The sequence below is a fragment of the Zalophus californianus genome, chromosome 11 (assembly GCF_009762305.2).
Source record: "Zalophus californianus isolate mZalCal1 chromosome 11, mZalCal1.pri.v2, whole genome shotgun sequence".
Classification (NCBI taxonomy): Eukaryota; Metazoa; Chordata; class Mammalia; order Carnivora; family Otariidae; genus Zalophus; species Zalophus californianus.
The window spans coordinates 36422090-36916331 of NC_045605.1; the positions used below are offsets into that span (position 1 = coordinate 36422090).

At 41.0% G+C, this 494242-nt stretch overlaps 4 protein-coding genes, 1 long non-coding RNA gene, 1 other non-coding gene and 3 pseudogenes across 11 annotated transcripts; 4 read left to right on the plus strand and 5 right to left on the minus strand.

The window, feature by feature from the left end:
- Nucleotides 1-76235: 76235 nt before the first annotated feature.
- Nucleotides 76236-77684, minus strand: LOC113913709 (annotated as a pseudogene).
- Nucleotides 77685-85895: 8211 nt separating this feature from the next.
- Nucleotides 85896-91165, minus strand: JRKL (JRK like). Its single transcript, XM_027578502.2, has one exon. It carries the CDS (start codon nt 90521-90523, stop codon nt 88949-88951), a length of 1575 nt encoding a protein of 524 aa, XP_027434303.1. The 5' UTR covers nt 90524-91165; the 3' UTR covers nt 85896-88948.
- A 61-nt stretch (nt 91166-91226) lies between these two features.
- Nucleotides 91227-123986, plus strand: CCDC82 (coiled-coil domain containing 82). 6 transcript variants are annotated; one of them, XM_027578504.1, is made up of 9 exons: nt 91227-91315; nt 93530-93624; nt 96139-96890; nt 97374-97563; nt 108182-108274; nt 110339-110463; nt 113693-113863; nt 117668-117853; nt 123036-123986. In XM_027578504.1, exons 3-9 carry the CDS (start codon nt 96153-96155, stop codon nt 123099-123101), a joined length of 1569 nt encoding a protein of 522 aa, XP_027434305.1. In that variant the 5' UTR covers nt 91227-91315; nt 93530-93624; nt 96139-96152; the 3' UTR covers nt 123102-123986. The 6 variants fall into 6 exon arrangements, with proteins under 6 accessions (XP_027434305.1, XP_027434308.1, XP_027434309.1 ...); XM_027578507.2 differs by lacking the exon at nt 123036-123986 and adding an exon at nt 118229-123028; XM_027578505.2 differs by lacking the exon at nt 91227-91315 and adding an exon at nt 91333-91793.
- A 3526-nt stretch (nt 123987-127512) lies between these two features.
- Nucleotides 127513-470307, plus strand: MAML2 (mastermind like transcriptional coactivator 2). Its single transcript, XM_027578501.2, has 5 exons — nt 127513-129287; nt 359551-361044; nt 457015-457218; nt 462353-462467; nt 465967-470307. Exons 1-5 carry the CDS (start codon nt 128775-128777, stop codon nt 466983-466985), a joined length of 3345 nt encoding a protein of 1114 aa, XP_027434302.1. The 5' UTR covers nt 127513-128774; the 3' UTR covers nt 466986-470307.
- Nucleotides 164346-164855, minus strand: LOC113913956 (protein BEX1). The gene has a single exon (XM_027578510.2). The coding sequence runs from the start codon at nt 164743-164745 to the stop codon at nt 164359-164361; it is 387 nt and encodes a 128-aa protein (XP_027434311.1). The 5' UTR covers nt 164746-164855; the 3' UTR covers nt 164346-164358.
- Nucleotides 374945-375807, minus strand: LOC113913955 (annotated as a pseudogene).
- Nucleotides 448563-472396, minus strand: LOC113913958. Its single transcript, XR_003517319.1, has 4 exons — nt 472306-472396; nt 452724-453463; nt 450419-450591; nt 448563-449226 (listed from the first exon to the last, which is right to left on the minus strand). It is a non-coding gene; the product is annotated as an uncharacterized LOC113913958 (long non-coding RNA).
- Nucleotides 452335-452464, plus strand: LOC113915629. The gene has a single exon (XR_003517773.1). It is a non-coding gene; the product is annotated as a small nucleolar RNA SNORA11 (small nucleolar RNA).
- Nucleotides 471573-471850, plus strand: LOC113913957 (annotated as a pseudogene).
- Nucleotides 472397-494242: the final 21846 nt, after the last annotated feature.

Genomic DNA, 494242 nt, shown 5'->3' on the forward strand with positions numbered 1-494242 from the left:
AACCCATAACAGCGATTATTGTTTTATTGTACGTCACAAGACAATATTATTGAATGATAGTTCTACTACTAAGAATAAAAGATTTCAAAATTGGTTAATTTCCCTTTCTAGGTGGAAAAATAAAATATAATAATGATGTTGAAATATTTAAATTTTATATATGAGAATTCTAGGACTTCTGCTCAATACTGCCATTTACACATAGGAATGAAGATTTCTATGAACTCTGATAATTTTTTTACTTTTCTTTCCACTTATAAATTTGATTTTGTGGCTATTGCCATCTCAGAATGAAGACTATTTCTAGATCTCAGGTTCAAAAATTAAATGAAAAGAGGGAACATAATTATGTCAAAACATGCCTCTTTTCTTCCCTTTTTGATAAAGCTTACTGAAATTAATTTTAAGTAGATCAACTATATAATACCATGAAGAATTTTCCAAAAGCTTACAAAATCAAAATGAAAAAGGAGATATAAAATTAATGAGCCCCACAAAAGCAGTGAACTTGCATGTACAAGACATAGACCATGTACAAGACACTTCAAATACATTTTCTCATTTAATTTTTGACACAATGCTACAAAACAAGTGAGATTATCCCGGATTAATGAATGAGAAATTTTTAAGTAATCTCATGTTATATAACTAATAAATAGTTATATTTATTAGAGCAAGGGTTTGGTAGAGTTTTGCTTAATTCAAAACACAAGCTTTTTCTACCACACTATGCAGTCTTCAAGAAAATTAACCTCTGAGAGGTAATCAAAAGGTTTTCAAGGTTAACTTTTGTTATGTTTTGATTTATTTTACAGGTTACAAAACCCAATAGTGGGTAAAAGCATTTTTAGACCCCACAATGCTGAGGTTAATAGATAGTTGCTTCTCTATTGGTTTCAGTTGCATTAATGTGTTGACTTCAGCATGTTTACTAAATATCCTCAAGTTCTCGTGTTAGCATTTGCTAAATAATGTGTTCAACTCAAAATTCCCAGTGAGGATCCTCTGGTACAATGTTCTCATTGATCATTTTTTCTAAAAATAAAATAATGAGATCTCATGGCATTGATATGCATTAGTAAAGCAAAGAAAGTGAAATTTGCTTTTGGATTTTCAAGAGACCAACTGAGGAAATTAACAGAAGTCCTCTGAATCTATTTCATTCATCCATTTTTCCATTCACTCATTCATTTATTTATTCATTTGTTCACTAATATATATATATATATATATATTGGCACCTTCTTGACGCCTGGCCCTATTTCTACTATGCATGCATACAAGTAAATGAGACAAAGTTTCTCCCCTCATTGAACATATTTTAGGAGATCAGAGGGTAGAGCAGAATGAAGTCAGGTATGGGGAAATGATAGTCCCTTCAATAAATGATGTTAGGAAATAAGGATAGCCACATACAAAAAAATGAAACTGAATCCCTATCTTACACCACACAAAAAAAATCAACTCAAAATGGGTTAAAAACTTAAGTGTAAAACCTAAAACCATAAAAGTCCTGGAAGAAAACATAGGTGGAAAGCTCCTAGACATTGGTCTTGGCAATTATTTTTTTTGGATTTGACACCAGAAGTGAATAAAAAATGTAAAACTACATCAAACTAAAAAGCATCTGCCCAACAAAGAAAACCATCAACAAAATTAGAAGGCAACCTATAGGATGTGGGAAAATATGTGCAAACTGCATATCCAATGAGGAATTAATATCCAAAATATACAAGGAACTGACACAAGTCAATAGTAAAAAAATTATAATAGCAAAATAATAATAATAATAACTCAATTAAAAAGTGGGTAAAGACCTGAATAGACATTTTACCAAGGAAGATATACAGATGACCAACAGGCACATAAAAGCTGTTCAACATCACTCATCATCAGGGAAATGTAAATCAGAACCACAGTGAGATTTTGCCTCATACCTGTTAAGATGGTTACTACCAGAAAGACTAGAGATAACAAGTGCTGGTGAAGATGTGAGAAAAGAGAACCCTTATGTACTGTTGGTGAGAATACAAACTGGTTCAACCACTATGGAAAACAATATGGAAATATCTGAAAAAATTAAAAGTAAAACGACCACATGAACTGGCCATTCCATTTCTGAGTACATATCCAAGTGAAATGAAATTATAACTCAAACAGGCATCTGTGTTCCCATGCTCATTACAGCATTAGTCCCAATATCCACAATATGAAAGCAACTTAAGTATTTATTGATGGATAAATGGATACACACACACACACTCACACACACATGCACACATGCAATGGAATATTATTTAGCCCTAAAAAAGAAGTCAATCCTATCATTTGTGACAACATGAATGAAACTTGAGGGCATTACACTAAGTGAAATAAGCTAGACAGAGAAAGACAAATACCACAGGGTACCACATGTGGCATCTAAAAAACAAAGGCAAACAAATAAACACATAAACGAGTTGAACTAAAAAAAAGAGAGTAGAAAAGTGATTGCCAGGCACTGGGGGGGTAGGGGACAATAGGGAGAGGTTGGTTAAAGTGTACAGACTTTCAGTTATAAGATGAAAAAGCTCTAAGGATCTAATGTATAACATGGTGACTATACTTGATAACACTGTATTGTGTAATTAAAATCTGCTGAGAGTAGAACTTAAATATTCTCACACACAATAAAAGGTAAATATGTGGGGTGATAGAAGTGTTAATTAACTCAATGGGGGGATCCTTTCACAATGTATACATATATCAAATCAACAAGTAATATATCTTACAACTGTACTTTTCATAGACCTCAATGAAGCTGAAAAAAAACAATGTCAGGAGAAATTATGGGAAGACTAGATTAAAGGAGAGCAAAAAAAGATCCAACAAAAAAAGTGAAATAGGTGCATTTTGGTTGGATCCTGAATTTTGTAAAACAGCTATACAGTCATTCAATAATATTTAGAGAAATTTTAAATATTGGCTATTTATTATTATAAAATCATAGAATTTGTAGCAGATTGTCATTATTCTTAGAGGATATATGATGAAGTAGTTTGGGTTGAAATATTACAAAGTCTGCAATTTACTTTCAAAACAGGCACATAAAAAACTATTCAAATGTTTTTTGGAATAAATATAAACAGAGAGAAAAAGAGAGAGAGCAAAAGTAAAAAAACGTTACAAATTGAAATTTAGGTGAATAGCATGTGGATATTTTACTGTTCTTTCTACTTAATTGTAGGTTTGAAATTTTTGTAATAAAAAGTTGGAGATAATTGAAGAGAGAAAAGATACTCACCAGTCAGTAACAATGTGTTAAGCACCACTGATCATAGGACATGGTCTAAGGACATTTCCTTGAGTGTATTTTCAAGAACACTAGTCACATGATATGTCAGGAAAACAAAGAATCCACAGTCAGTCACGTTTATGGAACCTGTATAAAGTTTCTTTGTAGAAATTCACAATCACACATTCATGGTAATTGCACCACATTAATTCATTAATGTTTCATAAAAATTGTATAAAGCTACCTACTTTATAATCTAGAAACAAAAGTACATAAAGGTTAAGCCATTTATCCAAAGTCAAAGGTCACACAGTTCATAACAAAGTTGGGATCTGAACTGAAGCAGCCTGATTCCAGAGGCACAACCACTAACCACTGCACCAGAGGCCCAGAGAGTTCTGCACTAAAGAAGCTTGTGTTCTCTGTCTGAATTATTTCACTGAGCATGGACCCTCTAGGTCCAACCATGTTGTCACATATGGCAATATCTCATTCTTTTTTATGGCTGAGTAATATTCCATTGTGTGTGTGTGTGTGTGTGTGTGTGTGTGTGTGTGTGTGTGTGTGTGTGTGGAGAGAGAGAGAGAGACCACATCTTCTTTATTCATTTATGTATCAGTGGACAACTTGGGTTGCTTCTACTGTCTTGGCTATTATCAATAATGCTGCAATAAACATAAAGGTGCAGGTAACATTTTCAAACTCATGTTTTGGTTTTTGTTGGGTAAATACTAGCAATGGAATTGCTAGATTGTATATTTCTATTTTTATTTTTTGAAGACCTCTATGCTGTTTTCCAAAGTGGTTGCACTAATTTACATTCCCACCAACAGTGAACAAGGATTCCATAGTCAATGATATTGTAATACTATTATGTGGTGACTACACTTATCATGATGAGCACTGAATAATATATAGGCTTGTCTAACTAGTATATTGTACATCTGAAACAAATATAACATTGTATGTTATATTTCAATAAAAATTAAAAACAAAATAAATAAACATTTTTTAAAAGAAGCTACTTAATTCAAATAACACCCCATATTTGTCACACCTAATATTTCCTGCATTTTTTTCTGTGCACTACTAATTAGCCTCCTTAAATCTCTGACAAACTGTTTTACCTTGCTTTCAAAGATCATACCATTGTGTTTGGCAGATAAGACAACATACATGTAGCAACAAAACAAAATAGGGCAGATTCAAGTTAATTGATTGTGGAGAACAATCTACAGAGATTTATTTTATAGAAGGAAGATTAATCAAGATATCTTGAACTAGAAAGAAATTTTAGAAATGCTTAATAGCCAAGAAAAAAGAAGAAATGATCCAAGGAGCATGATTTAAAAATTGATTTTTGAGTTATAATATAAGAAAAGGTTTTACAAAGATACAAATGTAGGGATCCAAAGGGGTATGTGCACCCCAATGTTTATAGCAGCAATGTCCACAATAGCCAAACTGTGGAAAGAGCCAAGATGTCCATCGACAGATGAATGGATAAAGAAGAGGTGGTATATATCCACAATGGAATATTATGCAGCCATCAAAAGGAATGAGATCTTGCCATTTGCAACGACGTGGATGGAACTGGAGGGTGTTATGCTGAGTGAAATAAGTCAATCAGAGAAAGACAGGCATCATGTGACCTCACTGATATGAGGAATTCTTAATCTCAGGAAACAAACTGAGGGTTGCTGGAGTGGTAGGGGGTGGGAGGGATGGGGTGGCTGGGTGACAGACATTGGGGAGGGTATGTGCTATGGTGAGCGCTGTGAATTGTGCAAGACTGTTGAATCACAGATCTGTACTTCTGAAACAAATAATGCAATATATGTTAAGAAAAAAAAAGAAGAAGAAGATAGCAGGAGGGGAAGAATGAAGGGAAGTAAGTCGGAGGGGGAGACGAACCATGAGAGACGGACTCTGAAAGACAAACTGAGGGTTCTAGAGGGGAGGGGGGTGAGGGGATGGGTTAGCCTGGTGATGGGTATTAAGGAGGGCACATTCTGCATGGAGCACTGGGTGTTATGCACAAACAATGAATCATGGAACACTACATCAAAAACTAATGATGTAATGTATGATGATTAATGTAACAATAAAAAAAATTTAAAAAAAAAGAAAAGGTTTTATTTTAAACCTTGACCCAGAATTTGAGTCTATTCTCTTGTTAGTCACTGGTTGAATTTTAGCTAAACCAAGTACGGTTAATTTATTATTTTAGAAAAGGTGAATAAGTATATCAAGATGATGACAGAAAAGACAATTAGATAGATACCTTTCATTAACCAAAAGCAGAAACTTTCGTATCCACTTACTATCTATTCTGTAAGTATGCCCGTCAAAATTGAAGAGCAAATATTCTTTTCAGGCTTAAAATTGTGTTGGAAGAAAATGACACAGAGCATTCTTTTCATATGTATAAATATATACTAAAGCAAAACTGAAAACAAAAAAGCCATACCTTAAATTTATCTAGAACTCCTTGCCTGGTCAAACACTCACACATGTGTTAGATCATTCTGCTGCAACATCCTCAGGTCCACAATCACCTTGAGCAGCAACATTCAAAATTATCCTCAGCAGCAGAAAAACATTTGGTAGGATGAACACTTGCCTCACCGTGGTGTGTTAAAGCATCATATTCTAGAAAACTCATAGAAGGAACTCTATTATAATTTAATACCATCGTGTCTTTAATGAAGACTTTTTCTAGATCGTGAAGCATTTCAAAATTGCAAACTTATCTTTTAATGGGCAAAACTAGTGGGGTTGTAAGCTGTTGACACCATGTTTTCCATTATATAGAGTTTTCAAAAATTAGTTCGAAATTCTGTATCAAGTCTCTTTCCTTATTTTGACACCATTCTCTTTCCAGGCCACAGTGTGAATCCCTACCTTCATATGATGCTTTCTACTTTCTCTACAAATAAGTTTCCAGCATCAGGGATATCTAGGCAAGATTCATATGACTTTCCAACTTAATATAAATCTTTTGATTTGCTGCTGAATGGACTGCTCTTCAGCATTGCTCTCCAACTTCAAGGGACAATGCTGTTTATCATCTGTTCCTGAAAGCAGTCGACCACATCTGGATATTATAGTACTTTGAATTCAGAAACCATGAAATATAAATGTACTACTATCAGCAGTGAGCAGAAATCAAATGAATCATGTTGGTTAGACATCCAAAATGGTTTACATTTCCTTTACATTTCTGATATGTTGGTTAAAAATAAAAAGACCATTAATGTTAGAGGTAGGGATATTTTTGGCAACCAGACTTCAAGCAGAGTAAACTCAGGAGACATAATTAAGGTTTTCTAATATTTCACGTTTTTACTCTTCCCCCAGTGTTTTCAAAGACTGGAATTTCAACTAGTCTGTGCTACACACCACAGCAAAATATAAGGCAGCTTGCCAAATGCGCATTCCCCCAAATACGTCCCTAGATACTAAATTGAAGTCAAATTTTATGAGTGTCACCCAACAGGATTTAGGTCTGTTTGTTTACCTTTCCCATCTTCTATTGTCTGTAATAGGGTATACAAAAGACTGTCCGTAAGCAAAGTTATGATGCGGACATGACTTTCCCCTAGTAACAACACACTAAGTGTAGCAGCTTGCAGTCAGAAGCAACATGTGGCTAAGAAATCATCAGGCAGATTTGCTTATCCAGGCTACAGACTGATTCTGAAAGCAGCACTGAAAGAGGAGTCCCAAAAATGATTTCATATATTCATTCACTTGTTCATTCATTTCAAAAAGTGCCCTCTGCTGTTTTATGTTCTAAAAAATTTTCAAAGAGCTTGTCATCAGAGGCCTTACATTATGAACTTTAAGGGAAGCAGGCAATCACCAGTAGACAAGTTTTCAAGAATAGCAGCATCCTTTTAACAAGCTTATAGAATCTAATGAGGCTGCTTTGGAGGCCTTTAAATATATCAATGTATAAATTAATTTGTTCATTCAAAAAATACTAAACGTGTGTCTGCCAAGTGACAGTTTCCTAGACACTGGGGGATAAAGCTGTGAATTAAACAAACATGAATATCTACCCTTCTGGAAATTACACTCTGGTGGAAAGAGAGACAAACAATTAATTATTTTATTTCATTAATTTTTTTAGATAGTGGTGAGTGTAAAGAAGAAGCATGAAGCAAGAGAAAATGATATGGAGTGTCAGGAGGGAGCAATTTTAGATGGAGTGGCCAGGGAGGTCTCACTGAGAACATGACAGGGGAGGACATGTAAATATATTCTAGTGTAAATAGGGGCACCGGATGGCTTGGTCTGACTTGATTTCAGTTCAGGTCCTGATCTCAGGGTCCTGGGATCCAGCCCCGCATCAGGCTCCACGTTCAGTTGGGATTCTCTCTCCCTCTCCCTCTGCCCCTCCCCCTGCTCACTCTCTCTCCCTTTAAAATAAATAAGTAAATCTTTAAAAAAAATAATTTCTAATGTAAACAGTTTTACTTGCCTTTTTGTCCTCAAAGAAAATGGGTTTCTCCCAAGAGAACATGTGAGATGTTAACTGAGAACACCAAAGGCAAACCTGGCCACTTGTCAGCTCAGTTAAAGGATGCTATAGCAAGCCCCTCTCCAAACAGCCGTGGTGATCTGAAAATCTGGGCCTTACACAACAGTTTTTACCTGAGGATAAAATACTCTAAAGCCCCACCAACTGGAACTTTGAGAAAACTTGGAGGATTGTGCTGTTTAAACTAAGCCTGAAGTGACATTCGGTACACAACTTTTGTATCAAGAACTCTTTCTTCCACTGACATATTTGATTAGTGTTCTCTCTTTAAGCCACCCTCCCATGACTCTCAAGTTGTTTTTCTTAAAGAGCGCATCCATTATCCAAGATGCTGTTATGTTGTTCACTGAAGCCCCAGGGCATTTTTATTTCTGAAGCACAGGGAGCAAGTGTTGTTCTAACTGACATCGTAATTGCTTAAACAGAACAGTAGCACCCTCTGGGACCTTCAAAAAGCCCCCTACATACATACTGTGATCCTGTAAGGTAGCAAAACAGGCGTTAGAGAATCTACATAATATCCAGAGATGCAACCTTATCATAGAGACTGCAGTAGCAGAGATAAAGGAGACAGCAGGATTTTTGTGCTGAATGCACATTGAACTCCAGCCTGAACAAACGACTTCCTAAAGTTAGTGAGAGCATAGTCCACTCTCTTATTATTCAATTTTAGAAATCATGTCCTGAGTAACTCCTGCCCTTGGGAAACATGGGACATCTTATTCTACCTTCTCCTTTCAGGCCTTTGCTAGTATTTCAGATTTGATGTCTGATGTGGTTTCTCTGAACATTAAGTCCTGGGAAGAATTCACTCTTGCCTATAAATGCAGTTGCTCTTTCTACTCCTGTGGATGATCCCTCTTCCTGATCGAAATAGACCAACTGTCTATTATTCAATCAGTCAGCAGGTAATATGTGAGTGCTTACTATGTGCCAGGCGCTGATCTAAATTGCTGAGGAGATAGTGGAAAACAAGACAGACAAGGACCCTACCCTTGTGGAGCTGACTTTCTAATGGGGGGAGAAATTCAATAAGTAATGAATGTAGAAAGACAAATGATTTTAAGTAGTTATAAGTTCCATAATGAAAATCAAAGGAAATGTGAAAAGAAATGACTGACAGGTGTTTCTAAGGAAATTTTTTTGGATAGGGTACATTTGACTAAGTCTTTTTTTTCTTGTGTCACCTACCAAAATTCCCATTTGTTATCCCTCATACCTTTCCTTGCCCCTAATGCCTGGGACTAGCTAATACTTCTCTATCAATGTAGTTTTGGGGTTTTGCAAATGTTACATAATGGAATCATAGAGTATGTAATCTTTTGAGATTGGCTTCTTTTACTTAGCTTGCATGAGATTCACCCAGGATGCTGTGTGTATCACTAGTTCATTCCTTTCTATTGCTGAGTAGTATTCCATTGTATGAATGGCTTGTTTATAAATTTACAGACTGAAAGAAATTTGGGTTGCTTCCAATTCTGGAGATTATAAATAGATTTGCAGTAAATAAACATAAATCTTCATTTCTCTAGGGTTTAAATGCCTGGGAGTAGAATTACTGGGTCCTATGACACATGCAATGTTTACATTGTAAGAAACTGCCAAACTGTTTTCCAGAGTGGCTGTGTCATTTTACACTCTAAACAGCAGTATGTGAGAGTTTCAGATGCTCTATGTCCTCGTCAGCCCTTGGTATTGTTAGTGACTTTAATTTTAGCCTATATTACATACTTAGCCTATACTACACACTCTAATAGGCATGTAGTAGTATCTCATGATGGCCTTAATGTGAATTTTCCTATTGGCTAATGATGCTAACATCTGTATTTACTTGCTGTCCAGATATCCTCTTTGGTAAAGTATCTGTTCAAGTCTCTCACCATTTTTTAATTGGGTTATTTGCTTTCTTACTTAAGTCTTGATGTGCAGTCGCCAGCCCATCCTTCTGGTTTGGTCTAAGATTTTCAAAAGGAACATAAATAGAAGAATAGATAGAGACAAAGACACAGAGAGATATAATTCTTATTTTATGTATATGCATGAGATATATATTTTATGTATATGCATTTATATATGCATGAGAAGCACTAAATATAGAGATATTATAGCAGTGGAAATATTGAAGAAAGAAATTTTTCAATAAGATATAGTTTGTTCATAGTTATAATAATAAAATTACAATGGGGGCACCTGGGTGGCTCAGTCAGTTAAGCGTCTGCCTTCGGCTCAGGTCATGATCCCAGGGTCCCGGGATCGAGCCCCGCATTGGGCTCCCTGCTCCGCGGAGAGCCTGCTTCTCCCTCTGCCTGCCCTCTGTCTATTTGTGCTCTCTCTCTATCTCTCTGTCAAATAAATAAATAAAATCTTTAAAAATAAATAAATAAAATTACAATGAATTACAAGGATAAAGAGTAATGAGGGAAAGGGTGTCCCATTTCTCATTTTTAAAATACAATAATAATAATATGGAATCATAGGAAATCTGAAAGGAGAAAAGAAAAAATACTTTTTAAAGTCATATTCAGAAACAAACAGAATATTTTGATGACTTCTATCTAGGTTTTTCAACTCTTTATTTTTGCATAGTTGTATTAAGTAGATTTTGCAAAGTTATATAAACTTTTTAACATCTGAGTTTATCTCATTATAAAGGAAGTACATGCTCATAGCTGTGAAACATAAAATTTGAAAAAGCAAAATTTTAAAAACTCAGAAAACCACCATTCAAAGATTTCAGTGATAGCAATTGTATTTCCTTATGATATTTCAGTTTTCTTAACCTATTTGATATCATACAATATACACTGATTTTAGGCAGAGATACCACATGAATACTCAAGTATTTTTGTTGGATCATGATATGAAGACAAGCTTGGTAAAAGATAATTACTGCTATTGTGTATTTTCTTAGTTTTTTACTCATTAAAAAGATTCTATGTAAGATAGAAAAGAATATGCAAGTTGCTTGGAAAGGGGCATAAATTGTGTGGCTCTCAGCACTTCTACTGGTATAGAGTTGTGATAGCTATCAGGGTGACCCCCAAATATTTTCTGTTCTCTGCTTCCAGGTACGTTCTCACTTCTTTTTCTCCTCCTGGGAACCAGAATCAAGACTAATGCAAAGAATAGTCCACATCCCCAGGATAATAAGCCCTTGCAAATTCTGCCTAGTAGAATTTCAGAATTGCTATAAATCGATGACTTCTGTGACTCTTCCTTTCTTTCCACTTCCAAACAAGAATGTTTAACTGTTCTGCTTCAAGAAACTAACCTTTCTTGTTTGAAGTCACTGAGATTTTGGCCTTGTCTGCCATTGCAGCATAACCTTGCCTGTTCTAACTGGCACAGAAATTGGTACCTAGAAGTCCAAGAGTTGCCATAAAAATAATCTAAAATATATGACATTGGCTTTGGGCTAGGCAGCATGTTGTGAGAAAGACTTGAATGATGATGCTTTATGTAAAGCATGGCAAAACATTGGGTAGAACTATCACCTGCAATCTGTGGGGTGCTGGAGCTGGCTTGTGTCCACGAGTCTCTTCCCAACTCTGGGTTTTATGATGCTATGTTGGCAACTTGAACCTGCCATGGTGGGAGAATTATACCAATGAAACTGGAAAACACCACAGATCACAGCTTTTTGCTTTTCTGGAGAGCTCGCTATTAAACATTTACCACCACATCAAATGTAATGATTTGTAAGACAGATCATTCACCTAATGAAACTGTATTTCTCTGGAGAGATGGGAATACTAGCAATGTGTCCCAATTGATGTTTGTTTCACTTTGCAAAGTTAAAAGGTAAAAGAAAAGAACTGGTCTAGCTTTAAGCAAGAATAACAGAGAGTAGAGAGAGTCTATACATTCAGGGACTCAGAGTTGGAAGAGGCAAGTATTTCTCAATTCCAAATAGGAAAAAATTAAAACTTAGTCCAATAGCAAGTATTGATTCAAGGATGTGTTTTTAAACTTATTGTTAAAATCTCTGGGTAGGTTGAGATGAAACCTGGAAAATCCATTCAATTTATCAAAATTGTTCAAGGAGAAAAAAGCCTCAAGTGTGGCTATATAGATGATATAGATATAGATGATATAGATAGATAGATGATAGATAGATAAATAGATAAATAGATGATAAATAGATGATAGATAGATAGATAGATAGATAGATAGATAGATAGATAGATAGATGATAGATAGATGATAGATGATAGATAGATAGATAGATAGATATGGAGAGACAGAAAGAATGTCAAATAGAATGAGTGGAACCAAATAAATAAGAAGGCTAAGTTTTTAAAAACACCTGTAATGTAAAATAAGTCAGGAGTCTGTGAGGGAGGAGGGGGGCAGAGAATGGGGACGAAATTATTGAACTTTCAAGACTTAAAATGACTCTCAGACCCCTAACCTTCTTTGTGAAGAAAATAGACTGATAAGCAGCTCAACTAAATGGAAAGCACCTTCTTTAATCCTTACTTTTAGATGGAGTCAAAGAGGATAATGGGAAAGGAAGAAGCTCGGACAGAGTGGAACTAAGGGCCTAGAGACCAAAGGACCATGGAGCCCCTCCTGGGAACCAGAATCAAGACTAATGCAAATAGTCCACATCCCCAGGATAATAAGCCCTTGCAAATTCTGCCTAGTAGAATTTCAGAATTGCTATAAATCGATGACTTCTGTGACTCTTCCTTTCTTTCCACTTCCAAACAAGAATGTTTAACTGTTCTGCTCAACCATAGTATATTAGGTTGGGAGAAGAGATAACTAATCTTCTCAGGTCTATGGATCTATGGATCAAGAGGAACCACAACTAGACTGAATGAAGAAATCACTGTGTCTCTCCCTCTACAGAAACCACAATGAATCATCCAAAGAACTTGGAAAATAACTTGATATTATAACTGGATAGAACATTTTAATTTTCTCCCACGTAAAAAGAGAGAATATATGTTCCTTATAGGAAAGAATGAGCCAAAGTTCTGTGACCAAATAGGTAGAATGTGATTGTCTTGAGTGATGTCCACTACATACTTCTAGTCTCTCACCTTACAATCACAAGTAGGGTTATACTCCTAGCCTCCTCCCGGTTGACTAGGGTTATTAAACTTCATCTGGCAAACGATTTGTGAATGGAAGTAACAAATCACTTATGAGCCAGAACGTTTCACTCCCAAGGCATGACCTTCCAAAAGTCTTTTTTTTTTTCTTTTCCATGATGACTGGCAATGTCCCAAATGATGACTGTGCTGACAGCCTACATCCTGGAATGAAGTCAAGCAGAGATAGCTCTCCTTGCCCACCTAAGATGGGTATGTGGCATGAGTGAGACATTTTATAACTTCAAAATCCTAAAAGATAGGGATTATTTATGACTTCAAGGATAAGTTAACATTCCCTTACTGATGCCTTTTGATTTAAATTCTCCCAAGTTTGTGAAACTTTAGCTATTTTAACAAGCATTGTTTTATTAGATTATCATCAAGCAAGTGAAGAAATTTCATCTAAACTTTATGGCAACAGATAGGTACAAGAAATACATTTCCTAGTGTTAGGAAATGTAAGGAGGTGGAAAAGGCTCAGCTGAGTAAAACCCAAGAGACCAAGAATTTTGCCCATAGAGATAACATTAAGATGCTTTCTTGCAATACTTCCTTAGATCACCCATCTCTATTTTTATCTCATTTTATTATCTTAACCATTCTCTTCTTGTGACTACTCTGTGTCAAGTACTACACACTGGAGAACAAACATTTTTTTATTCTTTTATTACCTATAGTAGATCACTTAAAATGTATGCTCTTTCTAAATTTCAGTGTGATGTTCCTTTATATTTACATATAAGCCCCACATTTTATTTCTTTTCCTCTTGTATTACTCAGGTAAAAGGAAATCATTGACTAGAGAAAATATCTGTAGATGTCACTGGTTTGACTCACTGTCAATCTGTGTGTTCTTTGGTCAAATCGCCTTCTCAGATTTTAATATAAACTTATTAATATGCCTAAAATGTATTCAATTTCCAAGATGTAGCATGTCTTCACCCATAGTGCTCTTTTAATAAACAGAAGATAGAATTTCAGATAATTACCCAGCTTGATGCTCTAATACTCTGAAGCAGTGCAGTTCATGAAAAGCTATAATGTCCAGAATGCACCATTTCCAACCAATTCCTATTCCCAAACACAGTCTTTTACTTGTAGACACTACACTTCCAAGAATATAAGATACCATAATTAGTTTCTCCTACATTTTGCCTGTTGTCTTCTTGAAGTTGTAGTCTTTTTAAAAAATATAGGACATGGTGCATTTGAATTCAGAAATGTGAATAAATCAGAACACTGGCAGTCTCAAATAGCAAACCTTGAGAATAGAGGGGATTTGCTTACTTTTCTGGTGGGGACTGGTCCAGGATCTCTGCCCAGACGCCAAGGTGAGGAAGAAGTATCTTCTAACGTTCTTCCCGATAGATGCTGCCATGTTTTATTGAGGCAAAGCATGCAACAGACAAAATTCTTTTCTCAGTCCAGTTTTATGAGAGGTACTGTTGGTTGTTTATACAACAGCCATTTTCCCATTCTTCATTGAGAAAAGAACCATGATTGTGCACGCACACATGTATACATGTGTGCAAAAGTGTGCTTATCCTTAGACTAATTATTGGTTACAATGATTCTATTTGCCTTTGAAAATAAATGGGCCAGGGAGTGCTCACGTGACCCAGTTCCAGGTAATGATGTAAAGGGAAGCCTACCGGAAGGCTGGTTCCGTGGGGGTAAGGGTGATGTTTCCTCCCTAATAAAAGAGAAACATGTGAGGAAAGGGTTTATGTTTGTCCTCCCCTCTTCCCTCCTGCCTGAGATACTGTTGCATTGGAATGCATTATCTGGAGCTGTGGCAACTACCTGGGACAATGAGATGAAAAACTGAGGACAAAAGGCCAACACACTGAGAATAGCAGTAAAGATAAATGAAAGCGCCTGGTTTCTTGGTGTTCATTTTAGGCAACTGAAGTATACAGGGAACACCTAACTTCAGGCTATTTGTCAAGTAGATAATAAGTGTCCTTATGTTTTAGTCACTGTTATTCTTTTACTTGTAACTAAGTCTAGCTAACTGAGAAAAGCACAATTATCCTCTTACAGTAACTTTCCCTTGGATTTTGGCATTTTTTTTCCTGTGAGTCCTCATCTTCAATGTTGCTATAAGATTTCATTTTTTTCCCTTTACCTTCTGAAAGATTTTCAGTGGAAATTTAGAGAAGTCTGCACTAGGGGTGACTAGCAAATTTCCATTTTAAATTAAAATTCTACTATTCATCTTTTGATGACTATTTCACTTTCAGAAAGATTTGAAAGTCTCTGGAATATGTTCCCCCACCCAACCCCCCCCCCCGCACACACACACACACACACTTTCTTCCTTCTCTATGCTTCATGACTCAAATAATCATATTGCCTTTCATGTGGCTAGTGCCTTACAAACAGATTTAACATGCATTAATGCATTTGATCCTCAATTCACATCAATTCAACAAATATTTATTGTATACTTAATAAGCTCAAGGCCCTGGGCTAAGAACTGTGATGAATACAAAGATGAGAAACAGTTTCTGCTCCCATATAGCCCACAAGCTAATTGAATTGATGATCTATGTACACCTATCTCTTATACAATTATGACTGTGATATGTGTAATTTGAAATATAAGCAATGTGCTTTCAAAACAAAAAGAAAGAATTAATGAATTCTCCACAGGCGGAAATCATTGAGTTCATAGCACAAAATGACCTGACATCCAGACATTAGCTTGTCCTCTTTAAGCTAGCACTAAAAAAGCATATTTATATTCAAGCTGTAGTGAACAAGGTAAGAGAAATAGATGTTTTACACAGCACACACCTGAATCCAGCTTCTATTAGTTATTGGCAATGTGATTTGGCACAAGTTCTGTGACCTCCATAAATGTCTGTTTGTTCATCTGTCACAAGTTGCTAACAAAAGCTACATTTTAGGGTTTGTTGCAGGGTTCAAAATAAGAAACATAGAGCACTCAGTACAGAGTTTGTTTTATGTTGGCTTTTTAAAAATTATTTTTTTGTGTTGCTATTATTATCCTTCATAATATCAAAAGGGGAATGAAGATTCTGGACAGCCAAGGACAGCACACGATGGGTTCAAATGGGTCTGAAATGTGAAGTTATAGGCAACAGATGAGGGATGAAAGTGAAAAAAATAAAATAAAATAAAAAGATTTTGAAAAGCAGGGAGAACATTTTCCTTTTGTCAATTCAGTCAAAGTTTGGCTCTGTGTACATTCTCTATATCATTTGGCCAGAGGCCCTTTATTCAGCCAAGAAGAAGTGGCATCCCATAATACCACCACCATCAGTAGCTCTAGAACCTCCCTTCAATTCTAGGTTGCTCCCACACCTATTATGATTAGGAAATTAGAAGCCCAAACTTTTTTAGAAGTATGTTTTGTGGTAGGTTTTATTATTATTTAAGTATGGTAAGGCTAACAGATCAGGGACAATTGTCACTCAAGAGACAGTTTATTGCTCTCAGTTTCCAAGAGGAAAGGGCATGCGCACCACTCAGGGACACATGGAGAAGCACTAGGGTCAGTCAAGAGACAGAGGGAAAAGGGAGCCACTGTGGGCAAGTAACTTTATTGTGCTTTCCATGGGAAAGAACAGGCAAGGCAGGGGAAAGAGGCTTCAGCTTGGCTGATTTGAATAATTCCAGGAGTGTGTGGAGCCCAGGGGATGTCCCTACCAACATAGTGGCTGATATCTGGCCCTCTCAGGTGACTAGGGTAGGCAGATGGTGGCTCAGAGTGTGAGAGCTAGATAAAGAGGTGGTTAGGGAATGGGTTCTAGATTGCTTGGTTGGCATTTGAAAAGCATGCTCACAGGCAAGTGGTTTACTACTTCTAAAAATTAGCTAACCTTAGAAGGAGCCGTAATAAGGCCCTAGATGTCAAAACATCAAAATATAGATAACAAAAGATACAGCTAATACAGGATGTGAAAAGTAAAAAAGAAATACAGCATGGGTGTGAGTCATCACAGATCTTCGCAATTTCAAGAATAAAATGCATGCAATCTGACCCATAGTACTCTGCTCAGCACTATCTGAGGCTTATTTCCTAGTTCTTTGCTGTGTTTCACATGGTAGAAGCTGCTGGTTAAGTGAGATATTTTAACTGATGTAGTATGTCACCAAAAATAGCCTTATAATATCCCCATTTGAAATATCTCCCCTTGAAATGCTCAGTGCTCAGTTGGTATGAATAAACTGCCTAATTCTAAATACTTAGGTTATCCCCTAAAGAAGATGTGGTGTATATATATACAATGGATTATTATGCAGCCATCAAAAGGAATGAAATCTTGCCATTTGCAATGACGTGGATGGACCTGGAGGGTGTTATGCTGAGTGAAATAAGTCAATCAGAGAAAGACAGGTATCCTATGACCTCACTGATATGAGGAATTCTTAATCTCAGGAAACAAACTGAGGGTTGCTGGAGTGGTGGGAGGTGGGAGGGATGGGGTGGCTGGGTGATAGACATTGGGGAGGGTATGTGCTATGGTGAGTGCTGTGAAGTGTGTAAGACTGTTGAATCACAGACCTGTACCTCTGAAACAAATAATGCATTATATGTTTAAAAAAGAAGAAAATAGCAGGAGGGGAAGAATGAAGGGGGTGGAAATCGGAGGGGGAGATGAACCATGAGAGACTATGGACTCTGAAAAACAAACTGAGGCTTCTAGAGGGGAGGGGCGTGGGGGGATGGGTTAGCCCGGTGTTGGGTATTAAAGAGGGCATGTACTGCATGGAGCACTGGGTGTTACATGCAAACAATGAGTCATGGAACAACACTACATCACAAACTAATGATGTAATGTATGGTGATTAACATAACATAATATAAATAAATAAATAAATACTTAGGTTATGCCCAGAAGTCAAAATAAAAAAGAATATTTTTGTTTGTTTTAATTGATTTTGAACTCATAAGACTATTTTCCTTTTGTTTTAATTGATTTAAACAAAAGATTGCTTGTATTGCTAAAATCGGTTTAACGAAAATTCTTACAGAAGACCATCCTGGGTGTAAAGTCATTTCACACCCTCTTCCATCACTCATCTCAAGAAGAAAGAGGTCCTTATTTTCTTTTTTCTTTAAGAGGTCCTCATTATATCTATAGATGACATGACCACCAGGGGTGGAAGAGGAGGGTCAGTCACTCACCCTGAGAAGATAAAATTAGATTTCCAAATGACCCTGGCAAGAGAAGTCAGAAATAAAAATAATGACTTTCAACTAGCACAAAGGTGCATTTTGAAGTGAGAGACAAAGTGTAAAAATTTAAGAAACAGGTGCATGATGGGGCGCCTGGGTGGTTCAGCCGGTTAAGCATCTGCCTTCGGCTCAGGTCATCGTCCCAGGGTCCTGGGGTTGAGCCCTGCATCGGGCTCCCTGCTCAGCGGGGAGTCTGCTTCTCCCTCTCCCACTGCCTGCCGCTCCCCCTGTTTGTGCTCTCTCTCTCTCACTCACTCTCTCTCCCTCAAATAAATAAATAAAATCTTTTTAAAAAAAAGAAAGAGAGAGAGAGAAAAAGAAGAAGCTGACATGATGGAGCTACAAAGGGAAAGTCACAGACATAGAGGACTTCAAGCTAAACAGGTGTCAGGAATGGTACTGTTATTAGTTGGGGGCTGGTGTATTCTTGGGAAGCATAAACAAGAGAAGCAGTAACATGAGGAATTCGTGCCACTTTTCTGGGCTATGCATTACTTCAGGGAAGACGTATAAAATTTGGAGGTGATTCAAAAAGGAGCAACTATAATTTTGAAAAAATTTTAAGAAAAGCAGAATAGTTTAACCTTGGGACCAGAAAGTTAACTGGGATTCTCAGGTGTCAGCTTCATGTATCCCCGGAAGAAGCAATTGCCCACATGGTGGGAAGGTGCTCTTGCCTAAAACTATCTTCTGCCGAGGTGCCACAATTCTGAAACTCTACCATTAGAAAATTAGTCATAGAATCACAAAAGGTCATTTAAATCAAACCAATACCATCTGAATGTATAGACACTAACCTAAAAGTAACCAGTTTGTGATTAAAATATGTCTAGTGATGGAGTATATACTATCTAATGATGATGATAGTGATGATGGCCCCTTTCAGTCCCTGACCACCTTCTGTGGGCTACAAATTATGCACGAGTTTTTATTTTTATTTTTAAAGATTTTATTTATTTATTTATTTGAGAGAAAGAGTGCACAAGCAGAGAGGGGGAAGGGGGGTGATGGAGGGGGAAAGAATCTCAAGCAGATTCCCCACTGAGCAAAGGGCCCAATGCGGGTCTCCATCTCACAACCCTGAGACCATGACCTGAGCCAATACCAAGAGTCAGTCGCTTAATGGACTAGGCCACTCAGGCACCCCTATGCTAAGAGTGTTAAAAACATAATAACATTCAATTCTATTTTTCTTTTTTTATTATGTTATGTTAATCACCATACATTACATCATTAGTTTTTTTATTATGTTATGTTAATCACCATACATTACATCATTAGTTTTTTTTATTATGTTATGTTAATCACCATACATTACATCATTAGTTTTTTTATTATGTTACGTTAATCACCATACATTACATCATTACTTTTTTTTATTATGTTATGTTAATCACCATACATTACATTATTTGTTTCTGATGTAGTGTTCCATGTTCCATGATTCATCGTTTGCATATAACACCCAGTGCTCCATGCAGTACATGCCCTCTTTAATACCCATCACCGGGCTAACCCATCCCCCCACACCCCTCCCCTCTAGAACCCTCAGTTTGTTTCTCAGAGTCCATGGAGAAAGTAGAGCCTGGCATGGTTAAGGCACTTGCCTAATATTTCACAAGTAGCAGGACAGGTATTTGAAAGTGTACAGTCTGATTTAGAGTCTCTGCTCTAGTTGACCACTACACTAAGTAGCTTCCCATCCAGTAAATAAGGAAACCTGGGCTCAGAGAAGTCAAGCAACCTTCCAAGATCACATATTGGTTAAGCCCAGAGCTTGGCTCTGAACATGGGTCTGACTCCAAAACCTCCATATTGTCACCACCATGCCACAGTGCTTTCTCCCTGACAGTCTTACTCACCACGCTATCCTTCAAGCTTCTACTGTACAAAATTGTTATAAATTGAAGAGCATGGTGGCCTTCTAATAAATATTCATTGGACAAAATTGAATTTATGCAATAGCAAGTTGCATTATAAAAGAATTACAATGTGAAAGCTATAGAAATCAAGTTCCACAAAGAGAAACAAATCCATCTAAAGAAATAAATGCTCCCTTTGCCACAATTTGGTTCCCAGAAAAGGTAATAGAATCCAATGGCTTTATAGCTATCTGAGTAACCTTGCAAGGATTTCCTCTAAACCTGGCCACTGCATCATGGCCGACCCATTTATTATTTGGTCTTTGTTATGACAAGGAGATAGGAGAGACTCAAAGCCCTGTCCACTCAGAAACGGATGGAGATAGCCAAGTCTTTGCACCTTCACCAGAAAATTGCTCTCAACAGTAAATTTCACTCACTGTTAAACTGGAATCTGACCGCGGTCTGAATAATGCAGACCTTGAAAACTTATCAACCATTTGATTCACCTTTGAGCCTGACTTTAAATATTCTGAACCAAGATAGCCATGTTTAAACATTTGGTGAAATACTCCCTTCAAGAAGAAATGTGAGTCAGAGAGCACTCGAGGAGTCCTAAAGGAAGATGAAGTAGGCTGTGAAATTCTCAAATATAATTATAAACTTAATAGTGTGTGTATTCAGTTCTGATTGGTGTATAATCATTTAACTAATAGAAAGAAACTAATTTGCTATTACAGCTGTTTTGAAATTACATTTAAAGGCAGAATCACAGTGCACTGGGAATTCCTGCCAGGACAGCCACTGACTAAACTTCAGCTTTAAAAAAAAATTTTTCTCTCTCATTTCTCCACCTTAATAATTGCTACAAACAGTAACTAAACATAGAATTAGCACTGAGGTCCGGCAGCAGCAATGACTGAATGAATGAACGTGTCAGCGCATTATTGCGAGCCTGCTTCAGAGATCAGAGGTGAGGAGACCATTTCCTAAGCTTTGATGACAACTAGTTTGTGGGATTACTTTTTACTAGAACCTAAATGCTGACAACCATCATCAGAAATGGTCCAAAGAATTGGAAATGCTGAAAAAATTCCTTCATATTCATTTTTCTTCTGACAAGAACACATCTGTTCAGGAGGCCATGTATTCTTTTGAGAACAAAACATCAATTCATAACCTTGACAAATTAAGGGATTGTGACAAGCAGGATTAACATAGTACCAGACACTCATTATGCGATATAGATTAGTAGGTGTAGACTTATATTAACAGTAATGATTTCTATCTATATGAATAACATAATATCTTTATGTGAATCTTTATTATAAAGCAAGGTTACTCAATCTCAGCACTATCAACCTTTTGGACAAATTCTTTTTTTTTTTAAAGATTTTATTTATTTATTTGACAGAGAGAGACACAGCAAAAGAGGGAACACAAGCAGGGGGAGTGGGAGAGGGAGAAGCAGCCTTCCTGTGGAGCAGGGAGCCCGATGCAGGGCTCGTTCCCAGGACCCTGGGACCATGACCTGAGCCGAAGGCAGACACTTAATGACTGCACCACCCAGGTGCCCCTGGACAAATTCTTTTTTGTGAGGGTCTGTCCAGTGCATCACAGGATTTATAGCAACATCTCTGATCTCTTTAGTACACACACCCCTACCACCGCTTCTGAAAACCAAAACTGTCTCCAGATATTTCCAAATGTCTCTTTGGAGGGAAATGAGTCCCTAGTTGAGAACCAAGGACATAAAGTAACTGTAGCAGAATATATGAATTAAACAGTCAATGCTAGCACCTTATAGCATATGAGGACAAATTTCAGGAATAACTTTAAGTAATTTGAATAGCAGCCATAAAATGGTTTAATTTCTCAGGAGAAAAAAAAAGACCAGTTATTATTATTAGAACTTGAGATTCTCAGGAATCTATTTATAGACCAAAGCTAACAATTAAAAAAAAAAATACAAGGTTAAAATAATCTGAGAGTATACTAGTCCAGCAGTTAAGGGATAGCCCAGAACATAGGGGGCAGAGAATGGTGCTTACCTAGTGATATTTGGTTGAAAACAAGCTGAGCTGGCCTGCCGAATCCATGTCGCCTTACCTCCGGACCCAACAACCAACTGATGACTGAAGTCAACACTTTCTATTTTTAGCTTTAAGCAAGGAAAATGTTAATCACATCATTTCTTCATTTTAAAAAAGACATAATCTATTCCCTTAGACCAGGCAAAGTGTGTGCTGCTGAATGCAGAAGATAAAGCTGTTTTTTCTACCCTGATTTACAATAGGCTATTATGACTGTGAAGTACTTTGCCTTTTCTAAATTCTTTCCCTGTCCTTTAAAAATAGAGTAATACTACCAGCATGTACCTTTCTCCTCAATAATGATTCCATATGTTGGTTTTAAGACCATCTTGGTAACATCTTCAAGGTATTTTGAGGTATTTACTGATAAAAGCAAAAATAAACTGTAATATAAAAATGATCGAATTATCCCGCTATGTAGACGGTTTGGAGAAATTCATAATGAATCACTAAGATGTGGCCAGTTTTGCTGGAGTTAATGGTATTAATCCAGTGCCTTCTAATCAACCAACCTAAGATGTATGGCAGGGAAAATACATTTACCCTGGAAATAAACAAACCTGGTTATAGCCCTCATTCCACCACTGGCTGCCCGGGTGAGCAGTGGTCAGCTCTTGGCCTGCACTTCCTCAGGAGTATAATTAAATGGGCAAAACCAGTGATTTTTAAAGTGGTTTCCAACTCTAAAAGTCTGTGATACTTTGTATTTATTTTCTTCTTACATGTGTTCAATACTAGTTTGATTGGGGGTAGGAAGATGAATAAAACAGCACTGCCTCTCAAATATCTTGGAATCTTTTATTTTTTTAAAGATTGATTGACTGATTTCAGAGAGAGAGAGAGAGACTGAGCAGGAGGGGCAGAAGCAGAGGGAGAGAGAGAATCTCAAGCAGACTCTGTGCTGAGCGCAGAGCCCGACTCAAGGCTCGATCTCACGACGCTGAGATCAGGACCTGAGCCAAAACCAAGAGTCGGTCACTTAACCGACTGCACCACCCAGATGCCCCTATCTTGGAATCTTTTAAAAGACAAATTCAGCAACACAGAAAATAATATGAGAGAACATAGCTATTCTTTTTAAATGGAAACTATTGCGTGTGGCAAGAATTCAGAGAAAGGAAGTAACAATGGTTGGAGTCATTTTCATGGCCCTCAGAAACCATGTTCCAGGGGGCAATAAGGAGATTGGAAGGAACTGTGAGAGTTTGAGGCCCTAGAATTGCAAGGGTTCTCAGAGTCCATTGGTCAAACTACACGAGAGGAAATGGAGTCTCAGAGCCATAGGCTGATTCCCTCAAAGCTCATAGCTTCTAGCAGCAGAGCTAAAATCAAGATCTCTGTTCTTCTGCTTCTCTTATTTTTCTGAAATTTATTCCAAGTTAAAAAGCTATATCATTTATTAAATCCTTGATCCAATTTTCCAGGAACATCTATGTTCTCATAATTAGTACCAAGAAAGAGGCACAGGAAGAGGTGAAATATCTCTTTGAAAGAAAATATATTTAAAAAATTAACACTGCATGCTATTCCAATAAAAAGCCTGAAGACTTAGTCATTCATAATTCAATACCCTAGTCACAGATTTCCTCTATGGAACTAAGCAGAAAATAATCTTCATGTTCTGCTTTCTGAATATTTCCCAGGGATGCAAAGATGAAGAAATAGAAATCATTTCAAGCAAGAAAGTATTGATATATCATGAGAAGTAAATTAAATCCATGGTTCCCCACCTGGCTACCTTTCAGAATCACTTGTTGAACGGGGCCACCACCTAAGACCTGCAAAACAAGGATCCCACCATCCTGGGCCTGGGAGTCTGTCACTCTACAGCTTGAAAAATGATTCTGATGCATGCTCCAGATTAAGAATCACTGGATTGGCGGAGCAAGATGGCGGAGTTGTAGGAGACCTGGATTTCGTCTGGTCTCAGGAATTCAGCTGGATAGAGATCAAACCATTCTGAACACCTACGAACTCTACAGGAGATCGAAGAAGAGAGTAGCAACAACTCTCTGAACAGAGAAGCGACCACTTACTGGAAGGTAGGACGTGCGGAGAAGTGAATCTGAGGCGATATTCGGAGGATAGACGGCGGGGGAGGGGGCCTCCCTCCGCCGCTTCTGGCAAGTGATAGAGCCGCGGAGCACAAAATCGGAACTTTTAGAAGTCAGCTCCGCGGAGGGACGTTACTCCAGTGGCTAAGCGGGAGGTGGAAACCTCATGGGACAGTGTGGTGTCAGGACCCTTGGGGTCGCAGAAGGACCAGGGGTGCCTGAGTGCAGCAGATCTCCCAGGTATCGGAGCAGGGAAGCTGGCTGCACAGACGGAGCCGAGGCGCGGGCTCTCAGCTCGGGGTTGCCATAAACTGTTATCTGCGGCCCAATTGGGCCACTGCTCCTCTAGCAGGGACCCAACAAGTGGCAGAGCCTGGGAGACTCCCCTTCCTCCCCCGGGAGGAGCAGCGTGGGAGCGCACCACAGGGATCTGCTGGGTTTGGAGACTCCACACGGGGTCGGGTGCCAGAGATAGAAACGCTCGGTCACAGGCCGGGTGAGCACGGAGTGTGGCCGGAGACCGGGGACACGGGAGTGATTCACTGCTTTTCTCTGGGGGCGCACTGAGGAGCGGGGTCCCGAGTTCTCAGCTCCTCTGCGGCGGAGATTGGGAGGCCACCATTTTCACTGCCATCCTCCAAAGCCCTACGGAAAGCTTGCAGGGAACAAAAGCTCCTGAGAGCAAACCCAAGCAGCTTGCTTAGCTGGGACCGACAAGGGCGGGGCAATTCCGCCTCCGGCAAAGACATTTGGGAACGACGGCAACAGGCCCCTCCCCCAGAAGATCAGCACGAACAGCCAGCAAGCCAAGACCAAGTTTACCGATCAAGGAGAATGGGAGAACTCCAGCACTAGGGGAATACTGCACATAGAATTCATGGCTTCTTTTACCATGATTCATTAATTTTTCAAAGTTAATTTTTTAACTGTTTTTTTAATTTCTCTTTTTCCCTTTTTCAACCAACATCATATCAATCCCTTTTTTTAAAAAAACATTTTTTATTTTTCATTTTTAGAGTCATATTTTATCCCTTCATAGTAGTTACCCTTATTTTTGGCATATATATATAAGTTATTCTCTCTTTAAAATTTTGAGATACAGTTTCTTCTAATGGATCAAAATATACCCTAAATCACTAGTGTATGGCTTTGTTCTAGTCTCCTGCCTGATCACATTCTCTCCCTTTTTTTTTTAAATCTTCTTCTTTCTTTTTTCAAACAACTTCTTATCGTGTCAATTCCTTTTATAAAATCTTTTCTACTTTTCATCTTTACACTCATCTTCCATCCCTTCATTGTATCAACCCTTATTTTGTACATATATAAGTCTTTCTTCCTTTAAAATTTTAGGAGGCACTTTTTTCTAACAGACCAAAATACGTGCAAAATCTAGTGTGTGGCACTGATCTATGCACCAGCCTAATCATATTTGATCATATTCGGTTTCTTTGTATTGTTCTGTTTTTGTTTTTAATCCTTTTCTTTTTTCTTTCTTTCTTTCTTTTCTCTTTCTTTTTTCTTTCTTTCCCTTTCTTTTCCCCTGGTTTCAGGTCTTTTCTGATTTGTATACAGTATATTTGCTGGGGACGTTGTTAACCTGTTAGCATTTTGTTCTCTCATTCATCTATTCTCCTCTGGACAAAATGACAAGATGAAATAAAATCACCACAGCAAAAAGAACAAGAGATAGTACCATAAGCCAGGCACCTACTCAATACGGACATTAGTACGATGTCGGACCTACAGTTCAGAATCATGACTTTAAAGATACTAGCTGGGCTTGAAAAAAGCGTGGAAGTTATTAGAGAAACCCTTTCTGGAGAAATAAAAGAACTAAAATCTAACCAAGCCGAAATCAAAAAGGCTATTGATGAGGTGCAATAAAAAATGGGGGCACTAACTGCTAGGATAAATGAGGCAGAAGAGAGAATCAGCGATATAGAAGACCAAATGATGCAAAATAAAGAGGCTGAGAAAAAGAGAGAGAAACAACTACAGGATCACGAGGGCAGAATTCGAGAGATAAGCGATACGATAAGATGAAACAACATTAGAATAATTGGGATCCCAGAGGAAGAAGAAAGAGAGGGAGGGGCAGAAGGTATATTGGAGCAAATTATAGCAGAAAACTTCCCTAATCTGGGGAAGGAAACAGGCATCAAAATCCAGGAGGCACAGAGAACCTCCCTCAAAATCAGTAAAAATAGGTCAACACCCCGACATCTAATAGTAAAACTTACGAGTCTCAGAGACAAAGAGAAAATCCTGAAAGCAGCTCAGGAGAAGACATATGTAACCTACCATGGTAGAAATATTAGATTGACAACAGACCTATCCACAGAGACCTGGCAGGCCAGAAAGGACTGGCATGAGATCTTCAGAGCACTAAACGAGAAAAATATGCAGCCAAGAATACTATATCCAGCTAGGCTCTCATTGAAAATTGAAGGAGAGATAAAAAGCTTCCAGGACAAACAAAAACTAAAGGAATTTGCAAACACGAAACCAGCCCTCCAAGAAATATTGAAAGGGGTTCCCTAAGCAAAGAGAGAGAAAAAAGCAGCACAGATCAGAAAGGAACAGAGACAATATACAGTAACAGTCACCTTACAGGCAATACAACGGCACTAAATTCATTCCTTTCAATAGTTACCCTGAATGTAAATGGGCTAAATGCCCCAATCAAAAGACACAGGCTATCAGACTGGATTAAAAAAAAAAGACCCATCCATATGCTGTCTGCAAGAGACTCATTTTAGACCCAAAGACACCCCCAGATTGAAAGTGAGGGGGTGGAAAACGACTTACCATGCTAATAGACACCAAAAGAAAGCTGGGGTGGCAATCCTTATATCAGACAAATTAGATTTTAAACCAAAGACTGTAATAAGAGATGAGGAAGGACACTATATCCTACTGAAAGGGTCTATCCAACAAGAAGATCTAAAAATTGTAAATATCTATGCCCCGAACATGGGAGCAGCCAATTCTATAAGGCAATTAATAACAAAAGCAAAGAAACACATTGATGCAATACAATAATAGTGGGGGCCTTAACACCCCCCTCACTGAAATGGACAGATCATCTAAGCAAAAGATCAACAAAGAAATAAAGACTTTAAATGACACACTGGACCAAATGGACTTCACAGACATATTCAGAACATGCCATCCCAAAGCAACGGAATACACATTCTTCTCTAGTGCCCATGGAACATTCTCCAGAATTGATCACATCCTAGGTCACAAATCAGGTCTCAACTGCTACCAAAAGATTGGGATTATTCCCTGCATATTTTCAGACCACAATGCTTTGAAACTAGAACTCAACCACAAGAGGAAAGTCGGAAAGAACTCAAATACATGGAGGCTAAAGAGCATCCTACTAAGGAATGAATAGGTCAACCAGGAAATTAAAGAAGAATTAAAAAAATTCATGGAAACCAATGAAAATGAAAACACAACTGTCCAAAATCTTTGGGATACAGCAAAGGCAGTCCTGAGAGGAAAGTATATAGCAATACAAGCCTTTCTCAAGAAACAAGAAAGGTCTCAAATACACAACCTAACCCTACACCTAAAGGAGCTGGAGAAAGAACAGCAAATAAAGCCTACACCCAGCAGGAGAAGAGAAATAATAAAGATCAGAGGAGAAATCAATGAAACAGAAACCAAAAGAACAGTAGAACAGATCAACGAAACTAGGAGCTGGTTCTTTGAAAGAATTAACAAGATTGATAAACCCCTGGTCAGACTTATCCAAAAGAAAAGAGAAATGACCCAAATCAACAAAATCATGAATGAAAGAGGAGAGATCACAACCAACACCAAAGAAATACAAACAATTATAAGAACATATAATGAGCAACTCTATGCCAGCAAATTAGATAACCTGGAAGAAATGGATGCATTCCTAGAGATGTATCAACTACCAAAATTGAACCAGGAAGAAATAAAAAACCTGAACAGACCTATAACCACTAAGGAAATTGAAGCAGTCATCAAAAATCTCCCAACAAACAAAAGCCCAGGGCCAGAGGGCTTCCCAGGGGAATTCTATCACACATTTAAAGAAGAATTAATACCTATTCTCCTGAAACTGTTCCAAAAAATAGAAATGGAAGGAAAACTTCCAAACTCGTTTTATGAGGCCACCATTACCTTGATCCCAAAACCAGACAAAGACCCCATCAAAAAGGAGCACTACAGACCAATATCCTTGATGAACATGGATGCAAAAATTCTCACCAAAATACTAGCCAATAGGGTCCAACAGTAATTAAAAGGATTATTCACCATGACCAAGTGGGATTTATCCCTGGGCTGCAAGGCTGGTTCAACATCCGCAAATCAATCAACGTGATACAATACATTAACAAAAGAAAGAACAAGAATCATATGATCCTCTCAATAGATGCAGAAGAAGCATTTGACAAAGTACAGCATTCTTTCTTGATCATAACTCTTCAGAGTATAGGGATAGAGGGTACACACCTCAATATCATAAAACCCATCTACGAAAAACCTACAGCGAATATCATTCTCAATGGGGAAAAGCTGAGAGCTTTTCCCCTAAGGTCAGGAACATGGCAGGGATGTCCACTCTCACCACTGCTATTCAACATAGTATTAGAAGTCCTACCACAGCAATCAGACAACAAAAAGAAATCACAGGCATCCAAATCGGCAAAGAGGAAGTCAAACTCTCACTCTCTGCAGATGATATGATACTGTATGTGGAAAACCCAAAAGACTCCACCCCAAAACTGCTAGAATTCATGCAGGAATTCAGTCAAGTAGCAGGATATAAAATCAATGCACAGAAATCAGTGGCATTTCTATACACCAACAACAAGACAGAAGAGAGAGAAATTAAGGAGTCGATCCCATTTACAATGGCACCCAAAACCATAAGATACCTAGGAATAAATTTAACCAAAGAGGCAAAGAATCTGTACTCAGAAAACTATAAAATACTCATGAAAGAAATTGAGGAAGACACAAAGAAATGGAAAAACTTTCCATGCTCATGGATTGGAAGAACAAACATTGTGAAGATGTCAATGCTACCTAGAGCAATCTACACATTCAATGCAATCCCCATCAAAATACCATCCACCTTTTTCAAAGAAATGGAACCAATAATCCTAAAATTTGTATGGAACCAGAAGAGACCCTGAATAGCCAGAGGAATATTGAAAAAGAAAAGCAAAGCTGGCGGCATCACAATTCTGGACTTCCAGCTCTATTACAAAGCTGTCATCATCAACAGTATGGTACTGGCACAAAAACAGACACATAGATCAATGGAACAGAATCGAGAGCCCAGAAATGAACCCTCAACTCTATGGTCAACTCATCTTTGACAAAGCAGGAAAGAATGTCCAATGGAGAAAAGACAGTCTCTTCAACAAATGGTGTTGGGAAAACGGACAGCCACATGCAGAAGAATGAAACTGGACCATTTCCTTACACCACACACAAAAATAGACTCCAGATGGTTGAAAGACCTAAACGTGAGACAGGAGTCCATCAAAATCCTAAAGGAGAACACAGGTAGCAACCTCTTCGACCTCAGCCGCAGCAACTTCTTCCTAGAAACATCGCCAAAGGCAAGGGAAGCAAGGGCAAAAATGAACTCTTGGGACTTCATCAAGATAAAAAGCTTTTGCACAGCAAAAGAAACAGTCCACAAAACCAAAACCAAAAGACCACCGACAGAATGGGAGAAGATATTTGCAAATGACATATCAGATAAAGGGCTAGTATCCAAAATCTATAAAGAACTTATCAAACTCAACACCCAAAGAACAAATAATCCAATCAAGAAATGGGCAGAAGACATGAACAGACATTTTTCCAAAGAAGACATCCAAATGGCCAACAGACACATGAAAAAGTGCTCAACATCGCTCGGCATCAGGCAAATCCAAATCAAAAAACCTCAATGAGATACCACCTCACACCAGTCAGAATGGCTAAAATTAACAAGTCAGGAAACGAAAGATGTTGGCGGGGATGTGGAGAAAGGGGAACCCTCCTACACTGTTGGGTGGGAATGCAAGCTGGTGCAGCCACTCTGGAAAACAGTATGGAGGTTCCTCAAACAGTTGGAAATAGAGCTACCATACGATCCAGCAGTTGCACTACCGGGTTTTACCACAAAGATACAAATGTAGGGATCCGAAGGGGTACGTGCAGCCCAATGTTTATAGCAGCAATGTCCACAATAGCCAAACTGTGGAAAGAGCCAAGATGTCCATCGACAGATGAATGGATAAAGAAGAGGTGGTATATATACACAATGGAATATTATGCAGCCATCAAAAGGAATGAGTTCTTGCCATTTGCAACGACGTGGATGGAACTGGAGGGTGTTATGCTGAGTGAAATAAGTCAATCAGAGAAAGACAGGCATCATGTGACCTCACTGATATGAGGAGTTCTTAATCTCAGGAACCAAACTGAGTGTTGCTGAGTGGTGGGGGATGGGAGGGATGGGGTGGCTGGGTGATAGACATTGGGTAGGGTATGTGCTATGGTGAGCGCTGTGAATTGTGCAAGACTGTTGAATCACAGATCTGTACTTCTGAAACAAATAATGCAAGATATGTTAAGAAAAAAGAAAAAGAAGAAGCTAGCAGGAGGGGAAGAATGAAGGGGAGTAAGTCGGAGGGGGAGAGGAATCATGAGAGACGATGGACTCTGAAAAACAAACTGAGGGTTCTAGAAGGGAGGGTGGTGGGGGGATGGGTTAGACTGGTGATGTGTATTAAGGAGGGCACGTTCTGCGTGGAGCACTGGGTGTTATGCAGAAACAATGAATCATGGAACACTACATCAAGAACTAATGATGTAATGTATGGTGATTAACATAACAATAAAAATTTTTTTTAAAAAAGAATCATTGGATTGGACTTTTTAAAAAATTCCTTCAAGTCCAAGATTCCTTGATTCTTTGTGCCTAAAAGTAGACTTGAGTGAGATTTCACTGTGGTGTCAAGTCTATGCAGAAGCAAATAGTGGTCGAGAACCTCACCTGGGACAGAATCCCAGCTGGCTTCTGGGTACCATTACGAAGAATTCAGGGTGGTGGAGATTTAGAGTGAAAAGACCCTGTGAACAGAACACTGTCCATAAAGTACCTGTGCCTACTGAATGAATTCCCAAAAAACGTCCCTCTTTCAGAACCTTTGGGCGGCAGGGAGTGGGGAGATCATCTGAATGGGTGAAGGTGTTATGTCATCTGAAAGGGTTAGTACATATCTTAAGTACCATAGGCTCTGAGATTACAGCTTCTGATTTACCCATTACTTTCCAGCCTGTGGAAGAAGGAAGCAGGGCAGGGAGTGAGGGTGCTCCCTGGGAGATGGAGAGAAACAGAAAAAAAGAGGCATAACATAGAGGAAAGATACAGGTCTTGGAATGAGATGGCCCGAGCTGGAATCTCAAATCTACGTTCTGCTTTTTCCTAGATAGGTAGCTAAGCAAATCACATTAACCTTATGACTCTCAGCTTTCTCACCTAGAGAGTGTTGAAAATAGTTTTGGTCCTTATTGTGATACTTTCACAATAATTAGACATAAGACATCTGCAGTATTTGCCTAAGTAGGTGTTCAGTAAGTGGCAGCAATCATGAAGAGTGCTGACACTACCCAGTGAGGTAAGACATTGTGGAAAGCCAACGAGCAGCATGCACAATAGGTATGTGGTAGTACCAGCTAGAAGCAGAAAATTCCTGATAAGGCAGGGAAGCTCTTTATCATTTGACTTCACAGTTTAATGGTCTCATTAAATAAAATACTATTCTTAACACTGCTCAGCAGAGAATACCTGCCTCGTTCTGCCTCCCCTTCTCCTTCTTCTCCCTCTGTCTGACTTGCTCTCTCTTTCTCCCTCTCCACATACACACAGTCTCCAATAAATAAGCAAATAGCCCAATGACAAAACTAGTGTGGCTGGCAAAAAAGCAAGGCCTTCTGCCACCAGCATCACCACACAGGATGTGCTCCAAGGAGGCATGACAGCAGGGTCCCCAAACAAGGTTGCTTTACAAGCCAAAGTGGGGGTGACCACAAGCAGATCAAAGCAAAGGAAATGTAGCATAAAAAAAGAAAGCACAGATTTGAGCAGAAAGAGCTCTGAGAAATGTCCATAATGCTTCTGCAGGCAACCTGGCATGCAAAAGTCAGGAAAAGGGAGTTTTTTTGATCCAAAGTAATCAACATCCTTTGTGGGTGAAAAGGCAGGACTCCAAGCAGCCACAAGCCCTCTACACAACTGTGTGTGCGTAAGTCAGACACAAGGTGGGCAGCATGAAAGGACAGCTGCCCACCTAGCCACTTCCATTAGCCCCTAATATGAGGGAGAATGCTTTGCAGGACTAATATCCATCTAGCACTCTTGTCAGGGACCAAAATCTGTAAGCAAAGTGATCCCCAGGGGCACTTGGACCAGCTGTCACCCTAGGGAAAACTTCACAATGGATGAAGTATGTTTTTGAAAGCTATCCACTGCCATTTTGCATCTATATAACTTTTCTGATTTCCTCTCTCTTCTCTCCACCCCGAGGGTAAGCTTTTATTTGAACGTTCGTTTTGTGTAAGATGCTCAGGTAAGGGGATTAGGGCTACAAAGATAAATAAACCTTGAACATTGTGTTCAATATATATGTAGTACCCAAATGCATAATGACAGGACAGTGTAAGAAGTACCAGGAGAGTGAGAACCAAGTGGGAAAGAGGGAGCTTCATCTGTCAAGGGAATCAATCGGATGTCATGGAGGCAGAGACGCTTGAGACAGACATTAAAGGATCAGTAAGTATTTATGGCTGACAGTACAAAAAAACCAATCCAAGCAGAAGTCCCATCATGGGGGATGTGCTTGGGGGACTGACCATGTTCTATGTGAGATTTAGTACAGGAGAATGACAGGCTGTGAGGCAAGAAAATTAGATTGGCAGAAGATTTCCAAAGCCCTAACTGTCCTTAAGCACCATTGGCATTGTGTGTCCTTTCAGTCATTCCTGTGTGCTGAATGCCCAGTGTAGGTCAGACATGGCACATGACCTGTGACCGTGGTTGTGCACTGCTCTTTTGGTTGCCTCACCCAAGTCTCCTGTATACCTTAACCTTAACACTTCCAGCTCCAGCTCCAGAAAGATCCCCCCTACTAGACCTTGAATTCTCAGAGAATTATTCCCTACCACATTAGAAAAGTTAAATGTCTACTCCCTTCCTGGTGGGTTTTTGCATTTTAGGGGGCAGCTTGTATTAACGGAAATAGAAAACCTGGGGTAGGAGAAATGTTTGAGCAGAAGGGTCTTTCTGCCATTTTCCCTGTACTCTGTAGTATCACCTCTCATTTCATCCACTTGTCCTATTTCCAAACTAGAAGAGCACTTGTCCTATTTCCAAATTAGAATAGGTCCCACTGCTTATTGGCATTGTACCTCTGATCTTTGCTTTGTCTCCATTTGAAGCCACATCAAGTCTTACAGGAGTTTTAAGAGATTTCAACGTTGCCCCTGCTACACATTCGCACAGCAGATGAGGCTCCTCTGTGGATCACATTCCCAAGTGCTGCTTATATTGTGGCCTGAAACACAAACAAATCAACCTGAGATTTTGTGCAGTAACTAGGATGCTGTGATCTAACTCCATCCATGACTCTCTCAAATAGGAGAGTATATTTTGATGAAAGCAAGCCCATGGTTATTACAGGGATAATCTTGAATGCACTCTGATTCATAAAAGAAAATTGTTAGCAAATGTTACTTCACAACTAGTAAATCACATGGGATGTACTCCTAAGTGATTCTACATTCTAGTGTGACACACTACCAAGTTGGAGAATCACTGGCTAAGTGTTGAACTGAGAAATATAAACAGACATTTCTCAGTAGTACACTTTATGTCAATAATTCATATGTAGCTTTCCACACTGTCCGGTTCACATTTAGGGAATACATTACAAATGGTTTGATCTAACTCATTATTTCACTACAGATGTATCACAGAGTCTTCCTAAAGTAACTCAGTGACCTTTTATTCTTTTATGAAATGCTTTTCAATTGAAAATATACTGTGTTGGAGGTTGCAACATCAGCAGGTGTTTGCTCCATTATGATAAGAAAAAACACACTTCATTGCATTTGGCATATAAGCTGAGATTTTTTGGAGTGCTGTAGTTAAAATTATTTTTAAAAAAAAAATAATATATGTACGTGTACTATCTCCTTTGAACAAAACTGCAAAGAGAATCTCAGACAAGATCTCATGTTCTACATCAGTCAGCTTGCTGTGAAGCCAACGATCCAAAATCCCAGTGGCTTGCAACAGCAAACATTTATTCTCACTCACATGTCTACATTTTTGGAGTAGACAGGGCTGCTTAGCTCTGTTCTACATGTCCTTTCATTCAAGGGCCTCAGGTAAAGGCTAAGCCCCTCCATGGGGGGTGCTCATTCTCATGGCAGGGACTAAGAATAAGAGGCAATCACATTTGAAGCTCCTGTTCAAATAGAGCATGTGTCTCATTGGCTCATATCCCATTGGTCAAAAACAATCACACAGACCACCCCAACATGAGGGGGGGGCAGGAATATACACCCTGTGCCTAACAGGAGAGGGAAATCTATAAATCTGTATTGGAAAACAATAATACAATCTATCACAGACCACCTCCTGTGGGTATTCACTTTCCTTCCTTTCTCATTCAGAATCACTCACCCAAGAGTGTACCAAGAAATGTACCCAAATGTTTCATCCCATCATGGTGTCAGGTGCCAACTTGAAGATCTCATGACAGTCTCTAAATCGGGTATAAAATAATTCAAACACACCGTGTGAAATAGTGGAACAGGGATAGAATAACTACAATAAATGCCCCCATTCATAAAAAGGAAGGAAGAGAAGCACTTAGCAATTACTGGTACACAGCAATTTTGAAATTCTGCTGGACAAACATTAGGGGGCCTCCTATCCTAGGGTAGGGAAAGTTCCTGAGTAGGCCCCAGTTCTGCTGTCTGCACGTAGCTTCCCAGTCCCTCATTCTCGGTGGCTCTCGACTCCACCCACCAGGACATCTTTTGCTTTTTTTCATCATTCTTGCTGGTTGCATCTTGGGAGGGCAATGGAGTTTGTGCCCTCCTAGGGGAATGAGCAGCTTTGTCAGCTGCTTGCCCAAATTGTCTCAAAACATCATGTCTCTTTTAATTGAGGATGACAGTGCTTTGAACAGTATAAACTCTTTCAAAGATTTTGTTAGGTCTTTATTTATTTCAGCCCATTCTTGTGATGCAGCCTGCATCACAATTCTTTGGTGGACGTATGTTTTCCTCTAGACTTTAGGACACTGTGGGGTTGTCAGATAATTCTGCTAGTGCAGAACTATGCCTTTAGGAATTGTGGCCACAATAATTTCTTCTCAGCCTACATCTTAATCAGTGGTTTGGGCTCGATGTATTTCTCAATTTTATCTTTTGTCAGGTGAAGATTAAAAACGGTCCCATTTTTCAACCCTGAAATCCCAGAATTTAAGGCTCTCTGTTTTCTCTTTCATCTCATCCTCCAAACAGGCCAGTTATTTTCTGGATCTGTTTCATTTTTAAAATACCGAATGCAGCTAATAAAAATAACACATGCAAGTAATATTCCATTTAAGTACCTTTCCAGCCAAAGCCATAAGTTCATTGGGAAGACTATCTGCCTCCCAAGTTACTGCCACTTTTCCAACCCCCTAAAGCTTTATCCCAAAGGAACTGCCACCAATTTTTATTTTCATACAACAGCCCCCACTCCTCATATCAGATTTTGTATCAGTCCACTGACTGCACCGAAAGCAAACCCAAAACTCCAGAACTAACAACAACACCCGTTCCTTGCCCATGATACATGTTAACAAGTGCCACTGGGCTATGAATACCTGGGCTCTGTTTCACAGATCTTCACCTTTCTTCACCGTCAGGGACCCTGGCTGAAGAGGTGACCATTGTGTGTAACATAACATACGCATTCTCAGGACAGAAAGGAAGGACAAGAGGTATTAAATCACAGTTAAGGTCTTTGCTTGAAAGAAGCACAGTTGCTTCTCACATTCCATTGACCAAGTTTAGCATAAGGGAGTGGGGAAGTATTTTCTTCCCATTCTGAGGAAGGTGGAGTAAATATTTTCAAATAATACAATCTACAGCATACTCCACTGAGAAACCGAATTTATAAAACCTCAGAGTCGGGGATATGCTAAACCAGCTCCATAAAATCAGTGCAATGTTGAGGATTTTTATAGGGTTGATTATTTATTTATCATTCTGAAAAATAAAATAAAAAGAAACCAATGAACTCTTTGGCTTTGTGCTTTGAAATCTCACACAAAACTATGGTATCAGAGTGATCAATATGCAAAATTGCTTCTATAAAAGTAAAAACATGAGAGAAGCATAAAGTTTATTAATTGTGTGCTTTGCCTATTTTATGAGAATAGAGACATTGATAGTGAAATACATTTTATGGACAGTTGCACAGGCAATCGGGATTTGCTGAATCCTTCCAGTTTACATTTGATTCAGTCAATGACTTTACATCACAATCAACAGAAGCGTTCGGGGGGAAAAATCCGCCCAACATTGTGGGGTGCTCTGATTATTCTTAAAACAATTCACAAACGTTAAGAAGTGCGATGTGCCCCTTTGAATGGCAGCCCCTGCGGGGGCAAGGCTTTGAAAGATAAAGCGAAGAGCGCCCTCTAGTGGTAAGTGGTCGGTTGTAACTTGCAAACAGAACAGTCTGAGAATTTCATTTTTCTCATTTTGCTTCTTGATCTGGACTCTGAAATTTAAAAAGCAGAATTTTAGAAATATCAACAATATTCTAAAATTCCTTTCCCCTGTGTCTGAAATCTGTTTATTTGATACTGAGAAGTATCAAGCAATTCAATACTCTTCATAAAATAAAAAATGTCACTTAGTCTGTTACTTTCTTATCCTTAAACCGTCACAAACATATTCAACTTTATTTTTAAGACGAAATAAAATTCTTCACCCCGGAGATGGAAATCGAATAATCTGCAATTTAGATTTTGTTTTTATTGATTGCAGACCAGTTTAATCACGAGGAAGAAATATCTAACAACTTTCTCTCGATATTTCCAGAATGATTACACATTTTATTAACCAAGGTCACAGTCACCTCATTTTACGGTGTCAATGAAAACCTGATGCGACATGTTAATTAAGAATCACCATGGCAATGAAAATGGGTATCTGAAACGTGGCTGGCGCGGCTGATACTGATGTGTGAGCTTCATGCGCCCCCTGTTGGACATAATGCAGCCGCTGAGAAAGTTGTGTGTGTTGGGTTCTAGGTCAGCGCTCACCCCTGGAGTTCCTATTCAAGCTAAAGTTCCATTAAAAAGACATAGGCGCTCAACCCGTGCAGACATAGAGGATCAGGCTTTATATTAAAATCCTGGAAGAAGAAAATTCATTGAAGCTTTATTGTATCTGAATGAATAGTTTTCAAATACCATGCCTTTTTTTATGACTCAAGTCTCATTTTAAATATGATTACCTCTTTGAGAAATTAGAAACTATTAGAAAACAAGTTATGGACAATATTTTACACCCTGGATTTTCTTTTCAGCACTTAGAGATATATTTCTTTTTTTACCTAACAGACCCAGAATAGCCTTTGCAGAAATTTTTCACCCCCTGAGGTGATGAGGCCGATCTGCTCAGGTGCTCTCTAAGTTACCAAAAAGGCAATGCGTTCACTGTGTACTTGAAAACCGCTATCTTTGCAGTAACCAAATCAGAGACTAGGATTGAGCAGAATGGTATAGTCTTGGGCGGGGGGTGCGATTATTTGGCATCCAGGAGCTAGAAAGTGCCCTGGTATTGGCAGAAGCTATCATTAATTCTCTTGGTCAGACTTCCAGCTATAAGACAGGGATCTTGCCCTTATGAAGCCTAGTCTACATTGCTTTTTAAAAAAATTTTCTCCTGGGCGCAACCACTCTGGAAAACAGCATGGAGGTTCCTCAAACAGTTGAAAATAGAGCTACTATACGATCAAGCAATTGCACTACTGGGTATTTACCCCAAAGATACAAATGTAGGGATCCGAAGGGGTATGTGCACCCCATGTTTATAGCAGCAATGTCCACAATAGCCAAACTGTGGAAAGAGCCAAGATGTCCATCGACAGATGAATGGATAAAGAAGATGTGGTATATATACACAATGGAATATTATGCAGCCATCAAAAGGAATGAGATCTTGCCATTTACAACGACATGGATGGAACTGGAGGGTGTTATGCTGAGTGAAATAAGTCAATCAGAGTAAGACAGGCATCATGTGACCTCACTGATATGAGGAATTCTTAATCTCAGGAAACAAACTGAGGGTTGCTGAGTGGTGGGGGGTGGGAGGGATGGGGTGGCTGGGTGATAGACATTGGGGAGGGTATGTGCTATGGTGAGCGCTGTGAATTGTGCCAGACTGTTGAATCACAGATCTGTACTTCTGAAACAAATAATGCAATATATGTTAAGAAAAAAAGAAAGAAGAAGAAGATAGCAGGAGGGGAAGAATGAAGGGGAGTAAGTCGGAGGGGGAGACGAACCATGAGAGACGATGGACTCTAAAAAACAAACTGAGGTTTCTAGAGGGAAGGGGGGTGGGGGATGGGTTAGCCTGGTGATGGGTATTAAAGAGGGCACGTTCTGCGTGGAGCAATGGGTGTTAAGCACAAACAATGAATCATGGAACACTACATCAAAAACTAATGATGTAATGTATGGTGATTAACATAACAATAAAAATTTCAAAAATAAAATAAAATAAATAAAAAATTTTCTCCTGGGGTGCCTGAGTGGCTCAGTCAGTTAAGCATCCAACTCAGTTTCAGCTCAGGTCATGATCTCAGGGTCGTGAGATTTAGTCCCATATTGGCCTCACTCTCAGCTCTGAGTCTGCTTAAGATTCTCTCCTTCTTCCTCTGCCCCACCTACCTCCCTCTCTTTCTCAAATACATAAATAAAATTTAAAAAAAGTAAAAGATTTTCTACTTCTCCTGTGGTCTCTCTAAACCACTAAAGCCCTAAATTTAGACCTGGAGTTCTGGAAAACACTCTTTCAAAAAAAAAAAAGTGAAGGAGAAACATAATCTGCATTCCTGAATTCAGGAGCAAAACATCTTTTTGTAAATGCCTTTCTCTCAAGAGTGTGAGTTTTATCAAACCAAGAGGCGATAGCCTACCTCTTAGTAAGCCAAAAGAAATATATTTTCAGAAACAGAAACTAGAATGAGCTTCTTCCATCCATGTTTAGCCGTTTCATTTAGCTGCTAAAATATTAATAAAATAACCCCAAATATGATGACAATTGTGGATGTTGCTTATCTGCAATAAAAGTGTTATGGACTGAAGTGTTTTTTCCTAAAAATGTATATGCTGAAGTCATAATGCCCCAGTACCTTAGAATGTGACTGTATTTGGAGGTAAGTTCTTTAACTAAGTTGAAATGAGGCCATTAAGGTGGGACCCAATCCAACATGACCAATATATTTAACAAGAAGAGGAGCTTAACACACACAAAGAAGATGACCGTCTACAAGCCAAGGGAAGAGACCTCAGAAGCAATGAACCCTGCCAACACCTTGATCTCGGCGTTCTAGCCTCCAGGATTGTGAGCAAATAAATTTATTTTATTTAAGACATCCAGTCCATGCTACTTTGTATGGCAGCCCTAGCAAACTAATACAAAAAGTGAGGTTGACATTATTTCCATGACTCCATAATATCAGAAAAGAGATGCCAGCGTTTCTTTTAGCTTTCCCCTCGGTTTTTGCCTCATGGCTGGGCAGCCAGCTAATTCAGCCCCAGGTATCCTATCTACATCCAAGACAGGAAAAGAGGGGAGAGAATACTCTTTTTTATTAAAAATTAAAAGATGTGACTTCATTTTTTTTTATATAGACTCGTGTGCAAAATCAGAAAACTCAAAGGGGCTGAAACAAAATTTAGAAGCTCAAGAATTAGAAAATCCAAGGGTAGTGCCAACTTTAGGTATGGCTGGACTCACAGACTGAATGATATTATCTGGAGTGAGATTCTATCTCTTGATTTCTCTTTCACCATATCTTCTACTCCTCAGGGCTATCCCTAGAAATTCTAGAATTTTTCCTGATGGCAGCAAGTCAGCTGCCTCACAGTCTTTCAAGATCTAGTCTAGCAAGAAAGAGTTCCTGTCTCCCAGAATCCCTGGGTAAGAACACATGCATGCTTCTTCTTTGGCTCACCCTCCTGGCATAATTAGGTAAAGTACTTCTTCCCACCCCTGTCTTTAGCCCAAGCACTAGGAAGTCTGTGTTCACTTAGCAACGTTGATGACGGTCAACTTTGTAAAGAGTAAAGGGCTATTCTTCATTAAGCACTGTGTGCCAGGTGTGACTCATTACCTCTTTAATCATCACACAGCCTAATGCAACAAGAATGACTATCCTACCTCAAGAAATGTTATTGAATATTGACATATTTGTATATAACCAATCTTAAATAAGTAAAGTAATCTGGCACACATAACTTAGATAAAAAAATAGAGCCAGAAATTTAATACATTTCTGTCTGGCTCTAGAATCTTCCTCCTCTTAGCCAGTTTGCTCCACTTGGTTCATATTGTTTCTCACAAAGCGTGAACAGCTCTAGCTCATCTCCATTTCAAGAACCTCCCCTGCCATCACTCCTGCCCACATAGTTCTACTAAGTCCTGGTTACTAGAACAATTCGTCTCAACTACTCCATTCATGAAAGGCTAATTCTTAACAAGCAAATGCTTCCCTCTTCCCAACCACTTTAATTTTAGGAAGGAAAGACTTCCCTATCCTGGTAAACAGAATCATTTGTATTCATCTAGTCACTCAACTCCTACCCCTTTACAAAATAATCCATCTTTTTAAAATTTCTCTGATTTTTTTAAAGTATGAAGTTTTACTTTCCTTGAAACATATTTATGAGTCAGTCCTTAAAATAGGATGGTCATGCAAAACACTTGAAAATAGACATCAGTGTTATACCAACAGATAAGGATCAAATAAGGGCCCCATTTCACATTACCTTCTTTTGACCAAAGATCTATTTCCAGGGCAGAGGTCAGGTGAAGTCAATAGTAGCTCTCTGCTTAAATCAGAAGCATGCTAGCGTTATCAGCAGCAAGCAGGGTGTGGAACAGAGTGCAATGACAAAGAAAGTTGAAAGATAGGGACCCTGTCTCTATAGCCATCACCAATCAAGGGGATATATGATCATATTTGACGGGCATTTTTCTCAAGGTCACATCAGCTAGGAGGCACAATTTGGAAATAAGATGATGTTAAAATATAATTTAGCCCCATCCAAAGATTTCAGGAGTACTGTTCTCCATCTGCACCCCAACTTCCCTCTTAAGAAGAGATGCCCTTCCTCTGACATCTTTTTTTTAAAAATATATTTATTTTATTTGAGAGAGAAAGGGAGAGAGAGCCGCATGCACAAGTGAGGGGAGGGGAAGAGAGAGAGAGGGAGAGAGAATCTTCAGGCAGACTGCCCACTGAGCCCAGAGCCTGAGGCAGGACTCAATCTCATGACCCATGAGATTATGACCTGAGCTGAAACCAAGAGTCAGATAAGTAATCAACTGAGCCACCCAGGTGCCCCTCTTCCGACATCTTTAATAATCTTGTCACTCCAATATTATATGCAACCCAAATGTATCATATTTTTCATTTATAGAAGTGTATCCCCCACAAGATCGGTGCTGTATAAAAACAGTGTCTACATTTTATTCATTGTTCTATGTGCTGTGTCTAGCACGGTGCCTGGCAGATAGGGCTTAGTAAATATTTGTGATTTGAAGGGGGAAATGCTTCACAAAGACAGTGGTCTGCAGTGTCTTCTATGAGTTCCTGTCCTTCAGCCACTGAGAGGGCACCAAATAAACTCCAAGAGAATCTCCACTTCAGGTGACAATGCTGATGTTCATGGATTCTCTAGGATGGTTTGTAAAAGTGTCCCTGCCAGTCTCTGGCTGAAATTTGATGCCAGGCTCTGAGACTCAATGGCTGAGATGACTGACCCAGAAGAAGCCTTCTCAGGATTAAAAGCTCATGTGTTGCTGTACCTCTGAAACAAATAGTGCAATATATGTTAAGAAAAAAAAAAGAAGAAGAAGATAGCAGGAGGGGAAGAATGAAGGGAGATAAATCGGAGGGGGAGACGAATCATGAGAGACTATGGACTCTGAGAAACAAACTGAGGGTTCTAGAGGGGAGGGGGGTAGGGGGATGGGTTAGCCTGGTGATGGGTATTAAAGAGGGCATGTTCTGCATGGAGCACTGGGTGTTATGCACAAACAATGAATCATGGAACACTACATCAAAAACTAATGATGTTGGGGCACCTGGGTGGCTCAGATGGTTAAGCGTCTGCCTTCGGCTCAGGTCATGATCCCAGGGTCCTGGGATCGAGTCCCATATCGTGGTCCCTGCTCAGTGGGGAGCCTGCTTCTCCCTCTGCTTCTCTCTCTCTCTCTCTCTCTGTCTCTCATGAATAAATAAATAAAATCTTTAAAAAAAAACTAATGATGTCATGTATGATGATTAACATAACAATAAAAATTTAAAGGAAAAAAAGCTCATGTGTTGCTTTGGGGTTTGTGTTGATTATTTGTTAGTTACTCTCTTACCCTGGCACCCTGCCAAATAAGAGAGGAGGCTCTGCCCTCCTCCCCTCACCTTGTATTGTGTGGTTGGTACATACCACAAGAAATCCTTTCCACAAACCCGCTCCAGCCTACAAATCCCTCTTCCCCTCCATTCACCACTCCTCATCAGTTCCATCAGAATTTGACTTGAGGCTCAGACTGCATGCTGAATGACTGACTACAAACAAAAAGGCACGGACAGAATGCTGATAGTGTACGAAGATTCTCAATTGTGGCAGGGTGTCCTGAAACCTGGATGGTAGGAGTTGTAAAAACATATTAGGATGCTGTAAAGTGTTCCTGAGAGTCTAAGCTCCTTCAGGACAGAGACTATCTGTTCACTGCCCTTGTGCCTGGCACAATGCTTGGCACATAGTAGACACTCAATAAATACCTCCTGCATAAATCAATGAAGACTTGGACACTACCTGGTGCCAAAAGTTCATTATTCACCCAATACACTTGAGGAAATGTGTGTGTGTGTTCATTCTTGAGCATTCTGAAGTCTGATCCTGAGATCCAGAAGACTACAGGATGATGGCACAGGCCTCATCTCTGATCTTCAACTCTTTCTAGAAACACAACTATTTAAAAAAAAAAAAAAGCAAGTGAGGCAAGTGCCTCAAGTTAGCATGTTATCAGAATAAGCAGAGACAGAGTAAAGTAGTTAGGAGCCTAGACTCTGAAACCAGACTGCCCACATTGAAATTATGGGTCAAACACTGAGCAGCTCCATGACTTTGGACAAAGTAATTAGCTTCTCTGTACCTCAGTTCCTCATAATAGGTATAGCATGAACTAGAGCGCCTGTGGGATCAGGTTGCATAAGGATGACGGGGGAGTTAATATACGTAAAGCACGTAGAAGTTTGCCTGCCTGGGAAATGGTAAGCATTTGACCAATGTTTGTAGTTGTTATTATAAAGAGTTGTGAAGCTCAATTTGGACCCCACAACTGATGAATCAGATTTCAATATGTGAGATGTTCTGCACATTAAATTATTGTGGTCCTCTTTGGATCAGAGGGGGAGCTTATTCTTTTGAGAATAAAAGATGGAATTTTCTCACTAGTAGGAGTAAAATTTTCCAACATCTATCATTGTAGAAAAATTGGTTATAGAACTAGAGAAGAGAACACAAAGGGCAGGTCTTGATCTAGTCAGATGAAAGAATCCTCAACTACAGTTGGGGACTGACCTATATGAAATATGTACCTTTGAAAAATATCTCACTACAAAGTTAGTCTCTAACACAAGAACAAATGCCAATAGTTATAACTGCAAATGATAGCTCACATTTACCTTTCTAAATGCTATACGTGTATTTACTCATGTAATTTTCAATTCAACCTTATAATGCCAGAACTATTAAGTGGGGAGACTGGCCTGTGACTGAAGAGCAAGAAAGCACCTGTGTATAGGATCTGCATTCGTCAGGGTAGACTAGGTTTTCCTGTGGTGACAAAAAACCTTATAGACTTTACACAAAAATAGCTTATTTCTCACTCACATTACGTGCCCCTTATGGATCAGCAAGCAACCTGCTTCCACCCTGTCACTCAAGATTAGCCTACTTGCTCCTGCCAGCAACATGATACTTCTTTTATGGAATCACATAGAATTGAGCCACCAGAATGGTACTGACATGTTCATTTGGGGTGATTCTCACTCACCCTGGATACAAAAGAAGTCCTGTGCTCTGAACTACTATCTGTCCCCATCAACCCTTGGGCTTAAACCATGTTTGGGCCCCTATGTCATCTCTCACCTGTCTGTGTGTAATTTGCAGCATTACCTCCAATCTACAGCACCCAAGGGTGGCAGCAGGAATCCTTTATTCTGTGGAATCCCCAATGCTGACACGCAGAGCAGATGACACCCCTCTTGAAGACTCAGCATTACATGACAGAGAGACTTGGGAAGATGTGGGAATTGCCTTTCTCCTTCAAAGGCAAGCATTTAAATCATCACTCTCCAACACCAATGGCCTCTTCTAGTTGATTTCTTCTCTTGCCTCCAATTGTTGTGGTGCTAGCCCGTTCTTTCGGCTCTAAAACATGCCAGGTGAGGGACCAGACATTCCTTGTGTAAATGAGACTGCTCTTCTCACTCTGCCCATGGGCCCCTCGCCTATCCTGCCTGCTGTGGTCAGTGCGTGAAATTCAGGAATGTGGTCAACATTGAAAGAGATCACATTTTAGGAATGCAGAGATTACAGCCTAAGGAGTTTAAGAGAAGACATGGCTGGAAGATGTGTTGTAATCCCTTCACACTCTAACATTCTAAACAGTACACTTGACATGACCAAAAATGATTATTCACATTTTCCTTCATGCACGGGGAAGATTGCATGTGTGTTCATCATCATTAAAGAAAAAGAAAACTTGGAATCATTGGAATCATCGGAAGCCATTCCTTCAGGAATGGCAGGATGGGTAATGCAGCATCAGGAGTGAGGATAGAAACACCCGGACCCGGAGAACCACAGAGGCAAGAAAGTCTATATTGTTTCAATACAAACAATTTCCAAAGAGTCATGGCATTGTAAGTAATAACAGTGTTGCCACCCTTTTCCCCCAGTGGGAGACAGGAAATTAGCCAGAAATGGTGCATTTAATAATAACAAAAGAAGATAGTTCTTGGACAGAAAAATAAAAGAGATGGTGCCTGGACACTACAAAAAATCTTCACTTGCACTGAGTGGACAATAATCAAATATCTATGTACTTCTTCTATAACCATGATTCTAAATCTTCATTGATAAATACCTTACATGACCCCATGAATTTTATAATATATTTTTAGATCAGGTTGTTTATATAGGCAAAGGCTTACAAAATAAATTTTGCCTGGGACTTCCTATACCCTGCCTTCATTCATAGGGCATTGACCAGAACTAGTCTCACGGTTTTATCTGACTGCAAGGGGGTTAAAACTGTTATCTATTCTGAGTGCCCAAAAGGAGAGAAACCAAATATGATAGATACCAGTAAGTTTAACACAGTAACCAACAAGGATGAAATGGAGTCTGGAAGTTGTACGAGTGGCCACATTTTAACAATTTTAAGTTGCTTTCTGGGTGGCCAATTCCCTTGTTTATCCCACAATGGTTTCTAAAGCCTTATCAGATATTAGAGGCTTGTCTTAGCTGTGTGGTCCCACAATCTATCATAATGCTAACAGCATAAATAGTATACAAGTCAGAATCCCAAGGATGCAGGAAGCAATCAGCAGGAACATCAGCTGTAGCCTTGGACACAGTGGAGATCAGGATGCCTAAGCCAGGCAACCAAGGAGACAAAGAAATGATAAAACTGATAGAAAAGAAACTGACGAGAAATTTCTTTTTTTTTTAACTGACAGAGAAATTTCTAGAGAATCTCCTATAGACACTAGAAAGAAGAGTCTAGGGTCCTGAATGGGGATTGGGACTGGGAGCCATTATCTGTCAACCTCTGAGAGTCAGGGACCGGGGGCAGCGAAGGAACTGAGAAAAAGAGACAACAGTATAGCGAGGCACAGGCGACCCCGAGCTAAGAGCCCGAGGTGCCGAGGTTTATTTTCCATACTCTTATATACCTTCTACAGCGATATAGATCTATAATGGTTTACAGCAGAGACACAGTAAGGCACATTCTTCCACGTACACAAGGTTAGTTAAGTGAAGCAGTGGAAGTGGAGAAGGAGTAAAGAAACCTGTAACTGGCTGTGATCAATTAATGGTAAACACCATTGTACTCGGACCTTAACCTCAACACAGGACAAGGAACAAAGAGGGGAGTGCACAGTGTGCTGTTTACAGCTGGTTTCCTATCTACAAAACATCTTCTGCTGCGTACTTTAGAACAGACCACACATATCCCAAGGGCATTTCACTCTGATCCTTTCGGATTATTTTTAACCCTGCAAACTCGAGTTTTCTCAGAGCTCTCGGAGTCTGAGCGAACATGCACCAGTGGTTGTTGTGGCGTTCTGTTTCCCACAATTATCAATTGGAGTATACCTACATCAAAGCACCTGAAATCTGTCTTTGGACATCTGTCTCCTCTCCAGAGGTCTGCTCTATGGTTCAAATCCTCAGAGCTGGATCCGACATCTAGACTCCCCTTCATCTTTCTAAAGTCAAGTCCACTGAAGTTCTAGTAGGGCACCATTAATATGAAGTTGTGTCATCTTTGTGAAATTTACGTTTTTGGAGGACTTTTTATAAAATAAAAGATGGTCGTGATCTGATGAGTACTGGGTGTTATACGCAACTAATGAATCATTGAACACTACATCAAAAATTAATTATGTGCTAAATGTTGGCTAATTGAACTTAATAAAAAATAAAAATAAAATAAAATAAAATAAAAGATGGTCTTCAAACACTGGTCATTAGAAATTGTGACAGCTGGTGAACAAGGTATTTTGGAGTGGGTGGACTTCTTGGTATTCCTCAAACCCCAACACTTGGACTTGTTCATCAGGATTGTACTGCTATGTGCAGTCATCCCAAGATGATTGGCACCTTGGGTATTGATCTGCTCCATAACACCTAGGTCTGCTCAGCTTCCCTCACCACCTTGTGTTCGGTTCTTACACACACTCGCTGATGCTTTAGAAACATAGGGGAATATGCCTCGAAGCATTGATGTCTTGGAGAAATTCAGGCAGCCCCAATAATTCAATGGTAAGTAACCCCTTGGGTGGAAGTGAGGTAGGGCTGAGGGCTCAGTGGGCAGAAGGCACAATGTGGAAGACCAAAGGGACTTATGTGTTGATGTCATGAGCAAGATTGTTAGGATAATTTTGTATCCCAAGAACTAGGATTTAAAAAAACCAACAAACAAACAAAAAGAAGTTTGCATATTCAGGAGGAAGTGATTCCGATGTGTAATCTTATTGATTATACATGGCTAGAGTACAAGAATTAAGTGAGGGAGAGCACATGAAATAAATAGTTTGCCATGCTTGCAGCTTTAAAATTTGCTATTTAATTCCTAGTTCAAGTCCTATAACCAACTAGAATGCAAGTATCCCTGCGACACATAAAATCGATGAAAGAAAAAAAAACGTGCTTCACGGAAACAAATTCAACATGTGACATAAATTTTCAACACTAACAGGCCAGGCATAGTGTCCAACAAGAGGAAATGGTCTGAAGACCAGCACAGAGCCTGGAGGATGAAAGGAGAGGGAATTTCATGTCACTGGGGGCAGCAATGCAAGTGTTTATTCATTTAATAAACAAATATTTATTATATATCTATTATGCAGGCAGTATGCTAAATGGGAAGTACATAGAAAAAAATAATATATAATCTCTCTCCCCAGGAGCTTACTGTCTGGACTGGGTAAGGGACAGCCAGGTAAAGTCTAACTATAATACCATGTAATGAGTACTCTAACAGGGCACTCGTATAGTGTTAGAGGTTTTTAAAATGATCCCCAGAGGAAGTAATAACTGACCTCAAACAGGAAAGAAGTGTGGGGATATCATCCAGTTAAATGTGGAGAAAATTGATCCAAACAAATGAAACAGCATGTGTAGAGGCCCAGAGATAACCAAGTACCTAGTATGTTTGCAAAATGAATCTGTGTGGACAGAAGATTACTCGGGGCGGGGGGGGGGGGGGGGGGGGAGAGGGGGGAGGGCTGCATAAGATAAATGGAGGAGTAAGCAGAGGTCAGATTATAAAGGGTATCAAAAGCAAATATTGAACGTTATCGTGATAGTAATGAGGAGCCATAGAGAAGTATTGAGCAGCCTTAGGTAAACATTTCTTCTGCTCGTTTCCAGAAATGTACTGGCATTTACAACAGTTCAGGGAGGAGGGGGTGGAGCAAGATGGCCGAGGAGTAGGAGACCTGGATTTCATCTGGTCCCAGGAATTCAGCTGGATAGGGATCAAACCATTCTGAACACCTATGAACTCAACAGGAGATCGAAGAAAAGAATAGCAACAACTCTCTGAACAGAAAAGCGACCACTTACTGGAAGGTAGGATGTGCGGAGAAGTGAATCTGAGGCGATATTCGGGAGGATAGACGGCAGAGGAGGGGGCCTCCGTCGGCCACTTCTGGCAAGTGATAGAGCCGCGGAGCACAAAATCAGAACTTTTAGAAGTCGGCTCCGCTGAGGGACCTCGCTCCAGTGGCTAAGCTGGGGGTGGAAGCCTCGTGGGACAGTGTGGTCTCAGGACCCTCGGGGTCACAAAAAGACCAGGGGTGCCTGAGTGTGGCAGGGCTCCCAGGTATCGGAGCAGGGAAGTAGCTGCAGAGACAGAGAATAGGAGCAAGCTCTCAGCTCCTGGTTGCCATAAACCATGATCCCTCCTCCAGCAGGGACCCAACAAGCGGCAGATCCGGGGAGACTCCCCTTCCTCCCCCGGGAGGAGCGGCACGGGAGCGCACTGCAGGGATCTGCTGGGTTTAGAGACACCACACCAAGTCGGGTGCCAGAGATAGAAACACTCGGTCACAGGCAGGGTGAGCAAGGAGTGCGGCCAGAGACCGGGGACACGGGAGTGACTGACTGCTTTTCTCTGGGGGCGCACTGAGGAGTGGGGCCCCGAGTTCTCAGATCCTCCGGGCGGAGATTGGGAAGCCGCCATTTCACTGTCGTCCTCCAAAGCTGTACGGAAAGCTTGCAGGGAACAAAAGCTCCCGAGAGCAAACCCGAGCAGATTACTTAGCCCGGACCAACAAGGGCGGGGCAATTCCGCCTCCGGCAAAGACATTTGGGAACCATGGCAACAGGCCCCTGCCACAGAAGATCCCCAAGAACAGCCAGCCAAGACCAAGTTTACCGATCAATGAGAACAGCAGAATTCCAGCGCTAGGGAAATACTGCACATAGAATTCATGGCTTTTTTACCATGATTCTTTAGTCTTTCAAAGTTAATTTTTTTAACAGTCTTTTTTTTAACTTTTCTTTTTCCCTTTCTCAACCAACATCTTCTCAATCCCTTTTTAAAAAAAAAATTTTATTTTTCATTTTTAGAGTCATATTCTATCCCTTCATAGTAGTTACCCTTATTTTTGGCATATATATATATATATATGTTCTCTCTTTAAAATTTTGAGATACAGTTTCTTCTAACAGATTAAAATATACCCTAAATCTCTAGTGTATGCCTGTTCTAGTCCCCTCCCTGATCACATTCTCTCTTTTATCTTTTTTCTTTTTTTAAACCTCTTCTATCTTTTTTCAAACACCTTCTTATCAATTCCTTTTATAAAATTTTTTATAATTTTCATCTTTACAGTCATATTCCATCCCTTCATCGTATCAACCCTTATTTTTGTAATATAAGTTTTTCTTTCTTTAAAATTTTGGGAGACACTTTCTTCTAACACACCAAAATACACCCAAAATCTAGTGTGTGGCACTGATCTATGCACCAGCCTGATCATATTTGAGCATATTCTGTTTTTTTTTGTTTTGTTCTGTTTTTGTTTGTTTTTATCTTTTTCTTTTCCTTCTTTTTTCTTTTTCTTTTTTTTTCTTTCCCTTTCTTTTCCCCCAGTTTCAGGTTTTTTCTGATTTGTTTAGAGTATATTTTCTGGGGACGTTGTTACCCTATTAGCATTTTGTTCTCATTCATCTATTCTCCTCTGGACAAAATGACAAGATGGAAAAAAATCACCTCAACAAAAAGAACAAGAGGTAGTCCCGACTGCCAGGGTCCTACTTAATACGGACATTAGCATGATGTCAGACCTAGAGTTCAGAATCATGATTTTAAAGATACTTAGCTGGGCTTGAAAAAAGCATGGAAGTTATTAGAGAAACCCTTTCTGGAGAAATAAAAGAACTAAAATCTAACCAAGTCGAAATAAAAAAGGTTATTAATGAGGTGCAATCAAAAATGGGGTCACTAACTGCTAGGAGAAATGAGGCAGAAGAGAGAATTAGTGATATAGAAGACCAAATGATGGAAAATAAAGAGGCTGAGAAAAAGAGAGATAAACAACTACTGGATCACAGGGCAGAATTCGAGAGATAAGCAATACGATAAGACAAAACAACATTAGAATAATTGGGATCCCAGAAGAAGAAGAAAGAGAGAGAGTGGCAGGAGGTATATTGGAGCAAATTATAGCAGAGAACTTCCCTAATGTGGGGAAGGAAACAGGCATCAAAATCCAGGAGGCACCGAGAACCCCTCTCAAAATCAATAAAAATAGGTCAACACCTCGACATCTAATAGTAAAATTTATGAGTCTCAGAGACAAAGAGAAAATCCTGAAGGCAGCTTGGGAGAAGAGATATGTAACATAGGGGCATAGATAGTTAAAATTGTTAGATCTTCTTGTTGGATAGACCCTTTAAGTAGGATGTAGTGTACTTCCTTATCTCTTATTACATTCTTTGTTTTAAAATCTAATTTGTGTGATATAAGGGTTGCCACCCCAGATTTCTTTTGGTGTCCATTAGCATGGCAAATGCTTTTCCACCCCCTCACTTTCAATCTGGGGGTGTCATGGGAGCAGCCAAATATATAAGCCAATTAATAAAATGGTAGAAACATTAGATTATCAACAGACCTATCTACAGAGACCTGGCAGGCCAGAAAGGACCGGCATGATATATTCAGACCACTAAACAAGAAAAATATACAGCCAAGAATACTATATCCCGCTAGGCTGTCATTGAAAATAGAAGGAGAGATACAAAGCTTCCAGGACAAACAAAAACTAAAGGAATTGGCAAACACGAAAGCAGCCCTACAAGAAATATTGAAAGGGGTCCTCTAAGCAAAGAGAGAGCCTAAAAGCAACATAGAACAGAAAGGAACACAGACAATATACAGTAACAGTCACCTTACAGGCAATACAAAGGCACTAAATTCATACCTTTCAATAGTACCCTGAATGTGAATGGGCTAAATGCCCCAATCAAAAGACACAGGCTATCAGACTAGATTAAAAAACAAGACTCATTGATATGCTGTCTACAAGAGATTCATTTTAGACCCAAAGACACCCCCAGATTGAAAGTGAGGGGGTGGAAAACCATTTACCATGCTAATGGACACCAAAAGAAAACTGGGGTGGCAATCCTTATATCAGAAAAATTAGATTTTAAACCAAAGACTGTAATAAGAGATGAGGAAGGACACTATATCCTACTTAAAGGGACTATCCAAAAAGAAGATGTAACAATTGTAACTATCTATGCCCCTAACATGGGAGCAACCAAATATATAAGCCAATTAATAACAAAAGCAAAGAAACACATCGACAACAATACAATAATAGTGGGGGACTTTAACACCCCCCTCACTGAAATGGACAGATCATCTAAGCAAAAGATCAACAAGGAAATAAAGACTTTAAATGACACACTGGACCAAATACACTTCACAGACATATTCAGAACCTTCCATCCCAAAGCAACAGAATACACATTCTTCTCTAGTGCCCATGGAACATTCTCCAGAATAGATCACATCCTAGGTCACAAATCAGGTCAACCACTACCAAAAGACTGGGGTCATTCCCTGCATATTTTCAGACCACAATGCTTTGAAACTAGAACTCAATCACAAGAGGAAAGTCGGAAAGAACTCAAATACATGGAGGCTAAAGAGCATCCACTAAAGAATGAATGGGTCAACCAGGAAATTAAAGAAGAATTTAAAAAAATTCATGGGAACCAATTAAAATGAAAACACAACTGTTCAAAATCTTTGGGATGCAGCAAAGGCAGTCCTAAGAGGAAAGTATATAGCAATACAAGCCTTTCTCAAGAAACAAGAAAGGTCTCAAATACAAAACCTAACCCTACACCTAAAGGAGCTGGAGAAAAAACAGCAAATAAAGCCTACATCCAGCAGGAGAAGAGAAATAATAAAGAGCAGAGCAGAAATCAATGAAACAGAAACCAAAAGAACAGTAGAACAGATCAACAAAACTAGGAGCTGGTTCTTTGACAGAATTAACAAGATTGATAAACCCCTGGCCAGACTTAACAAAAAGAAAAGAGAAATGACCCAAATCAACAAAATCATGAATGAAAGAGGAGAGATCACAACCAACACCAAAGAAATGCAAAGAATTATAAGAACATATATATGAGCAACTCTATGCCAGCAAATTATACAATCTGGAAGAAATGGGTGCATTCCTAGAGATGTTTCAACTACCAAAACTGAACCAGGAAGAAATAGAACTCCTGAACAGACCTATAACCACTAAGGAAATTGAAGCAGTCATCAAAATTCTCCCAACAAACAAAAGCCCAGGGCCAGATGGCTTCAAAGGGGAATTCTACCAAACATTTAAAGAAGAATTAATACCTATTCTTCTGAAACTGTTCCAAAAAATAGAAATGGAAGGAAAACTTCCAAACTCGTTTTATGAGGCCACCATTACCTTCATTCCCACACCAGACAAAGACCCCATCAGAAAGGAGAATTACAGACCAATATCCTTGATGAACATGGATGCAAAAATTCTCACCAAAAACATAGCCAATAGGATCCAACAGTACATTAAAAGAATTATTCATCACGACGAAGTGGGATTTATCCCTGGGCTGCAAGGTTGGTTCAACATCCACAAATCAATCAACGTGACACAATACATTAACAAAAGAAAGAATAAGAAATCATGACCCTCTCAATAGATGCAGGAAAAGCATTTGACAAAGTACAGCATCCTTTCTTGATCATAACTCTTCAGAGTATAGGGATAGAGGGTACATACTTCAATATCATAAAAGCCATCTACGAAAAACCTACAGCGAATATCATTCTCAATGGGGAAAAGCTGAGAGCTTTTCCCCTAAGGTCAGGAACGCGGCAGGGATGTCCACTCTCACCACTGCTATTCAACATAGTATTAGAAGTCCTAGCCACAGCAATCAGACAACAAAAAGAAATCAAAGGCATCCAAATCGGCAAAGAGGAAGTCAAACTCTCACTCTTTGCAGATGATATGATACTTTATGTGGAAAACCCAAAAGACTCCACCCCAAAACTGCTAGAACTCATACAGGAATTCAGTCAAGTAGCAGGATATAAAATCAACGCACAGAAATCAGTGGCATTCCTATACACCAACAACAAGACAGAAGAGAGACAAATCAAGGAGTCAATCCCATTCACAATTGCACCCAAAACCATAAGATACCTAGGAATAAATTTAACCAAAGAAGCAAAGGATCTGTACTCAGAAAACTATAAAATACTCAGGAAAGAAATTGAAGAAGACACAAAGAAATGGAAAAACGTTCCATGCTCATGGATTGGGAGAACCAACATTGTGAAGATGTCAATGCTACCTGGAGCAATCTACACATTCAATGCCATCCCCATCAAAATACCATCCACTTTTTTCAAAGAAATGGAACAAATAATCCAAAAATTTGTATGGAACCAGAAGAGACCCCGAATAGCCAGAGGAATATTGAAAAAGAAAAGCAAAGCTGGCGGCATCACAATTCCGGACTTCCAGCTCTATTACAAAGCTGTCATCATCAAGACAGTCTGGTACTGGTACAAAAACAGACACATAGATCAATGGAACAGAATCGAGAGCCCAGAAATGGACCCTCAACTCTATGGTCAACTTATCTTTGACAAAGCAGGAAAGAATCTCCAATGGAAAAAAGACAGTCTCTTCAACAAATGGTGTTGGGAAAATTGGACAGCCACATGCAGAAGTATGAAACTGGACCATTTCCTTACACCACACACAAAAATAGACTCCAGATGGTTGAAAGACCTAAACGTGAGACAGGAGTCCATCAACATCCTAAAGGAGAACACAGGTAGCAACCTCTTCGACCTCAGCCACAGCAACTTCTTCCTAGAAACATCACCAAAGGCAAGGGAAGCCAGGGCAAAAATGAACTATTGGGATTTCATCAAGATAAAAAGCTTTTGCACAGCAAAAGAAACAGTCCACAAAACCAAAAGACAACCGACAGAATGGGAGAAAATATTTGCAAATGACATATCAGATAAAGGGCTAGTATCCAAAATCTATAAAGAACTTATCAAACTCAACACCCAAAGAACAAATAATCCAATCAAGAAATGGGCAGAAGACATGAACAGACATTTTTCCAAAGAAGACATCCAAATGGCCAACAGGCACATGAAAAAGTCCTCAACATCGCTCGGCATCAGGGAAATCCAAATCAAAACCTCAATGAGATACCACCTCACACCCGTCAGAATGGCTAAAATTAACAAGTCAGGGAACGACAGATGTTGGCGGGGATGTGGAGAAAGGGGAACCCTCCTACACTGTTGGTGGGAATGCAAGCTGGTGCAACCCCTTTGGAAAACAGTATGGAGGTTCCTCAAACAGTTGAAATTAGAGCTACCGTTCGATCCAGCAATTGCACTACTGGGTATTTACCCCAAAGATACAAATGTAGGGACCCAAAGGGGTACGTGCACCCCAATGTTTATAGCAGCAATGTCCACCATAGCCAAACTGTGGAAAGAGCCAAGATGTCCATCGACAGATGAATGGATAAAGAAGAAGTGGTATATATACACAATGGAATATTATGCAGCCATCAAAAGGAATGAGATCTTGCCATTTGCAACGACGTGGATGGAACTGGAGGGTGTTATGCTGAGTGAAATAAGTCAATCAGAGAAAGACATGTATCATATGACCTCACTGATATGAGGAATTCTTAATCTCAGGAACAAACTGAGGGTTGCTGGAGTGGTCGGGGGTGGGAGGGATGGGGTGGCTGGGTGATAGACATTGGGGAGCGTATGTGCTACGGTGAGCACTGTGAATTGTGTAAGACTGTTGAATCACAGATCTGTACTTCTGAAACAAATAACACAACATATTTTAAGAAAAAAGAAAAAGAAGAAGATAGCAGGAGAGGAAGAATGAAGGGGAGTAAGTCAGAGGGGGAGACGAACCAGGAGAGATGATGGACTCTGAAAAACAAACTGAGGTTTCTAGAGGGGAGGAGGGTAGGGGGATGGGTGAGCCTGGTGATGGGTATTAAAGAGGGCACATTCTGCATGGAGCACTGGGTGATATGAACAAACAATGAATCATGGAACACTACACCAAAACAAATAATGTAATATATGGTGATTAACATAACAATAAAAAATTAAAACAAAAAAGAGGGTACTATCTGCATGGAGCACTGGGTGTTATGCACAAACAATGAATCATGGAACACTACATCAAAAACTAATGATGTAATGTATGGTGATTAACATAACAATAAAAAAATTTTTAATAAAAAAATAGTACAGTTCAGGGAAAGAAGTGTCCACTTTAGGAGCAAAGAGGAAACTCCCCCACTCCCACTGCCACTCAACATCTCCACATTGCTACCAGCTCTCATCTCATTTGATAAAATTGTGTCTGCAAAAAGTAAATGACTCATAATTTTATGTTCTTATCTACCTAGCAGCTCTCACAAAGTCTTTAGGACACTGTCTTATGGGCAATATTGCTGCAGTACCTCCATCAGAATACCATGGAGAAAATTATATTCCAACAGTAGAATGTCAAAGCTAATTTACAGGAGAAGAGTATTAACTGTCAATCCTCCCAATAAAAAACCCTAGAAAAATCTGTGGACCAGTAGGGCAGAACACTACCTTGATACAATCTTAAGAATGTCTCAAAATGAGAAATTAGGACAGAGTATTTATAGAGGTTTAGGGTGGTGACTGGGTAGTTTTAAGGTGAGTCTCGCAACTTGGAAACTGGTTGAGATTGAGCAGAATTTTTTTTGTTATTATTAAAATCATTTTGGATTGGTAGAGATGGAGAGGCAGAGGTCTTGAAGCAAATCTTAATGAGCAAGCTGTTTCATTGATTCTCTTTTCTTTTCCTGTGACAGATTTTCTTTTCTTACATGAGCAGGCATTTCTTGAAGCAAACAGCTAAGTTATTTTTGCTGGTCCCAGCACTGATTAACATAATGATAAGAAACAACCTCTACTCCAGTGTTGTTCAACATGGACAAAAAGAGTGCTGGTTTCTGTTCTCAGCAAGCCACATAATTTCTTTGAACATGTTCCCACTTAACTGGTAAAATCCAGGCTAATAAATGGATAGAGTTATACAAGTTAGCACAACATCTATCCTGTCATTATTAGCTACCGTGAATAACTGAAAATTAAATGTAGATAAAATTTAAGAAGGGTAAATAAGGGGATAGCATAAAACCACTATCTTTTTGTTTGTTCGTTTGTTTGTTTCAGAGATAGAATTTAGTGATTCATCAGTTGCATATAACACTCAGTGCTCATTACATCACGTGCCCTGCTTAATGCCCATCATCCAATTACCCCATCCCCCCACCCACCTCCCCTCCAGCAACCCTCAGTTTGTAGAATTCAAAATCTCTTATGGTTTGCCTTCCTCTCAATTTCCATCTTATTTTATTTTTCCTTCCCTTCCCCTATGTTTGTTTCTTAAATTCCACATATGAGTGAAATCATATGGTATTTTTCTTTCTCTGAATGACTCACTGCATTTACCATAATACACTCTAGCTCCATCCATGTCATTGCAAATGGCAAGATTTCATTCTTTTTGATCGTCTTTTTCATTCTGTGTGTGTGTGTGTGTGTGTGTGTGTGTGTGTGTGTGTGTGTGCGTGCGCGCGCACGTATCACATCTTCTTTATCTATTCATCTGTCAGTGGACGTCTGGGCTATTGTGGACATTGCTGCTATAAACATTGAGTTGCATGTGCACCTTCAGATCACCATGTTTTTATCCTCTGGACAAATACCAAGTAGTGCAATTGCTGGGTTGTAGGGCAGCTCTATCAAAACCACTATTTTTTTAGTAGAGTCCAATATATTACAAATACCAGGCTGGACACAGCTTATGATGAGGATTAAATGAGAAAAGATAGGTAGATCTTATCATTATTCTTTGGGAGAATAAGTGACATTTTAAAATACAAAAATAATCACAACACTCCACTTTTTAAAACACATTGTGTCTCTTCACCCAAACATCCTAAGATGTGAGATTCTTCATGGTCTGGCATTAGCCTCATCACCTGTAATACTTGACTCTCATAAATATAAAGTTTCCCCAAATACACCCTAATTTTTCTGACCTTTGATTCATGCTGCTTTTTCTGCCTGTAGGGTCTCACTCTTCTTCCAGTCTTTCCCCACCCATCTGGAAAATTTTCATTTATCTTTCAACAGTCACCTTAGGTATAATGTATTTAAGAAAACTTCTGTGACACTTTTGATTATGTTGAGTTAAATGCCTCTCCTCTCCCTTTCTGTAGTACCCCATGAATCTCTCCCTCTCCCTTAGCAGATTTCACACTGCATTATAATTGCTATCAAACTTGTCTCTCTCCCCTCATTAATCCATGGGCTCCCAACCAAGGACTTCGCTTTGTTCATCAGTGCTTTGCAATATGACCAATAATTACTCTCACTAAACTATTTCTATTGAATATAGTTGGAGAGTTTAAACCTCCTACATCGAACGTTATTGACTAGAATGGTTTTAAGTGTAGTAAATATGTTTTACATGTGTGTGTTTATGCTTTGAAAACTTTTCAGGATTATTTCTGGAAAAGGTTTTGTGGAACTTTCTAAATTGTCATAAACCAAATGGAAAAGTATTGACTTTTGAGGAAACTAAGTTTACTCCTTATGCATATCATGACTTAGCTTGTAGGGCTCTTTGTCAACCCAAAGAAGTCAATGCTAATTATGGCAAATTCAGATATTCTGGCCACCCAAGCAAGGGAAATAACAATATCCAATTAGGAGGATAAATCTCTCGAGCTGCAGGAAATATTATCAATGCTAAACAATCAATACACTGATGGTAAAAATAAAGACTACACATTGAGAACCACAACCTAGACCTAGACCTTGGGTAAAGGATAATCGCTTGATAGGACTGCCCAGAGAGTAATCATAAAAGAGCTTTATAAAGCAGTGCTATCTTAGAGAATTTAGTCCATTAGTTATAGCTAAACAATCACTGTCATTTCTATCAACTATATGTGAAGTAAGAATATCAATATCTTTAAACAATAACATGCACCTATAATTATAAAACAATCCACATTTTAATGTGGTGGTACCACGTTTTGCCTTTAAAAGCTCTGTAAATTCTAGTGGGGATGAACACTTAGTAGACAAAGATGATTCATCAGCCCTCACCCTCACTGGCCCCACTCAGCTCTGGACACTAGTGTCCTACATCTGTAGGCTCAGTTTTGTCTATTTCATCAACAAGACATGAACTAAGAAAGAAGTATTTCAAACACTTCTGCCCTCCCCTAACATCTGTAATCTGGAGCAAGTCTGAATATGGAGAGTTGGGTCTCTTCTCATTGCTGGGTCTTCCACCTCAGATCCCAAGCAGCAGTCCAGTTTTCTGTAGGAGCAAGAGCTGGAATTCCTGCCCACTTGCAAGAGTCCATATGATACACAGGCCTTGAGAATACCCTATCTCCAGGATTTGGAACTGCCCAGTGTGATCCCAGATGCTGACTACAAGCTGGAGATTCACCTAAATTTCAATCTGTGAATATTGTTTTCGTCGGCCTGGTCTGCTATTACAGAATGCCACAGAGTGGGTGCCTTAAATAACAGAAATTTATTTCTCACAGTTCTGGAGGCTGGAAAGTTCAAGATCAATGTACCACCCTATTTGGTTTCAGGTGGGGACATTTCCTCCTAACTTGCTGCAGCTACCTTTTTACTGGATCCTCACATGACAGAGAGTAAGTGAGAGCAGACTCTGGTGTTTCCTCTCACGGGGACACTAATCCCATCTGGTCAGAGCCCCACCCTTATGACTTCATTTAACCTTATTTCCCCCCTTTTAGGCCCTGTCTCCAAATACAGTCACACTGAGGATTAAGAATTCAATATATGAATTTCAGGGGACATAATTCAGCCCATAGTGGAAATAAATACTAATATAAATCTAAATCAAGCTAAGTTTTCCATGTAAACTCAACAAAAATAACAAATCAATGATGTCTAATATTTATTAAACACATACTTCCACCAAATTATTTCTTATTTTTAGGATCATATTCCTAAGTCAGGTATTACTTCTCCCTGCTTTGCAGCAGAGGAAATTGAAGGTTTGAGGTCTAAACACCCTAACCAAGGCCCCACAGCCACAAAATGACAGAGTTGGAATCAGGTCCATGTCTGTAGGAATTCAAAGCCCAAGCGAGATCTGTCTGCTATGCCCTCTTCGGTGAAAACTATAATTCAGACCGACCCTCAGTCCCAGCCTCTTCCCTCTCCTCAGACATTGCTAAAGTTTGCCTCACACCCACACCTGAGTTTTGACAATTACAGAGCTGACAGTGAGTCACTCAAAATGCATTTATTCAGGGTGCCTGGGTGGCTCAGATGGTTAAGCATCTGCCTTCGGCTCAGGTCATGATCCCAGGGTCCTGGGATCGAGGCCCGCATCGGGCTCTCTGCTCCTTGGGAGCCTGCTTCTCCCTCTGCCTCTCTCTCTCTCTCTCTCTCAGTCTCTCATGAATAAATAAATAAAATCTTTAAAAAAATGCATTTATTCAGCACCTGTGATCAGACATGGGCGGGGGGGCAGGGTGGGGGGACACGAGATGACGGCATATATATCTACATACACCTGAAAAGATGAACGTAAAACCAGTGGGTTCAGATGGTGCTCTGCTGGCACATCTTGCAGCATTCTGTCTCTCTGTCTCATGCTGTCCTTATTTACGATTCCACATTGCTTTTCGTGTTATAGCAGCTTTCAAACTGCCCTCACAGCCATCTTTCTGTCACTTTGTCTTCCCCAGCACAACATCCATTCATTCTTGAATTCAGCAAACGCTACCGAGCCCCTACTATGCCTTGGGTGCTGCTATTCCACGTGCTTGGGATACGACCGAGAACAGGCAAGCACCCACCTGCTCTCGTGGAGCTTTGACCCTAGCACCAGGAAACAGAAACGATGGCCATCCTAAATATATGATGTGCAGCAAAATACATAATGTGTAGAAATTACGGAAAAAGGAAAAGCAGCACTAAGTAAGGGAGACGAGGAGTAAGAGAGGAGAATCTCTTTGAGGAGGAAATATCTGAATGAAGATATAAGGAGATGACACATGGGCGCCTGGGTGGCTCAGTTGGTTAAGCGACTGCCTTCGGCTCAGGTCATGATCCTGGAGCCCCGGGATCGAGTCCCGCATGGGGCTCCCTGCTCAGCAGGGAGTCTGCTTCTCCCTCTGACCCTCCCCCCTCTCATGTGCGCGCGCTCTCTCTCTCTCTCTCTTTCTCTCAAATAAATAAATAAAATCTTTAAAAAAAAAAGAGAGAGATGACACACATCTGCGGGAAGAGCATTCCAGGCAGGAAAAAACAAGTGCAAAGAGCATGAGGTGAAAGCAGGCCTTGGCCTGTTCAAGGAACAGCCCAAGGAAGCCAGCACGGCAGGAGCCAAGTGAGAGTTAAGGGGACACCAGATAATGATGGGCCTGTGGGCCATTGTAAGGGCTTTTGTTTTTACACTGGGTAAAATGGAAAATCATCGCAGGATTCTGAGCATAGGAGTGATAATGACCAGACTCACATTTTGAAAGTATCATCATAGCTTCCAAATAAAGGACGGACTGTAGAGAAGCAAGGGTAAAAGCAGGGAGGTCAGTCAGGGGGCTATTGTAATCATCCAGGTAAGATGTGTCTGAAGGCTTGGACCAAAGAGGATGGGGGTGGGGATGGGGAAAAGCAGTTAGATTCTGGATATAGTTTGAAACTAAAAGAAGCCTCATCTACTGACCCAGCTCTGCCACTTCTTGAGCCAAAGGACAAGAAGTGTATCAACTGGCTTATCCCTCAATGCAGGAGGTGGAGGTGCTTGAAATAATACCTAACATATTAAGCACTTATTACCTGCCAGTCCCACTAACAGTACATCTTAAAGCGCAGAAACATTAAATGACTTGCGTTAGTAAGCAGAAGAGTTGGTATTAGAACCCAGAACATCTAGGACTAGAACCCTCCTGCATAACCACTCCTCATTGCTGGTTAAGGCACACTTCATAGACTTGAGATCTGGTGACTCAGGGGAAAAAAATAGCAGGGACCGATGCACCCAGGGGGAATCAGGGGAACCCCTGAAGTATACAGCAGTCCCTAACTCAGCACGGATGCAGAAGACCCATAAAAGAAAGCAGTAACAACTAATAAACTTGATTCTGAAATGAATGAATCTCTGGGCCCGAGGTGATTCCACACTGGGATGACAGCTAACTAGAAATACGGCGATTTTACACACTCCCCTGTGTTCTTAAATAGGGCATGGCACGTGATGGAACACTTTCTTAATGACTGGAGACAACATTATGAACATTCATGAGAGCACTGGACTCCAAGAAGCAGAGGTGCTTCTGCCATTTGGCTTTGGGGAGGTTTGGGTGTGATTCTTTTTCAAAAGAGTATATTGTAGCTTGAAATGAGGAAAAGAGATTAAGTAGCTGGCAGAACACAAGGAGTGTTTCTGCAGCTTAGCCTCAGGAGGGGTGAATGGAACTGATTCGGAACACAACGGGGCCTTCGGGACTGCATTTCTGCCTTTGAACAGGAGGGCAGGGAGATGACAGAAAGGGGCCAACGGGGGTGCCGCGACCTTGTGACTGGCATTTTCCTTGGAGGACAAAGTCATCTGTGAGGCTAGAAAAACAACGAGTGAGGACCCTCCCCTGCTCCAAGCTAGGGGTGTGCTTACAGGTCCCCAAGCTTCCCTTTCACAAACACCCCAGGGGCACCATGCGTGCACCTTGCATGCAGCGCTGACAGCTGCCAGGGGAACAGCACAAGCAGGTGATGCTATAGGGGGTGTCTCGCTGGAGAGAGGAAAGCACGTTGATGGGAAAGACACTGGAGTGAAATCCACACACATAGTGGCATGACTTTGTTGAAATTTGAACTACAGGGGTTTAACTCCCTCTTAAAATAGCTATTAAGACTGCCAACTAACCTCTCATTTTGGATTGGGAGTCATATTTTTTATTTTTTTAAAGATTTTATTTATTTATTTGACAGAGACAGTGAGAGATGGAACACAAGCAGGGGGAGTGGGAGAGGGAGAAGCAGGCCTCCCACGGAGCAGGGAGCCTGATGCAGGGCTGGATCCCAGGACCCTGGGATCATGACCTGAGCCAAAGGCAGATGCCTGACTGAGCCACCCAGGCACCCCTGGAGTCATATTTCTTAAATGAATTTTTAAGAAATCGAATCATGGTACATTCCACTGCTGTAAATCCAGGCAGAATTCAAGACCCAGCCCCACCCTTGCCCCAGTGCCTACAAACTTTCTCCCAGTTATTCAAACAAAAACTAATCTAGGTGCTGCTGTGAAGGATTATGTAGATAAAATAAAGGCCCCAAATCTTGACAGGGGAGATTGTCTTCATTGGGCCTGACCTAGCAGGTGAGCCCCTAAAAGGGGGGTGCCTAGGTGGCTCAGTCAATTAAGGGTCTGCCTCCAGCTCAGGTCATGATCTTGGGGTCCTGGGATCGAGCCCCATATCGGGCTCCCTGCTCAGTGGGGAGCCTGCTTTTCTCTCCCTCTGCCTCTCCCCCACCCCCACTTCTGCTCTCTCTCTCTCTCTCTCTCTTGCTCTTTCTCTCTCGCACGTGCACTCACTCTTTCTCTCGAATAAATAGATAAAATCTTTTAAAAAAGAGAGAGAGAGAGAGAGAGATGGGTCTTCTCCTGGTAAAAGAGATTCAAATGTACAGGGGGATGGAGGAATATCAGAATTTTCTATTTGAGGATTTCTTAAGGCAAGCTCCTTCTTGCTCCTGAAGTATGTTTTGCTACTAAGTGGAAATCGTAAGAGCTACATTTCACTATGAAGTTGAGTCAAAACCAGCTAGCAAAGAAAACAATTCTAAAAATGATTTTAGTAAATATGTTACAATTTACTTAATATGAAACCATCTGTGAATAAATTCATTTGCCTCTCAATAGTTTATCTATAACTGATCCCTCTTATTTAAACTATTGACCCTTTTTTTTCCTTTCTAATGAAGTTCATACTGTTTAAACTTTAAAAAATAAGTATTAAATCTGGGGTGTCTGGGCGGCTCAGTCAGTTAAGTGTCTGACTCTTGATTTCAGCTCAGGGTCAGGGGATTGAGTCCCGCCTTGGGCTCCGCACTCAGTGGGGAGTCTGCTTGAGATTCTCTCTCTCCCGTCCCTCTGCCCCTCTCCCGTAATGCATATGTGTGTGTGAGCTCTCTCTCTCTCTCTCTCTAAAATAAATAAAATCTTAAAAAAAATTTTAAAAATAAGTATTAAATCATATTGAGTAAGGAAAGGATTAAGGTATAGGCAGGAAAAAGTAGGGGGCCCCTGGCTGGGCTCTGAGACTATTCCTGGCAGGCAGAAATGCTAAACCAGAGTGAACAAGAGATAAGGAAATAGATCACCTGGCCTCAGATGATTGGGAGTATTTTTCTTTAGCGGCAACAATATTTCACAGAAAATGGCCAAACCTCAAAGAATTAAGTCATTAAGGGTGTTATCAATAGTCCATGCTCAAACCAAGACAGCACAAGAAACTCAAGGCCATAAGCTTCTCAGTCAATTCTCAATAAAACACCAGCCTATAAACCCTCAGTGGCAACCCTGTCGGGACCCCTCTCACTCCTAAGAGCTTTCCTTGCTTAAGAAAACTCTATCGCTTTCCTCACTCTTCTTTGTCTGAGAGACTCCTTCTTCAACTCCGTTAGACAAGAACCTCGCTCTCCCGCTTCAATATTATCAACAATCTTTTTATTTCTACATACAATCCATTCATACATTTACCCAGAAATGAAATATTTTTAAAAGGCTCTTCAGAACTCAAAGGAAAAATGCTATATAATAATATAACATCATGGTTCATAAAGGTAAAAGAAGTATAATACCTAATTAGAGAATTTTAGTCAGAATCAAGGAATGTTTTTTTAAAACACAGACATTTCAAATATAAAATTTTGGCTTTTAGAACAAACAGCACGAACAATGTGGATATACTGAAAACATTTAATATACTCCAACTTTTAATTAATTTTTTCTGATAGGGATTTTTAAATGGTACAAGGAAAAAGATCCTCTCCTTTAATTTTTAATAAAAATATAAATGCATTTGCTGAATGCAATCTACCTCCCCTCAGCCCCGCCCTTCATTGTTTTGAAGGCAGGGACAAAAATAAAAGTATTCAACTGAGGCCTTCCAGCTCTGGGGAGTGCCTGTTTCCTGTTGCTAAGAGATAGAAACTTCAAAGGTGGAGTCCAGATCCTAGGATCATGACTCAGCAAGATTTCTGGCATTTGTTACAAACTAATGAGGCTCCTCAGAATCTTACCCACTAGCAAACTGCTTGGAGGTTAAAGGACTTTAACTGCCAGGGAAAATCCAAACCTGGCCAAGAAGGTCCTGTAATTGTTCAACTTCTAAAGCAATTCCCAGTCTCCTCGAAACTTGCCAACAAAGTGTTCAGCCTAAGCAGTGATGCCCTGGTGTAATTAGGCAGGACACTTGCCTGCAAATAGTAGAATATTGCTTAAGCAATGAAAAGGGTTTTGTTTTGTTTGGATTGGTTTTTAGATCACTCAGCTGAAAAATCTAGAGGTAATACTGGCTTGAGGCACAGCTAGATGAAGTGCACAAATACTGCCCCTCAGCCTTTCTCCATGTAGCAGGCATGGGGGTCCCCAAAACCCCAGGCCTCACAGCCTACTACCCTAACAGCTCCAGCTGTTGAAGATCCTCTCTAAGATCTCTGAAAAGGAGTTCTGAGGAGTCTGACAGCCCTGGTTTTTAGGGTCACATGCCCAACTCTGTAGCAGGGAGAAGAAAGGGAGGGATGGGCTATGGCAGGCTAAGATGTGCAATCATACCCAAAATACATGGGATTTGTTTCCTTTAGAGAGCTCAGGTTCTGTGATCAGAATGTCACCAGCTAGATCCCAAGACCTGGCCTTATTGCCCACCTGCTTATACTCACTAACCTTTGTCTTACCTTTTCCCTTTCTCTCTTTCTGGCTCTTCTTTCTGGCTTTCCCCTTAACTCAGACAAAGGAAACCCGAAACCACCCCCCCAAACCCTGCTCTGATAAAATCTCCCAGGTGCCCAGGCCACCCAGACCCTTTGAGCTAAACCTGATGCACACCTGCACAGATGGACCGTGGAGTGACCTCTGGAATGACCTACAATTACCTTTACCTCATTATAATACTAAAATCTCCACCCAGGGAGGGGCCTCCACCTCATTTACATAATATACAATGTATGTTCAGGCATGTTTCCTTAAGATGCATGCACGAACTTATGCCCACCTCTACATAGGATAAGGCTGCCCATCTAAATATTCATCCTAACCCTAAACAAAAGGAACCCATTCTCTCTCTCTCTCTCTCTCTCTCTCTCTCTCTCTCTCTCGTCACAGCTTTGGAAGCCATTTCCCTTGATCTTCTTATTTGCTTCAAATAAAAGTTTTCTTTGTGACACAACCCCGCCTGGTGCAGTTTCTGACTCACCAAGGAGTGAACTCACATTGGTTGCGATACAGGAGGGAGACCATATGCTGGGTGACAAAACAGAGAGAGGTCTGTATACCTCCAGACAGGAGTCCTCTCATCTGTCCCACTCTCAGGAGCAGCCTTCGATGCAGACAAACCAGGGACATACTCCCGGCAATCAGAACCTGAAAGAATCCGTGTGACCGGGGACGAAATCAGCCCACTAATGGAGCCGGGAGATCCTTGCGATACCGGTCCCGCGGATGTAGCGTCTGTGTCATCAAAGGGCAACTTCACTGCACCTTCAGTTCTATGAAAGAGGAATTTTTTTTTATTGTAGTTAAAGGTGGATAAGGACAAATTCCAGTGGTATGTGTAAGGATATAAAAAACCGGATTTACCGGAAAAAACATACAAATCAAGGATTAGAACTAAGAGCCCTGTAGTCTGCATTCTCTGATCATCACAAAGAGAGGTCGGCATAGCGGGGACATACCACAGGTCCCTGTCCCCCAGGGGAGGGATCCTGACTCTCTACAATCTTAAGAGGCAATCATGATAAGCTTAGGATTCAGAGTCTAAATAGAAAGGATTTAAGCACCGAACAACCTGAGTATAAATGCCAACATAGCTGAAGGCTGTCGGGACAGTGGCACTGATATCACCCAGTCGCTGGTGAGGAGTGGGCTGCCAGGGCTGCTGGAAGGGGGTCCCTGTTCCTGGGGGTGCAGGCACAGCTGATCCTTCTGGGGGATGGGAACCTCTATATCTAAGTCCCTGAACAACTTTCCATTTCCCGTCCAGTATATACTTTGTCATTCAGCTTTCAATTGCAAGGTCAAGAAGCACCATATTCAAACCTGACTTGGTGAAATAACTATAACCCAAAGATGCTGGACATGGAACAGAATAGACAAACCAGAGAGGTTGTGCCCCTTTAGAGAGTGTGTAAGCTCTTGCTGTTACTCTTGGTGTTGGATGGGGGGGGGGTTGTTTACCGTGTGACTGGAACATTTCTAGAACTGGGAGAGTGAAATGAAGGCAGGCAGTGGGGGTCAGGATCCAAGGTGTGCTGGGCAGTCAAGGCATGACAAGATGTGGCCAGTGACAGCTCTTGTTCTGGCTGTCCCCTAGGGTCCCCATGGGGGTTTTACCTCCATCCTCCCCCTCCTGCCAACAGGCTCATGAGCCTTCGCTAGTCCTTTTCCTCCTTCCTGTAGATACAGTCAGTGAGTTATTCAGAGGCTGACGTGCAGCCTAAGCAGCTCCAATCAGAATCATTGTAAACTGGAATTAACTATAAAATGTATCTTGTTATATCCCTACTCAGAACTTTAGAGTGACTTCCGGCTAGATTAAATGCAAACTCCTGACCAATGGCTGGTGACAGCTGCAGGATCTGACCCCCACTTCCATTTCCTCCTCTGTCCCTCAGTGTGTGCTGCCCTTCAGCCCTGCCAGCACACACCAGCCCTACCAGGTTTCTCTTATATGTCAAACTATTTCAATTCTCTTCCTTGGGGCTTGTTGTTTGATTTTTGTTGATTTTTTCCCTTTGGTAACTTTTTAAAACTTACAGAAAAGTTATAAGAATAGTAAAACGAATCCTTGTACACCAATTATCTAAATGCATTGATTGCCACATTTTGCCCCATTTGTTTTTTATTCTCTCTCTACACTTTATACGTATGTGCCTTTTACTTAAACCACTTGAGCGAGACATTATCTGTCTTTACTCCTGAGTACTTGCATGTTTCTGCCTTAAAAATAAGGACATTCTCTTTGAGAACCAGAATGCAATTAATCAAAATCAAGACATTTAACATTAATACAACACTATTATGTATTCCACTTTCCATATTCAAATTTTATCAGTCGTCTCAGTGATAGTCTTTAGGGCAACGTGTTTTCCATTCCATTATCTCAATGCTTCATTGTCTCTCATTATCCTTTTAGCTGGGGAAGTTCTCAGACTTTATCTTTCTTACTCAGGTATACATCCCAAATATGGGCCGTATCTTTAATCGCTATCAAATATAGTCATGAATATTTCTGACATCATGTGACTTCAGACTCCCAGAACTTATATTAAGTCTTTCTGAAGCCTGATCGTCACAGGAATTGTTATGCAACCTGAAAGACTGGATCATAATAGAAAGGTCTCAGGTCCCCGTTCCCTGGAATGCCCTCCAGGAAGCATATCATTTGCACGCGTCAGTGCCTGGCTCATGCTCTTTCTTAAGTCTGGACTGGAATTATACTTCATTCCAAGGACCCCTGGACACAGCTGGCTCTGCTGTCAGTAATTAGGTGCCTATGGAATCACGTCAGGGCTGCTGAGCCACCTCTCGCGCTAGCCTTGAACTGCGGCGGTTCTCCATTTGACTGTACATTAGAATCACCTGAGCTGCTTTTAAAACTGCTGGTGCCCCATGCCAATTACATAAGACTTTCTGGAGAGGTTCAGGTAGAGTTACTGCTTTCTCCTCTCCTTATATGCATGGATATAGATTTTGATTAATAAGTTGGCCTCCGATATATTTTGTAATTTTTCACCATTCATTTCTCTTTCCAAAAAGTTCACAGATTTTTTTTACATTTATTCATTCAACTAATATTAATAACTAGTGAATAAAATCAACCAAATTTTGCTTGCCGGTTTCTATCTTTGAGGTCACATTTAGAGAAGTCTACCATTCTCAGGTTATATAATTATTCATTTATTTTTTCCAGTAATTTTATTAAATTTCAATTTTTAATAGCTAAAACGTTGATCTACCTGGAAATTAGATGATGCATGGAATGGGGTAAGAATCTAAATTTATTTCTTTTAAATGTTGGGTCAATTGTTACCCAAAAAAGTGTTTGTCAAATTCATTTTTTCCTCACTGATGTGGAATATTACTCTCATCATATACAAAATTCTTATACTACATAACTTGTCTGTTTCTGGACTTTCTCATCTCATTGATCTTTCTCTTCCTCTGCCAACATCAGGCAATTTTAATTTTAATTGTATAGTTGACTTTGCCCATTTCCTTTCTTTCTTTTTTTTAAAAGATTTTTATTTTATTTGAGAGAGAGTGAGAGAGCACGAGCTAGGGGGAGAATCAGACTCCCCGCTGAGCAGGGAGCCTGACATGGGACTCGATCCCAGGACCCTGGGATCATGACCTGAGCTGAAGGCAGATGCTTAACTGACTGAGCCACCCAGATGCCCTCCTTTCTTTCTTTTTCTTAGCTCTTCTTTAATATTTAATTATTGAAATTCACTTTCGAGCCACTTTGGAAAGCTGGAGTTTCAATGGAAATTGTATTCTATTTGTAGATTAATTTGAGAATTTACTTCTTTACAATATTATGACTTTGCACCCCAGAACATCCGCTTAATCAAGGCTTCTTTTATGTTCCTCTCCTCATTTTGTAGTTTTCTATAAGAAAGACTTGAGGCTTTTTGTCAGATTCATTTCTAAGTATTTTCTAATTTGATTTCTGGAAAAAGGAAAAGAAAAAAAAAAGACCTCAGTTGCCCTGTCTTAATTTCTACATATGATCTTATGCTCTTCAGCCACAGATTCTCCTACACAATGGTTTTTAAGGATTCTAAACCCCGAGGTGGAAAAAAAGACTACTGTATACCAAAATACAAAATACTTGGGTTAGTGAAGTGGTGTTATGATTTTTTTCCTTCAGTAGTTACTGAATCTTTTTTATCTTATCTTCATATTGTAAAATGTATTTAAAATGTAAATGAGGAACCTGATAAAAACCAAAAACTCCCATTCTTTCCATCCATAACTTCAGTATATTATGTTTAGCTGTGGGCATTTACATTCTCTAAGACATTTTTTGTTAGTCATTCCAACTAGATTATAAAAGCCTTGAATTTTTTTTCCAATACCTTTTACTTTTATCTTTCATGTCACCAAGAATTATGGAAGTAGTAAGTGCCTAGCAAATCCTTCCTCAGTGAGTTTATCAGATCAGGCAAAAGATGGCAGTGAGGGAAAGAACTACAAAATCTGATGTGGCATTTCAACATTATTTATGTGTTACCTTGTTCTATTTATTTTTAATTTTTTTTAAAAGATTTTATTTATTTGAGAGAGAAAGATAGCAAGAGAGAGCCGAGCAGGCTCGGAGGGAGGGCCAAAGAGAGAAGCAGGCTCCCCACTGATCCAGGGACCCTGGGATCATGACCTTGTTTTTTTAAATGTGGTTCTTGTGTGTATGTCCAGATCTCCAACCAGACTGTAAGCATCTGATGAATAATAACTGTCTCTCATATTCCCTACTTTTATGTTCTAGTTACACAGTTTGGGCACATTAGAGCCAGTTTAGTGAATGTTACTAAATCCTAGCTTGACTCAAAATAAAATCTCATATGCTAAAGAACCAAATCAGCTACAAAAAAAAGTCAAATACAGAACAGATAATATATTTACATTCCTAAGCACGCATTTTTACAGCCTTTATCCCATTTTATAGATGGCTGAAAAGGTCCCAATCCTCTTCAGGAAGGGATTTTAGCAAAGTAAGCATTGGGGTGGGGCGGGTGGAGGGGTGGCTGATTGTGGTCCTCATGTTTATTACATTGTAGAGTACCAGAAAGTAGTAAGAGTACTTATAATATATATGTAAAAGAATGAATAGTGTTGGCAATACATTTAAGAAAATTTAGATACAAATTTATGTAGATGGATCATTTCTTGGTTCTTGTTCTGAGGCTGGTAAAGTGAAGGTGACCACTGAGCAACAACCGTGAAATAATCAGCACCTACCACTTACTGACGTAACTCTTCCACTAAAGTAGTTTTGCTTTAATGAAAAAATTTTATGTGTTGAGATATAGATTCAGGTTTCTGTGTAATTACTTTCCCCCATTCTCATGAATAATCAAGTTAGCTATATTTAACCTAGAACTATTGGGACACGTGGGTGGCTCAGCCGGTTAAGTGTCTGCCTTCGGCTCAGGTCATGATCCCAGCGTTCTGGGATTAAGCTTATGCATCTGGCTCTGCTCAACAGGGAGAGGGCTTCTCCCTCTGCCTGCCACTCCCCCTGCTTGTGTTAAAAAAAAAAAAAAAAAAGGCAGAGTCATTCTTCTGAAACACCACAAGATGGTGATGTTGCTCCATTTAAAATGTCTACACATATATATATACACACACTCTCTCTCTCTCTCTCTCTCTCTCTCTCTCAACTTTCTCCAGAGGGCTTGTGTTTTCTTTGTCAAAAACCTAAGATTTCAAGATATCAGTGTTTCCAAATGAAAGAATCATGTAGAATCAAAACCATCTATGTAATAAAAAAATATGAGTGATTTCTACCTTAAAATGTGACTCAGTGGAGTGTGAATCATATCTTTGTCTTTCTGTTGGCTGATGCATTTGTCTTTTGTATGGAGCTTCAAGGTGTGTGATTGTGTGTGAGTGTGTGTGTGTGTGTGTGTGTGTGTGTGTGTGTGTCTTCCAGATGTCTATTATCTTCCCTCTGTTCCTCTGTTGCGCTATATCCATGCCTCCCCTGTGGTGATTCTGTGTGTCACTGTAATTATCTCTCCCATTAACTTGGGCCTAATACATGACTGAAACCTCAGTGTCAAATAAATGTGTGTGTGCATTCGTTTTGTGAACAGGTTGGTATGCCATCTTTTCTATTTCTATTCTTCATCTCTTCTGTTTTTTAATTACAAAATATTAATACAGCAGTGGAATCTGGGTAGTCCATAACTATGATCAAAAAATATTTTTTTTCTTTTCCCTTTTCTTCGGCTATCCTTTCTCCTTTTTTTCCCATAATATTCACTAAATAATTTGTTTTTTTAAAATTAGTTATTATCAAACTGAATTAGGAAATAGGAAATTATTTTACATGTTTTATATGTTCCCGTGTGTGTGTGGGGGGGGATGTTCATGGATTTTTCTTTTTTTGTATTCCTCTGGAGGCCCTGTACTTGATATAAGAAGGGTCTCCCTATTCAATTGATTTATGTGGTTTATGGACATTGACTTAAATAGAGAAGAAAAAAATCACATTTTGATCCACTATATCAGTTATTTTGCATTTTAAATCAGTTTTCTCTAAAATGTTTCTACAAGAGGCTTGGCTGCCTACTGATTGAATGTTTATATTTTAATCTAACATGGAGCTACATTGCCTAATTCCACTATCACATTCATGAAATAATGAAATGTTTTCTCTTTAAAAAGTGACTGTGTCCTCACCACTCCTTTTCAACATCATACTGTAAGTCTCACGAACACAATAAAACAAGAAGGAAGTAAAGCATACGATTTGGGTAGGAAGAAATAAAACTGGCTTTGCTCACAAGTGACATGATTACTTATGCACAAAATCTGAAATAATTGACCAAAAAATACTGGGACTAACTAATAAATGATTCTAGAAGGTTGCAGGATACAAGGTTAATATACAAAAACCAATTTCTTTCCTATATACCAGCAATGAATAACTCAAATTTGAAATTAGAAACACAACACCATTTACATTAGAACCAACCCCCAAAATTAAATATTTAGGTATAAGCCTAGCAAAACAGGTGCAAAATCTGTATGAGGAAAACTGTAAAATTCGGATGACAAAAATCAAAAAAGTTTTAAATAAATGGAAGGATATTCAATATTCAAGGATAGGAAGGTTTAGTATCATCAAGATGTCAGTTGTCCCCAACTTGATCTATAGATTCAATGAAATCTCAATCAATATCCCAGCAAGTTATTTTGTGGATATTGACAAACTGATTCTACAGTTATATGAGAGGCTAAAGAATCAGAATAGCCGCACAATACTGAAGTTGAAGAACAATAAGAGAATTAACACCACATGCCTTACTATAAAGGTATAGTCATCAAAACAGTGTGGTATTTTTTTTTAAAGATTTCACTTATTTATTTGACAGAGAGAGAGGGAGACACAGCAAGAGAGGGAACACAAGCAGAGAGAGTGGGAGAGGGAGAAGCAGGCTTCCCGCTGAGCAGGGAACCCGATGCGGGGCTCGATCCCAGGACCCTGGGATCATGACCTGAGCTGAAGGCAGACACTTAATGACTGAGCCACCCAGGAGCCCCAACAGTGTGGTATTAGTAAAAGAATAGACAAATAGATAAATGAAATAAAATAGTGAACCCAGAAGTAGACCTGCAAAAATGGAGTCAACTGATCTTAGACAAAGGAGCAAAGACAATTAAATACACGCAGGACACTCTTCAACAAATAGTGCTGGATCTACTCGACATACACATGCAAAAAATAAATCTAGACATGGGCTTCACACCCTATGCGAAAATTAACTCAAAATCTCTTATAGACCTAAATGTAAAATACAAAACTATAAAACTTCTAGAAGATAATATAGTAGGAAATCTAGGTGCCGTTGGGTTTGGTGAAGTCTTTTTTAGATACAACCCCAAAAGTATGATCCATGAAAGCAAGCATTGGTCATTTAGAGTTCATTAAAATTACAAAGTTCTGCTCTGAAAAAGAAATAAATGAAAAACCATAGAAAATGTTTACAAAACACAAATCTGATAAAAGATAAATATTTTGTATACAAAATATACCAAGAACTCTTAAAACCCAACAATAAGAAAACAAATAGCCCAAATAAAAAGTAAGGAAATATCTAAACATACATCTCACCAAGTAAAATATATAGATGACAAATAAGCATATGAAAAGAAGCTCAACATCAAATATCATTAGGGAATTACAAATTTAAAAAATGAGACTACTGCATACCTATTAGAATGGCTAAATCCCAAACATTGAGGGTGTAGAACAACAGGAACTCTCATTCATGACTGGTGGAATGCAAAATGGTATAGCCACTTTGGAAAACAGTGTGACAGTTTCTTACAAAGCTAACCACAGTCTTACCATATGATTCAGCAGTTGTACTCCTAGATATTTACCTAAATGAATTGAAATGTTATGTCCACACAAAAACCTGTCTACAAATGTTAATAGCAGCTTTATTCATAATTGCCCAATATTGGAAGGAATCAAGATGTCCTTTAATAGGGGAATGTATAAACTGTGGTATATCCTTACAATGTAATACTATTCAGTCATAAGAAGAATGGAATATTGTGCAGCCATCAAAAGGAATGAGATCTTGCCATTTGCAACGATGTGGATGGAACTGGAGGGTATTATGCTGAGCAAAATAAGTCAATCAGAGAAAGACATGTATCATATGACTTCACTGATATGGGGAATTCTTAATCTCAGGAAACAAACTGAGGGTTGCTGGAGTGGTGGGGGTGGGAGGGATGGGGTGGCTGGGTGATAGACACTGGAAAGGGTATGTGCTATGGTGAGCGCTGTGAATTGTGTAAGACTGTTGAATCATAGACCTGTACCTCTGAAACAAATAATACATTATATGTTAAAAAAAAAAAAAATAGCAGGAGGGAAAGAATGAGGGGGGAAATCAGAGGGGGGAGATGAACCATGAGGGACTATGGACTCTGAAAAACAAACTGAGAGTTCTGGAGGGAAGGGGGTGAGGGGATGGATTAGCCTGGTGATGGGTATTAAGGAGGTCACGTTCTTCATGGAGCACTGGGTGTTATACACAAACAATGAATCATGGAACACTACATCAAAAACTAATGATATAATGTATGGTGATTAAAACATAACATAATAAAAAATATATATAATCAGAAGAAGAAGGAGGAGGAGGAGGAGAAGGAGAAGAAGGAGAAGGAGAAGGAGAAGAAGAAAAGGAAGGAGAAGGAGGAGGAGGAGGAGGAGGAGAAGAAGGAGAAGGAGAAGAAGAAAAGGAAGGAGAAGGAGAAGGAGGAGGAGGAGGAGGAGAAGGAGGAGGAGGAGGAGGAGGAGGAGGAGGAGGAGGAGAAGGAGAAGGAGAAGGAGAAGGAGAAGGAGAAATAATGAGCTATCAAGCTATGGAAAGACATGGAGTAATGTTAGATACATATTGCTAAGTAAATAAGCCATTCTGTAAATGCTACAGTGTATGATTTCAACCATATGACATTCTTGAAAAGGCTAAATGATAGAGAGTAAAAAGATCAGTGGTTGCCAAGGGTTCACAGACAGCAAGGAAAAGAGGGAGTGATTAAGAAATGGAACAACAGGGGTGCCTGGGTGGCTCAGTCGGCTGTGTGTCAGACTCTTGATTTTGGTTCAGGTCGTGATCTCAGGGTCATGAGATCGAGCCCATGGGCAAGCCCCACTCTGAACCCCCAGCTAGGCTCCATGCTCAGTGGGGAGTCTGCTTGAGATTCTTTCCCGCCGCCCCTCCCCCCCAAAATAAATAAATCTTTAGAAAAAGAGGGAGAGAGAGAGATGGAACACCAAATTTTGGGGGCAGTGAAACAATTCCGTATGACACCGTAATGGTGGATACATGGTGTTATGAATTTGTCAAAACACTTAGAACTGTGCAACACAAAGAGTGAACCCTAATAAACTATGGACCTTGGTTGATAATAATGTATCATTATCGGTTCACTGTTTATAACAAATGTGCCACACTAAGGGGAGATGTTAATAATTGCATAAACTGCAAGGAGGGGGTGCAGTAGAGAAAAAGGGTTTTTGAGAACTCTCTGTACATTCTGCATACTTTTTCTATAAACCTAAACCTGCTCTGAAAATAAGATTAATTAAAAAAACAGGTAACCATGTTACATTTTATACTTTTTTTTTTACCATTATCTGTTTTATTCTCTTTCATCATTCAGGTTTATTCAGAACATTAAAATAAGCATGAAGGGGAAAAGAATCACATTTTTTAAGTTCAATCTGTCCAAAGTATATGATAATATATGAAACCATGCCATACCTCTTAGGGGAAAAAAAAAACCATTCAAAAAATTATTTTGGTATTAAGATTAACGATTAAGACCAACTTCCAGGTAAGCCACATGTAAGGTTTAAGGGCAAGTGTTTTCGTTCCAGTGATTTCACAGAAATGAGAGAATGATGTGTACGATTTGAAATACTCAAATCCTTGAAGGCTTCTGCACTAGCATTTAAATAAGCACTAACATGTTGGCGTAGTTTCAGTGGCTTTCAAGTTCCCGTTGGATATCAGAAATGTTGGGATGATCTTTGCCTGAGCTCCTTGCATTATTACAATGGCCTTCGGGGCTTTGTCTCCTACAGCTTTAGTTCCCAGGCCCCTGTACAGCCTTCCCAGCTTGACCACAGGGAGGCCACACTGAGGGGGTACAGAGGATAATGCTTGCGGTAGGGTTTAATGATTTTCTGTCCATATTGCAGGGCTCCTCCCCAGTCCTGCATGCACAAGCAGACACCCGTGGCCTGGTACATCACGTGCAACATGTACACATTGCTGTCCTCAAACACAGAGCTCTTCTTCTCCTGGCTGAGCTCACAGATCTTCAGCAGCTCACTAAGGGATTTGTGGTGCTTGGCCCTCCGGAACACCTCGATGACATTGTGTATACATCTGACCATGTCATGGATAGTTTCTGCCTTCTGGGGAATTGCTGGGCTTCTGGATTTCCACCTTGGCCTTATCCTTGTCTTTGGTGGTACACTCCTGGCAGCAGCAGGTAAAGAAGAATCTCTTAACCGGTCATTCCTGTCTTCTGTTGGGTACAGCAGGTCAATGTTGCTGGTACAAAGCTCCTCTCCCGGCCTGATATCCTGTACACTCTTACTTCAGCTAAGGTCCCCTTGTAAGACACAATAACACTGGGGCAACAACTATGATTCATTAGCGCAACCTCAGGAAATATTGCTGACCCCAAAAGAGAAAGCTCGTCATCTTCTGTTGTGAAGGCATTACAGCTACCCTGTGCAAAGAGGACCGACAAGCTGTCACTGTCAGGGATTGGAGGGGCTTGGAGCAAAAGTGAGGAAGAGCAGTAATGTCACTCGGAATCAAGTCCTCTTCTCATTGTCTAATTTACCCAGATTGATGCCAACTCCTTTGCAGCTAACAATGTCTCTGAAGGAGTTTTCTCTGGGTGGATTTTCTGGTTGGCCAGAATCCTTGCAGTTAGACTTACAGTGTCTGAGAGATGCCAGTTTTCCCCAAAAGCAACATTCCAGCTTGTGCCTGAGCCAGTCTTCTGATGCTCCACATTGCAATAAAATGCCTGCTTGCATGTTCTACATCTGGACAATTCTTTTTCCTCGTGAAGCAGTACTCTCAGAGGTTGCCCTTCTCCTTGACCATGAGCACATAGGCATATATCTGACAGGAGAAAAGCAGTCCGCCACGTGGAAGCTCGCCCTCCCTGTGGGTTGCATGGGCAGCAGAAGTCTCCAGGCCGCCATCATCCGCAGCCTTCATGTGGGCAGTGGGGTGGGATGGCGGGGTGGGCACTGAGTGGCACCTGGCACCTCCCTGCAGGCAGGGAGCTGCAGCTCCCCACCGGAGCTGTTATTGGAGACGTGTCACCCAGAGCTGCGGGGGGGGGGGGGGGGGGGGAGGCGGTGCACGGAGGGCCAGCTGTAGTACTTTTTAATGGCTATTCAGAGTAGTTGTGTGAAATCAACTGGAGCACTATTATCACATTGTTAGTTTCAAAGGAAACTGCATAAAGTGCATACGTCTAGATGGTCTAGTCATCTAATAATATACTTACCAAGTTTTAAGAGATTTTAACAAGACCTTTTCATTAACTGTGGGGTCCAAGATTCTATTGTGAGATGTGGAAAACACTAGTGAACATGATCTTAATATTGAAAATATAGTTATGACACTGAATTCCTTGACAAGGACTATCCCAATTAGCCTTATGCATATCCTTTTTAAATCTTTGTCAAATAAATGATGGAATGAATGAATGAATTTATATGTGGGTTGTAAAACAAGTCATGGCTTAGTCCTTTCTATTGATTTCTGGTTTTCATACTACATAAATGAAGTATGTGATACTCCTTATTCCTCCCCTTGTTTCCAATGAGCAAAAGAGAATCATAAGCCTCAACTACAAATTCTGTAATGCACCTTGACTAAAAATTTTAATAGGAGTCAGAAGATGTATATCTCAGCATTTGAATTAGAAATTCCAATGGAAATCTATTATCATAGACGTTTTAAGAATATGAGTCTCACTGGGCACCTGGGTGGCTCAGTCGTTAAGCGTCTGCCTTCGGCTCAGGTCATGATCCCAGAGTCCTGGGATCAAGTCCCACATCGCACTCCCTGCTCAGCAGGAAGCCTGCTTCTCCCTCTCCCACTCCCCCTGCTTGTGTTCCCTCTCTCACTATCTCTCTCTCTGTCAAATAAATAAATAAAATCTCAAAAAAAAAAAAAGAATATGAGTCTCACAAAAAACCATTACATGTTGTTAATTAGATAAAAGAGAGGTTTGGTAACTATTTACATGAATTATCATAAAATACTAATCAATGCTTATTTGGCCTCTAGATCTGTTTCTTAAAAATGGCAAAAAAAAATGCTGAATGTTTGATTATAAATCCAAACATTGCTTTGTAAAACTGAGCTTAAAAATATATTTTAGGGAATTACATTTGTTAGAAAACTTATTGTAGAAAACTGTTATACACATTAATTGCAATCTATGTTGACATGGGGGTTAATTTTATCTTAGTAATAATTAGTTTATTATGATCTCATTGAGATAGCTCAAATTAAAGATTATGTAGATTTTCTTAAAATTAGAGAAATAGCTAAATGTCATCCCTAGTTGTAAAAATTAACTTTAAAGATAAAAAGAAAATGTTTACAGTTTAAAATACAATTCAAAACCTCGATTTGCCTAAATTGTTGGATATACTGATCTAGATGGAACAAAGGAAAATGGCCTTACTTGGAAATGTAGAGTTGAGATTTGTAAAACTTCAGACTAGTGATAGAAACCATATCTGGGACAAGACTATTCAGGGATTATGTGGTACAGGAGAAGAGCAGGGTAGAGGAGCTACACAGAATGCTAAGATATACCTTCAATTTCAGTAAGAAGAGGAAGAGGAGTCTATGAAGGAAAGTCAGAAAGAGCAGCCAGGTTAGTGTTGTTGAAACATTTATGAACTTCCACTATAACTTCCTCTATGTTACTATAACCACTTTCCTTTTCTCATATATTAAAATTGCCAAACAATAACAAATGAGAATTAAGTGGGCCAGGCATACAGATGCTCTTATCTACAAAGGTTATATGGTACATAGTTTATAACTCCAAATAGAAAATAAGCACAATACACAGCTTTTTTATATCATCTCTTACTACCTGCTTAACCTTAGGTAAGTTAGTAAGCCTCTCTATGCCTGTTTCCTCTTCAGTAAAAGAGATACTATGACATATACTACCTGCATGATATCACAATATTGTTGTGAAGAATAAGTTGTATCCATGTAAATCATCTGGAAGGGTGGTTTGCACATGGTAAATGCAAGGTGAATGATACCATTATTGTTACTGTAGCATAGTTAGTAATTTTAAATAGCCAAGAGAGGAAAAGGTCAATCTGTTGTCCTAAGTGCCAGAAACAACCACAAATCCCCGTGAAGTTCAATAAAAAATGTTATTGAAAGAGAAGCATATTATCTGTCTCGTTATGTTTGTTGTCTAATTCTTTCTGGATTCCCCTTAATTTTTTTTTAGATTCTATAATTGGGTATATTTTGATGGAAAAATGTGGTTCTTTGAAACTAGAGAAGCCAAAGAAAAGACATATTCCAAAACTCATTATATTTATTGCAAAAGCTAGATACCTAAGGGTTAAAGACGGTGTCTGGTATGTAGTAAGCACTGAGTAAAATATTCACTGAATGTGTAAACAAAAGCTTCTGAAAGTATTTTTATTCCTGTTTGGTAATTTGATCAGTGCTCTCCCTACAACCCTTCAATGTGAGTGAATCATGGAACCTCAGGATTGAAAAAGGCATCTCATCCCACAACCAGTATAGTGACCGAATCATTTCGCTAACAGCTTAGTGATCTGGCAGTCAATCAAAATTTTAGCTCTACTAATGATAGAAAACTCTATACTTCTGGGGGACTTCATTATATCTGGAGACAATTCTAACACCAAGTTAAGCCTTTTATTGAGCTACAAACTACTTCCTTGCTGTTAGTTGATCTATAGGGAAATAAAATAATTTGTTGTAACCATGGGTTAAGAGCAATACATAGCTGTCTCTTGCTAAATTCCTAGAACTTAGAGCAATTCCTGGCATATGTAAGTTTTCTGTAAATATTCACTATTATGTTGCTAATGTACACTTCATTAATTACTGGTTGATATTAAACTATTCATAGCCTTTTCTACATTGGCTCCCACAAACCACATTCTTCTCCATCCTACACATTTTGTGTTGAACAGATGTGGACAAAAGTCCACAGTCATCTTTAATAAATTTATTTCATTAGATGATAGAATTTATCAGTCATTCACGCTTGGATTTTTTTCCATTAGTTCATTTTTTTAAATGCCATTAAATGCTATTAATAATCTGATAAACAGAAAATAAATGTCATGAATGTCTACTTTTATTTTGAAGCTTTTGTGTATCATGCTTTTAAAAATGCTATGTAACTTTGTATATTGTTATGACCTAACAAGAAATATGTTGAATCCTTGAAAATTAATTTTGTTTTTAGAATACCTGCAGGGCATTCTGTCAACCCAAGTCAGGTTTAACTTAGTTATAACCTAATTAGGCTAAATTCACATATTCTAGCTTTTTAAGCAAGAATGATGACAATAGCTTGATTAGAAGGCAACTCTGTCAAGGTAGAGAGTATATGATTGATGTTAATGTATCTATCTGTAAAAATTTTAAAAGAACTTATTAAAGACCAGGCATCTTTGCAATTCAAGAAAACATCCATTACATTGAGAGAGATTTTATGAAAACTCAGTTAAAATAAAACTCCTATATTGGATATTTTAATACTTTTAGAATATAATCATTATGAACATTTTTCTTTAACTACTTTTATTTGCATTTGATTTCTGTTTTAAAGCCATCAAATCAGGGAACCTGGGTGGCTCAGTTGTTAAGCGTCTGCCTTCGGCTCGGGTCATGATCCCAGGGTCCTGGGATCGAGCCTCTCATCAGGCTCCCTGCTCCGCGGGAAGCCTGCTTCTCCCTCTCCCACTCCCCCTGCTTGTGTTCCCTCTCTTGCTGTGTCTCTCTCTGTCAAATAAATAAATAAAATCATTTTTTAAAAAGCCATCAAATCATCCCTGGGTAATATAAAATATGTATTATACATAAATATCTTAACTGTGTGTCAACAAGAGTATTTGTACCATGTATTTATATAAATCAATGAATAAATGTTATATACTACATGCATTTCTAAAAGATAACCTCAAAATAATTCTGGTTTTTAAAACCAATTTGAATGCTACTCATCAAAAATCATCAATCTTGCTGAGCCTCTCTCTTCATCATCTCTCATTGATCAACGAAGCAGTATAGCAACCTAAAATACAAGTCTTTTTCTAACATACAAAATACATAAGAATTTAATTCCAAGTTCAGGATTACAGAAATCTGCAAGAAGAAATTAGGGGATGATTATTTATTTTTTTTGGTTATGAAGGAGGTAAATATTCATAGGTAGATAAATATTTGAGAATTAATAAATGAACAAATGAATAAATGATAAAGGGTTAGTCCCCATATCATACAATAAAAGAAAGCAGTGTAGTACATTGAAAAAGAAATGCCAGAGCGTGACTGTATACATTGCCTCAACACACTGTGAATACCTAAAGTTGCAAATCTTTACCTCTATTATCCCTCTCTTCAACCACAAACTCCTACTGTTCCAATTATCATACTCTCCCACTCTTCTCTTCATCTTTGATGACTCCGGTTCTTTAATCCTTCCTATTAATAATATAAAAACTAGCATTCATTCACAAAGTATTGTACATTATTTTATTTATTCCTCTTAACAATCTGTATTATTATCCCCATTTTAGAGATGAGACTCAGAGAAACTTAGAGATTCACCCAAGATCACACTGCTAGGATTTCTGATATCAGGATAAATGGAGACATTAGATGCTTTATTCTCATCTTATATCAATCACATACATTATAAGAAAAAAAACATAAAACTTTAAAAGAAGCAAGTATAGCCATCCTAAAAACAAGAAGACAAACTTTTGGAGAGCCATAAATCATGTAGAAGAAAATTGTATTCCACATAATAAAGTGGTGAAAGCGGGAAGCATAAGTCCAGATAAAACCAACAAGAGGCCTAATGTAAGGATCCAGGCACATAACTGCCACTTTCCAGGCTAGGCACAACAGAAAATTATGACTGTGTTCAAGAAGGAGCTTGGGGTAATTAATAGAACAATGCCCCTGGTAGCTGGTAAAGTCAGAAGGAATGGGGAGAATCCAAACTCAGAAAACAAACTCCCAAGTTCCCCATCTGGCAGGTTATAATGTCCACTTCCTATTCTCACTATCAATGGCTCTGACCAAACTTTAGCATGTTTCTATACCTCCCACAATATGTGCTGTATAAGCAGAAACCATAGCCTTTCAGGTAATCTCAACTCCATGAGGAAGGCACAATTAACAATGTCCAAGTATTGGCATAGTACCAACTCCATGAAAGACTACAAACTCAGTAAATGTTAGAGAAAGGTCAGAGATTGAGGAGAATTCAAACTGTAACTTTCAAATAAGTAAAATTAATACACTTAAATAATAAGATTTTTTTACACATGAAAGGATAGGCACTTATGAAAAAGAACCAATTAGGAATTCTGGAACTGAAAAATGGTAAAACTAGGACTTAAATACTGGTCTTCTGCTTCCAAGTTCCATGGTGTCTCCTCTGATATCATAGTTACCCCTACAAAGATACACAGATGCATAGACATGCTAATTTGCTTTCTTATTTAGCTTCTTTACTACTCTGCCGCTATACATAGTCTTGACCTCATGGTCCGTCAGAGAAGCCTGTTAGTCTCTTGTCTCCACATCTTCTACTCTGCTCACCTTGCAAATTCATAATCTTGTGGTTCCCAACCTTGGTTGCATATTGAGAGATATGTGGAAACTTGAAAACAAAACACAAAACACAAAAAACAAGAACCCACTATAACTACCGTAGACTAAATCAGATCCTAGAGTAGGACTCATGCACTGATATTCTTTGTTAAACCTCCTTAGATGATTTTATAAGAATAATTGCCACTGTTTTTGTTTCAGAAAGGGCTAATTTTCCACTAACATGTGCCTTCCCCTTCCAGAGTATAAAGTTGTCACTAGGAAGCAGCTGCCTGGCTAGGGAGTCACTCCCAAGCGTTGCCTGTATGAAGGTAGGGCCAGGTGATTAGTTCTTATCATTAGGATGTGAACTGAAAAATTGTATATCACTTCTGAGAAAAGCAAGTTTCTAAGAAGCAGGGTATATTCTTCATTCTCTCTCTTTTTCCATCTGCTAACTAGATGCAGAAGATTTTAAGAGTCTAGCAAACGCAAAGTCACAGGACGGAAGGAGCCTAGGTCCATGAATCTCTACTTAAAGAGTCATGCTCCAACTAAGTCCTTTATCATCACAAAACTGCTGAGAGAAAAACATTTATTGTAAATCTCTAAAATTCTGAGGTGTGTTTCATTAGCTAGAGTCACCCAGATCAATAGAGAAATGGGTACCTTGAAGTGCGGTGCCACTGTGGCAAAAATCTCAAGTGTGTGGCATTAAATCAGTGATCAGGAAGCGGGCATCAGGGAAATAAATATCAGAAGCTGTGTAATTTGGGATAGTGGTAGAAACATTTTATAAATATTACCTTCAGTAACTTGGAAAGCAAACCAAGTACCTGTAATCCTGTAGCTCTACAGCAGTGGTTCCCAAGTAGGGATGACTTGGCCCCCTGGAGGACATTTGGCAATGACTGAAGACAAATAAAACTGAAACGAAAAATTCAGTTGCTTTTCAAGACCAACTCAATTGTTATGACTCTACTCCTATCAGATTACACTGCTTTGTCACTCATATCAGATTTAATGAGTGTTTTCTTTGTATTCCATCAGCACTGTAACACTTAATTCTCTTTTTCTACATGTCTCTAATATAAATCTCTTGAAGCGGGTAGTCTTATCCATGTATCCCATACATTGCCTAACACGTCTTACACAGAGAAAGTATACAATTAGTGTTTGCTGAGTACACATTTGTTGAATGTCTACTACTCTGCATTGAGCGTTGATCTCCTAATCCAGTATTAAGAGACACAGATCGCAAAAATCACTTCACAATATATTACAAGTCTTACAGGCTCCAAGGTCTTACAGACACTAGTTTTCACATTATTAGTTGTCCCCAGTGACCAGTACCCTTTGGGCATTCTTTCGTACCCCGCTTCTAATTGCATAAGCCTAGTTACTATGGGAAGCTGCCACTGCCCAAACTGCAGAAAACAGAGTACATTTTAAGGCATATGGTTGAAGAGTATAAATGATGGTCATTTAAGATTAGGGGTTGGAACATGACAAACTAAATTTTAATACTTGAGTAGCAACAAGGATACCAAAACCAGAAAGCACTATGGCTGCCTGTGTGAAGGAATGGTCAGAGGCAAAGGCATGTGTGTACATCAGAAAAGGCTAACTAAGAAAGAGGACAGAGATAAGAAAATAGATAATTATCTGTTTTGTTATCTTAGACCAAGGAAGATAAGCTTAATTTGGCATTCAGTTAAAAAATTATTTCAAGTCCTTAGCCCATCTAGGTAGCTCTGACATCAGAATGCTTAATGGAGAGTCTACTACAGACGGGAAGAAAAGCAACAATTTTAATTTCCCTTCCAAACTTAAATCCTGCTTCTCAATTGAAGATACAAATTTGGACTTCTGAAGACAGCAACTGGAGGTAGATTCGGGGTCCTAAGCATGCAAGTAATGGAAATGGATGAAGTCACTCAGGATCAGTGAAAAACAAGAACGAAGAAAAGCTTAAAATGTAAACAGTATACAAAGTACAAGCCCGCGAAGGAATGAATAAGCAAAATAAATCATGATGGTTTCTTCACATAGTCCTTATCACATCATGTTGGCTGTATTACTTGAGTTTACAATTGAACAGATGGGTTTTTTTTTTTTCAAATGTCATTTTTCCACCTTAATTTCAAGATCCTTAAGGACAAGAACCACTCTTTTTATTTTCCTAAACACACCACCCCCAGTAGTCTTATGCATATAGTAAGTACCAACCAATTTTTGATTCACTAAATTTATACCTGGCAAAAAGTTCCACTTCCCTCACCATCCACCCCCAAAAAGTCCAAATCTCTCATAAAAAGTAAGTTCCTAATTTCCGCCCATAAACCTACTCTCACAGAATTCTTGGCTACTGGGAGTATGGGTTTAAAGAAACATCGTAATGTACAGATGGGTTTTCTGAGAGCTGTTGTTTTATTGAGGCTCATCAATGGGAAAACCTGGCAAGACTGGTGAGAAAACTAAGTCTATGGCTAATTTCTATTTTTTTTATAAGATTTTATTGAGAGAGAGAATGAGAGAAACAAAGAGCATGAGCAGGGGAGAGGGGCAGAGAGAGAAGCAAGCTCTCCACTGAGCAGGGAGCCCGATGAAGGGCTCCTTCCCAGGACCCTGGGATCACAACCCCAGGAGAAGGCAGACGCTCAATCGACTGAGCCACCCAGGTACCCCTGTGGCTAATTTCTTAATAGAGAAATTGAAAGCCAAACAGCCTCTGGTGGGACGTTAGGGACTAGAAATCAGGAACTAAGGATTTATGACTTTGGGGCAGATATAGTACCCAAATAGTTTCTGTCATCATCCACTAACCATTCCCAACTACTGATCAAATGCATTTAACTTGGCACTGACTTTTAAACATTCTGTAAGAAAGAAGAAAAGCAGAAATTTCTGGGACCATCTATGAATGAGCAGCACATATTAGTAAGCCTGGGACTATGATGGTGAAACACACATTACAAAATTAACCTCACTGCAGCCCACATGTTCCTTTTTTCTTTCCTAACCAACTCTTCTTGTATTTGAACCTATCCTTCCTTCTCTTCCCATTATCATCTCATTTTTCCCCCTTTGATCTATATGGATCTGAGTGTATACATACTCATGTGGTTTTGATAGTAGCAGTTTTCAGTATCTTTGGTCTAGCAAGACTTTCATGTTGGTACAATACTGCGCCAATTCCTCGCATCTCTTTGAGACTGTCTCATAAACTAAAGAGGAATGTTTGCGGGAACTGTTTATTTTCCCAATGGTGGGTTTTAAATTGTTTAAGTGAGAAAGGATCCTCACTGAGCATGGCTAACCAGAAATCAAAAGACAGATGATTCGAGTTTCAAATGCTATTAGGTTGGGGATAAACGGAAATGAACTACAGGGTAAAGAAAGAGGAAGACTAACTTCATAAGAGTAGAGGAAAGGGCAGTTGCCGCCACAAGTGTACAGAGAAGTAAAGTCAGACATCCGTGAAGGGTGGGTGGAGTGGGGCTGGGGGCAGGAAATATATTTTGAAGACTGGAAAAGGTTAAGAGGTTAGCCTAGGTTGGATAATACAAGCATAGGCTTTTGGCATCAAATATCTGGGCTTAAATTCTTACCTGTACCCGAGGGATCTTCAGCAATTGAGCCTCAGTATTTCCACCATAATTTGAGGATTATAAAAGTAAATTGTTTAGAACATAACATGGTATTCAGTAATTGGCAGCTTTTATACTTACGCTTAAGGATAAAAAGGTCCAAAACAGAACTATAGCCTACCAGTGTTGGCAGCTTTTAGAAAAGAGAAAATAGCTATAAATCTAAAAAACAAGAGCAGTCTCTCACAGGCTAGAGAAAGAGTCATAAGATTCACACTCAAGGCCACAAAATAGTGAACCTTTTACTTGATACCAATATTTGAAACCACACAGCTTAACAGCAATGTTAATTTTACCACTAGGTGGCAACGATACAGCTGAATTTCACTGACAAGATTTTTAAAAATTGAGCAAATCCAGACAGAAATTCCAAGAAGCTTTTATACATTTTCATATTAGAAAAATGAAAAATTCTTTTATATACAATTGAATTTATAGCGGGATGTATAATTATCTGATTCAATATGTATGTTAATTTCTGATGCTTTTTCCTCTGTGCACTGAGGCAATTCATGCAATAATTTTTAAACAGTTCTCATCACAGAAGTCTTTTTTAAAAACTCCGGACATACATCATTAAGATAACAGAAATTAGGGAAGCTAAAAGTCTCCTTGAAGTCTTAGAATTCTAAGAAAGGCACTATAAATATAAAATGCAAAATATTTCAATGAAACAGTTAAAACTTTTAAAAAATGACTGATAGAGAACATTTTTTAAAGGGCCAAAACATGAAATATGGAGACCCACATTGCTTTTAAATTATAAATTAAATCAATATTCACAGTCTTTTCAATGTCCTGAATAAACATATTAAATTTACTAAGCAAATTTATCAAAAATCTGACTTAAATGGATTCTAGAAGAAAGAATACCTTTTTACAAGTGTTAAAAGAGTAAATGAAAGTCCTTAGAATCTGACACTTTCCATAATTATTTCTGCTTTCTTCATAAAACAGGTCACAACCTATGGCTTGTTAAAAATAATAATAACTTTATTCTTCTCATTTCTTTTTCTTTTCGTATCAAATAAAAGGGGAAAGTATGATAAACTTTTTCAAACTATAGACATTTCCAAGTACACAGTAAAAAAACCATAACTTTAAATTCCCAAGATTCTTCCCCACATATAAGGTAGGAGTTCGTATTACCACGTGTAACATTACAAAACCTGTACTATAATTACGAATAAATAATTACCCAATTCATAAGACCCAATTAAAACAAGCTTATTTATTCCCCTTGTATAAATAACCTAAAGTTCCCCAAATTTTCAACTCGCAGTTTTCTACAAATTAATACATCAGAATAGCCCATTTATATATCAGCTTTCAAATAGTTTTGTTACTAATTTAGTAATCACTTCCTATATATTTACTTCCAGAAAAATCTCCCCCTCTTGCCACATAAACAAATGTAAGAGAACAAAAGTATGATTTCTAAGTTATTTTTATAATTCATTGATCAGTTTCCTCATTATTGGACTTCACTTTTAATTACTGCATATCACCCTGAAATCTAAAATATAGATATTTCTCATTCTGTCAGTGTATACAGACACACAAAACATAACATTTAAGATGTTAACACAAGAAAAGATTACTGTGGCAGCCCTCATAAACCAAACAACAGATTTCAGGAAAATGCTCCATCTGTTCACTGTTATCTGTAATTTTTTTTTAGACAGTTTAGGGAATGCCACTGTAATAGAAGGGGTAATTGCAGATCTACAAAAGTGAATACCTGTGTATATGTAATTTATATCTATACAGAACCAGCTTCCAATTATCTGCACAAATAAAGACACAGAGATGATGCAAAACATACAATCCTCGAATCACTTCAGATACATTTTTGTATCTGCATTTCATAGGGCTGTGACTGAGAATTAAGAACGCAAAGAAAATTAAATCACACTGCAGAGGTTAAGAGTTACAAACACAATTACCAAAACAATGGTTAACAATGACATGCCATTATTGACTTGAGGTTGTCATCTTCTGTTTATTTCTGATGGTGGCTCGAAGTTTACGTATCACGAGTTTATCAGGCAGAATCATATCACCTTGTTGTTCTAGATAATCCAATAAATTTTCAGTCCATTGGAGAGCAGCTGCATGATTAATATGTTTCTCTGGAATCAGTTCTATTTCCTCCTCCTCGTTTTCACTAGATTCGTCTGTCTGGCCTTGTGCTCTTCTGATGATTTCGCTGTCAGTTAACACTTCATAGCCTGGTTCAGTACTGTCCACTTCAAGCCATTTTTCGATGTTCTCAGTAGTCACATTTTCCAGTCCTTTGGTATGTTGTAAAATGGTGGCCACAGTAGCCACAGAAACATCTTCTTCATCAAAGTCCAAGCCTTCTTTCTCCTCTATGGTAGGAAGAATCTTCTTCCATGCTCTGCTAATGGTAACCGGCTTTACTAAATTCCATGCCATTGCTATTTCATAAAGTGCATCTAGCAGAGTTAGCTTCTTCCAGAATGATTTCAGGTCATTACCTTCTTCCAAGTTGTTCTGAAGAAGACCCGCACGATAATTTCTCTTCATTGTCGCTATGACTCCCTGATCGGAGGGCTGGATCAATGAAGCCACATTAGGTGGTAAATATTTAGCAAATATTTGGCCATCATCTGACCTGAGGACATTTTCATTTGGATGTGTTGGTGAATTATCCAACAAGAGCACAGCCTTTTCCTGCAGGCCTTTAGATCTTAAGTATTCTCGAACCTGTGGCACAAAGATCTTATCAAACCACTGTCGGAAAATGGAAAGATCCATCCATGCACCTTTTTGGCTGAAATAAGAGACTGGCAGGTTTGAGGTGTCAGTTGACTTGAAGGAGCGAGGTTTCTTTGCTTTCCCCACAACACAAAGTTTCAGTTTGTGTAAACCTGTTGCATTGGCACAACACATGATAGTGACTCTTTCTTCAATTGACTTGTGCCCTGAGACAGTGCATTTACCTTTGATCACAGAAGTCCTGGATGGTAGGCATTTCCAAAAGAGTCCAGTTTCATCTGCATTGTATATCTGCTCAGGCTGTAAATTCTCTCGTTCAATAAAGTCTCGAAAGTTGTTACAAAAATCTTCCACAGCAGTCTCATCTCCATTTAATCTTTCATTTCTAATGTTAATCTCTCTAATGCTGTGCCGCTGCTTAAAACGAGTTAACCAACCAGCGGAGGGGTTAAAATCACCATCCATTCCCAAAGCATAAAAGAAGAACTCTGCCCTTTTTGCACAAATCGGTCCAGATATGGGATTCCCTTTTGCCCTTTGCTGGTTGAACCATTCTAGCATTGCTTTGTCCAGTTCCTCATACATGGATGGTTTCATAGATTTCCTCTTGGCCAGAAGACTTGTGGAATCAGAACTGCTTGCATAAGTTATAATCTTTTCCTTATTTTTTCTTATATCCCGAACTGTTGTTTCACCAATTCCATAAATCACTGCCAATTGTTTGGAAGAACCTCCATCTTCAAGTTTTTTTATTATATCAAGCTTATCTTTAATAGTTAACACCACCCGCTTCCGTTTCCCTGACATGCTGAGGCTCTGGGACTCAGGGCCTCACCCCACACTCCCTCTGAAGCAATCTACAAAATCCTTCCTTCTTTCACAGACTCACTTTAACAGCCCTACACGCTCAGTCTTTCAACCTTACCAGGAACCTGGTGGCCCTGACCCCGTCCCCGGATGTGCTTGGCCGGCAAAGAGATGGCAGAGGAAGATGATAGGGGAGGAAGTTTGAGGGAACAGGCCTTTAACTTAGATGGGCAGTAGAGGAGGCCCCAAGCCACCGCGGATAATCCGGATTACAAACATTTGTTTTATTCCCCCAGTGGCCGCGTTAAAGACTATAACCCCATCGTGATCACAAACCTCCTTCACTCCCTGATCCGGAGTAAACGCCGGTCACTAGCCCCTGCCACACCCCAAAGTTACTGCAGAGAGCGGAAGAACCAGGGAGTCGGGGACTAGCCCCCTTCCCCAAGGGAACGGTTAGGTTTGATTTCTTCCCCAGAAGCCAACCCCTTCCACCGCAAGCCACACTTCCCCACGCGGGGCTTAGCCTGGACAGTCCTCCCGGCCCCTCACAGCCCACCGGGCCCCTCTCCCCACCTCAATTGGAACCAGGACCCGCACCGCTCCCTGACTAACGCGCGGCGACCGCTCCTCCCCCGGCACACGCTCCCGGAAGATGCCCCCTCCCGCTGCCGACCCCGCCCCTTGCTCCTCCCAGAGGCGGGACTTCCCCTGGTCCCCGGAAGGAGGAGGAGCGTCGCCAGTCTGGAGGGGGTACCTGGGGCGGAGGCAAAGGCGGTGGAGCTTTGAAAGGTGAGTGCGTGGGGAGGTGCGGGGGCAGCTCGGGGCGGGGACTCGCTCTCGCTCAGGCTGCTAATGGTTTATTAACCGAGCAGGGGAAGCCGCGCCTCCCGGCAGGCGGGGAAAAAAAATTCCCGCGGGCACTCTCGGGATGGACGGGACGACACCCCTCAACGTCGTTCTCCACTCGCCGGCTGCCTGGGCCGAGCTGCAGTGGGCGGGGTGCCAGTTTCCTGCGCGGCGGGGAAGTGGGCAGGACTTTTGGGGGAAGCTCGAGTGGTGATTTCGCGGGTTTCTGGCCTTTCCAGACCCTTGTTGGTTGTCTGGGTGGGGAGCTCTTCTGGGGCCTGGGGGTTTGTGTCGTCCCTCGCACGTCATCGTGAAGCTCTAAGGGTCCGGTTTCCTAGCTACGGTGCCCCTCTCTCCCGGAGGCAGAGTAGCGGACTGCGGGCGTGCTGCCCTTGGTGCCTGCGTTCCGCCAAAGAGCCAGGTTTGTAATCAGGAAAATGACTCTGGTGTTAATTCCCGAGAGGATCTTGCCTCTGCCACTCAACCCTGCTGGATTTAGAGAACCACCTTCAGTGTTAAAAGATTTTAATGAATACTGTAGTTGTCCCGGATGCTAAGCTGGCAGGATGCACTCTGCGAAATTGTGGAGCGTTGGTTCGTGATTCTAAGTGGGGCAAATTGGCTTTTCTCTCTTTATATGTTACCTTCCCATTTCCTATTCCTGTCATGTTGTGCTGCCCTGTTTTCCAGCAGTGGAAGAACTGTGATAAATTTATTCACAGCTATGTGAAAAGAGCTTAAATCTGAATCATACACTGTAGCCCTTAAATCATGTATTATGCCGGCTTGTTTTGGTGTCCCTAGTAATTTCATCAGATTGTGAGCTCCTTGGGAGCAGAGACCGCGTTGTTGATTTCTTCTAGTAACGCCACAGCTCTGAGCATGTGCTGGCATAGTGTGTACATTCAGTAACCATTTCTTTGATCAGTTAAGGTGTCTTCTCCAAACTGTCCGATAAAAGGAAACATCAGGGAGGGGTGTTGTTTTACAAATAGGAATGCACCCCTTCTGGTGGAATTTCAAGTAATGGCTGCCCTTCAAACCTTAAAAATGTAAACTGTCACCTGACAGGGCAAGTGATTCCTAGAATGAATCTTTTCTTTAGGATGAGTTAATCTCAAAGTCTAGACTAAAGGATATTTCTTCTGATGAGAAATTCAGGTAACATCATCAAAGTACCTTTTAGTTGTAGAGTTAGTGTGGGTGAGAGAGCAATACGGATTCTTACCTTTAACTTACTTTCTTTGGCAGAGAGCGTAGCTATGTATGTGCCTTTTATGTGATATTAACTATGAAGCACAAAGATGTGATAATATTGATCTTCATTTATTTAATGCTTTCTGTTTGGAGTCTTTCTGTTTTTCTCTTTGCCTAAAGGTAAGGCTTCATTAAAGAAGCTTGATTAAATTCTCATTTCAAGAAATTGAGTATATACTCAGCATATAAAGAAATTATATCCATTGCATGGATTCTTTTTTTGAGTGAATTCGAAAGACCAAGAGATGGCTTATTCATCAACCTAGCTTCACCTTCTCATTTCTCTCCTCAGGTTCAGTTCACTCACCTTTTCCCTCTGTCATCATTCTTCCCTCCCCAGCTAACATAGGAAAAATATTCACAATTTTAAAAGAGGAGCCTACCATATTTAAATTATCTTCTTTTCCAATGACAGAATTTTTGACGTCATTGATAAAATAGCAGTTTTGAAATATGAAGAGAGAACTGGAAATTTGGCAGTTGGACAAATGAAACTTGATTTGTTTAAATAAAATTTGCTTCTTCAAATATCCAGTACTGCTGTTTTCCCAAATAAAATTTTTTTCTCTCATCAGAGACTGCCTTTTTTGAAATTTTTACTTTTGGACTCAGTGGGGAATCCTTAAATTTTATAATCAGTGTCATCAATAAGATGGTAGAGGGAAGTTTCAAATTTTCATTTCTTTTGCACATTGTTTTCTTGCCTATTGGATGGACGATTTCCAGAAGTGTCTGGCCTAACTCATGTGCACTAAAATTCTGTTACATAATTTTTTAAAAAGCATGTTTGTAAACTCTAAACTATTTTGATGATTATTTTATGAAACTAAAATTTAGCATGAATGAGAGATAAAATAATGACTTTTTAAAGGCATGATTTTTACTACCTTGTATAAATAGAATATTGGCAGCAGTCATTGTGTAGGACTGGACGGGGAATCAGGAGACCTGGTTTTTCATCCCTGCTCTGTCACTAACAAGCTGTGTGATCATCGGTAAGTCACTTAAACTCTATGTCCTTGGCTTTGATATTTGTAAATGAAGGGAGACAGTATCTTCCTTCTAGGATAATTGTCAGAATTTAAAAACAGATATGAAAATGCACTAAAAAATTCCTATACATATAGGATTTTTTAATAGCCTAACCGTGTGTAGTGATAGGTATTTTTATAGTGTCACGTTCTTACCTGTTCTACCATTGTCATAGGAGTCACCTATTGATATGATAAATAACTGTCTTTTGTGAGATAGTCATCCAGTGTACATGAAACTGCTTTTGAGTACTAATAAAATCATCTTTCATTTAATGTTCCTAATGTTCACACTTGCTTTAGTGAATCTACTGAAGCCATATTTGTCATTTGTTTTCATAAATGTTTTTTCATTATTTCTCCTAATTCAGACAGACTTATTAAAAGACATTAGTAGTGTAATGCACATGCACAGTTTGTGCAAATTTAACTGTATGTGCTCAAAAAATACTTATTTGTAATATATGGCTTCACAATATAAGCTGCCTAATTTATCTGTGCTTAATTTAAAAAAAAAAACAGTAATCTGTTCAAAACCTAGGGAAGAAACTGGGTGGACCTACTGTGAAGCAGTATGATATATAAAAAAACATACTTTAAAGAGTAATATAGAGATTTTTTTAAAGGAATTTTGACCACAATTCTCATTTTTGCTGATTTTATTATAAGCCTTCTGTAATATGCAACCAAAGTGTAATTTCAAGTAACAGAATATTTTGTCTGTTGACTAGGATTTGTTATATTGCTGTTATAATGCTCAGTGTATCTCCTAGCAGTTACTGTCATAAGGTCACTCTTCAGCCTACACTATAAAGAAAATTTCTGGTATATAATCTTAGCAGCCATTATTCTGATTTTATGTGAGGTGTTACCATTGTAGAAACTGTCACATTGCTTTTAAACATAACAGAATTTGTACAATCAAATGAGTGGTATTTCCCCCACTCCCACCCACCCAAAAAAGGAATCATCTTGGAAAGCTATAAACTTGATTCATTGATACTACCATTGCTCAAAAAATTTTGGCATTCTATTTTTTTATTACCTTCAAAGTTACAGCACATTTAAAAAATATCTAATGGTAATTAATATTCATCTTTTGAAATTGGATTTAATTTCTGGAAGCTGCTAACAGTCCCTAAACTAAGACAAGTCAATAAAATAGGTATTTAAGCCACTTTTTGGGATTAAAAAAAATGGAGTGGGGTTATTTTCATATTTTTATGTAATGTTTGATACTATGTTTTATAGAAAACCTCCAAGAATATTCTGTGCCATGGTGCAAATATTGGAATAATTAGCCTCATAAGGTGATTTCTTTTGAAGGAGATAGCACTCAATAGAATATATAAGTTCTTATACATATATTATGAGGTCAGTCTCATTACATTGTGATCATATGTCTAATTCCTTAGCAACTACAGAAGTATATACATGTTACTGTTCTTCTAGTTATCTTACTTGTCTCTAATTGTTCCTTTATTATGTACTTGTGATAATTTTAATGGTGGTCAGCCTTTTCTGAATCAGAAACTTACAGTATTTGTTTTCCTTCCCAATATCATGCTCTGCTTCACCATGAAACTATTTTTTCACCCACCTTTGGATTGTTAGTAAGTTTTCTGTTGGATTATATCTTTAACTTTGAGTGGTTTAAAGCCACTGCCATTTTACTAAAGTATATAGAAGCTACAATCTTAGTGGATAGGTGATCTCTTAATTTTGCAATGCTATCTTTTGTCAGCTACTACTTTATAACTTTCTTCATATAAATTGATTGATCCTTTATGTTATAATTCATATCATTTCTCTGTTCAGAATCCTTGGCCTAAGGATGAATGATTCTGGTAATCCCACCCTATGTTTCTATACTTGTCTCTTTTTTTCCAGCATAAAGCCTTTCTTCACACCTTTTTTGGTCACACTTATTTAACATACCATGTTCTCTCTCAGTGCCAAAGTTTTGACCTTACCATTTTTACCTGCCTGAAATCCTTTTTTCTGTCATTCTTTTTGTTGAAATATAGCCAGTCCTTTAGAAGTCTATCAGATCATATCTGTTCAATAAAATCTTCAGTGGAGCACTTGCTATACTGTTCTTCCTGCATCTTTATAATTTTATTGCAGTTATTTTTATCTCTCATTTTGTACTAAATGAATACCTTGCATTTTTCTTAATATATGTTTGTATGTTCTACCCGTGGATAATAATCTTCTGGAAAACAGGACCATTATTTTTCTATGTATCCCTTTCAGCACAAAATATAGCATAATTCAGAATAAATGTTCATACAATTATTTCATAGATATTCAATAAATTATAAATAAATATTCTACTATCTTCACTCAGATATTTTACGTGATTTTTACCTTTGTGAACCATTTTATAACACCAAATAAATATAGTTTGTACCATAAATGCATTCATTGTTGTAATCTGGTTATCATTATTATATTCCTAATAACTTTATTTTGTAGAAGCTTAAGTGAAAATGGTACATGTTAGAAGACACGAAACAAGGAAAAATTCTAAAACTCAAGAGCATGAGCAGAAATCTCGAGTTGATTGGAGGCGGACTAAAAGAAGTAGTATCTCACAGTTATTTGATAGTGACGAAGAGCTTGACAGTGGTGAAGAGTTTGATAGCGGCAAAGAGTTTGATAGTGACGAAGAGCTTGACAGTGATGAAGAGCTTGACAGTGATGAAGAGCTTGATGATAACAAGGGGTTTGATAGTAATAAAAAGCCAGAAAATGAAAGAGAACTTAGATTAATTAAAGTTGAAAGTGAAAGTAGTAACTGTGAGCATCTCATGAACACTGGCAACAGTTCAACGTATGAAGAAGAAAAGAACAAAAACAAATATAGAAGTGTTGACTTACCAGATCATGGAAAACATTCAAGTCAAGAGGATGATGATCTCAACAAACACACTGAACAAATAATAGAAGAGGACCTAGAAGAAGAACACATCAAGCGAGGGAAGAGAAAAAGGATCTCTTCTGTTATGTATGACAGTGATGAGAGTGATGATAGTGATATCCTAGTTAGAAAAGTAGGTGTTAAACGTCCACGTAGAGTGGTTGAAGATGAATGTTCTTCAGTTGAGCTGGAGCAAAAAAAACCTGAAAAAACTGTAGCTGCAAGAAAGCGAGAACAACTCCAGAAACTGAAAGAACTCTCAAAACAAAGATCTCGTCAGAGACGAAATAGTAGTAGAGATTTTGAGGTGTGTTATATTTTATTGGTTTTGTTACTGTTTTAAAATTTTTCCTTAAAGTATTTATTTTTTATAAAAATCAAAGTGTTGAGTCTGTTCTACTTCTCAATTCTTGAATTTATTTTTCAACCAAGTATCCTTGAACATGTTTGATTGCACTGTTGTGTCTAATATATAGTTTTATCATGAGCCTCAGTTTATCACTCTTTTAAAATTGAAAGACTGTTTCATATGGTCTTTCCTCTTTTTAACTTCTATTTATAATCTTAATGTCCACTTTAAACATTTTATATCATTTACCAAGGTATATTATCTTCTTCCTAATTCCAAAAGTTCAGCATTTAACATGACAAGACTTTTTTTTAACCTTACAATATGATGTTAATTTCCATGGATCATTGTTTTGGTTTCAGATTTAATCTTTTAATTTCATATCCATACTGACAATTTAAGGGTAAAAATTTACTGAAGGATATGTTTTAATTTAATTAGGACTCTGAAAAGGAATCCTGCTCAAGCAGTGATGAGAATGATGATGAGGAGGAGGAGGATTATGAATATGATGAAGATGGAGATGATTATATTATTGATGACTTTGTAGTTCAAGATGAAGAGAATAAAAGCCAGCGAGGAGAAAAATTGACTACATCACAACTGAAATTAGTAAAACAGAATTCTCTTTGTAAGTTAATATCAAGAAAATGTTTTATGACTTGCTCTGATCATGATATTATATCAAGTATCAAATCAGCCTTTTACTGTATGTTCTAAGTCATTGATTAGGAACTATGGTTTTATTTTTAGGTAATTTTTTCACTCTGATAATAGTCTTTTCTAGTAGTTTCAGGAACCCTTTATACTCAAAAGTTATTGAGGACCCCAAAGAGCTTTTGTTTTTGTGGGGTTTATCTATCAACATTTACCACTGTAGAAATACAAAACAGAGAAATTTAAAAATAGTTATTAATTAAGACTTAAACTAACATTAATAAGCTTGTTACATGTTAACATAAATAACATTTTTATTAAAAATAACTTTAAAAAATAAAAATGGCATTGTTTTACATTTTAATAATTGTATTTAATATATAGCTTAATAGAAGGCAGCTAGGTTCTGATACCTGCTTTTGCATTCAGTGTATTTTGATGTTTTGGTTGAAGTAGATGAGAACAATTTTGCTTCACACAGATAGGTAGCTGGAAAAGGGAGAAAGATTTTAAAAGTATCTTCAAAATAATGTGGATATTCTTATTTGTCACTACACCACAATTCAACAAGTGATTGTTTCTTAAAGTTGTAATATGGAATCAGAAACCATATAAACTCATTTATATGGGTTATATATGCAACTAATTTTAATCCTTCCTTACACTGCATTCCATTAATCTGTCTTGCAGTTTGAATGGATCTTTTATGCATACATGACTTTGTAACATCATGCATTAGTCATTTGGAAAATACTGGTTCACTGGGTTATGTAGATCTTCCAAATGTTGACACATTTCTTTATATAATATTTTCAAAATCACATTTGTTAATATCACCACCAATCTCATCAAAAATTTTTTTAGGTATGGGGAAGCTGTCAAGCTCACAGTAGTAGCAGATACAAGTTTTCTAAAATTCTAATTTCTACTAAAAAATCTTTTTTTTTTAATCTCTGGCAACAAATACTGTGAGTTCTTGAAATCACAGGTTCCTTTTGTTCTTTTTTGAGAAAATTGACAAATGCCTGAATATCCATTGTCAGTTGTTCGTTCTTTCTCTTCCTTTCTTTCTCTTCCTTTCTTTCAGTAAGTAAGTAAGTAAACTTTGCACCCAACGTGGGGTTTGAACTTACAACCCTGAGATCATGAGTCATATGCGTGTGGTGCCTGGGTTGCACATTCTGTTAAGCATCTGAGTCTTGGTATCTCTGTTCAGGTAGTGATCTCAGGGTGCTGAGATCGAGCCCTACACTGGACTCCGCCCTCAGCACAGAGTCTGCTTCAGATTCTCTCTCCTTCCTGTTCCTGCTCTCTCCTTCTCTCTCTCTAAAATAAGTAAATTTAAAAAAAAAGAGTTGCATGCTCTACTGACTGAGCCAGACTGGTGACCCGTCAGTTCTTTCAAGTAAACATGGTGTTTCGTGATAAATGAAGCTTTTTCAGCTCCCAACTCAGTTTTTCCTCAAAGTATGATTGATCATGCTATGATATAGCATAGGTCCTTAATGCATGCTACCCATTTCATCCCATTGAATACTAAAAAGATGTATGTTCAAGATTTAATAAAATTAATAGTTTTTACTACTTCATCAAAGACATTCTTTAGTAAAAGTCGTTTTTTACTGAATGTATAGCAATGATGACTACAGTGATTACTAATGGTTTGGTGCTACTGCCGTACTTCCTGTTAGGGAGCCAGATGCCTTACCCACAGTGACTTTTTGTACCATCATTGAAAATGTCAACATGGTAAAAACAGCATGATTATCTTAGTGTTATTATTTTGACTTCATCGATCCCCTGTTAGTCTGTAGACTTATAGGTGTCTACAGAACACACTTTGAGACCCTGACAATTTAGGGTATCTTAATATATGTATTTATTATTTTTCTAATCCCTATAATTGTGCATAAATCCAAAGACTGTTTTTATGGTGTTTTACAACTCTGGCAGAAACAGACTGTTGAGTGAATACATTTTTTACTTTTTTCTTCAAGAATGGATTTTTTTCCAGTTTTTTTAAATGGTCATATTTACTAAAACTATGTGTAACATGGTTCAATATGAATCTCGTGATTTATAATAAAATAGTAGATTGAGGTATGGATTAAATTTCAAGAAATTTATCAGTTATAGAGATGCCAGTGATAAGTATCTATATTTTAAAAGTCAGTGACTACTTTCCTTACATCAGTAGTCACTTGTTCGCCTGCCACCTGGACAGGGAAGAAACTCAGTTAGGACGTATCCCATCATTCTGGATGTAATATCTAGAATGTGATAGAACATTTTCTCAGTGATACCTACTCATGCCTACTCCTCCTAATTAGTGAAAATTAAAGTTCATCGCTTCTCTATTCTACATTTCTATGCTTACTCTTGTTTTTTTAAGGGATAATTTGAGATTTACTGAAGAGTAGAAACTACAGAGAGTTCCTACATAACCCCTCTCACACACAGTTTCCCTATAATTAACATTTTGCGTTAGTTAGGTACATATGGTAAAACTGATGAGCCAATATTGATACAGTATTATTAACTATAGTTCATATCTTATCTCAAGGCTCACTCTTTGTGTTGTACATTCTATGGGTTTTGACAAATATATAATGATACAACAGGTATCCATCATTACAGTATCATATAGAATAGTTTCACTGTCCTCAAAATCTCCTGTGCTCTACCTATTCATTTCTTCCACCCTCCACTGAACTCCTGGCAACCACTGATCTTTTTAACATCTCCACAGTTTGCCTTTGCTGGAATGTTTTATAGTTGGAATTACACAGCATGTACCCCTTTCAGACTGAATTTTTTCACTTAATAATATGCATTTAAGTTTCCTCCATGTCTAATGTGGCATGATAGATTATTTCTTTTTATCACTGAATAATATTTCATTGTATGGATGTGCCACAATTTGTTTATTCATTCACCTGCTGAAGGACATGTTGGTTGCTTCCAAGTTTTGACAATTATGAATAAAGCTTCTATAAATATTTGTGGAATCTTCTATGGATACAACTTTTCAACTCATTTGGGTAGATACCAAGGAGCTCTGTGCTTGCTTCTACTGTTGAGCATCTTCACCTCAGAGAGAGATGAATCTCTTTTAATGCAATACATTTTACCTTGTCTGTACCTAATTGCAACTTCTTTCTGCTTTATCCTTACAAGTTGTCTTTTCTCAACTTGTAACCATGTTCATGCCTTTCCTCCCTTGAGTTGGTATGTTTCATTAACCACTATTCAAAATTGTATCCTTTGTTCTAGTTTTCCATTAACTCTAAGCATTGATAGGCTCTTGCACCCATCAATCCAGTGAAATTGCTCTCATTAAAGTTAGTGATTACTTCCTAGTTGCCAAAATGCTTGTCAGTTCTTATGTTAACGTGGTATTGTTAGTGTTTTGCCACTAACAATTGATCATTCTCCCTTTTATTTATTTATTTATTTTTTAAAAGATTTTATTTATTTATTTGAGAGAGAGAGAATGAGAGAGAGCACGAGAGGGAAGAGGGTCAGAGGGAGAAGCAGACTCCCCGCTGAGCAGGGAGCCCGATGCGGGACTCGATCCTAGGACCCCAGGATCATGACCTGAGCCGAAGGCAGTCGCTTAACCAACTGAGCCACCCAGGCGCCCTCATTCTCCCTTTTAAAAGAAAGTTCTCTTTTTAGCTTCTGTGGTACTTTTCTATCTTGTCTTCCCCTTTATAATACTGCTTTCCTCTTTTTCCACTTGCCATGTAAATATTGATGTTTCTGAAGGTCATCCTCAAACTCCCTTGCTTGTGCTTCAGGCAGTCTCTTCCCCGTAACTTTAGCGCAGTCTATGGGCAAAAATTGCCAAACTTTTATTTCCAGCACAGATTTCTCCAAAGCCTAAATCACAGTTTTTCATCTTATTGAACATTTTCATCAGGGTATCTTTCAGACACCTCAGACTCAATATGTGTAAAACTAAATAATTGAGCAGTAACATAAAGGAGTTTTGGGGTGGTGTAGAAATACTGTTTTTTTGGTTGTCATGGTGGTTACACAACTTTATGCATTTGTCATAGAACTGTACACCAAAAAGAGTGAAATTTATGGTATGTAAAAAAAGTAAAACTCAATATAAGAGAGCCAAATAAATGGGCATCCCCGCTTCCAAAAAATAACCTCAATGGTTAATCCACTTCACTTCTCTTTGCATTTCTCATACCATTTAAAGTTGATGATACATTATGGGAACTCATTGTTAGTTGGGTGGATGGATGATTAAGATAAGTGTATTGGCTAAAGGTTCTTGGGTCTATACTTGAAGACAGAAATGTTAGATGTGATCAGATTTCTTAAAAAACATCAGAGGAAAACAACCCCACACATTTTAGAGTGATAATGTATGACCTGTTTTTAATACTTATCAATGTTTATGCCATTTATGAATATAATAAATAAAATTAAATGTAGGCAGTTTCCAATTTGTCAAGGGATTATGATCTAAAAGTCGCTGTAGGCTAATTCTTACACTTTAAAAATATATTTTTCATTAAAGTAATAACCTATGTGATGAATAATAAACATTATGCTGTGGCCTTGGTTAGGCTATAAATTAGGCGAATAGTCCCAGATTCATTCTCTTCCCAACCTCTCTAAGAACACTGACAACTACTCATAGCCAAACTATGATCACAATTTGTGAGAAACATTTTCTCATTCCAAATTCACTACTCAGGTGAGAATCACAATGAGTGGCCAATTTTACCTTTTGGATGAGAACATGTCTATATGAAGACATTTTGTCACTTCCTCATTATCTGCTACTTGGCTCTGAGAGATGTGTCTGTAACACCTCAGAATAGTTCCCTTTTCCACACTACACCTTTGATGCAGTTGAAGACAATCATGGTCTTTTTTCCTTCTCATAAATACCCCTCTATTTCTCTGAATTTATTTTGAGACTGCAGCTCCCAGAAAAGATATGATAAAAAGTAGAGGGATAGACTAGCTGTGGTCCACTGTATTCCAGACCTATAATGTTCACATGCTAATAATATTATACATAGATAGATAGGAATAACCTTCAGATTTGTGGATACTGAAAATTAAATTGTTTTTCCAGTCCTCTGATATGTTCAAAGTGACAGAGAAGGAGGTATAGACAGAAGAGTACATCTCAGTCTGCTAGTGCCTCGTTAGATAAATACTTGCTAGAATACGGGAAATTAGACTAAACGCAAATACTAATTAGTCTCCACCTAGCAATTGAAGAGAATAATTCTATCAACATAAGACAGAGTGTGCCTAAGAACAGTCTTGCAGCCATTTACATTAAATATTAAATTCTAGAATTTTCCCTTTTTTTGTAGGATAAGTAAAAAGTGCCAGTGAAATCTTATTGTAGCACAAAGGAAAGGTAACATTGCCTTGAAGACTCAGAGGAAGAAAATGCCCGTAAATGGGGCGCCTGGGTGGCTCAGTCAGTTAAGCGGCTACCTTCAGCTCAGGTCAAAATCCCAGAGCCCTACGTCGGGCTCCTTGCTCAGTGGGGAGCCTGCTTCTCCCTCTCTCTCTCTACCTCTCTCTCTCTCTCTGCCTCTCTCTCTCTGTGTCAAATAAATAAATAATATCTTTAAAAAAAAAATGCCCGTGAAAAGTGTTTCATTAAAGGAAGCAAGAAAATTGTATAAAGCATTTGCTTTACAATCTGTGAAAAGGAAATAGGAAGTTGTAAGGAAGGAACAACTTGAGGGGAAATAGAGCTACCTGAGATAAGGATTAGTTGCTAGAAAATTAAAAATATAAAGTCGGAAATAAAATCTGTACTGAAAGATTTAAACAGAATTAACAGTATAGAAAATCATCAGTGATATATAGGTTAAACTTAAGTTCTTTTGCATAGAGAAAATGAAAACAGTTCTAAAGGAGAAGATAATACATAAAGGAGTAGAAATGATCCTATTTCACAAATTTCTGCAGGGAAATACAGAACAAATGGAAATCTAAAGGAAGAAAATTCTATAGCGTTAGTGGGAAATGTAAAAGATTTGAATGTGCTAAGAGACAGCATGTTTTTGGATGGAAAAACATGGAGATGTGAATTCAGAGGTGTGATAGAAGAAAATATTGTTGAGTTGCTGAACACGTGCATTTATGCAAATTAAGGAGGCTCACAACCTAATAAGTTGATGAAAATAGATTTGCAAATAGACCTACGAAGGAAATATTTTTCTAATTACAAGAATGAAGAAAAAGTTATCTAGCCATCCTTTTTAGAATTATAAAATGGTTTAATACAGGGGTGCCTGGCTGGCTGGCTCAGTCAGGCAGCTGACTCTTGATTTCGGCTCAGGTCATGTTCTCATGGGTCGTGGGATCAAGCCCCGTGTGGAGCCCTGTGTTGGGCTCCACGCTCAACAAGGAGTCGGCTTGAAGATGCTCTCCCTCTGCCCCTTCCCCGACTCATGCACACGCTCTCCATCACTCTTTTTCTCTCTATAAAATAAATAAAATCTTTTTTAAAAAGAACAAGACAAAAATTTTCTACTCTGTTCTAGATGTTTTGAACAATAAAGAAGTAAAACAAGAAATACAACTATTGAAAGGGAAAAGACATTATTTGAACATTACACACACACACACACACACACACACACACACACACACACACAAGCTATAAGTTTCTGACTCATTTAACCAGGGATACAAAGAGAAAGCATATGAATAGTTTGAGAGCAGGAGTAAATGCAGCATATATTTCCATAGTTTTCTTACGTTCCTTTTTTTCCTATTGGGGGGTACCTGTTAAGAGTAGAAAAAACCCAATTTCTTGCTCTGTCTCTGCTTTCTTACACTAGGCTCATACTTCCATTTCAAAAGAAAGTACACCAACACTCTTGTGTGCTTCTATCTAAGAGAATATGTATAAACATTCTCTTGGTTCTTGAAATAAACTTAGCACTAGCAAGACCACATCCTTCTCAGGGTTGGGGGAGAAAGCAGAGTCACTGCACAGGAATTCCTAAACAGTATCTCCCTCTATCCAGCTCTGTGATGTGCTAGGAAGTTCATTTTCTGCAAATAAGTAAGAGATCTGACTCTTGGGGATTTGCAAAAGATCTCAGAAAGATGACCAGATTCACAATGAATATATAAAATTCAACAGTTTTCTTGTATGCTATCAGTAATTATTTAGAAGATATAATGAAGGACAATTCCATTTATAGTAGCAAACAAAGTTCCTAGGTCTAATCTTAGGAAGAAAAACATGACTTTATAGGTACAAGAATAAACTTTACTGTGAAATAGCAAAGAAAACATGAATAAAAGAAACACAGCATGTTTCTGGAAAGCAATAAATAGTACAAGAAATTATTTCTTCTGAAATTAACTTTTTTGGGATGGAGGGGCAAAGGGAGAGAGAGAGAGAATCTTAAGCAGGCTCCATGCCCAGCTCAGAGCCCGTTGCTTGGCTCAGTCTCACAGCCCTGAGATCATGACCTGAGCCGAAATCAAGAGTCTAACACTTAACCAACTGAGTCACCCCGGAGCCCGTGAAATTAACTTTTTGATTCAACTTTGCAAAAACAATGCTAAAGTTCACTTGGGAAAAATATATGAGAATAAATAAAATTAGACAACAAACAGTAAATCAGAAGGACTTGCCCCACCAGATATAAAAAGTTATCATAACATTTCAGCAAGTAAAGCAGTGTAGTACTGGCATGAAGATGATGGCCAGATCATTAAGAAAGGTACAGGGTGCTGAAACAAAATCTTAGCATATATGTGAAATTAATATATGATAAAAAATGCATGGAAAATCAACAGAATGACTAAACTAACCTATGATAGGGTATGGGGAAATTGACTACCTTGAAAAAATCAAGTTATGCATAAACACAAAAATTGTTGATTTTCTCCTGTATTCTTTTGCAATTTTTTTTATAATCATAGAAGAAAATTTTAAATGATATTCCTAGGATGTTCCACAGAAGCTCATCCAGTATAGGGATTCGAGCACTGGAAAAAAAGCTGTGGAGGAGGTCTGAGCTCTAATCCTGATTCTTCCTCTATCTAGTTGTGTGACCTTGGGTAAGTTCTTTCATCATTGGGTCATTTTTAAAAATTTTAAAATGAGAGATTTGAGGGACGCCTGAGTGGCTTGGTCGGTTAAGCATCCGACTCTTGATTTTGTTTCAGGTCATGATCTCAGGGTTGTGAGATCAAGCCCCACATCGGGCTCCCTGCTGGGCGTGGAGCCTGCTTAAGATTCTTGCTTTCCCTCCCACCACCCCTCTCTAAAAAAATAAAATACAAAATAAAATGAAATGAGAGATTTGAATTATTTTCTTCAATTTCCCATCCAAGTCTAAAATTCCATGCTCTGAACTATATTATCAAACCTAACTAGCATGCAGAACAACATCTCCTTAGGGGATAGTAGCATGAAATCTAGAGTCACACTGTTTGGGTTCCAGCACCGGTTTCAACACTTACTAGTTGTGTGATCTTGGGGAAATTTATCATCCTCTTTGTATTTATTTCCTTAACTAAAAATAAATTGAGGGTAATGATAGTACCTCACAGGCTTGTATTGAGAAATAAAGCAATGCATGTAAGTACATGAAACAATCCCTGGCATATACTTGCTCAATACAATATTTTTTTCAATCTGAGATGCCAGGAGCTTAATTCCTCCACCACCCATCTATCTACTCAAGCACAGCAAAACTGAGGCCTTCCTGACTCTTTTGAAGGAGATTTTGATATTGGTAGGAGAGAGATTCTGTGGTTAGGCAAAAATTCTCCAGATGATTCTGATCCTCTGCCCTTTCCTTTTACTCCCAATTCTAAAGAAACACTGTCAAGGTCTTTAAAATAGAACAACAGGGGCGCCTGGGTGGCTCAGTTGTTAAGCGTCTGCCTTCGGCTCAGGTCATGATTCCAGGGTCCTGGGATTGAGCCCCGCATCAGACTCCCGGCTCAGCGGGAAGCCTGCTTCTCCCTCTCCCACTCCCCCTGCTTGTGTTCCCTCTCTTGCTGTGTCTCTCTTGTCAAATAAATAAATAAAATCTTTAAAAAAATTTTTAAAAAAATAGAACAACAGTTCCCAAACTCTACAGCACGTGAGTAAGGTTGAGCATCAGCACATTCAAAGACTGATAAAATCAGTGGGATAAAAAATTCTATTTCAATTTATTTGATAGTTAAACTTAGGAGCACAGGGAATGAATTTCATGTTTTTTTTCCCCTCAACATGTCTGTTTATATTCCCAGAACATTTTTCCCTTAATACAGTTTGGAAAGTGCTAGATAGAGTTTAAATGCAGCTTAACACTCACAAATTAAACGATGGTCCAATACTATATTATATCCAGAGGTTGATGAAAATCTAGTCAAAATTGAATGGTACTGAAGTATTATTTCATTTTCCAATTACATTCTACTGATTTTTTAAAAAATACTCATAAATGGCTGTGATCAGTTCTTTTGCAATTTACTCTAAAGTCTAATGGCCCCGGTGCAAATTATCTGCTATTGTCATTTAATTTTATTACTGCTTTATTTTGGCCACTTTAGTACTATAATAAATGTTTGCTTAAAAAAGATTGCTTACTAAATATTTCTCCTGAAATCTAAAGAGTTATACAGCCCTTTCAGTAGCTAAAATATAAGTAAAAACATTTCTCCATGTTAAATCTCATCTTTGTTTTATTTCAATGAAAGCAAGGTCAAAATTCACTCAATAATGCTAACATAGGTCTTATTTTGCTTAAATTTCTCACCAAGCATCATCCACTTTTCCTGAAATGCTCAGGCTGCCCCTAATATTCTTATAGGTGCCCAGGCCAGGGCAAATGTTCTGTGATGACCATTTGGATCAAGGAAGAGGTTGTGTTTAGTAGAGAATATTTCTACAGCCATAGTAAACCTTGACCCAAGAGCAATGGGAAATAGTAGGGACCTTCTCTCTTACCATTGCAGGGCCCATCACAACAGATGATTCCATGGACTATGTTGGGTTAGTGGGAAGGTAGGCTTATATGTTCAGTATGAGAAAGAGAAGACAGACCTTTTCTAAACTGATATGGAAAATCCTAAATCTGTTGCAGCAGAAAGGGAAATGGAGTTTTTATAGCCATTGGGATTTTGGCTAGGGTAGTAATTTCTTGGGTAATTTCATACGTACCATGTTTCGAAGAGAAGGAAAGACAGGAGTTTCAGGTACATGTTGAACAATCTACCTATAAAAGTTTTCTCTCTTGCTCTCTCTAATTGTTAAGTTGATAATTAAACTTGGGTCCACAGGGGATGATCTGGGTTTTTTTTTTCACAGCGTATCTCTTAATATTTTCTGAATAGTTTTCCCTTAATAAGTTTGGAAAGTGAAGATTATTTGAAATAACAACTTGAAATTTGGATTAGAAGCCAGTAAATCTGGAAAATGGAGATTTGCTCAGTGACAAGTCACTGAGGCAGCTATAAAATTAGGATAATTAAGTGACTTCTCCTACTTACAGTATTAATTTCTTAGAGAAAGGAACCTATTTTATTCAGGGAATTGTTTTATCTACTATATTCTAATACATATTTAAAATTAATTTCAGATTCTTTTAGTGACCACTATACTCACTTTGAAAGAGTTGTGAAGGCTCTTCTGATCAATGCTTTAGATGACTCTTTTCTGGGAACATTGTATGGTAAGTTAATACAAATGGAACAATTAGAGTTGTTTTTCTTTTTCCAATTTTTAAACACCCTACTAATATAATAATACAATACTATGTAATACAATATATACTTAAGCAAAACCAAGAGATCCATTCTTAAGGCCCTCCAACTGTTCCCTCTAGGATCAACTACACCAGAAGCCCATCCACATCAAAAACTTGTTACTCTTTATTATTTGTGATATGTGGAAAGTGCAAAAGAAATATGTCATGTTCCCCTGACCTTAGAGAGTTGACAGTGAATGTGAGGATGTAGGACAGACTCAAAACAGCAGAGTAGTAGTTCAATAGCCATGTATTGTCCCAGCCTCTCTAAGCTCATTGAATTTCACCAAAAGTTATGTGCTATTTTATACTTTTGTGCCTTTGCTCATACTGTTTCCTTTTAAAATATAATCCCTTTCTACCCTAGATTTTCCAGGTGAGTATAAAATTGTTTTCACTGTCAAAGCTACTATGTCCCACTCAGTATTTTTACTCCTTCATTTGTGCTCTCAGTTCCCTGGTGGTACTGATGTGTATACACTTTTCATTACTGTATTGAAAATGTATTTTTGCCTTCCTCTCTTCTAAGAGTAAAAGAAGAACCATACTTTAGATATACACTTATCCCTTGCATCTAGCACAGAATCTGGAAGTTAATAAAGATTATAAATATGTTGTATTGAATATCTACCTAATTGCCTAAGTGATATTTCATTCAGGTTATTGAACAAATATTTATTGAGTGCCTAAGGGGCCAGCATTTATCTGAGGGCTGGGAATATGGCAATGACTATGACATACAAGATTCCTGCCCTCATGTTGCTTAAAGTCTAACAGGAGAGACAGACCATGAAACAAATATATAACATAATACAATTTCAACTAGTGATTAGTTCTTGAAAAAAAATATAGGTTAAGGAGACCCAAGAGTGATAAAGGAAAAGAAAGTATCTGTTAGATTGGTCAAAGACGGTCTCTCAAGAGGTGACTTTTAAATGGACAAAGTTGGGGGGAAAATAATGCATTGATCTATCTGAGAACACAGTAAGTGCAAAAGACTATTAGGTAAAAGTACATTTGATGTGATAGATGAATGGATAATGAAGAAGTGGTATACATATCCAACGGAATATTACCCAGCCATAAAAAAAGAATGAAATCTTGCCATTTGCAACACATGGATGGATCAAGAGGGTATAATGCTAAGTAAAGTAAGTCAGTCAGAGAAGGACAAATACTGTATGATCTCACTTACATGTGGAATTTAAGAAACAAAACAAATGAGGGCGCCTGGGTGGCTCAGTTGGTTAAGTGACTGCCTTTGGCTCAGGTCATGATCCTGGAGTCCAGGGATCGAGTCCCACATCGGGCTCCCTGCTCAGCAGGGAGTCTGCTTTTCCCTCTGACCCTCTTCCCTCTCGTGCTCTCTATCTCTCATTCTCTCTCTCTCAAATAAATAAATAAAATCTTTAAAAAAAAAGAAACAAAACAAATGAACAAAGGGAAAAAAAAAAAGACTCTTAACTATAGAGAACAAACGGGCGGTTACCAGAGAGGAAGTTGGTGGTGGGGGGAATGAGTGAAAAGGTGAAGGGGATTAAAAGTACACTTACTCTGATGTGCCCTGAGCAATGCATAGAACTGTTGAATTACTATATTGTACATCTGAAACTAATATAACACTACATGTTAATTTTACTGGGATTAAAAGAACAGAAAAGAATAAGTTTGATGTATTCAGGGAACAATTAGAAGGCCTCTGTGGTTTGTTCCTTTCCCTAATGCTCTGATGGAATCTTTTTTTCTTTACTTAACTAATTTTTTAAAAATTTCAAATGCTTCTAACCAATTAACCAAGTATCTTTCTAAAACTATGGGAAGAAATCCTTAAGTATTCAACTATTTAAATATTGCCTAATAATGTTTCTCAACCTTGGCACTGTTGGTATTTGAGGGTGGATAATTCATTGGTGTGGGGGCTTAGATAGATAGATAGATAGATAATTTCCTAAGGGCTAAGTGATTATTTGCTGTTGTTCCCCTGAACAGATGGCACCAGACAAAAATCATATGCACAAGATATGTTGACATCTCTCCATTATTTGGATAACCGCTTTGTTCAGCCTCGTCTAGAGAGTTTAGTTTCTAGAAGTCGTTGGAAAGAGCAATATAAGGTATACAGTTTAATTTGTTTTGAGTCTCTGGTTGGGGGTATGGGAGTGGCAGACCGATCAGGATTTCAGTATCCAGTTATCAAACTGAATATTGACTGAATACTAACTGGATAATCTTCTAAATTATTGGCATTTTTCTTTGTTAATAATCAGCTTGTTGTTTCTCACCTTTTCTAAAGGCTGCTATTGTTTTAATTATTGTAACACTTATTATATGTATCCAGCAGTTAAGTAGTTCTAAATGATGAATAACTTTAGAACATCCCCAGAGCTTAGCCCATCTATTAAAATGAGTTTATCTCACAGAATATTAATCATTGTTTCAGAAAAGAGTTCCATTGCTAAAGAAGTTTGAGAAATGGTGGGTTTAACTTAAACTTAACTGGAGGACCTTTCAAGGAACATTAATGTGTGAATTTATACTGTTAATCTTCAAGAGGGTGATGTAGAATGCAATACTTTTCAAATTTGTGTTTTCCTGTGAGGCTCCTTTTCATGAGCTACATTTTATCACCTCCTAGAATAATTGATTTCCATAACATAATCTGGGAAACACTGGCCTAGGTTGTCTTTGACATCCTTCTCGACCTTAAGGTTTTGTAATTATTTTAATTAAGATTTTGTAATTCTACCAATTTCAGGGAAGCATCTTTTTACTTTATAATTCTTATTCCATGTTATCTCATAGATTTCTATTTTATGAATCTCTAATAGTAGAGGCTGTCTTATATGTTTTTTAAGGGTTTTTTTCTTAATCTCCCTACTTTTAATATTCTATCTTCTAATGATTAGCGAGAAGAAAAAAAAATGGCAAGGTAACAGAAGTTCAAGTTCCTAACAGTCCTTCTGGCACTTAAATCATTAGCTATTCTACCTCATTTATGTCAGGAGATTTGGTTTCATTGAAGGCCTGTTCAGTCTTGAATTACCTGATAAATTAGCCACAAATGATTTAGATTTAAGGGACAGTTATGGGATTACAGAAATAGAAGACTTCAGTTTGGAGGATGGCTGAGTTTAGGGCCACCATATATATCTTTTTGACATTGGGTGGGTTTTTTTTTTTTTAAAGATTTTATTTATTTATTTGAGACAGAATGAGAGAGAGAGCGCGCATGAGAGGGGGGAGGGTCAGAGGGAGAAGCAGACTCCCCGCCGAGCAGGGAGCCCGGTGCAGGACTCGATCCCAGGACTCCAGGATCATGACCTGAGCCGAAGGCAGTCACTTAACCAACTGAGCCACCCAGGTGCCCCGACATTGGGTGGGTTTTTAACCTCTCTAAACTCCACTCTCTTCCTCAGATACAGAAAATATTTACCTAATTTAAAGGGAAATATTTACTTACTTACTTACACAATACATAGCACAGTTCTTAGAACATGGTATAAATATTATTTTCTTTAATAGAAAAATAGCATGGGGCGCCTGGGTGGCTCAGTCGTTAAGCGTCTGCCTTCGGCTCAGGTCATGATCCCAGGGTTCTGGGATTGAGCCCCACATCGGGCTCCCTGCTCTGCGGGAAGCCTGCTTCTCCCTCACCCTCTGCTTGCCTCTCTGCCTACTTGTGCTCTCCCTCTCTCTCTCTCTCTTTGTCAAATAAATAAAGAAAATCTTTAAAAAAATAGAAAAATACCATATATTTATTGATCACTTAACTTTGCCAAGTAATTTTCATGCAATGCAAAGTATCTTATTTGATCTTCAGAGTAACCCTATGAGGAAGGCACTATTCTTTCCTCTGTTTTAGAGTTGAGAAAACTGTGACTCCAAACACAAGGTTACACAGCTAGTAATTAGGCCAATGTTTAAACCTAGAAATCATAAATTCCTAGTATTTATCTGACTCCAAAGCCCATGCCACTATGCCATATTATGCTTAACTATACCATGGCATGTTATGCTGAATTTGGATTACCCGATGTTGAAATAATAACTGAGAGATACAAGAAAATATTAGCTTAAAAATTCAGAGACATAGATAATTCAATATGATCTTGGTCAGAATTAGCTAAGTTATACTGCAAAAAATAAATATGACAGATCAACAATGAAAATCTTAACAGCTTAAACCAACAAAGCTTACTTTCAGTTCTATTATACATCCCATGTAAATCTACAATAGCGTTCTGCATATTGTAGTCACTCACAGAGCCAAGGTGATAGAGCTTTCATCTCGAATGTGCTTCCATACGTACCACAGAAACAAGAAGGGAAAGTGGTTTAGTCACCTATTTACTCTGAATATCATCCTGTAAGTGATGTGTGTCACAAACTGCCATGAAATATGAGAAGTATTAAAAGTAGACAAAATACAATGTAGTTATGAATCATAGAGTGTTAAAAAGGAAACTATCGGTATACTGAATATTTAATTACTATCAGGCTGATAGAGAATACAAATCTGGATCAGTAACCCTGCTAATATGCTCACTGTATGTAGTTCAAATATTATGGTAAAACCTAATCTACACTACTAATTATGACAGTAGTATCTAGCACAGGCCTAGAGTGTGAGCAAAAATATGCAACCAGAAGTAATTGCATAGCTTAATAAAGCTTATTTATGAATGCCAAATATTTTCTCAGTTCACTTATTCATTGCTAATTCAGCTATTAGACTGTCCATATCAGAGCTGGCCCCCTAGCATTCCTAGTTCCAACTTGCTTATTTTCATGGTCCTTTAGTAAGTGCCCATAGGACGATCAGATCATTTCTGGAATATTTTGTGGGAAATAGGATATAATTTACACCAAAGAGACTGAATGTGATCTGGTTTTTCTCAGTTTTTGACTAACCTAAATGAACTCATCTTTTTGTTATAGTATCCTGAATTTTTGCTGCTCTTTTTTTCTATTTTTAACTATTAAACCTCATTTATACTAACTAGAGATGAGAGGAGGGGAAAAAAAAGTAAATTAAAATCTGTGAAGAATATTATCTAATAGTAACTCAAAAGTAGGAAACTAATTTTTTTCCTAGTCTGGTTTCTTTTCATTTAACAACCTAAATTATAAATTCTTTTTTTTTAATTTAAAAATATCTTGTCAAATATCTACTGTGTGCTCTGTGTTAAAGTAAGAAATAAGAGTGTGTTTTGCTCTTACATCTTACCCCATTATTGTGATTCCAAATATTGACTTTAATTTGGTTAGGTTCTTTTTATGTTTTCTTTTATTGTTGTTTTTTCCAATCTTGGAAAGCTTCATTACATTTTCAATTGTTTTCAGGAGCGGGTGGAAAATTATTCTAATGTAAGTATCCATTTGAAGAATCCTGAAAACTGTTCCTGCCAGGCCTGTGGATTGCATCGCCACTGCAGATATTCAGTGCATTTATCAGGAAAGTTGTACAACACCAGGACTATGGAAACAGATGATTTCATGTCACATGATAAACAGGTATTTTTCGCTCACATTTTAGTTTTCAGTATTTAGAAATTTTCAATACATAGCTTGCACAAATAACCCTGTTGTTTTTATAAATGGAAAAAGCACTAGGAGAAGGGAAAAGAGTACAAGGAGAGAGGGTATACATTTTGAATGTGAAAAATATGTCTTGGCTATGTCTCTGGCAGATTCACTCCTAACTCAGATACTAAACTTTGTGTAAGTGCACATCACCCAAACTGTTGGGGGGGGGGGGGGGAGAAGCGTGTAGGATAAGGATGAAAAGGCAGAAAATTGGGGCAAGGGAAGCAAAAGTCCCCTTTAGGTCCAAAGGAGAATTTAACCCAAGTGGAAAATTTTATGGCAAATAATCTACCAAATTGACAGTTCCCAGATGCCTGTCATCTTAATATGAGAATAGAAAGAAAACGATGTTTCAACCTAGAGTGTATCAGAAGTGTGTCAAAGTTTAGATAATCAACACATACATAAGGTGCCATTAATTTTGAATGAAAAGACAAAAATGAAAAAATATTGGAAATATTTGAAGAGAAGTATTTGTAAACAAGCAAAGCAGTACGGTGTGAAGAGAGAAGTGCAGGGTGTAGTCTACTTCTATTTATTTTTTAATCTTTATAAAAGTATTACATTTATAAATGCAAAAATATTAATATTGAGAGCTTCCTCTGGTGAGTCTGTATATCCATGAAGGGTGTGTGTGTTTGGGGGCTCTCAGAGTTGCCTCTAAATACTGCCAGTCACTTATTAAGCTAGAAAGAGATTATTAATCTAAATCCTTCGGCTACATTGGGTAGTACGATTCCTCAGTACTAGTGGCAGTAATTGACCAGATCCCTCTAAACAATCTGTAAGATTCACTTAGAAAGTTTGCATGGGGATAATGAATTCAGAATTAGTCTTTAATGTATCATTTGGCAAGTTACTATGAAAACACATTTCTTTTCTCAACATAGTCTATATGCAAATCTCCCCATTGTTTAAAAACCGATCTATGATGTTTTATGAGTTAAGACACATAGAATCCTAATAAAAGTGATTTAATACTTTAAGGATCATGTTCTATTGTATAGGTCAAAAATAGTGCTATACATTCACAGTCTTTGCTGTCTACAGCTAATCCTGGAAAGGGAAGTGAGTTAGAAAACCATTTCTGGAGTTCTGATATTCCTGTGAAAGAGTAAAGATTCTGTACAAAATAGTTATTCAAATATCTAAAAAATAAAAGAGATCTCACAGAACAAAAGCAAAGAACATTAATACACCAGTCACACAATGGAAAACATCAAAGTTAACAAATATATTAGAAAATTATTATTTTCCATCTAAAGGTATACAATTAAAACCTACCTTAAAATGCCAGTTGATAGCTCTCAAAGTAGCAACGTATTTTTTAAATCAAATGATAAAATGCAGTTCTGTCATGGTTGCATTGAAACTAGCAGTTTCATGGACTGTAGGATTCCTAGAGAGAGAAAGATTATGATACATCTTTTTAGAATACTGGATAACTACATATAGCCAGAATCATAAAACTATACATATTCAGTGCCCATAAAGTTTATGCTAGGCAAAGTGATCCAATTAAAGCAGATGACACAATCATGAAGTTCGCTGAAGCATTTACCCTTTTCTGTGAATACTTACTAACAATGGTTTAGGCTTTTAAAATGTGATCACATTTTGGGGAAAAATAGTATGAGAATATTCTAAAGGTAATTTTGGGTTTATTGATCTACATAAGTGTAAGTAGCAGCCAAAAAGATAGGAATTAGAAATGGAAAGAAGTAAACTGTAATGTTAAATATTTTCAATGGGTATTTTTGTTTCATACAGGTAAAAAAAAAAATTTAAATAAGGATTTTTTAAATACCTCTCCTTCCTTCTTGCCCCAACTTAAAAATTTTATACAGATAAATTCCTCAGTTTTGTGGAAATTAAAATACAGTGTGCTGGAAATTTTTTTAAAAATTATATTATTCTTCTACTGTACTTTATCCAGAACAGCCATAGGAGACTTCTCCCACACAGTCTACTTTGATGACAGAAATGGAGAGACAGAGGGTACCGCTTGTGGCCACTGCAATATTGTGGTACCTTTTTCACTCAAAGTAAAAAAGGAGGCATAGGCAAGGGAACTGTTAGTGTTGATATGACTGGTTTGATGATAATGTTGAAACGGGAAGGTTCCTGGGAGTAAACAAGCAATGTACAATAATACCTGATTATTTCTAATGATCTGAAAAACAGAAAGGTTTTCATAGAACTTGAACAGAAATCTGAACCTGGTTTTCTTCAACTTTCGAGGATTTTAAGAAAGATTGTAAGATGTCCCAAATACCATCTTCACAAGATGATGCATCAAACCTGACTTTTATTCAGTTTTGCCAATACACTCTTCATTTTATTACTGTTTTTTTGCCAATATACTCAGATTATTTATTGAACTCATCACCTCTGTGAACCCTTTCAGTGTGGCTTCAGAAAAATAATAGTTCTTTGTCAGATTGTCAGATAGGATACAAGTTACATAGATCAATACTGTAACTATACCCCTTGTACTGAACTCATGAAAGCATAACCCATTAATGAATTTAGGCACAGAGACAAATATATAATTTAACAAGGAGTTTGTCTATTTCCTCAGGTTAATCCAGAGAAGAAGATTGATCATGTTATAATGTTTTTAGTTGTAATGTTCAGTTTTTAGATTTCCTATTTTAGTTATCAGTGTGTATAACATATGCAAAACATTCTGAAAGAGGAATGTTCTGGTTGGTTGATTTCACAAGAAGAGTATTCTTTTTTTTTTTTAAGATTTTATTTATTTGACAGAGAGAGACACAGCGAGAGAGGGAACACAAGCAGGAGGAGTGGGAGAGGGAGAAGCAGGCTTCCCGCTGAGCAGGGAGCCTGATGCGGGGCTCGATCCCTGGACCCTGGGATCATGACCTGAGCTGAAGGCAGACGCTTAACGGCTGAGCCACCCAGGAGCCCCAAGAAGAGTATTCTTAATCATAGAATCCTAGAAGTCCATATAAACATAGAAATTAAAATTCTCATAGTTTGCTAACAATAAAGTATTAATGTGTTATATCAGAGTGACTAATTAAGGAAACAAATATGACTAAACACAAAGTTATTTTTTACTTGACAAAATTTTTTGGAAAAAATTAATTTAATGAAAAACTGCCAATACTGAATATTGGTTATAAGAGTTTGTTTCAGTTTTACATGTTGCTTATAAGTTAGAAAATTATCATAATCTAGGCATTTTTAACTCAGTAACTATGTACATACAATTGCTTGCATGCTTTTCTTGCTTCAGGTATGCCCATTCTTCTGTGTTAAAAGCCATTTTTCTCCTCCTTCTCAAACTTGGCCAGCTATTTTCTGAAGACTTAGTTCAAGCATCACCTACTCAAGGATTCTTCTCATCACTGAATTGGGTTAATTGTCCCTCCTCTCTACCTTGATAGCATCTCTTGCCCAGCATTTGACACATTGTTCTGTGATCGTTTGTTTTTCTCCCAAGACTGTAAGCTCCCCTAACACAGGTAGTACATCTTTCACTTATATATCTCCAGTGCTTAGCCCAATACTTGAAACATAGCAGATGCTCAGTTTTTCTTATCTAAGTTATATAATGAGCGAAGGTAAAGGAACCATTGTATACACATTTTAAAAATTAATAATGCATTTATTAAATTTTGCTAATATACAGCCAGAAAAGCTGTATAATCATTAGTATATTTTTTACTTCATATATCAGATAATAATGTTTATTCCTTGATTTAGGTGTTTACTGTTGGCACAATTTGTGCTAATCGTACCCGAATTTATCATAAACTGAAACATTTTAAGTTCAAGCTGTACCAGGAATGTTGCTCCATTGCAAAGACAGAAGAAGTTGAAGATGAACAGGTTAAAGAAACAGTGGAAAGAATTTTCAGTCAGTCAAAAGAAAGTGGCTGGATTAAGGAGGTAAGGTGAATATAGAAGAATCATCTCATTCATAGATTCTGGAGCCTAATTATGATCAGCAGAAGGATACAAATGACTAGAGGACAGTGAAATTTTAAAGAGAATCTCTCCTTTTCCCCGTCTTTGTATTTTCTCTTCTTCCACCCATTCCTTTCATGCTTACCATTGTCCCACCCTGAATAGGTGCCCTGATGTTCTAAGCATTCCTTCAGCTCATCAGATAAATTGAAATCCGCAATAATACCGTCCTGTAATGAAGGACCTCTGTCCTTTCACTTTTATATATATGGTATTCCTTACATATATATTAAGTCCGCTTATTTTCTTTGACGAAGTATAGGACTCACCTCTGCTTGTCTGCTTCCTATTCTTTAGAACAGTTCTTGTGACCCGAGAGTGAAGAAGCACCTGGTACCAATCTGAGGAAAGGATCTCGGCTGCCAGTTCTAATACCCCCCACATCCTCTTCTTGAGGACATGGGCTGAGCAGTGAGCACTGTAACTGAAGATCAAGGGGAATGCAGAGGTTTCAGGCCACGGCACTGATTTTGATCCCCCCAAATCCTGTTGATCACTAAGTTTGATATCAGGGATAAAGTGGGGGTTTTGAAGAGTGCACTGGATTCCCGAAGATCTGCTGGCAGCTCATAAGCTCTGGTCTGCTCACAGAGCTTTTAGAATTGTTTATGGTACTTGGAAAGAATGCTAATATGATTGCAATCTTCTAAAACAAGTCTAGTTACATGAATGTATGAGAGAAAACATATAGTAGATTTTCAGGCAACTCAGATCAACAGTATATTTAATCTTTAAAAAGAAAAAAAAAAGCCTGACAAGATCTGTTGCCTGGGTTATTTATATCATAAGGAAATTTGTAAAAGAGGAAGATAAAAAACAAGAGAGCTCAGTGAATAAACTTATAAGCAGAGGGAAAGAAAAAGAGAACAAAACAACAGGAACTTGTCAGGACATGTCATGTTCTGCAGAGGTCTCCCAGTCTGGACAGTGACATCAGAACTGGTTTCCCTTCTGACGGTTCTCCTCCCACCACAAGCCCCCACCTGGTGATCTCTCTGCCTCCCCCGCCGCCCCCCCATCTGGAACCTTCCGTAGTCTTTCTCTCATTTTACTCTCCTCAGCTTTTTATCTTTTACTTTGCTTCAACTTCTCTCCCAGTGCTTTCCTCCCTGTACTCCTCTGTGCTTTTCTGTTAGCCTTAGGGAGGAGCCATGACTTATCCAGTAAGTCCCATCTTCATTTTCCATGCTGACATGAAATTCTTAGCTGCTTTTATGGGTGCATTTAAGGGTTGCCAACCCTCCTGTGGAGTTGAAAAACCTATTGGGACACCATTTTTTAAAGAATTGTGTAGAAAAATCACTGTGCATGTACTATACTATACATATTATGTAATAATAGTATAAATGGGGAAGAATGTTAAACTTCTTTTTTTTTTAAAGATTTTATTTATTTGACACAGAGAGAGAGAGCGAGAGAGGGAACACAAGCAGGGGGAGTGGGAGAGGGAGAAGCAGGCTTCCCGCTGAGCAGAGAGTCTGATGTGGGGCTCGATCCCAGGACCCTGGGGTCACGACCTGAGCCGAAGGCAGACGCTCAATGACTGAGCCACCCAGGCGCCCCCAAGAACGTTAAACTTCTTGCAGAGAAAAACTAAAAGCACTTCCAGGTCATGAACCTTAGAAAAAGCTTAACGGGGTTTCTAACAGAAGGGACCTGGAATAAGAAAAAATACTCTTAGGAAGAAAAAAGCCAAGTGTTCTATTATGCTTCAAGAACAACACTTAGCAGTGGACAGTTAAAGTAGTTCAAGACCATGCAAGTCTAGGACAACATGCACCTTTTTTTCCACATGCAATACCAAAGAGCTTCATTTTCTTTTTGGGATCCCTCCTGCTCTAAAAATATTTGTTTATAAATTTTGTCAAAAGATGTCCTAGAAACTAAAGTTTAGAGCCACTGTAAACCCATATGCAGCAGCTTTCTGTGCTGCGATTAAACTTCAGAATTTATCAGGTGCTCTGACATTTCTCAGCCTCACTCCACCTACCCCTCAGAGAATGTGAGTGTCCTCGTGTGACAGCACTGCATGTGCTTGTGACGCACACCTTCTTCCTTGGTTGCAGGCTCATGGCCATAGCTACCCTAACCCTTCTGAATGCCAGGGCTCAGTGCTGCTTGAGTCGCCCTATCTGTGGCCCTTTTTGCTCTTACTTCCTAACTATTATGTCAACCCCTTCTTTTACCTCACAAAAACTATGTGGTCCTGGCTTTCCTCCCAGCTTGTATTACACACCTTGCTTTTTCTCTTACCTGCCCCTTCCTCCTCCAAGCGTTTTTCTTCCCTTGTCTCAGGATATCTCAGCCTATCTTCCCAAAGACCTGCCAACTAGACTGACTTCATTCTTCTTGTTCCTCCTCCTAACAATTGAGCTAGGATGATCTGTTTTTAACCTAGGATGACATTAAAGGGTAGGGGCTACTTGAGTGTAAGAAAGGAATGAATGATAAGAAAATTATAATAAAACCAAAACCTATAATAAATATAATAAAAGTAATTGTCTCGTTCTAAATTTGACTGGAAGAACATACCATCATATGCCACTGTAAATTCTAACGAATGTTTCTTGTTAAGAAGAAAGTGAATGTGATGATGGGATTTCCAGAGAAGCTGAAGATAGGGTTGTTGGGATGGGGTGGTGAATACATGAATATCAGGAAGTGAAGAAAGTACGTCAAAAGTATCAAGTCTCAGTTTTACAATTGTATGTAAATTTTAAATGTATTACATAAAGATTGTTACATAAGAAAGAATTTTAAATAATGATTTGATATCCCACCCCTTCCTGAAACTTTTTGTGTGGTGGTGTCTTTTTCTTTCTCTCCTTTAAAACTTTTTTTCTTTTAATTTTTCTTTCGTTCCTTAAACTGATATTTCTCAAATCATGGCCCTAACTACCTATGTCAGACTCACCTAGAAGTTTGTGGAAAATGTGTAGTTCCTGGCCTCACTGCAGACCTATTGCATGAGAATCGTTGGGGGTGTTAAACACCCAATATTTAATAAATTAGGTGATTCTTAAGCAAATTAAACATTGAGGGCCCTGCTTAAAGGTGCTCTAGTTTCCGTTCTCAGCCTCTTTATAGCTCTCCGCCTCTATAAACCTGTTCCTTTCTTCACGTCTAACTGCTCTGTTTCTGAGCAGAAGACTCCAAACTCCTTCTTTTATGTTCTGACCTCTTTCTCACACTCCCTTTCCACAGTTCCACCTGTTTTAATCAGTAGGTCCATCCTGGCACTTGAAGGGGTTAACATAATAAAATCCAAACTCTCCAGATTTTTAGGAAAAAAGAATGATGGAACCAGAATCTTTAAATGGATTGAATGACCAGGAATTATGAACTGCCTTCTCTCTGAGTTTCACTTTTCCTTTGGAGGGCTTTTTTTTTTTTTTTTTTTCCCTTCTTACTAAAGCTGCACCCAGCCTCGTCCCTCCCCACTTTAAGTCTCAGAAATAGCATACTATGATGGTTAAAAGCATGGATTTAAATATTTTCTAGCAGTAGAATCTGGAGGCAAGTTACTTTATTTCTCTAAGTTGTCTCTTCAGTAAAATAGAAATTAAGACAATAATAATAGAGTTTTGATTGTGGAAATTAAATGATCAACACATTTTAAGCATTTAGTATTGGACCTAGCAATTAGTAAGTGATCAATTAATGTTAACTATTATTAGTAATAAAAGCAAGGAGAGATTTTCCTTCCTTTTCTTAGTATAGCTGGGATAGATTATAATTTTCCAGAAAAAATTTAGTAAGAGAAAAAAGAATATAAAGAAAGATAATATAAAAAGCATAAAAACAATCAAACTTTTAAGGTATAGGTTTCTAATTCTAGAGTACTTTACTTCTGTCTAGTAGAACCTAAGTAGTCAGTCAAAAGAATCCCTAAGTAGTTCAAAGGTTATTTCCCCTCCTGTTCTTTTCTTTGTTCTTTCCAGAGAAGGTGATCCAGTCAGAGATCTTTGAGGGGACAAAAGTTTCATGGCCCTGTCTAGAAGGAAAACACATTCCTCCTATACTTTTCCATAGGTTCCTATCACCACCAAAGTCAGGGTCATCAGGATCCTCTCTTCCTTTACTAGGAGTGGAACCAGAGTTCATAAGTAAAGAAACCATTAAGTCAGTTAATCTCCTCAGCTGAAGTCAGCAGTTTGAACTTTCCAAATTATCTGTGAAATTTCCAAATCATCCTGACTCCTCTCTTATCTTGTCCTACCCTAGTCTTGACTCTTCATCTTCATTGGCTGTCACTCGAATTTGGGATCTCATTACCTAACTTATTACAATAGATTCATAACTAAATGCCAAAATATTCTAGAATGGATGTTTTACCATTTTTCTTAAAATACACCCCAGATCATGTCAGTCTCTGCCTTAACACTTTAGCAATTTCACATTGCCTGTCACATTATTACTAAACTCCTTCACCTAGCATTTCATACTCTGACCACAACCTCTTTGGTTCAGTCTCATCTCTCTCTATTCCTCTAAACAAACCTCAAATTGTAGTCAAACCTCATACTTTCTTGCCTTTTCACTGTTGTATGGACTGTTGCCTGCACCCCCCCGAAATCTTTGCCAACCAAATCCTTTCTCCCATGACAGTTTAAGTGCTTCTCTTCTTTTCTGATCACCTCAACTAACCATGGCTACTCTCCTGAACCTTCATACAGTGTCTGTATAGTTCTTTATGGCACTTATTATTGCTGTATTACCACCAAACTCTGGTCTCCTAGGGACAGGGAAAGCAATTTTTTTTGTACCTAGACAGTCATTAGAAAGTATTCAATATATGTTATGTGTTCAACAAATTTTTGTTGAATAAGTTATTGAAGTTGTTATACTTCCACAAATATAATAGAAAAATTATAATTTATAAGAACATTATGAGATTAATAATAATGTTCAGTTTGATCTCTTTCCAATACTTTATGGGTTAGAAATGCTTATTTGAAATTGTGTCTCTGTTTATAAGATTTTTGTTCATGATTATCCTGAAATGAGAAGTGAACGTGTTCGTGTTTGTGTCTATAGATTGAAAAGGCCTACCTTATCTTCTTTGCTTTGAGTAAAATAACTAGCTTTTTTATTGTATACACAGAAATATGGTCAACTTCAAGAATATCTAAATTGGGCGGATTACTTTCAAGATGAGAAGTTTGACTGAATTGTAACACATTTCCTTCAGAGAAGATTTTATAAATTCCTGTAAATGTGAAGATCATGAGTCTTGTTTCTCTGTATCATGTGACATATTTAGATATTTTGTGTGTATTTTCATGGCAAATATCTTGTTTAAAACATATGTTCATCTTAATTTCCATGAAATGGCACTCTACAGCCAAATAAAAGTTTTATCTGCTGTACATAGAAAACAGAGGCCTAATAATTTTTAAGTAAGAGTATTTTAAAATTATAAAACAATGCCTTTATAACAGATGATTATCAAGCAAATGAGCTGTTCGTGTCCTGTCAGCTTAATAGACAAATACTGTATTTTAAAAATGAATTCAGACTAACATCTATGTGTATTTATTATTGAATCCCTGCCCAGATGTGTTTATTATCTTTTCACAGTATTAAATGATCTGCACTGATATATTCTTTACTTATTTAGATCAGTGGGCCATGGAAGAAACCGAATGTCTCATTCAGTTCAATCCCCTCGTGTCAGAATCAGATTGTAGTTTACCCATTCCAAAGAGGAGAGCTTCTCTCCTTTTCTAAAGTTCCCTTTAGAAATAGATCTCAGGCCTCTAGAGTCTTTCACCCTCACATTCAGGAATAATTTCATGATATGTATTTTCATGCTTCATAATGTTCTTTCTATCTTTTATTCAATTTGTCTACATGTTAATGATTAAGATGTATTTTATTTATTTTTATCCAAAACCTTTCCCATATATGGATTTATGTTAGGATCTGAAGACCTCAGAGAGATGAATTCAGCCAAAAATAGTTTAAAAGAATACTTTGGCATCTGCATTGCTTTGCACATCTAAATTTTCCCAAAATATAATAAAGTGAAATGGTTTCATAGTGACCAAATGGACCCTGTCTATTCTGTATCTTTAATTCTTAAAGGTAGTGTCATATTAGGATCTATTTTACGGTGCAATTTTAGATAATTGTTTCTCACCTCAAGTGTTCATGGAACCTGGCTTCAGTTATTATGCGGTTCATGCATGGAGTTCAGTGTATGTGCACACATAAAAAGCTACACTTTATTAAGTCCTTACATAGAGATTACTTAGTATTTTCATCAATTTTCTGAAATTATCCCTATTCTTATTATAAGCAAAACAAGTGGAAAAAGCTCACAATAGTGCTGAGAATACTGAGGCTGATGTTTCATGTGAGAAGTACATACCTTTTTGAAAAGTGTGAAATAGAAATTTCAGTCACATATCTCTATTCTTATTTCTCTGGCATATCAAAATAATCCTTAACTAAAATGAAGCCATAGTTGAAAGTTGAAGATGAAGTGACAGTGCCCAAAAAGAAGCAAGGCAGAATTGGAGGGAAAGTAATAGTCAAGTTGGAAGCGTGAAGGATCATGAATGACTTGTAAAAAGGAAGGCCATGGAAAAGGAAAACAAATGATTTGTAAAGTATCTCTAATGCCCCTGGAAGCATCATTTCTCATTCGTGCGTGACACTACAGACAAGCTTGAGAATGCTGAAGAGCGAGAGTTCCTTCCACCTGGAGTTTTTAAAATTAATTTATGTATTGTTTGAAATACCCTGCATTTGATTTGTAAAAATTAAGGCACTAATGATTAGAGGGACTTAATGATGGCAGCTGACCCAGTTCCTAGGTCAGGCACCTTGTTGGCGTGAAGCATCTTTCCCGTTGGAACAGCATTCTGACTTGATCAGGAAATGTAAAAGTAGTTTTGCTGATGTCTGAGGTTACTGCAACCAAGCAAACTTCTTCAGTGGGTGTTTGAAGAATACAAGAGGCTTTTAGGCATATGGTAACACCAAAAGAATGGCAGAGAGACAGGCTGTTAGGAAATGAGAATGAGCATGGATTAGGGGGGCCAAAAGCAAGTAGTCCATAAGAAAATGGAAATGTTGAAAAAACTGAATTAACCTTTACGGGTATTATGACATACTGTATTATTTTGTCATCATCATAACCATCAGTATCATTGATTCAATATAACAATAAATAATACTTTGTAAACTTAAAATCTCACATGTCTGTGAACTATTTAGATCTGGGCATTATTACTGTGGTGTTAGGTGCTTTAGTGTTAGGTAGCCATGGTTAGTAGAGATGATGAGAGAAATGGACAAGTACAAGGAAAGTAATGCTTAAAAGAATTCATATGGCTACCCAGAAACTTTAGGGTTAGAGAACAATACCATAAAAAGGGCGGGGGGGGGGAACGAGGGAAAAATAAATGTGTATTTTATTGGCAGTTGGATGGGATTGACCATGTTTTCTCACTTGTCTGCTCTCATCTTCAGATGGGTAGTTCTATTCACTACTCATTTCTTGGAGGTATTACAGGACTGGCTTAGACTCTAGCAAGCCGATTAGAGTAAAATTGCAGCTTTGCTCTACTGAGGCAGCAAGCCCAGTGGGTAAGACAGCATAGATTTGACATCAGTGTTGAGGGGGAGTCCTGAGCTGTTACTTGAACTGGAACAAGGAGCTTAATTTCTGTGAGCCTCAGTTTCCTCATTTCTAAATGAGGTCAATAATACTTATCTTTCAAGACTGTGGATTGAGGGAGATCTATGTGAAGTGCTGTGCCTGAAACAGTGATTAAATAAACAGTAGCTGATGTGAGTGGAAATGAGGATGTAGATGATAATGATTTCAGCTTGAAATTAAATGGCTGCCAAGGACAAATGTATACAAAAGACACTAAAAAAGTGACTTACACCACTGAATATAGTATGACAACTTATTACATTCCTGCTTGACAAGTTTTTAAGGTATGTCCCTGTCTAGCATGGAAATCAAAGTTTATATCAGAAAGGAATAGCAGATTTGACTGAGGATTCTGAGTTACTAATGAAAACCAGTGCTATGACATGACTGTCGAGTGAACAGTTTTAAATTTAAATATTACATTTTCTTTTATCAAGTACGATTGCTGAATATAAAGTACTCAGAGTAATGGAAGATAATGTCTAATGAATACAACTTTTTAAAAAATCAAATATAAAATCAAAACTCCTTCGATTTTTAATGATAGAGTTCTCCATCAAATTTACATACCTAACAATATATTTCTGCCTTTCCCCACATGAGTAGTGAGGAACTTAGCCTTGGAAAGGACAGAAGTTCCAATGAAAAGTAAAAAAGTTACATTCCATCAGAGTATACTTGTCCCCAGTTCCAAACAAATACTCCAGAACTTGTTAAAATAAAATAGACTAAAGCAGGCCAGCCTATTGGGAACTAAACTGTAAATAAGTCCAGTCTTACAAATGTTTGCATTGACTTTACCCATTCATTTCTATCCATAGGTCAGTTTGGAGAAGGACCATGTTACTGAGATGGGAGAGTTGGTTTAATGAAGTCCCATTGCTTGAGACCTCAAATCCAAACGACTTCCAAGTTAGGACACTCAGCATATATATAGTCTTGACTATCCCAATATGGTGCTCATCTGCATTTATTCTCCATAACTGATAATGGCAAGCAGAGTCCAATCTACAGTTTGAGATCTTAAAGGCAGGATCACATGAAGATGAGGGGACAAGAGTGTGTAACTGATGTATTTGGTTTGTGTTATCAAACTTCTTGAAACTCGACTGTTACATACTGATTTTCCTCCTTAAATATGTAAACCAGAGCTCCATGGAGACCTCAGATCTTGCAGTTGTTTGTCACAGGTAATCTTGTGTTTTCAAAGAAAAACCTTTATTTTCCTCTCTAGAACTGGTACTGGTGATTTCATCGTCATAAAATCTTGTATTTATGCCTACTGATTTGCTTGTAATCACCCAGGCTGACTTACCCAAAGACACACCAAACAGGCCAGGTAGACACTCGCCTGCCCTTTGGGCGCTAGCAATGTGATTTCCTCTGTACCCCGGCCTCCTTCCCCTCCCAACACGCACATACTCACCCGTCTTCCTTATTATACTAATGAACATTTCCTCGGTGCTCACCCAAGCTCTGGCTAGGGTGCTCAGTGGTGTCATTTACAACATATTGAAAAATGAAAACGATATCCTCAGGGGGGCGTAATGTAGGTCTGAAAGGGAAAATACATTCCCTGGCCGGGAATTTCTTAAACATTCAGAGCTGGTGAAGTAGTTGTGTAGAGGTTGGGGAATTTCCCCACCCTTCCCCACTTAGCCAAGGGAGGTTAAGTGAGCCCCACTGAGACGCGCAGGCTTCGGGATTTACCTCTTCGGCCACTGGGAGGCCCTCTGCGTTCCCCTTTCTCCGGGGCCTGGCTGCAATTACTCACTCGTGCAGTGGCACCAGCCTTCCACCAGGGAGCCGCGGATCAGCTCTCCTGCCCACCCCCTCCCCCCGCCCCCATCTGCAGCTTGCTGGCTCTCTCTTTCTCCCTCTCTGTCTCACTCTCTCTCTCTTTCTCTCCGTCTCCTGTCGGAGCACAATGAAAGCCTGTGTATCGCCGTGACTCCGGGCGGCGGAGCCAGTGTCAGCAAAGCGGCTAACAACAGACGGGAAACAGAAAGGAAAATACAAGCTACTTTTTTTTTTTTCCCCCATCTATAAAGCGGAGCACTACAAGAGATAGAACCACATTGCTTATTGCGAGTCCAGACCCTCAGATCCACTGGCCGGGGATGGAATGTACAAAAGTGGACAGAAAAGTGGCTGGACATGACTCGGTGCAATTGGCTGGAAGTTTGTAAGTTTGACCATCGTTTGTAAATTACTCTCGGAAGAGTTTTCTCTCTTGATACTGTTAGAATAGAGCCGGGGGTGAGGAAGCCTAAGCGGGAAGGAAAAAAATGTGTTGAAGGATCTCTCTCAGTGGCTAGCGACTTGATCAGACTGCTTTCATTTAAGGCTAGGAAACCTTAGAGGGAATGAGGATTTTACCGGTGATTGGATTAACTGAAGAAAAGAGCATGGTCCAAAAGTCCAATTACTGACATTGTTAACAATTGAAAAGCCATCTCCCTCTTTTGGGAGAAGACAACATCCTACAGTACCTCAAAGAGGAGAAAACACCGGAGCCAAAGGAAAGGGAGGAAAAATTAAAAGCCAAAAGACAGCCTCTCTTGATTTTTGTACATTCTGAACATTGACTTCAAAAATTTTCTGAAACAGCACTTTTTTTTTCTAACCCAAGGAAAAGTAAAGGCTGCAGGTTACATAGACGTGGTAGAGCTGTGTTTCTCTGCAGAAACATCCCCATAAAATTTTTTCTGAAACAACTAGGTGAGGGGGAGTCCAGCTCTCTATTAATACCCCTCTCAATTCCCTTTGCTGTCTGTTTCTGTCTCTGGCTTGACAATCCCTGAATTCTTGCTCTAACCCCCAGATCGTGTGTTTACAAAGTACCTAGTGGCTCTCGTCAGCGTGGTGGGGGGAAAAAAAAGCCCCATCAACTCTGTCCAACTTCTCAAGAGCTGTCAAATGCAATTAGAGTAAGTTGATAAGGGTTTGTTTCCAACTAATCCTCTGCGATTGGTTTCTGTTCTGTCTCCTCACCCTGTTTTTACTAACTCCCCTCCCCCACACCTTCTCCACTGCTCCCCCCAACCTCTGAAGACCTCTATTCATGTGGCCCTGAGTACTGAGCTCACATTGTCAAAAACAGATTTGGCTGCAATAGCCAGCAGTAGCCTCCTTCCACCTCACCATCCTAGAGGCAGCATTGTGTCCAGTAAGATGGGGGACACAGCGCCCCCACAGGCCCCCACAGGAGGGCTAGGGGGGGCCCCTGGGGCGGGGCTCCTTGGAGGGGGCTCAGTCACCCCGAGAGTGCACAGTGCTATCGTGGAGCGCCTCCGGGCTCGGATCGCCGTCTGCCGCCAGCACCACCTAAGCTGTGAAGGACGCTATGAACGTGGTAGGGCTGAGAGCTCTGACCGGGAACGAGAGAGCACCTTGCAGCTCCTGAGCCTGGTACAGCATGGCCAGGGGGCGAGGAAGGCTGGCAAGCACACCAAGGCCACCACCGCTGCGGCCACCACTACCGCCCCTCCACCGCCCCCTGCTGCCCCTCCTACAGCCTCTCAAGCCGCAGCGACAGCCGCCCCACCGCCCCCACCAGACTATCACCATCACCACCAACAGCACCTGCTGAACAGTAGCAGTAATGGTGGCGGTGGTGGGATCGACGGGGAGCCGCAATCACAAGCTTCAACCCCTGGGGACCAGAGGAACTCAGCCCTGATTGCGGTAAGGCACCTGGTTTTCTCATGATTCTGGCTGTGGTCCGGTGGTCATTTGTGAGGGTAGAGCTTGCCTTGGCCTGAGGTGGAGTGGACAGCAATGAAAAGGGCCAAGGTGTTACCTGACTACCTCCAAGGCCACTGGGTAGGCAGTTGGTGCAGTTTTACACTCTTACTCATCGAGTTCTGCTGGTACTCATTCATGGGGCTTTCCTACACTCGTAGGGTGTCGCTTAGGCAGTAGAAAGCCCGAGTTTTCCAGAGGCCCTCTGGAGTCAAGAGGTGGGTAGGCTGGCAAGATCTGAGTGAGCCACTGAGGAAGGCCCTGTCCTCACAGATCCTCCTGTTTTGGCTAGCCAGCTCTGATTAGGTCCAACAAGCCGTTCTTCAGCTTGAAGGTATCTCTCAGTCCAGCTGACCTTCATCGAAGCCTTTTCTTTCTTTTCTCCTTTCCCCTTCCCCCTTTGAAGTGGCCCCTTCTTGGGTTAAGAGACCATAAGTGGCGATCTCTAACACAGAGAAGTTCCATGAGTGTCCCCTCAGTCAAAAGCGAACTGTGGGGAAAACATCCCCAAGACCAGTGAGGGAATGTTTCTGAGAGGCTTGCTCCCTGATTTCCCACGGACGCCCCCACTGCGCCCTCCCACCTCGCTTCTTTTCCCAGGCCCCACAGTCAGGTAGCGCCAGCTGGCAGTGTTCATGACCGTGGGCAGGCACAAAGGGGCTGTCTCCACGCTATCATCCTAGGAAGTACCTTGTCTTCAGCCACTCCTGGTGACAGGACATCAAACCTGAAAGTTCTGATGAAGTTTCTGGCTGGGAGTTCTTCCTCAGAGGCACAGACACACCCCGTCCCAGAGGGAGTATCCCTTGAATCATTGGTTCTCCGTGCCAGTCCGGGTCAGGTGACTGCCCGCCCTGCACGGCTTCCCCCGGAGCTGCCGGGCCAGTGGCCTCTGGGTAGAAGGTGGAGCCCTGCCCCGCAGCCTGGCAGGCTTCCTCCATTTCTGAGGTCTGTGGGGCCCCTGATGTTCTGTGTCCGCTCACAGCGCAGTTTCCAGTTTGCCCAAGCCAGCCCTAATGAAAGTCAGCAACGGGAAATGGCCATGTGAGTCTAAAAGTACTCAAAAAGCCCAAAGAAGAGGAGGGCAGCGCGTCGAACTCCCTTTTCCAAAGGAACTTGAAAAGGAGCTCTAGAAGAGAGGACACCCCCCGCCCCGGCCCGGCCCGGCCTATGGGATGCTTCTTTGTGGCTCCCCCTGATCCCTAGCCCAGGTGTGGGGTGATGAAGTTTCCAGAAGTTCTAGGAGCTAGGGTAGTGGTCTTCTGTCCCACCACACACACATTTTGCTTGGGTCGCCTAGAACTGCAACTTCCTGGCACAAGTTCCAGATGAAAACTAACTGCTAACAGTTAAACTGCCCGGTGTTTGCTGTCTCATCCTTGAACACAGTTAACCTGTGAGGTCCTATTAGAGCGTCAAGGCCTAATTTCCCTTCCCTAGCACCTGTTCCATCCCCACCTCTCCCTGGAATTCCCTAGGAGAGCAGTGGGAGTTTGTTTTGTGAAAGGGAGCTGCTGAGGTGAATGGGAGTGGGGGGTCAGGGGAAGTCACTCGAATGGAGCGAAGAATGACGTTTGTATGTGTGTGTGTGTGTGTGTCCCTGGCATCTGCAGCCAAAAGTATCTAAATGCCTTGATTGTCCCCAGTAAATTTATAATCTGTCTGCAAGTCTCCCAATAATACTGCTTTGTGTACTTCGCAGTCTCCTGGTAAGTGTTTCTGGGGGTGATACAGGGGACGAGGCGCCCAGGCTTTTTCAGTGCAGAAGACCGATCTCTTGTCCTGGGTGCCTGGGAGACTGGAAGTGGCAGTCCTATCCCAGCCTCTGCAAGGAAGGTGGCATATCTGCTTATGGCCGTGTTCTTTTGATTTTTTCTTTTCTCCAACGTGGAAGTAAAATGAGGCTGCCTCTTTTGGGGGGGGTGAGCTTTGGGATGCAAAATGAAACCAACCAACCTCAGTGGTCATTGTAACTTTACCATCGCAATATCCATGCTGGGAGGAAGTGAGAGGACCGGCTCCTGCCTCTCCTGACTGAAGGCTTACTGCTGCCGAAGCCAGAGGTGGCTGTTGTACCACTCGTGCTCTGAGAGTCTGATCTCTCCCTCCTAACCGCCAGCCACCTCCTAAAACGTTGCCTTGGAGGAGACCCCTCTCCGAGCACAGTGATGATGAGAGGGGCCATGTGAGGAATAAAAAGAACAGTGTATTTCTGATGGTTGCTTTTTACTGGAAACGTGTGGCATTGCACAGGTTGGTCCCCCACCCCCCTTTTGGTTATTGGAAATTCCCTTCTCCATTTTAGCTTCTAAATTTGGAGCTTTGTTACTCAGCATGGTACTCAGAGATGGTGATGCAAGTACTGTATTAACCTGATAACATTGTGTTTGAAGGGAGGCCTGGGCATTGGGGAGTGATTCATCAAGCCCATTAGGTCTGCAGGTCCCACTTCACGCGAGGTCCTCTTATTTTCAGAAACACTATTAATTTAAAGGGGTCTTTGTGCAGAATGAGTGGCAGAATTCTTTCTTAATTTTATTGCTGTGTCCGTAACCAGATTTATTTCTGTCTGGGTGTGTTCAGTGTAGCACTTTAATAGTTAATCCGTATGCCATAAGTGGCCATAAAGGTCCTTTCAGAGAGAGAGAGAGAATATTGATCATCTAAAATCAAATATGCACTGCATCCTCAGATGAAAGCCCTGTATGCTGCAGAGTTGCTAGGACAATGCCTAGTATGGAGTCAGTAATATTTGAACGTGGATGGCAGGGAAACTTCTGGTCTGTGGGATCGCGTTGGCTTGAGGGCTGTTGTACTGCAAGAAATATATAATGTCTGAGTTTTTCCCAATAGCCTAAGTTTCAAGAACAATGCAAGAATAACCTCCAAGCCAGTTCTAATGCTCTCCACATTGCGAGCCTAATTCTGCTGCCCTTACTCAGCCAATTTCTTCATTTAGCTCAAGTACAAGTTCAGGGGAAGCCCCATTGCTGCAGAGACTACAGGAATAGGGCCTTTCAGAGGCCCTGGATTATAGGGCTTTGAGCAGATATGCATTTCTAACCACTTGGAGCAGGCTTTAGGCACTAAATCATTTTCTGGTGAAGTATGTTTGAATCTTTGAATGAACTGTGAAACTGAATAATTGCTGGTCCATGGAACAGTAAGGTTTAGAGCTTCTGCAGTTCGTTATTAATCTTTCCCTTTTGCCTGAGACAAGCTCTTTTTTCTGTTGCTTAGACTGTGTTGCTAGGATGGGTAGATAAGTGGTTCCAAGTCATCTTTGGCTTTAGAGATTATCTTTTCTCTAACGTAGTGTGGAGGAAAGAAAGCAGATCAGACAAGGAGTCTGCCTCCTTGATTCTTTGCCTGCTTGATCACTAACCAGCGGGGTGACCTAGGACAAGTTACTTAGCAGTCATCTGTAAAACAGAGACAACAGTATTGCTGTCCTAGCTTGTTGTGAGAAGCAAATGAATGTGTGTTTCTGACCAGGCGTTGGGAAAAGTAAAGCACTGCAGAAACGCAAGGCGTTATTACTAGTATTGCTAATAATAAGCTACCAAGCAACGAATCATAATACCAGTTTTTCCAGGGATTAAAAGTATACTTGAGCTTTCAGCTGTCTATTTTAAATGGTGAAATAGCTTTTATTGTAAATAGAGGGATTGGTATTTCAAATTTAGCTCTGCCGAGATAAGGCTGAGTATCAGTGTGCTTAAGTGTTCCTGAAGGTCCCAGGGACTTAGTTAAAATGTGCAATGTTGTGAAAGTGTTTAGGGTCTTTGCGCGCATGTCCTTTACAGGCCCCTGCCTGGACCAGAGCAGCTTGGGAAAGGTGTGTCCACCAGGGCGGCTAAGGAATATTAGAAAAGTCGTTTGCACAAATGGCATGGGAAAGTTAAATATTTTGTCAACAATAGTCTAAAATGTTAATTGTTAGCTTAAGAAAGTCAAACAAGTTAAATTATTGCCAGAGTTCCCTGGTTATTTTTAACTGATGATAATCAAGTTTCCAATTGACAGTTCACAATCTGAGAGCTGTATGTGGGGGTTTGAGAACAGAAACAGTTCATTGGCCAGATCTGGGTGTCTCTAGCTGTCTACATGATAAATATCCTCCCCAGGACAGTGATAGGAGTGTTTACATTATTTATATATGCAGCCATCATTTCCGTAAGAACTGACCTATTTTTGTTCTGTTTTCCAGAACAAAGTAATAAAGGGAGAGTTCTTATCTCTCCAGGACCTTCCTACTACTTCTTTCAAGTAAATATAATTATAAGATCTCACAAAGGCAAAAGAGTTCAAGTGGAGAGAGAAGTTGGCACAATCCTTTATCAAAAATGGTCAGAAAGCTTGCTTTGACAGCGAGGGCTGTTGTGTCAAGCAAGATGCCTTGCTTGTTTGGGTCAATGTTTGTTTACAGAAGGCATCTGTGTTCTTTGAAATAATGTCCTTGTTAGGCGATGTTTTTCAAACCTTAGTGTTCTAAACCTTGAAGTTTAATATTGTGTGGCTTCCCTATGCCTGTAAACCTTTTGTAAGTTACCAAGACAAACATGGGTTTTCAAATGTTCTAAGACATAATAATTAAATATGACTAAAAGAGCAGCTATGATTAGCTGTTCCTGTTTTTAATTGTTGTTGTGTGTGTTTGTTTTTCACGCTGCTATTTAATCTCAAAGCCTGGATGGAAATTTTAAAAAATCATCCATTCTGCCATGCATGGCAATGAAGCTATCCTGAGTGGATTCTACTACTTCCTTGTTCTTTAATACAGGTCCTTATATGTGTTCATAGGCTGGATCATGTTTAATGAAAACAATTCCAAATTCTTTCTTCTGCATTTTCATGCTAATTTCCCTCACACTCTAACAGGCTCTGTGGGAGAATAGGGAGAAATACTGCTAAGGACATAGTCCTACTCGCTTACCAGTCTGCTGGGCAAATCAAGACCACATCGATAAAGGAACGGTACAAGTACTAACTAGGTGGGTGGACCAAAACTGATGTAGAAAATCAGAAGAAAAAAGGAATAAATATTTATTGAGCCCTCGAATGTCCCAGGCACTTTTTTATATAATGCCTTAAAAAAAAACAAAAACCCTGGTGAATAAGCAACACTTGCCCCACTTCATGAATAAGGAAACTGAGACTTAGAGAAATAGTAAATGGAAGAATTTAGTGCACAGATTTATATTTTGACCTGTATTCGGATCGCACTTCACACCTACTAGCTTTATGAGCTTGGAGAAATAACTTTATTCTTCTTGGGCATCGGTATCTTCATCTGGAAAACAAAGCTAGTGCTCTTTAACAGAACATTCAGCACAGTGCCAGACACACAGTAGGTGCTCAAAATGTGAGTACTGTTAGGAGTTGGTAGGAGAGAGCTTCAGACCCGGGGCAGGGAGAGCTCTGTGTGGGTCAGCAGCAGGGCCTGGGAGGAGGGAGCCTGTGGAAATGTGGGATGGGGTAGCAGAGGGCAGATGGGTATCAACGTCAGGTGTGGGACAGAGTGGAGCCTGACTGACGGGCTTGGTGGTGAGTACTGAGGGGGACAGGTGAGGTTGATCCACTCCTGGAGGGGATGAAGCTCTGGCAAGTGTATGTCAGTAGCCCTGGAAAATGGTAGAGCAAGGAAGCCTCGGAGGAGTCAGCATCTATAAAGCAATAATAATCCTTCATACACTTGAAGACAAGTATTACACTTCCCCTCCAGCAGCCTCTTCTCAGAGCACATTGCCTAAGTGTTCTGTATTACCTATCTTCAAGTCCCTTGAGCTGCTTAATGCCTTGCTATTTACACACTTCCCTTATTCCCGGTGAGTTATATACAGCATGACATGGCCTTTGGCATGGAAAGGAGATGGTTTTAAAAGCACGCTCGCTAGACACAGAAAAGAAACTAAAAGAAGCAGAACCAATGACACACACCTCTCTTCCCAGGCTCACTAGGCCTTCCAGTGCAAGTAAGGGCAAAAGTATCTTCTCTTGATGTGTAAACTTAGCTTCCCAATAAATGAGTTTGCCTTTTTATAAACTTGACAAAAGTCTTTTCATTAAAAAAAAAAAAAATTGTGAGCAGAAACCTTATGAGGAGCTGTGATTCCAGAGGGCCTTTGAGATTTACTTGCTTGCTTGCTTGCTTGTTTTTTAATGCAGATGTGTTCCATATCATGTACTTGTCCTAAGCTTCAGTGGGATACATTTCCCCCTTATGTGGTCCATGTTCACATGGCACAGGGAAGGTACTCTATGGAAAAGATGGCAGAGGAGAAAAGCCAACGCTTTCTGATTGAAGGTATGATGTTGGGATGCTGACCATAGTGAATGGGCTCACTATGGCTGCCAGCTTCCACCCTTTCTACATGTATCTAAGGGGCAGATGTGAAAGACTCAAAGCTGTTCCATTTCCTTATAGAGGGGATGAAAAGAGATGTTCACATATTCTCCACAAGTCTTAAAAAAGGCTAGAGAGTTGGGCCCTGCCAAATTGCTGAAGGAATGGCTATGAATATGGGCAAATAACAGTATTTACATGCACTGTGCTCTCTGTGGGTCTTAATGATTTTAGCAAGGGTCCTGAAATTTTACATCAAGATTGTGGACGTGGGTGCTTTACGGAGTTTGGAAATTATCTATTAATTCAGTAAAGTATTGTTGTGCAGTAATTCTGTGCCATGAAAGTTCATGTATCCATGGTGAGCAATTTGATGTAGCCTTTGCTCTCTTAGTATTTACGGCTAAGAGGGGTGTGGATAGGGTTGGAAATAGAGGTGTGAAAGTTGGCTTAAGGAGGCAAGGTGGCATAGCAGTTAAGAGCCTGGGATCACGGGTGAGACTACCTGGTTTCAGATCACAACTCTACCATTGAATAGCTATGTCTTCTTGGTTAATTAAGTCAATCAAACTCTCCTGCCTCAGTTTCCTCAGCTGTAAAATGGAATTATAGTAATAGAACTACTCTGGGTTGTTGATTAAATGAGGTAATTGCCTGACACCTAGTAGAGTCTCAGTAAAATTTAGCTGTTGTTGTTATTGTGAAAGGTGACATGCTTGAGTCAGATTCATGGTTCTTTCCAGCTCAGGATTCCATCTTTAGAATGTGTGAGAGATGTTTTGTGGGGGCATGGTTTTTCTCTTTAGTATTAATTAAAATGGTTAGCAATGGATGCCATATTATCCAGTTTCTCTAAATAGTTTAATATGGAGGTGTCATCTGGGATAGATTTACATTTCCCTGGCATGGGATTAATAGTGTTCTTCCTGAGAACAGGATCAATGAATAACCCTTCCATTCCTGGGATTCTAGGACCTCTGATCTAGAACTTGACTAGAGTGTTTATTTGACTCCTTCTGGAATAGAGGCTGGTTTTCCATTCAGTTGCCTAGCAAGTGTGGCATATGGGCTTCGTGGGTAAGTGAGACATTTAAACCGTCTATTGAGAGTTTGGAATCATTAGAACTGATTAGTCCACATTTACCAACTTAACTGAATTATTAATTCAGACTGCTGAATAATTCTTAAGTGAATCTGGTCACGGAGTCACAAAGAGTTAGAAGTTCCCTCCTGTGGAGATTTAAAATTATGCTTTTGAAAGCCAGATCCCTGGCTCAAGTCACTAAGGAATCAGTTAACTCCCTGCAACCACAAATGAGCGGCAACAGGAGTTTGTCCTCTTTCCACCCCTGACGTGGGGCATGTGGAAAATTTCACGCCTCGATGTGGTTCTTAGCTTAGACTCTCTTCTTTGCTCAGTACCACCTAAAGGTTGACTCCATAAGAAACATGAGGAAAATGTTGCTAAGGCTTCAAAGCAAGTTTTGTTGAGGACGATTCTTCATCAAAAGTATGATGTTTCTCTGAAGAAGTGACAGGATGAGAATAGGAATAGTCTTGTTGGGTGGATGGTGTTTGGGCAAGGATGGATTTATTGGTTCTCACTCCGAGCAAAGAATGTGGTCAGAATTTTTTTTGTGAGGGTGTTTGTTCCCCATCGTTTACACTCAATCCCCCGCCTCCTCTGGAAGTGTAATATTCTTAGGAAATGTAGAGTCAACCTCGTGTTGGGTTTGTTTTGTTTTATATTGTTTTAACAGTGTTCTCGCTTCCTGAGTTGTCATGGCAGGTTCATACGTTGATAGAGAATCATTAACATTGTCATTTTAAAAAGTCTCTTCTGTCAGAAATATGGCTGGGTTTTATTTGTGGACTATCGCCTGCAGGCAGCCCAACACCTTGAATTCCTCATTGCACCGCAAAGTTCTCTTCAGGTGGTTCTGATGGATTTGAATGGAAAGTTAATTACATGCCTGGGTTTGGTTTTGTTTGTGCTGGTTTTTACCTTTTCAGAAAATTTACTTCAGGCAAAAGTTTGCTACAACTTCTAATAACTTACCAGGAGACTTTTGAATAGCAGTATAATCTCTTAACACCGTGGTAACCAGAGTGCAAAGACGTGGCTTAATTGAATACAGTATGTACCTGTACTGTCTTTGGAATGATGATTGCCATACTTAAATGAATGTGCACTGCTCATTTCTGGAGGTCTCTGGAGTCTCAATTACATAAGAAATGAAAGCATTCTCTGGCTAAGCAGCTGAGACACAAAGTTTCTTGTTGATGTTGTTGTTCACCTAAGTGGACCAATACTTGCTAAACCAGCTAAGGCTTGCACGTTTGATTGCCACACTGCACCATGTAATTTCAGACAGCAAAAGCATGTGCTAGGGGTATTATCCCATTTGGTTGTTTCACAGAAGTGTTGAAAAAGTACAAAGTACAGACATCAGAGTAAACAGGAAAGAGCAGCGGTCCTCCTGACAGAAACAACAGGCAGAGGCAATAGCTGAGTGAAGTTTGCGCCCAAGTCCTGTAGCCACTGCACCAAAGAGAGCTTCCTTTTCTCGCTTAGATTCTTTGCATGTGGATCTGTTTGCAGGCTCCGTCCCCCAGAGAGAGATTCTGAACTGTCTTTGTGCTAAATTAAACATTAGTTTTCTCCTTGGGAACTTGATCTTCCATAGATGAGGCAACAATATCTTTCTGAGAGAGATCCCAGCTAAGCATTTCCCTTAGGAAGAGACCAGCTCAGGAGTCTTTTCACCTCCTGTCTGCTTAGCTGGTGTGAGTGTGTGTTGCTTAGGAGTTGTTATGGCTAACTGGGTCTAGAAGCCCTTAGAGCAAGAACTGGTACTCTAATCCTTGGTATAACACTGAGGGACCCACGCTGGCTTAGCATATAATAAATGGAAATGGTCAGAGCAGCACCCAGATCATGGAAGTTTTTAACCAACCATGGGAAGAGGTAATTCCTTTGCTCACTGCCTCCCAAATTCGGTACCCACAGCAATGAAAGGGAGTATGTTAAATACAGGCCATCTCATTTCTAGTCATCTCTCATCTCCATCCTGCCCAGCCCCCAAGAGGGCTGTTTCATACTGATCTGAAAAGAGGACACTATTTTATCAATTTATGGAGTAGCATAAGCCCTTGGAGAGAAAACAGACCAAATTCTTCACTCACAGATGAAAAAATTAAAGCCCGTTTAAAAGAGTAGTAGAGGCTGGACTAGAACTCAAGTTTTTTATTCTGGGTTATAAAGAGTTGTCCTTTTATTAAGGACTTTTAAAAAAAGTTTGATTGATTGATTGATTTAAAAGATTTTATTTACTTATTTGTCAGAGAGAGAGAGCACAAGCAGGGGGAGGGGCAGAGGGAGAAGCAGGCTCCCTGCTGAGCAGGGAGCCGGATGTGGGACTCGATCCCAGCAGCCTGGGATCATGACCTGAGCCGAAGGCAGACACTTAATGACTGAGCCCAGGCATCCCAAGAAGCCCTCCTTGACTTAACATTTGTTAAGAGGGAAAGTGTTATGTTAAGTGTTCTTACCACAGATAATAGTAAAAATAATAAAGAGGGCAGGAGAAAACTTTGGGAAGTGATAGGTATGGTTATGGCCTTGGTGATGGTGGTAGTTTCATGGATGTACACTTATCCCCAGACTTACAGAGTTGTATGTATTAAATAAGTACAGGTGTTTATATGTCAATCATAGCTCAATAAAGTGGTTAAGAAAGACAAGCTCTATGGAGCACTGAGACCACCATATAAAGAAGGTGGTGTAGCCAACTGGAGGATGAGTGTCCACATGCAGAGGACGAAGGTACCCGTCACTGACCAGCACCAGCTGCCAACACGAGAGTGAGGCCATCGTGCCAGCCCATCCTCCCAACTCCGTGAGCCACACGAGTGAGTGAGCCCCCGTGAAGTCAGCAGAGGAACCGTCCCGCCAACCTAGAGAATCATGGGAAACATCACATCATGATTTGCAGCCAGTAAGTTTTTGGGGTGGCCTGGGGTGGTTTGTAACTTAGCAAAGGTTAAGTGAATTGGAGCTGGGAAACCTTAGCAGGGGTGATGGCTTCATCAGCGCTGGTTACTTAACAGCTCCGAGACTCATTTTCTGCTTTCATGGTGGTAGAAACTGTGCCAAAGCTTGCGAGGATTAAATGAGATAATACGCGGGAGCAGCTAGTGTGTGGTCTGGCCCGTGGGGGAGTTCACAAACATTCCTTTCCTTGCTTGCTCCTTTGTCCCTTCTCCCTGGGCTCTGATTTGAGACCCCCTTCCTTTGTCATCTCCCTTTGTCATCTCCCTTTGTCATCTTTATCACTCTCACTTCATGTGCATCAACATCCTTAGAGGCTCTCCCAGCTTGCCGTTCCTCGGAGCAGCAATTTATTTTTTTCCCTCCTGGATGATGGCCTGGTGCTGTCATTCCTCCTAACTACCAAATTTCCAGCATTCTTGTTACGCTCCAGGGAACACATCTGCCTTCGGTAGTCTCCCCTTAAAATAGAAAAGGGTTAACCTCATAAAGATGTCACTCCCCCTTGTACTGCTATGCTGCCCTTGGGAGAGTCAAACAGCATAGCAAATATAGATGGGCGATGTAATTGCATTCGATCTTCTAGGTCACAGAAGGCTTTGCTAGCTCCAACAGCGTGCGGGGGAAAAGGTAAGCATGTTCCATCTTGAAGAGCCGTGTTTCTGAACTCACCTTTTCTTTTTCTTTTTCTTTCTTTTTTTTTTTTTTGTAGCACATTCTTCCCAGTCCCTCATTCTTCCCACCTACACTTCCCAATAAGTGAATCAACAGAGAGGACATGGTAGAGTGACACTATATTCTACTTACCCATACTTATCAGTGATATGGTCAGAGAGTCCTGGGCTAGGAATTAGATTTGAAGGTCAGGTCCTAGTGATACTAACTAGTCGGGCAACTTAGCCAAGTCCTTTTACCTCCTTGGTACTTACTTTCCTTCTTGGAAAAACAATACGGGACACCTGGTGAGTGGCTTGGATCACCTCAGAGGCCCCTTTTAGGTGGATACACTTCGAATAAGTTCCCTGGTATTTCACTTTTGCTTTTCACATTTCAATCTCTCCTTTAAATGTATCTGTTAGGAAGAACTGAAAGAAGGAAAGGTGACAAGGGGGAGGGTGTTTTGTTTTTTAAAGGAAATACTAGTGAGGAGGGTCTGAAGTAATCTTGGGAGCAAGGTCCAGCTGTGGCAAAGGCCGAGCGCACAGCCCTATTAATTGCTTAACACACTTCCTGGGAGTCATGAACAAATCACTCCGTCGCTGACCCTATTTGTTGGAGCTTAGGGTTTCAGTATGAAAAACACAGTTGTAGGCCTAGAGTTTGATTCATTAAATCTCTTTTTAGAGGAAGTACTATTTTTGTTTGCCTAGATTATCCCAGCTACCCTTGGAACATTTCTGTGGGTAGAGAAGATTCCCAAATGAGTACCCCTGTGAAATAATTCATGAAATATAAAATGTAAAATGCAAAGGAAAAGACTCTTAACGGAGCCCGCCTTCCTTAGGTATTGACTAGTCTGTCTGTCTCTCATATACACACAACTGAAAAGTGCAGATTAATGGGTGGGATTTTATACGTGTCACCACTTCATTTTAAAAATATGTTTCTGCTTTCAAGAGGAACACAAAAGAGAGTCACTGAGAAATTGGTCTGGGGGAGGGGAATTCAATCCACTGCCTCTTTTTTTTTTCTTCTTATCACTAAAACCCTAAGCAGAGAGTGTAATCACCTATTTCCCAAGGGCAGCCCTAAGCCCTTAAAACTCAGATCTGTTTAGGGATTTAATAGAAGTGGAAAAAAAAAAAAAAAAGGAATGCACAGGATCTGCTCCAAACAAATCCACAAAGGAAAATGTACCGAACCAAATATTAAACCTAGAGGATTTCTTTGATAGCACCATTCCCTCCCTCCCTATCTCTTGATTTAGTTAGAGCACAGCTCTACAAATTGCATCTTTAGGATTCCTAGAATCTTTGGGGTCTGTGGAGCCCATCTTGGGCTCCAGGCCAGTCCAGTACATTTTCTTTCACAAACCAAGATGAAACTAGCAGGAAGCCAAGAGGGTCATTTGGTTGTGGCTGTCATTCCATTTTGTTTCCAAGGGTAGACACATTCAGCTTCATTGTCAGTTAGATTAGAGCCTTAGAGATGGTGATTTTGTCTAGTAACTTTTAAACTCCTTAGCTTTTCTTCTAAGATTCTTTTTTTTAGATGAAAATGTCTTGGTATTATGCTACGCAACATTGCTTTTTCTTTTTTAAAAATACTAAGATAGGGGCGCCTGGGTGGCTCAGTTGGTTAAGCGACTGCCTTCGGCTCAGGTCATGATCCTGGAGTCCTGGGATCGAGTCCCGCATCGGGCTCCCTGCTCAGCAGGGAGTCTGCTTCTCTCTCTGACCCTCTTCCCTCTCGTGCTATCTCTCATTCTCTCTCTTTCAAATAAATAAATAAAATCTTTAAAAAAAAAAAATACTAAGATAAAGGAAGTCAAGATGCCTTTTTTCCAATAGATCTAGTCTTACTTTTGCTTAGAAAGCATACCCCAGGTCCCCATTACACACATGTATCTGCACACACACACACCCCCCCACACATACCCTTTTTTACCATGATTATCTTTAGTATATGGACTCAAATTGGTTAGTGGGTGACTTACCAAGAACACAGAATGAATACATTAAAAAGTATGGGAAAGAAGATCAGTTTTAAAGGAAATTGCTCCAGAAGACAAGAGTATGCCAAGTTGCAGAAACTAGGAAAGAGAACATTGTATCATAGTGCTAAGTGTAGAGTGACAAGGCACCTCCATTCTGGTCCAAGTTTTACTGCTTACTAAAAGAATGACCTTGTGGCCAGTCACCCCTCCTTTGCTGCTTAGTTTCCCCATCTGCGACCCAGAAATGTTGGATTCCACAGCACTTTGCTTGGCTGGACTATTCTTGTCATACAGGATTCAGCTCAAATATCACCTGCTTGGAGAGACCTTCCTGGCTATCCTAACTCACGTACACTACACAGTTGATCTCTCTTTCTCTCTCCTCCTCCCCTATCACTACGGAGGTGTTGTCTTCATAACTTTTATCACTATTTGAATTTATGTCACTTCCTTGTTTGCTGGTGCATTTCCTACCTTTCCCCACTGGAACACAAGCTCCTTGAGACCAGGAAGCTTGCCAGTCTCGTTCACTACATGTGCCCCAGCCCTTAGCAGTTCCTGGAGCATTTTGGATCCACAGTAAATATTTGTTGAATGAATGATCAAATCAATGGCTTTGAAACTAGAGATGTCTTTATTTCTTTTTTTTTTTTTTTTAAGATTTTGACAGAAAGAGAGAGCAAGCATGAGTGGGGTGAGGGGCAGAGAGAGAAGCAGGCTCTCCACCGAGTAGGGAGTCCGATGCGGGGCTCCATCCCAGGACTCTGGGATCATGACATGAGCCAAAGGCAGACGCTTAACTGACTGAGCCACCCAGGCGCCCCAAACTAGAGATGTCTTATGAGTCTTTCAGGAACGGAGGTATGAAAGAGAGAACGAAGAACGCGTGGTGGGCCTCCGAAGTCCCCACCTCCTGTTGGATTATGCGTTTTATACATATAAAACTCCAAGTTTTTAATCACACTAAAGTATATATAGAGAGAGAGCCATATTTATAGGTATAGATATCCTTTAATGTGATTAAAAACATGGTTCTAGTGCTACAGCCATTTGAAAGACACAAGAGTGTGATGATCGTTTAAGATTTTTCCCAGATTGAAATTCCAAAGCCCAGCCTCTCCTCGGTAGAAAACCTTGGTACAAGGACAAGGATGATGGAGAAGTTACATATACCGAGTGACTGCTATATGCTGGGTCCTGCGTTAGTCCCTTGCGACACACAGGAGAGACAAAGTTCTTATTTGATGGAGTTTACATTATAATGGCAGGCAGGGGAGGACAGAGCGTAAAACAAAGGAATGAGATAAATTTAACTAGTGATACAGCGCACCGCTCTTTGTTCCTTCAAGCAGCTGATTGGAGATTGATTGGGATTAATTAAACGGAAGCAGATCTGGGAAACACTTCAGGAAGTAGAAAGTGATAAGCATAAACAAACAGCTACCCTCAGAATAGGAGATGGGCTCCTTTGCCAGTGCCTGGACAGCTGCCTGCACTGCGGTCTGCTCTGGCCAGTCTGTGCAAAATGCGGGTTCTCATGCTCCTAGGGCGGAAGGTGGTCATGTCAGCATCATCGTCTGTGCTTTGGAGCTATTGTGATCATTTCGTTAGAAGTCACTGAGATTTGAGAATTAAAGAGGAACTACGGAAAGGCAACCTTGCGGGGAAAGAAGAATATGGCCCCTCCTTTGCAATAGAAAACAAATAGGAAATTAGCATCAGGACCAAAAGGAGGTCGAGGAAGTAGGTCCTGGTTGGGGGGGGGGGGAGGGGGCAGGCCAAAGCAGTAAGTGTAATTTGCAATCTTCGTAATAATACCCTCTTACATGTACGCAACCCATATTGCCCACACGGAAACCCTATGCTATAAATAAGGCAAGTGGACAGAGTGCCTGTGTGGTTCAGTCGGTTAGTGTCCGATTCTTGATTTCGGCTCAGGTCATGATCTCAGGGTTGTGAGATCGAGCCCCCTGTTGGGCTCAGCACTGGGTGGGGAGCCTGCTTAGGGTTCTCTTTCTCCTTCTCCCTCTGCCCTCCCCACTCTAAAAACATAAATAAGGCAAGTGTAGCTTTTTAAAATTTTACATATGGGAAACAGACTCAGAGAAGTTGAGAAATGCTAATAATATCTTACTTTTGAATAGCAGATTTGCAGTTTACAAAGTATGGATGCACCTATCATCTCAGTTTGTTCTCTGGGGCATTATTATTTCCATTTTAGAGACTGGTAAAGGAACTCAAACTGGCCTACACTAACTCCACTAGTGAGCAGAGATACACCCTCCTTACCCCTGGGCCTGTCTGTGCAGGGCACACAGCTGACAAAGTGGAGGAGCTGAGCCCCAAATACATCACTGAATTTGCATCTAAGATGAGGGCATTGAATGTCTTGCGCTTCCAGAAGCATACCCACACATGATTTGAAGCCATGACTCTCCTAGAAAGAATGTCAATCATGAATGGAATGAGGATGTCAGGCACCCAGGGCACATCAAATCTAGAATAAGGGAGGCTGAAAAAAGGCAGTCTTGTTTTTTGGGTTTTTTTCTTTTTAAAAATTTATTAATTTGTAAAAATGAATACAAGGCAAGGCAAGAAAGCTTTTTTTAATTTAGGAAAGCCCACAATTTGCTACCCGTATTTCTTGTGGATCTAGTGAGCCAACTCATAGGTCTTGGGAGAGAGGGCTACAAGGTTGTTATGAATAGAAACTTGATCTGGAATCAAAGAAGCAGCTTTGCCTCTGTAACCGAGATTGGTCTAAGTTTTTCTCAGTGCTCTTGCTTATTTTGGAATGAGTATGTTAGATGGAACTTAAGGGAGAGAACTGCAGCTCTTTGCTGAAAAGTGATTTTTGAATCCATTCAGATCCAAGTTGAATCTGTTTTTCATGCTGATGGGGGTTTTCTCATTACCCGGAGAAAATGCAAGAGTTCGTAATTGATGGGATTTTGCTTCAAAGTGGAATATATCTTATTTATCTTTATATTTCTAGGGCTTGCAACATTGCCAGATACCTAGTAAGTAAATGTTTGTTGAAATTAAACTGTGGGGAGCATGAATTTTTGAAGGACCCCAATCCTTTCTATTTCTGTGACTAAACGTACCATTCACCTGATGTGAGACACTGCTCTTCGAGAGAGCCTTTTGGTTCAGTGTTTGTTTTGTTTTTAAATCACAGTCATTAAGTGTTTAACATGTCGGGGACTCTTCTAAGTGTTTTTAGAATATGAACTCAAGTGTCCTTATAATCACATGATGAAGTAGGTACAATCTTATTTCCATTTGACAGATGAGGAAGGCACATGCCCAAGTCACTCAGCCACAAGTAGTGGAGTCAAGATTTGAACAAAGCAGGATGATGCCACTGCCCATGTGTTTAGTATGTTTAGTTTCCTACTGCATATAGAAGGTCATGATGCAGGTAATATCAGACTCCAGCTCACACATGACTCAGGCCTGGGTTTGGAAGCCCAAGTGCAACAAGGTATTTGAAAGTTAGTGATTAGAGCTAACTCATTGTCTGAGGTGCAGATGAAATTCAGAATGAATGCCTAGGGGCTACAGATTACTCTTTGAGACCGTTTCCAGCCTCCTGGTTTTCAAGAGGTGGAACACACTTGAACATGTAAGGTCTGTGAGTGACAAATAGGTTTTGACTTGCATGCCAAGGGAGGTTGGTAGTAACCCCCTGGAGGGCTCTGAGGAGGGTTCTAAGGTGATATCCAAGCTTGGTGGGAAGAGGGCCATGGTGGTTCATTATTGATATCTGCCGTGGGCAGAGAGAAGGCAACATGGCTGACAAGCCCCTGGAAAGGATTCTTCAGGACCAGGAATCCAAATGTGGGGGATCTTGAAGAGAGATTCCTGGTGAAATGTTAACTCATTCCATGAAGGAATACATCAAGATCTGATGACACCACTTTATGAAGTTAGGTTTAAATAGGTTAAATACATTGTAGCTTTAGGTTATAAGTGCCTTAAAGACTGGTAGGTTCCTTGAAGACATTATAACCTCTGTTCTGAGAGCTCAGGGAGAAGGTGACTGAATTTTTTTTTTTTCAGTATTTTATAAAGTGCAGTGCAAACTCAGCTTCGTTCCCTCCCTGACTTGCAACCAGATTGCCCCTAAGCCCCACTTATGTGGAAATTCTGGAGAGACTATTACTTATGATCAGTATTCCATTTTTTGGTAGAAGCAGAGACAGAAACAGTGTAGAAATGGGAAAATGATGCCCCAAACGTGAGATCACCAGAACTTTCTTTTGGGAGTCAAATTCTATGATAGCTGCCTTCAAAAAAAAAAAAAAAAAATTAGCAAATATGTGTTGAGGTATGATGTCCCAGCCCCATTTTAGGTGCCAAAATAGAGTAGCAATTAAGACAAGTTCTGTGCTCTCTTGGGAAATACTTTCTCATCAATAGCTTCCTTTTACCCTAGAAGGTAAGTGACAGAGCATCTTGAGTATGTCAATTCTCTAAATTAAATGCAAAGTTTTGTGTGATGGCATATATGCATGTGCAGTGTGGACAAATACCATAATTTGTCAGGTTCTCCAAACACTCAAGGGCCAAAGAACCTGACGGTGAGGCTTGTGGTGGCAGGAAGAAGAATCCACTGAAACTAGGTAGTGTAATTCTTCACTCTACACAGAGCAGCCAGTTCTAGGACATCCAAGTGTTTCCTTTCTTTGTGTATCCGTTCATTCTGGTTTTGGGAACCTGAACAGAAAGCACAGGTAGCTTTCTTCATGCCTAACATATTTCCTTCACCTTGGAGTTCTGTTACTTATTTTGTTAGCTATCTAAGCATTTTCCTCTTTTCTCAAAGGCAAGCGGTCTTCTAGCAGCAGCTGAACTCTTTTTGTTCTGTTTTGCACTTTTGTTTTGAGCCCAGTCCAGCAATTTGTTACTTTGTTTTTCAGCGACCTCCTACCATTTTGAGGCTTCCTCCCCTCCTACCTTGACCTCGAACTCCAAATTTATGTCTCCGTTTCATTGTGGGGAACCTCTTGGTGAAAAGGGTAAAGCTGATTTGGAGCTGCATCTGGGGGATTTTCATAGCGACACTGACTCTTTATTATTAGCTGTGCACTCCAGGCTGCTGGAGTTCGTATTTTGGCAGTGGACCATCAAACACCCTATTTTTAAGAGCCTTTAACTTAGTTGTAAACATGTGCTGGGACGGGGGCTCACTTTCTTTACTCATATTTACCAAGAGCAGTTTAACTGTTGAAAAGTTGTTATTAAAAAAAAAAAAAAAAAAAAGCTCAGACTTCAGGACTATTTTTCCACTCATCTAACTCAAAACTATGCATGATCTAAAAAAAGAAAATTTGGCATTTAGTTGCTTAATTTGATGGTCCAGTCATACTGGTAATTGAGGGGGAGAAGAAATGGAACTGCTAGGTCATTTTACTTTGACAGATGCCCATCAAACACGCATGGAGGGAACGATGGCTTCTACACATATTTACATGATCAACCAGAACAGCTCAAAGAGAAGCAGTCCAGTATGCTGAGGAAATAGTTTATGCCCTAAAAGTCTTCTATATTTAGAATAAAAGTGTTCTATAGACACATCTCCTGGGCACTCTACATTCTGGAGACTTTACTAGTTCCATTAGGAGAACATAAATAATATCCCAAACTCTCACTGACTTGTGAATACAGAGATATATTCAGAAATTTGGTGAAGGGAAGCCTATCACAAATATGTCTATTTCTTTTATCTCCGGGAGGAATTTAGGCAAGTGCCACAAAATACATATTAACCTTTTGAGGAGATGGTGACCTACAGGAGTTTCAAGAATTTAAATGTCCAAAAGGAGGGGTTGAACTTTGACATCTTCCTCTTGTGATTTAAGATTCTAAAAGTTCCACTGTTCAGTCAGCGGAACAGAGCTGCTTTGGGGCTGTGGTGATCCTCTAAGTAGTACCTTTCATAATGACTCCCTTCTCTCAGTCTCCTGGTATGTCATCAGACCTTTGATTGTACCTCATTGTTAGTTTTGTAGTGGGGCATTAATTGACCGGTGACATTTGCCAATCAGGTATGACAAGGAGTTAATTCCATTTTATTTCATTTCCCCCCTTGTTGAACTGCAGGCATTCCATAGATGTATCCTAACTTACAACAGTCATTTGATGGAAAAGCATCATGCCGTGAAATCATCTTGCCTAGTTTGCATGTCTCTTATCTCCCTAGGCCATTCCGAAAGCTCCCTGTGGCTTCTGTGGGATGAGCTGGTAATTTTTCCTGATGAATGTTCCTTTTGAGTGAGGTACCACTCTAGGCACTTGGCCGTATTCCGAAAAATCTCAACTGGTTCTGTCTCAGGGTTGGCCTTCTATGTATGAGTTGTTATATGCTCATTGACTTCGTGGTGCTTATTCAATCCGAAACATACCTAATTATTTTGTTTTATGGGTTATATTTCCTCCACTATTGAATGTAAGTTCCTAAAAATTTAAAATAGAATCAAAATTAATTTCATGTCAGCGGGAAGATTTTTTTTTTTTTTCCTAAAAAAATCGTAAGAATATTTCTTCCCTCCCTTGGGGGAGGTGGATACTGTTCCCTACCCTGGACCTTTTTCAGAATAAACAGAACTATAATTCTGCATCTGTGCCCTCCTGTAGTGACATGTGTGTGTAACTGTTCAGTGAGTAGCAAAGAAAAGGGGCCATAGTGCATCAGAAGAAAGAACATGTATTTATGTTTTCAGAACTTTCAGGAGGGAGAAGAATTTGCAGACTTGAGCTCTTAGAATTTCCTATAAAAATTCTTATTACGGTTTTTGTTCAAAAGTTAGATGGTAATTGTATTATCTGTTGATGCATAACAAATTACCCCAAAACATAGCACTGAAAACAGTAAATTTTTCTTATCTCACAGTTTTTAAGGGTGGGGAATTCAGAAAGGTCTCTCAGGAGATTGCACTCAAAATCAGTGGCTGGGGCTGCGGTCACTTCAAGACTTGAGTAGGGATGGAGGATCTGCTTCTGAGCTGATTGACATGGTTGTTGGCAGCAGTCGGTTGGCTATTGGCCAGAGGCTTAGTTCCTTGCCACCTTGGCCTTTCCTTAGGCTGCCTATGTATTCTCAAGTCACAGCAGCTGGATTCCTCCAGAGACAGTGATCCAAGAGAGTGAGAACCAATACATAAGCCACAGTCTTTCACAACCCAGTCTCAGAAACAACAATCCTTTGCTTCTGCCATACTCTGTTGACTTCATAGGCCAATCCTGACACACTGTGGGAGGGGTATGAACACCAGGGAGTAGGTATCATTGGGGACCATCTTGGAGGCTATTGAACATATTAATGTATAAACACTGGCCAGTAGCCCAGGTAACTATGTCCCCTACTATGATTTTGAGGAAGGTTATACCACTGACTATTCTAAAATTAGGCCAACCATTCATTTCACATGTATTTATTGTCAGCTACATACCAGGCACTGTTCCAGGCACTTAATACATCGGGGAGTAAAACAAAGATCCTCACCCTCCTGAGTCTTATATTCTGTTTTATAGTTTGCTTTTCATGTAACAAATGCCTCGGTCAGGGGGCCCACGTGATCGGGGTAAGTACGTGGACCTCAAACCATTGTTTCACGTTGGCTTGCATTTGACCAACTTCAGCAGGAAACCGGGAGGGCTATTTTCCTTATCTGCAAGAATAAGGGGAGGCTTTTTGAAAGACGTAGTAGTAACAATACAATCTCTCCAGTGATTACATTCTTCTGTTAACTGTCTTAAATGATTACTTCTCTGTCTTTGATAGCTAAGTGAGGAAGTAAAGTCCATTACATAAGAATTAAGGGAAGTAAAGTCCATTACTTAAGAATTAAGGTTTGGGAGTCAGACCCTCCTGGATTGGAGTCAGAACTCTCCTGCTTTCTCACTGTGTTACCTGGGGCATGTTGTGTGAATCCGCCGAGGCTCCATACAACGGTGCTAACAGTAGCAGCTACCTTGAAGTCGTAAGCAATAAATGACCGAAAGCACTTAAACCATAGGATTTGCTACAAAGATACCACTCAGTTTTACCTGCCTTTTCTTCATTTCTGACTGCATCTGACTGGCCCTTATCAGAGGTGCTACCAGAAATGACCCCTCGTTCAACCCAAACTAAACCATCCAAGACAGATATGTAAAAGTGCTTTCAATATCTACCTGATGGTTTCCTACTGATGCTGTTTCTGTTGCAGTATTTTGCTAAGTCCTCTGTCAGACAGGGGTCTGGAGAGGAAAGACACATGCGCTCTGGGGTTTCTGCCTTCATCGGTCAATCCCAGGCACCTGAGCCAGAAAGGCCCCTGATTTTCCTCAGCCCAGCACTGAGAAGGAAGCTGCTTCCTGCCAAGGGGGTGCCTGCCTTCCCGAGGCTGGGAAGCCTGTGACCCCCCTCTCGGCTCCTCTCTCATCTTCCTTCCTGGAGTGGTACCATTAGAGAAATTGGTGGTGACAAGGTAGGGACGCTCATACCACCAGCCCCAGAAAGAATATACAAACTGAGCCAGGGGTATGTTTTGGTGGGGGGTGGTGCAGTATATTTTTAGAGATACCTGGTTGTTTGGAGCTCTGTGCATTTTATTTATATTATATATATATATATATATATATATATATATATATACACATATACACACACACATATAAAAACATGATATGTTTATGTATATATATCTCCTCCTAATTTCCCTTTGCCTCCATTAGGCAGGAAGTGTGTGCGTGGCTGACATATAATCCCTCGACTCATTGGAAGAAATGAACAAATGTGACCAGTTTCCAGGGAGTCATGGGCTCTGAATTAGTTAAGAGGAAAAGCATTCTAAGGACACAAGGGTAGAGAAGGCTAGGAGGAAGGAACAGGTGCTTTGAAGACGAGCAATCCTAAGTTTGAATGCTGGCCGTAACATTGTTGGCTCTGTGACCTCGATGGATGGTATTTTTTTAAACCAATCTAGGCCCGTTCATAGAGAGGATGGAATAATATACCAGCCCGTGAGAAGCACATAGCACTTAGAACAATAAAAAAAAAAAAAGCAAAAAAAGAAGGTCCTAGGAAACATTTCTTTTCCTCTCTGAACTCTTTAACAATTTTCTACCTTAATCAAGTTAACACATCACATTGTTTTTATTAAGAGAAGATATTTGCAACTTCTGGGGCTTTCGTTCTCAAACATTACTGTATATAGTAGTCACTGGGGAGTGTGCTAAATTGCTGGGCTCCCCTGGCAGAAATTCAGGAGCTCTGGAGTTTGGGGATTTCTATAGAAGATCCTCAGGCCACATTTGGAGACACAGACTTGGGGGTAACTCCAAGTCTTGGAAAGTTTTGAAATCATCTTGGCTTAAACATTTTAGACATTTGTGGAGGTCAGGTGTGAAACACAACTTTTGAGCTTTGAAGATCCTGAACTGTAGATGTTTCAGAACTATCCGTGTACTCCCACGTGCCTTCTGGGTGCTTTAGAAGGCGCAAAAGCAGAGATTTGCCAGGATGCACCTTCCATTCTGTGGTAAATCTGCCGACTTCATGTGTGACCTGGATGGAATAGTTTGCTCCTTTCCACAGGCACCATATCAGAACGCAAGCAGGAACAGGACACCCAGGAATATGTGTGGAATGCAGGCCTGAGGCTGAAGGACAATTAGAACCAGAGGGCTTGGGAAGATAATGAACGCCGAGACACTGAGGGCTTACCTCGGAAATGATGGTGACTGCCCACCGGGGTGCAGGGGGCTTGGAGCCCCAGCGGCAGACGAGTTGTCTAACTGACTGTCTGTGTCTGTTGGATTCATTTTTAATTCCATCTCAAGACATAGCTCGAATCCCCTGTCTGATCACTACCTTGGCCCAGGTCAGTACCCCCTTGCCCCTCAACTGACGCAACAGCCGCCTACTCCGGCTCCCGTTTAGTACATACCAAGTAAAACAGCAAATGTTGCCTTCTTACTATATAAAGTTGTTCACATCATACCCCTGCTTAAAACTGAAGTAGCCTCCTGTTGTGTTTAGAATCCGAACTCATTCGTCTGTAAGTCCTTCATTCACACACTGTGTCCTGTTCCGCTTTCAAGCCACTGTGCCCTCGCCTACTCTACTCCAGCCCTGTGTGGAGCACCCAATTCCCTGGATGAATCAAGGTCTTTCCTCCTGAAGCCCTTTACTCATGTTACTTCTCTAACTCATCACCTGGCTGGGTCCTGCTGAATTTTTACATCTCAGCTTAAATGACAGCCTGACTAACCGCCTCTTCTCAAGAGGTTTCTCTTATTGCTTTCTTTACACTTATTACAATTTGCCCTGCCTTTATTTATTTACCTATTTTTTGCCCATCTTGGTCCCTTCTCCTCTTTAGAACAGAAATCCATTTTGCTCTCTTCCTCACCAGAGTACCCGCGGTACCCACCCGAGCGTTTGCGCCTACCGGTTGCTCAGTGGTTGAGTGAACAAGTACCGTGACTTCCTGTGTTCCACAGGATAGGGTATGAAGAAGGAGTGTCAGGAATATCTGCTTGTTTTCCAAACAAATTTATCCTTCTAGAATATGACATGGAAGGAAATTGCAGGAGTGTGCAACTAGAGACTCACTCACCCAAACTGAAATTCAAGGAACCAGAGATCCTTTCATTCTGTTTTCCAGGTCTTTCTCTTGCCCAGGTGAGAGCCAGTCTGGGTCCATGTGCTAGAACACTGGTACCTCACAGTTTACTGGTGCTTTCAGCTGCCTTCATGGCTAACATATATAACTGATGATCTGACTATGGGGAGGAAAGGAATTCTGGAGCTGGGTTGTATGAAACTGAAGTTTGCATCAACAGGACCATAGATTTTCTCACAGCCAGCTCCGTAGTGCATGCTGACACTTAAGACAAGATGCACAGCCCAGGTCAGGGTGACAGGGAGGCTTTACGCCAGATGTCCTTAGGAACATGCCACATTGCTCTCTTCTCTCTTGGGCCTCCTGGGTACCAGGAAGGAAGAGAGTGAGTCATTCGGACCTGTCAGAGTAGGTGAGTGAATGTCTACGTGAAGATAAACCAAAAACATTAAAACTTTTTTGTTTTTTTTTTTTTTAAAGATTTTATTTATTTGTGTGAGAGAGAGACAGCATGAGCAGGGTGAGGGGGGCAGTGTAGGGAGAGGGAGAAGCAGGCTCCCTGCTGAGCAGGAGTCCGACATGGAGCTCAATTCCAGGACCCCGGGATCATGACCTGAGCCAAAGCCAGATGCTTAACCGACTGAGCCACCCAGGGGCTCTAAAACTTTTTGATTTCAAAGGAACAAAATCTTAAAAGGGTACATGAAAGAACTAGAAGCATGGAAGCCACTCACAAGATCCTAGGTACAAGGCCTGGTTTAAATTTGAATTTTGATTTGACCATGACAAATAAAAGGTAGTTCTACTTTATACAGTAAATAGTAAGCTTGTGGGAAATCTAATCCCAAGAGGTAGTAGGCTGAATGGAAATATAAGTGTGAATTAAATTAGATGAGACATGAATATATCCATATAATCATGTATGTATATTAGGTGAAATATATAAATACATAAATACATAAATAATCATAATGGGTTACTTAGGGAGTGTTTGGGGATATCATTTCCAATCTTTACAGTTTGTAACAAGGACCACCACGTTTTTCCAAGAACATCCCTTGGTGCCATTTCACCTCTTATCCTTTCAATAAATGTTTATTCAGCACCTTCTATACATATGGCACCAGGCCATGACCAGGGTCAGATGTTGCCAGTTTTCCCTGGGGTTGCCAAACCTGTCTGGTTGAGAATGTCCTTTATAATATACCTGGTAGGACTGAGGAAGGTGGTCCAGGTTGTCGAAAATAGGTTAGGGACCCCATACCGTATATTTTGGAAGCTTTCTAGTGCCTCCTAGGTACTCTGATAGAACTTCTAGAATTGGCACCTGCTGTTTTAAGTAGGACACATGTTTGGTCCTTTCAATTATGAATAAGAACCCAGTTTCTCCCTGGTTGCTGTGAAACCTGCTTCCAGCTCAGATTGCTGACTTGGTTTGTCTTCTGGCCTCTAGTCTGGACGTCGGGGGACTGGGATGGAACCATGCCTGCCCCGGCCACTCCTCTGGCAACTTCCCCTTGTGGACCGTACTGTGCCAAATATTTATTCTGGGTACAAAATGAGTCTCCGTTATCTTCTCGACAGAATAATGAAAAGTTGACACGGGGCAAGAATTTGGGAGGCATCTTGGAAAAGGGAGAAAAAGGTTGAAATCATCTGCCCCGCTGCCCTGTTTCCCTCTGTTTTAGGTTATCTTAGCAGGAGGTGAAACAAAGAGAAGGCGGTGACAGTGCCACTGTGCGGAATGCTCAGTATGCCTCTTAGATACGGCTCTGGTCACCAACCCACGGGAAGGATGCTGTCATTGTCTGGGAGTGGGTGAGGCCTCAGGAAAAAATCTGTGGTATGAGGAAATGTTAAACAAACTGGTCTTGCTTTTATTAGGAAAGAGGGGGCATAGCAAGATGACATAAAAATGATTCCAAACTACCACTCAGAGTTAAAGGTGTTGTCTTTGAAATGATCCAGAAAGACTCCATGTTGGGGCCTAGCAGGTCACACGCTGTAGCCAGCAGCTCTGTGGCTGGGCGGGGTACGAGGTCACCTTTGACTCCGTGCCCTTCTGTGGCATTCATTTTCATCTTTAAAGCTTGTCAGCTAGGGCAAAGCTGAGCAAGATCTCCTCTGCACAACTGGTCCCAGAAGACCTTAGAAAATGTCCTTTCTTCATAAAGTTCTGCTTCAGTTTGCCTCAAGTTTTTTCCTTTGCTTTTGGTATCTCACACCTGCCCCCAAAGACCCCACTGTGGGAAGAAAACAAGCAAATTAAAAAAAAAAGAAAAACTGGGTGAATTGCCATGTGCTCCTAATCAGAGGACTTCAGAGCATGTTTTCAGGGTATACAGATCACCTGATTCAGGCAGCAGAATCACCTGGAGTGTTTCATGAAATGCAGGTCCAAGGGTCCTATCTCAGATCTTGAAAATCGACATTTCTGGCATAGGGCCCAAATACCTGCCTTTTCCATAACGTATGAGGGCCTGCATGAGGCTAGGTATTTTACTGTCTTTTATTCATGAATGTATCCCAAACATCTAAATCACTTCCTAAAAACACCTGAGACAGGATGGAGCTCTGTAAATATTGAATGAATGAATGAACGCACCAAAGCCTAATAGGATCTGTTAGGGTTGCTTTTCAATTAAACAGTAGCAGAAACCATTGTCAGGAGAGAGGAGTCTTTATTGGGAGGAAGACAGACTTGAAAAGAGGAAGGAGAGAAGTCGGTTTGAAGAATGGGGCAATTTCTGAGAGGTGGGGCAATGAAACAGAGAATTCATGCCACAGAGCATGGGGCGGCACTTGACAGATGAGGAAAGAAGGTTGAAAAAAAGGGAAATGCAATGAGGCAGTGGTTAGAGCAATGGTTCTTAAACTTTAGTGAGCCCCCCAAATCCCCTGGGAGGCTTGCTAGCCCACTGAGCGCTGTACCCCTCCATCCTGAGTCTGTGATTCAGCACATCTGGGTGGGGCCTGAGGATTTGCATTTGTGACAAGCTTCCCAGGGGACACTGATGCTGCAGGAAATCTGCCTTGTGAACCACTTAGATTGTTACTTTCAGAAGTCCGATGGGCTGGGGTATTAATCCTGGCTCTGCAGAGTCTTGTGAGCTGTGGGACCATGACGGTTTATCTAGCCTCTGGATCTCAGTTTCCCTCACATGTAAAATAGGGATAATAACGACGATTAGGTGTTGCAACGCCTACTGAGTTGATTCATATAAAATATTCAGCAAAGTGCTAACACATCCAAGCACTTACTGTCCTAAAAATTATGACTTAGGGGGAGCCTAGGTGGCGCAGTCAGTAAGCTCCCAACTCTTGGTTTTGGCTCAGGTTGTGATCTCAGGATCGTGAGATCGAGCCCCGCGTCAGGCTCCCCACTCAGTGTGGAATCTGCTTGAGATTCTCTCTCCTCCTCTGTCTGCCTCTCCTGCTAGTGCTCGCTCGCTCTCTCTTTCTCTAAAACAAATAAATCTTTAAAAAAAAATTACTTTGTCCATTGTGACCTCTGTAACTCTTAGGGAGAAATGAAGCATAGAGTTGCTCTTCCAATGAAAGAAGAGATAGGGCTTTGTAGAACCAGCATAATATTTAATGAGGATGGACTAGTTCAGATTCCAGTGCTATTTATTTCTGTGCCACAGCATAGTGGCCAACTAGGTAAAATTAACTCCTGATAGGGAGGTGCCCAAAGGCTAATTTTTGCAGTTTGGCCTAACTGGAGACGGATGGTGGTGATAGTTATACAGAAATGTGAACATACCTAATGTCACAGAACTGAACACTTAAAAATGGTTAAAATGGTAAATTTATGTTATGTGTATTTTACTACAATAAAAACAAATGCGTATGGCCCAAGTATTACTTTCGGCTCTCTCCCTGATGATCTTCTGTAGGGAAATTCATTTTAGCTGTAATTTAGGAACTGTTGTTCAAATGAGCCTACTTAGCTTGAAGGGTGACTACATTTTGAAACCCATGTTGTCTATCTTCTGGGGCGAGCTCTCAGGGCCTGCCATTGTCAGTGCATTCTCTAATAAATCAGTTTTAAAGATGAATCCAGTGATGTTTTAAGGTCCTAATGTTGAATTGCAATCACTTCTCATGCACAAAAACCCACATTTCTGGATTCTCATTGGGTAATTGAAAAAGAAAATACCCTAGAGGACTTGGCCTAAAACAGCCTATCTTTTGCTTTGAACTTTTCATTTGTGAGATGATGAACTTGGTTGAAAATATAGGCCATTCCCTCATTCTAGTTACACAGGCCTTTATCTGGTGTCTGAGCCTTCTTTTGATGGCTATAATACTATACTGGCAAGGAAGGATACCTTTGTTCTTAAAATCAAATACTATACCAATGGGGGGAAAAAAGGCCTCCTAATAAAAAGCATAAGAAGGATCTGGGGAAAATCATTTAGAAAAGCAAATGTAGACAACTTTCAATTGCCCAGGTCAAGTGAAACTCCACATCATAGATGTGGTCCCCCTATTATAAGCAAGTTGGATTCCAAAAGCTTGTCAGTGGGCTGTGTATAAGGTGGCATGCATTTTCCTATAGCACCATCTCTATATGTAAGACTGTATTTTGCGCTCCAGCATGGTACCTGGAAAATCAAGAAGAGATGTCTTTGCTGGATTCAGCCATGGGAGTCCTGTCCAACTTCCACAGTCTAGCTGTATATTGCTGTTGCCATCCCCATGGGAGGAATGTTGCAAGTTGTTCTTTCCTACCTCAGGGATGACCAACGTTCAAGGTTGGAAATAGTCCAGAAATCACAATGTGATTTTATAAGACACTTTGCAGAGCTATCTTAGATAATAAAGATTTCTGATGGCTTTCTAAAGAAGAATTAAAGTGTGTTGTGACTGTCTAGCTTCTTCTATTTCTTCTCACTCTTCAGCTTCTTCTTTTGTTTCCTTTATCATTCTCTTGCATGCCAGAGGGGGTTTATATGATTTCTCAAACTCCTAGCCAACAGAAATAAACATATTGAAACATAGTAGGTAACTATTGAGACCTGGATGTGAGTTTCTAACCTTCCTTTTGCTGTGAACTCTTGAACAAATTACCTGACATCTCTGAGCTACAGTGTCCTTATATAAAAAATGGAATAATAACTCATAAAGGGTTACTGTGATAATTAAATGAGATAATACATATGAAGTGCTTAGCCTAGTGCCTAGACATAGTTGGAATTCCATAAGTGTTAGCCACTATTATTGTTACATGCTTCCTATGCTCTTTATTGTTATTTTTCTGGCTATAGTTAATGCACTCATCTGCATTTGCATAAATGATATTGAAAAATGTGTGTCCCAAGCATTCCATGCATTTGCACAGCAAGTTATAGTTTATAAAGTAATTTCTTGTTTGATCCTTACAACAACCCTGTGGAATCCAAAGAGCTGGAGATATTTCTTCTTTTCACACGTGTGGGAAAGGGGTAGTGGCTTGGTCTGGATTGGCTTTGGCAGACCAAAGAGTCAAACCAGAGTCAAGACTCTTTAGGTCAGTGCTTTCTGTTATGTAGGAGAAAGGATCTTAGAATTACTGATTCCATACTATTGCCAACCTAACGACTAGGGAGAAAAGACTGACGTGTCTCTTGCTTTAATCATTTGCTTTTTAGAAAACATATCCAAGAAGCCATGCTTTATGAAGAGAGAATGTTTATTTTCTTCCATGTACGAAAATTTTTCGGCTCATGTGCAGCAATGTGGTAACTTGAAAGCTCTTTCCAGGGATTTCATGCTTCTGACAGTTTCAGGTCAGGTTAACATGGGGGTGGAATTTGACAAACTCTAGTCATTCCCAAGGGAATAATGGGGTTGACGAGATGGTGGACATCCTGAGGAATTCTTAAGCAAAATGAACTTAACAGGTTGTTTCAATATTTTTATCGCTTTTAAGTGACTCTGACTTTCCACATCCCGATTTCTAGATGAGTTTTAAAAGAAAAACAAAAAAACTTTCAAACTTCTGGCACAACAATAGTAGTTTTGGCGATTTTCTCTGGATTTGCAGATCTCCTTTGCATATCGATTCTTACATATCTATAGTAGAATTTCCTTTTTGACATAATCACAGCATAAGCTGAACCCTTGTTATGACTTCTTGGCTCCACATGTGACACTAGTTTTTAAAAGAGCAAGAAGCGGGGCACCTGGGTGGCTCAGTCGTTAAGCATCTGCCTTCGGCTCGGGTCACAATCCCAGGGTCCTGGGATCGAGCCCCGCATCGGGCTCCCTGCTCAGCGGGGGGCCTGCTTCTCCCTCTCCCTCTCCCCCTGCCTGTGTTCCCTCTCTCGCTGTGTCTCTCTCTGTCAAATAAATAAATAAAATCTTTAAAAAAAAATAAAAGCAAGAAGCAAGTGTTCTCCCTATTTGTGATAATAGGCCCCAATTTTGGGGCCTTAAGGGTCTTGACAATCATCCAATTGGGAGGTAAAGTATCATCATACTTAAGGCCTTGGGCACTGGAATCCAAGCTCTCCCATTTATTAACTACAAATTGAGGGAAATGGTTTCCTTCTAAGGCTTTAATTCCCCCCTCGATGAGATGGTGACCTGATAGAACCTGCCTAACAGGGCTGGTGTGAGGATTAAGTGAGAAGGCGTAGTGATGGTGCTCAGTGGTGGTTAGATGCCATCATCCAGACACCTATCCTCCACATCATCTCAGTAATCTAGATACTGGGTCAGATGCAGCTATTTGTACAGATTCCATGTTTGTAGGTGAGAACAAACCACTCATAATTATGAGCAGAATAATGTCCAATAAACTTGAATCATGCAGTTACAGAGTCTTTCTACAAAACCACATCTATAGGGTTAAACCAAAGGGCAGTTTGAAACTTTGGCCTCTGAGTGTGAATGCATTGTCAAGCATTTCACAGTAAAATACAATAGCATTCCAGATCTCAGTATGATGTCAGACACAATGGATTACTCATTTCAGTGGGAGTTCATTCTCTCTGAAAACCCAAAAACATTCATCTAGAAATTTCAAGACATACTGATGAAGACATTTCCAGCTAACTCCACCAGGGACCCTTAGTTCTATTTCTTTCTCCCTTAGCTGTATATTTTACTGAACTTAAACAACAAATTATTTTTGTTCTATTTTATCTCTTTATCTCTTTATGTTGCAGCGTTTTTACATTTGGACAGGAGTACGCAGGATGGAAAAGAGCACATGTGTTCACTGTTTGTAAATGAAAGATTCATTCATTCAACAAATATTTGCTCAATAGTTATTGTTCCAAGACACTGGGTTCAGTACATGATCCCTGAATTCAAGGACTTGAGATTCTAAAAGGAAGACAGAGTAAAAACAAGCAAACATATCAAAAGATACTATAGTAGCAAGTAATTGTTGACCACAGAGCCCAATTTACTTTAGACTTAAGCTGAGACATAAAGCGGAGGAATCAGCCATGGAAATCATTTTGGAAAGTACATTCTGGAGTGATAGAGCACCTCTGATCCATACCTCAATACTTTATGTCTATGGTTAGGTTTCTTGCTGATAAAAATTATAACATAAATAGATTGTGGAGTTTGGAAATGATTGGATAATAGGGAATAAAACATAATTGAGTATGTACTAAGTAAAAAGCTGATACCGGAGTTTATAGCAATACCATAATTATTTAAATTGTCACTAGAATAGATTTTGTGGGCTAGCATTTAAACACACAGAGAGTCTTGAATGACACAGCAGTCACCCATATGTATGTAAAAAAGACTTCTGCTACATCTCAGAATTCTGCTGTTTAGGAAATCACTTCATTTTGTTTCCCTCCTGGTTTAGGATATCACTGAAATACCTTGGTGTAATTACTTCCATACTTTGTCATTAGTATTTTGTATTTTTTTATTTCATGCACTAACCCTCCAAATTGTGGCTGCGCTGAAATGAAGCTTCCTCTGAAATTTTGATTCTTATTCTGAGGTACCGGGAGGGGGGGGCCCAATGTAATCTATAGCACTGTATAAGGTTTGAGTCTAGAATTATAAAGTCCTCCGTGAGCATGTGCAGGCTACTCTGTAATTCAGAGCGGAACAATCAGCATTCAGAACCACGCGAAGCTAGGACTCTCTTCCTTGCTCCCTCCCACCCCCCCCATAAAGTGATCCCCACCCATGAGTCCTAGACCATTCAACCCTTGCGTTTGGTATTCGTTCTGCTCCTGAACTCTCATGGGCCATCCGTGGATTGAAAATCAAATTAATACACAAGGAGAGATTATCATTGCGGAGGATTTGTGGGAGCCCAGACACTTTTTATGAGAAGAGACTGTCACCCCCAAGGATGTTATTTGAATCTGAAAAGAGGTGGTTATAAAGGAAGTGGCTCTGCTTTAATCTGCTGTGGGGAGTGCAACCCGGCTCTACTGCTAGGCGGCCTTCCCGTAGGAGCAGAATGAGCACTCGCTGGAGAAAGCAGCTGAGGTTGGGAAAACAGTTGCAGTTTTGCAGTTTCAGGAATGTGTGGGAGCTGCAGCTTTAAGATGGCATCCCCCCCCCCCGCCCCGCCCCGCTGCTGTGGAGAGAGCCCAGGCTAACGTGAATGGGGGTTTTGTATGAAGGTTGCGGGTGAGGCAGAGCCACTTGGTAATCAGGGCAACAAGGCACATTAATCCTTAAGGAATATACTTTACATACAGCCTCTCTCTTTTCTCTTAAAGTGAAAGCATAAGTAAAACTTCCCTGTGCTCCCATAGTTATCCTGCCTTTGATCTCATTTGAAGTTCAGTGCTGAAGGCAACTTGATCTCGGACGCTATCTCCTTTCATAGATGATAATTAGCCCAGTTCTAGAAGGCCGGCTGCAATGATATCCTTCGCTGTTCGAAAGGAGACGGGGAGTAGGGATTGGAGCAATTGTTTGCTGTGTTGATGACTGTGTTGTTGCCATGGGAAAGCTCAAGACTTCAGGAGAGTTTGTGTTTTGTTGGGCGAGGTGCCAAGCTGTGGTGACTTATTACAGCGGCGCGAGTGAGCCATACAGAGCAGTATCCTGGGTAGCAATTCAAAGGGCAGGAGCGCTTTAATCAGGGAAAGATAGAGCGCTGGGTATCCACATTATGCTTTATTTCAACTTGGAACCGATAAACAAACCCAACATTTTAAAGGAGTCTCTGGGTTTGGTCTTTTCACTTTGGAGGAAAAACAAGTCAATTCTTCCCACCCACCCCAGCTAAAAGGCAAAACAGAAAATGCTTCTGCTTTACATATAAAGACCCCTTGTAAAGAATGGAGTGTTCTCAAATAACAGCTCTGCTCACAAAGGCGAGTTAATCTTGACTCAGTCTCAAGAATGGCAAAACTGTACAGGCTAACTTGATTTGGTGTGAAAAGCAAAACAAAACAAAACAGGGGAGGAGATTGGGAAGGTTGCTTCTAAATTCAGATTCCAGACACTGCTTTGCCTCACTTCTCTGAGAGATTCGGCCATTTGTGCCCCCAGTCCCATGCCTAACAAGCCCTTGGCCCAGCCTCGATGTTTAGTCGTTGTCTAGCCACACTGAAGACAAGGAGTTTTCCTTGGGGTTGAAGGAAAAGTTGCTATATAGATCCATAGAAAGGAAAACTCTGGAGCTTTGTGAATGATTTTGGCCTTTCAGGTCACAAAAGACTGGCCACAGCCGCTCTTCCTGCCAGTAGTCAACATAGCCCTGATTCTTTAGGAAGATGCCAAATCTCCCTTTCTTTTTCTGCTGTGTAGACATTGCCTAGAAGTTCCCTTGGTGCCAAGTCTTTTGAAGCCTCTTGATCCATTCCAGAGAACTCTTGGAAGAAGAGAGAACAACTTCACAATTTCCATTTTTAGCCTAAAACAGATGTCAACATGTTAACTCTTCTTCATTTGGTATTGTGGGCCTGGGCCTGTGTAGGGATCACAGAGGCACAGTGAAGCTCCCTGTGTTTTCCGGATAGATTTTCAGTGGCAGACTTGTGAGAAATATATGTGTTGCAGATCAATGAGGCAGCTATGTCTTAGAGCATAAAGGGAAGACAGGTATTTTTCTTATTTTAAAATATTGGAGTAAAAGTTGCGTGTGATACATTTTAAATATTCATTGTCTGTGTTTTTTTTTAAGATTAAAGCCTTTATTAGGTGGACGAATAAAGAAAACATAAGCTTTTAGTAGAAGATGATTTGTCTTCTCAGCACACTTTTTTTTTAATGTCCATTTTCCAGGATTGTTTTCTCTTATCTTTTGGAAACACTTTTCAGAGTGCTTATACTTGTGTTTGTTACTTGGTAGTTTTTTTTTTTTTTAAAGAATTTGGGTTTTATTTTTTTTTAAAGATTTTATTTATTTGAGAGAGAGAGAATGAGAGACAGAGAGCACAAGAGGGAAGAGGGTCAGAGGGAGAAGCAGACTCCCCGCTGAGCAGGGAGCCCGATATGGGACTTGATCCCGGGACTCCAGGATCATGACCTGAGCCGAAGGCAGTTGCCCAACCAACTGAGCTACCCAGGCTCCCTGTTACTTTGTAGTTTTATTTGGTTGCCAGATTGGCTATTTTTTTTCACCCAGTTTGACCTTAAAGAGACATACTTTACATAGAGGCAGATGTTTTCATCTGCCTTAATTTTCAGTTACTATATTTCCAAGTTTTGGTAACATTCAGAATAGTTTTTCATATAAGCTGTGGACATTTTTCTAATATAGAAACAAATTTTCTTTGTGTACCAGAAGACTCAAATAGTAACTTACAGGTATCTAGGCCTTTGGGAATTAGGGAATTGATGCAACTTTCACCGCAGAGGTTTTCCATATAGTACAGTTTCATACATATGTTAATAAGGATACATCCTGTATCATCATCATCATCATCATCATGGACTTTTTTTTAAAAGATTTTATTTATTTATTTGAGAGAGAGAGAGAGAATGAGAGATAGAGAGCACGAGAAGGAAGAGGGTCAGAGGGAGAAGCAGACTCCCCGCCGAGCAGGGAGCCCGATGCGGGACTCGATCCTGGGACTCCAGGATCATGACCTGAGCCGAAGGCAGTCGCTCAACCAACTGAGCCACCCAGGCGCCCATCATTATAGACTTTTAAATAGACATTTGTTTTTTGTCTTTTAAACTGCTTTATTAATTTCACAATATATAATGAACATCTTGCCATGAAATAGGGTGAAACTCCCTTGCTGACAGAATCTTATATTTTGGGTCAAAATACAACATTCAATTGGAAGCTGGTCATAGGAGACCCACAAGAGACATGTAACACCAAAAGGTTTACAACAAATGTACGTTGAGAACATTAAGTTTAGGAAGCAGGTGTGTCCTCCTATTAACTTCGGGGAAAGCATCAAGATTCAAGGCATAAGGCAAAACTCATCATGATGGTCATGGTGAGGAGGGTCAGTGCTAACTGCCTGCAGACTATGACTGAATTGCTTTTCCCTCAGCTTTTCCACCAGCTGTCTCATCTCGTCCCCAATCCTTTCCATATTCTCCTCTCTCATCCTTGCCTGTGGTTCTCCAAGCCTCTGAATCAGGTCCCACCTATACTGCAGGATGGGCTGCCTAACACAGAACCGCCTACGATTTACTCTCGGCACACAATATTCACCAGCTTCCAAAGGGAGGGCCAAGGGCTCTCCTTTATTAGCAACTTGCTCCTTTTCATCCTTTTTTTCATTTTCCTGTTTGGCATTCTCCACGTTGAGATTTTTTACTGCTTGTTCCTCTTTGGACGCCATTGCTCCTGGACCTATCCTCGCAGTCTCCTCCTGCCAATTCTCCCCGAAGAGTGTGCCCCCCACGGCACTTAGACCTGTACACCAGCTTCCCCTCCGCCTTGGACTCTTTGGGGCCGCCTCTAGCCCGCACACCCTCAGGGCCACCAGGAGCAGGCACCGAGAAGCAAGTGAGTGCAGGCCGGCTCTTAGACTTTGTTTATTTATTTTTTAAGGTTTTATTTATTTATTTGAGAGAGAGAATGAGAGAGAGAGAGTGAGCGCATGAGAGGGGGGACGGTCAGAGGGAGAAACAGAGTCCCCGCTGAGCAGGGAGCCCGATGCGGGACTCGATCCTGGGACTCCAGGATCATGACCTGAGCCGAAGGCAGTCGCTTAACCAACTGAGCCAACCAGGCACCCTAGACTTTATTTTTTAAAGCACTTTTAGGTTCACTGCAAAATTGAGGGGAAGGTAAAGGGATTTCCCAAATGCTGTCCGACACATCAACATCCCTACCAGAATGGTAAATTTGTTACAATTAATGAATCTACATTGACACCTCATTAATCACCCAAGGTCCATAGTTTACATTATTTGGGTGCACTCTTGGTGTCGTACATTTTATGGCTTTTGACAAACATATAATGACATATGTCCCTCATTATAGTGTCGTGCAGAATGGTTTCACTGTCCTAGAAATCCTCGGTGCTCCACCTGTTCATCCTTCTCTCTTTCCTAACTCCTGGCAACCACTGACTTCTTTACAGTCTTCATAGTTTGACCTTTCCCTTATTATTTTAGAATGCAATATCTTTAATTTTAAAATATTTCACTAAAATTTGAAAGCTGCTTAAAAACGGATGAGTGGTTAAAAAAAAAAAAAACACCTCAGAACCCTGTTTTTGCATTAAGGATTTGTTGCAAATAGACTAATTCCTTCACCGAAAGTGAGAATTCCTCGACCTAATAATATATCTGAATGCTATCCTCAGTCAAAGGAATTACAACTTTCTGGGACTTTGGAAATTTCAAAAGTGATTGAGTCAGTAGCTCCTTGAATAGAAGGATAAAGAGCAGAACACATAAGAGCAAAACATGGCACAGATGCATTTAGCCTTTTCTTTTTGAATGACTCCTTTGTCCAGGGATGACTGTAGCGTGGTTTCATTGTGATCGGAGCTGTGTTTTTGGAGAACTATAGCAGTTAGCTATTCGGGTTTCCATAGCTCCTCTGTCTTTTCCAAGAAGAGTTTTTATGAATACTTTAGTTACTCACAGATCTATAAAAGGTTATTAGGGAAATTAGGGCCAATAGGAAGCATTAAAAACTTTTGAAGTGGATGCCATAAAATGTAAAAGATGATCTGGATTTAAAGCAAGTCTTGGTGCCACGTCTCAGTACTAGATGGATGGGGGAGGAGACATTTCTCTCTTTTCTAAATTCACCTCAGCCCATACCCCACTCTGTGTTTGGACTACTGCAGGACTTCCAAACTGGCCTCTTACCGCCTCACAAATCCTCTACCCTCTCACCAGTTAAATATCTAAAAAGAACTCCTGTTTTATTAAGTCCCTACTTAAAAGGCACCTTTAGCCTAGAAAAAATTCTAAGCTTCCTAACTGATCCTGAATTTTGTGGACCCCAGAGTTAGGAGGATTCTAGGCTTGTTACTGGAAATATAACTGTGGTAGAAGCCAGCCAGACTTTTCATTCTGAGGGGTGAGAGAGTGAACCCTTTCTCTGTGGCCCAACAGAGCCAGAATCCCCTCCTCAGAATGGGACTCTGTGATCAAGGAAGGCTCGGAACTGACTTGCAAGAATGAGGGTGGAAGAAGCTTTCACAGATTCAAAGGACTGGACCGGGTGGGTCCGATCAAAGGCCCCAGACTGGGGAAAGAGGGGCACACACTGATGGGGACCAAGGACCATTTGGGTCCTGGCGCCCACTTCCTTGCACATAGTCATTGCACAGGAAGAATTTGACGTGGGATTGGCTGAACACAGTGGCAATTCTTATGCTTTTTTTTTTTTTTTTTTTTTACTTAGATACCTAGGTCAGAGTTTAAGTAGGACAGGAAAGGTGTCAGCTCTAGATCAGAGCCTATGGCAAACCCAGGAGTCATAGAAAAAACCCTGCCCTTCTGCGGGTGCCCACAAGGGCAGCTTGGGCAGTATGTTTCTTGTATTAGTATATACTTGTATCAGCACTCATGGAAAACTGGTTCCTACTGGCTCCTTGCTCTGTGATCCATTCCTTAGGAAGAAATTGCTATTTTACTATAGAAATCACTATAATTCAAGCAAGATTAGCAAAGGAAACAGCATCAGTTGGACTTACATTTTGACACTGCAGTAATTTCTATATTGGGAAGTTATGTGATACTTATGTAAACGTTAAAGAATATACCACTCTTTGTGGAAATAATTCAGGATGCCTGAGTAGAAATTATTATCTTTCCTAGAGAAAGTGTGAATCATATGCTCCATCATTTCAAGGAAAGTATAGAAAACATTGGCTGAAAAATGTCAAAACTACATTGATGGTCGACATTGACCAGAAATGTGATAAAAATGGGTTCTTGAATTCATTATAAATTGGCAGAGCCCTTTTAGAAAGCATTTTGGCAATATCTTTCAAGAGCCATAATAATATCTGTGCCCTTTGACTCAGTAATTTCACTTCTGGGAATCTCTCAGAGGAAAGAATCCAAAATATGGAAAAAGCGATATGCATGAAAATAATCATCGTAGGATTGTTCATAATAATAATAAAAACCATCAGAAACACCCATGTGTACAACAGGAACCAAAGTAAGTGACTCTTACCTATGTAAAAATATGAATATAAAAAAACCTGGCGAGTAATACATGTAAATCATAATGGAAGTATTAAGATGGTGTGTATTCATATATATTTTTGGGTTGTAAGCAACAGACACAGACTCTGGCTAGTTTAACCAACAAAATAATTTATTAGAAGAACGTGGGACTGTTTGTAGAATGCACAGAAAGTCTGAAAAACCAAACCTTGGAAGGGAAGGGGAATCAGGGCAGCTCTGAGGCTCCAGGTAGCAGGAACTGGAAAATCTTGTCTGTAGGGTACCTCCTCAGAGGACAGTCAGCTCCATCTGGCTTCTGTGTCGTTGTCCCCAGCCTCCAGGGAATGAGAATTTCTTTGGTCAGTCTTGGATCACATACCCACTCGGTGACAGGAGGAGAGGGCACCATGATCAACTGTCTCACCCAGAGCAGACACAGAAGGAGGGGTGGTCTCCCTGGGCAAAATGGGGGGGGGTGGACATATACAAATAAGAGAGAAGAGATGTCTAGGAGGCCAGTAGAGCAGATAAATAATACATAGTGGGGTTTTCTTCTCTTCTCTATATAACATGAATTCTCTTACATTTTTAAGTCAATGAATTTTAATCAACATAATGTATGTCTGAGAAAGTCAATATGGATAGAGATAGAAACATTTCCCATTATATTATTGCAAATACTGACCGTATGAAGCAACACAGATAGCTGGAAACAAACCCGTGTCTTTAACAGTGAGCTAAATAGCAATTTCTTAATATCTTAATAAATGGAAATACCTGATGGGGCTTTGATGAGGAATAAATGAAGTAGCATATGAGAAAGGACTCTGCAGAATGGCTAGCACATGCAATAAAAGTGCATATTAAACTCAAATAAAGGCTAAAAGGCGTAAAGAATGAGGTCGCAATAGCTCTTCAATGTTTATGTTGTAGCCAAAAAGCAACGGTTAAGTTATATATAGTGGCAGGTGATAATGATTGTAGAATGTGTGAATTATGGTTCAATTTAGATTTTCTTTTCCAGTGCTATTAATTTGTGTAAGTAAAAGTGTCAACACCTGAATGTATTATCCAAGTATGAGTCCAAGAAGCACAGTTCACGAAGGAGCTGATTAATTTGCCTAGGTTTGGATTTATTAGGATGCCATTGATCATGACATACATACTTTAATTTAGAACAGTTAAAGGATGTACCATATAAGATAGGAATCTGTTAGCATATATAAACTGCAGTGAAACGCTGCAAGAAATGTAGTATTTGTTTCTGTCAATTAGTCATGGGCCATCCCCATGGGAGCAAAGTAATCATTCTGCATTTACCACATATCCATGGACTATAATCAATTGGCTTGATCAGGGTCTGGGTGTGAGCTAGTTCTCCATGGCAGTTGGAACAACTGATCTAGTCTAAATGGGGATACTGACAGACAGAGCGAGGCCTAGAGTAAGGCAAGAGAGCCATGTAGGGTGCACTCATTCTCAAGTCAGGCACTCATTGAGTGTGAGTGGCTTACATCCTGTGCCTCACGCTAGTCCTGGGCCTGGTGGCAGAAAAGTTGGCATGTGCCTCAATTCAGAATTTATAATTTCTGGGAACAGGACTCTATGTTAGACTGATAGCTGTATGTGTGTGTGTGTACAATTTTTGCTTGTCAGATGTATAATACACGGATCCTCACGATACCTGGGATCCTCAGTCAAATGGTATTAAAATCTTTTGTACCAAAGGATTGGTTCAGAACCATGCAGCTAGTTACAATAAAACATACTTAACTATTAAAATGTCCGTATTACCCACAACAATCTACAGATTCAGTGCAATCCCTATCAAAATTCCAATGGCATTTTTCACAGAAATAGAACAAACAATCCTAAAATTTGTATGGAACCACAAAAGATCCTGAATAGCCAAAGCAATCTTGAGAAAGAAGAACAAGGTAGACATAACACTCCCTGATTTCCAACTATACTACAAAGCTGTAGTAGTCAAAACAGTGGGGGTATTGGCATGAACACAAACATACAGCCGAGTGGAGCAGAATAGAGAACCCAGAAATAAACCCATTCATATATGGTCAATTAATTTATGACAAAGGAAGCAAGAATATACAATGGAGAAAGGACCGTGCCTTTAAAAAATGGTGTTGGGTAAACTGGACAGCGATATGCAGAAGAATGAAATTAGACTAGTACCTTATACCATGCACAAAAATTAACTCAAAATAGATTAAAGACTTGAATATAAGACCTGAGACTATTAAAACTTCTGAAAGAAAACATAGGTGATGAGCTCATTGGCGTCCATCTTGGCAATGATTTTTTTTGGATCTGACTCCAAAAGCAAGGGCAACAAAACAAAAATAAACAAATGGGACTACATCAAACTAAAAAGCTTCTGCACAGCAAAGGAAACCATCAACAAAATGAAAAGGCAACCTACTAAATGGAAAAAATATTTGTAAATCGTATCTCTGAGAAGGGGTTAATATCTAAAATATATTTAAAAAAAAACAACTCACAACTCAGTAACAAAAAAACAAATAGTTCAACTTTAAAAACGGGCAGACATTTCTCCAGAAAAGACATAAGATGGCCAATGGACACATGGAAAGATGTTCAACATTACTAATCACGAGGGAAATGCAAATCAAAAGCACAATGAGATACCACCTCACACTTGTCAGAATGAATCTTACCAAAAAGAAAAATAGCAAGTGTTGGCAAAGATGTGGTTTGCCATGGGAGCAAGGTAGTCATTCTGTGTTTACCACATATCCATGGACTATTGGTGGGGTTATAAATTGGTGTGGCCACTATGAGAAACAGTACGGAGATTCCTCAGAAAATTCAAAACAAAACTACCACATGATCCAGCAATTCTATTTCTAGGTATTTATCTGAAGAAAATGAAAACACTAATTCAAAAAGATATATGCACTGCTACATTTATTGCAGCATTATTTTCTATAGCTGAGATATGACAAAAACCTACCTGTGTGTCTGTCAATGGATGAATGGCTAAAGAAAATGTGGTATGCTTACACAATAGAATATTACTCATTCACGAAGAGTGAAGTCTTGCTATTTGTGACATTTTACCCCTTGAGGGTAAAATAAGTCAGAGAAAGACAAATACTGTATGATTTCATGTATATGTGGAATCTAAAAAAGAAAACATATGAACAAAATGAATAGATACAGAGAACAGACTGGATGTTGCCAGAGGTGAGGGGGATTGCAAGGTGGGTGAGGGGGGTCACGAGGTACAAACTTCCAGTTATAGAATAAGTCATAGGCATATAATATATAGCATGGTGACTATAGTTAAAGTATTATATTGCAAGTTTGAAAGTTGCTAAGAGTAAATCTTAAAAGTTCTCATTAGGAAAAAAAAAATTAACATTTATTATATGCTGACTGTGAGCCAGGAGTGAAACTAAGCATTTTATTTAATCCTCAAAATAAGTCTATGAGGTAACTATTTCTATTATAAAGACGGGGAAATGGAGGGATCGCAGTTTAATAATATGACCAAGATCCCAGGATCAGTAGCAGACCTAGGACCTAACTCTGGGGTCTGTCTCCAAAGTCCACGCTCTCAAACACAGGATTCTGCTGCCGTCATCCTGGCCTTTTACCCAGTTATTCTCACCGCCCCCCCTCCCCCCGCACTCCCTCTGACTCACCGCCAAAAGCTTTTGGGGTCATTAATTCTCTTATGATGTCATCCAATGCAGAGACCCTCCCTTTCTTCCAACACTTATCTTCCTTTTGCTGACTTCCCTTTTAGCTCTTCCCACTGTGCACACTGAAAATTCTTTTCCATTGTTAAAACAAAACAAAACAAAATCCTTCAGGCCTTCAGTGAAACCCGGTTCTCCCCTAAGAACATTTCCTTACTTGTATTCCTCTTAGGTAAACGTCGGAGAAGCCCTGGGAGCATACCTCGAAACCTTTAGGAAGCAGTGTCAGCATTATCTTGGTTCCAAACCACCTCTTTCAGCTTCTTCCCCCTCCTTTGAAATTTGCACCACTTAGCTTTTCTTGCCTTCGACGTGATCTCTCATGGCCGTCTGCCTGTATCCTGGTCACTTCCGCTCTAGACAGCTGCCTACTCTTCTCTTCTTCCCAACTCCTGCCATCGTCCCAGCAGATTTCAGCCGAAGGAAACACATCAGACGCTCCAGCTGTTAGCTTCCTGACCTCCAGTTTCATTAGCATTCCCTTTGGCTCCACTGGGGAAGGATTCCCATGGCCTCACCCTTGACCTTATCACCACCTCCAACTGTCCTACCAGTGAAATCTCAAACCCAGATATCACGCTCTCTTATCTACTTCCACCTTCCCCATTTCCTCACTCCCGCTAATCTGTCCTTCCTTATGAAGACCTCAACTCTCTTGACCTCTCTGCTGTTTCTTACTTTCTGCATGTCCTCTTACTACTGTTCTTTTTTTGATTTACCCAAACTGAATCTCCCGGTTGGCAGTTGGGATTACTCTTCTCTCATCAACACCTTCAGTTTCTTGATTTCTTTATCCCATCTTCCACTGTTTGGGTTCTGAGTCTCCAGAAGTGGCTCCTGAGGGATTGAGCGCAAGTCATTTACTCAAGAGGTGATTCTCGGAAGCACGTGTAAAGGCGTTGGCCAGTGAGACAGAGAAGGGAAGGAAGAAACCCCCCTGCAGAGTGTGCTAAGAAGCAGTTTGCTTCTGTGGGCAGTGAGGGCTCCATCTGACCATGAACGTGTCTCAGAATCGCCCTTCCACCAGAGGCAGGGCAGGTAAGGTGTTTATCCGCCAACATCCAGGGGCCAGGGACTGAGAGTTCTCCCAGAGGAACTCCTTCCCTAGAATTCCTTGTTTCCCTTTTGTCTGAGGGCCAAGCCTGCTTCCAAAGCTGGAGAAAGGCCCCAGGCAGAAACACTTAGCTGCTTGTGTTGAGAAGCTGTCAGCATACACAGGAAATGTGAGTACCAGGAATATATGGATGAGGCACTGGCAGCATCTACTATGTTTATCTATCATGCAAACCTCTCAGTACCAGATTGATCTGGAAAGCTGCTTTCTGATTACTGACCGTATTTTTGTGCTATGATTAATATATAGTTTCTGATCTTGGCAGGAGCCTTCATTGACATTCTATGATCTTTTAGCTTGTTGCCTTTCTTTCATTTCTCTATGAAAGAGAAAACTCTGTATTTACTTATTTATTTATTTATTTAAGATTTTATTTATTTATTTGACAGAGAGGACGAGAGAGCACAAGCAGGGGGAGCAGTAGAAGGAGAGGGAGAAGCAGGCACCCGGCTGAGTTGGGAGCCCGATGTAGGGCTCGATCCCAGGTCCCCAGGACCATAACCTGAGCCAAAGGCAGACGCTTAAGCATCTGAGCCACCCAGGTACCCCCAAATTCTATATTTAGAGTTAGGTAGGGTGAGTTCACATTCAGGCTTGGCCACTTGGTGAATTTGGGTAGATATCAAACTTCTCCAAACCACACTTCCCTCTTCTGTAAAATTGGGATATTAATGTCAACTTGATTTTTGTTATAAATCATTTGATAAAATAATAAATACACATAATAGGACATGCACATAGTATATATAACATAAACATATTTCATATCATATAGGTATGTCGATATATATATCCTGTCACAATGACTAACACATAACAGGAACTCATTAGCTCTTTATCGGCTTAGTCATCTTCTCTTCTTCAGTCCTGATATTCTTAGCAAATGGCCTTGACTCATACTGCTCACAGAGAAAACAGACCATCTACTCCTAACTCCACAACTTTTCAACACCCTCCCAACAGAGAATACCTGTCCTGTGTTTACACATTCCTTGAGTCTCCCAGGGAGGGATGCTCTTCCTGTTCAAGAGTAACCTTTCCCTTAGCTCTTTCCTATTCCTCCAGAACTTCATATTATCAGTTACCAGCATCCCCCTGCTGTACCCTCAGCCTGACGATCTTCACTATTTTTCTTCAGAGGGCTTTCTTTAAAGTGTTATAATCACTTGGCTTGTATGTACCTTTTCATTTTTACTTCAGCCCAGTCAGAATATGTAGCATACTGTGTATTCATTGAAGCAGAAGATGTCCTTCTATCACATAGCTGCCGAGAGGGCAGTCGCAGAAAGTCATGTTGTTTTCAACATGGTCAGACCTGAGAGACAGAAAACTACACTACTTCTATTCCCTGGGTATAGTAGGTTTCTGGGAAATTGGGAGAAGCTATGAGAAGATGAAGATGGGTTGTGGATGACAGGTAAAATGTGGGAGTTAGGGAAGGTGGTAAGACTATTTTTAAAGCTGATCTTTAAAAATTAAGGAACAGAAAATCCCTAGGTGCACTTAAAAAGAAATTTTAGCATGTGGGGTATTTCTGTATTTCCCTCCATTATACAAAACATCATTGGCATACCAAAAATATTTTTTATAAAGTGTTTAGACTTTAGGATGATGAAGACAAAAAACAGGTTGACAGACTGTACATAAAACTTTAGTAGGAGTTGCTTTCTATGGTAAATAAATACACTGAAAAAAATCTGTTCCTGTTATAGGTGCTGATTTACCATTAGTATTATTCTTTTTTTTTTCTGCAGATACTTATTGAGCATGTAATCTGTGTCCTTTCTCATTAAGGCTCTGCCATGCTCTGCATAGATTATGAAAAGGCAAGAACAGTAAGAAGTTAATATTAGACTACACCATGTATAGAATGAATAACTGGTCAGCTCAAACTTGTTCTTTTGATATCCCAGATGCTAGAGGCAAGGTCAGATCACTGTTTCTCCTTTAATGGGAATTAATGAAGCATTTTCTGATGCTGACCAGACTTGTAATTGCTGTCATTTCATTGGTGATAAGCTTTGCAATTTTAAGAAGTGGAACGTGTTCTTTACTGTTTTTAAAGAAAATGGTTAACAGAAAAGAGAAATATTTCAAGTGACATTCTTAGTGGAATACAGTCCAAAATCAGAAACTGCAGTGAAATCTTAAATTTTAATCAATGGTTGTATTTTGGTAGTAACGTTGTTATTATTTTGTAACTGTTTGCAGATATTATAAGATATAACAAATACCTATGTTAATATTCTTGGGAAGATGTTTTAAGATAAAGCAAATACCTATATTTTCAGCCCAGTATCAAATCAGAAAATCCTGTAGTATTAAATTTGAATTGGAATTCATGATTATTTTTTCCAAAAGCATAATTCTGTCCACCGAAGAGGGGAACAGTGAACACTCCTAATGCCTAAATTGTGGTCTCTTAATACCATTTTTACTAAAAGGAATAGGGGCTTTTTCACTAAAAGGTATCAGAGCGTTTTGGAAGAAGGGGCCATTCCAGAAATGTGGCCATAAATGTACAAGATGCACATGGGTCATCTTGTGTTACCAGTAAGCAAGGAAGACATTAAAGACTAATCTTACTAAATGGACATAGAAGCCAATGTGAGGGGACATGGCTAATGATGCAACAATGAGGTTATCAAGAATAATTACAGTAACAGTTATTTGAAACACACTGAATACATAAAAATCCAAATAAAACAAAACAAAAAAACTCATTGTTTTCCAAATTATTAATCCGGAAGTTGGCAGTTAAAGAGAAAGACCTAAGCATTTGTCCTGCCTTTCCTTTAGTAACTATATTTCTGAGTATCTGAACAATTTAGTTGCGAAGAAAGTTTTTCACAGTTTTTTAGCCAATAACTATAAATAGGGAGAAGAATTAGGAAACCACCATTTTGCCAACCCTTATGTAATTGATGCAAACAAAATCATCAGTGAATTAAACTGTTAGATGAAATATTGATAATTTTCCAATGGCTGGATTAGGCTGTCGCCACCTGAATTCACTGACCAATTATAGCTTCACAGTGAGGCATCCTAACATTGTGTGCCTCCTGACATGGTGTAAAAGAAACAGCACAACTCATAAAATATTCTTGCCAAAACAAAAAGTTGACCTAGAATCCAGTCAAGCATTTAAAATGAAATTCTGTTTCGTGGGCAATTGGAGATAGAGGAGTAAGTTAAATGATCCTTTAGCAAGTAAACAGATGAATCTGAATGTTGGACATTTTATAGGAAAACTTCTCTGATTTCTTCTGTAAGTCAAATGTGTATAATAAAATTAATATTGGGATCGAAAGGGGAGTGCTGCTCTGGACTATAAAAACGTAGGACATGTGCTAACCGAGTGTGATGTGTGGACCCTGTTTAAATCCTGATTTTAGGAAACTAATTAATACAAAACAATCTTTGAGACAGTCTGGTAAATTTGAATGTGGCTATATTTTAGAGGACACCAGATGATTGTTAATTTTTTAAGTACAGTAATGACATTGTGGTTATATAAAGAAAATATATTTTTAGAGATGCACGCTAAGTAAGTAGGGGTGAAATTATATCTGGGATTTGCTTAAAAATACTTCCACTCCACCAACAACATAGAGCACTAATCAGAGTGCAACAAAATCTTGATAATTGTTGAATCTGGCTGATAGGTGTATAGGGGTTTATTTTAGCATTCTCTTTATTTTGTGTATGTTGAAAAGGGAATGGCCAGAAATACAGGTCTACCTTTCAGTTTTGATTAGAGTCTCAAGTGTTTAACATTTGAAATGAAAAGGTATTCTAATAAAGCCTTTGAAGCCTCACTCTGGAAAGTGTTTTTGTTGACTTTGACTCCCCATCTCAGCTGGGGTCCTGGCCCAGCCTCAGCCTTTCCCCATGTTGCAGTGGTTGTCGACATCGGTGATACTTTTGCCAAAAAAGCTCATAGAGCCTGCTATGTGTGCAGATGGGTGGACAAGACTCATTGCTTTTAGTTATAGAAAAGCTTGACGACGTTGCCTGGGCACCGCAATAAGGATTCAGTTCATATGAGGATTCTACTGGGGACTTAGAGACTAAGCAAAGGAAGCATTTATCCTCTTTTGCCTCAATTTTCCTATCTGCCCAGTGGATGTCATGCTATTTTTCCTTTATCATTCAAGGGCCAACTCAAATATCTCAAATACTTTCTTGGCCACCAATCCAAAGAATTTTTTTTCCTTTGCCCATTGAGATGTGGAACAATTAGCAAGGCTCATAGTTCTGCATTCTTTAAACACTACTTGAAATTCATCAGTGAGTAAAATTCTCCCTTCTTTTTCTTATTCTGTATTTCACCCTGAATTTTTTTGACCATGAATTTTTTTGCCTGTCAGTTGGGCACTTTGGGATGGCATTTTTCAACTTGTTGGCCATGACCCATTAGTTGGTCATGAAATCAAATTTGTGAGTTATTACCAACATTTAAAGAAATTAAATAGAATAGAAATTAGTATGTTGCATATAGGAAGAGTATTATTTTCTGAAATTTGTTCCAGTTGTGTGTATGTGTGTGTTCTGGGGTATGATCTAAGGGGTATCTCTTGCTGTAGGTTATAGTCAAAACCGTTTGAAAGCCACTGTTTCAGGGGGATGCAAAGCCTACAAAGAAGAATGTGTTACAGATGAATGATTAACAATATGCTCGAGTATTAGTATTGAAGCTACTGCTTTACAGTTTCTTTTTACCACCACCATCAAACAGCCCTATGGTGCATGTATGCTCGTGTGTGTGTGTATGTGTGTGTGTGTGTGTGTGTGTGTTTCAACAGCAGAACAGTGGTAATTTGAATGAACCACAATGTAGTTTAATACTCAGTTGGGATTTTATCAAATAACATGACTGCACATTTAAATTACTATTGTGCCGCCAGGTTAAGTAATAACATAGGCTTCTGAGGGTCTTGGAATAAAACAGATTCCAGATGATGGGCATTTAGTTCTCAGGGCTTGTATTTCAAGAGAATTCTGAGGCCTTCAGCAGCATATCTTAGTGTGTATTGAGTTCTATTTACAGCTCATCTCACTTGGGCATGCAGGAAGCAGTTTTGAATGTATTTGGTGTGAATCTGGGCTTACAAATGAATTCGAAAAATGTCAATTCATTTTTGTTTCTAAAGATAGTAAAGCATTTTAATCCTCTCTGTTTTTATTGAAAGTTTATTCACCTGTGGTTTTTCTATAACTCTTTCAAACTCTCTTAAAATATCAGTGTTTTCAGAAAAATTCTGACCATTGCAAAAGTGAATTCGTAATAGAAATTAAATTTACATATTTCAAAGTTAATTCCAAACTAAATAGGGCTTTCATTCACCTGGTGTTACCTCAGTTTTGGTGGAGTGTCTGACTAAATTTTAGCTGGACAAGATCATGTGAAAATGTATTTCTATAGCTGGGAGAAATTCCTAAATATGCCCTTATGATGATGCTATGGTCCTCTCACTGAATTGGCCAAAGGGAACAAAGTTAATTTGTTATTCAGGTACCTCACTTCCGAGTATATTTTCTTGGTGGTTAAATATACGAAACCTTGGATTCAGACAGCCTGGGTTCCCAAATCCCATGCCACCATTTATTAGCTTTGTGACAGATAGCAATTTTCTTAGCCTCTGAGCCCTATTTTCTTCATCTGTAAAATGGAGATAATTAGAGTGCTTATGTTATAGTGTTGATAAATTGAGACAATGTGTGCAAATATGGTAAGATCTCAATAAATGCTACCTCTTTGTTTATTCTGGGGGAGATTCTGTTCATCACAACTGTATTAGAACTAGGTGAAGTTGAAATTCTTGACCTGTGCAATATTTGTTCACTGTACCTCTGAATAAAGAGTGAGCTCCTTAAGAATAGTGATCTCTGTCATCTTTTTCCTTTGGAATTCCCCACAGTTCTCCTTGTAAAACTGCACACAGAAGGTGCTCATCATAAGATGTTGATCATTGAATGACAACTAATGAAAATGTGCAGACTTTTTTTTTTTTTTTTTTGAAGATTTTATTTATTTATTTGACAGAGAAAGACACAGCGAGAGAGGGAATACAAGCAGGGGGAGTGGGAGAGGGAGAAGCAGGCCTCCCGCTGAGCAGGGAGCCTGATGCAGGGCTCGATCCCAGGACCCTGGGATCATGACCTGAGCCAAAGGCAGACGCTTAACGACTGAGCACCCAGGCACCCCGAAAATGTGCAGACTTTCACAAAATGGTGATTTGTTTCTTTCTCTTCCACCCCAAGTTTACCACGTGGCTTTGGTGTTATGCGCAACCACCTCTTCCCAACTGATTGATGTGCATTAAAAAAAAAAAAAAAGTAAATGTTCTCTTACAGTGGGTTACGTCTGATAAGAGAACATCCTCGTTCCAGAGGAGAGAAAATTCAGTCTCAGCTGTTTGTAACGTGTTTCTGGAGCTGGCATTGTTTGCAAAAGAAAAATATTTGAGCTTGGCATTTGTGTAAGTTTCCCTTATGATGTACTTACTTCTAGGGGACAGGGAACTGCTTTGGGGCGAGGATAATTAAGAATGAACATATCAGTCTTTTGAAGAACTGTTTAAAAATGAAAGCTAAGCTAATGCTGAAAATAATACTTAAAATTCACTGGTCTCCCTCCAGAGTAATTTCTGAACTTTGGGCATTCAGCATTTATTTTCTAGCTGCAACTGGATAGTCAGCTCTTGCCTGGACAGCCAAGGTTAAATAAAGAGCTAAGAAAGGATTTGGCCACTCTACTTAGACTGCTAGACTCTGGATGTTTGGGCCATTTAGAATTCACTGGATCTTTCCATAGTTTTCATCTCTGCTACATATATAAGATCTGCAAAATTTTCATCTTTATTTGAAACATTGACCAGTCTGTTCACATGTGACTCTCTTTCACTGTAAGTCCCTCAGATCGGGCTGCCACACCTGAATGGCATGCTATCGAAGTGATCATTGTTCTGCAGAATGTTCCTGTGGGCTGTGAGTCTGTGTCTAATTTTTTCAGCCTGACATTTTTAAGGGTCCCTACTGCTTGGATCTTAAAGGTTGAAGTTCTGCTGTTGTTGCTATTTCCTTTGAGTTTGCTATGCTTCAGACTTGATCTTTTTAGTAAAGCATTTGACATTTTTATAGTTATTATCTTAATGTGCATCCAAAAAGTTCTATGATTTAACATGCTTCCGACGACCAAAAATGCAACACTGTTCCCTGACTCCCCTTTCAGCAGATGAGAGACTGAGGAAAATTATTCACTCTGTTGAACGGTTTCAAAGATATAACATAATTTTACAGGATAGGATTACAGTAGGGGTTTTTGTTTGTTTGTTTTATCAAAACACTCTGCCACAGGCTCACACTTGTATCGAATAAGTGGATTAAAATGGATATGCTCCAGATTTTTAGTATGGGTAATACTTTTAGTGAACTGGGCAGAAACTTTGATTATGGATGCTTTAGTAGGGACATGACAAAAGTCACATCATGTCCATTTTCATGAGAGATTCTTTTTAAGGTTGCATATGACTTCATAGCTGTTGTTTGAAAAATGTCCATATCCTAAGTTATGGAGAACCTTTTCAAGCATGCTATACATGGTAAATTTTTACTTTTTATTTGAAAGGCAGTATAGTATTGGAAAAAATCGAACGTAAAATAGAAAATCCACAAATAAAGATCTAGTCCTGTAGTGGATATGATTTCTCTAATTTGAATTGACCCAGGGATGCCCCCTTTGTAGTTTGGAGCTGCCTTCTGTGAGACAGCTAGACTTTGTTCACCATTTCTCCACTTGTCTTTATATCCCATTCCCGTAAACTCACACTGGTCTGTGAAAAGAGCAGATTTATTTATGAATTTGCCTACCATCATGATAGCCATATATTGGTGCACTGAAAAGAACAGATGAATAGCAAAAGATCAGGTTGTTACTGCAAAGGGACGGGCTAGTCTTAAAGTGTTGCTGGGAATGACTAACCCAGCTAAATGAGTTTTTGGCAACAGATGTCAAAGGAAATTTCTACATAGGAGAGGCATGGTGGAGTACAGCAGTGGAAAGAGCCTGACTGTCAGAGTCAAATAGACCCGAGTTTACATAATGACTGCTCTATTTAATAGTTATAGACTCGGGCAAGATGAATTAATTATTCCTGGTCTCAGTTTTCTTATGTATTAAATGGGATAATAATATCTGCTCCACATGATTGCTGCTAGGATTAAATGGGGGGAAAAAAAGTATAGCAGTTAGTCCAGTGCCCAGGCCATAGGGAACATTCGGTAGATGAAAATTCATTTCCTTTCCTTCACAGAACTTTCTTCTTTTTATGGAATTTCCATATTCTTGCTATCCAAACTATTATTTTTAAGACCCCTTAGAGTGCTAAAATTTTATATGATTCCATGATAAAGCCTATTTTGTACATTGGACCAATTCTATCATATGCCGCCTTACTGAACAGTAAATATGATCAGCTGGAAGAGGAAGGAACTGATTGAGCTTAGTTCCTTCTGGGGGTGACAAGAGTAGCTTTGTGCTACCGGGTAAGATTGTGCATGGTACCAACATGCAGGAGATCATTTGTTACATGCATTTACTAAGTGGTGAGACAGCATTAGTACTCAAGTATTCCTAAAAATTCCTAAGAAGAATGTTTCTCCTGATATATAAATGCTAAAATAGAGACTCGCATGCTGCATAAAGATATTCTTCAGCACACAGATCGACAGCAGGAGAAAACCAGCCATCCCAGGATCCAAAGGTGATATGCATCCAGGAGGTGAAGGTCATAATAGCAAATAATTGTCTTTTACAATGATAGACATACCATACCCTTCAAAGAGACCATGGTTAGCAGTATTTTCTGAATAAAAAATTGATGCATGTGCTCCCTCCACACACACACACACACACACACACACACACACACACACACACACACACACACAAATATCACACATATATACATAGACAAGATGCAGAAGGCAGATATAAATGGTAAATATCTGCTTCCAAAAAGAGGCCTTCAGTAAAATAATGCCAATAAAAGTGAAAATAAAAACTGTAGAATGAAGGGGAAAGATAATATACTAAAGGCAGAGTTTTAAGTCACATGAACTAAGATTTCACTTATCTGGACATTATTTTTCCTAAAACCTCAACAGCATAGAATATAGCTAAGAAACAACCAGTAAGCTTGTGAGGAACTAATATAGATGCCAGCCATACATTTATCAGAAAACCCAGTTCTGTTTTCTAAATCCTTATTTAGCTAACAAATTTTTATTTCATTTTTACTTGCCTTCAGAAATTAGATGAATTCACCCACAAAAAGTATCCTGTGATACAACCTCAGCAAAAAGTGACAAGCCTGTTAAGATGGAGGGAGTCAGAAAAATTATAAAAAGCAAAATAAAACAGAAAAACCCAGTAACCAGAAACTATGGCAGACGGCGTTACAGGTGAACTGTGGGGGCCATTTTCCGACATGGTACAATAATTATTGGTAATAATGGCGGTTCGAGTTATTTAGACATAGGTTATATTGTGGTCAAGATACTCCTTAAGAAAGTAGGCCGTTATACAAGACCATTTCATTTCACAAAGGTCTCCACCCCAGTTTGTGAAAGGAAGAAAAGTTGGCACTTCAAGGGTAAATAGCAAATACCTAAAAATTTTATTATAGGAAATAATATCTCATGAGGATTTGTGAGGATTTATAATGCATTTGTGGGATTAAGGAGGTAGAGTGTTGTTCAGGCAACATGAAGCACATGAAGACCTTGAAATCTTGGTGGTCTCATGAGTCCGCTTGGCCGCTCTGCTTCCATCAGGCTAGCCTGGCCAATTGACCATCTATGGGGATGAACTGTGCTTATTCTCAGTCTCATACAGGAAGCAGAATGGAAGCAACACTGTTATTTTGGCAGCAGCACTAACATTAATAGTAGCAGTAGCATCAATTACTATTTAATGAGCCACATTCTCCCCACTGTCTCTTTCAAGCCACCACGGTACCATTTTGTGCAGTAGAGTGGTAAATCAAATGGTACTCTACTGGGCTGAAAGAGTAACTGCATCTCCCCCAGAGTTCAACTTACTACCTGAGAGCCAGAAAAGCTTTGGGGGGAATAAAGGCCATTAAGTACCCCCAGGGTGTAAGATATTGCCCAAAGCACCAACATTTCCCCATTATTTTATAGGACAAAATGGACATCAGTCATCAAGAAGAGATGGTTGGAGGGTACTTGATATTCATTCTGTGCTAAAGGCTAACAAAGTAATAAAAATCCACTCTAAGTTTCAGAGAAGTGAGGAAGGTTAGAGGACTTTTCCCCTGATTCCAATTATTAATTTAGTTTGGATTTATGCCCAGTCTCCTCCCAAGCATTAAGTCGTTTTCATAATAAAAGGGACATTAAATGATAAAAATGCTTCAAAATGATCACAGAAAGGAAGTTCTGCCCCTTTGAATATACGATGTGTATACCCAGTTCAGTGAGAATGTTAGACATGCCAAATAAGTACAGGAGGCCAAATAAAAAACATGCTCCGAAAAATCAATAAAATCAGTCTAGCCATATTACCCTGTTCTACCTACACTTCATATTCTACTGTTCTCTCAAAACTGCCCCAGGTTAGCTAGGTTTATGAATTTCTACTAATTTAAATAAATACCCAGAGTAAGATGTTTAATAACTCTATGACTGTAAATATAGCCTGCTCTTAAGAAAAGTTTGATGTCTTTAGGTTTCTAAAGGAATCAAGAGGGTTTGCATTTATGGATATATTAAAAATCTGGATTCTATATTTCAAATCTATCAGCACCTACAAATGATTTATTCATTCATTCATACGTGAGTTATATGGAAGTCCACAGACATTTATGAATGCCTACTAAGATTCTAGGCAATGTAAGTATAAGAATTTGTTCCTTGACATGGAGAATCAATATTTTCCTGTTAATTTTGTCTAATCCATCTAATCATATAAAAGTGCAGTTATTCTTGCCTAATCAACTCACAGTTAAATCCAGACGCAGTCCCTTAGGTGAGATTAGATTCTTCATAGAGTTAACCAGAAAGTTTCAATCTAAGCTCAGCAGTCTTTTCCCAGTCATGGTTTTAGAAAGTCAAGCTTCATGTAGAACTGAGTGCTTTGTTATCCCCCCAAGCCTTTTTCTATTCTTCTGCCATTGCATGACTAAAGTACTCAGGTTGAATGCAGGTCTCAGAGATGGTTAGAAAATGAAGCAGGCTTTATCCACATCACTTCCACCTTTCCCCTTGACAACTTTCTGTCCCTAAGGGCGTCGCTACAGCCATGCAGGTGGAAAAATACAAAGTTAGTTATCAAAACACGTATATCAAGAATTCAACATGTGCTGGCTTGGCTTATTAGTGGGAAAATTATAATTTTAATTGAAAAAAATTTGATTCTGCATTTAGGTATCATCCTTCCAGAAAAACCTTCATTTAAATGTATAGCATGAAAACCTTTTGAGTTTTGCCAAACTTTCTGGAGATCATTGAAGCCAACTTAAATTCATAATACCCAAGTGTTTGTATGCCGCATTATTTACCAGCCTCATAGCTTAAATTCGTATTGTAGGTTAATGAGGAGTCAGACCTGATATTACATGAATAATCATGGTATTACCATTTGCTACTTAGTGGTTTGATTTTCACTGTACAGGCCAGTTAGAAAATGTGCTTGTCTGTTTTATACCTTGTTCTAGATGATATCCAGTTAACATAATCTACAAAACAGTAGATAGCCTCAAGTAACGGTATCCTGATCACATTAGAAGATACTGCACATTTGCTCTGAACTCTGAATTCTTTCTTTTCTTTTTTTTTTTTTTTTGGCCATCAATTATTTCCATATATTAAAGAGGGATAGAATATTTCCTGTGGTTTTCAAGTGGTTTCCAAGATTTGTCATTCAGATTTATAACACCCAATGTAAAATATTTCAGTGACAGCAAAAAGGATACTATTCCACTTAGTCTAAGAGTTCACGTGGAGCCCTTTTGGGATTCAGTGTCTCAGTTCCACAAAAATTGCAAGCAGTGATGCAGCTGATAGCCATTCCTGTCATGCATTCTCTGTGAGTTAGTATTAAAATGAAGGTTTGGTTTTTCCTTAACTTTTTAATCTGTTTAATCTCCTCACATGGAATTAAACAATACAATAATCACAATAATATTTATATTACAGATATACGTGACTATAAATAAATATACATAAAATAGAAAATGTTATCAGAAGAAGAGTATTATAATGGCAAGAACATCTAGAAATAACACCGATGCTTGATTCTTCCACTTACTAAGATGACTTTGAATATTCAGTTCTAGTCAAAAGGCCCCTGGTAAGGCACTGGCCATTAGAAAGACAACCAATGCTGAACTTTGTTTTGCTTTAAAAAAAAAATGTATCCCATCCAAGGATGGAAGGAGACATATGCATTCACATAATCCCCCTTACATCCTCCAGAGGGTTTTCATCAGATGAATTTCCCCCAAAGGGCCTCTTAGCTACCAACAGTTTCTCTTTAGGACACATATATTTCTGACTGTGGTCATTTGTTAGAGAATTTTAGCAGATGTTGCTAATCAAATACATTTAAGAGAGCTATTGCTTTTCATTTTCTCCCAGGGTGTAACACTCTTATAATAACAGGTTGTCTGGGGGCCCCTTTATGAAAATACCTGATGACAATAATCTTTATTCTTCTGAGTTCAGTTAACGTCTTTTCTGTCTCTGATCCGATAAGTGCTAACTGTGGGTATCTTTGCACAATATCTCCATTTAAGTCCATTCATTTTCAGCCTGGGAACAGTCCATTAGGCTGTGCTGTCTTGTGAATTCACAGCCCCTTTTATTTGGCTCTAGAGTACACAACTATCCATGACTGCAAAATTTGGGGGCCACATCAAGATCACTGAATGATACGCCGACCATGTAAAGATATGTTTAACTTGCCTAGGTCCACGCTGGTATGGTTGAATGAATTTTTGTTCCAGAGATTGATTAGAATGCTTATACAGAACAAAACTTATTTGCCATTCTTGCCACATATTTTTCATGAGACCAGGTCCTAAGTAGATGCATTTTGACATACTGGGGAATTAGCGTAGTCATTTATTCAACAAACATTAATTAATAGCTTGCTTTGTGGCAAATCTATAATAAGAATGATAAAAATGAATGATATTAGCTACAATTTATTGAATGCCCACTACATCCCAGTTTCTAGGCCCTTTTTATATACGAAGAATAACAGTTTAAGAAATGATATCTCTTCTTCCCCTAGTGGGGTTCACATTCTAAGTGAGGAGACAAGCACAAAAGCAAATATTTGTGATATGTGCTAAAAGAGAAATATGAGTGGAGGTGGTTCTGTGTTTTGGTTAAGTAGCAGAGCATTAGGTGTCAGAATGTTGGTTTATGTGGTTGGAATCCTTGCTCAATACTGGCTTTGTAGCTGTGTAGTTCCTTAACCTCTCTCTGTGGTTGAATACCTTCACTGGTAAAATGGGTATTATCAGAGTCAACAGATGGCCATGTAGGCCGTGCACTGCACGCTCCCTGTAGCCATATATGGCATCATTCAGTAGTCAGCAGTAGGTACTTCGTAAGCTAGTGATGACGATTAACGGGACATATTTTAAAAGTGCTTAGACAGTGCCTGGCACCTTACAGGTTCAGAGTAAATGGTGATTATTACTGTAAAATGATGAGTTAGGGGAACCGATTTATTCTTCATCAGGGAAAAGTATTCATGGAGATTTATTTTTAAGACAGAGAAGACATTGATCCAAACTCATGTCATTCTTTCATCAATCCCACCACCGTGGGGGCCACTCTTCCCGGAAAACTAAAGCTTCATTGCTAGCAGAGTTCTAGTCCTACATAGTTGGAGCTCAGAATCTGTTTTTAAGCTGAACTAAGTGGTCTCCCGGGTACTTTAGCACCATCAAACTGGCGCTGGCCCTCAAGGCCCAGAAGAACCATTGCAATCATAAGGAAGCAGGCAGATTCACTGTTATATTTCCAAATCTCACATTTGGAAAATCGCTTATCAGTTCAGTGTTGAGGACCAAGAGGAAAAAAAACCATTATTCATCTGGAAAAGTAAAGCCATTAAAAGAAGTGAGAAGACTGGGATAGGGGTGGAAGACAGGCTAAAGATGGCAATGTTTGATTTGGAATGTGTGGAATTAGAGGTATTAACAGGTGAGATAGCCAGGTAGAAACATTTGTTGAGCAGTTAAAATATGGACCCAGGCCTCTGGAAAAGTTTTATATCCAGGGACAACAATTTAAAAGCTACAGACGTCTGTGAGGTTGAAATTTGTGGGGGTGGAAATTCTTGCTAAGTAGATAAACTGAAAGTGGTATCCACCAGGAATTGCCTACATTTTGAGGGTATGGGTAGAGAAAAGGTTTTCCTTTCAACTAGTAGGCAAGGGGAAAAGGAATCTTCAGGACAAAGGTAATATATAGTATCAAATGCTACAGAGAGATATAAGAGGATGAAGACAGGAAGAAAAGCTTGATAATTAGAAGGACATATATGACCATCTAGAGGGCAAAGTGACAGATGATTTTAGTCAAGTTTTGAGAATGGAAGATAATTACAGACTGAGCAGGAGATGAGGAAATGGAGACTGAATTTGTAAAGAACTCTTTCAAAGATTTTGAAGGCATAAAGAGGAAAGTAGTCCTCAGGAAGAGAGGTAGAGACCAGAATCTCATTTTTTTTTTTTAGGTTAGAATAATGAATACATTTTAGGCACAGCTAAATGAGCAAGTAGAGAAGAAGACTGAAAATGTAAAAGAAAGCGAGGATAAATCACTAATGTACAACAGCTCAATCAAGAATGATCAGTGACCCTTGAATCCATCTGGGCTTTGGGACGTAGAGGGCTGATGTTGGTTGGTCTAGTGGGTTCATGAGCCAACATGTGCCTCTTCTAGCCTCTTAAATGGCAGGCTTCAATCACATTTCTCACCCTATTAATGACTTCTCCAGCTAGAGACTCAAACTCAGTAGTTCTTAGTTCTTTTAGGACTAAAGAAGTTATTCATTAGTGTTAATTTTTACCTTTGGAGAAAACGAAGATTATAGCACCCAGTCCCTGCATTTTATTTTTATTGGTATAGGGCATCTTGATATTCTGTTTCCATTACTCATGTTAAGTACTCTGGTAGACATCATAAAAAATAACACTAAAGTCACACATCTACCAAAAAAAAATGTGCTGGAAAATGAATGCCCTTACTAAAACTCTGGTTAATGAACTGATGCAGAATTAACATAGATAAGGAGGACTGTGATTGTGAGTTTGGTGTGGACAGCAGGGCCAATGGAGAGCACAAAGCTGAACAATTTTGCAGTGAACAGAGAAGAGAAAGAGCTACACCTTGACAGTTACCGTCTCTTTAGTTTATGGCTTATTTAGCTTTCCGTTTTATAAGTGATCAAAAGTTAAAGTTTGTGGATTACACAATCTTTTGTTTGCCCTTGTTGATGGATTGGTTCCTGCTTTCCTGAGCTTTTAGTGGAAAAAATTATATCATATAAGAAACTATCTCACTTGTTTCTATTCCCTGGCATCCTATATGGAAAAATACAGCAGTTAGTTGAATTGTCTGCTAGAAACTGGCCTTTAAAGGAGAATATAAGAGGAAGAAATTTTGCAAGTGTATACTTTAAGATTGAAGTAAAAAGGGGAGGGATGATTGAGTTCACATTCCACTTTTTGAAGGTTATTTACTAATTCATGAAGGAAGTTCCAATTACCTCTGAAGTGTAGTATAAAATTTTTGAGTTCATTCAGATTTGAATTATAAAACTCAATATGATTACAGATTGTAGGAAGATGATATGTGACCTTGGCTAAATTGTCAAAGCAGAATTTTCTGCCTTATTTGAACCAAGAAGACTCACTTTTTCCTAAGTAATTGAATTGAATATTTCAGGCAAGAGTGCATCTTCTAATTTAACATTAACATAGAGTCATTTAAATAGAAGGAGTTTTAAAAACAGAAAAAGTAAAAAAATTAGGAAAATGGATGCAAGCTTCAACTCAGCTTTGATTTTGAAAACCTGGCCTGGCCTGGTCTGTGAGGGTGGACATCAGTATACTTTGTTCTACCCAGGCAATACATCCTAGAAAAGTTGTATTTGAAACCAATTTTCAGATTGAAAAGGAATTAAAACCCACTCCAATGGCTTGAGTTAAAAGAATTCTGCTGTGAGTCTCTTCCATGGCAAAGACTGCCTTCATAATGGTCCCTCCCCATCCCAAATTCATACACAACCATTTTTTTCTTTAAAATTCTGATTTGTTTGGGGTGGTGGTAGTTTGTTATGATCTAAAGGTCTTAAACTGGGGATCCGCTCTGCTTCACTGCAAAGCTTAGTGATATTCCAAAACATCAAAGGCGGATTGTAACATTTTTGGTAACCAAGGTTGCTAAGTCAGTTGATCAACATGGGTAAAAGCCATTGCTCCTTTTCTCCTAACTGGTGCTTCCCACCACCATGTGATTCCAGAGCCTGGGGAACCCTGGGTGGATACCACTGGGGTCTACCCTAGCCAGCCCTCTGCAGCTCCCTCCTTGCTTCTTCCCTCCCAGCCAAAACAGATTTGGATCCTGGAGGGATACGCGTGCTTGACAGCAACACTAGCATTCTCTGGACAAACGCTCAGTGTCTCATATACCACCTGCCCTCTCCCAACCCTGCCCCGGGGTGGGGGGGAGGGGCTGTCTTCTGTTGCCTGACACTCCCCAGGAATCATCCTCACGTGGTGACTTAATGGGAGCTCTGGTTCCCAGCATCTTCTTTTGGATTGTTAAATATTTTTGAATAATACTCCCAGTGATAGCCACGTTGAATGTTCAGTTTTGTAATTCATTTTAAAACAAAATTCATAAGTGTGCATGATTTGAAAAGCTTCACAGAGTAAGTATAATTAATTTTGATTTTAATACCATTGTTTCTTAAATAATGTACTCACATTTGGAACTACCATTGTAAACTTCAGTTCCTTCGTCTAAGAAGTAAATTGATGTACTAAGTTCTGACAATGTATGCTAGGTATGGTACAGAAGTAAAGATAAAGTACCTACCCCACTGGGAGCTCACTGGGAGTTGAGAGTGGGAAATGTGTGTGCTAAATGAGAGAGGTTTATACCACAGAATAAAATTATGTAGATCAATTAACCAAGTATCATATTAAATTACACCAGAGGGAAAGGACATTTAGCTACCACTCACCGTTATGACCCAGTATAATGTTCCAGATTGTGTTGCAAAAAGAGCAGTACCCTGGGCATTGTATGGTGATCTGTAAGTAATGAAATAGCTTGGTGTGCCGTGCTGAATCCTCTGTCATAAGGAGGGTTCAAGCCGGGACCCACTTGACCATCTGTCAGGAATATTGCTGATGTACTCAGATCCCTTTCAACTGCAAATTTCCATAATTCCATGAAATCATCCCTGACCTCCTAGGAAGGAGATGAAAAATAGAGGATGCACAAGTGGAACAAAGCAACCAGAAGAGTAAAAACAGAAGTAAGAAAAATAGAAATGAATCTGGGCCTTGTACCGTTTAGGAGAAAGAAAGGATTCAATAGCAGTTTCAAGGTTTGTAGGTTTGCACTTGGCAAGGAACAAATTACTGTGAGTTTAGGTGAGGAAATTACTGGCTATTCATTGCCTGCTTTTATTTATTTATTTATTTATTTATTTAAATTATTCATTCATTCATTCATTTAAATTGATCAGTTAATTAATTTAAGCCCCAACTCAGGGCTCAAACTCACTACGCTGAGATCAAGACCTGAGCCGAGATCAAGAGTGGGACGCTTAACCGACTGAGCCACCCAGGAGCCCCTGTTGCCTGCTTTTAAAGTCTTGTTTAAAAAAATTAAATAATTGTAGACTATTGCCCCCTTTCCGTGAGAAATAGAAGGCCAGTTAAACGGGCACGCATCCTAATTTTTCTGTTTTCTTTTTACTCTACCTGCCAACTGCATGGTGTCTTCTTTCCAAAATTAGTTTGAAAGCTCACAACCTGTGTCTGAACTGGGTGAAATAGCGCAGCAGTTCGCACTTGGAATGAAAGAAAGATTGTGTGGGTCTGTTAATGGCCGTGTAGAGCTCCATCTCTATATGGATCTATTTATAAATATATGTTACACATGACAGGTGTATTTAGTCTTGAACTGATCCCAGGGTAAAACAGCACAAATAATATATTATTTTTGATAAGGCACTCACTTGTACCATTTTCTCTCTGACCTTTTTTTTTGAAATGCAGAAAACCCCCATTATAAAGTGCCTAGTTCCTCCAGGGACACAGACATGCTGTGAGTTACAACACATCCTTGTCTGCACCCAGGGGTACATGAGATAGCTGCTCTCAGCGGGCTGGCTTTAGAGTTCTGCAGTCATTCACGCTGCCACAGTTCTAGATCGGCTGAGCCGGGAGGTCAGCAAAAACACAGGTGAGCCACGGGTCTGGCACTCCCATAAAAAGAAAACCAAGCTTTCATGCAAAACGTACAAGGGGATGTCTGACTGACTGAGGACCGGGAGAACTAGATTCAGTACCCTAGTTTTTGGTTAAACCCCGAGAAGCTTGTCAGTTGTCACCTTCTTCCTCTCCTTGTGTCTTCCCTTACATTTTATGCAGTGCTTTGTAGTTTGCAGAGGGACTTTGACATAGGCTTCCTTGTTCTTATGTGTACTGAGGGTAGAAATGAACAAAAGGTCATCATAAGGACAGATGGGAGTTTATGCACTGCACATTGCAAATGACCATCCCAGCGATGAGGAGACCCTCCTGATATTGCCTCTCTCCCTATAATGAAAATATGATCCATAACCAGCTTTGTAATTGATCTTCTCACTCTGTGCACTCTCCCGGGTGACCCCGTATAAGAACCAGGGTTTTACGACCTTCCTCCTGTGCTCTGTGCCCATATATTCAACTGTGTAATGGCCATGTCTACGTGGATGACACACAGTCATGTCAATTTCAATGCCCTAAACTGAAGTTTCCCCTCCAGATCTGCTCTTTCTCCTATATTCTTTATGTCAGTAAATGATGGTCTTTCATCTCAGCCAGAAATACAGGAGTTCTAGTGGATTCCACCCTCTCAATCACTTCTCAGTTGTTATAATGACCCCCTTCCTATACTGTCTGCTTCTTTCCTCTCTCCCCTAGTCCTCTCTTCCCCTATACCCCCACTGCCACAATGTTAGTTTTTCCAGATCCCACATTTTCTCACTTTTATTGCTACAGAAATATCCCAAGCAGTTACCCAGGCTCCAGGCTAATCCCTCCAATATGCAGCTGCCAGAAAGATCTTTCTAAAATGTTCTTAAGTTTGTCATAGGTTCCAATTCATTAGCAAAGCACACAAAGACCTTTGTGATAGAGTGTCACTGAAAAAAACCATTGGCAGCCCTAGAAAGACAAAGTGCATTTGATGGTGCTGTGCTGTTCCCTCAGCCTGGAATGCCCTTCTGATTTCTGTTTTTAAAAAACTCCTATTCATCCCTCACTACTCAGTGAATCGTGGGTCATCCAATTTGGAAAGCCTTTGTGATCCACCTCCTCCCCAGCTGACCATCCTGAGTTGGTTCCTCTTTTATGAACCCCTCTTAATACGCCTTCGGTTATGGATAAAACATAATCCATCCTAGCACTTAACACATTGAACTCTAATGACCGGTTCGCTGGGCTGTCCACCTCGCTACAGTGTAAGCTCCATCAGGGCAGAGACCCGTTCTGAGGTGCTTAACACAGTGACAACAACAGAAAAAGAAGTACTTAGTAAATGTGGAACAGAATCTGTTTTACTTTTTCCAGAGAACAAAGCATGCGTGAAAGCAGTTAATTTACTCTGCATGGGAAGTTGTTGCCCAGGTTTACCAAAAGGTCAGGTCTATATAAAGTGGTGATACTTTTATTTCCCCTTTCCTTTAAGACATAAGAAGAAAAGCACAACTGAAAAGCTGAGACTTATCTCTGATATGGAAGATCACAGAATCAAGTTCATATAGCACCCAAGCTCTTCCCTAGGGCTGTGGTTTTCAGAAGTGTGGTCTCCAGAACAGCAGTGACAGACAGCATCACCTGGAAACTCGTTATGAGCAAATTTTGGATCCACTCGCCACCTGCTGAGCTGGGGCCTGAGCATGGAGTTTAGTGCTCTGTTTTAATAAGCCCTCCAGATGACCCTGATGGTCACTGTAGCATGTGGACTACTGCCCTGGGAATTAAAAACAAAAAGGAAAATACAAACAAAAAACCCTACAGAAGGATGTTAGCATTTGTAGAGCACCTACTGTGTGCCAGGCCATTTATTTCGTTTACCTAATTAACTTTTTCAGAATACCAGATTAGTACTTCCAAGATTTAATTCTGCTGAGATACCTTTTAGTCTATTTAAAATTATTTTAGAGGCATTAGTCTTAAGTTTGCTATAGTATCTAGCAGGTAAAAATGGCACACTCCTCTCCAGTGCTTTCTCCCAATGCTTTCCAGGAGTGATTCCTCACTTTACACTGATTTGTGGCCCTGAAGTGACACTTAAAATATATTGCCTTGAATCATACTGGCTTATCTCTCATACTGTTGAGTTTTTACAAAGCATAGGCCCTGTTTTACGGACAGAGGCCTCCACCCAGCTTCAGATAGTACTTCCCACGTGTGAGCAAAACACTTGATAAATATCAATTGGATGAATGAATCAATCTTACAACATTTATCACAGTACCATCCAGATGTAGGTGTGTACTACACAGGGCAGGGATTGAAAACTTGCCTTTTTTTTTTTTTTTTTTTTTTTTTGCCTGGAAAGCTATGTCATCTGCTTATATGGAAAAGAAGGGGAGAAGGAATTGTGGAAATGGGGAACTAACCATATTCTTTTTTCCCCTTTTCGACTTGCTAGTAGCCATTTCTCAAGTCGTTTCAGCCTAATTGGTATTTTAAAAACAATGGACATTTAAGTGTGGGGGGTAATTTAACTACATGGATCCAAGAAGCTAGTTTTTACCTTGTTTCAAGTATGGAATCTTGTTTGGTTGTAACTGTGGACATCTGTACAGGTTGGCGTGACCCTCACAGCTTTGGAGGTCCTCTGTTCAAGGACAGACAGGGACATTTCACCCCTTAAACGTGGCCCCCTGTCACATTGTGGTTTTGGAGTTTAGGATTAAGCTAAAAAAAAAAAAAAAAGTTGGGCAATGACTAGAGGAAGAAACTGTTCTTGCTGTCATCTCCCCAGAGGCAAAGAGATTATCCTTTGGGACTAGAAAAGGCATTGTGCCTGTTCAGTTATCAGTGATCGAGAGTGAATATGCATAGCCTCCCATGGAGTACAATGAATTGGTTTGAGGGAGAGAAAAATAAATCATTTATCCCCCAGTTAGGGTCTTCTCTAGAAATGGAGAATGGATCAAGAAACTGGTGGCCGCTTTGTTATTATTTCACATTTCTTTTTCTCAAGATTCTGTACCTATTTCCGTGGACATGATATATCAAAGCATCTCAGGGAAAACCACGATTTCCCTGCTGTCCTCCTGGCTTGAGAAGTATGAATTCTTCACATATTCACCGTGTTGGACGTTTTCTAGTCAATGTAAAATACTCTTTCTGAAGGAGTGTATATTTCTAGAGGTCTGCATGGGTTAAAAAGTTTCTCTCTCACCCATAGTGAAGAACTGATGATATGGAGATATTGCCAATTATAATCCTCCCAGGTAGTTACAGCAGACATAAGATAGATGAGTGAAAACGGAAAAGAGAGTCTTTATTTTCACTGGTTTGTAGCATAAGGAAAGATTTTTGTGTAAGTGCCACTATTTATATAGCAGGAATGTTTAACTTAGTGAAAATTAACAGGTCAGGCAACACAGTCTCTGTGCTCTTGCAGTGTCCCACGTGAGAGATGCATGTCCAACGGCACAAATACGTAACCTCACATTAAGGCGTTGCGTGGTCCAAATTCTACCACAAGAAAAAATAATCCCTTAGTTTCTGGATAAAGAGGAAAATGTAAAAGTTAGAATGTGTTTAAGAAATGTTTCATCAGTTATGTTTTTAGCCATTATTCTAAGGGGATCTGGGTATAAAAGTTACTCTCTGAAGCACTGTTTGTAATAATTAAAAGCGGGAACTAATCTTAGTGTCCACCCACAGAGAATTGGCTATTATCACAATGCATCTGAACACCGAAAAGTATGCAGTCGTTACAAATTAGGACACAGTACATAAACATGAACATGGAATTAACTCAACAAGACAGTAAATGAAAAAATAGGTTTCAAAATATCATCTGTAATATGAACCCACTTATGTGAAATTATACATGTCTAATATACATGTACTTAGGTGCAATGAGATTAATGACAGTTCGAAATATTTATAGTAACGATCTCTAGGTGATTGGATGCAGGTGATATTTACTCTTTTTTTGTATTATTTGGATATTTACAAGAGGAATGTATCTTTCTAACAAATTAAATATATAAAAATGTAAAAAAGAACAGGCTTATGAGCTATATAGGTCTTTTGCAGCTTCTGTTTCAAATTACATTTTAATTTTTCCCACGGAATTCCACATTTGGTGTCCTTTTCATTAGAAATATGTTTAATTGGTGGGTGACCTGATTTAATATTTCTGACTTAAAAAAAGTTTCACAATAGAGGGGTATCTGGGTGGCTCAGTTGGTTAAGTGTCTGCCTTCAACTCAGGTCGTGATCCCAGGGTCCTGGGATCGAGCCCCATGTCCTCGGGAAAACCTGCTCCGCAGAGAATCTGCTTGTCCTTCTCCCTCTCCCTCTGCCCCTCCCCCCAAATAAATAAATAAAATCTTTAAAAAAAGTTCACAATAGAAATAAGTACATGATTATAAAGAATAAGGAGAAGTTTAAGAAATGCACTACAATTTTATAGTTAGTAACGGAGAAATAAAACTATAACAACAGGAAAACAATAGTAGAGAGAGCTATAAGTAAAGAGGTCTGTAGAGGAAAAAGTGAGAAATGCTTAGAAAGAGAACTGAGACTAAGTGAAAATACCAAGAAAGATTGCAGCAAAGAAAGGAGACAGGACAATTGAATGATACTATCTCATAATGAGCGTGGATTACATATTATAAAAATGTAAGCATAAGGATTTGACTCCCACAACAGTCCTAAGAATTTAGTAGATTAAAAGTTTTTCATTGTATGCATGAGAAATAAAGGCCTGGGAAAGGCAAGCATCTCACTTTATGTCACGGATATAATACGGCCACTGGATCTCCTTGCTTTTTATGTAGCAGGAGGCCCAAGACTTAACCTTGTTTAGACCACAGTATAATCTGCAGGAGCATCACCCCATTTTGCAGCTGAGAAAACTGAGTCTCACAGTCACAAAGTAGCTTGCCCTAACCCACAGAGTTACTACATAGAATAACCTGGACTCAAATTTAGATCTTTTACCCCTAAATCCAGTGTTTGTTTTTCTTTTTCCTTTTTAGCACTATGGAGAATAATTTGCAATAGAAAGAAAAAAATATAAATAAGACAAACAAAGGGATAGAGATGCAAGCTTCAAAAGAAGTAAAACACTTTCCAAAATTAACAATCGTTTGTGTAAATATATGAAAGTAAATTACTTTCATTTGCATGAAATTGCTATTTTGGGCTACCGTAGTTTTTTCCCAAGTCAAATATTGATGGAACCCCGTGAATTCTGTCCCTTTTAATCTAAGTCAAACTTTTCTTTTTAACTTTTCAAGAGGTAAATAAACTATTCTTCCAAAACCATTTATAGTCTCTTTGGGAAAGTAAGAAAGGCCATACGGGAGAGACAAGATTATTACCTTGATTTACAAACAGTACAGGATTCAGATGGTTTTTCATTGCTATCAAAACAGCACCATACTTTCAAGGCAACTTGATGCCAGGTTTGATTGTGACTGTCCTCTTGTTTCTATGGTAACAAACTTTCCTGCCATCAGCACTACATAGCAACTTTCTTCATTGCAACAGGCAAGGGAAAAACAATACCTGCCTCTGTATGCCTGATACACATAGTAAAGGCTGAATAAATGTTTACTGAATGGAAGAGTAAAATAGAAATAGTCTCAGTGATACAATGCTATGCTAATCAGATGTGGTGCTAACATTTGCATATGCAAACATCTTCAATAGGACAGAACAAACTTTAGCAAAACAGTAAGGTGTAGGCTTGTTTTTGCTTCACTTAGACCCAGATTGCAGCACAAAGAGAGCTAAGTGGAAGGCTTAAATAGCTTAATTGTGTAGCAAGTTAGAAGTTAAAGGGTCACGGTAATGTTAAATAAATGAAGCTGTTTTGGAGAAAACCTGTAATGCCGCATTCCAGGTCTCCAAAGGCACAGTGCCATTTTTGTGTGTGCTAAATCAGTTTAAGGCCAAATACTGCTGTTTGCTGACTTCCAGAGAGCTTCCTTATGTTTTCAGTCTTTGCAAAAGCAGTATAGCCAGGCACACGGTATCTAAATCTAGTGGGCTGCTTCTGAGATTTTGCTGGGAAGCTATTTAAATACATGCTGTTGGGTTTTTGCTTTCAGGTCATAATCTGACCCGTTTTTAAAAGACTTTAGGTTCTGGCGGTTGACCATGCACATTTTAAAAGATGTCTGAGAATTCTGACCCACGTAAGGTGGATGCCTTTTGTGAAATCACAGAAGCCTTTTAATATGGAAGAGAAGGGTCATATCTAGATGTCTAGGAGAGTACCAAGCGGATATCAGGTAGAAGAGAATTCCAGGCAAGCTAACAAAAAGTGCAGAGGGTCTGAGAGAGGAGCATCCCACATGTTCGAGGAATAAATAGCAAGGTGGTCAGTATGTATATGATCAGGGGAAAGAGAAATAGGAATTTATGTCAAATCAGTTATTCAAGGCCTGGGAGAAGAAGTAGGAGGCGGATCGCATAGGACCTTGTCGACCATCGTAAGGACTTTTGCTTTTGTTCAGCATGAGATGGGACTGAAGAGAAAAAGGAGATAGTATAGGAGATTTTCACATTAATCCAAATAAGGAAGGCTGGTGTCTTGGAAAAGACTGGTGATGGCAGAAGTGGTGCTATTTGTTGGATTCTGGATACCTGCTAGAGATGACTGCACTTTTGATGGGCTGGGTATGAGGTGGGAAGGAGGAATCAGCTATGGCGCCAAGTCATGGGGTGCCTGGCTGGTTGAGGCAGTGGAACGTGTGATTCTTGATCTCAGGATTGTGGGTTCGAGCCCCACATTGGGTGTAGAGTTTACTTAAAAATAAAATCTTAAAAAAATGATGCCAAGTCTTTTCACTGGAGCAACTAGAAGGATGGGGCTGTTGTTTACCAGGAGAGACTGTGGAGGATCCCCAAGTTTTGGGGAAAAGGTTAGGAAAAGATTAACAGTTTTGGACATGTTAAATCTTAGGCATCTAAGAAGACATATCGTTTGGTTGTATGAGTTTGGAGATGTCTGGGTTAGAGATACAAATTTGACAGTTATCGATGACTAGAATCCAAGTCATTATTTAGAGCCATGAGGCTCAGTGAGAGGTCTGTGGACTGAGCTCTGGAACTCCAAACATCCAAAGGTCAAGGAGATAGGGAGGAACCCCCAAAAGGAGACGAGGAGAGGCATGTGAAAGAAGAGAACCGATTGAAGCCAAATGAAGAATCACTGAACACTACATCAGAAACTAATGATGCACTATATGGTGGCTAACTGAACATAAAGAAAAAAAAAAAGAATACATTTCAGACAAACATGAAGAAAAACAAGAGCTTCTTTGTGGGTTACATTTATCTACCAGGATTTGCCAAAGTGAGTAGAAATATGAGATCGTTAACCTTGGTCCCTTCAGTAGCAGCCATGCCTATGGCATAAGAGAGTCCTTTAGGCTAAATGGAGAGCTAAAGCAAACGCATACAGTGATGATTCATGTGCCTGGATGCCCTAGGAGCCTCACCACATTCACACAATTGTAGATTCTTACTTTAGGAAAGACCTGGAAGGAAACCTAGCGTGAGCTGCAAAATCCCCACAAATTCACCCAGTGATTTTTCTTAATCATCTCCAGTAACAGGTGACTTCAAATTTCTGAAAGCAGTTTGTGCATCTTTGAATTCCTCTAATTAGCAGCTCTAATAAAAATGGCCAAGTCACTAGCACAGTACATGAATGAAGTGGATTATGATGCCAACGTTGTATTGATTCTTAACTTTTTGAAGCCTGTTTCTGAATTTTCAGAGATTTATCCCAATCCAAATACTCATTCATTCAAGCCAATCACCATTTGCTTGATTTACATGCTAATCTTCCTCCAAAGTCAAGTTTTTGATTTTTCAAGCGTTTGTTTCTTGGAAAGCTGTAAGGGAGAAAATACATTTATCGACTTTATAAGGTGTATGCTTAATGATGCTGTGGTAGAAGGGGAAATGGAAAGTTAAATAAAGATATCCAAATACCATCATGGCATCCACTTTCATAATAAACTACAGATCAGACATCTTACTGAGTAGGGAGGGTGTCCTGGTTCTAGATGTATGTGCCTGTCGGTAAGAGAAAGCCACCTCTGTGTTTCCAGAGTCACTAGGAAATCACATTTCAGATGGTTTCAACACATGCCAGAGGTTGAAAGTCTCTTCCTATCGGAAAAAGGGCTGAGTTGTTGCCAACAGTGCATAAAAGTAACAAATGGCCCGAATGAGCAAGGACAGTGAGGTCCCAAGAGGTGTAACAAAACAAAACAAAACAAAACAAACCAACAACAACCCAGATTGAGCTTCTCCACCAGTACCTCCCACCATGCTTGAGGGACAGCCCTGTCAGAAGTAGACTTAACTCACAGTCCCAGTCTGGAGTGTGGCTGGCTGAAACCAGCCACTTGAAGGATGAGTCCCTGTAAGGGGGACAGAACAGGTCGTGCTCTCCTTCTCCTGCTGCCTGCCAATGGTTACCCCTGCACGGAGATTCTGTTCCTACCTCCGGGCAGCACAGAGCAGTTAATAATGCACGTCGAAGGTGAAGCACCAACAAGCACCACTGTGGTCAGCAGTAGGTAATTCCATATCACCTGTTTAATTAAGTTTCACTTTCTTGTTGCCTTGGAGGAACTGTTAAGAAAGGGTTGGGTTTTTGTTTTTCTTTTTCTTTTTCTTTTTCCTCTGATGCTTTTTTTTCTCCTAGCTGGAAACTGAGCAATTCCACATTGTATTGAAATGGATAGGCAGTGTTTGTGTTGGCTGAATTAAGCACATATAATCATATATTTCCTCTCTTTTGTCTCTTTGTGCCACATCCTTAATATGTGGGACAGAAATTTCATTTAATGGAGACATAATTTTTTTATTGTCTTCGGGCTTATTTAAACTAGCTCATTCTCCATTAGAATATTTCTGTACTTGAGATCAGCTCAGCACTGATTCCGTCATTGGAATTCCACCATCTCTTTATTTTTTTTATTTTTATTTATTTTTTAAGATTTTATTTATTTATTTGTCAGAGAGAGAGAGAGACAGAAAGAGCACAAGCAGGGGGAGTGGCAGGCAGAGGGAGAAGCAGGCTCCCCGCTGAGCAGGGAGTCCGATGTGGGACTCGATCCCAGGACCCTGGGATCATGACCTGAGCCGAAGGCAGACGCTTAACGACTGAGCCACCCAGGCATCCCCCTACCGTCTCTTTAAATACCATGTATTTTCTGTAAAATTCCAAGTAGCTGATGAATCTGCTACATCAGCAAAGAAATCTGCCCATTTCTCCTAGGTTTCATGCACAGACAAATTGTATATTAGAAATGCTACACCTGGGGCACTGGGGTGGCTCAGTCGGTTAAATGTCTGCCTTCAGCTCAGGTCATGATCTCAGGGTCCTGGGATTGAGCCCCGCATTGGGCTCCCCTTTCTCTCTCCATCTGCCTCTCCCCCTGCTCGTGCTTGCTCATTCTCTCTCTCAAATAAATAAAATCTTTAAAAAAAGAGAGAGAAAGGAATGCTACACTTTTCCTCAGAAGGTCACATGGCCATTCATTCATTCTCTTAAAAATTACCTGTGTACCTACTATGTGAAAGAATATGTGATACACTGAATGGGAGATTTACTTTTCGATAAGATTATGCTGTAATAAACCTCAAAATATTTCTAAATTTATATGCCTTGAACATTCCATGACAGAGGGGCCTCACTCTTACCTTCACAAGTGTGGTATTCACTGAGGCATGTCCTTTGGAACACACCTAACCAAAGAAGAGTGAAAGCCTAGCATCACACAGGAAACATAGAAAAAGTGCATCCTGCCACTGAACTCCCAGGTATTAATATCTCAGTCAGTATTTAGCTTCTATCCTTGAGGTCAAGTCAACCTTTGAACCTTGTAGACTATTTTGAGATATAATTAATTAGAGATGCGGTCCATTTCACTTTGTCAGGGAAGCTCAGAATGACACCAATCTATTGTTCTTTAGAGACTGTCATCTTCTTAAAGCCCAGCTGAGTACTGACCTAGGAGGGACACAGTCTTTCCTGCTGGGCTGTCTGATCCTTTCCTCTTGGACGGGGCTTCCACTGTGTAGACTTCAGTACCGGGTAGCTACCTCCGAATCTGTATCTAGTCATTCCCTTGAAAGACTACACCACTTACAGGAGTGATTCATGGGGAAAAGGTATTGTTTTTCCATCACACTTCCTGCTTCTCTACTCACTCTCGCCTCCTCTTCCCAGCACTGAGGCTGAGAAAGGGCCCCTGCCTTTCTCCCCATTGGTATCAGCTGAAATGCTTTGCACCGAGCGTGGTGCTTGGTCTGGTAATTTCTTGGCCTCCTCTATAGCTTGTCCTCCTCTGTGGCAGTCTCTCCCAAGTTCCTAATGAAAGGCAGCTGATGCGACGTGTTTGATGCATTAAAGAGTAAATAATATGGTTTGTTTATGTAGCAATCCGAATTCATTGATTTCTTCAGGTTAATATTACAGCCTTAGTCTTGTTAAGCCCTGGCCATCTGCTAACTTTGTGAAAGCCAGAAGGCTTCGCTCCTCAGCACTCCTCTCCTGACAGACTGTTGTATGTTTGTGGCGGAGGAAAGACATAGTTAGCATATTAAAGATGCCGATGATTGGTATTACTTTCAACCTGTTCGTTTCAGAAGCATCTGTAGAAGTGGTTTGGTGATGCCCGCTCTTACTTCGTGGCAACCACCAGGATAATTTCTAACCCATAACTCTATTAGCTTATAAGATAGAACTTGAAACTTCAGGAAGGTAGAGGAGATTAGGAGAGATTCCAAGACGGAGAAAATAAGGCTGAGGGAAATTAAAACGGCTTGCCCAGTGTGACTAAGCGGGTCAGGAATAGAACCTGACTCCTAATAGAACACATTTTTGTGTGGGTGTCACAAAAGAATGGGACATGTTAACAATCAGAAAGAACTCAAGTTCAGCCATCAAGCATATTTGTACACACTGTTGCATATTGCGTTGGAATGACTTATTTTTGCCTCAGTCTGTTCCACTGCACATTCCTGCAGAGGTAGGTATTGGTTGGGAGGTCATTTTTCTTCCTCCAGCAGCATGCAAACATCAGAGTTTCCAGATAGGACTGAGGTGTAGGGGTAGGAATGATGGGCTCCACGCCTGGTCACCAATTCTGCAACAACTGGCAGCATCTTGGTTTGTGAGGGGACTTTAACTGAGGTTAGGGACCGGGCATGGCACCTGCGGCTGGTTTACCTGGGGATGAGTCGTTGCTGAGGCAAACGTGGGCAAATACAGGACGACAGCCTGGGCGGGAGACCCTCAGACGTGCTTGGTCACAGCTCGAGGTATAGGACCTCGCGAGGTGACCTGGTCCTTGTATGAGTGATAATTACAACCAACACTTATTTCAGAGGAATTTCCAGGCACTGATTCAGTTTTTCCCCACAAAAGCCCCCAAAAGGAGGTATTTTAATACATGAACGTTACATGTATTTTATGAGGGCGCGAAGAGGCTCAGGGAGATTGTGGCCTGTCCAGGGTTACACTACTGATAAAGAACACTGGACATACATTCAGTTCTCTTGACTCCAAATTGGGTGCTCTTTTAATGAGACCAACTACTTAGACTATTCAAAGGGGTCCCGTGGCCATCTCAGGCTTGCTCCACACCTGCAGAGCCCAAGTACAGGCAAAGTACAAAGTACAAAGTACAGTCCCTTGGGGGTGTGTGGAATGTCAGGACCGCGTTCTGCCTTCCCTTTCCTTCTCAAGCATCTCAGCTCTCCCTTGGGGTGAACGCGTGTCATCAGTGTGGGGTCATCTCCCTCTGAGGCCCTCATCTTTCACAATGGACATCGGACTTCCTTTTAAGGTGCTGTGTATGATTCACTAATAGTTTGATTTTTTGCAAGATGCATGAACATTTTTTGATTGAGAAACGGTTTAGAAACGCTGAACATACTATTGTGATGAAATAACAATGACTAAGATTGTTATTAAATTGTTGGAATTATAATGGCTTTAACCTTTTTTTTTTTATTCGGGTGTACTTTAATTTGTTTTATCTTGCCTTTTAAATGGCTTACTGGCTTTGCAACGTTAACAGACCACGTTGTTCTTCCCCGTAGATCTGGTTCCTACTTTTAGCAGCCATAGGAAGTATATTTAAAACATACCTGCATTAGACATGGCATTTTGGAGACCATTTTCCTGACAGGTAGTAAAAGTTGAATAAATCCCAGTGGATTAAAGACGTAACAGTACAGCTAATCTGAGGCTGAATAAAGTACTTGAGAAGTAAATTGTTTATGTAGACATTGCAATACAGTGTATACTTAACCCGATCAGATACAGAAACACCAGTAGAAATTCCTAAACGTTTTTTTTTTTTTCTTAACTCCTAGGGAAGCAGTTTACTACTAGAGTGTAATGATTACCATCAAACCTAGCCAAACAGAGATCAATAAACACATAGATGCAAAATAAACAAATTCTTTGGTTTATTTTATTAATGGCTGACAAGATGGAAAAGAAGGCAGAAAATGCAGGATGGTGATATTCAGAACCGTAATATTCTAGTACACCATAAAAATATGGCCCTTGCCACCAGTGGATCTAAAAACTTGTCATTTCTTGGGTGACAAGTGAGACAGAGCATTAAAATAAGGATGAAAAACTGGATTAAATTTAAAACAATAAAAACAAATGGTGACTGGCAGGGATAAACAAGAGGAAGCAAAATGAGTGGTAATCAAAGTCCTGGGGGAAGTGTTTTCACTTTGATTTCTGTGAATTTTATTTATGCGGCAGATAATGCAATTTGATGGTTAAATCTCTCTCTGCATACATTAAAAATTACTTTAAATCGGTGCCTTCAGAACAGTAAAGAACTGAATTTGTGACTGAACTCTGCTTTATCATTAAGACCCTAAATATAACTTTTAATCAGCTCAAGTCTCAGTTTCATACTTTGAGTGACATTTACTTTCAGATCAGTGGTGCTCAAACTTCAGTGCATGTCCTATGGCCCAGGGTGCTTGTGAAAAGTGGGGATTTCTGGGTTCTGTCCCCAGATATTCTGGTTCCGTAGACCTTGGGTGGGACCTAGCAAGACGCAAGGACTTCAGGCCACCTTTTGAAAACGCTGAAATAGAGACTAATGAGCCCGGAGGAAGGAGAATGCCATTGGTTTTTATGAACTCTGACCCTCGCCAATGTAAATTTTAAAATTTAAATTTTTGTTCATGGTGATAGATTGGAAACGTGACATATAACATGTTGGTGACAAAAAGAATTATAAAGTTGCCTGATTAGATAACTCGGTTGCTGATAATCAAACTTTTTCGAACGTAAAGCTGAAGAGTGACCTAATGCTACTCTTCATTTTACAGATGAGCAAGCTGAGGCTCAGGGGGTTGAAGTCACTTGTACGATTTCACATAGCTCTCTAGTGACCAAGCAAGGCTGTTTTGCTCTTTCCATTCATTATGTTGTATTTCTTTTAACATTTCCTGACAATAGTTTAGTATTGTAAGAGGACTGAGGGTGAGCTCAGTTCCCCATTAGTGCTTTACACAGAACACAGATAAATAAGGTTACAGACTTGTATAAACATAAATACAAACAGTTAACAGGAGCAATTGTATTGTTATGACAATATGATATGTCTTGTCCTTCATTTAAATAAATGTCATGAACCAGTGGATGGAGAAATGATGCTAAGTTGTTGTAGTCATAAAATTGGAAATAAATTACGAGGCTCCAGGATATGCTAAATTAGTTTTACCTTCTGAAGGATATTCAGTTTTGCTTGGGTGTTTCAAATTTCAAAACTGCCCTCTCCCCAAAAAGCTTTCTAAGAATAAAGAGCTTCTTGTTTGATCTGCCTCCCCTGCCAAATCAACTAGGAATGGGGCGGGGGAAGGCGGTGGAGTACGGGCTACAAATGACTAACAGTGTTTGAAACAAATAGAGATTTTTTGTTTCCTCACATCACCGTGTTTCTGGAGATAGGTCATTGCTGGTATTAGTTTAGTAATTCAGTAATATCAAGGCTTGGGGTCAGTATCTCTGTCTTTGTCTTGTCCTTACGCTCACTCACATGGTCTCAAACTGCAGGTGTCACATTGGTGTTCCAGGGAAGGAAGGGATGGGTGGAGGACCAGGGGTTGAGAAAAGGTGGTGTGAAAGAGTGCCACTCTCTTTTTTCGCTCCTTCCACCACTCTCCTTCTGGACTCTGTTACTTTACCGCCCTCTCCCCACACACCACACGGAGTGACCACAGGCCCAGGCATCCCCATAGTCAGAACCTGCCTGTTGGGGAGTCCCCCAGCTGCCAGGAATGTGGCACAGGTGTCCCAGGATTAGAGTGTTCTGTTGTATAATCTTTCCCTGTGTGTCCAGCCACCCTTCCTCCCTGCTTCTTTAAAAGAATGATTGAATCCAAACATGACAGACTGATGTTTAAAAAAAAAACAACAAAAACCCCGAAGTCAGTATCTTGAAAGCATATCCCAAGGCTTTTTCTTCAGGTCACCTTTATATTGAACCATAAAAAGAGTAAAGATACCTTCTGCTGGACTTGGGCCCTGTCCTTCACGTTGAGATTGTTCAGGAAAAGAGGTGCTGACACCTTTACTGAGAGGAGTCAAGGTCTCCCGAGCAGGAAACTGGTTTGATGACAATACACTGACTTGTCAGGTAAGCTGGCGGCTCCCCTTGACATCAGAGATTGGCTCTTCTTGACTTCTGCCTTTTTTTGTGTGTGTTGAGGGAATCTTATGAGTCATGGTTAGCCTTTCCAGCCTGATTGAGTTTGAAGGAGCCTCTAGATTGTTGCATAAAATGGATTTTGCAAACAGTTGTCTTCGGCATACCCAAAGGAAAAGGGCAAGTCGGTTCATAAATGGAAATTCTAGACAAACAACTGAAGTTAAAGACACCTCTGCATGTAAACGCTTCCAGATGGAGACAAGTTTTTCACTTCACTCTCCACAGTTTTCATGTTAAAGGGTTATTGAGATGGAAGCATTGGAGCAAAGTGCATTAGAATCATTTGCCCCGGCTCCCCTTCCGAGTGAGGCCGACTTACAGTTGCAGGGGAAAACACTGTCTAAAAAATAAATCTTAATTCCCTGTAGTCTATCAACACATGCTTTTCAGAAGAAGAAAAAGGAGAAACATCTGAGGGAAACAGGGCTGAGTTGGTGGAACATCTTGAAGGGGCCTGGTCTCCTCTTAGAAAATTAAAAAGACATGTGGGTAGCCGTTAGGAAGAGTCTGTGGTTGTTAAGTAGAGTAACATAAAGGTGGAACTTCAAGATACAAGTTTAAAACAACACTGCAGTTATTTGGACCATAAGGTCATTGGGATTGTTTTCACCCTTTGAAAGGGCTCTGAACAGAGTTACAAATAGTTTAAAAAAAAAAAATCACTGGGCCAACAGAAAATGCCGTTTGGCCCATAAAATATTCTTTGCTCCCACCCAGCAAGCCCTCCTCCCATTTCCTACCAGTCATCCTTCCCTCCTTCTACAGCTTCCTGTACAAAAGGCTAAGATACCAACATCTGCCTGAAGCAAAAACACCCGCATTTCAACCAAATAAATAAATAGGAAAGAACAAGAGTCTGAGTAGACCATGTTGCTCTTATTCTCACTGGCTGACTCCCATTAGGCCTCTCGTTATTGTTATAATTTCTTTTAGGCCCTGGGCAGATGGGCCTCAGCTCATGGCTGATTTAGAATCTCCTGATAGTGGCGGGAAGGAAGCATATAGAGAGCCTTTTAAATTTCAGTTCCAAGCTCAGTGGATTAGACCACTGTATTCTTGGGTTTAGATGTTTACTCAGTAAATGATGCTCGTCAGTGGTGGTGCCTGGTCCATGGCCCAGCCATGTCGAGGGGGTGACAGTGAACATGACTTTGCTCTTTAGAGGAGGCCTCTGCAAATCAGAGCTAATGGGACCCTAATGAGAATGTTCACCTCCCAGCTTCTCCGTGCCAGGGCTGTGGATAACAACAGGATGTGGGTTTCAAGCACGTGCAAGTTTCTTCAAAGCTGCCTCTTTCAGTTTCATTCTTTTTCAAGACACTCGAAAACACAATCCATATATTTGAAACAAACATTTTTTTCTTGCTACTCATGTGCTTTTTGTCATGGTTCTATCCCATGTCAGGACTGGATTCCATTCACATGTCTGCAGGTAACTGAGTTGGTACCCGCATGTATATGATTGGTGCAATATGCAAATGAAAACACGGCTATTTACGAAGTAGGCGGATTACGATGTGCGCTACCAAAGTTTCACTTTCTGTAAGTGTGAAAATGGATTGCATTTATCAACCATTAAGAGTGTTCCTAAGGCTTTGGTACTGCCCCACTGTGCACTTAGCTGGTGGTTTTAACAAACGGGAACAAAAGATGTCAAAAACCACAAGCTCACTGTTGTCAAAATTAAAGACACTTGGTTCTAGATTAATTTTTCATAAAAAAGTTATGAAAACGGAGTTATGAAATTAGGATCAAATAGACAAATGTGCATACATTTTAAAAAAGGTTTTATTTGTTGATTTGAGAGAGAGAGAGAAGAGAGAGAGAGAGCACAAGCCCCGGGGGGGGGGGAGGGGGGGAGGCACATGGGGCTCGATCCCAGGACCCTGAGGTCATGACCTGAGCTGAAGGCAGACACTTAACCGACTGAGCCACCCGGGCGCCCTGACAAATATGCATGCATTTTTATCACAGACGAGAAATTAGAGCCTGGAGAAAATGAGAGGAAATCCACTTCCATTCTGTGTATCTCCCGTTGTTATTCCAGTCCCCACCCTGTGCTCTACATCCAGATCCATTGTTTTCCTGGCAGTCTTTCCTGTCCCATCTGTCTCTCCTTCTCTTCTTCCCTTGCCTTCTCCTTCTCCTCAGACCTCCCAGATATAGAGTGAAGAGAGAACACAAAGGATGGTCAGGACTGGTGAACAGAGAAATAGCGTGGGGTTCTCTTTTCACCTCAAGTTTTGAGTTGCCTTTGCACTTGAAATATGCGCATGATAAAAAGGAGGTTTCCATTTCAATTCATATTGTTTTGAAAATGCAAAGACTCTTCTGGTTTTTCTCCATAATGAAGACTTTGTTGGATTGTGGGCTCTGTAATTATGCTCGCTGCACAAATACCTTGAAAGAGAAACAATTCCAAGTCATGTATCAAAAATTCAATTTGACGCGTATTTACTAAATGCCTAACATGCCTATGCATTTTGTTTATTCATTATCATAACAAGATATAGAGAGTTCGTATTCTGTGCCAGCACAATACTCTGTTAAAAATCCAAAATTAAATACAACACCAGAGTCCTACCTTCAAGAATTTACAGCAGAATGGAGGAGCAAGTATAAAAAGATCAGTTGCAGGGTGACAAGAGAGCGTTCTAATAGCACAAGGAAATGTGATTTTGAAAAGATGATACAAACCAGTTATCTCTTGCTTAATGGATTAGACAGGCTACAGGAAATTTGGCAATAAAACAAAGTTTATATAAATTGAAACATTTTCCTACAACTCCACTATAAAATTGGAAACATTTTTCCCACAGAAAAGCCTCCCAGAATGCTGAATGCAAAACTTGGGATCACAGAAAATATGATATGATGTCTATATTTGGCCTGCTGAAAATTGTATTTTTGCAAGGTAATCCCAGCTTTCGTTGGTAGCTCCCATCCTGACACACACTCTTTTCTTCTTGGAGTACTTTTCTAAGTCTGGGATTGCCACTGCCTTGGGACTTTCTTTCTTACTGGGATCTGTTCTGTCTTAGCTCTCAGCCTCCGGACCTCTCAGTTTGCGTCCTTCCTTTCTATTGAGATATTTTATGGCGGTTAAATAGAGTCGAACAAGATGTATTCCAGCCTGATGTGCTTTTGAGGTTGCAGATGTGTAAGATGAGTGACTTCCTATCTCCATCTGTCTAGCTCAAGAATTAACTTAGGGTGACGAATGCCTACTTTGGTCATCCATTTAATAGATATTGATTGACTGCCTGCGGTGTACAATCAAAACACAGTTTCTGACCTCGTGAGCCTACCATGTCGCTTGGCAAGGTGCATTAAATACTTGTTTATTTGTAATTGCGGTTAAGTGCTACAGAGGACACGTACAGCTTCTATGGGCACACGTTTAGGGGACCTGATTTTGTCTGAAAGATGGAAAAAGATCAGGAAGGGCTTCCCTGAGGAGGTGATGTTCCAGCGGAGATCTGAAGGATAAGTAGGGATTCCTCCAAGCAGACGGAAGAGCAAAGGTTTGGGGGCAGGTAGAAACATGGTGGTTTTGAGGAACTTAGAGGTCGGTGTGGCCAAAGCCAAGACAGCCCAAGGCAGAGTGAAGCAGGAAGGAATGGGGTTAGGCTCCCAGGCTCTGGAATCAGATTTCCTGGTTGGAATCCTGGTCTCACAGCTGTGTCAGTTAGGAATACCTTTGGCTCCAAGTAACAGAAAGCCTGCCTCAGCTAGGTTAATATGTAAAGCACAGCATATTTTCTCCACGAAACAAGGGGTGAAAAGAGGCAGTCTTGGGTTGGTGCAGGGGGCCGGGCTCTTTTCATCTTCTGCTCTGCATTCTGAGTTTGCTGCTTCACCGTTGCTGAGTCTCGAAGTGGTCCCCAGGCCCGATGGCCCCCTTAGAGGCAGGAGGAGGGGGAAGGATGTGCAATAGCAGGTTCTTTCATTGGAAAAGCTTAAAGCTCAGAGGTCGGCTGGTGAACTTCGGCCTACATTGATCAGAACACAACCCAAATGGTACGGAAAGCAGGAGAGTGAGGAAGTGGATTTTCCAACTCTACTACTAGAGGCAGCCAAGTGAGAGGGGTTTGGAAATGTGTACTGATTTCCTCCATAAACAGTGTCTGACACAATCACTCTCTAGCTTTCTGATCTTATCAAGTACCTCAGCTTCTCTAGTTCCTCATCTGAAAAATGGGGACAATAAGAGATCGGTGTGAGCTCCGACATTATGCTTGACAGACATGCAGCAACCAGGTCATGAAGAACTTTGTAAGTCATATTGATAATTTTGTGTTTATCCTTAGTACAATGAGAGGGTATTAAAGGATTTTAAGCAGGGAGGCAGCATGATCATATTTCTGTTTTCAAAAGAGCCTTCAGTTTATCCTCTGTCAGAAAGAGCCCATTTATTTCGTTACCCTGTAGAATTTGGGCACAGTGCTTCACCTAGACCTGTCTTTGCTCTCTGATGGCTTTTCTGGCTTTTCTTTTCATTCTTCTTTTGGCACTCTAAGTTGTTTTGAGATGTGTGAAGTTAGAACCTCATGCAGGTGTTTTGAGTTTCTTTGATTTTATTATTTTATTATTTTATTTTTTTTTTAAAGACTATTTATTTATTTGACAGAGAGAGAGAGACAGCGAGAGAGGGAACACAAGCAAGGGGAGTGGGAGAGGGAGAAGCAGGCTTCCTGCCGAGCAGGGAGCCCGATGTGGGGCTCGATCCCAGGACCCTGGGATCATGACCCGAGCCGAAGGCAGACGCTTAACGACTGAGCCACCCAGGTGCCCCTATTTTATTTTTTTAAAGCACTTTTTTCACTCGGGGCAATTTAATGCCAGAATACCAACAGGCCTTTATCAGGATTTTCAAATCTATTTGGCTGATAGTTGTACCTACAGGATAGGAAAAAACGCATTGCAAAGATTTTGCTTCACTTGCTTGAACTACTGCCCTGCTGTTAAAGGCGACAGCAAGCTTACGTGTTTAAAAAAAAAAAGAGCTATAGCATTCCTTTCTCACTCCCACTCGCCCCTGAGGTTCTTCCACTTCCTTCCTATGGCTTTTTTTAGAAGCGAGTGTGTTTTTCTCACGTCCGGCAACAAAGGATGTTTTGTGCTGCTACTGAGGTTTGTGTGTATGACTTACTTTAGAACTCTTTCTAGAAAGTGCTATTACTATTTGCATAGAATTAGTAGAACTTTATCTTGAGTGAAAGTCTCGGATGGCTATTTTTGTTTTTGTAGGTAGATTTGCCACTATTTCACTTCAAAGGCATTTTCCCTGTGTATTTTAAAGTGATCATAAAAGAACCTATCAAAATTCCTTCAGAAGTCCCACACCAGTTCTTATCTTAAAAAAAAAAAGTTTAAATGATTCTTCCAGTTTATTGTATTGAGTCCTACATGCCTTGTTAAAGAGTTTACCATCTCTTCCTTAGCTATGTCCTAACGAGAGGGGAACGCAGTGACTGCCTCTAAGCTTTGGTGATTTTCACCGAGAAAAGTATTTGCCACAGTTACGGTGTCCCATGCTGGAGCTAGTAGATGCTTTGACGTGAGGTGTTTCCATCTAATTGTAATTCTCTGAGCAGTGAGACAGGGTGAAATAAACAGAGCTCAGATGGCTGAGAATGGTGCCATAAATCCTGTACAAGAATGTACCTTTCCATCGTCACAAAATATAAATCACTTGAAACACAACACAAACGGCTTCACCTTTTCCTGACAAGTGGGGTTTGCATCCCAGGTTTTCCTTCTCAACCAAGAGAAAGGTATTAAGTGAACCCCTGAAGATTTTCGACACATTTGGTTGGCTGGTTCTGTGTACTGCCAGCAAAAATCCCGGTAATTGATATCCTAAAGAGGCAGCCATTGTAGGGATGTAGGGAAGTAACCACCTTAGCTGCTTGGTAAACAGGATCGCCCTGGAGATGCCTGTCTGCATTTGGGAAATGACAAGCCCCAGAGTCCAGGTATGATGGATTCGGCTCCATGTGGATCTCGTGATTTCTCTCCTGCTGGAGTTAGAAGGGGAGCTTAGATTCCAAGATCAATTTAATGTCTGAATTCCTTGGCATTTGTCATGTTAGATCAGCACATCTTGGGTGGCTTTCAGTAGTTATTTTAGCACTCATTCTCCTCTAGCAGAGTAAATCAAAGGAAGATTTAGAAAATCAAAGTCAGTTTTCCTTGGCCTTTTCTCAGAAACCAAGGGAAGCTCTGGTGTTGATGGGGTTTTTGTTTTTGGTTTTGGTTTTTTGTTTTGTTTTTGCTCATCTTCACCTATGATGCAAAATCACTCTTTGTGTGAGTCTCTTTCCTATGGCGTATCTACTAGAGGCAGAGCCTTGGGCATTTCCGTGCTTGGAGGATTATGCAAAATTGTTGTAAGGCACACCAATAGACTTGGAGGAACTAAGTATTTCAAGAGGTAAGATGTGAGAGTGGAAGTTGTGGCAGTTTGTGTTGTGAGAACCCAGGCTTTCACATCAGCACCCCAGGATTGGGTCCCACCTGAGTCCCAAGCCACCTCGTGCAAGGGACTTCATGTAGTTCTTAACCTGGAAAATGGAGGTAATGGAGGTGCTTGCGTCATAGTCTGATGTAAAAATGGCGCAGGCCTTGGCTGACTAGGGACGCGACCAACACCAGACTGCTTGTGTTTAGATCCCAGCTGTACTGTTTGGAGCTGATGGGACCTTAGGCAGGTCTCATACCTGCTCTGTGCCTCAGCTGCCTCACTGGAAGGTGGAGAAGGTGCTGGTACCCACTTCTTAGGGCTGTTGGACATCTTAAAGGAGCTAAGGTAAAAGGCTGAGGACGACGGTACCTTGCACAAACAATTACATAAGGGTTTGCTTTCATATTTGTGGGGATCAGATATAAGGCACGTGAAATGACTTCATACATAGGTAGGAGGGAATTCGTAACTATTACATTATTTGGAAAACTCAACCCAATGTGTAGTACATTTTCAGTGTTCAGTAAATTTTGGTTGACTTAACTATCTACTGTGAATATCTGTGTGTGTGTGTAATAAGAGAGAGAAGCACATATTCCCCAACAACATAAAACACACTTATGGGTCAAAAGATGTGGGACAGAATGGATGGTAGTTAGGGCATTCAGCCAGGAGAGTTCTAGCTATATTATCTGGTGCTTAAATTGTTTGTTTGGTCCTCATTTGTAGGCTTATTTTTTTCCATTGATGCTTCTCTAACATTTTCAACTGTGGATGGAACGTCTAATACCCCGTAAATGAAAGGGATAATCACTACTGATTGTTTTTCACCACCATAGATGGTTAAAACATACTTGGCCTTTGGACCTGACTAGAAACCCAATTAATAATAATTGCACGCATTTTCCAATTCGTAAATAATTTATGTTCCAAAAAATTCAGTTTTGAAGGAAGAATTTAGATCTCACAATACACTTTCCCATAAAAATGTTACGAGAGATCATTAAAATTAGGCCTAATTATTCCAGTATCTGGAAAAGAAAAAAAAAACAACAACAGTACTATAGAGCCAGTCACCGTGTATGAATCAAAATATGTGTTTTGAACTCTAGCTCACAGAGCTATGAGAAACACATGCCCCTGTGAAAATCCTGGGGATGGTGAGGATCAAAGGATTGTGCCCCACCTGTCCCCCACCACCTTTAGTTTGCTAAAGAGAGATAGGAGTTTGGGGGACCCGGTTTTCACAGGGCAGCTTCAGCCTTGCTTTTCTGGGCAAATCAATGGCAGAAGAGAAAGAGGAGTGGTCAGGAGAAAATCACCTTTGTTATGCGTATGTAATCTGTAAAGGCGATTTTATTGTTAAAACCTTTGGCATATGTTTCATTGTCCCCTACCCTACCCTCCCTCCACCCCACTCCACCACTTCACAAAACAACCAGGGCCATGGTCCTATGGGATAATTCCAGTTCTTTCCATTAGAATTCTTCCGCACATCCCCCAAGTATGAAATCGAAAGGGCTTTCAGATGAAGACATCCCTAAAACCCCCCCTTTTAAAAAGGCAATATCAAAAGAAAAGAGTTTGCAGTATCACCAAAGGAATCACTATTAATTCTGAATTGAGTCCTATTTAGTTGTTTGGCTAGGCCAAAAGTCCTCGCTCACTATTCGGTCTGTATGCAAAGGCAGCCTGACAGAGAAATAGAATACTTTGCCATTTAAGATGTATCTGTCACTTAGCACTTTGCATACAAAACAGAAGAGGACAGTAGCTTTCTTTATGATCCAAGGCTAGTAGTATGACATCAGGTTCTGCATTCATTCAGCAAACATTTACTGAGCTTTGGGTATGTGCCTCTTGCTGGTGCTAGATGTATAATACTGAAAAACAATCTGCTGAGGCTAGGCAGATGATAAATATACAAACAGATAACAATATAGTGTATCATATAGTGCTAAATGCCAAGGAAGGGATTAATTTCATATAGAATGGTCTTGCAGGAAAGTCAGGGAATGAGCCATGCAACCATCCGGGAGAAGAGTTTTCAGGCAGAGAACAGCAAGAACAAAGCCTCTGAGCCAGGAGCACCTTTTTGACAAAGATATCCTAGCTGGATGGGAGTAATCTAAGGGAGATTGGTGGGAGAGGAGGTCAGAGAGGTAACAGGGGTACCTTGTAGGGCTTTGTAGACCATTAGAAAGACTTGCTCTTATTCTAAGTAATCTAGGATATGTTCTGAAGCTAGAGTCCATTGGAATGCCAATGCACTGGATGTGGGGTATCAAAGAAAGAGAGGAACCAAGGGTAAATCAATACATGTGACCCACACAACTAGAATTGCCATTTATTGAGCTGGGGCGTATTCTTGGAATATCATTATTGGAACAGGGAAAGAAGGGAAGGCAGGGAAGTAAAATTTTCATTTTGAACATGTTAAGTTTGATGTGCTTATTAGCCATCCAAGTGAAGATGTCAAGTAGGCATGGGTAGAAGTAAGCTGGGATTCATGGGCAAATTCTGGCCTAAAAGTCTACCTCTGGGTATTTAAGATCATAAGACTGAAAACATCAGAGAAGAATTGTAGATAAAGAAACAAGATGTTTGGACTGAGTGCTAAGACTCCAATATTTAGAGGTCAGAGAGATGAAGTGGAGCTAGCAAAGGAAACAGGGAAGAAGTGTCCAGTGAGGGAGAAGACATAGGAGAAGATGGTGCCCCAAGAGGCAAGTGAAGAAAAGGAGGAGGGAGTGTCTGTCCATATCAAATGCTGCAAATAAATTAGGTAAGTTGAGGACTGATAAGGTTTGGTAGAGGCCATTGGTAACTTTCAAGCAGTGCTTAGGTGGGTACACTGGCTCTCCTGATTTGTAGTGTCTACCAATTTCCATGTTGTAAATACTCCCATCATAGCCAATTTCATGCTACTAGTCAATTAAGAAAAGCTTGCAAGATTCTTGAATATTTAACAGTTGGCTTCTGCTAGCTCCAGCACACATTGCCTTGACGGGAGCCATTTTGGGGGAGTGGGTGGGAATTGAAGTACATTCATAAGAGATGAAACAAAAAAGAATTGTGGACTGAGTATAGACAATATTTTTGAGGAGTTAGAAAGAAATGAGGTAGTAATTAAATTGAGATGTGTCATTAAGAGTTGTTTCTTTTTAAATGAGAGATAGAACAGCATGTCTGCATGCAGATAGGAGTGATCCAACTAGAGGGGGAAAATTGGTGAAGAAGGATAAAGTGGTGAGACATGTTGGAGTGAGGGCTATGAGTGGGAGGGAGGAAGAAGTTCTAATGCACAGGGAGGGGGGTGGCTCGGTCTTAGCGAACAACATGGGTGGTTCCTTCACGGTAATAGGAGAGAATAGAGCAGCACTGTCCGAAGCAAATACAATGTGAGCCGCCTATGTAATTTTTAAATTCTAGAGCCACGTTAAAAAAAGAAAAGTAAAAGGATCAGGTGAAAATAATTTTCATGACTATTTGAACCAATATATACAAATTATTACCACTAAAACATCTATTGAATATGAAAAAAATTATGAGATTTTGCATTCATTTTTTTTACACTACATTTTCAAAATCCAGTGTATTTTATGCAAAAAGCACCTCTCAGTTTGGACTAGTTACATTTCAGGTGATCAGTGGCCACCACACGTGACCAATGACTACCATACTGGAGAGGGCAGGGATAAATGATCAGTTAAGTGGGTGCACATGTTGGTAAGAGGTTGCAGAAGTTCTCTTCTGTTGGCTTCTGTTTTCTCAGTGAAATAGGAATCGCTTCCATTCAGTGACTTAGACTAAGAATGAGGCCGAGTGGGAGAGGTGGGAAGTAGTCATGTAGCAGGATGACAGAGTGAATGGACCCAGAAAACATACTAGAATTGGGCAGCACTGATGGTCCGCTTGAGGTTAGTGGGCCAGAATTTACAGGGCGACCAGCAACCCCGGGAGCGCGGTTTTCTCCAGCTGCCTCCTGCTCTGTGAGGCACAGCGGGGGCATGGGCATCTGCAGTGTGGACAAAGTCGGATTTAACTGGGCTGAAATTAATTGGAAAGCCGACGCCAATCTGCCAATCCAGCAAAAACATGCTAAACCTTCCCCATAGGAACTTGCCCTTTTCCCTTTCTGATCTAGGCTTTGTGTGTTGGGGAGGGGCGGGGTTGGGTGGGAGTGGGAGATGTTAAGCAACAGTGTGTGGAAAGAGTTTAAAAGCATAGACTTTTTTTTTTTTTGCCACTGAACTATCTCAGAATTCTTCTCTTAGCAAGCCCTCCTACCACTTTCCCTAGGGTCGCTTAACCAAGCTGTATGTGCCCTCTCTCTTTGCTCAGAAGTCGTCAAACTGTTTACTAAGGTTTATTATTTTTGCGTGGTCTGAATCTGATACGTACTTGTCAAGACTAAATGGGTGTGTTGAACTGACTCTCTGTTTGTTGGAGGCTAGGCAGATGTTAATGAGGGCTCTCTGTTCCCTGCTTGTAACCTGAAGCTGGCAGTCAACAGAACAAATCAGAGGGTTTCCAGCAGCACACTGAGGTCCTTATGTAAGGAGGATCACACGCAATTTTTGTCTTTGCAGAATTCCTCTCTGTATAATTATTCTTTTGATCATGCTACACATGAAAAGAAAGGCAACTGGGGGTATGAATCATGTCCTTGTTTCACTTGGAATTAACAATTGAGACAGGGTGAGGAGTCTGTGAGAACTGCTGGTCCGAGGGAGGTGGTTCTCTGTTCTTAATTGACAAACTTGGTGCGTGTCCTCACTGGTGTCCTCAGAGCAGACCTCAAACCTTACATGTCACATTGATCGGTCCCCATGGGTTAGCTACATTCCTGGGTGTGATACCGCAGTAAGAGCGCAGTCAGAGTTTTCTCTGCTAAGCCAACAGGAATCCTTCCTTCATCGTTCCTCCCCAAATAAGTTAGCTACATTCGATCCATCAGGACTTCTACCGAAACACCGAAGGTATGAAAAGGATTGAGCATTTGCTATGAAAAGGATTGAGCACTTGGTATGAAAAGGATTGAGCACTTAATCTGTATGGTACACCAGACGGCTTGTGGGTGCATTCAGGAGGTAGCTCACATGTCTTCTCAGATGCCTGCCTCTGCACCCCAAACAGAATCAGTCACCTGACCGCTTGTGCTTTATCGCATTTTGTACACACTTCAACCACATCCCTGAACATGGAATCCCTTTCAGAGTGTAGTGCTTTTGCATGCGGTGTTTCTTCTGCCTTCCTTACCTGTAAACACCTCATAATCCTTCAAAATCCAACAAATATTTGTTGAGTGGATGAATGAGATGGTTTGTAGAGGAGAGGGCCTTCCCTCAATTGATCACTCTTGCTTATGAGTCCCCACACATTTGAGTTCTGCTTCCCGTTTGGCCCTAACTCAATTCTTAGACTGATTCACCTGTTCTCTTTCCTGAGTCTGTAACTTTCTCCAGCATAGGGACCGTGCTTTTTGTGCTTTGGCATCCCTAGTGCCTGGCATAGTACCTGGTACATAATAAGCCCTCACATTTTTGTTGAACACTGAAATGCAAAGAATTAAGCATAATAGTGTGATTCAGGTGAATATAGAAATAGCTTGAACTGAGTCACAATTTTGTAGCCCATACGAGCTCACATTGAAGTAAATCAAGTTGAGGCATTTCAGATGAAACCTCAAAATGAGGATGTATTGGTTTTAGCCCAAAGCAGAAGTTTATATAAAGGATGTATAACCTTTTGCCCTCCACACTCAGGATTTAAAATAAAAGAAATCTAAAAACCCATTTATAGGTAATTTCAATTTGAGGCTTATAGGTATGTAAAAGGGGTTTATTTGAGGTTTAATAACCAAGTTTCATGTGGGTTCTTGTTTGGGAAAGAAAACTTTCACATGGCATTAATATACAGTAAGTTGTGATTTACAAAAACATTTTCACATCCTGTCTAGGGTGAAATTTTAATTTGTCCATTGAACTTTCCACTGAAAGAAAAAATGGTAAAACTGGCAAACTAATCTAGCTATGCACATTTTGTTTTGGAAACTTGCTATTCCCAAATGTTCCCTGAATGTATTTTTGAAAATTCTTTGGAAAATTTAAGGAAAAACTGGTCTTTTGAGAAATACCTTGAATGTTATATTTTGTATGTCAAAGGAGTATTGAATTTCTTGTTGATAGCAGTTTGGTTGACTTTTCAATTTATTTCTTCTTGAACTATTCATTGTTTCTACAATTCAGTATGTGAGTATTACTGTCTGATGCCTGACATTTTAAGATACTGCCTGTTCCTTACCTTTCAGTTGGATAGAATAGATGTATACGTTAAAGGAATTTTGGGGGGTGTGTACAACTTATCTCATTTGTTTGATTGTGTCTTCCAAATGATGGGCATTTCATATTGGGTGGATGGATGGGTAGATGGTCCAATAGTGTCTATATGCTTTGAGAGTCCAGGTGTTGGGTACAAGTTTTGTTTTTTGCTACCTACTAACTCTCTGGCTTTTAGCAAATTAATGATCTAAACCTGTTTCTTCAAATGTACATAATCATAGCTCTACATAGGGTTTGGGGAGTTAAATGAACTAATGCTGTAAAAATAACTCGCATCACAATTGGTACATAGTGAGTGCTCAGAAATGTTAATTGTTGTTATTACTATTATTAACGTAACAATAAATGGCTTTATAGCACCCATTTTTTAAAATTTAAGGGTGAATAATTACAACCTGGAGAAATTATGAGTGTATTGATTGTAGTACGTTTGGGAATACCAGTAATTTTCTAATTATTACAGCTCAAGCTCTTCTGTCTATAAGAATGTGAAGAGTGGAATAACCGGAAGCTTCCTTATCTACTTACAGAATTACAGGCCTAGCTTAGATAATGAAAATTCTTAGGCTGCACCATGATACAAGAGCTGGTTGCATTATGTACCATGTCTTAGCAAAGTATCACCATTTTGTCCAGTTTTAAACGTTTATAAATTCTACGTGAGCATTCTTAAAGCACGTCTTTCCCATGACTCTGAAGCCCTTAAAAGTGGTATTTTAAAAGATCTGAAATAAGGTTGAGATCATTAAGCAGCACAGCCCCAAGTTTTACTGGTTTTTTGTTTTGTTTTTGTTTTACTCCAGAGTTCTGTAAAGAAACAGCACGGTTTGTAGGCAAAGGGAGAAGCCACTGAAGTCGGCCCCTGGGTCCGTTTCCCAAAGAGGAGACCGTGGGGCAGCGCAGAGGCAGGGCGGGCGGACTCCAACAGGGCTTATGCTATATGCAGAGAAGGAAGGCACTTTCAGCTTCTCTCAGGGCCGTAACGTGTGGGCCACGCTTCTGGCGGCGTGGAATAAACACGGGTCTGAGGATGAGGGTGAGGATGGGGACGGGAGGGTCGGGGGGAAGACTGCGGATTCCGCGGGGGACGCTCCGGCGAGGCCTGCGCTCCGCTCAGCGCCGCGGAAGCGCACGGATTGTTTGCAACTGGAGCGGCGCCTCCGGCTTTCTCTCCGCCCGATTGCTGTTTGCGGGGAGCGGGCCCTTTAGGGGCCGGAAGCGCCGGCCATGTAAGGAGCGCGGGCCCTTCCCGACAGCCGGGCCCCCCTTCCCCGCCGCCGCGGGGCCGCCTCCTCATTGGCCCGAGGGCTGGCCGGGGCTTCTCCCTGCGAAGGGCCGCGTTTTAAAAATGTCTTCTTTTGTCAGCTTGAGATTTTCCAGAATTTAAAAGCGGAAAGGAAGAAAGGAGTACAAGGAAGCTATTAAAGATACATTAAATAAACTCTACTGGGAGCAAGTGTGTGTTTAAGAGAGAATCTGTAACTTTTGCAAGGGAAGTTTGGGTGATTGCTTATTATTTCAACAAAGAGGGCGTGTGTGTGTGTGTGTGTGTGTGTGTCAGAGAGTTTTGGTGATTGCTTATTATTTAACAGGGTGTGTGTGTGTGTGTGCTTATTTTAACAAAGGGTGTGTGTGTGCGTGTGTGTGTCAGAGAGAGTTTTGGTGATTGCTTATTATTTCAACAAAGAGGGCGCGTGTGTCTGTGTGTGTGTGTCAGAGAGAGTTTTGGTGATTGCTTATTATTTAACAGGGTGTGTGTGTGTGACTTATTTTAACAAAGGGTGTGTGTGCGTGCGTGTGTGTGTCAGAGTTTTGGTGATTGCTTCTTAATTTAACAAAGGGTGTGTGTGTGTGTGTGTGTGTGTGTGTTTTCTCCCTGAACTGGAGAAGCAGATGTTTAAAGGAGAAGGGGCAGGAAGCAGCTCTGACAAATGAAAGGATTTTTGATTGAATTCGTGAGCTAAAGTTTCCTGCCAGTAATTCATTCAACCCTAGGCTACATAAAAGAAAAACCCACATAATTGAATTTTAATCGCCTAACTTTTTAACAGACAACCAGAACAGGCTAGTGTAGCTGCCACAGGTAAAACTGAAATAATGCTGTAAGCTGATTTTAGATTATTATTTATTGGTAGTTTAAAAAAATTTATGATACCCTTGCTTCATTCTGCTCCTCCTTTATGGGTGCGTGGGTGCCAGAGGCTATTCCTTATTGTCTATATAAGTTAAAATCCTTCGTGCAGATTTTTTTTTCTTTAAGCTGTTTTGTGAGCAGGTGCAGATGGCTCTCATGAACCGAGCCAATTGAAATGTTCTGTTGCAGCCTGCAGAAACCGAAGTTTTAAAAAATGAACAACTGTGTTTTGTGCTGTATCTATAATTCAGCTGAAAACTGTTTTCCCTGTTTTATGATGAAATCTGCCACCTCTGTTTCTTCCGTTTAATGAATTCGGTTTGTTTACAGCCTTAAGGAAGTCTTGTCACTAAAATCCACCCTCAATACCCCTCCAGTGTTTTGCAGTCTGATGATTTCACAACAAGGGCCATTGCAAAATAAGGGTAAACGGGCATTTTTTTTTTTAAATCCCTGGAGATTTTCAAGAACTTTTTTTCCTTCACAGTGTACTCAAGTAAACAGTGTCGGGAAGACTCAAAACATGAGACTGTTGTACCTTCTTGTACATAGAATAAGTTACTTTTCTTAGTCAAGACTTATCATTTGAAACCAAGTAACAGAAAGTGGGGAGTCAAGATACCCTAAAACCTTTTGGTTTGGTGCTGGCATTCATGAGTATTCCTCTAAAACAAAGTCAAGAGTGAATTAACTCCTTTGGTGTGCAGAGGCTCTAGGGGCCGTGGTAGTGATGGGCTTGGGCTCTCTGCTCCTGTCACACTCACATGGACACTAAGGCAAGGCCCTAAACCAAGGAACCATTGCCAAGAGCCAAGAATGGCACTTGCTGTGCTGCACATTGAACTGAACAAAACCCAAATATTAGCGCTGTTACTGAACCAAACATGTCCTAAAATAGACCTAATGAACTAGTTCAAACCAGAATGATACTTAACATATTTTCTAAAATGATTGAACAAAGCAAAACTGGAACTTCAGAGAGTTCTACGGACCTAACCTGAAACAAGCTAAGAGCCCACTGGCTGGATGTGTGCACTGGCAGTGTTTATGGGATCCCAGCAGGAAGCAAAGGATTTGGATTCTGCTCTTGTGTTGACCTTTACAATGAGGACTGTCCCCGGGACACTGACTCAGGCAGTGTTAAGAGGCAGTACCTGTTATGCTGTCAGACAGAGATATACCTTTCAGCACAATTGACAGTTTGGACAAGATCAGTCCTTTTTGTGTGGAGCTGCCCTGTACATTGTAGGATATTTAGCCACATCTCTGACCTCTACCCCGTAAGTGCCAGTAGGCTACACCCCTCCAGGTATAACAATCAAAAGTGTCCTGGGACATTGCCAAATATCTCCGGGGTGGGGGGGCAAAAATCATCCCCAGTTTGAGAACTGTTGCAGTAGGAGAATAATCATCAGCCTCCCGCATTGTTTCGGAAAGGTTTTCCAGTAGATATTGGGAAGAAAAGCTATAGACTTAACTGCCCAGAAGGATCACCTAGCAGAAAACAAAAGCTAATCTCTTATGTAAGTCCTCATTTCAGAGTTGGTTTCTCTACTAAAGCAAGAAACCCTTTAGGTTGGAAAGACCATGTATGGTGTTATTATGAGGCAGACCTGGTAAAAATACTTCAATGAAGACATTTATAGGCAACCACTATTATGAAAACTGTACCTCATACCGACTTATGGTGCTGGCGAGAAAATCTTCTGGCCACACTTCAGAAGTGTTTACCCTCATATTCTGGAAAAGTTGCAGAAATTTTTCAACGTATTGAGTCTAGTAGCGTCTCTAGTTCACAGGGTACAGAGATGCCGTTTGATCCGGGGTGCCTGTGTACCCTAGAGTGAATTATTATATATTAGAGTGCTATTTCAGGAGAATTGGACATCTTAATTATAACTTTTTTTTAGTTTGTGTATAGTGTATGCCTTTGAAATGAAATTTATAGTTATTCTGTGCTTCAATGAGACTTTTCATTTTTATGTAATATAACAGTACCTTTCCCTTGGCAGTTTTCATTTGGTAGGAAGACTCATTTGTACATCAGAGCATTATTTGGAACAGTGGGTTTTGCCAAGATTATAATGTGGTAATTACATTTAAAATTGAGCTGTGCCAAAGCATTGCAAAAATAATAATAAGTCCACTAAATATATAACACTGACACAGACAGTTCATTAGCTTTTCTTAATACTGTGAAAAACAAACCAAATTTTCTATTTTTTGTCTGTGAAGAAAACCTGGGGAAAGAATAATCACAGTATAAAATTGAACAGCTAATCGAGTTTTCCAAATAGTTTATTTTAATGGTGATTTAACATTCTAAGGCACAGACCCTTAGCTTTTGTTTAGCTTTTGTCTTTAATGTAGATTATAAATCAAAGCGCTGCATAGCGACAAAGAATAAAGTTATTGGCTAATATTTCCTCATAGACCGTAAGTAATAATGATGCCTATGAAGCTCTAATAACAAGAAACACTCCCTTCATCTCAATTGATCTCCACAACCACCCTGTTCAGAATCAATAGTTTTCCTAGTTTATTAGTGAGAAAAAAAAAAAGGGGGCAGCTCAGAAATGGTAAGAAGACCTGGGCAGGTCAACATGGCTGTGGTAGTGGACAAGGAGGAGGGTTCAGGGAGTGAGGAATGCTAATATTTGAGAATTTACTGGTATAGCCTACATCACTGACCGTCATTCCGCTCTACAACATACGTGCCCTTATTCTATTTTCTTACGATAAAACCCAGACTCCCAGTGGAGAATCCAAGTTGACAGCTTGTGAATGGTAGCCCTAGAATTCGAAACCAGAGCTTGTGACTTTGTTTTTTTCTTGATTCCCTTGTACCTTGATTTCAAAACCATAGAAGAAACCGAAGGGATGTTAGTTCACTCTTAATAACGTACATAGGAACTCTTAACCATGGAGAAGTGTAATCACATTAGGTATAGCCTCAGTGTTTAAGAAAAACAAAACTCAGAAGCTCTTGATTCTGTCCCAGGAATCCGTTCTTACTTTGAAATTGGCCAAAACATCTGAAGTCTTGGTATTGCACCGTCCTGGGCTTCCTGAGGAGCAACCTCAGAGCAATGAGAGTACTGACAGTGATGTCCTCCAATAGGAGTCAACAGCTGTTCCTTCCCGTCTCTTCTAGCACCATCACCCAGAGGAAGGGAGGAAATTCACCTACAGGTGCTGCAGCCTAGAGGCTTTTCTGTCTCCTTCATGCATTTAATCACCCAAACCTAGTGCTATCCGCCAGCCATTTAGAAAATAGCACAGCATTTACTTTATGGCATTCAAAAGGATTGGGCCATACCCTATCAGTGTGTTCAAGTGTGGCAGCTCGAGTATTTAATAAACCCAGTCCTGACATTCTCAAAGATGTTAGCATGATCTATATCTTTTGTTGCAGTCATAGTTGTGTCAAGTCTGTGCCTCTTAGGTCTAATCCTGGTGTCACATGATGTTTCTGACTCGGACTGGCTAAAATACCTCTTCATTCTCTGTTTTCAACATAGACTCCTGAAGCCCAACGTTGCTACTCACTCTTGTGGATAATGACCCTTCAGCAAATCCCTAGTTAAATTCCTTCCTGCTTAGTTCTATTTCTCTAAGAAGCTTCCATCAACTATGTCCCATCAATGACTCAATAATGAATGTTCTAGCCCATTTTGTGAGTAGGTTTTTTTGTTTTGTTTTTTTTAAATCTGAGTGGCTCTGTTCATACTAGACACTTGAATAAGTTCACATTTCTTGACTTAGCTCTTCCAGTAATTTCTGGCTCATTAAAACATTAACAGACAAATGCTGTATGTAGCATCTAGAAATCAAACTCATAGAAACAGAGAGTAGATTGGTGGTTGCCAGGGGCTGGGGAGGTGAAGGAAATGAGTGATGGTGATCAAAAGGTACAAACTTCCAGTTGTAAGGTGATTAAGTTCTGGAGCCATCACATGCAGCCTGGTTAACTATAATTAACAACACCGTAATGTATACTTGAAAGTTGCTAAGAGAGTAAATCCTAAACGTTCTCACCATGCACGCACACAAAATGGTAACTATGCGAGGTGGTAGACATGTTAACTCACTTTATTGTGATCATCATTTTGCAGTGTCAGCGTATATCAATCAAATCATCATGTTGTGCACCTGAAGCTTACACGATGTTGTGTTCCAGTTATATCTCAGTAAAGCTGGAAAAGCACATTAGCTAGCCTGCCTCAATATATCTTATCTAAAAAGGAAGTTTTGTCTGCAGCGGTAGAAGTGGCTACCATGACACCTAACTTTGGAAAAAGAGTCATTGATCTGGGGGCTGAACCTAAACTTCTTCGTGGGGAAGCTTGGAACCGTGACAACCACAGCAGTCCTGAAAATGCCGCTATGGAGACAGCAAGGCTTGGACTCACAACGGAGATTTCATTCAAAATTGGGTTTTCTTTTTCTCTGGTCTCCCAAATTATTTCCAGAGGTTAGCCACTTACAGAAAAAATAAATCTTCTTTCACTTGGAAGTAAGAATGTGCTATTTGACTTGAAACATAGCACAAATACTCCTTGGATCGGCTTTGTTTTGTGTTTAATGAGCTTAATACTGCCCTTCTTTAAGGAAACCTATCACTGGTTTCGTATGTGAGGTGTGCTAGCATGAAATGCTTAAATCAAACTTTGTAACAGTATAAATAACACTTTTATTGTCTCCTCCATATTAATAAAACCCACAGCTAAACAACTAAAGCCCTGTGCTAATTGCTTACTCTCGGAGCTGCATATTTCAGGTCTAATTCTCTTTAGCACACAGCTAGAATGGAGTATGCAAAAGCTCCTTTGGTGACTTTTAACCACTTCAGTACTAATTTGGTGGCATGGAAGGCATTAGGCTGTGTCCATACAAGCAGAACAAAGCAGAATATTGAGCAATTTTCCGAATTCTATCCATGTAGTAAGTGAACTTGGTTGATACTTCTAGTTAAAACAGATGTTTGAGTTGTCAGGCTGCATCCAAACAAAGTGTTTGTTGAAATAAACATTAGCTTAGCAGATTTCTTTTATTGCAGAAGCGTTGTAAACAATGAGCAAGGTGTAAACCGTGGAAATCTGCGAGTCTTAAGGAAGCTAGGCATACTGTAAAAGATTATGTAGTTTTCCAAATGGATTATACGTACAGCCAGACTCAATCCACGATTATTATATTAATGACTGAAGGAATGAATTGTTAAATTTTGTAACCATTTTGGCCTGTACTTGATCAATTAGTTAAATTTCATTTTCTTACTCTCTGTGAATTCTGTCCATATCTTTCCTTGTTTGCTTAGCTCTTTTATACGTTTAGATATTCTGCCCTACAAGTAATGGCTGAAACAGTCTCTTTCATTTGACCCTGATGTTCCACGCGTATTCATTAAAATTATCGTATCGGGGGGTTTCAACTTTACTGCCTTATTGCTATTTCTGATACAAAAGTTTGATCTGTAGGAGCCCACAACATAACTGGCAAGGTTCATAACCTTTCAAGCAACGTGAAAACTGCTGTTGATTGAAAAAACACACAAGTATTTATTGGGATGTTTATTGTGCCTAACAGTTTGTGAGATATTATGGAAAACAGCTTCACCCATGGGAGCTGAAAACCTAATTGAAGAAAGAAAAGCAACACACATGAAACAATTATAAAGAAGGAATGAAATGCATCATGTGGTACAGAGCCAAGGAGAATAAGGTGTTAATTGTGTGGGATAGACAGTAAATCTCAAAGGACTCAAGGAAGGTAGAGATCAACACGGGCTGAGGTCGTTCAGAAGACTCTCAAAACAAACCAACAATATTTCTAAGCCCCCTCTATGTTCAAAGCATTGTGAGGGCCGGAGCGCAGGGTGATCACAGAGATGGGACTTACACAGGATCTGAGAGGATGAGAAGAATACTGACTGGCCAAGAAGAGAAGGTAAAGTACTACAAAATACAGGACTCGAGGTGAGGGGGCTGCAGGGAGCAAGGGAGAGCCTTAGCTACGCTAAGCAGCTTAACACTGCAGCTCTTCCTTGGAAACCCCTTAGACTGATGCAGCTATGTTTGCTTAGATTTTTTAATCCATTTTGGCTCATGCTTGGTCTGCACAACATGAGCATCCAGTTGAGAGGTTTCTCTGTGAGAGAGAGACAGAAAGGCAGGTAGCAGAAGTGATAGACGTGTGCACTAGTGCCTTTCTCTTGCAGAGAAAGGCATTACTGAAGACGAAGGTGCCAGCCAAACTCCCATACTGTGTCGGAAATGCAGGGCATTCAGCATATGGTAGAAGATGTTTAGGAGAAGATGCTAACCAAACACGGACTGTTACTTGTAGGGTTGATTCACTTTGGGCTTTGTAAAAACTCTCAAGCGGCTCCCTTTGTGAGGCACTCCTTTCTGTTTTGAAATCTGTTTTAAGCTCAGTGAGCACTCATTATGTTTTCTAAATTCTGTGTACCCTCGTTCTTCCTCAGAGTACCCTCCTGTGGAGACCAAGAACGAATCATTTCTGGTTCAGGGACTCGACGATACCTCCAAACACCTTTATTTTCTGGGCAGCAAAGAAATGGGGAAAAGTGTTTATTTTCAAGGTAACAGGCTCTCTGGTTTGAAAATGATAGGCATTAGCGTTGAGGTCTAGTGCATTTTCTGCGCTCTACTTAGAGCACTTTAGGTGATTTTGTTTTTAAGGGAACATCATAGCTCAGGTCTTTTATTCTGTGAAGACGGTGATTGCAAAAGGTCCCGTGGCTGTTGTGGAGAAGGTGTGGAAGGAGACCCTTGCTCTTTGGCTATCATCTCTCTAGTGTGGTAGCCCCATGGTGTGTGTCTGGAGAGAAGTTGTGTAACGCGGGCTATGCCCAGAGCACCCAAATTCGAACCGCCACAGCACCATCCCTGGTGAAACAAAGAATTCGTGCCTTGGTCATCAATTCATCGCACTTTTTTGGTGTGACTACTCCTGCCATTTCCCTCAGGATCCCGGAGCGCAGCAGATAGAGAGCACTCACTTAACCAAAAGCAGGACACAAAAGAGCATTCGTCTCTGGCACAAGCCGTGCGGCGCATCTGTTCTGGGAAAGTGTGAGCCAGATGTGCTGCCTTGCCTAAAACAGATTTTACTGCTGTTTACATTCTCTTTCCAGCTCTAATCTACAGCTTTCTGGCGTGTCCACGATACGGTAGCAAGGGGGTATCACTTAGTTGTTAAATGCCTGAAATGATGTGAAACATTTCATTGCAAACTGGGGTTTTGAAGAAAGACATCTTTTTAAACTCATGGATTCCTTTAAAAAAAAGTCATTATTATAAGAAAAGGTCTTTAACTGCCTTGGGACATAGACATTTCAAGGGAATTAGTAAGGAAAATATGATCACCTGGGCTAACTTTCCTTCTTTTATAGATAAGTCAAACCCAAGGAAAGTGATCACTTCCCAAGGTCATAAAGCACTTTACTGGAGAATGGAATCTAAAATCCAGGTATCCTGACTTTCAGTCTAAAGGAGTGATGCAGGAGGGAAATTATTCAGGAGACAGCAGACTGTGTTCTGTAAAGGGCCAGATAGTAAATATTTTAGGCTGTGTAGGCCATATGGTGACTGTCAGAACTACTCAGCTCTGTCCTTGTACCTGAAAGTAGCCATGGACAATATGTAAACAAAAGTGTGTCTGTGTTCCAATAAAACTTTATCTGCAAAAACATCCAGTGAGCCAGGTTTGCTGACCTTTGCTCTTGATCTAAAGGAGGAAAATAAGCATGAAAGTCTCCTTGGGAGCTCCTTTATGAGCCACATCCAAATTTGATCTGTCATGGAGAATGTCAATTTTTCAAAGGTCCAGAGGGTGCTATTAGTTAGATAAAATTGCTCTGACTCAGGCAAAACTGACTCTTTTTATAGCTTTCCTAAGAAACGGTTCTTTATGAGAATTTCAAAGTATTGAAGAGTCATTCTTCAGGATTGTCCTTATGTCACTATTGTTCCACTTAAATGTGGAAGGTTTATGTTTCTCTGTGCTTTCAGAAGTTAAATACACTCACGACAGAGGTCTTCTATTAGCACTGTTGGATTTTATTAACTTAAGTAATCTCTTAAAAATCTAAGCTTGTATCTTTTTTTCAGAAACAGGATTCCAAAGTTTTTCAGTTTAACAGCAATTTAAAAATGAATATGAAGTAAAAGTTTCTAAAAGATCCCTGTATGTAAAAGTCCTTTTGGAACATAAAGAAAGCTTGAAGTTTTTAAAGTTTGTGTATACATGCTTGCGTGCATGCACGCGTGTGTGTTTGTGTGTGTGTGTGTGAGAGAGAGAGAGAGACAGAGACAGACAGAGAGAGAGAGATGGAGCTCTTTGGGAGGCAACTCAGGGAATGCATACATCGATAACAATAGCTGGCCTGGAATGAAAACCTTCTTTCCCATTGAAACTGTTTGGTGGGTTCAGTGCCCTAAGACAGCCTGGAGATCCATGAGCGAGCCCTCACTAAGAGGGAACTCACAGGTTTCTTCTGCTCATTGTACATACTTGTTTGAAAAGTGATCTTTTAGGAATGATACTGTCTTTCCTGGTCTCAATCCAGAAGCAAGACTTCAATGGAGAATGGAAAGACATGCAGAGTAGGAGGGAGGCAAGGCTGACTGTGAGGAATGGGGAGAGGGGCTGGAGCTCTAATTTTGGAGACCTCCCCCCACCAGCCACCATTTCCTCTGAGCACGTGCAGACTGCTCCTTCTTCCTGCCCCCACCCCCACCCCCCATCGTTTCCTCTATTCCCTCTTCCTCTTTGCTGCTCTTCACTTTCCTCTCCTCCTACCACCAACCGCTAATGTGGCAGGTGGAAGGGTGATCTGTCTGGAGCGAGCTGGGAGAAAATTGTTTTAGTTCTTTTCTATCCCCCTCTTAGGTATTATGAAGAAGGGAGGAAAGTACGTAAATGTCTCACTTTTTCCCATTATAAATGTTGCATTTTCAAAAATAAAGTTTTATCTATTTGTAAAGATTATTTGGAGAGTCATTGAAAGGAAAATTATCTATTTAAAAGTTGGGTGTTTTTTTGTTTTTGTTTTTAATTAGGAATTAACTACCATAAAGCCTCACATCCTGTGGTCACGTAGTCTCTAGAACAAATTTGGGATAATAAGTAACTTTACCATTCAAGCTTGCTTTTCTTTTGGAGATGGATATTCCTGTTTTTCTTCTCAGTTTGTTTCAGAAGTTCTTATAAGTGTTCTCATTGCATAAATGATTGCATTTAAAAATTGGTTTTAAAGGCAAATAATTAAAAGGTTAGTATTGTTCTTCTGAACCTAGGCATTTCACAGGATGTTGGGTTTCATTTCATTTTTTTTGAGGCTTCCAGTTCAGAGCATAAGTAAGGAGATATATTTCTTTTTTGAATTTTGTTTTTTATTGGGATGTAATTGACATATACTATTAGTTTCAGGAATACAACATGATGATTCAGTATTTATATATGTTGTGATATGAGCACCACAAGGACATCCATCACCACACATAGTTACAATTTTTTTTCTTGTGATCAAAACTTTTAAGATCGGGCGCCTGGGTGGCTCAGTTGGTTAAGCGACTGCCTTCGGCTCAGGTCATGATCCTGGAGTCCCGGGATCGAGTCCCGCATGGGGCTCCCTGCTCAGCAGGGAGCCTGCTTCTCCCTCTGACCCTACCCCCTCTCATGCTCTCTCTCTCTCTTTCTTTCAAACAAATAAAATTTAAAAAAAATATTAAAAAAAAAAACAAAACTTTTAAGATCTACTGTCAACTTTCAAAAATACAATATTATTAACTGTGGTCACCATGCCATACATTACATCTCCAGGATTTATTTATTTTGTAACTGGAAGTTTGTTTAAGGATGCTTCTTTCTTTTCTGATCAATCTCCAGGTTTTATTCTGAAGGGAGTAAAGAGATGGCATGTTGACCAATCTGTTCTAATTGTAATACTCTAACCACGTGACCCAGCATTCTGGCCTCCACCTCTGTGGACCCACATCCTCCTGTTAGAAATTCCCTTCGCCTTCTTTCCACCCACCTACATCCTACCCAGACGTCAAGTCCCCTCTTAAGACCATAGGCCTTTAGGAATCTCTCCTTGGATAATCGCCCGCCACAATGATCCTTACTCGCATAGAATTTCTGTAGCACTTTTCGTTTGTGCCAAACAATCCTCACTTAATTACACATTATCTTGGATCACTCTCTAGTGGTTTAAAGCATAGTGTTAAGCACATAATCTGTGTAGGCATTTGAAGAAAAAGGCAGATAGCTCACAGGGAGACAGGGATGTGAAGCTCAGGGAAGGCCACAAGCACCCACAGGGAAGAATCATCTTGGGGGAGTGGTTAAAATCTAACTCTGGCCCTCAGACTCACAAGCACAGTGACCGGAATGTCAGGACACCATGTGTTGCTACATCAACCAGAGGCAAACTCACCTTTACCTGACTTATAGAGGCTGGTTAGGATGCCAGGTTATTAGTTTTCAGTATGAAGTATAGCTGTCTAGTATCCCTAGACATTCAAGTCCTCAGGCAAATGTATCATCTACCTCTGAATAAGCTGTGTGAATTCAGTTATAATCACCAGAACTCTTGGGAGCATGGAAGGGATGCAAAAGTGGCTAGTCAAATGATTTGAATGTTCAAAGGATTAGAACAAGGAAACTGGTGATATATTTTTACCATAAGGATATACCTGCCCACAGAACTGGGTAGGTGGTATCCTCTGGTAGGATAAGCTTGGAAACTAAATAGTGCTTCCTCGGATGATTACTCCGTGACTCAGTGATGCTGTGAGTGGCCAAACTTCTTTCCTACCAGCAAATTTTGTTGTAAGATCTTAAATATAGCTGATTGGTTCCCAGTTAAGTCTTAGTCTCTTGCAGTTGATTTTTTTTTAATCTCCTCTCTGTTCCATTGTATGTAGGGACATCTCGTTCCTATCATCCCGAAGTCCTTGGGGTGCATGTCATTGTGGTACCACTCTTACTGTAGGGACCACTAAATATTGAAAGATTTATTAACCAACTCCAGCACCAAATCCTTAATGGCATAGAACGCACAAACACTTATTTATTCAGCATTTAAGAAATAAGCGACTTTAGCACCTACTACATGCCAGTATTATTGAAGTTAATGGGGGTATAGAATAGAACATAGTCCCTTTTTTTTTTTTTTAGAGATTTTACATTTAAAAGATAGGTGTATAAAACAATTACAATGAAGTATTTTGGGTGCTATGATAAAAACAGATTGAGACATGAAAGGGGAAATAATCAGTTTTACTTATGGGAGTCAGGAGAGTTTTCATAGGAAGAGAAATATATTGGTTAAAATCCCTTACGTGTACATTTTTCTTTTTGTTTATAGATGGCCTTCGCTATCAATTCAGGTTATTAAAATCTTGACCTCTTTCTCATTCATGTCTATTCACTTGTCATTAAATACTCATGCCTCGTCTAAGTTTGGAATGAAAGTGTCACAAGACACATCTTTCACTATTTCCTGATTTACTAAACATGGAAATGTAGCTCAGGACCTGAGCATTCAGTGATCTCATGTGACCATGAGAACATGAATAAGGAAGGAAGTGCAGAAGTGAGTATGATGACCTCTTACAAAGCCCCTCTCTGGCTAGAGAGGTAGGGTTTTAATTAGGTATGCAAGTGTCACATCTATTCTGCAGACATCAGAGATGCAAATTAAGCTTAGTATCATCCTGTTTCCTGAGAGCCATCCCCAAAGATATATACGGATGAAATGAGAGAATCTGAGAACTCCATAGATCTCAGATTGGCCAAAACAGAATCAGCATCATATGATGGTGGCAGTCTGAAAAATCAGGAAATCCAAGAGACACTCATCCCTATATGCTTTTTTAGTAAATCAGTTAACATCTCTGCATATTCATTTACTCATTGGAAGAAAAAGAGCTAGCATTTCTAGTGTTAATCTCTGTCTATTGGATGCTATAAAGTAAATGAAATGTAGTCCTGTTCTTCCAACATTTCAGCTACTTCAGGCTTCTAAAGTGAGAAAAAATGTACAAATCATTGAAAGAACAATATGTGTAAATCTTTAAAAGAGCAGTAAGTGAAGTAATGCATTTAAACAGAATCAAGATGTACAAATGTATATAAATATACATATAAATATTTGAAAGAGCAAAATGTATAAATCTTTGGAAGATATCTTAATGCATTTTGATGTCTTTTTGTACACTAGAAATGTTTGCACAGATGTTGCCATAATATCCATTTTCTAAGTAGCACGAGGTTTTCTTTCTTAAAAAGGAACCAAAGGACAGTCATATTGTGGAACATTTTCATTAAGCAGACCATATTTTATTAAAAGCGTTTTTTAAAGCTGTTTCAATTTTCATGTTATCCCATTGAGGATAACAATTCTGAAAGCTCTCTAACTGCTGATAAAAATACCATTTGTATTCTAAGTATAATACTTTCCTATTTGAGAAAAGTTTTCTCTGGTTCTAGGATACAGAAATACAGTAAATAAATTTGTGTTTTCCATATCCACACCCACCTTCCTGCCTTTGAGATCTGTCTGTGATTTTGCGAGACAGAATGTTATATGAAAGTGAACACCAAATGACTGTATTTCTCTGCAGCCCCAAGAGTCTATGATTTTCCAAAAATTAAATACCCCAAATCATTGGAAATTTCTAGTATAGCAGATGCTACTGCTTTTCCTGGTATAATGGAATGAGGTACTATTTCAGGTGTTTATTCTCTACTGGTGTGAAGAAAATATTTGTAAATTCGTAGGGCCAACTGATCAACTCATATGCCTTGATCATTTGTGTTCAAGGCACCCTGCCAAGTGTTGTGGTGATAATACAAATAAGAAGTCTATATTTTGATACCTAGGATGCTTACAGTCTAGTTAGAAAGACTAGACACATGGTGGGAAATGCATTTTAACATGAGACACATGAGGCATCATCTAATAAAGGGGCATCTTAATAGAGCTTGGAGACTCAGAGGGCTCCCTGTGGTTCCTGAGGTTGTAGAAGGCCTCCTGGAGGAGGTGATGGGCCCCGGAGGGTCTTCCCAACTGTTTCCAAAAGAAAATGAATTTGAAAACACTCAGATGTGTAATTGCTCCTTCTAGAATACCGTTAGAGTTTATTTCTTTAAGTTTTTAACCACATTTTCCATATTGTTTGGTTTTTTGTTTGTTTGTTTTTTGCCATTCATAGATTTCTTGGTGGTTTGGGGTTGCATTTGTGTTTTTATTCTCTCTTGATTTATCTGAGAAATTCTGGCACTAGCAGGTTTGGGATGTTTTCGTTCAGACATTCTTAAGTTATTTGGTAAGGAGTAAAGTCTTTGTTGCATTTTTCTGCTTAGAAACTGCTTTTCTTTTTCTTTGTTTAAACCCTGAACTCAGTAAAAACTCTTTATTTTTATAGCTTGTTCTGTAAAGCAATATCTTTGGAGGCGAGAGAATAAAAAATACTCCCCCCCCCCCCCCCGCCACTGGAAGTAGCCACATCTTCAAAAAATATTTAATACGTTTAAGAGATGTCAGAGACACCCTTACAAGAACATACATGCACATGGTTACAGAAAAGAGAGCCTAGTCCTTTCGATGCCCATATCAGCAGGCCTCAGAATTGCTTGTGAACGACTGGAAACCATGGCCATCTGCCAGCCAGAAGCAACATCACCAGAATGGAATTCACAGTTACACTGTTAAGACTTATAAATACAGTAAGGGTCCAGGAGCCAGGACCTTCAGGCAAAGTCAGGCTTGTCTGGTCTGGTCTGGTCCGGCTGACTGAGCAAGCAAGCTCTCTTTTTGCATGAGGCCTTCCTCAGCCTCAGTGACTAAAACCGTTTGTCCCCAAAGCGAGAATGTCCCAAGGGATGGGGGGACAGCAGCCATCCCTTTTCTTGTCACACACTGTCATCATTGGGGCGGAAGTCATTCTGAGAGGAAAGTCAGGGGGTTGCGTGGTTGGTCTGGGGACGGTGTTTGGAAGTTAGGAAAGTGAAATCATTTTTGAATGAGAATTCATTTCCCTTCAGAGAAACTGTGCCAAAGCCTAGCAACTGGATGCTGTCAGAAAGGATGAAAGTAAGATAAGTTAAAGAACTGTACCCATAAAGGGTTATAGGAAGCTGAGAATGAAACCTGGCGATGGCCAGGGTGGGGGGTGGTGGTGGTAGTTGATGCCACTGGGAGTGAGCCAGGCAGCAAAAGTGACAGGAGACCACCAGAAGTGACCAAACGAGGCTGTCTGAAAGCTTAGCAGAGATGTACTCTGTGGGTCCTTTCTCCCCTGCCCTACTCACCAAGACGGGCAAGTGGAGAACCGAGTTGATAATGATCTCATTCAGTGGAGGCCAAGCCAGAGGCCCTGGCAAATGCCATCGAGAAACACTTGCTCTCTGCCAGGTAGCAAGTGAAACACATGGTCTGTATTTTCTCATTTAAACTCACGATGACCATGTGAGGAAACTCCTACTATGATCTCCATTTTACCCACAAGGAGACTGAATCTTAGGAAAAAATCATGCCAAAGGTCACATAACTGGGTAGTGAGAGGACGGTCTTTGTTTGACTTCAAATACCTTTAACTTCAGAGCCCACACTCAGCAATGAGCATTCGGCTCATTTCTTCATTTCTTCGCATATTCACACAGGTATCCTGTAATGGCAGCTTGCCAGGCACTAGGCTAAAAAGAGGAGGTTAAGAAAAGACACCTCCTGCTCCGTTCTCTTGGCCTGAAACTTAACAATCTAGCCGTGGCAGAGACATAATAGTCACAGAAGAATCGCGTCAATATTTAACAGTGCCCTGTGACAAGTGATGTTAAGGAAAGAAGAGGAACAAGAGAATGGCTAGGTATTAGGGTGAGCATATCCCACTTGGTCAGGGAACCATGAGCAATGATAAGTAATAGTAAGGAAAGGTATAGATACGCACTAAAAAAATGTGGTAGTATTCTGGGGAGTCGAGGAGAATTTTCCTGAGAAACACTTATGCTTCAGATCTGAAGAATTAAAGGCCTATCCCTAGCTGGAGAGGAGAACAGGCTGGGGAGCAGGAGGCTAGCAGGTACCAGAGGCCCCGAGGCTGCCGAGAACGTGACAGATTACCGATTCTCTGAGTACTCACCGACAGACCGTGTAAACTCTGGACTCGTCACCTTTATTGGTTTCATATTGTGCAATTGCACCTCAAATGTCTTACTGTTTCCCAGATGAATTGATATGAAGACACTCTCACTGTTCTTTATGCATTTTTAATTTGTTTGTTTTCTGCTAATTTTTCTCTGACTCAGCTCTCAGGGTTTGAGGGGAAAAAGAGCCACATGCTTCATTGTCGTTGTATTAGTTCCTAAGATGACATGCACTTCGGTATTTAATAAATACATTTTTATGATAAAGAGAAAGAGTGGATAGTAAATGTCAGTTCAGAGGATGATAGAATTTAGTTGTTTTTAATGATGTGCTCAATTAGGAATTGACATTGCCTGGGAAAAAAAAATCTTATCTTTCTATATTACGTGAGCTAGGAAATAGATTCACTTTTAATTTTTGCTAAGTGAAGCTTTTTAATATTACTTGAAACTAAATGGAAAATTTTCCAAATTAATGCTTGGCAGTTTAGCATGTGGGGGGAAAAAATCTTTCCTCTAAAGCAGCTTTCCCAGGGAACAGATTAGTATTAATTAGGGGGTGTTTTACTAATGGAATATTTTTCTTGCCATTGATGTCACTGTCCTGCATCCCAGAGGATAGCCTTATTGACAGTGATTGCTCTTCTGTGTGATAGACTATAGGCAGACAGACCATTTCCCAGAATTCCATTTGTCACACACCCTGAGACAACTGACTTTGGCTTAAAAGCCTGAAGCTGTTTGTCGGGCCTGGCATTATTTAGGACCCTACCTGCTAAGACTGTAATTGGCCCAGACTCTTCTTGAACTCCACCCATATTCTTTCTTCATTACACAAAATAACTCATAGGGAGCTCCTGGCTGGCTTAGTCGGTAGAGCATGCAACTCTTGAGCTCTTGATTTCCGGGTCATGAGTTTAAGCCCCACATAGAGCTTACTTAAAAATAAATGAATGAATAAAAAACAAAATAGTCCTTCAGTAACTTTTCACACAATTAAGTAGGACTCCATCAATCTTTTTATTATCTGTAGTAGATAAGATGGTAGAGAACACAGCAATATGACGCCTTTACAAAGCCTTTACAAACATACTCTCTATTGTATTTATCTTTGCATCTCCAAGGCTGAGAGCAGTGATTGCCTGATAGCAGACAATTTAATAAGTATTTATTAAATGACTGATAGACAGAATGAATGACAGTCATGTCCCCTGCAGTTAGTCAGAGGTGGGCTCCAGATCATGACTTTTGGTAACCGCCTCAAATTTTCTTGCTACTTTTAGGAATTAATCATCATAGATTTAAAACCATGAATATGTACAGTGGGAATGCTCAGAATATTTCTATAATATTTGTATCAGTTTTCTATTCTGAATAATAAACTAGCTCAAAACTTAGCAGCCTGAAACAAATTGTCTCACAGTTTCTGAGAGTCAGGAATCTGGGGACAGCTTAGGTGGATTCTTCTGGATCAGATTTCTCGTGAGGCTGCAGTCAGGCTCTCTGCTGGGGTGCAGTGATCCGAAAGCTTGAGTAGGGCTGGAGGATCTGTTTCCAAGCTCACCCATGACTGCTGGCAGTAGACCCCACCACATGGGCCTCTCCACAGAGCAGCTTGATTATCCTCATGACATGGCAGCTGGCTTCCCGCATAGCGAGTGATCCAAGAGAGGTCCCTTTTATGATCTCGGTTTCCCGAGTTCCATACTGTCACATCCACTGTGTTTGATTCCCTAGAATAGAGGTGATTCATTAAGTCGAACCTACTACATTCAAGGGGAGGTTAATTAGGTCCTACTTTGGAAGAGAGAAGTATCAAAGAAGCAGTGGACATCTGAAACCACTAAAATATCTAAATATTGAAATCCCTTCAATATATTAACATGAATTGCATGCTTTTTTAAGTGGCACAATATATCACAATGTTCCATTTGTCAATAAGAAGTGCTTTTAGACAAAGTGGTTTTCCTGGAAATTAGCAAACTGTTTTAAAATGTTGTAAGTAATGCCATTAAAAAAAAAAAAAACAAGTCATAATCATGAGAACAAGAATCACCAGTACTTGAAGAATACAACTAATGATTTAATTTTATCTATTTTCTTTTATTCCTCTGAAGTAGATTTCAACAAATTCAAATTAAAACAAATTAAGAACATGTACTTTGTACCAAGTACCATGTTACATGCTGTGGGAAGGGCACGTATGAAAAAGATACAGTCGATCTTAAGAAACTGACAGTAGAGCAGATGATGGACACATACCCAAAACTTGGTACCATACCACACTTGCTGTAATGAGTTTTTTAATATAGCCCCAGAGACAGTGTTGTGGACGTGTAAGGAGAAGAAAGTTAATTGACATTGGAAAATGAGAAGACTTCTTGCCAGAAGTGCCCCTTGAACTGGGCCTAAAAAGATGAGAGGCCATCCAAATAGAAGAGATTGTGGTAGTAAGGACATAGAGGTCAGAACACGGAGGTCTCCTGGGATGGGCACAGCGGGGAGGAATCCTGGACTCTAAGACTGGAAGGATGGAGCCAAGCAGGTACATGCCTTGAGAAGGTACACCCTGGGCAGTGGAGAGCTACCAAAGTGTTTTGAACAGGGGGATTATTGAATAAATGAACAGACCCATACTTCAAGAATTAAAGCACATGGAGGGGCGCCTGGGTGGCTCAGTCATTAAGCATCTGCCTTTGGCTCAGGTCATGATCCCAGCATCCTGGGATCGAGCCCCACATTGGGCTCCCTGCTCCGTGGGAAGCCTGCTTCTCCCTCTCCCACTCCCCCTGCTTGTATTCCCTCTCTCGCTGTCTCTCTTTCTCTGTCAAATAAATAAATAAAATCTTTTAAAAAAGAATTAAAGCACATGGAAATTATAATAACGATAACTATTTACTTTATATTTACTATCTGCTCAGTGCTTTACACCTGTTACCTCTAGTCCTCAGTGACCCTTGACAGGTGTAGGTATTTTCATCACCATTTTACTGATCAAGAAACTAAGGGGGTTTGTTTTATTTTAAAATTTTATTTTTTTATTTGACAGAGAGAGAGAGCACAAGCAGTGGGGAGCAGCAGAGGGAGAGAGAGAAGCAGGTTCCCTGCTGAGCAGGGAGCCCAATGCGGGGCTCGATCCCAGGACTCTGGGATCATGACCTGAGCCAAAGGCAGCTGCTTAAATGACTGAGCCACCCAGGCGTCCCAAGGAACTAATGTTTAAATAGTTGAAATAAATCACCCTGCTTGTGAACTGTGGAGTTAAAATTCAAACCGGCGTTGTCTGACTCCAAAAGTCCACGTTTTTAACACACACGTGTAACTCTTTCCTTAATATATTATGAATAAAATGTTGGGAGCATGTTGAAGAGTACACACGTGGCTTGTCAAGAAATAGTTTAGGAAACTTAAATTATGAGACCCAAAGAACTTAGTATTCTTGTCTCTTACTTTTTTATCCCTATCTGTAAACCAAACTACTTACCGAAAACATACAGTAAATTGCCAGGGGCAGTGTGTGGGGGGGTTGGGGGGGTGGGAAGCGGAAATCCAGTCCTGTTGCATCTAAACCATTCACCAAAAGGAAATAGTTCAAAAGAACAGTACTATTGTAAGCTTCAAAAAAAGGAAAATACCTGAGCAGACCTGCCCCCAAACGTTTGCAGTGCTAGGGGCAAGACAGATGGAAACCTACATACCATATGTCTAAATATTAAAAAATGATAAATCAGGCTAACAAATGGTTAAATCAAATAGTCTCTCTCTTCCTACCTTGACAAATATATGTGCAGAATTACAAAATGGAAAAATACATGGAAAACTATGGTTCTTATATGACTGAAAGTCAATGAAATATCCAATGGCTGAATTGAATTATCATTGAGCATACCTGGATAGTCTGTTGCTTCCATGAAAAATTAAATTAGGTTATACACAATTAATAAATTATTATCCATAAAATTTATTTATTTGTCTTTATTTCTGCAAATCCATAGTCTTGTTGTCATAACAAAGATTTTCATGTAACTTGTTTTCTGTTGACGAGAGTGATCGAAACTTTAGATTTTAAAGTATTAAAAGTGAAATGTAACTTTATTCAAATGTATGCAACTTGAATATATTTTATTTTCATCACAAGTGTAAATTAAACAAATGTGACAAGAAAAAAATTATTTTCTTGTATTCTCAGAAGTTGTTTTTCATCTAAAATCTTCACTTTTCTGTGAGATAAAAGGTTAAATTCAAAGTATAATTAATGAATGTAAAATGTAAATAAAAGTGATTTAAATGAAGCTGGGGTTTTTTAACTTAATCAAATCTTAGTAAATATTTTTATAAAGATAAAACTGTGAGCAATTGTAGCATTCAATATTGACTTCATTGCCGAAGAATCTCAATCACATAAGTCACTTCTAGCCTACATATATTTAACTTTAAGAGGAATAGGAATTGTTTGATATTATAAGATGTGCTTCCACCACAAGTGCAACTGTTGGCAATATTTTGTGCTGATAGGCGAGTACTTCTGGAACCGGGAATTAGAACATGAAAAGAAGCAGCAAGATGGAAGCTTGGCACTACTGGAAAATGATACCTCATTATCCTTTGCACTCATGCTGAGATGAAACACTTGACAAGTTAATTAATTTGTCTTTTTCTTACCTAAGTGCTTCTGCTGCCCTATTCTCCCCGCCCTTCAAAGAAGTGTCCTCTGACATTGGCCTCATCACAATCCAGAAGACACTCTCCCGTCCTCAGAATGAAGCCGCCTTGGGCTTCCAAGACACAGAGCAGGAGATACGGAGAAGCAATCCCCTTTGGAGCCTGAACAGTGCTACTCACAACAGCAGAAGTTTGGAGTGACTCGTGATGCTGTGAGGCACTGAGCACCAAATTCCAAATGTGTGTGTTCGTCATACTTGTGGTTCTCCCACATGCAAGGTGGTGCTGTTGCGGAGCATCGCTCATAAGTGATCAGCACGTACCAGTTTACACCAGCGAGACGAATGTCAGGGTGGGTTGGTGGGTGGGGGTTGGGGATTGCAGGGCGAGGCTGCCGGCATGAAGACTTCACCTGTAAACATTTCTCACTATGAAACAGTCTGGTTTTAATAGTCACCAGATTATACCAAGAGAAAAAGGAAGATTACAGGGATCCAAATGAATATGTGACAAAGGAGAAGACGGAAACTGGGAGGAAATGAGGTGAAACACAAGGGAATGAGGTATTGGAAAAAGGGAATGAAAACCAGTGGAGAACAGAAACACCTGAAGAGCAGTTCTGGAAACTTCACTCCTTCCTGCTCTACAAGAGACCAGCTCCTATGTATACCGACCTGAATCTTTTTTTTTTTTTTAAAGATTTTATTTATTTATTTGAGAGAGAGCATGAGAGGGGAGAGGGTCAGAGGGAGAAGCAGACTCCTTGCTGAGCTGGGAGCCCGATGTGGGACTCGATCCCGCGACTCCAGGATCATGACCTGAGCCGAAGGCAGTCGCTCAACCAACTGAGCCACCCAGGCGCCCCCGACCTGACTCTTCTACTCCTGTCTGCAAATGTGGCCACATTTAGCTGTTTCTTATTAACATTGAGGTACTCTGAGACTTTGGAGATCTTCAGTAGCAGAATCAGGACTGGAGAACAGTAAAAATAAATAGATGATAGATAGATAGATAGATAGATAGATAGATAGATGATAGATAGATAGATAGATAATAAATAAGTAGCTCGCCTGGACTGCCACTCAGATCTTCCCAATACTGTACAGAAGCAGAGCAAAATAGTGATTTTGGTTTTGTGGTTTAAGACAACCACTGTGCAACTTCTTAAGTGGTTCATGGCTGTCCATGTGTTATCCTTATAATTGAAACAGTATTTCCCGCTTTTCCCAGAGTAATAATTTTAAAGGTGGGGTCTCGAACCTTGGGTACAGCCTGGCCTCCACAGTGTGACACTGTTCCCAAAATGACAGGGGCTACAGAACAGATGGGCCAGAGTGAAGACTGCAGGATTGGGATCTTGCTCCTGGGGCCATCTAGGACAGAGTTGGGAAGGGAAGGCCCAGGGCTGTTTCTGAGCCTTGATGGGGGGTTGGAATGCCTTTAAAGTTACTCATCAATGAAAATAAGATAGGCGGGAACTTGGGAACGTGCTGTTCTTTGAGAGTGACAATGGGAATAGCGAGGTCAATTGCTGTGAAGCCTAAATAATCAGACACGGTGAGCTCTCTCACCTGGGCGGCTATGGTTTATGTCACTGGCTTGCTGGATGGCTGCATTATAAACAGTGTAGTGGTGAAATCATTATTTATTAACGATCATAATGATAATGACACTGTGCTACAAATGGGTAATGCATCTCGGAAGCGCTCAATAAATACTTGCTGAATAAATACTCAAATAATTGGCTCAACAAATGTCTGTTGAATACCTGTTATAAAAAAAGTTGCTGGGTCCTGATACAAAGATGAATGCGTTTCAGCCAGAGCCTTCCCAAGAGATTATAGTTTTGCAAATATTACGCCAATGATGAACGAATGACCCAAGGTGCTTTTTTTTTTTTTTTTAACGTTAAGGATTTTGAATTTGATTTTTGGAAAAAGCCAGGAGAGAACTCAGAGGATGTAATTGAAACTTACATTTTGTTTTTTAAACATGTCCCAATATTAAGAAAACCTTACTCTTCTCTAAGTTACTCTACTGATTATAATATAACTGGAAATTAAATGTTGAAAACCCAATCTCACACATGCTCTGGATGCCAAAAAAGTCACTTTTCATTCAGAAGAGCACTTTCCATGGCATTTTTTTTGAAAAAGTTACCATAAGGAAAAAGAATATGCATGACAACAGATTACAGGAAAGAGGCTCCCACTTAGCTTTTAGGTTATGCAACTTCCTCACTGATGACTGAGAGAAAAATAAAGAGGCAGCAAATAATAAAGGGTAAGGCAGGAAGTGTGTGGTGACAGGAGTCCCAAGAGGGCTCACCAGGCTGGTGCCACTAAGGAAACACATCTCTAAGCCAGCTAAAGTTGTCTTGCTTCTCACATAATCCCAAGCAGAGCACAATGCAGTGTTTTTGTTGTTGTTGTTTTTTAATTTCGTTTTATTATGTTATGTTAGTCACCATTCATTACATCATTAGTTTTTGACACAATGCAGTGGTTTAAATGTGTACAGAGAAATGGAGAAATAAGAGAATGAGGTCTTCACCTTGCAGAGGGAGTGAGATTCACTTGTGGGTCTCCGCGCAGCTCTTCCCAGCTCGCGGGCAGCTGGGAAGTCACGCAGCGGTTCTCAAGTCAGCTCACGTGGGGCCTGATAAGCAACAGACACCAGAGGGGGTGTGGATTCAAAACAGATAATAATGTAATGCTTTTGGTAATACTAACTGCCCACCACCGTCCAGTGTTTACTAAGAGTTGACAGGACACACACATTATCTCGTCTAATACAACAACACTAGGAGGAGGTATTATCAACCCCATTTTCTCGGGGGACACAGATGATCAACTCGGGCCTCAGAGAATGTGTTTGTCCAATGTGACGAAGCTGAGAAGGGGCAGAACTGCATTTGAAGCCAGCAAGGAGACTCCAGGGCTCACGCTGGAAATCACAGGGCTGGGCTACCACTAGCGACCTGTTTTTCCTCAGGGAATTTGTAAATGAAAGATTGGTTACAATGTTAAGCAGAAGGTGTCAAATGCTGAACGAATGAACGATAAAAGCTGGAGGGATGGGGTGGTAGAGAACTCAACGTCTGCGGTGATGTGGGAAGCCCTCCTGAACAAGGGGGCATTCACCTCTGGTGGCTGGAGAATCAGAAGTGCTCAGATTGAGAGGTGAGGGTTCCATAGGAGCTCTTTTCAAGAGGTCCTGTTTTATCATCTTATTCATCTTGAGTGGCACTAATGAACATTAAAGATTTCAACAAAAATAAATACATTGAGGACCCACTATGTGAGGGGCATTCTTTTTGTTGCTTTAAAGCTTTTTAACGTTCTTTAAAGGACTGGTTAATCTCCAGGGTCTAGATCCATTAGACCCCAAGCCAGATGGCTCCGTGGAGCCTCTGGGAATGACTGTGGAACAGTCTTCACGTTCACACATACCCATGAGAAGAATGGTCCCCTGGGAATTTTGCAGACCTGCAATCTGGAGATAATGTAATTCCGATCATAATTCAACTGCCCCCAGATAGAGAGTTGCCAGATTTAGCAAATACAAATACGGGAGGCCCAGTTAAATTTGAATTTCAGAGAAAAAACAAGTAATCTTTTAGTGCAAGTATGTCCCAAATATCGAATGGGATATACTTATACTAAAAAAGTTATTTGTTGTTTATCGAAATTCAGATTTAACCAGGCCCCTCTATTTTTCTGGAAACTGTAGCCAGGTAAGAACTTGGGGGGGGTGATACTCTGAGATTTTAATTTCTTTGGCATATATAAATACTCCCCTATTGAAAACATCAAGTCCGCTTAAAAAAAAAAAAGAGGAAAGGAAAGAAAAAAGAAAAAGGATCGCTAGGGTTGCACACCCCCATGAGATGTGTTCCCTTTTAACTTGAAACCAATGGAGCAGAAAAAGAGTTACATCACAAGATGATTTTGTGGAACCAGTATAAAGCCTGTGTTTTTATACCTTGCATATTCATTCAAGAAATCCTGTCCTTAAAATAATTGTTAGGGTTGACCCAAGTAACTCACTTACTCCGCATCAAGATAAAAATACATTTCAGGCCATGTACCCTGAGGATAAAAAAGGACTTGCTGAAAACTGGATTTCTGAGTAATGCCCCCATTAAAGATGACAAGTGGGGTTCACTGAGGAGGCATATGCCTTCAGATTGAATTTTAGGAATGACGATTGTTTTTAAAGTTGGAGTCAAATAATCAGTCTTTAAACCAAGTTAAAGTCAATGCTGCAGCTGCCTTCTGTCACTGAGACTGCTGTGGAAAAACTTAAAAGGTGCAATCAAACAGTTTTTCCTAGTGCATTTTTCAAAACAACTCGAAATCAATACAAGCACACCAAATGCAGAAAGCAAATATTTTTACCTATTTAACGTCTCCCTTACATGTAATTATTAAGTAAGATAAACTAATCTCGAGAGCAGTAAGGCACTTCAAGAGAATGTAAAGCATGAAAGGTAAAATGAAGTCTTGCAGAGGGAGAGACTTTAAATCACATTTAGACATAAATCCTTTCGGGTCACAATCCCATAGATTACCAGCATCTGCTAAACCTAGATAGTTTATAATCACTAAAATTGTTTTAATCTTCCTATGGAAGGCTTACCAAGGAAGTACTGAATTACACTGGGTTAATACTTCTAAGAATGAACAGTCAAGAAATCGATGCATAAATTAATGCAGTGGCTACAGAGTAAAATCTAACGTTTGTAACGTATCTGAACCAGGCAGTGGCTATCAAAAGATACAGCACTCCATTAGGGTGACATGTTCTCAGCTCTGTAATCGCCTGGAAGGTTGCCAACCATTATTCGCCCTTACCCACTCCTGCAATTATCTCTGACCTGTCATATTCTTACCTTCGAGAAGAGAGGATAAAGGTTGGGTCTGTGAAATAGGGAGGAAACGATAACAGCAAAAGCACAGATATCCCAGGGAGGGAAGATGTGAGAATATGTTATCAGTGGATGGTGTTCTTTGGATTGAAGCATCAAGTCAGATGTGGTATGTCTCAGAGCCCGACTACCTACCATGCCCTGAGTGGGAGCATTGCACGGCAGCGTTTAGTGTTGTACGAAGGGTACGTTACGCACCCTGGTGTAATGGCACCATGCTGGACGAGGTTTAGTTCTCTAGGTGGACAGTGCATTTGAACTTGTGTAATACTGTAGTAAGTGCATAGGAATGAATATTCCCCTCCACTGACTTTCCTGGGACCCAGGGAAGTATTTCAATGCCACAGAGGTATAAATCAACAAATTACCGAAAAGCTAAGTGAATGTTCGTTCTACTTTAAGAGAAATAGCAATATAACATGTACTAAGCAGTGAGTAAGGTGATTATGCTCGATGCATTCATGCATCCTTTTAAACGGACTCTCTCGGTCTGGCTTCTCATTCCACACCCCCACCGCCTCGCTCTCACATTCCCTGGTCTCCAGGCAGACGTGTAGTTCCCTGGACAGTTCACTATACAGCCTCTTATATGCCTGTTTGCTTTTGCATGTCTTCCTGCCCCTGCTGGGATTCCCCTCTGCCCTCTGTTTCCCTGCTGAACCTCTGCTTATTCTACACAACTTAATTCAAAAATCACCCTCTGACCTCTGCTTCCCAATATCACCCAGAGTCGGGTGCCCCTCCACTGTGTGGCTTTGGCCTTGTATTCATACTCTCTAGGAGAAAGCACATAACATTGGATTCCAACGAGTTGTTTTTCTGCTTGCCTATCTGAGTGAGACCAAGAATTGTGTGTTTTTCTGCTTTTGATTCTCTTAACGGAGGATGATACGTGGCCCGCACCAGTGATCTATAAGCATTTGTTCCGCAAATGAATAACGGGCAGTATGCCCCTGGCCTGGATACTTTGTGGCGGGGCGGGGGGGGGGGGTGGTGGACAGGAGGGTGTAAGACAGATGCAGTACTGGACACCTGACACAGTCAGGTAAAACATCTAAATTACAAAGCTCTGAACTTAATGGCACCAGCAATAAAAATTGTAGCAGTGAAGAGGAGTGACAGTAAAATTCCGTGGGAAGGGTTCATGGAGAAGGTAAAATTTGAGGTAGGCTTTGACAGAGGCATTAAAATGGAAGAAGGTGGGATGCCCGGGTGGCTTAGTTGGTTAAGCGTCTGCCTTCGGCTTGGGTCATGATCCCAGGGTCCTGGGATTGAGCCCAACTTTTGGCTCCTTGCTCAGCGGGGAGTCTGCTTCTCCCTCCGCCTGCCACCCCCCCGTTTGTGCTCTCTCTCTCTCTCTCTTTCTGACAAATAAATAAATAAAACCTTTAAAAAAAAAAAAGATGAATTGGAAGAAGGCGGTGGCCTCATCTTCCCTGTAGGTTCTCTGGGGACATAAACTTTTGGACAGAGAAGTCAGGACATAGACTGTCAAGAGAAGGCCAAGAATGAGTGTGGCTTTACATTGAGGAGTAGGTTAAATTCTTCCCATTCTTCATTGTAGGCAACTGTGGGCTCTTCTTCCAATATCCAGTTTTATGACTCCTTCCTCTGCTCTAGGAGGCATGTCTAAAACATGCTCCTCTCACTGACAACATGTGGAGACGGTGTCTGTGGTGTTCCCGTGGACTGGGGACACATTGATCTGCAAAGATGATGTGAAATAATGTTTTTTAGCAAATTGAGTATGGAACTCTACCTCAAAATTTGCAGTGCTCGTCTTAGCCTTGACCTTTCCTGTTCTTCTTTTATAATTTTATGAAATACATTCCAGGGTCCGTTTTGGCCTAAAGCTCAAAGCTAGAAAGCATCTCTGTTGCCTTTGTTGTCCTAAACTTCGGCTTTTCAATGTCTGGATTTAGAAATGCCATTTGATGATGGAGGATAACAAGTCCAAGGGCGAAAAGCAGTGGGCTGAGGGGAGGGAGCAGGCAGCAGAAGTCGAGGCAGCCTCGGGCCGGGTGCGGTGCAGCCAGGCCATGTTCAGCAGCAGGTGTGGAGGCTGATGTGAGGGGTGTGTGTGTGGGGGGGGGGGTTGGGCACGTCCAGGTGGCAGCAGGGTTCAGTGGGCCAGGCAGCGAACTGCTCACCGAAACGATCTGTTTCCACCTTTCTGTACCTTGCCAAATCAGCCACTGACCATTTCCTCCCTCAGATTTGCTCATCCCCAAAGTGGGAATAACAATGTGTCTTCCTCAGAGGAATTACTGACCAGTGTCTCATTTGGGAGCCGCTAATAGAAATGGCAGTGAAGACCTTTGAACACAAGAAACAAAGCACACAAGTAAAAACAACAGGAAGTGGAAGAGAGAGCACTCTGTGACCCGAAATGTTCTGTGTCATATGCCGGTGTCAGGAGGTTATAAGGCTTCAGTGAGATGTGTTCCTTAGGAGGATGGTAATGCTGAGGACCCAGTAACTGTGAACCCAGCACCCTGTTCCAGCTTCTCAAGGAGCACATGCTTCTCCTGGAGCATTTGTGTCTGCGCTGGAATTGCCCCATCCCCCTCCCATCCCCTTCTCAACTTTGTACAAACAGCAGTGGCCGATTCACTCTGCTACACAAATGACTCATGATTGCATGAGCTGCAAGCAGCAGGTCCTGAAGCAGCTTTTCTGAGCTCCGAGGACAGAAAAGAGGCACCCAGAGGCACATCGCTTACAGGCTAGGTCTTTCTGATTTGTGAGGCGAAGACGGGAAGGGAACAACCAGACCCCAGCTCAATCATCCAAGATCAGCTAGAGACTGAAACACTAGTAACTGACTTCAGAAGGCACACAGTTCTTTCAAAATCTTCAGTCTATGCTTCCGAATTGGACCCGAGTTCAAATTCTCAGTTCTCACGAGAGGTCAAAGCATGTACATTTGGGGCCTTTCAGTACACATGGATGCAATTAAGAACTGAACGAGGAAAAGGCGACTCTCTGCAGTTTTCAGCACACATCAGCTCTCTGACAGCCTCTAAAAAAAATCTAGCCGCCTTTAGGGGGTGGTGTGGATAGCCAACCCCTGCTATTTAAGACAGAAATTTCAGCCAAGGATCTAGAAAGCAAGTGTACAGCATGTTCCACATGACTATGCGCATTTCTCATCTGGAAGACAACTGCACCAACAGTTCCTGGAGTTTTCTTGGTTATTTAAACCCTCTACCTTGAAGCTGAGTTCACGGCTTCTCAGCATTGGCAGCCAGGTCCCGTTTTGTTGTATGCTTTCACAGAAAGAATAGGAAACCATAGAGGAAAATGAGAACTAACGTTTCCATGGAGTATATATCCCTTATCACATTTAGTCCTCATAAGAACCCTGAAAAGTTAGTGCTCTTTTCTCCTTTTTACAGACTTTTTCAAAACCGAAGCTCAGAAAAGTTCAATAGCTTATCTAGGATCTGGATACCTAGAAATGGAAGTGCTAGAATTAGAATCCAGGATTTCTTGACTCAAAAGCCTGTGTTTCATCCACAGCATCAGTTTCACCAGAATAACTTGGGCATGGCCTCAGAAGTCCTATGCAGGAAATATGCCTTAAAAAGGAATCATTTTTTTATTATTCAACTATTAGACTGCTTAGGTATTACATTACATAGACATTCTGAGCATCAGTAATAAATCAAATGAAGGAGAAATACCTTCACTATCACACACACACACTTTATATGTATGTATATATTTTTTAAATTGTCTCTTTGTTTCAGGACTGGGAATGAGCATAATTAGAATTTGCTGTTGGGCGTCTGTGTCCACTTTAACCTGATCTATTTTGTCTAACGTTTCTTTGCAAAGCTCTCAAATGCATTGTTAGCCTATCTGATCCTGTCGTCTAGAGACCGCAAAGTATTTCACATCTTACCCGGGGAACCGATCACTTTTAAGGAAGGGAGGGCATTCTTTACTGACATTTCCTAATTTAAATCCATTGAATGTTGTTTCAACTGCCGTTTTAAGGGCAAAGAAAAAGCAGTGCATCTGTAAAGAGCTCTGTCACTTTTCTCCATGTGATGACTAATAGTAGGGAACTGAAAACTTTATCCTTGGTATCTTTTGGAGTCCAGACAATTCAACGCTCTCTTGGGATGAGTAAATATCAGCCTGTTCCCAGGAAGATTAACTAGTAAGATGATGGAGGAAAAGCTGCTTCTTTTTAGAGAGCTACACTTAAACTGCCATCTATACTTCTTACGACAGAATCTCAGATGATTCATTTCCATGGTGCTATGATTTCTAGAAAGAAAAGATATTTTATACAGTTTTAAGGGTAATGGTAGTTTCTTTTCAAGGTGTTGATTTTGGTCTCAAAGTTACAGTTTGTTAATGTAATGTATTTACTGACCTTCAAAAGGCCTTAAAGGGGAGTAGAATTAGCAGACCTGTGTTTCAGGGCACCCCATTTCTGGCGTACACTTGTAGGCAGATCCTCAATTTCTTTACCTATTATGGAGGGAGCAATTCCGATCCAGCGTTCCTCCTGGCTTCACATATAAAGGGGAAAAAATGAAGAATGTTTAAGTACTTTGGAAGTTCTGAGATTCCTAATGGGAAGAACCAAAGCATGAGTTTTGTGGATAGAAAGCCCCAAATTGGAAATTCAGCTTTGCTACCTACCACCTGTCTGGACAAATCTCCTCAACTCTGTGCATCTTGGCTACCTTATCTTTAAAGTGGACCCAAATCAGTTCCTACCACCTGGGATAGTTGTGAGGAGCAAATGGACTACTGGCCCTTAATTAGAACATAAAGAAACCGAGGCCCCAGCTGGAAGTGACTTACCCAAGTTCGTCCATCAACAGAGACTTACTGGGCTCTACCAAGCAGTGTGTTTGCAGGGGTTCCCGAGCTACTGTTTAAATTAGCATGCGGCCTCAGCTCTTAGGGAGACTCCCTCTCACAATTGAGAGCTCTTTTTGCTTTGTTTCGGCAGGAATGGTCATATTGCTGACTCTTTCTTGTTTATGGGCTGATGACTCATTTATGAGTTATCTAAGCCTCCTGTTCTTCCTCTCTTGCTCTCTTCTGCCATCTCTATCATGAGAGTTTTCTTTCTGCTAGCACTTCTCCTGGAGATTGTGAAAGAGCGGCGAGCGACAGTGAGTTAACTCCTTGTTCGCAGCCTCATCTCGCAAGACAGCGCCAAGCTCTGCTTCCTGAGTTCCCGCTGCTTCGATTTCCGCATGGCCGTGGGCCTCATTCTGTCTGCTTGCTCCTCCTTGCTGTGTTCTCTTCTCCCGCAAAATCCTTAAATGTCAGTGTTCCTCGGGGATCTGCCCTTGGTCTTCTCCCTTCATTCTTCTTGCTCTCCCCAGGTGATCACATATGAGCTTGTGTCCTCGGTTACCTCCATCTGATACCACCGACTCCTAAATCCAGGATCTTTCACACGGGCGCTCACATCACTGCCACATCCGGATGCCCCTTGAACATCTCTGCCTGTGTCCCGCAGGCACATCCAGCATGCTGTGTCCACAACGACCCTGCTCGCTAGTCCCCCCTGTTCTCTGTCTCTCTCACACACGCACATACACACAGCACTTTCCTCTGCCTGCCTGTCCTTCTCCACCCCTAGTGCACGCTCCATATCCACCCACTGTCCAAATCATCTTCGTTGTATCTTGAAATCTGTCTTGAGTCTGGACCCCTTTCTCATCTCTGATAAAGATGCACCAGTTCTGCCCTCATCTTTTGTCTTCCTGTGTTAGCATAATGGCCTTCGAAGTTCCTCTGTGGCCTACTTCTCTCCATTCTACCAATTTGCATTCTGTATTCTGCAAGAGATAATTTCAAAAACCGAAATTTATCTTTGTTGATCTTCTATTAGACATATTTTGCTAGAACCTCATTGCCTACAGAAGGGCTATATATACAGCTCACTGCCTACAGAAGATAGGATACACACATAGAGTTTCCTGGATTAGAACTCCAGCCTCTTTCCACTCTCTCTCCACGAGGTACCCTGTGGGCCATTTTGCTCCATTCACAATAATTAACTTGCTGCTTTTCCCCAAGTGCTTGCTCTATAAGAGCTGTGTGTTTTAAAAATAATCATTATGTTTAAGCTAATCTGACTCCAAATTTCTAATTATTATATTAGATACAAAGATAAATGAGGATTAGAAATCTAAATATAGTCCAATAAATAGAATGAAGTCAGCATAATGGGCAGTTTGAGGAAGGAATGCATATACAATGCTATAGAAAAGGAAGGGACAAAAGAGTTCCCAAACTTAATTAAACCAATTATATTTACATATGTTCCAGTATGAAATCATATTAGAAGTTGGGTGATACATCCATATGTTGTTGTATAAAAGTATCTAAGTATGTAGTTAATTATCTAATGTGGTGCCTAGAGATATGACAACAATAATAATAATTGTACAGCCCTACCTCATTTTATCGTGCATCACAGATAATGCATTTTTTACAAATTGAAGGTTGGTGGCAACCCTTCATGGAGCAAGTCTGTGGGCACCATTTTTCCAATAGCGTTTGCTAACTTCACGTCCCTGTGTCACATTTTCGTAATTCTCGCAATATTTCAAAGTTTTTCATTATGATTATATTTGTTACGGTAATCTGGGACCAGTGATTACAAATCCCTGAAAGCTCAGATGATGGTTCACATTTTTAAATAATAAATTATTTTTAAAGTAAGGTCTATACATTTTTTAGACATAGTGCTATTGCACATTTGGTGGACTCCAGTATCATATAAAAATAATTTTTATATGCATGGGGAAACCAAAAACCTCATATGACTTGCTTGACGGTAATACTCATTTTATTGTGGCGGCATGGAACCAAAACTGCAATATCTCCGAGGTACGCCTGTACTAACTCACATTATTGGGCACTTACTGTATGCTGGGTGCTGTACTAAGTACTCCACATGCATCACGTAATCCTCCCAATATCTCTTTGATGCAGTTCCTATTACTGCTCTTGTTTAAATGTGAATAAAATGAGTCATAGAAAGGTTGAACAACTTGTGGAAGGGTGAAACAAACAAGTTTTGGAGCTATTTGAATGTAGCCCTGGTCGTTCTGGTGAAATGAATGAATGCCTTGTAATCATCTTGATGTCATACTAATTAGTAAGTAGATTGATAAATCATTTGATAAATTTGTATAAACTGTTTTGACACATCTAAAATGATAAGGCGTACCCATTATTGAGAAGAAAAGAGGAGATTCATTGAGAATCATCCAAGTTAGGTATAGTTAACAAGTTAACAATTGGTTAGGTATAGTTAACTATTGGTTGTCTAAATCCACCCCTTTACTTTGCCTTAAAGTCTGCTTTTCTATCAAAATCTCAAACATGTACTATTAAATATGCCTGTTTGCATTTCCTGGACCTGGAACTCTTTCTTGAGTAGAAATGTAAGAAAAGCTATTTCTTTAAAATTGGACAATTACCAGGAATGACCACTAATATATTTTTGAAGCAAAGTGTGAGATTTTGAGGTCTGTTACTTGGTGTGGGAAATAGTTTCCTGCTGGAGGGTAACTAAAAAAATAATCGATAGTGCGTTCTGTGGGTACTGTTCAAGTATAAATGTACTCAAAACAGTCACAATTAAAAGAGCCTGCAGGTTTTATAATGCCTTTTCCCAGGCTAATTACCTGTCCATCCTGGTATAGTACAGGCTGCCAATAAAGAATGCAATTTTTTTCTTGATATTCGACCCCCAGTGTTCAATTTATGAATAGTATGTAAAGATGGAGCTGCCTTACTTATAAGATTTGCAGGACATGGAAAAAATTCCGTTGTCCCAAAAGACTTTGACCCTAAGAACAACAACAAAGCTGTAGATTTTAAAGAAGTTCAGGTCTTTGGTTGCTGTCTATTAACAAGTAAATATCTTTGGGAGAGTAACCACTTTTGTCTTTATCACTCCCTTAAGGAGTCTAATGGCCAGCAGCTGACATGCGGATTTCCAGGCCTATCACAAAGATGCTTTGATGGGTCTGCGATCAGACCCAGGAGTCTGCCATTTTAACAAGCGCTTTGATGATTCTGATTTCAGTGGTCTTCTGGACCATCTTTTGAAAAAAAACCTTGGCTTAATGGATAATCGAGATGCTGGTTGTTAACAAACTGGTGACATAGAAGCAAGAATAAAAAGAAAAACTGAAAAGTTAGCAAACTCAAAATTCATCTCCTGGAAAATATCATCCTGACCTCTCCCTGCCTTGATTCTCTCTGACCTTTATTACTTCAAGTATCAACAGGTAAAATAAATGAAACACAAACTCCTTAATGGAGTGTAAAAACTCCAGAAAAGGGGGGAAATGACTCTTGTTTGTTTCCAAATGGTTGTTCTTTTTTAATAGCCCCAGACATCAGTGCTGAAATGCTAAAAATTTTAGAGCAGAGTGTACAAAACGTTCTTGAATTATATTTCATTCTTGGGTGCCAGGCACATTGAGTTTGTATCCCAAAACACTGAAATAATAAAAAGCAGGTGCCCTGTCAAGTTTCTTTCATAACTGGGAAACCAAGAGTTGAGGTATTTTGCAAAAAATGTTGACAAAATCATCCCATTGAATGCATCCAGTACCTTTACTATACATTGAATGAGAGACGGATTGGAGTGGGGAGAGAGGGGAGAGAGTACTTTAGAATATAGTAGACCACAGATTAGGCTAATAATACTTTTTACGATCTGTAGGAAATAAATCTCTCTCTCTTTTTTTTTTAATCACTGCAGCAAAAATGTGGCCAGTTGTTAAAAGGAGCTTGCTCCATGAGATGGAGACTCTGAGTTTGGAAGCTTAGAATAAACCTTGCAAGAGCACTAGTATGGAGAAAACAGGAAGACAACTTCCGCTCTGAACATACACCATTTCCTGGGGAGGAAGTGGGACTTTAAAAAAAAAAAAATGTTCTTTGTTGACTTTGTAACAGAGAGGCATCTATTTAGTGATGACTATATTATATGTTTATACAACCAGGACGCCAACTTTAAAAAATAAGAAAATCCTGAAAGTAGCTTCTCTATTTGATCATGGCAAAGTTCAGAGTCGTTGGATCAGTTGGTTTGGAATTTGTCGCATTTTATGATCATCATTAATTTACTTATAGCCACGCACATAGTGCCTGGACAGTTTTTAAAGGACAGCAGTTAAACACCACATGGTACAGCGGATTTCAGCCCTGCTTTTATTTTAAATACCGTGGCATATTCTGAGGCAGCCTCACGACCCAGTAGGCAGAGCTGCGGAGTGGCTGGGGCCCCCCAGGACCCGTGCTCACCAAAGGCCAGCTCCGTGCACCTACATGAGAAGGGGCAGTGCCGGGCAGCGACGCAGATGGGCACCATCTATGATCAGTTCAGTATGTGGGATAACTATTGGCTGAAATCTGTTTATAACCAACTTCATCTAAGGACGAAGCAGAATCATTAAGGTGACCACAGCTTCCTAACTAATTTGGGGAATTGTGAGCATAGACCAAGAACCACGAGAACCAAGAGTCCCTGAGTCTAAGATAGTACCATACCTTGACTTTACATAGTAACTTTCACATGATATTGAATTTTTTTGGACGGAATTTGCCCTGTAACCTTTAAGGGACTGAAACGATGGGCCAGCAAATAATTGAAAGGGCATCCTTTGCAGGCACAGCTTTAAAAAGCAGAAAGGGCAGTGCTCAGAGGCAGCCCAAAGCCATAGATTTCCAGATTACAATAGAGAATTCTCACTGGTACAGGGACAGGAAAACAAGTCCCTTCAGTGAGGGCAGAGTATATCTCTTTTATGAAAACAAAAGGGGAAACGGATTTAACATCTTTCCTTAAGTTACCTTGAAAGAATGTCATGGTGCAAATTTACTCTGTTTCTTCAGGAGGCTGGATGATATCTTTCCCTGCCCTTTTTTATCCTCGTAACACTTCATGGTCTATATAATTTTTGTCCTTCTTTTATTCACCAAACTTAGTATTTTAAAAAGCTCTCTCTAAAACCATATGTTTTTCCAGTGTTCCTTTTTATACCTTATATATATATTATTTCCAGAAACTTCTGAAGTATTTGATAAACAGTATTATGGAGTTGCAGAATTGCCCCCAAATCCACACCCAAGATCGCCTTTACTCTTTATAGTGGTTGACTGTATTTGTATGTGATGTTGGCAAGAAAGAATAAAAGAAGAAAACATCTGCGTTCTTTGACTTTCTGTCTGAAGAGGACAGGATGATATGGATTACCTGATCACTCTTGGCCTTCTGGCAATTTCAGTCTCCCTGCGATAAAAACTTTTCGGCAAAATTATTTACTTTTCTCCTGTATTAATACTCATCAATCACTATGGTTATCCGTTTTGCTTGAAATAAGCTAATTTTTAATGACACAGAAGCTAAATTGTTTTCTACGTTCACAAACCATTTGGAAAAGATTAAGGAAAAGATTAAGTGATAAAAACCTTTATAGCTTAACCTTCTCAATAATGAACATTAGTTCCATCAAAACACAAATTAAGGCAAGTATTTAGAACCAGCACATTCATAAAAGGTACTTTATTACCAAAGATATCAATTTTTCTTTAGGTGTATAAATAAACCTTCTTTCTTCTCAAATGTGTAAAACTGTTCTGCTGAGGGCTCACATGGAAAACGTGAACAAAACAGCCAAAGGATCAAAAACAAAATGCAGCTTTCTTTTCTTCTAGAGATCAAGACCTCAGTGTTCATCTGTTTGGGGTTCTCCTAGCAAAGTGACTTCTACCCATCAGCTTCTAAGTTAGAAGAGGAGAATGCAGCCTCTCAGCGCAGTGACATTTGGGCAGTTGCAAGAGTAGTTGTCCATCTTTCCAAGGAAATTCAACCTGTGACCACACGTGTCATGGGCTCTAGTTTATGCAACACGGATCATACACTTTTATTCATTACCAGGTTTTCACCAGCCTGGCCCTTGGACATAGAGTGTAGGTCAATAAAAGTTGGTAAAACTGAATTAAACTTACGGGGCGCCTGGGTGGCGCAGTCAGTTAAGCATCTGCCTTTGGTTCATGATCTCGGGGTCCTGGGATCAAAACCCATGTTGGTCCCTCTGCTCAGCGGGGAGCCTGCTTCTCCCTCTCCCTCTGCTGCTGTTCTGCCTATTCGTGCGCTCTCTCTCTGTGTCTCTCTGTCAAATAAATAAATAAAATCTTTAAAAAAAACCCTTAATTAAACTTAGCTTGAGCCTCTGGAAGGGAGTGGCCATGTCTTATTTATATTTGTATCCCAAAATAAGTGCCTGGAATATACCAGACACTAGACACTAAATGTATGTTTAAAGATGAAACAATTATGGAGTATGTACAATGTACCAGGCATCTTGTTGAGGCCATGAGAATGGTCCCTGGAAGTTGACACATGGTCCTGTAGAACGGAGTGAATGAAATACATTGGTGGGTTTGTTGTGTTAAAGTAGAGTTGACCCGTGAATAGCGCGAGAGGGTTAGGGGCACTGGCACAGTCGAAAATTTGTGTACAACTTTTGACTCCCCAAAAACTTTACTAATAGCCCACTGTTGACCCGAATACCGCCTGATAACCAATGGACACATATTTTGTATGTGATATGTATTATGTACTGTATTTTTACAATAAAGTAAGCTGGAGAAAAAATGTTATTAAGAAACTCAGAAGGGAGAGAAAATGCATTTACAGTACTTTTCTGTATTTATCAAAAAAAAAAAGTCTGCATATAAGTGGACCCTCACAGATCAAATTTGTATAGCTCAGGGGTCAACTGCTCAGAGGACTCTGAATAATCGTTACTAACAAAACAATAAATGGCAACAATTAGGTCACTACAGTAATTGCTCAAAGAACAATTCACAGATTGGAGCATTCAATTATGTGGCAACCATATGGTTATGCATTTCACCATGTTGACATCATACTGTAAAATTCACACATTATATAAAAAGAAATCACACCAGGAAAGTACAGGCTACCACAAATAGTAGAGTGAAAAACACATTACTGAAGTTTACTGCTTAGTAACAGATTTAAGGGTTTGAGCTTCTGATTCTTAAGAATTTAATTGATGCCAATTTTGAGAGGCCCTCTAATCAATGCAAGAAGAATGAAGGATAAAGAGAAATGAAATATAGTAGAGCCATGACGAGAGAGGAAAGTAACTGATTCCATCAGGTGCAGCTAACATGACCTCTAAAACACGTAGCCTCTAAGGCCCGCTGTTGCGGGAGCCCGGAGACCTGGGTCCCTGTTCTCTCTCTGCTACTAACTAGGTCTATGAACTTAAGCACATTTCCTCCCCTATAACTCGAAGGCACTGAACTATTTCTGATATGAGTTGTGGTTAAAACACACACACACACACACACACACACATCTAGGGTCTTTGCAGAAACCTCTTAATGCATATGCTTTTATCTTCATAAACATATCAATAGAATTACAGGCCCATAATTCAGTGACCTCTTAATTATCCTGAATATAATTAACTCAGTAGTACAGGTAAGACTATGTCAGTAACTCCTTAATAATGTCCCTTTCCAAAGGATAGCTCCTCCTCAACCTCCTTTCTTTTTATAACACTTTCTCATATTTCTGTTACAGAACTTGCCTGGAGCAATGTATTTTACTTAGTGTGTTTGTATGTCTCTTGTCCACACTAGACTCCGAGTTCCTTGAGGGCAAACACCATGACTTCTTTTTTAGAGTCCTGGCATGGTACAGGGATTGGCACCTAGTAGGAGCTCAATAAATATTGAAAATATTTAATCAACTTGGTTGGGCAATAGCATATTTCGTGTATGTGTCAGATACTTTCCATTTGCCCCTGTGGATCCATCTCCACCCTTTTCCGCCCTGCTCTGGCCAGAAAGTTGTTGCTCCTTACAAAACAGCCTGCTCTTCAGGACTCTCTCCTTGCTTCCAGAAACTTCTTCCTCCTCTGGGCCTTCAGGCCTAGGGATGGTGACAGTGTCTCTGCTATTAGCCCTGGGTTCCTGCTCTATCCCTCGGGACTCCCTACTCTCTACTTACACCTGGATGATTAATCCATAACCCCTCCACAAATTATCCTAATTGGAGTGTCAAGACCTTCACTAACAGAGTAGATAAGAAGAGATTTCAGCTTAAAGTGTGTTTTTGAATTCAAATTATTAAGAATGATCAGACCGAATTTTTTGGTACACTTTTCAACAAATAGATCCTTATATAGGCTAAGTATTTTTATGCATGGCTGGCCCTCATTGATTCACTCATTCCTAAGTATGATGTTATAGATTCATTTCAGTGTCTACACCATAAAAGCATTTTTGCGTTTGAGTTAGTAATTACTTATGTTTACATTTGGTCATTGGTGTCTAAATGTATTTCTCTGTGACCTGGGACCTCTCCCACTGGAATATAGTGCCTCAAGAGAAAGAGTACAATCTTTTTTAGCTAGCAGTCTTATGGCCGACTGATCTCTGGAAAAAAAAAATCTGGATATTTATAAATTATGAATACGGCCTAGTAAGTATAGAGCCAGATCTGACAGCAAACATTTTGCACATTTTTAGGTCTAATCTGATAGGACTTGTTACATTCTTTTCTAGAAGCAGCAATTCTTAAGGAAGTATATAACCAGTTGATTAGTATATTCATGGTGAAATAATTTGAAGAACCATTAAAATTTCCATCCTTTAGAGAGTGTTAAACATATTAGTTCAGGCAGTGGTCCAGATATGCCATGCCTTTATCACTGATATGTAAACGCCATAAAGTCAGAGACTTTGTTTTTTTTTTAAGATTTTATTTATTTATTAGAGAGAGTTAGAGAGAGGACAAGAGCGGGGTGAGGAGCAGAGGGAGAAGCAGACTCCCCACTGAGCAGGGAGGCCGATGCGGGGCTTGATCCTAGGACTCCGGGATCATGACCTGAGCCGAAGGCAGACACTTAACTGACTGAGTCACCCAGGGGCCCCATCAGAGACTCTTCTATTTTGCGTTCTGCTGAATCCCCCAGTGCCTAAAACAAAGCCTGGCATCTAGTAAGTGTTCAATAAATATTTGTTGATTAAACTAATATATTAGAATTTGTGTATATTACTGTATAATCTTTTGTGGTTTTGACTATATTGTCATTTATAAGAGACACAAAAAATAATTTAGGTTCATATTTTCAACAGATACTTTTTGCATTCTTACCTTAGCCAAAGCACTGTATTCGGTGTTTCCTTTGGGAGTACCCACTCTACAGGTGAAAAGTACCCTCTTGGAGGCATTAGTCACTGGTGGAGCCCATCTCAAATGGCTTCTCTTTTGCATCAAATTATTTTTGCTCAAAGCAAGCTTTTACCTCCACTCTCCCAATCTCTGATTTTTTGCCAGCTTTGCAGAAATATATTGAAGCAATTAGCACTTTCCTAAAGAGTGTCTGGTTCTATTCTGGGATTCCATGGCTGGTGACCATGTTGTGCCTTTTCATGTGTACTTGATTACTCCAGTAAAACTGCTGGAAAGCTTTTCCTTCTTGCATGATTTTTGTCTATCTCATCCACAGTGGGGAAGACAGAATCTTCCTCCTTGTCTATGATTTGCCGTGAGGCCATGGTTCCATTAAAGACTTCCCCAAGTCCTTTTATTAGGCTTTCATGTGACTGCAGTTGAACTCTACAGACTTTTATCTTCATAGACATTTTGATTTATGCACAAACACTTTTTACTTATTTGACTACAAGAAGGTCCTTGATGTGAGTCATTCTTAGGGAGTAATCCTAATGGTCCCAGAACTTGGAACATATTGAGTAAAACTCCAGACTTCGGGTGATTGTTCCTTATTCTAAAGAGACTTCTAGAGGATGCAGAGTTTATGAGGGAATGGCACATGGCAAGATATTGTTATAATTGGGGAACTCACATTCCCTTCAGGCAATTAAACCACCTACTTCTCTTCCTCCCCTAACCACCCCCCCACTCTTTCTCCTTTTTTTTGAGTGCCCAGAGATCCACTTCCCTTTTTAAAGAGTCACATTTACACAGTAGAGAGAAATGCTTTAGAGAGCCATCAAATAGGTGCAAGTAATTATTCCAGATAGTTGTATACAATTATGTCCGTGTCTTTTGTTCTAAAGAATTCATCCTGAAAATAATTCTTTACAATGTATTTTCAGATTTCATGCCATGCATCCATAAACGAATGAGTCCTTTATTTTCCTTTTTATTAAGGAAAACAAAGAGGTAAGAAAGACCAGCCAGCCATTTGCTTTCAAAAGAGGTGAAAGTCATTGTAATCCCATGAAATTGTACTTCCAAATCAGAAAACCAAAAAGTTCAGAGGTGTTTGCCGCCTTGGTTGTTTTTGTTACATGGAATTGTCTTTCCAATTTTTTCCCTCCTTTGTCACCTCTTTGGTCATGTCATGTGAGTAAGGATTAGTGCCACTGTTCTCTGATTGCTCTGTATACTGTTGCTTTATCTCTTGAAATGGCCATTTTCAGCCAGACCCTTAATGCCATTTCAACATCTCTTCACCCCTTTCCCCCCTCCCACCCCCGACTCTTTGCACTACCGCAGATGGAAACTTGTCCAGAACTTCCTAAGATGTCAGCAGGAACAGGCGTTAACGGTGGCCTGAAGGAAATAATAAATTGCAGGAGTGTTGCTGTGAGGAACATACTTAGGACATCTTTCTCTGATGAAATCTGTCAGGCACTTAGTTTTCCAAATGTGGGAACTTTTGTGCTTGTTTTCCTCTTAGACACAGGATAATTCCCAAGAGAGATTCCATTCATTCCTCATAGAGAAACAGAAGAAAAAGAATGAAGTTAAGCTAGTAGCTTGTTAGGAGAATTTTATTTACTCTGAGATCTGATTCAAGAAATGGACTTGGACCATCAGCTTGTCCAAGCCAGAACTTCCCCACTGCACGTCTGGACCATGTGGAGCCCAGGCATAGGGTTCTCCTGACAGGGATGTTACAGTTACCCTGAACACTAAGTGGGCTAATGAGTGTATACATAGAGATTAATGATGGGCAAAGTCATTAATTAGGGTCATGTTTACCTATTTTTGTGACTACTCTTTTCATCTGTTTGAACTAAGGTTCTTATTACCTTCTAGTAGGTAATAATAATATAACTGAATTCCTCAGCTATGTGTGAAGAACTATCACTTTTTGCTTTCTTAATTTACCCAAATGGATTCTTGGCCACCATCCCCCTCTTTATCCCTCAAGATATAGTTTTCAAGAAAGTTTTCTTCATGCTAAAACGTTATTCTCTTCTGGATAGAACTAGAAGCTGAACCCTGCTTAATGAGATGGTTAGTCTTCATTTTGGCATTAGTCCAAACTGATGAGACATGCAGGGACTTTTGCATTCATTTTTTTTTATTCATCTTTTATAGAAAATATGGAGACTTCTGGGTGGGTTTGGCTTCCTGCCAATTAATGTTGCCACTGTTTTGCCGTGATGCATGTTCACATGAGTCAACAGAAACCTTTTTGACTAAGCAGAGTTAGATTTAGCAAGACTGCATGCATCAGGGGATTGGATGTAGGGGAACTAGAATAAGAGAGGCCATGAGGCCTCAGACAGAAGAACTGACAAATAGGTTCCCAACACAATGGAGTCATCGACAGCCCCACTCATCTCCCCAGAACGAGTTCTACATAACAGACAAAGAAGTGCTTAGTTTATCATGACTTGCTCATAGACTCACAGCCCCGGAAGAATGTGGCACCTAAATCTTAGAGAGGATACAGCCTCTTTGAGGAACAGGGCCCCAGCCCAATGCCTCATGTCTGTCTTCACCGATCCTTGAAGCCACCCTTTCTCCAAAGATCCCTGGTGATTTTTCACGTGCCGTTTCAGTGAAGGAGACATATCTATGACTTAATAGCAGATCAAGGGGAAAAGGCTAAAAAGCATTTCGTAGTGTGGTGTGGTCGAGGTAGCAAATTCCTAGGCTACATTAATAGAAATAAATTTTCCGACATAAAGAATGTGTATCAGTTAGACTTCACTTTGGTTGTGAGTGACAGAAAATGCAACATAAAAGTAAGCTAAGCAACATACATGTTTATTTCTCTCTCTTGTAAGAGAAGTTCTAAGGTATGATCCAGGAGAGGCAGACACTTCGCCTTTCATGGATCTATCTACATTCCCTCTCTCCTGCTGCTCTACCGGCCTCAGCATGTGGCTTCTGTGAGGTGAGACAAGATGGCTGCCGGGGGCCCAGTCAGGAAGGAGGAGGAGGTGGTAACAGCATCTAGGACTGCCCCTCCCTTTAAGCACTCCTCTCAGAAGTCACACACAATACAAATTCCATACAAATCTTAGTCACGTGGCCACTCCTAGCTGTAGGAGTATCTGAAAAATGTCGCTTTTATTTGGGGCAGTTATGTGGCCCACCAAAAATCAGGGATGGTATGACTAAAGGATGTTGTTCTCCCTTTTGGAGAACAACAGGGCTCTCTCTGCTTCCCAGAACACTAGTGGTCTCTCCGTGGGAAGTGAAAGGCCTCCTCTGCTCTGTCTTGTCCACAGCACACCTGGGGTATGTTTTTCAGTTCCAAGAGGTACACTACAAAAGAGATATGAACAAATAAATTCAGAGATGGATCACCAGAATGGTGTGAGGACAGAGACCCTGCATCTACCCCAGTGTTGGTTAAAAGAATGGAGTAGACCATATTCTATGAGGAACTAGTGAGGGAACCGGTGATGGTTAGCCAGGAATTTACTCCTTTCTTAGAAGAGATGTAGGGAAGACATGATACCTGACTTAGGACATTTGGAGAGCTATTAGGTATGTTCCCAGTTGGTAGAGTTAGAACAGGCCCTAAATCAGTGAGTCTGACTTCAGGTACTGTGGAAAGGAGCATTTTATGATCTTCAGAGAAATCCTGAGGTGAATGAGCTATGCCTGGGAGAGTGAACTTGCCTTGATGTGGTTGGAGGGCTTGAAGGAGTGGTTGTGGGGTCGATTGATAAGCCTTCTAACGTGTCATCCTGGCTGTAGTCTTCCCAGCTACTCGGGCCATTCTGCACACTGTCAGTAGTGATCTTTTAAAATGCAAAATAGATCATAGAACCTGCCAGATTAATCCCTCTCAGTGGCTTCCCATTGCCTATCTAACCACGCAGTTCCTCCTAACCTGCTCTTGAGTTACTTACCCAGGTCTCCAGACATAATTTCCACTTCCTCAAACATGTCAAATTTCTCTCCCTTCTGGAACTTTACCCATGCTGTCCCCTCTCCCAGAGCATTCTTCTTTCTTCCGTGTTCACCCTCCACCTGGCCAACTCCTCCACACTCTGAAGTCTCCACTCCTCCCCCTCAGAAGAGGGATTCCCGTGACTTCTGACCCACCCTCAGCACAGCGCAATCACTAATGACTGTGTACAGTTACAGTTACTGCAAGTGCTGCCTTAATGATCTGTCTTTCCAGCTAGACTGTAAGCTCCCTGTAGGCAGGGTCTGGTGTCTTCAGACTGAGCAAACTGTCCAGTCAGGGTAGGTGCTTGACAATTTTTTGGAATGTTCATGGAAGGTTGTCAAGCATCCACGGAGAGGAAATGCAGGCTAAGGGTGAGAGAGAGTCAGTAGAGGCAGGAGTAATGAGGAATGGAACACAAATAAAAGATTGTCCTTTGCCCCTGCCCCCCTTACATTCTTTCTGGAATGGTGGGATTGAAGCATGTGAAAGAATTGCTTCTCTCTGGTTACTGGGATTGCCTCCCAGCCCCCAAAGAGTCAAAGCTATGTTAATGGAGGTCAGAATTACTGTGACTGGATTTACAGCTCCAAAAATTGCCCCAGATTTATTTTCTATTATTTAAAATTAGTTATGTTGAGGGAGGAGCCAGGGGCTTCTTGATATATAGACTATTGCCCATATGTCCCTGGACTTAAACTTTGTTTGGTTTTTAACTTTGCTGGAGAATGTGACTGTGAATCTCAGTGAGTCAGGCAGCGCTTAGGGTTTTGACCACACCGAGAGCATTAATTTGCATGTGAGTGGCTTCGGCCTCCCAGACTGTAGTGACCTGAGCTGGCCACCCATCTCTGCCTTTTCTTGGAGTGATTTTTACAGGCACTGAGAAACTCCTGCCCTCAAATACCTACTGCCATTTGCTTCCTAATGCTTAGCATTCCACATTTATAGAGATGAGACTCACATACAAGGACCACAAGAATAACACGGTGATTTAACTTCACATGGGGATGTATTAAATCCTTTTGAGAAAGAGGGGACCATGGGGTTATGGAAAGCCTGGGTGGGGAGGAAGAAAAGGGGAAAAGTTTGAGACAGGAAAGGCTAGCAATTCTAAGAGGCCCGGGCAGGTGAAGGATAAACTGCACGTAATTTATAATTGTGCTTAACCTTATTTACTCCAAGCATGACAGACTGGAGCAATTTCTTGTTTGGGGTGAAGAGGGCAGCCAAGGAGGATTTCAGACCTAGGAGTGGGCCTCCTGCTTCCAGCATGGGGACAGGGCATCCTCCCTTCTCCGCTGGAATTACGCCATGGGATTCTACCATCTGTCTTTTTCCTTCAATGAGCAAGACAGACAGCCCTACTTCTGCCTTACCACGGCTTCATCTTAGTGGTCAACCCCTTCGTGCTATCTTGTTGCGTAGGTCTCTTTGCTTGGTACACACAGACTATCAGGAAGCAAGTCACGAGGCAAACAGGATAGCATTTCCCCAAGAGAAGGGGTTTGATGCAGCACAGAGCCGTTGTTACCTTTCAAGTGGAGTTCTTTTCTGAGACCGATTGGAAATAACTAACTTTTCCTAGAATGAAAATCACCCCAATGGCATGAGCTATTTATTTTCTCAATTGCTGCAAGAAAGCACATGAACAACAATCTTATTGTCTCCTCCATTTTTGCTTTTAAAGGCATGCGGTCGCTGATAATGTGTGTACAAAGCATTAATTAATGAGTCACTTTTTATGTATATTTACCCTCTAAGAATTTAATTGTTAATTAATTTTGTCATGCTCAGTTTGTTCATCTTTGTCATAAGGGTATATGCTGTGAAATTATAGTTAAAAATGTATAGATGATCAGAGAAGTTGAACCCTCTTGACATATATAATGACAGCGTTTCAATTCTGTGAACAAAAACCCGCTGATACAATTAATCATTAACCTACTTGCTTTAGGGATGAAGGGGGAGAAAACGTTAACTCTTTTGTGACTCACTGTAAATCAACAAGAGAGGAAAGATGACAGATCAGGTAGTTTGCTATCTAAAAATTGACGGTTTGTTCATCAGAGTATAATTTTCAAATAAACTGCTAATACTTCATTTTCAGGCATACACATCTGGCCCTCGCCTTTTTGCTGAGTCATTGGAAATTGTCCATACCGTGGTCGTGTGTGTCTCTGCTGTTTCGTGCAACTTTCTCTTCACTTCCATTGGATCCTAGTAAATCATGCTTCGCTCTTTTTCTACCCTGCCTGTAGGTTCGGTAGCAGAGATTAGTCATTACTTTCTTGGTGAAGCAGACACCCAAAGGCACAGACCATTCATGTTGAGTTTTCGGAGTTGGTGAGCTGATGGAAGAATCACCTTCATCTTCCTTAGTCCTTTCCCACTGGAGGAAATGCAAAACTTCTCCATCTCTGGGTCATTCCTAGAAGCTCATCCTCTGAGCTTTCCTCCTCTGGTCACTTCCTGCCTCTGAGTGCTCTTGGGAAAATATTCTTACCCCTGCACTGGAGTTCCCCAGCACTATCAAGTAGTGACTTGAGGGATTTCTGGAAACAGAGGTAAAATCTAAGAGAGTGCTGCAGCATACTCTGTAGATATAAATATATTAATCATATTTTTCTCAGGGATGCACCAGCCTATCCAGGATTTTGCAAGAGAGAAATGTGTATATGTATATATATATATATATATATATATATATATATATTTGAATGTATGAGTGATCAATAGCATGACATGAGTTTTTTTTTAAGATTTATTTATTTGAGAGAGCGAGAATGAGAGAGAGAGAGTACATGAGAGGGGGAAGAGTTAGAGGGAGAAGCAAGCTCCTCGCTGAGCAGGGAGCCCGATGTGGGACTCGATCCCAGAACTCCAGGATCATGACCTGAGCCGAAGGCAGTTACTTAACCAACTAAGCCAGCCAGGCGCCCCAACATGGAGTTTTATATAAATATAATATTATATATATATATATATATATATATATATATACACACACATACATATATTTGAATGCATGAATGATCAATAGCATGACATGGAGTTTTATCAGAAGTTAGATCAATAGGGGATAAAGCCCACAGCCTGAGGGAAAACATGAGGTAGAAAGATTTGGTTTATATAGCTTGGATGTCCACATTGTTCAGAATATTTAGCTCTTCAAAATTTCCTCTTGCCCACTCAGAAACAAACAGGAAAAAACAAGTTCAGGGTCTGAATATTTTTAATCTCTTCTTTCACAAGCAAGCATATGTATCACAGAATTATATCTTTTCTCTTAGGAATTTTTAAGCATTTTAATTCTAAGTATAAAACCTCACCTATTTGACAGTGTTCCTTTAAATGTCAGAGAAGCTGGAGAGGTTGAGGGGCAGGGAGGGATCATGAATTGAACCTCAGAAAGATTTTAATGCATTCCCTTCAGTGTCTTTTCTTCCAGAGAATAAAGGGAGGGAAAGGAGCCAAAGGACTCAGCCCTGTAGCAACATTTTTCCCCAAGGAATTTTGTATTTAGTTCTTGTGCCTTTGGCTACTAAAGAAGAGAGACACATTTAGCTCATCTGAACAAAAGAAAGCAAGGTTTGAGAATGTGGTTCTTTTACTTGTAGTTTTTCTAGATATTATCTCCTCCAACTCCAGATTGTAAACTAAAGAGAACAAATGATTTAATGTAACAAATTTATTCTCTCCTTGCAGGAAACTACTTTATGTTCAGGTGGTTTGTTTTTTGCTCAGACGAAATGAAATGGAGGAAATTATCCATGGCTTCCAACTGGGGAGAGAGCCACACCACATAATTTGAGCCTTCCCCTACTCCCTTTCCCAAATTATCTGGAGAATGCCTTAAATTCTCACCTTTACTTTGACTATTCAGATGTAGGTTTCAACTAGGTATATACAGGGTCACCAGGTCAAACACTGGGACTGAATTGACCCATTAATAATTAAACTGGTCTAGTTAATCCATACCTCCCACCCCCACCACACCCCCCTCCACTCTGCCACTCTGGCCCCCAATTCAACTGACCATTGTTTGCATGAATTTTTAGGACTGACCACCTAGTCTGCTATTATAGAGCCTGGTCTTCCTTTTATTTCTGTGACTATCAGTTTTTGTTTCTTATTTTGAGGCCAGTTCTAGGTTGTTTACCCTTTGATGGAGAGACCTGTGCTTTGTCTCGTTCGGTTCCACTTAGACAAACAGTAGGGGTGTAAAAAGGATGCTTGAATCCAGATAACAGGAGGCTTGGATCCTCTCCCCTCTGGGGACTGTCCCCTCTGCAGACACAGCTACAGTGAGAATTGGAAAGGAACAACAGAAAGAAGGAAAAGAAGACCACATGGTGGAATTTGTCAGCTGCCTTTGTTATGTGTCTTAAAATGCAGGTCAGAGTAGTAGATGCAGATACCTAAAATGGGTAGATTGTCTGCTTAAAGTAAATGGACAAGCCAAATATACGTTCCTCACATTTTACTTTTCTAAAAAAGGGTAAAGACCAATGAAAAATAAAGATCTTGCTCTTCAAAGAGAAATTTCCATTTTGTTAGAAAGGAGAGTGCCTCGTTGAAATTGATAAATACGTTGCTGCTTTAAATATGTTCTTGAAAATACAGTTTGTCTTTTTGAACCTCACAGGATTAACTGTTTTATTACTATTTCTTCTTATTTCTGGAGCTAAAGATGTTATATAAATAGAATAGCTCAAAAAAATCTATCAGCATGTCTTTAACATGGTGTTCTACCAAGTGAATATTACAATCTGATCAAATTGACAGTGTCTTTCTAGCTGGGGAAGCACAGTGGCACACAGTTCCCATACCCCCAACATCATGTTTTAATCAATGGAAGATGGCAAGAGCCAGAGAGTGAACACAATGGTTCCTGAACCCCTTACCTGAGTTTTAATGGTATACGTAAGAGATGATTCCTGGATTTCACAGTACTGTAAGTTATTCTAAGAAATGTGCTCCACTAGAATTTTTATTTTAAAATAATTTGATTCTAGTGCACAAAAGGGCAGGGTCAGATGGCCTGCAGAAAGCAAGCCAGGTAAATGTCCATGATTCAAGATCACCAGGCAATGTCTAGTTGGAGTTGATCATTCATGCAGGCCTATGTCCCAAGTATAGGTCATCCCGAGTATGGATAACCTGACTGCCCTTCGTAAGACTGGAAGATAGTCTTCTTCTGCTTCCAGATAATTATAGGCTGAGAGTAAGTAGCTAGAAGGGGTCATTCCAAGGAATGCTAGCTTAGAGACGAAATGCTTCCTAATCTTTGGAGAAAAGATGTAGCTGTGCCAACAAGCTTAGCTGTGCCAACAAGACTTGGGTTGGAAGACAAGGGATATGATTATAAAATCACAGAATGCCTCTTCATAGATAATCTCCATTTTTAAAAAAATTATAGGGTCTTATGATGATAAGTATCCTTAGAGGTCTTTGTACCTTAAAGATAATTTGTGTCCAGGTGACATTAACTCTTGAGCTAGAGGTCTTTGCCAGACAGACTCTTTATTTCTTAGACTCAGTTTAGAAACAGTTCTGTCACTATGACACTCCATGTTATGAAGGGACCACAGAAGAGGATTGTAAGGACCTTGCCTTGGACAGTCTGGTGAGCGTTTCATGTAATTTTTCTCAAAAATGAAAGCCAATCTCCTCCTTTAGGGAAACCGTGTGGTTCCCTGACTGTCCACCTTTTAGTGTCACAGGTTCCCATCCGTGTTCTTCAGCCAGCCTTGACACGGCTTTGCAGACAGCTCGGCGGCCTCCCTTGATTTCGAAGCTTCTCCTCTCCTCCCCTGAACTCTGTTTATTCATGGGCTGAGCAACTGCAGAAACCCAAACTTCACATAGTTTTCTGGATTTGTATGAAAATGCCTTGTATGCCACCCAGTTGACTTTCAATCCATGCAGAGATTTCTGCCCAAACAGCTTCATCAGTGGCTTCCCAGCTGGACTTTAACATTGTTACTGACAGAACTCAGATGTCCCAAGGTGGTCTGTGTCTCAGACCCAGCCTCTTATACATCCATGAGGTGGTCCAAGACAAGAATTTGGGTCTACACCCAATTAGTTCAAACCTTCCTTCACATGCTAGAACCTTAGGTAATTAAAAATAATTCTTGGGGCACCTGGGTGGCTCAGATGGTTGGGCCTCTGCCTTTGACTCAGGTCATGACCTCCAGGTCCTGGAATCAAGCCCCTCATCGGGCTTCCAGCTCAGCAGGGAATCTGCTTCTCCCTCTGCTTCTCCCCCTGCTCTCTCTCTGTTTCTCTCTCAAATGAATAAATAAAATCTTTAAAAATAAATAAATAACTCTTGTGAGGGGCACCTGGGTGGATCAGTTCATTGAGTGTCCAACTCTTAGTTTTGGCTCAGGTCGTAATCTCATGGGTCATGGGATTGAGCCCCGCATCAGGCTCTGTGCTCAGTGGGGGGTCTGCTTGAAGATTCTCTCCCTCTGCCTCTCCCCACACTCACGTGGGTGCATTTGCTCTTTCTCTCTCTTTCTCTCTCTCTCTCACTCTCCCTCTCTCTCTCAGATAAATAAATCTTTTAAAAACATAACTCTTATGCTTTCTCTACAGTACTTCTTCTACTGCTTAAATTTCCCCCTTCTAATAGGGGATCCAGAAAACTGAACACTATACTCCCAGTGAAGTCTGAAAAGAACAGTGTAGAGGAGGACTAACCTACATCTGCAACCTCAGATAACGTGAGTTGTTCTAGCAGCCACATTATATGATTAATGGCTATTGATATTATGGTCAACTAGAACTCTCTGGACACCGTTGATTCTTTTGGAATAGGACCTCAGTAAAATCTTGATTACTTAAATTAAATCAGATCCTTTTTACACATTAACCCCCGCTAGACTGCTTCTCTCCAATCCTGTTCATTTTATACAATTGATATTTTATGTCCAAGTTCAGAGACTTGCATTTATCCCTATTAACTAGGACTGGTTAATGGTTCCACCTTGTTGAGGTAGTTTTCCTCTTGATTCTGTTACTCAAAATATTTTTTATTGCTCTCAGCTACATGTCATTGATAAATTCACTAAGCATGTTGTTTTTATAAATGTAACAAAGTCATCACCATAAATTATTAAACAAGACTGGGAAGAGGTCAGAGTCCTGTGGCATGCTATAAGAGCCTTATGGATTGTCATTCTTCCATGAATTGGCTCTAGATATGGATGTAAAACTCATTACAAATCCCTCCAAAAGAGATGGCCAGTAAGATCATGGATTCTGTGGTCAAGCAAACCTGGGTTTCAAAATCTAACCCCTCCCCTCACTACTGGTGCAACCCTGGACAAGTTCAATAAAATTTTTCATCAACAGACTGCTCATCTGTAATAATACTTCCTTACTAGTTTTTTTTTTTTTTTTTGGCAGATTAAATGAGGTAGTGCCCAAAAATTAAGGACCAGAACATGGCACATGTTTGTCTCCCCGACCCTCTCCCTCCTATGAATTGTCTGCATCTTGTATGCAAGGGTACCACCAATTCTGGGTGCATAATCATTAAAAGTAAAAAATTCAGTGATCTACTAAAATAACTTCATCAATGGTGGCTTTTTAATTTCCTCTTAACAAATTTTCAGTGTGAAATCATTTCCTTAGGAAAAAAAAGCGGGGGGATAAGAAAAATAGGAATTCAGATTTTTCTTGCTTTCTTTATGTCAGCTGGTACATACATCATTAACCTCAGTCATATACATTCCTAGTGTGCCTTGGCTCTGAACTTTAGAAGAAAAATTGTTGTAGTCATCTTTAATATTTTATAACAATAGTAGATTAAGCCAACGGACTAATAATATAAATATCCTCATTCCATCTTTTAAAACTACTTACTCCTGTGATGTATTCTTTTCTGAATGAAGGTTTTACTTCCTACAAATGTTCCTGGATAATTCAACAAAGACACCTACAATCATATCTACAGCAAACAAGATAGTGAGTCGATTTGGAGTTCTAATAGCTTGCATGTGTGTCTACAGAATGGATATGATGAAACATGACATAAATTAGGAAATCTGTCAGGAGAAAAACTGATTTGCTGTCACAAATGAACCAGTATTGCTGTAATTTCAAGGCCATAGATTTTCAATTACCTGAAATTAGTCATAGTGGTAGGAGACTACTTTTCTTTCTAGTTTACCCCATGACAGTGTTAAAGCCTGTTTCAGATATTTCAAGTAGAGAATTTAAAACATCCATTTTAAATGAATTTTAAAAGCCTGTGTTCCCCTTAGACTAACGCTTGGTAATCAAGAATACTAAGATAATATATAAAGATTTACCAGGTAGTAAATTAATAAGCACAAACTGTACTATACAAAATGTCTACTGGTTAAAAAAATTCAATAAGAAGCCTAGATTGGGCCCTATTGGCTTTAATTGTGTAATGGAAATCCATTTATATGCATTACCAAACTCTCATCAAATCATACCTCAGGGCACTAATAGGGAAATCACCTCTTATATTAAACTAGATATGTCAGGAGACTAATGGGTGAAGAGATGGTCGTTTCCAAGAGTGGAACCAGATGTACAAAAAAATCCAGTACCTAGCTCTGAACTAGAATCTTCTCTTGGCTAATAGGATGTGACTGAATTCCAGGAAGGTTAGTTCAGTTAAAAAAGTAATGGTTCTTTGGGCATCTAAAATCTTTTTGCTTGTAGGATTTCTTTTTAAATGAGCAAATGCACAGCATGTTTGACGCTGCTTGGACTTGCCCTGTAGAATGCTGCCTCATAAGATTTTCCTGTGACACTTCCTCTCAGTGATGTTTTGCATGTGTTTTTCCCTCTGCCCACACCGTGTTCACCAATGAGTTTCCACCGTCAGTCCCCTCTCACACACAACTTCAGTCCCCTCTCACACACAACTTCACTCACGCGTGGGCTCTGTGAACCTCAGGGTAATGCAAACTACCACTCACAGTTTTGTACGCATTTTGGAGAAAAAAATTTGACTTCCTCAAAAAAGGGCATGAAAGTTCACATAAAGGATTTCATATTTTCAAGAATATTTTCTTCTGTAGAGTCTCATTCCTGTTTGGTGTACTTGCCACCATCAGATGATATGCTCTCTCTTTACTTGGGGGACCCCCGAACCAGTTTTCTCTGTTTGACTGGTTTTCCCATCAGAAGTTCTTAATCATGAGTCAATAAAATAATATGCTACGATCACACCCTCAGGGAAGGGAAAGATTGCCTAAATATCTAGATTATTCGAGAAAGGATGGGGGCTGGCGGTGGGGGGAGGAGGAGACTTGTTTGCTTTCTGTTTTCTGTGCCGGCAAGAACTGATCTTAAAAACTGAACTAGGACGGTAATAAGGACTGCTTAAATCAGACATCGTATCTGTGTTATAAGCCTCCAACTTGAGGAAGCTTAAGAAAAAGAAAACCAGGGTTTCAAACATGTGCTTGTTTCTAAGCACAAACTTGGCAACTTCTCGCATTGCTTTCACTAAACCTAAGAGTTCTCATACAAGTGAGGTCTGTTTTCATCACTTTCCAGCAAAGATTAAATAGCAGGGTGCCGTAGCGATGACTGTGGTTACTAAGACTTTATTGCCAAGTGAGAAACATCAGAGGGACAACTCCATTTCACCAGAGACCAGGATACCTCGGCCACATGAATGCCAGGCCGAATGCCAGCTGAACCCATCAGTATGCACAGCGCCGGAGTCCGGAGCAAACGCCTTTTCTGGAGTACTGAGTCCACAGAGCAGTGTGAAAAGTATCAGAGCAGAGAACAATAATAAGGGGCCCATTCCTGAACATGACTCTGTCATTTTAAAATTCTTAGTCATTTTGGATAAATGATACTGGGAGTTCAAGCGTGTACTTCCAAGGCAATCTGGAGTAGTACCAGCTGTGATTTCGTAAATACAGCTGAATTCATACCCCCATTCTTTCGTTTATTCATCCATCCATTTAAAAATGCAGATGTTAAATAAAATCTTTAAAAAGGGCGGGGGGCGCCTGGGTGGCTCAGTCGGTTAAATGTCTGCTTTTGGCTCAGGTCATGATCCAGGGGTCCTGGGATCAAGCCCCACACTCAGCAGGGAGTCTGTTTCTCCCTCTCCCTCTGCCCCTCCCCTGCTCATTCTCTCTCAAATAAATAAATAAAATCTTTTTAAAAAAGGTATCTAGATTAAAAGATTTTATTTATTTATTTGAGAGAGAGAGAGAAAGCACAGGCAGGGGGAGTGTCAGGCAGAGGGAGAAGCAGACTCCCCACTGAGCAGGGAGCCCGATGCGGGGCTTGATCCCAGGACCCTGCAATCATGACCTGAGCTGAAGGCAGACGCTTAACCGACTGAGCCACCCAGGTGCCCCATAAATAAAATCTTTAAAAAAATAAAAATAAAAATGCAGGTATTCTAGGGCACCTAATGAGTATCAAGGAAATTCCAAATACATTTCTTTTGGCATAGGTCATGGGTTAATTTGGAGTTTTGAGAAAAACAGGAATGCAGAATCTGTATTTGAGCAATAATAATTAAGATAAAAGTGGCTTTTATTAACCACCTACCATGCACCACTCTTTATATATTATACTCTTTATATATTATCTTATTTATCTGTCACACCTAACTTCTAAAGAAGGTGTGGAGGGGTGCCTGGGTGGCTCAGTCGGTTAAGTATTTGCCTTCAGTTCAGGTCATGATCTCAGGGTCCTGGGATCCATCCCTGCAATGGGCTCCTGCTCAGCAGAGTCTGCTTCTCCCTCTCCCTCTCCCTCTCCCCTGGCTCGTGCTCTCTCTCTCAAATAAATAAAATCTTTTTAAAAAATAACGAAGGTGTGGAGAAGGCAGTCAAATGATGCTCTGGAGCAGCTCAATTCATAGCAGTAAGAAAAGCCCCTCAGAGGATCACTGGATATACCAGCAGTTTAGAATAAGGTTAAAGGAACATTAAGTCAACACCCAGAAAAGTCCGAGGAACAGACCAGCTTCATGGCAGGGAAGCCTGTATGTGCTATTCTTGTGTGTTTGTTTTGTTTGTTTGTCCGAGCTGTGATTTTTTAAAATCAGTGAAACCTGTTTCTTTAAATCTAGGGGCATTTATCAAATCGTATTGTGCTTGTGATATTTTGTGCTTATGGCCACCTTTGTGAAAAGTCTGTATCCTGTGTGGAATGTTGACCTATAGTTGTCAAGGGGTGGGGCTCTGAAGCCAGAAACTATTGGGTTCAAATTGCCACTCTGACGCTCACCACCTGTATAACCTTGGGCAAAGAATTTCTAGTTGGCTGCGTCTGTTTCTGGTCTGTAAAATGAGGACAGTAATAGTTCCTACAGAGCAGAGTCGTTGGGAAATGAGATGATGCACGTGAGTTACTCAACATGGTAGCAAACATTGACAAAGTCGTTATTCTATCAGCCCCTTCTGCTATACCCATACCGCTTTTATAATACAGTTTGGTACATCTCTTCACTCCCAGGACTCCAAAAAGTACTCTGTTTCTCCCGTGATTTGATAGGCAATTTGTAAAAGCTAATATATAATTCATTTAGGAGCAAAAGCTAATTATGCTATATTGCTGTATAATTTCCTCTAGTGTGCAGGTACCTGATGCAGCTTATTAAAGTGAGAAAGCAAATTCTGCTGTCTATCAGAAGGCAGAAATTTGTGAGTTCTGCGTCTGGGCTTCTCAAATGGTAGTGTGCCTATGAGTCCTAGGCCTCCTTGAAATGCAGATTCTGACCCAATAGGTAGAGGGTGGAGCCTGAGATCCTGTATTTCCAGCAAGTTCCCAGGCCATGCCAGTGCTGTGGGTTTGCAGGCCACACTTTGATCTAGACCCCAAAACAGCGGCAGTGACTGAATGAACAGGGCTGAGGAATTGGTGTGCACACCCTCCAGCCATGGGTAATTTCCTTGACAGCCGTGTTTCCGCTGAAGACCCAGAGCTCAACCCCCATGGACATGGTCAAGCCTCCCCGAAAAGGCAGCACTGTCCTATGCAAACACCTGTGGAAACACTGAGACAAACCTGCCATGAGACACCTGGTCAGCCCCTAACTGCTCAACCGATAGAAAGCTCCTTGGTTTTAACACTTTGCTGCTCCTTTTCTAAAAGGCCAATTTTCCCAAGGCCCCGTTTTTTCCAAAACCACTTGTAACAGAAGTCCCCAAGGCTAATGGACCCCAGGAGAGAGCATCGCAGACTTTACTTGAGCTTTGTCACGGCAATGATCTGCTGAGAACAGCTTGGCCTCTGTGGACCATTTCTCACTGCTACACCTAATAGATTCCTTTATAGCAAGGCACTCCGTCTTTACGTAGTGGATTTGGGTGCCAACTGGACCAATAAAACGCAAAGAACATGAGGGAGGGACTCTATGTCTCCATCTTCCCTAGACAGTTTCACTGAGGTGGGGGGTGGGGTAATCACAAATCCTCCCCAAATGATTTAGTGCCAAAGAGCAAATCCTGGAAACACTTTTTTAAAGATTTTATTTATCTATTTATTTGAGAGAGAGAGTAGGAGCAGGGGAGCAGCAGTGGGAGAGGAAGAAGCAGACTCCCCGCTGAGCAGGGATTCCCCATGTGGGGCTCGATATCCCACGACTCCAGGATCATGACCTGAGCTGAAAGCAGATGCTTAACCGACTGAGCCACCGACGCGGCCCTGGAAACACTTAAAAAAAAAATTTAATGTTTAAAAATCCTGGAAATATTGGGCAAATATAAGTAATACTGCATATTCAGGGTCCCGTGTATGCCTTTTGCAATTCTAGGTTTCATGCAGACAACTGAATTATAAAGTGCTGAAATCCTCTCCTTCACCCCATGGTTCATGGGTTTTTTTTCTAACACTGTTCCTGCAGTATTGCTTGCCCTGACCCAATGACAGGAGATGTAACGCTGTGCTGGGAGCACCATCCCCCAAGGCTGTCCCTGCTTAGCAGACTGCAAATGCAAACTTTCCATCCCCACATATTCCAGGGAGCTTTTCCACAGTCTGTCCAAGAAGCAAACTTACAAATTTATTTTTGAGTCCTACACCTAGTTCTAGCAAATATACTGGATATGGTTGTTTCTATAGATAAAATGACAGGAAAAGTACAACAGGAATTCAGGGAAAGCATGCTTACTCGGGTGTAGAACTAGAGAAAAATAACGTAAAAAAATGCAAAGTTGGGGGAGGGGTATGTCAAACTCGGTGATTCCTGTGCAATTTTGCCATAAACCTAAACTTGCTCTAAAAAATAGAGTCCTATTAATAAAAGAAAGGCAAAGTTCATGACCTTGGAGAATATAAGCAGATACCTTCTCTACAAAAGCTTGAGGAAGGATGTTCAAGAAGAAAGAGCTTCCAAAGAGTTTTCTATTGCTGTACCATAATTAACTGGTATCGTGAAAAAAAAAATCCCGTTTCTGTAGTAGAAGGTAATGAGATCCCTCACTCCATTCCTTCTCTTAAGCAGGAGGAAGCATCCTGGAATGAGAGCATGTTGAAATGTAAAAAACGGCTTGCTTAGAGTGAGGCCTGGGTTTGAATCCCAAGTCTGCCTTCCTACCAGCTCCGTGGCTTTGGGCAAGCTACTTCAAGGCTTTGACCTTTAGTGTTCTCATCTGTAAAATAGTAATACTGACGTGTGTAACGGAGTTACAGTGAGCGTTAAATGAAATATTATAAGTGAAACTACTAGCCAGAGTCTGTGCTTGGCAAGTGTTAGTTGAAATTAATCAGCTTCTAGAAGCAATGCCCAGCTTTTGTGGCTTAATCCTGTGAGGAAGATTATCATGTCAGTTAGATGTAAGGTCAGTCAGTGGGGAAGGAAGGCTGGAGAGGGTTGGGACCTGCTCCTACGGAGGTAGGTAAGTGCCTAGCAGTCTGCCTGACACACTGGAGGCCCCCAATAGATACTTGTTGAATGTACAAGGCTCTGCACTAGAATACCTAAGACTTCACGTGGCTGGTTGATGTTATCCTCAGACGTGTTACTTTGATGATTATAGAACATCATGCTTTCTGAAGCACATTTATAGCTATTTAATAAAACAAACCCAAACCTGGGAGGTAGATAGGACAGATCTTAGACTCTATTTTGTAGAAGTGGAAACTGAGGTATACAGAGAGTCACACACACACACACACACACACACACACACGCACACACACAATCTAATAAAAGAGCAGAATTAGAACTCAGGTCTTCTAACTTAAGATCAGTTTTTCTACTGTATCTGTTGAAAGTTAGGGAATCTCTTTTCCCTGTACCCACTGGTGGAAAAGTGCCATTCTACCACTTAAGACAGCATGGATGAGACGTAAGCCTGAGTTTGGGAAGTGTATAATAGAAGGGGAGATTTTTGCTGGGTTAGGTAGTGGTTGCTTGTGATACTGTATGAAGTATGATAGCAGAGGACAAACAGAAAAGAATTGGTCAGTGACCAGACATTTCACAAAAGTATCCATTTCCAAATAGTTTTACTGTTTCTTTTCAGTTGGGGATTTAATGGTCACTGATGGCCATCAGCATGCATTGCCAAATGCATAAGGCCACTGTAGGTAAATTTTACTTAGGCTTTAATGAGAGTTCTTCATGATGTCAGGACTGATTGGACACTTGGCCAAAAGCGACTTATTTACATCTTAGACTTATTCCCAAATAATATATTGTAAAGGCTTGATGGGGGTGGGACTGGTGTGTGGCCAGGCAAAGAGAGAAAAAAGTAAAGAAAGGTTTTCTTAGTAATGGAAGGTTTTCTTGGTTATTATAATAGTTATACAAAATAAACCAGCTGATGTCCGTATAGGTCCAGCAGAAAAGTAGAATTTTTGTGTTTTTGTAATTATGTAAGACTATGTAAACATCATCTTGATCTGGAGGGTGGCCAATGCCCACTAATAGAAGGAGCATTGACGGGGATAAGACAAGGTGGTAGCTAAGCAGTTTCCCTGCCTTATCAGGACCCCAGTGCTCAACCATGAGGCTTGTCATTTTTCTGGGGGGGTGCATCTGCCTTCTTAGGCAAAACTTTAGCTTACACAGTACGGCTGTAACTGTATAATAAATTACCCCAAAACTTGGTGGCCTAAAACAATGACAACCTTTATTGTACCCTGGAGCCTATAATTGGGGCTGGGCTCAGTTAGGGGTTGGCTCTGTTTGGCTGCTGCTGAATGGCCTGCAGGCAAGGGGGCCGGAGTCACCTGAGAGCTCCCTTGCTCACATGTCTGCTGGTTGATGCTGGGGGCTCGGAGCTGTCCGCCAGAACACTACATGTGGCCTCTCCCCGTGACCTTGTCTTCCTCACAACATGGTGGCTCGGTGCCAAGTATGAGAACCCCAAAAGAGAGAGCCAAGTGGAAGCCGTGTCCTCTTCGTAACCCAGCCTTGGAAATCACATAGCAATGCTTCCACTCTACTTGCCAGAGAGCAGTCACACGCTTAGGCCCTGATGTGGAAGGCGGGAGCACAGACCCCACGTCTCGGGGGGAGAAGACAGTCTGTCAGGTACCTGCAGCAGCCTTCCGTCCTCTTTTGGCATCACCGCGTCCCACCCCAGGCACTTACCCAGTACCTTCTTAGGCACTTCTGTGTCCTTCGCCCGCCCCTTGTTGGGTAGTAATCCAAAAGGTAATCCCAGACCTCATTCCTCAGTCATAGTCTCAGGTTGAGATTGGACCTTGGATGTTCTTTAATTTCAGGGGTCACAGGACCTGCCTCTCTCCTGCTCTCATGTTCGGGCTGATGGCCGTGCCTGAAGCCCCTCCTGCTGGCAAACAATACCAGGCTCTTATTCGGCCAGAGTGGCCACCGATTAAACCATGGATGGTCACCTGACTCAAGGGGGGCGTTCTCTGAGAAAACCGGTGAGCTGGCAGCGAGAGGAGAATGGGACAGGCACACCTCTGGAGAAGCAAACCTGTCCTGAGAGACAGCATAAGGCATGGAAGAGACAGAGAAATGGAGAGAAGAGCAGCGTCTCAGATCCTGATGGCTCCTCAAGATTCCTCCCGGGCCACATAGACCATGGCGGCCTGGGGTAGGGGGCACCGTCACTGGCTTTTCGAATTTTATTTTTGTTTTGCAGCCACAAGAGCCTGAAATATCACCCAGTCTCTTAAGACCTGAAGCAAGAGGGTGACTTGTCCAGAGGCACAAGCTGGTTAGCGAAGGAACCTGCACTTGAGTCCTGGCCATGGACTTCTTGAGTCCAAGACCAATATTAGAGTCTTTCCTGAGTGTAAGGATTAGGTGGAAAGAAGCAGAAATCGTGAGGTTAGAGTTTGGGTAGGGGGGTTAAAAAAATCAGGGAGGAGATTAGAGGGTAAAAAAAAAAAAAAAAAAAAGGATGGCTGGGGGACCCTGAAATCCCACCTCTCTCTTTGATATTGTCGCTTGATGCGGGTATTTCCCCCCTTCTCTGGCTTCTCTAACATCTATTCATATCCTTCCTTTTGGACATCTGAGCCATTTCTCTCCCTTTAGATTGAAGGGTATCCATTGGCATATCTAGTTATAAGAAGCCCAGGCAAAGCCGACTTTTCATTTGAAAGGTGTTTAGATAGTAACGTCATTGTCACCACATGCAGCACTGTGTTGCTGGGAAGAAATACGACGTCGGGCAGAATAACATGGACCTGACAGTCACCCAGACTTAAGCACTCAGGGACAAAGCAGAATGAACCCTTTCTCGGGACGCTGCCTAATCAAATCCGGGCATGCGTACAGCCTGCAGCACCGTAAGGACCATTTCATTGGGCCGCGCTGATTAAAATTGGATTCTTTTTGCAGAAGAGGGTCAAAATTAGAATTCTGCAGAGCATTATCTTCTTCCCGCAATGGCCATGTCATTTTTATAAGAGATTGTGTTGCCTAGAAATCCTGCTGATCCTTTTGTTCTTCCTCGCATCTAATCCGTGTTCGAGTTAGCAGCAAAACCGGGTCCCAGACAAATCCGGAGAAGCACAAGAGACAATTAACACCTACCTCTTGGAACACTGGGGACGATTAATAGGATATTGTGCCGCAGCTGCGTATGTTTTTATGTTTACCACAATCAAGCTTGATTAAAGCCGGCTTTTGTGACATCCTCTCATTCCTTACGGTGGTGGTCCTTTTAGGAGATTGGTTGCCCAGCTCCATTTTTCACCTCTCAGGCAATCCCTCCTGCAGCCATTTCCTGATATGTGCCGGGGATTAACTGATGTTTCCCCGTGGCTGGCGGAACCGCAGAGGAAGGTCAGCCCTAAAATGTATTTATCTCACCCCCTGGCTCTGCCTCCTGATCAAAGTCAGAGGGGATTTCAGAGAGGTGGCCCCTCACTCAGTCCGAGGCTCTACGCCTGCTCTCTCTCCACGGGCATTAAAAACCAGGCACTGACGTGTAACCGAGGTCCTCACAATGGCGGCCAGCCTCACTTTGTCACAGACTCGAGGCCTGCATCTTCAGCCCTTCCCTGGAAGCTGCCTGACGGCGTTGCACAGACCCACGGATGTCTTTTATTGTTTTCCTAATCACTTTCAGGGTGTTTTCCCACAGTTTTTCTAAGTGTGGATGTCTCAGCCTGGCCATGTCTGGCGGGGGAGAGGGGAAGGAGGAGGAAAATTCCCACAAAGGGATGTTATTTTAATGGGTCGATTTATTTTTTTTAAGTTAGAGAATATAAAGTTGTAGATCTCATCAGGATTTAAATTGTATCCCAGATGCAGGCTCCTACTTAAACACACACACACACACACACACACACACACACACACCCAAGGTCTCAGGATATTCACCCTTTCCAACTTCCCTCAAAAATTCCCTCAAAAATACCATTGTCTGTGTATTCCAACATGAACAAATAAATTATTCCCAAGCTCTGTCTCCTCTCATCGATGTTCATTTCTCTCCCATTCCGCTTCCTATTTCGTCTGGATATTCTTTTGATTAAACATACTTGAAGTTGCTAATAATGTCAGGATAAATGTTTAGATTGGCTACAAAGATATTTGCAAACAATGGAAACGGACCCGATGTCCTTGCAGCTTCCGCATGAAAGAAGGTGTATTTCTAGGTGTGTTTTATGGCCGCCGAGAAAGGCACAGCCTCAAGTAAAAACCCATCCCCCCACTGTCAGAGTTTTAGTTTTAAACATCGACATACCTTGTAATTTTGGCAGCGGCCTGTCATTTGGGTAGTTGTCTGCAAATGCTACTAATGTTATTTTGGATAAAAACCGTCTCATTACCATGTACGTTGTGAAAAGAAATGAACTCACATATCACCTGCATTATTCCTTCTCTTCCTGTGTCATCTCTGTCCTCTCGTGATGCAGTTCAGTTCCCGGGGGACTGTAATGCCCCTGAAAATTGACAGTCACATTCTATTATAACATATTTTTCCCATTTAATAACATGGTATAAGTAATGATTCATAACCCTCAAAGGGCCTCCTGCCAGTGACAACTGAACTCAAGTAATTGAGAACACCATGCAATTTGGCGGCGACTACACTTTTATGGTTCAATCAAGAGTTAAAGCAACAATATATCTGGAGAGCCTTTCAGGAAAATGACATGCTCCTGGTACATTTCCGTGTCTGCTTTACATACGTAGCTTTTGCTTCTTCAGACCACCGTGGCCTAAAATAGGACCATACAGGGCATACTTGTGCCTCATTAGACTGTAAGTTCCATAAAGGCAGGGGTGTTTTCTCCCTTTCACTTTTGTATTTTTTAGTGCCTAGAAGAGGGCTTGAGCATGTCGTGTGCACACTCGGGATTTTCACTGCCTGGTGGCATGTCAGGGAAACAGCCTTTGGTTTTGAGCTCCCATCCATCAGTATCACTACGTCGAAACTCCCCAAGGCCCCTTCAACCGTGGATTAAAGTGGGTGGCATTATCCATCCAGCCCTAAATTTAGTAGCAGAGCGACTTCCTTCCCATTATCTGATGGCCTTCATTAGGAGCCCTTGATGCCCCTTCCTGAATCATCACCTCACACAGCTCAGGTATGACTAGGTGACCTCACTTTTCAGTCTTCTCACAGACCCCTCCTATGACCAAATCCAAGGCTGTTGGGAGTCCTCTTGACTGACCATGAACAGGGCCTCAGAATAGATCCTGGGCCCCTCGGCACTTTCCTACCTCAAGATAGGCCCCCTGCCTTACTCCCTAAAACACTATTTTTTTCTCAGAATCTCCGTTAGGATTAAGCATACTAATGTCTGTAAGTCACCTACAGACCTGTGGTACCTGCCAAATGGTGAGCTTTCCATAACTGATGGCAAATTCATTTTTATAATGAATTATAGTCTAAAATATATCTTTCCATAACTACAAATTATAATATCAAGTTCCTGATGTCACGGGTATGGAGACACAGAAATAGATTCCCACCACTTTTTAAAGGGCTTATAAGTACGGGCTTGCCAGGGAATTTAACCTTGCTTCAAGTCCTGACACTGACGCTGACTTCCTCCATGACTTTGGGCACGTGGCTCGACATCTCTGAACCTCATCTTCATCTGTAAAATTTAGGTCACAATACCTACCTCACAGGGTCTAGGGAGATAATGCCTGTGATTCCATGGTCTACACAATAAAGCATTATGCAAATCGAGGCATCCTTTTTTTCTCTGATGCAAATAGGTCTGAATTGGAGGTATTAGGTGAGTTTTAGAACTGAGATTCCGGAGAAATGGACTTTCCGTTTCCTTGGTGTGTGAAGAACAAATGTTGCTCAGCTGGAGGAAGATGATGATAGAGTTTCTCCTGATTCCCTGGAGTGTGTGACAAGGTCTGTGGATCCCCTCATGGGTGTTTTGCAGCCAAAGGCTACTACAGCAGTTTGCTTTTGCACACCATTAAAAAAAAAAAAAATTCAGCTACAGCTAGGGAAATTTTTGTTGGCTTGCGTTTGAGATATGTTTTTAAATTGCAGAACAAAGTTTAATTTGGTTTCCATTTCCCCTGATGAGGAATAGCATCTCCACTGCAAGAAAACCTGACATTCCTTTATTCTTGCAAGGATGGTAAAAATTTTCTGGGTCACAGAACAAGCAGTAGAGGAAGAAATGAAGGTGCATGCAAGACTCCTAAAATAAATATTCCTCTGTGGTAATTATGAGAAAGCTTGGATTAAGAAGTTGCCAAGCCCAGGAGTTGGGGCCATCACTTCCCTCTAGTTTTTCCCTTGTTGCTTTGTTCGATGTTGCTTGTGTAGCGTGCTAGGGAGGAGCTGCTGCGCCCCACGTTTTCCAAAGTGCTTGGAAATGCTGAGTGGCAATTATGAAACAATGCCTTAGGGTTTGTGGGCTCCAAGAATATTACTCTACCAAAGGCCAAATCAAGAAGGTGTGCTTTCAAACAAATCCCTTGTCAGAGAGAGAGAGAGAGTGTAGCACCAGATTTGAATTACCACGGGTGCCATAGTGGCATTTAATTCCAGTTATCAGCTGAACCCGTTTTAGGCTTTGTGGGTATCCCACAAGCAGATGACACAGTCCCTCTTTCCAAGGAGATTATTGTTTCACTCAGGAGATCAGACTCTTGGGCTTAAACAATAAAGAACAGAATGGATACCTCAGCGTTGACTGGAGAATTTCAGATGAGGGAAGTGAACGTAAACTAGCACATCCCAGCGAAGACTTCATGTGGGGTACGCAGTCGATACACACCTTCTGGGAGGGAACAAAAAAGGCAGATGTCCCCCTCCTAGTGCCTTCCAGTCCTGCAGCCTTTTAGGTCCTACATGACCTCACAAGACTGGCGTGAGCCAAGCAGGGTTTTCATTCTCCGCAGTGAGGGGAGAGATGAGTGGGGGGCTACCCGCAGGGCCGTGTGCAAGGCCTGGAATGGGAGGCCAGGCCGTGTGATGCTCCCGCCACCTTTCCCTAAGTCATCGCCGCTGAAATGTGGTCATGACCATTTTACTCTGCTCAGTGCTTAGCGCGTGGGGGACGGTCCACCGATGTTTCCCTCTGTCCCCTTGTCCTTAAGAGAGGCAGGTGATAAAATGGCCACATTTCCAAAAATAAAAGAGCAAGAACAATAATGTAGGTCTTCTGCCTCTCTCAGGGGAGGCGACTGAAATCAGAGTGGTATTGGTGTGGGGTAGGAGCTGGAGAACGTGAGGAGCTGATCACGCCTTTGGAGGGAAGGAGAGAAGAGAAAGCAAGGAAAGCCTTCAACTTTCTCGACATCTCTGCAGCCTGTGGCATCGCTGACCGCTTACTGTCTTGCTTCCTGAACTTCCTTCTCTCCATGGCTCCCCGGACATTCAAGGAGCCTGTGCACCTGCTCTGCCTCTCAGGAGTCCCTCTGCCGCCTTCACCGAACCCTCGTGTTCTATCACCTCCTTGGTGTTGCTGGCCCGTCAAGTTCCATCTCGGTTTACCATCCTTCCCCAGAGCCGCCTTCTCCGTGTGGATGGCTCGCAGCACCTTGGCTTCTGCGAACCAGACTTGGTTTCTGCCCTGAGCGCTCCGGTCCTTTCTCTCCAGGGCTTCCCAGTACCCCCCAACTCAGCCAGTTAAACGTGTGACTCTGTCCCACTGAAAACCAGCTTCGCCCTCCTAGACCATTTTCATTCGAATACTTTGTTCCTTCTCTCTTGCTTCCTGGGTGTCGCAGTACCAGTATCAAGGTTATTCTCTATATTTGAGTCTCTTTCTTTGGTGGTGAAGCGTTTCTTCCAAGGTGGTTTGTGGCCAATAGCTGCTGTCCGCGCCCAAGTGCTCTGGAACCATCTGCCCAACAGCCTCCTGGATTCCAGGGCCCGTTGTCCGCCAGGGGGAGGAAGTGTGGCATGCTTGCATAGGCAAGGGTCTAGCAAGGCATGGCTTGGAAATGCTAAAATTATTGTTCCAGGGTGAAAGGAGGGGAAGGATGTTAGGAAGGAAATAGAATCTTATCATCCATGGCAATTGGCGAAAAGGATGCCCATTTAGAAAGACGTCCGCCATTTACACTTGGGCTCCCATTCGGCGTGTGGTGTTCTACATACTACTGAGAGGCTGGAAACCATATGAAAGGGAATTACTCATGTTTTTCCGTCTGTACACATGTGCTTTTGCTGGTGTTAAATTCTTGCTGTAAGAGTCTCTCAATTCCGTAATGTACGTACACACAGAAATAGATTCCCACCAGTTTTTAAAAATATATATTATTATTAAAACCAGCTGAGTAAATTCATAGGGCATTGTAGCAGGACAAGTGAAATGTAAACCCACATTTTCTGGGATTGTAAATGCATTTAGCACATACACTGCTCCATGTGAAACGTATTCCACTACCAGTATTGTGTTCTCATGGTATTGTTTTAGAGGGTAACATTTGAGGCTAAAAATGCATGGCTTCTAGAGGGAGTTTTACCCTAAAATTTGAAATGTAGTAATCATTGTCTAACAGGCACAGAGCTCTCCTTCTCAGGTAAAAGGACAGGAGCAGAGACCAGTTTGAAGAAAGAAGCTCTTCCCTTGCTCCTGTAACTTACGTACATCTTTAAAAAAAAGGAGCTGACTTATCTTGCTTCAGAAATGAGCAAAGAAGTCACCAAAGTAGGAGGCTCTCTGACGCCGCCCCCCCCGCCCCCCCCCCCCCCCCCCCCCCCCCCCCCCCCCCCCCCCGCCTCGGGCCTCTGATATATGTTGTCAGGTGATGAATGCACCTCGTTAAGGTTCATTATGTACTTTTGCTTTGCTGATGAGCCATGAGCTACCTTTATGGGCATTAATTGCAAAGACAACTCAGCTTTGGCCATAGAGACAAAGGCTGGCTATGCGGTTTTAAGAAGTCATCTATTCCTTCAACAAATATTTATTGAACACCAATTATGTGACAAGCACAAGCCTAGATTTTTGGAATTCATCAGTGTACAGAAAGGACGGAGACTCCAGCCTTGTCTCCTCGAATGTATTGTGTTTGGTGTTCTAGTCAGAGCAGTGCTTACTTACTGCCCAAGCATCCCTGTCCACGAGGCGCCCGTTGTCATACCACGGGCACAGAAGGCTGACCTCTGCTGTTGCCGAAGTAGCAATCCAGCTGAAGTTGTCAGAGGTAGGGGTTGCCTATGAGCCCTCTTTCTTCTGAGGGACAGCGTGGAAGAGGAGGGAGGATGCAGGCAAAGGCCTTCCACAGAGCCCCCCTCCCTCTAAAGAATGCACAGCTTCCTAGTTTCCTCCCTACCTTCCTGATCACCTTTATAGAAACCCCCATCCCTTGACACCTGCCATTCAGTATTTGGTTTCTGCTATCACCCTGTCTCCAGCTCTGATTTGACCCTTTTTACTAGACTTTGGGGGCACTGTGTAGTCTCTCACTGGAATTTAACTCTGAACAGTACCAATTTTATTAATCCCATGCCTACCCTGACAACCAGAAGAGACTGTCCTTTATTTATACATACTGTTATTAATTCATTTAAAAAAACCCCATATTTATTGAACACCAATCATGTTCAGGCATTTTACTAAAGGCACTGGGCACAGAGATGCTCTCATGGATTGCAGCACTGAATGGGAGGGTCAGAAAAATCAACCAGCAATTAAATACAGTATCTTGGGGACCCAGGAGAGGAGTAACCACCCTGACTGGGCAGAGTCTTGAAGCAGAAGGGGAAATTAGGCCGAGTAGCACAACCAGGTCAAGGCAAAGCCATAAACACACACGTGATAAGGTGACGTATCACCATTAGACATCATAATAACGGACAGTGAAGATTGCATCATTTTCCTCAGCTCCTCAGTCAGACGGCCTCATTCACTCTTCCCTTTGGCAGGTTTTATCTCAGTGGGAAGGGGAAGAAAGAGGAGAGGCAAGTGGGGACAGGGGGCTACATGAGGTTGCACCCATGTAGAGAAAGAAGTAGAAACTACATACCGAAGCTCCCCCCCACACCATTTTGTCTCCGCAGGTTGCCGCCCTGTGTCCTTGGCCACCTGGCAATCTGTGCATGAGCCCCCTGGCCTCTCAGTGTGGGGAGAGGGGAGTTGTGCTCACCTTGCTAGCTTCCTGTCCACATGCAGAGATGGAGGCATCCTGGGGGTTCTGGAACCAGCTTCAGTTTTCCAAAATGCTGCACCAAAAAGCAAACCGTATCTGTGATAAGACTGAAGAAATCCACTGAAAGGCCAATTTTCCATGCTTTTCACTGGAATGATGAAAGTGATTATGGGCACTCTGGTGAAGTGGAGAAGCATTGATTAGCCATTATCTGTATCTTTCATTAATTTTTAAATGGGAAAACATTAATTATTACTTAATGCAATCGGGTAGAAAAATCTTTTACCCCATGATATGGGCAGGGGAGAGAGAAATAATGAAAGACTAGGATTCGCTTGTTTGTTAAAAGCTTGGAAAACGCTCGCCAGGGAGACCTGGGAGTGCAGAACTGTGGCACAGGGCTCAGGAGTTGCCCTTCTGCTCACACGAAAGGGTCTGTGTGATGCTGAGATGCATCACATTCTCCTCGACTGGGTCCTCCTGAAACCGGCAGGCAGAGGCCCTTTTACTGTGCACCAGTCTCTGGATAATGGACAGCAAAATAAGTCAAGGCGAGAGGCCCTGCTTCCTGTTAGGGAACACGGGAATAATACAGTTTTACTTTATTTCCCATTTCTCTTTCTTCCCCTATCGAGAGCTATGATTCTGACATCAATTCCAATATGGTGGGTAGGGAGGTTCCCACACCAACAACAATTCAACACCAGCCTGGTATCCTACAATTCAACTCGGTCCTCGCACTGCCTGGAGATAGCATCAGATCCCACAGGTTAAGGGCTCAGTCCCCCAGGCCTGCTCCCCCCAACTTCAGACCCACATTGTCACCTGTGCTTCTGACTGGCCATAGATTGAAAGTACCAAACACCCTCTCCTTGGATTTGATGAATTTGCTGGAGCAGCTCACAGAACTCATAGAGACATTTTACTTATTAGATGACGGGTTTACTATGAAAAGATATAACTCGGGAACAGCCAGATGGCAGATGCCTAAGGCAAGGTGTGGGGACAGTGCATGGAGCTCCCATGCCACTCTCCCCAAATCTCCATGTGTTCAGCAACCTGCAACTTCCTGGAACTCTATCCTTTGGGGTTTTTTATGAAGGCTTCATTACATAGGTAGGCTTGATTAAATCATTGGCCATTAGTGATGATTCAACCTCCAGCCCCTCTTCCCCCAGGGGTTAGGGGGTGGGACTTAAAGTTCCCACCCTTTAATCACGTGGTTGGATCTCCTGGCAACCAGCCAGAACCTTAAGTAGGTCCAAAAGTCATCTCATCAACATAACAAGAGACACTTTTATTGCTCTTGTCCTTTTGGAAATTCCAAGAGTTTTAGGAGCTCCATGCCAGAAACAGAATGAGAAACCAAATATATATTTCTTATTATAAATCACAACATCACAGCGCACTTGAATGGCTCCACCGGTTAAGGGTCCAACTCTTGGTTTTCTGCTCAGATCATGATCTCTGCGTCGTGGGATGGCCCCCGAGTCAGACTCCGTGCTCAGCGAGAGTTGGCTTGAAGATTCTCTCCCTCTGCCCCTCCCCCAACTTGCGCGCCTGTGTGTACACTCTCTCTCTCTCTCAAATAGATGTCTTTAAAAAAGAAAAAAAAGTAGATCACAATATCACAATAAAGACAAGAATGGGTGTTGGAGTTCCAGAAAAACAGACATGAACTCACTATGACTAGCTCATTTCAATTTGCTCCCAAGGGTGTGACCAGATGACTTCTACAGGTGGCCTTAGCAAGACCTTTTAGGAAGGAGTAGCTCCAACAACTGCTTCCTGGGTTGCCCATCCCCCAGGGCCCGTGGGTGAGAAAGCACAAGCCTCTGGAGAAAGTGCTAGATGGAGCAGGTTTGCTGCAGGCAGGGCAGGAGAGAAGAGAAGGGCTTTTTGTATCACACGTACCTTTTTATTCCTATTACAGCTAAGTGCTGGCTCAGGATGCACAGTAGAGCTAGTGCTCTTTCTTCACCTTTAAAAACCCAGGTGTGTTGCTATTGATTGACATTTGGGAACTGACCCTGAGGTTAATACAGAGTAAACTGTTCTCTCTTAGGAGAGGCATTAATTCTTTCAGGCCTTCAGTGAGTGGTTTGCAATTCCCAGCAGTGAACAACAGAATTAAATGATTCAGAGAGAAACTTTAACCCTCCCCACTTATCATATAAAGAAGAGGCTCAGAAAGGCAAAGTGACCTAGCCAAATGTCACAGGGGTAATTTATGGCAGATTAATAATAAATTAATCCAACATGAAACTGATGGTGAAGCTCAACCCTGACTAGCAACACCTATGTACCCTAAATACCATTGCTTTGTTGCTGTTTCTAGGGAAATAACCCAAGTGGGATCGCTTGGAATTCTTTTCAAATCTCCCACTGGTCAGTATGGCCTTATGATGCAGATGTCCCTGTAGATGATCTCCACACAGGACGTTTTATGTACTTTGTTCCCTACCCTGATTGTCTTCCACAGAAGGATCCTGTGAGAGTCACACGGCACCGCGTCACCTCCATCAGCAAGACCTCTCCAGGCCCTTTTCTCATGGGACAATGTGTAGTTCTGACACCCTCAGCAGGGAAAGGAGCCTAAGATATCTTTCCAGGGCTAATATTTCTCAAAGTTTGGTCCAAGGACCATCTGTCCACACAGTGCTTATTAGAAATGCAGATTCTAAGATCTCTAAAATCACTAAATCAGAAAGAAGGCAAGAATATGAATTTTTAATAGGTTCCTTAGGAGATTTTAAAGCACACTAAAGCTTAAGAGTCACTGCCCCAAGCTGTCTGTTCGTCTGGCCTGACCATTCTCAATCCTGTGAATGAGATGATTGATTGGTCTCTGACTAGAGGGGGTGGGTAGGTAGCTACATAGAGATCTTATTATATTTCAATCCATCCACTCATTCATCCAGCTTTTATTGAGATCTTTCTATGACTAGGCACCATAATGGAGTTAATAAAGACAGAGTACCTACTATATTCTATACTAATTGCTTTCATGTATCAACTCCTTTCATCTGTACAACTTTTTTGGTTACTGCTATTATGTTCATTCAATGGAGAAACAAACCAAAGCACAGAGAGAGAGGTTAAGAAAACTTGCCAAGGTGACAGAGCTTGTAAATGGTAGAAGCAGAATTTGAACCCACGTAGTCAGCCCCAAAACCCGTAACCTTTACCACTGTGTTCAATAGCCTCCTCAAACATAGAGATGAGTAAGACTCAGTCACTGATGCAACCCTTCTACCCCCAATGCCAAGAGCTCATAGTCTAGTCAGAAATCCAGACTTCAGAGCTAATTACATTATGGTTAACTGCTAGTGGTATGAACAGAATGCTGTGATGGCAAGGAGGAAATTATTAACTACCAAAGATGTCAAGAAAGGCTTCACAAAAAAAAAAAAAAAAAAAAAATTCATAGCTCCATGAGAACAGGGATCCTGTCTGTTTGGCTTCCTTTAGCACAATATTTTACAAATATTAGATGCTAAAAATAATTATGTTGAACGAGTGAGTGAATTAATGAATGAGGTTATTCATTTCAGCTCATATTGAAGGATAAGGAAGACATTTTGTGACAGATAGAGGGAGGAAAATGCACACAACCCCAAGAGGTAAAAGGTTAAAAATAGTTTGTTCTGGGAACAGAGATTCAACACACAGAGCAAAGTGTGCCCGGGAGGGGCGGGGCGGGGCGGGGCGGGGGTGGAGTGAAGCGGGAGAGGGAAGAAGTGCCTGGGAGTAAAGACTTAGGAACATGCCAGAGAATTTAGATTTAGTCCTCTGGGCAGCTGGCTTTAGACAGGGGAGTGACAGCATCAGATTCCTTTAATGGGAAGACAGCTCTGGAGACCATGTTGAAGGCATAAAAAGGATTAGAGTGAAGAAAATCTACCAGGAGGAAGGCCAGCTAGAAGGGTTGAAGTCTAGGGCTGAGAGGTTAGGAAGGTCTGAACGGAAGGCCCAGAGCAGGGGGAAGACAAAGGGAGGGCCCCACATCAGACGCTTGCCTGAGGCAGACTAGGCAGGACTCAGGGACCAAGTGAATATAAATTATCCACATAAGACTCATGGTTTTTTAACATAAATGGTGATGCCATTAGCTGAAATAAGGAATGTAAGGAGAAGTTGGAGGTGGAGAGAGTTGAAGAGTTCAGTTTGAAACAGGTTTGTGTTGTCTGTCTTCCCAGTGAAGATAAATTCCCAGAAGGCATTTTGCAAGATGGCCAAGGAGCAAGTTGTGAATGGAAACCTAGTATTTGGCACCATGAGCATCAGGGTGGTTGTGGAAGCCATGGGAGCAGAGAACATCCCTCAGGAAGGGTGCATAGAAGAAGTGAGAGGAATAGGAAAGTATTCGTAAAACATAGCTTTTGGGGGGTGAGCAGTCAGTGGGACAGACCAGGCAGAAAAAGATACTGTAAGTTCATGTTGGTCTAATGGAAGAGACCCTTTGTATTTATTCAGAAGAATTTTAGGAAAAGGAAACTCTTCTCAAAAAGTCTGGACTGTTCACCTCATCCCAGGCTGAAAGCGAGAACACAGTGCCTTTGTATTGGGTGCTTTGGGCACCAACTCTCCTTCCCCTATGAAAATATATATGACGTTTCCCCCCCCAGTGGATGCCACAGAGCCCAAGAATGCAAAATTCTCCACCCCAGCTTTAGCTATTAGCTCCTTAAGGCTTCTGTGGTGGCATGTTAGGAAAGTTTTCAAAGAGCAGGAGTTAAGTTCTCTCCTCGGGTCCTCTTCCAGCTTCCACTGGGCTAGGGAGCCATCTACCAGCCCGAGTCTGCATTCTGCCAGAGCAGAGTTAAAAACAAGACGAAAAATCTATTAAGTAAAATAACCACTTTCTTTTAAAATTAACTGTATAAACATTATAACATTTATCCTTTAAATTCAACTGACTGTTTGCAATAAAACTGACTCACTCGGTTCAGCTGGGGGTTCTTAAGCTAGTGTGTTTTTGCAGCCTAGTGAGAGTTTCCTTGGGGCTGCCCATTGCCTGAAGGTCCTTCACAATTTGATATGTGAGTGTGTGTGTGTGAGAGGGAGAGGGAGAGGGAGAGAGGAGAGAGAAATGCTGATGCTCAATGGGAACCGTTAAGGATATTACATTTACAAAGGGTATTTCCTGTGTCCATTAGTCAACCTTTAAGGTGACTGGTGTCCTCATGGTCTTGTACTATGCATGATACCTGCGCAAATATCCTGCCTAAGGCAGAGCAATTTACTAAGTTGTAAATACCAATGCCACATAAATATATGGGGGAAAATGTTCGATCTCAATCGAAGTCAAAGAAAGATAAATAAAAGCACCAATACAATACTATTTTTCTCCTTTCAAATTGACAGAGCTGTTTTTAACATTATAATACTCCATGTTGCCCCAGGAAATCAGAACATAAGACTCTCATACTCTGCTGTGAGGATGTAATTATGGACACTCTCAGAGGACAACTTGTCAATATATATCAAAAGCCTTAAAAATGTTCATAACCTTTGACCAAGCAACTCTTCTTTTTAGAATTTATCCTCAAGAAACAAATAATTGTATACTTAAAATAGGTGAATTTTATGGTGTGTGAATTACACCTCAATATTGCTGTTTCTAAAAAAAAAAGCGGAAATATGCAAAATATAAATATGTATTACATTTTATTTATAACAGTAAAAAATTGGGGAAAAGTCTAAATGCCTATCTATACCATATCCACTTAGTAGGTACTCTACAGCCATTTTTTAACAACTTACATTGTAGTACAACCGGGGTTCTCCAAATGGGTTCCCCAGATGGGCAATATTGATTATCCCCTGGAAAATTGCTAGAAATGCACATTATGGATCCCCACTGTAGGGTACTACATCAGAAACTGGAAGTGGGGCTCAGCCCCCTCTCTTAACAAGCCTTCCAGCTCATGCCAATGTTCACTAACGTTTGGTAACTACTTGGGGAAAAAAAAAATGTTCCTGGTAAACTACAGTGTGAAAGAAAGCTGAAGCAGGCCACAAGACAAGATGTAATGATGTGAGGCCAATTTGTTTGAAAAATATCTATGCATATGCATGCCTAGATGAAATAATAGTGAAATATATGTTTAAAAATTAGCAGCATTTATCTACAGACTATAGATCTATAAATCTGTTTTGTTTTCTTCTGGATGATTTTCTGTATTTTCCAAATTTTTGTAATGATAATGTATTATTTTTAGAATAAAAAAATATGATTTTATAAAATTCTCGCCCTTGGAAGTTGGGGACACCAGACATTTAGGGAAATATATTATGCCAGTTCAGTGAAGAGGAAAACAGGACGGATAGGGCTCTCCCCTAATCAGTTCTGTGGGGACGTGTATGGTCCTTAAAGCTGAATCTGACATGTTTTGTTTTCGCTTTAGTTATGAAAGGGCCACACTGTCTGTCTTAAGCATCGTACTTATCAAAGGGCATATGATGAACAGCAAGTATCAGATCTTGAACTCGACTTCTTTTGAGACCGTAACGGACTGGTTTTCTCCTTCTCCTTCTTTTTCTGTATTGTGTCCAGGGATTTGCAGTCTCCTGCTGTGGAAGGAGGTCAGTTCGGGGCTTTATCACAATCTGTGTCACGCTGAAGAAATCAAGAGCATCTTCCGCATTCTTGTGAATTAAAAAAAAAAAAAAAAAAGAGCTAAATAGCAAGAGGTTCTTTTTTTGGCACCATCCCAGGGCGGAAAAACCACCAGATGTAGCAGGTGTCAAGGGCCTTTCATTACACGACAATGCCATAGGGGGAAAGGACAGGCCAGGTCCTTGTAACTAGTTCTCTATCCTGGGGCAAGTCCGTAGTATTCTCTGGGTCGCGCTTTCTTCACCTTTAAACTGAAGGAGTTGACAAGATGATCCCTGAAGTCCCTTCCAGCTCTGAATTTCTATGCTTTTATGACTAGATTCATGGAGATAGAGTGACCCATAACCAGAAGGCAATATAATGCTCTTTGATCTGCTTCATGCAGCTTGGCTTTGGGAAAGCCCATGAAAGGGCCTCTCTCCCATTCTGGCACTGAAAATCTATTTTGAGATGTTACCTGAGCAAATTATCAATGAGAAATGGTGTTTGGCATTCAGGACCCTTTCCCATAACAGCACCCAAGAGTTGGACAGCCTGCAGATAAGAAATGGTCCTCTCTAAAAACGTGGAGGGAGAATGTAGCCCTGTGGCACAGGTCATGGGACTATGAACTACTTATTAGAGAAGTCATAGTCATCCTTTAGATCAGTTAGGAGACCTGTGTTCTAACTCTAACTGTGACCTTGCTAAGCTCCTTATCACTCTCAACTTGTTTCCTCATTTGAAGTAGTTCTAGTTGATCTCTAGTGTTATTTTATTTCTGAAAAGAATTGGAGTTTACAATCAGAAGAGTGATGTTGTGAGCATAAAGACAGTGGTCATACCTGAGCGGGTTCTCCAGGAAGTAGCTAGTCTAGAAAGACCGAATTGTAGAGCTGGAAGGGGCCTAGTCGGTCCTGCCAAGGGTCTGAATGATTTCTACAATAGCCAGCTTTTTCTTGACAGGGCACGAGAGATGAACACATATGTTGTTTGGGGCTGGCACTTGCCAACTTTCGCTTGGGGTGTGGGAGGTATAGCCTTCAACCGCGGAGACAGCCCCAGGTTTGGGGAGGAGCTTTCTGCTTATACCTTTAATGGTTGGAGAACATTAACAGTGTGCACTCCACTCTGAAGGAAGCCCTGGAAGTTTGCTTGACATAGGAGTAATGTGAGTAATGAAGTCTTGGCTCTAGCCAGCATTCTAAAGCTGGGGTTTTGCAAAAGTTGCAAATCCCCAGAGGAAATGCTGGAGCACAGAAGGCCTGCAGAGCATGGATTACAGTAATCCAGGCAGGAAGCGATAATGACATAGTTATACAAGCAGTGTTTTTCATGGCTAATTGGGAAGGATGGTCATTTAATTAAACTCTGCCAGACCCTGGGCTTTTTGTGTCCAGGATAGCCTAGGAGCCCTTCCTAGACCCCTTTGGCTCAGGGCAGTTAAGCTCAACTGTAAATTCTATGAGGGCAGGATCTTTATCTTTTTATTGACTTCTAATACCTAATACCTGGTACAGTTGTTGGAGCATAACAGGTGCCAGACCTGGATGAGAAGACTTCTGAGTATCTTATTAGCTCTATAAAATGCTTTGTTTTAAATCAAGTGGCGGTGCCAAGACTTGATTCTACGAGCCTCTCGTGGATACAAAAAAAAAAAAAAAAGATCTGATTCTGCCTGTTAAGTACTGGATATGCTGATTTAAAAAAAAAAGATTTATAAAATAGAGTAAGAGAATGCCTCTGTGAGGTTAGGAACCTACCTTTTAACGCTATTTTTCTTCTCTCTAACCACACAGAAAACTGGGGTCTGGGATATACTGTCAGGATTAAAATACTTCTTTAATTTAAAAAAAAAAAATCTTTGAATAGCTTAAAATGAATATGATGTCTGCACTTTTATAGTAGAAGAGAGTAATGTATTGAGGGCCAGAAAAACTGGATCTCAGCTCCTTGGTGCTGGGACCAACCTGTAGTAAGATCCAGCCTCCCTCATTTGCAAAATGAAGAGTAGAGGCTGCAATGGTTATATTTCCCAAACCGGAAAAATGTCCAGTCTCTTATGATGTGGGGGACAGGAGGCAAACAGGGTGATATAATATGAAAGCTAGAATGTCAGAAGTTCCTGGACACATGGATAGCATGCAAACAGTGGAACAGAACGCGAACACCCATGCTTGTTGAATAAAATTCGGGACATATGAACATGAAATGGCACACTCTTAAATAAGATACAGTGAAGACTCTGTAATTATATGTTTATTGCCTCAAATTCTTCCTTCGGTATGGAAGTAGAAAATTCCAGTAACTTGAAGATATTTGGAGGGTCAGCTTCACATCCTCCCTTCTCAGTCTGAAGTGACCCTGTCGTTGGTCCTCTAACCTGCTCCTGTCCCCATCTGGTGGATTCCAAGACTCTTTTGTCTGTCCTACAGAGTCAAAAAATGAACCCATTAAGAGACTGAAAAAGATCTGGGCTGTGCTGCCCAAGGAATCAGACTGGGAGGGAATGAGATTTATGAGATGAGGTAATAGAAATACAAATAGAAATACATTCTGAAGGAACTTTTCCCTCAAATGCCTATTTCCTTGGTGATTGATTTGTGTGGGGGAGGCTGAGGAGATTTAATTTCCTTGCCTTCCCCACCACATTCCTACTGTTGCAGGTTCTCAATGTCCCCCAGTCACAGTACACAGGCATCCTCTCAGGCTGGTCCTCAGGGACGCTCACCATTTTCAGTTCCACAGTTTCCAGATGCTCCTTGCCGGTGACATTCCTACTCTCTGCTGACTCTTGAGAAATTATATGAAAATGGAAGATTTATCCCCCTGGCAGAAATTGGGGTCACTGGTATTCAGGGAAAGGTGCAGTGCCTCTCAGGTTATCCTGCGGCCGTTTGTCAAACCTTGTAATTTACAGGCAAGCATTTTCACCGAGGGTCACTCCTAGAGGGTGCAGACAAACTACCCTCGAAGCACTCCCCCACATTTGCCTCTGTCGTAAATAATAAATCCTGTACGAGTTTACACCTACTGTGTGCCAAGATTCCGTGCATTATTTTATCGAATCCTCAAAACAGATCTGTACATTAGGGATGGCTAGTCCCCACCTCAGAAATGGGGAAACTGAGACCCAGGTCAACTAGAACCTGCTAAAAGCCACGGAGTCTGTAAGTATCACAGTTGAGTTCAAATCCAGGGCTTTCTGACCCAGGAGTCCTTCCTGTCAACCAGGCTCAAAGGACAATGAAGAATATCTTTGAAGGGAACACAGAAATAGAAGGGTGCTCTGTAGAGAGAGTCAGGGGCTCCTCCCCTGGATGTAAATAGCTCTGGGAGATCCTGGAAGTACAGACATCCCAGGGCTTTTGTAGACCCAGAAGATCGTTCCTCTCTTCTGCCTGGCTTCCTCCTGATTTAACAAGCGCTTATTGATCTCTTTCTGTAGTGGAAAGGCACCGCGGTAGGCAAAAGAGACACAAAGCTTATTAAAACGTACCTGCTTTTCTAACTCAAGACAATAAACACTATAGTGCAGGACATGCAACCGACTATAATAAACGCCGGATGTGGTATTATTTCATGGAGAGTGAATTAGGGGTACACAGCAGAGGCATGGGGCAGTGGGTGTCTTAAGTGCGGCCTCTGGATCTGAAGTCAATGTCACAGTCACCCAAGGATTTATCAGCAATGCAGATTCCCAGGAGGCACCACCCTTGGGTGTTCGGTTCACTGAAGTTTGAGAAACACTGATGTAGGCGCTTGGCTGGTAATTGAATTCGGCTTGATAGGAGATGGGGTATGGGGCTGATGGCAGATATGTCTGGCTAGGTCATTTGGGGCTGATGATTTAAAGGTGTTGAGCTTCTTGCTGTGGAGACTTCATCGAGTGGCTGAAGTGTAGATGGCATTGCTGAGGGTTACATTTTAGGGAGACCACCGCCTGGCCGTAAGATTCAGGGGGTCATACGATCTCAGCCAGAACTGACCATAGATTCTTCTTCTTTTTCATGGCCCTGCTGTTCTTTCCACTCAAGTTTCTATGACAACTGTTCTGATACAATTTGCATTTATGAAAATCACATTAATTTCACCAAGAGCCTCGGGGATTGCTTACAAATCAATATTTTTTCACATCTGTGGATCATAGGAAACAACAGCAACCCTTTGCCCACAGGAAACAGAAGGAGAATTTTGCTCCTGTGTTAATTAGAAAGGCTCAGTGGCACACCTTCTGGAATTTTCACATTTTTCCTCTCCTGTCTGCTAGTCCTCTCAAAGAAGGCTTTATTCCACTAACACAGCAAATCTTATTTTCTTTCCTGAAAGGTAAGACTGAGAAAATGATGCCTTACCCACATCCCTTTATTGGGGCATTTGACTAAAATTTGTTCTAAATCAGAATTTGAATAAGAGCTGGAGGGTCCCTGGGGAGCAATTCCCCTGGCTAATTCTCTCCAAGTTCAGCTCACTCTGGGCCCACCCTTCCCAGAACCTGGTAAAGCTCCTCTGTGAAATTAAAAAATAGACTGCATATATCAATTAGGACTTGCCCCTTCCAGCCAATACCCAACCAAAAGAAATCGGCTCTGATTTCAGGAATGGTTTTGTCTCCCTATTGTTAGAGTTTTCAAAAGGCATTAGGAGGGAAGATCTGTGCAGGCTCTGGACTCTGTCCTAGCAGCATCTCACTAGCCAACCTTTGAGAGCATCCACCATCACTCTGGACTTTCCCTATGCCGCACAGGGGAACCTAGACAGATGGCCAACCTGGGCAACATCTTGCTTTCAGAGCCTATATCCGTGTGTGGGCCTGGTCACCCCAGGACCAACAAACAAAGCTGGAGGGGGACGACCGGGTGGGCTGCTGTGTTAGGGAAACCACCACATGTCAACAGATTATAAGAATTAGGACTCTTTCCTTTGCAAATAAAGTATGATTTTTCACCCAATCTTGGCATATAGGGGACTCTGTAGCACCTTTTATCCATGTAATTCATTTTAGCAGTGATCATATCCTCTCTCTCAGACAAACACAGTTTCTCTCTGTTCAGCCTTGCCTTCCCCCACAGGACTTGGAATACCTTGAGAACAGGAAATGTGATTTATACTTCTTTTGAATACTAAAACCACAGCCCTGGAAACACAATAGATAATTCTCCTTGAACTGAATTAAAACAGAATGGGATACAAGAATTGGGGACCACCTCTTGAAGTTTGAAATAGGTAATGTTAAGGCAAAAAAAAAAAAAAATGAAGGACAGGAAAGGAAAGATAAAATGCAAATGTAAATTATCAGGCAGTAAGTTTACATAAGTTATTATCCACAGGAGGGTTATAAACAGCAAAAATATAGGTTCTAAGCTTTTTCTTTGTTTAGATTCTTTGAAATCTTTTGTGAACCACACTCTGTAGATTTACATCTATCTTTACTTAGATGTCAGGTAGCTATACTCATGTGGAGATGGAAAGATGGGGGGTGGTCAGATTGTGGATAGAGGTAAATAAAATAGCCAGTTACTTGCAAGAGTCACATTTTGTATAATAAGGGACAGCTTAAAAGGCAGTTACTTCTAATACTTTCATGCATGCTGTATGGGCATGTTATCCGTGTCAGTTAACTGACTGGTGATGGTGGGGAGAGCTAACATTCAGCTGTGAAAGGCTGATGGCATTTTGCCAAAGTCCCACGAAGGTTCGTGATGACAACTACTCTCCCACCGTAGCAGTCACCATGCTTCCACAGACCAGCAGCCGTTCGACGGGGGCTGATAAGCATGGCTTTATATCCTTTCTGGGATTTCATGGGCAAAGCTCCATGATGTTCTACGGAGATGTTCTGTAGAAGTCCTTGACTTTGGACATTAGAATGTCAAGGAGAGCAGGTAGCTCTGCCGGGGTGGTACCACCCCTTTCAGAACGGAGACTCCTGCCTCCCAGGTCTGACCATTCGCACATGCGTCTTTGCTTCTGGAACTCAGAAAACTTCACTGCATTCTCCAAATGCCAGCTTGGAGAGATGTAAGAAACACAGAATGTTTATCAGTCTCTTCTTGTGGTGTCTGGCTTTCTGGCACTTTCTTCCTCTGCTGCCAGGGAAACAATTGGAACCCTCTCCCCAGTGACTGCCGTCACTCACACAGCGCCAAGTCTGCCTGGACTGCCCAAATGAGACATGGCTGGGGACTTTACAAGCACGGTAATTATGGAGTCCACCCACCACTGCAAGTGGGAAACAGGGCCAAGAGAACATCGAGTTTAGGATTCTATTGTGTGTTGTTTTTCCTGCCTCATAATACTAAAGGTTCAGCTCAGAGATGAAGCATTGTGTAAAGAGATCTGGGTTTGCTTTCACCTGTGACTTGTGTCTCAGCCCCAGCGAAGTAGGTAGAGTTGTTGATTTTCATCGTAGCACTTCTGGCCGGACAGTGACCATTCCTTACCTCCTTTGGCCAAACTCTTAAGGTGGTTTTCAGAATTGGTTAATATGTCCTCAGATCACCCCCGTGAGGAAGTTAAGTATCCTTGTTTTTCTGGTTGGAAAAAATGAAGCAGAGAAAGCTTAGGCAATTGCCTTAGCCTGTCAGAGGCTGAGGCACGACTTGTCGCCCGGGAACCGGTTTCCTCTTGTGTCTTGAAGGGTGTTGTCTTCTTCTACCTTGTACCATGGAGGGTGGTAACGTGCGCCGTCCGGGCAGCCACACAGGTGGTGAGAGCTGGAGACAGTGGCTCTCAAACTACCCCCCGAGATGCCTCTTTCCCAGCTGACAGTTAAAGCAAGTGACCTTCAGCTCAACTACGGAAAGTCCAAGTGACTAATTTAATGAACCTTTGGTGTGTGCGGGGTGGAGCGGGGGAGGCTGCCTGGGCCAAAGGCCAGTATGAGCCATCTCCAATCCATGGGGCTGGGGCGGGGGGGGGGGGGGGCAGGGGGGCAGCTGAGTGTGAGATGAGAACAGAAGAGGTCAGGAGAAAACAGGCTTCTCTGTGTGGTTACGGAAGAGAGTCTGACCATGTGGACAGATGGAAGCCCTGGGTTACGGAGGCGAAGCATGTCAGCAAACCAGGAGCATTTCCTGTGTGCAGACAGGCGGAGGGCCAATTCTTCGATGAGCTGGAAACAGGAACCAGTGGGGGGTGGTCAGCATAACCCTCTCTCTCTGTGGGTTTTGCGTTGTGAAGTGAAGGAGCTTGTTATGTCAGCGGTCCCGAGAGCTTGTTTATGTGCCTATGTGCCGTGTTTTCTTTTATGTTTCCTCTTGTAATCCCTGATGGTCCTCACTCCACAGAGGCCACCCTGCAGACACATCTCGGGCATCCATCAGCCAGGAGCCGGGGTTCAGGCTGCGATCATTTTGGCCCAGCCACGTGGCTAGGTATGTTTAGATCATGAGTTAGTTCTCAAATGCCCACGCTGAAGGAGAAGAGGAGGGGGCGGGGCAGGGACCGTCCCTTCTCTTTCCTTTGCTCCAAAGAAGCGACTGCACATCCAGTCAGCAATTCTTCATTGAGCAACTTAACAGGCACAAAGCCGGGTTCTCAAATGATGTGGAGGTAACAGCTGAACCTTGGACCAGAGTGGTCTGCTTAGCCAGAGATTTTCCTCGTGTATTTTTCTCCTTGAATTGTTACAACCCTGGGAGGTGGGTGGTATTGTCTGGAGGAAAATGTGGTTCAGAGGAATGCACACAGGGTCACAATAGAGTCTGCCCCTGCTCGAAAGGCCCCTCTGAAGGAGCATAACCAGCAAGCAGGCAGGGTGGGACTATAGAGAGCTCTGGGCGCCGTCGGCACTCCCAGGACCTCCTCTGACCTCCCTCTGTTCGTCCTTTCTGAGTCAGCTTGGGTACTAACCTTTGCTGGGGTTTCTGAGGGTGTCCAATACACAGGATCCCTCTTTCCCACCTGAGTTCCACACAAACTGAGAAACATTGCCATTATTAAAAAGGGACTAAGGCGGGAGAGGTAGCCTGCCCACTGGACTCCCAAGTTAGGCAGACCTATCTACCCAGGCTTGGGCACAAAAGGGCCCCTGTTCAATGAAAATTCCTTCGTGGAGAAGCAGGGAACTGCTCTGTGAGCACAGGCCACACGCAGGAGAGAGGGCGGATCAGGATCCACGGCAGAGTGGATCAAGAGGCCAAAGTGTTACAGCTCCTGCGGCATCACAGATACCTGGCAGTAGCCCTCGGGAGCAGAGAAGAGTCACTTCACCTAACGCTTCCTGCAGGATAGCTTACCTGGAACCTGCAGATGATAGCAGGTGCCCACCCCACTCCCCTCTGCATTTTACTATCTGTATTATAACCCTGGGCTCACGGGTGTCTCCCTCCCCAAAGACCGGGCACCCTAAGCGAACGTCCTGGGTCCGTTCATTTACAAAGTCAGGATGAGCACCGATGAGAGACGTTCTAAAGGAATAAAAACTACAATAGGTAAATAAAAGCTGCAGAGGCAATTGGCCGCTGATTCTGTTTATCAGAATGAACCTGTGGGAGGGAGTCAGGGTGTTTGTGCGAGTGGCCATGTTGCGAGTACGTGCGCGTGCTGGTGATTAATTACAAGTGTGTTGCAGCTGGTGGATGAAGCCAGCACTTAACAGGGAGCCCTCCCCTTCCCTGCCGTGAATACCACTCAAAGTCTGATCACCAGAGTGGCAGCAGCACCTGGGAGCTTGCTAGAAACGCAGATTCTCAAACTCTGCCCCAGACCTGCTGAATCAGGATTTCTGAGGGTGGTGTGCAGGCATCTGTGTTTTAAGGATCGCTCCAGGGTGATTCTTAGGCTCGTGGGAGTTGGAGAAACATTGTTGCCGCGGGCCTCCTTTTCCAGTCTAGGAAGAACAGATTTGCAGTCAAAGAAGACCACAGTGAGCGTTCTCATCTTTTGCAAGGCGCGGGTTTCAACACTTTTAGTGTATTATCGTCTTTATTTCTTGCAGTAATCCAGTGAAGTGGTTACTATGTTCAATTTCATCTCCTAGGTGAGCAAGACAAAGACAGAGGCACTGTCCTTGGGAGAGAAATTTAGAAGGGCACCAAAAACCCTCAGTAATCAAGATTAGTAATATTTTAATGTATATTTTTTAGAATCAAATTATTAATGCTAATAAATTCACGATGAGCAGAATATCAATAAAGATCCAATGGGCAGAACGGCTACAATAATTGGCCAAGATGTTAGGGTTAGTCAGAAGTAGACTAAAGACTTGAACCAAAGTAGGTTGGCTCTGGAGACCACATGCTCAACCCCCATGCTGTGGACCTCCTATCAGCTAAAATCACAACATCTTGAGGGGACAAGGAAAAGTCCAGGCCAAGGGGCAAGCATCACTTGGGCCGAAGGGATGCCTAGTTGTTCTGAACTCACTGGGACCTCATGCAAAAGAACAACAGCAACAACAAATCTAAAAACAGAAGCAGAGCATTCAAATGGGGCCTAAATTTCACAGCTTGGCCGTCCATGAACTTAGGTACGAACAAGGAAGATTTCCAAAGCTTTCCTCCCAATTTTCCTCTGGCTGGCTCCTGCTGGGAGAATCAGTGGGTAGGACTACCCTGCATTCTGGCTGTAGGAATGTGATAATTAAAATCATTTAATACAACTGTGGTGCCCTCCATGGTCCCTCCACCTTTGGAGAGCTCGCTTGAGCATTTCTCTTGCTTACTTCCAAGCTGTGAGATCCTGGCAGGCAGGCAAGCTGCTTGTCTTGAGGGCTTGTCATTGAGAGCTGGTCACCTAGAATGCCCCAACATGTTTGAGCTGCATTGTTAAACTGCATTGGTATTCTCCCAGCAAAACTGCTCTCCTTCTTTTAGCAAATCAGCATTCTGGGAACATGATATTTCCTAGCCTGAAAACATTGCATGTTTCTGCTGCTCCCGCCATGATCCTTCCTTGCTTGATATAAATTGACTCTAAGGAATATTTCTGGTAAACGTGTTCATATGTCAGGAGACTGAAACACAGTTACAAATTTTACATGATAATGTTGAAGAAAGCATCAAAGGGCTTAAGGCTAGCTCCTACTTTCTCTCTCTTTCGTTGAGAGAGGAGAGGATGTGTTTTATACACCTAGAATTTTTGCCAGCCACGTGCCCTGTGATAGTTAAGGTAAGTGAGAGTTACAGAGTTCAACACTTTAACACATTGGGACAGAACTTCGGATAACTGGTCTGTTTCTCTGTCCGCTGTATTTTTTTAGCTGTCGCATTATGAAGTAAGTTGTTTCTCAGACTTGTTTCTCAGAATTTAGACCCGTTGGAGGTCATTTTTTTGGTGACAAAGTAAGTGCTGAATGAGTTTACACTTCTGTTGTTGACAGCAATAGGTTCTCATTCTTTTTCACCTTTTGAGTACATACATTTTCTTTCATTAATTTATGTATCCTACAAATATGTATTGAGCACCTATTAACTAAAATTATGAGGGACAATCGCATGGGTAAACTGCAGTCCATGCCCTTTGGGGGTTTATATACACCCAACAGTCAGGAGATGTAACCAGTCACCCCGCTGCGAGGTAGGGCAGAGTAAGAAGAAATAGTCTAAATACTTTGGGCTTTCAGAGATGAGAGAGACACACCTGTGGAGAATCTAGAAGGAAGTTGCGTTTCAGGTAGGCCATGGATCAGGACTACGATAAGGGAAAGTGCTCCTAGTGAGGATAGCAAAGGCAGGGGGATGAGGAAGGATGAATGAAACATGTTGTAGAAAAGGCAAGTGTCCCGTTAGGTTAGGAAGGAAGTAGAAATTAGGTGAGGAATTTTGAACTATATTCAGGAGGCACCAGGGAGCCAGTGAAGGTTTTGTTTTTCAGCAATGATGGGATAGAAGTAGAGCAATGCTGTTGAGCAGTGCTTTTTGCATTTTGGCGTGCATTCACATCCCCGAGGAATTTTGTGAAAAACGCAGGTTCAGATTCAGTAGGTGTAGGGAGGGAGGGGCCTGAGAGTCTGCACTTCTGAGAAATTCCCAGGTGATGCCAGTGCTGATGGAGTACAAAACAGGCTTTTAGCAAGGAGGCTTTAGAAATAGGTTGTGATGGGAGATAAACCGGAGCGGAGGAAGCGTGGACAGTGTGAGACAGGGCTTAGTACAGTGGCCCCACAAGAGGCAAAGCAGGCCTGAATGAGAGAAGAGGGACATCTAATGGAAGTCAGATGTGTAGGGCTCGAGAGCTACCTTATGTAGAGAGAGGGGGAGTGCGATCCATCATGTACGATCTTAGCACCCCCAGACTGTGGGGATGGGTGCTGTGAGCACACCCCTTCCCTAACACTTTGTGCTGTAGTCATCCTGAACTACCTGCAAAGAGTTGACAAGCTGTCCGTCTGTGCCTGGGTCACTTTGCTGAATCTGAAAGAAATGGTACTGTCTCTCACCAGGCTAGCTCCTATGGAACCCACAGGACTCAAGTCTTCCTGGTGCCCTACATCACCCCCCTTTCCCAGGCTGGATTAGGTATCCCTTTGTGCTCCCATGACATCCTGTGAGGTCTCCTATCAAAGCACTGTGTGCTCAGATTACATACCTGTCACTGACTCTGTGTCTCTTGAGAGCAAGGGTTATCTCTCTCAGCTTCGTGACCCCAGCATTCCAACACAGTGGAGACCCAGTCAGTGTTTGATGAGCGAATGGGTGAGTCATGAGGAAGAGCAAAGCTTTTCTAGCCCTGGTGGCAATGGCTTCTGTTTGTGTCATTGTTGGTAAGACAGCAAAATAGAAAGGACGTTGTGTAGACGTTGAATTTAACTTCGTTTGGTACATGGTAACTTCGAGGTGCAGAATATCCAGGTAAAGCTGTCCAACAAGTAGTGAGAAGTTTCAAAATACAGCCGAGAAGGCAACTCTGAACTGGTTTTATGATGACTTGGGAGTCCTTTGCGTGGAGGTGACGGTTAAGAACAGGGTAGAGGATCAAATAAACGTGGAGGGGGATAGAGAGCCAGTCAGACGCAGGGCGAGACAAAGGGAGAGAGACAGTGAACAGAGAACTAGAGACAGAGTGAGACAGGGGCAGACAGATAGATTGAAGGCAACAGCTTTATCCTTCACTTTTTGAAAGCCTTCCTTTTGTTAGACCCAACATGAGGCGCATGTTGGGTGGGTGGCGTGTCACGGCACGGGGGCAGTGTTCATCATGGGTGCTTTGGGAGCCTGCAAGAGGGAGAGTTGAAAAGGGAAGAGGTTTGAGATGCCCAGCCCTAAGAGTTAGGCCCATGTGTGAGGTCAGGATTCAAAAACTGACGTCATATCCATGCCACGCAGGCCTGTTTTATGCCTTTCTAGCTTTCTGCCTGCTCAGAATCCCGTTCATCACAATGTAGATGGCCTGAAAGCTTGGCCCCAGGGCTCTGCCCCTTGCTTTCTGAATCACTTGATGAGATAATCTAATCAGTACACACACACACACACACACACACACACACACACACACACACACACTCTCTCTCTCTCTCTCTCTCTCTCTCTCTCTCTCTCTCTCTCTCTCTCTCTCTCTCTGCCTTCTGTCAGGTAGCCTGTGTGCATTTAAGAATTATAAGACTTTTCAGGCTAGAAGACCATTTACCTCCCTTCAGATATGACCCGCAACATTTCATCCTGAGCAGTACATCAAAGAGAAAGAAATATCCAAATGCAGGCTGGTGGACACCCCTCAAATCATAGTATGGGTCAGCACTACAAGGCTTTCAGAAAGAATGATCACATCCAGGCTTTTTTTTTTTTTTTTCCCCTTGTTGCCCAAAGCAGCATTTTAACAGACTTCTATTGTGGTTTTTTTTCCATTCAGTTCACTTAGAGGGTGACATTTTGCCCTCAAATTCATATGCATAGTTGCTCTTAGAGACGTTCAGAGCTACATTCCTGACAAAATCAGACCTTCTGTTTTATCTGAAACAACCCCCCAAAGAAAATCTTTGGATCTAAATGAACAGAACAATTCTTTATGTCCATGGGAGACAGGCAGACAAAACTCAATAAAACTGAAGAAAGAAAGAGACATGGCGATGATTTGTTTTTCATAATTACTTATTCAGAGTAGAAAGGAACAGGGGAAGAAGGTTCCTTTTAACATGTCTCAACGTGACAGATGAGGTGTGCTCGTCATGAGTATGCAGGAGAGATGAATGCAGGGCAGTCTTGTTAAAGGAGATGGTGCACACTGGGCGGAGATGTATTTCTATCTGGAACTCTGGAGATAAACACCAGGCGTTTTACTCCTCATTCTCATTATGCTTAAAGCCCCTCGCTGTTCTCTCAGAGCGGCAGGTGATGTGACTAGCATGCATCAGACCTTTCTTCTCTGTGTCCTGTAGCAAAAACAATCCCCTTTTCAAGACACAGAATAGGAGTGCCCCCAAATGCATGTTTTCCTGCTAACAATACTCCCCAAATGTGTATGTGACAGATTTGGAAATCATACTGGAGTGCAAGAAACGTACATCGTTCCCTGAGTTCATTTTCCCCTCCATGTAACTCATTCACATCGTTTTCTTTGGTGCAAAACTTGCTCAAGAAGAGCCCCAGCCAAAACTGCAAGGAGTGAAAGAAAGAAGGAAAGTTTTAGCTAACTTGGCTTTGTTTCTTCACTTATGTGCAAAGGATAAACAAACTTTTTCTACCTAAAACACCCAGCCTTTGCTCACGGAAGAGTTGAATCCAACAGATTCTGACTTGAGCTATAGAAGCAATAAATCGGATCTGTGGTTAAAAAGGAAAAACTAACAATATAATTTTTCACATATCTGAGTAAGGGAGGGTTTAATGCACTCATGAATCACCTCCTAAGGCTATTATGAATTCAAGGATAAAGATTTTTAGAAAATGGTAAGTGCGGGAAGTATGAGAGTAAGGATTATGCCATAAACTTTTATGCCTCCAAGTTATATAGTCATGTGAGGACCTAGCTTGTGTCATAAGCCATGTGAATAGAGAAACTAAAACTGTGGGATTGGGGGACACCTGGGAGAGTATAGTCCACGTCACTCAATTTTATAGGAAAGGAAGTATTGACCAAAAAAAGTGTAGCTATGTACCATATATGTTATCCTTCCTTTGTACTGGCAATTATTAAATTCTTTAAAACTTTTTAAATTTCTTTTTAAAATTCCCCCTCCCTTTTTTAAAGATTTTATTTATTAATTTTAGAGAGAGGAAGAGAGCACAAGCATGGTGGGGGGGAGGGGCAGAGGGAGAAGCTGAGCAAGGAGCTGGATGCGGGACTCGATCCCAGGACTCCAGGATCATGACCTTAACCGACTGAGCCACCCAGGCGCCCCTATTTTGTACCTTTAATGAGGGAGTTTTGATGTTAACTCACACACGTGTATTCTACAAATTGTTTTTGAATAAATGAAGACTAGAGAGGACATGATCCCTACCCTGAAGTAACTCAGTGGTTGACCCAAAGTGTCATGATCCTCAGGAAACCACACAGCTTTTCATTTTGAGCAAAGAGTATGCCAAAACAGGCTGATAGCCTGGCGCCACTTTTCTTAATGCTTCTACATTAAAAATTTGGGCTGCCAACTGCATCTTTTAGCCTCTAAAGACTCTCAGAAAAAATCAGTAACCGACGGCATTTCCAACATGCAACTCTTTCTCTCCTACACACACAAATGGATGACTGGTGACTGGGAGGGAATCCTCACGTTTGGCTGACACAGTCCTGCCTCACTGCAGCATCTGAGGTGTCCCTGTGGTACGACAAGGTCCGTATAAAATCCGGATGCTGCCATTTACTGAGTAGCTACCTCATGACAGGTACTCATGTGAGGTGCTTTATACATGCATCTCATCTGATCTTCAAAATAGCACCACGCTGTGGGGCTATGCCCACCACATGGTTGAAGACATGGGGGAGCCGGGAAGTTTAGGTGCCCGAATCCCACAGCTGGCAGGTGAGAACTTAGGTTTGGACCCAGCCCTGTCCGACTCCAAATTCCATGGTTTGGCCCCTATTCTGCTTCCCAGAACCACTACTGACAGCAATATTGTATCTCGATCTTCAAAGTGATTTTCACTATGAGCCAGGAGTAAGGACAGATAGCCAGACCGGCCTGGAGAATGGGTTCCCATTTTATCTCATCAGAAGCTGCCAGATCCCATATCCTGTCTGAAGATCCCCAGAGATGAAAGTCCCTAGAAGAAACCTGTCTGGCTGCCTTCAAATCGTGGTGAAGCTTCTGCTACCAATAACTTGAAAGTTTTACCGGAATGGTGCTCCTGCATAAGATGCCACCCTAACGCGGTGATTTGAAAATGTGGAGTTTTCCTTCACCCTGGTTATGGGAGTGTGTTGAAAATCATCCGTATTTGATGTGATCGCGTCACCACGTTTGTGTGGAGCAAACTGCTCCGACGGCCATCCCTCACATTTATGTATAAGCACACAATTATAAAAAAGCCCTTACACAGCATGATTTTGTCAGGACGGTCCCTTTTATAGACCAGGAGACTGAGCCTTAGCAAGTGACAAGTGACAGGTTCCACAGCTAATACAGGGAGGGGACAGGAGCAGAGCCCCACATCTCTTAACTCCTAGACAAGCGCTCCTCCCACTTGTGCCCGGCAGTCGAAAATTCCCAACCTTATCATGCGCTTCTCATCTTTTCCCTGAAAAATCACAAGGCAGTAGGATGTTATCTGGCCTATCGCTGTAAATATTTTAGCATTTAAATGAGGAGGAGAAATGAAGAGAGAAAATGTTTCTGTAGAGATTTTTTGCAGAGATAGAGTTCTTGGTCTCCGTCCAGAGATTTTCAGCGTTTAATAAGACTATTGTCCACAAGTTGGAACAGGGTTTAGCAATGAGCTGGTAGCTGTGGGGCCGTCCCCGTCTCCCTCGGGGTCCCCAGGGGGAAAGGCGAAGCAAGGCTTGGTGCTGGGAGCACCTGCATTCGGGTCCTGGCTCTAAGGGAAGCCTGCCACCCCTCTCAGCCTCAAGCATTCCTGGCTTTGAAACGCGGGTCATAACTCCTGTTTTGCCCATCTCGCAGAGCTGTTTTCGAGACTCCGGTGAGGCAATATATTGAAAATTCCTTGAAAACCATTCGCATTACATGCCATACAAACGTAAGGGGTTTATTATTAATATTATTAATGGATCACCGATTCCATGGCACTGAGAAAACAACGGCATTAAAAGAATGTAGTATGCTGGGAGTTTGTTAGGGCAGCCTTCACTCTAAGTCACACTGACTTTTCCTCAGTCCTTCTCTCAAATCAGAAATGGGGGAAATAGTTATGCTAAAGGCTTGGATGGCAATAAAATGAAATGTCCGTGAAGGACCGGGAGTGGTACTTGGTATATGTCTGGCCCCTTTTCCAGAACTTTCTAGGATGAAACCCACCTTGTCAGAGAGCCTGTCCGATGACCCCGAAGGGGATAGCAAGGGTTCTTCTTATTTGTTACTATTTCTGTCCTTCTCGGTTTACCCCACTTCCTGTAAGGCCACAGTAAGCTATTCATCAGACAGCAAACCCATGGCTCCGTCTCTCCAAAGGTCAGCCACATGGGGGTTGTGGCACAAATATTTGGGGAATTATTTAGGGCCCTATATCAATGGGACTGTGGCACAAATATTTGGGGAATTATTTAGGGCCCTATATCAATGGGACTGTGGCACAAATATTTGGGGAATTATTTAGGACCCTATATCAATGGGACTGAGCTGATTAATTGACTTCCTCTACAGAACCCACTGCCACCACTTTACTGGTCCCAACCTACACTCCCAGCCTTCTTCCCTTCACATGTCCCTTGTGCTGGACTTACTGGAAGACTTGCCCAGAACTAAGCCTGCCAGCCAGCCCTAGAATATAAACAGAGATTCTCTTTTTTTCTCAGTAAGCATTCTTCTTGACCATGTTCTGGGAATTCTTCTCTAGCCATATATGCTGGTTTTAGGTCCCTGGAAGCCTTAATCATGGCTCCTCAGCATCCACCCAGCAGCACGCTTTCAGGTGCTGATCGCTTTACCTGGTCAGTGAGAGGCCTCATCACTTAGGCTGCAGAACTGAGAAGAGAACTGAGCTCTGAGTGGAAAGCCCTGTCTTCCGCCACACTTTCTGTCCTGAAATTAGGAGACCCTCAGAAGCCCATCGTTCCATTCTGTCCTGTTCCTTCACTACCCCCAGCCCTCCCGAGGGAGAACGTCAGGATGATATTCAGGACAATTGTGCTAACCTCTTCAAACACTGCAGTAAGGTGTCTGAAATAAAATGTGTAATTATGGTAGTGGAAAGCTACATCTGATTCCAAACAAACCTCATGCTCCCCTGGCTATAATTAGAGAGCAAGTTTCACAGCACACATTTTCCCATGAAAGCCGGTGCAAGTGAGGCTTCTGCTCTTTGAGGGGGGCTCCTGGAGGTGGAGACCGTGATGAATGATACCACATCGGCCCCCTTCCCAATTCGAAAGAGAAGTTCCGTTATCCTTCATAGAGTCTACCAGCACAAAATACGTGCAAGGAACGAATGTTCAGGGTTGGGGATAATAGTTTTCTGATTTATTTGTCTCCGAACAGGGACAGATTAGAAACAAGGAAGGAAAGTTACAGACACCCACAGAAACCCACAGACCAGAGTGTGCAGAAATAAAAACCATCTCTTCAATGCCTGCCGAGCCTAAACGAGAAACCCTTGGAGCTTTGGATAAAATCAGACATTGTTTTGAATAATCTCGCAGGTCCCTGCAACTTTACAATCCACAATAACAGGAGTAGACGTGAGGTGACCAAGGGCTCCAAGGCTTTCCTATTTCTAGGACCATCCCTGTGAATCCTCTCCGAACTGTGAATTTCCCCACTGCCCTTGAAGGGCTTTTGTAATTAGGCGTATTTAGCTGTACCATGTTATACTGCTACAGGAAGAATCCCATTTGTCAGCAGTTTTAAACTTTGCTAAATAAAGGCTTATTGGCAAACGGCAGTGAACACTCTGATAATGACCCAACTTTAGAAAACACACACCCTGCTGTGTTGTATTCAAGCCACAGTTCTATTGAAATAAAAAAGAGAGACAATGCCTGCTTTCAGACACTAGAAATCCTTTGTATTCCAATAAAAGTCTAAATTAATGTTTTAAAAGGTTATTGCTATTTTTTCCCACTTAGCTGGCATCATTTATAAGTCTTATTTAGACAAGGTCCTACGTTATTTTACTATTTCTTTTTGCACAAAAGCAAGTATTTGATGGCGTTAGATCATCAGCTTCTGGTTTTCATTAGACAAACCTGAAATACCCTATTATTAAGATTAAACAAAAAAATAGTTGTTTTCTTATTCCGAAACCTATTATTTTGAGGCTACTTTGACCAGAGGAAAATAAATCAGCTTTGCAAAACCTGACGGAGAGATACTTCGAGAGGAGCAACGTAACCTCATCAATGCTGCATTTAGGTTGCTTTTGTGTATGTAGTCCCTTCCTGGTACTGAGCATGGGAAAGAGGGATAATTTAATTCTTTGACGTTCGCAATACTTTCTTTATTATGAAAGGACTTTCGAGGTGCAAAGCATATGGCAACATACACTGTTTGCCTAGGTAATTTATTCAGCATCCTGGGGAGGTGCTCCTGAGAATCCGCTGCTCAGACCTAAGGGTTGTAAGGTCTTCCCCATCTCCATGTCACTTGTACTTAGCCTGGTGTTTACTCAACAGAAGTCACAGACTGAGCCGTCAACAAAGTGAGGGGTAGCCACGGCAGCCTAACGGGCAAAAGAAGTCAAGGTAGCAGTCACAAATCAGGACTAACCGTCCTACCCATTTAAACGGGAATCTTAGCCCCCTCTGATTGCTCCCTAATCGATCAGAAATCTTCTACTACACCAGGCATCTCCTACGGACACTTCCTCCTTATTCTTGCTGGTCCATCGGATCTTAATTTAGAAGTCATCTCTCCAGGACACCTACCCCAGTTTACCAAAGAGAAGGGAGGTTCCCCTCCCATGTGCTTGCAAACTGCAATAATCCTAATCCCACCGGGTTGCAATTGTCTCTTGGACTTGTTGGCTTCTCACACTGGACCGTGAGCAGCATGACATTAGGGACCATATTTTTTCATTTCTCTATTTGCTGCAGCAAGCCCACTGCATGCCACATCCTAGGTGTTTCATAAATGCTGACTAAAGTAATATCTCCTCACATTAGCTTTCTTGGTTGTCCCATTGCTTTCGCCACTTTCCCCAGCTCTGCTGCGGATTGCTGTCATGATGGCTGGCTCTTGCCAGCGGCCAGGCGGCGGCCCCATGGGCGATGTTGGCCAGAGGACCAGCAGGGCTGCTGTGCCCATTGACCTCGGCATCAAGACTGCCCATGTTTTGTGTTGCTAGTGCCCCTTGCTGATGCACAAGCCCCTCATCCTGACGATGCATCACTTTGTCCTTTTGCTTATTTATTCCCTGTGTCTTTGTACCACAACCCTTATTTCTTTTTTTTAAATTTAAATTCGATTAGCCAACATACAGTGCATCATTATTTTCAGATGTAGTGTTCAGTAATTCATCCGTTGCGTGTCACACCCAGTGCTCATCACATCACATGCCCTCCTTAATGTCCATCACCCAGTTACCCCATCCCCCCACACCCACCTCCCCTCCAGCAACCCTCAGTTTGTTTCCTGTAGTTAAGAGTCTCTCATGGTTTGTCTCCCTCTCTGATGACTTCCCATTCTGTTTTTCCTGCCTTCCCCTATGATCATCTCTGCATTGTTTCTTATATTCCATACTTGAGTGAAACCATATGATAATCAGCTTTCCCTGATTGACTTATTTTGCTTGGCATAATACCCTCCAGTTCCATCCACGTCAGTGTAAATGGTAAGATTTCATCCTTTTTGATGGCTGAGTAATATTCCTCTGCGTGTGTGTGTGTGTGTGTGTGTGTGTGTGTGTGTGTGTGTGTGTGTATGTATGCCTGCCGCTTCGTCTTTATCCATTTCATCTGTCGATGAACATCTGAGCTCTTTCAATAGTTTGGTTATTGTGGGCATTGCAGCTATGAACACTGGGGTGCAGGGGCCCCTTCGGATCACTACATTTGTGTCTTTGGGGTAAATACCTAGTAGTGCAATTGCTGGGTCATAGGGTAGCTCCATTTGTAACATTTTGAGGAACCTCCATACTATTTTCTAGAGTGGCTGTACCAGCTTGCATTACGACCCTCATTTCTAGAACATTCTAGGCATGGTCCACAGGTGGCAGTAGGGAAGGTAATCTGAGGGCCAAAGGTCTGCTGTGCTCAGAATCACCCCTTCCTCTTATTAGTGGCTCAGACTCATGTATCTTGGTTCTCATCCCTGAGAATGTGTTTTCTCTCAGGGTATTCTTGGGCTCCTCATTTAAGTGGACTTTAGTGGGATTTTCCTTCCACATGTCCATCTGATATACCCAAATAGATCCAATTCTGAGGTGAAGCATAATGGCAGCTCTAACTGGAGCCTCTCCTACTTTGAAGAACTCTCTGTCCATAAGCAAACTTTTGCTCCCTTGCATTTCAGGAGAGATGTCAAGGGTTCTGGTAGGATTTCCAGATAAAACACAGGGCATGCAACTAAATGTGAATATCTGATGAGCAAAGAATATATTTTTTTTTAGTACAAGTATGTCCCAAATATTGCACGGGACATTCCTGTACTAAAGAAGTGCTACACTTCAGCCCCAAACTAAACACCTCACCAGAAATGGTAATGACATTATCGTATCACCCTTTAACCCCACATACCTAAGCTTATTGTAAGCCTTTTGGTATTTAATAACTAATTTATATTTTAATAAAAATATAAATTGCCAACAGTATGGTGAAATCAGGCTGGATGTTGTATGAGTCATACTTATACTAAAATAATCACACATTGTTTATGTGAAATTCAAATTTAACTGGATGGCCTATATTTTTCTTTGCTACGTTAACAACCCTAGGCTGAGTCAAAGGCATTCAACAACCATTTGAAGGACAGAGACAGTGATGTTCCCAGTGTGTCCCTAAAATGACAGTCCCTAGGGTGGCCCTTGACAGAACAGAAGGGACCATCAAGTGTATGTGGCCAGTTGAACCCATAGGCTTACCCTGATAAGAAACTTCTTTTTAGGTCCTAGAGGGAGGACAAGTCACCTAAACAGCAATCTCTGCACTCTGCATATGTCTTACATGGGTATCTTAAGTGAAAGGTCTTTGGGGAAATACTGAACTGCAGAATGAGAAGTCTAGAGGCTCCCTCTGGCAGCCCTCCTTCAGGCTGCCTCAGAGTGGAGTTGAGAAGCGCTATTTGACAAACGAGGTCTGGTTTAAAATCACAAAAACTCAAGGGGTAGCTTCTGAGACTGTGCTCAGAGAGAATCCCAAATCCATAGTCTTGTCTTCTGCTATCCATTCTGCCCTTGGGATTGGCTTGGAACCATCTCAGCCTCTTCGTGTTGGGCGGAAGTGAGCACTGCAGCCCCAAACTAAGGATCTCGTGAGGGGCTATGATGGTATTTTCATGTTATTCCTTATTCCTTATCTATCTGGGCTTACTTTAAACCTTTGAGGATTGGGGGCGCCTGGGTGGCTCAGTCACTTAAGCGTCTGCCTTCGGCTCAGGTCATGATCTCAGGGTCTTGGGATGGAGCCCCGTGTCGGGCTCCCTGCTCAGTGGGGAGCCTGCTTCTTCTCCCTCTCCCTTTGCCCCTTCCCCCACCCCTCTCTCTCTCTCAAATAAATAAAATCTCTTTAAAAATAAACTACTGAGGTTTGAATAACTAACAAGAAAAATACAAATTGTCAACAGTATGGTAAAATCAAGCCAGGATAAGAATGTGAAAATCAGTTCACATTAACAGGGTAGACTCTTCATTTTCTTCCCTCGGTCCTGGCTTTTGTGCTTGCCACGAGGGTAACGGAGTCCCAGATGAACCATGCCAATGCCTGGGCACTTGTAACAAAACAAGGGGAGATTAAGAGGGATGAAGTCATCCATGCTCGCTAGGAGCAATTAACCACATGAAGAAAGTGAAACATCCTCAATGATAAACCTCAGCAGCAATTTACTCAGGTTTGGGAACTTTTTGTTCTGAAGATTTTTAGTAAGATTTCCTAGTGTTCTGCAGCTTCCTTAGTTCAATAGACTTTTTTTTTTTTAAAGGCAGAATTATGTAGTCATTGCTGCCCACATACCCAGGTCTTTCTTGCATCATAGAGATTAGATGTGGGTTGAAAGAAGGGGAATAGGCAACAGAGACAGAAATTTCAAAGGTCCTTGATGTTTGCCTCTCCATGAGCATTTCATATTATTTTGGTCTTTGCCATCATCTGGAATTGGCCTGAGCGATGGAGCTTCTGTACTGGTGTTCTGAAAGACAGTAGTTGCTGCTGACCAACATGATTATGACGAGGTAAAGGGAAGATATAGCCCAGAGACTGATCCCTGCTGTCAAATTACCTTTCCCTAGGGTCCAGAGATTCTTGTGGGGCGCCAGAGTGGCTCATTTGTTTAAACGTCCGACTCTTGATTTCAGCTCATGTCATGATCTCAGGGTCATGAGATGGAGCCCTCCATGTGACTCCCTGCTGAGTATGGAACCTGCTTAAGATTCTCTCTCTCCCTCTATCCCTCCCCCACACCCCCCCCTCGCAGCCCCCACCATGCTCACACACTCTCTTTCTAAAAAGAAAAAAAGATTCTGTCTCCCTCTGCCCCTCCCCACCCTCTCTCTCTTAAAAACAACAAAAAAGATTCTCGTGATTCTTTTTTTTTCTTTAATTGAAGTGTAGTTGATGATTCTTGTGATTCTTGGTAAAGAATTTAACATAGTTGGAGATTGGTCATTCTCTCTTACATACCAAGAAAGAGGAATTGTTATTTATTCAATATATGGCATAGTAGTCATTAGATACCACTGTCTTTTAACACAGGTGGTGGGCAATAGGTCTAATGTATCTGATTTGTGTACAAAGTCCTCCACAATACATTACAAACAGATATGAAAGAAAGTTTTGTGAGAACATGGTTCTGGCATATTTCCCTTTCAAGGAACTATAAGCATCCAATGACTTACTCTAGGCAACAAAAGTTGCAGAATAATTAAGTAACTATTTTCAGTAATGCTGGAAGTTACTATATGAAAAAAATGTAACCAACTACTTTTCACTTCCTTGGGAGACTGAAGAGAAGACAATTTACATTTTAAAATGAGTTGTGAAATCTCTTTGCTGTGAGCATTTTATGGTAGAGGCCAAGAACCCTCCCCAAGTGTTCAAGAAGGGTAGGGAGGGGACCCAGAGATACAGATCAAGCACCAAGGACAGTGTAACATTTTCAGGAGGATTCGTGGTCCCACTCTTCTCTAACTAAAAAACTGCTTGGGGCCTCCCTGGGCTCTAGTTCAGAGGTTCTTCCAGCTCAGGCATTTCCCAGGGAGGATTCATTATCCCACCCAGCGCCGCGCCCCCCCCCCCCCCCCCCCCGCCATGGTTCACTCAGCAACATTATTCACCAACTCCCCCATCTTTCTCCCCAGAACCCTGGCTGACCACGTGGGGATGAGGAAGACAGGAAGACTGAAATAAGATCTCCCATTAGCAGCCATTAGGAGCTCCCCATTCCTAGCTCAGCAGCCACTGAAATAGATTTTTCATAAATTTCCGGAGTAGACTTGTGGAACACAAGAGAAAGAGTAGTTAATTCACTCCCTCTTTTACGGATGGCATAAATAACTTTCTTTGGCCATAAGCGTTAGAGGTAGGAGTGGAACAAAAATCTCCCAGTCCGGGGACAGGAACATGAGCTCAGGTGGCTGCCTGGAAATTAGCACTTGAGGGGAATGACAAGGGAGCAGGTTTCAGGGATGGAGCAAGTTAATAGGGTATCAGCACAGAATATGGTAAAGTATTTTTCTTCATCTTTTTGAATTCCATTTTGATTCCCTTCACCGTTTGGGGGCGGTCACATCTTTGATTGCAACAGAAGGATCTTAAGTCATCGAAAAAGAAGACACTTGTGTTTTTATTAACCTAGATTAAGGACTTCTTTTGACCCCCATAAATTCAAGTTGGGTAACATGTATCATGGCCATTCCCTAAACATTCTATTCAAAACAGAAATGACAGAGACCAAAGAGCAGTTCCATAGACACTGCCTTGATGAATGTAGGAATACTCTGGGGGGAAATGTGGAAGGGGGAATTACTTCATGGAAAGAGACTGCCTTTTGATAGGATTGGCCCATAAGAAAGATTGTTAAAAAACAAGAACCAGGGGCGCCTGGGTGGCTCAGTCGTTAAGTGTCTGCCTTGGGCTCAGGTCATAATCCCAAGGTCCTGGGATCGAGCCCTGCATTGGGCTCCCTGCTCAGCGGGAAGCCTGCTTCTCCCTCTCCCACTCCCCCTGCTTGTGTTCCCTCTCTCGCTGTGTCTCTCTCTGTCAAATAAATAAATAAGATCTTTTAAAAAATAAATTAATTAAAAAAATAGAAGAACCAAATATCAAAGGCCAATATATGTAATAATTTTCAGATTTAACCCAATTCAGATGTTCTAATTTGCTCATAATAATCTCCATGAGCCTGGCGATTGATATTGACTGTAAACATCCACACAGTTTCCTCCTCCCCCTTCATCCCGCACGCACATGCAAGCGCGCACACGCATGCAAACACATGCATTGTACGTGTAGTATATTAAATGGAGACTGAATGGTCAGTGAGTTTGTGGCCAGTACAATACTTGTTATTCTTCTATCTGAGAGACAAGAAACAAAGGAATTCCAAAGTTTAGATCATGTGAGGGAACTCTTTCTGGCTCCCAGTAAATGTGTCCTGCAGTTCTCAAAATGCACAGGCTAAAGTAAACTTAAGCTCTTATCCAAAGTCTGCTGAGAAAACAAAGGAATTAGGTTTTCCCTAAAGATTTTCCTAAACCAGTCAGATTTGCTCCTTTTGATCCAGGCGTATTAAAGATCATAAGAGAAATTTAGTTTGGGGAATTACTATTTTAAACAAAGGCCAAAAACAGGGGTGTCCTTGCGGTCTTCTTATTCCTCTCCAGTAACTGAGTGCGAGGTAATTGGAGTTCTGTTTCCAGTGAATACGGTTAATTTGAGCTCACCCTACAATTTAGTAGTATGTCCTTTCGACTGGATTTCTGTGATATTAAAATATATACAACATTTCCTCTCCTTTTAACCTGGTTTCCACTTAACAATTTTCTGTGTATCTGAGATCTGCACCGTGGCCTGCCTGAACTCATATGGAAAATTGACGGCACTGAACGAGAATTGTTGTAAGTTAAGCTTCCCTGATGGCACTTTTTAAAAACAGCAGTGGAAAAAAAATAACAGGGCACCAGTCAGATGTGATTTTTGGCAGACACTTCACTCAAGCTGCTCAGGGTATCCCCAGAAATTTTAAACCCTCAAAGGTGCTCAGGGTACAGTAAATAAAGCAAGATACAATTATTTTAATGTTCATCCTCTAGATGCAGTTCTCTTCTCCGCAAGTCTGTAGTAACATGGATTTCCATCTGAGTGAAAGGTCAGCTTTGAAGTAAGTGTAAAGTTATTTACAGGAAATGAAGCAGAAAGCAGGCTTTCACGCATTTTGAGATGTCTCTATTATTCAGGAGAAAATGAACTGTGTCATCAGTCCAAAGAAAAACAGATGCCTACCTTCTTGTATTAAAGTTAAATAAACACCTACCATAGGAGAAGAAGTATGCTAGTAACTCTGAAATTTGAAATTCACCAAGGTCTGTTTTCTCCAACTTTGCATTGTGCAAGCAGGAAATAAACAAGTGCGAATTAAGGTTCTCAGTAAATATGTAGCAGTTGTAGTTTGGGGGGAGGTGGGGAAGACTGCCAAGAAGAGATAATCATCGTAGGCTTTTTTTTCCCCCAATATGGGATGCTAACTAGACATTTGTGATAACTACATAATCAACATCTTTAAATATTTAATTTCTTGTCAGTTGTTATCTAAATTGACTTCAACTCATGTTTATGTAAGTGTGTATGTATTCCATATATACATAGAACTAGATCTGTCAGAGGGAAGTGGCAAATTGAAGCAATTAGGTGGTTCATTTTGTAGGGAAAAAGGAGGAAGAGGAGAAACCCGATGGTGAGGAAAAGGAAAATTGAGAATATTGTAACTTACCACATAGATTTATATTTAGATGTAGCTTGGACTTCCTCAAATGATATGTCTTGGACTCCTTCCTACTTCAGAAAATGGATTCCTAGCTGTATTTAGATGGTCACATACTTAAGTGTGTTTCACTGGCACCTTAGTGCAGGACTTCTCCATGTTCGTCCTCACTTAATGGGATTAGTGACTAAAGCTTAGTTCATCAGTAATTTAGTGCAACAGATCTCTTCTAAGTACCGACTATGTCCCAGACCCTTAGAGAGCTGCAGGGGGTCCACACTTTATTTCGCTATAACCTGTAAAGTGTTTTCTTATTAAAATGATCCCCTAGTCTGATGCCCACAGTAGTAACAGAAAGGTAAAATGCAGTACAAAACTTCTGGCTTATATATTCCGTGGCCTGACACCAGGGTCTCCTGAGATCAGGTGAGTGTGGTGGGATTAGTTGGGCCAACAGACCAGAGATAGGTGATTCTCCGAGGTCCGGTGGCAGAAAAACACCACAGTGGCCAAATGCTCAAGCATCAGGATCAAGAAGACTTGGGTTACAAGGTGTGCATCTTTTATCCCTTCTTCCCCAAATTCCAGCCCTGGCTACCACAGAAGGAGAATTACATTGTTCAGAGGACGGGTGCTCTGATTCAGCCATGCATGTCAAGATCAGGAATGAAGAGCACCACCCTGAGCAGCAAACCAGAAGAATCACTCCTCCAGGGGTAGGAAAGAACTTGCCAATCCTCATCAGAAATACGTTATAAGAAAAGCTGATCTTTAACTCCGTTACCTTCCTATCCCAGCCCAAACCATAGAATCATCACCACTATTTTAAAAAGTTAAAAGGACACGGATTAAAACCTTGTTTCTGCCACCTACGAGCTGAGTGAATTGAGAAAATTATTTGACGTCTCTAAGTATCAGCTCCCTCCTCCCCTGTAAAGGCATAGTAATAGTAAGACCTAACTCACAGGCTTGGCGGGAGGATGAAATGCGATCGCGTGCGTCAATTTTTGGTGCAATATCTGGCATTGGTAAATGTTCGATAAGTGCCGACCGTTATTACCACACCTACATCCGGCCTGATACCCTGCAGGGCCTATGGCCCTAATGCCTTGCACATGCCTGAAACCCACCTTTCGGAAGGAATCCTGGCTGTTTATTCTAATACACGATATCGTGGCAAATAAGGAAGCAGCAGTCAGTAGTATTTGTGACTTTCCATGGTAACCATTTCTGTTTACCCCTCTTAGCTGGAGGAAATAAAGGCAGTATTGGCCGAATTAGTTGGAACATGCCATTCAGTTTTTACCACAATGTGGTAAGAATAGGGAATGTAATTATAAAACTTCTATGTATCAAGTACTTGGAAACATCAAACAGAATTTGGGGGAAAGAAGGATAATTTAATAAGATAAGATTAATTTACATATAGCAAAACTTGGTTGACTCATTTTTTATTTAAGTGTAATATTTGGACCAGGGTTTGGCTGACTTTAAATATATAAGAAGCATGATCTTTTAAGCAAATAACTCCAGAACCTTAAAGGCCTTGGAACCTTTAACCTGGTGGGGGAGGAAGATCATAAACAAGTAGATAAATAAATAAATCATTTCTAGTTTATAATCAGGGCTCTCGAGAGGATGAATAGGGCCTTGTGTCCTGCCACTTACTAGCTGTATGATCTTGAGTAAGTCACAGATCCATAGAATAATAGAATTTGAAGGCATCTCAGAGATCCATTATGAAGGCTTTATGAACCACAAAACACTAAACAAACACATAATTATTGGCAATGCCAAACTGTAAACTCTTCTTACCTGGTAATATTAGCAGTCTTTAAAGACTTCTATTAAACCCTCATATTTCTCATTTGAAGTGCAATATGTCCCATAAAAACATAAAACCCACTTCGTTAGATATTCTATATTTTAATATTTTCATCATTTAAACCTGGTTTCCTGCCAAGTGGACTCACCTAGGTCTGTCTTAGGAATAAGAATCGAGGTGTCTAGTGATTGTATGGGCTAGCACTCATAGGCAAATGGTTGAGGAATAACAGATCTAGGTGCTTCTGAAACATTAAAATCTACAAGACTATGATAATGATGATGAATGAAAAAATAAGAAAATGTGACATATTTTACTTTTAAAATGTACTGAGCTACTTTTTCCCAGGTGGCACTCAACAAAAGTTGAAATCAGAATATAGACCTCAAGGAAATGGAGAGAACAGCATATTTATTTCATTATTAATAGACCCGTTCCTTGTAATGGCTCTCTTGTAATTTTTTCGTATGCTCAATACTGAAATTAAAAGTACTTCCATTTGATAGGAAATATTCCATTCAGCATCAAATACATTCCCATCTTCACTCCTCTTCATTTAAAATTCTGAGTGTAATCTCATATTCAGAGCTTAATTAATGTCTGTGAGATGCTTTAAGTACCTTGGCTGAAAATGATTAAGAAACATCTTTATCCAGGAGAGCCCACTTGAGGTTGTTTTGTCTTACAGATCTTGTATCTCATACCTCCTAGCAGGATATCATGCATACAGAAGGTGCTCACTATATATTATTGAACGATATATAATCCTTCAGTAGTCAAATTTCAATTTTTACTCTAATATTTTTTCCATTGGCATCACAGAGTGTAGCATGATCATCGTATCTCAGGATGTAATGGAAGTTTTGTCAAGGCTTTCAGAAATGATTCACACTACCAAACACAGAAGAGACTGATGTATAAACCCAGATACCAGTTGGGAACTTTACAGTGAGAACTGTCACATATACCCAAATGCACTAATGAATTTATCCTTTCCTACATGTAGGAAGACAAATTACAAGCTAAGTTAGATAAGGAATCAGAGCCATGGTATTTGGTAGAAACAGCGCCATGTCTCTCGTTGGAAAGCTAAAAGCATGTCATTCCCATCTCCTATAGGATTCTGTGGGCAGAGTGCTGGTACCTCTGTCCATCCATAGACAGTGCTGGGACACAGGAACAGATTGCTGTTCTTTGAGATCCCCCTTTTTTGTTGTCATGCTGACCATTCATGTAGTGTCTCTTCAAAGCGGGTAAAATCAAATCATTAGGCTACAGCTTTATATAGACAAAAACAGCTATATACTCTCCTGCTTATACCTGATCTCGAAGATTGAAACGTGCTTGATGCTGAAGTAGACTCACTAGGGCACCGACTCTGGCAAACTCTCGTCTCTCTTGTTCACCTCTGAGTCCTTGGCACCTTGCGGAAATTCTGTCACGTAATAGGTCTTCAATAAATATCTGTAAAAGAAATGAATAAATAGGTAAGTTACTATTACAAATGCCTGACCTCACCCTGGATATTCCTTTTTCCCCCAATTTCCTGCTCAGAGGTGAACGTTTTTGGAGATCCTTTTCTGTAAGGGACATGGATGAGAGCAAAATATGTAGACGTAGGTACACATTCTACTCCTCTGCCGGATATGTGATCCTTACCTGATAGGAAACTTTAACCTTAAAATGTACAATTTGTTGGCTTTTAGTATATTTTAAAAATTGTGCAACCCTCACCACCATCTAACTCCAGGCTATTTGAAACCCCATGCCTCCTTTCTTTGGATTCTTGCAACTACTAATCTACTTTCTGTGTCTGTGAATTTGCCTCTTCTGAGTATTTCATGTAAATGCAATCATAAATACGTTGTCTAGCGTGGAGAATGTTCCGTGTGCCCTTGAGAAGACTATGTGTTCTGCTGTTGTGTGGGGTGTTGGGTATACATCACTTAGGCTTAGATTGTTTCCGGTGTCATTCAAGTCTTCCATTCTCCGGTTGGTCATCTGTTTAGTTATTCTATCCATTATTAAAAGTGGGGAAATGAAGTTTCAAACTGTTTTCATTGGGTTGTCTGTTTCACTCTTCTGTTGTTTTTTCCTATGCCTATTTTGAGTCTGTTTTTTAGGTGTATATGTGTTAATAATTGTTATGACTTCTAGACGGGTGAAGCCTTTTATCATTCTTTGCCTTTGCCTTCACTTATGCTGCTCTCTTTCCCAAGAATGTCCCAGAAATATCTTTTTATCTCTACTTTGCTGAAATTGTACCCATTCTCCAAGACACATGCATGCTGTTTATTCTGAAGTAGTTCTAAGTCTGCTAGTTCTGCTCACTCCTACTTTCGTGTATCTTTATCTCTGCTATGGAATCTTTATTTTTGTCTTTCTACTCCTAACTCAAGAGGCTGTTCTACCTTTGTATCCACTCCAGATCTGTGATGGTAGGTATTTAATAAATATTTCTAACATCAAAAAGAGAGTAGCCTTGTTTTGCGTGATCCTAATGACTGGTGTAAGGTAATGGGTAAAAGTCACAAGAAAGTGTACTTTAGAGTTAAAGAACCTTAAGATTTTTTTTTTTTCCTTGTGGAGGGATCGCAAGCCTTGAATGGAGGGATGGTGGATGTTCTAACCTCAGCAAATTATTCTTAAATGCAACTGAAATCCAAGTTAGAGATCTTACTTCATTTTTCACGTCCCTGGATTGGATCCTTTCTCCAAGATTAAAGCAGCAAGCCATGGTACATATCATGGCTTGGCAAACTGAGAGCACTTTGGAATCTTCTTACTTTCCCCTCTCTAGTTTCTTGCCAAATGCAAGATTGTGATGAGGCATGAAGTAGAGAAAGCTGTTGAGTGAGGAAGAAGAAAAAAGTGTCACATATCCCTCTTGGGTTTCTGAGCCATGTTATGATTTCACTAGAAAAATGACATTCTGTTGGAAGTCCTCTTTAAAAAAGGTTCTGTGGCTTAGTGATGTCGGTGGCCCCTCTGGTTTAGCTTTCTGCACGAGCATCCCTGCACAGAATTGGCAGCCAGCCTCCTCCTCTTTGGAGTCCAGACAGTCCAAAACTGCATTGTTCCCCGAGCTCATGTCTTCTATAGCCATAGGACATTTCATCTGACCATTATTTTGCTTGGTTATGCTCTTGGAATCATAAACTATCTGGAATATTACAAGCTGGAGATAATCACGTTGTACTCCTCAGTGGCAAGAAGGTAACGTCCATTATGCTCAGTAGTTCTTTGTCTTGGCTAATCATTTAGAACCATCTAGGGCACTTTAAAAATCACTAATAGCTGGGTCCCACCCCCAGAAGTCTTAGTTTAGTTTATCTGGGTGGCAACACACCTGTCAGGACTTTCAGAAGTTTCCCTAGACGATTGTAATATACAACTAAGGATGCGAACTGATGATCTAGGACAGGGGTTCTCAACGTGTGGACCAACAGCAGCAGCATCACCTGAAAACTTGTGAGAAAAGCAAATGCTGAGGCCCCACCCCAGACACTAAATCAGAAACTCTGGGGGTGGGGCCCAGCACCCTGTTTAAAAAGCCCTGGGGGTGATTTTGTTGTCCTCTAAAGTTTGAGAACGACTGGTCTAGAATGAAGAGACTTCTCTTTACTCATTTTAAGAATGTGTTTTTTGCAAAGGGTAAGTGGGAATTGAATCACCTCAGTGCTGGCAGGCGGGGGTGTTCCCTTTTACAGGCTGGTGTAGAGTAATGTGAATCTCTAATTCTAACATAGGGGTTGCACTACATTCCCTTTTTGCAAGTATAATAATTGGTAAGTCTTGAATTAAATACCGTCTAGTGTATTTGTACAATGTAGAGGGTTAATCTAGATAATGTATAGCACATCACCCTACCAAAAAAAAAAAAAAAAAAATCCCAACAATGGATCATCCTAAAACAAGACACTATAATGTAAAATACCAGTTGGCACCACACGAGAAGGAAGCTCCATGTTTTAAATAAATAACAGTTTCAGACCTCACACCTACTATGTTCTTCATCAGTGTCACATGTCAGTGGAGTTTTGGTTTGCCCTGAGCTGACTGATTTCGTTTTGATCTGTGCTTCCTTCAGTCTAAAGAGTAAAGATGAGTCTAATGCTGTTTTGCCCTGGGATGAAGACATTTCATTAACTGCGCAGTTGAGTTATTTACTTGTTATTTGTCTTCCGGCCAGTTGCTGTGTGGTAATTGTCCATTGGAACCACAGTGCTACCAAAGGTCTTGGAGGGGGCTAGGAGAAGCAGGCCTATGGACCTGATGAATGGGAAGCTGTGAACATCTTAGCATCAGCCAACTCAAACGCCTATGTGAGCAAGACAGATCATTTGTGTGTCAAGCAGGAAGATGGTGTGGCAGCACTTCACAGTTGATGTGTATGGTGATTCCGGTAAACAAATGATGAGGCCGACTGGGATCTTCCTGCTCAAGATATGACCTGTGGACCAACAGCCCTGGTATGACCTGGGAGCTCTTTCGAAACCCAGAATCTCAGGCCCCACCTCGCACCTGCTGAATCAGAATCTGCCGGCTAACAAGACCTCCAGGCAACTTGTATGCACATGAAAGTTTGAGAAGCACTGAGGGTCGTCATTTCATGTTATGATGTCACTTTTCTTCTTCTCGGTCTATGGGAATAGAACACGCCGCGCCTAAAGCAAGCAGCCCGTCCTCCTCTCCATTCTGACGTTTCCAGTGGAAACAATAGGGTCACTAGGAGGGGAAATCAGCAGGAATAGCTGACCAAGAAAGGAAGTTTAGGTTGAACAAAGGTTTGGTTCATTTTTATAGCCCCTAGAGGAAGAACAATACTGTACAGAAGCTGTTAATGATGGGCTGGATTCGAAGGCAGTAATCTGTGCCAAAATCCAAATGTGTTTTTACTCTAAACTTCCCTCCAGATGTCCAGTTATATTGCAGAATTTCCAGCTGGTAAGAACCCCACAGAAATGGCTGGTCACTAAAATATATTTAAATATAAAATATATCCATATTAACTTTATTTTCAATTTCTTCTGCTCTTCTAATAATTTCATTAACTTTCATTAGGCAGCAAATTATTTGGTGCTGATTGAAAATGTCTAGTTGACCTTGATGGAGAGATTTTAGCAGAGATTGTGCTCTGTTTAACGGCTCACACAGGTAACTATGGCAACTCTCCATTTCAGTTATGAACATGTCATACAAATCCTAAGTGAAAACAGCTTCAACCTATCAGTCCTCTTTAATAAGTAATCCAATAATAGTAGACCATTCAATGCAGAGAAAAGGCTTTCTCTTAACTGTGCAATAATTGAAATGGCACCAAGCAGGGAGAGTGGTAGTCTTAACATCACTGGCCGACCCGTTAGCATGATTTCCCTGTGTGTCGTTCAACAAATAACCCGTCCACATTAAACAGATGAAGGGAAACCGCATATAACTGTGCAGGTAATTCTGCGCACCTGTATTCTCTTCCGTTCAAGTGAACCTTCCAAAAGGTTTCACAAAACAGTGGGAGTGACTTCCCTAATTTGCAGATGGAGACACTGAGTCAGCAAGAAATGAGGAGACTGCTTGCTCTCTGGTGGCCTGCAGGAACCATGCTTGAAATCCCTGCCCTGGCCTCCCAGCTGCAGCCCTTTTCTCCTGCCCGCCATTTGCTTCCCCATGTCCTTACCCACACGCACTGTCATCAGGCTCAGTCGCCTGCTCAGTGGCTCCCCACTGCCCCACAGTACAGCGTCCACATGGCATTCAAGGCACGGTCTGCCCCTTGCCTACCTGGTCCCCTGGTATAGGGACCACACACCCCATAATCCGATCCCACTGATTCTCACAGATTCCTGGCACTTTTATTCCTTTGTGAGTTCGCTTGTTCCCATCCTTCCCTTGAGGCTTTGATCTCTTAGTCTCCCATACCGGAATCCTTGTGGCTCAGCCCAAATGATGTGTCTTCTGGGAAGCTCTTCCTCATTGCCCTCGTCAGAGTTAGGGGCTACCCCCGTCCTCCAGGAACATGTGGTTTATGCCTCTGTTGCAGCATTGGCTATGAGCTGACTCCTGTAAGGGTGAGGCTGTGAGCCCCATGAGGGTAGGGACAATGTCTGTGTTGTGCTGTTTGCAGCTGCATCCTCAGGGCTTCACGCAGTGCCCCGCACACAAGAGGCCCTCAGTCAATATCTGATGAATGAATGAATGAATGAATGAATGAGTGGGTGAAGGTGTAACTTAGGTTTATATCGTATCCCAGCCAATCTGCAGCAATTATATATTCTTCTCCACACTTTCAAAGTGCTTCCCAATCTCTAAGGTCTAACTCGAGCACAATATACTATCAGATGCCTTCTCTAGTTTTCAGTCTAAAATAACCTCTCCCCGCAAAACCCTGACATGGTACTTGCTTTCTCTCCTACTCCTTTAACTGGTTTCCCTTTCTCTCACAAAATTTTACCTTTGTTTCCACACAACTTATCTTTTCACCTAGACTCTAAGTTGCTGCTCACCAAGGGTCACATCCTGGACCCCTCAGACCTCCCCGCATAATAGCTTGTACCCCACAGATGCTCACATATTGCTCACAAGTCCAAATATCAGTAGAAGCATTCTGCTCTGAAGGAAGGCTTTCCTGGTGTCCCGTGAAGGGCTCTGCCTGAAGTCTGAGCTAGAAGTCTCTGTAGGCTGGAGACCGTGGTGGGCCTCTTCCCACCAGTGCAGTCAAACTAGATCCTATGCCCTTTGCTTCCTAGCAGGTAAGCATCCTTTAAAAAATGCTTTGATCCCTTATTTTTCTCTTCCTCCTCATGGCCAGCCTCCCATCATTGCCTGGCCTAATATAGTATAAGAAAAAAGCCGTTCTGGAGTATGACAAGGAAAGGAAAGAGGAGATGATTAAGGGCTTCATTTTATGCTCCTCTCACTGAAGGACCTTTACTCATTGCCTCTCACTTCACCATTAGTAACATGTCAAGGGCTGCTGGGGGTCATAAATAACACAAACTGTTGATGACACAGAGAACAGACAGATAGTACTGATTCATTTAGGATTTCATAATGCGTGTGCCAATGCAGCACGCGCACCATGGAACCTGCCCGCCCCCCGCCCCCCATCTGCAACCCAGACCCCGGAGAGACTGGATACACAGATGCGAGGGCCTTCTTCAGGAAAACGGGCAATGGTCCAGTTGGTGTCAGAACCTGCCGCCACCAGCCACCCCCCATCCTGTTAGAAACGGCCTTCCTACCTGTCCTGCCCCTTCTCCCAACAACTCCCCGGAGGCTGAAGCTTGGAGGCCAGCAGTATTTCTGCACCGTGTCAGTGCCATGTGGCTCAGGGGCCTTAAAGCCTAAAGGTCACCCTGTGTAAGGCTGAGAGCTGCAGCTTGAAGAGCCATAAGCAGTCTCTGTTCAGTGTCTGTCTCTCCTCTCTGTTTATTCGCTTCCCTGTCTCTACCCCTAGGAATCTGGACAAATAATGAACTTTCCAGGTCATTCAAGGGCAGCTCATTAACCCCCTTAGGAAAAACCAGCAAGGGCATTTCTTCCTAAGTGGTGGCTTAATGGCCACAAGCAGATAATGCTTTATCAAGAGGCAATCGTAGAATAATAAAATGGGGTTCCTGTGATCTGTAATAATGGACCCAAATTAGGGGGCTAAGTGTCGGTTCACCTGGCCATCGCCCATGCTTCGAAAGACGTGGCAGGAGAGGAAAGAAGGAAGCAAGAGAAACCCAGGGTTGAGAATATCTTTCGACAGTTCCATCTGAGCTTCATACACAGCAGCTTCTCTTAACAAACCATGGAAGGTTTAGGGTTTGATTTCTGCTTTCACATTGACTCTCCTAAGTATTTCTGTGACCTGTGACCCTCCTTCCCTCCCCCGCTCATGTCCTTTCACTAAATGTATGCACACATATGCATGTGCAGCCCCTCCCTCCCTCCCTCCGTCCCTCTCTCCATTCACATGTGTTTGACTTGAAATAGACAAAATCATTGTGATGATGAGAAGACCTGGGGTCTATAGAATGTTATCCTTTTAAATATCCTCAACGACTTGAGTTCGGCCGAGTAGGTGTTGTGATGGACATTTTACAGATGAGGAACCTGGGGTTGATTTGCTAAGAGAATGTAATAAAGCCGGGACTGAGACTCTTTCCTTTCTCCTCCCCAGGTGGTCCTCCTGCCAGGCCCCACAAATCATAGAGAGAGAGAGAGCACATGGTGTCCTAACTGGGTTACACACTGCTCTTGCCAGCCTCACTGTGAGCGCTCAAGGGCAGGGACAGGTCTCCTTCATGCCTGGCTCCCAGCTGCTAGCATAGCGCCTAATGCAGGAATATTGTGTGTGGGAGGGGGATGGAGAGAGGAAGAATGCCCTCTGGAATGCTGGCAGAAGCAGAACCGCAGGGGGATAGGGAGGGAATCAGTGGCCCACGGAACTGGGACAGTCATTTCTAGGTCCTGTGGCTTCTGGTGGTGACTCCTAATCCCTGCCTATGAAGCCTGTGTCATTCTGCCTCCCTTCTTCGTCTTTGCACGCTGTCCCTCAACTTAGATAGTCCCCCTCTGTGTCAAGGCCACAGTGGCTTCTCTTTCCCCTATTTACCACCCCAGCCCTTGGTGATCCCAGAGAGAACCCTGAATGGCTGTTACAAGCTTCTTCTTAGAGCTGCATCTAAAAATGTCACATCTGAATTCGTCTCCCCTCTGTAGGACAGAAGTCCCCTAGCATGTTTGGGGGCACTGCATGTGACCCCAAAACCAGTTGCCTCTGGACTATTCGACATGTCCAGGGCAAATGGTAAATTGCCGGCCTCTTTAGTCAGCAAACATTCCTGAGTTCCTGGCAGGTTCCAGACCTGACATGAAATGCTGGGACACTGTGACCCACCAGACAGGCTCCCTGACCTGGAGGGACTCAGCCAAGTGTAGCGATGGGCTGATGTGTGACTACCAGGAAAAAAGACTGTAAATGTGTCTCGGGCACAGCTCGCCCAGGTGAATGCTGGTGATCCTTTCTGGAAATCTGGAGGTTCCTGTCTTCAGGAGGTCACTGATGAGCTGCTAACAACCGTAGTCACTGACACAGAGGGGTCGGCATTGAAAGAAAATGTACTCAGAACAGTTAGGGCAGTAATCGATCATGCGGGAGACAGAGATGGGCATCTCACCACCTTGGACTTCAATTCCTCCTTGATTGTCCCGTGCACAAATGTATCCAAGTGGCAGCCTGGACCCCCAGCAATGAGTGGGCTTGAATAGATGGGTTCAGCCCGCGTATGGGTCAGCTCAGGTCCCTGGCATGGAATGGCATCCGTCAGAAATTCTTGCTCATCATGCCATCAGGCAAGTGGATATTAGACCTGCTGTTCCAGCGCCGACACCATAAAGGGCATTCGCTATGCATAATGCAGGTTTGCGCTTATGTTTCCTCAGGCCTGGCCATGATCGTGGCTCACGTTTCGCTTACACGGGGCTTTCTGAGTACGAGACCGGGCATGTAAAGAATGGGATAATTGATCTTTTCCCTCCTGGCTGGAATCTGTGGTTGCATTCCCTCTAAACCACACAGAATTCCAATTTGCTGCCTTGGGCTTTACAGGGTCCTCTGTGAGAAATAAAAGCCTACAGGTGTGATGGTTTACGGCAGCCGCGGAGATAGAATTTCTTATGACTGAATGACTTATGTTTTCTCTGGAAAAACAACACACACACACACACACACACACACACACACACACACACACACACCTGCCTGAAAGAGACTTGCCGGCCTCCTACCTTTGTTACTTACGTAATAGCCGCCTGTGTCTGATTTTCTTTCCCTCCCTTCATGGATGCTGCTCCCGCAGACCCACACACAGGGGGGCTCGTAAGTGGACCTGAGGACTCTCTGCAACTTGGGGAGAAGGCTGAAGAGTGTTGAGCAGCCCCGGTTAGGGAGGGGAAGACCCACAGATTTTCTCGCCTTCAGTAGAGATTTGCCTTAGAAATCCAGAGAGATTATCTGCGAGTCAGGAGGCCAAGGATGGCTGTATCTGCCCGTCTGGAGAAATGTCTGGCTATCCGGGCTGTCGCCCCAGGGCACCTCTGTCAGGTCAGCGATCAGAGCAATTAAAATCACTGCCGACAGGACTACGGAATGGGCACAGAATGAAGACTGGCTTGGTTTCCCAAGTCTCTTCCTTTGCAGTCTTCTCTCCTCTGTTCTTAACTTGGCCAGAAAGAATGCCTCGTGGGGGGATGTGAAGGCCACCAGGGCGCCAAACCCATGAATCGCAAGTCTGTGTTCATGCCGGATGAGTTCATTATGATTAACAAGAAACAATTTGGGAAGCTGAAATTTAGATTTGAAGTAAAGTGAAAAATACGAGGATGCTTCTTTGGAACATGTTTATGGTGGGTTTATGCACACTGCACCGAAGGACATGTTTGCTGACTGCTTTTGGCCACCAGCTAATAACACACTACAGAAATACAAGCCTTTCCTTCCTGGCAACAGGGAATCATGCCCACATGTGTTAATGGCCTCCCCCAGAGCAGGCAGTTCAATTCATAATTGAACAAGCATTGACTGTCTTCTCCGTATCAATGGAAACACGCTGTAATGAATATTCCTGATATTGCTGGAAGTCTGCTGATTTCTAACTGGGATCTGAGAACTCTGGCTTCCGTTTGCCACAGAGGCAATTCTCTCATGATCTGGGAGCCTCCTAGGAAGCCAGGCTGCCCTGGGGTGAAGGAGAGGATTTGCATTCTCTGCAGGCTGGCTGGTGTCCAGGAATGGGGGCTCTGTAGGGTCCAGAGCAAAACAGATAGCTTCAGGAACATTTCTTGCTCTCCCTCCTTACAGAAATGGGCCTGAGACCTGGATTCACATCCAAATTGTCCTTCACCCCCTTCTGACTCAGGCCTTCTTCAGAGGAGCATGGATTCATTAGTGGTGAATCTGGCTACCTGCCGGGGGGGCTTCTGTTTGCACCATTTCCCCATTTCGTAGAGTCAAAATCACAGCACTTGCCCTAGAATCACTGAGGAAAGCAAGACTCTATCCCTTGAGCAATTTGCAAGAAAGAGCTCAGAAACATGGGGATCTTTGTAATTTGTTTAACTTCGTTCTTCGGTTCCTCTTTTAGTCTCTGAGAATCCTGATCCTCTAGGTCAGTGGTTTCCAAACATCACTGATCATCATAATCACCCAGGGACCCTTTTAAAAATACGGATTCTTAGGCTACACTTGGCTGAGATTCTAATGCAGAAGGTCAGAGACAGGGAAAGAATGAAGACAAAGACAAGAAGAAGGAGGAGATGTAAGGAGTTGAAAATTGCTCACCTGGGCATCTTGCCCTGCAGCCCCACATGGACGTGATTTCTTTTTTCATTTTTCATTTCAAAGAGTTAATGATATAATTACCCCCAAAGCAATTAGATGCAATGGGTAAGGGACCGGGAGACAGGCTTACTGAAGAGGAGGCTGAAGGAGTAAAGTATGGCTGGCCAGTGATCTCCCTGAATGAGGGCTCCTGGCTTCCCTCTGCAGCCACCACCTCAGCCTCTGTGCATCTATTCAGTTGCTGGGCGCCCATATCTTGAGGGCATGACTTTCCTGACACGTGTATTGAGCACTTACTTTTCCAGGGGCCACTGAAGGCATGAGGCACTCAGTGGTGAACAGATTTAGGGCCTCTGTCCTCTCGGGGGAATTTGCATTCTGGTGGGAGGGGAGATACAGAAACAACTTCCCAAGTAAATAAGATCCTTACAAATGGTAATGAGTAGTTTATTTTTATTTTTTTAAGAATTTATTTATTTATTCATGAGAGAGAGAGGCAGAGGGAGAAGCAGGCTCCCTGCTGAGCAGGGAGCCCGATGCGGGACTCCATCCCAGGACTCTGGGATCATGACCTGAGCCGAAGGCAGACGCTTAACCATCTCAGCCACGCAGGCACTGGGTAATGAGTAGTTTAAAGGAAACAAAGTGCTGGGCTGGAGGAGAGAGTGTGGGGGGAAGCAAGGAGTAATTAGAGGAAATACGGTGGTTCCAAAAAAGACAGAGCTAGGTGCAGACAGAGCCTGGGTTCTAAATGCAGCTCGGCCAACTGTGGACTCTGGGAGAACTTCCGGGAGTTATCAAACCATGTCTGTATTCTTTTCCTGTCGCTGCCATGACAAATTGCCACAAAGTGGATGACTTACAATTTAAAACACAAACTGATTCCACTGCAGTTCTGGAGGTCGGAAGTCCAAAATGGGTCTCACTGGGCTAAAAGCAAGGGGTGTGTTGGCAGGGCTGCGTTCTTTCTGGAGGTTCTAGGGTAGCATCCGTTCCCTGGTCTGTCCAGCTTCGACAGGCTGTGGGCACCTCTCGGCTCGTGGCTCCCTTCCATCTTCAGAGCCCACAGTGTAGCGTCCTCACATGTCACTCCGATTCTCCCATTGTCCCTTATATGGACCACTGTGATTATATCAAGTCCACCTGGATAATCCAGGATCCTCTCCCCATCCCAAGATCCTTAGTGAATCACACCTGCAAAGTCCCCTTCACTGTGCAAGGTATTATACTCAAAGGTCCTAATGATGAGGACATATACATTTTTGGGGGGCTGTGGTCTGTCTGCCACAATGCCCCACCTTCCTTCCTTGACCCACCTCATAGGGTTTTTGTAAAAATCAAATATCCTAAGGGCCACTGGAAGTATTTTTACAAGTTGTAAGAGTCAACAGAGTTATAGGAAGTTTTCTAATTATTTTAATCTATGGAGCAACCATGGGAGGGGTCAGAGAAAAAGCAGAAACACGGAATGAAACTCAACGAGGAGAAATTTAAGGAGGAGGATGTTGTTTACCTCCGAGGAAACAAATCAAAAAGGGAACTTCTTGGTTGTTTTTGATTATGCAGAAATATTATGATGAGGATGCTCCTCAGAAATACTCATTCCACTAAAGAGCAAGTAAGAGACATCTTCTTTTTTTTTTTTTTTTAAAGATTTATTTATTTATTTTGAGAGAGTGAGAAAGTACATGAGAGCGGGGAGGGTTAGAGGGAGAAGTAGGCCCCTCCCCGAGCAGGGAGCCTGATGCGGGACTCGATCCCGGGACTCCAGGATCATGACCCGAGCCGAAGGCAGTTGCTTAACCAACTAAGCCACCCAGGCACCCAAGAGACATCTTCTTGACTCATGTTGTTCCTCCCGACCCTGCAAGATTTCATTCAGACCTGGAAGCTGGCTCCAACACCATGATTGTAAATCCATCTTTCCATGTGGTTTCCTTTTCGTCTTCTGTATGCCCTTCACAGTTTAACAAACATTTTTTGAGGAATTACCATATGCCAGGCACTGTCCTTGGCTCTAGTCGCTGCAAGGTGAAAAGGACTTTGTCCTCACAGAGCTTTCAGCTTAGCATACTCAGGAGAGTATGTCAAAATCCTGTTTGACATTCAGTTGTGTGCACGCTCACCTCCTCTGTCAGAACGTGAACCCCCTGAACACAGGAATCCTACACAACTCAACTTTGCATCTGCTGTGGCTCAGGCCAGTGACTTGTAATTGTGGTTTTAACAGATGTGGGTCGAATTAGATCGAGGATGTTTTCTTAGCCGTCAAATAAATGTTATTTCTTGCCAGAATGCGGGAGGTTGTGGAAGCCTTTGATCTGTATCTATTTAAGAAGAGAAGTCTCGCTGGGATGGTTTGGAGTTCCCTGTTAAAAGGCAGGGCCTTGGATCAAATGATTTTTCAGGTCCTTTCCAGACTTATTGTTATACCTCCTGTTGTTCCTTGGTTCCACACGTTTATTCATTCTTGGTTAAATATGATTTGTAAGTATTTACTCATTGGGGTGGGGTGGGCTTTTTGGCAGATTACAGAATATCTTTGTGCCGAGACTCTTCTAGTCTGATCGAAGCCGAAGATGATGTGTTGTCAAAGTGGTGATGGAGGAGAAGTTTAGGATTGCTTATTTGCCCATTTCATTCTCAGGACAGTACTCCAGAATGTTTCTGTAGCATGAAAGGTACTGAGAACATCAAGGAGTCCAAGGCCATGTCACTCTCTGAAGGCAATCCAATTACGGAATAGCAAGGCTAGTCCGGCGCCGAGCCTTATCAACTTTTGCATATTTTGTTGACCTTCTCTCCACATTTGCTCATCAGATTCACTTCCCTTGGAATGTCTTCCTCTCACATCTCCATTTAGCAAAATTCCATTCATCTTAAATGGTCTCTGTTTAGTCCCATAAAAAGAGGTTGGGCTTCAACCTTCTGGGCCAATCCAGTTCATTCAGACACCTCAAGCGATGACCATCAATGCACTCTTTTTTTTTTATTCTGTTATGTTAATCACCATACATTACATCATTAGTTTTTGATGTAGTGTTCCATGATTCATTGTTTGTGTATAACACCCAGTGCTCCATGTAGTACGTGCCCTCCTTAATACCCATCACCAGGCTAACCCATCCCCTCACCCCCTCCCCTCTAGAACCCTCAGTTTGTTTCTCAGAGTCCATAGTCTCTCATAGTTTGTCTCCCCCTTCGATTTCCCCCCCTTCATTTTTCCTTTCCTGCTATCTTCTTCTTTTTTAACATATAATGTATTGTTTGTTTCAGAGGTACAGGTCTGTGATTCAACAGTCTTGCACAATTCACAGTGCTCTCCATAGCACATACCCTCCCCAGTGTCTATCACCCAGCCACCCCATCCCTCCCACCCCCCACCACTCCGGCAATACTCAGTTGGTTTCCTGAGATTCAGAATTCCTCGTATCAGTGAGGTCATATGATACATGTCTTTCTCTGATTGACTTATTTCACTCAACATAATACCCTCCAGTTCCATCCACGTCGTTGCAAATGGCAATATTTCATTCCTTTTGATGGCTGCATAATATTCCGTTGTATATATAGACCACATCTTTTTTTTTAACCATTTTATTTTTAAAAATTTTTTTATTGTTACGTTAATCACCATACATTACATCATTAGTTTTGGATGTAGTGTTCCATGTTTCATTGTTTGGGCATAACACCCAGTGCTCCACGCAGAACGTGCCCTCTTTAATACCCATCACCAGGCTAACCCATCCCCCCACACCCCTCCCCTCTAGAATGCTTAGTTTGTTTTTCAGAGTCCATTGTCTCTCATGGTTCGACTCCCCCTCCGATTTCCCCCCCTTCATTCTTCCCTTCCTGCTATCTTCTTCTTCTTTTTTTTCTTAACATATGTTGCATTATTTGTTTCAGAAGTACAGATCTGTGATTCAACAGTCTTGTACAATTCACAGCACTCACTATAGCACATACCCTCCCCAATGTCTATCACCCAGCCACCCCATCCCTCCCACCCCCCACCACTCCAGCAACCCTCAGTTTGTTTCCTGAGATTAAGAACTCCTCATATCAGTGAGGTCATATGACACATGTCTTTCTCTGATTGACTTATTTCACTCAGCATAACACCTTCCAGTTCTATCCACGTCGTTGCAAATGGCAAGATCTCATTCCTTTTGATGGCTGCATAATATTCCGTTGTGTATATATACCACCTTTTCTTTATCCACTCATCTGTCGATGGACATCTTGGCTCTTTCCACAGTTTGGCTGTTGTGGACATTGCTGCTATAAACATTGGGGTGCATGTACACCTTCGGATCCCTACACTTGTATCTTTGGGGTAAATACCCAGTAGTGCAATTGCTGGGTTGTATGGTAGCTCTATTTTCAACTGTTTGAGGAACCTCCATACTGTTTTCCAGAGGGGTTGCACCAGCTTGCATTCCCACCAACAGTGTAGGAGGGTTCCCCTTTCTCCGCATCCCCGCCAACATCTGTCATTTCCTGACTTGTTAATTTTAGCCATTCTGACTGGTGTGAGGTAGTATCTCATTGAGGTTTTGATTGGAATTTCCCTGAGGCCGAGTGATGTTGAGCACTTTCTCATGTGTCTCTTGGCCATTTGGATGTCTTCTTTGGAAAAATATCTGTGCATGTCTTCTGCCCATTTCTTGATTGGATCATTTGTTCTTTGGGTGTTGAGTTTAAGAAGTTCTTTATAGATTTTGGATACTAGCCCTTTATCTGATCTGTCATTTGCAAATATCTTCTCCCATTCTGTCGGTTGTCTTTCGGTTTTGTGGACTGTTTCTTTTGCTGTACAAAAGCTTTTTATCTTGATGAAGTCCCAATAGTTCATTTTTGCCCTCACTTCCCTTGCCTTTGGCGATGTTTCTAGGAAGAAGTTGCTGTGGCTGAGGTCGAAGAGGTTGCTGCCTGTGTTCTTCTTTAGGATTTTGATGGACTCCTGTCTCACATTTAGGTCTTTCAACCATTTTGAGTCTGTTTTTCTGTGTGGTGTAAGGAAATGGTCCAGTTTCATTCTTCTGCCTGTGGCTGTCCAATTTTCCCAACACCATTTGTTGAAGAGACTGTCTTTTTGCCATTGGACATTCTTTCCTGCTTTGTGGAAGATTAGTTGACCATAGAGTTAAGGGTCCATTTCTGGGGTCTCTATTCTGTTCCATTGATCTATGTGTCTGTTTTTGTGCCAGTACCATACTGTCTTGAGGATGACAGCTTTGTAATAGAGCTTGAAGTCTGGAATTGTGATGCCACCAGCTTTGCATTTCTTTTTCAACATTTCTCTTGCTATTCGGGGTCTTTTCTGGTTCCATACAAATTTTAGGATTATTTGTTCCATTTCTTTGAAAAAAGTGGATGGTATTTTGATAGGGATTGCATTGAATGTGTAGATTGCTCTAGGTAGCATTGACATCTTCACAATATTTGTTCTTCCAATCCACGAACGTGGAACATTTTTCCATTTCTTTGTGTTTTCCTCAATTTCTTTCATGAGTATTTTATAGTTTTCTGAGTACAGATCCTTTGCCTCTTTGGTTAGATTTATTCCTAGGTATCTTACGGTTTTGGGTGCAGTTGTAAATGGGATCGACTCCTTAATTTCTCTTTCTTCTGGATGACCATCAATTCAATTCACCATTTGTTATTACTGCCTATTAACTGCTTGCTGACATCTTTGCCTTTTTTCATTAAAAAGAAAATGCAACTTAGCCCTGGTTTTGTTATTGTTATTTTAATGTGCTCTGTGTTTTATTTCTCTGTATCTTTCTTATGGCGACTATAATACCTTGTATTTAGTAGGTACTCACTGTATCCCTTATTTATCATCCCTTGAAAAACTGAAAGTTGAAATCCTCATTCTTTTTGCCACACATATGAATCAGCACTGTTTTCCACTCAGCGGAACACATTCAAGCTAGAAGAATCACTTGTTTGGTAAAAGCACTTTGGAAACCTGTTTCATTTGTCCCACCTTCTTGCTCCCAATCCCTCAAAGATTCTGAGAGCTTGGCTTCATATGTCCCGGTGGCTGAACACCAGAAAGCTTAGCAGTTGAGCACAAAACCTGTCTCTAAATTACATACACAAGCCAGGACCTCCCACTTGCCATGATGTCAGACCAGCGTAGAACATGAACACAGAGAAGGTACATTGTGCTACAGGCTGACTCTGGTTGGGTCCCACTGCCATACAGGGAGGCCAACTGAATCAGAGAATCCTCGGCGTCACAATATGTCCCTTCTGCAGTTCGAGTTGGAATATCTGAGCAGCGTCTTTCTTATCTCTGGCCTGTCATCCCAGAGGGTGAACTAGTTCCTGGAGTCCCTTTTATGAACCCATCCAGGGGGCCATGTAACTCAGTGAGAGTCTGACTAGGAATAAAAAGCATTATTCAATCTTTACACAGCAGTGAAAAGGGAGATGAAAAGGCACTGCCCCTCCACCAACCGAGAAAGCACATGTTATTTACAAGAGCTTGGGGTCTCTTTGCATCCTCTGTTGCTATATCAGAATCCCAATGGGTACCTGGCTTCCTGGGCTCAGACTTGTCAGGGAGGGAAAGAAAGTTTATCAGCCTTCAGGAGACCCCTCAGGGAGGGAAAGAAAGTTTATCAGCCTTCAGGAGACCCCTCAGGCCCAGGATCTGACTTGCATGGTTTGCTGAATCTGTTTGCTCACAACCAAATCTCACTGTGGGACAGAGCCTGACACATAGGTACTCAGTGTTTGTTGAATGATTGTATTGACCAGACCCTGCAGGAGGTAACAGATGAGGCATATATTGGCCAATTTAATTAGCTTAATTAATTTAATTTCTCAGCCAAGATTACTTGAAGGCTGAAGTAAGTAAAACAAACAAACAAAAAACAAGAAAGAAAGAAAACTTCACCTCATACCATGAAACATCTCATATAACCCTGCCTGCCTCACCACCTCTTCTCTCTGTATGAAATTCCCAGTCGTGGCTGATGCCACATGTGAACCTGAATGTCCTCTCCTGTCCCTGGCTTTCCTGATCCAGAACCTCAGCAGAAACATAGCTCTGACAACCTGGGTTTCTAATGATGCTCCTCCACATTCCCTGTCTCTGCTTCACTGGAGAACCTGGTCACTGTCTTTTTAAGCCTGGGTGCTTACCTCTTCCTGCCTCCACCCTCCCCACTCCTGTTTACTTCTTTCCCTGTTGGGATTGGAGTTATTGGCATATTCCACATTCCACTCATACTGAATCCTAGCCATGGGGGCTCAGCAGATGGGGCCTGAACCCTTCTGCTGACAAGGATACCTAAGAAGGGCCCTCCAATCTGCCATTGAACTAGCTCTCTGGGGAGTCCAGTCAGTAGAGAGACAGTCAAACTTCGCAGTATTCACATTTCCCTTCCATGGCAGGGGTCTCTCTGAAACTTTAGATGCTACTTCTTTATTTCCAAAAATATTTTGGGCTTTCCCATGCACACAGCCCACAGTAGAAATCAATAGGAGTCTAGGGAGGGTGTGAGTATATGAGATCACAAGCTGCAGAAGCCAAACACAGAGAAGGGATTTGCAAAACCAGAGATACTTGGGGCTGGTTTGCATGCATTCATTTGATACTGAGGTTCTGAGGTGGGGGAGGGAGGAAGGCGTAAGAAGGAACAGGAGTTGAGAAGATTAAGATAAAAGGGTGACTCCACCCGACAGAAGTTAAAATCTGGTTTGTCTACGCTGATGCCTCACCAAGAATTGTGGTACATGTCTCAGTCTGGACTGGCTTTTGCCCTGTCACAAAGTGTGTGTAATCAAGAAACGGGCCGCATTTCCCTCAGAAGATAGGATTTTTTAACTTATTTTTTTCAAGATCCTGCCCCTCTGATGATGGTATGGCAACTTCCTAGAGCAAGACTTCACCCAATCTTTTATTTTTATTTTCAGTTTTTCCGGGAGGTGTCTCTAACCATACCTTCTACCAGTGACTCCAAATATTTTCTCCCCATGAGTAAATGAAACGTTGTGTACTGCCTTCCTATACTTTCAGTGATTCTAAGGCATAAATAGAGTGGCACTACACCCCCCTTTAGGGGGCCAGGGAGGGGCGGGCAAGGGGAGCCTGTGTTCCCTCAGGGCCAAACACCTGGATTTTAGTCTCCACTTTTTCTTTTCTTCTATCATTTGTAACCATTTCAAGTGCAAACCCATAGAACGCATTCTCTTTATTCAAACGCCGGGGCTGGGGAAACATTAGAGGCAGAGTAAAAGCTGTTCAGTGTGCCTGGATGACTCAGTCTAAAATAGTATTATAGCTTGGCAGCAAACCCACTTCAGGGAAGCTGGTAGGAGACTAAAATAAAAGTTAAATTGAGGGGGTAAATCATTTTATCAGGCTTAGGATTTTTACTTGATGTAATGAGATTCTCAATATAAAATGAGTTAATTTGTCTGCCTAAGGGCAGATACTTGAAGAAAGAATTTGAAAATACAGACTCGAAGTAACTAGTGGTCTGAAATAAAACAATGCAGAACAGTGAAATTCTCCTCATATAAATTTTGGCACAATATATTTTCTTCTGAGCAGCATGATTAAATATGAGTATCCCTTACTTGTCAATGAGAAGGAAAAAACTACAAAGTGGTTTTTTTTTTCTTTTAAGGACTTTTCTAGTGTGTTTTATTTTCCTCTTTTTCTTCCTCCTTCTCATTTATCTTCTAGAAAAACTGTTTGTTTTTGCCCTGCAAAATGCAAACTGAATTCAGATTGTTCATAAAAGATGAAGCCAAACATATTTCTGCATTCTTGCCTATTGCTTTATGATTTTCCATGACTCAAACATAGAGTGGGCCCCCAGTGCAGAGGGCAGATCCTTTGCTGACAAACTCACAGAGGGAAATCAGAGGGAAATGCTGAACATTTCTTCTCGGCAATTGACCTGGTGGCTTTTACACACTCTCTCTCTTGGCTTCCCCTCCTCTGGATTTTTCAGAGGACACCTTTCATGAGGCCAGGTATGTGTCTTCTTCCACAGAGAACAATGAGTTAAGCCTTGGGAATGTATTGCCAGTTGTTCCTTCAAGCCAAGAAAATTACGGAAGGAAGGGATAGCTGGTCCATAGATATCAAACACATGATCGGGGAGAGGGAAGTTTGGGCACGAGGGGAAGACCTCCTCTACTGCCTAGGAAGTAGAATCACTGAGGGGAGAGAACTGTGTAAGAGCAGTCCTCTTTTGGTTCAGCAGATGGCTTCTCTACCCCGGTAACACTTCATAGACTGTAATGAGGTCAGCACAAATACTACTGCTGACATTTGAGGTAGGTCAAAGAGTACAGCCAGTGGCTCAGCTTTTTGGTTCAGCTGCCCCCCAGGAAAGGGGAAGAGATGGACACAGGTCTTTGGGCAGAACCCTACTAGCACTCCAGGAATATAGAGCGGCAGGCCCAAGACCACCCTCTTGAGATGGACATTGCTTCGGGTCATGCTGCATGCCACACAACATGGCGTCTGAGTTCTGATCAGAAACCAGAGCTTCAGGCTGTCTTGGGGAATGTCCTGAGTGAGTCCCTTTACTTCTTCGTCGCTCTCCTCAAGGCCCTGCTGAGCCTGGTCATTGGGGAATCATTTGCTTGGTGTTTTTGTAGAGAAACAGCCATGATATGTATGCAGGGCCCCATCTGATGGAAGCGTCCATGCTTTTGTTTCCATTTCAAAAAATTGTTTCTTTACACCATTTAGTTAATCTTTTCCTACTGATATGCTGATGTTTTTCTCTGGACTTCCATGTGGCACAGGGATCTGCTTGTTAACAAGCAGCATTTGTAAGTACTCAAGGAAGAACCCTGTGATAGGTGGTTGTTGCTATAGCAACTTTTTTTAAGGAAAAACAAAACAAAACCCTAACCTTGCAAATGGGCATATAAGAAATTATAAGAAATTAAATTTTCTCCCTCAGAAAAGAATGGAGCTAGAATGCCAAAAACCTCTCTCAGCCTCATGAAAAGATTTGTATGAACGATTCCATGCTTCGGATTGGACATAGCAAGCTGTGGGCTCTGAATTCCCCGAATAATGTTTCAGTGTGAAAATCAAACAGTTCTATTCTCTTACAAAGCATTTCTTTAATTATGGAGGAGATGGCCAACATGTGGGACAATGTCACTGTCAAGCACCTAGAGGTTATGCGTATGCAGCATCTTACTTAAAAACCTCACATTCATATCTTTTAATGTATCCCACCAATAAAGATGTGCTATTTCCTTTTCAGAGATGTGGTCTTTGCAACTTGATGTCAGCTTTTTCAGCTCTCCCAGCAGGGAAATTCAGGTGAATTCCAAACTGTGATTAGAGAGATCTGAGTGGAGTTAAAAGGAGTCAAACAATAGAAGAGAAGCTTACCCGCACAGACACATGCACGCAGACCAACTGTGTGCAAAGATAAATTGCATCTGCGTATGACCGTGTTAGCTCTTGTCATAAAGCAATGAATTTGCTACGGATAGGTAGAGGTCAATGGAAGAGAGAAAAAAAAAAAAATCTCTTTCTGCTGCCAAAAGTAATAAAGAGAAAGAAAAAGGCACCTGTGACACTCCATATCATGGAAGAAAAAAGAATGTTACTAAATGATATTGAAAGTGTAAAAATATGATGAGAAGCAAAAGCAAGAAATGAAATGGTGTGCGCTTGCTAGGTGAACACAGAGAATGGAGAATGGCCTCCATTGATGCATAGATGGATCAAGGGTTGTTGGATTGTTCTCGCCCTCCTCCTCCTCCTATTTTCTGACTATATTTTCTTTGATGGAGAAAATGATAGGCTTGATAATACATAATGATAGGCATCCAAAGATCAAACTTCATTAGATCCTTCCTATTCAGTAGCATGAAACTGTCTGGTCAAAAGCAATCCCATATGTGACCTTAATTTAACAAGTGATTAGACCCAATCCTGATGCTTTGAAATATCTTTGGTTATCAAGATCAAGCAGGATAACATTTTAAATAGGCTTTTACTATCCTTAGACTTCCTGAAAATCTATGCTACTGGAATTTTCTTTGAAGCCACCCAGTGCTATCTATCTCTTTTTTCCCTCTTTCTTGGGGTAGTTTTTCTGTTCCCCAAATGGGATTTTCCCACTTACCCATATTCATTTGGACATGAAACCCAACCAGAACACCTGGATTGCAACACCTCTCTTTCTCATTGACACCTATGTTTCTTATGGCCTGGCTTCCCTCACGTCTCGGCTGGCTTTGAATGTGCACCAGAGTTCCTATTACACATAATTTATTTACCCAATTCAGGAGAAACAGGTAAACTCCAGCCTTCCATCTAGTATTTGAGGAAGGAATTGCAGCCTCACTGTACCCCTTGCTGGGATAGGGAAGAGAAGAAAATATGGAAGAAATGGATGAGATACAGTGGAAGAATAAGGCCAGGTGACAGAATCATCCATTCAGAAATGTTTGTGCACCTACAAAATACAAAGTCTTGTACTTGCTGTGATAAAGGATACAAAAAATGATAAGGCAAACTTCAACCCTATGACTTCCTAGGGCTGCTATCCGTTCTCTCCCTAGCATTTAGGAAAAATGATCTACCCGCCTTGTTCCCCTTTCATGACCTCCCATCCTCAGCACACACTGTAGTTGGCCATCTGCCTCCAACCACCAGCAAATGCCAGATGTGAGAGATGCAGCTCTGCCTTTGTTCCAGGTAGCCTCTGCTCATCTGTGGGGTTGCTCTCTCCCTCCCTGAAGCTTTCTTCTTCTGCCCTTGAGCTGCTCATCTCCTGACTTTATCCCTCTCTTCTTCTCTCCTCTTGACATTCCCAAGAGTTCCATTCCCATCCCTCCCCTTCTCACTCCTCATTCTTTATTTGGACACTCACAACTCCATCCATTCGACTAATGCTTGGTGTAATTCTCCCCCATCTATAGAGACGGGTCTGCAACGCTGACCCTCTTGCTAGCAAGGGGGTGTCTCCACTTACATGCCCCACAGCATCTCAAAGTCAACAGATTCAAGCTCAGTCCCATCATTTGCTTCCCCACCATCCCGTTAGGAAACATGTTCCTCCCCCTACGTTCTTTTTCTCAGCAAACGATTCCATCATCCACTCAGTCACGAATCTAGAAATCTGTATTTGGCCCTCACTCCTTTCCCACATGGAATTAATCACAACGTTCATTTGATTTATGCTTCCTAAGTTCTTTCCCATTATGTCCATTTCTACTGCCACCACCTTAGCCCACATCCAGTTCTCACTGTCTCTTACTGATGCTGAGACATCCTCATTAGTCTTCGGGCTTATACTGTCCTATCTCCAGTCCACCCACAACTATTTGGTTGTTAGAATCTTTTTTCTAGAATACATTACAGATCGTGTCACTTCCTTGCTTAAAATGCTTTGATGTCTACTCATGGTCTTCAAAATTAGGACCACATTGCTCTCTGCATGGTGACCGAGCCAGAGAAGCCGTGTTCCGCGTCTTACTGAGCCTCATCTCCTACCTGCTCTGCCTGCTTCCCTGTAGCCTCGCTTGTGATGGACAGGTCCCCGAGGACCTAGGTGTCACTATAGTGCTTTCCCTAGCATGAAATGGGAGTTTCCTCCAGAGAATACATTTCATTAAGGGCATGGGTTTTCACAGCCAGGCAAATATGGTTCGATTAGTAGCCGGGCAACCTTTCGTGGTCTCATTTTTCTCATCTATAAAATGAGGCCCTTTGTATCTTCTCTTAAGGTTGTTTTAAGAATTTAATAGTAATAATAATAAAAGTGGTATTATGGGGCACTTCCTATGTGTTGGGACTGTTTTAAGCACTCTACATGTATTCATCGAATCTGTGCATCCACTTTATATCAGTGCAGTTGTAGTATCTATTTTACAGATGAGAAAATGGAAGCACAGAAGTTAGGTATGGTCAAGTAGGGGAGCCAGGATTCCAAAGGATAATGTATGTAAAGTGCCTCCTATGGAGCAGTCATTCAGGGAATGCTGTTTGATCTTTTCCTTGCCTGTTGTATGCTAAACTCTCATCTAAGTCTTGTGAAAGGACCGCAGAAACTAAAAAAAAAAAGAAAAAGAAAAAGAAAGAAAGAAAAAAAAAGGCTAGTATTTATGAAGCCATTATTTGCTGCATTTGAGTCTAGGCTTTATAGACACTGTCTCATTTGAGACTTACTACAATTGAACTGGAACTATTATCTCCATTATACAGAGAAGGAAACAGGCTAGGAGCATGAGGTGAACTACCCAGAGCCTCCTGCCTCATGGAGGACAGAGCCAGGACTTACATCTGAGTCTCTGACACCAAAGCTCACACTCTTGACCACAACATGTTGCCTCCAAAGGCACTAGGAGACACATAACACTGTTCACAGCCTTGCTGGGGGAACTGCAAAGGTATCATAACAGTTACAAGCCAAAAGCATTAAATACATAAGGAAAGCAAACCATAGAGTGGCCTACCGGGGCTCGAAACAATAGAGCAGTGATCACAATGAGGCTCTGAGAGGGAGTGAGTTTTGAGTTGGGATTTGAGGATAGTGAAGAAAATACACCAGTGGAAGAGAAAAACCCATTTTGAGATTGGAGTGGTGTATGGGGAGACATGACAGCTGGAGAGAACCCGTTGTGGCCAAGGAAGTATTTTATCATCGAAATCTAACAAGTGGATACAAGATATTCATTGTGAGCCGGGTACAGGGAAGAAATGTATGTTTGAGGGTGGGGACTAAAGTCCCAGGGGTATCACTCCTGCTGATGTCCTGGATTAAAAGCAATTTCCATGGTTGCCGTTGGTGAGCTTTCTTAGTTTGAATCTGTCCCGTATTGTGTCTAAAAGGCAAATGGAATAAACAGCAGCAATATTCCCGAGGATTAGGAGCTTCCTGAGTTAAGACTGTGCTTTTATATTTTCAGCAGACTTAACACAGTGAGCAGTTTTCTTTGCAGAACGGTGCGAAATGAGCTCTTTCACTTGCCTGATTATCCCGCGGCCATTCATAATGGGGTGGACGGTTCTGTCCCATCGGTAGCAGTCAGTTAGCAGATAGATACCCGAGGCCCAGGTTAGTGATTCTGCTCTCATTTTTTTTTAAGATGATGAATGTTGATTTATCATGAAACGCATTCACGGAAAGGAACTGTAACGTATTCTCAGCTAAAGATTTCAAGAACGGAGGCATGTCCTGGACAAACAGTGATTCTCATCATATGGGAGAAGGCCTCCTATCCAGCCTACTGTTTTGACACAGAGAATTACCTGTGATGCACCATTTTGACTTGCTTAAAGTTTTATTTTCCAGTATAGGTAGGGGTTTTTTTTTTTCCCCCTCTTCAAAGAATATGGCCACACATGAAGAATTGGAACCTGTCAGGTGGAGAATTCATCTCAGTCATATAATTACTGGGCTGAGCAAGTTAGATCAAAGTGAGGGATAGCAATAGGACATTGCTTCAAAGAGTAGTTAAACTGCAAACAATATAAAGGCTTTATTGTCCCCCATTCATGTCATTTAAATCATCAAGAATCATTTCCCATAAATGCATGGCAAATAGTGGGATGTTAATTCCCACTATTTTGCTTGAATGCTTGAAAAAGTTTGCATTCAGACCTTCATGGAGAGCAAAGGAACTGTTCTATCTGCCATTATAAATTCTCATTTCCGGGCATGAAAGGCTTAAATTGCCGGGAGTGTAGGTTTTGGTTTTGGTTTTTTCAATTATAACCAAATATCTCTGTAAACCTCTTCATGTTTCATAGAGCTAGTTAAGCAATTTCCCCTTAGATGTGTCTTTGATGTGAAAATAAACAGGCTGAAGTGAAAGCTGAGGTCCTCTCTAAAAGAATATCTGTCTATATGGTTCGTAGTCACTCAGGCTGACATTAGACCAGAGAAAACACACCTCAATACTCTATACTGAACCTAGATACAGTTGCTATAAGAAAAATATTTCTTCAAAAGTTTCAAAAGAATGATGACATCAATGCCAAGAACATCAAAGGAGCTGTTTGGCGCTTTCAGGTACTTTGCCAAACTCCCTGTAAATGCTGCTTAACATTCCTTTGTAATGGAGTTCAAGATGGGCCCGAAATTGCAGGGACCTCTTAAAAGGTCTGCCCATCCTGCTTCTGTCTCCAGGTGACTGCTCCCCAACTGGTTCGCAGGCTGCTGGCCCCGGGGGGGGGGGGGGGGGGGGGGGTCCAAACACGATTCGCATGGAAATTTCATTTCAGGATGTTTTGATGCTTTGAGGGGAGAACCTGGGGCAATGTAATCTCTGGACCTCCCCTGGGTGTGCGGGGTAGAGGTATGTGCAGACAGTGGAAATCCACAGGACAGTGGCCTTGCTCATCATTCATGAGGGTCCTCTTTCAGTCAGGCTGTGGAGGATCTGGGTGAATGACCACATGTGGAAAGTTGAAAGAGAAACCAAAAGAAATGTGTGCTTTTAGCCTCTACTCAGCTTTTCGATTTCAATCAAGCAAGAAAACTGCGCATTTACTTTATGAAAGCTTTAGACTGGTTTTCTTACATCTTTGCTTCAGTTGAGAAATTACTCATTCCAAGTAACAGACGCTGTTGTATCTCAAGCAAAGAGAAAAAGAAAGAAGACAGAAAAAGAAAGAAAGAAAGAAAGAAAGAAAGAAAGAAAGAAAGAAAGAAAAAAGAAAAAAAGAAAAAAGAAAGAAAGAAAGAAAGAAAGAAAGAAGAAGAGGTGGGAGGAGATTTCTTGGAAGGTACAGGGTGTCTCAATTATAGGAAATAGAACTGAGTCTCCCAGAGTACTGGAACCAAGAATTGGGAAGTTTCAGGAATCCCTCTCTGTCTCTGTCTCACAATGTGGCTTCTCCTCCTGGCTTCGCCTCTCTGTGCACTTGCCTTCTCTGTCTCTCGCAGTCCACAGCTGAGAATGACCCCATTATAGGCGGCCCTGTGTATCTCTCATTGCAAGTGCATGGAAACTGCCGACAGGGTCTTGTTTCAATTCCCAATTACTAGAAAAGCAGTGAATTGTTCAGCTTGAGTCAAATGCCTACTTTGATCCAGTCTGCTGAAGCTGGAGGAAATAGGATGCCCTAGGATCAGAAACCCTCAACCAGATGTGGGGTCAGATTCTCAGAGGAAGGTGGTGAGCAAGGACAGACGTACTGGATCACGTGTTCACTTCGATCTTAATTATATAGACAGTGTATGTTCTATGTAAAAAAAAAAAAATTAGAGAACACAGACGTATGAATAAAATGGGAAAAAAACCCTTCACCATCCCACCATCAGAAGGTACTTCAGCATCTTGAAGTGTTTCCTTCTAGATGTTTGCTGTTGTTTAACACCTTTTCTGACCTCGTATTTGTTTGGGTTACACTAAGGATGAGTTACAGTGGTCAGGAAGACAGACATGGCTCAAGCCTCCCTCTCTAGGGCTTATTTTATAACATGGAAGATGGACTTAAAACTTGGAAGCCAATTCATAAAAATATTTGGAAATTGTAATGAAGACTGAAACAATGAAGAGGTTGGCGTGGAGAGCAACAGTGGGAACACAGTTCAGCTGGATGGCCAGGGGAAATCATAGCCAGGGTCACATTAAGGTAAGATGCAGAGGAAAAGAAGAAGCCGACTCTGATAAGGGGACCGAGTCAGATGAGGTGCAGTATTCCAGTGAAAGGGAACAGTATATGCAAAGACCTGAAGCTGAAAGCACCTTTTGTGTTTTAGAAATTTAAAACATAATAAGTAATATAGCTGAAGCTTGGGCATGAAAAGGAGATCCCTTTGGTTGCTATGTGGAAAACAGATTGGGGTGGGGAGAGGCAAAATGCAAGGGCAACTTCTCGGAATGTGGTTGAAGGCCACTGGGGAGCCTGCGCTACTCGAAGCAGTGGAGGCCCGAAGAAGAACGAAAAATGGAATCAGAGAGAAAGAGGCCAGGAAGGTTAGGGACTTTTACTACCTGTTTAAGTCAGAGAAGCCACTGAAGATGAAGGGGACACTCTGGTATGGAGTTAGGGGTGCCTGTGTTTTATATTATTTTACCAAAAAGTGAGAGTTCTTTAGTAGTCGTGTTCAAACCCCAAAATAATTAATGGACAGCGCTGGAATGGTATGAGGGCACTCTCTCTGCCGTCTGGGTGCCCCTGATATTCAAACTGACCAACGCTTTGGAATGAGTCCAAGTCCCACCATCGTAAGAAAAGAAAAGCCATCTCTTAAAGCATCCATGCTCTCCCTCCCTCTCCAGTATCTCTCAGCTCGACAGTGGACAGAGTCGCTGAGAATCAGCCGTGGGCTGTATAAAGGGGGTGTGGTCCACGGCAATGGCAGAGAATCACATGTGCCCCATAAACGGACTCATCTCGCGTTCCCAGACCACTGAGTGCCAGTAAGTCAGATCACCAGCCAGTCGGTAAATGTGCTTCCCTGGGCTGCTGCTGGCTTGGGCTAGTGGGAATAGATGAGTGACGTACAAGGAGTCTATCTTCCACTGACTTCTTGGCATGATGTTGTAATGAAAAAACTCATGGACCTGAATCAGTTGCAAAAAACAAATCAGACCGAGAGCACTAAAATCCTGAAAGCAGGGAGAAAGAACGGGTGGAAAAGTAGGAGGGCAAGGCCTCACCAAGGAGATGGACCTTGAGCGAGGCCCCTTCGAACAAAAGCTTCCAGACTGGGCCCTCCAGCTAAGGCGGAGAGGGAAACCACGTGATTAATGATGCTTGTTACTCTGTACATTCTGCTGAGGAGGGCATTTCGAGATTTCAAGAGAATTGCCAACATTTTATACATAGCATTTACTTTGGATATATGTTTTGGGCAAAAAGTGAGTCACGGGTAAAGTATTTCATGCACAAGCAGTTGGGTTTGTCAGGCTTTTACAGAATATTCTGTTCATTTTTCTGCTAAACCCAGAGAGTCGATCTCTGAAAGATGGTCCCTACAGGGCCCTGCCTTCCGACAATTGCAGCGACTCGTCAGGATGACTAAGGATATCGTCGGCAGGATAATCACACTGGTTATCACTGAGTAGATCTGGAATGACATTAAAATGGTAGACGATGTGGGAAAATCATCCTACTTTGAACTTCTTGATTTAATTTAAACATGCCCCTGTTGTTAAACAACAGGTTTTGTTTACACTTGCTAGCAGAATATCAGAATATCACAAAACATCATATTTATTTACATATCAGAGGGCACATCATTGGAAGGGAAGGGAGAGGGATTCCTTTCCTCCCCTCCGTGCCTGTAATCCCCTGCACACCTTACAGAGCAACCATCACACTGCGTTGTCACTTCTGGCTTTATTTCCAGAAAGACTGGTCAATCTCTCTCTCTCTCTTTTTTTTTAATTGGTTCTAACATCTATCGAGCATCATGTTCTAAGACCAATTTTCCAGGCTCTTTATATGCTTTAACCACTTGGCCCTCACAGCGATCTTATGACGTAGACGGTCTCACAGAGTATTATATACTTGGTGCCAAATAAATGCCTGTTGAATGGATGAGTAAGCAAATTCCATTTTACAGATGAAGAAAAGCTGAGGCAAATTCCAGCTCTTCTACTTACTCTTCCACAAGCCAGCCAGGAAAGATGGGAAAGGGGCGGGGAGGCATTAAAGACATTTTGAATATGGGGCACTTGGCATTTAGTGTCTTTAGAAAGACAGTGTGTTGACTTGTTTTTCCTACAAAGATCCTGAATTGGCAGTGTTCTTGCTTCCATATAACATTTTATCTTGGATTTCACGAAGAATAGCTATTTACTTCACTCCAATAGTCACATATCTCAGAGTTCAAACCTCTTGGAACAAAGTAACGGAACCAATTTCCCAAATTGATCTAACAGGCCTTCCCTGACACCTTTTACCAAAAAGAAAAAAGTTCCTGCTTTTTCTTTAAAAAGTCGAAGTGGAAGTTACTGAAAAGCGTACAGGATATGTGCCCCAACTTTTAGCTCCCGTGCATTCACTCATATAGGGCATAGAGTCGAGATGGGGCTAAGCATTGCACCCCAACTTTGGAATCCCTCCCAGAGGCTCAACACAGAGTAGAGTCTGTCACAAAGCCTCACGCGCCCCTTCCCTTTTCATTCACACGGATGACAAGGTCGTTCCAGTCCTCGGGGCTTGACATTCCTCTGACTTCAGGATTCAGAAGAACTTGAGCACTCAAGCCAAACTCTAGTAGAACCATTAAATTGCTTGGGAATTGGAAATGAAAATGTTCCCACAGCCACAGCCTTCTTCTTAAGCACCAGTGTTTGACTGCTCAATCGTTAGAAGGATCCAGCTTCCCAAGTTCTCAGATCAACCCACAAACTACTGTTCGAACACCTATAATATGCCCAGCATTGTGGTGGGTGCTGAGAGGAACCCAGTCAAGCATAAGGCACAGCGCCCACCCTCAAAGATCTTAAACTCTAGTTGGGCAAACCTAAATACTATAGGGACAGAAAACAATACCTCACAATACCAGGTAGCTCAGGACTCTGCAAGGGCCAAGTAAGAAGGGGGAGCGTTCAGGCACCTTTAGCAAAAGGACTTAAAATCCCATCTAGTTTGTTGGGGGCAAGAGATTCAGGGAGGAATCAACTCACCTCCTGGTACTGTGCTGAGCTCTGGAATCTACTGTGCCAGGATCCCACCCTATCACTAATCAGCCGGGAGTAAAATGGCCTGAGGAAAGCTTACAGATGATGAGCCCAAGATATTCATTCCCTGGAGTATCTCAGCGGTCGTAAATCTGGTGCTTGTGCTTATGCATGAGAGAAAGACAGAAATCTACTTGGGGTGGGGGGGAATGTGACCTATGGACTGAATTGTTACCTTTGTGTGGCATATTCCCTGTTTCTAGGGCAGCCCAGGAGACAAAGAATTCATTTATTTTGTGGAAAGGGATAGGGAGCTGGGCAAGAAACAGAAACCAGGGGATTGCACAATAATGGCCTTTTTAAATCCCTCCAGGAAGTTTATGTTTGAGTCCTTTGGAAGAGCAAAGTACAGCTGTTCAAAAGGAGAGTTTACTGAGGGACCCCGGCCCCAACGCGGCTGTGTGCTGGATTTTTCTTGGCCATAGGCATTGTCCCAGCACCTCCATCCCCAGCCCTTGGGGCAGGTAGGTCATTCTGTCTGGACCTGGCCCTGAGCAGGCCTCAGCCTTACCCCAGCACAGACCACAGGCCTCAACTAGCACTGAGGTGTTCACGTAGGAGAAACCGAACAAAGACGAGAGTGAAAAGAAACAGTCTGCTGGATCGCAGCAAAGTCCAGTGATTTCCGTGTAGCATGCAAACCAGACCCGACTTGCTGTCTTGAAATCATTCCCGAAAGAAGCCCTTTCCTTGGGTAGCCAGGGAAAGGGTGATATTATGTGTATAATCTCACAAATTACATATAAAACTTTGGGTGCAGATTTATTGTACACAATGAAGACTGCTTCTCAGCCCGTCTAGGTGACAGGAAAAGTGTAAATATTAACATGTGGTACTCATGTGAAGCCTTTCCGTCCTGCCCCTGGCTTCATCATCTGCCTGTTTCCCTACGGCCAGGGATGATGTGATAGAGTCTGGTTCAGAACTCTCTTGGATGCTTACTAAAGCTTTCTGACTGACCAAGTGACCCTTTGTCTCTTCCCTTTCTTCTGTTGGAGCCTCGAGGGTGATGTCCCGAGCTTTCACCGGCAACCTCTAACCAGTCAGTTCACCAGGCGCTCCCTGCTCTCCGTCCCTGTGCGTCCCGAATGTCCTTACCCCTGCCCTGTGTGTGCGATACATCACATTCTGTGATCCTTTGGTCTTGGTTCTCTGAGTCTACCATGTCCAGAACAGTGTCAGCCTGTGGTGAGCTGAAGGCTGAAGGGAAGGCAAGCAGTGTGGTTAGTGATGAAGAACGAGGACTTTGGGGCCAGACAGACGTGGGGCGGGGGGCGGCATCCTGCTCCCGTATCATTCACTATGTAATCTTCATGTCAGGAGCCACGATTTCTTCACTTATAAAATGAGGATCAGAATACACGTTCAGAGAGCCGTGGAAAGATTAAACGAGACTCCACACAACTCTTATTTTAAGTGTACCTTGTCTTATGGGGGAGGGTATGTGCTATGGCGAGCGCTGTGAATTGTGCAAGACTGTTGAATCACAGATCTGTACCTCTGAAACAAATAATGCGATATATGTTAAGGAAAAAAAAAAAAGAAGAAGATAGCAGGAGGGGAAGAATGAAGGGGGGAAACTCGGAGGGGGAGACGAACCATGAGAGACGATGGACTCTGAAAAACAAACTGAGGGTTCTAGAGGGGAGGGGGGTGGGGGGATGGGTTAGCCTGGTGATGGGTATTAAAGAGGGCACGTTCTGCATGGAGCACTGGGTGTTATGCACAGTGAATCATGGAACACTACATCAAAAACTAATGGTGTAATGTATGGTGATTAACATAACAATAAAAAAATTTTTTAAAAAAGAGTACCTGTCTTAAAATAAGTATCAGTACACAGTGGTTATTAGGTGACAGACTTAGGGGGGCCTCAGGTGCTCTTCTGAGGGGGTCCCTTCTTCCTTGTGCAATTTGAAAAATTATATTTTGGGGTGCCTGGGTGGCTCAGTCTGTTGAGCGTCTGCCTTGGGCTCAGGTCATGATCTCAGGGTACTGGGATCGAGCCCCCACATCGGGCTCCTTGCTCGGCAGGGAGCCTGCTTCTCCCTCTCCCACTCCCCCTGCTCGTGCTCTCTCTCTCTCTGACAAATCAATAAATAAAATCTTTTAAAAAATAGAAAATAAATAAAAAATTATTATGACCATGTTGACATAAAGATAAATATATTACTGTTCTGTATGGAAACATTTCTTCAACTGAAAAGCTCCATTTCTCTTCTGTTTTAAAAGAAATTCAAGCATTTTTATGGGCCCCTAAGTCTACTGTGGGCCCTGGGTACTGTGCCTAATAGTGCCTAATGCATAAGTCAGCCGTGGGTGAGAGGCTTATTTGTGGAGATTCTTCCCTCTCCTGTTTCAATGTTATAACTGCTTTCTGGAAGTTGCTGGCCCCTCTGGCACTCAGGATATACACTTCTAGCTTACCCCAGCCCGGCTACCCCAGCCACTGGAAAGGTCCGAGTGTGGAGCCGCTCACTCCCCTAGTCCTGCCCCTCTCCTCAGTTTAAACCCGGGTCTTCATTCCTCTGACTCAGTCTCATTTCCTGGGACTATTCTTGGCCTGTGAAATGGCATTGAATTATCTGATGAACTATTTCTCACTGAGGTGTTCCTCCTCTACTCCTTCTAGGATATTTCCATTTTGTTAACAGAACCTTTAGAGACTCTCCACCATAATACACAGCCATATATCTGATGGAGAAACTTTAGTCCAGCAAAAGATACACTTCAAAGGTTGAACTTTGAGAATCGTTGATTGTCTTGTGCCAGTCGCTTGATATCTACTGAGGCCGTGCATTTGACTGGTCTTGGTGACATAACTTTGATTAGAAAGTTCTATGAGGCAGAACACAGACTGCCCCCAGAATTCTCCTGGTAAAGTGTCCTACCTGATGGAGCCCTAATGGAATTCCTTTTATCCAACATCACTTAAGGAGGACTTCTGCTCCCCATCTGAAGTCATCCCTCCAGCTGTGCTGGTGGTGACCCCACACATATACCTAAGAAACAAGTCTTATTCCCTCTGTGCCTGTTATTTCCTAGGTTTGGGCAGGAAAGTGTTCTGAGATGACACTGTTTATAAAGGGTACCATTTACAGTACAGCACAAGCTCTGCAGGGCAAATTTTGGCTTGATTTCTGGCTTTATTGCCTTTTTTTTTTTTTTTTTTTAGAGAGAAAGAGAGAGCACACAAGTGGTGGGGGAGGGAGAGACAGAAGCTCAAGCAGACACCCTGCCGAGCACACAGCCTGACACAGGGCTCGATCCCAGGACCCTGAGATCATTATCTAAGCTGAAACCAAGAGGACGCCCCTGGCTTTATTGCTTATTATTTGTATGACCTTGAAGTCTCAGTCTCCAAATTTTATTTTCTCTTCTGTAAATTGGGGAGGGGAGGTGGTTGGGTAGAAGTAATATCATACTCATAAAGGTGTTGTGAGAATTCTTAGTTATTGTGAGAATTAAATGAGACTGTCCATGCAAAGGCCTTATCATGATGCCTAGCATGCAAACCCTCAATGAATGACTGCTATTATTATTATTATTATTATTGCCACCACCACTAAATCCGTTACAGCCCCTCCAATCCTGATAGCTTAGAGAAAGTGCTGGTGCTCCTTACCAGACTCTGCAAGGCACTGCCCAGGGAGTGGCCTGAGCAATGGGAGAATCCAGCAGAACAGGTTCTTTCAAAGCAGTGGAAAGTAGATCAAAGGCAATCACCCAAACCTGGAAAAAGAATGTATTCCTTTGTTTGTTCTGTAGTAGTTGTGAAAAAACTTTCAAAATGTAACTTATGCTGGAATAAAAGTTGTGGCCGCTCTTGAGGTAACATGACTGAGCCTCTCCAGTGTGTGTTCTTCCTGACCCCCGAGGACAGACGGGGGACACTTTGAGTTTCGGCTGAGCGTGGTGATGGCTGACGGTGTTCTGTGATGATGTTGCGTACATTAAGGAGTAGCGAGCTTAGCCGTCAGCAAACATGCAGAGACAGCAGAGATGGTGGAGTGGGGAGCTCCACACCCAGGGGCAAAGTATACCTCTGCCTTGCTACAGATTGCTCATCACCCAATGTGAAATTTCATGGGACTTGGTTAGGCCTCTTGGCTGAAAATAACAGAAGCCCAACTCATACTAGCTCAAGCAAAAGGGGGCATTTATTCTAAAGATTCCACACTGTATCAAGGAAAACAAGGCAAGAGGCAGACTGATATGAGATTGAAACCCAACCCTCAAATTTTGCCAAAACTTGTGTCTCCCTTCTCTGTGTTAGTCTTCTCTCTTTCTACAGACTCACTTCCTCTGAGGCTTTGGTTGACATATTGGAACAACAGCTCACAAGTTTTGTAAATGACGATGCAGTCATCCAAAGAAAGCCTGGTCTCACTTTCTCCAATTCCAGAATTTCTGTGGCAGGAACTGATTGGCCCAGTTGAGGTCAGGTTCCTTTCTCTGATTACCATTTGGCAATGGGAAAAGGTAAAAACTGGTTAGAAGAGCATGGGACATCCACCCACTCCAACTATATACTGCTTGTGAGTGAGCAAAAGCACAAGAAGGAATTATTGAAATAGGGATTGATGAGCTACATGACAAGAAACATGCTGTTCACATTTGGCCCTATAACTGCATCCTGGCCATTCCCAGAATCCTCTCATTTCACCGGAGATTTGGGATGTCATCTGCTCGCTGCCCTTGGTCCCTTCACGCTGGGCAGACCCTAGCCCTAAACAAGCTGATGGTGGTATAATATATTGGTAATGCCACAGGCTGTAGAATTGCACAGACCTGGAGTTAAAGCCCAGGTCTGCCGCTGACTAGCTGTGTGACACTGGGCAAGTTACTTAGCCTATCTGAGCCTTAGTCTCCTTATCTATAAAATAATAGCTCTAAAATAATACATATCGAATCGGGTTGTTGTAAAGACTAAGAAAATAAAGTAACCATATTTAAAATACTTGGCATATAATAGATGCTCAGTTATGTTAATTTCATTTTCTAATTAGGTTACCTAGAACTCTTCAGGAGGGTGGAGGAGTGGTAGCAAGTGAAAAGAGAGAAAAAGAAAAGTGGTAGCATTTTGTATCTGGGAAGTATCCTGCCTCAGGTATTTTACAATTATCCTGAGCAAACATTAAATAATTTAGGTGGGTCAGCTGCACTGGGAGAGCCATACTTGAATAGATATAGTCTCTCACTTGAGAGGTAAACCAACAAGGATCTCAAGATCAATGGTGAATATTTGTTTCTCATTAATTTACTGGTGTGACTGTATGGTCCTTAATTTCTTTCCATATAATATCTAAAGTCCACGTAATGCAATCTAATCACTGAGTTAGTGAATGAAGTGCTTTAACATTTGATTGTGACTATTGCGGTTTGGAGAGGCTGTCCTCTTTGAGAATGTAGTAAGTCATTTTTTTTTTTATATAAACTAGAATTTATTGAGTTCTGATGATAGTAAGCACCGTACTAAACTTCTACATGCATTGTCTCATTTCTTCCTATGAATTCAGTGCTATCGCCCCCATTTTCCAGATAATGAAATTGAGGCTCGGGTATGTAGAGTGGCAAGGTCACTGAGCACTCAGTGATAGAACAGGAATTTGAGCTCAGCTTAGCCGGCTCCAGAGCCTGAGTTCTTAACAATGCGCAGTACTGGTTCTCTGCACCTTCATTTTGGTTATCAGTTCTCGAGACGGGCAACGTAAGAAATGAATCCCCAGGAAAATCTGTGCTTAGAATGTCTCATTTGATAAAGGATAATCTCATGGCATTCGTGCCCCCACACGACGTTGCTGCACGGGCTTGGATGCAAAGCCTCGGAATTACACGAAGAAAAGTAGTAGAACAACAGATACACTATCTCCTTGGGTACAACAACTCTTCTGATTACTCACTTAGAGGATAATAGTGATGAAGGGTTTCGCAGATGAAAAAGAGAAACTGGAAATTATGTCCCACCTTTAGACTGTTCAGCATTTCCCATCTTGGTCAAAATTGTGCTCATTCCAGTTGTCTGTTGCTGTGTGGGGTCGTGTGTGCATGCGTGTGGAATATTTTGGCCTGCTCCAGAAAACCACATTTGGTGACCAGTTGTAAGTATTATCAATGACTCCTGATGATATGTGAAGTATTTTCCATCCATTGACCTATGTACCGATAACGGGAACCAACGGGATCTCTAATCACTAATTGACCTGCTCTTCCAGAAACCATTTATTCTGTTTGGTGAGTTTCATTATATTACAGACTGTGCTTCATTTGTACCTTTTTCTTTTTGAATTCATCCTGTGTGTAAATGGAAAAAAAAAACATGTAAATATCATGTCTCTTTTGACTAAAAGCATATCTGGATTAATATCTCATATTTTTATTTTTCATTCTCTGTTTTCAGCTCCAGGGTTCCTTGAAAAGAAAACAGGTGGTAAACCTGTCTCCTGTCAACAGCAAGAGGCCCAATGGCTTCGTTGACAACTCATTCCTTGATATCAAGAGAATCCGTGTGGGGGAGAACCTCTCTGCAGGACAAGGGGGCCTGCAAGTAAATAATGGACAAAATCAGATTATGTCAGGGAGCTTGCCCATGAGCCAAGCACCCCTGCGGAAGACTAACACTCTGCCACCCCATACACATCCTCCTGGAAATGGTATCTTTAACATGGGCTTAAAGGAAGTGAAGAAGGAACCAGGAGAGACTCTATCTTGCAGTAAGCACATGGATGGCCAGATGACCCAGGAGAGCATGTTTTCCAATAGGTACGGAGAGGACCCTGTAGAGCAGCTGATGGACCCAGAGCTGCAGGAACTGTTCAACGAACTGACCAACATATCTGTGCCTCCCATGAGTGACCTGGAGCTGGAGAACATGATCAATGCCACCATCAAGCAGGATGACCCATTTAACATTGACTTGGGTCAGCAAAGCCAGAGGAGCACTCCCAGGCCCTCCTTGCCCATGGAGAAGACAGTGATCAAGAGTGAATACTCCCCGGGCCTAACCCAGGGCCCCTCGGGCTCCCCTCAGCTGAGGCCCCCATCAGCTGGCCCTGCATTCTCCATGGCCAACTCGGCGCTCTCCACTTCCTCCCCGGTCCCTTCTGTCCCTCAGAGCCAGGCTCAGCCTCAGACAGCCTCGGGAGCAAGCCGGGCCCTGCCGAGCTGGCAGGAAGTATCCCATGCCCAGCAGCTCAAGCAGATCGCGGCCAACCGTCAGCAGCATGCCCGGATGCAGCAGCACCAGCCTACCACCTGGTCGGCCTTGCCCTCCTCCGCTGGGCCATCGCCAGGTCCGTTTGGGCAGGAGAAAATCCCCAGCCCTTCTTTCGGTCAGCAGCCATTCAGCCCGCAGAGCTCCACAATGCCTGGGGTGGCGGGCGGCGGCAGCCAGTCGAAGGTGATGGCTAACTACATGTACAAGGCCAGCCCGTCGGCCCAGGGAGGGCACCTGGACGTGCTCATGCAGCAGAAGCCTCAGGATCTCAGTCGGAGTTTCATGAACGCCCCGCACACAACCATGGAGCCCCGGCATGGCAACACTAAGCCTTTGTTCCATTTTAACTCAGATCAAGCAAGCCCGCAGATGCCTTCTGTTTTGCCTTCCCAGGCTAAGCCTTCTCTCCTGCACTACACCCCGCAGCCGCCGCAGCCGCCCCCACAGCCGCCCCAGCAGCCCCCGCAGCCGCCCCCGCAACCCCCGCAGCCGCAGAGCTCCATTTCAGCTCAGCAGCCCCCACCGCCGCCGCCGCCGCAGTCCCAGCCCACCCAGCCCCTGTCCAGTCAGCCTTTGCTAAGGTCCCCCTTGCCGCTGCAGCAAAAGATCCTGCTTCAGAAAATGCAGAACCAGCCCATCACAGGCCTGGGGTATCAAGTCTCCCAACAGCACCGACAGGTAAGACCGTAAGTTTGCTACCCCAAACGCAGAGGACTCGGAGACCATTTAGCCTGGTTCTTAGGCTCCGGTTGCAACTTCTGTGTTGGGGCAGAATCAAGACCGCGAAGATAGTAGTGGTCCTGTCGGATTCCCGCGAAGGCCTCCTGAAGCCCAGCTCGCACGGGGCATCTGGAGGCAAGAGCTAGTATTTCCTTGTAGATCATTCCTCTCGTTGGGATCTGCAGCAGTCAAAGGCTCTTGCTTATTCAGAATGTTGCCTTGTAATTCATGACCTTTCATGACATGTCCCTTTGGCAGTAAGATTTGGATACACCTGATGTTTATTCCTCCAGTCAGTAAGTCGGTCATTAAGTCCACATGAGCGTCCTGAGTACCTACCATGTGCAAGATGTTGTGATTATGCTGAAAACTGAAGTAAGTCCAGACATGATATTAAGAGTATTTAATGAGCCGTCTACATCCATACCAACCAATTGAAATGCCCGAATGCAGAACGCATTGTAATAGATCCTGCTGTGACTCCATGCTGGTGCATTAAATAAGACATGGTCCCCATTTTCAGGCACAGTCTGGAGAGAGAGACAGGCTTTAAAACTCTCATTTGAATACTAAGTAGAAAGGCTAATGACATGAGAGCACAGAGGTTGGTGTCTTACCATGCAAGGGGAAATCAGGGAAGTCTTTTAGAGAAAGTAATGCCTGCATTAAGTGTCAAATGATGAAATGGTCATCACTAGAAACAGGAAAAAAATATCTGTGGTTACCTTATATCCTGTGATTAACATAAAGCAGAGGTTTTATTCTGCCCCAGACATGAATAGTATGAAGAGATAGCTCGGTGCCTCCAGAGCACACACTAGTGAGGAATTTCAGATCCCCAGGGAATTTGAGAGCGGAAACTCTTCCTGGAAGGAAGAAAGTCTGAATGTTGCTTTGTGCGTGTAATTTGATGGGTCTCCGTTAGTGGCCAAGCACAAAGACAACACGTTACACGTCAAAACAATATGTCAGGATATTATGACGGCACTGAGCCTAATTCCAATCACATTCCTAGAGTAGTTTTTGTGGCTACTGCCCAGAAAAGAATGCCACAAGCACCACAGACGGTGGCCAAGCTAACCTTTGCCCTAGATGTATGCCAGGAGAAAACTGCTCAGCCAGCATTCGAGAGCTCTGCACCAAGGAAAGCTTTGAACTCTTGTCCACTTAAGAAGTGTGGGGGGTTAAAAAAAAAAGTGTGGGTTTTTTTTTTTAATTGTAGTTGATGAAGAATGGACTTGAGTAGAGTCATGTGTATATTTTACAAAGTTCCTTTTAAACAGGTAATTTGGGGATCGTTGATAAACGGTATTGTGGAACTACTTCCTAATGGCGTGGTTTGTCATTTTGGTTTGGATGAATCTAGGTTCAAATTCTTACTCTGACATTCACTAGCTGTGTGACCTCCAGCAAGTCACTGGACCTCATGAAGCCTGTGTTTTCTCTCCTGTAAATGGGGGTGATAATAATATAGCCTAGGATTTTTTTTTTAGAATAAAATTAAGGGGCACCTGGGTAGCTCAGTTTGTTAAGCGTTCCACTCTTGATTTCAGCTCAAGTCATGATCTCAGGGTGGTGGGATCGAGCCTCGGTCAGGCTCTGTGCTCATCAGGGAGACTGCTTGAGATTCTCTGTCTTCCTGTGCCTCTGCCTTCCCCGTAACATGCGTGCTCACACACTCTCTCCCCGCTAAAAGAAATCAATAAATATCTTAAAAATGAGATAATTTTGCACCCAGAGTTTAGAATAAAGTTGACAGTTGTTATGATTATCATGGAAAGAGCCATATATGATCTCAGAATGTTTTTAACAAGTATTACTCTTATGTAGGAGATGGAGTAAGTCTCAAGTTCTAACAAAGAGTTTTGAGGAATAAAAGAAAACTATCCTTCATTATTTTATTATCCAGCAGTATAGTGAGTGGGTAGTGATTTACCCTCCCTAAGCCCAGACTTCTGATCATAAAAATGGCAATAATAAATAATGGGATATTAATAAAAGGTAGTGTTTATTATTTACCCTGTAACTGGCATGACTTCTGTCTCTCTTCCTTATGGTATCTCATTTCACCCATATGAAGGAAATCCCATTGTTCTCATCTTACAGGGGATGCAAGTGAGGCACAGAGAGGCTAAGTAACTTTTCCAGAGTCACACAGATAAGAAGTAGCAGAGCTGGGATTCTGATGGTCTGTTGTGCTTTTAGCTACTGGCTATACAGCTCATAGGTAGAATTTGTTGGGAAATGAATGACCACTTAGAGACGATTGTGAAATTCTCAAAAAGAATATTTTCTTTAATACTGAGCCATATTTACATAATCTACAGGGTAGATGAAGTCCTTTGGGGATAAAGAAAGTCTTTTTTTTTTCTTTTAAAGATTTTATTTATTTATTCATGAGAGACACAGAGAGAGAGAGAGATAGAGAGGCAGAGGGAGAAGCAGGCTCCCAAGGAGCAGGGAGCCCGATGCGGGACTCGATCCCAGGACCCTGGGATCATGACCTGAGCCGAAGGCAGACGCTTAACCATCTGAGCCACCCAGGCGCCCGGGGATAAAGAAAGTCTTAAACTCTAACCTTCAGAGTTGTTATAGAAGAGAATCAATATCTGTGTGACTGTTGACCTTCCTGAGGGTGAACATTATGGAGCTAACCAAAGTAAGCCATTTACAACAGGAAATATGTCTCTTTGGTCACCCCGTCAGCCCTTCTTTGGGAGCCTTCCTGCCATCCTCGGTCCTGTTTCCAGCTCCATTTCTCCTATCTACAACTGTACACCACACTCACGACCTCTTCGTCCTCATCGAAGCTTCCAGAACCCAAGCACACCAGTGGGTGCTGATGGCCAAATCAACATACATCTTTCAACGTCTTAGATAATATTTAACTGTTTCCAGTGCCTATGACACATGATGCCAAGATATTTTTCCTCTTTTCAAGAAAGCTCTTAAAAAGTGGTGGAAGCAGTAGCAGTGTTTCAAGCCAAAGGCCCCTTCTGTACATGCCAGACATGGCGACCCATTTACGGCTTTATCCTAACTTTGTAGATTGAATCAAATTGTCCCTTCCTGTTCAACAGTTCCAAGAGGGAGGATTCGGAAGTCCTGTGTCTGAGTTGTAAGCAAGCATACCAGAGCTCTATGGTCAAATAAGTGGTGCCCTCTTAAAAGCATTCACCTTTGTGGGGCTGAACTTATGCTAATAAGGGTGCTGTTGTTCAGCACGGTTACAGAATTTTGCTCTGGGGATTGTCTTCAGAGCTTTTAGCACATTGAGTGGATTATTACCAATGCAGTAATATTCATCCTGGCAGGGTGATCTTTGAAAACAGTCAAGATGGGTAATGCTGCTTTGGGTCAAAAACAAGGAATAAGTGATAGGATAGGACTGGATTTCAAATATGGCTTGTGAACTTTCTCTGAAGGCAATAAAGTAAATAAATGAGTTGCTTTCCAAGACGGTAATTTTGAGAAGCAACTTCCATTTGGATGTGCATATTTTTTTTTAAGATTTTATTTATTTATTTGACAGAGAGATAGAGAGAGAGCACAAGTAGGCAGAGAGGCAGGCAGAGGGAGAGGGAGAAACAGACTCTCCACTGAGCAGGGAGCCTGACGTGGGGCTTGATCCCAGGACCCTGGGATCATGACCTGAGCCGAAGGCAGCCACTTAACCGACTGAGCCACCCAGGCACCCCTGGATGTGCATATTTTTAAGGTTTTTCTAATTATTTTTTTTAAATTTTTTTATTGTTATGTTAATCACCATACATTACATCATTAGTTTTTGATGAGGTTTTTCTAATTCTTATTGTCTCATCTAGTATATTGCTAAGTATTCTCAGCTCAGAGAGGGTAGTTTTAACCCCACCGTTTATAGTAGACAGAACAAAAGTGCATTCTTATTTCCAATTAGCAAAATCTGTGTTACTCATGACCGAAGCCACAGGAGGGGAAAGATGGGGAATTAAGCAATTCTTAAGTTTATCAACTAGAGTGTCCTAAATGAAAGCACTGGTCATAAATTTTCTTTTGCTTGACATACGCACTTTGTGTCAAACATAGGAAGACTTATTACGGGATTTTTCTCGTTGGAATTCTTTCACCTTGGAAATGGTGGAAACCTTGGCTTTCTGCTACAAGATGGTAGACTGAATTTGTCGATCAGTTGCTTGTAATTTACCCAGCAAAGTGTGCAAAGATGGCCTTCTCGTCACCCTTCAGAACTCTGCACCCAGACAGATCTGCATGCTCAAAGAATATACTGGGGGGAGTCTGTGCCCCTCTGTCTTAATTGGGTACCCATCTCCATTCTCCAAATGTGAATGGTGCCTGAGAGATGGATGCAGCATAATTGAATTGTTAGAGACCTCTTTATCGTTTCATGCCTGGGCTGGTTTCAAGTAAGCCCTTCTCCAGATACTGAGAGAACAAATGGTATTTGGTATTTCACAAAATGTCTTCAGGGACTCTGTCTTGTTAAGGTTTGGGGCTTGGCAAATGGAAATACCTCCTGGGTATAATTTCCTTTCCTTTCTGATTTAAAGGTTATGGGAGAGGGCAAGAGAGGGATATAATGCATGCAGTTCTGATTTATCTTCACGTCACTGGATACTTGTTTAAGGTGTGAAAGAGTTATTGGTTCACTAGGGCTTGTGAGAGTTCAATCCAAAAGCTCTAACCTCTTGAACCAAGAAGTGGTCTTTGTCAGAGCTGTATAATCAGAAACTTAAAAGTGTGAATTTTTTTTCTAACATTAGATCCATGAAACTCAAGTGGATTCTATATTTGGTTTAGAATTATCCCATCTCTAAAAATTCTGAGAGGGAACACAGCCAGGGAATGGATGGTTTGTTATGACCGAAACATAAATTTGTACATTTCCTCCTTAGTTTAAAGCCAAGCTCCTCAATATATATTAAGAACCTCACCCCACTCTCTCTGCCTAGCCAAGTTTATCCTTCACTACTTTATATATCAACCCTTGGCGTAAATCAGGCAAGTCTCATGTTCTCCCCCCTTCTTCTTTAAGGTAATTTTGGATATATCTGATCTTAAAGATGAACACCCAGTTGAGGGTGAAGGAATCACTGGACTTCTCCTAGACTGACAAATCCTTATAATTGCCCAGTGAAAGTGCCAGAGAAGAGATAGAACCTTGAATCAGCTGGGAATGCCTTTTCTAGTGGGAAAATAATCATGAATTCAATGTTCTGCAACAATATAACACCCAAATCACCCCCTTTGCCAGGGGCCACAGACTGGCTAAATGGTCAGCCAGTTAGACTAGTGCCGGGGTTCAGGTTTAGGGGCTAGAACTGGGTCAAAAGAAGTCAGGAGCATGAAGGGCCAAAGACAAGGCCAAGCCAATGTCCTAGACAAGCTGGGACACAAAATCGGTATACTCGAATCCAGGAGTAAAGCCAAAAGATGGTAATAAACTTATGGTCATGCGTCAGATATAAATGACATAAAATCTAAAGTGAAGTTAGGATAGAGACCCAAGAGATGCTAGGTGATCACTGCAAATGACCCTTAACAATTTGGTGATTGCCATTATGACTCACTTTGGCTGGCCTATGCTGGCAAGAAGGATGAGGTCTGATACATACTGAGGATTGTCCGTAGCAAACCAGGAACATTATGTTTGCATTTTCATTTTATCCTTGATATTTCATCATTTATCTTTTTGGTTTAAAAGAAAATAAAAATTTGTTTTTAATATTCCCTAAGACCAGTGCTAGGGCTAAGAGCCCAAATAAATTTCCAGACATAGATGTTAATATGACCTGTACTGAAGAATCTTTTTTGGCAAAATTAGCAGGAGGGGGATTTTGCATGTGTCTTGTTAGTTTCCGTTAGTTGATTTGTTGGCTTTCACCTTAGTAGCAACTCTGTGCCAACATGCAAACCCCACTTAAAGGGCACTGAGGCTCAGAGAGGTTAAATAACTTGCTCAGAACTACAATTAGTAACTGGTCTGAATTTAAACCCAGTGTTAATAACCACTGTGCTGCCTAAGTTAAGGAACTAGGTAGAAGTGGTTTGGGTTGTGTTAACAGGGCCTTCTCTAGGGTATCTGTTCGAAATTTCATGATTGTCTACGTGCCCAGTTTATTTCTACCTCATAGAAAATGTAAGCCAATTCTGATGCAGGGAGGGATCTTCAAGCAAATTCACTGAAGTTGCCCTGTCTGAATCCACAGATCTTTATGTTTCCCCATCTGCCCAACCAAGAGCCATGAACTAAAGATCTTAGGCTAAATTGAGTACTGCCCCGTTCTGAACTCTACCAATAGTTTTTATTCATTCATTCAAAAAATGTTTGCTGAGGGCTTGCTATATATCAGGCACAGTCCTGGACACTGATACCACTTCTACTCAGAACAAAGACGATATGGTAAGGGAAAAAAATAAAATTAAAACATGTTTTTTAAAAATTAAATAATCAGAGAGTATTTTCAAATTGAACTGTTTTCATCGTACTGCAGGCTTGGTTTATTCTTGCTTCTGTTGCTAGGCTGATTTGCTTCCGGGCTTCTTGGTACCTCTGATCCCAGATAAAAATGGAGAATACCCAGGGGAGTGATATGTGACTTTGTTTTTTGAGGAAAAAATTCAAGAGTTTGTTAGCTTTTTTAAATGATAAAGAAAATTCATTCCATTTCTTGTTCTTTAACATGATCCATCAAGATTTAAGAACTGTCCAGGGTCACTGTTAAGAGTTTCCCAGTGGGATAAAACCATAATTCGTGCATACATTCCTATGATGAGAGTTTCATGAGCACCTACAATGTGCTAGGAATTAGAGATTAAAAGATCATGTGATGCAAAGATCCCTCTTTGTACCCATCTAAAAGATTGGGAAGGTATGGTCCCAACCCCTCGATGAGCTTTTGATCTGAAGGACATGTCTGTCCCTGATACTAACTGGATTCTTTTTTTTTTAATTTTTTTATTGTTATGTTAACCACCATATATTACATCATTTGTTTTGGTGTACTGTTCCATGATTCATTGTTTGTTCATAACACCCAGTGCTCCATGCAGAATGTGCCCTCCTCAATACCCATCACCAGGCTAACCCATCCCCCCACCCTCCTCCCCTCCAGAAACCTCAGTTTGTTTTTCAGAGTCCATCATCTCTCCTGGTTCGTCTCCCCCTCTGACTTACTCCCCTTCATTCTTCCTCTCCTGCTATCTTCTTCTTTTTCTTTTTTCTTAAAATATGTTGCGTTATTTCTAACTGGATTCTTATTGGGTGCATATACTACCATCTGCTCTGTGTAATAACTGAACCCAAATCACATGGGCTTCTCCCGTAAGTCTACAAGTTCAACTTTGAATGTTATTTTAACCTTTTACAGAGTAGAGCTCTATTTTGCTGGATATCCCACTTTTGTGTCTGTTTTATTTTGTCATCCTAGTATGTAATAGCTCAGAACACAATAGAATGAATTGGCATAAAGCAACAATTAACTCCTGTATCCCTCAATAAAGAAATCAACACAATAACAAGAAGAACATGTTAGCCTTGGAATCATAATGTGTAGGGTTTAAATCCACACTTAGGGGAATGACTTCTATTATTCTCATTCCAAGGTCTTTGTCAGTATGTTGCATCCATCAACAAGAGCTGTGCATTTAAAGCATTAATGCAAAATTCAGCCTGTTGAATACGAAGTTTCCAACTAGGGAAACAAAGGGGTATGAGGTTAAGAAATAGATTTGATCCCAGGGATGGAAATGCAAGAGGGTTAATGGAAAATCTGACAGATATTTAACTATAATGTGCATTAATGTAGGTGACTCAAACAATCCCCTTTGCACCCGTTCTAATTAGTTCTGCCTTTTCTAATCAGATGTCAGTTGTTATCAGTTTGGTAGAGAGGGGTGGTGATTTCTTTTTGTGAAATCGAAAGGAAGCAACAACCCATTTCTCAGGTACACTAATCAGTAAATTTTCACGTTAATGGTTAATTACAGTCAGGCACAGAAACTGGAGATTCAGAAGGTGTTTATTACAAAGAGTTCTCGATCCGAAACAAAAAACTGCGCAAATGTTTAGACTACCAGGATCAGAGAGATGTATTGGGAGTGAATCATCTTACTCTTTTACGATGTGTTTTAAGCAGGGAAGACCAAACTTATACACACTGAGCCTAGGCAGCTCTCTGGATACTAATTAGAGAACTCCGGCTGGATATTTGCATTTCATGCAGTGAATCTGAACAATAAAGTGGCACTTTATTCTCGAAGCAATAAATTGAGTAGAGCATAATAGAGGGAAGCCAATGACTACTTTCCTGTGCATCCTGCAAAATCAAGTTTCAAGGTCCCCGAGGAAGAAAGAATGGGGGTGGTTGACCTGTTTCCCTTTCTTTCTGCTGCTAATTCCCTCCACGCTGAATCACTGGCATTTTCCACAGTTTGCTTTTCACAGGAGCTTAAGTTCAGCTCCACCTTTAGGAAACATGAACTTCATAAACAGGGAGCTTTTTTGGCCTTTCTTCTTGGTAGTCCACAGGTCTGTGTAGGTGTGCACGTGAGCATGTGGGCTTCATGCTCCGGTCTTGGGCTCCCATTCCTATTCTGTGTCTCGGTGTCTTTGTCCCGTTCCCCCTCCCCTTGGCTGTACCCTCTCCTCTTTCACCCTTTCCCTACAGATCAGTTTTGAACTTGCCTCTTTCCCCTGACCTCCTGGAGACCTGTTCTATGGCAAGCCTTAAGTGGGAGTTGGGGGAGGAGAGGACATTTCGCCACTGATGTTGTTATTGGCCACAAGGATAAAGAGACTTTTCCTGGAAAAGGATCCGTGTTGGGGAGAGCCATGAGGCTAAATGAGCTGGCAGGCCCATCTCTCTATCCCACAGGCCTCTGGCACAAAGGAGTGAATTCTGAATGGACATACCTATGGGCAGAACATATCCTGAAGAGCTTCTAACCATTGTCCCTTCTCATGTCAAGTGCTGGCTAACCTGGCCTGCCTCCTTCCAGTCTTGCCAACCTGCCACTGGAGTGAGCATGCTAAAATAGGAATGTGGTCATGTCTGTCACCTGCCTGAGGCCCATAAATGATCTTCATTTTCTCAGAATAAAATCCAAATCCTTATGTAGCTTATAAAGCCCTACATGACCCGGCTCCTGCCAAGATTTATTGGTTTCCCAGCTTTTTTATTCCTTGACTCCCACCCACTCATTAACTCATCTTTACCTGCCAAGTTCACACACACTCTGCATTCTGGCTCCTGCCATAAAAAGTGTACTCCGATTCTTGAGAAGTACCATGCTTTCCCTCGCCCTCAGGTCTTCAAATATGTTGTTCCTTCTGTCTAGAACATTGTGCCACTCTACTCTGCACAGCTAACCTAACTCTATGTTTCTCAGTCTCAGCTGAGACATTTGATCCACAAGGTTTCCCTGGCTTCCCAATCTGGATTCGCTCCCATCCTATACTCTCTGGCAGCTACCTCTGCTTCCTCTCTATTAGCTGATATCAGCCCTCATCTATCTTTGTTCTTGTGTATCTTCCTCACCTAGACTGCAGGCTACTTGAAGGCAAGGATTGTGTCCATCTTGTTCACCATTGTATTTCAACCTCTGACATGGCTACTATGTGGGAGGTACCCAAAACATATTTATTGAACAATGAACAAATGAATTACAACATTGACCCATCATCCATTCTTCTGTTCTGGGCAGTTAAGGACGCCAACACATCACCCTCTCCTCCCAAGAAGGAAGGCACAGAAGCTACCATTTCCACCTTCCTCCATAACAAATCTGCTCTTAAAACACCATTTGCCCATGGACCTGCACCAACAGTTACAGTTTTCAGGAATAGAAACTAGAGAATTCACTCTCAGCTGCCCCATGGATTAAACCCGTGGAAGGGGAGTGTGCAGAGGCACTCTTCTTGGAGCCTGGACTGACCTATATCATGGGGAATCATACGGGTAAGAGTCAACTAAGATCATTTTATCAACAATATTCCAAATGATTCTTTGCTTTTATGAAACATATATGGTACCAGCAGTGACCAAAACACAACCCCTACCCATAGGTAATGGACAGAAACAAGTGATTATGTAGTGTTATAAGGTTTCTGATAGAAGTGACCATAGGATATTCGGAGAATGCAAAGATAAAGTGCCTGTAATAGCTTTGGGAACTAGAAAAGGCTTCCTGGGTGAGGCATCCTCTGATGGCCACCCACACCTCCTTCTCGCCTCTGCCCCTGTCTCTGCTGCTCCCTGTGTGCTTGCATTATTGCAAGCCTCCCTCCTTGAGACTCCCTTGTCCCTCCCAGTAATGGGCTGGACCACGTGTCTAAGAAATTCTGTCTTGTTCCATGCTCCATAGGGCCAAGCCCAGTGGCTGGGTTTCCATTTATCTCTGTTGTTTTGGCCAGGCCTTCTCCCTGGAAATGCACCACCACCCCAGATTCAGTCACTCCCCGAGGCTCTCCTTCACTGGACTGGCTCTCTTCCCTTTGAATGTCTTTTGCCCAACAACTCCCTTTTCCCTCCTGGCCGTGGCATCCTGCCCACCTGCTTGGACAATTCCAAGGTGTCTTAGAACCCCAGCCTCTGCCCTAACTGCCCATGTTGCTGTCATCACCCCTTCTCGCACTCTGTAACAAGTAAAGTTTATTTCTTCCTCCTCTAGTGCATACAACAGAGTGCCAGTTCTTTAGGTACCATTCTGATATTGTATGATAATTTTGTTTAGGTATCTGTTTTTGTCCAGTGAACCAGGAATTCCTAGAGTTGGGACTGTGGAATTTCTTTTTCTTCTCTGAACTCACAAAGCATTTTGTATCTCTCATTGCATTCATTGCTTTCTACCTTGAATTATAATTAAGTCTATACGTCAAACCCTCCACTAAATTGCAAGCTCCTTAAGACCAGAGTCTGCGTATAATTTATCTTTGTACCTCCAAGGGCTAACAGAGTACCTGAGAGAAAGTTCCAACATAAGGACACAGAAACAGAAGGAGAGGAAGGGAGAACAAAGGAAGGAAGGGAAAGAAGCTTCAGTGAGTGTGTGTTACAGGTTGTATGGTCTTGAAATCAAAGGAAAAGAAATACGGTTGAATAACTTCTGACATCAATCTGAATAGAAAATATACATTATTGAGAATTTATGCATTGTTTACCTTAATGATCAGATAGCCTTGGTCAAATTATTTGGATTCTCTGAAACTGAGCTGCATTATCTGTACAGTGAGAATTACGACACTATTTTTCAGGATTGTTGAAAAAATTCCATGAAATAACCCATCAGACTTAGGACAAATGTAGGGCCTGCACCTTGTAGGCAATTCATAAGTGTTAGCTTGCTTTCCTTTGCAAACCAAGGACCACCAGAAACAAACCCACCAAAACAATCCGAATTAAATGTTAGTAGACACTTGCAATGGTTGAATTCCAAAACTGAGCTTCCATTTAACTTTGAGTTTCCAGGCAACTAAGGCAAAAAGAAATTATATGGGGGATATAGAGGTTCTTTTTCTTCAGTATAAAAGAGAGCATGCCAGTTCATCAGTGGAGGCAAACTATTTTCCTGGAAATGAATTCAAAGGTACATTTATCACTGGGGGAATTAGGTAACACGATGGACATCTTCCACTGAACATTTTGCAAAGACACCATGACACTGTTTACTTTGAAGTTTTTGTTATTAAGCTGCGTTGCAAAATCCAAGGCCAAAATACTGGATTTTAATTCAGTGAATACTTTTCCCTGGGAAGCTGAGATAATGGGGTACAGATGTCATGTTTTCTGAAGCTCTGTATCAGTGGTTTTTGCACTTTGAGTAAGAATACGTCTCTCTTGCCCTCCCCCTTTCAAGGTTTCTCTGTGACACCTCCCTGGAACTTAGATTCCTTCAGGACGGGCTTCAGACCTGGGTTCTGGCTTATCCCAAGGTAGAGTTTAGAGACTCTATGGGAATGCATAATTAAAATTCCCGTTAGACTGCCTCACTCAAATCTCAATGTCTCAGATGAGGCTCTGGCAAACCCAAGCATTGTGTTAAGTAGATGAGACCTATGGAATGTCTACCTCCGAGTCAGCTTTCAAGGAGAGCATTTTGAAAATTCTTTTAAGCTATAATCTTATCCCTCCATATAGAACAAAGCTGTAAACTTCAGATGTGACCCCTCTGCTCACCAGACCAACCTCATTAAAAATCACCGTGAAAACTTTCAGCAGTTGGTATAGTTATTTTTCAATCAACAAATATTTAAGCACTTCCCGTACACAGAAAACCATGCCAACTGCTCTAAGAAAGGTACCGAAAGGGGTGTGCCATGTGGTGGGGGCTGCAGGGGAATGAGAAATAGAAGGCAAGGATTCTGGACCCAGACTCGTTGCCAAGTATTTTACCTTTAGTAATGAGACTTTGTTTACCCCCTTTGTTACAACTTTATTCTATAGTCCTTGAATTTTATGACTCTAAAATGCAATTACTGTCCTCATCTTTAAATTTGTTCTTTTTATCACAGTAACAGGCAAATAATTTAAAAAGACAAGTCATGCTAAAAGGCAAAAGCTATTCCTTGGCACCCCCTTCCCTCAGCCCTCACCCCGGAGGAATTCACTTTCACCATTTTGAGTTTCTTCTGGTAGTTACTGTCGGATCGCTAAATTCACGCATGCCTCAGATCTCTTTATTCGTCCTTTTAAGCAGTATCTATTACATCTTATACAGTAGGTGAAGATTTTAGTCTTTCTTTGTCTTCCCCTTTGCCACCACAAGGTTATGTCAAAAATTTGCCTAAGTCCATATCAGTGTCTTCAGAACTATGAAGACATAAGTAATGTTTACAGCTAAGACAAGCCAGAGTACTGTAAGTGTAATTCCTCTGAAGAAGCTCCGTGTCTAACTTTCTTTTCACTTGTGAAGTTTCCTTGAATCTCTGGATATGCCTTCTCATACCGTCCAACAGCTCTGTGAAACATCTGTCAATTTTCCACCTGTAATTCCTGTCAGATAATCTGTTTGTTGTTTCTTTTCCTGGATGCATCTCCGCAGGAGCCCTCTCTCTCCAGCTACTGTCCTGACAGAGTTCTCTAGGCCCATGGATACTGCTGTGACCCTAGGACTTCCTGCCTCCACACTGGGAATGCCTTCATTTCTTTCCTTTATCAGACTCCCTGTTTCTGGGTCCCATGTGTGGCTCTGTTTGCTTATTTAATCTCTCATTTTGGTGGATTGTGTCTGCTGATAGCTTCCCGACAAAGGATATATGAAAGGTAAAATGTTGAATCCCTCAGAGACATCATAACTCATTTGAGACAATAAGAAAAAGCTCAGAGCATCAAGAAAGAACATTGTTGAACATTGATAATGTCTTCCTGGGTACATTTGGGGCTACAGAGTGTGCAGAGAAGGGATGAGAAATGAAGCTTCATTTATTGAGCACCTACTATGGCTAATTGGTTTTTCCATGACATTCCTAAGAAATAGTCATAATTTTCTAGTAATTGGCCTAAATCACACAGCTATCAGGTAGCAGAACTGGAATTCAGATCATGTTTGTCTGCTTCTAGCCATGCTCCGCACACTGTGTCTCTCAGCCAAAAAGCATAAATGTACAATCCTTGCCCTCAAGGAGTTTGTTCACCCGTCTTTAATCCAAATCAGACATTTGCTGCTTTCTCGCCCCCTATGCTACCCTCTTACGGTGTGTGTGTGTGTAATTTAATCCTGGTTAATGCAATATCTATTTTCCTAGTTTCATGTACATGAAGTTTTATTATAATATTTTTCTGTGAAATTCTGGAACAGAGCTATTTCCAAAGAAGATTTCAGTTCTTTTTTTTATTATTTAATTAAGTTCTTTGTAAGAAATTTAGAACACCAATTCGTGAGGGTAGACTCCATTTGTGAGAGAAAACACAGAGCGGAGGTAGCCCTGAGGCTGAGGAACAGCTTTGATTTTTGGCCGAATTTGCGAGTCCACAGCTTCCTGATCAACCTTGCGCTGCTTTGTTATCTCGTATTTCTCTTTCTCGGTGTCGAAGATCTCACCCTCCTGGTGTCTGGGCTTCCGCAGCTGCTTCTTCTTGAAGTAAGCATCAGTGAGATGTTTGGGGATTTTCACACTGCTGATTATCAATCTTGGTAGAAGTAGCAATGATGAAATTCTGGTGTGTTCTATGCAGAGGAACTCGATTAGCAAGCCACTGCTCAGTTGCTTCAGGAAAACGACCCTCTTGCCTCTGTGGCGCCCGGTGAGGATTATCAAAATGGTCCCGGGGGTGATACTAGCTCGCAGCTTTCCCACGTGCTGACTGAGAGGTTTGTTGCTGTGGCTCAACAGCTTTCGAGGCACATCTTCAGTAGGGTAATACCTAGGCATTTTGCGAAGTTTAACCACTCGGGTACCACTGTTCTTGTCACCACCAGCTGGTTTTGTGACAGTAGCGAGAACTTTCTCCTTCTTTTTCTTTTCAACCCTGGACTTGCTGCCGTCAGTGTCCCTAGCTTAGCCGAATACTTCCTCTTGTACATGACCTTTCCAGAGTACGTGGCCGATCGGGAATATCTGCCAATTCCTCTGACAAGGACAGGGTTTCGGCTGCAGTGGGGCTTCCCCTTCTTTGGCGTGTTAGTCTTGGGGTTACCCTTCTTAGCCTTGCCACCGGCATCAGCCTTCTTAGCTTCAGGTTTCTTCTCCTTAGTATCTGGCTTCTCAGCCTTTTCGCCCGCCATCTTGCAAGATGGGAAAGAGAACTCAAGATTTCAGTTCTTGATCCCATTCTATTTATTAGGGATTGGCAGGTACAGTCTGATCTGGTTACCGCTGAAAATGTGTTCATGGTTTTGCCCTTTTCCCTGGTGGATTTTGGGTTCTATGCCAGTCGGTTCATTTGCTGACATTTATCACATTTAGCTCCTGCCTCAGCAACATCCAGGATTATTGGTGGGGAATGACTCCTGGCTGTGGCCTGCAGTAGCAGGCTTGTCCAAGCTCTCTTCCCCCTGGAAATCTGTATTGGTATCTCTCTCCGAAACAGAACAGTAAGTACAAGGGGTAAAAACATAGGAAGGGATTTAAAAATGAATGAAAGAGAATAGAATCATTGTTTTTTTTATAGATCAGTTACTGACCAATGTGCAAACAAACAAATAAGATCGACGTATTTCATTCACGTCAGCGCAGTTGAAGCCCCTTGACGGTTTTTCTCACCGAGGGGCCTTGACACTTGACACAGCTCTCCGTAAGCGAGGGGCACCGACGGCAGGGTCAGCGGCCAGACCCCAGCACGGGGACCGTCCCCACTGCCTTCTCTGGCACCACCACTGCTCCCAGAAGCAGAAACACAGAACCTTTTCCTCCAGTTAGAGATCAGATGCAGCTAACCGTCCTCTGAGCAGGCTCTACTTTTGAGTCCTGGGTTCTAAAAGTTCGTTTTTAGTTTGGTTGTTTGGCACTCTTGGTGCACTTTGTCCATAGGAACAAATTACAGAAAGTTTATCATGTCCCAGGCTGGCCTATTCAAAGTCTATTTGACTCCTCTGGTCATCGAGCTGTTAGAGTACTGACCACAATTTCTCAAACACTGCATTTCAGAAAGAAAAGTTGTTCAACGTACACTGATTGAATTGAACTAGGCATAGGGGTAGAATCAGGAATACAGTCTATTTAGTGAAACAAGAGAATCCCTGTGCAAGAGACAAATGGGAGTCCCACGTGTGCACAGGGCACTTTGCTCTGAAAACCACAGAGAAGGAACAGACTTCCACCTTGGCCTGGCTCCGGGTTCTGAATGGGAAGACGAGGAGCATTTCTGGCTGGACCTTCAAGGCAGAGGGAAGCTGGCCTTCAGACCAACGGAAGAGGGAAAGTGAGATTAGCAGAACATCACCAGCGAAGGGCCACAGAGCTCTTCCTTTCTAGTGGTTGTTTATAGATATTTATAGATCGGGGGCTACCTGAATGCCTATCAGTGTCTGTGCCTACCCACACCAGTTTTCTTGACTGAAGTTTGTTGACCTGATTTATCAAGATAAAAAGGTTTGAGCCATCAGTTCTATTTCCAAAATCTATACAGAGCGCCAGGCAGTAAAGACCTTGACACCAAGGCAGCCGGGCCCAGGGGCCTTACCAGGCTGTGCTCTGGATACCGCACCAGCCTTGGGAGGCAGGACTTGGTAGCCGAGGCTGTGTTTTGCATATGTGAATAGAGTCCACAAAACGATTTGCTCCTTTTACTACTATTACAGCCATGATGATTCCTAAAATAAGATTTGACCCATGTGTGTGATGAAATTGAAACTGTCTACATAGTCAAAGCCAGAGAGAGAAAGCCAGAGGGTCAGAAAGATGGGATAAAAAGTAGGAAAGAGTGGTCTCAAGGGAGAAATGGAAGGAAATTTGGGCCCCAAAAAAATGCATTTCTGACCATCTCTGCTGTGTAAAGATACTTTATAAGGCAATTTAAACTCTGACAAATTGCCTATTTCTGTTTGCAACTACAGATGAAGCCAACCATTCTCACAAACTTGTCCATTTGTTTTTCCTGCTCATGTTTCATTCAATTTTTTGGGAGGGATGGCTATTGTAAAATTCTTTCACATTTCTCTGAACACTTGAAATGGGGTCAAATCTAAATGAATGTGAATTCAGCATGGATCCCAAGGCCCAAAGGTCAGGCTCCACTTGGACGGTTTTGATGTGTAAAGTGCTGCCAACATTCATTTTTGTAGAGCAGCAAGAGAACCGAGCCGTGTGCTGGTGAAGATTGACATAGACCTCATTTTCCCCATCCTCAGAGGCAAGAAGTTTCTAGTAACCTGTGGGTCTGAGTGATTTGGGGAATATTGGAGACCCCTCATCGGTCCACTTCGGGTGCACACATTCCCCAAAGAAGCCAGAAGCACATGGGTGAGAACCTCGCCAGGCTGTTCCTTGGGAGTCTGAGGGCAGCCCTAACTTCCATGGGAATGGGATTCTCTGCCAAATTCAGATGCCGGAGGCTTCCCTCAGGGACCACAGCCCATCTTAAATGGAGGAAGTTGCTGTGAGAAGTTAAGCAGGAAGTTCTGGAGGGCTATGTTCCCCCCCACCCTTGTGTGTGCGTGTGTCAGTGAAAAGAGGTAAGCCCTCCGTCACTGTTTGCATTATATACTCACGGAGTTTAAAATTTCAGGGAGAGAAAATAGTAAACAGAAAAGGAGAGGGGGCTTGTTTATCTCTCCAAAGCTAACATTCCTACTCACGTATATACGTTACAAGATGCATACCATTCATACCTCCAGGTTTGACACATTTGTCTTTCTCTCCTAAATGTCTCTGAGACTCCGCTTGGATGGTAATTCAGATGACTGTGAGGGTCACACCTCTCAGCAGTCGAGTCAGAACAACTTTCAGTGCTAATTCCTTTTTTTTTTTTTTAAGATTTTATTTATTTACTTGAGAGAGAGAGAGAGAGCAGGGTCAGAGGGAGAAGCAGACTCTCCGCCGAGCAGGGAGTCCGATGTGAGACTCGATCCCGGGACTCCAGGATCATGACCTGAGCCGAAGGCAGTCGCCCAACCAACTGAGCCACCCAGGCGCCTGCTAATTCCTTTAAAATGAAGAATTTCTTCACCTCCTCCTTGCCTTGGGGTAGGAAAGAGGAGAATTTATTCACAGATTGGCCCTAACAGGGGAGATAAGGGACCCCCCCACAAAGGAGGGCTGATGAGGTTCACTTCAGTAGCCAAGTTTAGGGGAGCATAAGAATATTGCACCGCAAGGCCCAACCGCTCAGACATACTGGCGTGTAATCAACATGAAAGGTACTATCGGAACTGAGCATTAAGAGTAAAAACATTTTTCACATCGACCATTGCAGCAGATGACACACTGAACTGTATCTTCCTAGCCACAAACCTCACCAGGTTTTCCAGTAACCTGAAAAGACAAAGAAAAAGAGAACTTGGGGAAACTCCTACTCATCAGTCAGGTTTCCCCTTAAACGTCACTTCCTTTAGAAAGCCGGTCAGACAGATCCACCCCCACCTGACTTCCCATCGCTCAGGTCTTCTTGCTCTTTATGTTGTGCCTTCCAGAATTATCTGTCTTCTTACTAGACAGTCTTCACCTCTCAACCCCCAATAGCCAGCACACTCCCCAGCCCTTTGTAGGCACCTAAATATGTGCTCGATGATTGATGGAGTACTGAGGAGTCTGAGTTAGGTCTTGGAGGACACAAAAATGAAGATAGAATCTCCGCCCTGTCTGGAAGGAAGACAGGTAATAAGATACCACACAATTTGGCAAACTTGGTAACACCTGTAAGAAGAGTTTCTCTCAAGGAGAACAAAGGGAAGGTTGAACTTTTGAGCACCCTAGTGATAAAACAGGACAACTCTATTAGCTACTTCTGGGACTCATTAACTTTACTAACAAGAAATAGTGAGTCGAATCCTCTTTCCTTACATTTCAAGTTTGCTGTAGGGAGAGGATGATATCAATAATATTAGGCAATGGATTTCATTTGGGGAATATTCTATTAGAAAACATGGAATATTATCAATACCTTCCCTGGGAAATCGATCAGCTTTATGGTATCTTAACATTATATTTCTAAACTGCAGAACCGAAAGCTAAAACATAATTGGCTTTGTAGGAAGGGTTTAAAGAGTGAATAAAGAATCATGCTTAAGTTTCTGCTTGCTCACTTCTGTTCTTCTGCCATTTAACTCCCTTTTTTCAGAGGAACAATCAAAATAGGTTCCGCCTGCTCGCCAGCCTCCGGTGCTCCGTGCAACACTGTTTACCCAGCAGTGTTGGTGTGCCTGGCAAAACCGACAACAGAAAGGAAGGGAAGGCTCTTCCCCGAGGGTTTGCTGGTTCGATCAGAACACCCTTGACGAAGAACACTTGCAGTCTCAGGCAGAGAAACCTAACGTTTATTCCAGTGTCAAAAATGACTTGAAATCTTTTTCATATTGGGATGTTTGCGAGGACTCCTCCTGTCCCTGTCCCAGTGTCCAGTGGAGTGTCCAGTGGGCCCTCTGTGCTTAACAACAACAGCAACAACAAAAGTTAGAACCCCAGTGCTGTTGCAAAGTTGAATGACTGCAGAAGGCCTTGAAACCACCATCATCATCTGCACAAAAAGTGAACAGACTCCACACTGACCTCTCCAAGGGTAGAGTCTGTTGAAGAGGTCAATCTTTGGGGACCATTTGCCTTGGTTGTTTTTCTGATTTGGTTTGTTTTTAGAGAGAAATTATATTTTTTTAAATGTCGGCTCTAACTCTCACGTGACCAAACTGCAAACAAGAGCATGGTAAACAGAACACAACATTTCAGCTGTTTCTTGTGACTTTGATGCAGACAGCACGTACTTTCCTTCACACAGGGGTATAGTATGAGAATATGAGTTTATCCAAGGCCACGGGGCTTTGATGCCATTGAGTATGCGGGGTGGCTGCCTGCAAGCCAGGTAACTACTGTGCCTCATTTCCCCCAAATCACAATGAAATAGATGATCAGACCAGATGTGTGGCCCCCAGACTTTCAACTTTCAAGACCATATTTATAATAGGGTTGCTGACACGGATCTGCTATATTTCATTTTCCTGTGTAAGGATGTTAAAAATGAAAAATCACCATCATTTCATGGAAAAAAAAACATTTTAGCATTAAAAAAACTGAGAATATAATTGCAGAGTAAGTGATCATCCTTTAAAGTAAGTGAATAAATTTTAGCTGTTTGATGAACTCAGTGCATGATCCTTATTTTTTGGTCCCATTGGCAAATAAAAAATTCCTTGGTAGTGGATATGTGTCCCTGGAACACCACCAGACCAGATGATCTGCATGGCTCCTTCCATCTGCGCCATTTCAAGTGTAATACTGAAACATACAAATAAGTAAAATGCCAACTAGAGACATAGCCCCTTCTCCTTTGCTAGGGTGAAGGTGTTAATGTTTTCCAGCACCCAGCTAATGAGAATGTGCGAGGCACTGCCAACCACATCATCCCACTTCCACCCAAGATAGTAGATCTGCTTCACTCCATTAAATTGTCATTGTTTTCAGCTGCAGTGACTCTACTAATTAGGAATGAATCTAGCAATAAGGAAATCAAATAAAAAGAAATGGAGAAGATGCCAAAGGTGCAAGAGAATATAAAAGCAAGACAAAAGCTTTTTTTGCAAGGCTAAATTGAGGATTTTGCCCAAAACACAAACATAAAGGAAAGGATTTATAGCACAAAGAATGTAATACAATTCAGTTAAATTATTCAGTCTTATTACAGTATTAATGCTGCAGCCAGGTTTCATTGTATAAATTAGATATACAGTCTATTCCCTAAGATAGTACTTGGTTCCATAATAGTTTTTAAAGTCCTCCAAAATTGGAAATATAAATATGGAAACTCATAGTGGTCAATATTTTGAGCCAGCCCTAAGAGAAAAGTGTTTGGATTGAGGTCTAAGAGCACTTAACTGAAACAGAGCCACCAAGAAACAAGTTTAGTCTTGGAGGCACGTGTGAGGAGGTGACAAATGGAGTTTATCATGTTGGGAGGATTGTGGATTTGCCTTCTTGTTTCCTTTGGCAGTGCAAGGGAAGAGGCCAGCTTGGGCATTCATTGCTTTAAATGCACAGTCATATTGGCATGAGATGGCTGGTTCTGTTCATGGTCCTGTTTTTAGAATGAGATGGGTCCTTTAGAAAATGGTCCTTTCTTTAAGAGATATCTCTTTCCAATTAAGGAGACTCTCCCCACGCCCTTCCTTTTTTTCCTGGCTGTATACCACCCTGACTGAGGAGGAGGCAAAGAGCAAAGATAGCTTTATTTCAACTATGTAAATGTTCAGATTTAGGTTCAGTATTTCAGAGGTGGTATGAATCTTTGAGATGTTTCTAATAAAAACATTACTCCCTTTTTACATATGTGAGAGAAATTCAATGGCTTTTCCAGGTTCATCCAGATCAATGCTGGACCCCAATAATCAATTGCATCTCCCCATGAATATATGGAATTGAAATATGAGCAAGCTTACATGGATAATTCTATGTAAGAAGCATGCAAAGGTCCATCGACCTATATGCCCTCAAGATATACCCTGAAGCAAGGTTTTAACTATACAGAAATGTGGCCTAACTCATAACAAGATCTTTAATCAGCAGGTGGGCTAGGGAAGATCACTGCAAATTGGAAATGGTGAATGCCGGAGAGGAATCAGAGGAATTCTGTAGCTACTTGAAATTTTAATATTATATATATATATATATATATATATATATATATGTATTCTGAATATATATAAACATATGTCAGAATTAAAACTATATCCTCTATATTTCATAAATATATATCAGTAATAAATGCATCCCTGTGTCTCCCCCAAATCTTACACTTCACCTAATGTGGTTTTCTTTACTTTAAATGCAATATACATTTTGAGGATTTGTGGTGTATTTGGTTCAACAGCCTAGGTAAATGAGAGGAGGATTCCTCCCTAAGGGTCTGCTGATGCAATTAGAGAAAGCTGCCTGGAGGGGAGAGTTTCTACGCTGTGACTGGTCCAGTTGTCTGCCCATGAAGACAACCAATCTTCAAAATGGCCAGTGGTGATATGTCATGTTGACCTCTTTTAATCTCTCTGTATATTAGCCACGTGCAGGACAGACTGGGGTGGAAAGAGAAAATGGGCCCTTCAGGGTAATACAGATGAGGTTTGGTAACTGGGAAATTGAAGAATGTACCCAAATGTCCCTGTTTTTCTCACCCCATCCGTACAAATGAGGTTACATAAGATCGAAACTAGAATCTCATAGGCTACAACCTTCCCACCGTACCTTCTCACCTGAGACATCTAATCTTGTAGAAAGTTACTTCTAGTCCTCACCTACACCCCAGTTGTTTCTGAGTCCAAACGGAGTGTTTTATATGCTTCTCTTGAATCAGTAGGAGCGACTGCACTATACCAGCTGCTGCCACTCGAAGCGACACTTTAGACCCCTCCTCCCCAGCCTCCACTGCCTGGAGCGACACATGTCCATGGCTGTGGCTCCCAAAGCAGTTCCAAGTCTGCTGCAGCATCTCTTCTCTTCCCACACGGCTCCTTCCTTCCCCGGGTCACACCCAGCAGGAGAGCTGGCTCAGGACACTTCCAGAAACTGGTGGTCATCTTGGCAATACCCCTTGTCCTCCAGTTCTATTGCCGAATCACTGTGTTTATACCAGACTCTACATTTCTTCATGAAGCATATGTTTTTCCTCAGGAACTTCCAGTGTGTCTCGACAGCTTGGTTTCCATCAGACTGTTCTACCATTCTGAGTAACTGAACATAAGTTAGGGAGAGAGTTCAAACTTCTACCCACCTTAGTCACCGAGGAGGCCCCTTAATCTCCCTGTGAAAGCTTCATGCTCACCTGTTTCTTCCTGGCAGTTGTATTAAAGTCTCAGCCACATAAGAGATGCTGAAGTAACAACAAATTAATCACTGAAGACAGAAGTGAACAACAGACAGCAGTCAAAGACTATTGCAGTCAGTGTTCCTGAGGCTGAATGAGATTTATCTGTTGTCTGCACTGAATATATGGCTGTGTAGTATCCTGTGCTTGCAAAATAAATTTGAAAATCTGAATTAATCAAGAACCACTGATCTAAGCAATATGATTTCCCTCTCTTTGTAGTGTGCTTATATCTTCTATCGTTACAGCATTATTTATCTGGAATTTTCTTTGCTTGTTTCAATTAAAAATAGAATTATTTCGAATAGGTAGTCACTTTAGAAAGAAAGAAAGGGGAAGGAAGGAAAACGAGAAGAAGAGAAAGAAGGAAAAAAGACAGAGGAGAGTGGAGAGAAAGAGAAGGAAAGGAAAGGAGGAAGGAAGGAAGGAAAGAGAGAAAAAGTAAGTTAAATCTCCTTTTAGATTTATAGTTCTCAAGCTGAGGTGCACATTTTTATAAATGTCCAGGCCTGGGGCACCTGGGTGGCTCGGTCAGTTAAGTGTCGGACTCTTGATTTCAGCTCAGGTCATGATCTCAGGGTCATGAGATCCAGCCCCTCATCAGGCTCTGCTCTCAGTGGGGAGTCTGGTTGAGATTCTCTCTCGCCCTCTGCCCCCCCACCCCACGCTCTTTCTCTCTCTCCAAAAATATAAAATAAGATAAAAATGCCCAGGCCCATCCTGGACCAGTTAAGTCAGAATCTGTTCAGGTTAGGCCTGGGCATCTCCTCTCTCTCTCTCTGTATATACATACATACATATATACGTGTATGCGTACATATATGTGTGTCTGTGTGTGTCTGTGTATTTTTAAAACCTACCCCAGGAGTTTCTGTTTTGCATCAGAGTTGGGACTTGCTGTTCTAGGGGAGGTACCAACCAAGTACCAGGAGAGGGGAAGTTCCTTCACTTGCTTTACCTCCATCTTTGCAAAGTCAGGGTTTCTTATGTAATATTGAAGAGCATCAACCCAGGCCAGTTATTGCAGTAGAGAAAGTGACTGGGAAGGCATTATCTTCTTTCGAATGGCTGTGTAAATATTCTCGTAAAAACAGCTAATGAACTTGAGAATAAAATGTTTCCTAAGTGAAGTGATATATGCATTATCATTGTGACTCAGGCTACTTAGATAATTAAGAAGTTACACTTTTGTTGACATTTAACTACATCGAGAAGAAAACTTGTTGGACCAGAAATGTCAGTGGGTGAGAGGTTTAAAAAAAAAACCGACTCTGGCAGGTATTTTTTTTTTTTTTCATAAAACGGTATCTTTTCTGTGAGAGAGTTTTCCATTTATTTGGCCCTATTTATAAGCATGTTTGATTCCATCATCACCCTCAGGCCAACAAAGCAGGAAAAAAATTGTTAGAATTCTGTACAGAGGTCAGTAAGACCTTAAATCAGCAACTTGAAACCACAAGCTTGCAAAATATGACATTTGAAGTTGTTCTTTGGGAATGTATAAGTAATATGGGTTTGAAATGAAAACTAAAGACAGGTAGTCATGGATATGCTTTTTCGTGTCTCTGTTCCAACATTCGTACTAACATGAAACACCATATTCAAAGAATTCAGTAGACCCCAATAAATAATCATTTCCTTTCCTTTCTTGGATTCTCATAAAATATCTTTGAGGCAATTTTAGATTCTGAACCTATTTACCAATGACAGGTTTAAAAAGATGGTTTATTTTTTTTAACTTATTTATTTATTTATTTATTTATTTAAAAAATTTTATTTATTTATTTGAGAGGGAGAGAATGAGAGATAGCACGAGAGGGAAGAGGGTCAGAGGGAGAAGCAGACTCCCTGCTGAGCAGGGAGCCCGATGTGGGACTTGATCCCGCGACTCCAGGATCATGACCTGAGCCGAAGGCAGTTGCTTAACCAACTGAGGCACCCAGGCGCCCAAAAAGATGGTTTAAAAACAAAATCCAAATGGGATATAATTTGCGAGAGAGAGGTGTTTCATTTGTTGGATCCTGACTTGTCCTGCATAGAGTGAGGGGATCATGTGACAACTTTGGATTCTTAAAGGGTTGTTGTTGACATAATAGACTTGCTTTCTGAAATAGAAACATTACTGTTATAGGACTGAGCTGTTGGCTGCAAAGAAACACATTTGCTTGGATAGAAATGGCCCCTTGTCATTTATTTAAATGCGTGTTCTGTTGTGTGGATAAAGGCATTTTGTAAGATAGTCCGTGTCTTGAAGGGTTGTATTTAAAATGGTGTCAGGCTATACTGGACAGATGAGCATTGATACCGAAGATGCTATGGCCAAGGGAAAAAAAATATACACAAATGGCAATTTAGCAGCAGAAGAAAGAGTTCTGAAGAGCAAGGCCAGTACACCTGTTTAGAAAGGCAGGTTAGTTTGCGGTATGCTGCAAGGAACTCTGGGAAGTCTGGCCATGTGTTCTGTCATGTCTCTTCCCCACTCAGAGCCCTCCACTGGTTTCCCATCTCACTAGGGGTAAAAGCCAACATCCACCCAAGGTGCTCCAGGATCCAACTAGGAGTGCAGGAGAGCACACACATGCGCGCATACCGCCCGCTTCCGCTCGCCCTAGCTTCCATGCCTATCTTGGTTTCTCCATCCTCCAGCCCCACCTGCCTTCCCAGAACACACCACGTCCCTGCCCAGTTCAGAGTCTGTGCTTTTGATCCCTTCTACACTTCTCTATCTTCCTTACCAGGTTTATTTGTCTCTACATTTTTTGTCGTCTTTGGACACATTGTTTGATTACATCTGTCCACCCTCACAAGAATTTAAGCACCACAAAAATAGAGGCTTTTTCAGTTTTGTTCACTGGTTGAGGTCTCAGCACCTCAGATAGTGTCTGGCACTTAGTAAATGCTCAGTCAATGTTTTTGGAACAAATGAAGGGCTTTTCATCCTACCTTTTATCTCATAGAATCCATTCCTAGAGGTCTGGTCCCAGCGATTCAATGGAATGTGGTCTCACTTTAGGTCAACTTTGACTCAAGGAAACATCATTAGATCCATCGCCAATAAAGAGAATGTGGAAAGTGTCTAAAGTCAGGTGGTTCGGGGCTAAGTATTGCATGTTTTGTCCAGTCCATCTACCACATCGTCTTCTCCCGCCTTCCCCTTCTCCTTCCCCACCCTTCCCTTCACCAGGAGCCATAGCATAACTATGTTACTCAGTGACTGCAAAGCAGGGGCAGGGGACCCTTTGGGACTGAAGAATTGATCCTCTCCTCCTTCAGGACATGCTGTCCTTCCCTTGATGAAGACGGGACTCTGCGTTGTGCCCTCGGAAGGGCAGTTTGTGCTGGTCCCAGTGAGTCATTCACATGACGACACTGTTTACACATTTGTCACCATTAGTGAGACGATCCTGCAGCCTGGGCGTCCTATCTGCAAGGTCCAGGCAGTGCTAGAAGAGCAGAGTAAGATATCCCCTGCTCCCTTTGGGGTTGATTCCTGATGAAGAACTGCTGGTTTTGTTAGTTAAATTGCACAGCTCCCTGGGAGGGAGGGACAAAGTGATTACTAGTTGCATTTGCCTTTGAGGGGGTTCTTAATTTTCTTTTGGAAAAGGTTGAGGAGGGAGAGGGGAGGAAGCCTAGGAGGGTCAAGACCAGTCGAACCAACTTGTGTTGTGCCCGGGGCCAAGCACCAAAGCAGGTAGAGTGCTGGGAGACCACCATATCCCAACAGCACCGGCTGTGTCCCAGGCGCCTCCCAATGCAAGGCAGCACAGAGAGTGACCAACCGTACCAGCTTTGCAGTCACACAGCCCATGGTTCACATCCTGGCTTTTCTCACCCCAATCCCTAGCTGTGTGTATGTCATCAAAGTACTGTGCCTAAACTCGTTATCTAAAATGAAAGTAATACCTACCACACAGGATGACTCTAAGGATTAAGTGAAATCATTTATGTTAAGCAATTACCACAGTTCCTGGCACATAAAGGTTCACAAGAAAAGACCACTCTCCATAACCAGACAGGACCCGGATCATCCTTTAAGGATATTAGATTTATGGAATGAATCATAATTCTTCTTGCTAGAATGTCTATATTGTCATCCCAGAGAACTTTGGGAAACAAACAGCTTAGTTAAGGTTCTTTATCTTCTTTCGTGTGTGTGTGTCTGTGTGTGTGTGTGTGAGAGAGAGGGAGAGAGAGAGAGAGAAACAGAGACAGAGAAAGAGACAAAGGGACAGAGAGAGACAGTGCTGTATACCAGCGTGACACAAGAGAGGACTAGTAAGACCAAACCTGAGTCGCTCACAAGAGCTAATATCAGTTATTAACTTGGGCGTGTTAGAAGAAACTCTGTTTCTTTATCTTGACTTTGGAATAAATACTTAATAAAACTAGGGCAATTTTCTTAGTAACTTTTCCTAGGTCTTCTTTTAAAAAACATATGGAGAAGCATTTTTAAATCTGTCCTACACATATTCGGAACATTTTCAAAATTAAAAAAAAATCAGTTTTGTGCAGATACTTTAGGTTCTGGAAATAAGCTATTTCCTGTCCACTTCGACACAAAAACATTCCTTCTAGCTTTTTAAGTATATGGTGCCTTGTTGAGAGGGTGGCTGCCTGGTTTAGGGCATGAATTCTAATCATTTCTAAATTTTCAACTTTTATTCTACTCTGAGAATTCAAGCAAAATGACAAACAGTGATGGAATTTATAAAATGAGAAACTCCTAGATGAAAAGTGGAAAACTGTGAATTGTTTCCAAGATTATAGTAACAATAATAATTAAAACCAATTAAAGATTTTATCAGAGCCAGGCACTGTTCCAAGCCCTCTGCATTGTTCATTCATTTAATCCTCACAATTTTTCTGGAAAGATACTGTTATCCTCCACATTTTACCACACACTGAGGCTCATGACGGTCAGTTAACTTGCACAAGATCATGCGGTTAGAAAGCTTATTCCACACTCTGAATATACTGCCTTCTACAAATATAGCAAATATTATTCATGGAAAAGGAAAGTGAGGCTTCGAGAGGTCTAGAGGTAGTAGCTCGGAAGGGCAAGGTAGTAGCTCATAAGGGCAGAGAAAGGACTTGAACTGAGGAAAGTCTAAGTCCAAAGCTTGAATACTTCATAAATACAGTTTACAACTATTTTTCAACATTCAGACAAACCATCAGAATCCTTTACATAGGGGCACCTGGGTGGCTCAGTCGGTTGACCACCTAACTTCAGCTCAGGTCATGACCTCAGGGTCTTGGGATCTAGCCCCACTTCTCTCCTGGCCCCTCCCCCTGCTTGTGTGTGAGCTCTCTCTCTCTCCGTCTCTCTCTCAAATAAAATCTTAAAAAAAAAAAACCACAATCCTTTACATAAACATTTCCTCAAACATCCCTTCTCATAGAATATGAAAGGACATTAGAAGTTCTCTTGTCTAAACAATCACCCAAGTACACATCATTTTCTAGGGTAGACGTGACCAGTGGTAATCCAGCTTCCGCTTCCATCATCCATTCTCCAGGAACACAGATGGCCCTGCTGGGTGGGAGTTTTCTTACATAGTGAGCTGCTGTGCTTGACCTAATTTCATGTTTCCACCTGGTGCGATACCCTGGTACTAACCTGGCATTACATGAACCACGTATCTTTAGGAAAATAATGTTACCAGGTGCCTTACAGTGGTGTCCCAATAATGAGCCTTGGAGCCCTTAGGTAAAAATGTCCTGGACACTCTTGGCTGATTGTACAGACATGAACTGATCTCACTTCTAAGTAGACAGGCAGCATCTGAGCACAACCAAAGCGCTTGGTGGAACTCTCTCTAGTTCTGCAGACACTGTATTTGGCGGGGGGTGGGGGGGTGGGGGGGGTGGGGGGTGGGGGAAGAACTTTAGGACTGGACTTGGGTGTGGAATTTAGAGACCCTTACTGGAATTAGAAACAATTCTAATCACATGAACTCAAATCAAATACAATTATGAAGAGATTCTTAAATTGGAAGAAACTAATATATTCACAGGTATTTGTGTGTGTGTGTGTGTGTGTGTGTGTGTGTGTGCGCGCGCGCGTGCGCATGTGTGTTAATGAGCACTTACTGGGTAGGTATTTACCAAAGGTTTTGGAGTGAGATAGCCTTAGGCTCAGATCCCAGCTCTGACATTTTTTGAGCTAGGTAACCTGGCTAGTTCATAACCTCTCTAAGACTTGGTTTCCTCATCTATAAATAGAAGTAATAATATGTATTATAGGTAATAATGGGGCCGCTGCAATGATTAAGTGGCATAATGTATATGTAAAGTATAAAATATGGAGCATATGTACTTAGGCACATTCAGTCCATGGTGGTTATTATTATAGTAGCTGTTTATTCACTTACTTAAAAAGTAAAATGTATCAAGTTCTCATACAGTAGGACCATACATCCGAGCTTCATGCCCTAGGCACTGTAGGTACGGTGCTAAAAAGGGAGAGACAGCCCCTGACTTCCCAAACCCGGCAGTCTAGCTGAGAAACAAATACTAAACAAGGCTCAGTTGGTTAAGCGACTGCCTTCGGTTCGGGTCATGATCCTGGAGTCCCGGGATCAAGTCCCGCATCGGGCTCCCTGCTCGGCGGGGAGTCTGCTTCTCCCTCTGACCCCCTTCCCCCTCGTGCTTTCTGTCTCTCATTCTCTCTCTCTCTGAAATAAATAAATAAAATCTTTAAAAAAAAAACAAATACTAAACAAGTAATAAAAAAGGGCGCCTGGGTGGCTCAGATGGTTAAGCGTCTGCCTTCAGCTCAGGTCATGACCTCAGGGTCCTGGGATCGAGTCCCGCATCGGGCTCCCTGCTCCTTGGGAGCCTGCTTCTCCCTCTGCCTCTCTCTCTCTCTGTCTCTCATGAATAAATAAAATCTTTTAAAAAAAAAAAATGAACGGGTTATGAGAGGTGGAAGCATAGGAAAGTATGGGGGTGTATGAGGGTTAGGAAAGGAGTGCCTGGAGCAAATTATGAGCCCTGGGGGAAGAGTCAACCGCAGGCACACGGGGGGTGGAGGTGGGAGGACAGCCTGTCCCAGGCAAGGGAAGAGTGTGCGCAAAGCCAACAGGTAAGAGATCAGAAAATGCTGGGAAGGAAAGATCATGAGATGCCAGAGAGATTGACAGAAGTTTGGCTCAGACTGGGACCAAATTGTGAAGGAGCTTGTATAAGTCAAGTTACAGAGTTTGTTTGGGTTTTATCCGAAAATCCATGTAAAGCCATTGAAAAGCTTTTATGGGGATGGGGGTTGGCTTCAGGGTAATAGAGATGAGCAATTCTTGATCATGGAGACATTTAGAATCTCAAGGCGAGAGAGGCTGATGGGGAGGAAAGGGGACACTAAGTTAAGTACACAGTTGAAGAAGGCCCAGGAAGAAAAAGCACTCTTAGATACAAAGTTCTAGGTGAGATTTTTTTTTTCTAAAGATTTTATTTATTTATTTGAGAGCAAGAGCAAGAGCACAAGCAGGGAAAGAGGCAGAGGGAGAAGCAGACTGCCCACTGAGCAGGGACCACCCCCCCCCCCCCCGATACGGGGCTCGATCCTAGGACCCTGAGATCATGACATGAGCTGAAGGCAGACTCTGAACTGACTGAGCCACCCAGGCGCCCCAGGTGACATTTTTAAAACTGAGGGTGACCCCATCTTATGGAGATGGCATTTGAGACGGATCTTAAAAATGAGCACTTTTTGGATAAGGAGAGCTGGCGGGGGTGAGCGGTGCTTGCCCTCCCGGATACCCTAAGAAGTAAAATTAGCAGCCATACTCTAAAAGTCCTCCTCGCTGATATTAACTGGGTCCCCACTGCCCTTCCTCTCCCCACCCCCCCGCCCCGTCTAGATTTCAGAACCGCTTTGAGAGAAGACTCTGCCACCCTTATTGTAGACCTAAGACCCACGGTCCTGTAAATTTCAAATCATTACCATGTGTTACCCCTCCTCCATTCTTCCAAGGTTATTTTCAGCTGGAGGCCTGTGTAAGCTTACAGATTTGCAGAGCACTTCCTATGCCCCCCCCCCCCCAGCTGTGAACTTTTTACCTGTGCTCCACCACGGTGTCTATATGCTTATTGAGAAGTTAAAACGGCGCAGGAAATACTACATCATCCCCCTGGCATTACCAGTGAAATCGCCGAGTGTCTGGGCCTTATGAGGTTGAGCCATTTATTACCAATGCCACATCACAGTTGTAGCAACTTTTTGTTTCCTTTGAGTCATTCTATGAGAAACCAAGGCAAAAAAAAAAAGTACCCCGTTCCAGCCCTCCCAAACTTTTAACTTGCTTTATCTTAATGGAGTAAATACATGAAAAGAATATCAATGCTGTAGGATTTCTTTTTAATTTGATTATTCAATAGCCATTTTTCTTTTAAATGAACTTTTTCCTTTAAATAACGGCCCAAGTGGAACTTCTCGTGCGTGTGGGGTGATGGCTTCTTGTCTTGTTATGAGACTTGCATCCAGTGAAGGGCCCGGACAGAGCTTTCGCATTGAGCATCTGATTCACCGTACTTGGAACATGGTGGGTTTTCAGTAAATATGTCTCACACTGCTTTGAAGAGCCCTCTGTTCCCCGAGGTTAAATACTGGTCAGGTCACACTTTGGATTTGTTTTCAGTTAGAGTTACTGTGACTCAGGCAATCGGTTTACCAGTCAATTAGAAAGTGTTCCTTGTATGTGGCTGTGTAGCTTGTAGTTCCCCAAGCAGCGGGATCACCGCATGACATGACATGCAGAGGTTTTTGCTCATTGAGAGGAAAAAGGGTTTTCCTTTATTTTATTTCATTTCTATTTTGGGGTTATATTTATAGTAAGTAGGATTAATGGGAGACACTTCCTCCTAACACCTAGAAACATTAAGACAGGGAGTGGGGGAAAGGAAGAGCAAGAGGGAAGAAGGAAAAACAGAAAGGAAGGAGAGCAGGGAAGTTTTGTTTGAAATGGGTATTATTTACTTGAAAATATTTCTCTTGAAATTCGAAATTACAGGTTTTTATCCCTTTCGTCTGGAAAGAAAGTGGCTTGACTTGGAGGATTTGTGGATCCTTCACTCTGCCCTCCTGCAGTGGGTGACACGCAGATGTCACAGTTGGCCTGGTGGTAGCCACCTATATCCAGGAAAACAAAGCCGTTTCGGTTTTTCTACAACCAATGCACTTAGCAGGGAACTGTAGTCATCGTTTCAAACTTGCTTCCCACTTTTCTATTTCCTCCTCCAGTGACCTTGCTCAGAAAAGCAGACTCATGGCCAGGCTTTCCTGCCTCCGGGTCGTCTAAAATGGCCCCGTCGCCCTTCAGACATGCAGTCTGTCTGTCCTGTGAACTTTTGTCCTTCCCCCAGCTGTGGAGACCCCACCATCTCTTCATCCAGAAAAAGCAGAGGGGAAGAACAGTCGAAGCAGTTTCTTGTAATCGAAAGAATAGCTGTCAATCGCTAAAAACAAATCCAGAGGATTTCTAAATGAATCCCTGATGTGAGCATTTTCTTGGGAATTCAACAACCTCGCGGAGTTCCTTAAGGAGAAATTAGAGAGCAAAAAAAAGCATTGATCCAGAATCGCCAGATACACAGGACGCAGTTGCCTCTCCTACCCGCCCCCCAGGTTTTTATTTAAATTCCAGCTAGTTAACAGACAGTGCGATATTAGTTACAGGTGTAGAATTTAGTGATTCATCACTTCCACACATCACCCAGTGCTCATCACGACAAGTGCCCTCCTTCATCCCCATCACCTATTTCCCCCATCCCCCCACACACCTCCCCTCTGGTGACCCTCAGTTTGTTCTCTAGAGTTAAGAGTCTGTTATATGGTTTGTCTCTTTTTGCCCCCATGTTCAGTTGTTTTGTTTCTTAAATTCTATATATGAGTGAAATCATATGGTATTTGTTTTTCCCTGACTCCTTATTTCACTTAGCATAATACTCTCTAGCTCCATCCGTGCCCTTGCAAATGGCAAAATTTCATTCTTTTTATGGCTGAGTAATATTCCATTGTGTGCATGTGTTTGTGTGTGTGTGTGTGTGTGTGTGTACACGTACCACATCTTCTTTATCCATTCATCAGTTGATGGACATTTGGGCTCTTTCCATAATTTGGCTATTGTCAGTAATGCTGCTATAAACATCGGGGTGCATGTGTCCCTTCGAATCAGTATTTTTATATTCTTTGGGTAAATACCTAGTAGTGCAATTGCTGGATCCATAGGGTAGTTCTATTTTTATCTTTCTGAGGAACCTCCATACTGTTTTTCAGAGTGGCTGCACCAGCTTGCATTCCCACCAACAGTAAAAGAGGGTTCCCCTTTCTCTGCATCCTCGCCAACACCTGTTGTTTGCTGTTTTTGATTTTAAACATTCTGACAGGTGTGAGGTGGTATCTCATTGTACCTTTGACTTGTATTTCCCTGATGCTGAGTGATGTTGAGCATCTTTTCATATGTCTGTTAGCCATCTGGGCATCTTTGTTGAAAAAGTGTCTGTCCATGTCTTCTGCCCATTTCTTAACTGGATTATTTGGTTTTTGGTTGTTGAGTCTGGTAAGTTCTTTATAAATTTTGGATACTAACCCTCCATCAGATACGTCATTTGCAGATATCTTCTCCTATTCCATAGGTTGCCTTTTAGTTTTGCTGATTGTTTCCTTCGCTCTGCAGAAGCTTGTTGTCTTGATGAAGTCCCAATAGTTTACTTTTGCTTTTATTTCTCTTGCCTCAGGAGACATGTCTAGTAAGAAGTTGTTGTGGCTGATGTCAAAGAAGTTACTGCCTGTGTTCTCCTCCAGGATTTTGATGGTTTCGTGTCTCACATTTAGATCTTGCATCCATTTTGAATGTATTTTTGTGTGTGGTATAAGAAAGTGGTCTAGTTTCATTCTTCTGCATGGGACTGTCCAGTTCTCCTAACACCATCACAGTTGCCCTCTTCTTTTTGGTTTCTCTCATCAAGGCTCTCAATATATTTCAGATCCATGATAACTTGAGAATCAAAAGAGCCGATCTTAGGTCCAACTTCTCAGGAGACCCAGAAGTCACCCTACCTCTTGGGTTCTCAGTTTGCCCCACCACGCTGCCGAAGAACGCAACTAGAGACTGGTCTCACGACAGACAGATTATGATATTCAGGTCATGCATCCTCTGCTTGACTGCTCTGTCATAGTTTTGAAAATAATAACTTTTAGATCCCAGCCAGAAGACTACCATCAGCAAACTAAACTTAGTGGTGATTGTGAAAGAGGTAATTTTATTCCCAAAGAACTCTAATTTTCTCCCAGGGAGTAGTAACAGTGAATATGGCACTTCATTCATAAAAAGGGGACCTCACCTTTAATGAATTGCAGCACATTTATACTCTTGAAAGAAGTGCAATACCGTGTAATTTTCACTTAAATTCCCATTTTCTCCTCATTGGTTCTTTTCATTTAGATCCAGGGCCTCTGTGTATGCATTAATGTTCTCGCTGTAATGTTCTAAAGTGGTTATTTGGGTGATTTTGTGCTGTGTAATAATATACATAGCAATATTTTCTAAATAGAAAAAAATCAGGTTATATGGTCTGAAAAGTTCATAATCACAGAGACACAGGACAGGAATTTGTAACTGAAGGAAGACATGCGAAATAACACAAGAACGGGATCCAAATAGATTGGATTGTATTTGGGATATTGGAAGTATCATCAGTTCATTGTAGTAGAAAGTGTACTGGCTTTCTCCAAAACTTTCAACTTCCTGTTTCGTCTACTTCTAATTGTGCCTGAAAATTTCATCACACGTGTAGTCATTGTATTTACAGTGGCCATTAGGGTGGTGGAGTCATTGCGCAGAGTTCTTTTAACCCTCAGCACATAAAGGCTCCGCCTCACTTGGCCACTTCCGCTCATGGCTTCAGCCATGGTAACACACCACACAGGAAGCTCTTCTATCCGTCCATGCTGCTCCCTCTGCCCAAAATACCCTTCCCCTTCCCTCCTGGCTGTACTCAGCCGCCTCGTCCCAGCTCACGGAGCCTCTCCTTCCGCAGAGTTCATTGTTAGGTTCCCAATGCACCTTTTAGCCTGTTTCTCTTCTAGCGCTCAACACAATGATCTGGTTGTTTCCTTATGATCCTCCTTCTCCCAAGGAATGTCAGAGGCTCGAAGACAAGGACCACTTTCCATCCATCTTAAAGTCCTCAGTGACTAGGAGAACGTCTGCCCCTTGGCCAGCTCCCAATAAATGTTTTTGGAATACATGAAAGAGGGTAGTCTTATCCACTTGTATGTTTATTGCATTATGTGGGCTTCTTTGTGCTTTCCTTGACCTTATAATTCACCATAAAGCATACAGAGAGAACACACAAGTAGGTAATGAGAAAATCTGAATCCGTGCCCTCAAAGGGACAAGCAATGAGCTAAAATCCAGATTGATTTTTTTCTTAATGTTGCTTTCTACTGCCATGAAGCCCTCATCTTATAACCCAGTGGTATCATCAGGTAGAAATTTAAAGTGATTTGAGAAACTTCATCAACCATATTAGTCATAGTTTTGCAGAATCATCATTTTGGGCATGCAAATGTTTGTAGCAAAGAGAGTCAAGTCCAGAGGCCCAATTCCACCCCCCCTACTTGCTAGCTTACCCTAGGTAAATTACCTAAGCCCCCTGTGACTCAGTTTCCTCCCATGAAATAAGATAGTCATGTCTACTGCACAGAGTTGTAGGGGTTACCTGAATTCCTGTTATGGCTCAACATGGGACTTGTCGGGAGGTCACACTCCAGTAGTTGGAACTTCTGCACTATAAATCAGTGGGGCAGGAGATGTTCTAGCAAGGTTGGGCAGAATTCCATGACAGAAATAGAGAAAATTGGGTACTACTTAAACCAAGTACCTCAAAGACACAGTCTCACCCTTGTTGAAACTACTCAGGCTTATATGGTCCCATCATGGCTTTCTGCTCTGGGGATAACATGAAAGGCTCTAGTCTGAGGCTGACTGCAGTGTTGGCCAGCTTGCCTAGAGGCATGGCATCCCCAGGCCTCTCTACATCATCCTAAGCTTAGAAGTAATCAGAAAAAAAAAAAAAAGTATGTAATTTTGGTCACCAAATCTACCCATTAAAGGCATGTATACTACACATCAGATCCTTCCTTGAAGGCTTACTGTAAGACTCTGACACAGATTTAAGATATAATTTGTGATAAATTTCCTGAAATGACTCTTGGCCCTGCAAATTCAAAGAGATTATGAAATCACTGCTAGAAGGAAGCGTAACTTGCAGTGAAAATCGTTAACTGCCTGATCTTATAAGAGAGACCTGGAAAATTAGACACAGAACAGGATCACTGTCCAGTATGATAATGGATGTTCCTAAGAGATCACTCTGAGTCATGTAAAAAAAAAAAAAAAAAAAAAAGCTTAAGTCATATTCAATATCCTTTGTTTCCAAAGGCAGAGAAGTATGAAATAACACTTTAAGAACCATTTCTGTTCAAAAGTTTTTATTTCAGTGGTCTGCAGAGTTTACTTATGTGGAACACCTTGTTCTCTGCCAAAGCCAAATCAATGAAGTGTCTCTGTATTTAGAGAATAGGAAAGTGGAACATTTGTTGTAATAATGTTAATCTTTTTTTTTTATACTTGTTAAGAACTATAAAGCTGGCTTTATTTTCTTTTCCCAAAAGATTATTGAAAAGCAAACAGAACTATATTGTGAGCTTCTTGAGGATCAGGGACATTTTATTTTGTTTACCAAGTCCAGATCAGGCCCTGGCATCTGAGGTTATTTGTTTTTGAATGGGGAGATACATAGGTGCTGGGGAGCATGAGAAACATGGATGTGTAACCCATCCCAATGTGTAAGTTAAAAAAAAAATCCAAGTTCTAGTCTCACTTTGCTACTGTCCATCTGGGGGATCTGGGGCAAACGTTTTACATCTCTGGGCTTCATTGGCCTCATCTGTAAATGAGGAAGTTGGACCAGATCATTTTCTAAAGTCCCTCCTGATTCCAACAGCCTACGATTTTATAGGAAAAAAAAAAAAGATCAGTTCTTTTTTGCATGTGACACATAATTGAAAGTCTCGACTAAGTGATGATGTAGATCAATACTCCAAACAGCAAATTTCTTTTCAAGGACATTGGTATTCTTGGAATACAGTTAGCATCCTGTTGGCTTTGTCTAAAGCACATACTATGCAGTCAAAATAGCTTGTCCACATTTTTTTTTTTTTGAATGAAAGGATTTGTGCCTCCCACATGTAGGGCTTGGCGTATTGTAAATGGTAGCCTACACATACGCAAATGAGAATGGGGAAGATAATTAAATCTGAGGTGGAAATAGAGTAGACTTGTGAATGAACAAAGGAAGTGTGTTTCTCTGGAAGCCAAGATGTCAAAGATACATTTTATTAGTACTGTACACTTTCAGCTTTCATGTAAATCAGTATTCAGCTGCTTCAAATGTTCTAACTCTGCATTTCTGAAGAATCCATTGTGTATATTAACTGTGGAGATGGAAGGCATTTTTAAATTCTAAACTCGGAGAGAGATTCGCTGACATACGTGACACTCTACAAGAAGAATCAAATGGTCAAAATGCACTTTATTTTTGAGCTAAAAGTGAGAATGAGCAGATTCACTTCTAAGACTGCTTCCAAACCTGGGCTCCTTTTTTTAATTTTTTTTTCTCAGAAAATAGCCATGGAACTAAAAGGTGGAAAACGCAACTAAAGGGTTCTAAAATGCTTCCTTACCACATACCTTTCCAATGGCTCAGTTTTGGCAAAGTCACTCCAGACCCTACCACTGTCCAAGCTCCCACTGTCCTTCCATATGACTCACGCTCACACTTGAGTGCTAAGACGCTGTTCTGTGGCTGCAGGGATGCCCCGTTAGAACAAACATAAGCTGAAAGTGAACCCAAAAGTCATTTGGTCCAATCTCCTTATATTACATAGATGGAAACTGAGGTCTTGGGGACGTGACGTTATTCACACAAAGTGACACAGCAAAGTCACACAAGTCTCTTGATTTCTAACCCATTGCTCTTTTCACAGCCACGTTGATCCCTGAAAATTTTTTTTAAAAATTAAAAAAAAAGGAGAACCAGACCCTTAAAAAAAACAACGGGGTTATAACATTATTACTTTTTTTTCACATGATCATCTTTCACCTTTTCACATTGTTGCTTTTGTCTTGTCAGTTTCTTGTAGAAAGATGACTTACTGCCTGGAAATTCAACTTGGCATTTTCTGTAGACAAAGTGATCTTTTAAATGTAGCCAACATTTCTTTTGGAGTATGACTCCGTTTCACATAACACGTCTTAAGATTGATGTTTACTAAGTTGGTTGTTTAAATCATGTTCAGAGCTTGGTTACATGGGCTCTTTCTTTGTTTCTGTGTCTCCCTCTCTCTCCTTTTTCTTTGTGCTTGACACAAAAGGATGGGGCCCCCAGGATCATCTGGAAATGGATCAGTGTATTCATGTGTGAGCTTTACAAAGCACTGAAGCTAAGGTGTCATTAAATGTTAGAAGTCATTCAATCACACCCATCTCTTCCTATAAAGTAAGGAGGAAAAAGGCTCTGTCTGGTAACTCTCCATAAAGCTTTTGTGTATTCAGTCACCTCTTACTTCTTGTAGAAGCGGGCTCCCATTTTTGCTTCTCTCTCCCTTAGAGGAGGTTGAGATTAGCATTGTTTTTCTAAATCTGACCTTAATACTCAGCTCTCGTTTCATGCTGAAAGTAACTCAAGTACTAGATTTTTAAAGAGAGCTTCTGAATTTAATTCTGATTATGTTTCCTTTCAAATGACCGAGGTTTTCCTGTGTATCCATGATGCAGCCCACAGGCTTGGCAAGAGAAAAGAATGACTCTTAACCTCAAAAAAGGGAATTAGTTGTCTACCCTTAAGTATGTTTCTAGCAGCCTTTTTTTAGGTATTAAATGTAGAAGTCAATTAAGGGAGGTTTCAAATCAGTATCCTGTTTGTCCTGAAATATAAATGGAATTTTTGAGAGTTTTGAAGCAGATGCCATCTGCTGGATAGTTAAGATACTGTAATAAAAAGAGGAAAAAAAGGCATGGATAGAAAACCTATGGAACCATATACCTTAAAGAACAGACCGATTGCTAATTTAAGTTAATGCGAATTCCCAGGCCCTAAGTAGCATGCAGTCTCTCTAATTTACTGTCTATGGTCTAAATGTTTAATTTGTTTTTCTAACCTAAATAAAGATATTCCTTTCTATTCATGTGCAATGCTAGATCCCCCAAACTCTTCATCTAGTTCACAATCGTGAGAACAAATGCAAAGTAAGTGTTCATCTCCAGAGAAAGGATAACGTTGCAATAATGCATTTGGGAGCCCCCCAAATTAAAACCAGAGGTAATATAAGAAAATGGAAAGAGAGACAGAGATGAAATAAAGTTATGTAGGAATAAAGGGTGAGTATATCAAATGAAAACCACATGTAAGACATAAATACAGGCTAAACAGCTAATTCTTTCTCTGAGGGACCCTTGAGCAGGATTGATCTCTACCTAACACCCCCACACTCCCCACACTCCCTCATTAGAAGAGCCCGTGGATAGAGCAGACACTCCTCAAATTACCCAACCTCCCTTAGAAATTATCTATTACAGTCATAGCCGTGGAACTCCCACCAATGTTGGGTCCCAGCCTGGGCTCTCACTCTAACCATCTGAGCAAGTGGTTTCTCAGCTTTAGGACTCAGTTTCTTCTTTTGTTAAATATCACTTGATGAATTTTACTGTCCCAGGGAGCTATTTTTTAAAGTGAGATGCAAATTAATAGTATTTCCATAAACAGAAGGCTCCCCCCACACACACACCCACCCAGCTACGGGGTGAAAAAATATCCCCAGCTAGAGTTACAACTTAGAATTAGGACACTGGCAAGTACGAGATGTGAAAGAATGGTGTTTCTCCACAAGTAGAAAAATATCTGAAGATGTGAGAAATCTCAGAACTCCAGTCTGCATCTGGCTAGGAAGCCCTGTGGGGAGTCTGCAGCGAGGGAGCTGTGAGAGACCCATACATTGCTGTCAGGTCGTTCATTTGTTTCTCCCAATTTTAGAATATAAAACAGTAAAACCAACTCCAGAAATGTCTTACATGAAGAGCTCTCAAAATGAGGGCACCCCAGCTGTCAGCTCCATCTCCGTTTCTGAATCCCAGATACACATATATGGCTAAAAGGGAAGGAGCGGACAAAATACCAAACAGATGAAGAGAGAAAGAAAAGATGTTCCCAAACATATTAATTGTTCACCCACATGACTTTGCTGGTATGTTAATGTCTCGCATCAGCCGCTGCTAATGAGAATATTGCCCCTTATTTCCCTTTGAGTTTATAAATGGAGTAGCATTATGTAATCACCCTAATGAGGTAATAGAAACATAAGTACACAGGAAAATTTGATAGGGTTTTCTCCTAATTCATCCTCCATTGCATTGGTCACCCCTTTCCCATTAACCCTCCCTCTCCCCTCCTCACTTCCCCCACAGACGGGCTGAGTCTCCAGTCCCAAAGGACATATTGTTGGCTATTATTTATAATAAGTCTCTCTCCTCTTGGCAGGATATAGAACAGCTGTTGGTCTATTCTCTGCCACAAAGACCAACTTCCCTCTATTGCCCTGGATGATTGGAAGAAAGTCGGGGAGAAGAGCAATTTATAGTTGTGTTACAGCACCTCTGTTTTCTTTTATGTTTATTTATATTGCTTCCATTTCTGTCTGGGATTTCTGAGATAATCAAGATCACTTCTGCTACAGAATTCTCATTTGGGGAGGCTCTGGTGGCAGTTGATGGCGTTTTTCTTTATTGAGTCAGACATTTTAGAACTCCAGGCTAGAGGAAGCGGTGAACATTTTCTTCTGCGAGAGTTTGAGAATCGGTGTTGTTGTTGTTTTTCCTCACAAACTGATGTATGGGTTCTAAGGTTACATGAACAATAAATGATCTTGAATTTCTCAAGGGAAGGCACCTTGTCTTCACCAACTTTCTGTTTCCACAACGCAGCACAGTACCTGCCCAGTAAATGTTTGGTGAGTGAACCCAATTGAGTACTCAGTGGGGTTCTAGTTTGTTCTGCATTCAGTGTCAATTATTCTGACAGACCAGCACCTAAATCTCACTCCAGACTTCCAGGCCAGGCAAGCCCCATCCCCAAGGTGGGTCCTTTTCCTGAGATCTTTATCTTGGATTATTTTTGGCTCCAGGCCACATCACAGGCAAAGAAGCACAAGAACTCAGTGTTTCAAAATCTAGGATAGGTACTGAATCTTCAGAGACACCTGCGATCTCCAGAAGCAAAATGTGGGAAGAATGTCTCTGTTATTTTAGGAGCTGACAGAAACTCACAAAGTGGGAAATTGGTCTGAGATCCCAGGCCCAGAAAAGATCCAAATGGCTCTGACACTAGGCATCAATGTGACAGAAGACAAGACAGTGTATGGTGGACAGAAAGGAATCATAGCCCGGCATTAAGGTTTTTCCTCATGATAAGTGTTTAGAACTTTCACAGGTTGGCTGCTGGTCAAGGCCATGTTTAATAAAGACTGGGCTGAAGCCGGGTGGAGTAGATAAATCTGAGGCAGTAGGATGTGGCAAAGAGATTGCCTTCTGATTCGCCTGTTTACTTCTATATGAAAATAGCTTGGTAAGGATGAATAATAGCTACTGTCTTCCACAGTCTAACCAGGCCCTTTCCTGGAAGGGAATTGGAGAGCTGACAATTTTTATGTGGTCGGTGCCTTTTTGTAAAGGTTCCGAAGGCACTTTCAGATGTCCTTGTCTGTGTTGTTAAATGTGTCCCAAGCATCCCGAGGGACCCGGCTCTCCCTATGTCCTCTGATAGTCCACAGCCCACCCGCTGAGCCACTTCCCCAGTGTTCTTGACAGACACGCAAGGAATATACACGATTAAAGAGGACACGAGGTGCTAAAGTCACCGTGATGTCTGCCTCTCCAATAATGTTTGGCATTTTGCAGGCAACATGAGAGGAAAGAGTAACGGTAGCTGCGGTTTATAGAATGCTTACAACACGATGGGCACAGTACTTGTCGCTTTACATACATTATTCGGTCTCATAATCTGGGTTCAAAGGGGAATTATTAAAGACCTAAAATGTCACAGTGCTCACTTGGGCCCAGCGGCGAGCCTGGCCTTCAGAACTGAAAAAGGAAGCTAGTGAGGCTGGCTCGGAGAGGAGCGTAAGCTTTCTCCGGAGAAGGGGAGCCCCGGGCCTGATGCGCAGCTAGATCTGCCCCTTCACCCGTCTCCTTGGTTGTCCTGATGACTCCCTGTTAATTCAAACACATTTTAGTTGGTGGCCTTTCCGGCACTGTAGGAGATGGAGAGCCAGGAGAGCCTTCATAGAAACTTCTTGAATGAAGTCCTTGGTGAGGACCACTATTAAGGTGCATATCACATTAAATAATGTGCTATTGGGATCTGGGGGCCGACTGCCAAATGCCATACTCGACCTGTAACTTTGAAGCAACCTCTCTGTGCCTCGATTTCATTGTCTATAAAATATGTAGGATAGTACCTACTTCACAGAATCCTTGTCAAAGATTAAATGAGATGATGCAGGTAAAGTACCTGGTATTTAAGAAATATTGGCCACTATTATCACTTCTATTATTAATAATCAATATATGCCTCTTTTCTTTCCATAAGATATGAGGGCTAATTGAAAGAAAGGACCTTGAATATTTTCTGCATCTAGCACGCTGCTTGGCACATTGTGTGTGATTAAATATTGGCTGATTGGCTAGATGGCTGGCTGGATGAATGAGTTCCCAGTTTATGGATAAAGGTACTACAAAAGACTTCATTCGAATGTTCCAAACCCCTTCCCAGAAGTCATGCTTGCGGGCTATCCAGAGGATATCACCATGGCATTAAACGAACTTACTGCATTCAGCAGGCAGTTTCTGAGGTTTGCCTAGACATTTAGACTTGCAAAACTGCTATCCACCACATTTGACATCAGAGTACTCAGAAGGACATAGTATAGGAACCTGAGCTTGCTAGCAAGCAGCATCAGGCATTCTTCTGTAATTAGAGCCCTACCAGTTCAGGTGCTAGATGATGGAATCCACATTGGGCAGGTGAAGGAACTGCTTTTTCTTAAAAGCCTTCTGTCCCACAGCAGTCAATAACTCTTGTAATAACTCCAGAGATAGAGTTTGCAGAGTCCTAGCAAGGAACAGTCTAGTTACAAGAATTGCTGCACTCTTGGAAGTCCAAAGCATGGCATTCCCATCAGGTATTTACAGTCCATTGGTAGTTCCCTCAGTCCAGATGCAGTCTGCCAATGAGGGGTCATTTTTACCATATGCACTGTTGCCTAGTAACAGAGTTGACACATACCATCTTTATCTGTTTCCAGGGCAACCAAGCTAAGAAGTTAACCAAAGGTCAGATTCTCATACAAAAAGGGAAGGAGTTTTTCTTAACTCTTTGCCCACACCATCTAAATAGTTACTTAACAGCAGAGCCTAAGGAGCCTATCCAATGTCCCCGTGAACAAACTCGCTCACTCGTATGTCACATACCTGCCACAAGTATTTCCCAAAATGGAATAATAAAGGCACAGCCACATCCACCATTCTGCACCCTCCCTCCAGCCCCATGATCCCTGACACCATGCCTGCCTCTCATGTCATCCCCACCACCCCCAATCAGCTGTCTTTACCTTCAAAGCCCAAGCATAGGCAGCTCTTTAATGTACACACTCATTTTTATAAATACACAAGAGATCTGTGTCATCCTAAAAGATTATCCCAGCCCAAGAACCACACCACTAAGAATCTTTTGAGTTTTGCCCTTCCTTACAGAGTTGTTGTGAGGATAAAACAAGATCAAAGAGGTAAAGAGTTGAAAGGACTGTAGTAATGTCTAAGATAGCTTGACTGTTCAGAGACTGGGAGTGAATTCCAATCACAGTTGAATGGTGTCAGAGCTACTTAAGTGGAAAGCACAGAGAAGTCTTGGTTTCCCTGATTTAAATTATTAGTGATGATAATCATCCCTACTCCAAGTGGTCAGGGAGATTTTTTTTTTTAACCAATAAGAACTACTAAACTCTCAGATAATTCACCTTTTAAACAGCCACAGGATGGTAGAGAGTTTGGCTGATACCAACTTGCCTTAGGAAAAAGATGAAGTACTCCATGAATGATAATAATGGTTTCTATTTATTAAATTATTAATATGTATGCCAGGCACTACACAAGGTGTTTTACTCGTAGTCTCTTGTTTAATCAAGTATTGCTAACTCTGTATCTCAGCAGAAACCAAAACCCAAAGAGATCACAAGACTTGCCCAAGGTCACTCAACAGGACGTGGCAGAGCCAGGAGCTAAGTCATGTTCAGTGTCTGTCCAAATCCCATGTTCTGTGTCCTGTGATACCTTCATGGAGATGGTGTATCAATTATGCATTATTTCCGTTACGCCAATCTGCAAATGCAGTTGGGAACAGATTTTACATTTACTCCTTTTGTCGGAGGGAAAAAAAAAAGATTGAAATAGGAAAGAGAGTTAAGTTTAGATGAAAAATATGAGACAAAGGGAAACCCTCATTTTATTTTGATTTTTTTTCTCTTTTTATATTATTACCTATTCTAAAATGGAGCTTATAATTCAAATGATCCAAAAAGGGCACAAAGTACAAAGGGAGGAAAGAAAAAAATTAGAGCATTGCATGCAGACTCCAAGTCACCACTCCGCAGCTGGGCCTGTCAGAGTCCTTTTAAAGAAATGGTAATTACAACTCATTATCTACCTTGAAGATGTGCTAAATAACATAAGAACAGGTTCCAAATCCATACAATCCTATCTGAGATATTAGAAACTTGCTGGTTCATTATAATGGAAAGTTTAATAGCTTTTCCAAAAAATTTCAGCTACATGTTTTGTCTACTTATAATGTACTTGAACATGTATTCCTGCCAAGAGAAAAATTAACCTAACTTCTTTCAGTGTGGCTAGCACGTTCCTACTTTGTTCTGATTAATTCACAGATCCGTGCAATGAAAGAATTTGCAATTGGCAAGAAAAATTCTAAATTGGGCAGTTTAATTGTCAAATAAATTTTTAGACTCGCATGGGGAGTGGGGAGAAATGTAGACACTTCAGCATTTTGAAGCCATAAGTGAGTATTTTTTCGTAGGTTCTGTGAACCTAAGATAAGGAGAAGAAGAAAAAAGAAAAACTTTGGTCTGTCAGATAACATAACTCTTTCTTTGGGAAACTTGAAGGAATCCATTCAATCGTACAATTTTTCAGCGAAGGTATATTTAGTAAAATTGTATAATTTACTTTTTTTCCTTCAACTCCTCTTAAGACATTCTCCTAGAAAACAGTTGCCTAGGGCGCCTGGGTGGCTCAGATGGTTAAGCCTCTGCCTTCGGCTCAGGTCATGATCCCGGGGTCCTGGGATCAGAGTCCCGCATCGGGCTCCTTGCTCAGCAGGGAGTCTGCTTCTCCCTCTCCCTCTGCCTCTCCCCCTGCTTGTTCTCTCTCTGTCTCTCTTGCAAATGAATAAATAAAAAATCTAAAAAAAAAAAAGAAAGAAAACAGTTGCCTAAATAAAATGGCCTACATTTGTAAGAAAATTTTTTTTATTTAAAATCATTTTCATCCTGTCTGCATTAGAGTACAAATGATTAGTTTTATAGAAAATACAGGGTGGATTTTTTTTTTATTTAAATTCAATTAATTAACATATAGTGTGTTATTAGTTTCAGAGGTAGAGCTCAGTGATTCATCAGTCTTATATAACACCCAGCGCTCACCACAACACATGCCCTCCCAATGCCCATCACCTGGTTACCCCATCCCCCCACCCACCTCCCCTCCAACAACCCTCAGTTTGTTTCCTGTGATTTAAGAGTCTCTTACGGTTTTTCTCCCTCTCTGATTTCATCTTGTTTTATTTTTCCCCCTTCCCCTATGCTGCTCTGTTTTGTTTCTTAAATTCTACATATGAGTGAGATCATATTATAATTGTCTTTCTCTGATTGACTTATTTCACTTAGCATAATACCCTCTAGTTCTATCCGCGTCGTTACAATGGCAAGATTTCTTTTTTTTTTAATGGCTGAGTAATATTCCATTGTACCTATATGCCACATCTTCTTTATCCATTCATTACAGTGAGGATTTTATGAGAATGGTTTCATTCTCCTAAGCATTATTTATCGGGGACATCAAAAGAAAATAGAGAAGGAATAGTTACTTATTTGTTTTCTTTAATCATGTAATTTGATAATGCATTTTGATTTTTATACATTCTTATTTCTCAATACAGCTTTCTTTGTTTTCTGTTAACTTGCTCACCCATTAAGTAAAGTTTAAATAATACTAATTGCAGTGTATATTAAGGTTAGCAACCTTTCGAAGTGGGGCACCCCATTATGATACCCGGTCTGGAATGCTGGGGTAACTGGAAGTGGACTGACTGTTCAAGCAAAACCCGGAGAATGGAGGTAGGACAGAGTGGAGGGAAACCACGAAAAGTCCCAGCTTCTCAAAACCATCCTACCTACCACTTTCATGTTTTCTCCTACTGACTAGAAAAACAAAACCCATTCCTCATTCATACCTTAGTATGACTTCTTTTAACCAGCTTTTTTTTTCTAATACTTGATGGAGACCATCAGAAGGAATGGATGGAAGAGGTAATCAATATCTTCTGAATGCTCACTACATGCCAAGAGATGGACTAGGTATTTTATTTAAGTTCTCGATTATCTATCGAATCCTCAGAGCATACCTGTAGAGTGAGCTTAATTAATCCCATTGAAAGTGAGGAAACCAGCTCAGAGAATGAGGTGATTGGCTCAAGGTTTCTTATTATAAAATTCCAGATCCAAGATTTGCTTGGCGTTTGGGTTGAGAGGTGAGTTGGTTGAGTAGCTAGAAATTGAAAGGAAATTTCGAATAGGGCATTAGGGGAAAAGGTATTCATTTATTCATTTGACAACTATTTGATTAGTTGTTAAGTGCCGGCCCCGCACCAGGCACCGGGGGAAACAGGAGTGAACAGTAAGTATGTTGGGCACCCTACTCCTGTCACTTTGCTGAGAACTGAATAGCCACGAGCAATAGGGCCAGAAATTAGAGGGAGAAAGGCAGGTAGAAGGTGCCCGTGGCAAATTTGGGTAAATGTCTTCTGAGAGCTGCAACTTACACATTCATTCTTCCTGTTGTGAGGCTTGGGCTGAGCTTTGGCTGAGCTTTCTCAAGAGTAAAACCCAACACAGTCACTGTTGGAGAGTAGGGGGCTGTGATTCTGGGGACTAAATATTTATTTATTTATTTTATGTATTTATTTTTTAAAGATTTATTTATTTATTTGACAGAGAAAGACACAGCGAGAGAGGGAACACAAGCAGGGGCAGAGGGAGAAGCAGGCTTCCTGCTGAGCTGGGAGCCCGATGCGGGGCTCGATCCCAAGACTCTGGGATCGTGCCCTGAGCCGAAGGCAGCCGCTTAAGGACTGAGCCACCCAGGTGCCCTGGGGACTAAATATTTAAAGAGAGCTTTAATCTAGGCCCCTGAGGTAGATCCTCTGTAATCATCCTGGCTGGTCTGAAGGGCATCCATGTTGGAGGTAATGATTTGGATTCCATTTCTCCACCATATCTTCCTCTAAACAGACCCTGGCACTTAGAGGATACTTTGCAAATAATTGGGGTGGGGGGAAGGGGAACGAAATCGAAAGGAAAGAGCAACTCTTCCCGGACCTGTGCTCAGAGTCTACATGCGCTCCCCAGGGACCTGGCATAGCAATGAGTTTGCCTCCGTAAAACCAGGGGCTGAGATTGTCCTGTGTACTAAAAATGTTCTAAGTAGCTCAGAGCTGTGCTATCATGTAAGTCCATTTTTTGGAGGCATGAATGTTTTAATTTGAAGGTAAGTTGCATCTTAGAAATGTTGAGGTGCAAGGAATGCACTCGTCTGACAGATGTAGTCTACCATTCATAGTTTTGAAACTAGAACATTTTGCTGACAAAGAGAAATGTATTTTTAAGCCTAAGTTCTTTAAAAAAAAAAAAAAAAAAGGCTTCCATCCTAGTCCTCTAGCCAGGCTATTTCTGCCAGCTCCCCGGCTATGAAGACAACACATTCTTGCAATTCATCACTTCCCTTGGCTCAAGCCAGCCTGTAAAATGGTTGGCGGCATATGCTTCTCATTAACTCTGCCTCTGCCTCACCTGGGCTGGTCAGACTCCTCTATCTTGCCCCCTGCCTGCCCCTTTCGCTTCGCCTCCTCCTTCCCCACCCCCAGACCTGGGCTCCCGCCAGTTTGTCTTACCAGGCAGCGCTGCCTGCTGGCATGGCGGGGGGCAAGCTAAGGAGAAGGAGAAGGGAATCGTTCGGTTCTGTTGAAAGTAAATTCTGCGGTTCAACAGCCTTTCGTTCAGAAATGAGACTGAGGAAAAGAGAAAGCCAAGGGCAAAACCAAAAACAATAACAGAAATGGAAAAAAACAGAAGTCTGCTGACTGGGAGAAAAAGAGAGAGGGGGGCAGCAAAAGGTTAAGAGGGAAAAATTCCCATCATTACATCACTTTGGCAGCCAAATGTTTCTTTAGGTCACCAGTTTTCTGTTTTGATTTATCTTTGGGGCTCTACAAGGAAGTTTTACCCATTTGGAGGGTATTTTCTGTTTCACTCGGTTATCTGAGTGACAAAATACTCCTTCCACTTGGTGAATTCTGGTACCCTCTGTGACCCAGTGCATAAATAAAGATTTAGACTGAATCAAGATTTTTGGGTCAGCCCAAAAGAGACTTCCCACACACACCAAATCTTTTTCTTGCTTTCCCTCTTGGGTGGTAGCTTTTGAGGAACCCTTTTCAATCTTCGGCTTACTTTCCAGAGGAATCAAGAAGGTAAATTCTCTCATTATGTCTGCACAGTATAATTGGACCATTCTGATCCCAACTTATTCGTGCCACAGGTGGGCAACTTTTTTGAAACTGGTTATTTGTGGCAAGAAAGGAGTGTTGAAAGGGTAAAGCCTTCATCTTTGATGGCATTCGAAGTGGATCGTTGAACTCTGAGTTTGAAAGGGACCTCAGAGATTCCCTAATCCACACCCCTCACCACACTGATGAAGATGCTGGGGCTAAGAGGTGACCTCCCACTGTCATACAGGGAGGAAGTGGTGGGTTAGGGATCCACCCGGGGGTCCTCAGCGCCTGCCCTGTTCTCTTGGCCGGAATATGCGGGCACCACCCTCTCCTACAAGGCCCTTTGTGCGCACGTAGAGACGGAGTTCTGCAATCTGCAGACCCAGAGTGGTTTGTTTTTGTTCTAGATTCAACAGAACAAAAATGGCTTTGCTCAATATTGGTGACCCATGACATCCATATGACAAGAGAAAACCTCCAGAGACAGAACCACCCTGAGAAAAGTAGAGAAAGGGGGCGCCTAGTTGGCTCAGTCGTTAAGCGTCTGCCTTCGGCTCAGGTCATGATCCCGGGGTCCTGGGATCGAGCCCCGCATCGGGCTTCCTGCTCCGCGGGAAGCCTGCTTCTCCCTCTCCCACTCCCCCTGCTTGTGTTCCCTCTCTTGCTGTGTCTCTCTCTGTCAAATAAATAAAATCTTTAAAAAAAAAAAAAAAGTAGAGAAAGGTTTCTCGCCTTCAGGGCGTATCCACCCCCCCTTCCGCTCCCCCTCCATCCTGGTTGCAAGGCTTTCTAGTAAAGTGCAAGCTGGACCTATTTCAACCCACCCTTGCTCCTTTAACCAGCTGCCCTTGCGTGGGCAAAACTTCTGGGACTGCATCATTGTGGTCGTGACCAGAGGGTGTTCGTGGACCAAGAGAATCACACCGGGGCAGCCATACCCAATTCACAGAAAGTCATCCTGATGTTCTCGTCTAGAGCAAGGGATGAAGGGGCAAAATCTCCTCTTCAGGGACTCGTAATGGCTCTTTTTTTTTTTTTCTTAACACCTCTCATTTCCAAACAACTGAGCCAGATTCAGCTCTGAACAAAATTGTACAGACGGACGTGCCAAGACACCTCCTTTCCTCTTGTTCACCTCTCAGCCACCTGCCCTGTCACTCCCTCCTGGCTTGCGATCACCATCCGTTCTAAGGTGTTAGCTGATAATGACCTCATGCATTCATTCAGAAACTATTTACTGAGAATTCACTATGTGTGGGGATGAAGGTTTCACCCTTCCTAGGGTAATTATGTTTTTAACAGAAATTCCCAAGCCTAGCACAACACGTGGTGCATAATATACACTGAGTAAATAGTATGGAAGAAAGGGAGGAGGGAGAGCATGGGAGGCATTTTGTACTCAAAGAATGGTGGAATTCGGGAATCAAATCAGGCAGCGCCCGGGGAAGGGAAAAATGGCCGGGGGAGGGGGGGGCAAGGAACCTTTATAACCCCCCTACATGTCATGACAGATAGGCCTTGTGTTCTGTTCCATATTCTTCAGAATGCTTAGGGCATCAGTGCAGCCACATGAAAAACTGGTACAAGCACCTCTATTCTGCCTCCAAAATTCTTTCCGACCTGCCTCCTTCTTGCCCAGCCAGATACCCCAGCACTTCTGAGCCCCTGGATTTTGTGGATCCTCTTCTGGTCCCACAGCTTGGTTTCTGCCTCGTATTTAGCCCCTGGCTTAACAACAGTCTTGGATTTCAACCTTGGCTTTAGCCAAGGCTGGTGCGAGGTGAGGTGTGATTTGGGGAATTCTCTCTAGTTCCAGGTACTCCACACCCATCTTTGTTCCCTGACCCCCCACTCACCTGACCAACATAGCTGCTTTTCTCTGTCTACTGATGTGATTAAGTCTATAAACAGGGAGTCTCAGAGTTACTAAAACCACTTACAGAATTCTTTTGTTGAGGGCTTCTGTTGGGAGTCTTCCCTTGGTTTTCTTCCTATTAGAGATATCTATTATATTCCTTTCTAGTCCTTTCAACTGGGAGTTCCTAGAAAGAAAATGCTCTGCCTCCGTCACCTCTGTAATACCACGATTGCTTAGTGCAGTGCCTGATACATAATATTTGCCCCTGAAATATGTTTTTCTTTGTTGAAATATCCGACCAGATACTCTCTTGTCCGTTTAGTTTTCATTGTTTTAACCAGAGGAAATTAACAGGGATTTCTCACTGATTCTGGTCGTCCTTTGATGGGAAAATTTTTATATTAAATGCAAATGACTTTGCCATCTGTGTGCAGCATACATTCTGGAATCCCTTCCCTGTATATGGGGAAAGCAGGTTTCCCACCAATGACCATTAAAGTACATTTGGCAGCCCTCACAGCTCTTTCTCCATAACCCAGATGACAAAGTTTTCTTCTCATTTCCACTTGAGGATTTTTATAAGGCTTCTTTATGTTACTCCTTCTTTTCAAGTACTTTTCTGTTCCTGGACAGCGGGATCGGGCCTTCGGCTTGGACTTCCCTGTCCGTACTCTCTAGTCATTGCCCTGGTCTGTGACAGGAAGCCTGTTTTGCTAGTTAGAACCAAGGCCATTTGCTAATTGTCTGATCTTTGGTGTTTCTGCTTGTAAAACGATATCAGGATTAATTGCCGCTCTTTGCCTCCCGAGGTCGTTACCTAAGTCGAGTAGTAAAAGTTAGCTGACTAAGAAAAAGATGGTGATCTTTGTGGGTCCTCCAGTGCACCTAGTCCTGCATTAAAGGCTGCACCTGGATTAGAGAATGTTAAGAATTGGCTGGTAACCAGCATATTAGCAAGGCTTTGCTTTTGCTCTGTAACACTGGCTGAATGAGATGGAGAAAAGTTTTCACGAGACACAAGCCTGACTTAAAGATGAAAAGGTAGGATGGGAGCCAGCAGAGAAAGATTTTGATTTCTAGGCAGAAGTTTTGGACTTTATCCAGCAAGGAACCACGCTGGGATTTTAACAAGAGAGTGACATGATTAGATATGAGTTCGAGAAGCCGCCCTGACTTGAGCGTGGAAGACCAGCGGGGGGTCCCAGGATAGTGTAGGAAGCCGGTGCAGTCGTGGGGAAAAGAGGAGGCCCAGATCAAGGAACACACTGGGAACTGAAAGGACAAAGAACAAGACTTAGACATTTCAGGGAAAAAAGTATGAATTTTCTACTCCTTCTCCCTCTCACTCACTCTGCTACTTTGGCTTCCTCCCTGTTTCTCACACATCAGGCGCACTCTTACCTCATGACTGTTTTCACTGCCCAGACTGCTCTTCCCCCAGATTACCATGGCTCACTTCCTTAGATCCTTCTAGTTTTTGCTCGAATATCCCCTTCTTAATGAACCCTACCTTGATCACCCTATTTAAAAATCCATACCCTCACTGACGTCAGGGATCACAGTGCTCACAGCAGCAATATCTACAGTAGCTAATAATCGGAAAACGTCCAGATGCCCATCAGCAACTGAAAGGAGAAAGTGTATAGTTACACGCTGGAATGTACTAGACAGCAATCAGGATGAACGATTAGTCTACAATCACATGTAACAACATGGATGAATCTCATAAACATAATGCTGAAGAAAAAGCACCTGATTTAAAGAAAAAAAAGAATACGTAAGACCCAGTTCCATTTATATAAAAGTACAAAAAAGGTCAACACTGAGCTCTGTCATTGGAGGTAACGTAATGGTTACCTTTGGCGGGGGAGTTCGTTACTACTAGAAGAGCCCAAGCAGTGCTTCTACCTGCAATGTTCTGGGTTTGTTCTGCGTGCTGGTTTCCCAGGGTGCGGAAATTCAGAGACCTTAATGACATGCCTACTTTTCCATATGTATATTATACTTCAATAAAAATTTTTTTTAATTGAACACAGCTTAGGAATGCTTACCTAAAGAAAAATTTGAAATAGATTTAAAAAATGACTAAACCTCGAATACTCAGAAGTTTCTGAGTATGTAGATTATGTATATTATACTTCAGTAAATGTATATGTATATTATACTTCAATAAAAATTTTTAAAAGGCAACCCTTCCCTCGATACTACTCATCTCCCTTACTCCATTTTTCCACCATACATACTACTTTCTATGTGCATCGCATTCTTTCCCCATTAGAATGTCAGTTCCGTGAATGCAGGGATTTCTATCCTTTGCTCACTGCTCTGTCTGTATTACCTTGAAGTGTAGCTGGCGTGTAATAGATAATACAGTGAATGAGTGAACTGTTGAATCTGAAAAACCTGAATAGAACAGGCCAGGCTCAAGATACAAGTGGAACCCTGGTTTGAGGACCAGTGTTGCTTTGGCGGTTTCTGCTTCCCAAGTGTGGTGTCTGGGCGGCTGGCCCAGATCTTGTGACAGTCTCTTTTCCATGCCTGTCTCAAGGCTACATCTGGGCTCTTGATTACACCCTTTGCTTATCCTCTTTGTCCCGTTCGCCTCGTGCCCAAAGCCGTCTCGTCTTCAAAGCCAAGTTCAGATGCTATCTTCTCCAGAAAGCCTCAACCTAAGTTCCTCAGCCACTCCTTTTCACTCTGTCTGTGGTACACTTATGGAATTGTTTTCATTCACTCATTCATTCATTCAACAAATATTTATTGATCAGCTACTGAATACCAGGGACTGTTTTAAGTTCTGCAGATACAAGGTTGAACGAGACAGACATGTCTCTCACGGGGTTATTGTCCAGGAGGGTAGATAGATCAACAGTGAACAAACAAATAAATATGTACAATTATCTGGGATGCTTTGAAAGAAATTAAGCAAGGTAAAGAGTTAGCGATGGGCTGCTACTTTAGATAAGTTATGAGGGAAGACTCCTCTTTGCTGACAGCACTGGAAAAGACCCAGATGAAGTAAAGAAGTAAGCTGTGAGGAAGAGCATTCCAAGCAGAGGGAACGAGTGAAAATGCTTGTATGAGTCTTGTGTGTGAATTTGTTAGGATAGGGCTTATGTGCCTAACACGTTGTTTTGGATGGAGAAACTTCTGAGTATTCAAGGTTTAGTCATTTTTTAATCTATTTCAAATTTTTTCTTTAGATAAGCACTCCTAAGCTGTGTTCAGTAGAATACATCCCAGCTGAAGTATGCAAAATCCCATGACAGCGCGCGCGCACACACACACACACACACACACACACACACACAAGTTCTGTGGCCAAATAAGTATAAGAAACAATGAAGAGTCATAATGCACACCAATATAATACAAGTGTTTCTGAGTCTTGCAAGTACAACAAACAAACCAAGCCTCTCTAATTCATTGTTTTCCCCATGGAACACACATTTATAATGCACAAAACACTAGAATTCCATAGAATTCAGTTTGGAATGTGTTGTCTGAGATTTTCTGTAATATTTATTCCTACTATTTATCTGTTTCATAATTTCACAAATAAAATACTTGTACCAGAATATTGCAATATTATTCTTTTTTTTTTTTTTACTTCAGAGTCTGGCATTCTTTTTTATTTTATTTCATTATGCTATGTTAATCACCATACATTACATCATTAGTTTTTGATGTAGTGTTCCATGATTCATTGTTTGTGCATAACACCCAGTGCTCCATGCAGAACGTGCCCCCTTTAATACCCATCACCAGGCTAACCCATCCCCCCAACCCCCTCCCCTCTAGAACCCTCAGTCTGTTTCCCAGACTCCATAGTCTCTCATGGTTCATCTCCCCCTCCAATTCCCCCCCCTTCATTTTTCCCTTCCTACTATCTTCTTTTTTTTCTTTTTTTTTAAACATATAATATATTATTTGTTTCAGAGGTGCAGGTCTGTGATTCATCAGGCTTACACAATTCACAGCGCTCACCATAGCACATACCCTCCCCAATGTCTATCACGCAGCCACCCCATCCCTCCTACCCCCCACCACACCAGCAACCTTCAGTCTGTTTCCTGAGATTGAGAATTCCTCATATCAGTGAGATCATATGATACATGTCTTTCTGATTGACTTATTTTGCTCGCCATAATACCCTCCAGTTCATCCACGTCGTTGCAAATGGCAAGATTTCATTTTTGATGGCTGCATAATATTCCATTGTGTATATATACCAAGGTACAATATTATTCTAAGTATGATACAAGAAAACAGATTTTCAACATTCCCTTTACTGTATTCATATAATACATATTGCCATAGCCCCAGCCTGCCTAATTTTAATCTATATCTAGTGAGCTTCTTTACACCGTTAACCAAGCTGTCTCTTGGGATATCTGGTCGCCATCAGGATTAGGAGTTAAAATACCAAGAGGCAAGTTTGTAAGCCTTGAAGTAAAAAAATAGCAGTCCAAGAAATAGAAGCAAGGCTCTCGAATGCCCGATGAGAGAGAAGAACTGGGTGGTAACATCCATCCAGTCTCTGTGGATGAACTGCCTTTGAATGCATCCAGAGATGCATTTGAAAGCCATCCAGAGAATCGGCGATTCTGACCTGTGTGTTTTTGGTCTCTCCGCCTTCTGTGAATTGGCCTGCACTAGATGACCGGTGACAGCCTTAAAACTCAGAAGTTCTGGAATCAGTCTATGTTCCTTTGCTCCCTGATTGCGGAGCTCCATAAGTATTTATTGGTTTTCCATGGTCACCAGCCAGCCACAGAGACATGCTTCCAGTGACAAGGCTACATTTGCAAGCAGCTTTCAAACAAAGTTGTAGCTGTCTTCCAACTATGTATGAGCGTGTGTGTCTTAAAATTCAAAGGTGTATGAGAGAGAAAGAGAGCAAAAGGGAACACCTGGACTTTTGGACAGTAACCGCCCATGAGCTCGGAGCCACTGGTCATTTTTAAGAGAAGAAAAAGAGCATTTCTTCTTATTTTATGGTGGGTGTGGCTTTTAGCTTTCAGGTTTAAAGGCAGCAGGGAAACTGCAAAGCCAGAGTTTTTTTCTGAGGCATTAGTTGCTGTGAAGAAAAGCAAGCCAAAGTTTTGCTTGTGGGCAGAAACATCCCAGAGTACATCTAGTGATTGGGCAGAAAGTGAGCTCTGGAGGAGCCCAGGCACGTTGGCTCCCAACTATGGTGGGGGGAACAACCTAGGTGGTGTTTTTAGACTCTGCTCGAATTTCCCAGATGGATCAGGTTCAAAATGATCTTCTTGGCTTTCACTTATCTAAGATGGTGCTCAGGTCTGGGATGACTGTCCTCTGCTGGGAACGGAGGCTGCGAAGAGAATGCTCTCGGGTGTGTGTATGGACTTCAGCAGGTGTTTTACCTTGTTTAAATAGGTAGCATCACACCCGGATGTGAGAAATGTACTGTTATTTTTAGAGAATTCGGGAGAGTAAATATTATTTGGCATTAGCCATTTTCAGGGCTTTGCCTGACAGCACCTTGCCTCCAGACTATTTTTGCAGTGCAACCTCTTGGTGAAATCTCTAGGTTAGGTGATTCAACCTATTCTTGACTCTTGAGATCTAATGATCCTAACCAGTGGCCCAATAAGAAAGGGATAGTGCCAAACCTAGGAATCACACTTTACCCCTATTTACCATCCTGCTGTGTGCGCCTGAAATCTCGTCTTCCGTACCTAGTGCTTGTTCACCTTTTGCCGCAACTGTGACTTTGGTGCTCACCAGGCCAGTCCCAGGGGCTGTGAGTCAGGGATGGTTATTCCGTGTCATGACCACCATATTCTGGCACAGAATAGTGCTAAAAAGTTTTAAGACGAATGAATGACAAATCACTCCTAGTCGTGAGAGGCAATGAAGCTCTCCAGAGTGCACCAAAAGTGCTGTTCGGCCCCAGAGAAAACCGCAGGCATCCCGTCTTGATTCTATGGCCCTATGCTGTAAACAGGATTGTCTTAAAACCAGCTTTCTGTGTTGGTCTAATTGTATGTGATGTCATTCTAGTGGCCTTAAGCCACTCATTAGATGAGGGATTTTCTGTTTGTCACCTGCCTACTTTACTATAAAACTACATGTAAATCTCTGAGAAGTAGCTGTCTTTTCCTAAAAATTCCATTTCGTTAGATGTAAACTCGTGGTAAAGTAAAAAAATAACATATTCATTATTTTTTCACATACACCATTTTTTGAGGCTCTGTTATGTGCTAGGCACACTTTTAGGCCTTTTTTCATGTCTAATCCCTGTATCTGTAGGGATTAAATATAGTGATCTATATTAACGTGTAACTCACAGTATATGTTATAATTTTGAGTTCCCAGATGCCAAACCTACAGACCAGAGAGGGTGTGTAACTTGCCTAGGCCTCATGGCTGCAGCCAGGACTAGAACCCAGGTCTCCTGATTCCAAGTTTGTTCTCCTCACTGTGTGTGGGAGGCAGTGTTTGATGTCAGGGAACAAAAATCTCCTCCACCTGTCTTTAGTAAAAGGAGATGTCTTGGGGGGATACAGTGGCATCTTAGAGAAAGCGATGTTGGAAGGACCCTGAGATTCAAGGAGATGGGGAAATGGCAGCAAGTCATCTTCCCTGTGTCTCTTTCTCTTTCTGAGATGTCTTAGTGTCTCACTCCATTCCTCTTGCCCCGTGATTTCAGCCTACCCAGGGCCTCAGGTCACCATGATGCCAGATCTTACTCCCTAGGACTTCACGGGCCCAGGAGTCGATGACCGACAGACCCAGCCTCCCTGTCTTCCATAGAATCCACACTCTCAAAAAAAAAAAAAAAAAAAAATGCAGAATCTGACTGACCTAGGTAGAGCAGACTGTCCCGACTGTCGGGAGGAAATAATGGGCATGCCTAAAACACACACTACTGTTTTTTAGATATTCTACTTCAAATTTTACATTCTGAATTACTTCTACTTCGCCCCTACTAGATTTCTTCCAATCTCGTTCTGTTTATTTTTCACATAGCGCCCACAGATGATGGTAAACCTCCCTTTTCTTGACCTGTCTCACTCTTGTCTTGATTGCCTCCTTACAGGCTAACACACAATTCTAAGATTCCAGTCTTTTTTCTTTGTGGTGGCTATGCAGACTCTTCCTTTTTTGGCAGTTAATTCTGATTCCACTTCTTCTAGGTAGCTTCCCATATTACCCAGTGATGATATGAGTCTGTCCTTAATTCCAGCCCCTTTGCCTGTGAGGATGGCTCCAGTCCTGCAGAAAAGCAGAGGATCCTTTTAATCTTTAAACTGAACCTCCCAGATACCCCTGTATGGTTCCCCTGTGACTATATATACATATATGGTGTGTGTATATGATATATATATATGGTGTGAGATATATATATATATATATATACGGTATATATTATAAAGGGTATGTATTAAAAGTCTTGTGGTTAGAGTGACTGGGATCCAGGACTGGCCCCCAGTCACTGGCCCGATATGATCAAACCAATGACTTTGGTCCCCTAACATGCCAACCAGACAAACATCTGACCTCAGATTCATGATGGATGGTCTGAGGCCAGTGCTGAGGAATAGCACCTCTTTTTTCCTTAGACTGTGTCTTTAAAATTTCTCATCATGCCTAAACTATTATGGATACTCAATAAAGTATCAAAAATAATTTTGGCTTTAGGAATTCTGGGCAGAACTTGAAAAGTTTCAGAACTTTTATTATTGCTTTTCGACTTCTACAAAGCCTTTTTGCATTAAATGAGAAGGTTTATAGTAAGCTGATGGAATCATTTTTAATTCAGTGCTTTAATATATAACAAATGTTTTTATCAGAGTTTTAAACCAGAAATTGCACACAAACATACACACACATACATAATATCAAAGTATTTGACCGACTGCCCTAGCTGGCCAGCTGTGCTGTTTTAGAAGCAGGCAAAGCACAGGGAGATGGAGGTCCGAGTCTGTGTTTCCTGGATCGCGGGTGTTAGTCATCAGGTACAAAGAGTATAAAACTCTGACTTTGCAAGTGTTCATTATGTTATTATATATCCTTATAAAACCAATTCCCCTTAGGCCACCTAAAAGACTAGGATGTTTGGGATGTTGAACTATTTAACTGTAATTATAACAATTACAATCTTATAAAATCCATCAAATACAATAGATTCAATGCTTCCCCCTAGTCTGGTTTTAAGAAAAAGAGTTACAAGGAGCTCTCTCTTCTTTCCCAAAGGAGATTAAAATTCAGGGAGTGGCCAACCGTAGGGGAGATAAGAGTAAAAGGGAAGAAAAGATTTGCCTTAAAACCCTTTATAAACTGTTTTTATTTTCATGCTTAACAAATGAAGCCTTCATCATCTTTGCTTCTGGGAAGAGTTTCAAGCCTGAGAAACACAGTTGGAAACCTGCCGTGTTGCAGCCCATCCCCAGTTAGTCATTCCAACGGGATCCAAATCGAGTATGCTCCCGTCCAAGAATTCTCTGAAAAAAGCTCATGATAAGAGATGGAACCTAGAGAGATCTGCACATTTCCCCTCGGCTACCAGGTTTTCCAAGAAGTAGCCCCGTCTACCCTCCCACTCTGCAGTGAGCTCTCTCACCGGACCGCAGCTCGGCCCTGGTCCGTTTCCCTGCTCATGCACCATCTTATAAAATCACAATCATAATCCCCTGGAGTCCTTACATTCAATATTTATTCAAAAAGCGTTGCTGGAGCATTTACAGTAACGACCAGTTCAAGGCTATGTATGCACAATCCTTGTCTTCAGAGGGCTCCCAGTCTTTGAAGGACTGGTAGACTTGCCGCTACTACCTAAGCACAGATCAATTTATTTATTAAACATTTTTATAGCACTCCTGCCAGGCATTTTAATGGATATTGTGGTGGAAACAAGTCGGGCATGGCTCTTTATTGCCCCAAACTTAGAGTTTAGGGAAGGCAAGACATGGAGAAAGAGCTACAGTAACAGGTAGTACGTGGCGGATATTGTAGAAGTGATAGTCGGTATAATTGTCCTCAGGGCAGATAATGGTTTGGAAGCCGGCTTGGATACAAAGTGAAGGTGAAAAGTGCCAGGAAAAAGAATTTGAATGAATTAAGAGCAGCGGCCGTCTTGGGAGATTACACCGGTATACTCCTCGCCGTTTTTTAAGTTTGTAAACAACATATATTATTTTATTTTGTTTTTTTATTTTATTTTATTAGGTTATGTTAGTTACCATACATAACATCATTAGTTTTTGATGTAGTGATCCACGATTCATTGTTTTCGCATAACACCCAGTGCTCCATGCAGTACGTGCCCTCCTTAATAACTATCACAGGGCTAACCCATCCCCCCACCCCCCCACCCCCCTAAAACCCTCAGTTTGTTTCTTGGAGTCCATAGTCTCTCATGGTTCATCTCTCCCTCCAATTTCCGCCCCCCTTCGTTTTTCTCTTCCTTCTCCTAATGTCCTCTATACTATTCCTTATGTTCCACAAATAAGTGAAACCATGTGATAATTGACTTTCTCTGCTTAACTTATTTCACATAGCATAATCTCCTCCAGTCCCATCCATGTTGATGTAAAAGTTGGGTATTCATCCTTTCTGGTGGCTGAGTAATATTCCATTGTATATATGGACCGTATCTTCTTCAGCCATTCATCTGTTGAGGGGCATCTCGGCTCTCCACAGTTTGGCTATTGCGGACATTGCTGCTATGAACATTGGGGTGCATATGGCCCTTCTTTTCACTACATCTGGGTCTTTGGGGTAAATACCCAGGAGTACAATTGCTGGGTCATAGGGTAGCTCTATTTTTAATTTTCTGAGGCACCTCCACACTGTTTTCCAAAGTGGCTGTAATTTTTGACTTTGGAAGTAAAACAAAATTGTAAGCAGTCTTGGAGGTGACTTTTTCCCATTTAAAAAATTAAGCTATAATCTACACACTACAAGATTCACCTTTTTAAGTCATGGTTTCCTAAGTTTTGATAAAAGCATAGCCCTTTTAAGTACAGCCACAGTCTATGAACAGAACGTTTTCATCACAGTGAGAAATTCCCCTGTGTTCCTTTGTAGTCAGTTCCTTTCCCCTCCTTCAGTCCTGGCAACCACTGGTCCCTTTTCTATTTCTATGGTCTTGTCATGTAAGATGTTGTATAAATGAAATCCAACCTTTTGTAGCTTCTTGCATCTCACTTCCATTTTGCAGCACTTTTGAGATTCTTACTTAGTTGTTTGTATTAATTTGATTCCTTTTCAATGCCGAGTAGTATTACATTGTGTGAATGCACTACAATATGTTTATCCATTCGCCAGATGAGAGACGTTTGGGTTGTTTCCAATTTGGTTTTTGGGGAAACATAATATTTTCTGTCAGTTGGGTAAGTACCTAGGAGTGTGATTGTTGCATTTAACTTTATAAGAATCTGCCAACCTGTTTTCTAAAGTGGCTGCATCAGTTTCTTTCTTACCTTCAATGTTCAGGCATTCTAGCTGGTCCACATCCTAGCCAGGACTTCATCCCAGTCATTCTTAATTTGAAGACATGTAAACTATTGACTCGCTTTCAAAGAAAGTGATAAAGATAATGAGAAAAACTATGGAATCCCTTTCAGAGAAAAGGAGAGATCGCATCTCCCCATCTTGGCCCATTGGTATGCAAAGAGCTAGGTAATTTCACACCTACGTCAAGCACTTGGGGAACCGTGGGTGGCTCAGTTGGTTAAGTGTCTGCCTTCAGAAAGCTCAGGTCATGATCCCAGAGTCCTGGGATTGGGCCCGGTGTAGAGCTCCCTGCTCAGTGGGAGTGTGATTCTCCCTCTCTCTGTCCCCACTGCTCATGCTCTCTCTCTCTCTCTCAAATAAATAAAATCTTTTTTAACAATCAAGCAATTGGAATTTATTAAACACTTTGCCTGTACCCAGTATATGCCGTGCACCACAGGCGTGCACAAAAAGTACAAAACCGGATCCTTTTATTCAGTCAGTCTTTATTCTGCATTTCCCGAAGCTGTATTCTGAGAGAAAACTCTAAAAAAAATTCTTGGTTATCAAATATGTGAATGAATCCTCCTTCCTTAGCCTATCAACAATTCTGAGATGTGTTGCAGGGTTTAGTTTGCTTAACTGTCAGTCTTCCAACTTACATAGCCATGGAATTTTTATTCAACAGAGTAACTTTTTAAATTTCATGAATCCTTTAGAGTGGTTTGAAAAACACTAGTATATAGTATTATTGGAGAAAGAACACACACACACACAACTATTAAATGAGAATCATAATACCTACCTGCTAGGTTCTTATGAGGATTCAGTGAGATGACATATGTAAAAGTATCTTTTCCAAGGCCTGGTAGGCAGTAGAAGGTCATTAAAATATAAAGTAAATTCAGAGAAGGAGAAGAAACATTGCAAAGTGTAGTTAGAGGAGAAAAGGCCTATGATAATTACACCAGTTTGTTGAGCACTTTTTTGTACCAGACACTGTGCTATGCTCTCTCTCTATATTACCTGGCTTAATCCTCACAGTCACCTCAGGAAATATAAGCGCAACTATTGTCGCCAGGTCGTATAAAAAGTATGGGTCTGATCCAGAATTCAGACCCAGATCTAGATCACTCCTAAGCAAAGTGTTAACCTTTCTACATACTTCCTCTCTCAAGATTGGAGTGTCCTAGGGGCTCAGAAGAGGGAAGGAGAGGATACATACACTTTTCTTGACTCACCATTCTGTCAAAGATAGGAGTCAGTGTCACTCAAACTGAGGTCTGTAGCATCATTGGCAACATTGCCTTTGGGGTCTTCCTGTATCCTTGGGTTCCCAGCTTTATGTTAGCACACTCGAAGCAGTGAAATTGCCCTCGGAAGTGTTCCTGCCTGCTAGGCTGACTTTAAGTGGAGTCCTGGCAGTTTTCTGTCAGGTCAGCCCTCCTTGGCTTCCTCTGGAGCTGGTCCACTATGGAGCTCTTGGGAAGACCCAAATGTTCTCCTCCATCTATAGAGCTTGAGTTCTGAGCTGTTTTGCCAGATGGAAACTCAGCTGTAATTCTGTGGGTGGGTATACCATGGTGTAGAGATGTAACTGTGTTTCCCATTTGGATGGACAGTTGTCACAGAAACATTTGTTAAATATTCTGGTTTTTTTCCCATGGACTTGTGATGTCCTTACTGTCATGTGACAGTTTTCCTTCAATTTGTGAGTCTATTTCTGGACCCTCTCTTCTATTCCATTGATCTTTTGACTTCTTCCAGAGGCATTTCACATTGTTCAAATGACAATGGCTTGTAAGTCATCACACACCTGGTAGGGTTGTTCCCCCATCTTATCTTTCTTTTTCTTCAGAAGTAGGGTAATTATTTTTGAGCTTGTATCCTGCCATATGAATTTTAGAGTGAAACTGTAAAAAAAGTTAGCAGCAGAACAGCTTTTCCAAACATAATATCTTGTGGTCTGCCAACATAGAAAATGAGTAAAAATTCTTGCCCTGGGATGGAGTCTCTGAAGGTGACCTTGAAGCCCTCTTTCAGCCCCTGAAACCGTTTATTTACCAAACTTCTGAGGTGTCACTGAACATAGAAGTGAGAGGTGCACACCAGCGAGTGACTAATGGTGGGAATTTCCAGCCCACAGAGAGAACAATGTCGGAGGAGAAGGTGGGAGGACAGACTGGGGTGGCACATACTCGCCCAGCCCACTCTGGGGAGTTTTCCCTAGGATTATCCTTGACCTGGGTTCAGTAATTGGAAAACTACGTTATCTAGCTTTGTTCACAGGAAACAATAGTTTTGCCTTAATTATGACTCATTATAGAAACTGGGGAAAAAATGATCTCCCACATAGGTGAAGAATCCCTCTGAGATGACAAACAACTGGAAACCTGGATATTGTCCTTGGAAGACAGACTGGTAGAATTTTTACGTTGTAAGACTCCCTCAGATCCTAGTCCACTCCTATCAGGGGAATATGACTGCACAAACAAGATGAGCACCCGTTAAAAGGTAATTTCCTGAGATAGTCTCATGTGGAACAAATTGAAAATCCACAGCCCTTCGAGAAAGACTTTTTTTTTTCATTACTTGATCTTTAAAAAATTGTTTCACTCTTCACTTCCCTAGCAGATGTTGCAAATTTCAGAAACAGGCAGGGACCTTTGGACTGAAATGAAAAATCAGTCGCTTAAAAATGTAAAATTCAGTTCAAAATGTTTAAAATATAATAAGTGGGGCCTGGAAAGTGTATAGCCCTGACTTTGAGGATTTCCTTTATATGTTATTCAGATGCCATAAATCTAGCAAAGAGCAACACTGGCCTGAATGTGATGAATAACATTTTTATGACTTTTTTTTTTTTCAGGAAAATGGTCCATGTGTTGGGAATATATGAAAATTGAGTGCTACTATTGATAAGATCAATATTATTATGTGTTTAAGGAAGTACCAGGGAGTACAATAAAGGATGCAACAATTCTATAAATTCTATACACGTGTCACATTTTACTCTGCCTTTTTTAAGAACACATCATTCTTTTTTTCCTCTCTTCTTCCTTTCTTTATTCTGACCCTACTCCCTAGATATCAAATTTTGCTGATTTTGGATTTTCTTTCCTGTAAAAAACATCAAATGTGAGCTTGCGCATTTCTTCATTCTACAGATATTTATGGAGCGCCGATTATGTGCCACTTTGTGACCATGGAGGGTAAAGGAGGAACAAGACAGTTGCAGGCTCTCCTGGTGTTTAAAGTTTGTAGGAGATGACAGACAAGTCAATGGGGCTAAAAGCATGATGAGTGTCATAATCAGAGACGTTTAGGGGACACTATCCAGGGGATCAACCTACCCTTGAGGTCGGGAGGGCCTCCCAGAAGGAGTGGTGCTAAGCTGACCCTCAAAAGATGAATAGGAATTAGCCATGCCAAAAAGAGGACAACATGGTAAAATGCTTAAAGAGAGACAGAGAAGGGGTTAAGCATGTGCTCATGGTGATGAGCCCTGAGGACTGTGTGCAGCTGATGGAACTTTATAGCGTGCACCTGAAACTAACAGAGCACTGTATGGTAACTCTACTGGAATTGAAAATGATAATAGTGAAACAAAACAGTTAATCAGTTTTTTTAAAGAAAGAGAAAATGAGAGTCTTTGGAGCAGGGAGATTGGCAAATGCAAAGCTACTGAGGCAAGTAGGAACATAAATGTTTGAGGGAGCAGAGAGAGTAGTAAAAATTAGGGGGCGCCTGGGTGGCTCAGTTGGTTAAGCGTCTGCCTTGGGCTCAGGTCATGATCCCAGGGTCCTGGGGTCGAGCCCCGCATCGGGCTCCCTGCTCGGCGGGGAGCCTGCTTCTCCCCCTGCTTGTGTGCTCTCTCTCTCTGGCAAATAAATAAATGAAATCTTAAAAAAAAAAAAAAAAAGAGTAGTAAAAATTCCTATTTTTAAAACTTTCAAGATCCAAAGCAAGTTATTTAATACTTATCTCAACATGTGTCCTCAATCTGTGGATAGTTTCCCCTACATGTGGACAAATAAGAAATAGAAAGGGCTGCCGATAGCTGGACTGTTTGGTACCTTGTTAATGGATGAGTCTCTTCACACACAAATGAAGAACAATGAGGAAGAACACACTAGGCTCCCCTTACCTCTGTATTTCTGCCTCTTCCACCTGATAAGCTCCCAGCCCTCCTCGGAGACTGGGCGTATCATCTCCCTCAGAAGGATTGCTGCCTTTACCCTTCTTCCTCCAGTCTGAGGTAAATGTCCTCTGCGGTCGCACTACACTCAGTTCTTACCTCTGACAGAAGACTGCCCACACTGCATTTGTCTTCCAGCTATCCCCCTGCTCAACTTTGACTTCTTTAAGGTCTGAGGCATGAAGGAGGGAGGAAGCGGTGGGGGGCTTTGGAGTCAGGGAGCCTGCTTAAGTTGAAATCATAGCTTGGCCACATGCCCTGTAGCCTCGAGAACTTGCTTAACTGCTCTGGGACTCAGCTTCCTCATCTGTGAATGGGGATACTGATGGTATATACCTCCGAATTGTTTTGAGTGTTGGAGAATAATGTACGTGAAGTGCTTGGCGCAGGACCTAGCTTTAGTTGCACGCACTAGAAATTCGCCACATGAGTGGAGGAGGAAACGTGAGGTTTGTTCACAGGCTTGTTGGCTCAGGATTCCCTTTCCACTGTATCCAGTTCCGTGACCAGAGTCCCATGAGCTCAATTCTGGGCATTGTCCCCTTAGCTAGAAACTCCAGAGGCGCAGGTGTCCCTCCAACAGGTACTGATTGAAACGGCCTTTGTAACGAGGCTGCCTGACGAGTCTGGCTTGCCATCTCAGAGGCTCTGAATCTGGACGTCCAGCTTCCTGCCCTTCCTACAGGTAGAAGAGAAAACGTCTACAACATTGTCCATTCACCTGCCACTTATCCATCCATTCATGCAACACGTCTTAAGTTCCTACTATGTGCCAGGGATCGTGAGAGATATTAGTGATGTGATGGAGACCTGATGAGATGTTTTACTAATTTATTTATTCGCCAGCATGCTCAACAAATGTTATCGTACACGAAACCTTCTTTTGCCCCGTGGCCACCCTGGGCCATCTCAGCCTTACCTTGTGTTGCACCAGTTATATTCCTGTATCATCCCTCCTCTCTTTCCCCTTCTCCTAGATGTAATAGAAAGATATTTTTATATATCCTGTTTAATTTTAGTATGTGCGCTGAGCGCACTGCTGCCAAAAGGAATACTTCGATCACAATGAAACTCTGTAGATGAGGTTACATGAAGAATAGGGGAAGACCTCCAGCCTCCTGCCTTGTGTGAATGCTATTGACTCTCTAAATCAGTCCTGACGGCAGGGAGGGTTGGGCATATCTATCACATCTGTATCATCTCTCCACATTAGAAGCTGATGCTCTTAGTGGTGTTGCTAAGAGGACGAAATGCAGATGAATGATGGCCAAGGACCCATGGCAGATGTAACTGTTGTCTCTCTTGGGTGGCCTATGTGACTTCAGTTTACAGAGGATATTGACATTTTAGAGTTGTTTCATGAGCTTACCTTATGCTTTGCCTCAAAGTGAAACGCACTTACCTTTTCATCCAGCAAACGTTTATGGAGGGCCTGCATGGACACCGCTGACTAACGTGTGGTTTCTCTTCGTTTGATTCGCTTGGTCTAAGGGGGAGGAGGAGACTGAGCAGTGAACAAGTCACTACAGTACAAGATGGCGGTGAAGAGCACAGGTCTCTGAGCGAGCGCTGCCTCTGAAACCAGTTAATGACTTCCTTGCAGTCCAGCTGAGGTAGTTACTCAACCTCTGTGAGCCTCAGTTCCCTTATCTATAAAATGCGGATAACAACAGACAAGAGCATTACCTTAGAAGATGTTCTTTTGAAGAGTCTATGAGGTTATCCCTGCCCCGTACTGCTCATGATGTCTGGAACATTGTAAGCCCCTCGTAAATGTGAGCTGGAGTTTGTTCCTTGTTTTTATGTCCGTTATTACCAGAAGCTCTAACAGAGTCTTCCATAGAGTGCTAGGGGGACACGGACAGGATGTGACCAACTGGACCTACACACAACAGATTCCCAAGGCGGCATCAGAGCTGGGCTTTGAGGGCTGAGTAGGAGGTGAGCAGAGGGAGAACCAGGGGAAGGGCATTCTAGGCTTCCAGAATCACATGCCCCAAGTCACAGAGGCATGTTCAGGGTTCATCACACAGGTCAGGGTAGTGGAGTTGGGGCAGTAAACCCATCAAACTCCAGGGCCCAGGCACTTTGCAGCAATGACTTTCTCTACTATTATAATCTTCCGTTGTCAGTCTAAACATTTTCCCCTAAGAACTCTTAATTGTCTTTTAAAAAATAAATCCCCTCACTGTTTTGGTTCTCTGAAATCTCCCTGAAATCTTCTTTAACCAGCTTTCCCCTAGTCTTTGCTTCAGCTATTTTGTGCCTTTGATATCTGGATTTTCCATTTTTATGACTATCCTGTATTTCTACTTTCTCCAAGCCTAGTCACCTGAGTGTGCTTGCCAGACTAATCCATTTTCAAGGTGATCCCAGCCTTAATCAGCAAAACCCTCTCTCATTCCTGACATCTTGTTAGAGGCCGCTCAACTTTAATAACGTGACTTTCCTGCCATCTTTCCTACGTCGTTCCCCCCCCCACCCCCCACCCCCCGCCCATCGTGCTCTCTTACCCTCTGCCTTGGGTGTTCTGTTCGCTCTAAGCCAGAAAAGGTTTGGGCCAGGAACAACTTGTGTAGGAAAAACCTGCCAGGTGGAAAGGCCTTGAAATAAATGGCCGCCCCTCACCCGGGCCTCTTGTGAGAACTTCCGGAGTCTGTCGGCACTTCTGTGAGAGCCCCGAAGGTCCCACTCCCACAGATGGGACGTCCCACGGAGCAGGGTGTCCTGCGGTGCTCTAGAACACGATCCCACATTCCACAGCAGTCCTCTAACTCGCTGGGTGGTCCAGGCTCCAGGCTGGGGGCCTTGCCAGCCGCTGATGCCTGGCTACTGGGCAGCCGGCGTAGCCTTCACATGTGTGGGAACTGAGCTGGAAAGGCGAGGAGGCAAGGCGGGCTCAGCAAGTGGCTGCGCCGGGAATTCAGTGAGAGAAAGGAGGGCCTCCAGAGGCCCCCAAGCTACCTAGCAACAAAATATGCAAACAGTGACTCCATCATACGGCAACAGTGCCATCTGTAGCCTGTCCCCCTGCACATCTGCCCGTCTCAACTGCAAATGGTGGGGGGAGCAGTGTGGCTGAACTTCCGATGGAAGAAGGTTGGGGCTCACAGTAAGTCTGTAGCATGATTAGCTGAATGTTCTACCAGGAACACTCTGGCACAGCCTCAGCAGAGATGCTTCATCCTCTTCTGACTGATTCCTGGGACTTCATGCTCCTAAACTCTCTTCCCCTTAGAACCTTCCTTCAGCTCTGCATGCCCTCCCCTGTTCAGCTGCTGGTCTCGTCCATCTGCCTGTCTGTTCTGTCCTCATCACCGTAGCACCGCGTTACGTTAATAAAACTCTACTATAGGCCGAGTGCTTCCTCAAACATTCCGTCAGGTGATCCTTACAAACCCCACTCAGCCTCATTATGGGCCCCACTGGGACACTTTTTCAGCTTTCTTGTACAGCTGAACAAATAGGCTCAGAGAGGTTAACTGATCTGCCTGAGGTCGCGCAGCTAGGAAATGGCACAGCTGGGCTTAAACCCATATTTTTTGACTCTAAATCTACTGCTCTTTCTTTTATAGATATTTAGAGGAACAGACAGGGACACTGAGAGTGGACTAAGTCCAACGACTGTCACATATGCTTATAGGGCCAAGTGACCCTTTTCAAATCAGCTCCCCAGCGTCCTTCTCTACCCTCCCGACCAGACGAAAGACTAATCCTTCTAAAAGCCCTCTGCTCTCTGTTTGCTACCTTAATCCCCAAGATCCCATCTGTTATGTCTCTGAACACAAATACACATGGCCCATTTAACGGCAGTGATTCCAGGAAGAACGAGAAAGGCAGGAAACTGGGACAAAATTCCCTGATTATATCAGGGGCAGGCATTGGGGTTTGGGGACAGATTCAGGACAGGGACTAGCAATGAGATCATCATGGCAGAAAGAATGAAGCCACAGATAAGCAGTGGGAACACACGCACTGGATCAGCAGCATGGAATTCAACACCATGTCTTCAGGGTGCCCTGCCCCGTGGGTGGATCACATGGATGGAGAAACGGGGGCAGTGACAGAGATCCAGGCGAACAGACGGTGAGCTGGGCTCAGAAGTGTAATCACGAGCAAGACAGTGCCTCTCACCCTAGAGAGTCTGGGCTAAGGACACTGGAACTTAGTTGCAGACCCATGACAGGGGTCGTCAAATCAGAACCAACTTCGAGGTGTGAACTTGGTCTCAGGAACAAAGGCAAAAGCCTTGTTTTCAGAACCAGAGACTTGATTCAGGGCCACACTTGACATCCAGTTTCTGAAGGAAGAGAGATGCCGAGCCTAGGAAGAGGCAGGACGGGGCATTCCTCAGTTTGGGGCATGACCCCTATAGCCTGGATTAATCAGAATAAGGGAGGTTATGCTGCAGTAACAAATACCATCAAAATCCCAATAGCCAGAACACAAAGTTTTCTTTCTTACACAAGATGTCCACAATGCAGGCGGCAGATCTGTTCGTGGTAGCCCTTTGGGGACTAAGGGGGATGAAGCAGCCACCACTCAGCATTGCCAGGTGCTGAACCGGAGAGAAAGAGACAGTCTTCAGAGGTCTTGCATTAGCAAATAAATTCTTACCTAGAGAGTGACACACATTACTTTGGCTCACGACTCATTGGCTAATCACACATCCTTACAAGGAGGCGGAAAGTACAATCCTGCCACAGGCCTAGGAATCAGAGAAGCACAGTCAGTGAGCAACCCTCAGGGAGGCTCTGATGTCTTAGACTCCTGATGGATTATTACCTTCAACCTTAGTTGGGAAACTAAAGGCGTCAGTTCTAGGAATCTGGAAAACTTAGATTTTTCCATTCATTTAACAAGCACTTTTCAATCATTGCTCTATGTGACGCCATTCTGATGGCCGTGTATACAATGAGCACATACAATTCTTCCTTCAAGTCCCAGTCTGATGGGGAAGAGAACAAACCCACATAGTGTGATGAGAGTTCCAATAAGGAGAAGCCCAGGATTCTGTGGAACACACATGAGAGGTGATCGGGGTACGCTGAGTGGTGGGGAGATAAGGTTAAGGCTTTCATGTTTACATGTAACTCTCCTCCTTAAAATACACACACACACGCACGCACGCACACGCTCGCGCTTGTGCGCACATACCACACAAAAAAATCGAGTAAGCCAATAATCGTCAGCACTGGAGTCTACCCTCTATCCATTTAGCATACTTGTCCTTACCCTACAAAGACCACACTTCATAGAGGATTGCTTCCGGTTTTATCCACTAAAGTCTAGCTCTATAGACTGCTGGTGACTTGAAGGTAATTCAATTTGAAAAGGACTAACAGCCTCTATTTCTCATTCAGACAAAAATATACTCCCTTAAACTCTGCCACTGACACCTAAAACTCCCATTTCATTCACTTTTCTGGCCAATGCATAAAATACGCCCATGGAACGTCAAATGTTTTCTGACAGCCGACATACAATAAACCCCTACCACCTTCGTTCCCAGTAAGCCTTAGTATCCACTCAGCGTCAGTCACCTGGCATACCCAAAAGTATGGTCTGTGGACCAGCAGCATCAGAATCACATGGGGAGCCTGTGAAAATGCAAAAACTCAGTACCACAGGCCCCCTCCCCCACCCCCCCACCAAGATCTACTGAATAAGACTCAGCCTTTTAACAAGATCACAAAGTGATTCATATGCATATTAAAGTTGGAAAAATACCCAACTGAGAACAAGAGAAATTGACCATGAGATAGATTATTTTTTATACCAAAAAGGGGATCTTTATAAATCTGAGGCATGCAGTCCTAATGGAGGAGGCAAGTATGGATTAGACTTCAGAAGCCAGCAGGGGCAATGGAGCCCTGTGCCGAGAAGAGTTGCTTAAGAAAAATGAGAATCTGATGAAAGATAGGGAGAGACAGCAGAAAAAGGAGTTTTGAAGGCACACTTTACCCCCTCCCCTTTATATTCTTTTGCCTAAGATGGTCTAGGGAATTATGCTGGCCTTTGTTGGAGTTTAGACATGAAACAAGGATTCAGGGCCCTTCCTTTTCTCCCTGCTCACTGAATCTGTGCATGCAGAGCTGCTCCATCTGCATGCACTCCCCTTCCCTGACTTGTACCTCCAGCATCGGCCATGCAGGGACTGAATCCATTGACTAAAAGCTCTCTGTAGCCTCATTAAATGGCACTTAACTACCAAATAGCATAAACTCCAGAACTGGGAGACTCCGAGGGAAGTCTGCCCTTCTGAGTTATGAACGTGGTGGGAAATTTATAAACTAGCCGCTGGATTTTTTTGTAATTTGAACGGTAGTTTCACCTAAAATGGATGACCATGTCCAGTCATATCCTTCCAACATTCAGGCCTTCTAAAGTTGACCTGTTCCCCCAGCCGAGCTGTTTCCAGTAGCTTGCCAATCCGCTACTGACTGCTAGGAGTCTGGTTCTGTGTCCACATTATTATTACTATTGTGGCTGTTAGCCTTTCTCTGCTGAAGGAGCTGTAATGGGCAATTCAAGTGTGTTTTTATAGGACTCAGAAAGTTGAGTTACCGTAGCCCAAATAAAATTTGCTAGGCCAAGAGTTATATCTGAACTGAGTGAATGGCTAATTCTTTCCATAACATTTTTCCATAATATGGCTCTAAATGTAGTTTATTCAAAAGCTTGTCTTTGATTTTTGGAGCACATCCAGTAGTGCATTTCCACCCAGAAGACCTCAAGGTGAAGAAGCTAATAGCTTTCTGTCACAAAGGTAGTAGAGACCAAACCCTGTAGATATTATATTCAAAATGATGCCTATGATCAGGATGATAACTAAAGACTAATATTGGCACTATTATAACTTCACCAGTAATACTTATTAGTGATATTATTTGCTGTATAAGCAAAACCAATATACTAAACTGCATATGTTATGAAGCAGATGAAATAAGAGTAAGAATTTACAATATTAAAGCATTTGCCATTTTCCCTTTAATAAATCATTTGTATAAGCATATAACCTGAAACAAACAAAACCCCTCCACATTCCATTCTGCTACCTCTCCATCTTCTTGCCCCCTTTTTCAGCAGTACTCCTTGAAAACGTTCTCCAAAAACCCTGACCGCCACTTCTCTTCTCATTCTATTTCGAGCCCATTCCAGTCAGGTTTTTTTTTTTTTTTTTTCCCCAATCAGGTTTTTGTCTCTAGATTAACAATGAAATAGCACTTGTCAAAGCCAGCAATGCTGTCCGGTTGTCCATTTCCATCGTTAGTCCCCAACTGTCATTTTCCGTGACTTATCAGCAACACTGATTCTTTGGGTCACTCTCTTCTTGACACCCTTCCCTCGCTTGGCTTTCAGGACACCACTCTTTCATGGGCCCAGGTCTCTTCTGCTGGTTTCTCCTTCATCTACGGGTTCTCAACAATGGGATGACCAGAGGTCAGCCTTTGGACTGCTGTTCTTCCATCTATACCCACTCCCTAGGTGATAACATGCAAATTCATGGCTTGAAATATCTTCTCTATGCTGACAACCCGCAGATGTATATTTTCAGCCTGGATCTCTCTCCTGAACACCAGACTCATATATCAAGTTGCCTACCTGACAGTTACACTTGGCTGTGTGAAGCATCTCAACCTTGACATATGCCAAGTTAAATTCTTTACTTCCAACCCCCTCTCTCTCCCTCTCAAAACCTAAAACAAAGCAAAAGGATGTTTTGCAGCCTTCCCCATTTCAGAAAATGATCATGCTATACCCCCCATTTGGTCAGACCAAAAATCTTCTAGTTGCCCTTGATGCCTTTCTTTCTCTGTCCACATCCAGTCCACTGAGGAACCTCATTGGCTCTGCCACCCAGCCACTCCCCACGGCCACCACTCTGGTCCAGACCTCTCTCTCTCTCTCCCCTCAGTCCTTTTCACTGCCTTACTGGTCTTCCTTTCCCATACAAACATAGCTGATAGAATGATCTTGAAAACATAAATCGGTCACCTCTCTGCTCAGAATCGCCCACTATCTTTTCATAGTAAAAGTAAAGTCTGACAATTGCATACAAGACTCTCCAGGATCACCGGCTCCCACCACGACCACCACAGCTCTTCCTTCCTCGACAGCAGTCACATGCTTCGGACATGCCAAACATGCTCCCACCTCAAGACTTCAGGAATTCCTCCAGCTATCCCTTCACTCCAGATGCCAAACATCATCGTATCCCAGAGATCTTCTCTGATCACCCTACCCCTCTGACCCATCCCTCCAGCCTAGCCTGTGCCCCAGTCCTGCTTTCTCTTTCTTTGTAACGTTCATTGTCATGTGATATATTCTTTATTCATCGTTTATTATCTGTCTTTCTACACTGAAATGTCTGCTTCATGAGGACCAGGACTCTTGTTTCATTTACTCCCACAACCCCAATATATGGCACAGTGAGAGCTCAAAATATATATATATTGAAAGGAAAAAAGGAATGAAGGAGGGAGGAGATGGAGGGAGGGAGGAAAGGAGGAAGGAAAGAAAAGAGAAATCCATTCTCATATTCTCCTAATCTCAGAGTATGGTTCTGTTTTTAGGATTTTATCAGTTTTTCAGATCAGGGGTTATATCAACCAAGGCATACCTGTCCATTAGCTGGATGTCAATTTACCATTATCAGTTAGATAACTGAGGGATATTGTGCAATTTAGTTGACTTCTCTAAAACTCTCATTTTCCTCATCTTTGAATGGGGGAGGGACAGAATAGTAAAATATACCTCAAAAAACTCGTGAAGATTAAGCAGGGTAATGGCTTTTGATTTCTTAGTGATATGCCTCAGTCTTAGCAAGCCCCCAGTACATGTTGATTATTATTATTACTATTATTATTGTCATTACCAGTTACTTCTCATATATTTCATCTTACTAAATTATTTTTAAAATTACTACAGCTTGGGGTGCCTGGGTGGCTCAGTTGGTTAAGTGTCTGCCTTCGGCTCAGGTCATGATCCCAGGGTCCTGGGATCGAGCCCTGCATCAGGCTCCCTGCTCTGTGGGAAGCCTGCTTCTCCCTCTCCCTCTGCCCCTCCCCCTGCTTATGTTCTCTCTCTCTCTCTCTCTGACAAATAAATAAAATCTTTAAAACATAGTAACAAATAAAATACAATTATTACAGCGTGGGGTTCGTGGTGGCTCAGTCGGTTAAACATCTGCCTTCGGCTCAGGTCATGATCCCAGTTTCTGGGATCAAGCCACCTCAGCTCCCTGCTCAGCGGGGAGTATGCTTCTCTCTCTGCCCCTCCCCCCCGCACCCCCCCTCTGGTGGGCTCTCTCTCTCTCTCTCTCTCTCTCATTCAAATAAATAAAATCTTTAAAAGATTACTACAGTACTAGAAATTGTAAATTTTATATAGTTCCCATGTATCACAGGAAAGGACAACTGGAAACATTTACACTGGTTTTTTCCCACCCCACCTCACCCCCCCCTTTTTTTTAAGCTATTTAAACAAATCTTTTTCTTAGAATGTTTGACTCTGTTCTTCTGGCTCTGTCTTCTAAACCTGAAAACATTCTAAATCAAAAGTTTAGTCTTTTCTTCTTTTTCAGCATACTAACAGTGTACAGTGGATCTACCCTTTTCTCTCTGTTCCTGAAGCCCCTAATTCCATGCAAATGAACCACAAAGGGCATGCTGGGCCTCTGTATCTGAATGGACACAAGGAGCCTTCTACTTTTTTCCACAAGCCCTCGTAAAATATTATCACAGTTACTTACATTCCACAATTAGTGTTCCTCCTAGAATCTGAATATCTCTGTCGGACAGCATGGTTAGGGAGGGAGAGATTCAACACGTCAGCCAGAGCCAGGTATAAAAGGCTTGGCAGAGGAGCATCATGTCTATCAAGGGTCCTGAATCTGGTGCAGGGGTGGGGGGTGGGGGGGGATGTGATAATCTGATCACCAGGCCACTTCCTGCCCCTGGGAAGAGCAGGGTGGTCCCAATGGCTCTGATCTCTGGTGCCCATCATCTAGCCTTCTTCGACCTTCTCCTCCACTCTTTCGCTCCCTGCCCCCTCCCAACAGGAACTACATCCCCGCCCCCTCCCAGACGCTAGGCAGCATCTATTCTCACGCCTCCTCAGACAGCGGCTCCAGATTCAGGTAATAAATTGAAGTACAGCATTTCATGGAATGAAACTAACTCTGTCTATACGGACAGAGAGACCCAGTCTGAAGTACTGATAAGAGCTGACCATTGGGGCCAATTGGTTTAAGTAAAATGAACTGTTGAGCAAAAGGACTTTAGAATCAACCTGATGATGTACTTTAAGGCAGCCCCAAACACTGAGTATGTGTTCCCTAGGGACTGCCCGCCTTCACCTCCTTTGTTAAGGCTCTGAAAGCCACAAAGTCGTCTCTGTGTAGACCTCTCCTGAAATTATATTCTTCCTTTTAAACTGTAATGAGAGGAGAAGTTAAATAATAATTATAATAGGCACCGGTATTAACTGAGCCTTGTTAATATGAAGCACTTCATATGCATTATCTCCTATAATCCCTACATTCACGATCTCCGTTTCACTAATGAGAAAAACAGAGGTCTTAAGACCTGAGTAACTTGCCCAGGTTTTAAACCGAGTTCTAAGTACAAAATCTGCATTCTTAACAGCTATGCCATAATGCCTGCAGAAAATTAACTTCTTTTTCCGTTCACTTTGGTTTATGTCTTCTCTGTAGTATAAGGGTATCTTCTACACATTTTGATGTACAAGGGTCTTAGCTAATATGCCTCCATGAAATTGGCTTTACTTTTTTTTTTTTTTTTTTTTGGTCTTCTTATGTTAGAAGAAGATGCTATTGTTCTTTGCTCTTCCACATTTGTTGGATTGATTCAGTAGAAAATAAGTCTGCAGCTTCATGCTTTTATTTTAGCCAACTAGAGTACTGCCTTTACAAAATGCTTTTTTACATATAATATCTAATATACGAAACTGGGAATTAAGCATCATACTACTTTTGCAGATGAGGGTACTGGAGTTCAGAAGAATGAAGCAACTTAATGTCATATTACTCCAATATCAAATACAGGCCCTTTATCTCCAAATTGTATACTCGTTGCACTGGACTACATTGCTTCCTAGTCCCATATATTGTGCCAATAGTATATGCTTACCACTGCTTTATCACAAAGACTCTGGCTGAATTAGTTTTGTTTTGCTTTTTATACTAATAATATAGCAGGGCTCTGAAGTCAGGCTGCCTGAGTTAGAATTTTGGCTCCATTGCTTACTGTCTTAATGAATTATTTAACATCTCTAAATGTCAGTTCTCTCATCTGTAAAATGGGAATATTGGGGCGCCTGGGTGTCTTAGGCGGTTAAGCGTCTGCCTTCAGCTCAGGTCATGATCTCAGGGTCCTGGGATCCAGCCCCACGTTGGGCTCCCTGCTCAGTGGGACTCCCCTGCTTGCCCCTTCCCTCCACCCACCCCCAGCTCGTGCTGTCTCGCGCACACTTTCTCTCTCTCCCAATCTCTCTCTCTCTCAAATAAATAAATAAAATCTTTTTAAAAATGGAAATACTAATAGGGCTCTTATAGAAGGTTGTTACAGTTATGAAAAGTGATGGTGCCAACACTACCACAAGTAAAGTGTCCAACACAGTGACTGATGCATAGTGAGTTCCCAATACAGGATACCTATTATTGTTATTTATAGATAATGACTCAAATACACATATATGGAAATTTCTTTGAAATTTGCATAACCTGTGATTTAGAAATTGCTCTAATGCTCCATGCCATCCACACACAGTTTTAGAGTTCCTTAATTTGTAATTGGTTCAGGTATTTGCCCTAAGATCTTGACATAAGCCCCCAAAGTTTACAAGCTTAGCTTCTAATGGGAGTAAGATTGAGGATGAGCAGACCAGTTGAAGCCAAATATTGTGTTTAAAAGTAATTTGTGTGAGGTGAGGACAATTTACCCTAACTCCAGAGAAATGTAGAACCAGTTAGAGTAGATTACTACAAGTTGAATTGAGTTAAAGCGATCAGTTAGTTGGTTTATAAGAATGTCGTCTCAGACCCTCTCAGCTCCATCTCAGCTGTCCTCTTGTAGTCTGTCGCCGCTTTCCTTCACAGTTCAGAGTTCACTGTTGTTAGTTTTAAATGTTGATCCCAGGAGGCTCCAGTTAAAAGATGTTCATTTTCTGAATGGGGCTTTCTAACAGGCTGCTTTGATCTTAACATGAGTCAACAACCATTATGTCATCCCTGTCACATACATTTGGGTGAAGAGCTTAGCTACCAATAATAAGGTGGTCTCTTCGTTTGTGGAATGTCATTGTCATTTTCCCTTCCTTAGTGAATGTAATTCAGTTTGAAAACATTGCAACTCTATGCTAAAATGCTGAATACACTGGGAGAATTGCATATTTCATATTTGTGATTGGATTTCATGCTTTAGTTTTTATATTGTAGACATACTAGTTAAAATTTACTTGCATAACTGGAGACCTGTCATTAGTTAAATCTGACTGGTTTGGAAAGAATCCTTAGGATTTTACCATTTTGGCTTTTGTTGTTGTTGTTGTTGTTGTTGTTGTTAGAAGTGATATTTGTTGTTGAAAAACAATATCTCTGTTAACTAACAGACTTCCCTTGGTGATTTTGTTGATGTCATTTCCATTAACCCTTGCTCCTCACCTCCTAGAAACCTGTGGTTCATGGCGGCTCTTCCTTCTTCACCTGACCTCCTAGTTCATAGGTAACATAGTGTTATTTATGGTGTTATTTACATGTTAAAAGAGAAAAAAAAAACAGAACCTCCAAATCAGCCTATTAAGATGAATACATATACCATTGCATAACCAGCTAAGATAGATAAATAGTACCTAGTCAACTAATTAAAAACACATAACAAAAGAGCGCATTGAATAAAATGACAATGTCAGTAAACATTACGAACCTGTTGCTTCGTGAAGCAGAATTATTTGAAAGAGGATTTCTGAAAATATTTTTATTGCGTTTTAAAGCATGGTGCTTTGTCAGCATCGAAGTTATTTTTAGGTAGAAACAGTAGTAAAGGTATCTTCTGTACACGGCACAACTAAATTATATTAACGTCTTGCGTTGCTTAAGGAAACAAACAGATTTCAAAGGTTTATTCTAGAAAACGGTGTTTAATCAATTTCTTATACGGTCTTTGAACATAATCTAGTAAGCAGATGTGGAGTTAACGGCTTATTATGTTCTCACTCCCTGTATCCATTCAGAGTCTGCCAGGCTGGGAATAAAAGTCAAGACATGTGCACATAGAAACTCTGTAGATGTTTGTAGCATTTGGAATTAAAATAGTGAGAAGGCTGCCTGGGTGTCCCTTCAGACATGGCACAGTAGAGCAAAGGGGACAGGAAATATGCCAGACTGCCTCTGCAGGAGACTGCTGAGAACACGTGCATCAAGGAACAAGGAACTGCTTAATGATTAATCACTGTCAACCTTTGTTCTCGTTAAAGACTTGATTGTCGGACAAGGCTTGTAATGAGGGACTGTTTTGGTGCCTGTTGCTACGAGATGGTGTTCACTGATCCTCCGTGGATGTAAGCCGCCGTGCCTGGCTTGCCCAAGTCGAACACATTAGAATGAAAATGCTCTAACAGTGCCCGCTAGTGGTGCTGGAAGGAGAGGCTCCAGACATTCTGTTTCCCGAACGTTACTCCCAAATTAGAGGACGGCTATCCAAGGGTTTGGCTCGGCCGACTTTTGGCACATGAGATTTTAGCAAAATAATTTTGAGAAAGTTTAACAATAGAAGAGATAGACAGAAGTAGATTTATGGTAGTGATGGTTTAGAAAGACTCTTCCCCAGCCACACACACACACATACGCGCAGACACCTTTTCTTTTTGACAAACACAGATACTCAGAAATCAAAATTTAAAGTCGTGTTACCGTTTCTTTTGCCTTCTATAAATAATATATTGAATCGTGCTTTGCAAACCAAATCCTTAACCACCAAATCATGTGAGGCTGAAGTGTGTGTTGGCATCGTTCTAAAGGCTAAGGGGAAAAAAATCCCACTTATTCTGTCATTGACTAGCTGGCTTATGGACTTCTGCGTAACCGTTTTTTAATCTTTATTTTACTGCTATAAAAAGATCAAAGGGACATTTTAAAGGAGGAAAAATGCTATTTTTAAACGTAAAAAATTATTATTCTGGGTTGATGTAACCTTAAAAAACTCTAAAATTCTTATAAACGTCACTGCATCATTATCATGAAATTACTTCTAAAATATATCCTTCTGTGGAAGAACTAAAAGATACGGAATAACTAAAACTGTTGGTGATACTATCAGATTATACCTACTACTCCCTAGCCAAAAAGAGTTCTCTATAACAAATAAAGCCTGCCATGGTTTTTTGATGTCTGCACGAAGCAACTTTTCTTCTGATTTAAGCCTCATTTAATAACGATTTGGTTCAAAATATTATAGGTCCTCTTCTTCCTTCCTTTTTTTCCTGTTCCTCCTAATTCATCCACGATATAATCAGGGAAGTTGAATAGGGACTGCTGGACCTCCAGCAATATAAAACGGGGCCCCTGCCAGCATCCTGTGCCCCTGCGGAGTCTGTGGATAACTGAATATTCTGCCCATACCAGAAATGATCGCGTATAACTCAGGGAACTGCCTCTCCAGAGTGTCCCCTGCATATAAAGGTAGCCGGGGGTCTGGGAAAGCCCTTTTGGTCTGCCCCTGTATCTCTCAGTAGATTTGCTCTAAATCCTCCCAAACAGGAAAGTCGGTTTTTATTTACATCTCTAAATAGCAATCCAGTCTGCTTGGCAGAACAGTCACAGTATATAACCTATAAACACCAGTTTTCATAGTCTCACCTCTGTGTTTATATACGTATCCACATGTGACTAAAGATATGGAATGGAAATGTTCTCTGATTGCAGTATTTATCTGCTGAGGTTACAATGAGGAAATATCCTAAATTAAGACAGAAATCAGGAGGTTTTCAATGATACTGATAATTATAACTGGCTTGGTCATTTAAGACATATTAACAGTGTGTAGTAAGTAGATCATCCCCAGTGCTACAAACTGTTCCCAATTCAGTTCATGGAACTGCAACCCTCTAAGGAATTGAAATATGAAATATGAAAGGATTTTCATAAGCCATGCTTTATAAATCCTGGTAGGCCTGATTGGTTTTTTTATCCTTGACCATAGATAGAGACGTTAAGGAATACTCGACCATGTTGTGAGGGAGAGCCTTGAACAGACGTCCTTGGACAGTATTTCTAGTGGCTAGCCTAAAATCCTGGCAGGAAGAACACATTGAAATAAATCACTCTTTATACAACAAGGTGAATTATTATTTGCATTTAAATAGAAACGCTGCAGCCTTCCTGTACTGTAATAGATGCTTACAGGTAAATTACCGCACTTTTTATGGCTTCCCTAAGAAGTGAAGGGATCATATATCAATGCCCCTGTTTTCTTCTACCCTCTCAAGACCAGTGTAGTAGTAAGGACCCAAGTTAGTTTCACTGTTGATAACTTGCCTAAAAGTTATTCTCCACATACCAATAGCCTCTCTTTGATCTTTGTAAATGATCAATATGATCAAATTACTAAAATAAGCTATATTATCCAAATGTATTGCTTTTCCTCCTAAAAGCAGTGATCACCTCACTTGCTTTTATAACCAAACGCCAGGTAAGATCCCAAGATTAATATCTTCTTGGTATGGAAAGCTATATAGCAGGGTATATGAATGAATGGTGTATTACCTAGGAGAAAACCACAAACCCAGCTGCCAAAAAAAAAAAAAAAAGATTCAGGTAGAGTTAAAAAAAAAAATGTGAGAAAAAATATTCAGATTTAATTGAGAAGTAAAGGAAAAGTTGTAGCACTAGGGGATAGAAGAACTGCTGTACATGAGGATGGCCATCTTCAGCACTGAGTGGGCTATTTATTTCTTTTAAAGGAACCGAATTGCCCTACCTTTTGGTCAGTTGTGCATTAACATGACATCTACCAATGTTATTTTGTTTCTAAAGAGCTCAAAATACTTTAGCTTAATTAACCCTCAAAACATTGATTAATTTAATCACATTTCTAAAATGGAATACTGGGGTGCCGGGCGGCGGGGGCTGCTCAGTCGGTTAAGCGTCTGCCTTCGGCTCAGGTCATGATCCCGGCGTCCTGGGATCGAGCTCCGTGTCAGGCTCCCCGCTGATCAGGGAACCTGCTTCTTCTCCCTCTCCCTCTGCTGTTCCCCCTGCTTGTGCTCTCTTACTCTCTCTCTTAAATTTAAAAAAAAAAAAAAAAAAGACCTGGCAAGGATTAAATAATATGGTGAACTTCAACCGAAAATCTATCAGGTAAATCAGGTCCTTAGAAAAGATAATCAAGCCGTCTCTTAACCAAAAACAACTGCTTGATTGAGTTAATTTGTTTAGTTGAGTAACATTTTCAAGCCAATTATTTGGTAATATTGTAGGCAAAGAAGATAGTTGGCAGGTTTTAAGTCTCCACCATATCCAGTATTGTGACATTTCACATACTCGGCCCACATTCTGTTAAGTTTGTGAACAGGCTAGAAATTTTAAAAATTATTTTTGTGGGTTTTTTTTTCTTATGTGGATGGCTATATAACAATATTTTTCAATTTTAAAGGGAATCCAATTGGCTCAAATTTAGTCACAGTTTTGATTTAAATATTCAGAAATCTCAGATATATACTAAATGAACTGTTACTTGGATGCAGCCAGCAGCTGAAGAGCTGTTGCAGTCCCAGATGTATATCCTTTTAAAAAGTACCGCCTGGATCTGGAAAACACAAAACAGTGTAAACACTGGTAACTGTACAATATGTCAGTCTCCCCTCATGCATTCTCTCCTGATCGGCCGTTAGGAACATAAGCCACAAATGTTTACCCAATTGAAAAATCACTGGACAGTTATGTTCAAATCAAGGATCTGTTTCCAGTTACAAGTAACAGAATCCAGTACAATCAACCTACCCAGATTGCTGAGGGAAAAAAAGTTTAAAAGTTCACAGAACTCTGTATGTGCTAAATTTAAGGTCAAGTTTTAATTTAGAAGCAAAAAGACTTGTATAGTATCTTGAATTGACAAATAATATTAACTATTCTTAGGTGAAGCATTTTGTATGATATTTGATATTAATGTTATTTCACTGAAAACTTTTGATATATATGTTACTTTCTTAGTAACACCTAAATAATTGCAAATCATCTTATAGATTAAGTTTATCTGATTTTCAAGTCGTTGCTTAATTATTTATTGAACAACAAATATATTCCAAGTATCTGTTTTATGTCAGGCTTATGTATGCTAGTAGAAATGCATAGATGAATAAAAAGTCCAAAAAAGTCTTTTTGAAGTAATAACAGTGACATAAGAGAAAACATACATGTAAATAAATAACTGATATATTCTATGACAAAGAAAAATACAAGATGTGATTAGGACTCAAGATGTGATTGGACAGTGCCAACATAGATTGTCTTACTCTGAATTCTCTATTCAGATGAATTGATGGGTTCAGCTTGTGAACCCAAAGTTATACTAGAAATCCTTGTAAATGAAAAAATGTCATAAAAAGTGCTCGATGTCCAGAAATATTTTAGTAGTCTCCACCATCTTGTAATCCAAACAGACATGGAGAAGCTAAAATACTGCGTGTGTGTGTGTGTGTGTGTGTGTAAGACATCCCCCATTTTATTACTCAACAGCATTGATAAAATTTTTAGGTACCTTCTTTCTAGATTTATAACCATAAAGTAACAGCAGATCTGGTAATAGTTGTACAGCTGATTTGATCAATGTAGACAGATAATCAAACCAAAGAAAGTTGACCTTCATCATTCTTTTCCACGATGGACTTTTCATTTAAGGTTATCATTTTTCTAAAACATTGTTTTGGTACTCTGCAGATCAAAATGTGTTTGTATGGTTAGCATAAATAAGATTTGGTAAATAACCTGATTTTCTGGGAATTGATCCAAGTGAAACCTCTAATCTTTTGAAGCTCATCCCTTAGTGAGTCCTAGGGAGAACTCAGCTTTTTTGAAGTCCCACTGAAATATTTAGTGGCTTGCTTTGCTAATCCAAGGGAGACTTCAGGGCTACATTTAACAGAGAACAGATGGCTCCTTTTTAAATGTCCTTTGTGGTCATTATAATAATACATTCAAAAATAGCTAATCATGTTACACTAGAGTATTTGGACACATTTGAAGATATTGGCCACAGTCACTATTTTTGTGTCAGTGCATCGAGTTCCATGTTTACTAGATAACCTGCAATCACCAAGGTATTCTCTCATTTCTCTTACGAGGAGATATGTCAGAATATGTGGGCTACTTTGTAGGTTAATATATTTTGTATATTTTAGCCCAGAATGGATAGCCAAAGCATAAAAATTACCTCTAGCAAAATGTTTTGTAGATTGTTTTTTTTTCAGAATCAGAGAAAAAAACCAGACTTTTTATAGAATCAGTTCAGAAAAGTCCAATGTTATTAGGAAAGCTATATATATATATTTCTATGTTGTGCCTTCCTCAATGAAGTATATGAACAGATCCAGAATTAAGTTTGAAATTTTTTCAACATTCCCATCCCTAAAGCCTCAATTTTTGTTTACCTCAGTCACTTCCGAAGAAAATAACCAGTGTGATTTCCTGCTCCTCACCCCCAACCAGATCAGTCCAGTATTTGTACATTATAGTGGCAAAACCACTGCATGGCATGTTGTTAAGTTGCATTGTAGACTCCATGAAAAAGAGAAATTGAATTATTTCATGACAGTGGTATTTATTGTTAGCTTGATCCAATAAAAATGGAATTTCAACAACTCTAGCACTAGAATGGAATTTAGAGATTATAATCTAACTTCCATTATCTTAAGATTGAAGAAAATAAGGTCTAAAGAGTTTAAAAGAGAAGACTATGAAATTAGCAAGGTGCGCAGGTCACATGAACCAGATTCCTACAAGAATCAATGAAATAATGTCAGTTTGTGTAAGTAAGAAGAATAAGGAAAAATTATCAAAGAAAACCATAGTTTCAAATAAATGCTAACTTTTCTTGCATACCTCCTATGAGCCAAAGACTGCCGCATATTTTACCTACTTAATTTTATTTAAGCCACACAGCAATTATATGAGGAAGGCAGTGTTATTTGCCCCTTAACAGAGGAGAAACTGAGACATTGAGACTTTTATAACTTGCCTGAGAACAATTAGTAAGTCATGGAGGAAATATTTAAACCTGGGCATGTTGACTACAAAGGTTACATTTTTCATCATTATAGTGTTTTGTCATGTGATACCACAGGAGGCATGTAAGAATTTTCTTAGATTTCTCACTTCTCTATCTTAAAGAGATAAGAAGCTAAAGGTAGTCTATAAAATTTTCATTAAAGTGAAATTCTAGAGTCAAAATTCTGTATTATTTTTTTTTATTATTATTTCCAAAGGAAAAATCTTACATTTCTCTCCAAGTATTAGAAGCCACCTAGGGAAATCAATTTGTAAAAATCCAAGATTTGTTTTGTGTATAATTTGGACATCATTTTGATTTGAGAACCAGCCCTTTAAACTGTTTTTTCCTTCCTTCTGAACAGTGGCGTCACTTACCTCTTCTTCCTTCTTTGTCACTACTTGTTGTAGTGGATTGCCTTCACTTTCAGTGAGAACAGAAAATGTTGATATTTATCTCATCCAAAACCATAACACCTTCCAGACACTTCTAGAGGAAAAGCACAGTTTTAGGGTAGAAAACCGGTTCCTGATATATGTCCCTTTGAAATGAATGTTTTTGTACAGAGGAGTTATAAACCTAATGTAGTTACACATTATACGGAAGGAAGAAGAGGAAGGGATTAATATCAACATGAGTTATAGAATAGGCTCAACAAAAGATAACATTAACCTTAAACACAATTCCCTAATCTTGTTTTAATTGGTGGAGACAGTGGTGAAATGCTTTGCTATTGTGAAGTGACTGAGCACATCTCTGGACAATTATTGCTTGTTGGTTCATTGCTGGTATTATTGTAAACAGCATGCTGTCCTCACTATCTGAGGATCAGAAATTACATTTTGTTTAGTCTGGTACCTTAATGTGTGTGTTTGATACTCAGTAAATATCAGATTTATTTAAGAGGAGATAATATTTATTTATTTCGAGTCTGTTGCATACCAGATACTACTATACTAAGCACTTCACTTACTTTCTGCCATTTGTTGAGGTAATATTGAGGAAGATATTATTACCCCCATATTTGGGGATTATTTGGGATTGGGATTTGGACCCAGTTTTGCCTGATTCCAGAGTCTACTTTTCACTATTGCTGTCTACCCACTCAAATTGCTTTTAGAACAGAGGGATATTTTTTAAATATTTTGCCAGTTACCTTATTCTGTTAAGCCTTTAAGGTTCTTTGCATTTTAAAGGCATATGTTTTTTTAAAAAGACAAATTTCTTAACCTATCTCCTCATCTTAAAATGGGAATCATAATTAAAACAATTATTGAGGAGATTAAATGAGGTAATAAATGTCAAGCCCTCAACACAGGGCCTTGTACATAGCTTTCAAAAAATGATAACTATTGGTAGAAACTGTACTCCAGTGGTGTGCCTTCTTCCTGCCTTCCAACATATCTACTACTACCCACTACCACCATCAATCATGTTCTCCATCATTGCTTACCACTAGCTCTTTTTCTTTCTAGAATATCCTTTATGCTGTGGGCCATCCTAAAGTGATACACTCAGAAAAGCAACACTGGATTCTACAGTGTTGCTCAACCTTTGCCTCTCTGTCCTACATTGGCTTTCCAGTTGCCTTTGAAAAGAGCTAGGATTTTTATCCCATGTGCCTGACAGCAGGAAGTTCTGACCCCATTTTCTACTTCATGTGGCTTCTTCGTTTATCTATGTATTTATTTATTAAAAAAACACATGTATGGAGGGTCTGCTGTATACCAGGAAAAACATGATGAACGTCCCAGCCTTCCAAGCCCTTCTACTGGGAGGTAGATATAAGCAAACAAAAGTTGTGATACAGAGTAAAAAATGGTCCCTAATGAGCCAGTACCAGTTGTTACGGAAGCACAGAAGAGGGGCACCGAAGAGCGCTGGGAGGCCAGAGAAGACTTCCTGAAAACATGACATCTGAACTGAGCCTAGAAAGAGTGAGTGATCCCTGGGTAGGGAGGAGCAGGGCAAGAGGGCTCCAGGCAGAGATGTTGTGAGCAAATGCAAAAATTCAGAGAGGAGAAGGAGCTCTGTGAGTTTGAGGAATTGCAAGGAGGTTAATTTCACTCTAGGACAGAGTGAAGAAAGCATGTGTTGAGAGATGAGACTGGGGAAAGATGCGGAGGCCAGATCAGGGAGGGCCTTCTCTGCCATTTGCAGGGGCTAGGACTTGATTCCAAAGGCCGAGAGGAGCCATGGATAGTTTTAAGCTGGGAGTGCAGTGTAGAGCATGTATCCGAGTGGAAAATCATTTCGTTACTTTCATAAACACTAACCTTTGAGGGGCAGAAGGTGGAGTTCTAAACCTGAGGTCAATGGATGGTCTGTGGATGTTTAGAAAATGTGTAAACTCCCTGAAAATGTAGACAAAATTGTTAGTTGTATGTGTACGTGGGGGGGGGGGGTGGCGAAGGGAGAAGAGGCAGAATCCATAGCTTTGTGAAACCTTGCAAAGACTGTGTTATCCAAAGAAAAGTTGGAAACCACTGCTCTAGGGACAGAAAGCTAAACGCTAACTTACAGAGCAGAAATTTCAGGTCTGCCACAAAGAGCCCTTCTAAAGTTAAAGAGTTTCTCTTTTAAGAAAAATTTCTCATTCCTTCCCCTGAATTACCAAACTCTTCCCACTCCGCCCTGACCCACTGACGTTATGTTCCTGGCTGCTCTCCCACCTAAATGCTGTTTCCTCGCTCATGGAACTGGTCCTCTGTGCCAACCCATAATAAGTGTCCACCCCAGAGGCTAAGAATAGATGCAGTGTCCTGGTGACTTGAAAATTAGGTAACATCTGAAGGATGAACTCTACAGTGACCACAAACTTCATTCTGATCATTTAAACCAAACAAATTATAAACATATGATCAGGGTTTCCCTGTAGGGTAAAGGAGGAGGTTCCGAGCAAGCAGAGAAAAATGCCCTATTAAGTAGAAGGAAAAGGCAGCTACTATTCGTAATTGCAAAGGACAAAGAAAAATACTAGTCCAAATAAAATCTTCTGTGTTTGCATGTTCCACCTTCCCACATTTTCCCAACCCCACCCCTCACCCCTGACAAGCCAGTTCCATCAGACAAGCTACAGTTCTCCTAGGCAGATAGGTTTGGTTCCATTGGTCTCTCCTTAATACATTTTCCTGGGTTTGTGTTGTGTTCTTCATCTTTTAGGTAGGTCTGTGACCTCGTGCAAGTCATTTTGTTAAGCTTTCTGGGCAGTGTCTTCATCTGGAAGATGAAGCTGGATGCTTTTTCAGCTGTCACAGTTTGTAATGGTGGCTGGAGTGGAGGGTGATTGTAAACAGATCTCTTGATAGCCGTTTCTCGTTCCCAACTCACCAGTCCCTTCCAAGGATTGCTGGGTACTTTCTCGAAGGCATTTTATCAATTTCACATAAGCAGTTCCTTAGCCAGTACAGCCAAATAGGGCAAGGATCAGGAAACTCTTTCCACGAAGGGCCAGATAGTAAATATTTTAGGCATTGGGGTCCATGAGGACTCTGCCACGGCTCTTCAGCTCTGTCATGCATGGGAAGGTGGCCCCAGACAACACGGAAATGCGCGCGCATGGCTAGGTGCCAGTAGAACTGTGGTTACCAAGAAAGGTGGCAATCTGGGCTTGACCGGTCGTGCCACAGTTTGCGGACCCTTGAGATGGACGACAAGCAGCCTGAAGACAGGAGTGTTTCATCCCTTCAGTCTTTCAGTTTGAAAGTTGTTTCCTGGACGATTTCCTGATAATTGTTTTATTGTCATTGTTGCCATGAAGGGCAAGAACAGCTCGATTATTTTAGCCCCACACAGCCACCTCACTCTCTGTGCCCCAAATAAATAACTTTAGTGGGGCTGCCAGCTTGCAGGGAATCTGAAACAGTTCAGGCAACTTGTTTCTCAGGCGTAGAGATAAATAAATGGCTTCATAAGTAGACAGTTCAGAAGATGAATAGCCTGGAGGAACAGTTAAGCAGTTAGTTCATGGAGACAGGCAAAGAAGAGGGAGAGAGAGAAGAGCGGGGAAGAAAGATTGAATAGCAAACCAGTTTATGAGATCTACTGTACAAACTTGCCCAGCTGGGTACTTTATCTTGAATTTGCTTTGCAAATTGCAGATGCCTAGCTCTGGAAGCCAAGAAAAAGAAAGGGCAGTCATCCCACGCCAAAATACTCTCATGGATCCCAAGTAACTTACATTACTTCATTTTTGTGGGGGGAAAAATCATTATATATCCCCCTTCCAAAATAAGAAAAACAGAGAGCCATTTTACCCAGATGCCCGGAAGAAGACAAATATTTTTTAGAGTGTTTTTTTTTTTAATATTAAGAGAACAATACCTGCCTGGTAACTTTGCTTGCTTTGTGAAATGAACGATGTCACAGTGTTCAGTCCACAGAACTGTTTTAACAGTAAAAATGGCTGAGTTCAATGAGTCTTAATATCTCAACATACTTCAAAGAAACCGGGGATATTTTTGTTTGCTGCTTGAAGACATGTCTAATTGGACCCTATTCTAACTTTTGCTGAAATCAATCCTGCTTGACAGAGCCTTTGCATTCCATTAAATGAAAGAAAGTGGTAATCGCAGTATTTTTATTAGTTAACATCTTTTTGAAAGATCCCTCACATATTAAGCATGGCTTACAAAGACATTTTATCAAAGTAAAACCCAGTGGCCAGGACTGTCCTCCAATGTGTGGTACTAAGAGTTACAAGATTTTTTATTTTTCCTACATTCTCTTTAAATTTTGATCCCTGACATTTTAAAGAGGTCTTGGTGAATGAGCTGCTAGGGCTAGAATAGTGGAATTTATTTCTAACTGTACAATTTGGACATTTTTTCAAAGGGACTTCAACCTGGCTTTGAGAGAAATAGTTAATAACAGGAAGAACAAGTCATTTGTCCCCTAAAGAAAAGGGTGCCCATTTACAAGAGTTCAAGTATCTCCTTAATTTTCTGCCAGGTCTTCTAGACACATGTTTTGCCTCCTTGCTGAGTTAGCACTTCCCATAGTAATCTGTGGACAAAATACTAAGCAACAAAGTAACAAATATGGGAAAGCATTCTTTTACCATGCTTTCCATACATTAAACATGCTTCTAGCTTCCTATGAATGTAAATCAACCTCACACACTGCCACTTACCTTTGGGCAAACAGCTTTGGTCATCACACACCTGATTTACCAATGGTTTTCTAGCATCCTTGAGACCATTCTGGAAGATATATTTTCCATCAGTAGTCCAGTTGGAAAACTTGAAAGTATAGACAAGCTGCAGGGTTTTTTCAGCAGGCTGCCTGGACTCTGATCCCCAAGGCCTAGAAGAATGCATAATGCATAGTAGATGCTCAACAAATATTTGTTGAATAAATGAATCAGGTAGAGTGAAGATAATAATTCTAAAGACATAACTTAATTATTGGCAGAACTTTATTAGAAGAATACAGGTATGCTTTCATTGGCCTGGCAGTCCTGTGCTGGTGAAAAGAAGGATCAAGAAGCTTTAACCATATCTCAGCGCTGGCATACTACTCTAACTCAGTGGCTTACCTAATACTATAACAGGACTTTAAACTCTTAAATACACACACACACACGCACGCGCACACATGTGCAAATGTGAAAAACTAAGTGCGTATTAAATGTAAATTTATATTAAATCCCAGGAGGATAGGATCAGAAGCCTATTTTGTAGGTTAGCATCAAATACTGTAATTTTATTGGTAGAAGGAGAAAATACACACACACACACACACACACACACACACATAAAATGAAAGATCATTCAGGTTCATGATTTGAACCAATCATATGGCTGTTATTAGCTGCCAGATCAGCCTTTAACTCCAGTTTCTCTAGAAAACTGGGTTTTCTGTCATAAAAGACTGCTTCAGTGGAAATGGCCTAAATCATTCACAATCTCTCTCTCTCTCTCTCTCTCTCTCACACACACACACACACACACACACACACACAGAGACACTCATCTACAGGCTGAGGATGTGCCATTTTTACCATGGTCTTCATGAGCTTTAAGGAGACCATGCGTGTTGAAATAGAACCAGACTGATTTCTATAAGGCCACGTTCTACATGGGCTGAACGGAAGGCAAAGAGTGAGGCTGAATATGGAAATCAAACCCAGCGCAGCAGAGCATATTTTTCTTTCAAAATATTTTATGTACTGAAGTTTGCACAACATCTTGGCAATGACAGCAAGCCTGTGTAAGGAGGTGTTTCGTGTTTCATAGCGAACATAAGGGCAAAAAAGTGTAGCACCAGCCAAATATTACTTCAATCATGCAATGAAAGAATGTGCATGGTGGAGTACATGGTAAGGCCCACGGGCCAGAAGCTACAAGGCTTAAAAATCTTGTACAGAATTCCAAAAGAGAGCTTATCTCTTATTTTTATATCTTTTGGTATTGTGAAGGGATGAAACTAAATTTAGTTCCGTCCATCTGTTTGATTAGAGAGAGAAAGAGATGTAGTTGCATTTTCTTGGTAGGCAGATCTTTTCTAAATCTTAGAGGAGGCTAGTTTTCCAGATTTCCCTGGAAATTAATTTGAAGTTCACCAGTTTTGCCAACACTAAGCATTCTGCCCACCTTTTTCTCTTCATCTTTCCCCTTTCTAAATAATTTTTTAATCTCTAGAAAGTCTCTAGAAAAAAATAGAAAACTGCCTAGCATATTGTAGATATTCAGTAAAATTTATCGGAATTCATGAATGGATGGATGGATGCACAGGTGACTAGATTAGGCATTAGAAGATCTGGATTTTAATCATAAAGCTCCAGTAGGTATCATACCACCTAATGGAAATTGTTATGCATTGCTTTTTCCTGCAGCAACTTTGAGTGAGGATGTCCATGGGGGTATGTGATGTGTGCCTCTTAGATTCCCAGATAAAGGATAAGCCAGAGATCTTATCTTCAAGTGCCTACATGAGCCAGGCAAGTGATAGAAATGAGGGAAATGGGTAGATATAATAAAATAAGAAATAGTGGGGACTATGGCCCACTGGAGGGCACAACTTGTGTTTAAAATATGATGGGGGCATGGGGTGTGCTCAGAGCAGGGAACCTGAAGAAATGGCCCCTCTGTTTATAACACACCCAACAGGAATCTGGGTTCGCTGTGACAAGGGGCACAAAACGTGTGGCCTTCCTATGAACAGACACCCTACATGTGTCCCAACCTGCATCTCCACATGGCTTCTGGATAGGACCAGCAGCCTAAGGCTTTGTAGGCCTCAATCCTGGAGGCGGAAGCCCTGGGAGTGAGCGTGGGAGTGAGACATGGGCTGGAGGGTCAGAACAGCCCCCCACCCCCACCCCGCAGGAACTGAGCTGCAGCACTGGGCCTGGGAAGGCGCCACCTGGGAGCCACTGGTACAACAGGTTTTCCTGGCTGGACGCAGACGTTTATCATCCTCCTGCACTGAGGTACCTGGAATACAAGAAGATCCCCAATAGCAGCCCAGTGGAGTATGAATTCCTCTGGGGTCTGAGAGCCTTCCACAAGACCAGCAAGGTGGGTGTGCTGAGATTCATCACCCAGCATCAGAGCCGAGACCCCGGGAAGGGAAAGCTCATTTCTTGGAGGCTGTGGATGATGCGTTCAAGATGATGGATGTGGATATGGCTGAGGAACATGCCAGGGCCCAGATGAGGGCCCAGATGGACATCGGGGATGAAGCGCTGATTGGACGGTGGAGCTGGGATGACACACAGGTGGAGCTTCTGACGTGGTATTAGGATGGAGATTTTAGCAATCGCTGGGCCGGGGTTCCCTTGGCTTTCTGGGCTAGATACCATCAGTAATTCTGAATGGCAACCATGCCAACTGGAGAGGCACTGGGAGAGCTGGCATCAGCCGTGGCTCCAGTGGGGGGGCCAGCACCACATTCTTGATGGGCCCAGCACCAGCTCCATCATCCCCGCCAGAAATGCTGCCAGAGCAAGTGCCAACTTCTCCCAGATCCATCAGTGCTGATGACCTGCAGCAGTCACTCGCCAAGCCAGAGTGCCTCCTCAGACTCCTTCTTATAACACAGCACTAGGGGCACCTTCTACCTGCCTATCCAAGGTGGCACGCAAGAGGAAGCTGTCTTCGCCCTTCCTGCTTTTGTTGTGTGCTTTTGTCCTGTTGTCATGTTCTTGGTATCAGTGTTACATTAAAGTTGCAACCTTAAGAAAACAAAAAAATAAATTAAATAAAATATGGGAGCTAAACACACCGCATCTGCAATCCAAATACACTTACGGCATAAGCTTCTTAACAAACATAATTGTTTCTAGAACATCTCTGCCATATGCAAAATAATAAAGGAAGAAAGAAGAAAAATAGTAATTGCTAAAATGTAATCGAGTACCTACAAAGTGCTTAGAACTGTTCTAAATTTCATCTGGTTTAATTTTATGTCATTAATATAATTACTTCTGTTTTACAAATGAAGAAATTAATTCACAGTACTTAGTAAGTGTATATTGGCTGCTCTATTAATAAATAATTGGATGTTAAGAAATAAAAACTAGCACAGAAAAAAACAACGTATCAGGGCCCTGAGCCAAACCCCCAACCCGGATGAAGGAAGCACCCTCCAAAAGAGCTTCCATCAGAGAATGGCTCTCAGCTCCTCTTCCGACATCTCCAGGTAGGAGGATGAAGGTCATTCCCCGAGCCCATCAGTAGCTCACTCTCCGCAATGTAACTGAGACCTCGGCATTTCTGATAGAGTCGACACAGAACAGCTCTGTGCCATCTGCAAGGCCCGTCTCCCTTGCTTCGCAGTCAACAAACAAAACAGACTCCTCCTGTGTATGGATATAACGCTAACAATTATGAGCAGCCGTCGCTTATTAAGTGCTAACTCTGTGCTTAGTATTATTGGCATTGTAGCATCTCCTCTCATTCTCACAAGGATCTCATGAAGTCAGTACTGTTCTTGTGCCCATTTTACAGATAAGGACATTGAAGCTCATGGAGGTAAATTAACTTTTCCCAGATCACACAGCCAACAAGTGCCAGAACTGGGATATGAATTCCAGCGGGCTCATCTGCAGAGCTCATGATCTTGTGACCGTGCAAAGAAGACTGAGAAGCAAAATGCATTGAGTTTTTGTGTATGTTTGTCAACCAGTTTCTTAAAACATGAAATCCTCTTTTCACACACAGTCTTGGCACTAAACTTCAAATTATTATATCCTAGAAAAGGGCAGATGGTTTCTATTCTGGTTGAGGGCGGAGAGTGAAGGGCCAACCACTGCCTCCACTATATTCTCTCTCACCTTGATTTCCTCTAGCATCACTGCTGGTCATCTTTACTCTTGTCTGATGCCCCTCCTCCTGCCCCCCGTTTTTCCCTGTTGCAGGCTCTGCTTTGCTCTCATTCATCTGGGCGGACCAGAGATTCAACACTCAGTCCTCCAGGTACTCCCTTCTCTACCTGCCCTCCAAGAGCGCTCGACACACAGATCATCCACTGCCATTGTGTTAATGACCCTCATGTGCTTGTCTCCAGGCCCATATCCCTAGCGGCTTGTAGGACATGTGGGGTGAACATTTTCCCCCAAGAACCAAGATGGATTTAACTCTGAGAGAACTGACTGGGCATTGTGTGCAGAGGTGTCAGAGGATGGTTATTTAAAACTGCACGGAGGATGTGTCCGCCTCAGAGATGGCTCCCGTTATTTTTAGGTAACTGGTGAGGAGTACCGCCCCCTCCCAGACCCCACAGCCTGCCCTTCTCCCCACCACACTCCCTTCCACGTGCCTGATTGAGGGTGTTCACCCATGCAGAGGGTGTTCAATCAACATGTGCTCCATGGGCAGGTGGGTCTGCACAGTTTAGAAGCATGAGCACCTTTTTCCTCAACATGTCTGATCCTAGCTGAGAGACAACAGGTACAGTGATTGAGAAAGAATTCTGAAGTCAGACAGACCTGGCTTCAAATCTTCCTCAACTACTTGTGTGATCTCTCAGCTCGGTTTTCTCATCTGCAAAATTGGGACGATATTATTAGTTCTTGCTCATTGTTTCGTTGGGAGGATTAAAAATGTGGTCAATCACATAACACATTGAGGACAGGGCCTGGCCTGTAATAAGGCTAAGTGCCTGGTCATCTTTAGGATTATTTTGTATCCCTTTGCTTTTGAGGTCGTTGATGAGCTCTGTAGCCCCAAGAATTACTAAAGCAAGGTCACATTTCCTACTTCTCCAGGCTGTGGACTCTTTTTTAAAGCATAGTACATAACTAAAGAAAAAGAAGGAGATAAAAGGGAAGAGACTTTCCACAAATGGAGTATATACAACTGCTCATCAGGCATCATGAGAGTTGCTTTATCTTTTTAATGTCTTGTAACTTCACACAGTCCAGATGGGGAATGAAAGTTGGATTTTATTGCTCCCACATGCCAGTGTTTCTCAAAGAGCATACTCTGGACCAATGAGTATTAGAATTTCCTGACCAGGGACCCAGTCTATAGCCTCGGAATTTCTGGAGCAAGTCCAGAGCATCTGTCTCCCCAGTGAATATCATCAAAATGTGAGGACCTTTGACTTAGTACTTGTATCATATCTAAGACTTGATCCTGTATTTTCTTGTATTTTTACATGTAAGCATGTCATTTCTTCCCTAACTAGATACATTCTTCAAGGTGGGAAGAGTTCTTGTAACCCCAACTGTGTACAGCTAGAGTTTTCTGAAGTTCTTGTAACTCCAACAGTGTCCAAGCCTGAACATGGCATTGGGAATTCATGAAAACGTTTGGCTAGGTTTAGCTTTCTGCCCTGCAGGGTCAATGCCTTAAGACTGATAGAGACCTTGGGGCCCTGGGTGGCTCAGTCATTAAGCAACTGCCTTTGGCTCAGGTCATGATCCCAGGATCCTGGGATCAAGCCCCACATCAGGCTCCCTGCTCGGTGGGAAGCCTGCTTCTCCCTCTCCCACTCCCCCTGCTTCTGTTCCCTCTCTTGCTGTCTCTCTCTGTCAAAAAATAAATAAAATCTTAAAAAAAAAAAAGATTGGTAGAGACCTTGAGTTAGAATGGCAGTTCACCAATACCCAGTATTACTACTATACAATGTTGAGTTTTTAATCTATGCTTTCTCATTGTCGGTTGGGTGTGCTTTTACTGATTGATACACTGAAATTCCTGACTTCCTGACCAGGGAGCAAAATTGACAAGTCTCTGAAAACTAAAGTCCCTTCCAGGTTTCAGAGTGTTTGTAAAACAGAAACTCACAGGTCTTCCCATCTTATCACAGAAAGCTGGGCCCCTCCTGACCAAAATGGTTATTCAACTTTTGAACATATGCCTTAAAACATAATTTTCGTTGCAGGATCAGCAATGATCTGTGCTAGCTTTAAGGAAAAGGAAGAACTTGTTACTTTATGATGTGTTTGTTCCTGAGCAATTGAGAGGTTTGCCATACGCTTTTATGGTCGTTTTCTTTGAGGTTCCATAAATGCCTTCTGGAATGTGGAGGTTCCACCATCAGAGTCATATGGGAGCTTTTCTAGTGCCCTAATGTCATTAACCCAGCCGCTTTGTTTGCTGTAATACGCATTGATTTCTCCTACATTTGAAAGGCAATTCTCTGATCTCCAACCCATTTAACCATGTTTGATCTCAACAAGATGAAAAATGTTTGGAATCTAAGCTTATGATCTTTGTGCTACATTTTTCTTCTTTTAATTACAGTAGCTTCCCCCTCTTACCCCCTTCTCTCCTTTAGGATCAACACTCTGTGGTAGGCCAGAACACAGGCCCCAGTCCAAGTCCCAACCCCTGCTCAAATCCAAACACCGGAAGTGGTTATGTGAACTCCCAGCCATCACTGTTGAATCAGCAATTGATGGGAAAGAAACAGACTCTACAGAGGCAGATCATGGAGCAGAAACAGCAGCTTCTCCTCCAGCAGCAGATGCTGGTTGATGCGGTAAAACTTTCTCCTAATTTCTACTACACGTACCTATTAGCCTAACAGAGGGAATTAATTATTTTCCCTTTCTGGTCACTGCCTTTTTCTCTGTGCCTGCTTAGGTGAGAGCAACAAGAGTATCCTGGCTATAAGAGAAGCTAATTCTATACCTAAGTTAAAGTGCTGCAGGGAAAAAAAAAAAAAAACACTTGATTTACCAGCTGGTGGACAGTTGGAATGCATGGCACCCCACCTAACTAGCCCTGCCCAGCCCAGGAATGTTAAGAACCACCAGCATGGGTGTTTGAATCAGGCAAAAGGAGCCATTTTGGGGCTATAGCCCCGCGGAGCAGAAATCGTGGACAGAACTTTAATCGACTTGAATTCAAACTGATTTTAGAGATAAAAGGAGTTTCCAAAACAGTTGTAAAAGCCAGCATGGGGTTTCAAAACTGAAAATTTGACTTCCAAAATAAAGCATCTCAGAAGGGGGGATGTTTTTAACAAAAACTGAGGATATATTTCCAACTTTCACCATAGTTAACTGGCCTTAAAGAAAGGCAAGATGGTTATTTCCCCAGCAGGACCCGAGCATTAGCCCTTCTTCACTGTTATCTGCTCTCCCTTCCGCGTCCTCAGACATACACTCAGGCACAGGTTCAAACCCCCCTGCCTCCGAACACCAAGCCCATCTCCAAGTTTCATTCTCTCCCTTTAGACAGTTTGGCCAAATGAAAGAAAAAAGGGGCAAAGTTAACCATCTCCAAGTTGATAGAGTCAAGGTACACAGAGATGTGAAAAACAAAACAAAAAGCTCAAGGAGCTTTGTAGTAAAAGTCAGAAATCTAGGATGTGGTAAGTGCTATCATTCGTTCGGTAAATATTAGTGAATTTACGCTGAGAAAATGGCTATAAATAAGATAGACCGTGTCTTTGTCCTTAAGGAGCTTAGAGCCCACAAGGATGTGAAATACAGGTAATTGGAAGGCAGGTGATTAAATGCTGTAGTATAGTGAGTACTGGAAATGGTTTCAGAGAGGAAGTTATGTCTACTGAAGATCTGAAGGTGAAGTAGGTGATGGGAGAAAGAGGAGGGGAGTGTTCAGGCCAGAAGAACCAGCATATTCAAAGACTCAGAGACAATAACGTATAATGATGTAGTAGATGGAAGTAGAGGTTAAGGAAGTAATAGGCAAGGAGACCAGAGATGAGAGGCCCTAGGGTAGAGCTTGATAAATTCACACTGTCTGAAAAGCAAGGGAGAGGACTTTAAGGATTTGAAACAAGGAAGTGCTAAACTCAGATTTGCATTACAATAAAGGTGTGAACAGAGGAAGAGAAAAGGTAATGGAGGAAAGATAACATCCATCCTGGAGAGATTAAAGAAAGTCTCCTAGAAGAGGTAAAATTTGACTTTGACTTTGACCTTGAAGACTGTTGGATTCTGATGGATAGACTAGGTGAGGAGGGGCCAACAAAAGGTACAGCCCAGGTGTATATTTGTTGATGGGCTTGAGACTATATTCTAAAATATTTAATACAAGATGAAAAGTGTAAAGAGGAACATAATCATTATTTTTGAGGAATGACAAACGGAGTAAGTTTGGAGTCGAGAGCAGGAGAGAAGATATAGTTAGGGATGAATAAGGAATAGTGAGCAGTAAGTGTACAGGTGACCTTGAGTACTGCCCTAAGGTATCAGGTATAGGGGTGTCACGGACTCGATCACAAGGCAACACAACCAATTTCTTCTACAAATCTTCTGTAAGTTTTGGAAACTCCAGCTGTCCCACCAACTCCCTCCCTTTTTTTGATCTTCATCAACTAAATAGCTCAGAAACGAGGGCGCTAGGAGAGAAAAACATGCAATCTCCGATTGACTCTCATTATTCCCATCAGTACTCCTGTGTTGAATTATAACATACAGAGGTCGAATTTCTGGATTTTCAGCTCTGATTAAAAGGCAAGGAAACGTGCCCCAACGGTCGTGTCCTGGCGCTGGCCAGACTCTCACTGGGCCCCAGTTGAGTCACCTCTGGGACAGTTGCAAAGGGCAGTGGCATAAGCTGTGAGAGATGAATGAGAAATGGGACTGCTGTTTTGTACTTTTTACAAACCACTCACATTGGTCTTTGTTTGGACGCCATTGAGGGTGCCTGTGCTTTTTAGCATATCCAGGAAGAAACAGTCTTTGATCTGGCTTTACATTATCATATGCTAATGTAGTCATTTCCAATCAGTTGGCAAGGCCAGAAAGGCGCCTAAATTGAGACATTTTCTCATGAAAGTGCGTTATCCTTACTCCCCGTTATTCTCCCACCAATGAAGCCCAAAGAGGAAAGACGAGTCATGAGTAACACGATGGGCGTCATGATAACCAACACATTTCGTGCACCTTCTGTGTGCCAGGTGCCATGCCAAGCTTTCACAGAGGTAAAGGACTGGTCCTTACAATCGGAGTTATGAGGGAGGTCCTAGAATTATCTACATTGCACATTTTGAGATGGCAAAACTGAAGCAGGACCGATAAACGCGACAGAGATTATTTCTATAGTAGGTTTTCAGGTTATTGGGTTGAATTATTGGGTCCGAGATGAGACATTAGTTGAGAAGTTCAATTTCCTGTAGTCTCAGGGATGGCCTGTGAGTTTACGCTTACACAGAAGGGGACTGTCATCCTCTTGCATGGAATGGGAATGGGAGCAGCCCGCATTCCCTGTCACAATCGGGTCTTTGCTACCTCTCAGCGTGAAGTGGCAACAGGGCCTCTCCATGATAGTCCATATACCAGGCCGTTAAATCTAGCTCATGTGCGAGCAAGTAGTTCAAGAAACTCAGGTGTCCAGAGATGTGTTGTTAACCCTTGGAGCAACCTAATTTAGCCCTCAGGGAAATAAAAGGTCGGTAAGTAGATTGAATATACATAAAAATAAGTTCAGATTTGAGATCTAGTCTTTAGTGGGGAACCAAGAGCCTGACCCTCTCTTCTCTGTTTCTCTATCTCTCTCTGTCTCCGTCTCTCTCTCTCTCTCTCTCTCTCTCTCTCTACACACACACACACACACACACACACACACACACACACACCCATGGACAAATCCTGTTTTCTTCAGTATAAACAGCAGAAACACCTACTTACATAAGAAAAAATGATAGAAAAAATGATAGAAATTCTTCTCTTTTGAAAAAGAGAAGAATTCAGAAAGTCCCATGCTTGGCAAAAATATCAAAACTGTCAGCTTGCACAATAGTTTACAATAGGCATGGTTGAACATCACCACATTTGGGTTCATGGAACATCTCAAGCTGTTTCTTAAACATTTAGGGTTTGGGCAAAACCATAAAGATTTTCACCAACCACTTTTTTCCTTAATTTGTAAACCCATATTTAAAAGAAATGTAATCCATATGTTTCTGATTCATTTACACTTAGCTCATCAAAATTGTGTTTCATACGAATTACTTGATGCCCCAAAACCCCTGTGAGTCTTTCAAGTTTTTTTCTTAGAACCAAAATTTGAACTTGGTTTGTTGTTGTGTTAAGGTCCTTTTTTTTTTCCTTTGTAGTAGATTTGTTCTACTTTGAAAGTTTGGAATTTGATGGGAAACTGAGAAATACATGGTTCAAATGGGATCTAAGTTGGCCAGTGCACATTTGGCCTCCATCTAATTTATCCATCTATCTTTACACAGTTTTCTTTTCTATTTATTGACTTTTCTATAATTATATTGTTCTCTGTCTACCTATGCCAGTTATGTTTATCTTTGAAAATGGAGGTTGCTTTGGGGTGCATACAAAGTTGCAGTAAAGCAATTCTAAAAACTTCCTGATCCACGTTGAGGAAAAAAAAAAAAAGCAGTCCCTGATTGTCCAGATTGATATGACACTTGCAGCCAGGCCATTTTGGTTTTTGTCAGATGAACGAATACCAACCTCAGATGGGATTACTCCGAGACCATGACAAAATGAGACAAAATAAGGCCACTTCATAATTTTATCTAAATACAGACACAAGGTCACTCTGTAACCCACAAAATACCAACCCCTCCTTTTGCTAAATGAGCAACGGCTACTTCTTTACTCAATAATGGAATCAACCTCACTTTGACAGCTTACAACCTAGAACAAATCATTGCTTCCTTAGACCCTCCCTAAATCATCCAATCAATGCCCAAATCCTAGGATAGGTTCTTTCTAATGCTCTAGTGCTGAGACACCCCAGTGTCCCCCATGCTGCAATGAGTAATAAACCCAGCAGGTGTGTTCCTGGTAGTCTTTGGCTAAAGGCGTTGACAATATAAAAAGAATGTACCCATTTCCTCTCTTAGCTCCCAAACTGACCTCCTCTAGAGATCTAAAGGTGGCTGATTCCAGAAGGAAGAAAAGAAGGGGACCTGGGAGACTGCTGTGCTTTGAGAATGGGGCACAGAGAAACAGAGAAGCAAGTATTGTATTGTGTGGCAGGGAAAGGGCCAGAGTCTTTGACTCAGGATTCGATTTCTGTTCTACTGCTCTGATCTTTGGCAAGTTACTTGGCCTAAGGAAGCTTCCATTTCTTCATCTATTAAGTGGGAATAATCACACCTATTTCAAGCGTTATTTTAGAGGGGGGAAAATGAGGTAATATGTAATAAGGCCCCTACCAATACCTGATAGGGTATCTCCTGGCATCTTCTCTTATCTGGGGTTGCCAGACTTAACAAATAAAAATATAGAGTTTCCAAGTGTCCTGTATTTTCTCTGGTAACCCTACTCCTATGCCTTCCACACTCCATGGGACCAGAATTAAATAATAGGTACCAAAGCATATCAGGTGTGCTACAAAATAAAACTAGAAACACCATCTCAAAAATCACAGGAATTTAGCTCTCACTGAAATCTAATGGCAAAATAAAGAAAATGAGATTAGTTGCTAGACCCAAAACACACATTGAGTGTTGAGGAGAGGTAGAAATTATACTTCCACGCAGGAGATTTATTGAAATTGAAAAGACCAGTTTCTGAAGTAACACTAGTATATAAGGTGTATGATTTGCAACAATGGCTGCAAAATTTTTCTTGCAGTCTTACTTTTTTGAATGACAGTCTATAAATGTTTACAAGTGAGAAAGTAAGCATGCAACTTAACGTGATTTCATTTGTATATTCAAGGAGAAGATTGCTCCGCAGGATCAGATAAATAGACATTTGACAAGGCCACCACCAGATTACAAAGACCAAAGAAGAAACACGGGCAATATACAGCCAACTGCTGCTCAGTATTCTGGTGAGTAGTCTTAAAAATCAGTTAAAAACGGGGCACCTGGGTGGCTCAGTCAGTTAAGCGTCTGCCTTCGGCTCAGGTCATGATCTGGAGTCCCGGGATCGAGCCCCGCATCGGGCTCCCTGCTCAGTGGGGAGTCTGCTTCTCCCTCTCCCTCCAGTTCTCCCTCTCCTTCTCCCTCCGCTCCTCGCCCCCGCTCATGCCCTCTCTCTCTCTCTCGCTGTCTCTCTTTCTAATAAATAAATAAAATTTTTAAAAAATCAGTAAAAATCATAACTGTAGAAGAAAAAAACTGTTCCGTTTTTAACATTTCCTCCTCTCCCCACCTCATAGGGAAATGTAGCATCTTTCTTAGGATCCTGCACTAGCTCCCATTTAACTTGCAGATCAAGACCAAAGTTGAGTGGTGTTTAGTCTTTTCATCATTTCTTGCCAATTCTTGTCCTCTATTCACGTATTTCACCGCCCTTCGAAGTACCTCTGAGGGTTCAAGAGAGCTTCAATATTTTCTAACTCCTCGGTTCCACCATTCTCCTCCCAGCAAGGTACCCTGACCCAGATCATGTAAGGTAAGCCGACATCCTTCCCTCTTGGCACTTGCATAAAGCCCGATCCTCTTGTCTCCACTTGTCCTCAGTGTGGCGGAAGGACACGATGGAGGTTCATTTGGAACATGGCTTCTTACACCATGGCCTATCAGTGGGTTCAGGGGAGGCTAGGAGCCTTGGAAATATTATACAAAATTCAAGGTGGATGTTTGGGCTTTTCTTTTCCCATTCATATAAAAGAGTCTCAAGGATTGCAGTCTCAGGCTGATTAGGTGGCTGTACAGTGTTGTCAGGGGTCAAGGCTTCTTCCATCTCCCTACTCCACCGTCTTTCACATGGAGCTTCCACCCTAAGGGCTGCCCTGTGGCCACCACACCACCATCCTTCATCGTATTCCAGGTAGAAGGATGAAAGAAAGGAAGAGGTAAAATGCCCTCCCAAATGAGTCAGATTCTCTTTTTAGAAGAGGTTTCTTGAGGGGCACCTGGGTGGCTCACTTGGTTAAATATCTGCCTTTGGCTCAGGTCATGATCTCTGGGTCCTGGGATCGAGTCCCACGTCGGGCTCCCTGCTCAGGGAGTCTATGCCTCTCCCTATCCCTCTGCTGCTCCCCCACTTGTGCTCCCTCTCTCTCTCTCTCTCAAATAAATAAATAAAATCTTTTAAAAAAGATAAAATAGGTTTCTTGTAACTTCTACTTCTAGCCAAAATTTACCTAGTAACTTCCGCTTCTAGCGAAAATTTATTCATCTGGACCTTTCCATCACTGAGGAAGTTTGGGAAATGTGGTTTTTCAGCTTGGCACATTGCTGCAAAATCAAGGGTCTGTTTCTAAGGGAGACAGGGAGGTTGGATGCTTGGTAGGCACCTGCGAGTTCCTTTCACAGTGCACATGGGCTTCTTCCTAAGGGAGGGATCCTTGGCATCCAATTGCCGACCCCCAAATGGATAAGAATCAGTACTCTAGAGTATTGTACTTCCCATGTCTTCTGAGAATGAAATAACCAACAAGCGCAACACAAACTCTTTTATCATTTTTTACTTTAATCTCAGTGCAGTAATAATCACCTTGCCCAAATTGTTAATATTAGAGATGATGTATGAAAAGTACATGGAACAATTTTTACCACATATTCGGGACTTCTAAATATTAACTGTGATTACCATTTTGTGACCTTTATGGAAATTCTCTCTATTGTGGTTGTTTAAAACTATTGCTCTCCTCTTAAAAACCTTCTCAGGGCTTATTGTCAAAATAGAGGGCACCTAGAGGGAATGATTTTTAAAACCTCTAAATTTTTTTCTCATAGCACTTTCATAGTGTCCATTCCCTTCCCGTGAAATCCTTAGATACCGAGATGCTGTTGCTTACCCTCATTGGCTGTCTGTCAACTCTTTACTGTTCCAGCATCTCATACCCGACTCTGATCCCTCTTTATCAAACTCTTCCTGCCCTCCCAGTGCAGGGCTTGTCTGGACATACAGGGAGATACAAGAGACTGTTCCTGCCTTCAAGGGGTCTATAGTCTAATGGGAGACATTTTAAAACAAATAGCAAGGACTTGAGCCCTTCGGGGTAGCTCAAAGCTAGCCATGCTAACTATCCCCAAACAGTTCTGGGGTTCCCTAGAGCTACAACCACAGCCATGTTCTTCTCCTACAGTAATGTTCTGATATTTCTGTGTGTGTCTAATTCTCCTTCCTTAGCATTTCTGATTCTCTGGGCCTCCCTGCATCTGTGCAGGGAGAGTACTTTAAAAGAGTATCTTTCTCGAAGTTATATATTTGCTTCAATCTCTCATTTACTCATTCATTCATTTAATATAAATTAAATACCTACTTTGCACCATCCACTAGACTTTTCTCTAGGACAGTGAACCAAACAGGCAAAAATGCTTTCCCCCGTGGAACTTAATCATCCACCAGACACTTACTTTTATCCATTTTTGCTTCTCAAGATGTCTTCCCATGATGACTTTCACCTCCCTGAGTCAGGAAGATTTTAACATGTTGACTAATCACTATCTGATACGTGATACGCCTCCCTATCTGGCAGCCTATGATTCATGGTTCCACTTTGAGGTTCCATGGATTTCCCAATACAGAAGCTTTAAGTGCTAAGTGAAAACTTCAAAGAGCAAATCCTGCTGGAAAGAGCAGGCTGGAGTATCAGGCGAAGCTCAGTGAAGGGGCTTAGACTTTGGCCTGAGCTTTGAAGGAAAAGTAGGGTTCGGGGAGTTAAGGGCATCATATGAGAGGGACATAACATGAGCACAGGTGGCTCATGGTATGTGGATAACAATGCAATAGTAACTATACCTCCTGGAGTGGAGGGCTTTCTACATGGAAATCATCACTGGAGCATGGACACCTTGAATTCCAGATGTTTAAAGAGATGGGAATTTTCCCTTTGGACAGTTGGGGGCCACTCATGGAAGCTTCTTGATGGGGATGATGCGGATGAATAACTGGACATGATTTTCATGGCCATAGGTGTGGAATATTAATCTAGCAGCCATATATAGGATTCATCCACACTTTCTTATTTGGACCCTGAGGTAACCAGTAGCCTGGATTTCACAATAGCTGATTAATCAAGGTTCTAGCCTTTGGTCTTGGAACAGAGTAGAGCTAATTCAAAATGAAAGGAAGATTGACCATCACCTCCCCTCAATGACTCCAGAAGAGGAATAAAGTAAAACCTAAAAACCAGAGCCATTTTACCGTAGGCTTTTTCTCTGTAATATGTAAACTCTTGACCAAGGGGTGACCTAGATGATACTTCCCTCCAAAAGCTGTCTTACTCCTTTTATATAAGATGCTGTAATGATGGTTTCTCTTTATTTGTTCTTACACCTGAAAACAGTTTCAGAGTGGATAAGTTATTGCAAACTGCTATAAAAGAGGAGATAACCTATGGTTATAAACTAATATAATTATCTTCTTTTTCTCAGGTGGCTCATCAGCTGTGAGTTTAAACTCTAACCAGGCTTTGGCAAACCCAGTTTCAACACATACCATTTTGACTTCGAATTCCAGCCTCATGTCTACTTCGCATGGGACGAGAATGCCATCGTTACCCACAGCAGTTCAGAATATGGGGATGTATGGAAATCTGCCTTGCAGTCAACCTGGCACATACAGCGTCACTTCAGGAGTGAATCAGCTGACCCAGCAGAGAAACCCAAACCAACTGATAGCAAATCAAACCACCCCTCTGATGCCACGGCCACCTACCTTAGGGGCAAGTAATAATAATAATAACGTAGCCACTTTTGGAGCTGGACCTGTTAGCAGTTCGCAGCAGGTAAGACCAAATTTAACCCACAGCATGGCAAGCATGCCAGCACAGAGAACGTCGAATGTAATGATCACATCCAGCACAACAGCACCAAACTGGGCCTCTCAAGAAGCAACAGCCAAACAACAGGAAGCCCTGAAGTCCACAGCAGTCCGCTTCCCCACAGGTGCACCTGCAGCCTATACTCCAACCCAGTCCCTACAACAGGCAGTGGGCAGCCAGCAGTTTTCTCAGAGGCCAGTGGCTCCTCCTAACCAGCTCACACCAGCAGTGCAGATGAGACCCATGAACCAAATGAGCCAAACATTAAATGGACAGACCATGGGTCCACTCAGAAGTCTGAACCTCAGACCCAGTCAGCTCAGCACACAAATTTTGCCTAATTTGAACCAGTCAGGAACAGGGTTGAGTCAGTCGAGGACAGGCCTGAGCCAGCCGCCATCCCTGACCCCGGGCAGTTTCCCTTCGCCCAACCAAAGTTCCAGGGCTTTTCAAGGAACTGACCATGGCAGTGACTTAGCTTTTGACTTTCTCAACCAACAGACCGATAACATGGGCCCTGCCCTGAACAGCGATGCTGATTTCATTGATTCTTTATTGAAGACAGAGCCTGGTAATGACGACTGGATGAAAGACATCAATCTTGATGAGATCTTGGGGAACAACTCTTAAAGGAGAAGAGGGAGACAATTAATAAACTCCACGCACTAAAAGGCAGTATTTCACAAGGACTCTGTAAAGGCCAAACTCTTGACTTTTAGTTGGACTATGTGAAGATACCTTGGCTTACACATGGAAGCAGAAAGTTAACTGCAGTGCTTGGTTCAAATGTTTGTTTTAAGTCTCAAACCTGAAAGTAAAATCTTGGGATCACCTTTCCCTATCTAAACTCCAGGACACAGTATCCAGTTTTCCCAAACAGAACTGTGATGTTGATGTGTAATTAGTTGTGTAAAATAGGCTTCCCAAGCTCCTTTCCTCCCTGAAAGAAAAGTAATAGAGCTTGTCGCTTGCTAAATCCCATGTCATATGGAGGTTCTAGTTCCCAGCAACAAATTCCTTCATTTGCTCTAATAGATAATAAGTGTGGTTTAATCTTCACACTCCTGTCTTTTCATTTAGTTTTCCTAAGACGTCCAGGGTAGATTAAAATGTTATAGGTTTGTTTGGAGTAACCAAACAGTGCCCCAAGTAGAGCAAAGCCAGAGAAACTAGAGAACATCCAATGGATTATAGAGTTTCTTCCCCAGATTCACCTCTCACTTGGTCAGTTTTCCCACATACGCCGTACTTCCGCAACATGCCATGTCTAGTGGTGAAACAAGATTGCAGCTCTCCAACTTTATTTGGGCTTCCACAGTCAATTCCTGAATCCATTTCCAAGTCTTAGATAAAAATCACAACTTGTCCTAATCATACTGAAATATTGGTGCATATATGTCTGCATCAGATTTCACTATTTCAAAAAGAAAACATCCCATGGGACATGGCTACAGAGGAGATTTATCTAGCCACAAATAACCTGGGGTGTTGCTTCTTGTGATCAAGCCTGCTGGTTAGTTCCCATGCCGAGTGAAATTGAGCCTTGTCTTCCCTGCTTATTTTGATGACCAGAGACTGACTTGTAAGAAAACGGAGATAAGAAGGTATCTTGTTTTGATTGGAGATAAGAAACAGAAGATCAGGACAAGAAATGGTGGGTATGGTTGGGTACAAATCTATTTCACAGGGTTTGAAGGAAAGCATAATTGAGAGAGAAAACAATCTGTCCTGATTTGGGCATATTTTGGGTGAACAGCTAAAGAGAATGTGATCTGTTCCAGTAGCAATGTATTCATTCTTGGCTCCCTGATATAATATATCTTCACCACATGCTAGACGGACCCTGCATTATCCAGGTTTTCTCCCTCAGGGCTGAGCACTGTATCAAAGAAGGAGTTTTTGTTGAGTCATCTCACCTCAGCGCCCACACACAGATCAGCTATAAAATGGGGAGGACATGTGCTGATTTGGAATGGATGCAAAATATCACTATCATTTTCCTCGTTACAGAAGAACATAGGTTATCTTCAACCTTTTTAGTTATATGCCCACATACTCAATTATCAGATGTAATTTAACTGGACTTGTTTAATAAATAAGTCTTTTGATACCTGTGCTAAAAAAGATCATATTTTGAAAGTTCTGCAAAGCCCTCTCTCAATCTTTAAAATGTCTAGAAGAACACTCTTTCTTTTACACAATACCAACATCACTGGCCCAGAATCTTTTCTGTGCTAGGTTGTAAATATGAATAAATGACTTGTTTTGTAAACTTTTGTAAAGAATATTTTGGTAGAAATACTTAAAACATATTCTTTGGGTTATATTTATACATATGTGAAATAAATATACTATCAAAAGGTTATATTTTATACAAAAAGTAAATTGTTACCTTTTGTATGCTAATATACAAAGTTTTGTATAATATGGTTTATTTTTAGCTCTACACTTAAACCGTAAGAGGTCAAGTGGGAACTTTTGAAAACTATCAAGAGGCTTGTTAGACAAATTTATATTCTGAAACCTCAAGAAGAAAGCATTCCAGGTTTCAATTTTTTCTTTTTTTTTTCTGCTCCCAAATTATTTTTTAAACCCATAGTTCTTTTGTCTTATTTGATCCTACTGCTGTGCACATTGTATTGGTTCTTGTTGCATGTGGTCTACTGTGTGTTTTCCCATTTTATAAAACAGTGTTTCTCCATGCAAAAAAGGAAAAAAAATATGTACATATAAACACTTTTATTTTATGACTCCTCCATGTTACTGTATATATTTGCCAGTACTTCCCAGTTACACTCCTGTGATTCAGCTTATTTTTACCCTAACATAAATAGTATGTTTTGTAGTAGCTATCAAATTTAAGAGATAAAGCAATCAGAATGTTTGGATTTTCTTCTATCTTAATGTGAATTTCATAATTAATGTCTATTTATTCAGCTACTCATTAAAATACAGGATTCTTTGGAAAAAAATGGTGTAGTCTATAGTTTCTGTTTTTTGGCAGCCTATGACCAAAGATGACGTAATTTTCCTGAAAGCTGAGATGATGACAATTTGATAGACAGAATATAGCCCAAACTTGAAGATTTACAACGTAAAAGCTATTGGAATCCAATCTCCCATTTATATAGATACCGGACTACTTAATTCTTGGCATTGTTTATCATTCTAACATATTAAACAGGAGGTAGAAGTCATTTTTTTTTTTAATTCAAAGACTAGTAAGCAGTTTAGGCAAATAATTCATTCTTGGCTTTGTGTTAAGCCCAATGAAGATAAATAACCTTGCTCTGAGTGAATGCACTAATATTACTTGCATTACTGTAACTGTACCCATAACTGTAAAGATTTCAACTTGTAAAACAAGTATTTTGTATTGTGTGTAATTTCATGTGTTAAAAAATAGTTTTAAAAAATTCGGAAGTGGTTCTCTTGTATGAAATCATACTTTCAGTCACCAACAATACTGTTGCTATATCACAGAAAGTTCTGAGAACTATTAATAGCGATGGGCACATTTAGTCTCTGGGAAGCTTCTAGTGAAATGCTGTCTTGTCTCTTTTCAGTGCTCTTTAGTTCACTTAGAAGGTTTGTTTTAAAATCCTGTATGCACAGCACCAATAAATACCGAAGAAACACATTCTCAGGCATGGTGGGCCTTTGCCTGGGCACCTGTTCAGGCCAAGCCTGAGTGAACACAAGGCCAGGTAAACACAGCTTCACTGAGCATATTTACACATTCCTTCTTGAGGGTCAAAGAGGTTAAGAAAAAGGCGGGAGGAGGCAATGGGAACCTTTCTCACCAATGTTCTTGCTCCCCTGTTGAAGTGTGTTGCTGGGATTCCACTGTCCCTTCCCCCTCTGCCAGGAAGATGTGTGGCATTATCCTCTTTATTCGTGTTATTAATGGAGCAATAATAAAATTGACATTCTATGTGGTCCCGGTCCAATGACTCTGGGAAGTTCAGTAGTAAACAAAATCAACATCAATAAAAATAAAGAAAATACACACAAATTAAGAGAAAGAATTGTGTAATTCTAAAATTGCCTATGAATCCCGGGTTGCACCCATGGAAGCAGACTTGAGAGAAGAGAGAGTAAAAGCAAGTACGAATAAACCAGGAGCTTTGCTTCTTCCCATGCTGTGGTTGCCAAAGGCAGTTCAAATTCTTAAACATTTTATCTATTTCCATTTGGTATCTCTGTAACTATTGTTTCCTCACCCAGAAATGAGAGCACAGGGCTGAAATAGTTCTATATTCCTTTTCAACTATAAAATTCTGATTGTTGTTTTTTTTTCAAAGCTAAATGGAAAATTAACCACAAAAAACTCAAATACCATTATTATTTTTAAACTAAAGAACTCACTGTTCAACCTTTTGAAAATCTTCAGGTTATCAGTCAACTTTACGGAACAAAGCAGCCACCTCCTTTGAAATTAAATCACATGAGGGGCACCTGGGTGGCTCAGTCGGTAAGCGTCTGCCTTTGGCTCAGGTCATGATCCCAGGTCCTGGGATAGAGCCCCACATCAGGCTCCCTGCTCCAGGGGAGGCCTGCTTCTCCCTCTGCCACTCCCCCTGCTGTGTTCCCTCTCTCACTGTGTCTCTCTCTGTCAAATAAATAAACAAAATCTTAAAATCAATCAATCAATCACATAAAAAGAGCGCTCCTCATAGTGAGCCAGAGCTAGACCGTTCACAAACAGGCAACGTCTGTGATTAGCCCACTGACTACAAATCAAGTCCTAAAGATTGAAAGCTGGAATATAATATTAAAAGGTCATTTTCCTGTGAGATCATAGGATTTCATAAAGAAAATATTTGCCTGCTAGGAAGGAGGAAATCAATACTTTGAATAGTGTCCGCCATGCGTATATATTAGGGTTTGTGAGTTTAAATGATAGTAATATCTTTTAAGTATTACTTCCTAAGTTGCTATAATAAAGTACAGGTAGTGGCCTAGGATCAACTTCATTGGCAGCTTTAACATAACTAAAACATTGTATCATGGGAGTTAACAAAACACACTGACCTTAGATTTTTAAAAAAAACAAATGCTCTAGTCACCTCCTTCCATGCAGTAATAAGAGGGTTGGGGCGCCTGGCTGGCTCAGTCAGTGGAGCGTGAGACTCTTGATCTTAGGATTGTGAGTTCAAGCCCTGTGTTGACTGTAGAGGTGGCTTAAAAATAAAATCTTAAGTTCCTGGTGGTAGGTTGTCGCGGTTGGTGGATAGAAACTGAGCCAAGATGTGGAATCTGCTGGCTCTTCGTCAGATTGCCCAGAGGACCATAAGTACTGCTTCACGCAGGCAGTTTGAAAATAAAGTTCCAGAGAAACAAAAGCTATTTCAGGAGGATAATGGAATTCAGTGCATCTAAAGGGTGGAGTAGCTGATGCCCTCCTGTATAGAGCTACTGTGATCCTTACAGTTGGAACAGCATATGCCATATGTCAGCTAGCTATGGCTTCATTTCCCAAGAAGCAGGATTGACTTCAGTTTATCATCTCAGCAGGCGGTTGGTCCAGTTTCATTCAGCTCTCTATGGACCAGATAAATAAATGAGTTCTTCTTTGGGGATCAATATTTATTGACATACTAACTGCCACCAATAAAGCAGACTTTACCATGAAAAAAAATCTTAAAAAAAAAGAGGGCTTTTGTTTATTTACATAAATAGCATTTAAGTTCTCTTTTAACCAAATTTAAGTCATCTTTAGCTCCAGGACATACATGAGCATACATACTTTTTTATAATATTTAGGGCTCTTTCAGCAGATGGGAGGGAAAGAAGAAGGAAAAGAGAAGGAAGGAAAGAAAACATCTCAAATAGGCTTAGGAAAAGGAATTCACTGGTTGACACAACTGAAAAGTTTACAAGGTTTAGGCACAGCCAAATCCCTCAGGTAAACCATGTCATCGATAATTGGTTCTTTTCTGTTTCTCACCTTTGCTTCCCTGTGCCTTGACTCCATTCTCAGGCAGGCCCGGCTCTCATAGTGGCAAAACTGTTGCTAAAAGCTCCAGGCTTAAATCCTCACAACTCCAAGTCCAGCATAAACAATAATGAATGCTTTCCTTTCAAAAAATCAAGCTTTGCATCTCAACAAGCTTTGATTTGGCCAACAAGAGTCGGTGTTCTAATTGGTCAGGCTTGAGTCAAATGCCTATCCCTGGAGGGGATTAATACCACCAAACCATATGAACTAAGAGAGGGAAAGAGGTGATTTCCCCAAGGAAAATCAGGTTGCTATTATCAGGGGGAAAAAAAAGATAGAGGGAAAAGAAAGAGAGAGAGATGTAAAATAAAACCACAAATGTCTACTGTCCCTTTCTGGCTGTTTTATTTCCACACACACTTTTTTTCCCATATTTTCAATTTCAAAATGTCACTAACCCAAGTACTCACCTCCTCCCCATAAGGAGGCAATCCAAATGTCACCACATCTTATTCTGTCGCATCTAAGTGAGGTAAACTCTTTTCTGCCAGGTCAAGATGAACCAGCAATCTAAGTCCAAAAGATGCTTATCTATTCCCAACGTATCCAAGTGGAGAGTGGAAAAGGTAATAATAACTTCTATTTGGAAGAGACACTAACATGTAGATCACTTCCTTCTGAACAAGAAGAATGAAGACTATTTTGTCTCTGGGTTTCCAAGTCAATGACCTGGGGAGAAGTATTAAAAACTCCCCTCTTTCCCCTCTTTCCTCCTGTCCCCCTTCCCAGGATGCAGGCCAGCTGCATTTTGCAATGGGAATAATCACCCCTTCCTCAGGGAGGATATTACATTCACTCCTGGGGAGGGGCCCAGGGAATCAGACTTGAGTTCTCAAGTTCCAGTCATATCTCCTGCTACGAATCCCATCTGTTTGACTTGGCGTGCAATAATTTTAGCCTAGGACTGAGAATTCAACTTTTCTCCCTGGTTTTCAGTCAGGGAAACAAAAAACCGCTTTAAATAGTCCGACTGTCAGAGAGATTTTAATGCAAGGCATTGGTTACACAGATGATGGATGAGCTGAGAAGCCACATAGGGGATGGTGAGGCCATCCTGAGATGAGCAAAAGCAGGAAGACACTACCATTCCTAGGATGGAAGGACAAAAAGACAAGGGGCCAGGAATCACTAAGCAGATGCTGCAACATTGGCTGGCCTGTCCGGTAGGAGCCAGTCTGGTAAAGAGTTTCAGTTGTAGAGATGCCACCCATGACAGAGAGGGAGGAGAAGGAATACAATTCTTCCTTCCTCTCTTCTACTCTCCAGGCAACACATCTCATTGGCTGAACTCAGCTGGTCATAGTTCACCCAGAGCATGGGGGAACATAGCCTGGAGCCTTACATCTCAGGCTAGGAAAGGGCAAGGAATAAATCTGCCAATAAACAGGCCCAGGTCTGACACAACATGCCGGCAGATTTCTGGATCTCAGCCATTTTGGACTGCTGACCTGGAGCAAAAAGCAGATTTCCTAGCAAAGCCCAATTTTCTTCCCTACCTGCTTTCAGATACATTAATTTTGATCTAAATTTGTCTACTTATTATAAAATGGCATCAATTAGGAAACTGTTCAGTTGCAACTAATGGACATTTAAAAAAAGTTTTTAAAAATATTTTACTGACTCCTAGAAACACGTTTTTCAAATTTTCTTGTTTATAAAATAAGGTTATTATTTACAATGATGTGAAAAGAAAGCATATTATTGTATAGTTATCAGCACCTTTTTTCTTTCTTAATGATACATAAAATAATGCTGTGTCTTACAATCTATGACATCTTGGATGATGAAATGCAATGCTGCAAATGCCTCATGCAACAAGGGATCTGAGGTGGGCAGTCCTAACTTAGTCCAACAATGTTATCAGGTACCCAAGCTATTTCCATCTTCATTTCTGCCATGAGGAAGCACAGAAATTTTCTTCCTCATTATTGTCAAGTTGTGGTGACAAGTTAGTTACCTCAGCATCATGTCTATGTTCCAAGCTGGAAAAATGGAAGGGAAAAATTATGAAAAGAAAAAGGATTGTCTATAGCAAGCCTTTACTTTCATTTGGGAAAGGTCACCCTACCCAGAGACTTACCCATGCTCATTAGTCATGACTGAGTCTATGGACTTTCAGATCTTCAAGAGAAGCTGGGTGTCAAGGATTTAGTGTGATAGCCTCTATAGCAGAGGATGGCAAGAGAACAGGCTGTTGGAAATGATGGTAAATAAAAGTATAAGACATTCTTGGGAATGATAAACATAAATTCAGGATGGTGATCATCGTTGAGGGAATTTAAAGAAATGTGATTGAAGAGGTATACACAGGGACTTAAATTATGTTATTTTCTAAACTGGATGGAGACTACATGATTGCTGCATTTTTTAATGTCTTTCTGTATACCTGAAATAGATCATTAGAAATGAAAAGAAAGCTAAGTTAAATTATTTGAAGTTCTCACTAAAAGCATTCTGCTACAAATAAATGAATAAATAATGATTGACTTAGATTTATGGCAATATGCAGATGAAACATACTGAAAGGTCCTCCTGACTAAAATAACTAAAATGCTAGATTTAAAAATAGAAAGGAAGATTTCAAAACTCCCTAAAAAGCTACAAAAATAAAAACCATGTGGTTTTATACTGGCATGAGCAAAGACATAAAGACCCATAGAACAGAATTGAGACTCCAAGAATAAACCCTAACATTACTAGTCAAATGATTTTCAACAAAATGCCAAGACAGAGGGAAAACAGTCTTTAAAAAAAAAAATATGCAGGACGAGTGGATATCCACTTGCAAAAGAATGCTATTAGACCCCTACCTCACACCATATACAAAAGAAGACTCAGAATGGTTCATAGACTTAAATTAAGAACTAAAACTATGACGTCCACAGAAAAAAACAAATGTAAATCTTTATGACCTTGGATTAAGCAATAATTTCTTAGATATGACACCAAAAACACAAGGAACAACAAAAACAGATAAATTGAACTTCATCAAAATAAAAAACTTTGGTGATTCAAAGCCACTATCAATAAAATGAAAAGAGAGCTGTGTTAGGGATCTCCAGAGTAAAAGACCCACAGAACTAATAGGAGCTAGATCTATATATCTAGATCTATATATATGTTTATATCTGTATCTATATCTATCTATCTACCTATCTATCATCTATCTTATATCCAGAGAGAGAGAGAGATTTATTATGAGAAATTACTTCATGCAGTTATGGAAACTGAGAAGGCCCATAACCTGCCATTTGCAAGCTGGAGACCCAGGAAAGCTGGTGATATAACGCAGTCTGAGCCTGAAGGCCTGAGAACTAGGTGAATGATAATGTGAATCTGAATCCAAGGGTGGGGGAAGATGAGATGAGATGTTCCAGCTCAAGAGGTATGGCAAAAAAAAAAAAAAAAATAGAAGAAAGAAAGAAAGAAAGAAAGAAAGAAAGAAAGAAAGAAAGAAAGAAAGAAAGAAAGAAAGAAAGAAAAACGGGATGAATTCCTCCTTCCTCCTTCTTTTGTTTTATTCAGGTTTTCAACAGATTGAATGATGCCCACTCACGTTGGGGAGGGCATACTTTCCTGAGTCCACTGATTCAATTGCTAATCTCATCCAGAAATGCCCCCAGAGACACCTTCAAAAATAGTGTGTAATCTGGGCAACCTGTGGCCCAGTGAAGTTTACACATAAAATTTGTAAATATTTTTAAATCATATATCTGATAAGAATAGGACAAAATATTTGTAAATCATATATCTGATAAGAGACTTGTATCTAAAACATATAAAGAACAGTTACAACTTAATAATAAAAAAACAACCCAATTTTGGGGTCTCTGGGTGGCTCAGTCAGTTAAGTGTCCGACTCTTGATTTTGGCTCAGGTCATGATCTCAGGGTCGTGAGATCAAGCCCCTCATTGGGCTCTGCTTGGGATTCTCTCTCTTTTCCTCTCTCTCTCAAAAACAAACAAACAAACAAACCAATTTTAAAATGAGTAAGCTCAATAAATTTTTCACCAATGAAAAATACAAATGGCCAATAGCACATGAAAAAATGCTCAATATTTATAGTCATTAGGGAAATGCAAATCACTTCACGCATACTAGGATGTCTATAAACAAAAAGACAGTAGCAATGTTGAAAAGCATGTGGAGGAATTGAAACCTTCATATACTGCTGGTGGGAGAGTAGAATGGTACAATCATTTTGAAAAACAGTCTGGAAGGGCCTCAAAAACTTAAACAGAATTTATGTGAAATATATATCCACTCAAATATTTATCCATGAATATTCATAGCAGCATTATTCATAATAGCCAAAAGCAGAAATATTTCAGTGTCCATCAATTGATGAATGGATAAACAAAATATTAATATAAGGGATTATTATTTGGCACTGAAAAGAATGAAGTACTGATACATGCTACAGCATCGAAGAACCTAGAAAATGTTAGCTCAGTGAAAGCAGTCACTGAAGACCATGTGTCATATGACTGCATTTCTAGGAAATGTCCAGAGGCAAAGCCATAGAGACAGAAAGTAAATTAGTGGACACCTGGGTTGCTCAGTCTGTTAAGCATCTGCTTTGGCTCAGGTCATGATCACAGGGTCGTGGGATCAAGTACTGCATCGGGTTCCCTGCTCAGTGGGGAGTCTGCTTCTCCCTCTACACCTTCCCTCTGCTTGTGCTCTCTCTCTCTCATGCTCTCTCATAGGCTCTCTCTCTCTCTCAAATAAATAAATAAGATCTTTAAAAAAAAAGAAAGTAAATTAGTGATTGTCTAGGGCTGAGGGGTGGGGGGAGAGGAGAATGACTGCTAATGGGTAAAAGGTTATTTTTGGGGTGAAGAATATGGTTGCCTAACTTTGAAAATTCTAAAAATCACTGATTGGACACATTAAAGGAATAAATTTTATGGCCTCTGATTTAAATCACAATAAATCTACTTTAGAAAGAAAAAAAATACAGAGGCATTTAAAAATAAGTCAGTGAGTTGCCACAAAAGTAAGTCATATACCATACCCAGAAATGAAGTAAAACCAGGAATCCTTGGACATGCAAGTATCAATGTTGGCTTTGCCCCTGACAGTTTCTGCTGATCTCTAGAGAACTTGAAGCTGCATTGTGGCAACTTACCAGGGGGTGGGGGACAGGATATACAGACTAGGCATGTTGAAGGTGAAGAGTCTTTCATAAGATCCCCTATAAAAACTGGTACTCCAACAGAGTAAGGGTGAAAATGAAATAAATCCTGGTATATTACAAAGGGGAAAAAATTCTTCCTTGGAAACATATACCAAACGTCCACATTCATATGAGTTTGGATTTGTATTCATAAAAATTTGTGTATTCAAAAACAACAACAACATCAAAACCTGACTGTAGAATTTTATGTGAAGTTCCCCCCCCGCCCCAGTTGGGTGCACCCTCAGGAAACAGAAGAAAAAGGCAACTGATCTTATGAGGCTTCAAAAAATCCCCACAAACTTACAGACAAAACCAGCATCAGATCCATTATCAAAAATCACAAACACATGAGTAAACAAAGCACCATGAGGGAGAACCAGCACAAGCAAGGGGCAGCAGCAGAAGACTCACAAAACCTTAGATACTGGAAATAAGAGACATCTATAAAATATGTACATTTAATATATTTTCAAAAAATAAATAGAAGCTTAGAAACATCACCATGAATTGAGTATTGTCCCCAGAGAAGGGAGAATTCTTTTTAAGCATACATAGACTATTCATGAAAAGTGATAACATTATAATGCCAAAAATAGCCTTGTTAAATTTCAAAAGATTGGTATTGTACTGACCACATTCCCTATCTACAATTCATTTAAGTTAGAAATGAATTTTAAAAGATAATTTGGAAAACTCTATGAAAATTAACTGGAAATTAAAAAATTAAAGATGGAAAATGGAAATTAAAAAATCTTGGAAGTTTAAAGAAATACAACTCATGGGACAATGAAAACACTGTAATAAAATATATAAAATACTTGTAACTAAACAATAATAGAACATGTATGCTGCTTAAGGAATTCCGGGAAAGAAATTTATTCCCTTAATTGCTTTTCACTGGAAAAAAAAGGCTCAGAATGAATTTTTAAAATCCAACTTAAGGAGTTAAAAAAAGAATGCAAGATAAATCTAAGAAAGTGGTGGTAAATAATAAAAATAGAAAAAAATAAAAATAAGAACAGAAACAAACATATAATTGAAAGACTTAAAGCCAAAAGTTGCTTATTTTTTAAAAAAGATTTTTATTCATTTATTTTACAGAGAGAGTGAAAGAGCACAAGCAGGGGGAGCAGTGGAAGGAGAGGGAGAAGCAGGCTCCCGGCTCTATCCCAGGACCCTGGGATCATGATCTAAGCCAAAGCCAGACTCTTAACCATCTGAGCCACCCAGGCGCCCCAAAAGTTGGTTCTTTAAATTAACAAACTACTGGAGAGACTGAACAAAGGGGGGAAAAAAGAGTATTAGGAATTAGAAAGGAACACAAGTATTAAAACTGTAAGTATTAAACAGATAATAGGATACTGTGGATAAATTTATGGCAATAAAATTAAAAAATTTAGACGTAATGGATGAATTACCACAAAATACAACTCACCAAAACTGGCTCAAGAAAAAACAGAACCTGGATAACCTGATAATGTTAAAGCAATTGGGATACTTGTTCAAAATCTTGTTATCAGGAAAACAGCAAGACAAAGCAGCATAGCAGAAGCATTTTACTAAATAGTCAAAGAATAGTCTTATTCCCAGTCTTATGGGAATTTTTCCAGAAAATTGAGAAAGAAGTAATACTTTCCAACTTATTTTTTTAAAGCTGGCATAACCTTGATACCAAAACAAGACCTGGGATGGCACATAACAGGAAATTACAGACTAGCCACACTCATGAACATAGTTCTGAATATCCTAGACCAAATTTTAGCCAAAACAACCTAATAGTATATAAAAAAACACAGTACATAATGACCATGTTGAGTCTCTCCCTGAAGTACAAGTTTGGTTTAATATTTAAGAATCGATAGGGATAAGACAAAGATGCTCACTGTTATCACTTCTACTCAGTCTACTTAGTGCTGTAAAACAAACAAACAAACAAAAAAAGAAATAAAATTCATCAAAGTTGCATAGGATAACCAAAACAAACATTATTTGGATAATCACAAATTGATATGACTACCCATTTAGAAAACCCCCAAGGAATCCAACAAATTTTCTTGATATTAAATCGATACATAAAAGCAATTTTTATACATCACCAACTACTAAAAAGTATGACTTGAAAACCATGTAATTCATAACATCAAAAACATTCAAAAAATCTAGATGATATATATATAATATATATCCTGTGCATATTATATAAAGCCATACATGAATAAAATTGACAAATTCTAATTTTAAATAACTTAAAGACCAAAAAAATAGAAAATTATACCATGTTTTTGTCCAGGAAAATTCTCTATTATAATGTCTTCAATTTTATCCAATGCAAAGGAATTTGGTGCTTCCATGCCCAATGATAATAGCACATAAGAAATTGCAACAAACTAGTCTTGAAAAAAGTATGATAACCAAGGATTCAGTTCCCTCAAAGATGAAGGATGAAGTCATCCTACCATGCAATCATCCAAGAGAATTTCTAGCATACCTAGAGAAATCTACAATGGGTGGTAAAAGACAGGGTGAACATCACTTGCAGCCTTAGGACCAACTACAGACTCAGGGACTGTACGTTGACCCGTTAATCCACCTATTGTTGCCTTTTACTATTTTTCCCCTTTTCAGGGACCTGCACCTTAAACCTCGAAAAATTAGTGGCAGGATAGAGTAAACATAAGTGGGGCTTGAGTGGATCTGAGTGGTACAAGAGGTGCATTCTAGCAGATCCAAAAAGGGTCCCACCTATATGCACTTAACCTATCCTGGAGGGTTTCTGAGCAGGATGATTGCTTCCTGCCTCTCTCTGCCTGGGGGCATCCTTAGTGTTAGGAGGTTAATGCCCCGGGGTGACCTTTAACCAATTTAGAACAGGAATTGGTGGATAAAGACTCTAGCTTCCTCCCTTAGTGGATAAATCTCAAGTGTGTTTCACACTGTCTTTCAGAGGTCCCAGCAAGAATAAGCCCCATAGCAATAACTAGATCATTAACACACACTCCTTCTCAGTGCTTCCCAGTGTCACCTCCTAAATAAGCTACTTGCACCCAAATCTTTGTCTTAGGACCTACTTTGGGGGGGAGGTAAAATACAGCCATTCAGTAATGTGGCAGGATACAAAATAAATGCACAGAAATCAGTTGCTTTCTTATACACTAACAATGCAACTGTAGAAAGAGAAATTAGAGAATCGATTCCATTTACAATAGCACCAAAAACCATAAGATACTTCGGAATAAACCTAACCAAAGAGGTGAAGGATCTATACTCTAGGAACTACAGAACACTCATGAAAGAAATTGAAGAAGACACAAAAAGATGTAAAAACATTCCATGCTCATGGATCAGAAGAATAAACGTTGTTAAAATGTCTGTGTTGCCCAGAGCAATCTATACCCTCAACGCCATCCTGATCAAAATTCCAATGACATTTTTCAAAGTGCTGGAACAAACAATCCTCAAATTTGTATGGAATCAGAAAAGACCCCAAATCGCCAAGGAAATGTTGAAAAAGAAAAACAAAGCTGGGGGCATCATGCTGCCCGATTTCAAGCTATATTACAAAGCCATGATCACCAAGATAGCATGGTACTGGCACAAAAACAGACATATAGACCAATGGAACAGAATAGAGAGCCGAGATATGAATCCTCAACTCTATGGTCAAATAATCTTCGACAAAGCAGGAAACAATATGCAATGGAAAAAAAACAGACTTCAATAAACGGTGCTGGGAAATTTGGACAGCTATATACAGAAGAATGAACCTCAACCATCCTCTAACACCATACACAAAGATAAACTCAAAATGGATGAAAGACCTCAATGTGAGACAGGAATCCATCAAAATCCTAGAGGAGAACATAGGCAGTGACCTCTTCGACATCGGCCACAGCAACTTCTTTCAAGATACATCTCCGAAGTCTAGTGAAACAAAACAAAAAATGAACTTTTGGGACTTCACCAAGATAAAAAGCTTCTGCGCAGCAAAGGAAACAGTCAACAAAAAAAGGCAACGCACAGAATGGGAGAAGATATTTACAAATGACACTACAGACAAATGGCTGATATACAAGATCTATAAAGAACTTCTCAAACTCAACACCCAAAAAACAAATAATCAAGTAAAAAATGAGCAGAAGACATGAACAGACACTTCTCAAAAGAAGATGTACAAGTGGCTAACAGACACATGAAAAAATGTTCATCATCATTAGCCATCAGGGAAATTCAAATCAAAACCACACTGAGATATCACCTTACACCAGTTAGAATGGCAAAAATTGACAAGGCAAGAAACATCGAATGTTGGAGAGGTTGTGGAGAAAGGGGAACCCTCTTACACTGTTGGTGGGAATGCAAGTTGGTACAGCCACTTTGGAGAACAGTGTGGAGGTTCCTCAAAAAATTAAAAGTAGAGTTACCCTATGACCCAGCAATTGCACTACTGGGTATTTACCCCAAAGACACAGATGTAGTGAAAAGAAGAGCCATATGCACCCCAATGTTCATAGCAGCAATGTCTGCAACAACCAAACTGTGGAAAGAGCTGAGATGACCTTCAACAGATGAATGGATAAAGAACATGTTGTCCATATATACAATGGAGTATTACTCAACCATCAGGAAGAACGAATACCCAACTTTTACATCAACATGGATGGCACTAGAGGAGATTATGCTAAGTGAAATAAGTGAAGCAAAGAAAGTCAATTATCATATGGTTTCACTTATTTGTGGAACATCAGGAATAGTATGGAGGCCATTAGGAGAAGGAAGGGAAAAATGAAGGGGGGGAATCGAAGGGGGAGACAAACCATGGGAGACTATGAACTCTGAGAAACAAACTGAGGGTTTTAGAGCAGTGGGGGGTGGGGCAATGTGTTAGCCTGGTGATGGGTATTAAGGAGGGCACATATTGCATGGAGCACTGGGTGTTACAAGAAAACAATGAATCATGGAACACTGCACCAAAAACTAATGATGTAATATATGGTGATTAACATAACAATAAAAAGGAAGAAAAAAAAATAAAAAATAAAAAAAAAGTGAAAGCTACGTTACAGTAGAAGGGTATAAGCTAAGCACATCAGCATACTGTTGAGGGGAAGAAGCAAGTCACAGAACAATGCTTACAACTCTAGTCCATTTATTTAAAAAAATAGGGGGTGGGGGGGTTGGGGGGGCTGGGTGATGTACCCTGGGGCGGGTATGTGCTTCGGTAAGCGCTGTGAATTGTGTAAGACCAATGAATCACAGACCTGTACCCCTGAAACAAATAATACATTATATGTTAATAAAAAGAAAAAATCGTAATGACATATATGGGACAGCGAAACTGGAAAGAAAAACGAGAGAATGATTATCATAAAAGTTGGCCTGATGGTTGCCTCTGGGGTGTGGAACCAAAGGGGTTCTTAAGGGACTGGTAATATTCTATTTCTTAACCTGGTTGTTACACATCAGTGTTAGTTATATTTTTATTCCTGAAATGATACATCTATTTTTTATTTACACTTTGTGTATTTGATGTTTCATAATAAATAAGCTTTAAATGCTATCAAATTACTATGTGGAAGACAGAAGGGGAATTGTAATCAATCAGCCAATCTATCATTAAGTACAAGGATTTTGCACTTGGATTGCTTTGAATGTGTTTTAAGTTTTCATTCCATTTTAATGAAATCAGAACTTGAAATCACAGAAGATACATTATGTATGTGATTCATGCAAGAAAGACTTCAGAGACCTCCCATCAGCAAAACCATACTAAAAAGAAACGCCTTGGTACTAACATCAAAAGATTTATGAATGAAGGCACTTTATAAGCTATAAAATGTTTAAATTTTATGTTTTAAGTTAAAACATTTAATGTATGTATATTTTTATGTAGGTATGCATGTATACCTATGTGTTATCTTCTCTTTAATCCAATTTTATTTATTTTTTCATAAATTAACTGACCAACTATCAGTTCTATTCATACCATATAGGAGGACATCTACTCTATTAAACCTTATGGAAATGAACTAAGATTTTGATTTTTTAAAGACTTTGTTTAGGAACTAATGAGAGGTAAGGATAGAATAGCATAGAGGTTATGCATGCTGGAAAAATAAGCTTGACCTTTAACTTTTATTCCTGAGAAAATATAAAACTTAAATATTAAGAAAGATTATCTCCAATATGAGTGAATATAGCATAAATCATCTTCAAAGCAGTTTTTTCTCATCACTTATTCTCATACTAACTTGAAAGCAATATGTCACTTTTCAAACCACTGAAGCAAAGTTAAATATATAGAGAGAAAGATAGATATATAAACCTCATTTATATATATGTGTCTCCATTTGTATAGTTCTGCCTTTCAACATTAACTGGGAAAATAGAAGATTATTCTACATCTGGTCTTTTGGTTAAAGTTAGCAGTGATTCTTTGGTTAATCTTTGGAGTGATCAGGAGTTTTGAAGGATGTCTTAATCCTGCTCTGACTGTGTCAAAGTAGATGTCTTTGTTCATTTCACAAAACCAATAAGAGTGTTGTTGTGAGGATTAGATTTTGACAATTCAATCCAGATGACTACTTTATTATGGAAAAGTATTCTGCATCCCTATCTAATCCAGAAAGTATATCCATAGAGAAGTCACTACTCGCTATAAAACAGTTGCACATATTAAAATTAAAGGTTGTAAGAAGAAACACAGCTGTTAAAGGGCAGTGACTGAGTGAATTCATTTCAGTGTTACATATCTATGATGATGTGGATTATTCAAGATTTTTTCCAAAACTCATTTCAAAGGCTCTCACTTTAGCATTTCAAAAGTGGTGGATAATATTTGGGGGGAAAAAAAGTTTCACTTCTTTTAAATACAATAATAATAGAGTTTGAAAGCTAAATATGCAAAGGCTTATAAAATAATGTGTGCCAGGGAGTTCTGAATGTCAATTGTGTGCACAGATGTCTCAGTTGGAGCATAAAATATTGGCATGTTTCATAAGCAGTTTTTCTTTCTGGAAGAAATTACTTGCACTCGTGCAGTGACAGGAGCTTTCTTTATGACATAGAGGAAAACCGATAATCTCCAAAAAAAATGGGTAAAAATGTGGATCTCCAAGTTTAACTGATACTGGGTGTGAGTTATTAAACAAATAAAATGTTTCATATGAGTATTATCTGCTTTTTTGCTTCTATTTTAAAAATTCAAAACATATCAGGGCCTATTTCACCTCAGAGAAGTATGTTCAAACTATCTTAAGCTTTAAAGTTAAAACATGTGGTGCTCCATTCCTGAAAGTCCAGATTTTAGAAAGAACATTGATTTAACTCTACATTTTCCCAAAAATATGATACTTCTCTTCCCATTGCAATATAAAGTCAGAGGCTACTTTATGAATATTTGCTATTAGTCTCTTAGTGACACAATTGGATTCAGAGATTGTAAAGACTTTGAGAGTGAGATTTTCCACCTCTATGTGTAATTCTTCTTCTTGAAACTCTGCTTCCCAAAGTGTATTTCATGAACTACTTAGTTTGGGTCTTTGCAACATATAGTCATACAAAGATTTCCATTGCCAAAGTAGGTTGAAAAGTACTAGAAGGCATCCATAGAGATATATGAGACACTGGTGTTTTGAAATTTTTCTGTAGCAGACAAAACTGTTTAATTTACTTCTAAAACTGGAATTTCCTAGTTTGCTTGACTTTTTGCACATAACTCCAATTGATATGCTATGGTATGGGTAGGCAAATGCTGTCCTATGTAATGTAATCGAGGAATACATTCTGGCTGGCCTTTAAACAAGTATTCATTTCTACAAAATGTAAACATTAATATATTTATATTTATAATAAAAATACTTTGTATGTAATCGTCAATAAGAGCCTGATATTTTACTGATTTCTCTTCAAGATCAGCGCCAGGCTTCCCAGAGATTATATTTGTTTGTTTACTCTGCCTAACTACAGTGGTACAGAAACTAAAGAATTTTGGGGAGTATTGTCTCATAAAATATGGGATACTTTTTAGATAATAATATCAAGAAACTAAAGCTTTCAAATGAGAGAACCAGAGTGAGGGAAACTTGAAGTTCTATCCTCTAAAGAAGGACCCAATTTGTGTTCTTTTGAGGACTCCATGCATTCCCAAACCCATCTCAGGGCCTTTTTGTATTTTAGGAATGTTGCCGGGGTTTGAAGGGCAGCTGTGAGCACATTATATTATGTGACCTACATGTAGTTTTTTCCCCCATTTTCATCTCTTCTTATAGGAACCAAGCCAAATTTAGTTTGAGATGGGACTACTCAGTTGAAGTTTCTAGAATAGTAGCGGATGCAGCTTTTGTTGAGTTACTCGTATGAACAAGAAATTGCTCATTAATTATGCCATAACTACATTAACATCAGAGTACTCCAAGAGCAAGGTACTGACCTTGAAGTTTGCTCTGTTGCAAGTGCCCTTCCTGCCTACCTTCCCTGGGCTAACTCATACATCTCGAGGTCCTATATTATCTCTGGGAAGCATCCCAGACTAGCCCTATTCAGTGCTCCCAAAGGAACTTGTACTTATTTCTAACCATGTCATCCATTCATATTTTAAAAACTATTACAAGAAATAGTCATATAATACAATGGAATATTACTCAGCCATCAGAAAGGATGAATACCTACCATTTGCATTGACATGGATGGAACTGGAGGGGATTATGCTAAGTGAAATAAATCAAGCAGAGAAAGACAATTGTCATATGGTTTCACTCATATGTGGAATATAAGGAATAGTGCGGAGGACTGTAGGGAAAGGGAGGGAAAACTGAATGGGAAGAAATCAGAGAGGGAGACAAACCGTGAGAGACTCTTGACTCCAGGAAACAAACTGAGGGTTGCAGAAGGGAGGGGGGTGGGAAGATGGGGTAACTGGGTGATAGGCATTAAGGAAGGCATGTGATCTGATGAGCACTGGGTGTTATATGCAACTAATGAATCATTGAACAGTATCTCAAAAACTAATGATGTACTATACGTTGGCTAATTGAATTAAATTTAAAAAAAGAAATAGTCATATAAAATAAGCCACTGCACTTATTATAAAAATGCTATTGAGAATGTTATTTTATAAATCACTCTATATCCTTTATATAAAATTTCAGAGAGCTATTTCTTGTATAATTCAGTGCTATAAAAAGCTTTTGTCTCTTCTCAAAGACTCATATGATTCTTCCTTTTGATAATGAGAATGATACAACTGATTATGTATTTACTTTTAGATATGGCTGCCAGGAGGCTTAGGGCCAAATCTAAGGTTTATTTCAGAGAAAATTTTAAGGTTCTTGTAAGGCTGTTTTTGTACAACTTTTTGGTCCTTTTTTCTTTTTTTTTTTTGCCATTTTGTTTGTTTTAATTTCATGTATATTTTGTCATAAGCCGCCTCACAACTTTTGTGAAAAAAGTAGCGCTTTGATAAATATTTATAAAAATAAAATGTAGATGAAGAGGCCAACTGTCCAGTGAATTCCTTTGTTCTTGAGCAAACGTGTATTATTAAGTCAAAATCCTTTATTTGTTTTTTTTAAAGATTTTATTTATTTATTTGACAGAGAGATACAGCGAAAGAGGGAATACAAGCAGGGGGAGTGGGAGAGGGAGAAGCAGGCTTCCTGCGGAGCAGGGAGCCCAATGGCGGGGCTCGATCCCAGGACCCTGGGATCATGACCTGAGCCAAAGGCAGACGCCCAATGACTGAGCCACCCAGGCGCCCCTATTGGTTTCTCTTTTTAATTTGGGTTCCTCGTTTGTTGTCAATTGCATCAGTTTAAACCTGTTTGAATAGTCCTAATGAATCTGGTTTTGGTAGGGAATAAATTTATTAAACCTGAAATTATATTCCAAAGATTTAATTAAGGAGGTTTGGCCCTTGTACAACTCCTCCTGAAAGCACACTTCACAATTAACCTCCCTCCAGCTTGTTTGCACTCATCTCGTTTTTTCCCCTCAATTTCGCTTAAGCACATTTCCTTAACGTAAACCTTGCTGACCTGGGAACACATATATAAATTCTCCATATTTTGAAACTGTAGCCCTGAAATGCTGGGGTTGTTTGCGGGGCATTTTCTGCTGGCGTTTCTTCTGTGCCATTAAATTACTCCTAAGCATGTCACTGTTTTTTTGAGATTTCCTATTACTTTGCTTTTCAATTTTTTAAAAAAGTCAGTATTTAACTTGCCTTAAGTCTTTCAGAGTATATGAATAATATTTAACAACAGCATTGTGATGGTAAAATCCAAACTTCGGAATTTAGACCCAGAGATCCAAAGATCCCTATTTTGGATCCCTATTTGGGTCTGTTGTTTGTTTTTTCGTTTTGTTGTACTGCACAGATGTTCTATCTTGAACTATAAGTGTATTAAAAATCATGAATAACGCAAAAGCATTGCAAAGAAATGAACATGCATTTTATTATTTTTAAAGATGTATTGATTTATTTTAGAGAGAGAGTGAGGGGCAGAGGGAGAGGGAGAGAGAGAGAGAGAATCTCTAGCAGACTCCCCACTGAGTGTGGAGTCCACCCCATGATCATGAGACCATGACCTGAGCCAAAATCAAGAGTGAGCCACTTAACCGACTGAGCCACCCGGTGCCCCTGAACATGCATTTTAGAATTAAACCTAGTGATGGACAGATTGCCTGAAAGAAGAAAGAATACAAATATATTCTGCTGAGGGAACATATTCTTCAGAAAGTCATCCCTCACCCAAAATTGTTAAGAGTGAACACCATTTTCCCTTGTGATTAGCTGTTCTCATGAGCACTATCAAATCAGGTCAAGAATTTTCTTAGAGGCACCTATGAGATATAGTGATTCATTTATTCATTCAAATATATATTTATTGAATGCCCACTTTGTCCCAAGCATTCTTCTCTGCTTGGGACATATCAGTGGGCAAAACCAGCAAGAATTGCTAGCTGGCAGTGACACTTAATAGCAATAGACAGAATAAGTAAGGATAAAATAAGCAGAAGGTGACAAGTGCTATGAAAAACATTAGAAGAGGATAAGGGAGATATGAATGCGGGGGTGTATAGGAAAATTTTAAAGGATATTCAAGGTAGAGAAGGAAACATTTTTTTTAAAGATTTATTTATTTATTTTAGCAGGGAAGGGGAGAGAGAGAAAAAGTCTTAAGCAGACTCCCCACAGAGCGCAGAGCCCGACACAGGATTTGATATCAGGACCCTGAGATCATGACCTGAACTGAAATCAAGAGTCCAACACCTAACCAACTGCACCACCCAGGCACCCTGAGAAGGAGACATTTAAACAAAGATTTGGAGAAGGTGTGAGAACATTCATATGAGGATAGAAAAGTTGTTAGCAAAGAGATGTCAAAATCAGCTGGCTCTGACAAGAGAGAAAGAAGCAAAAAAAGATGTCAAGTTATTTTGACTCAATTTTATCTTCAGATCTGAATGTTTCAGAGTAATTGCAGCCCTAAGTGAAGATAAGTAGGTTTTTTTTAATTAGTTTTCAGTCCCAAACACAAACTTTATTTAAAGTTAGGAAGGGGTGGTTTTTCTCAAACACCCCCTACAGTTATCATGAGTTGGAACAGAAAAGCAGTAGATGACCTTGAAAGTAACAGCAACTCACACCACATAAATGCGATATACATTTGATACCTAACATTAGACACTGAAAACAGGTACCAAAGCTTGACAGTTCATACAACATTTTCCAGGAGATTCAATAACAATACATCAAGATGTAATCTCTTGCAGGACAAATTCATCCTTCCCAAGATGCCAGAAATCTTTTATCTGCTTCCCAATGCCTGAAGTCATATATCAGGCAGTCATGAAAATGCCATGAATACAAAAGTAATTTTAATGAATCAAAAACGGAAGGCAACATGTCCACAGATGTGTAGTTTAGGACTGTGATCAAACGGACAATTTAACTTATTCAATGTAAAAGTGACTGTTGCTAGATTAAATCACAATCATAGAGATTATATTACCTGAAAATATGAGATGAATAGATTCAAAACAGAGATTTAAAAAGATGTATTTTCAGATAGTTCAGTCTATTGATATTGTTTAACAGGTCCCCAAGGTCAATAGAAAAAACTAGATGCTGAGGTCTTCAATTACTGCCAAAACTCCAGCAATCCTCAGCCTCTGTTCTTTCATCTGTTCTCCTTTCACCTCTACTGCCTTTTCTTATTCTTTTAATGAATTACATAGAGAACTACCATCAGAACACATATAATGTACCAGGCGCCATCCCGGGTGTTTTACATGTATCATCTCACTTAATTCTCACATTCTGAAATGTATGTGTGTGCAGCCACCTGTGCATGATGTAGGAAGATGGGGGTAGAACGTGGAATCTGAGTGACATTTTACAGGAGCTCAGAGAGGATGACTGCTCTAAATTCAAACATGTAGGAAGTATTAAAGCCAGGATTCTGCTCAGGTTTTGTAGCCCTGTTGAGCCATCTGCTACTTCAGAGAGGCCACTATGATATTTACTATTTGCATAGCATTGTATTGTTTATAAAGTACATTTATATTTTATTTATTTAATTATATCATGATCCCTAAGATCATTATCTTGGTTTTCTTGAAAATTATCAGTCTATGGTATTGACATAACTTTGAAAACCCTGCAGAATGCACAAAAGCCGCATGCCTATCTTTTGTGTATGAACAATTATAAACTCCACTTATATGACAGACTCATTGGATTGCCTCTATCGGAAGATAAGGAAGACTGGATTTTCAGTAAATAAAATAATGCAAAGTATGGCAAATTACTTAAGAATATTTCCTCCACTATAAAATGAGGATAATAATATCTACCTACTTACCTACCTCACAGGATTATTGTAAAGACAAAGTGGGATAATATTGTATAAAAGAAATATACATACAATCAATACAAAGATAATGCAATATAAAAGAGAATTATTATAATAATGTTTTACATTATTTAATGATTACTATTAAAGATTATAGGTATCTTTATAATATATTTGCTTCTTTATTTTCATTGCTTTTCAACTTACATAGATACATGCTTGATATTAAAAGTTTTTAACATATCAAAACATATGGAGAAGAAAGTTAAAATTTCATTTCATACTTACCTTCCTCAATTTAACCAATTTTCCTTTTCAAGAGATGATAATGATTACTAATTTGATACTTGTTCTTGCAGATCTTTTAATATTCATTTATATTCATGAATGTAAATGTTTTAATTTTTCTAAATACATATCAAATATATTTTACTTGACATTTTTGTTTGTTTGTTTTTGCTTAACAATGTGTCCTGGAGATCTTGAATAGCTATGTAGTAGTGTAGTACTCTATAATGGATAGTTAAGTTATTTCCTGGGATGCCTGGGTGGCTCAGTTGTTAAGCACCTGCCTTCGCTTGGGTCGTGGTCCCCGGGGTCCTGGGATTGAGCACTGTGTCCCTGCTTCTCCCTCTCCCACTCCCTCTGCTTGTGTTCCCTTACTGGCTCTCTGTCTCTTTCTCTGTCAAATAAATAAATAAAATATTTAACAAAAATTAAAAAAAGATGTGGTGTATATATGAAATGAAATATTACTCAGCCATAAAAAGAATGAAATCTTGTAATGACATAGATGGACCTAGAGAGTATAATGCTAAGTGAAATAAGTCAGTCAAAGACAAATATCATATAATTTCACTCATTTGTGGAATTTAAGAAAGAACAAAGAAAAAAGAGATAAACCAAAAAGCAGACTCTTAGAGAAAAAACTGATGGTTACCAGAAAAGAGGGTTGGTGGAAGGATGAGTGAAATAAGTGAAGGGATTATGAGTGTTATTATCATGATGAGCACTGGTGATGTACAGAATTGTTGAATCACTATATTGTACACCTCAAACTAAAATAACACTGTATGTTAACTATACTGGAACTAAAATTAGAAAGGAAAGGAAGGGAAAGGAGAGGAAAGGAAAGGAAAGGAAGAGAAGGAAGAAAAGAAGAAAGACAGAAAGAAAGAAAAAAAGAGAGAACGAGCTTTGTAAGCATATTGTTTTTTTTTTAAGATTTTATTTATTTATTTGACAGAGAGATAGACAGCACAAGTAGGCAGAGCGGCAGGCAGAGGGAGAGGGAGAAGCAGACTCCCCACCAAGCAGGGAGCCCTATGTGGGGCTCGATCCCAGGACTCTGGGATCATGATCTGAGCCGAAGGCAGACGCTTAACTGACTGAGCCACTGAGCCACCCAGGCGCCCCAACATATTATACTGTTGCAATAAATTTGTGAAATATAGCTTTCTTGGAAAAATGCACAGATTGCAGAGTGATTTACTTAAGTATATTAGCATAATTTGCCAGCATCGTTTGTTTTCTGGAATCTGGGAGAGAACCATTAAATTTTGGTTGGGTGAGTTTTAGGGCACTTCCAGACTAAAGAGGAATTTAACTGAGAATCTTATAGAAGTACACTGTAGCAAAGGAAATTTTGTGGCCAATCCCCAATCAACATTTAACTCAAAGGCTTGTTGTGAGAATTACATGAATTATTCATGGAGAATCACAGCACAGCGATTAAGAAGATGGGCATCAAAGTGAAGTTGACCTAAACTCTAGACCCTATTCTGCTTCCTGTGACCTTGGGATATTTAAACTTCCTAGGCTTCAGAATTTTTTTCATCTATAAAATAGGGATATTTTATATCCCTATAATAGGATATAGGGATATAAAATAAGGGATATTATATCCCTATAATACCTTAACAATAGGATTCTTAGAATTCACGTTGAACCACTTCACATAAAATATACAAACTTTGCAATTATATAGTCCCATTTACAATGAATCCCTGACAAACGCTTTGCTCTAATTTTCATGTATGTTACATACACATACATTATAAACTCCACAGAAAATGTTGTAATGTTTGCTTTAAACAGTCTCATGTATTTTAAAGAAATTAAGAGGGAAAAGAGTATTACACTTACCTAGATATTTCTGATTTTTTTTTTTTAAGAGAGAAAGAACATGAGTCAGGGGAGGGGAAGAGGGAGAGGGAGAGAGAGATTCTCATGCAAACTCCCTATTGAGCATGCAGCCTGACACAGGGCTTGATATCATGGTCCATTAGATCTTGATTTGAGCTGAAATCAGGAGTCAAACAGTTAACTGACTGAGCCACCCAGGAACCCCATATTTACCATTCTTAATCTTCATCCTGAATACCCAAATTACCTTTGGTAACATTTCTCTTGGGCCTGAAGAATTTTCTTTAGCAAATTTTGTGCTTCTGTTGGCAACACATCGTCTTAATTGTCCTTCATCTATTTTTTTTTTTAAGTAAACTCTATGCCCAATGTTGGACTTGAACTCACAACTTTAGGTCAATAGTTACATGCTGTACCAGCTGAGCCACCCAGGTGCCCCTGTCCTTCACCTAATATATATATTCTGTTTTGACTTTTTATCTTTAAGCACTTTAAAGATGTTGTTCTACTGTTTTCTATCATCCATATTATCTGCTGGGAAATCTGTGACTTTTAGAATTGTGGTTTCCCTGTGTGTAATGTGTCATTTCTCTCTTGCTGCTTTGACGATTTTCTCTTTATCTTTGGTTTTTATGATGTGCCTGGTCATGGTTTTCTTTGTATTTATACTGTTTTGTGTATGCTGAGCATCTTGAATTTATAAATTTATGCTGTTGGACATATTTGGTAATTTTTTGGCTATAGTTTTTAAATAGTTTTCTCTAATTTTTTCTACTTCTTCTAGGATTCCAATTATTTGCATATTAGGTCTTTTGATATTGTCCCATATGTCCCTTGGGGTCTGATAATATTTTTTTTCTGATAATGGTTTTAAAATATTTTTCTCTTTTTCATATTGGACAATTTCTATTGATTTGTCTTCATGGTCTTATATTTTTATATGTTAAGTCCATTTAAGTCCTTTTATTTAGGTATTGAACTTTTCCTAAAATTTTTATTTGGATCTTTTTTATGTATATGATTCCCCTGCTGAGTTTTACTATCTTTTCATTGATTACAGTATATTTTCCTTTACCTCATTGAACGTAGTTATATTAGTTGCTTTTGAGCCATTGCCTGATAATTCCAACACCTGTGTCATCTGAAATTTAGCCTCTCCTTATTGTCTTTTCCTTTAAGAATATATCCAATTTTCCTATTAGTTTTTATGCTAAGTAAATTCTAAATTTTGTCCTTGACATTATGAACATTGTTTTGGAGTTTCTGGATTCTGTTTTATTCCTCTATAAAGTGGTGAGGCTTTTGTTTAGCAAGAAGTTAACTTAGTTTGAAACAAACTGAAAACTTTGTCCTGCAAATAGTGGGTAACAGCTTGAATCTTGCTTCAGTTCTTTTATCTGGAAGAGTAGAAGGATATTCTATCTTGAGTTCTTTTATCTGAGCAGTTTGCAGCATTCTGTCTTTGTTATTCAAATTGAATTAGGGCTTAGCCAGCGATTGTCTGAGTTTATATACAGAGTTTAGAGTTCTCTGGTTCTCTTTTTTGGAATTCCTCCCTCATTCTCTAGCTGCCCTGGGCTCCTTTCTCTTGGTTCCTCAGGCTAGAAAGACAGCAGGCTTTGTATATGAGTTTTTGCCACCTTGTACCACACCACAATTTTTGTCTGTCCAATTTTTGTCTGCTCGAAATGGGAAATGATTCTG

What these genes read in the sequence shown, in the direction of transcription:
- JRKL (XM_027578502.2), bottom strand. Translation starts at nt 90,523, where the DNA reads ATGTCAGGGAAACGGAAGCGGGTGGTGTTAACTATTAAAGATAAGCTT.
- CCDC82 (XM_027578504.1), top strand. Translation starts at nt 96,153, where the DNA reads ATGGTACATGTTAGAAGACACGAAACAAGGAAAAATTCTAAAACTCAA. An exon ending in GTTGGAAAGAGCAATATAAG is followed by an intron (nt 110,464 to 113,692) that starts GTATACAGTTTA and finishes AATTGTTTTCAG; the next exon opens with GAGCGGGTGGAAAATTATTC. An exon ending in AAAGTGGCTGGATTAAGGAG is followed by an intron (nt 117,854 to 123,035) that starts GTAAGGTGAATA and finishes TTGTATACACAG; the next exon opens with AAATATGGTCAACTTCAAGA.
- LOC113913956 (XM_027578510.2), bottom strand. Translation starts at nt 164,745, where the DNA reads ATGGCGTCCAAAGAGGAACAAGCAGTAAAAAATCTCAACGTGGAGAAT.
- MAML2 (XM_027578501.2), top strand. Translation starts at nt 128,775, where the DNA reads ATGGGGGACACAGCGCCCCCACAGGCCCCCACAGGAGGGCTAGGGGGG. An exon ending in AGCAGATGCTGGTTGATGCG is followed by an intron (nt 457,219 to 462,352) that starts GTAAAACTTTCT and finishes TGTATATTCAAG; the next exon opens with GAGAAGATTGCTCCGCAGGA. An exon ending in AACTGCTGCTCAGTATTCTG is followed by an intron (nt 462,468 to 465,966) that starts GTGAGTAGTCTT and finishes TCTTTTTCTCAG; the next exon opens with GTGGCTCATCAGCTGTGAGT.